Raw genomic sequence first — 524314 nt, 5'->3', positions numbered from 1 at the left:
GGCCAGTTTCCAGACCTGTGGTATTGACAGTTGCAAGGTGATGTACAACTGATATGTAGAATCGTAGAATTTTACAGCACAGAAAGTGACCATTTGAGTCAAGTGTGTCTGAAAGAGCTATCCACTTAGTCCCATTTCCCTGCTCTTTCCTCAACCTTTAAAATGTTTCATTTTCAAATATTTATCCACTTCCCTTTTAAAAGCTATTATGCATTATGCTTCCACCTACTTTTCTATTAGAGCATTCCATTTCCTAATAACCAGTGTCTAAAAACTATATTCTCTTAATTCCTCCCTTGTACTGATCTTAAATTTATTCCATGCCTCATTGTAGCAGATGTAGTTTTTCTCTACATTATCAAACCCCTCATAATTTTGAACAGCTTTTATCTGATTTCTGTTATCGAACAAAGAGTTCCAGTTTCTCTTGTTTCTCAAGTTTTAATTGTATCATCCTGGTATCTTGTACCATAACCTAGGATTTACACCCATGCTTCCTGCGGGAGACCACTTCATATCCATTCACCCCTGCAGCTTGGCTAATATGAGAAATTCACTATGTGGTGAATTGTGAGAGTGAAGCCATTAAGCTACCACCCTGATAGTGCAGTATCCTACTGGACCACCTTGTTCAAGTCATGGTTTATAGAAAATGGCTGTTAAACATTGCAATACTGAAACAAACCCCGAAATGTGGATTAGATCTTCAGCAATGAGCAAATCAAATATCTAATTGGATGATAAATAAGACGGTGAAATAAAAGGATGAATTCTGCTTAAATTAGTGTAACAATGACTGTATTGGCTAAGTGTATTCTGTATTCAACCATAGTGTTAGAATAAATTGCTGGATGATTAACCTTATTGCAAGTGTTAACAGGTCTAAAGAGTTTGAAACTGCATTATATATCTATGCTAAAAGAATTTCAATGACTATTTTCATCAAAAGAAGCTATGCAGGGTTGTAAAGGCTAAATTAGGAGGTGACTTGTTTCAAGGCCTCTGCTAATGCTCATGTGGAAGCAAACTTGAGGGTGAAATTCCTGAGAGTGATTTTTTTAAGTGGGTAAATTGTGGAGTAAAACAGGAAATATTTGTTTATACAGTGAATGTTCAATGGTTGGGACAGGAAGGATGGCTGAAGCCAGACCTTGGTCTCATTTAGGAAAAAGCTAGATAGTAACAGGAAAATGGTGGGCGTTAAATTTCTAGAGCAGGAGATCAAATGTCTGATGGGCTGCTTTTATCTGTGCCTATCTTCTGAAATAGATCGGTATTGTATGATTTTGAAATGTTACCACCAGGATGAAAATTAACTTCACTTTGTGTGTTACTGTATTATGGTTTTATACAAGTAACTGAAAATACAACCAAGACCACCATTTCACATAATCCAGAAACCAGGTCCAGTTGTTGGGTGCTTATGGCAGGCATCCAGGTGGCAGTTTGTGGGTGCTACAAATGTGCTGCACCATGGATTAATAGGATATGGGTTCATGCTGAGCTCTCATATCTAGATGGGACATCAAAAAGGGCGATGATGCAATTAGAGGATACTTCTCACATAACTAAGGGGTAAATTTCCACCTTTAATGAAAAATAGGAGAATGCCTATTTATCCTCTGTTTTCATGACCTACCCAGGAATGTGCAGCTTTGAAAAATACAATTTCTGAGAGTGATTTTTTTAAGTGGGTAAATTGTGGAGTAAAACAGGCATTCTTATGTTTTTCATTAAAGGGAATTTCACCCTTAAGTTTGCTTCCACATGAGCATTAGCAGAGGCCTTGAAACAAGTCACCTCCCGCCCTTCTGGCAGTGCAGTTGTATGTGGTTTAGGGAAGGAGTTGAAAAGAGTCACGATATCTTTTCTAAAAAATGGATAACCGATGTAGAAATCTACAGTTCTGAAGGAGGCCCTGTTCATTTCCTTGCTGAATCATAAATAAAGTATTAAACAACTGCTGAATATTTCTCATGAAGATTTTAATTTGTTTATACAGAGCCAATTAAAACTTGTACAAATGGATTGCGCAGTGGGGTGTGGAATGTGTACAGTACAGCAGTGAGGAAGATTGATTAAAGGCTTAGGATACTTTCACCTTGTCATTCCTTTTGTTCTGGTCTTAGGATAGACATTTAATTTCATTAGGGCTCCTACTGTCTCGTGTTAATATCACTACAGTCATTCAATCATCTCCCATTTTTTCCTTTTTAAATGCTGTTCATCTGTAGTTATTTTCCAGTTGGAATGAAGGATCTACCCCAGAAACATCAACTTGTCCATTCTCTCCACAGATGCTGACTGATGATCTGAGTGTTTCCAGCATTTTCTGTTTTTTTTGTTTCATATTTCCAGCATCTTTGTTTTTTTCCTAACTTCTTACATCCCTTATTACATGTAACTCCTCAGCCTTGGTTAAATCCTAGTAAATCTATGCTGCACATTTCTGTAGACACAATGTGCTCTTTGTGCACTGTTTAATACTGCATATACTGAATACTATAGATCGCAAATAGAGGGATTACATTTTCTACCCATTGGCTGGGAATCGGTAAAAAAATCTAAGATCTATTCCTCTGGGCACATTGTACTGTGTATAAATCTTAAATACTGCAAACGCCATATGCTCTATATTGTATACACACTATCCTATAAACTGTATAAATCTTAAACACTGCAAATGTCATATACTGTATGTTCCTATAGATTGTATACACAACCCTGTAAACTGCATAAATCTTAAAACATTGCAAACGCCATATACTCGACATTGTATACACAATCCTATAAACTATATACATCTTAAACACTATATACTGTATATTGTGTGCACACAACCTGATAAACTGCATGAATCTTAAATACTGCAAACGCCATATACTGTATATTCCTATAGATTGTATACGCATAACCCTATAAACAGCACACACACACACACCGCCTCCTCTGCTTAACTACATATTTCTATAGACTACACGCTGCCCGTATAATCCTATAGGTTGCACACAGCGCATGCTACCTGTGTATTATACGAGGTATAATAATCATGCAAAGAGCGCATCAGTCGTCAGTCTGTCCCGCAGACCACACGCTCTGTGCAGTGCGGGCCCAGTGGAGGAGAGGCGAGCTGCTGTCGGCGGCCGGGCACCGGGCACCGGGCGGTCCCTTTAAACCCACCAAAAACATGGCGGAAAGAAATGTGATTGTGCAACGCTGAAGTAAGTGCCCTCCAATATTTCCACTGTGAGGAGACGTTGTCCCAATAAACTAAAGCATGTTGAAAAGATGCCATTTTTAAAAAAATTGTCATTTCACACCCCACCCGCGTTCATTAACTCTGCATTTCCAACCCACCTTCTGCCTTCCACCGTGTTATTGCCAAAATCAGCGGCAAGGTTAATCAGAAAGCCATTGCAACAAAAATAATAATAATTAATAATAATCTCGTCAGGTAATTGTGTCATCGTCATTTTCATGCTCACCTGTCATGCTCGGTATTTTCTGACGTGTAGAGAAGGGGAGTGACTGCAGCGCTTTGCCTCAGGCTCTGACCCAAGACCCTGCTGAATGGGAGCGGCCAGAAAGAAGCGTTGTGTTTTGTTTTTGGATACAACTATGCTAAGAGTTTTAATACGCCTGACACAGAGAGGTTTAGTGAGTTGTGAGGCCTCACATCCCCTAGTGCACCTCACAATATTAGAGGCTAGAAGACTTCCCCCCTCCCTACCCCCCAAAACCCCCCCCCCCCCCCAAAATCCTTGAGCATTAGGCAGCAATTTACAGACTTGATTTCTCACATCCCACAAACTGGTAGGTTAAATAAATGGGGTAGAGTTTCTGCTCTCCTAGAAATTGCGCCCAAAATGCGCTTGAAATTGCGCTGGTTAGGTTACGCTTCAAGTTTCCGATGAAAATTCATTTGCTTAATCGCAAACGGAAAATCCCCCGTGAACCAATGCAATCGAGCAGCGTAATAGAACGTAATCGTTTATTTGTTTCTGCAAAAAATATTCCTTGATGTATTTAAGAGTGGTAAACTGGTGCAGTTTTAATACAGCTGAAAATGGGTTTATCACCAAAAATAAGCATTTTTAATAAGGGTGTCCGATCCTCCACCTGTGAGTAACCTGATTTAAAATCACTGAAAATAACTTAAATAAAACTATACTGAACCATTTAATAGTTCCATTGGTGTACACTAGTCAGTTTCTTAGTAAATTAAATATTTTTTGATATGAAAAACTTTTAAAATGTGCTTACTAGTGCCTGTGCACCTAAGAAAATGAACGCAATTTGAAGAGCCTTCCCGAACCAGTGCAATCGGCTGAATCTCTCGATTTCGACCGGGGGCATGGCCAGTTTTGTGGGCAGGGCATGAATAGGGCAAATTGAATCTAGAACCAGTGGAAAAGATTGTGGGAAATACGAGCACTTGTATCTGGGCTCAAAATTAGTGGAAACAAACGGAAACTTCCCCTCAAGATTTCCAGCAAACATTTAGCGCTGGGTGTCCTGTGCATACATTACATTTAAATTAATCAATTGTTTTTATTTTTGTCCATTACACTCCAGCTTTTCCCGTGCAGTTTAACATTTTATTATATAATCTGCCATTATACCTCAGAGCTTGACACAGAAGCTTCATTTAATTGGTCCACGATAAATAATAAATGGTTACGTAACCATCTTAGCAGCTAACATCATGCCTGGAAGCTATCATAAATCAGACATATTTATCTCAACTTGGATTATTTTCTACAGTGAAGTGATTAAAGATTGTGGTTTACCTGGCTGGTAGTTAAGCATTTTTTTAAAAAAAGTTGCTGTTGACCACACTTCATCCTGGCGTACAACTACATGTATTCATTTTATACGTTGGAGGATATTTCAGTTTTACTTTCAGTAAATGTAACCCATAAAGATAAGCCTATCAAGGCTTTAAGGGATATTTGTGCTTTTGTTTTCCTTTTTGATTTTTAAGGCATTTATTTTTATATCGCATGCCACACAGTACCCCTAGCTGAGAGAGTCGGCAGTTGAGCTGCTCTCAGGCCTATATTGTTTAACATGAGCTTTTACTTTGCATTTAACACTGCATTCTGTTTTGGAAAGTGACCTCCATGTGCCGGTCTCCTGATTTTACACTCGGACTCTCATTTTAATACAGAGACCCATAGGAAGCAAATGTAAGGGACCATCTTCCTATGTTTACATAACTGAAACCGGCTCTCTCAATCCTACAATAGAATTGAAATACCATATTTTCATAGATCTACAGTGCTGTTGGTTCCTGGAATCTGGGCCTGCTTAAACTATGGAGTGCAGCTGATGGAGGAAGACCTGCATATCTACATTCAGCTCTACTCCTGTAATGTAAAAACGCCTCATGGCTGGCCGCTAGAAAGTGTGCAAGAGCAATTCAGATTGAGTCTCCTGATTTTCTTTCCTTCCCTGTGGGGAAGTGCTTGGTGTCCACACAGTACTTCCCGACAAGGACACAGCTGAAATTGGTAACCACTTGGGAAATCTCAAGAATGATTGCATCCATCTCCCACTGCCATTCCATGATGTATTGATGGAGAAACAGTGCCCCGCAGAGCAATGATGGCTGGAACTCTCCCATTTTACTTTACTGGTAAAAATTGAAATGCTATGACTGCAGAAAGTAGTTTTCTCACATGAAAGAAGATAAGCCTCAGAAGAATCGGACCAGGTTCATAGGGCTATCTAGCTCCTCAAATTTAAAAAAAAGCAGAAAAGAGTGGAAATGCGAATCATCTGAAACAGAAAGGCAGGGTAATGTTTTGGGTGCGATGTCTAATCGGAATTTCATTTACCCCCTTGTTTGGTTCGTGATTAGCAAAAAAACACAGAGACTAATTCTACAGTAGATGCTATCCTCTACAGTAATTGTAATCTGCCAATTGTTTTCATGAGGGAAATATTGTCATATAATACCCGTGACCAGCACTCCCAGATCCACAGATGTCTTTATTCTTTCAACTGTGAGACATGTCAGACAGCTGGGAGAAGGACTGAAATACACAGTAGACTAAACTAAGAGATAGAGGCACTGTTGTAGGTGAAGAGGGCAGTTAGTTGCTTGCGGGCAATATAATGAATAAAACTAGTACTGAAAATTAGTGCTCGATCTTGAGGAAAAAAATCAAATTGCATCCTGAGTGGGTATCTCAATGATTGTAGATTTAGCTCTTAACACCTCTATGCACCTAAACAAAACATTGATCAAGGTAAGATTGTTTTGATAATATTTAGGTGAGTGGAGATATTGATGAGCAAATGTATAGCAGTTTTTCAGATTTCGGTCCCTGCGTAGTCTGTTTAAATTAAGCAATAATGAAAAAGAAAGTCTGTCTGTGTTGGGAATTTTACAATCCCAGTAAACATTTTGGCAGAAGTAAGACCATAACAATCACTGCATGGTAACATCCTCTGGTACATGCATGTCTTCTCATTCATCATTGCCATTAGGTCATGTGTGCTGCTCAGTGAGCGGTAAGTAAATGTATCAACGGTGAAATAAAACATGTTATATGTGCTGGCCAAACTACATGGTGCAATGTTAATTATTGTGAAAACATATGATTCAATCATGCAAGATTGCTTCTCATCAGTATCCACACTGACACAAACTACTGGCAGGAAAAATAACTTCCTGAAAACAGAATCAAACTGGCATTGCCATGAGCTACAGCTATACATATATTATACACTGGAAGAAAAAATAGGGGACGATTTTAACTCCCCCAGCCTGGTGGAAACTGGCAACGGGGGCAGTTAAAGTGAGGGCAGTGACTTACCCTTTCTCATCCCACTGCCTTCCCACTGTGTCCCGAGGTTAACCTGCTCTTTTGAGCATGCGAATGGGACACTCGCCAGAAGGCAGTGGGGTCCTTCTGTAAATATGCAGATTGGCGGCCGATGATATAATCGGGACCCAATCTGCAATTTTAGTTTGAGGCCTGAACAGGGGAGCAGTGATGGCTTCCCTGTCAGGCCAGAACTGTCAGGGGCTGGATCGTGGGCCATAAGAGGTAAATTTTAAAATTTCATTTTAGGCTTCCTCGTGGGCCAGGAGGAGCAGGAGTGCTCCTCCAGGCCTCACAAGAAAGCCTTGGGCCTCCCTTGCCCCGGGCTCCCCTCCCCCCACACCCGATTACATCCAGAGGGACCCCCCCCCCCCCCCCACCACTTACCTGACTTCCAGGTCCGTACCCACGCGGCCTCGTGCGACCAAATTCCCGCTCCCTCTGGCTGGCCAGGTTGTGGGTCTGTCAGGGTTCGGGCAAGAGTGGGAGAAAATTTATGGTAATAAGGTCTGATCGTTAAGATCGGCTGGGCCTCCGCGTCCCTGGACTCTCCAGCTGCGCCGCCCGCTTCAGAAGTAGATTCAATAGTAACTTTCAAAAGGGATTTGGATATATGGTTGAAAAGGAAAAAATTGCAGGGGTGTGGGGAAAGACAAGGGAGTGGGATTAATTGGATAGCTTACTTTCCCACCTAGTTTTGTATTGTCAGCAAATTTGGATACATTACACTCGGTTCCTCCATCCAAGTCATTAATATAGATTGTAAATAGCTGAGGCCCAAGCACTGATCCTTGCGGCACCTCACTAGTTACAGCCCACCAACCTGAAAATGACCCATTTATCCCTACTCTCTGTTTCCTATACGTTAACCAATCCTCTATCCATGCTAATATGTTACCCCCAACCTAGGAACCCTTATCTTGTGTAACAACATTTTATGTGGCACCTTATCGAATGCCTTTTGAAAATCCAAATATACTACATCCACTGGTTCCCCCTTATCTACCCTACTAGTTACCCTCAAACACAATTTCCCTTTCATAAAACCATGTGGATTCTGCCTAATCATGTGATTTTCTAAGTGCCCCATTACTACGTGCTTAATAATAGATTCTAGCATTTTCCCTACGGCTAATGTCAGGCTAACTGGCCTATAGTTCACTGTTTTTTCTCTCCCTCCTTTCTTTAATAGCGGGGTTACATTTGCTACCTTCCAATCCACGGGGACCGTTCTAGAATCAATTCTGGAAGATCAAAACCAATGCATCCACTATTTCTGCAGCCACCTCTTTTAAAACCCTAGGATGTAGGTCATCAGATCCAGGGGATTTTTCAGCTTTTAGTCCCATGAATTTCTCCACTGCCTTTTCTTTACTAATCTTAATTACTTTAAGTTCCTCACTCTCATTAGACCCTTGGTTCCCCACTATTTCCCGTATATTTTTTGTGTCTTCTACTGTGAAGACAGATGCAAAATATTTTTTTAACAACTCTGCCATTTCCATATTCCCCATTACAATTTCTGCTCTCTACCTCTAAGGGACCCACGTTTACTTTCGATAATCTCTGCCTTTTTGCATGCTTGTAGAAGCTCTTACAATCTGTTTTTATATTTCTTGCTAGTTTACTCTCATTTTCAATTTTCTACCTCTTTATCAATTTCTTAGTCATTCTTTGCTGATTTCTAAAACCCTCCCAACCCTTAGGCTTACTACTCTTTTTGGCAACATTGTAAGCCTCTTCTTTTAATCTAATACTATCCTTAACGTATCCAGTTAGCCACAGTTAGATCACTATTCCCGTGGAGTTTTTATTCCTCAAGGGATTGTTTATTCATTGAGAATTATGAATTATTTCTTTAAATGTTCGCCATTGCTTATCTACCATCACATCTTTTAATCTAATTTCCCAATCTACCTTAGCCAACTCGCCCCTCATACCTATGTAATTGTCTTTGTTTAAATTTAAGATCCTAGTTTCAGACTTAACTACATCACTCTCAAACTCAATATGAAATTCTATCATATTATGATCACTGTTCCCCAGAGGATCATTTAATATAAGATTACTAATTAACTCTGTCTCATTACACAATACTAGATCTAAATTAGCCTGTTCCCTAGTTGGTTCCTTGACATATTGTTCAAGAAAACTGTCTCTGATGCATTCCATGAACTCATCCTTCAAACTAATTTTGCTAATTTGGTTTGCCCAGTCTGTATAAAGATTAAAGTCCCCCATGATTATTGCATTACCCTTGTTACATGCTCCTTTAATTTCCTTATTTATACTCTGTCCAACACTATAACTACTGTTAGGGGGCCTGTAAACTACTCCCAACAGTGTTTTCTGCCACTTATTCTTTCTTAGCTCCACCTACACTGATTCTACTTCCTGATCTTCTGAGCCAAGATTGTTTCTCACTACTGTCTTTATCTCATCATTTATTATCAGGGCAACCCCCTCCCCCACCCCCCCATTCCATTTTGCCTGTCTTTTCTAAAAATCAAGTTCTCTGGAATATTTAATTCCCAACCTTGGTCACCCTGCAGCCATGTCTCAGTAATGGCTACTAGATCAAACCGATTTATCTCTATTTGTGCCATTAATTCATCGATATTGTTATGAATGCTTCTTGCATTCAGATATAATGTCTTTAATTTTAATTTTTTTACTATTTTTCCCTGATGTGACCTTAATCACTAATGCCCAGGTACCTTTGTTAAACTCTCCGTCCCTTTCTTGGAGCTGGAGTGGATGTCCACAGATCCCTGAAGGTAGCAGGACAGGTAGATAAGGTGGTTAAAAAGGCATACGGGAGACTTTCCTTTATTAGCTGAGGCATAGAATATAAGAGCAGGGAGGTTATGCTAGAACTGTATAAAACATTGGTTAGGCCACAGTTTGAGTACTACGTACAGTTCTGGTCACCACATTACAGGAAAGATGTGATTGCACTGGAGAGGGTACAAAGGAGATTTACGAGGATGTTGCCAGGGCTGGAGAGTTTTAGCTATCAGAAAAGATTGGAAAAAGCTGGGTTGTTTTCTTTGGAACAAAGGAGGCTGAGGGAAGATTTAATTGAGGTATAAAAAATTATGACAGGACTAGATAGAGTGGATAGGGAGGACCTATTTCCCTTAGCAGAGGGGTCAGTGACCAAGGGGCATAGATTTAAAGTATTTGGTAGAGAGATTAGGGGGGAGTTGAGGAGAATTTTTTCACTCAGAGGGTGGTGGAGGTCTGGAACTCACTGCCTGAAAGGGTGGTAGAGGCAGAAACCCTCAACTCATTTAAAAAGTACTTGGATGTGCACTTGAAGTGCCGTAACCTACAGGGCTACGGACCAAATGCTGGAAAGTGGGATTAAGCTGGTTAGCTCTTTTTCGGCCGGCATGGACATGATGGGCCAAATGGGGCAGAAGTTATGCTGCAGCTATACAAAACCCTGATTAGACCGCACCTGGAGTACTGTGAGCAGTTCTGGGCACCGCACCTTCGGAAGGACATATTGGCCTTGGAGGGAGTGCAGCGTAGGTTTACTAGAATGATACCCGGACTTCAAGGGTTAAGTTACGAGGAGAGATTACACAAATTGGGGTTGTATTCTCTAGAGATTAGAAGGTTAAGGGGTGATCTGATCGAAGTTTATAAGATATTAAGGGGAACGGATAGGGTGGATAGAGAGAAACTATTTCCGCTGGTTGGGTATTCTAGGAGTAGGGGGCACAGTCTAAAAATTAGAGCCAGACCTTTCAGGAGTGAGATTAAAAAAACATTTCTACACACAAAGGGTGGTAGAAGTTTGGAACTCTCTTCCGCAAACAGCAATTGATACTAGCTCAATTGCTAAATTTAAATGTGAGATAGATAGCTTTTTGGCAACCAAAGGTATTAAGGGATATGGGCCAAAGGCAGGTATATGGAGTTAGATCACAGATCAGCCATGATCTTATCAAATAGCGGAGCAGGCACGAGGGGCTGAATGGCCTACTCCTGTTCTGATGTTCCTAGTAAAGCTCAGTCTGAACACCTAGTCATCCCCTTTACCTTTGATCCAATGCCCCTGAACAAAATTATGTGCACAAAAATTGCTGACATTGGTGCCGATTTTACCTTTTGATTTATCATGTGTTATATTGGGCTACATCGCTATGTATAATCCTATGTTCCTAAATAAAATTACATTTCACATTTTAAAAAATAAATATGTCCCCATGTCCGATGTCCCCTGCACCCCCCCTGATCTTTGTCTCCTCCCCCGATTTTTATCTCCCCCCCCCCCAAATCTCTCTCCCAACGCTGATGAGGTCTGTCTCTCTCTTTCTCCCTCCGCCTCAGATGTGCAGCTCCTGCTGGCAGCCAGGCTGTCAATCAGACTCACTGCTGGGCGCAAAACCTGGAAGAGGCTTTAATTGGCCTCATTAGGGTTGCGGCAGTTCGCAACCTGCCTACACCCCTTACGGATTTGGCGCCCGCAAATCACCCCCTCCCCCGGACTCTTCCCGCTGGCATATTAAAATTGAGCCCATTGTGTTTGTTTTTACCCAAATCGCTATCTACAGCCTTGACTTTTCTCTTTTGACTTATAAATTTACCCTTACCCTGTACCCTTCCTTCCTCTTATTAGTGTAAAGCCCTATCTACCGCCCTAGTTATTCGATTTGCCAGGACACTAGTCCCAGCCCAGTTTAAGTGGAGCCCATCCCAACAGAACAGTTTCCTCTTTCCTCAGTATTGGTGCCATTGCCCCATGAGTTGACTCAGCATGTAACATATCTAGTCACATGGAGCTGTCTTTGACAAAGAACATGTAATGCTGAACTATTTTGCTAAATCAGTAGATTTATGAATCATTGAATGTCATTGCTGAAACTGTACAGTGCTCTGGCCAGGTCACATCGTGAATACTCTGTCTACCTTTGGTTATCATGGCACAAGGAAAACATTCAAGCCCTACAGGCAGTGCAGAGAAGAGCCACGAGACAGATCCCTATTTAGAGAAAGATTGGAGAAACTTGGACTCTTCAGCCCTAAAAGAAAACATCTGAGAGCAATTGATACTAGCTCAATTGCAATTAACGGCAATTGATACGAGCTCAATTGCTAAATTTAAATCTGAGATAGATAGCTTTTTGGCAACCAAAGGTATTAAGGGATATGGGCCAAAGGCACTTATATGGAGTTAGATCACAGATCAACCATGATCTTATCAAATGGCGGAGCAGGCACAAGGGGCTGAATGGCCTACTCCTGTTCCTATGTTCCTATGAGAGGGGACCTTAAAGAAGAATATGATATTGAATACTTTTGTATATTCTGAGCACTACTTAAAGATAAACCTTGACATTTGGAAAAGGGGATATAGATTAATACTACTCATATTAAGACGGTCATGCAAAGAGTGATCAACACTTAGAATGTATATCAGAATAGGGTAATAGGGGCATTTAAGAGACAATTGAATGCTGGGACGGGGTGACTAGGATTTTCAAGATGGGTGAGCTAAGAGGAGAAGAATGGGCTTCCTTATTTGTATTCATCTTGAGATCAAATAACACAGTCTTGACTGTTACAAAGCAGTAACATGTCTCTTGGGTAGAGATGATAAAATGCTTAACCTTATAATGTAACCTCAACCACTTGATGTGTTAATATTTTATAACACATTTCAGCCTATGTATTACCTCTGTATAATTACGATTTTAAAACTCTCTACATTTCTGGAGTCTAAACTTGTTGAGTGACAGTCAGTTACAACAACACTGGGCAGTCTTTGCAGATTCTGAATGCATACAGGAAGAGTGTTGCTATACTCTGATGCCAATTCAACTGTATAGAATAAAGCCACTTCTTCAGTGAAAATATATCTTTATTCCACAAGTGACGAAGTCATCATTTGTTTTGTTTAGAGACTTAATCATAATTAATAACAGATGTATTATATGAGGGGGAAAATGATTCACAATGATATACCTGGCATCAGCCTACAACTTGCAAAGCAATTTAATTCATAAGTAGAAAACATAATAAAGACCAGGAGAATGCAAACTATATCCCATTTGTGGGGCTGACTACTGTCAGCCCAGTTGAAATCAAGATACAATTCTGTAAAAGTTAAAAGAACATTCAAGTTTTTTGTTCCACGTCATACAATCCCAATCTCTAATGTTTACATTGTTGAATTGTAACACCATCAAGGTAGACATTTGGTCCCTGATTGAAAGGGCAAATACTAATGCCACCAGTAACATGTTATATTATCATGTGTTTAAATCATTTGTACATCAATGTATTGTGTCATTGAATTGTAGAATTCAGATCCACATTTCCCATTTCCCACATGGTAAGTTGCTCATCTTGTTTGGGCTGTGTGAGAAGTGTTGAGTGGAGGTGAGGTGCCTTCTCACAGGCAAGGAAATTGCTTTGCACTAGTGTTGGCCATTGTTTTATAGCTGCTAATGGCTAGTCATGGAAGAGCATTGAAGAAGATACAGGGCCGGTGACCTGCCCTCCTGCTAAGTTGGGAATTGCATATGGTGCAGGAGAAAACCAAAATAGTGAGAAATAACTAAAAAAGGAGGAAAAATTATTTTTGAAAAAGCAAAATAATTTGTATCAATAGGATATTCAAAGGATTGAACAATGACAAACTTTGTAACTCATCTCGGAGACATGAAGTCTTCCTCACTCATGGGGTGAAAATTATATTTGAAAATTGCCAAGTGATTATGCCTGTTTTATTCCATCTGGTTAAAAGCCACATAAATAGTATAAATGTAGGTTTCTTTTTCACTTGGACATTATAGACACTGAAAGTTAACATCTGGTTTTTCTTTTTTGTGTAGCTCATGTCATGTTGGACTTGTTGGAATGATACTTTAATTGACAATTCTCAGCGCAAGAAGACAACCTATAGCATAAAATGAAGAGACGAGCATTTCAAAAAGGTAACAGTGGAACACATAACTAAGCAATAATCAAGTCAGCCATTTATTGGAGTCTCGGTCTGGGCAACATCAATCTTTTTTCCCTCTATTTCCAGCATACAGTTTCCCTACCTCCCACCAGTGGGAAAAAAAATCTAAATTTATACTAATTGTTTGATATTTAAATATTTGGATTGTATACCAGACTAGCCTGTGCTGGAATGGCATAATGGCACTCAGTGTTGGAGCCTGACTGTTGACACCCTTTATCTCAGTTGGTGCGGACATAGGGAGAAAAATTGAAGTATTTTGCATCTTCAAGAATAAGACTAACCTGGTCTTGGCCAATTTGTTATTGGTCGGGAAGACTTTACTTCATACTTAGAAGTCACAGGCTATACTAGTCCATCGGTAACTGCAATATAACATCCTATTCCTTTGAAAGAGTAATACAGGATTGGCTTGGAAGGTCCTTTAGCTCATTCGATCTCATCTTTCTACCATAACAACTCTACTATATTCCACTTAAATTAGTCCAGTGTCCTAATTAGTCTAGTGTCCTAACTTCTACTACTTTTCCTGACAGCTCATTCCAAATTATAAAGATACGGCTTAACACACACAGCCTCTGTGCACAGCAGTAGTTTCTGGCGTGTGTGTTAAGCCATATCTTTATAATTTGGAATTGTGTCCTCTTGTTCTTCAGTTTTGGCATATCTGGCCACAGGAAGGCTCACAGCCAAGCTCGATTGTATCCTTATCCAAACTCTCACACAGTTTGCACCAGAGGTTACTGGCGAGTGATCGGAACAGGGACACTGCCTGGTTTTCTCCTCCCTAGCCCCGGGGCACTGAGGCTAATTGTGAGCACCTCTGCTGCCACCATAAGTGATATCAGCTAATTCAGTGCAGACTAGGAATCAAACCTGGGATATTCCGATCTGTAAGGCTCTATTATATGATGTCTTTACAAACTGAGCGATTGAAGGAGCCAACCGGCAATTTTAAAGGATGAAATATGGTAATAAGGGGTGACTGACTGAGTGACATCAGTCGTAATGCAGATATTTCCTCTTATAACATTTAAAGTTATGTGACAGATCAGTAAACTACGCATCTCCTTTATGTGAAATCCTGAAATTGGTACCCATCTCAAAAATGAAAACGATGCATAATCTTCCATTTTGATATCTGGTCCAAGAAACTTGTGAACACAGCTGTGTGTGAATGAATCCCATACTGCAACCGTGGCCAACAGCAGATTTGTGCAGGGTTGCAGGATTTCACTGGAAGCTACACACAATTCAGACTCTCTTCCTAGTAGTTTAAATGTGTTTCTGATGACAGCTGGTATTCTGTCTGTCTTAAGCTATCTGAGATTCAATGCCTGGGACTAGGGCTGACAGTAACGGAAGCAAATTTCAGTCAGATTCAGGGGTTAATCAGCAGTTTTGGTGATAAAGTCTCAGAATACTGCTGCAGGGTATATAGTGGCCTGAATATAGAGGCAGATAACTTCAGTTTTCCATCACTCAGGGCCATGTAGCCTCTGTGTGTACTACACATAAAATACCTAATGTTCCCTTTGTGTCACCTTATTCTTAGTACTGTGCTGTGAAATGTCCTTTATGTGTTTTCAATGTCAAAGCTGAATAAAAACCTTTTTTAATTAAAAAAAGTCATGATCAAGTTGATGTATCATCTTAATCTACCAAACTTGACATATAATTAGACACTGAGTTTCTGAGCACCTGCCTAATATTTCATTCTCAGGGTTTTTAAGTAAAGGGTGATTTTTTTTGGGTGCCTTTTTAAATTAAACTTTTTCTACTGATGGTGTAATATAATTTTTCCCCTCTAAAGCTTGTCATTGTAAGTTCACAAAGAATGAATGGAGCTGCGCAATTTAAATCATACTGAATTCAAAATATAATAAGATTAATGTCTTACTATCCCGAACCAAAAATAAACACTGAAATAATTATCAGCCAAAATTAAATATGCAACTTACAAATAACATTTCTAGGATAGAGTTTCTTATAGGCATTCCCCATTTTTGGTGATGTTCTTGATTGCAAAACTGGCTGGATCAATTTTGGATAGATATCCAAGGGAGTGGGCAATTGGGAGGTATTAGTTTTTGGGACCAGCAAGATAGATTGCATAGTGTTTTCTGCTACTGTAGTTCCTTATGTTCCTATGAACTACAAAAGGGTAAGTAAATTGGCAGCATACACCATCCTTGAGAGCAACAAATGGAAATGGAAGGGAGCTGTGTACAGTGAATGGAATCAAGTTTTCACTAAGGTAGGAAATCACAAAATAGGTGGGCAGTTATTGGAATGGATTGTCAACTGGCTATATCAATGGAGACAGAAAATACATAGAGCAGTGTCAGAGTGACAGGAAATGATTAGTAGGTTGCCCAGATTCATTGCTGGGACCTTAGCTGATTACGATGTATACGAACAATTTGGACATGGGATAGCAGCAAATCTGTCAAAATCTAGGACTTCAAACAATCAAGAGCAAACTGATAAGGTGCAGAGTGATTTAGATAGATTGGAAAATGGCAAATTAAACCCAACAGTGACAGGTGCGAAGTGATGATATTATGGAAGAATAACACACATTGAACTAAATGGTGTAAGTTTATAGGATGTAACAGAGGAAAATAATTTAAGGATATTGTTGTAAAGCTCATTCAAACCATCTGCACAGTGTACATCTATGGGTAAAGAAGGCATATAGGATATTGGATTGTATAGCACATGGAATAGGTCACAGGATACAGGATGTGATTCCTGACCCTTTATGCAGCGTTGGTACACAGTATTTAGCATATTCAATTCTGGTCACCATATTACAAGAAGGACATCATGACACTAGAAACGATGCAGCAAAGGGCTACCCATCTGATACCTGGCATCAAACAGCAGAGCTACAAGGAGAGACTAAAGAAGCTGGGTTTGTTTATACTAGAGAAGACAGGAGGGGGATCTTATTGAGGTTACATTGAATTACATCGAAACTACAGCACAGAAACAGGCCATTCAGCCCAACTGGTCAATGTCAGTGTTTATGCTCTGCATGAGCCTCCTCCCTCCCTACTTCATCTAACCCTATCTGGATATCCTTTTATTTCTTTCTCCCACATGTGCTTATCTAGCTTCCCTTTAAATACATTTATGCTATCTGCCTCAACTAGCGCATTCCACATTTTACCATTCTTTGGGTAAAGAAGTTTCTCCTGAATTCCCTATTGGATTTATTAGCGACTATTTTACATTTATGACCTCTAGTTTTGGACTTTCACAAGTGGAAATATTTCCTCTAAGTCACCCTATCAAACCCTATCATTATCTTAAAGACCTCTATCAGGTCACCCCCTCAGCCTTCTCTTTTCTGGGGAAAAGAGCCCCAGGCTGTTCAGCCTTTCCTGATAAGGATATCCTCTCAGTTCTGGTATCATCCTTGTGAATCTTTTTTGCACCCTCTCCAATGTCTTTATATCTTTCTATAATATGGAGACCAGAACTGTGCACAATACTCCAAGTGTGGTCTAACCAAGGTTCTATACAAGTTTAACATAACTTCCTGGTTTTTCAGTTCTATCCCTCAGAAATGAACCCTAGTGCTTGATTTGCCTTTTTTTTATGGCTTTATTAACCTGCGTCGCTACTTTTAGTGATTTGTGTATCTGTACCCCTAGATCCCATTGCTCTTCAATCCGCTTTAGACTCTTATTATCCAAGGATTATGTGGCCTCCTTATTCTTCCCACCAAAATGCACCACCTCACACTTACCTATATTGAAATTCATTGCCAATTACATGCTCATTCTGCAAGTTTATTAATGTCCTCTTGCGTTTTGACGCATTCTTCTTTTGTATTAACTACATCTCCCAATTTGTTGTTGTCCGCAAATTTTGAAATTGTACTTCCGAATCCCGAATCCAAATCGTTAATGTAAATTGTGAACAACAACGGTCCCAGCACCGATCCATGGGGTACACCACTTCCCACCCTTTGCCAGTCTGAGTAACTACCCTTAACCCCTACTCTCTGTTTTCTGTTTTGTAGGCAGCTTGCATCCATTCTGCTACCTGTCCTCTGACTCCACATGCTCTGACCTTAGCCATGAGTCTACAATGTGGTACCTTTTCGAAAGCCTTTTGAAAATCCAAATATATTACATCTACTGCATTACCCTCGTCTACCCTTTCTGTTACTTCTTCAAAGAATTCAATAAGGTTGGTCAAGTATGACCTTCCCTTCTGAAATCCATGCTGACTATTCTTTATTATATTTTCATTCTCTAGATGTCTTTCTATTACATCTTTGAGTAAAGATTCCATTATCTTTCCTACCACCGACGTTGAGCTAACTGGTGTATAGTTCCCTGGCACTTAAACACAAGATATTTGAGATTCTTAAAGGTATCAACAAGTTTAACTTGAGAAACCATTTACCTGAAAATGACAAGGGGGTATGGGATGAAGCTCAGAAAAGGGAATGGACAGATCAGATACAAATATTTCACACAGAGGGTGGTGAATGTTTGGAATGGACTGCACAGAGAAATGATTGAGGTTGATAACATCATTAATTTTATATGGGACTTGGACATACATTTGGCAAAAAAAATCAATTGAGGGATAGATGTAGAAGGGAGCTGTGTATTCTGTGTTTCCTCTCTGGGAACGCCAAATAGATGAAGGTGGTCATTTGCAGTCCTATTTTCCTAATCTTAATACTGCAGAGAATATATCACGACCAGGTCAAACTAAACAGACCTAATTCACAAAATATATAGGAAGATAAATAACATTTTAAAATATCTGGATCAATAACAGAGATGGGCAAGGAATTGCAAATGGATTTTAATGTAGATAAATATAAGATAATGCAAATAGGGAGCTTTGTCAACATTTGCAACTCACTTCTGGTTCCTGCAATTTGCTTAGGATCTTTTAATACATTGAAATTAATGCAGGAAATTTAAACACGTAGAAAGCTATGTTTAAGTTTCTTGCATGAACTGCAAGGGTTAAAAAACCTGACCACATTGCAAAGCTAACAAATGCTAATGTTGACGGCACTGAATGTATATGCAGTGAAAGGTTGATAATGTTGATAATTGTAAACAATTTTACAACACCAAGTTATAGTCCAGCAATTTTATTTTAAATTCACAAGCTTTCGGAGGCTTCCTCCTTCCTCAGGTAAATGAGGAAGGAGGAAGCCTCCGAAAGCTTGTGAATTTAAAATAAAATTGCTGGACTATAACTTGGTGTTGTAAAATTGTTTACAATTGTCAACCCCAGTCCATCACCGGCATCTCCAGATAATGTTGATGGCATTGTACCTACATGAAAGGTTGAGAATGATGGTGGGACTGAAAATATATGCGTTGAAAGTTTGCGGTTGTTGACAACACTGAACGTATATGCAATCAAAAATTTGGGAATGCTTACGGCAATGAAGATATATGCATTGAAAGGTTGCGAATGTTGACGTCAGTGAACATGTATGCAATGGTTAGAAATTTTGCCAGCACTGAATGCATTAGAAAAGATGGAAATGAGAAAGATTTGGGATTAGTTATTGATCATTCACTGAAGGTTTCCAGTCAGCATAAAGCCATTACCAACAAGTTAATCATAATTATAAGGTACATTTTGAGGGCATTTGACTATAAATTGAAAGAAGCTATTTTAACCTACATTTGGAATATTGGGCTCGATTTTCGGACGTCCGAGCCTGTGGGTTTGTGGCGGGGGGGGCTTCGAAAATCGGGGATCCCCGGGGCGGGTCCGGAGCCCAGCTCCAACCCGCCCATGCCCGGGTTCCCCAGTGACGCGCTTAGATGTGCGAGCAGCCCCTGCATGCGGGACTCCCGCCAGCAATTAAAGCTGGCGGGATCCCACTTATACCAATTAATTTGATAGTTCAGGTCATTTGCAGACCTGATTTGTAGGATATTTTAGGAGGGGTGGGATTTTCAACTCAACTGAGACTGTTTCCCATACTGGGGCAAACACTCCCAATTGAAATGGACGTGTTGCAGCCACCAGCCTGTGGGAGCTGCAAAGGTCCATTTGACAGGTGGTGGGGGGGAGACCCTCACTTATTGCAGGAGGCCATTCTGTCACTTTGGACAAAGTTTTGCCTCCACCACCCTCCTCCTGACAATAAAATTCACCAACTTGTACACTTACCCTGGTGTGCAGACACATGTACCTACCTTGCGGACCCCCTCAGATGTACATCTTCCGGATGGGGGCCGCTGTAGCTGCAGTCATGACCTCCTCGGAGGGCGAACAGCATCACCAGACTCGCCTGCCACACCGTCCACCTCTGACACGTGGAGCTCCACAACACAGTGCTGTGATACATCCACCTGCACAGCAGGAGGGAGGGCAACCGCAGAGAGAGATGCGTCGCAGAAGGCACTACCCTCGCCACAGGGTCCACAGACCGAGGCTCAGCTTCCTGGACCTCACTGAGCAGCAGTGCACACGGAGGCTCAGAGTCACTCGACATGTAGTAATGGACGTCTGCAGCCTCTTTCATGCCGAGCTGCTCCCGGCTGGCTCGAGCACCATCTTCTTACCTGTTGCTGTTAAAATCACCACTGCCCTCAACAACTTCTCCTCTGCATCCTTCCAGGGTGCCACCGGGGACATCGCCGACATCTCTCAGTCGTCTGCTCAAAAGAGCCCTGCAAATACACCTACACCCACTCTGCAGTGACACAATGGGTGGCATCAGGTGTGGGTCTTCATAGTGATCCTCAGGAAAGGGCATTATTGCACAAACCAGACAAGATTTGCAAATTCGTGGCAGTAGTGGTGCCAATATAATATGTGATGTGAGTTGATCAGAAATTAAATATAAGTAAAAACCATGACAAACCCTCAAACACCCTTGTGCATCCCCTTCATGCTCACGACACGTTTGCCTTACGCTTCCTACTGCACATATGTGATGCATGCCCTGTGGCTGCAGCACTGGTAGTGGCAGGTTGGGTGAGGCTGACCATGAAAGAGATGCATGAGAGGGTGAGTATGAGATAGAGCCATGAGATTGTATGAGGATTGGGTTGAGTGGTAGTGGTGGGATGAGTACTGGTGAGGTGAGTAAGTGCAGGTATGATGAGGATGAGGTTTGAGTGGGTGTGAGGGGTGATGTGACAGAGTAGTGTTGGCAGTGCAGAAGGAGATGTGGGGTGGGGGCGGTGATGTGGCAGACGGAGTGTAGGGGAATGTGTAAGTGTACTCACTTTGGCTGACCTACTTAGATTATTGAAGCGCCTTCTGCACTGTATGCGGATGCGTGATATGTTGGTGGTGCAGGTGACCTCCTCTGCTGCCTCGAGCCAGGCCTTCGTGGTGTCAGAGGCAGGCCGCTTCCTCCTCACCCCACCCAGTAGGACCTGGAGTGAGGCATCATTAAACCTGGGAGCAGCCTTCCCCCTGGGCTGCTCCATGCTGTAACTTTGGCTTCTTTCTGCAGCATCAGTCAGTGGAGGACTGCCCCTTTAAATAGGGCTCCTCTAGCTGACAGCCTATGATGTGGCTGCGCAGCTTTCCAGTGTGAAACCCAGAAGCCAAGGTAAGTGCCTTCAATTAGGCTGCGATTGCGTGTGGAGCACTCCGAATTCACTGGGCGCATTACCCACGCGCCCAGTCGACCCCCCGCTGCCAACCCGCCTCCCTCCTAATATCGAGCCCATTGTGTTTGTGGTTCTGGGCACTATCCCTTCAAAAAGGCATTGAAGTGTTGTAGAGGGTTCACAGAAGAATGGCATTGATGATTTGGAATCTAGGGCTTTATAGGAGGAGAAACTCACAGAATTGGAGTTTTATTGGAGAAAAAAGATTGAGAGACACATAGTCTAGGTCTTTAAAATGCACAGATGTAGATGTAAGCCAGCTATTTGACTAAACTGTGGGAACAGAACTAGAGGACACATAATTAAATTTAACAAGCCTTAAGTGAGTTTAGATATTAGAAGAAGGGTTTTTATATCATTCAGTAGTGGATGTGTGGACAAGTTTCTCAACAAACGTAGTTGACACTTTGTTAATTAACTCCTTCGAGGAGTTGGATAACTATCTGGTTGGCAATGGGATTGAAGGTTTTGAGGATAAATATAAACACAGATAATCAAATGCTCCATGGGACCCAGTGATTCCTGTGCTGGTGGGCAGAGGTACGGAATAATGTCTATAATCCAGCAAATGTAAGGAATCTTATAACACCAGGTTATAGTCCAACAGTTTTATTTGAAAATCACAAGCTTTCGGAGATTATCTCCTTCGTCAGGTGAGTGAGTGAATGGGAGGTTCTCAAATCGCATATCTTATATTAGGCTGGGACACCATCACACCAATCAAAGGTGTCGTTGGTGTTCAGACAGGTTAGTCCCAGCATCTCCACATCATATAATCTAGCAAGCAAGGGTTGAGTTATGCACATGTGGGGAAGGGTGAATATTCTAGCCTTTTGCTTGATCACCTTTAGGGATCATGGAGTATTTATGTAGAAAGTCACTTCAAGAGTTTAATCAGATGGAGTAGAGCCCATAATTGTCTGTGAAAGGAGAGGTGTGATAAGGATAATAGATTACTCATCCACACTTCCTTATAAGAACATAAGAAATAGGAGCAGGAGTAGGCCAGTCGGCCCCTCGAGCCTGCTCCGCCATTCAATAAGATCATGGCTGATCTGATCCTAACCTCAAATTTAAATACATGTCCAATTTCCTGCCCGCTCCCCATAACCCCTAATTCCCTTTACTTCTAGGAAACTGTCTATTTCTGTTTTAAATTTATTTAATGATGTAGCTTCCACAGCTTCCTGGGGCAGCAAACTCCACAGACCTACTACCCTCTGAGTGAAGAAGTTTCTCCTCATCTCAGTTTTGAAAGAGCAGCCCCTTATTCTAAGATTATGCCCCCTAGTTCTAGTTTCACCCATCCTTGGGAACATCCTTACCGCATCCACCCGATCAAGCCCCTTCACAATCTTATATGTTTCAATAAGATCGCCTCTCATTCTTCTGAACTCCAATGAGTAGAGTCCCAATCTACTCAACCTCTCCTCATATGTCCGCCCCCTCATCCCCGGGATTAACCGAGTGAACCTTCTTTGTACTGCCTCGAGAGCAAGTATGTCTTTTCTTAAGTATGGACACCAAAACTGCATGCAGTATTCCAGGTGCGGTCTCACCAATACCTTATATAACTGCAGCAATACCTCCCTATTTTTATATTCTATCCCCCTAGCAATAAAAGCCAACATTCCGTTGGCCTTCTTGATCACCTGCTGCACCTGCATACTAACTTTTTGATTTTCTTGCACTAGGACCCCCAGATCCCTTTGTACTGCAGTACTTTCCAGTTTCTCGCCATTAAGATAATAACTTGCTCTCTGATTTTTCCTGCCAAAGTGCAAAACCTCACATTTTCCAATATTGTATTGCATCTGCCAAATCTCCGCCCACTCACCCAGCCTGTCTATATCCCCTTGTAGGTTTTTTATGTCCTCCTCACTCTCCACTTTCCCTCCCATCTTTGTATCATCTGCAAACTTTGATATGTTACACTCGGTCCCCTCCTCCAAATCATTAATATAGATTGTAAAGAGTTGGGGACCCAGCACCGACCCCTGCGGAACACCACTGGCTACTGGTTGCCAGTCCGAGAATGAACCATTTATCCCAACTCTCTGCTTCCTGTTAGATAACCAATCCTCCACCCATGCCAGAATATTACCCCCAATCCAGTGATTCTTTATCTTGAGCAATAATCTTTTATGTGGCACCTTGTCGAATGCCTTCTGGAAGTCTAAATACACTACGTCCACTGGTTCCCCTTTATCCACCCTGTACGTTATGTCCTCAAAGAACTCAAGCAAATTTGTCAGACATGACTTCCCCTTCGTAAAGCCATGCTGACTTTGTCCTATTAAATTATGTTTATCCAAATGTTCCGCTACTGTCTCCTTAATAATAGACTCCAAAATTTTACCCACCACAGATGTTTATGTTTTTGGCACCAGCTTCATTAACGAGGTGACTACTGGAACTAAGTGAATTGACTGTGTTATGAACATTACTGGCTCTTGCTCTGTGCCGGGGGGTAAAATGGAGAAAAAAAAGTTAAAAATGAACATTTTAAAATTATATTTGTTTAGGGCTGCTAAACAGAAATTAAAATCATAGCAGTTACATTAGGTGAAGTGAAATGCAGTCTATGGCATGTAATCATTTAACAGCGTCTGTCCCTTATAAATTCCCAAGGACAGGGACTCCAGTGAGCCCTACTCATAAACGTTTAGCCTAAATAACATAAATATTATCTTTTCTGGATAAAGGGGAGACAGAAAACCCCAGCCTTGCAAATATTGCATTAGTGGCCTTGAAATTTCCTTAAGCTAGTGCTTAACATGTCTTGGAATGTGAGTCGTATTCTTTATGGGGAAAAAAACATACCTGTCAAATATACTCTCATTTGTCTTCAATCCCCCGAAGCTGATGTCTTGTTAAGTCTCAGTACGACCTTTCAGGACTGGGCCCACAGCTTCTTGTGCTTGTCGTATTGATTGTTTTAGTCTGGCCATGATCTTTTGGAATAAAATAGAAAAATTAACAAATTTTCACGAATTCACTTAAAAATCCATTGTTTTACTTAATTGCCGAATGTTAAACTGTGGGATATTATTTGTGTAAATTCTTTCTGCCCTATGTTCTGAGTGTGGTTACATCACCATGGCAAGCTTGTGCTCTACAGCTATAATGCACCCTGTTTTACACAATATTAGCTTGCGACAAATAAAGAATAAGCTGGCTTAATTAACAGGAATGCTTGTGGAACATTGACAAGTGCAGGCTGTTTTTTTTCAGCCAAACAAACCCCAGAATAGTGATGACTGACTGTCAGTGACCCCCAGAGAATGAGTAAACACGGCCCTTGTATGCTAAGAGTTATTTCTTGACTTAATGCAGCCCATTGCATAAGTTGTGCTGCCTTGGGGATCACCCTGTTCAAGAGAGGTTATACCTATCAGGAAAGATTGAATAGGCTGGGGCTCTTTTCTCTGGAAAAGAGAAGACTGAAGGGTGACCTGATACAGCTCTTTAAGATTATATAAGGATTTGATAGGGTAGATGTAGAGAAGATGTTTCCACCAGCGGGGAGACCAGAATTAGTGGCCATAAATATGATTGTCATTAACAAATCCAATAGGGAATTCAGGAGAAACTTCTTCCCCAGAGAGGGGTAAGAATGTGGAACTCGCTACAACAAGGAGTAGTTGAGGTGAATAGCATAGATGCATTTAAGGGGAAGCTAGATAAACACACGAGGGAGAAGGGAATAGAAGGATATGTTGATAGGGTTAGATGAAGAAGGATGGGAGGAGGCTCACATGGAGCATAAACACCGGCATTTACCGGTTGGGCCAAATGGCCTGTTTCTGTGCTGTACGTTCTTTGTAATTCTTTGTAATGCACAGTGGCTAACTTTTCCCACACTTGTGTCTCATGCTGAGAAAGGTGAGAAGTGCCTGCCTAGGGTGCAGGGCACAGTTGAGCAGAATAACAATAAAAACTTGCATTTATATAGCACCTTTAACGTAGTAAAATGTCTCAAGGTGCTTCATAGGAGCGATCAAACAAAATTTAACACTGAGTCACATGAGGAGATATCAGGACAGGGACCTTGGTCAAAGAGGTAGGTTTTAAGGAGCATCTTAAAAGGAGAAGAGAGAGGTAGAGAGGCAGAGAGGTTTTGGAAGCAAATTCCAGAGTTTAGGGCCTAGGCAGCTGAAGGTGGAGCATTGAAAATCTGGGATGTGCAAGTGGCCAGAATTAACAGCATAAGAAATAGGAGCAGGAGCAGGCCAAACGGCCCCTTGAGCCTGCTCTGCCATTCAATAAGATCTTCGACCTCAAGTCTTTTCAACCATTAACAATTTGAGAAGCGCAGAGATCTCAGAGGGTTGTAGGGCTGGAGGAGGTTACAGAGATAGGGACAACTCTACCGTAATGTATTTCTTAGTTGTCCAATGCAGAGAGCAGTACATTATGTAGGTATAAAGATCATTCTGAATACTTCAACCTTAGGCTGCTGGTGTGATTTCTTCAAGGCCCTTGTACTGTTTGCTGAGTCTATAGAAGAAAACAGTCAACCTGCCAAATTAACACATTCATATTTTGATACTGGAGTACCCACAGTTTTGTTCCTATTGGATACAAATGGTCAAGAACCAGAGGGCATAGATTTAAGGTGATTGGCAAAAGAACCAAAGGTGATATGAGGAACAACTTTTTTACACAGCGAGTGGCTATGATCATTCCAGATGAGAGCGGTTAGGATCATTCCAGATGAGAGTGGTTAGGATCATTCCAGATGAGAGTGGTTTAGGATCATTCCAGATGAGAGTGGTTTAGGATCATTCCAGATGAGAGTGGTTAGGATCATTCCAGATGAGAGTGGTTAGGATCATTCCAGATGAGAGTGGTTAGGATCATTCCAGATGAGAGTGGATAGGATCATTCCAGATGAGAGTGGTTTAGAATCATTCCAGATGAGAGTGGTTAGGATCATTCCAGATGAGAGTGGTTTAGGATCATTCCAGATGAGAGTGGTTAGGATCATTCCAGATGAGAGTGGTTAGGATCATTCCAGATGAGAGTGGTTTAGGATCATTCCAGATGAGAGTGGTTAAGGATCATTCCAGATGAGAGTGGTTAGGATCATTCCAGATGAGAGTGGTTAGGATCATTCCAGATGAGAGTGGTTAGGATCATTCCATTCCAGCATTGCCCGAGGCACTGGTGGAGGCAGATTCAATCATGGCCTTCAAAAGGGAACTGGATAAGTACTTGAAACGAAAAAATGTGCAGGGCTACGGGGAAAGGGCGGGGCAGTGGGATTAGCTGGATTGCTCATGCATAGAACGGCGCAAACTCAATGGGCCGAATGGCCTCCTTCCGTGCTTAACCTTCTATGATTCTATGATTCTATGAAATGTCTGTTGTGATTTTTCCATACCTATAGCCCCGAAATTATGCTGTGGGCTACGAGTATATGAATGGTGAACATGTTCAACTAAAACTGTTATTTTAATTAAAAACAGGTTAACCCCTTAACTCAAGTGCTACAGTTGGGGTCCTGGGAAATCAACATCAAAAGTGGGTCTCCGCAACCATCAGATGGCTTCTTTCCCCCTCAAAATTAGTTGACAATTTTCCAGATGAGCTCTCCTGCCTTTCATTTGGAAGATGATTTCCTCAAAATAATTTTACCAAACTTCTGCAATTAAACAACTGCTGTGTGATGAGGATTTAATTCTTAAAGGGTGTGCTATGCTTAAAGAGAGTTTTTTTTTGACATGCTCAATTCCTGGAACAGCTTGTTCCAAAAACTCAAAAAAATGACATAACCGCATCCCTAATCACATTGTTAGGCATCTCTGTTCATGGCCATTTTAAAAATGCACTTCCCAATAATCCAGGAAGGTCCCAGGTCTGATCCCTATTCTGTGCTGAGTTAGCTAATCTAACACTCTGACTTGCAAGGGTATAGTTCTGTAGGTGCTGGAACCTTGCCTAAGTGGCTATTCTTTATGTGTGGGTCTAAAGTGATTGATGATAGACTATTCAACTTTGGGCAGCATTACAACTAAGCTCAATCCTCTTCCTGACATTTATGCACTTGCGCTTTCCAATAGGGGCCAATACACAATGATCAGGAATGGGAACTATGGTTTCTTCCTCCCTCCCCCACCCCCTCCCAGCCCATGGATGCTAAAGCCAGTTGTAGTTTAACTGGCTACGAACAGCTAACTTAGCACGGATCAGGATCTGAGCCCTGTGTAGCTAATGTTGCACCGGGCAGTGCCTTTACCCACTACGCCATCGAGGGAGTTTTCTTTTTAGTTTTTACTTTCTCCAGTCATTGCCTCTTCCCAACACTCCTCTAATTCTCACCCTTTCTCCCTGGTAGTACATTACATTACTGCATTACACCATATTGCTCTAAACTCAGCATCATTTTTGTGCTCATCAAAGTGATGGATGTGAGTCCTCAGAATAGAACAAGTTCTGTTTTAGATACCCAGGGGCAAATTTTAACCCCCAAGAACGGGTGGGTTGGGGGCAGATGGGGAGTAAAAATATTCCGTTTTCAGAGCGGGACCGCATCTCGACTCCAACACGCCTGCTTCTGGATTTAACCCAGGCACATGTTTGTCTGCATGTGGAGGGCAGACACCAGGAAGTCCTGCCCCCACTTAAAGTCGGCAGGCCGATACTTAGAAGGGCTATGTACCTCAATGAGATACTTGAGGTACTTAATATTTTGTGTATTGGAATAATAACATTAATTTAACTTTACCTGTTTGGGTTTCCCATCACTTCCCATTCATGTCAGGTGAAAGAAGACAGGAACATACGAACATAGGAACATATGAATTAAGAGCAGGAGTAGGCCATTCAGCCCCTCGAGCCTGCTCTGCCATATGATAAGATCATGGCTGATCTGATTGTGACCTCAACCCTATTTTCCCGTCTACCGACTATAACCTTTGACTCCCTTGTTAATCAGGAATCTTTCTAACTCAGTCTTAAAAATATTCAATGATCCTGCCTCCACCGCTCTCTGGGGAAGGGAATTCCACAGACTCTCGACCCTCTGAGAGAAAAAAATTGTTCTCATTTCTGCCTTAAATGGGAGACCCCTTATTTTTAAACTGTGGCCCCTAGTTCTAGTTTCTCCCACAAGGGGAAACATCCTCTCAGCATCTACTCCTTCAAGTCCCTTCAGGATCTTATATGTTTCAATAAGATCACCTCTCATTCTTCTAAACTCCAGTGTATACAGGCCCAACTTGTCCAACCTTTCCTCATAAGGTGCATGAAATTCAAATACACCACATCCACAGAGTCTCCTTTATCCACATTGCTTGTTAGTTCCTCAAAGAACTCGAATAAATTAGTCAAACACAATGTCCAACCTTTCCTCATCCCAGGAATCAGTCGAGTGAACCTTCTCTGAACCGCCTCTAAAGCAATTATATCCTTTCGTGAATAAGGAGACCAAAACTGCACACAGTATTCTAGATGTGGTCTCACCAATGCCCTGTACAACTGTACCCCATTCCCCTTGCAATAAATGACAACATTCCATTTGCCTTCCTAATCACTTGCTGTACCTGCATACTAACCTTTTGTGATTCATGTACTAGGACACCCAGATCCCTCTGTACCTCAGAGTTCTGCAATCTCTCTCCATTTAAATAATATACTGCTTTTCTATTCCTCCTGCCAAAGTGGACAAGTTCACATTTTCCCACATTATACTCCATCTGCCAAATTTTTGCCCACTCACTTAACCTATCTATATCCCTTTGCAGATTGCCCGTCACAACTTACTTTCCTACCTACCTTTGTGTCATCAGCAAATTTAGCAACCATACATTCGGTCCCTTCATCCAAGTCATCGATATAGATTGCAAATAGTTGTGGCCCCAGCACTGATCCCTGTGGCACTCCATTTGTTACATCTTGCCAACCTGAAAATGACCCATTTATGCCTACTCTCTGTTTCCTGTTAGCTAACCAATCCTTTATCCATGCTAATATGTTACCCCCTACACCATGATCTCTTAATTTGTGTAGTAGCCTTTGATGTGGCACCTTGTCAAATGCCTTCTGGAAATTCAAGTACACCACATCCACAGAGTCTCCTTTATCCACATTGCTTGTTACTTCCTCAAAGAACTCTAATAAATTAGTCAAACACAGTTTCCCTTTCACAAAGCCGTGTTGACTCTGCCTGATTGCATTGAGATTTTCTAAGTGCCCTGCTATAACCTCCTTAATAATAGATTCTAGCATTTTCCCTATGACAGATGTTAAGCGAACTGGCCTGTAGTTTCCTGCTTTCTGTCTCCCTCCTTTCTTGAATAGAGGAGTTACATTCGCTATTTTCCAATCTGATGAGACCCTTCCTAGGGAATTTTGGAAAATTAATACCAAAGCATCTAATATCTCTGCAGCCAGTTCTTTTAAAACCCTAGGATGAAGTCCATCAGGACCTGGGGACTTGTCAGCTTTTACTTCTAATAATTTTTTCAAAACCCTTTCCCTGGTGATTGTAAATGTTTTAAGTTCTTCCCTATCTTTCACCTCTTGATTCACAATTATTTCTGGCATGTCATCTGTATCCTCCACAGTGAAGACGGGCACAAAATATCTGTTTAATTCGTCCACCATTTCCTTGTTCTCCATTATTAATTCCCCAGACTCACTCTCTAGAGGACCAACGCTCACTTTACTTAATCTTTTCCTTTTTAAGTACCTGTAGAAACTCTTACTATCCGTTTTTATATTTCCAGCGAGCTTTCTCTCGTACTCTAGTTTCTCCTTCCTTATTATCCTTTTAGTCATTCTTTGCTGTTTTTTATATTCTGTCCAATCTTCTGACCTGTCACTAATCTTCGTGGAATTGTATGCTTTTTCTTTCAATCTGATACTATCTTTAACTTCCTTAGTTAGCCACGGATGGTATGTCCTTCCCCTAGGGTCTTTCTTTCTCAATGGAATGTATCTTTGCTGAGTGTTATGAAATATCTCATTAAATGTCTGCCACTGCATCTCTTCTGAAATATCCCGTAACCTAATTTCCCAGTTCACCTTAGCCAACACTGTCTTCATGCCCTCATAATTGCCCTTATTTAAGTTTAAAACACCTACTCTTCTCTCCCTCAAACTGAATGCGAAATTCAATCATATTGTGATCACTGCTACCTAGAGGCTCCTTTACAATGAGGTCATTAATTAATCCTGTCTCATTACACATTACCAGATCTAGAATAGTCTGCTCTCTGGTTGGCTCCAGAATGTGCTGCTCTAAGAAACTGTCCCGAAAGCACTCTATGAACTCATCTTCCAAACTACCTTTGCCAATCAGGTTCTTCCAATTCTATAATGAAGCAGTCCGAGCCCGTATGCAGCAAGACCTGGACAACATCCAGGCTTGGGCTCATAAGTGGCAAGTAACATTCGTGCCAGACAAGTGCGAGGCAATGACCATCTCCAACAAGAGAGAGTCTAACCACCTCCCCTTGATATTCAACGGCATTACCATCGCCGAATCCCCCACCATCAACAGCCTGGGGGTCACCATTGACCAGAAACTTAACTGGACCAGCCATATAAATACTGTGGCCACAAGAGCAGGTCAGAGGCTGGGTATTCTGCGGCGAGTGACTCACCTCCTGACTCCCCAAAGCCTTTCCACCATCGACAAGGCACAAGTCAGGAGTGTGATGGAATACTCTCCACTTGCCTGGATGAGTGCAGCTCCATCAACACTCAAGAAGCTCGACGCCATCCAGGACAAAGCAGCCTGCTTGATTGGCACCCCATCAGCCACCCTGAACATTCACTCCCTTCACCACTGACGCACTGTGGCCGCAGTGTGTACCATCCACAGGCTGCATTGCAGCAACTCGCCAAGGCTTCTTCGACAGCACCTCCCAAACCCGCGACCTCTACCACCTAGAAGGACAAGAGCAGCAGGTACGTGGGAACAACACCACCTGCATGTTCCCCTCCAAGTCACACACCATCCCGACTTGGAAATATATTGCCGTTCCTTCATCGTCGCTGGGACAAAATCCTGGAACTCCCTTCCTAACAGCACTGTGGGAGAACCTTCACCACACGGACTGCAGCGGTTCAAGAAGGCGGCTCGCCACCACCTTCTCAAGGGCAATTAGGGATGGGCAATAAATGCTGGCCTTGCCAGTGATGCCCACATCCCATGAACGAATAAAAAAAAACGTAGATTAAAATCACCCATGATTATCGCTGTTCCTTTCTCACAAGGCCCCATTATTTCTTCCTGTATACCCTGGTCCTACAATGTGGTTACTGTTAGGGGGCCTATAAACTACTCCCACTAGTGACTTCTTGCCTTTACTATTTCTTATCTCTACCCAAACTGATTCTACATCTTGGTCTTTAGAACTAAGGTCATTTCTCTCTATTATACTCACGTCATTCTTAATTAGCAGAGCTACCCCTTCTCCTTTTCCTAGCTTCCTGTCCTTCTGAAATGTCAAGTATCCTTGAATATCCATGAGGTGAGTGCTTTTATTGCACTGCTTGTGAGCCCGGAGGAGCAGGAGTGCTTCATCCAGACCCAAACAAGCTCTCCTGGCCGACAGGACCCCCACGATCATCTGACCCCCCCCCCCCCCACCCTGATGATGCCACCCTCCCAGATGGTGGACCCCACTATCTCCAACTCTTTACCCGACCTCAGAGACCTCCAATCTTGTTCTCAGCCCCCGATCTTCTTCTCAGCCCTCCGATCTCTTCCTCAGCACCCCTCCCCCCCGAACTGCTCCCCAGCTCCCCCCAATCTTCTCCCCGGCCTGTGATCCCTCCCACCCTCCCTCTGATCCCCAGCTGCGGCCTCTGAAGCTGGCCTTCCTGGTCAACAGCCAGCCAGCCAGGCTCGAAGCCTGGAAGTGCAATTGATGAACCTCATTAAGGCCATGATCTGTAATTGTGACCTGCCCACTTACCTTCTGGGTTTTGCACCCAGAAATCTCCCCCCACACCCCGCTCCCTTCCTGGTTGGAAGTTAAAATTTACCCCCCAGTGTCAGCATCGAGCTTCCCAGGTCAGATCTAGCATAGTTGGATGCAGATTAAAGTTCCCTCTGCCGACTCAACTATGTGCCTCAGCTCTAGCCTCGGAAGTGCTTCCCCCACTGCATTGATGGGAGATATTTTTCCTTCCCTCACACCCAATCACACCCATGGCCCCTTTTCATGATTGCCTATTTAGGCCCAAATTATAGTCGGTTTTATGATGTGTCCATACCCAGTAAGGACTGGACTGAGACTGCCCAGCTTACTTAATGCCAGCAGAAGTCATGTTTATCCCACTAATCTATGCTAGCTTCGAATTCAGAGGTGAAAGCCAGTGTGCAATCCATTGCACCATCCATGCACGGTGTTATTTATAACAGACTGGAATGTAAATACAACTTGAAATTCCGAGGTTAATTATGTACTGTGATATGTAATTGAAAATGGTGAATAAATGTGATTAGATTTTATCCCTGAATTTCCTCCCATGCTCTGGCGTAAAAACGTTGTAATCTGGGTGGATTGGGGTATTAATTTGGGTGTGACTCAGTAATGACTCAGTAAGTCTGAATTTCCAGCCAGTGGTGGGAAAAGTGCGTAGTGTGCCTGGTTACAAATGTGTGGGTGCATCATTACGCCATACAAATGAGGGATAAATGTCATAGAATCATAGAATCATAGTGCACAGAAGGAGGCCATTTGGCCTGTCATGCCTGTGACGGGTCTTTGAAAGAGCTGTCCAATTAGAACCCCACCACAGCTTTTTCCCCATAACCCAGCAAATTAGTCCTCTTGCAGTACATGTCCAATTGCCTTTTGAAAGTTCCTATGGAATCTGCTTCCACCACCCTTTCAGGTGGTGCATTCCAGATGTTAACAACCCTCTGTGTGAAAAAAGTTCTCCTCATTTCCCCTCTAGCTCTTTTGCCAATTATTTCAAATCTCTGACCTCTGGTTACTGACCCACTTGCCAGTGGAAACAGTTTCTCCCTACTTGCTCTATCAAAACCCCATATAATTTTGAATACCTCTATTAGGTCTCCCCTTAACCTTCTCTGCTGTCAGGAGAACAATCCCAGCTTCTCCAATCTCTCCACATAACTGAAGTCCCTCATCCCTGGTATCATCCTGGTAAACCTCCTCTGTACCCTCTCCAAGGCCTTGACATCCTTCCTAAAATGTGGTGTCCAGAATTATACACACTACTCTTGCTGAGTCCTGTTCAGTTGTAAAGATTTAGCATGACTTCCTTGTTTTTGTATTTAATGCCCCTATTTACAAAGCCAAGTATCCCGTACGCTTTCTTAACTGCTTTAACCACCTTATCAACTTGTCCTACCACCTTCAAAGATTTGTGAATATGTACCTCCAGGTCCTTCTGCTCTTAAGCCCTTCTCAAAATAGTGCTCTTTAGATTATGCTGCCTCTCCATGTTGTTCCTCCCAATGTGCATCACTTCACACTTATCCACATTAAATTGCATCTGCCATCTGTCTGCCCATTTCACCAGCCTATCCATTTCCTCCTGAAGTCAGCAACTATCCTCCTCACTATTTACTATGTTGTCAAATTTTGTATCATCTGCAAACTTCAAAATTGTACTCCCTATATCCAAGTCTAGGTCATTTATATATAACAAGAAAAACAATGGCCCTAATACTGACCCCTGGGGTCCCCACTGCATACTTCTCTCCAGTCAGAAAAACATGCCATAATCCCATGTGCTTCTATTTTCCAAGCCTGTTATGTGTTACTTTATCAAATGCCTTTTGAAAGTCCATATATACATCTATTGCACTACCTTCATCAACACTCTCTGTTACTTCAATCAGGTTAGTCAGACTTGATTTGCCTTTAACAGATCCATGCTGGCTGTCCTTTATTAACCCATGAAAATTAATTTTGTCCTTGACAATGGTCTCTAATAGTTTTCGCACCATGCAATGTAATTCCCATCATTTGCACCCTAGAAACGCTGGGCATAATAAAAAAAGGTTGTATTTTTAAACATTCATAAATCAGGCACAGCCGGTCCACTTCCTTGCCATAACGAATTTGCACAACAGCACCTGAGGCTGGTGCCCCACTACACCACAATCCGATCCTGGAAAGTGGGATGGAATCAGGGGTACAACTAGTCGACAGGTGGGAGTCCCACACTGCTTTATTTATGGCAGCAGAGTGGGAGCAGGGGAAATTGGGGGCTGGTTTGTAGTCCTATATTAAGATAATTCTTCAAATGAGATAGGCACTTGACTTTGCTTCAATAATGTGACAGTAATAAGATAATTTGTGTGGTGCAGCAGTCTAAAGGCTGTAAGGTAATTGTGTATTCACTCTTTCATGTTTATTTGCCAGAGTGGAAATATGGCAAAAAGGGGAAACGGCATCGTCCTGGACGACCAGCAAATCCTTCATCATCTTATCAAGGTAAAGGATGTTCGTTTGTTGGCTGTATATGGCTACTCTCTCTTCCCCCAAATAAAGACACGTAGAACTGCGTACTTTATGAGGTGCTAAATATAGTTACAACAGGCAGCCTGGTGAAATTCCAGTTAATTTCATTTCATCATTGCAGTGAATGGGATTAAGGAGGTGAAATCCCTCTCTGCGTTTTTGTGTATTGGTAATAATGGAGCTTCTACTAGAATTTTGTCTATTCTCCCAAAGCTCCTCTGGGGAGTTTAATGCATGCACACAATTTTTTGGATTGCCAAGGAATAGTTAAATGTGAACACATAAATTTCCACATGATAGGAACATAGGAACATTGAAACAGGAGTAGGCCATTCAGCCCCTCGTGCCTACTCCGCCATTTGATAAGATCATGGCTGATCTGTGATCTAGCTCCATATACCTGCCTTTGGCCCATATCCCTTAATACCTTTGGTTGCCAAAAAGCTATCTATCTCAGATTTAAATTTAGCAATTGAGCTAGTATCAATTGCCGTTTGCGGAAGAGAGTTCCAAACTTCTACCACCCTTTGTGTGTAGAAATGTTTTCTAATCTCGCTCCTGAAAGGTCTGGCTCTAATTTTTAGACTGTGCCCCCTACTCCTAAAATCCCCAACCAGCGGAAATAGTTTCTTTCTATCCACCCTATCTGTTCCCCTTAATATCTTATAAACTTCGATCAGATCACCCCTTAACCTTTGAAACTCTCGAGAATACAACCCCAATGATCATTGGAGATGGCAGAGAACTGGTACAAAACAGGAGATATTGCATGGAGTAACTCAACAGTTCATGCTGTAGTACTGGTGCATCAGCAAGTTTCACTTTGCTGGACAGACCAACTGTCAGTGACCATTGGGAATCAAGGAGTCAGATGTAGGGCTGTGCCATCCACTACAAGGACATCTGCAGTCAATCTGCACCACAAGAATGGCCCTGTTAGTGACAAAGTTACCAGTGCACTTGTCCAGTTTAGGTCTGTTCCCTAGTGTTAGGTGCCATTTTGTTGTACAAGAAGAAAAATAGGGGGTCATTTTATGAGTCTGCACAGCTGCTGGAGAGCCTTACCCATCAGTAGTGCAAATCAGACTCGATTGGTACTGTCATACATCATCAAGAAAGAAAGAAGAAAAGAAAATGTTGTAATGTAGCAGCCAATTTTGCGCACAGCAAGGTCCCGCAAGCAGCAATGTGATAATGACCAGATAATCTGCTTTAATCACGTTGGTTGAAGGATAAATATTGGCCCTGCTTTTCTTCGAAATAATGCCATGGGATCTTTTATGTCCACTTGAGAGGGCAGACAGTGTTTCAGTTTAACGTCTCACCCTAAAGACAGCACTTCCGACAGTGCAGCATTCCCTCAGTAATATATTGGAGTGTTAGCCTAGATTATGTGCTCAAGTCTCTGGAGTGGGTCTTGAACCCACAACTTTCTGATTCAGAGGGGAGAGTATTACCACTGAGCCACAGCTGAGCAGATGGAGTTGTAAGGTTTTTTGAGAGCTTGGAATGGGCCAGCAGTAAATGTTCAACAGGTTGGTTGGCAGCAACACTATGCGGCATGCAGACATGGGCCATGTACCTGATAAATGGAATGGTTGTGTAGGTTACTATGACAACTTTCCCTAAGGATGCGCCATCTTCTTCCATGTCTGTTTCCAGGTCTTGCACATAAGACGTGTGCCACCACACCACATGCTTTCAATATTAAAATAACGTGGACAGACTTCTGTAAAGTGGGACTCGACTGATGAAATCAAAGGGTGAAATTTTGCTTTGCGCCTGCCAATATCCCTAGGTTGAGCAGGCCATCACCTCGGCCAGGCATGCTGCCCTGCAGTCCTCTGGGCAGGATGCTGTGGATTAGCAGAAAGGGGAAATCCTCCTCACTGTAAAAATTGGATAGCCATGTGGTAAAGGATAGAATACTGGAGCCTGGTCTTTAGTTGTTTCTAAACCTTTATTCATAGAGATTCCCCTTACACACACACCACACCCTAGCTAAACTCTCCTATAAAAAGGATACAAGAGAGTCCCCAACTGATACCCACCACCTGAATACAATTAATCCCAATTGATACAAATCATACAATTAACACTCGCTCCCACCTTGTGCGGCAGCCTCTCCACTTCGGTTGACTGCTATAATTAACGTAAGCAAATTAACAGTAATGAAGAAAATAATGGCACTAAAGAGAGACAAATCCCCAGGATCAGATGGTTTTCATCCCAGGATTTTAAAGGAGGTAGGTGAGAACATTGCAGATGCCCTAACTATAATCTTCTAATTAGATTAGGATTCAGGAAGTGTTCCTTTAGATTGGAAAATTGCATATGTCACTCCGTTATTTAAGAAAGGTGAGAGAGGGAATCCAGGGAATTATAGACCAGTTAGCCTAACATCTGTTGTCGGGAAATTACTAGAGTCTATAATTAAGGATAGGGTGACTGAACATCTTGAAAATTTTCAGCTGATCAGAGAGAGCCAGCATGGATTTGTAAAGTGTAAGTAGGTCATGCCTGACAAACCTGATTGAATTTTTTGAAGAGGTGACTAAAATTGTGGTCAGGGGAATGTCAATGGATGTTGTTTATATAGACTTCCAGAAGACTTTGATAAAGTCCCTCATAAAAGACTGTTAGCTAAAGTTGAAGCTCATGGATTGGAGGGCAAATTATTGACCTGGTCAGGAAATTGGCTGAGCGGCAGAAGTCAGAGAGTAAGGATAATGAACAAGCAATTAAATCGGCAGGATGTGACTAGTGGTGTCCCACAGGGATCAGAGTTGGGGCCTCAACTGTTCACTGTATTTATTAACGACTTAGATGATGGGATAGAGAGCCACATATCCAAGTTTGCCAATGACACAAAGATAGGCAGCATTGTAAGCAATGTAGGTGGAAGCATAAAATTACAGAGAGATATTAATAGATTAAGTGAATGTAGCAAATGGATTTCAATGTAGGCAAGTGAGGTCATCCAGGTTGGACCTAAAAAGGATAGATCAGAGTACTTCCTAAATGGTGAAAAGCTCGACACAGTGGAGGTGCAAAGAGACTTAGGCAGTCCATGGACATAGATCGTTAAAATGGCATGGACGGGTACAGGAAATAATCAAAAAGGCTAATGGAATGATGGCCTTTATATCTAGAGGACTAGAGTACAAGGGGATAGAAGTTATGCTACAGCTATACAAAACCCTGGTTAGACCGCACCTGGAGTACTGTGTCCAGTTCTGGGCACTGCACCTTGGGAAGGATATATTGGCCTTGGAGGGAGCGCAGCGTAGATTTACTAGAATGATTCCTGGACTCAAAGGGTTAAATTACGAGGAGAGATTACACAAACTAGGGTTGTATTCCCTGTAAATAAGAAGATTAAGGGGTGATTTGATCGAAGTTTTCAAGATATTAAGGGGAACTGATAGGGTGGATAGAGAGAAACTATTTCTGCTGGTTGGGGATTCTAGGACTAGGGGACATAGCCTAAAAATTAGAGCCAGGACTTTCAGGAGTGAAGTTAGGAAACGCTTTTACACGCAAAGAATGGTAGAAGTTTAGAACCTTCTTCCGCAAATGGCAGTAGATGCTAGCTCAATTGTTAATTTTAAATCTGAGATTGATAGACTTTTGTTAACCAAAGGTATCAAGGGATATGGGGGTAAGGCGGGTATATGGAGTTAGGTCATAGATCAGCCATGATCTCATTGAATGGCGGAACAGGCTCGAGGGGCTAAATGGCCTACTCCTGTTCCTATATTCCTATGCAGCTCCGCTATTAGCCAGTAGACTGTTTGCTGTTGCAGCACTCATTGTGTCAGCACTGGATTTTGCCAGACACTTCATTTTGTTCCAAACAACTTTTGGAAAGTCAGGCTGAAAACTTGCATTCAAAATATGTACAGCCATTCTAAAAGCTAACAATTTTTGCCCATATGTGCAGCCATATGAATTAGCCCAGGATCTCTTGTCAGCACTCTTTAACATGATTTCCCATCACCTCCCTCTCCCACTCCCTCCACAAGCCTTCAACATGGACTTGCTGGATACATTGAAATAATTAAAATAGCGCAAGCATTGGAAATCCCATATCGTCGGCAGTTGGGCAAAATGGCAGGCGCGAAGCAAAAATTCACCCTTTGATTTCATGAATCGAGTCCCAACTTACAGAAGTCTGTTCAAGTTATTTTAATGTTGAAAGCATGTCGTGTGGTGACACGGTACCTTGGTGCTCAATGTACTGCTCCACAGATTGGGAGGACGAGGGTTTCCATTCACAGTTCTCCACGTGGTAAATTTGCAGTCTCAAACTGTCATAACACAACATGCACTAGATTTGATTCCGAGTCTGTGCTGAATTAACTTCACAGTTCAGGAAAAATAAAGAACTATGGAGCAGATTTTTCTGTTAATTAAAACATGGGCTCTGCTATGGGTGTGCGCTGCGCCCAGGCTATCCAATACACCCAAACACAATAACTGGAAAATCAACCCTCCTCTCCTGAAGGTGTTGACTCCTTGATGGTTCCATGGGTGCTGGTCACCCTCCGATAGATTGCCCAAGTATCCATTCTCTATGTCTGGGCCTAGACAGTGAGCAATGGTAACTTATTTAATCATGATGCATCTGTCCATGACAGTATTGGTAGGAGTGACCATTGCATAGTCCTTGTGGAGACGAAGTCCCGTCTTCACTCTGAGGACACCATTCAACGTGTTGTGTGGCACTACCACCGTGCTAAATGGGATAGATTCTGAACAGATCTAGCAGCTCAAAACTGGGCATCCATGAGGCGCTGTGGGCCATCAGCAGCAGCAGAATTGTATTCCAGCACAATCTGTAACCTCATGGCCCGGCATATTCCTCACTCTACCATTACCAACAAGCCAGGGGATTAACCCTGGTTCAATGAGGAGTATAGAAGAGCATGCCAGGTGCAGCACCAGGCATACCTTAAAATGAGGTGCCAACCTGGTGAAGCTACAACACAGGACTACATGCATGCTAAACAGTGGAAGCAACATGCTATAGATAGAGCTAAGCGATTCCACAACCAACGGATCAGATCAAAGCTCTGTAGTCCTGCCACATCCAGTCGTGAATGGTGGTGGACAATTAAACAACTAGCGGAAGGAGGAGGCTATGTGACCATCCCCATGCTCAATGATGGCAGAGTCCAGCACGTGAGTGCAAATGACAAGGTTGAAGTGTTTGCAACCATCTTCAGCCAGAAGTTCCGAGTGGATGATCCATCTCGGCCTCCTCCCGATATCCCCACCATCACAGAAGCCAGTCTTCAGCCAATTCGATTCACTCCATGTGAAATCAAGAAACGGCTGAGTGCACTGGATACAGCAAAGGCTATGGGCCCCAACAACATCACGACTGTAGTGCTGAAGCCTTGTGCTCCAGAACTAGCCGTGCCTCTAGCCAAGCTGTTCCAGTAGAGCTACAGCACTGGCATCTACCTGACAATGTGGAAAATTGCCCATGTATGTCCTGTCCGCAAAAAGCACGACAAATCCAATCCAGCCAATTACCGTCCCATCAGTCTACTCTCAATCATCAGCAAAGTGATGGAAGGTGTTGTCGACAGTGCTATCAAGCGGCACTTACTCACCAATAACCTGCTCACCGATGCTCAGTTTGGGTTCCGCCAGGACCACTCGGCTCCAGACCTCATTACAGCCTTGGTCCAAACATGGACAAAAAAGCTAAATTCCAGAGGTGAGGTGAGAGTGACTGCCCTTGATATCAAGGCAGCATTTGACTGAGTGTGGCACCAAGGAGCCCCAGTAAAATTGAAGTCCATGGGAATCAGGGGAAAACTCTCCAGTGGCTGGAGTCATACCTAGCGCAAAGGAAGATAGTGGTGATCATTGGAGGCCAACCATCTCAGCCTCAGGACATTGCTGCAGGAGTTCCTCAGGGCAGTGTCCTTGGCCCAACCATCTTCAGCTGCTTCATCAATGACCTTCCCTCCATCATAAGGTCAGAAATGGGGATGTTTGCTGATGATTGCACAGTGCTCAGTTCCATTCGCAACCCCTCAAATAATGAAGCAGTCCATGCCCGCATGCAGCAAGACCTGGACAAAATCCAGGCTTGGGCTGATAAGTGGCAAGTAACATTCATGCCAGACAAGTGCCAGGCAATGACCATCTCCAACAAGAGAGAATCTAACCACCTCCCCATGACATTCGACGGCATTACCATCGCCGAATCTCCCACCATCAACATCCTGGGGGTCACCATTGACCAGAAACTTAACTGGACCAGCCATATAAATACTGTGGCTACAAGAGCAGGTCAGAGGCTGGGTATTCTGTGGCGAGTGACTCACCTCCTGACTCCCCAAAGCCTTTCCACCATCTACAAGGCAAAAGTCAGGAGTGTGATGGAATACTCTCCACTTGCCTGGATGAGTGCAGCTTCAACAACACTCAAGAAGCTCGACGCCATCCAGGACAAAGCAGCCCGTTTGATTGGTACCCCATCTACCACCCTAAACATTCACTCCCTTCACCATCGGCGCACTGTGGCTGCAGTGTGCACCATCCACAGGATGCACTGCAGCAACTCGCCAAGGCTTCTTCGACAGCACCTCCCAAACCCGCGACCTCTACCACCTAGAGGGACAAGGGCAGCAGGCACATGGGAACAACACCACCTGCACGTTCCCCTCTAAGTCACACACCATCCCGACTTGGAAATATATCGCCGTTCCTTCATCGCCGCTGGGTCAAAATCCTGGAACTCCATACCTAACAGCACTGTGGGAGAACCGTCACCCACACGGACTGCAACGGTTCAAGAAGGCGGCTCACCACCACCTTCTCAAGGGCAATTAGGGATGGGCAATAAATGCTGTCCTTGCCAGCAACGCCCACATCCCATGAACGAATAAAAAAAATGAGGGACAGTGAGGGGTGGGGGTGGGGCAGGGATCATAGCTGAGCCTGCTCTGTTATCACTCAGTACCCATGCACGTGCACTTCCAATAGTGATCTGGAGTGGGAAGCTTGGCCAACTTTCCCCCTAGCTAACCAAAGGACATTGTGACCAATGTTAGCACCCCTACCACTGCCCTTAATGGTGAAAGATTAAAGGGAGGCAGACAGTTAAAGACAAGTGGCAGAACGGGGGGGACAAATATTCCTTGCAGCCTTAAGAAAAATTTAAAATGCACGTTGTCTATTTGTTAGTGATTGCTGAGACTGAAGGGGGAGGAAAAAAATGAAGGGAAGTTCGTGTCTGACTACCTTGATCAAATTTTTTGAGCAGGTCACAAGGAAGGACAATGAGGGTAATGCCCTTTGATGTAATGTACATGGATTTTAGCAAGGCTTTTGACAAGGTCCCACATGGCAGACTTGGTCAAAAAAGTAAAAGCTCATGGGATCCAAGGGAAAGTGGCAAATTGGATCCAAAATTGGCTCAGTGGCAGGAAGCAAAGGGTAATGGTTGACGGGTGTTTCTGCGACTGGAAAGCTGTTTTCAGTGGGGTCCCGCAAGGCTCAGTACTAGGTCCCTTGCTTTTTGTGGTATATGTTAATGATTTGGACTTGAACGTGGGGGGCTTGATCAACAAGTTTGCAGATGATACAAAAATTGGCCGTGTGGTTGATAGTGAGGAGGAAAGCTGTCGACTGCAGGAAGATATCAATGGACTGGTCAGGTGGGTGGAAAAGTGGCAAATGGAATTCAACCCAGAGAAGTGTGAGGTAATGCATTTAGGGAGGGCAAATAAGGCAAGGGAATACACAATAAATGGGAGGATACTAAAAGGTGTAGAGGAACAAAGGGACCTTGGAGTCCATGTCCATAGATCCCTGAAGGTAGCAGGACAGGTAGATAAGGTGGTTAAAAAGGCATACGGGATACTTTGCTTTATTAGCTAAGGCATAGAATATAAGAGCAGGGAGGTTATGTTAGAACTGTATAAAACATTGGTTAGGCCACAGTTTGAGTACTGCATATAGTTCTGGTCAGCATGCAGAGAAACTCGTGGATAGCACGTTTAGCGAGTTGGTCACACCGCACGTAAAGGCAGTACAGGCAGGAAGTGAATGGGTGACCACCAGGAAGAGTAAGAGGTGCAGGCAGGTAGTGCAGGGGTCCCCTGTGGCCATCCCCCTCTCAAACAGGTATACCGTTTTGGATACTGTTGTGGGAGATGGCTCACCAGGGGAAGGTGGCAGCGGCCAGGTTCATGGCACCGTGGCTGGCTCTGCTGCACAGGAGGGCAGGAAAAAGAGTGGCAGAGGTATAGTGATAGGGGACTCGATTGTAAGGGGAATCGACAGGCGTTTCTGCGGACGCAACCGAGACTCCAGGATGGTATGTTGCCTCCCTGGTGCAAGGGTCAGGGATGTCTCGGAGCGGCTGCAGAACATTCTGGAGGGGGAGGGTGAACAGCCAGTTGTCGTGGTGCATGCAGGTACCAACGATATAGGTAAAAAACGGGATGAGGTCCTACAAGCTGAATTTAGGGAGTTAGGAGTTAAACTAAAAAGTAGGACCTCAAAGGTAGTAATCTCAGGATTGCTACCAGTGCCACGGGCTAGTCAGAGTAGGAATGACAGGATAGCTAGGATGAATACGTGGCTTGAGAGATGGTGCAAGAGGGAGGGATTCAAATTCCTGGGCCATTGGAACCGGTTCTGGGGGAGGTGGGACCAGTACAAATTGGACGGTCTGCATCTGGGCAGGACTGGAACCAATGTCCGAGGGGGAGTGTTTGCTAGTGCTGTTGGGGAAGGTTTAAACTAATGTGGCAGGGGGATGGGAACCGATGCAGGAAGTCAGTGGGAAGTAGTGTGGTGACAGAAACAAAAGGCAGTAAGGGAGAGTGTACAAAACATGACCGGACAAATGGTCTGAGAAAGCAGGGCAAAGACCAAGGGAAGTCTAGATTAAACTGCATTTATTTCAATGCAAGAAGTCTGATGGGCAAGGCAGATGAACTCAGGGCATGGATGGGTACATGGGGCTGGGATGTTATAGCTATTACTGAAACATGGCTAAGGGAGGGGCAGGACTGGCAGCTCAATGTTCCAGGGCACAGATGCTATAGGAAAGATAGAGCAGGAGGTAAGAGAGGAGGGGGAGTTGCGTTCTTGATTAGGGAGAACATCACGGCAGTAGTGAGAGAGGATATATCCGAGGGTTCGCCCACGGAGTCGATATGGGTAGAACTGAAAAATAAGAAGGGAGAGATCACGTTGATAAGATTGTACTACAGACCCCCAAATAGTCAACGGGAAATTGAGGAGCAAATATGTAAGGAGATTACAGACAGCTGCAAGAAAAATAGGGTGGTAATAGTAGGGGACTTTAACTTTCCCAACATTGACTGGGACAGCCATAGCATTAGGGGCTTGGATGGAGAGAAATTTGTTGAGTGTATTCAGGAGGAATTTCTCATTCAGTATATGGATGGCCCGACTAGAAAGGGGGCAAAACTTGACCTCCTCTTGGGAAATAAGGAAGGGCAGGTGACAGAAGTGTTAGTGAGGGATCACTTTGGGACCAGTGATCATAATTCCATTAGTTTTAAGATAGCTATGGAGAATGATAGGTCTGGCCCAAAAGTTAAAATTCTAAATTGGGGAAAGGCCAATTTTGATGGTATTAGACAGGAACTTTCAGAAGTTGATTGGGAGAGTCTGTTGGCAGGCAAAGGGACGTCTGGTAAGTGGGAGTCCTTCAAAAATGTGTTAACCAGGGTTCAGGGTAAGCACATTCCTTATAAAGTAAAGGGCAAGGCTGGTAGAAGTAGGGAACCTTGGATGACTCGGGAGATTGAGGCCCAAGTCAGAAAGAAGAAGGAGGCATATGACATGCATAGGCAGCTGGGATCAAGTGGATCCCTTGAAGAGTATAGAGATTGCCGGAGTAGAGTTAAGAGAGAAATCAGGAGGGCAAAAAGGGGACATGAGATTGCTTTGGCAGATAAGGCAAAGGTGAATCCAAATAGCTTCTACAAATACATAAAGGGCAAAAGAGTAACTAGGGAGAAAGTCGGGCCTCTGAAGGATCAACAAGGTCATCTATGTGCGGAACCACAAGAGATGGGTGAGATCCTAAATGAATATTTCGCATCGGTATTTACGGTTGAGAAAGGCATGGATGTTAGGGAACTTGGGGAAATAAATAGTGATGTCTTGAGGAGTGTACATATTACAGAGAGGGAGGTGCTGGAAGTCTTAACGCGCATCAAGGTGGATAAATCTCCGGGACCTGATGAAATGTATCCCAGGACGTTATGGGAGGTTAGGGAGGAAATTGCGGGTCCCCTAGCAGAGATATTTGAATCATCCACCGCTACAGGTGAGGTGCCTGAAGATTGGAGGGTAGCAAATGTTGTACCTTTGTTTAAGAAGGGCGGCAGGGAAAAGCCTGGGAGCCTGACATCTGTAGTGGGTAAGTTGTTCGAGGGTATTCTGAGAGACAGGATCTACGGGCATTTGGAGAGGCAGGGACTGATTAGGAACAGTCAGCATGGTTTTGTGAGAGGAAAATCATGTCTCACAAATTTGATTGAGTTTTTTGAAGGGGTAACCAAGAGGATAGATGAAGGCTGTGCAGTAGACATGGTCTACATGGACTTCAGCAAAGCCTTTGACAAGGTACCGCATGGTAGGTTGTTACCTAAGGTTAAATCTCACGGGATCCAAGGTGAGGTAGCCAATTGGATACAAAATTGGATTGACGACAGAAGACAGAGGGTGGGTGTAGAGGGTTGTTTTTCAAATTGGAGGCCTGTGACCAGCGGTGTGCCTCAGGGATCGGTGCTGGGTCCGCTGTTATTTGTTATTTATATTAATGATTTGGATGAGAATTTAGGAGGCATGGTTAGTAAGTTTGCAGATGACACCAAGATTGGTGGCATCGTGGACAGTGAAGAAGGTTATCTAGGATTGCAACGGGATCTTGATAAATTGGGCCAGTGGGCCGATGAATGGCAGATGGAGTTTAATTTAGATAAATGTGAGGTGATGCATTTTGGGAGATCAAATCGGGCCAGGACCTACTCCGTTAATGGTAGGGCGTTGGGGAGAGTTATAGAACAAAGAGATCTAGGAGTACAGGTTCATAGCTCCTTGAAAGTGGAGTCACAGGTGGATAGGGTGGTGAAGAAGGCATTCAGCTTGCTTGGTTTCATTGGTCAGAACATTGAATACAGGAGTTGGGATGTCTTGTTGAAGTTGTACAAGACATTAGTTAGGCCACACTTGGAATACTGTGTACAGTTCTGGTCACCCTAGTATAGAAAGGATATTATTAAACTAGAAAGAGTGCAGAAAAGATTTACTAGGATGCTGCCGGGACTTGACGGTTTGACTTATAGGGAGAGGTTAGATAGACTGGGTCTTTTTTCCCTGGAGAGTAGGAGGTTGAGGGGTGATCTTGTACAAGTCTATAAAATAATGAGGGGCATAGATAAGGTAGATAGTCAAAATCTTTTCCCAAAGGTAGGGGAGTCTATAACGAGGGGACATAGATTTAAGGTGAGAGGGGAGAGATACAAAAGGGTCCAGAGGGGCAATTTTTTCACTCAAAGGGTGGTGAGTGTCTGGAACGAGCTGCCAGAGGCAGGAGTAGAGGCGGGTACAATTTTGTCTTTTAAAAAGCTTTTGGACAGTTACATGGGTAAGATGGGTATAGAGGGATATGGGCCAAGTGCAGGCAATTGGGACTAGCTTAGTGGTATAAACTGGGCGACATGGACATGTTGGGCCGAAGGGCCTGTTTCCGTGTTGTAAACTTCTATGATTCTATGATTCTATGTGATTGCACTGGAAAGGGTACAGAGGAGATTTACAAGGATGTTGCCAGGGCTGGAGAATTTTAGCAATGAGAAAAGATTGGATACGCTGGGGTTGTTTTCCTTGGAACAAAGGATGTTGAGTGGAGATTTAATTGAGGTATATATTATGACAGGATTAGATAAATTGGATAGGGAGGACCTATTTCCCTTAGGAGAGGGGTCAATGACCAGGGGATATAGATTTAAAGTAATAGGTAGAAGGATTAGAGGGGAGGTGAGGAAATTTTTATTCACCCAAAAGGTGTTGGGGGTCTGGAACTCACTGCCTGAAAAGGTGGTAGATGCAGAAACACTCAACTCATTTAAAAAGTACTTGGATGTGCACTTGAAGTGCCATAACCTACAGAGCTACGGACCAAGTGCTGGAAAGTGGGATTAAGCTGGATAGCTCTTTTTCGGCCAGTAGATGGGCCTAATGGCCTCCTTCTGTGCCGTAACTTTCTACGATCCTGATCCTAAGGAAAGGAAACCCATCATTCAGGCTAGTGATACAGCAGCCCTGCATCCAGCCCATTACATGATGGCTACTGAGGTGGAGGTGCTGCAATATGAGGAGAGTGACCTTTTTTGCCACGCCATGGCATTATCCCCATAGATCAGCCTTGCAGCTTGCCCGGAAAGAAGTGGAGGCAAATTGGAGGCTGCAGCTCACTATTGCTGACACCATGTGCCAACTGTATGGTGCACATCAGTTGTGGACGTTCTTGCAGCAAAAGGCACAGCTCTGAGTCTGACTCTTTGCGGATCCAGACCCAGCAAAGAGAGCTCCCACAGTTGTTGCCGTGTAGGTGGGTCAGGGCCTGTAGAAACGATTGGTGGCACCTTGGCACAAGTATTCAGGCTATGCTGGCTTTTGATCTCCGGCATGCCTTCTTTCTGGCAGTACCACGTAAAGCGTGACATACTATGACTGGAATAGTTCCGAAGAACGAACCAGCATTAGAGTTAGTTAGGCATTCACAGATTGTTTTTGTGTTATCGGGTCTGCTGGCACAGCCTCCCTTGGGAACTGGACGCCTCCACATGCACTGATCCTCTGCCAAAGCGAGGTACATGAGACTTGTCTCTGTGGGTGTGAAGATACTGTCGAGTGGCACACAACACCTCTGCCTGGCATCCCTCCATTGCTCATTCAGTGCTTCCAAAAAATAAAAATACAGGATGTTTCCCATTGGAAAATCCATTGTGGCATAGCGGCAGTCGCTGGGGGTGGGGGTGGTGGGTGTGGAGAGGCTGCCCCATTGCCAATGTCACAAATTAGCAAGAGAGGAAAAGCACAATTTCTTTTCAGAACTGACCTTTTTACTGGGTTCTTTAAACTGACTTCACGTACAGCTCAACGCCTCTCACCTGGACGCCCATTATTCCTCAACATCAATAAGATTGAGTGTGTTCCGGGCACAAACATTGGAAAATTGTGTGCAGGATGCCTCTCCCCCACCCCGTCCCCAATTCAAATATTTTAACAAAACTCCTGCCTGCTTGCCACCCATGCTTCCCCCACCCCCGGACATACTGCCGAAGCACAAAGTGGGCGGACATCTAGTGACCTCCTCCCACTTTTCCCAACAGATTCACCCAATTTATGCCTGTAAATCGGGTGACCCTGATTGTAAAATCTACCCCACTGTGTTTTAAGTTTCGTAATAGGGTGACGGGTGGAAATCTAATCTAATCTGAACAAGCTGTAACTTTTCAGTGTGACACTAATATATTTGTAATGCACGATGCTGAACTCACCCTTCAATCAGAAACTTATAACATTCTTACGAGTGAATAATGTGCCAGAGTATTTAATTAATCATTTTGTTAATCAGTAGACCATTTGATTAGAACTGTTGGTGGAACTCCTCCTTTCAATCTTGTGACTTCTAGAGGTGATATCCTGAGTGCTGAATGCTTTTTGCTGCACTGCAATATGTGATAAAACATAACAGAATTAGTATTGTGTAATTGCATTCAGTATCAGGCTGTTCATTTGAACATTGTTAGAAATACCATGTCACAAACGAAACAGTAATTCATACCATTCGAAACAATTGAGATTCTTTTATCAACTTTTCAAAATTAATATTACAAGCATTCGCCCCTAAGATTAATTCTAGGCTTTGCGTGGCTGGATGTAAACATTTTAATCTGTATTTGATTGGTTTGTCAAATTGACTTTTATCTGTCCCTTGTTTCTCACCAATCATGAAGAGAAATGAAATAATAACGCAACAGACGTTTGTCAGGACATTGGCGGGAATCGGTGTTTAGACACTGATGTACGTATCTTACCGGGTATTGTAGCATAGTGGTTATGTTACTGGACTAGTAATCCATGAGGCCTGGACTAATAATCCAGTAGAACCCAAGTTCAGATCCCACCATGGCAGTTTGTGATTTTGAATTAAGTTTTTAAAAAAAATCTGGAAATTAAAAAGCCAGTATTAGTAAAAGTGATCATGAAGCTGTCGGATTGTCATAAAAATAGGCTTGTCATCAAAGTTGAAGCCTATGGAATGAAAGGGGCAGTGGCAGCATGGATACGAAATTGGCTAAGTGACAGGAAACAGAAAGTAGTGGTGAACGGTTGTTTTTCAGTCTGGAGGGAGGTGTACAGTGGTGTTCCCTAGGGGTCGGTACTAGGACCACTACTTTTCTTGATATATATTAATGACTTGGACTTGGGTGTACAGGGCACAATTTCCAAATTTGCAGGTGACACAAAACTTGGAAGTGTAGTGAACAGTGAGGAGGATAGTGATAAACTTCAAGAGGACACATGGCAGATGAAATTTAATGCAGAAAAGTGTGAAATGATACATTTCGGTAGGAAGAATGAGGAGAGGCAATATAAACTAAAGAGTACAATACTGAAAGGGATTCAGGAATAGAGAGATCTGAGGGTATATGTGCACAAATCATTGAAGGTGGCAGGGCAGGTTGAGTAAGCAGTTAAGAAAGCATGCGGGATCCTGGGCTTTATAAATAGAGACATAGAGTACAAAAGCAAGAAGGTTACGATGAACCTTTATAAAACACTGGTTTGACCACAACTAGAGTATTGTGTCCAGTTCTGGGCACCGCACTTTAGGAAGGATGTGAAGGCCTCATAGAGAGTGCAGAAGAGATTTACTAGAATGATTCCAGGGATGAGAGACTTCAGTTTCATGGATAGACTGGAGAAGTTGGGGTTTTTCTCCTTAGAGCAGAGAAGGTTAAGAGGAGATTTGATAGAGGTATTTAAAATCATGAAGGGCCTAGACAGAGTAGATAGAGAGAAACTCTTCCCATTGGCGGAAAGGTCAAGAACCAGAGGACGTAGATTTAAGTGATTGGCAAAAGAACCAAAGGTGATATGAGGAAAACCTTTTTTACACAGTGAGTGGTTATGATCTGGAATGCACTGCCTGAGGGGGTAATGGAGGCAGATTCAATCATGGCTTTCAAAAGGGAATTGGATAAGTACTTCAAGGGAAAAAATTTGCAGGCCTGTGGGGATAGGGTGTGGGAATTGGACTAGCTGGATTGATGCTGCAGAGAGCTGGCACGGACTCAATGGGCCAAATGACCTCCTTCCATGCTGTAACCATTCTATGATTGTAAGAACATCTGAACATAAGAAATAGAAGTAGGAGTAGGCCATACGGCCCCTCGAGCCTGCTCCGCCATTCAATAAGATCCTGGCTGATCTTCGACCTCAACTCCACTTTCCTGCCTGATTCCCATATTCCTTGATTCCCCTAGAGTCCAAAAATCTATCGATCTCAGTCTTGAATATATTCGATGACTGAGCATCCAGAGCACTCTGGGGTAGAGAATTCCGAAGATTCACAACCCTCTGTGAGAAGAAATTCCTTCTCATCTCAGTCTTAAATTGCTGACCCCTTATCCTGAGACTATGCCTATGAAGAGATCTATGAAAAACCCAAATAGTTCACTCATATCTTTATCCGGCCTGGCCTATATGTGACTCCAATCCCACACCAACGTGGTTGACTTAACTTTTAGGACAACTGGGGATGGGCAATAAATGCCGGCCTTGCCAGTGATGCTCACATCCAGAGAATGAATAATGAGAAATCTGTGGTCAGACTACAGCTGCCCTTCACATTCTCTAGTTTGATGGGTCTGAATTAGGGAGTATTTGAGCAGTCTGAGTTCCTGGGATTAGTAAAGTCAGGTGCCAAGCCGCTGTGATGGTGCAAAACCTTTATCTTGAGCTTTATCAGAACTTAAACAAAAATAATACTTTCATCATGGCAGATGTGATTAGCAGTACACTGGTATAATCATGTCACCAATAGATCAAATCACTGCACACTCCTTTATGTATCAGCGTGCTGTAAAGTGAATGAAATGGAGAAATTTTATATCCTCAATAACAAAAGAAATGAGATAAATGCCTTGGGTTACCACTCCTTTCAAATGTCACACATACAGTGAATATGTGCTGCCTCTTTTGAATCTGATTTTTGTATTTGCTGTTTCTTGTGTTTCTACATCACTCATTCTTATACCGACAACTTTCAGATCTATGGCGTCTGTATCTTACAGGTAGTTTTAACTGGGATGAATACCTGAAGGCTACAGATTCCAGTATGGCTCCACCTTGCTGCTTCAAACAGGTAAAAAAAAACTATCCTGCAAGTTTCTGACAAGTTTAGCCCCTTTAGTTGGTAACTATACTGTTAAAAATCAAGAGAAGTTCAGAGAGACAAGAGTTTTAGATTTGGTTAAATAGCTTTCATCTGATTCTTATCAGATATAATAATCAAATGTACTTTTGTGAAGCAATTTAATAGTTGTACAGGTAAGAAAGAAGGAAAGAACTTGCATTGATAAAACACATTTCATGACCTCGGAACGTCCCGAAGCACTCTGCAGCAATGAAGTACTTTTGAAGTACTGTAATATAGGGAAACATGACAGCCAATTTGTGCACAGCAAGATCCCACAAACAGCAATGAAATAAATGACTAGATAATTTGATGTATAGGTAGAATTTTGGAGTCCCAATTAGATGAATTACATCGAATTTACAGCACTAAAACAGGCCATTGGGCCCAACTGGTCCACACCGGTGTTTATGCTCCACACGAGCCTCCTCCCACCCCTCTTCATTTAACCCTATCAGCATTTCCTTCAATTCCTTTATCACTCATGTGTTTATCTATGAGCTCCCATTAGATAAGGATAAAAGGGAAAGTGTTTTAGTTATTTTATAGGTGGCATGGCAGTGCAGTGTGTTGACATTCCAACATGACATGCTATGGAGTGGTAGCATATGGAGAGTCTGCACATACTATGAGCTCTCAATATCATGGTGAGGCATTGAGCAGAGGCCAGGTGTTTTCCCTACAGGGATGAAAAGAAAATCAGAAGACTACTTACCTCAGACTGCCCTCTCGTACTTCCGAGCATACAAACATACGAGAAGACAGATCGGAACAGACCGGCTGGTCCATTGTGTAATAGATTGGATAGCAGACAGTGAAGGATAGAAAAATAGAGCCTGGTCTTCAGTTACTTCCAAGCCTTTATTCACAGAGCTCCACATTACCCACTGTGCACCCCCTAGATAAGCTCTCATATAAATGGATACAAGCGAGTCCTGAATTGATACGGACCACCTGAATACAATTAACACTAATTGATATAAATTATATCGATACAATTAACACATCGAGCCTGTCCCAAATGGTCACGGCACGACAAAGCATCATAGACTGCCTGTGTTCCCTCCCACAATAGTCATTTAATCTCCTGGGACAGGTAAAAAAGTCAGATAAAAAAACCTAGGCCAATTCAGGAGGAAAAAACAAAATCTGGGAAATTCCTCTCCAACCGCTTAAGGCAATCAAAACAAGTTCAGGAGATCGCAGAGACCTGAGGTGCATACCCGACATCTCATTTACCTTTTGTGTGCCACAGCAAGGAACTCGTCCAGCTCCTTCTTGAACTCACCACACGAGCCAATAACTAAGTGTTGATAACCCTTTGCATAAAGAAAGCCTTTGTGAGAAAGTTAAATCTGGTAAGTTATTAATTTGGTGAGTAACTAACTAAATTATAAACATTAGTGAAGTAATAAGTTGGGAGGATGCAATAATACTCCGGGTGGGTAGTTCGATGTTGGTGGCTTATTAAAGCGGCAGTCATTTCACGTCGGCTTCTTCTGACGTGGGGGTCAGAAATTTACAAGCGCTTTTCAGTTTGCAAACTTCCCTCACCAACGGCAATTAAAGTCCAATTGGTCTTAGGCTTGTGCACATTTACAGCAATTAGATTTTGTCACCTTGCAGAAACAAGCCAGATCAACAAAGCTACACCTCAGCAGCAGGATAATGCGCTGTGTGTTACATGATATAATGCTCTTGTTGTTATAAAACAGCGCCCTGGAACAACCAGTGGCCGGGATGGTCACAACCATCTCGACCAAGAGTTAGCAGCAGCCAGCATCGCGTACTCAATAAAGCAGTACTGGGGTGCAGCGAGGCAAAGCTGACTGCTGCCATCATGATGGGTGCTTAAATTAAACAGAGGCAAAGTGATAGGGTGAGGGGAAGAAACAAAGTGGTGATACTGGAGTAAAAATTCAAAATATACATATATATATATATATATATAATGAAAAGATGGACTTTTACCCAGAGAGTGGTTCGAATGTGGAACTCGCTACCACAGGGAGTAGTTGAGGTGAACAGCATAGATGCATTTAAGAGGAAGCTAGATAAACACATGAGGGAGAAAGGAATAGAAGGATATGCTGATAGGGTGAGATGAAGAAGGGCGGGAGGAGGCTCGTGTGGAGCATAAACACCGGCATAGGCCTGTTGGGCCGAATGGCCTGTTTCTGTACTCTACATTCTATGTAATGGAGAGGCAGCTGGGTAAGGTGTAAACTGGGTTTATGTGCAGAACGAGTGCGAACCCAAAGTGCGAGTTTCTGCAAGCTGAGCTTGAACGGAACAAACCGGAACATTCGACCAGCTTGTGCAAATACACAGAGAGTCAATGGTGCAGGAATACAATGCTGAATTATACCACGCACACAAAACCTCATGAGAACAAGAGTGCAATGCTATCTCCTACTTCTTACAATAACTAGGGCTTTATTTGATTTCTCTTTATTTTGTCTTATTGATTTGTAATGTTTTTGTAAAGCCTGCTGTAGAAATTAATGTGGTGGGTGTTATTGATAAAAAGTTGTGCTCAGGATCCATAATTGTGATTTTCGTTGTCAGTTATTCTGTGTCGGGGAGAAGTAAATTGTAGTGGCGTGTACATTATTTGCCAAGATTTTGAATCCAGATTTATGGTGGTAGTAATAGTTTGAATGAATTGCAAAATTGTAAGTGTCTCTGAAAAGTAATAGGATCTAGTCTGTGGACCGGGAATTTAGCTAATATTTTATAAGAACATTCAATGACAGGAAAAGGTCGTTTGGCTCATTGAGCGATATAGTTATTGCTGAGTAGGGATGTGCACCTGTAGCATATGCATTAGGTGAAGTTAATTCCCCCTTTATTGTGCATCAATACTATTGTAGCTGATTACACCAGCAAGGTAGGTGCCTGTGCCTAGTTTGTGTTGGATGAATTTCACTTCCGTGTCAGTTCTGTAGCATCAATTCAAGGCCAGAGAGCTTTATAGACTTGGCGAGAACCCTGTGTAGTTCCAGATTGCAGGTCTTTTACTGCATCTATGTGTTAGCAGTGGCTCCGTGGTAGCACTCCTGTCTCTGACACAGAAGTCTGTCGGTTCAAGTCCCACTCCAGAGACATAAGCACAAAATCTAGGTTAACACTCTGGTGCAATACTGAGGGAGTGCTGCACTGTCCGAAGTTAAACCAAGGCCCCGTCTACCCTCTCAGGTGGATGAAAATGATTCCATGGCATTATTTCGAAGAAGAGCAGGGGAGTTCTCCCCTGTTTCCTAGCTAATATTTATCCCCCAAACAACATCAACAAAAACAGATTATCTGGTCATTATCATTTTGCTGTTTGTGAGACCTTGCTGTGTGCAAATTTGCCTACGTTACAATCGCAACTACACTTCAAAAGTACTTAATCGGCTGTAAAGTATTTTGGGACGACCTGAGGTTGTGAAAGGCGTTATATAAATGCAAGTCTTTCTTTCTTTATATTGTACTATTAGTTGTGATTTGGAAGTCTAGAGTCAGGGGTCAGTCTCTGAGAATGGGGGGGAAAAGAGGAAAAGAATGTTGCTGCACTTCCTATTGTGTGGCCTGGGGAAATTCTGATGTGTCCAGGGAGGTGTAAATATTGAGGCATTGAAATTCCTCAAGGGGTTCTGCTGGTTTCCTGCTATAGACCGGCATAACCTCTAGGAAAATGGTGAAGACCCAGTGACTCCGGAATCTCCGGCCGCCCCTCACGTGGCAAATGTCGTTTGTGGGATGGAACCGGGAGCATGGATTCCCTACGCTGGGACTTCCTACGTCATGGGGGTTCTGACGTATCAGCGAAGGCTAGTGTCCTGAGAGAGGGGAGATGTACTGACCTCCACAAAGGCACATATGGGATCCATTATTGGGGTCCAAGACATGCAAGCAGCCTGGAAAGCCCCCAAAACAGGCAATTTAAAAAAGAACATTTGCAGCTCTTCTCTACCCCCCCCCCCCCCCCCACTCCCACCATCCTCGCCCCTTTGCTCAAGGAACCAAGGGGAATATGGTCAGGGTTGGGGAGAGGGCCTAGGCAACCCCTCCCCACAGGAGGGCGGGCGCCAGAACTTCCAGCAGCTGAGGGCAAGTGGCACCAGTGCTGCAACAAAAGTACATTTGCATCCACCTGTCCCTTGTAATTAGACGTCCTCCCACTGGCCCCACAAACCCCAGTGGGCTCAACACTGGAGGGTACTAATGGACACAATCTCAGCGCAACTGCCAGGATCGTGACCCGTGGATTTTCAGCCCTTGAAAGTTGTGTGCTGATACATACAACAGTTTGCCATCTGCATACTTGATTCTTGTAATTTTACTTCTCTTGGCTTGCTGGCAAAAAAGATTGTCCCTAAGGAATTTTCCAACTTACTGCTCTGTTCATAGTATTTAGCTCCTGTCTATTGAACTAGTATTTCTACACCTGCTGTTGGCAGGCTCTTCAGGTCTCCTCTGGCATGAATTAAGGCCCTTTTTGGACTGTCAGACCAGCATCTCCTCTGCAACCATGGTGCATGCTAGAATCACAGAAGTCAGAAGAAGGCCGATTGGCCCCTTTGTGCTTGTGCTAGCTCTTCAACTGAAGCCATCTACTCTAATCGCATTTCCCTGTCCTTTTCCCCCTGTATCCTTTCCTATTCTTCGTGTTCAAGTGTTTAAAAAAAAATCCATTTGAAATTATGGGGGTGAAAATAGTCTTCAGCAGCCTGTTTTACATCCTGCCTGATTTTTCTTTTCCATTCAAGACAATGAAAAAGATCGGGCGGAGTGTAAAACAGGCGGGCTGTAAAACGGGTTGCTGATTCACTATCGTTTTGCGCTATCGCCTGAGATCAGTTTCGCTCCCCAATATGTTTTTTAAGGGGTGGGGGGTGGTGCCTAGAGGCAGCCCTTGACACAGCCCAGTACTCTATACCAATGGATGGTTGGTTTGTATCTCCCTTGGTGGCAGTCAGTAGTTGGGAAGGGAGGTTCCTGGCTGGGCTCTTTGACCACAGGGTACCTTGTATTTAACCTGAGGGTTCACAAAACCTGTTTGGAGAGAAATTTAAAAATAATGTAAATATATATATTAGAAAATATTATTTAAAAATTATATATATATAATATAATACATACACATATTGTAAATGCAGCGATGCAAACACTCCCCTCTGGGTGAGACATATCACCAGCAAAAAATTAAGTTGTTATTTATGGATTTCTTTCCCCGGCCATTGTGAATCTTATGCCTGTACATTCTGTTTTACAATTGCACGATCTAAAGTCTGGCTGTGCTTTGCTCCCAATTGGTTGGGGTTGACAGTAAGCTCCTTAATAATATCTGACTAATTTGTGAGTGAAGTAATGCTAACTGATAGTGAGAATAAATGGGCAACGTATACTCCTGTAGCTGTTGCTAGAGAAAGTTGCCTGAAACAAAATTCTTACCCAGTAAATCTCATTGTATTTTCAGTCTCCTCTGGCTCTCTCATCTCCAGAACAGTAACGATTTATATAATATAACATTATATTGATTCATGATTTCAATCTGCAAACACAGCAATGTGCAGTGAGCATTTACTTATATTTATTTATTCTCATTTAGATTTTTATTGACATGTTGGTACCACATGACTGGGATGGTTGCATGTTATTTATGGAAAACTCCAATTTAATTGCTTCAAAGTGCATTTCTTACAGGCACTGTGGGAATACAGAGTTGTGTACCTAAGGGCTATAGTTACATGCCCCGTATATTGTAAAGGAGGGCAAAAAAAAGTGCTTTGTCTTTAATTTACATTCTAAAGATCTTGATTTATAGGATACATTTTCTGGTCCTAACTCTTGGTGAGGATCTGCGCGCGATGAAACCATATATTAGGAAATTCAACACCTGCAGCTGTGATTTGCCATGCATTCATTTTAATGGATGAAAAATCACAGGCTGCTCAGGCACCATTTCCCAATACATGCTCCCAATGGGTGCAGTTGTGCGCAGGGTGGAAAATTTACCCTTGCACAAAAATGGTACAGTGCCTAAACAGGTGAAGAAATTTGCTTTTGTAAATTTCTTTAAAACTGCATTATTATTGCCTAAGGTGGATTTCTTCTTGTTCATCAAATGCTGATATGTAACTAATGAAATAATTGAAAGGAAAAAATACCTTGTTAAGGGCTTTTAATGTTAGGAATGTGCTTGTTGAATCGTTTTGCATGGAAACGGTTGGTGCTCACTTCAATTTGAAGAAGGTGATACCGTCATCTAATCAGAGCTGATATTAATTTCCTCCCACAGATTGCTCTTTGTGCAAAGTTAAAGAAAAGTCTCTTTATTAAACTGTCATTGAAATAAAAAGGTTAATGCCTACATTAAAACAATGGACAGAGGAAAGCCATATGAGTGAGACTCGGGTTTATAAATAAAATAATTCACGTCAAAAAATATCATCACGTTGCTTGACAATGATATCATTAAAGTACATATAGCACTTCCCTTCCCAAAATGGTGGCAATTTCTCTCTAATAAAATCTCCTGTTTGTTTTAAAATAATTTTATTCCCTTTCTGTGCCTCCCCCTCGGTGGGGGTCCTAATGCTAATATGCCAATAATAATTTCTAGCCTGTCATGCTTATGCCAGAACATGGATGCTCAAAGTCTCTGATGCTTGGATCATTCAGATAGGGACTTGCCATATTCCCCTGTGAAAGTTGAAAATTGTTGCATTGTGTTGCATACGGCACAATGGGGCAGAAATTGCTTGCAAAATAACGATGAGCTCGACAGCGCTCTCTGCTGTTAGTGGCGAAATGGAGGAGCAAGTTCTGGCGTTCGCACATGCGCAGTGAAAGGTGGAAATCCGGAACTTGCTCCTATTGGTTTCGCCGGCGATATGACACCTTCGAATTAAAGGTATATCACTGGCTGCAATCAGTGAAATCAGTGGGTTAGTTAGTAAGTGGGTTAGTTAGTTAGTTGGTAAGCTAGTGGGTTGGTATAAGTCTACGGAGTGGCGAGGAGTGTTGGTTCGCCGCTCCGAGCAATTTCTGCCCCAATATCTCAACTGACCAGCAAAGGTGAACATGAAGGGCAGCAGAAAGAGAGAGTGGCTAACAGGAAGAAAAAGATCCCAAAGATCCAGCAGCAGAAAACCTGCCACTGAGTCTGCGCCTGAGTGTGTCTTCCTAGTATCCTTACCACCACCTGTGACTCGAGCCCTGATGGATGTGGTGCCACTTGCTCTGATCTACGATCTCCCCCTGGATGAGGTATCCGGTACTGGGGACCAATGTTTTTCCTCAGATGTAACATTTCCCCTGATGTCCTTTCATCAGTGCCAGGAGGTCCTACGCTTCGGTCACTGGGGTGTTCTGCTTTCGGAGGTACCCTTAAAGCTGTTTGTGTAGGACCAGGAGTTGGCACAGAGCTCACACTGGAATCGTTTGTCACTCCAACGCTCCTGCACTTGTACGCTCTGGGTGCTGCTGCAGGGTTTCTCCTTTAGAGCTCTCTTGGATTAGTCAGTGACCCATGTCTTCCTACGTCAAAATCACAATCCTGAACCCTTCGCAGGATCTGAAGGAGAAACCCTACGTGGATTTGTAAGATTGAATCCTGGGATCACAACAGTCATCTGGAATTGCAAACCATAAGTGGACCCTGTTGCTGTACACCATCTTTTTCTGCAAAAGCGACATGGAAAGGGTCTTTTCAGCAAAACTTCTGTAATATTGAATTTACATTCCTGTAATGAGATAATCACTTTCATTGTGATATCTTTACACAATTATACCTGCGTCAGTATAGGCTTAAGCATGGCTTTCAATGATGGTACTTACAGTATCTTGAACTATCAGATTGAAAAATGTGAATGTAATGCTCAGTAATCCACAGCCAGGCAACCTGGACCAATGCATGCTCTTAGCTAATCATAGAGTGGCATAGATAATGGCCATCCATTAACTTAACAGCTCAACCATCCTACCTTTCCCGTTGACAGCAGAAACTTGACAATGGAGGTGAGCAGTACGTCCCCAAGGGGGAGCCATGGATGGAGAATAAAATTATTTAAGAAATAGGATATTTTATTAAAGGGAAAGTGCCACAATTTTGGGAAGGAAAGTGCAATATGCAGTGTAATGATACCATATTCAAGCAACAGGATGGCAGTTTTCATGTGAATTATGTTAACATGGTCTTTGTTTACAAAATGGTGGGGAAAAGCTTTCCATATAACTATCCAATGGAGATAATGGGCTCAATTTTCAAAATAAAAAATGGGTGGGTTGGGGGCATGGTGGGCATTGAAAATTGCCACCATTTCAGACACAGGGGCCCCTGTGCCAACCTATGCCCACCAGTGCCAACCTATGCCCACCCATGCCAACCTACACCAGCCTATGTTCACCCATGCCCCCGTGCCCACGCCATGTCCTCCCGTGCCCCCCCCGCCCCATCCATACAAACAAAGACTTACCTGCAGACGTCCTTTCCCTAGCTGGTCTCCCATCCGACTGAGACCAGCCTGTCAATCAGGCCAGTCAGTCGGATGAAAAACCAACAAATGGTGGCAATTTTCAATGCCCCCAACCCGCCTCCAACCTGCCCATTTCCAGTTTTCACTGTGGCGGGAAGAGGGGCGGGCGACCAACGCGGTCCCAGGAGGCGAGTCGGGCCTTAAAATCTTTCAAGGAGGCTTCAGGCCTCCATTTTTCTCGAGTTCCCGATTTCAACCCTGGGGGGCAGGGATTCCTGGGCCTTCTGTTTAACGCCTCGTGAAAGGAGGCGAGAAGGCCCGAGACCAACAGTTAGGTGCCGAGAAAGGCACAGCTTGTGGGCCCGGAGGAGCAGGAGTGCTTCTCCCAGGCCCAAAAGCTTACTTGCACCGATCCTCCAACGTTCGCAGACACCTGACCTCCAATCGCAGACCCCCCCCCCCACCCCGATCGCAGACACCCGACCCCCGATCGCGGACCACCTCCCCCTCCCCCTCACCCAATCCTCACCCTCCAACCACCGACCCCGATTCCTGACCCCGATCCTCCCCCCACTCCGATCCACCCACCCCCGATCCTCTCACCCCCGATCCTCCTCCTCAGCGATCGCGGACCCCCGATCCCACCCCCCATGACTCACGGCCCCTGTGCCAACCTATGCCCACCAGTGCCAACCTACGCCCACCCATGCCAACCTACACCAGCCTATGTTCACTCATGCCCCCATGCCCACGCCATGTCCTCCCGTGCCCCCCCGCCCCATCCATACAAACAAAGACTTACCTGCAGACGTCCTTTCCCTGGCTGGTCTCCCGTCCGACTGAGACCAGCCTGTCAATCAGGCCAGTCAGTCGGATGAAAAACCAACAACAAAAAGTAAAAGACACCCTTACGTCAAAATCGTAAGGACGTCCAGGAAACCCGTACCAATGAGTTTTAAAATTGAGCCCAAATTTAAATGTAAATCCTTACAATGTAGAATTTCCTTTATAAACCAGTGACAATTTAGTAAACTAATTCTTCTTTAACTTTACATATGGAGAACATGTAGCCCAATGCCTATTTCATAAAATAACTTATTTAACAAACATATTCATCCCTGCCCCTCATTTCCATGAAATGTGAAATGTTTCTGTTGCAGCGTAAACAATTCATCCATAAAATATGATTAATTCTCTTGGTAATTCTTAAGTGGGTTGTGTATGTGTGTTCGTTTGTGTTTGTGAGAGGGGGCTGGGGTAAGTACTTTCAGTATAGGGAACTCCCTTCCACTCTTCCAATCTAAGTAATGCTTAAAAATACTTTCAAACTCTCGGGTAGAAGATGGGCCTGATTTAATTGCTAATTTTTATATGCTCTGAAGATTACCCGCCCCCCATTTTATGTGGTTGCAAGTCACTACCCCAAAGGGAAAGAAAAGATGAACATTAAGAACATAAGAACATAAGAAATAGGAGCAGGAGTAGGCCAATCGGCCCCTCGAGCCTGCTCCGCCATTCAATAAGATCATGGCTGATCTGATCCTAACCTCAAATCTAAAGAACACAAGAAGTAGGAGCAGGACCCGGCCACTCAGCCCCTGGGTCCGCTCTGCTACCCACAGGGCCTTGACCGATCCGAACTCAACTTCATGTCCAATTTCCTGCCAGCTCCCCGTAACCCCTAATTCCCTTTACTTCTAGGAAACTGTCTATTTCTGTTTTAAATTTATTTAATGATGTAGCTTCCACAGCTTCCTGGGGCAGCAAATTCCACAGACCTACTACCCTCTGAGTGAAGAAGTTTCTCCTCATCTCAGTTTTGAAAGAGCAGCCCCTTATTCTAAGATTATGCCCCCTAGTTCTAGTTTTACCCATCCTTGGGAACATCCTGACCGCATCCACCCGATCAAGCCCCTTCACAATGTTATATGTTTCAATAAGATCGCCTCTCATTCTTCTGAACTCCAATGAGTAGAGTCCCAATCTACTCAACCTCTCCTCATATGTCCGCCCCCTCATCCCCGGGATTAACCGAGTGAACCTTCTTTGTACTGCCTCGAGAGCAAGTATGTCTTTTCTTAAGTATGGACACCAAAACTGTATGCAGTATTCCAGGTGCGGTCTCACCAATACCTTATATAACTGCAGCAATACCTCCCTGTTTTTATATTTTATCCCCCTTGGCCTTCTTGATCACCTGCTGCACCTGCATACTAACTTTTTGATTTTCTTGCACTAGGACCCCCAGATCCCTTTGTACTGCAGTACTTTCCAGTTTCTCGCCATTAAGATAATAACTTGCTCTCTGATTTTTCCTGCCAAAGTGCATAACCTCACATTTTCCAATATTGTATTGCATCTGCCAAATCTCCGCCCACTCACCCAGCCTGTCTATATCCCCTTGTAGGTTTTTCATGTCCTTCTCACTCTCTACTTTACCTCCCATCTTTGTATCATCTGCAAACTTTGATATGTTACACTCGGTCCCCTCCTCCAAATCGTTAATATAGATTGTAAAGAGTTGGGGACCCAGCACCGACCCCTGCGGAACACCACTGGCTACTGGTTGCCAGTCCGAGAATGAACCATTTATCCCAACTCTCTGCTTCCTGTTAGATAACCAATCCTCCATCCATGCCAGAATATTACCCCCAATCCAGTGATTCTTTATCTTGAGCAATAATCTTTTACATGGCACCTTGTCGAATGTCTTCTGGAAGTCTTTTTTTAAATTCGTTCACGGGATGTGGGCGTCGCTGGCAAGGCCGGCATTTATTGCCCATCCCTAATTGCCCTTGAGAAGGTGGTGGTGAGCCGCCTTCTTGAACCGCTGCAGTCCGTGTGGTGATGGTTCTCCCACAGTGCTGTTAGGAAGGGAGTTCCAGGATTTTGACCCAGCGACAATGAAGGAACGGCGATATATTTCCAAGTCGGGATGGTGTGTGACTTGGAGGGGAACGTGCAGGTGGTGTTGTTCCCATGCGCCTGCTGCCCTTGTCCTTCTAGGTGGTAGAGGTCGCGGGTTTGGGAGGTGCTGTCGAAGAAGCCTTGGCGAGTTGCTGCAGTGCATCCTGTGGATGGTGCACACTGCAGCCACAGTGCGCCGGTGGTGAAGGGAGTGAATGTTTAGGGTGGTGGATGGGGTGCCAATCAAGCGGGCTTGATTGGCACTAAATACACTACGTCCACTGGTTCCCCTTTATCCACCCTGTACGTTATGTCCTCAAAGAACTCAAGCAAATTTGTCAGACATGACTTCTCCTTCATAAAGCCATGCTGACTTTGTCCTATTAAATTATGTTTATCTAAATGTTCCGCTACTGTCTCCTTAATAATAGACTCCAAAATTTTACCCACCACAGATGTTAGGCTAACTGGTCTATAATTTCCAGCCTTCTGCCTACTACCCTTTTTAAATAAGGGTGTTACATTAGCAGTTTTCCAATCTGCCGGAACTTTTGCCGAATCCAGAGAATTTTGGAAAATTATTACCAAAGCATCCACAATCCCTACTGCCACTTCCCTCAAGACCCTAGGATGTAAGCCATCAGGTCCAGGGGATTTATCCGCCTTGAGTCCCATTAATTTACTGAGTACCAATTCCTTAGTGATTTTAATCGTATTTAGCTCCTCCCCCCCAGAGCCCCCTGTTTGTCCAGTGTTGGGATATTCTTAGTGTCCTCTACCGTAAAGACTGAAACAAAATATTTTTTCAGCATTTTTGTCATCTCCATGTTTCCCACCATTAATTTCCCGGTCTCATCCTCTAAAGGACCTACGTTTGCCTTAGCCACCCTTTTTCTTTTTATATAACTGTAGAAACTCTTGCTATCTGTTTTTATATTTTTTGCTAATTTATTTTCATAATCTATCTTCCCTTTCTTAATCAATCCTTTCGTTACTTTTTGCTGTCTTTTGAAGACTTCCCAATCTTCTATCCTCCCACTAAGTTTGGCTACCTTATATGTCCTTGTTTTTAGTCGGATACTATCCTTAATTTCTTTACTTAGCCACGGATGGCTGTCATTTCTTTTACACCCTTTTTTCCTCAGTGGAATATATTAAAGACCTCATTTCACTATTCAAACTAAACAGGGCATTCTCTCGGCATCCTGGCCAACATTCCTCTCTACACCAATGCCACCAAAAAAAAACAGATTGACTAGCTGTTTATGTCATTGCTGTTTTTGGGTGTTGCTGGCTGCTAAGTTGCCTACATAACAACAATCATTGCACTCCAGAAGTATTTCATTGTGTTACGCACATTTTGATAATGTGGTTAGGTGCTGCTTAATCCAAGCGTTTGTCTTTCTTTCTGTTTCTAATTGGGAAGATGAGTTTTGAGGTGCACCTCCCAACAATTTGCTTAGAACAGCAGTGTGAGAAGCTTGGGTATAAGTCACCTTCCTTTCCTTATGGTTAAGATGTGATGCAAATTAAGCAGCCAGGGGATCCAAGGTTACAAAAACAACGGGGACATAAACCAAAAAAGGTGTGAAAGAGTGTTAAGCATTAACCTTAGCTCTTTTGAGCAACTTATCTTTAAAAAGGGACTGCTCTATCATTTGTTGCTCTGTTTCTTTTGAGTTATTTTCACAGTATGCTCCTGTTGTTGGTTTCAGTCTTGTACTCAACTCATCAACGACTTTAAGATCGGAATGAAACTCGAAGCGAAGGACCCTCGAAATTCCACATCAACATGCATTGCCAGTGTTGTGGGTGTCACTGGGGTGAGGCTGCGGTTACGGCTGGATGGAAGCGACAATAAAAATGACTTCTGGAGAATGGTGGATTCATCCGACATTCAAACAATTGGAAGCTGTGAGCGAAGTGGTGAAATGTTGCAGCCTCCCTTAGGTAGGAAGAGTGGACTGGGGTTGAGGTTCATTGGTGCTAGGCTATTCATTTCCTGCTGGGCCACTTATTTTTATTCACTACTTATATGCAAAATAACCATGCCTTAGGGCAGCTTACAGACCTATTGTTCTGAGTTGACCACGCAAAACATTGATGGGATAATTTTGACTTTGTGCGATAGTGTAAAATGGGCGTGATAGCGAATCAGCAGCTTGTTTTACATCTCGTCCCGATTTTTATTTCCATTGACTTCAATGAAAGTAAAAATCGGGAGTGATGTAAAATGGGCTGCTGATTCGCTGTCACCCATTTTACACTCACACAAAGTCAAAATTAGCCACTTAGGGACGCACAAGCACCTGAAATTTGTCCCCTGAAAATATTTAGTTCTCTTTGCCCTCTCCTGCCCCTAATGTTCTCAGTTCCTTTCAGCACTGACTCACACTGATGTATAATTCCACAAGTGCCAATTGTCTTCTGGCACTTTGTCCAAATGGAAATTCTTTATGTGCAAGTCTAGACCAGGGGTATTCACTATATGGCCTGCAGACCAATTGCAGTCTGATGAACTCCTGATTCAGCCATCATCTGATTCAAGCAAGTCATGCTTTTCTCCTCTGCATTCTGTTCTTACCGAGGTTTGCAATTTCTATTTGTGTACAAAGAAAAATGGCAGGATGATTAAACAGCTGGTGATTATTTGGATGCAGTTAATTGGATGTTTGTTAATTAGAAGTTTAGCCAATTCATCCTTTTGTATCTATTGTGCCCTTATATGCTGTTTCAGCCATTGCTCCAGATGTAAAATCCCATGCATGTTGTTGCTCCGCGTGTAACAGTCTGTGCCTGCCAATACTCAGGTATGAAATTTGATGCCTGCCATTGCTCCAGGTATGAAATTTGACACCTGTCATTACTCCAGATATGTAATTTGATTCCTGCCATTGCTCCAGGTAAGAAATTTGACGCCTGTCATTACTCCATGTATAAAATTCAATATGTACCTGTGCTCCATAGTATGGTGAATAATGTAATTTCTACCCTGATGGCCTGAAACAATGTGTGAAATATCCAGACAAGTGAAGGCGATAATAAGAGCAAATAATGAGGGCATTCAGGGGATTATTGGCACTTAACTGGATACTAGGTGTGAAACACATCGTGTGGGGGTGTGTGTGTGTGTTTGTTTCCGCGATCAATCAGCGTTTCCTCATATCCTCCTCGACGCTCAGGATTGATCCCGCTGGTGCCAGGGCCAATATTGCTTGCGTTTCCCAGTCAATTTCCAGTCCCCATGCTCCAAAATAAATTAATAAAGCAGGGCTGTGTAAAATCAACCAACAAATTGAATAGCTGTTTTGATTTTTTTTTGAAAGTAGGCAGCCGTGTTCGTAGAGGGGAAGCTTGTGGCTGCGTTTGCATTTTGAGAGTCACTGCTTGGATTCATCACATTCAGCAAAAAAATAGTGATCCTTGTTAATTATATGATTTCTATCAATGAGTATTAATTGTATTCAGGTGGTGGGTATCAACTGGGGGCTCCGCCACCCTTTTTGTAGGCGAGTTTATCTAAGATGTGGTGTGAGCGTAAGGGGAATCTCTATGACTAAAACTTGGAAACAACTAAAGACCAGGCTGTAATATTTTATCCTTCACCATGTGGCTTTCCATTTATAACAACCCTGGCCGAGGCAATGAGTGTTTGTAGTCTCTTCAACCATGTGGAGCATCACAGCTGAGCCCACTCCTATATTTGCCAAATGCTTCCAAGTATATACACTGTCCAGGAGTTCCTGCTCTAGCTGATTTGCCTCTTTCCTAGCACAGGGGATGCTGAGATCAACTGAAATGCTGTCGCTGCTGCCCCAGCTGAGATCAGTTATCCAGCTGGGGGCCTTCCTGACCTGTGTGGTTCAATACTACACTGAGCAATTCGCTTACCAACTGAGCCACTGGGCATAAATCATTTTCTTTTCCCCCCCGCTGGTTTCCATCAGTAAAATAACTCCAGTGATGTGGCTGCTCAACAGAGGAGGCCCTTGGTAATGAAGAACAATTTGTACGTTACATCAAGCATACACATAAATAACGTCAGAGGTGCAAAATCACAAAACCAGAAACTTCACAAACCGCCTAGTGTTTATAGGAATAAAGTTTATTCAGAAAATGTGGTAGAGTGCAGGATAAAATAATATTCATGTATTGGGATAGATTATAGCTCCAAGCCCACAGCATTGCTTAATGGGGATGCAAATGGGGATTTGGGTATGGAGGTCAGACTGCCAGGCATGAGTTTCCATCCATTAATTTTAAGTTTTTTGTGCCAGGAGCACTAATTTGTAAGATCTACCCCATTGTACATTGTTACATTAGTTTTAACCCACTGGGAGCAATGCAGTCACATTTGTAAGAAAATATATTGTATGAATCTGTACGGTGGAGAAACTAGCACCAGTGAACTGGAATGTGCCCCTTGTGCCTGATAACCCTGCTTGCAAATTGTCTTCTCGAGCAATCCACTTGAGGATGTATAATTTCTGAGAAACAGTGGTTTAAACATTAATAATACTAAACATAAAAATGTAACCTATTGACTCTTGAAATGGTCCTTCCCTCCCCTAGGTGTATTAATAATTAATAACAAGTTGATGATGATTACTCTATGTACTGACCTCTGTGGCCTCTCATCTACCTCATTGTGTATTATACTATAGAACCGCAAAGCTGATGCCTCCCAGTTCGGTAACACAGTAGGGAGCCTAAACAACAGTGTATAAACCAACATAGTACTAGACTATTGTGATCTTTGGGATGTCGGTATTTTTCTCAGAATTTTCTGATGCTCCTTCGTAACCCCCTCCTCCCACCACAATGTGCTCACTGTTATGGATCACGTATAAATAATGTCTACTAGGCAATGTAAAGGAAGACGGTTGCCAGTCATGGAACTGTACCCCAGTGAAAAAGTCAGTGTGGTCAGGAGAGTAGGGGGGAAAATTGCATTGTATTTTTCTTCTCTCCAATTTTCACGAATAAATAATGGCTACTGGGTGACGCAAGGGAAGATAGATGCCAGTCATGGAACTGTACCCCAGTGACAAAGTCAGTGTCATCAGGAGAGTAGGGGAGAAAATTGCAATGTATTTTTCTTCTCTCCAATTTTCCATTATTTATTCATGAAAATTGGAGAGAAGAAAAATATATCGCAATTTTCTCCCGTTTTATGCCACTTCTTTGCAATGCACCCCCCTTGAGAGGCACACAAATGGTCATCATGTTACCCAACACCATTACACATTACACTCGATGGCTTTCTTCCCTTGTGATTCAATGCTCGGTTACCTCAAAATGTTCAGACTGGTAGTCTGGGTGAAATCTCGCCGAGCTGAGGAAAATGAGTTTGAATGACCAGTTAGCCCTTGCACTTCAGCTCACAGTCTGCTGGGTGGGAGTCAAATGCCATTCGAGACATAAGGGAATAACGGATTTATGTGTGTGCAAGTTAGTGTGGTCCAGGACTTGGCTACACATTCTAGATCTGTACCAGTGTAGAGTCCTATGCAAATCTTAGACAGATACATTTGTAAATTCTGCTTCAGTTACAATTTGTTATTGATTTGCCCTGTACTGTCTGAATGCAACCAAAGTCTTAAAATAAACATTGAGTAAACTTCAGTGCTCGTGTATGGAATACAAATGTTTAACGGGAAGCTAGATAGGTACGTGGGGGTGAAAGGACTAGAAGTTTAGTGTGAGATGATGTAACGTGTGAGGGAGCTCGTGTGAAGCATAAACACCAGCATAGACCAGTTGGGTTGAATGTTCCTGTTTCTGTGCGGTAAATTCTATGTAAAACTGTACTGTGAGGGTGTTGGTTAACAATGATGGTATTGACCATTTCTGCACATGCCAATTCCAACAGTCAGATCATTAACTCCCAGGCTGAAGCGACCTGGTTAACAAATACTTCAATGTGCTCTGAGTTCACACTTTTGAGTTATGGTCCACAAACCTTGGCATCTAATTTCACAGCACCTGTCAGAAAAATTGTACTTGTGAGCTTTCCCTTAGCATCAGGCTGCTCCTAACATAAGAAGCAAAAATTACATTTCCCCTTGATAAGTTATTTTAGTTTTTATTTTATAATCCTATAACTAACCTGCTTATCTGGATGTTTGCAGCCATCGGATAATATGCCCCGATAGATTCATATGAATTTCTCAGCACAGAAGGAGGCCATAAGGCCCATTGTTCCAGTTCTGGATTCTAGAAACAAGCTGAAAATGTTGCACCTATAAATACTACATTAGCTCTCAATTCAGACCGAAAGACTGGGTTTTAGAGTTGTTACAACAATCAGTATGAGGGAAAGATTTTCCCTGTACAGCATGTGTAACAAAATCGTAAACTCAGTTGATAAATATTGAGTTTACAATTATACTACGCAAAACGCACTGATGAAATCTTCCTTTTGGTTACAACAGCAAGCTAATCATTTGAAGTTAATTCAATTGTGTTGTTATAATGTCACGAGCTAATATATGTATGCGGTCTACCTATACACCTTCATTTGTGGTTGTAGGAAAGGAAGGGAACAAAGGGAAGGAAGGAAACGGATATGGGAACAGGGATGAGCACCTGGGATTAAGACTACTACTTGTGTGGAGCATAAACACCAATACAGATTGTCTGGGCCTGTTTTTATGTTGTAATTTCATGTAATTTGCAGGAGGCTCGCTTGTGAGATCATGATCTCTCGTCCTACTGCTTAAAGATCACAATCTCAAGCGTCTTTTGACCATGCCAGCAAATCCTGACCGCTTCTTTGTTTTTTCTTGTTGGAGAGTAAGAGCACAGTATGGAGGTTGGGTTATCCAAGCTCCTATAAAAATTACAGGCTTTATACTTCTAATAGAGGGCTTTGATCACAAAAGCCCCACTTCCATAGCCGTCTCTTGCCTACAGTCACAAATTCCATAGGCAGGCAAGTTGTGAGGAGAGAATGAGAAATACAGTAAACGAAGATAAGGACATAGCAGAGATAAAGGGCGAGAAGAATAATTTAATGTCACTTCTCTTAGGTGAAGGACACAACTTGCCGCTTTTAACTATGTTTATATTGTTGCCGTGAGTCAAAGCCTCACAGATATGTTTTATCCAGTGTGGTTAGCTCTGCACGTATGACTGAAGGTTAATGGCTGTATCTCATCTGATGTTTATTCAGCTCACTTATACTACTGCGCTCAATAGCTCCTACCAGCTAGATCTCCTGCCGACGCCATTGAGAAGGAATGATAAAAAGCTAAACCGAGCCCTAACTTGGAGAGTACTGACTCTTTAAATGGTTTTGGCGCTGAAGATTGCTGTTCAGGACTGGGAAAAGATGTCACTATGTGTTTTCAGAAGCAGAGGCACCCTTTGACTTACCCACTATACATCTGTGGCTTCTCTCCTGCTGATAGACAGTAACTGCTCCAAGGGGGGGGAAAACTTTTTTTTTTTATTCGTTCACGGGATGTGGGCATCGCTGGCAAGGCCGGCATTTATTGCCCATCCCTAATTGCCCTTGAGAAGGTGGTGGTGAGCCGCCTTCTTGAACCGCTGCAGTCCGTGTGGTGACGGTTCTCCCACAGTGCTGTTAGGAAGGGAGTTCCAGGATTTTGACCCAGCGACAATGAAGGAACGGCGATATATTTCCAAGTCGGGATGGTGTGTGACTTGGAGGGGAACGTGCAGGTGGTGTTGTTCCCATGCGCCTGCTGCCCTTGTCCTTCTAGGTGGTAGAGGTCGCGGGTCATCGACCTGAAATGTTAACTCTTTCTTTCTCCATAGATGCTGCCTGACCTGCTGAGTATTTCCATCATTTTCTGTTTTTATTTGGGAAAAATAATAATCATATTGTTGGAAGGGTCTAGGCATTATTCCTCTTTAAGAAAATACTTTAAAAAAATTGACAAGAAAATGGAATTAAGGAACAATATGTTACACATTTAGTGACAATACCTTCTGTTTCACTTTTAAAGAATGGACCACACCCTCTAAACCTATTTCATGTGGTGTGTAAGCGCAATTCCTAAACAGATCCATACTGAAACAATGTCATATTGCTTCAGTATGCAAAGCCCTGTACATTGTCCTTAATTTGATCCTTGTTTTGTAGATCTAATGCCTCTCAATTTTTGTGTATTCAAGGGTTTAGACTTAATGTTTCCTATTGGCCGATGTTCCTTCTGAAAACACTAAGTGGAGCAGAGATGGCACCAGCAAGAATTTTTCTCAAGGTATTGCTTTATACATTTTCTCCAAGTGTATATTATTCAGTTGTAAACCATGTCTCGAGTATAATGTATCCAAGTTTGCTGACAATACAAAGCTAGGTGGGAAAGTAAATTGTGAGGAAGACACAAGAGGCTGCAAAGGGATATAGACAGGTTAAGTGAGTGGAAGATGGAGTATAATGTGGGGAAATGTGAAATTATCCACTTTGGTAGGAAGAATAGAAAAGCAGAATATCTTTTAAAAGTGAGAGACTGAGAAATGTTGCTAGTCAGAGGGATTTGGGTGTCCTTGTACACAAATCACTAAAAGTTAACAAGCAGGTACAGCAAGCAATTAGGAAGGCAAATGGTATTTTAGCCTTTATTGCAATGGGGTTGGAGTATAAGAGTAAGGAGGACTTGCTGCAATTATATAGGGCTCTGGTGAGACCATACCTGGAGTACTGTGTACAGTTTTGTTCTCCTTACCTAAGGAAGGATATACTTACTTGCCTTAGAGGTGGTGCAACAAAGGCTCACTAGATTGATTCCTGGGATGTTGTCCTTTGAGGGAAGTTTGTGTAAAATGGGCCTATATTCTCTGGAGTTTAGAAGAATGAGGGGGTGATCTCATTGAACTGTATAAAATTCTTAGAGGGCTTGACAGGGTAGATGCTGAGAGGCTGTTTCCCCTGGCTGGAGAGTCTAGAACTAGGGGGCATAGTTTCAAGATAAGGACCGAGATGAGGAAAAAATTCTTCATTCAGAGAGTTGTGAATCTTTGGAATTCTCTACCCCAGAGCGCTGTGGATGCTCAGTCGTTGAGTATATTCAAGACTGAGATTGATAGATTTTTGGATACTAACAGAACCAAGGGATATCGGGATAGGGCAGGAAAGTGGAGTTGAAGTAGAAGATCAACCATGATCTTATCGAATGGTGGAGTAGGCTCGAGGGGCCTTATGGCCTACTTCTGCTCCTATTTCTTATGTTCTTATGTCATTTAAGTGGTCCACTGACTGTATGTTACAGCGCTCTAGGTCATTATCTCATTGCTGTTTGTGGGACTTTGCTGTGCCCAAATTGACTGCTGCATTTCCTCCATTACAACAGCGACTATACTTCAAAAGTACTTCAGTGGTAGTAAAGCGCTTTGAGACATTGTGAGGTTGTGAAAGGCACTGAATAAATACAAGTTTTTTTCTAAACAGCTCTGCCATGGAATGGGCTCATGCTTGGGATTCACATTATGGGAAGTTCTTGCTTCATTAGGTCTTGGGATGGGGGGAGGGTGGTGGGGGATAGTTGTCAAGCAGATGCAAGGTGCATTCTCCCAAGTAGGGGTGAGGGAAAATCAGAGGGCAAGTGACCTGAGATTATTCTCTTGAACCTCCTAACAGCTGGTTACACAGCAACACTGTTTTAAAACGGTCCTTAAATGCCAGCATTATAATCCGTACCTGAACATGCTGGACAGGGCAAGGGACCAACACAGTGAATCTACTATTAACTTCTTCAGTAGTATTATTTTAGTTTTTTTTGTCATTTTATCTTTAGAATAATCTGCTATCCTTTCTCGTCCCCCGCCCCTGTGATCTTTAGATTCATGCTGTCCTGATCAGCAAGGAGAGTGAAATGAGTCAGCTTGTGGACAGCTAAACACATCACACCAATGTCATTCTTTGGCTGACATCAACAGAAGACATATTTGAGCAGTCGTGGTAGGAGAGAGAGAAGCTGGGGTTGTTCTCCTTAGAACAGAGAAGGTTAATTTTGTAATTTTAACATGCTAGCAATTAAACTGTGCTTAAATAGTATACTGGAATCATAGAATCATAGAAAGGTTACAGCTTGGAAGGAGGCCATTCGGCCCATCGAGTCCATGCCTGCCCATTCAGTTACGCGGAAAGACTAGAGAAGTTGGGGTTGTTCTCCTTAGAACAGAGAAGGTTAAGGGGAGATTTAATAGAGGTGTTCAAAATAATGAAGGGTTTTGATAGAGCAAATAAGGAGAAACTGCTTCCCGTGACAAAAGTGTTGGTAATAAGAGGACACAGATTTAAGGTAATTGTAAAAGGCGAGATGAGAAGAATTTTTTTATGCAGCGAGTTGTTGGGATCTGAAATGCACTGCCTGGGTGGTGGAAGCAGATTCAATAATAACTTTCAAAAGGGAATTGGATAAATACTTGAAGGGGAAACATTTGCAGGGTTATGAGGAAAGGGCAAGGGAGTGGGACTAATTGGATAGCTCCTTCAAAGAGCTGATGGGCCGAATGGCCTCCTTCTGTGCTGTAATATTCTATGATTTATATCTACTTGCATTTATATAATGTCTTCTAATGGCAAATTTATCTGAGCTTCCGATAATGAATCACTTTTGAAGTCGAGCGAGGCAAACACAGTAGCCATTCTCTGCCAGCAATGTCCCACAAATGCCAGCGTGGATAATTTACATAGAATGTACAGCACAGAAATAGGCCATTCAGCCCAACAGGTCCATGCCGGTGTTTATGATCCACACAAGCCTCCTCCCACCCTTCTTCATCTAACTTCATCAACGTATCCTTCTATTCCTTTCTCCCTCATGTGTTTATCTAGCTTCCCCTGAAACACATCTATGTTAATCGCCTCAACTACTCTTTGCGATAGCAAGTTCCACATTCTGATCACTCTCTGGGTAAAGGAGTTTCTCCTGAATTCGCTATTGAATTTATTAGTGACTATCTCATAATTATGGCCCCTAGTTCTGGTGGAAACACCTTCTCTACGACATAATCTTAAAGATCTCTATCAGGTCACCCCTCAGTCTTCTCTTTTTCTGGGGAAAAGAGCCACAGCTTGCTCAATCTTTCCTGGTAGGTATAACCTCTCATTTCTGGTATCATCCTAGTAAATCTTTTTTGCACCTTCTCCAGTGCCTCTATATCCTTTTTATAATATGGAACTGTGCACAGTAATCCAAATGTGCCCTAATCAAAGTTCTATACAAGTTTAACATAACTTCCCTGCTTTTCAATTCTATCCCTCTTGAAATGAACCCCAGTGCTTGGTTTGTCTTTTTTTTAATGGCCTTATTAACTTGCGTCACTACTTTTAGTGATTTGTGTATCTGTACCCCCTGATCCCTCTGCTCCTCTACCCCATTTAGACTCTTATTTTCCAGGGAGTATGTGGCCTCCTTAATCTTCCTACTAAAATGTACCATCTCACACTCGTCTACATTGAAATTCATTTGCCAATTACATGGCCATTCTGCAAGTTTATTAATGTCTTCCTGCATTTTGTCACAGTCCTCCTCAGTATTAACTATACCCCCCAATTTAGTGTTGTCCGCAAATTTTGAAATTGTACTTCCGATTCCCGAGTCCAAATCATTTATGTAAATGGTGAACAACAGTGGTCTCAGCACCGATCCTTGTGGAACACCACTTCCCACCTTTTGCCAGTCTGAGTAACTACCTTTAACCCCTACTCTCTGTTTTCTGTTTTGTAGCCAGCTTGCTATCCATTCTGCTACCTGTCCCTTGACTTCACATGCTCTGACCTTAGTCATGAATTTACTGTGTGATACCTTATCAAAGGCCTTTTGAAAATCCAAGTAAATTACCTCTACTACATTACCCTTGTCTACCCTTTCTGTTATTTCTTCAAAGAATTCAATAAGGTTGGTCAAGCATGACCTTCCCTTTTGAAATCCATGCTGACTATTCTTTATTATATTTTCAGTTCCTAGATGTTTTTCTATTACATCTTTGAGTAAGGATTCCATTTTCTTTCCTACCACCGATATTAAGCTATAGTTCCCTGGACTTGTTCTAGTTCCTTTTTTAAATATAGGAATCACGTTAGCCGTCTGTCAGTCCTCTGGCAACATTCATTTTCTAATGAATTTTTATATATATGTGATAGTACCTCTGCTATCTCTTCCCTAACTTCTTTTAATATGCGCGGATGCAATCCATCCAAACATGGGGTTTTATCCCCTCTAAGTTTGATTAGTTTATCAATTATCTCCCCCCTTTCTATCTTAAATGTCTGCATATCTTTCTTGATCTCTTCTTCTAGTGTCATGCCCACCATGTTAGTCTCCCTGGTAAATACTGAGGCAAAATAATTATTTAATATTTCTGCTATTTTGCTGTCATTACCTGTCAGTTTATCGTGTGTAACCCATAATGGCCCTATCCCTATCCTGATTTTTCTTTTGTTATTTATGTGTCTGTAGAATACTTCATTATTTCTTTTTATATTCCATGATCATTTAATTTCATAGTTTTTCTTTGCCTTCCTAATTGTTTTATTGACTTCTTTCCTAACTTTTTTGTATTCCCTTTTTGTTGTCCTCTCCTTTGTTGTCCATGTACTTAGTGTATGCCTTTTTCTTTAGTTTCAATTTTTGCCCTTATTTCTTTATTTATCCATGTTTGTTCTTGCTTTTTAGTGGGATATACTTTTCCTGGACTCTATTGATCACCCTTTTAAATGTTTCCCACTGCTGTTCTATTCCTTTGTTCGTCAATAAATGTTTCCAGTTTATTTTCCCTAGTTCCATTCTCATCACCTTAAAATCATCTTTTTTTTTCAAATTTATTGCCTTGGGCTTTGTTTTATTTCTGTCCTTCTCAATCTTTATCTTAAACCTTATTATGTTGTAATCACTATTGCCTAGATGTTCCCCTACGCTTACTTCTCTTATCTGTTCTGGTTCATTTCCCATTACTAGATCCAGCAGTTGTTGGGCTTTTTACATACTGGGTAAGAAAGGAGTCCTGCACACATTGTTAAAAACTTCATTCCCTGTGCCCCTTTACCTACCTCTTCTTGCCATTTTATTTGCTGTAGTTAAAATCTCCCATGATAATTATTCTATGTCCTTTACTCATTTCACTTATTTGTTTACATATTTCTTCCTCCACCTCCTTTCCACTATTAGATGGCCTAAAACCCCTATTTGTGTGATTGGTGCCTTATCTTTTATTTCAATCCACATGGATTCTGTTTCTATCCTTCTGTTAGTTATGTCCTGTTTTCCTACTGCCATTATGTTATCTCTAATTAGTACAGCTGCCCCCCCCCTCCCTTCTTCCTTCCCTATCCTTTCTGACTATGTTATAACCTGCAATATTTAGTTACCAGTCCTGTTCTTTATATAGCCATTCCTGCTACACCTGGTTCCTCACTATGGATTATTGCCTCCAGTTCTACCGTTTATTTTGGATGCTGTGTACAGGCAGTTTAATAGTTATACCTTTTAGTTCATTTTTAACAGTCCTTTTATACTTCCATTTTATAACTGTATTTGTTCCTTGACCATTTTTGATATCTTTATTCCTTACCCTGGTCTGACCTTCACACTCATCTCTTGTTTCTTTTATCTTTAGGCTTTTGTTATTGCTACCAGATCCCTCCCCCCATCTTGATAGTTTAAAGCCTTATCCACCGCCCTATTTATCCTTTCCGCTAGGACTCTGGTCCCATTCTGGTTCAGTTGGAGCCCGTCCCAGTGGTACAGCTCCTTCCTGTCCCAGCACTGGTGCCAGTGCCCCATGAAATGGAACCCCTCCTTCCCACACCACTCCTTCAGTCACGCATTCACCTTTCTGAACTGCCTATCCCTGTGCCAATTAGCACATGGCTCGGGTAGTAATCATGAGATTACCACCTATGAGGTCCTGCTTTTTAATTTAGTTCCTAGCTTCTGATAATTCACTAAATGTTAGCGTTCAGAGGGATTTGGGTGTCCTTGTACAAGAAACACAAAAGAGTTAACACGCAGGTACAGCAAGCAATTAGGAAAGCAAATGGCATGTTGGCCTTTGTTGCAAGGGGGTTGGAGTACAAGAGTAAGGAAGTCTTACTACAATTGTACAGGTACTTTAGTGAGACCTCACCTGGAGTACTGTGTGCAGTTTTGGTCTCCTTATCTAAGGAAGGATATATTTGCCTTAGAGGGGGTGCAACGAAGGTTCACTAGATTAATTCCTGGGATGAGAGGGTTGTCCCATGAAGAGAGGATGAGTAAAATGGACCTATACTCTCTGGAGTTTAGAAGAATGAGAGGTGATCTAATTGAAACATATAAGATTATGAGAGGGCTTGACAGGGTAGATGCTGAGAGGTTGTTTCCCCTGGCTGGAGAGTCTAGAACTAGAAGGTACAGTCGCCGGATAAGGGGTCGACCATTTAAGACTGAGATGAGGAGGAATTTCTTCACTCAGAGGGTTGTGAATCTTCGGAATTCTCTACCCTAGAGGGCTGTGGATGCTCAGTCATCGAAAATATTCAAGCTGAGATAGATAGATTTTTGGACTCCAGGAGAATCAAGGGATATGGGGATCAGGCAGGAAAGTGGAGTTGAGGTCGAAGATCAGCCAGGATCTGATTGAATGGCGGAGCAGGCTCGAAGGGTTGTATGGCCTACTCCTGCTCCTATTTCTTATGTTCTTATTCCCTTAGCAGGACCTACTTCTTGTTCTTCCTTATGTCATTGGTGCCGACATGGACCACGACATCCGGATCCTTCCCCTCTCTTTCCAAGTTCCTCTCCAGTTGCTCTGAGATATCCTTTATCCTTGCACCAACACACCCTCCAGAGAATTATAAAAAGAATCTTTTATAATTCTCCTTCTACTGTTATGTTGTGAATATGAACAACTTGCATGTAACAGGAAGGAGTGTGTGGAAGAGAATGACTAAATGAAACTGCACGGCCTGGGTGTTCCACTTTTGCCCACCACAGAGATGCAGCCCTGATCCTAGCCAAATTTTGGTCTCAGGGTCATTTGAATATTGAAGGCACTCCCCTCCCCAACCCCCCACCCCAGACTCTGCTGGGTACTCCAGCCGAATAGGGGTCAGAGTTTTACTGTGGCAGGCCTTGAGTGGGGTGGGGGGTGGGGGTTGCGGGGATTGCCACAGAGTTTGTTTGCTCAGAGTGCAATAGCACTGGCTCTATCGCCATAAAAAATTCACAGGCCTCCCTCCTCCGCCTTTGGTGTGCAAATGGATGCCTGGAACCAACAGGATCCTCTAGCGTCCAATGTAGTAGTGACACAAATGGAGGGAAATATATCCATGGGTAAGTGTACTGCCTTCCCCTGGCCCAGGGAATGGGAAATGGGGGAGAACACAGAAAGGTGGGGACATGGGAGAGCAAGCCTCTGAGCACTTTTCCACTCCAGATCTGCCAAGAAATCAGCAGGGAATGGATGCTAAATCCAGTATCGTTGTCCAAAGAAACAACAGCAAGAAAATAATTTGTTAGTGAATTAGCCAACAGTTCCCTTTATAACTTGCATGCTTCATAAATACGGACTAAAATTGCTTATGCATGATCATCACTGCTGCTGCTGTCTTGTTTATGAGTTGTTCACGTGTATTCTTTTAATAAAATGCTCCTTGTTGGTCTGAGTGGGCTAGTGAGATAGTATATTGTCCTTTATTTCTGGCATCTGGTTTTGAGTCTAGCTCAGCCTGATGGTATGAAAGACATCTCTCTCTGCTGGCTGTAAGACCCAAGTGAAAAGAACTTAGCAGTCTTAACCCAGTTCTAAAAAAGGAAATTGTGGATGCTGGGAATCTGAAATACATATCAGATCCATCAGCACTGTAAAGAGAAAAGACAGATTAACAACAACTTGCATTTATATAGTGCCTTTAAAGTAGAAAAATGACCCCAGGCACTTCTGAGACATGTAATCAGACAAAAAAAGGATGCTGAGCCAGAGAAGGAGATACTTGGAGGGGTGACCAAAAGCTTGGTCAAACTGGTTGTAAGAAAAGTCTTACAGGAGGAGAGGAAAGTGAGGAGGAGGGGTTTAGGGAGAAAATTCCAGAACATTTGGCCTAGATAGCTGATGGGACAGCCTCCATTGGTGGGTCAAAGGGAGGGAGGAATGCACAGAAGCCAGAGTCGAAAGAACAGAGAGTTTCTTTTGGCAGGGTGGGGGTGGGGGGGGGGGGTGGTGGGATTATAGGGCTGGGGGAGGTTATAGATGGGGAAGGGCAAGGCCATAAAGGGATTTAAACACAAGGATGGGAATTTTAAATTACAGGTGTAGAAGGATTGGGACCCTGTGATGGTTAGCTAGTTCAGGGCTCATCGGTGTGTGGGACTTAGTGCGGTCTTCTCCTCTTTGTACTAAGCCAGTAACCATAACCAGTGACCTCCGGCCAACAATAAGATACTGGCAGCAGAGTTTTAGATGAGCTGAAGTTCATCGATGGTGGAGGATGGGAGACTGGTCCGGAGAGCATTGGAATAATTGAGTATGGAGGCATGGATGAAAGTCGTAGCAACAGGTGACCTGGGGCAGGAACGGAGGTGGGCAGTATCACGGAAATGTTAGTAGGCGGTCTTTGTGATGAGAAGAATATGGGTTGGAAGGTCAGCTCGGGGTAGCGAACATCCTGGTTGAATCTGTGACAGTGCCTGGGGAAGGAGGTGGAATCGGTGGAAAGGGTATGGAGTTTATGGCGGGGGCTGAAGACGATGGCTTTGGCCTTCCCAATGTTTAACTGGAGGAAATTGTGGCCCATTCAAGGCTGGATGTCGGACGAGTCGTCTGACAGCACACAGGCAGTGGGCAGTGGAGGGGTTGAGAGAGGTGGTGCAGAGGTAGAGCTCTCTGTGGAAGCTCACCTCACCTCTTTGGATGATGTCTTCAAGGGGAAGTGAAGCATTGGCTACAATTGGATAGATAGGAGTGGAACCAAGCCAGAGCATCCAACTGAGCTGGACAACGGAGGAGAGACATTGGAAACGGATGGTATGGTCGACTATATCAAAAGCTGCAGAGATGTCGAGGAAGATGAAGAGAGAAAATGCACCACAGACACAATTGCAGAGGATATCATTTGTGACTTTGATTAGGGCCGTTTCAGTGCTGAGGCGCGGAAGAAACTTGATTGGAGAGATTTAAACATGGAGTTGCAGGAAAAATGAGCACAGATTTGGGAGACAGCAACACATTCAAGGACTTTGGAGAGGAAAGGGAGGTTGGAGATGGGGTGGTGATTTGCAAGGACAGAGAGGTTTTTTGAGGAGGAGGGTGATGATGGCAGAGTTGAAAGGGAGGGGGTGACGATGGTGAACTGTTAACAATATCAGCTGGCATTTGGCCAGGAGGGAAGTTGGGTGGTCTGCAGTTTAATGGGAATAGGGTCAAGGGAGCAGGAGGTGGGTGTCATGGACAAAATGAGGAAGAGAGCATGTGGGGAGATGGGAGAGAAACTAGAAAGTGTTGTGGGATCAGGGCTAGGGCAGAGGAGTGCCTGGTGGGGGGGCGTTTGACTTGTTACGCCAGGGGAAGGGGACAAGCAGCAGAGTTAGCTGAACGGATGGTCTCAATTTTAGTGAAAAGAAGACCGTGAGCTCCTTGCACCTGTTGTTGGAGGTGAGAGTGGAAGGGGCAGGGGAGAAGAGTTTGAGGAGATGGTTGATAATGAAGAAAAGAAGCCAGGAGTTATCTTTGCTCTCCAGGATGATCCTGGATTAGAGGGTGGTTTTGGCAGATTAATGTTTTGGGTGTAGACCCTTAGTCAGAAGGATGTTCGTTGTGGGAAGTGGAAACATTTGCACAGGTGCAGTAGGGTTGTGTTTTCTTGTGGTTGGGGTTAAACCACATTGTTGGGAGTAGAAGGAACTTCATTGTGCAATTGGCTGTGCTCTACCTGAGCTGGGAGTGTTTAATGCTGACATTGGGAGACAAAATTGTTAGAAATGTTTCACTCCCCAGCACCGACATCCTTCAACATGAGGAAAAGAAAATTAGCCTCAATTTTTTTTTAAGTATCAGCCACATAACTTTACATTTTTCCCCCATACAGGAACCCCTGACTCCTCCCCAGAACCACTTCAAAGCAGGAATGAAACTGGAGGCAGTGGACAAAAAAAATCCCCATTTCATTTGCCCAGCTACCATTGGGCAGGTGAGAGGAAACGAAATTCTGGTAACCTTCGACGGATGGAAAGGGGCCTTTGATTACTGGTGTCGCTATGATTCGAGAGACATCTTCCCAGTTGGATGGTGTGAACTGACCGGTGACAACCTGCAGCCACCGGGTGCAAACGGTAACCTACCTTGTGAATGCTATAGAGCTGTTAGTGTGCAGGGCGTAATGTGAAGTATAGTTATTAGGGAGTTCTCTTCAATTTTGCCAAGCAAATGTTTTTCCTGAAATTTGCCAGAGGTTTTTTTGCCTTCTCTGGGAGTTAGCATTAGAGCAGTTTGGGAAGGTGTTGCACCATCTAATGGTTAGGGTGAGCATTGATGAGCCTGGTAGTTTTATCTGGCCTTTCTGTCCATATGTTCCTCCATTGCTGCTATTTGAAACACTCTGAAGCTGAAGGAAACACGTTCCACTGTATTCTTACCTTGTTTACAGACAGCAGTGCTTTTGTACAGCAGAAAGACACTTCCTAGTATCCAACTCCATGATTATTCCATGCTTTAACATAACTGAGAGAATTGTAAGTCATAGCTTCTGTTATTATGAACGGCAATTGATACTAGCTCAATTGCTAAATTTAAATCTGAGATAGATAGCTTTTTGGCAACCAAAGGTATTAAGGGATATGGGCCAAAGGCAGGTATATGGAGTTAGATCACAGATCAGCCATGATCTTATCAAATGGCGGAGCGGGCTCGAGGGGCTGAATGGCCTACTCCTGTTCCTATATTCTTATGTTCCTATGAAGGTTCGTTTTCCCTGTTGAGTTGATTTTATGATTATTTAATTCAAGCATGTGAATGGCCAATAGCTGCCTTCAAACAGGTTTTAGTATTGCCTGGTAGTAATAAGATATTGATGCATTGCGACTCTCGTCCAATTATTTGGATGGGAGGCTGATTATATTGTAGATACTCTGTTGGTTAAGGTTTCTTGCACAAAACGTTTTGAAAACGGAAGGGCAAACATTGAAAGCTATCAGTGAGATGGCTGCTGTTTGTACACAATGATGACAGCATGAAACCGTTATCTGCTCTTTTTTGAGATGGCTTTCTCTTTTCCCTACCTCTCTTCGCTCCCTCTACGTCTCTCTCACTCTCTGTATTTTTCTATAGTTTTGGACAAACGGCAGTAAATAAACATGACATCACTGTGAGCATGTTAGATTCACTTGTGGGCTATTGTAGGCCTGCATAAAAAGCAAAATGACCTCAATCCTGCTACAATGTCTTTATCAAAAGGGTTGGAAACTAAATTTACACAGTGGTGAGTTAGGAATGTAACTTCAGCATCCTGTTTCATATAAACCCTGAAAATATTCTCATACAGATTTAATGATTGAGAGTCGTATTTTGCTCTGTTTTGTAAAAGGGGTTAAATGCTTTCTATCCATAGATTTTAATGGCACACAATCAAAATGGGAGGTACACATATTATTGTTCAGGCCAAATTCATGCAACGTGATTTTGTTAGTGAGAATTGTGGAAAACCAGCTAATCACGATACAGCTATAATAATGATCGTTTAGCACCTCTTAAGCAGCTAACAAGCTACTTAACCTGCATAACTGATGAAAAGTTTGTTAGTGCAGCTGTGGAGTGCACAACATTCTGGAGAAGTAATTTAGGGACACTGTCATAAAGCCCACTTCACTGAACTGGCCTGAGGAGGTTCTTGTAGACTGTGTTATGGAGAAATGTGAGAATTGTTTTTTGGCCTGGCGGGTGGGCTACAAGCTGCATTTGATCCTGGGGTTGGCTACTGTGACTATCACAACCAGGCAGGAGATCAGGAAGAAGATTCATAATTTGGAAAGAGTACTAAGGTAAGGCAAGAGTATTATTGTGAAGTAGCAGGAAAGAGGAGCTAGTAGGTGCAGGGCAGAGGTCCAGTATGCCAACCATCCCTCTTGAGCTGTCTAGGCATGTAGACTTAGTGGACCTGCTTTCTAATGGAGGATGTCTCCAGACAAGTGGCAGTGCCAGGTAGTCTGCCTACGTTAGATAAACTGCAGTCTGTCATTGAGCAAAGAGCAACACTGGGTGGCAACTGCATTGGTGACTTCAGTAACATAGGCCTTAGACACAGTAGTAGGACCATCTCTCATGAATGCTTCTACTGCTGCTGTAGGTATTTGGGGCCCAATTTCCAAAGAAATGTACAGCCCAGCTTCAATCTTCTTTGAAAATAGTTACAGGAAGGGATTGAGAGACCTCATAGATGCCAAGTGTTTTGTGCTCACACAGATCAATGGGCCTTGTGAAGATATGTTCTCCATGCAGGGGCTGCACTCATGTCAGCAGCAGTTCTGTGCCAAGACTTAGCCCTGCACCAGTGACCGTAGGTGCCACATGCAAAAGCAATGAGTCCCTGCTGACTACAGCAAAAGAAACTCCAGGCACTGAAGCAGGTACAGTGGTGCTAGTCAGAGCTACAACTTGCTGACCTACTGTTTGCCATGTAGCACACCATTTGGCTAAACAGCCAACCAATTGTTGCTTCTCTATCAGCTAGCTATGCACTTAGGAGTTGGGCACATCAACAAGGTTTATGCAGAGAAGTTCATGAATCATAATGAGTTAAGACAAGAGAAAAAACACATTGAACACGCACACTACGTGCACTGAAAGAGTGAATAAAATCATTTATTTTTTAACATATCTTGCAGTCTGACATTCTTGTGCACAAAAGAAAGTATTATTCATCCACAAATAAAACAAATATATGTAGCTCTGAGGAAGAATTAAACAGGTAAAGAAACTACCATTATTCCAATAGAAAGTAATAGCAGAGTTTACGAGAAGGACTGGGCAATGAGACCCTCACACACCAGAGTCGCTGGCTGCAGTACTGCTGATGGCCTTCCATGGTTTGCTGCTGTTACTCATTCAAGTCCATGGTGAGGTCTGTTTATAGCAATTATGTGCAGCATACTATTATAATATTGTTGACCTCTTGGGCACACATTGACAAGTTTACATTGTTTTAGTATCCCAAACATTTGCTCAGTCAGGGCCTTAATACACCCATGTGCCACATTATATTTAATCTTTGGTGGGGTATGGAATTGGTAGAGGGGTTATCAGTTATGGTTGCAGCATAATCTGTATTTTTGAGGAGCCAAACTTCCATCCTTCCCTCTCCTTTGTCCAAGAGTTGTGCCACATTTGAAAGCATCGTGGATAGTTTCCGGGCTGCATGCATTGATGTATTACTATTCAGAACTGACTTTTTTTTTTGCTTATTCTCCCCCTCCCCATTTAATTATGCATGAGGTTGCTCTTTATTTACCTTTAACAAGCATTTAATAGGTCACAACAAGTAAAAGTTTTTTTTCCCACACGTTTTAGGATGAGAGTAAGAAAGAGTAGTGGTACAAACAAAAAGTTTGTTACTGCTCCGTACTCATTTCATTGCCTTGTTTTTTGGCACATCTGTGTTTTTTGCCAAAGTTAAAACACAGATGAAAATGTGGCCCAATGTATATGTAACTCCTGACCCTACTTAGTTTACAGCATCAAAGGCAGCCTCCTGAACTTATTGCATTAATGCAAACCCATGATCCTGCATAACAGTTATGTAATTAAAGAACAACGCTGTATAGAAAGCTCTTAGCAAGTTTTTATGCTTCAGTTCTTTGACGTCAGATCTGGCACAGTACAGAAGGCTGTAGCAGCTGAATGCTGGTTACAAAAGAGTTGCTCAGATATGTTGATTTACTTATCAAACCAATGGGGAAGAAACATTTTTAAAGACTTTTTTTCTGGGAAACAGTGAATTATGGGAGCAGAGGATCAAACAAGAACAGAAAATGACACTATTTACATATTAATTTTTAAAAAGATCCGCACTTCAGATGGATAAACATAAGTAAATGTGTGCATCGTGAATTAATTGCTTGATTCTAGGCAGTTTTATAAAGTGTACTCAGATCACATTGAAAGCATTTGCACACCAAATAAATATTAAAGCTATAGCCTTGTATCTCCATCACTACCCCCCCAACCAAAAGCAATTCCCTATAATTTGCCTGAGAATAGTTTAGTGTCTGATTTTTCTACATGTATGTGTGAATGTTAAAGTTGTTCATGCATTAAAGTTTCACTTCCCACTATTGAGTCTGCAAATAGTGAACATGTTGTAAATACCAATGTGTTTTGGTTGTACTCGATATTTTTGGCTGCCTACCAGATGCTCTGGTTGGTTGATTGGTCACTTTTCAAGGTCTTCTGAAGCTCGGTGTTATTCCGTGCAGTTTCAAACCATGCTTTAGTTGTCATAGTGAGTTAAAGATCCAGTGAGGCAGGAAACTAGGCTTGAATCAGTGGTAAGTCTGAGTGTGATAACTACATCACTCTCTATATTATTTGTGATTTGAATACAAGTTAACAGATACCCTGACAGGTCTAAGATAGATGTAAAGAAACATAACTTCCTTGCAGTATACCACAGCTTTAGTTTATACAGGGCCTGTTGATTCATTTTCTTTCTTCTTGAGTTATTCAGTTCAAACATTTGATTGGGTCAATGGGTTACATGAAAAAATACTGAAAATTTATTGTAAGAAATCTCAGAGTAAAATGCCATTATATGTGGGATAAAATATGGCTGGCAGCAATCATGTACAAGGCAACAATTGAATCAAAGGGCTCCGATGACACCACAAACTATGAAAAACAATTGTGCAAGACCCAAAAGTACAAACAATAAATTAGAGGTATATTAAAATGAAACGCCATGGCCTGGAAATTCCTGTGGGGCCATAATCGGCAAGTTACACAGAAATCTACGACCCTTGTTTCTCCCATTTTGCCAACAGCAATTTATGCTGGAATTTCCTGCCAATCTTATTAGCGTACGCAGGAACATAAAAATCACATAAGCAATCATAAGCCCCAGTTATGTATCCTTTAATTTTGTATAAAGTTCTATTATCAGTGTAAACAATTGCGTGGAGCTCACACCATGGCCCCGATTTTTGAATCAAAGTGCAGGTGCATTGGGGGTGGGAGGGCTCCGAAAATCGGGGAAATCCCGAGCGGGTTTGGAAGCCGGCTCCAACCTGCCGACTTCTGCCATCTCCGGCGGGATGACAGTTAAGTCAGTTAGTTAGATAGTTTAAGTATTTGAACTAGTTAATTTCATGGTCAGTGAGGCAGGGGAACGATTTTCATTCAGCCTCAGCATGTTTCCTGTGCTGTGGAAAACACTCCATGTTGCAGGAGATGTGTTTCAGCCGGCAGCCAGTTGGACATTGAAATGCTTGTTTGACAGATGGGGATAAAAGATGAGTTATTGCAGCAGGGCACTCCGTTCTTTCAGACAAACGTTTAGCTGGGAGTTCTTTGTGTTTACATTGAAAATTCTTAGTTTCACTCAGAATTCTTCTGTTTACACATATTTACCAACTTTTTGGACCCCCTCAAACTGACACCATCAGGATGGGGGTGGGGGGGGCGCCATGGCTGCATTCACCACTACATCCGAGGACGAGCAACATCACCATCCTCGCCAAGCACGACATGCACTTTCGCCACTTGGAGCTCCACAACACAGAGCTGCGCCACAGGCACCTGCACAAAAGCACAGAGGGCAACAACAGAGAGAGCAACGTCACAGGAGGCACTACCCTCGCCACAGGGTCAACAGACCAAGGCTCAGCTTCCTGGACCTCTCTGAGGAGCAGTGCTTACAGAGGCTCAGAGTGAGTTGCCAGGTGGTCGCAGACATCTGCAGCCTCCTTCATGCCGAACTGTTCTCAGTTGGGCCGAGCGGCATCTCATTAGCCGTTGCAGTTAAAGTGACCACTGCCCTCAACTTCTTGCCTCCGGATCATTCCAGGGTGCCACCGGGGACATCGCCGGGGTCTCTCAGTTGTCTGCACACAAGTGCATAAGGCAGGTCACCGACGGCTTGTTTCGCAAAGCCTCGCAGTACGTTAACTTCCCCATGGACGACCTCAGCCAGACAGAGAGGGCAGTGGGATTCTGCTCTATGGCTGGCTTCCCACAGGTGTAGGGTGTAATCGATTGCACCCATATAGCAATATGAGCACCTCCACACGAGCCAGGACTGTTCTTCAACAGAAAGAGGTATCACTCCATCAACACTCAGCTCGTTTGTGACCACCGCAAAAGATTCCTTCATGTGTACGCCAGATTCCCTGGCAGCTGCCACGATTCCTTCATTCTGAGGGGATTCAACATCCCGCCCCTCTTCCACGCACCAAACACCCTTAAGGGCTGGCTCCTTGTGGACAAGGGATACTCTCTGCACATGTGGCTCATGACACCTCTGAGGAACCCCATCACCAAGCAACTGCGTCGATATAACGACAGCCACATCGCCACCAGGTCTATAATTGAGTATGCTATAGGGCTGCTCAAGATGCGATTTACATGCCTTGATTGTTCTGGGGGAGCGCTTCAATACGCACCAGACAGAGTGGGATGCACTAAAGTAGTGTGTTGTGTCCTGCACAACATGGCACAACAGAGAGGGGTGCCGCTTGAGGAGGCTCCATCCACATCTGCCATCCACATTGAGGAAGAGGAGGAACCCATGGGCAGAGCAGTGGCTCACCTGGCTGCTTGTGACTGGTTCTCCTAACATCAGAAAGTGTGAAGAGTCCAGTCCTTGCACCACCTGGAAAGAGCAGCGCCAAAACCAGCCCCCCCCCCACCCCCACTCATTCCTGCACAAAACAGTTCTGCAACAACACATACGCTCACTGTAAAGTGACCCAATGGGTGGCATCAAATGCAGCTGTTCATGGTGAAGCTGTGAATGGTGGTGGACAGTTAAACAACTAACAGGAGGGGGAGGCTCTGTAAACATTCCCATCCTCAATGATGGCGGAGTCCAGCACGTGAGCACAAAATACAAGGCTGAAGCATTTGCAAACATCTTCAGCCAGAAGCGCCGAGTGGATGATCCAACTCGGCCTCCTCCCGATATCCCCACCATCACAGAAGCCAGTCTTCAGCCAATTTGATTCATTCCACGTGATATCAAGAAACGGCTGAGTGCACTGGATACAGCAAAGGCTATGGGCCCTGACAACATCCCGGCTGTAGTGCTGAAGACTTGTGCTCCAGAACAAGCTGCGCCTCTAGCCAAGCTGTTCCAGTACAGCTACAACACTGGCAACTACCCGACAATGTGGAAAATTGCCCAGGTATGTCCTGTCCACAAAAAGCAGGGCAAATCCAATCCGGCCAATTACCGCCCCATCAGTCTACTCTCAATCATCAGCAAAGTGATGGAAGGTGTCGTCGACAGTGCTATCAAGCGACACTTACTCACCAATAACCTGCTCATCAATGCTCCTGGATGGTGTCGAGCTTCTTGAGTGTTGTTGGAGCTGCACTCATCCAGGCAAGTGGAGAGTATTCCATCACACTCCTGACTTGTGCCTTGTAGATGGTGGAAAAGCTTTGGGGAGTCAGGAGACGAGTCACTCGCCGCAGAATACCCAGCGTCTGACCTGCTCGTGTAGCCACAGTATTTATATGGCTGGTCCAGTTAAGTTTCTGGTCAATGGTGACTCCCAGGATGTTGATGGTGAGAATTCCACATTGTCGGGTAGATGCCAGTGTTGTAGCTGTACTGGAACAGCTTGGCTAGAGGCGCAGCTAGTTCTGGAGCACAAGACTTCAGCACTACAGCCGGGATGTTGTCGGGGCCCATAGCCTTTGCTGTATCCAGTGCACTCAGCCGTTTCTTGATATCACGTGGAGTGAATCGAATTGGCTGAAGACTGGCTTCTGTGATGGTGGGGATATCGGGAGGAGGCCGAGTTGGATCATCCACTTGGCACTTCTGGCTGAAGATGGTTGCAAATGCTTCAGCCTTGTATTTTGTGCTCACGTACTGGACTCTGCCATCATTGAGTTTGGGATCCGCCAGGACCACTCGACTCCAGACCTCATTACAGCCTTGGTCTAAACATGTAACAAAAGAGCTGAATTCCAGAGGTGAGGTGAGAGTGATTGCCCTTGACATCAAGGCAGCATTTGACCGAGTGTGGCACCAAGGAGCCCTAATAAATTGAAGTCAATGGGAATCAGGGGGAAAACTCTCCAGTGGCTGGAGTCATACCTAGCACAAAGGAAGATGGTAGTGGTTGTTGGAGGCCAATCATCTCAGCCTCAGGCCATTGCTGCAGGAGTTCCTCAGGGCAGTGTCCTTGGCCCAACCATCTTCAGCTACTTCCATCAATGACCTTCCCTCCATCATAAGGTCAGAAATGGAGATGTTCGCTGATGATTGCATAGTGTTCAGTTCCATTCGCAACCCCTCAGATAATGAAGCAGTCCGTGCCCGCATGCAGCAAGACCTGGACAACATCCAGGCTTGGGCTGATAAGTGGCAAGTAACATTCGCGCCAGACAAGAGTCAGGCAATGACCATCTCCAACAAGAGAGAGTCTAACCACCTCCCCTTTACATTCAACGGCATTACCATTGCCGAATTCCCCACCATCAACATCCTGGGGTTCACCATTGACCAGAAACTTAACTGGACCAGCCATATAAATACTGTGGCTACACGAGCAGGTCAGAGACTGGGTATTCTGCGGCGAGTGACTCGTCTCCTGACTCCCCAAAGCTTTTCCACCATCTACAAGGCACAAGTCAGGAGTGTGATGGAATACTCTCCACTTGCCTGGATGAGTGCAGCTCCAACAACACTCAAGAAGCTCGACACCACCCAGGACAAAGCAGCCTGCTTGATTGGCACTAAATTCACCACCCTAAACATTCACTCCCTTCACCGGCGCACTGTGGCTGTAGTGTGTAACATCCACAGGATGCACTGCAGCAACTCGCCAAGGCTTCTTCGACAGCATCTCCCAAACCCGCGACCTCTACCACCTAGAAGGACCAGAGCAGCAGGCGCATGGGAACAACACCACCTGCACGTTCCCCTCCAAGTCACACACCATCCCGACTTGGAAATATATCGCTGTTCCTTCATCTTCGCTGGGTCAAAATCCTGGAACTCCCTTCCTAACAGCACTGTGGGAGAACCGTCACCACATGGACTGCAGCGGTTCAAGAAGGCGGCTCACCACCACCTTCTCAAGGGCAATTAGGGATGGGCAATAAATGCCGGCCTCGCCAGTGACGCCCACATCCCATGAACGAATATTAAAAAAAAGCTCATGAAAGGACGCTATCACAAAAGCCAGTCAAAAATGGGCAAGACGTGGCAGTAATGGTGTAAATGATAATATTTAATGTGAATAAAACAAAAAACAAATATAAATGAAAACCATGACAGTCTGTCAGACATCCTTGTGCATACCCTTCGTGATCACAAATCCTTAGGCTTCCTCTTCCTACCACTTCTACGTGGTGTATCCCCTGTGGCTGCAGCAGAGGTAGTGGTAGTTTGCTCATGTTCATACCCTTACTGGTTAGATGCTTTGAGCCTACGCCCTCTGGGTTTTGGAGCCTGTGAGGGCCCTTCCAAAGACTGCTCTACCTGCACCTGTGCAGGGGCAGACTCGGCCACCTGGAGAGGAGGCAGTATTACGGGTACTGGTTGAGAGGTGGGAGCGCTTTCAGTGGCGTCCTCACTTCCATGTCCCCTTTCGCCATCATCCCTCCCCTGGGCCAGGACCACATCACTCCTACCACTCTGCTGGACAACAGTTTGGAGGACATGTACGATGCCTTCTAAGGCCAGTGCCAGTGTATCTGTTTGCCTGTTCAAGGCGGCAGAATGTTGTTCACCCTGAGTCCGAATGACCGTTGTTAGGGCCTGAATGGACTCATTTGTGAGCCATGCTTGAAGCTCAACGGAGCCTAGTCTTCTCTCCATCGCAGACATTCCCGCACTTACCTGTGACACTATCCCAGACATTTCAGCAGTTACGTGCGACACTATCTCAGACATTTGTTCATGTCCCTGTGACACCATCTCGGAGATTCCCTCCTGTACCTGTGCCACCATTCCACTCATGCAGGAGTTGGACTCCTCCATTCTCTGCGCTATTGTTGAGAGTGCGCGTGGCACCTGTTCCAATACCTTGCAAATGTGCTGCTGTCCCTCGATCATTCTCCTTTTTAAAGGATGGCCCCCGGGGTTCAGCATCTACATCCAGCTGAGCAGAGCCTGGAGAGGAGTGCTCCCACCGATGCAGACTCTACACAGCTGCCGCTGCCAGCAGTGTCTGCTCGTGCTCACTTGTGTGTGGTGACTCACCAGATGCCAACCCAACTAACTCACTACTAGGACCCACCGAGGTGTGAGTACCTGTGCTGGTAGATGGCTCGCTAAGATGTGACGGTGCACCCTCAGAGGCCAGCAGGTCCTCTGAGGAATCAACCTCTGCCGTCACTGCGGTCGTTGAAGGGCCTGTAAGAGAACAGAAGGCAATATTAAGCATCATCACAGATGTGTCATGTTGCGATAGGCATATTGAGGTGTTCAACATGGCAAGGCATGTTAACATCAATTCATTGTGTGTGATGAATGTTAAAATTGTGTCACCAGATGTTTGTGGGGTGGCAGTCTCGGCGTCCCCGACAGACGGGCACTCGAGGGTGCGGCTGATCTCCAGCACCTCCTGCTCCGTATGTGTGAGGACCACTACTTGTTGTGGCTCCCCTCCAGTCCTCGCCCTCTTGTGTGCATTTTGCACTCTCTTCTACTAGAAGGGGAGAAAGAACAGACGTGTGAGTGAGTGATGGCGAAGTAGCCAACTGATGAATGCATTGCTTTGGCCGACCGTGAAAGAGATGCTTCAGAGGGTGAGTATGAGACAGAGACATGACATTGGATCAGGATTGGGGTGAGTGGTAGTGGTGGGATGACAAATGGGGAGGCGAGGAAGTGCTCAGGAAGTGAAGATAAGTTGAGGATGAGCCTCAAGTGGGTGTGAGGAGTGATGTGATGGAGTAGTCTTGGCAGTGCAGAATGAGTTGGGGTGGGCGGGGGGCATGTGATGTGGAACACGGAATGCAGGAGAATCAGTAAGTGTACTCACTTTTGCTGACCTAGTTAGGTCATTGAAGCGTTTCTTGCACAGCAGCTGCTGCTGCTGGTGACCTCCTCTGCTACCTCGAGCCAGGCCTTCCTGGTGGCAGAGACAGGGCACTTCCTCCCGTCTGCAGCATAAAAGACTTCCTTCCTCCTCCTCACACCGTCCAGTAGCTGCTGCAGTGAGGCATCACTAAATCTTGAAGCAGCCTTGCCCCTGTACTGCTCCATATTGTGTGTTTTCTGGTGTTTGCTGCAGCAAAAGCCATTGGAGCAATGACCCTTTAAAAAGAGCCGCTCCAGCTGATAGCCTGTCTTGTGGGTGCGCAGTCCGCCCGCTGTGCAGCTTTCGGACGGCAAACCCGGAAGCTGCATGAAGGGCCACCAATTAACTTGCACTCGCGTGGCAAACGGTAGGATTTTATTAGTCGGGTTACCCGTGCGCCCATTGAACCCCCCCCCCCCCCCCAGCTGCCATCCCACCACCATTTAAAAATCGAGCCCCTTACGTTCCTTCTTTAAGTATGAAAATTAAAGTTTGAAGCCATCTAACCATCATTCATGCACATAGCAATTTTAAGGAAATGCAATTGTGGAAGCTTTCCAAATTGTAATGTAACTCATACTGATGGCCATAAAAATATATTCAAGGAAACAGAAAATACAGTTCAGGTCTCTGTTAATTCATTTTTAAAAAAATCGCATAAAACATTGCAATAAAAAACTAGAAATATGATTGTGTTGCCTGATGCGCCTAAAATTCTGGAGGTAATTTTACACCCGTTTTCCACAGGAAATTCACACTTACCACTCTTTACCATGGGGATGGAACTATTCTATTGCATCTGGGCACAAGACTCTGGGCGTAAAAGATCAACGAAATTCAGGTGTAGAGTAAATACGTACGTAACACACTTGCGCTCGAATTTTCTCAAACTTTTGCGCTGGAAATTGGCTTTGTGCCTTGACTGCATGTACAATCTTTGGGTACAATTTCACCGGAAATTCCGGCCCCGTTTTCTGTCCTTCTGGTAGTACATCTGCGACTGAGACTAAGGACTGAGATGGGTATGGTAACCTAATGGCTATGGTATTGGGCCAGTAACCCTAGAGGTAGTGAGTTCAAATCTCACCTAGCTAGTTGTGAAATTGAATCCCATAAGTCAGGTCATTTGTGGTCTAGCAACAGAAAATAACCATGAAAGAAGTAAAAATCCAACTGTTTCACTAATGTGAAAGCTGCCAACCCTTCCCAGTTCAGCCTGCATATGACTCCAGTCCCACAATATGTGTTTGACTCAATGCCCTCAGGGCAACTAGGGATGGGCAAAAAATACTGGCTACCAGTGTTGCGCACATCACAAGAACGAATAATAAATATTATTACTTCGATTCCATGTAAAATAATGGAATTGATTATTCAGAATAAGAGTGAGGACCATCTGTACAACAATAACCTAGTTACAGCAGTCAGCATGGATTCAGAAGGGGAAGATCCTGCCTGATTAACTTCTTTGAGTAAGTGACAACCAAGTGGATTGTGGGAATCTCTTCGATGTGGTGCTCCTAGACTTACAAAAGGCTTTAGATAAAGTTTCACACAAAAGGCTATTAATTAAACTCAAAGATGTGGGGATTCATGGTAAACTCTGGGAATGGATAAGAAACTGGTTGAAGGGTAGGAAACAACGAGTACTTGTTAGAGGAGTTATGTCAGAATAGGAGGAAGTGCTGAGTGACGTACCTCAAAGCTGGAACCATAATTTACATAACTGGCTTGGATTCAGAAACTCAATGCACAGTGGTCAAATGTACAGATGACACCAAACTAGGAGGAACAGTGGAAATAAGAATCGGGAGAGATGTAAAACGATCGGCCGACTCACTATCACCTGCTTTATACTATTGCACAAAGTCAAAATCTACCCCAGAGAGAGATCAATGTGTGGAATAAACTTCCAGATAGAGCGGTGGAGGCAAAAACCATGGAATCATTTAAGAAACAATTGGATGCTACAATGGGGAGGTTGCATAGGATCTCTGTGAATGAATGAGTTAAGATGGGTCAAGTAGCCCTCCTCGTCTGTAATTATCTTGTGATCTTAAAACAAATTGCTAACTGGTGGAGGGTGCAAGTGTGTGTCCTGAGGTAGAGCACTTGCCCTTTCTTCCAGTAGGGTGTACACCCTGTCTTCTGTTAGTGTTGTATTTGATGACCGAGCTTCTGGGAACACTGCAGTTCAAATTTCAGGCAAAGGGAGGATTTCAATCTGGCTCTTCTAGCAAATGGCATAGAGCAAGACTGGACTAACAATGGGGCAGATCTTCCTCTGTATAGCAATGGCGGTGGATCTTTGGCCAGAGCAGCACTTCCACCTGCCCCACACCTGTGATACTGATCATGACCAGTTTTCTCAGGGTCAGCTTGAATGGGTGCAAGGGCCATTTACACTGCTGGAGAATTGGAGGACTGCTCACGTTGTATTGTTGTTTAGAAAGGGAGAAAAGGATAGACCAAGTAATTACAGGCCAGTCAGTCTAATCTCAGTGGTGGGCAAATTATTGGAATCGATTCTGAGGGATAGTATAAACCGTCATTTAGAACGGCATGGATTAATCAAGGACAGTCAACATGGATTTGTTAAGGGAAGGCCGTGTCTGACTAACATGATTGAATTTTTTGAGGAGGTAACAAGGAGGGTCAATGAGGGTAGTGCATTTGAGGTAGTCTACATGGATTTTAGCAAGGGTTTTGACAAGGTCCCACATGGCAGACTAGTCAAAAAAGTAAAAGCCCATGGGATCCAAGGGTAAGTGGTAAATTGGATCCAAAATTGGCTCAGTGGCAGGAAGCAAAGGGTAATGGTTGACAGGTGTTTTTGTGACTGGAAAGCTGTTTCCAGTGGGGTTCCACAGGGCTCAGTACTAGGTACTGGGTTTTTGTGATATATATTAATAACTTAGACTTATGTAGGGGACTTGATCAAGAAGTTTGCAGACGATACAAAAATTAGCTGTATGGTTGATAGTGAGGAGGAAAGCTGTGGACTGCAGGAAGATATCAATGGGCTGGTCAGGTGAGCAGAAAAATGGCAAATGGAATTCAATCTGGAGAAGTGTGAGGTAATGCATTTGGGGAGGGAAAACAAGGCAAGGGAGTACACAATAAATGAGAGGATACTGAGAGGTGTAGAGGAAGAGAGGGACCTTGGAGTGCATGTCCACAGATCACTGAAGGTAGCAGGACAGGTAGATAAGGTGGTTAAGGAGGCATACGGGATACTTTCCTTTATTAGCCGAGGCATAAAATGTAAGAGTAGGGAGGTTATGCTAGAACTGTATAAAACATCGGTTGGGGCACAGCTTGAGTACAGCATACAGTTCTTGTCAGCACCTTACAGGAAAGATGTGATTGCACTAGAGAGGGTACAGAGGAGATTTATGAGGATGTTTCCAGGATTGGAGAATTTTAGCTATGTGGAAAGATTGGACAGGCTGGGGTTGTTTTCTTTGGAACAGAGGAGGCTGAGGGGTGATTTAATTGAGATGTACAAAATTATGAGAGGCCTAGATAAAGTAGACAGGAAGGACCTATTTCCCTTAGAGAGGTTAATAACCAGGGGGCATAGATTTAAAGTAATTGGTCGAAGGATTAGAGGGGAGCTGAGGAAATTCTTTTTCACCCAGGGATCCGGAACTCATTGCCTGAAAGGGTGGTAGAGGCAGAAACCCTCATCACATTTTAAAAATACTTGGATATGCACTCGAAGAGCCATAACCTCAGGGCTACAGACCAAGTGCTGGAAAGTGGGATTAGACTGGGTAGCTCTTTTTGGATTGGCACAGACACGATGGGCCGAATGGCAGCCTCCTTTTGTGCTGTAAATTTTTCGATGTTTCTATATTTTCTATGTCTACACTGTCGCAGAGTTGTTCACCTTCAGTGGAGGGGGGATGGAAATTTCTGCGGCACCATGCCAAAGACAGTACGGTTGATGGCGCTGGCTGAAGATCAGAAAACTATTATTTTCCTTTCATTTCAAATTTGCAGATTTTGACTAATGCAATCGATCCTTTTGCAAAGCAACCCTTTAAAATTTAGCTCCCCCTCCCCCACAGGCTGATAAAAGATTTATATTTAAATCTGCATTGATGGGTCTTTTTGTTATGCTCAACCATAGGTATTCTACCTGTTGTTCTCTCCCAATTGCCTTTCCATTGGAAAGTGGCACCTGACAGGAAAGGGGGGATGCATCATATGGAGGTTGCTCCGTGCAATATAATGTACATCTATGGTATGGCACTGCCTTCGCCAGAAGACTTGTTTTATTTCTCAGCCAGTACGATGTTGGGGAGGGTGGTCACTGGGCACTTAAACTAAGTAGAAAGGACCCTTACATTTCTTAAGAGTCTTGACAGAATTTAGTTGGATGTTGTACTAATTTAGTTTTTGATGATTAAGCCCAAAGTGCTCCTGAATTATTGACTAATGGGAATTAATTGGGAAACCATAGATCTGGTGGTAGCTCTTTTCTTTTAAAAAAAAGTATGTATTTTTTTAAACGTGGAAAAACATTGAATTTGAATTTATCAAAAGCGAATGATAAAATGAGCAACATTTACCGTTGAAACATTTGTAATGTACCAATTGATTTTTTTTTTCTTTTGCAATTTTCGTTCTGTAGCAGAAAATCTGATTATTTTTTATTGATTAGGCTCCTGCTTGCTGTAATAAATATGAAAATACATAGTATTCTTTTGCACATATCTTGCCACACATTTGGCGACCATAGAATTTTACAGCATTGAAGGAGACCACTGTAGCTCTTTGTTGTGAGAAGCTGTGTCAGTTTATATTTTGCTTTTTAAAATTTTCATCCACTTTCCTTTGAAAATCTTGTATGGATTCTGCTTCCACCATGGTTTTTGTTAGGCCATTCCCTGTCCTAATAACCCTTTGCGTTTTAAAAAAAAAAAATTTTTCTCAACCTCTCCCTTTGTTCTTTTGGTAAAGATCAGTGGAAATAGTTTTTCCTCTTTACCTTGTCAAAACCTTTCGTAATTTTGAGCACCTCTATCAGCTCTCTCTATTCTAAAGAAAAGAGCCCCAGTTTCTCTTAATAAGTATAGCATCTCCCTATCATAGCTTTGGATCCTTCCTAAAGTAGGACAGCCCACCTAGACGTAGTATATTAACTGCAGTGCTGACCAATGATCTGTATGGGTTTAACATTACCACTGCTTCTGTACTTGATGCCCCTATTTATAAAAACTATGGCTGGGAAAATCCCCAGAGCTGCTCCCATTGCACCAGCGATATTTTGCTGAAACTGCTGCGGTAACTCCATTCATGCTTGTAGACAGGGTTTCCGCTGGACGTCTGGCAGAGTAACGCAGGCGGAGTGGGAGCAGCTCCAGGGAATTTGCTAATCTAGGATCCCATGTGCTTTTCTTTTAAAACAGTTTTATCAACTTGTCCTCCCACTTTTAAAGTTCTATATATGTGAACCCCATCTCTCTGCTCCTCTACTCTTTTTAAAGTTCTACCTTTGGGGAAGCTGCAAAAGCTAAATGTATTTGGCTACAGGAGTGGTGAGCAATTTCATTCTATTTTTGTCCAACTCTGATTTATTTTTTAATCTTTTTCTTTTACATCCTCCCTGTCCATGCAGAGCAGCTGACCTGCTTTCAGGCCTTTGGCAATGCCACTCTTCAGTCAGATACGAGAACTGCGAATGTGGCCTAAGGCAAAGCAGTCTCCAATTCTACCTCTCTCCTTTCCTGTGGGTGAGCAATTACTGTCTGCTTGTTCCCTTTCCCCAGACAACTCATCCGCGGTCTTGAATCAATCTCCAGATCACTCTATGATGTGCCAGTTATTCTTGCATTTAAAACAAAACATTTTTCTTCCCCCACCTTCTTTATGTGTGCTATCCTCTGTCAGGAGATGTGGTCAAAACCAAGACCCATCACTCTTCCCCAGAACTACACACTCTTTTCTCTCAGGCTGTCTGGGTTAAACTTAGTGCTTTCTCCTCCCGCAAGCCCACTTGATGAAGAGAAGAACGCGAAACTCACTTTTTTACCTAAATCTATACTATGCTTTATCAGGACATGGAATCAAAGTCAGCAACACATTTCCTAGCTCCTTGTTATCCTTTATCTGGAGACATGGACCAAACTCAATGGGCCATAATTTGCAGTGGCAGGGCATCTAACAGCGTCTGCCATTAGTTAGACTTGCCCTTGCCCATTAGGTTTTAAAATTTTTTTTGCATGTCAAGTTGCTGGAAGAGCGAGCTGATAACATCGCAGTGAGGGGAAACAGGGCATCTGGGACCTGAGTGAACGGGGCAAGCAACTGTATATCTCCTAAACCAATCAGATTGAAGGATTGCGAAATTAACAGCACAAGGACTGAGAGGGAAGTGTAAATTAGAGTGGGTGAATTCAATGTCACATCAGGTATAGAAAGAGAAATAAGGAGCGGGAAAGAGAGATTGGATTAAGAGAGAGAGAAAAAAAGAGACAAAGGAAAGGTTTTTTAAAAAAAAAATTAAATTTTACATTTAAAAAAAATCCAACAATTAAAACCTGAAGGAATGAGACTCCACACTTGTAATGGTTATTTTCAGTGCCAGAGTAGTTGACTGGCAGTAATTAACACTTGCCATGTCGTTAAAAGGGTACTTAGACTGAAATGGACAAGACTTAACTTTCTGAGGTGAGTTTAGTTCGTATCTACTGCGCAAATACAGCAACTTCACGCCATTCAATGCATTTCAATGGTGAGACAGACAGACAGCCATTTTTGCGAAGCTAATGGCGAAGTGGCACTTCTCGGACAGCAACTTTTGGATTTCTGCTTTTAACTGCGCATCTGCCCCTCACCTGAAGTTTCTGTAGCATTTGAGCATAACTAACAGTGAGGGCCATTAGCCTCACCATTATTTTGACAGCAATTTCTGGCCCTGCCTCCTCCTCCCATGCACCAGGTGAGATCAAGAATTCACTGTGCGAGGAAATCAGAAGGTTGAGCTGGTGCTCCTTTCTTGGTGCATTGTGCTGTTACTTCGGTGTACAATAGTAGCTGGCTGGCTCCATCTATCAAATATAAAGACATCTTTTCACAAAAAAACCATGGGGGCCAATTTTAGTCTCCATTATGCTTCATAAATGGGCACACATGGGGCATAATGCAGTGGAAAATGGACAGAGATCAGTGATGTTGGATTTCCACCCATTTGGCATCTGACGCGAATTTCCAGTTGGGATACGTCCTGGTGGCTGAAGTTCCCACCAGTGATAGGTGGGGGCTTCATTATAATAATATTATGTAGGGAAATGATTTAATTGAGACATACATGGCATTTTGCAGCTTTGCTGCTTAATTTTGCCTGTATAAATTGAGGATCCAAAGTTGCTGGACTGTGCTTTTCCATACTAAAGTATTTAAAGAGACAGCCGGCAACTTACAGTTGCGATTTTAAAATAGTTTCTTTCCCAGACTTTAGCTGATCTTTTTGTTGTAAATGTTGTGCGTGAAGCAGGGTTTGTAGGACTTTCTCACTTGTCATACTTGGATAAAGAAGAGGTGGAAGAATGCAGGCACATCATAAGAGGACTGTTCCTTCCCTTTCAACTAATACAAAAGTGGGCAACCCTGTATTTGTTAGGAGCAATGAATGCAGAGGGTATGACTCACATGTTGCAAGCGGACCTGCAGCCAAACCACAGGGCAGGTGCAGCATTGCTGGTCACTGCAGTCTTGAACTTTTTTTTGCCTCAGGCTGCCCCAGGGGATATAAACAATATCGGTCAATCTTCAGTCCGCACACGTGTAAAGCAAGTGACCACAGAGCATTGCATCATATTCCCAATGGACAACTGGCAACAGCAAGAGAGGTTCCTGGGTCATTTCCAAATTGCAAGGTTTTCCAAAGTCTGGGTATTACTGATTGTACACATGCAAGCCTACGTGCTCCTTTATACAATAAAATCCTAGAATAGAAGAGCACACATGGAGGCCATTTGGCTTATTGCATCATCTCTGGCTCTCTGAAAGAGCTGTCCACTTACTTCCATTTCCCCATACTGTTTGAGACTTTTCTTTTCAAAAATTTATCCATGTCCCTTTTAAAAGCTGTTATGGATTCTACCTCCATCACTGTTTCCAGTGGGGCATTCCATGTCCTAATAACCACCTGCGTAATAAAACTTCTCTTAACCTCCCTTTTATTATTTTGGTGGTGATCATAAATTTATGCCCTCTAGTTCCAGACTCACCAACCAGTGGAAATAGGTTTTCTCAATGGAGGCTTCATAAACTGCAAGGGATTCAAGTGATCAATGTCCAGCTTATCTGTGGTCTGTTATTTGAACCTGACAAAAATGTGCCAAATTGGCTCTTTGGTGCAGCATCTGAGTATACCAAAAACAGGTATAATCAAAGAAAGCCATCATTGAGCATGGTGAAGCAGTGATTCAGAAGCTCTAACTGTTGGAGGGTCTCTATAATACAGCCTGGCCAAATCATTGTGGTTTGCTGCACAATGAAGATTAAACATAGAGCACCTCAAGGAGGTGAGCAATGAACCTGAACAAAGAGGCAACATTGATGAGGCACAAGGTACATCAAATAAAACTTCTTTGCCTGCTGTGAGAGCTGTTTTCCAAGCTCTAATTGAGGATGACTACTCACAGTCCCGCCTATCTCTTTAGTATGCCCTCAACCAATGTGCCTTCACCTATATTATTTTCCCTTCCTACTGAACTGCTAAATATACCACTTGTAACATCTGTTGATATTGTGTACCAAAGCATGACCAGAATGCTGTCTGCACACAGTAAAGCTGAAGTGACACCAGCATTTATTTCCCTGCATTTAATCATTCTGTACTGCAACTATGTGCTACCCCTTGCTGACATTGTGTGATTGATGTGATCCTCAACCTGATCTTGTGTTTATTCATCCTGCTACCCCAGTGGCTGTGGTATGTGAGGTGGCTGCCTGCATTCCTGTTGGCCCCACTGTCCCTGATCTAGGGAGGAGAAAAACAGGGGTTCTTGTTCCTGAATGGTATCCTGTAGTCCTAGCTGCAAATGCCATGTGTGCATACAGATTGAACACTAGATTGGGCTCTGCTGTGCTCTTACCTCCATAGTTCACCTTGCTGGTACCAGTAGAACTGCACCCCAGCGTGGGTTGCTGTCTCCTGAAGACAAGACATAAAGGGAAAAAAAAATTGGGAAGAACTGGGGACAACTTTTTATCACTACAGTCCTGTCACAGGATGCTGTATACTTCAGGCCACATGTCAAAAGTTAGCAGTAATGCCCTAGGTCCTATGTCACATTAATTCAGCCCACCTGCCTGGCAGTAATGGTAATAAAACTACATTGTTTACATAAAAAAAAACAAAGGATGTTGCATATTAATTAAATGCCATAATTCAAGTGAGGGAGGGGGTCCAGCCAAGTGATATTTCAAACCGACTGAATTTATAGATTACAATGTAACGGAATCCCTGAACTGAATCGCAGGCTCATTTTCCCAATAACACAGTGCTCTGTATATAAAACACTGAGAATGGTTAAATATACAGTGTCATTTATAGCTTTAAAATATCACCGTTGAAGGTCAATATTAAGTCAGCATTGATGTTTTTTTTTCTTCCCATGGTAAACAACTGCCTCAAAAGAGTTGATTCTAATCTATTTTGGTTACTCTGATGCAATGGTCTGACAGGCACTGGGCTCAACCGCTTTACTCGTAACTTTCTGTGAGCCTTCGAGGGAATCTTGTCGCTCATTTAACCCGTAGCGCTGCCCACTATTGTGTGAGCCTGCAAGGATGTGTTGCCACACATTCAGCTTCCCCATATGTGAATGGGAGGGCAAGTTATGTTAGTGACAGACGGTGGAGTGCTGACTTGACATTTTCAGTGTGGTTTCCATGGAAACAGTGGAGGAGGTCCAAATAGGGTAGCCTGAAAGAGTAACACTAGAAAAATGCCTGATTGAGAACCATTGTGTTTCAAGTACCATGAAACAGCGTGCTTCAGCAAATGTTGTTGAAACAAAAGGAGAGAGTTTGGAGGAAAAAACAATAATTTGGAATTCTACGATATTCTTCCTTAAGACATAAGCAGAAAAAGGATACAGAACACATGCAATTTTAGCTTGTGTTAATTCATATCCACATAACTGATTTATTTTTATGGGTTGTATTCTAAATTTGTTTTATTTATTTGACATTTTTTTGAATATTTCTTTTTCTCTCTTGACAGTGTTGAGCTGATTGAGAGGAAGGAAGATATACCACACGCAGGCTTCATTTTGTGCATGTAATATGTTTTTTTTCTTCTGAAAGCACAGGGTTGGTTGGTTTCCGGACATGATGTGGTTTAAGCTGTCATCGTAATGGAAATTCACTGTTGTAGCCATGGCAAATCGAGTTTCTGCTCTGCCCTGAATGCATTAGTTTAATGAGATGTTTGCAGCTGGAACACTGGGCTGCTGGAGTCTTAGTTTACAAGGAGAAGCATTGCAAAGATGGGTTTTGCCAGTTTATTGTGCATGTGTAATAAGTGTGTTCCTGCCTCGGCTACTTTTGAGGTTTAATGTTGTAGTCTAGCTAACCAGGTAATAGGAACTAGTGAATGGCTTGTCTGCATGGTTATATTTCTTGGTTTAAGAAGTAGTGGTTTAGTAACAAAAGGCAATACAAGCAGATTTTATTCTACTGTTTAATTTAAGTAAATATGCTGCTGACATGTACAGATAGTTTCATTATTACAAAGCTGGCTTGTTTGACAGATTTACATCTATATAATATATATAAAATAGTTTAAACTGACAAAAGGAATTTCTCAATATAAGAATAAGAGAATTAAAATCTATCACATACTGCTAAACATTTGCAAAATTCACAGTGAATTTTTAAATCATTTGCTTCCCTGTCATTTAAATCCCTCTCTCTCTTTTTTTTTGTCACCTGTTATTTTAGTTGCTATCCTGAAGAGCATTGCTGCTCCTTCGCCACCACAATCTGAAGAGAGTGAAATGCAGTCTGCAATGAAAGTGGCTTCAGAGCATACACCGGGGCGAAGAGGAAGGAAACCAGGACGAAAACGGAGACAGGAGCTCCTTCAGTCAGCTTTCAAACTGGCCGTGCAGAGTGCTGTGGCAGCTCCATCTAAAACCGCCTTACCGCTGAAAATACCCAAAAAGAGAGGACCAAAACCTGGAAGCAAGGTAAATATGGTTGAGTTCCTGCTAAGCAGCAGCTTTGTGCTATCTGTGTAGTGTGAAGGATACACTCTGCATGTGCAAATTGCCTAAGTATGTAAAGTCTCAGACATATTTCTCGAAGAACGATCACCTTAGCTTACAAGTTCCAATCTCCTCTTTAAGAAAATCAGAAATGTCAAAAATTGCTGTCATTTTGAGACACACAACTTAAATTTATTACAAATAAGTTTTCAAAATTTGTGAAGACCTAGCCATTACTTTTTCAATCCTGTAAAATCAGGATATATTCTGTGATTAGCATGGATTACAAAACAGAGTACATATGCATCGCGTGGGGTGACCCAGTTGATTTGAAATCTGTGATGAGGATGTTGCTAAATTGTAATCTATTGATTGTTTTGTTTCTCGTCAAATGATGTTAATAGCTCTTGACAAATATAATATTCTCAATCGGGATTGACTGATATAATTATTATAATAATTTTGTTAATAATATTGTTTGTTTAACACTTGAACAGACAGTTTTACTTGTAATGCATTGAGTTGCACATCAGATCCCCAATTCCCCCCCCCCCAAAGAGGGTTCAAAAACTGAATTTTTAATACAACATGAAATAAATAACTGCAATAACAATAAACTCGTTGCAGCTTCCCAGTAACTTGAGTTCACAAGGATTTTAAAAAATATATAATGTGGCAGTGGAGGACAGAGACTTTATCAGGTTTGCCAAGCTAAGCACTGACTATGCTAAACATGTTAATATTTTTTTCTCCATTCTGTGTGTGCATATTAATGATCTCTCTCATACTTGTTACTAAGGAAACAGGGTATTTTAATTTTCAGAGACTGTCGGCCTTAACCCTTCCACTGTGTTTCTGCAACAACCAAAAAACAAAAAAAGCTTTCAATATGACATAGAGCTCAGGTCTTTAGATTTGGTTTTATTACTGTGACTTATTAAAGAAATGTTTCACTGTATGACCTTGTATTATGTACTTTATAAAATGGCCAAGGAAAAAGAACAGATTGTCTTTATTTGGTTCAAACGAGACACGTTGGTGATTACAGGGTAAGATTTTTCTTGTGTGCTGTTTATAAAGAACATGTCTATGAATTCGCCACAAATAGCAAACAGAGGAAATTTTCCCTACTTGTTTACTCTGACTAAGGTCAAGGTTAGGTTTCCATTCAGGTGAAAAGAACATAACCTTTTTGAGGATGGTCTTGAATTAACAGATTTTTTTTAAATTAAAAATTAATTCCACACTTTTTTATTGCTGCCCCTCAGCCTTCCTTATTTATGAAATGAATGAAAAGAGAAAATGACATGACTACAATATGAACCTACCGAACAATATTCTGGATAAGCGTTGAAAAAGCATTGTATGGATTTTTTTTTCTCGAATTGAAGATTTAAAAATGAAGGGATCTTTTTTGCTCAATGAATTTTTAAAAATTATTTTCCACAAATTTTCAAGAAGCAAAATACCAGTTAACAGCCATCACTGAAATGGAGAGGGACAAGACTAATGTAACAGATTGCAGCTGCGGTACAATATAGCACTCTGCATCCCTAATCTAATAAAAATGACTGTGGTGAAAAATATTGCAGTAGTTAGCCTTTTAAAAAAAAATTGTTCATTAACTTTAAACTAAGGGTGTACAAAAGCGGTTGGAACTGAAGTGGACCAGTCTGTTGTCCAAGGAACCATTTAACCCGGACATGTTTAAAGACCGTACACACTTTACAATATCCATCTCTGAAAATAGCATTATATTTAGAGCACAGTTCGTGTGCAATTTATGAAAGAAAGTTCTTGGTATTTAATAGAAATAAGATGTGTAACTTTAATAAACAAACAAAGCATTATTATTTGTTTTATACTCTTTTTGTTAAAGCAATGTTTTTTTCTATTGCTTCTTTCCTTCAGTTTTATTTCTCTGCTTCATGTTGTTTCTTTTCCACCTTCTCTCTACCCCAGATCTGTCAACTTAGGGCAAATCCTAGGCATGAGATTTTCAGTTGTGAGTCAACTGCATACTCGAGGCATTGCCTCACACCTAAAAGCAGCAAGCTGTATCCATCACATGAGTCATGGGGGACAGTCAGTCTGTGATCCAGCCTGGGTTCACTGTCCTATTACTGCTCGTATGGCTGCTTTGAGTAACTGATTTTCTTCAGTTATCGTTAGAGTGACTGAATCAGACTATTGGAAGAAGAGCTTCCACCACAACCTCCTGTCAGAAATCATGTGGAAGAGGTGATCTCGTACTGGGAAGGAATGGCATTGGTTGTATTACAAAAACAACTGGTGGAAAGGCCTGTCAAAAAGGCTGAGGTTTTAAACTTGAAACAAATTGCCACTCACATTTTAATGATTAACTGGCTATCTGTCAGCTATTTTTGGTCATTAAAAATGATACTGGAGTTGGGAGGCAGCTGAGCAGCACTCTGTGCATGAGTTTGAGTACCATGTGCCAACTTCTGCCTTCCGCACCTTCTCAACAATGTGAGCAGGCGGTGAATACATGACTGTCACTGCATCATTGCAAAATAGAGCCAATGCCACATCCTTCAGTGCAATATAATGGTGGTTTTAAAATATATTTATCTCTCTTCTCTTTCTTACCATGTTTGCTCTGAATTTCTGTCTTTTTACTAAGCTTTTCGAAAGAACTACATTTTCTACCCATTGACAATAAATGGGCAAAATCTGGCTCAAATTTAAATGTTACTTTTTCAATTTTCCCTCTGTTTTACTCTTCATCTCACCTCTCCCCCCCCCCCCCCCCACCTCCCCATTTCTGCCTTCTGGAGAACTGGGGTAAGCAAATTAACTCTATGGAGGCGGATCTTTACCAGTACTCACAGCACGAGTGAAAACCCTTTATTAAAACCAGACAGCATATAGTTTTAATACAGGTCTTTCACTATCCCCATGAATGCTACAAAAGTCCCCTTTCCCATTTGTTCTTGTGCTCTCACCCACAATACTGGCTCTATGTCCTGCAGGAAGAAGCAACTGGACACTGTAAAAACTGGGATTTATGGACACAGCAGAGGCGTAAATAACATGCAATCCTCGGATGGGAGGGTGGGAGCTTACTATCCCTGCCATGAGACGATGCTGAATATGGGAGTCTCAGTAGGAGTGTCTCATCCACTACCACAGTCTATAGATTGTATACGTATGCAATGTGTGGTTTACCGTATAGAAGTGTGAAAAGGGCGCACTACCCAGCTGTGTTCCAAATCAACATTTAGGCAAATGGATTCAGGGCATGTACACAGTTTTAAGTTGCAAGTACAGGTCAGAACCTCTGCTAGACGGTCCATTTACTCGGACCTGTTTTGCACATCCTTGCCGATCCCTGGGGAACACCATTTGTCATATTCCGCCAATCAGGAACTAATCTTTTATCCCTCCTCTCTGTCTCCTACCTCTCAACCAATTACCGAAAAATATAAATATTTTAAAACCGCACTGCGCAACAGTAGATTGGGAGAATGTTTAAAATATAAACTTTCTAACATTATGCTGCACAACAGTTTAGTTATTAGCTTTGAGACCAAACCACAGTAGAATATATTGCACCACTAAACCATTTTTCCTAATCTTTAAAATATGGTATCAACAGAGTATAATCATGAAGTCCCATATATGATTTCTATCCCTAAAGAAATGGTGACCATAACAACTTTGCTCTTTGTGACTTATCAGGGCACAATCTCACTTGTTGAATACAAATTGTATGAATGCAAATTGTATCTCACTGGTCTTCATAATTTGCCTTGTATAGTCAGTAGACATGAGATAATGAGGGGCATAGATAAGGTAGATAGTCAAAATCTTTTCCCAAAGGTAGGGGAGTCTATAACGAGGGGGCATAGATTTAAGGTGAGAGGGGAGAGATACAAAAGGGTCCAGAGGGGCAATTTTTTCACTCAAAGGGTGGTGAGTGTCTGGATCGAGCTGCCAGAGGCAGTAGTGGAGGCGGGTACAATTTTGTCTTTTAAAAAGCATTTGTACAGTTACATGGGTAAGATGGGTATAGAGGGATATGGGCCAAGTGCAGGCAATTGGGACTAGCTTAGTGGTATAAACTGGGCGACATGGACATGTTGGGCCGAAGGGCCTGTTTCCATGTTGTAAACTTCTATGATTCTATGGTTCTATAATGGGTCTTTTTGGCCTGTGAGTATTTTTGGTCCTAAGATAGTAAGTGCTGCAACATGGTTCTGCAACTGACTACGACAGTCTGAATGTCAGTGAAAAGCAATTTATTGTTTTTTTTTAGTATTACTTCTAATGTGCACATCAAAAGTACTTCATTGGCTGTAAAACGCTATGGGACCTCCTGAGGTCATGAAAGGTGCTAGATAAATGCAAGTTTTTCTTTTAAATTAGCTGCTCCTTCACAAGTAAGTGATGAAGTCTTCATGAATATAATAACTACAGGCAAAATATTTTTGAAAGTTTCACCAGTCATTTCCAATTTTTTATTGTTATGGCAGAGGAAGCCCCGTATTCCACAAAATCCTCCACCCATCTCGCCCACCTTAAGCACACCAGAGCCAGACACCAGCACCGTTCCTCAGGATGCAGCGACCGTACCCAGTTCAGCAATCTCCCAAGCATTGACAGGTAGGAGGAGAAACAAACTAACAACTGTGGGTCGCCAACGGCTGTTTAAGGAATGGAAATGATTTCAGATGGAATTACGATTATGTAGTTTATAAATACACAGCCACTGTGACGGTTACAGTTCAGGAATTAATCCATTGTATCATAAAATGAAACTGTTAAACAACTGGTACAGTCAATCAGTTAAACTAGCGATCCATGGCTTTGCTAGAAGCATCTGGATGTGTTTTAATTGATGATGAACCTGATCTGTTTACCAATCAATCCATTCTGGTACTTTTAATAGAATTTGAACTCTCAGCATTGGGAATTAGTAGAAGGTTTACAATATTCACTCACTTAGTTGAGTTTTGTCCATTTCTGACTAAGGCGGCCAAGCTCAAGAACAAGAACAAGAACAAAGTAGACAATAATGAAACACTATGGATGAATAAAGAGATAAGGGTAAAATTGAAACAAAAAAAAGGCATACATAGACAATAAAGGAGAGGATAACAAAAGGGAATACGAAAAGGTTAGTAAAGAAGTCGAAAAAACAATTAGGAAAGCAAAGAGAAACTAGGAAATTAAATTATTGAGGAATATAATAAGAAATAGTAAAGTATTCTACAGACAATTAAATAACAAAAGAAAAATCTGGATAGGGGTAGGGCCAATAAGGGATGCAAAAGATAAATTCACAGGTAATGACAGAAATATTGAATAGTTACTATGCCTCAGTATTTACCAGGGAGACTAACATGGGCATGACAGAAGACGAGATCAAAAAGATATAAAGACATTTAAGATAGAAAGGGGGGAGATAATTGATAAACTTTTCAAACTTAGAGAGTATAAAACCCCTGGTCCGGATGGATTGCATCTGCACATTTTAAAAGAAATTCGGGAAGAGATAGCAGAGGCACTATTACATATATACAAAATTTAATTAGAAAAGGGAATAGTGCCAGAGAACTGGTGGACAGCTAATGTTATTCCTATTTTTAAAAAGGGAGATAGAACAAGTCCAGGGAACTATAGACCAGTTAGCTTAACATCGGTGGTAGGAAAGATAATGGAATCCTTACTCAAAGATGTCATAAATGTAAGGACTTGCACAACACCAGGGAAGCTCCGAAAGCTTGTGATTTAAAATAAAACTGTTGGACTATAACCTGGTGTTGTGCAAGTCCTTACATTTGTCCACCCCAGTCCATCACCGGCATCTCCACATCAAAAATGTCATAGAAAGACATCTAGAAACAGAAAATATAATAAAGAATAGTCAGCACGGATTTCAGAAGGGAAAGTCATGCTTGACCAACCTTATTGAATTCTTTGAAGAAATAACCGAAAGGGTAATGTAGTAGATGTAATATATTTGGATTTGCAAAAGGCCTTCGATAAGGTACAGCATTGTAGACTCATGACTAAGGTCAGAGAATGTGGAGTCAGGGGACAGGTAGCAGAATTGATAGCAAGCTGACTACAAAACAGAAAACAGAGAATAGGGGTTAAGGGTAGTTACTCAGACTGGCAAAAGGTGGAAAGTGGTGTTCTACAAAGATCAGTGCTAGGACCATTGTTGTTCACAATTTACATTAACGATTTGGACTCTTGAAGCATAAGTACAATTTCAAAATTTGCGACCACACCAAATTGGGGGGTTTAGATGATACTGAGGAGGACTGCAACAAAATACAGGAAGACATTAATAAACCAGCAGAATGGGCGTGTAATTGGCAAATGCACTTCAATATAGGTAAGTGTGAGGTGGTGCATTTTGGTAGGAAGAATAAGAAGGCCACATACTGCTTGGATAATAAGACTCTAAATGGGATGGAGGAGCAAAGGGATCTAGGAGTACAAGTACACAAATCACTAAAAGTAGCGACGTGAGTTAATAAGGCCATTATGAAGGCAAACCAAGCACTGGGGTTCATTTCTAGAGGGATAGAATTGAAAAGCAGAGAAGTAATGTTACAACTTGTATAGAATACTTTGTTAGACCACACTTGGAGTACTGTGCACAGTTCTGGTCTCCGTATTATAAAAAGGATATGGAGGCATTGGAGAAGGTGCAAAAAAGATTCACAAGGATGATACCAGAACTGAGAGGAAATGCTTATTAGGAAAGGTTGAACAGGCTGGGGCTCTTTATGATAATGGAAGGGTTTGATAGGATAGATGTAGAGAAAATGTTTCCACTTGTGGGGGAGTCTAAAACTAGAGGTCATAAATATAAGATAGTCACTAATAAATCCAATAGGGAATTCAAGTGAAACTTCTTTACCCAAAGAGTGGTAAGAATGTGGAGTAGTTGAGGCAAATAGCAGAGATGCATTTAAGGGGAATCTAAATAAGCACATGAGAGAGAAAGGAATAGAAGGATATTTTGATGGGGTTAGACAAAGAGAGGTGGGAGGAGGCTCGTTTGGAGCATAAATGCCGGCATAGACCAGTTGGGCCGAATGGGCTGTTTCTGTGCTATAGGCTTGATGTAACTCATGTTTTTAAAAAAATATGTTCTTGGGATGTGGATGACACTGGCAAGGTAGTATTTATTGCCTGTCCCTCGGTGCCCCAATGGCATTAAGGGTCAACCAGATAGTGTAGGGCTGGAGTAACATGTAGGCCAGATCGGCTTGGGGTGGCAGGTCCCTTCCCTGAATGACATTAGTGAACTAGTTGGATTTTTATAACAATCCAGCTGTTTTCATGGCCATTTTTCTGGTGCCAACCCAAAAATGATCAGATTGCTTGAATATAATTCACAACTCATCATGGGTAGGATTTGAAGTTTGCATTGCTAGTCCAGTACCGTGACCACTAGGTTATTGTATCCCTTGTAATTACATTAAAACCTTACAGGACATGCAAAGTGGCAAAAATAGTGGCACATTCAGGATCTGGAACTCAATGTGCAATCTTAACTGACATAAGCACTAAAGCTTCAATTACACACCATATTTGAGACGCGATTTTCATGGTATGAAGGGAAATTGAGCTCTGGGTGGGGGGAGCAAGGCTACCTTACTTAACTACTCATGTACTTCTTCAGACAAGTTGGCCAAAGACTAACATTGAGCTCTCAACAAGCAGGACCATCCACCCAGCCCAACTGAGGTACGGGGTCTGGATACAGAAGAGTGAAAAAGAGGAAAATTAGGCAAACAGAAAAATATTCCTCTCAACTGGCATTTTTGAAACTAGAGCATGTGTTCTCAGAATTGCAGTTGTTACTTAATTCATTGCACCCTTTATAAGGTTATATAAGAAATTGATATCAGCATATTGGATGGCAGTACTTTGTAAATAATCTCATTTCTCAACATCTACTAGAAATTGAGGCTCTGATTTTGGTCTCTCCACTGAGTGATTTTAAGTGTGAATGGGTCAGTAGCAAGATTAAAATTGCCAAAAAGTTACTTGCTACTGACTTCTCATCCGAGGTAAGTATTTTGCGATTTGTGAATAGGCCTCGATTTACATGGCCACTCTCTTGCTAGAAACAGGCTGGAGGCTTATTAAGGTATTGTAGATTGGGGTCCTATAATGTAGTTAGAGACCTGATGCCATTTTGCTTTAGTGCGAAGGCCACCCAGGGGAAAACCCATTCACTACACCAAGCCAGAACCAGCATTAGTCAAAGGGATCATAGAAGCATATCTGGCAAGAATAAAAATTAATATATTTGGCAGTTTTTTGGCTTCAGGATGACCAACGCTTTCCCTGCTCCTTGTTGATAATTCTCTGCCCTTTTGTTAATGCGCTCGCTGACGCCCACCCCTCTCGATTAGCCCAGCCTTCCCCTTTAACCTATTGCTTCATGCCTGTGCTCTGTGCCTGCCCAGCCGGACTTCCTGCCTTCCCAAAATGGCGAGTTGCCGATCAGCGATTGAAACGCCAGATAGCTCAGCAACTGAATTTAAATGAGGCCTGACCATCAAGATGGTTTGGGCCTCTTGCCGATGACATCGGGTGGGCATTGAGATCCCTGTGCCCACCGCTCACCCGATATACGTTGAAGACTAAAATCAGATGTCACGTTTGTTATTGTGGGTTTGTATTTGTGCTTGAGATTTCATACATGGGATCCTCAGATAGCTCAGTGGGTAAATGCACCACATGGTGTGATACTGATCATAGATTCCATCCGTAGTCTGTGCCGAGTTAGCTGATCTCCGCCAAGGTGACAACATTCCAAGACTAGGGAGAGCAAGAATCAGCCAGGATTCCCAATTGCTGCAAAGTACGACTGTGTGAACTTCAGGTGAAGACGACGACAAAACATCCCAAAAATGGGATTGGACATGGCCATGATGCCCTCATGATAAAATAGCCTGTATACTGACACTCACTATTTAATTTCACACACGAGAGCTACCGGCAGCCATTGATCTGTAGCCTAACATAAGGCACTGCCCTCGGGAAAAGAGGGGAGAAGAATGGGAAAAAAATATGTATGTGTTTAGATTTTATTTGTAGCAATTGGTAATCAAAGATTCAAATTTAATGTACAATTCATCCTCCATGATGGTGACCGTGGTACTTTATCCCTCCTTGTTCTCCTTGAACTCTCTGAAGCATTTGATGCAGTTGACCATGCCATCCTCCTCCACCACTTTTCTTCCATTGTCAAGCTCCATGGGACTGCCCTCACATGATTCCTCTCCTACCTATCTTGCCTAAGCCAGAACATTTCTAGCAATGGCTTATCTTCCATCTCCTGCCACATCTGGAATCCCCCAAAATCTACCCTTAGTCCCCTCCTCTTCCTTATCTGTATACTGCCCCTTGGCAACATCATTTGCAACCACAGGGTTAGATTCATATACATGCTGATCACACCCAGTTCTACCTCCACCACTTTTCTTGACCTCATGGCGATTTTAGTGCTACCAGACTGCCTATCTGATATTAAGTCTTTGATAAGTCGCAAATCCATCAGGTGAACATTGGGAAGATCGAAGTCAATATTTTTGGTGCCAAACATAAACTCTGCTCCCTTACCACTGATGGAGTCCTCTCCCCCTGGCCACTCACTTAGGCTGAATATAACCAAGTGCACCTAAGCATTGCATTCGATTCTGAGTTGAGCTTCATACCCCACATCCTCTCCATCACTCAGAACGCTTACTTCCACTTCTGTAACATTGGCTGCCACTGCCCCTATCTTAACACGCCCACCCCACCACTGAAAACCCTTATCCTCCAAACTTGATTATTCCATGGCTCCCTTTGCTGGCCTTTCATCATAAACTCTGACTTGCCCAAAATGCAGGTGCTCTGATCCTTCCCACACGAAATGCCATTTGTCCATCACCTCTATCCTTGCTGGCTGACACCTACTCCCTATCTCCCAATACATCCAATTTAAAATCCCTGTCCTTCTCTTCAGATCCTGCCATTGCCTCACACCTCCCTATCTCTGTAACCTCCTCCAACCATATGTCCTTTTTCATGTGGTACCATTCTCATCTGAGTCAGAAGATCCTGGGTTCATGGCTTACTCCAGGGACTCGAGTACATAATCTAGGCTGACACTTGAATGCAGTATTGAGGGAGCGCTTTATTGTTGGAAGTGCCAACTTTCGAATAATTAAATCATAAAAGATCCCGTGGCACCATTCAATGATGAGCAGGGAGTTCTCCCAATATCCTAACCAATATTTATTCCTCAATCTGCAACTCCAAAAATAAAACCCAGATTATCTGGTTACTTATCTCTTTTGCTTACAAAACAAGTGATTACACTTCAAAAGTACTTTACTGGCTGTGAAGCACTTTGGGACATCCATAGGATGTGAAAGATGCTGTATAAATGCAAGTTCTTTCTCCCTTTCTATACTCTTCAGTCCTCCGACTCTGTTCTACTGTCCACCCCCACCCTTTTCCTACACCCCAGCAATGGTGACAGACCTTTCCGTCACGTCAGCCATACTTTCTGGAACTCCCTCCCTAAACTCATCTGCCTCTCTATTTCCCTGTTTTCCCATAAAAATCCTCCTCAAACCCACCTTTTCCACCTAGCCTTTAGTCACCTCTGAACCGCTCTGCCATGGCTCAGTGTTCATTCTTCTTATATCCCTGTAAAGCGCCTATGTTTTGTATGTTAGAGGCTATACATATAAGTTTTGTTCAGCTTCAACCGCATCAAGCTGTTTTCATACAGCATGTGACAGAAATCTTTCTGTACTCTCTACTTTGGTTTGGAAGGCTCGTTTTACTCAAAACCTTTGTGTTTCAAGATGCACTCTACAGTATATTCTACAGATATCTCATATTTCTGAGAGGATTCAAAGGCTATGTGAAGCAATAAACAACATGTTTATTGTTACCTCACAGTAACAAGGCTGCAATAGATATTTATCAAAGCTCATAATTAGTGTATGCCCACTTAACAAGAACTCTGAGAAGACTGAATCTAGTTGAAGCTTCCTCCATTGATTTAAAAAGGATCTCCATGCGCTGTAGTGTAAAATACAATGTTTTGCACCCAATGATTTCACATTAATTTTCTTGCTGCCTGTCAGTTACGGTTCAGGCTTTGTCAAAACACTTTTAAGCCCACAGCGAAAAGGAAGTTCCTTTAAGAATGAACTGAAACTCTTACACCTGCTGTGAGTGGGTAGCGTGCTAAATTACTCCCCCAATATGGGATATTCCACTGGAGACCACTTGGGATGCCCACCATGTTCTTCCGTTTACTTCAAATGGCAGTAAATATAATGTCAAGCTTTTATATTCAGGTTAAAACTAATAGAATTATTTACAAACTAGTTGATCTCCCATGTGGGAGGTTAGGGGGCGAGGAATAATTGGAGAAGAGCAACTTGTGCCAATTTGGGAAGCAGAGTCGAGTTGGGTGGAGAATAAGGGTTTCCATAGTACAGGCCGAGGAGGTGGGAGATACAAAACAGAGGCATTGCAGAATGACAAGTTTACATGGGCAGTTCCCATTATAAATACAGACATAGGAATTTATAATGGAAAAAGTTGATACAACAATATGACAACAGGAAATAAGATTTTGTGGAAATGAACTGTGTGCAGACTTAAGATTTTTATTATATTAATAGATTGGAGTAGATACAGAAGCAATATGAAACAGCAAAATACTGGCATAAATAACTGGAAAACAATAAAATTAGAATCAATCCACAAGAGTTTAAAATTGCCTCTTTAGTATATATATTTTTATACAGTTCAATAATTTGAGAGTCTTTGGGTGAAAACGACTTCCATAGACTTTCTGATGCAATGACATGTATAGATGATGTGAAATTCTTGCCTATAGCATAGAGTATGTAGACTGAACTAAAGATAACAGGAAAAAACCATAGCTCTTATAGAATCTCTGGGACACCAAGGACAGGCTTCATTACCCAAGATCAAAGACGCTACAAAGAGCTGTTGCATGGCTTAATGAGCAAATTGACACACATTACCTGAGCTTCACATCCACGGAGGACTTAAATTATTTTGAATTTCTAGAACAAAGAGCCCCCCTTAGCTGGTAAATTACCAGATCAATCAGTTTGGCCTGTTCTCCCAAACACAGTCTCCATTTTGAAGTTTAATAAGGAAATACAGTTTCTATATTAGCCCCAACTATTTCAAAATAGTAAATAACCTAATAATAATAGAGAAATTTGATTGAGAGCTTCACTTGGAACGATAGATGATATTTGCCTAATGTGCAAACCCAACCAAATCAGGTTGGATGAAACAGCGTTGCTTATACAATCTGGTATCAGCTCGTCTTTTGGATAAATATTCTCCAGTTTGCCCCTCTCAATGCAAAGTTGCTTAATTCAAATTACCTGATAATTCATATTTTTGCTCTAAGTTCCCACTTTTCTGCACTATTCACATTACTTAATTCATTCTGTTAGTGCAAAAAATGACATTGAATGATCAGAAGCAAACTTTATTCTTCTTTTAATTTGAGAAACCAAGGTGAAGGGCCAAGGTCCTTAGTGCAGGCACCGCCAAGGTACAAAACAGTTTAGTAAAAAATGAGGCAAATCAAGAAGTAGCAATTAGATGATGCCAAACTTGGGTTTTAAAATCCTGTAGGTTGTAGGCGACAGGGTAGAGTTGGTGTTGGGAGGGGGGTGTTAAAGAGTTTCATTGTCTTGAGGCTCTGGAAAGAATGAGATAGAGTTAGCGATGGCGCAGTGAGTCTTGCTTTCAGCACATTGGGTATGCAGCCAATTCTAAGTCTCGGGGGTGATTTCTATTTCTTCCCAGGGGTCTTAACAAGCGACAAATAAAACTGATACTTTTGAAGTATTACGGAAGATTAGAGAAAGGTAATAAGAGTTGGTCGACTTACCTCAGGCCCAGAATTTGCTGGAACGGGGCATCTCACCGTGTGCCCTGTCAGTTAGACTTGTTCTGGACCGTTCAGCTCCAAAATCTTTTTACCCACAATGTTGCTGGAAATGCGAGCTGATAATGGTACGGCAAGGGCATCAGGGCAAGTGGGGCCTTGGTGAACAACGGGACAAACAGTGTACCTCCTTAACCAATGAGATTAAAGGATTGAGAAATAAACAGAGGAAGGACTGAGAAGGAGGGTGAATTCAATGTTAAATCAGGTACGGAAAGAGAAATAAAGAGGGAAAGACAGATTGGATTAAGAGAGAGAAAAAAAGAGAATAGAAAAGTAAGAAATTTTTTTTAAAAAAATTTGACATTTTTAAAATCTCCAACAATTTACAACCTGAATGAATGAGACTCCAGTTTTAATTGTTCACTTTCTGGGCAAGAGGGGTTGATTGGCAGCCATTAACAATTACCACATTGTTAAAAGGGTACTTGCACTGTTAATTACTAGACTTAACGTTCTGTGGTGAGTTTAATGGGCAATTAATGTGCAAATGCAGCAACTTCATGAAAATTGCAGGGAGATTAACAGTGAGATGCCATTTTCGCGAAGCTAATGGCGGAATGGTGCAAATTGGGCAACAACTTGTGGGGATTGGCCTGAGGTAAGTCGACCAACTCATTGGTCAGAACATTGAATGCAGGAGTTGGGATGTCTTGTTGAAGTTGTACAGGGCATTGGTGAGGCCACACTTGGAGTACTGTGTACAGTTCTGGTCACCCTATTATAGAAAGGATATTATTAAACTAGAAAGAGTGCAGAAAAGATTTACTAGGATGCTACCGGGACTTGATGGTTTGACTTATAGGGAGAGGTTAGACAGACTGGGACTTTTTTCCCTGGAGAGTAGGAGGTTAAGGGGTGATCTTATAGAAGTCTATAAAATAATGAGGGGCATAGATAAGGTAGATGGTCAAAATCTTTTCCCAAAGGTAGGGGAGTCTATAACGAGGGGGCATAGATTTAAGGTGAGAGGGGAGAGATACAAAAGGGTCCAGAGGGGCAATTTTTTCACTCAAAGGGTGGTGAGTGTCTGGAACGAGCTGCCAGAGGCAGTAGTGGAGGCGGGTACAATTTTGTCTTTTAAAAAGCATTTGGACAGTTACATGGGTAAGATGGGTGTAGAGGGATATGGGCCAAGTGCAGGAAATTGGGACTAGCTTAGTGGTATAAACTGGGCGACATGGACATGTTGGGCCGAAGGGCCTGTTTCCATGTTGTAACTTCTATGATTCTATGATTCTATGATTCTATGATTTGCAATTCATGGGGCGTCTCTTCCTTGCCACAAGTTGTTGGCCGATTTGCACATTATTAATGGCCTGCGTCATTCAGACGCCGATATTTTTGCGGTAAATTCTGGGCTATAGTTTTCAGTGTGGTTGCTAGGGAAACATTTGTTGTTTAGCATATGATTTGCTCTACCACACAGAATTTAAACAAAGAATTCATTCTGTTATGCCCATGTAATAGAACAAAAATTATTCTGTGAAAATGTATTTCATAGTTGTTATTTTACGGCTAAACAATGCAGTCTATGATATAAAGTAGGCTTTGCATCATTCTTAATTTGATGATCATTTGATCATACTAAAACCCCATAGTGAGATCAGTTAAGGTCAAATCCCATGGAAAATAACTCTGTCAACGAGCATGAATTTGAAGAGTTTTAAATATATACATATATACCATCCATATAATAGGGATCATTTTCCTACTTCATGCTCCCAGTAATGTTTCTTGTACACGAAGAGCACGTATCAGAAATTCACTGTGCGTGATTTTCTAGCCTTTAATTTAACTAGTCGAAATATGTTGTGCAGTGCACATCTGAATTTCTGATATGGGCTTCTGGCAGCTGAAGCTCCTCACTGGGAACGTGAAGTGAGGAAAATTACCTACAATACGTATCTATAAATAAGATAGTGGGTTCTTAGCCGAGACATTTATTCATCCAGTAAATGTACATCAAAACACCAGAACTGAAACTATATACTTGTGAAAAATAAAACACCTACATTAACATGTCATCTATAGTTTTGATATAAAACACATAAACCATTTACTGTGGATTATTGTGTATAAATTATCAGAACATGACAGCACTAAACAATAAAAAAACTAATGCTTTAAATCTCAGTTGTGATGACATGGAATGTATTTAGTGAGGGTGTGTACATGCTCATATAATATGGACAATGATTTTTTTTTATACACACAGAACACAAGTAGTAATCAAGTCAAATCTAATCAGGTATTCAGTGGTCTAAGCATTTTAAGAAACATATATAGAATCATAGAAATTACAGTACAGGAGGCCATTTGGCCCAATGCACCTATACCGATGCCAGCTGTTCAACTGGAGCTATCTACTATATTCCCATTTCCTGCCTTTTCTCTATCCTTTTATATTCTTCATTTTAAAAGACTTATCCAATTCCCTTTTAAATTATGTTATAATCTCTGTCTCAATAGCGACTTGTCATAAAGCATTTCATGTCCTAATAACCTCAGTGTGGAAAATCTTCTGTGACTCCCTCCTTCGCTCTTCCCGTGATAATCTTCAATCTACGCCTCCTTGTTACTGATTTCCCAACCAGTGGAAACAATCTTTCACCATTTACCCTCTTAAAATCTTTCATAATTTGGAAAACCTCTATTAGATCCCCTCTTTAGAGATGCCCTCCAATAGATGTTTCAGTGAAAAAAAAACTCAATTTTTTGAGCATTTCTTCATAATTATAATCTCTCATTTCTGGTCTAATTCTAATAAATCTTTGCTTTACCCTTTCCATGGCTCTGGTATCTTTCCTATAATGGAATGTAGCTACAGTAGTGTAATGGTTATGTTACTGGACTAGTAAACCAGAGGCCTGGACTAATAATTCTGAAAACGTGAGTTTAAATCCCACTATGACAGTTTGAGAATTTGAATTCATTTAAAAAAAAAATCTGGATATAAAAAAATAAGTAGAAAAAGTGACCATGGAGCTATCGGATTGTCATTAAAAACCCAACTGGTTCACTAATGTCCCCTATGGGTAGGAATCAGCCATTCTTGCCCGGTCTGGTTTATATGTAACTCCAATCTCACCCACTGTGGTTAACTCTTAACTGTCCTCTGAAGTGGCCTAGCAAGCCACTCGGCTTTATCATATTAGGAAAACTAGGAATGGGCAATAAATGCTGCCGTTGCCAGCGACACCCACATCCCGAATATGAATAAAAATATTTAAATGTACGCAATACTCCAACTCTGGCCGAACCAATGTCTTGTAAAAAAATCAACGTCACTTCCTTGCCTTTATATTCAATGCTTTATGTATAAAGCCCAGAATCCCATTTGCCTTTTTTATGACCATTTCTCCCACCTTTAAAGGTCTATATGTATCTGCTCCTCCAGCCTATTAAGGATCTATTAGGACATACTTCATTTCACTGTTCCTTTTCCAAAAATGTACTTCACGTTTCTCTGCAGTGATCTGCATCTGCTGCTAACCTATCTTTGTCCTCCCACAATCTTCTGGATTTTTTTCCTCACAGTTTGCCATACCACCTAATGTGATATCATTATCATCATTTCTCTTGTCCCTAGGTCGCAGTCATTTATATAAATGGAAAATGAAAGAGGTCCTAGCATAGATCCCTCGAGTCCACCACTCCTACGTCCTGCAATTCTGAAAAATGTTCCTTTACCCTTATTCTTTTCTTTTTGTCCCCCACCAATTTGGAATCCATGCGGCTACATCTCTTATGTGGCGCCTTTTGAAAATCCATAAATACAAAATCCACCATATTCTCTTTATCTTTACACTCTGTGATTTCATCTAAAAGTTCAATTCACTCAGTCGAGCACAATCTGCCTTTTTACAAATCCATGCTGACAATCACCCATTCTTTACTTAGCGTTCACTAATTTCATCCCATCTAGACTCTTAAGTGGTTCTGCTACGTCCTTCTCAGGTACTCCTACAGTCTGTAAAAACTGTTAACAAAATGCTGATCAAACATTCCTTCACTCAGTACAAGTGGGCCCCTTTATCTCTTAAACAAAAGCAAAATACTGCGGAAGCTGTAAATCTGAAATATAAACAAAAAATGCCGGAAACGCTCAGCAGGTCAGGCAGCATCTGAGAAAGAAGCAGAGTTAACGTTTCAGGTCGATGACCTTTTAACAGAACCCTTTATTTCTAAGTAGTCCCAATCCTTATTTGACTATTCATTTGCTTATAAAAGCCCTTACTGTTTCCAATTATGTCGACCTTCAGTCTTCTTTCATACTCCCTTTTAACCTTCCTAACTCCCTTCTTGGTTACTTTTATACTTCTCAGTTTTATTCTGTATCATTACCTTTATATTTAACATATGCCTCTTTTCTAAAGCCCATTTTTGCTCTAAGCTCTCCATTTGATCATGGAACCCTGCCTTTGATATGCCCCCTTCATTCCTAATTGGAATGTATTAACATGTACCTTATCCATCTTGAATTTAAATGTCTCCCATTGCTAGTCTGCTGTTTGACCATTAATTATTCCGAACCAATTATTTTGGGCTAAGTCCCCTTTCATCCCATTGACACTGGTTAATTGCCAGGGGAACACTTTTTTTCTTGGGCTCCTTTCTTTCTATCTATTTTCAATGTGAAATTAATTAGGTTATGGTCATTATAGGGGTAATCCCATGATCCTGTGCTTCTAGCAGGGCAGCCACGTTTGAACCAAGAGTGGGTTAGAGATAGTGTTACAACATTGTAGCCTTGGTTCTCTAACGCACACTCCCCGCAGGCACAGGTCGCAGAATTACCCCTTGCTTTCCATGTTTTCTACCTTCAGTTCCTCACTTGACCTGCTTTGCTATCAAAGATCAGATCTAACACCACATTCTTCTTTGTTTGGCATGCAACATATGATGTTCATATGATGCATCCAGGAGAAAGTCCTGGATGCATCATATGAACCCCTAACAATCTTTTGCTTAATCCCAGGCTCTCCGAGTACAGCTGAAGCCTCCCCATAACTACAACTTTTTTTTACGACTGCAACCCTCTCTAAATAGCCTACAAAACTCATCCTCGACGTCTTTCCCTATTTGATGGTCTATAATGTACTCCCAATATGGTAACAGATCCCTTATTATTTCTTAACCTAGATAGAATCTCTGAGCACATCATCAATAAAAATATTGGGCCTGAAATTCCAAGGGGTTTTCCTGATCCTGATTTTATTCTTTTCTATTTTTCCTGAAAATTTAATAGTGGGAATAGTTAGTTCCCAGTCTTGGCCTGGCTAAAGTCAAGTTTCTGCCTCATTATGGCCTCTAGTTTTGTGGGTTTATTGCTGACGCTTTGCACTTTCCCATATAAACACTGCAACCCTGACGCAGTCATACTCCTCAGCACACTTTCCTCTTCCTTTTTCATCCTTCCTGTGCTCACTACTTTAAACTTCTTGGCCCCTCTACCAAACTTAATGTCTCCCCCATATGCACTAAGATTTTCTCCTCCCCCCACCTCACTGCTTTAAATCCCTACTGCTCTATTTGCCTTCTTAGAGAGGACACTGGTACTGGTTTGGTTTCAGTGAAACCCATCTCATATACAAAGCTTCCCCCATGCCACAAAACTTGTCCAAATCTGAGGCCTTGCCCTTTACACTATCTGTCAAGCCCTGTGTTGATGTATGTAATCTGTTCCTGTCTATCACTGGATGTAATTTTGATATTATTACCCTGGAGAGGACCTGCTTTTTAATCTAACACTTAACTCCTCAAACTCCCTTTGCAAGATCCTATCCTTTCCTCTGTCATTAGTTCCAACATAAATCATGACCTCCAGCTGGTCATCCTCCCTTTCCAGAATCTCCAAGCACTCTGTTATGTTTCCATACCTTGACAGCTACGAGGCAACAGGCTATTTGGCACTCCTGATCTTAGCAGCAGAAAAGGTTATCTATCCCTTTAATAAAATAACCCCCCATTCACTAAAACTACTACTTTTCTCAATGCAACCGCTCAGCTGCCATTTTACTTTGCTAGTCTCTCGCAACTCGACTGCCTCTCACTTGTACAGTTTATTTAACCCCGCGCAAAGCAGCACAATCAGCACACTCAGCCAATTGAAACACATTGACCACTTTCAAAACGGTCAATCAATCAAAATTGCACCCAGCCATTATTATTTCAGACCTAATTAATAGCTAACTTCTCAATCAGATCAGCCCAGTCAGCACTTGCAAAAACAACCACAGTACAACCATTTTAACAGTAAAATAATCAATAGATATAATTTAGTACACACTCCAACTCAGACCAGACTCCAGTCACTCAGCTGCCCTTTCATGATGTTGCTTACGATAGGTCAGGGGATACATTAATTCATAAGGACACAGTTATTAGTACTTAATATACAATGTATTATTCTGCTGCTGAACTTCAGCAGTACGCAACTTGTTGTGTCCCTATGAGGCCACATGAGGTGCAAACATTGTGCCTTCCTCTGGTCAATTGGAAGCTGACTGTTCTTGGCAGATTAGAAGTGAGACTGGCAATATTTATAGAATTATATATTCGTGTGCTGGTAAAGGTTATGTTTACGTTGGTGCAAGTGTAACAGTGTACTGTGCCATGAGGCAGAAAGTTGGGGGCATTGCAGCAGATCGTGTGATTTAGTGCTCCCAGCCCTAAGCTGTGCCTGACAGGAGCGCTAATCAGAGTATTGGGCACAAAGGTTTACTACATCTGCTTTGCAGCTCATGCAGTGGGTGGAAAATCGAGTCAACCACCAATTGGGCCTCTAACCTTAGCACCTGATATTCTAATTAGCATTCCCACGCACTAAGCTTGGCACCCACTGTGCTACATTTCGAAATATGACCCCTCGTCCCAACTTCCTACCTCATAACACACCCACTGATAGACCCTCACCAACATAGCACACAAAGTGACACACAAATATAAAATTCTGTAAATATTTTATTTATATACAAAATCCTCCATAGTAAACATATTGAATATGTACCTCATATATAATTTGTGTGAATATTTTATATAATATAAAATATAGTATATATTATATACTAGTTGATCTCCTGCAGCATTGCAAAATGGTTTTAAAACAATCCTGTTTGTAAAAAATATTTAGTCAAAAGCTACAATAATGCAAATTCTGATGGTCCATTAAATTGCAGGTGTGTCTTTAGTTGCATAATAAAGTAATTATAAGCTCTTAATCACTTCTGTTATTGTGTGGCCTGTAGTTTATTGCTCCTTCCTGAAGACTCCCATCAGCATTTGTGAGATAAATGTGTAATTTCTTCCTGCCACCTAAAGGCTGGTATGATCTGAATTACACACTTTCTCCACATTTACAGAGATACTAACTCAGCAATAAGTCACTGGGTAAATGCACTACATGGTGTGATATTGATCCACGCAGACGAGGAAGGTCCCAGCATCAGTTCGACTCTGTGCTGAGTTCTCAGCAGAGAAGGCAGTGGGTGATAGCAGGGGATCTACAATGGTCTCAGTGTCTGCAATCTATGAAGAAGAAAAATGAGCCAGGGCTCTTGCTTCTGACCACTATCCAGTGGCACCTGTTGGAAAGCGTGGACATTTGGGTGAAGGCAAAATGAGGGTTGGCTGTGATCACACGATAGATACGGATGAGGAAGATCATCCAACTAATCTCAGCTCATCCCGTGGGAAAGAAGCAGCAATCCCCCATCATAGCTTCTGTTTCTTAGATGATTCCAGAGATTCCACTACCTTCGTGCAAGTCCATTCCGTGTGACGATGATCAATCTTTGCAAAGTAAATCTTTCTGACTTCAGTCCTAAATTTGCCTACTGCTAGTTTGAGTCTGTGCTGCATTGTTTTAAAAGTATGGTTTATGTGATGAAGTAGTAATACAGATTTTAATTTTCTATCATGTACTGTCTTAGTTATCCTCCTTCCGAGACAGAAAAGCCCAGGTTTTTTTCAATCTTTCCTGGCAGCTTAACCCTCTGACGCTAGGGGTCAGCCTTGCAGCTCTTCTCTGCATCATTTGCAAAGCTTGAATATCTCCATTGAGTCTCTGAGTTATTGCCCTCTATGGTTATATAGCTTGATAACGCTGCCTATGCTCACATGTCAAAAATGGTCACTTGGGCAAGGTGCTGGAGGGTCATTGGTTCCTGTGGGGCTGCACCCCAGTATAAGTCCCAGTATAAATCACTACTTTTAGGGGAGAAGAGAAGAAAAGAAAACGGGGCAGGGGGAGGGAAACATTTTTAAAATTCTAAAATCAAAAAAGGAATGTTTCAGAAGAGTTTATGCCGTCCAGAGTTACAACACAAAGTACACAACATGTGAAATGTGCAAATATTTGTAGTACATTCTGAAAACTCGAGAAATTTACATCCTCTGCTGATCCTGTGAAGACTCCAGTTGTATTTTTTCCATCAATGAAAATTAATGTTAGTAGCATGTTGCCGTTAGGTAATAAAGAAGGAAAGAGTGTACATTTATTGTGAATTTGGGCACACTAGGGACTGCTTTGGCATGCAAGAGGTGAAGCAGAACACTGGAGAGTGAAACTGAGATGAATGGCAGCAATTGAGCTCATTATTGTCCTTCCATTAGGAATGATATGTGTTGTTTGTCTCATTGTTGTGTTTTCCCCCTATTTGTTTTTGGTTGCCTTGTAATTTGCTACTGGAGCTCTGGGATTGCAGCATTTGAGTGGAGACTTGCAACGTTCTATGATTATTACTGCCTCATATATCTTGCTTCCTTATTAGAGAGCCAGTAGAAAGAGGCACTTGTTTTCTCTATCACCTTTTGTTGGCCAATGGGTCCTGGTTACCGTTTGAGGCCTGGAGTTGGCCTGCTTAATGTTGGGGAGTGTTGCCGATAACAGGAACATTGTACTCCTGCCACTGCGTGCACTCGATCAGCAGAAAGATTTTCGGGACTTCACAGCCAGAGCAATGAGTCCTGAGTGCAACAGTGTCTGTTGTGGGTATTAGAACAGTTTTCAACCAATACCAACAGTTTAGGCCTAACCATAGTATCATTGTGTAATCTTTTATTTATTCTGTGGTGAATCCTGTCAGGTTTGACGTATGCTCTGGAGCACAACTATTGTGATTGATCACTGCATTGAGTTAGTTATTTTGTTTGTAATACTATCCATCTGATTTGGGAACTGTGAAGTCTTTATATCTTCACACTCCCTGAGTGGAGAATTTTTTAAATTAACATTTATATATACTTCAAATTTTTGAAGTAGAAACAATAATAAACATACATATACAAATCATAAGATAAACTAATTAGGCACATGCCAAGAGCAACTTAGAGATGTATAGATACATAGCCAGAGCCCAGGGGCATTCAGCAGAGGAGTGGAGCACCCTTTCAGCAGTATTCTTCCAACTTAGAGGAGGGAAAGCAGCAGGTAGGATGAAGGGAAAGGAAGATGCGAGGCAGACTCACGTAAATGTACTTTGAGATATGTAGACTCATTGTGCAATGAATAAACGTATGATAGGATTGCAGCAGTAGAATTGTATTCCAGCACAATCTGTAACCTCATGGCCCGGCATATTCCTCACTCTACCATTACCAACAAGCCAGGGGATCAACCCTGGTTCAATGAGGAGTGTAGAAGAGCATACCAGGAGCAGCACCAGGCGTACCTAAAAATGAGGTGCCAACCTGGTGAAGCTACAACTCAGGACTACATGCATGCTAAACAGCGGAAGCAACATGCTATAGATAGGGCTAAGCGATTCCACAACCAACGGATCAGATCAAAGCTCTGCAGTCCTGCTACATCCAGTCGTGAATGGTGGTGGAGAATTAAACAACTAACGGGAGGAGGAGGCTCTGTAAACATCCCCATCCTCAACGATGGCGGAGTCCAGCACGTGAGTGCAAAAGACAAGGCTGAAGCGTTTGCAACCATCTTCAGCCAGAAGTGGCGAGTGGATGATCCATCTCGGCCTCCTCCCGATATCCCCACCATCACAGAAGCCAGTCTCCAGCCAATTCGATTCATTCCACGTGATATCAAGAAACGGCTGAGTGCACTGGATACAGCAAAGGCTATGGGCCCTGACAACATCCTGGCTGTAGTGCTGAAGACTTGTGCTCCAGAACTAGCCAGGCCTCTAGCCAAACTGTTCCAGTACAGCTACAACACTGGCATCTACGCGACAATGTGGAAAATTGCCCAGGTATGTCCTGTCCACAAAAAGCAGGACAAATCCAACACGGCCAATTACTGCCCCATCAGTCTACTCTCAATCATCAGCAAAGTGATGGAAGGTGTTGTCGACAGTGCTATCAAGCGGCACTTACTCACCAATAACCTGCTCACCGATGCTCAGTTTGGGTTCCGCCAGGACCACTCGGCTCCAGACCTCATTACAGCCTTGGTCCAAACATGGACAAAAAGCTGAATTCCAGAGGTGAGGTAAGAGTGACTGCCCTTGATATCATGGCAGCATTTGGCCGAGTGTGGCACCAAGGAGTCCCAGTAAAATTGAAGTCAATGGGAATCAGGGGGAAAACTCTCCAGTGGCTGGAGTCATACCTAGCACAAAGGAAGATAGTAGTGGTTGTTGGAGGCCAATCATCTCAGCCCCAGGGCATTGCTACAGGAGTTCCTCAGGGCAGTGTCCTAGGCCCAACCATCTTCAGCTGCTTCATCAATGACCTTCCTTCCATCATAAGGTCAGAAATGGGGATGTTCGCTGATGATTGCACAGTGTTCAGTTCCATCCGCAACCCTTCAAATAATGAAGCAGTCCGAGCCCGCATGCAGCAAGACCTGGACAACATCCAGGCTTGGGCTCATAAGTGGCAAGTAACATTCATGCCAGACAAGTGCCAGGCAATGACCATCTCCAATAAGAGAGAGTCTAACCACCTCCCCATGACATTCAACGGCATTACCATCACGGAATCCCCCACCATCAACATCCTGGGGGTCACCATTGACCAGAAACTTAACCGGACCAGCTACATAAATACTATGGCTGCAAGAGCAGGTCAGAGGCTGGGTATTCTGCGGCGAGTGACTCATCTCCTGACTCCCCAAAGCCTTTCCACCATCTACAAGGCACAAGTCAGGAGTGTGATGGAATACTCTCCACTTGCTTGGATGAGTGCAGCTCCAACAACACTCAAGAAGCTCGACACCATCCAGGACAAAGCAGCCCGCTTGATTGGCATCCCATCCACCACCCTAAACATTCACTCCCTTCACCACTGGCGCACAGTGGCTGCAGTGAGTACCATCCACAGGATGCACTGCAGCAACTCGCTAAGGCTTCTTCGACAGCACCTCCCAAACCCGCGACCTCTACCACCTAGAAGGACGAGCAGCAGGCACATGGGAACAACACCACCTGCACGTTCCCCTCCAAGTCACACACCATCCCGACTTGGAAATATATCGCCGTTCCTTCATCGTCGCAAGGTCAAAATCCTGGAACTCCCTTCCTAACAGCACTGTGGGAGAACCTTCACCACACGGACTGCAGCGGTTCAAGAAGGTGGCTCACCACCACCTTCTCAAGGACAATTAAGGATGGGCAATAAATGCCGGCCTCACCAGTGACGCCCACATCCCATGAACGAATAAAAAAAAAGGATTTGTGAAGCACTGACGACCATTATGAGAAAGTATCATTAGCTTGGAAGCAGGCCAATATGGTGCCCATTTCAAAAAGGGATGATTAAACAGACATGGGCAACTATAGACCCATTAGTCTCAACTCCATTCTTAACTATAAAATAATAAAATCAATTATTAGTAAACTTGAGGATAATCCCGTAGAATAATAACCTAGTAAACAGTAGCCAACATGGATTCAGAAGGAGAAGACCCTGCCTGACCAACCTCTTCAACTTCTTTGAGGAAGTGACACCCCATGTGGTGCACCTAGACTTCAAAAAGGCATTTGACAAAGTTCCACGTGAAAGGCTATGGGGTTTAAACCCTAAAAAACAAGGAACGTGACCCCAGCCTGCCACGTACGTCCCGTTGCTGTTTTTACGGCAATGGGTTTTGAGCCATGCGAGCCTTGGAGAGGCAAAGACTTCATTATCATATTTAAACCAGAGCAATTGGGATCTTGATTTGAATTTAACCTCTGCCGGCCGGGTTTCTCAGAGCTCAGGAAACCCGGCAGTGAACTGGAGGCGGGAGCTGCCGGCTTCAGAAGGTAAGTGCTTTTTATAGTACACCTTGGGGGCCAGCAGGAGCAGGAGTGCTCCCCCAGGCCCCTCAAGGAAGCCTTCGGACTCCTTTCTGGCAATCGCCTCCCCGCCTCCCCTTAAATATCGGAGCCTTTGAGTTACAATATTGAACCACTTAGCCAAAACAGTAAAATACATGTAGAGGTGGTCATGATCAAGCTGTACAGTGGTCTGATCAGACCACGCTTTGAATGCTGTGCCCAGTTCTAGTCTTTGAGGCACAAGGAAGACAGTTAAGTGCTGGAGGGATGCAGGGTAAATACCGGGAATGGAGGAGAAACTGGCTGACGGGTAGAAAATGATAAGTTAGCCGAATTATGTCGGAGGGGGCAACAATGAGTGTTAGGATTAGGAGTTGGGTCACAGCTGTTTCTCATTTATATAAGTAACGTAGACTCAGAAACTCAATGTAAATACTAAACTGGGAGGGAAAGTTGCATGGGAAGAAGGAATGGATTTGCTTTTATATAACATTTTTCATGTCCTCAAGACATCCCAAAGTGCCTCACAGCCAATTAAGTACTTTTGAAGCATCGTCACAGTTGCAATGTAGGCAAACGAGGCAGCAATTTGTGCACAGCAAGGTCCTTCAAACAGTGAGATAAATGACCAGATTATCTGCTTTAGTGGGGTTGGTTGAGGGATAAATGTTGGCCAGGACATCGGGAGAACTCCCTGCTCTTTGAATAGTGCTGTGGGATCTTTTATATCCACCTGAGTGGCCAGTTGGGGCTTCAGTTTAATGTCACATCATTGATCAGAAGCAGCATAGAAATTACAGTGTAAATTGGGCAAAATAAATATGTGGGCAAATGAATGGCAGGTGAGGTTTAATACAGACAAGTGCAAGGTATTGCATATAGGAAGGGAAAACAAGCAATACATGTACTCCATGAACAGTGTTGATATAGCTAAGGAAGAAGCTGAAAGTGAATCTTAGACTCGACACTAAACATGTCCAAACAATGCAGAGAAACAATCAACAAAGCCACGTAGGGAAGGGCCGTGTAAACAAAAGCCACAAGTTTGATCCCTACCGTTAGAGATCTGAGAAATTTGGGCACTGACACCTCAACCCCACCCTCCTAGGTGACCTGGAGTTCCTGTCCTCCATACAAGCAGAACCCATCCTCGAACGAGCCAGTCCCATACATGTTTACCTGGAAAATGAGCTAATGCTGATCAACAGCTTCAAAAAAGCTGACACCCCAGAATGACCCTGATTCATAAGCCTACAATGTGTGAAAACAAGTAATTACAAGGGCTTTATAACTTAAACTCGAGATAGATACAACATTTTCTTCACTTCTAGTGCAGGAATAAAAAGCATAAGCAGATGAAAGCCCGAATGGGGAAATCCACACGTTAAAGGCACAAAATTAGTGGTGTATTTCTAAAGATGCAGGGGGCTTGCTCCCATGGAAAATTCTGAATTGTTAAATTAATAATGATGTACTCTGGTTAATTTTAAGCACTTTTATATTTCACAATTAATAGATTTTTAATTTGAAAAAAGAAAAACAGTGATATTTTAGATTTCCCAAGTTACTGTAAAAGTCATTCTACTACATTGAATCCTTCCTTTTCAGTTCACAGAGACAGTCTAACCCCTCCAATTTTCAGGAACACTGTGGGCGCTAAATTGGGCCATGTAGCACCCGTTGTTTTGGCGCTACACGGCCTCTCCAACATCCAAGATGGCGTTATGGCTGCGCACACACGTTTCCAGTGTGACGTGCGACGGACGCCATCTTGGTATAGGAGTTAGCACATGTGCAAATACCGAATGCCGGAAGCATGTAATGTAAGGAGAGAATGGATACAATCAGTGTACAACGCTGATTTAAAGTGATAGACACCATTTTGGGACTTAATGCTCAACTCAACGCACAGTCTTAACCATCTGAATATGTCTGAGTGCCTGGAAGACCCCCACCAGTGCTATTTAAAGGGACCATGCAGGATTTACAGGTTAGAAGCTGGATTATTGCTTCTGGCTGCTGAGACATTTGTAACTGTTTTTGGAGGTCTCCTATACTTAAATACTAGGACGCAGGGAAATACTAGGACGCAGGGACATATCCTAACATTTGGAGCCAGGACGTGCAGGAGTGAAGTTAGGAAATACTTCTACACACAGAGGGTGGGAGAAGTTTGGAACTCTCTTCTGCAAATGGCAGTTGATGCTAGCTCAATTGTGAATTCTAAATCTGAGATTGATAGATTTCTGTGAACCAAAGGTATTAAGGGATATGGGGCTAAGGTGGGTATATGGTGTTAGGTCACAGGTCCACCATGATCTCACTGAATGGCGGAATGGGCTCGAGGGGCTAAATGCCGCTGCCTCTTGATATGCGCCACCTTCTCCTGCAAGAGAGCGAGACGTGTGTCTGGGTGATGTGCCTGTCATGGTTGAATAGCTGTCAGAGTGTGTGTGCCGTGTGAGTTGTGGGTGGGCAGCTTGCAACAGTGGTAATGTGTAAGGGTGAGAGGCAGCATCTGATTGGAAGGGTTGAGTACTGATGGAAAGAGTTTGTTGGTATGTGGGTGATGGGGGGTGTAGTGTGTGGTGTAGTTGGTAGGAGACATCACTTGACAGTTGACCTCACTCACCTTGACCGCTCATGTCAAAGCATTGAACTTCTTCCTGCACTGCATCCATGTTCATGATGCTGTGCGCCTGGCATTGACTTCGTCCCCCGCTGCCTCCCACTGCCTTTTGACTTTATGTCAGGAGGGCCTCTTGCCCCCCTCCCCACCCCCTGCGGATATAGGATGTCCCTCCTTCTGTCCACCTCTTGCACCAAGGCCTCTAGTGCATCAGCAGAGAACCTCAGTGAACGCACTCTTGCAGGCCTAATACAAACTCAGATCGGCAGATTGGTGCGGTTTGGCGTGCAGATTGGAGGATGTGGGATTTAGTACTGCGCAACCTTTATTCAATGTTTTAACATAATTTATCAGTTTGTAAACGTAGGTACGGGAGCTGCATTTGTGTTCTTCAAGTGCGATGTCTGATCTCTGTTTAGACTCCGTGCAGATAGTAAACTGTTATTTTCAGCAAATAACAGGTACCAGTACCTTTTAAGAGATTTTTAAGAGACAACCTACCTTTAAGAGATTGGAGCTCCCCCTGCTGGTGGAAAGTGCAAATTGCATTGAATCCTCGTGTCAATGCTGATTCGGAACGCTGCTTGAAGGTAAGTCCTCAGGCCTCACGAAAGTCTCATCTTACCTGCGCAGCGGCCATTGGGCGTGGGATAATAGCAGGTTGCGCTACCCCCGCCCAATAATAGGCCCTATCCAATTTCCCCCTCAATTCAACCTGGCACTCTTTCACCCCACTAACCCAGCTCAAATTGTCACCTCAGTATTCAAGCTGGCACTCTTCTTGCCTCCACCATCTGTTCAAGCTGGTACTCTTGTTCCATCCACCCCCTCCCCATCCCCACATTAATGCTCCACCTGAGTTAATGCTGGGGTTCTGTTTCCTACCCACCCTAAAGTGCCATTCCCAGCTTCTATCTCTTCTCCCTTTCCATTTTTCTTTCTCTCTGCTCTTCATTGCTGCCCATTGTTCTTTCCTGTCACTCCCCTCTCCCCCTTCATTGCCATACATTGTCTTTCTTCCTTCATTGCCCCCTTCCCTCGCCCCTTCATTGAAAGGGCCCAAATGGATACCAATGACATTTATTTCCCTCTCATATTGCCACCAATCTCCTTCTCGGCTCCTACACGAGTCCAGTTGCTAATGCACCGGACTAGGGTCCCTTTCTCCTCAGCACCATTAACGTCATTGATCCCAGTCACTGTGTACTGAAGGCAGGAACTCTAACAAGACTTCCCACCTACAATATACAGTGATAGGGATCACTGACATTATCAGTGCTGAAGAGAGAGGGACCTTGGTCTGATCCATTAGCAGCTGATTCGGGCAGTAGCAGAGGAGTCAGCGAGTGGGTAGGAGTAGGGGAGCCAGTGGGGGAAGCAGGTACTCAGTTAAGATTGGGTGGCAGAACTGGGGGGGGGGAGAGGGGCCGGCTTGCAATGATTGTTGTCAGCAAATATTTACATGCTAACCGGACGCTCGAAACGTTGAATGACTGTGTGAAATGCTGATAGTTGGCATATATACAATCCTCAGGGGTGGTTACAAGTTTGGGTGTTGCTTTAGATATTCTCTCGGGTACAGTGGCGCTAGTCACTCCTGTTAGTGGTCTGAGTGTCTTATGTTTACGGGTGTATCTGAACAGGATATTCTTGTCGTTTGCACGTGACCCCCACGTGCGCCTGTCCAATCCTTTCACAGGTGGCACACAGGAACATAGGAACAGAAGCAGGCCATTTAACCCCTCGAGCCTGTTCCGTCATTCAATGAGATTGTGGCTGATCTGTGACCGAGAAAACACTTAGTAAGACGAGACCAGATCTAAACCGTTAAACTGTCCTGTTTCGCAGCAAGTGAACATACAGAGCATGATTGGACTCATTCAGTTATGTCAGTACAGCTTGTGTTTGCATGATAATAGAAAATAATGAACATGCTGCACTTCCCCCACATCAATAGGTAGTCTTGCTCGACTCAAACAAAATAACATCTATATACTCTCCTGCATTCCGACCTCTGGGTCTGGCCAAAATTTGACCTTTTTAAGGACGTGAATGTTTCTGTCTCTGTTTTTATCTCCTAAGGGGAAGACCTATGCCAGACAAACCCTACTGAGCACTCAATACCAGAGGCCTCCCAACATGCTGGTGTTTATCGATTAGGCTAATGAATCGCTTTTTGTTTACAGTCTTTGGGGAAACAGTTTCAACCCATTAACATATTAACCGCCTTTCCTCTCTTTTTGTAAATCTGTGTGAATAAACTTTGGCTTTAAAAAAAAACCAACATTCAAATGTAACTCTTTTCTAAACCCTTTCTGTGGAAAAATTAACAAAAAAAAAGTGCCAGAACATGACAGGGGACAAATCATCACTTTCACCTCCCTTAAAATCTGTAGAGGATCGCAAACCCAGTGAGACTTAGAACAAAAGATAAAAGTTATTAGTAACCCAGCGGAGGAGGCATCAAATGGAGAGGACCAAAGGAGGTTGAATTCAGGCTCCTCTGGTATATTAGAAACAAACGCCATACCAGGAGAATGACAAGCTCTCCTGGGCTCTTTGCATATACCCTAGGGCAGTAAATCCACAGCAGAATTGTTGCATTAGTCAAGCAAGTTAATGGTAACCTCACACCTGACACTGCTGCGATCAAGAGGAAAATCCGCAAACTACCAGCATTACTCCATAACTCCGAGTCCCAGGCCACGCAGCAAGAAACAGTTACGTGTACACAGATATGGTGAAGCATTTCGGTATGTTTGCCTATTTCCCATTTTATGAACTCAATCATAGAGAGGATTGTTAACATTAAACAAATTAAATATTTACACACAGAAATACAGTAAACATTTACATTTCAACCCCTTTTCTGGGAAAACAAGTTTGACCATATCAGATAACAGCACTGCCACCATCAGGATAGTACTAAAATCCAGTCAGGATAAAATGAAAGTGGGGGAGGGAAAGAAAAAGAAAGAATGAAAGAAATAAAGAACTTGCATTTATTTAGCGCCTTTCATGACCTCAGAACGTCCCGAAGCGCTTTACAACCAATGAAGTACTTTTGAAGTGTAGTCACTGTTGTAATATAAGGAAACGCAGTAGCCAATTTGCACACAGCAAGGTCCCACAAACAGCAATGTGATAATGAACTGTTTTAGTGATGTTGGTTGAGGGATAATTATTGACCAAGACACTGGGAAGAACTCCGCTGCTCTTCTTCGAATAATTCCAAGGGATTTTTCATGCCTCGGTATAATGTCTCATCCGAAAGACGGCACCTCTGACATTGCCCTTAGTGGCACAGGTGCCTTTCCAAACTATATAATGGGGTAACTTCCCCCTGACCCTGCAAACTCTGGCAGGGTCAGCGCAGCAGGTCACCAGTGGGTGCATCTCAGCACTAACAGTAGGATCTTCCCCACCCCCCAAGGATTTTTGACCTTGTATTAAGTGAACATCAGTCACTGAAGGGCTTTATTTACTGTACTGCTATTTTATACTGACGTTGGTCTGCATTTGACTGTAACTGACCAGTTTCAAGCTGCTCTTTTAAATGATTGAGTCCTTTGAAATGAAGCTGCATGTAAAATATCAGCAATCCTACAGTTATGGACACCGAAAAGTGCTTGCTGTTTTCAGCAATGCAGCTGTTACTTTGAGGAGTATTAAGTACCAAGTGGAGATAGATGAAACAGTATCTTCTGTGGGATTCATTTTTGATCGTTTTAAAACACAGCAGTGTAACACCAAGAATTGTAGAAATATAAAAAAGATGAAGCTTGAAGGAATTGCCTCTTAGCTTTTTTCAGATTCTCTCCTCTCTTCGCCCCTTCCCTCTCCTCTCCCCTTCCCTCTCCTCTCCCCTTCCCTCTCCTCTCCCCTTCCCTCTCCTCTCCCCTTCCCTCTCCTCTCCTCTCCTCTTCTCTCCTCTCCTCTCCTCTGTGAAGGTGGTGAATTTCAGTTCCATGGTTACTAGACACCTTTTGGTATCTCACTCAAGTGCCTATTGTCCATGTGTGAGCCTAGATCCTTTATATCAGGAGCCATTGGATAGCGACCGAGGCCCTGGCTGACTTTGTTTCCTCTTCCCCCTCCCCTATATAATAGCCAGAGATGCTGAGGCCAATCTTAGTGCCCCCACCACTGAGAAATGCTGATTAGTTTCAAACCACGAGCATCAATTGACTCGTTATCCGGCAGATGAATCTTTTCCCCTGCTGCTGCCGTTAACTTTTCATTAAATTCATGAATTCTTAAGAAGTATTTCCCCTCACCTCCTCCATTTTGTGAGCTGTCGTTCTCACCATCTTCAGATTCTGCCTCCCCGCTGTACTGCCTGACGTTTCCTGCTCAAGGGGCCTCACTCATTCGCAGGCCTCTGACAGTGCTGCTGTCGGTCTGGAGTTGTGGACAGTGGTCTGACTTGACCACCCTCTGATTTTCCTGACCTTGTCTAACATTTCTCCATGACAGCATGGATGAAATCAGGAACTGATCACCCAGCCGGGGAGTTCCAGGCACAGAAAGACCATCCATCACTGCACCGTCTCATTTAAAATGCCGTTCTGCCAGAGCTACCACGTCATGACTTTTTCAAAGTTTGTAATTTTTTGTCACCGAACGAAACTTTCAGATGCTGGGGGAGTCCAGAATAAAGGGGCATAACCTTAAAATTAGAGCTAGGCCATTCAAGGGTGATGTCAGCAAGCACTTCTTTACACAAAGGGTAGTGGAAATCTGGAACTCTCTCCCCCAAAAAGCTGTTTGAGACTGGGTCAATTGAAAGTTTCAAAACTGAGATTGATAGATTTTTGTTAAGCAAGGGTATTAAGGGTTACGGAACCAAGGCGGGGAAAATGGAGTTGAGATACAGATCAGACCGTGATCTAATTGAATGGCGGAAAAGGCTCAAGGGGCTGAATGACCTACTCCTATTCCTGTGTTCCTATGTACCTTCAGATAACGTCGATTACAAAAACTAAAGTTCACTGATTCTCTACCTGTAAAATGCAGCAACTTTAAAATTAATTACACCATAACCTTATCTGCCTCTGGATCACACTGCGTCTAGATTCCTGGGACATTGGGACCGGTTCTGGGGAAGGTGGGACCTGTACAAGCTTGACGGGTTACACCCGAGCAGGACCGGGACCAATGTCCTCGCGGGGGTGTTTGCTAGTGCTGTTGGGGAAGGTTTAAACTGGAGTGGCAGGGGGATGGGAACCTGAGCGGGGAGTCAGAAGAGAATAAAGTTGAGAGCAGCAAGAGAGGGGAAGACCCAGGGGAAATCTACAATACAAATAGTACAAACAGTTGTTCAAGAACAAGTGAAAGGGAAAAGCGTAGAGCAGCAGAAAGAAAGTATACTTTAGGCACGACAGATAAAATAAAAACTAAAAGGCGTAAGGCGATTAACCCAGCATCAAAGCTGTGGCAGGGGGTTGGGAACCTGAGCAGGGAGACAGAGGAAAGCGTGTCAGGAAGGGACAGAAGGTATGGAGTAAAAGGTAAAGTGTTAAAAAAGGAAAAAGCAGGAACTAAGTGTCACAAAACATATTTGAAAGTTCTTTATCTGAATGCACGTAGCATTCGTAACAAAATGGACGAGTTAACGACACAAATAATTACGTATGGGTATGATCTTGTGGCCATTACAGAAACATGGCTGCAGGGTGACAATGACTGGGAATTAAATATGCCAGGGTATTTAACAATCAGGAAGGACAGGCAGGAAGGAAGGGGAGGTGAGGTGGCTATGTTAATAAAGGAAGGAATCACTGTAATACAGAGAAATTATATTAGGACAAAGGATCAGGACAATGAAACAGTTTGGGTAGAGATAAGGAATAATAAGGGAAAAAAAAACACTAGTGGGCGTAGTATATAGGCCTCCTAATAGTTGCAACTCTGCTGGAAGAAGTATTAATCAGGAAATAGTCGGGGCATGTAATAAGGGAACAGCTATAATTATGGGGGATTTTAACTATCATATTAACTGGACAAATCAAATTGGGCAGGGCAGCCTTGAGGAAGAGTTTATTGAGTGTATTCGGGATGGATTTCTTGAGCAGTATGTAACTGATCCTACAAGGGGGCAAGCAACCTTGGACCTGGTCCTGTGTAATGAGCCAGGATTAATTAATGTCCTAGTTAAGGATCCCCTTGGAATGAGTGACCACAACATGGTTGAATTCCATATCCAATTAGAGGGTGAGAAGGTTGGTTCTCAAACAAGCGTCCTGAGCTTGAATAAAGGAGACTATGATGGTATGAGAGCGGAATTGATTAAAGTGGACTGGGAAAATAGATTAAAGCGGTAAGACGGTACATGAACAGTGGTGTTCATTTAAGGAGTTATTTACAACTTTCAAAAAATATATATTCCACTGAGGAAAAAAGGGTGTAAAAGAAATGACAGCCATCCGTGGCTAAGTAAAGAAATTAAGGATAGTATCCGACTAAAAACAAGGACATATAAGGTAGCCAAACTTAGTGGGAGGATAGAAGATTGGGAAGTCTTCAAAATACAGCAAAAAGTAACTAAAGGATTGATTAAGAAAGGGAAGATAGATTATGAAAATAAATTAGCAAAAAATATAAAAACAGATAGCAAGAGTTTCTATAGTTATATAAAAAGAAAAAGGGTGGCTAAGGCAAACATAGGTCCGTTAGAGGATGAGACCGGGAAATTAATGGTGGGAAACATAGAGATGGCAAAAATGCTGAACAAATATTTTGTTTCAGTCTTTATGGTAGAGGACACTAAGAATATCCCAACACTGGACAAACGGTGAGCTCTGGTGGGGGGGGAGCTAAATATGATTAAAATCACTAAGGAATTGGTACTCGGTAAATTAATGGGACTCAAGGCGGATAAATCCCCTGGACCTGATGGCTTACATCCTAGGGTCTTGAGGGAAGTGGCAGTCGGGATTGTGGATACTTTGGTAATAATTTTCCAAAATTCTCTGGACTCGGCAAAGGTCCCGGCAGATTGGAAAACTGCTAATGTAACACCCTTATTTAAAAAGGGTAGTAGGCAGAAGGCTGGAAATTATAGACCAGTTAGCCTAACATCTGTGGTGGGTAAAATTTTGGAGTCTATTATTAAGGAGACAGTAGTGGAACATTTGGATAAACACAATTTAATAGGACAAAGTCAGCATGGCTTTATGAAGGGGAAGTCATGTCTGACAAATTTGCTTGAGTTCTTTGAGGACATAACGTACAGGGTGGATAAAGGGGAACCAGTGGACGTAGTGTATTTAGACTTCCAGAAGGCATTCGACAAGGTGCCACATAAAAGATTATTGCTCAAGATAAAGAATCACTGGATCGGGGGTAATATTCTGGCATGGGTGGAGGATTGGTTATCTAACAGGAAGCAGAGAGTTGGGATAAATGGTTCATTCTCGGACTGGCAACCAGTAGCCAGTGGTGTTCCGCAGGGGTCGGTGCTGGGTCCCCAACTCTTTACAATCTATATTAACGATTTGGAGGAGGGGACCAAGTGTAACATATCAAAGTTTGCAGATGATACAAAGATGGGAGGGAAAGTAGAGAGTGAGGAGGACATGAAAAACCTACAAGGGGCTATAGACAGGCTGGGTGAGTGGGCGGAGATTTGGCAGATGCAATACAATATTGGAAAATGTGAGGTTATGCACTTTGGCAGGAAAAATCAGAGAGCGAGTTATTATCTTAATGGTGAGAAACTGGAAAGTACTGCAGTACAAAGGGATCTGGGGGTCCTAGTGCAAGAAAATCAAAAAGTTAGTATGCAGGTGCAGCAGGTGATCAAGAAGGCCAAGGGGGATAAAATATAAAAACAGGGAGGTATTGCTGCAGTTATATAAGGTATTGGTGAGACCGCACCTGGAATACTGCATGCAGTTTTGGTGTCCATACTTAAGAAAAGACATACTTGCTCTCGAGGCAGTACAAAGAAGGTTCACTCGGTTAATCCCGGGGATGAGGGGGTGGACATATGAGGAGAGGTTGAGTAGATTGGGACTCTACTCATTGGAGTTCAGAAGAATGAGAGGCGATCTTATTGAAACATATAAGATTGTGAAGGGACTTGATCGGGTGGATGCGGTAAGGATGTTCCCAAGGGTGGGTGAAACTAGAACTAGGGGGCATAATCTTAGAATAAGGGGCTGCTCTTTCAAAACTGAGATGAGGAGAAACTTCTTCACTCAGAGGGTAGTAGGTCTGTGGAATTTGCTGCCCCAGGAAGCTGTGGAAGCTACATCATTAAATAAATTTAAAACAGAAATAGACAGTTTCCTAGAAGTAAAGGGAATTAGGGGTTACGGGGAGCGGGCAGGAAATTGGACATGAATTTAGATTTGAGGTTAGGATCAGATCAGCCATGATCTTATTGAATGGCGGAGCAGGCTCGAGGGGCCGATTGGCCCACTCCTGCTCCTATTTCTTATGTACTTATGTCTACCCTTTTACCTGTTCACTGTCGGGTGAAACCTTGAGACCAACCAAAAACATACCAACATGTGTTTACACACAGGAGGGAGACGGGACTACTTGAGAAGTGTTCACTCCGAAGTACGTGTTACCACAGTAACAGACGTTTTGTGAGGCCATCTGAATGGAAGTGTTTCAAGTGTCCTCTTGATGTGGCTTAACATATTCACTGTGACACTTGCTGTCCTGGAGACTGAAAAAAAGCTATTTAGTTTCTTGGGTTAGAAATGAATGGGGAAAAAAAACCTATGGTGGAAAGGAGGTGACAAGCTGTCCAGATGGAATGTTAGCCCAATTATACCACAAACACAAAACTTGGAAGGGTAGTAAACAATGAGGAGGATAGTGATAGACTTCAAGAGGATATGGACAGGCTGGTGGCATGGGCGGACACGTGACAGATGAAATTTAACACAGAAAAATGCGAAGTGATACATTTCAGTAGGAAGGACGGGAGAGGCAATATAAACTAGACGGCACAACTCTAAAAGGGGTACAGGAACAGAGAAATCTGGGGGTATATGTGCACAAATTGTTGAAGGTGGCCGGGCAGGTTGAGAAAGCGGTTAAAAAAGCATACGGGATCCTGAGCTTTATAAATAGCGGCATAGAGTACAAAAGTATGAAAGTCATGATGAATCTTTATAAAACACTGATTCGGCCACAACTGGAGTATTGTGTCCAGTTCTGGGCACCGCACTTTAGGAAAGATGTAAAGGCCTTAGAAAGAGTGCAGAAGAATGATTCCAGGGTTGAGGGAATTTAGTTACATGGATGGACTGGAGAAGCTGGGGTTGTTCTCCCTGGAACAGAGACGGTTGCGAGGAGATTTGATAGAGGTATTTAAAATCATAAAAGGTCTAGACAGAGTAGGTAGAGAGAAACTGTTCCCATTGGCGGAAGGGTCAAGAACCAGAGGGCATAGATTTAAAGTGATTGGCAAAAGAACCAAAGGTGACATGAGGAAAATCTTTTTGACACAGCGAGTGGTTAGGATCTGGAATGCACTGCCCGAGGAGATGGTGGAGGCAGATTCACCCATGACCTTCAAAAGGGAACTGGATAAGTACTTGAAAGAAAAAAATTTGCAGGGCTACGGGAAAAGAGCGGGGGAGTGGGACTAGCTGGATTGCTCTTGCATAGAGCTGGCGCGGATTCGATGGGCCGAATGGCCTCCTTCCGTACCTGTCATTACCACCTTCGAACTGTCATTAACTGCACTCTGTTTCTCCCATGATGATGACAACAGCAACTACGGTGCCCACTGTTAATAGCGGGCACGTTGGCGTTAATGCAATTTGCCCACTATAAGAAGTGGACGGCAAAACTGCTACCTTTGCTACGGGTTATTACAACGACAACACTCTGGTAGCTGGAGAGAGACACTGACTGCATTGTGTGTTTTGAGAAGCAGGGAGGCTACAAAAGAAAATCGGTGCATGCTAGAGGGTTAAACGGAGCATCCTGTAGCATCTCTTTCAAGAATGGTCTGATGAGGGCTCCCCGCTGAGGCAAAGTATTCGGGCGAGACTGCAAGGCTTTAATCCACCAAAAGGCTCAAGTGCTGTCGTAAGCAGTAGGCTGTCATTCCAAAACCTTTTATGGGATGATTATTTTGGGGCTCATGTTTCAGGTATTTCAGGTATGTTATTTGGTATACTGTGTAATACCACAAAAGTCTGATCCGCCGCTGTAAGTGGTGGGGACTGTACTTCCATTTATAAAGCACCTTTAACGTGGATAAATGTCCCGCAGTGCATGGCAGAGAGATAAAAATGGATGTCAAACCAAAGAAGCAGACATTAGGAGGGATGACCAAAAGCTTGGTGAAAGAGCTGGGTTTGAAGGAGGATCTTAAAGGAGGAGAGGGTGCTGGAGAAGTTTCGGGAGAGAATTTCAAAGAGTGGGGCCTAAGTGGCTGAAGCCACGGCTGCCACTGGTGGGGCAAAGGGAGGAAGTGGAATGCATAAGGGGCCAGAGTCAATAAAATATATAATTCAGGCAGGGGGTTTGTAGTGCAAGAGAAGGTTATCGAGATAGCGAGGGGCAATGCCATTGATGCACTTAAATAAAAGGATGAGAATCTTAAATTTGAGGCATTAGGGAATTGGGAGCCAATGTCGATTAGCAAAGGCGGGTGATGAACAGCAGAGTTTTTGATGAACTGAGTTTTACAGAAGACAGAACATTGGATTAGTCGAGTCTGCTGGTCACAAAGGCATGGATGGGGGTCTCGGTGATAGATGGGCGGAGGTGAGTGCTGTTACAGAGGTGGAATAGGCAGTCATCGTGCTGGAGAGGTTATGTGGTCAAAAGTTCAGGTTGGAGTCAAATAGGATGCTTAAGTTATGAGCAGTCTGGTTCAGCCTGAAACAATGCCCTGCGAGGGGGATAGAATGGGTGGTGAGCTTGGGCTGGGGGCTGAAGACAATGGGTTTAGTCTTCTCGATGTTTGGCTGTAGGTAATTGTAGTTCATCCGAGAGTGAATGTCAGACCAGCAGTCTGACAGCACAGAAGCAGCGGAGGTGTGAAGAGCAGTGATGGAGCAGTAGAGCTGGGTGACATCAGCATTCCTGTGGAAGCTGACATCATGTAGGTGAGGAAATGGAGGGGGTCAAGGGTGAATGGTGATGGTGCTGAGGTTAGAAGAGAATCCATTGGTAGAGATATTCTGGCTACAATAAGATAATCAAAAGTGGGATGAAGTGACTGTAGTTCTACTGAGCTGGACAAAGGAGGAAAAAAGGAGGATGGTATGGTTGACCATGTCAAAGGTTACAGATATGTTGAGGAAGAGGAGGGGAGTTAATGCACCATGATCACAGAGAATGTCATTTGTGCCTTTTGGTGCTGCGGGAGGAGCATAAACCTGATTAGAGAGATTCAAACAGGGAGTTGCAGGAGAGATCAACATGGATCTGGGAGGTGACGACACTTTCAAGGAGTTTGGAGAACAAAGAGAGCTCGAAGGTGGGACAGTGGTTTTCAAGGACAGAAGGATCGAGGGTGGGTTTTTTTAAGGAGGGAAGTGATGACAGTAGTTTAGAATGGGATGAGGCTAGTGCCTGAGGAGAGGGAACCATTTATAGTATTAGATAGCATGGGAGCCAGGAAGGGAAGTTGGTTGGTCAGTGCTTTAGTGGAAATGAAATCAAGGAAATGGGATATGGATCTTATGGACGAGATAAGATCAGAGAGGGCATGGGAAATTGGAGAGATGTGGGTTCAGAGCTAGAATGGGGGGGCTGAGGGATGCTTGGCTTGGTGGGCAAGAGGAAAGCAAAGAAGAGGCAGAAACATCTGTTAATTGTATGATTGGTAGCAATTGGGGTTAATTGTATTCAAGTGGTGGGTATCGACTGGGGACTCTGATCCTTTTTATAGGAGAGCTTAGCTGGGGTGTGGGGTGTGCAAGAGGAAACTCTGTGAATAGAGGCTTGGAAGCAACTAAAGACCAGGCTCTAGTATTCAATCCTTCACCACATGGCTATCCAGTTTTAACAACATCTAAATGGATGGTCTATATTGGTGCCAAAAAACCTGAGTTGCTCGCACTTGTTGTTAGAGGTAAAGGTGGAAGGGCAGAGGAGAGGTGGCTGGCAGTGGTGAAAAAAGGCCAGGGAGATATACAGGTAATCTGTTTATAAAAGTGCCCTTCAGCCGCTCAACATAGCCTCTCACATCAGTCTCATCTCATTGATGTGAGAGGTTTTATTCGCTGCTGGAGGAGACTTTTAAAAACAAATTCTCTGCCTGTCCGTCTGCCTGTCTCTATTTGACTAACTGTCTGCCAATCTATTTATCAATCAATTTTGAGAAGCAGCTGTCACACTTTTTGTGTCACACCTAAAGAAAAAAAGTATTACAAAAGAGAAATAAAGGTAAACATTTCCTTTCTATAAGAGAAAGTTTCCCCCGCAACAGAAAATACCTTCTAATTGACAACAGGGGCCACCCTTAAAAAGGTATATAATAAAAAGAAAGCCAGTAATTTCTCATTGGTTTCTCCTGACCACTAATTGACATCATGAAAGTACAGCTGTGTTTTCTTGTAGCTTTAAAGGGACAGTCCAAGATACACACAACTGTATTTTAGCAGCGGAATAATACATTTTACATTACATGGTATAATGCTCCTGTCCTTATAAAACAGTGTATCCTCCCCCCCATTGTCATGGGAGATCTGCTAGTAGTCAAAAAATACTCCAGGATAAGTTCCTATAGTAACGGTAATGAGGAATATGTATCTTAAAAACTAAACCCCTGTCAAAGAGATTTCTGGTCTCCCAAATTTAGCTGTGTTTATAAAGCTAGGAATGAAAATGTGAGGGTTTCTTGCATTTGTAAATGAGCCCCTGGGGGGAGGGGGGAGATTTGTTGGGGTCCAAGGCCAAGCAACCTAATGTCACCTTTCTGTCCCAGCCTGATCTAGTAAACACAGCGACGATGGGGGCTCCCAGTCACACCATAGTGGGTTTTATTTATTTTAATTCAAGTATTATTTTTCTTATTTATTTACACAGTCTCAGGTTCCCCTGTGTGACAGGATGTTGTGGTGAGGTTAACAGGTGTCAACATACTCCATGGTGTCTCTAACGGGAGTGGGGTACTGCTGCAGCTTCCTTAGTCCACCCACATTGATGGTATCAACCCTGGCAGGGTAACAGGTGTATCCTATACTAGAAAATATTTTTAAACCATTTTTAATGCTTTTTAAAAAAAAAATTCCAGTTGTCTCCCCATTTCTTCCTCCTCCTCCTGAAGACACGGACTTTTGCTGGGATACAGTTCCACGCACGTCATGTCCCCTCCAGTACTCCCCCATGTGGCCATTCATGTATTAACCCAGACATTGGGCATTGGCAGCCAATTCAACTCTCCACTTTCCAGCAAGGGTCACAGAATAGCCATCAGGAGTGAGAGCCCTGTTTGAATTTCACATTCCCTCGCCTGGGGACATTGGGACTGATTGTTGTGTCCCCCATTACCATCCCTGTCTGAGATTAGCTAACTCAGCACAGACAGGGCTGAAACCTGGGCCCCCCTCAGTCCACTACCAGACAGTATATTGGTAGAGCCACAAATTATAAACCCTGTCCTCAAGTGACATCCAATTTCAGCATGAGTCCCCAGGTAGTGATCAAGGGCTGATTTTTCCACTCCCTACCCTGAGGGACGCTAAGGCCAATTGTAGCATCCGCACTGCTACTCTCTACTCTGACTCAAGCCATCTAAATCAGCACAGAGCAGGGATTGAACCTGAGCCCATCCTGATCTTTATGACAGAGTACCACACTAGGCAGTGCATTTCACTTGTTGGAGGGACAATGATCATTTTAATTGGATTACAAAATGGTAGAATTAGCTGCTGTAAAGCTAACAATGAAAATTCAGGAACGCCACACTTTTTTAAATAGTAAAATTTGTCTTCATTAATCTTCTCCGAATTCCTTCTCTCCTGAAGCGATTGACTCCTTGCTGGGGTACTCCATGGACTCTGGGTGCCTTCTCTACTGTTATTATTCATATGTGAGCCTTCACACCGAGAGGTGACGGGTTATTTGACCGCAGGGATAATCTTGTCCTCACCTGACACCCACTCATGTGCTTCCAGTAGAGTCAATGGCCAATGATCAACAGCATTTGCTTCCCGCCTCCTTAACCTAAGGACACTGGGGCCAATTGTAGAGTCCCTACTGCCACCCTGCCTTTTAGCTAATTCAGCACTGATTGACCCTGGGATCTTCCTAGTCTCTATGGCTTGACAGCTCATTGGAAAGCTTGTTTTGCATTAGCATGAATAAAACATCATAGATTAATCACCTAGATTAAAGATGTCAACGATGTTTACATTAGGTTATATATTTTCATTGATCCTCATACAACCCTCCACCCCTTATAAATTTCGTCCTGAACATTACTGCTATTTGTAAAAACAGTTTGTGGGATGGGAGTGGGGCAGTGGGAAGGAAGACTTCCTGTCACATGCCATCAATGCAGCAGGCAGGGGGAAGGGGTGGGGTTGTGGTTGTTTGCACTTCTGAATTCCACAAGATAGATATCTTTGGGGGTATATCAGTTGAAATATGTACAAGCATGGTTGTAACCTTCAAGTAGAAAAATCAAGCTGGCCGTCTACCAAGGAAGCTTCCTGCCTTTTAATACTTTTTAATTTTGACTGATAATAGCTCTTGAGAAGCGTCTTGGGACATCTTACTACATTAAAGGCTCTATATAAATGCAAGTAGTTGTTGTTGTATGCACAACATAAATCTGGGCGTTTTGGAGGGAGTCACAGATATTGAAAGCATTACCAGACCACACACAAGGGGCCCGATTTTAGCAGGGGTGCGGGTTCTCGGCGGGTGGGCAAGCGGGCGCGTGGGTAACGTGCCCGGTGAAATTAGTGGGTTTCCCGCGCGATCGTAGCAGGCAAACCACTTACCTGCTCCTCCGGGTTCCCCGCTGCTGATCTGCGCGTCGGGCGGGCTGCACATGCGCAGTAAGATCTGTCAGCTGGAGGCGCTCTATTTAAAGGGGCAGTCCTCCACTGACAGATGCTGCAACCAATAGCAAAGATGACTGCATGGAGCAGCCCAGGGGGAAGGCTGCTCCCAGTTTAATGATGCCTCACCCCAGGTATCAATACATGGGGTGAGGAGGAGGGGGAGGACTGAGATCTTCCACCTGGCGGGCAGGAGGAAGCGGCCCGCCTCCGCCACCAGAAAGGCCTGGCTCGAGGTGGCAGAGGGGGTCACCTGCGCCACCAACATATCGCCCACCTGCACACAGTGCAGGAGGCGCTCCAATGACCTCAGTAGGTCAGCCAAAGTGAGTACACGTAGTCTTTCCCCTACACTCAGTCTGCCACATCACTGCCCCCACCCCACATCTCCTTCGGCACTGCCAACACTACTCTGTCACATCACCCCTCATACCCACTCAAACCCCATCCTCATCTTACCTGCACCTACTCACCTCGCCAGTACTCACCCCGCCACTACCACGCAACCCAATCCTCATACAATCTCATGGCTCTATCCCATACTCACCCTCTCGTGCATCGCTCTCATGGCCAGCCTCACTCAACCTGCCACAACCTGTGCTGCAGCCACAGGGCATGCATCACATATGTGCAGTAGGCAGCGTAAGGCAAACGTGTCGTGAGCATGAAGGGAATGCACAAGGGTGTTTGAGGGTTTGTCATGGTTGTTACTTCTATTGAATTTCAGAACAACTCACATCACACATTATATTGGCACCACTACTGCCATGTCTTCGCGAATCCTGTCCGGTTTGTGCAATAATGCCCGCTCCTGGGTATCACTATGAGGACCCACCACTGATGCCACCCATTGTGTCACTGCAGAGTGGGTGTAGGTGTATTTGCAGGGCTCTTCTGCGCAGATGACTGAGAGACATCGGCGATGTCCCCGGTTGCACCCTGGAAGGCTGTGGAGGAGAGGTTCGGGAGGGCAGTGGTGACTTTTACAGCGACAGGTAAGATGGTGCACGGGCCAACCAGGAGCAGCTCGGCATGAAAGAGGCTGCAGATGTCAACGGCTACATGTCGAGTGACTCTGAGCCTCCGTGTGCACTGCTGCTCAGAGAGGTCCAGGAGGCTGAGCCTCGGTCTGTGGAACGTGTGGCGAGGGTAGTGCCCTCTGCGACGCATCTCTCTCTGCGGTAGCCCTCCCTCCTGCTGTACAGGTGGATGTGTCACAGCACTCTGTTGTGGAGCTCCACGTGTCAGAGGTGGATGGTGAGGCTGGTGATGCTGTTCGCCCCCCGAGGAGGTCATGACTGCAGCTACGGCGGCCCCCATCCGCAAGATGTACATCTGAGGGGGTCCGCAAGGTAGGTACATGTCTCCGGACCCCGGGGTAAGTGTGCAGGTTGGTGATTTTGACCGTCAGGAGGAGGGTGGTGGAGGCCAAACTTTGTCCCAAGTGACAGAGTGGCCTCCTGCAATGGGTGAGGGTCTCCCCACCCCCCCCCCTGTCAAATGGACCTTTGCAGCTGCCACAGGCTGACAGCTGCAACACGTCCATTCGATCTGGGAGTGTTTCCCCCAGTGTGGGAAACAGTCCCATGTTGATCCAAAATCACACACAGTCCCTTAATCAGGTCAGTTAATGACCTGAAATAGCTAAATAAATACTCTCAAGTGGCTTTAATTGCCTGCGGGATTCCCACCAGCGGGGGCTGCGCGCGCACGCTGGCGCGTCAGCGGGGAACCCGGAAGTGGGCGGGATCGAGGCGGGATCCATTCGGGATCCTGGATTTCGCGATTTTCTAGGCCCCCCTGCCGAGAACGCACCCGATAGCGGGTGGTAAAATCAGGCCCAAGGTGTTTACTTGTTTTAAAATGTTTGATAGCACTTTGTTAGTCAACATGCCAGTTCATCTCAGTTTTGTTTCAAATCTTTGATTCACAGAAACAAAATCAATGCTTAGTAAAAAATGAAAACTATTGATATAGCTTTGTACATTTATAATTTATTACCAGTGCTTCAGCAACAAAGCTTTACTTTACGGATAGTCCCTGTGTGTGTATTTTTTTTTATTCGTTCATGGGATGTGGGCGTCGCTGGCGAGGCCGGCATTTATTGCCCATCCCTAATTGCCCTTGAGAAGGTGGTGGTGAGCCGCCTTCTTGAACCGCTGCAGTCCGTGTGGTGAAGGTTCTCCCACAGTGCTGTTAGGAAGGGAGTTCCAGGATTTTGACCCAGCGACAATGAAGGAACGGCGATATATTTCCAAGTCGGGCTGGTGTGTGACTTGGAGGGGAATGTGCAGGTGGTGTTGTTCCCATGTGCCTGCTGCTCTTGTCCTTCTAGGTGGTAGGGGTCGCGGGTTTGGGAGGTGCTGTCGAAGAAGCCTTGAATACATGATAAGAGCAAAAGAAATCTTAAGAATTAGAAAAGACGATTAGAACCAACATGCCTCTCTCTTTATCAAGATCAATCTTCCCAACCTATCCATTACTCATCAAATCTGTCAAGCTCTTCCCTTTTCCAGGAAAGCATCCAATTGTCTCTTGAACCAATTGATACTATCCACTTACCTGGTAACTTATTCCATTACCCTATTGCCCTTTGGAAGAAAAAGTTTTGCCTGACTTCCCTTCTTATTCCTAATTTCTTTGTTTTTAATTTGTGAACCTTGGTTTTTGAGCCTTTCTCTGTAATGATCAGTTTGTTTGGGTCAATTTTAATTCTTTTCATAATCTGCAAACCTTCAACTAGATCAAATCGGAGTCTTTATTCCAGTGAAAATAACGCCAACTTCCTCATTGTGCATTTCCGAGGGTAGGGGGGTGGGGTGGGCAGAATTCCTTTCGTTGATTTTTGAAACAATGTTATAAATTGCCTTTGGGAAGATATCTCCTTTTAGAATGTGTTCACTGTATCAGTAACAAATACTGAACACAGGCTACATACAAGAACCAGGGAATTCTTACTTCATAGTGTTAATTTCACTCTATGAAGCTAAAGGTTGGAAATTCTGCTAGACATGCGCATTGCAGAGAGTTGAGAGCACATGAATAATAATAATAATTTCTTAAGGGAAACGACAAAATTGCACCTTTTTATTTGAGCTAATTGTTGTATCGTCATAAGCCGCCACATGTCTTGACATGTCTGATCTTTTTTTGTTGTAGTTTGTATTTACGTCAACAAACATGCCTGTGCCGGCCCACATCTTGACAAAAAGAAGTTGCAGCAGCTACCAGATCATTTTGGACCTGCCAGAGCATCCATGGTCCTGCAGCAGGCTGTCCAAGCGTGCATTGATTGTGCCTATCAGCAAAAGGCAGTCTTCTCGTGTCTCAAGCAAGGGCATGGCGGAGAGCTGATATCAGGTATGCGATTAAAATGCTCAACATGATTTATATAAGGTAGAAACAAATGAAAAGTGCTTGTGATAAAAAATGAACCGTTCTGACTGTCTGAAAATGATGACAGCCCCATTATGTGGCTTTAGTGGGGATTGTATAGAGATCATTACCAGTACCATCAGCGGCCGAGTGATCTGTTTTGCTGAACCTTAAACCCATTTGTGTCTTTAAATTAATCATTGCATCACTAAAGGTAGAATGTTATGCACGTTATCTGTGCAGACATACAATATCTAGTCCTAATGGCTGTAGATGGCTTTAAAACAGGGAAATAGCGCAATCGAGTGTGTCAGCAAGACATGACATAAATCTGAGCTACTGAGATAGTACATCCATGGTCTCCTATGTTGATTGTAATGGGTATAATGAAAAAAACGTTATAAACTTCTGTTCACCAATTAAAATTATGCTTTTTTTTGGAAGAACATTATATTTATAAAACAAAAGCACTTTCTAACAAATGCAAATTAACAGTGGCAAAAAGTCGATATATGTCAGGTATTTCAATGCACTGAGTCACTGTGGTAGGATGTGGGTTCAGGGGGATGATACCAAGAAAGACTAAGCATTGTCATTCAGGAATAAGGGGGGATACCAAACGACGAGTCACCACAGGCCTCCTACGGGCTAACTTGAGAGAGCGACATTGGCAAAAGCCTGGGCCTAGCTTACTAGTCAGCTTTCTCAGCCAACGAATGGTGTGTGGCACAGGGAGCTAGAGGGGGGGTCCAGTTATATTTTCGGTGGTGTATGGATAGTTTACATGAGTCACAGTTGCTTTGTTCATTCATGTTCCTTTGTGTTCAGACAATTTTAATAATCAACTTGAGAAGTTGCAGGTGTACTTATGACTTGCATCACTTAAAATATTGTGTATTCAATAAATAGTTAATTTGAGTGTTATTTTTTATTGTACATTATTTAAAGTCACTGTATTTGTTTGCAATTACCCTGTTTATAAGTGCAAGGAAGCAATTAAAGCATCTGTCACTGTACAGTAGGTAACAACAAAGCAATGAGCCAACAAAATTGGTAGTTTTGTGATCCCAAGTAGACCTTGATTCACATGACATTAAGTTGGTATTTAACTGATATACGGTTCCATGGAAAACACATGCTTAGAGCTCTATCTAGTGGCAGTTTGAGGAACTACTCTTAAACTTTATTCCCGTCAATATAAGAACACTTAAGGGGCCCAGGATTGATGATACAGTTCAATAAATTAGGAAATGAAAATGAATAAACAAATTGATTTTAACTCATTTACCATGTGATCAATCCCAGTCACTTACAGCAATGTGGGTTCCAGGCGTGATTGACGGGGCAATTACCCGATCATCTCCATTCTGGCCCGGAATAGTGGGGTCACTATATGCAGCCTTTTTTTAAAATTTAACTTCGAGCAGTTTCTGCTCAATTGTGTTTCAAGGTTATTTTGAAAAAAGAAAGGATACATTTTAAAAGTCTTAGTTAGGCAATGTACTGACTGTTTTTCATTAAAACAGAGAAGCTGTGTGTTTGTCTCTGCATAAAAGTAAGAGAAAAAAAGACAGTATACTGTTTGCACACCTGTTGTAGCTTTTGTTTTTGTGTTCTTTAAATTTAAGAAAGTGTGTTAAGCTGAGGGAGAGAGTGTATCATACTTTATGCTAATGTTAGCTCAGTTTTAAAAAAAAGTTGAAATTTGAAGCTAACTAATTATCTCATTTGTGTTTTGTTGACAGAAAAAATAACACCTGTGAGAAAAAGAGAGCATGACAGAGATAGAGATAGAGATAGAGAGAGGAAGACAGAGTATGTTTCCTCATTCTAACTAAAAAAACAAATAAGATCAGTTTGAAAACCAAGCAAAGCTTCTTTTGAGAGGAAAAAATAGGAAGGGGATGAAAAAAACATTGAGGATGTGGACACTTTTGGCTTCTTAGTACCTGCCCTGGGTGGGAGTGGGGGGGGTGGTTGGCGGGATGAAAGAGGTGAGTGATACTGGCAAGTGGGAAGGGATGATAAAGGAGTTCAGTGGGTAGTTCATAGGGGAAGAGTTAGAGGTAGTGATGGCAGTGAGGTAATGGTAGGAAGGGGAAGAGGTAGTGAGAAGGTAAAGGGTTAGGCGACAATTGAAATAAGGGGATACGGGAAGAAAGAAAGATGAACTTGCATTTATACAACGCCTTTCACTAACTCAGGACGTCCCAAAACACTTTACAGCCAATGAAGTACTTTTGAAGTGTAATCACTGTTGTAATGTAGGCATGATGTGGAGATGCTGGTGATGGACTGGGGTGGACAAATGTAAGGACTTGCACAACACCAGGTTATAGTCCAACAGTTTTATTTTAAATCGCAAGCTTTCGGAGCTTACCTCCTTCGTCAGGTGAGTGAAGGGTTCTAAAAACGCATAGCATATATAGTCAGAGAACAATGCCTGGTGATTACAGATAATCTTTCCAACTGCCCCCTATCACATCTCGGCTGGGAGGCGATCACAGCAATCAAAGGTGTCGTTGGTGTTCAGACAGGTTCAGACACGTGATTGGGGGGGGAAGGGAACCCTGAGGGTCACATTTTCCCCACAATCCCTTCCCAAAAGCTGCCGTTGATGGCTCCTTTCTGTGCCACGTTATGGCACACCACCAACAACCTCCCACCTGAAAGGAAAGAAGAAAAAGACAGCAAGAGAAGCAAAAAGAGAGGAGAGAGGGAAGACAAAGAGAAGAGAAGAAAGATACAGAAGCAGAAGAGAATATACGGAGCAACAGCAACATGAAGACAACGGAGGCTGTAACAGAGAGACCATATTGTCTGATTTATCATGTACAACACCACAGGAGTTCAACTAGTCTATAATATATTTAAAAATCTACGTCTCTCTACACTACCCGTCAATTTTCTCAATTATAAATTCCTATGTCCGCATTCATAACGGAAACTGCCAGTGTGAACTTACCACTCTAATTACCCCCTCACCTCAGTAGAGGCAGCGTCACCACTGCCAGCAAGGTGTATTTAAAGCATGACAAGTTTATATAGGCAGGTTCCATTTAAAATGTGGGCATAACAATAATGGAAATATAAAAATACAAACATATGAACAATGATGGATAGGAAAAGACCCTTTGGTCCATCCTACCTGTCCCATATACACTCTCTATCCCTCCCAAAAAACCATGTCTGGGGACAGAATATATGGTTTTAAAATAGGGACTGAATTACATCTGCATGTCCTGGTCCAATTATCTCCCACCTTCTAACCCCACTTCACTCACAGACTACACTTGATCTTGACTCTTTGTTGGTGACACCACAGGAGATTGTCTAGTATTTATATACAATATATAGAGAGTTGAAGTGGCCTCAAGACAGTAATTTAAGGTAAGGTGCTTATTTGATAGTTACAAAGGATTCAAACTTTGCATTAATAGCCTGTGAGATCCTCCTCCTTACCTGCTTGAGCTAACCATTCTTTATAATTACGCACACACTTGTTTATAACAGATTTATCATTCTCTGTTTATTTACACTGTTCCTGGTGATTGTAGTAGTAGTAATGATCGGAATTTGTTGTGACAAGCAAAGCCGCAGATAGCCCAGCAATGAGTGCACCGAGTCAGTGTGTCAATGAATATCGAGATGCAGGTCTGCATCACAATTTCCCACATGGTCAAGTCATCATGAGGACACTGAATATTTCTCCATAAGGAGGAAGAGAAAACTGGCAGGTGATTAGATTCCTGTCGTTTATCTCATAACTTCAGCTTAGAGAGTAAGACTGGAAGAGGTCTGGGAGAATGTTGTCTACCCATGCTCTCCTTTGGAGAATATTTGCTTAGTATAGGGGGGCTAGTGTGGAGGGTAAATGCCGACACGGACTGATTGGCCCAAATGGCCTGTTTCCATGTTGTAGCTTCTATCTATTTCTATGACTAAAGACAGTGCGAAAAGAAAATAGACAATGAATGTTGGCAGAATATTTAACCGCAAAGGGAATCACAGCTGAGCCCAATCCTGTCATCACCTGACATCCACATCTTTGCATTTTTAGCAGGGTCACTGGAAAGCCGTAGGGACAGAAATCCTGGACAGTATTCCCCTCTCTAATTCAGGGATGCTGAGCCCAATTTTCGTGAACTTACCACCGCTTCAGCTGAGAACAGCTAACTCAGCACAAACTAAGACTCAATCTTGTGACCCCCTAATGGCTATTCAGAGCCTTCACATCAAGGGAGCACTGATTGCCACTGGAGGCCAATGTTTTCTCTTCACCTTACCATCTCAGAGCAAAACAAATGGAAAAACCCAAGATATCTGCAATGCCCAAGATATCTCTGGCAGTATCGTTCTCCATTCTCTTAAGGTTTTGCTGACAGCTACCTAGATGCTTTGTCGGTCAATAAACCCTCCCAGGAGACAATCAAAAAGATGTTCTTCACATTCACATTCTTCTGGCAGCAGATTTTCAAGCAAACTTAGAGAAATCTTGCCTAAACCTTTTATTACAATTCAGATTACTTCCCATTGCTCCTCATTCACGCTCCCTTTTAAAAATCAGCTACCATTGGCATGACCTGAAACTTGACCTTATGGGATAACATTGCCAGAGGGTAAACAATGAACCTTTCTACACTAGGACATGCACCAGAAATAATATAAAAATAATGCTCCGCACATCAGTTTCTCTAGATCACTCTGAACTAACGCACTGCCAGTCTGTATAAGTCAAGCTTAAAAACTACTAATTCATGCTAATTAAATAAAATTACAAAACAGATGTGTTCTTAATAGTATTAGCCACTAGGCTGCATGGTTTAAAAGTTCACGTGTAGTTACAGATCTACACATATGCTTAAGATTAATTTTAAAACATGTGCTACAACAGAGTGCATAGCAGCTAGCAAGGCATTTAGCACAACAGTATTATGTTAATCAGCTTTCATTATTGGCATTATAACAGTCTTAATTTATATACATTGACATGAATGGCCATAATAGATCAGTGACTTACAAACGTCATGCTGTGAGTTAAAGCAGCATAGGTGGATATGTTCAGATTTATAGATAGCATTAGGATCTAATGTTCAAAACTAGAAACTGCAAAAATGATAGGCATTCATTATCATGTTGAAGAACTTGTTTTGTGGGGATAAAATGATCACAAGCAATGAAATGTTAAAATTTTTTGATTCCATTCTTAAAGATAAAATTTAATATAATTGGGACATTGATGCTGTAGTCATGAGTGGTACAGTGTACCTGGAGTAATTTCAGTAGTACAGCCCACCCACACAGTAAGAGGTATGAGTACTGGGTATGGGGTTCCTTATGGGCTTTCCCTCTGTGTACAACTACAGTAGAGGGGGAGGAGGAGCAGCACAGGATGAGGAAAAGAAAATGAAGTGGAATTTGAGGCGATATTACCTTACAAGATGGTAGAGATATCCAGTTTTATCGCTTTGCTGGCTTTCCCAAAGTGCAGGGTGCAACACTTGGCACCCATGTATCATTGCAAGCTCTTAACATTAACTCTCTTAACAGGAAGAGGTGCCACCCACTCAAAGATTAGCATTTGAGAGATGTCTTCCAGTTGGCATTCAGGCAACTGATGTAGTGGAACTGCTGGTGTCACCCTGTGTAAGTGAAGGAAGGGGATTTTAAAATTCTGCATGCAAGTAATTGCTGTTAGGGAGACGAGGACAAATACTATAAGATCCTGAGTTAGTGACTCAGCCACAGAGCAGTGTGAAAGGTTACTTGTGCAGCTATTAATTTTGGAGGTTGAACAGTGTGTGAATGCCCAAGGGGGAAAAGGGACAGCGGCCAGTGTGCTACCTTGCCTGCCCTCGTCAGGTCATTGAGACTTTTCCGACACTGGTCTGCAGAACTACGGGTGAGTGAGGTGGCACTCAGTGCCACTGCCACCTTCCTCCACGTGGCACGTGAGACATTTTTCTGCAGTTTCCTCCCATAGGCATGGGGTAGTCCATAAGCCAGTCTCATTGAAATTGTGTGCTCTTTTCAGCCTTCTTCCACCTCCCCTGCATCCTCCTTTCGGTGCCTCTGCCAGATCCTCCAATTGAAGACATGCTTTAAAAACAGCACAAGATCATACATCAGCCATTCATTATATCTGCCCGGCAGCCAATTCACTGCGCCAAACACACATCTAATTACTTGCTGCTGCAATCTTCACCCAATATTGGCTTTTTAAAAGTCGCACCCACAATTTTCAATTCCTGCCACCACCCCCCTTCCCAAGTGCAGACAGGAGCTTTGCTGCTGAACCGTATATGGATATTTAAATGAGCTGACTCTGCAATTAATTGCGAGTTCAGAGCTGGACAGCATCGGTGGGTGCACGCCCTGGCTCACGGCACAAGGCTGGCGCAGATATCCCCATGGAATTTCGGGGCCTTGGTTTATAAACACAGAGCCTTCCTCTTCTTGCAAGTGCACTGTCCAAAATTGGGCCTCGTTGTGGGACTTACTCACTGTTTATCTTATGGTGTTCTGTGTGATTTTTCCACAGACGTATGGCCCATAAATAAAACCAGTAGTTAAAATTAAAATAACCACGAAAAAATATTATCAAAACCAATAGTAAAGACAATGCATATAATTTTAGCAAAGTTATAACCATATTCATGTCAAAAACTAGGCTACATTTTACTGGAGATCTCCCCTTTTTGAACTCGCATTTTTCTCTAAACTGCCTCATGATTTTCTCATTTTGCTTAATTTCAGGTATTTTGGCAGCTTTGACCTAGTATTTTTTTAAAAACAGACTCAATCTCCTTCATTAACTTTCATTAATGCTGCAGACTAAGCTTTTCTCCTTATACTAATGTGCCAGTAAAAATAAAGGCCCAGGTGGCAGTTATTAGCCAGAGTGCTTGATTAGTAATGAAATTGCATCCCATTATTTGATAAAAGGGTCTGGATTTGATAAATATGACAAGTAACATCTTCCACCTGGTTATTGAAGGGAAGCAAAGACTGTCAATTATTGAAAATGCCAGAACCTCAAGATTTGGTTCAGAAGTGAAGTGTCAGCTGATTAACACAATGAAATTCTAAGTCATGCTTCTTTAATTTACCGAATAGGCTACACAATGAATGTTTAAATATTTAATTCTAACCTGCAATATCCAACTGACAAACAAGGTATTACACAAAATAGTGACTGAAAGATTTTTCCTTGTAAAACCAAATAAAATGCTTGTGGTTGTTGAAATAGCTTTTCCACACAGCAAATTCCCTTCCCCCTCTGACTGCTGATCCAGTCAAGAACTGTAATGTTTTATGTGTGTTCGTGTAGTCAGGAGTGAAATCAGGAGGCACCTTTTCATACAAAGGGTAGTGGAAATCTGGAACCTCCCCCGCCCCACCCCGAAAAAAGGCTGTGAATGGTGGGTCGATTGAAATTTTAGGTAAGGGTATCAAGGAATATGGAGCAAAGGCAGGTAAATGGAGTTGAGGTGCAGATAGTATAGAATAGCAGAACAAGCTCAAGGGTTGATTGATCTTCTGTCTATTGACCAGACAATTTGTGCCTCCACATGAGAACCTTAGATAAAAAGAAAAAACTGCAAATGCTGCAAATCTAACATTAGAAACAAATCATTGCAAGTACACAGTAGGTGTGTCAGCATCACAAACAGAAAAGCTGGTTTAATGATATTTGATAACGAACTATGATTTTTAAAAATCAACTAGGTACAAAATTGTTTAGAAGACTATATTTTGTACTGTCTTTACATGAAAGTTAAGAAAACGAGCACACCAGCTCTGAAATGCTGCTGTGCATTGCAGCTGTAAAAACAACAGTGAAGTCCCGAAGAATGACCAGCAAGTCTTTATTTTGGTTATGTTCTCATTCTCTGGCCCCTCCCCAGAATATAATTTTTTATTATTGTACTTTGATTACTATGGGATTGCTGTTGGAAATAAGGGTTAACTTGTGAAGGTTGTGATTCTGCATGTTTCTTTTTGTTCCAATGTTCTCCCTTTCGCCCGTGAAGGCGGTGACTTTTGCTGGAATACAGATCCATGGGTGCTGGCAGACCCTGATACCTTGCCAAAAATGGCCATTCTTCATGCATGAGCCAACATAATTCAACCATGGGGGAGGGGAAGTCACTGCAGTTAAGCCCAATCCTGCTCTTACCTAACGTCCATACATGAACACTTGACCCAATCAAAATTGGTAACCTTGACTTATTGGGCCCGATATTACCATGGTGGCGGGTTCGTGGCGGAGGGGCGATTGGGCACGTGGGTAACGCGCCCGGTGAGATCAGTCTGCCCCGCGCGCAATCGCAGGCTGATTGGATCCACTTACCTGGTCTTCCGGGTTCCCCGCTGCTGATCTGCGCATCGGGCGGACTGCGCATGTGCAGCAAGGTCTGTCAGCTGGAGGAGCTCTATTTAAAGGGGCAGTCCTCCACTGACTGATGCTGCAAGAAATAGGAAAAATTACAGCATGGAGCAGCCCAGGGGGAAGGCTGCTCCCAGGTTTAATGATGCCTCACTCCAGCTCTTATTGGATGGGGTGAGGAGGAGGGGGAGGACACAGATCTTCCCCCCGGCGGGCGGGAGGAAGTGGCCTGCCTCTGCCACCAAGAAGGCCTGGCTCGAGGTGGCAGAGGAGGTCACCTGCACCACCAACATATCGCGCACCTGCATACAGTGCAGGAGGCGCTGCAATGACCTAAGTAGGTCAGCCAAAGTGAGTACACTTACTCATTCCCCTACACTCCGTCTGCCACATCACCGCCACCACCCCACATCTCCTTCTGCACTGCCAACACTACTCTGTCACATCACCCCTCACACCCACTCAAACCTCATCCTCATCATACCTGCACTTACTCACCTCGCCATTACTCAACCCAATCCTCATACAATCTCATGGCTCTATCTCATACTCACCCTCTCATGCATCTTTTTCACAGTCAGCCTCACTCAACCTGCCACTACCTGTGCTGCAGCCACAGGGCATGCATCACATATGTGCAGTAGGCAGCGTAAGGCAAACGTGTTGTGAGCATGAAGGGGATGCACAAGGGTGTTTGAGGGTTTGTCATGGTTTTTACTTATATTTAATTTCTGAGCAACTCACATTACATATTGTATTGGCACCACTACTGTCACGTCTTTGCGAATCTTGTCTAGTTTGTGCAATAATGCCCTTTCCTGAGGATCACAATGAAGACCCACACCTGATGCCACCCATTGTGTCACTGCAGAGTGGGTGTAGGTGTATTTGCAGGGCTCTTTTGCGCAGACGACTGAGAGACGTCGGCGATGTCCCCGGTGGCACCCTGGAAGGATGCGGAGGAGAAGTTGTTGAGGGCAGTGGTGACTTTGACAGCGACAGGTAAGAAGATGGTGCTTGGGCCAGCCGGGAGCAGCTCGGCATGAAGGAGGCTGCAGATGTCCACGATTACACGTTGAGTGACTCTGAGCCTCCGTGTGCACTGCTGCTCAGAGAGGTCCAGGAAGCTGAGCCTCGGTTGTGGACCCTGTAGCGAGGGTAGTGCCCTCTGCGATGCATCTCTCTCTGCGGTTGCCCTCCCTCCTACTGTGCAGGTGGATGTGTCACAGCACTGTGTTGTGGAGCTCCACGTGTCAGAGGTAGACTGCGTGGCCGGCGAGGCTGGTGATGCTGTTCGCCCTCCGAGGAGGTCATGACTGCAGCTACGGCGGCCCCCATCTGGAAGATGTACATCTGAGGGGGTCCGCAAGGTAGGTACATGTGTCTGGACACCGGGGTAAGTGTGCAAGTTGGTGAATTTTGTTGTTAGGAGGAGGGTGGTGGAGGTCAAACTTTGTCCAAAGTGACAGAGTGGCCTCCTGCAATGAGTGAGGGTCTCCCCCCCACAACCTGTCAAATGGACCTTTGCAGCTGCCACAGGCTGATGGCTGCAACACGTCCATTTGAACTGGGAGTGTTTCCCCCAGTGCGGGAAACAGTCCCAGTTGTTTGTAAAATTCCAACCCTCCTAAAATATCACGATAATCAGGTCTGTAAACGACCTGAAATACCAAAATAAATACCTTTAAGTGGCACCCCGCCGGCTTTAATTGCCGGTGGGAGTCCCACATGCGGGGGCTGCGTGCACATGTCAGCGCATCAGTGGGGAACCCGGAAGTGGGCGGGTTGGAGCCGGGCTCCCGCCCCGCCCCGCCCCAGGAATCCCCGATTTTCGTAGCCCCCCTGCCAGGAACGCACCCGATCGCCGGTGCTGAAATAGAGCCCATTATTTCCCTCCTTAGCCTGAGGGACACTGAAACCATTGTAGTGCTCTCCCTGATGCCTCAGCTGAGATTAGGTAACTCAGGACAAGCACTACACCAGTGGAGAACTCTACCCTCATTTTGATTGGAATTGATTGATCAAAATAAATAGCAATGGGAGAGTTTGACAGCAAAATGTGAAAGGGAAACTAACCCTATGTGAGTGTACCTGGAGGTCTGTACAGGAAGCAGCAACATAGGGGACATGTCTCATAGAAGTGGTTACGTCATGGAACTCGAAGGGAATTGGCAGATAGTGGTATCCTGGGAAATGGAATGGACATTGGAATACTTGCAGAAAATAATAGGTAGTCTGGTCAAACATGCAACTATAGTTCAGTCAAATGTACCAGTGTGGTATTTACATTGTTGTAATTACCAAAATGATTAAATTCTAAACTGGAAAAGAGAAATAGTAGTGTTGGGATCGGGAAGAATTTGTGTTCCATAATGCTTTCAGCTTCGCCACATGTCGCTACACTGTGTAGTTGATTCCCCTAAGGTAGATGTGGTCTTTCAGAAGTTAAAGTTTTTTTATCTTTCATTTCTATAGCATGCAAATTCTATTCTTTCAATTGTGTACTGATGGCAGGTTTGTTGTTTGCAGGCTACAAGCTCACTGTCGACATTATAAATGCTAATCTGTGAAGTGTGCAATTGACCACTAGGAATCTGGCCAGTATAAGTATCAACTTGTTTTTGTACTACAGCATACTTGGTTTACACTGCAGTGTACACTCCCAATGGTTAAGAAATTGTGAAATCAGTTACATTTTTTGATAACAGGAGTGCACTGTATTTGTAAGAAGCAGCAAGTTAGGTATGGCTGAGAGACAATGATAGGTTGAGGAAGGGAAGACTGATGAAGAAAGCAATGCAGCAAATACTGAAGAACATAGAGGAAGATCGAAGACTAGGGTTAAACTAAAGATAAGACTCAGACATAAGGGTGCATGGTACAGCAACAAACATAGTTGGGAGAATGAAAACAGCGATGAAGAATTGAACTTCAAAAGTCATGGTGGGATCTCATTAGACACTTGAAAAAACAGAATACAGCAAGTAGAAATTTCAATCGATCTGTGACACTGAAAGGCCACAATGCACATCGTATCTGATTAATTTGATGCAATTAATTGAGTGCATGGAACATAAGGTAAACTAAGCTAGTATAAGACACTGTGTGAGAGCCCCTAAGCCACCCTTACTGCATTTTCAGTTCAGTTCAGGGGCCATGTCTTTACTACGGACCCAATAGTCCGTACTTTATAACCAGTGGGTATCATTAGGAAGGTGATTGATCTGCCAAATCTCACGCTTTGATTATCCTCTTATATTTTTTACTGATTTTTTTTCCAACTCTAAGTGGGATTGGTTCTGCAGACTTGGCCAGTGTGTGAATAGTATGTTCATTTAAAAAAAAATCAGTCAGTATGATCTTACAAATAGATTCAAATCCAATTCTTTGGGGAATTGGTGGCGCAGTGGGTTAGACACTGGCCTTTCATCTTTGCGACTTGGGTTGGAATCCAGTCCAGACTGATGGTTTGAAAATCTCTATTGGCTCTGATGGTCCTACGTTAATTGAGTTCAGGAAATATCAATACAGTTTTAGTGGGTGCAGCACAAAACTGTCCCAAATTCAGCACTAAGTGGGACTTAATTTACAATCTTACTCAGAGATGGCCACAAGATGACTAGTGTGGTGTTGTTGAAGTACTCTGTGAGTTTAGGGTTGGGGCGTGGTGGAGAAAATTTACTCTCTATGCTACGGCACAAAATAGATACAAAACTGAATAGAACTAATTGGTGCAGTGGGTTAGATACTGTCCTTTCATCTCTTGGACCTGGGTTTTAATCCAGATTAACGGATGGAAGTACCTTCTTTCTCTCTGCTGATTATAAGAGACTTAAATGAAACGAGTTCGGGCAGCCTCAATCTGGTTCTACTTAATTGGCAATCTCATGCAGAAAGACAACAGGGTGACTGGTATGGAATATAGAGAATTGTCACACTGATATACTGAAGTTAGGGGTGAGGGACATTTTGGGGGCAGAATAGAAGGAGTTTTGCTCTGAATCTAACCTATGCAATATCTGACCTACAAGTGCTTAATGCTGATACTGGGTGCCAAAAGGGAAAGTGTTCCATTTTCAGCACTGACATCCCTCAGCTTGACGAATACAAAAATTCATCAAATAAAACAGAACTTTTTAAAAAATAAACTGATCAGGTGGAGCCATAAGCGGAGAAGTTTGTAATCTTTGCGAGTGCTTTTTGTGTTGTGCTTTCTATTTCACTAGCTACGTTTGATGGCGAACAGCACACTCTCAGTCTGCCAGCAGTCAACAGTATTGTCTTCATCCTGCGCTTCCTGGAGAACCTCTGCCACAGCCTGCACTGTGATAACCTGTTCAGCAGCCAGCCCTTCACCATATACAATGCAACTTCTCAGACCCCCTTGGAATATGAAAACGAGAGGATGCAAGCAGGTACATCACTCTAAACGTGCCTTTTGTGGGTACTGACTAATCTAGCCATTATCATTCCTAATCATTTTGTTAGCTACTGATGAATTTCCCTATGTTGTTTCAAAAAGACATGGTTAAAGAAAATCCCTGCCAAATTAATATCCCGATGAAGGGCTAATGGAGGAATGTCTTGGAGTGCACTGTACTCTGTGATCTGTGATCATCCTCATTAGTAATCCATTGCTCTGTCCATTGAGTTCTTCCAGGTATCATGGTGCTCAGTTTCGGACACATTGCATGGCTGCTATTGGGCTTTGAATATCTTTGGAGTTCTTAAAACACAGATAATGACAATGATGTTCAGGGGTTTAATTCATTAAAATAAACATCTGATAAAGTGTTTAAAAACAAATAGTGGCTTCCTGCTGTGGAACTGGGTCACATAAACCAGAACAGTCCCAGTTTGATCCATAGTCTGTGGTGTGTTAGCGGAGGAGGCAGTAGAGCTGACAGAATTGGATACAGCGCACTCAGTGTAGCAAAGAGTAGCTTTGGGAGCGGAGGGGGGGGTTCCTACTTCAAGTATTTATCCAACTCTGTTTCCAAAGTTACTATTGAATCTGCTTCCACCATCCTTTCAGACAGTGCATTCCAGATCATTGCCAATTACCTTAAATCTGTGTTCTTTGGTTATCGACCCTCCTGTCAGTGGAAACAATTTCTCCCTATTTACTCTATCAAAACCCCTCATAATTTTGACCACCTCTATTAAATCTCCCCATAACCTTCTCTGCTCCAAAGACAACAATCCCAGCTTCTCTAGTATCTCCACATAACTGAAGTCTCTCAACCCTGTTACTGGATTCCTGGCCAGCAAAAGTGGGGCCCACCTGGGTCGCTGTTAGTATATGTAAGTGATTTGGGCTTGGGAATTGAAGGGACAATATTGAGGTTTGCTGATAGCATCCAATTGGGAGATATGGCAAATTGTAACAAAGAATTTGAAAGGAGGACATAGACCAGCGGGATGGGCTAATAAGTGGCGGGTGCAGTTCAATGTAGAAAAGTGTGAAGTAATAAATTTTGAAAGTTAGAATCGGGGAAGGAAGTGCACCTTAAGTGAAAAGATTTCAAATGGAGTAAAGAAGCAGATACACAGGCCATTAATGGTGACAGAGCAAGTACACAAGGCCATAAGAAAGGAAACAACAACAACAACTTTCATTTATAAAACACCTTTAAATATAGAAAAAATGTCCTATGTCGTTTCACAGTGGACACTGAGCCAAAGGAGGTTTGAGGTTTGCTGATGGCACCCAATTGCGAGATGTGGGCTGGATGGCCTGTTTCTATACTGTAATAGTCTATGGTTCTATTCACTTTGCACATAGCAGAGCAGAGATTGAGTCTTGTACTGTACGCTGATCAAAAGATAATCTTTCATCTGTAGAAAAGCAACTTTAATAATAAAAAGAAGATATAACCTATGATCATTTCAAAAATCTCAAATTGCTTCACATAACTAATTACTTTGAAACCCAGTGGCTGCCATTATGCATTTTAAGACTTGTTTGTGGCAGTGCTCTCACCACTGGCTGAGCCAGCTGTGCTGACTAGCGAGACACCAGTCGCTGGTTCCTGCTGAACCTTTGTAACAGGTCTCCAGTGATCCTCATCAACATCTGGTGCTCGTTAACACTAGCCCAATCTGTCAGTGCCCTTGAGGTGGCAGAGTCTCAGCAAACACTGTCAACTTCCCCGACAGTTTTTAAACACAGGCAGGTTATCACAACTCTGTGTATTTGTTATGCTTCTTCTGTGGCTTTGTGCAGAACAGGTATTGCGAGCCTTACGAATAGATCTTTTATTTTCCCTGTATTTTGTGTAGTTAAAGGCATGTGTTTGTTTTCTATTTAATCGTTTTTAACAAACCCAGTATTTTAGGACACTGTTAATTTTAAAATTGGCACGGGGAGGGAGTGAAACAACATTCTTCTTGTACAATGCAGATATCTAATGCAGGCAAAATAATTTGTATTTGTAACCTTTAACCACTTGTCATTTTTATTTCCCTCGGCATGGTAAATCCCTGATATATATATGAGTGCTTATTGGTCATTACAGCTGCTGACTGATGGCATTTGGTAATGTTTAATGCATTTGACTTACACGTTTTCTGATTTTCTGCCTCTTTCAGTTTGTATATTATTTACTTTTAATTTTTTTTGAGCATGAGATTGCTCTTTTTTTTGTGAATGTGTGGACATGGTGCTTCTCATACCATGGAATAGCCAGGTCAAAAGTAGCACAGTTAGAAGCTGAGGGAATAAAGCACGCACACACTCACACACACACATCTTAGTTCTTTTCAGTTTATAGTGATGAGACTGGGAACCCACATGAGTTTATGGCTCAAGATTCTCACATTGGCCCAGGTCTCTCACCTTGTTAGAGGAATTTCTCACACAGAAATTTTTATTATATCATTTTCTTGTAAATCTTGTAATTTTTATGTCTTTATTATGTTACAAACCTTATTTGCAGTAGTAAGTGATCAGCTAATCTGCTAATGTGGAACTCAGTGCCTTAAGGCCACTAAGTCCAATATTTTGTTATGTAAACACAGGCTCAGATCAGTCAGAGTTTAATTGTTGTTGATCAAGGAGCTTTGCAGAATGGAATGTGCTAATCTCAGACACCAACATTTCAAGATTGTTTGCATCTGTGAAGAAGTGTGACATCTGGAGTGTGATAGCTGTAAGTTACTGGGAGACCTCTTGTGGCATTCCTCATGGTAAATTGGACCATGTGCTGTATTAGAAGGATAGGAATGCCATATCATGCAATGCACGATAGAATCATAGAAATTTACGGCACAGAAGGAGGCCATTCGACCCATCGTTTCTGTACCAGCCGAAAAAGAGTTATCCAGCCTAATCCCACTTTCCAGCTCTTGGTCTGTAGCCCTGTAGGTTGCAGCACTTCAAGTGCACATCCAGGTACTTTTTAAATGCGATAAGTGTTTCTGCCTCTACCACCCTTTCAGGCAGTGAGTTCCAGACCCCTATGGGTGAAAAAAATTCTCCTAAACTCCCCTCTAATCTTTCTACCAAATACTTTAAATCTATGCCTCCTAGTTATTGACCTCTCTGCCAAGGGAAACAGGTCATTCCTATCCACACTATCTAGGCCCCTCATAATTTTATACACCTCAGTTAAATCTCCCCTCAACCTCCTCCTCCAAAGAAAACAACCCCAGCCTATCCAATCTTTCCTCATAGCTAAAATTCTCCAGTCCTGGCTAAATCCTCGTAAATCTCCTCTGTACCCTCTCTAGTGCAATCACATCTTTCCTGTAATGTGGTGACCAGAAATGTACGCAATACACTAGCTGTGGCCTAACCAATGTTTTATACAGTTCCAGCATAGCCATTATATTCTATGCCTCAGCTAATAAAGGAAAGTATCCTGTATGCCTTCTTAACCACCTTATCTGCCTGTCCTGCTACCTTCAGGGACCTGTGGACATGCACTCCATGGTCCCTCTGTTCCTCTACACCTCTCAATATCCTCTCATTTATTGTGTACTCCCTTGCCTTGTTTGCCCTCCCCAAATGCATTACCTCCCACTTCTCCAGATTGAGTTCCATTTGCCACTTTTCTGCCCACCTGACCAGTCCATTGATATCTTCCTGCAGTCTACAGCTTTCTTCCTCTTTAACCATCACACAGCCAATTTTTGTATCATCTGCAAACTTCTTAATCATGCCCCCTACATTTAAGTGTAAATCATTGATATAGACCATGAAAAGTAAGGGACCTAGTACTGAGCCCTGCAGAACCCCTTTGGAAACAGCCTTCCAGTCACAAAAACACCCATCGACCATTACCCTTTGCTTCCTGCCACTGAGCCAAGTTCAGAACCAACTTGCCACTTTCCCTTGAATCACATGGGCTTTTACTTTTCAGACCAGTCTGCCATATGGCACCTTGTCAAAAGCCTTGCTAAAATCCATGTTGCCTCCTCAAAAATTTCAATCAAGTTAGTCAGACACGACCTTCCCTTAACAAATCCATTCTAAATGACGATTTATACTGTCCATCAGAATTTTTTCCAATAATTTGCCCACGACAGAGGTTAGACTGACTGGCCTGTAATTACTCGGTCTATCCCTTTCTCCCTTTTTAATCAACGGTACAACATTAGCAGTCCTCCAATCCTTCGGCACCACACCTGTATCCAGTGAGGATTGGAAAATGATGGTCAAAGCCTCCGCTATTTCCTCCCTTGCTTCTCTTAACAGCCTGGGATACATTTCATCCGGGCCTGGCAATTTATCTATTTTCAAGGATGCTAATCCCCTTAATACTTCCTCTCTCAATATGTTTATCCCATCCAATATTTCACACTCCTCCTCCTTAACTACAATCTCTGCATCTTCCCCCTCTTTTGTGAAGACAAACGCAAAGTATTCATTAAGAACCATACCCACATCTTCCGTCTCCACACATAGGTTACCTTTTTGGTCTCTAATAGGCCCTACACTTTCCTTATTTATAAAACATCTTTGGGTTTTCCTTGATTTTTACTTGCCAGTATTTTTTCATGCCCTCTCTTTGATTTCCTAATTTCCTTTTTAATTTCACCCCTGCATTTTCTATACTCCTCTAGGCTTTCTGCAGTATTGAGCTCTCGGTCTCTGACATAAGCCTTCCTTTTTTGCCTTATCTTACCCTGTATGTTCCTTGATATCCAGAGGGCTGTAGATTTGGGAGTCCCACCCTTTTTCTTTGTGGGAACATATTTGCTCTGAACCCTCACTATCTCCTCCTTGAATGCCTTCTACTGCTCTGACACTAATTTACCTTCAAGTAACTGTTTCCAGTCCATTTTTGCTAAATCACTTCTCAGCTTTGCAAAATTGGCCTTTCCCCAATTGAGAACTTTTACTCCTGTTCTATCTTTGTCCTTTTCCATAACTATGCTAAATCTAACTGAATTATGATCACTACCACCAAAATGCTCTCCTACTGATACTCCTTCCACCTGCCCCACTTCATTCCCTAAAACAGAGTGCATTTTAAGAATTCTGCGCCCTCTATACCTTTTACACTAATTTTTCCCAGTTAATATTAGCTCAGTTGAAATCCCCGACTATTACTGCCCTATTGTTTTTGCACTTCTCAGAAATTTGCTTACACATTTGCTCTTCTATCTCCCTCTGACTGTTTGGGGGTCTATCGAACACTCCCAGCAGTGTGATTGCCCTTCTTTTGTTCTTAGCTAAACCCATATGGCCTCATTTGATGATCCATCTAACATAGCATCCATCCCCCTGCCAAGCTAGTTTAAACCCTCCCCCACAGCACTAACAAACCTCCCCGTGATGATATTGGTCCCGGCCCTGTTGAGGTGCAACCCACCCGGCTTGTACAGGTCCCACCTTCCTCAGAACTGGTCCCAATGCCCCAGGATTCTAAAGCCCACCCTCCTGCACCATCTCTCCAGCCGCGCATTCATCTTCCCTATCCTCCTATTTCTGTACTCACTAGCTCGTCGGACTGGGAGCAATCTGGAGATTTCTACCTTTTGAGGTCCTGTTTATTAATCTCTTTCCCAACTCCTTAAAATCTGCCTGCAGGAACTCATCCCTCTTTCTACCTATGTCATTGGTACCGATATGGACCATGACCTCTGGCTGTTCATCCTCCCCTCCCAGAATGTTCTGCAGCCGCTCAGTGACATCCTTGACCCTGGCAGCAGGGAGGCAACATACCATCCTGGACTCATGCCTGCAGCCGCAGAATCACCTGTCTGTTTCCCTAACTATAGAATCCCCTATCACGATTGCTCTCCTGACCTTCCTCCTCCACCCCCCCCCCCCCCACCCCATACAGCTGAGCCACCCATGGCAGTACTGAATACTGGTTAGAAAGTGAGATGCATTCAGGGGACTCCTGCACTAGCTGCCTGGTCCTCCTTGTCTGTCTGGCGGTCACCCAGTCCCTCTCTGCCTGCACTCTCTTAAGCTGTGGGGTGACCATCTCCTGAAATGTGCTATCCATGTAGCTCTCAACCTCGCAGATGCGCTGCAGTGACACCAGCTGCGGCTCAAGCTCCGAAACCCGAAACCCGGAGCTCGAGCTCCTCCAGCTGACGACACTTCCTGCACCTGTGGCCATCCAGGACACGGGAGGCATCCTGGACTTCCCACATGGCACAGGATGTGCATTCAACGAGATCGAGGTGCCCTGTCATGCCTCTATTTAGTTAATTAATTAGTTAAAGTTTTTAATGAATCGTTTATTTTTAGTTTTATTAACTAATTAGTTTATCTAGTTTAAGTTATTAATTTAATAAAGTAATAGCTGTGGTTTTCCAGCTCTTAGTTTAAACACTGCCCTAATTTAGAGAGAGAAATACCTGTAATACTCACCAACCAAACATCTACCTGGTGTCCTGTGATGTGCTTGAATTTTTTTGTTGTTGTTTTTGAATTCACAGAATAATCCGCTCGGTCCCGCGCTCTGTCCCGGGCCGCGCTCTGTCCCGGGCCCGCGCTCTGTCCCGGGCCCGCGCTCTGTCCCGGGCCCGCGCTCTGTCCCGGGCCCGCGCTCTGTCCCGGGCCCGCGCTCTGTCCCGGGCCCGCGCTCTGTCCCGGGCCCCCGCTCGTGCCCGCGCTCTGTCCCGGGCCCCCGCTCGTGCCCGCGCTCTGTCCCGGGCCCCCGCTCGTGCCCGCGCTCTGTCCCGGGCCCCCGCTCGTGCCCGCGCTCTGTCCCGGGCCCCCGCTCGTGCCCGCGCTCTGTCCCGGGCCCGTGCTCGGGCCCGCGCTCTGTTTGCTGCTGCTAAGATGTTCCTTTAAGACCACAAAGCCTTACTGTTGCTGATTAGAGTTTCAGGTCAATCAGAGTTCAGTTATTATTTGGTTGGGGTCCAGGGCAGGAGCACTCAGCATTAAATGACTGCCTTTTATTTCTCTAAGATTGTTTTGCACCTATACTACTGCTTCAGTAGGGTTCTCAACCTTCCCGGAATGACTGGGATTTTCCCGGAGTCGGGGATATCTCCCCCGACCGTTGCCTCCTGCATCCCAGGAGGTCAACAATTTAAATTTCCCGCAGCAGTGTGACTCCCCCGCCCCCCCCCCCTCCACCCCCCACTCCGTGACCTCGTCGGCTGCTGCTGTTGGAGAAGCCTCCGGCTTGGTGACCTCACCCGACCACCATCACAGAGAGCCACGACTGGATGGAGATGGGGGGAGGGGGTGTCGGCAGTCGGGGGTCTCTGAAATTGGGAGGGCCGGCAACCCCAGCCCCCTTCTGAAATTGGGGAGCTCGAGTGTGGGGGAGGAATGGGGAATCGGGGGGAGCGGAGACTGGGGGATCGGGGGAGAGGGAGACTGGGGAATAGGGGATCAGGGGGAGAGGGAGCGGGAGACTGGGGAATGGGGGATCGGGGGAGAGGGAGAGGGAGACTGGGGAATAGGGGATCAGGGGTAGAGGGAGACTCTGGAATGGGGGCTCGGGGGGAGAGATGGAGATGGGAATGGGGATTGGGGCGAGGGGCTCAAGTTGCGGGGGGAGGAAATGGTTTGATGGTGTGTGTGTGTGGGGACCAGCATTTCCCACAGATCCAGGTGCAGCAAAGTGGTGAGTGGGGGCTGCACTGAGAGAGGAGCAGCCAGTAAAGGGGTGAGAGAAACCTGGGGACCTTATTGTGGGTAAATAGTGAAAGATTATTTCCACTGGTGTGCGAATGGGGAACGAGAGAATGGAAACAAAGGATTCTCACTGGAAGGAACAAGAGGGAAGGGAGGAGGAATGTTCTTGAACTGAGGGTTATTAGACCGTGGGACACTTCACTACATGTGGCTATTGAGGTAGAGACTAAAACTTCTTTTCAAAGGGAATAGGATAAATATTTGAAAAGGAGGAATATTAAAAGATCTTTAGGGGGGCGGGGAATGGGGTTACGGGAGAGACCGCCAGCACTGGGGGCTGAATGGCCTCTTCCTGTGCTGTAATTTCTATAATTCTATGAAAACGTTCCTTTATCGAGTCCTAGCTGAGGGAGTGGTTTAGAAATGTTGGTGCTGAGCTGAGTTCAGGACGATGAGCCCTGTGAGAAGAGCTCCAAACATCGAGCCCGCTGCACTTTGCGCGATCACTTGGTTTGGTTCGGGTCGAACTGTATCGGCCGGTTTTGGTGGGTGAAGTCCAAGTACAGACCAGCTCTGACAGAAGCTCCCGGTTCACAATTGTCACCTTCCCATGGAACTGGAGTCGAAACTAGAGTTCAAGGAGACAGGGAGAGAGATCGGGCCTGTTAAAAGTGGCATCGAATGGGGAGCCTGACCGCACCTTGTGCAGTGCAGGGGATTCTGGCTATGGTTTCAGGGTGAATATCAGCGGTAACTACTAGTTACAGGTAGGATATCAGGGTTTTACACCTATTCGTCTATACGTAACTGGTAAAAAGTATCAGTGAGTTATTGTATTACATAGAAACGTAGAAACATAGAAAATAGGAGTAGGAGTAGGCCTTTTGGCCCTTTCGAGCCTGCTCCGCCATTCAACATGATCATGGCTGATCCTCTATCTCAATACCATATTCCCACTCTCTCCTCGTACCCCTTGATGCCTTCTGTGTCTAGAAATCTTTCTAGCTCCTTAAATATATTCAGTGACTTGGCCTCCACAGCCTTCTGTGGTAGAGAATTCCACAGGTTCACCACCCTCTGAGTGAAGAAATTTCTCCTCATCTCAATCCTAAATGTCCTACCCCGTATCTTGAGACTGTGACCCCTCGTTCTGGACCCCCCAGCCAGGGGAAACATCCTCCCTGCATCCAGTCTGTCTAGCCCTGTCAGAATTTTATATGTTTCAATGAGATCCCCTCTCATTCTTCTAAACTCGATTGAATACAGGCCTAGTCGACCCAATCTCTCCTCATACGACAGTCCTGCCATCCCAGGGATCAGTCTGGTGAACCTTCACTGCACTCCCTCTATGGCAAGTACATCCTTTCCTAGGTAAGGAGACTAAAACTGCACACAATACTCCAGGTGTGGTCTCACCAAGGCCCTGTAAAACTGCAGTAAGACGTCCTTGTGCCTGTACTCAAATCCTCTTGCAATGAAGGCCAACATACCATTTGCCTTCCTAACTGCTTGCTGCACCTGCACGTTTGCTTTCAGTGACTGGTGTACAAGAACACCCAGGTCCCTTTGTACATCAACATTTCCCAATCTATCACCGTTTAAATAATACACTGCCTTTCTGTTTTTCCTTCTGAAGTGGATAACTTCACATTTATCCACATTATACTGCATCTGCCTTGTATTTGCCCACTCACTCAACTTGTTTAAATCGCCTTGAAGCCTCCTTGCATCCTCCTCACAAATTACGATCCCACCTAGTTTTGTGTCGTCAGCAAACTTGGAAATATTTCATTTGGTTCCCTCATCCAAATCATTGATATATATTGTGAATAGCTGGGGCCCAAGCACCGATCCCTGCGGTACCCCACTAGTCACGACCTGCCACCCCGAAAAAGACCCATTTATTCCTACTCTCTGTTTCCTGTCTGTTAACCAATTTTCAATCCATGCCAGTATATTACCTCCAATCTCATGTGCTTTAATTTTTACGTGGGACTTTATCAAAGGCCTTCTGAAAATCCAAATAAACCACATCTACTGGTTCTCCCTTATCTATTCTACCAGTTACATCCTCAAAAAACTCCAGTAGGTTTGTCAAACATGATTTCCCTTTCATAAATTCATGTTGACTTTGCCCAATCCCATTGATATTTTCTAAGTGTCCTGTTATCACATCCTTTATAATAGACTCTAGCATTTTCCCTACTACTGATGTTGGGCTAACCAGTCTGTAGTTCCCTGTTACAGTTGGTTATGCGGTGAATCTGAGTGTCACCACTTTACTATTAGTTATCAGTGCAATGTCAGTGAGTTACCATTAGTTACAGGTGGAATCAAAGTTCCTCTCGCTTCTGGTTTCCCCGCTGCAAATCGATCCCCCGCCGTCGGTCTCCCGGCCCATCCCCCGCCGTCGGTCTCCCCGCCCATGGTTATCCCTCTTCACCTGCTCACGAGTTGCCTCCTGGTTCTTGGAATTTGTCGTACACGGCTGCTTGCACGAAATCACAAGCAAAATTACTGAACTCCGGGAGACCGGGCCTTTACACTGAACTCCGGGAGACCGGGCCTTTACACTGAACTCCGGGAGACCGGGCCTTTACACTGAACTCCGGGAGACCGGGCCTTTACACTGAACTCCGGGAGACTGGGCCTTTACACTGAACTCCGGGAGACCGGGCCTTTACACTGAACTCCGGGAGACCGGGCCTTTACACTGAACTCCAGGAGACCGGGCCTTTACACTGAACTCCGGGGGACCGGGCCTTTACACTGAACTCCGGGGGACCGGGCCTTTACACTGAACTCCGGGGGACCGGGCCTTTACACTGAACTCCGGGGGACCGGGCCTTTACACTGAACTCCGGGAGACCGGGCCTTTACACTGAACTCCGGGAGACCGGGCCTTTACACTGAACTCCGGGAGACCGGGCCTTTACACTGAACTCCGGGGGACCGGGCCTTTACACTGAACTCCGGGGGACCGGGCCTTTACACTGAACTCCGGGAGACCGGGCCTTTACACTGAACTCCGGGGGACCGGGCCTTTACACTGAACTCTGGGAGACCGGGCCTTTACACTGAACTCCGGGGGACCGGGCCTTTACACTGAACTCTGGGAGACCGGGCCTTTACACTGAACTCCAGGAGACCGGGCCTTTACACTGAACTCCGGGGGACCGGGCCTTTACACTGAACTCTGGGAGACCGGGCCTTTACACTGAACTCCGGGGGACCGGCCTTTACACTGAACTCCGGGAGACCGGGCCTTTACACTGAACTCCGGGAGACCGGGCCTTTACACTGAACTCCGGGAGACCGGGCCTTTACACTGAACTCCAGGAGACCGGGCCTTTACACTGAACTCTGGGAGACCGGGCCTTTACACTGAACTCCAGGAGACCGGGCCTTTACACTGAACTCCGGGAGACCGGGCCTTTACACTGAACTCCAGGAGACCGGGCCTTTACACTGAACTCTGGGAGACCGGGCCTTTACACTGAACTCCGGGAGACCGGGCCTTTACACTGAACTCCGGGGGACCGGGCCTTTACACTGAACTCTGGGAGACCGGGCCTTTACACTGAACTCCGGGGGACCGGGCCTTTACACTGAACTCCGGGAGACCGGGCCTTTACACTGAACTCCGGGGGACCGGGCCTTTACACTGAACTCCGGGAGACTGGGCCTTTACACTGAACTCCGGGAGACCGGGCCTTTACACTGAACTCCAGGAGACCGGGCCTTTACACTGAACTCTGGGAGACCGGGCCTTTACACTGAACTCCGGGAGACCGGGCCTTTACACTGAACTCCGGGAGACCGGGCCTTTACACTGAACTCTGGGAGACCGGGCCTTTACACTGAACTCCGGGGGACCGGGCCTTTACACTGAACTCCGGGGGACCGGGCCTTTACACTGAACTCTGGGAGACCGGGCCTTTACACTGAACTCCAGGAGACCGGGCCTTTACACTGAACTCCGGGAGACCGGGCCTTTACACTGAACTCCGGGAGACCGGGCCTTTACACTGAACTCCGGGAGACCGGGCCTTTACACTGAACTCCGGGAGACCAGGGGCATGATTTTAGCCCCCAAGATCGGGTGGGTTGGGGGTCGGGGGACAGAGAAAATCAATGTTTTTGGGACCGGGCAGAAACCCTGCCTCCAACCCGCCCATTTTTGGGTTTAACCCAGGCAAATCTGTATGCATGCTAGCAGCAGTCACTGGGACGTCCCGCCCGCACTTAAATCCAGCAGGCTGATACTTAAAGGGGCAATGTACATCATTGAAGTACTTAAGGTACTTTATATTTTGTGTAGTGGATACTTAAAATGAATTTAACCTTACCTGTTCGGGTTTCCCATCGCTTCCGATTCATGTCAGGTGAAAGCAGGTGGGAAAGGCCAAATCCATGAGGTAAGTGCCTTTATTGCACTGTTTGTGGGCCCGGAGGAGCAGCAGTGTTTCATCCAGGCCCAACAAGCTCACCTGATGTGATCGGACCCCTGCAATCAGCCGGGCACCTCCACATCTCCGACCCCCGGTGTCCAATCCCCGATGTCCGACCTCCGATGTCCCCTCTCCGATGTCCAACTCGCGGTGTGATGTCCACCAACTCTTCAATCTCCAACTCTCGATGTCCAACTCCCCGATCTCCAACTCACAATGTCCAACTCCCCGATCTCCAACTCCCCCATGCCTGAGCCTTTGATGACCCCCCCCCATGACCGCCAAACCCCCCAATGTCCCCCCACCTCCCCCGCCCACCGATTTTCCCCAAGCCCCATGAGCTCGCTCTCTCTTTCACTTTCACTCTCTTTCACTTTCACTTTGAACTCTCTGATTTGCAGTTCCTTTCACTGCCGATTTGCAGCCAGCCTGTCAATCCGGCTGCCAGTCGCGTGGGAAACCCGGAAACCACATTAAGGTCGTCCAATTAAGTTGCGATCAATGTGGAGAGAGGTAAGAAGTTTTTCCCCGTGTTTCCCACGCGCCCGCTGAGATCCCGCCACCATGATAAAGTCATGCCCCAGACCTTACTACACAACTACAGGACTTTTATAAGGAAAATGCAATAACATTTGTAGAAGTCATGTGGTCCGATGTCATGTGGTCAGAATGTCATGTGATCAAATTTCCAGGAATGCCTTGAACCAGAGTTGGCAACCCTAAGCTTCAGGCCAATAAGAATTTACTTGTCTGGTGAGGGAACAGTGGAGATTGGCTTTAGGTTAGAAGTATCCAGCACTAAATGCTTGATTTGTTCTCCATCTGTAACAAAGTATGATGTCCAGAGTGTGATGGATATAACTTTCTATTTTATTAGATTAAATGGATGGATGTACTGTATAATTCGTTGGTCACGCTGCAGTTAGAATAATGTATCCTGTTTTGAGCACCTTACTTTAGGAAGGATGTCAAAGCTGTGGCGAGAATGCAGATGGTGATACCAGGGACTACATGCTTTAGTTATGAGGCGAGGCTGGAGAAGCCGAGGCCCTTTTCATTAGAAGGAACCAGTTTGAGCGGAGATCTGGTAGAGGTGTTTGCAATTATGAGAGGTTTTGATAAGGCAAATTGAGAAAAACTATTTCTCCAAGGCAGTGATTTAGTAACGAGAGGACATACATTTAAGATCACCATCAAAAAAACAAATGGGTAAATTACAAGACGTTTTTTTACACAGTGGGTTAATAGGACATGCAGTACCTTACCAAAAACAGCGATGGAAGCAGAATCCATAATAAAAGGGAAATGAATAAGTATTTGAAAAACAAAATGAAAAATGTGTGCAGTGTCACGGGATATCGACTAATATTAAAACTGTTCATTTCCTTCTAAGTATGGCGTCCTTTCTATAATGATTTCCACTGCAGAAACTGTGATACCAGAGGATGACCTGATTGGAGCTGTAGAAAGCAGATATGGTGTGGATTCGATGGATTCTCCTCTCCACTCGATGAACCCCCCTAGTCCATCAAGGCGTAACTCTGGAGAGTACAGGAGCACAGGGATCACCTCCTACAACTATCGCTCGTCCTACCAATCTTCCAGCGGGCCCCCTTCTGCAGGCCTGCGGCGGCTTCCATCTAGCCCTGGTGGAGGGGGAAGCTTTTACGAAGGGAAAGGAAGCAGTAATACAGGTAAATTTCACGCTAGTCACTCACTCTTGTTAGATATATATTTTACTTTTGTTGTTACAAGTGTGAAATCTGTGTTTTAAGCGGGAGGTTGTGGGTAACACTAATTACAATTAGTACTGGCTCAGGCATAATGGGTTTCTTTCTGTGATTCATTGAAATAGCAAATCCATGGGGATGTTTTCATGTGCAAGTTTTCACTCTTTTCTCTTGTAATCTTTACCCTCTTCTTTCTTTGACTGCCTACCCTGACACCATGTGGCCGGGAGGGAACATAGGAACAGGAGTAGGCCATTCAGCTCCTCAATCAGAACATGGTTGATCTGCATCTTAATTCCATCAACCCACCTTGGTTCCATAACCCTTAATACCCTTGCCTAAGGAAGGGAGGAGGCTCGTCTGGAGCATAAACGCCAGCATAGACCAGTTGGGCCGAAGGGTACTGTAATCTCGATGTAACTAACAAAAATCTATCAATCTCAGAGCAATTCAGATGTACCACCTGCTCCAAGGCTGTCGTCAGCACACCCTGTAACTGGACACTAGAAGGTGTCTTGAGCTGCCCAGTTGTACATCTTCCCCCTAATCCTTCCTACCATTCCTGGAACATACTGCAGATCCTTCTTGATGCAGCACAATTCGGATCAGAAAAGGCATGGAGTGGGGCTTGAACCTGTGCTGCTTGCTCTGGCCCAGCTTTATCATCATCTTGAAATCTTCAGTTAGATGACTTAAAAATCACATCTTTTACAAAGAAACTTCCTTAACCTTTCCTCATAACTTTCATTCTGATACTTAAAACCATCTTTAATGCTGTCTCTGCACCACTCAAGGGTATAATGCCCTTTGTATGATTGGATGAGTGCACTGCAAACAGTATACCAGATGGGTCTGACCAATGCCTTATCCAGGGACTTTATAAATACCAAGAAGCCCCAGGGCACAGAGTGGGATTTAAGCCATGGCTCTGTGGTAGCACTCTCGCCTCTGAGTGAGAAGGTCATGGGTTCAAGCCCCACAGAGACTTGAACACATAAACTAGACTGACACTTCTGTGCCATTATGAGGAAGCGCTGCACTTTCGCAGATGCCAGCTTTCAGATGAGATGTTAAACCAAGGCCCCAGCTCTCCTCTCAAATGGATGTAAAATATCCCGTGGCACTATTTTGGAGAAGAACAAGGGAGTTGTCCCCCGTGTCCTGGCCAATATTTATCCCTCAACCAACATCACTAAAACAGATTATCTGGTCATCATCTCATTGCTGTTTGTGGGACCTTGCTGCGTGAAAATTGGCTGCCATGTTTCGTTACATTACAACAGTGACTACACTTCACAAGTGCTTAATTGGCTGTAAAGCGCATTGGACGTCTGAGGTCGTGAAAGGCGCTATATAAATGCAAGTCCTTTTTTTCTTTCTTTTATGGTCTGCAGTAGAAATGGCTTGATGGACCAAATGGTCTTTTCTTGTTTGATCCTTTCTTATGTTCTTACTTACCTCTGAAGTAGAGTTACTTGGTCCAACATTGTTAACAGCCCCATAAGCTTTGAACTTTGAAGCCTAGTGGTTCTCGAATCAGTGTTTGCAACTGCGATTTCCTGGGAATGTTTTTTTTAATCAATGAAGTGATGTGAGGGGAGTAATTACCTATATATTGAATTAATGCCCCATATAAAGCATTGAAGAGAGGTTCCAATTCCTATCTGCAAAATCTCTCCCAAGCCCTTCTTGTCTCCATCATTCACACCTGTCTTGTCTTGCTCCCAGGGAGGTAATTTTAACCCCAAAGAACAGGTGGGATGGAGGTGGGTGGAAGGTCAAAATAACAGTTTTTTGAAGTGGGACTGCAACCCAGCTCCAACGCAGCACGCCCACTTCTGGGTTTGGATGCACGTACATCTGAAACCCAGAAGTCCCGTTCCTACTTAATGCCGGCGGGCGGATTGTTAAAGGGGCAATGTACCTCGTTGAGGTACTTAATTTTTTGTGGATTCTACAGCTGAAACTAACTTAAGCTCACCTGCACGGGTTTCCCATGCCTTCTGATTCTCATCAGGTGAAAGCAGGCGGGAAGGGCTGGATCCATGAGGTGAGCCCCTTTATTGCACTGCTTGTGGGCCAAGAGGAACAGGAGTGCTTCATCCAGGCCCATCAGCCTCACCTGGCACGATCGGTTTAACCCCCCCTTGATGGTTGACCCCCACCTCACCTCTGACTCTTCATCTGATCATCTCTCTGCCCCCAATCTTCTCCAAGACCCCCTCCCCCCACCATGTTGTCCATGGCCCATGGTCTCTCCCACCCTCCCTCCTCTTTGATTCACAGCTCCTTCTTTTCCTCCTGTCAGGCAGCCACCCTGTCAATCTGGCCCGGGAAACCCAGAAGCAAAGATAATTACCTTCCATTGAGTTGCGATCGCAGATTGCAATGCACTCACTTGACTTCCGGGTTCCCCACCCGAACATCTACCCACTGGGTTCCCGGCTCCAAGTAAAAATCATGCCCCAGGTCTTGGCTAAACTCGCTGTCACACCCACCTCTCTTTTCTCAGCAACTGTCTCTGGCTCCAACTCATTCCACATGCATTCCAGCTTAAATCCTGTCCTGCTGAGCATGTCCAGCATGTTCTCTTCCTATTACAACACTGAGCTGGTTGCGAGCTGTCATGTGGCAGTGCCCCATCAACAATTGTCTTTCTCAATTAGTTTCCCCATACAGTCCCAGCCCTCCCAACACCAGTGCAGCTGAGATTAGGAACTGGCTGACCATGAGGGATAGAACTCATGTTCCCCCAGCCCCCTCTCCCCTCCCCCCTCCCCCCATCACCACCATCAGTAGGATGGTTCTCCAGCACATTGCCTCACTGCAACCTTGAATGTGTCTTTAAAAGTGAGTCAGAATTCCCAATTACTTTAAACAATGGCCCCCAAGCTTTTAAATAAGTACTGCTGCACACATATTGGAGCTCATGATAGAGATGGAAGAAAAGCAGTCTGGGCTGCATCAGTGGTTAAATAAAAAATAAGCAATGTATTTTTAGATCTGTGAACGTGTCCACATCGTAGGTCAACCTTGTTTGATTCTGATTGCTGCGGAGAGCAGGAAGTTAGTGTTTTCTTGAGGTTTTCATTGGTGCTGCCGAGAACAAGGCCTCAGTGTTTCAGTTTGCTTTCGGTTACCGAGGGGTGGGAGGAATGGTCAGCTTGTTATTGTGATGTTAGATTACAGAGGAAACCAGAATCTGCAATTCAGACAACATTGGTAGACTTGTCTTGCTTTTTACATCTTTATACCTTAGAATGTTTGCATGTAAGCAGAGAGAGGGAAAAAAAATCTATTTATCCACTAAATTGGAGTGGGGGGTGGTGGTGGGGGAGAGACAGACAAAAGAGACTGCGTGGGGGAGTCTGCAATTCAAGAAAATAATTTGAAGGACTGAGTTGCTCCTGAGCACAGATAAAGTAGAACTGAATAAGAAATATTTGCCAATTTGACCAATTTCCATCACAATCATACCTAGTTTATTGGGCATTGTTAGTTTGTTACAAACATAATGAGGGTTTGTTCATTGCAGAAGCTAACAGTGATAGCTAACACAGGCGAGTCTTCACATTGAAGAACATGGCTTTAATAGCAAATAGCATAAATATTCTAAACGCCATTAAAAAGGGACAAAGTTTAGAACTGGCCCAATATTCCTGTTAATCGTATATGTTGGAGATACGATGCTTTTATTTATTTTGTTTTAAATTTTGATAAAATAAAATAATTTGATTAAAGGTTAATGTTGAAATAATTTTGCTGTTTTTTTTAAAATTTCTTTTCCGCATCAAATTAGCATCTAGTCCTGCCTCAGGCCCTGAACGACACCTGCTTTCTCAGGACTCCCTACGGTCATCTAGCAGGCATCCATCTACCTGGACTGTGGAAGATGTAATGCGGTTTGTCAGGGAATCTGACCCTCAGGCTTTGGGTCCACATGCCGAGCTTTTCAGAAAACATGTAAGTGTTAGGCTGTGCAATGGCTATAAACAGAAAAGTTTGGCTTCGCTTCTATAACCATACATCAAGCCCAGATTGCCTTTCAGATCAGGCATTAGACAAGGCCAACTACTTTAGTTTGTTAGCTTCCAGACCTCCTTTACAGTAGTGGGTTTGAACATTTGAGTGTGTCAATCTACCACTGTGGCCACAGTTAACCATACTCTCGGCTGAAGCACTTGACTGTCTTGGAAAAGAAACTTCACTTCCTTCAAAGTAAGAAGTTTAATTTTTCACAAGCTAAGTACAGATGAGGAAGGCCATTTGGCCCATCTAAGCTCTCAGACTCCACTTGGCTTGCATGACATTTAGTGAGGCGGCAATAGCCTCTTAAAGACGTATGGAAACCTCATTTGTAGCTTACACAGCGATGTGAATGATTACTATCTGACTTGTACTGTTAGTACCAGTAGTTAGTCATGTCTGGGAGCAGTTAGCCTGATGTCATACAATAAGCCATATTTATGCTGCTGTTATATTTAGCTTGAAAGGAGAAGTCAGCACCTTGCATTGACTCTGCCAATACAAGCTCCAGAGGTGCCAACACCATTAAAACCTGACATGCTCCTCTCCTTGTTCTGAACACTACTGTGTGTGCTCATGCACATATGTGTGCAATGCAAGATGTAAGACTGTGCAACCTGTATTACTGGCCAGCCTGAGGCTTACCTACGAGCCTGTCATCAGATTTGATCCAAGGAATTGGACACCTGCCTTGTAGGTAAGCGGCAGCATTGGTGTACAATGGATTTTAGGGCACTGTGCCAGACCCTGGTATTAGACTGGAGCCAACTCAAGGCTATTCCTTTGCCAGGCTACCACCTTGTGCCTCCTGCCAGCAGACTGGATATTGGTACTGTGCCAGCAGATCTACACTCAATGTTTGGTGCTTGAGTTATGGTCACAGCAAACACAGGATGGGGCAATGAAAATATACAAAAAACAGGGGAGGAACAAAAGTTGCAAATTCTGGAAATCTGAATAAAAACAGAAATATGCAGCAGGTCTGTTACATTCTGTAAAATGAAACAGTAGGTTAATGTTTCAGCAAAAGGAAAATACTGCGGATTCTGGAAATCTGAAATAAAAACAGAAAATGCTGGAAAACACTCAGCAGGTCAGGCAGCATCTGTGGAGAGTTCTGATGAAAGGTCATCGACCTGAAACGTCAACAGGTTGGGCCCTTCCTCAGAACTCAGACTCTTAAGGACTGCACCTGAAACATTAACCTGTCATTTCTCCTCACACATGTTGAAGGACCTGCCTTGTCCTCCTAAACATTTCCTGTTTTTACTTCAGCAGTTTATTAGTCACATTTGGTAAAAAGTAAGCCACCTTTTCATTAGTTGACGTGCTTCTCTTCCCCCTCCCCATTTTTTCAGGAGATTGATGGCAATGCTTTGATCTTGCTGAAGAGTGACATGATAATGAAGTACATGGGACTGAAGCTGGGCCCAGCCCTGAAGCTCTGCTACCACATTGATAAACTGAAACAGAGCAAATACTAACCGGAGGGGTAAACTTTAGCAGTGCGAACGGCTGACAGTCAATTTTTTTTTTTGTTTTGTTTTTTTTTTCTTTCTGTGAAGGTGCACCAACACTCCGAAACACTTCCCCGTACTATGGTTGTTCAGTAATCTCCTGGTACTTGTGGCGAAGAGAAGCTCGAAGTAACTTGACGCCTTGCAGCAATACCACACACAAGGGCTGGTTTGTGGGTGATTTCATTCGTTGTTTCTTTCCGCACACACACAAAAAAACCTAACAAATGTCAGCAGTGCATGCGTTGTGATTTTTAAACCTGGGATTTGAGTGAAAACACCTGAGGTATGATTTGTGTATACCTTTTGTCTGACCCTGTCTCCTCGCTGTGGACTGAATGATCTGGAGGTGGCATTGATTAACTGGGTGTGTGGCATTATTGTACAGATGCCAGACTGAATGAAACAATGACCTCTATGTAACATGTACAGTACAAGCATAATCTAATTTTAGTTTTAAGGTGAATTGCTTTGCCTTTAAGAAGTTATGTTGAACTGTGTAAATAAGTGTATAATTCTCTTCTGCTACTGAAAGATTAACGTTTTACTTTACGAACTCCATGAAACTCTATATGTGATGTCTAATTTACAAAATGATTAAGTGTTGGAAGCTTCCAGAAAGCGCCAAAATAGAGTTTGTATATTATTTTTCAGAAGTGTATCTTTGACACTCTGACGTATGTTGTGTATATAGTACATCATGAGTGGACGTAGGTATAGTAGCCGTATATATCTGCTGAACTGAAGGGCTTGAGCTGTTCTGGGTTGAATCCTGAACAGCTAGGAACAAGCTCAAGCAAAGAGCATTGACTGTAGCTTCACCAAACACCATACTTGCATCTGTATACAGTGGAAAACAAAGTGACGGGCTTGGATTGAAACTGATGTAGATATTTTTTTGTGGATTTTTTTAATGTAAAATCCTCTCGAGCTCTCTTAACATTCAACAGAACAGGCCAGCTGAAACCCTGATACCAGTCAAGCTGATTGAAAAAATAAACAGTGACAGGTAAAAAAGAACACAAAACTGCACCAGGATACAAAAAAAAACAATGATTGTAACTGGGGCTGCGTGTAACCCGCCAGCGTACACTGGGGGCTGTGTGTAACCCGCCAGCGTACACTGGGGGCTGCGTGTAACCCGCCAGCGTACACTGGGGACTGGGTTTAACCCGCCAGCGTACACTGGGGACTGGGTTTAACCAGCCAGCGTACACTGGGGCCTGGGTTTAACCCGCCAGCGTACACTGGGGACTGGGTTTAACCAGCCAGCGTACACTGGGGCCTGGGTTTAACCCGCCAGCGTACACTGGGGACTGGGTTTAACCAGCCAGCGTACACTGGGGGCTGGGTTTAACCAGCCAGCGTACATTGGGGACTGGGTTTAACCCGCCAGCGTACACTGGGGACTGGGTTTAACCCGCCAGCGTACACTGGGGACTGGGTTTAACCCGCCAGCGTACACCGGGGACTGGGTTTAACCCGCCAGCGTACACCGGGGACTGGGTTTAACCCGCCAGCGTACACTGGGGACTGGGTTTAACCCGCCAGCGTACACTGGGGACTGGGTTTAACCCGCCAGCGTACACTGGGGACTGGGTTTAACCCGCCAGCGTACACTGGGGACTGGGTTTAACCCGCCAGCGTACACTGGGGATTGGGTTTAACCCGCCAGCGTACACTGGGGACTGGGTTTAACCCGCCAGCGTACACCGGGGACTGGGTTTAACCCGCCAGCGTACACTGGGGACTGGGTTTAACCCGCCAGCGTACACTGGGGACTGGGTTTAACCCGCCAGCGTACACTGGGGACTGGGTTTAACCCGCCAGCGTACACTGGGGACTGGGTTTAACCCGCCAGCGTACACTGGGGACTGGGTTTAACCCGCCAGCGTACACTGGGGACTGAGTTTAACCCGCCAGCGTACACCGGGGACTGGGTTTAACCCGCCAGCGTACACCGGGGACTGGGTTTAACCCGCCAGCGTACACCGGGGACTGGGTTTAACCCGCCAGCGTACACCGGGGACTGGGTTTAACCCGCCAGCGTATACTGGGGATTGGGTTTAACCCGCCAGCGTACACTGGGGATTGGGTTTAACCCGCCAGCGTACACTGGGGACTGGGTTTAACCCGCCAGCGTACACTGGGGACTGGGTTTAACCCGCCAGCGTACACTGGGGACTGGGTTTAACCCGCCAGCGTACACTGGGGACTGGGTTTAACCCGCCAGCGTACACTGGGGACTGGGTTTACCCCGCCAGCGTACACCGGGGACTGGGTTTAACCCGCCAGCGTACACCGGGGACTGGGTTTAACCCGCCAGCGTACACCGGGGACTGGGTTTAACCCGCCAGCGTACACTGGGGACTGGGTTTAACCCGCCAGCGTACACTGGGGACTGGGTTTAACCCGCCAGCGTACACTGGGGACTGGGTTTAACCCGCCAGCGTACACTGGGGACTGCTATCAACCAGTCAGTGGCCATTCTACAATTTGTAGCATCAAATAGGCACAAAAATGTGATTAAATGTAACAATAGGAGCTTATCTAGTGTTTTTGTAACTTTGTAATAAGTGAGTTATGTGAAATATTGGGCAGAACCAATGCAAAGCCTGCTCCTGCACCGTTTTTTTTATTGGGATTTTTTTTGCTGCTAACATTTAGCTCGTGCTGAGTGTAGAAACTCTGCCGCTGACACTGTGTTTGTTCAGTGGAACTCCATCTTGAATGGTTTTGCCCGGCAGTTTCTAGTTTGGTGAACGGTTCTCATGTTTGGCACAGAAGATCAAGTCACTAACAGGATATAGTCAAAAGAAAAAAAAATGACCTAATTGAGACTTCTTTGTGTAGCATGAAAAACATTTCTAAACTTCAGGGGGTTTCTGAAGGACCGAATTGTCTGGGTTCAGAGGCTCTTGTGTCGATATGTTTGCCAAAGTACTCAATGAAATAATTACCAGGAGCGTAGCACATCTCTAACTCATTGTGCACTGCCTCTAGCCAATGTTACATACCTGGGTAACACCTGCGGCAGTAGTGTGGGTAACTTGGCAACTTCAGCTCTTGTTACGTTACCTACATCACAACAGTGACTACACTTCAAAAGTACTTAATTGGCTGTAAAGCGCTTTTGGACATCCTGAGACTGTGTAAGGCCTTATAAAAATGCAAGTCTTTTTCTTTCATTTTTCTTTCTCTTTTTCTTTCTTTCTCAGACTAGCAATGGCAAATGATATTCCACTGTGTTTTGTTTAAGTTTGGTGGCAAATTTTATTACCCGTCCCCTTTAGGATCCCTTCTGCCAGACAACACTGCTCAACTAAGAGAAAAGGAAAATCAGTCGGGGGGTGTAACAGGCAGCCGATCCACGACAGCCCGTTTTACGTCCCCTCTTGAAGTTGACCGTTGCGCTTAGAAAATCTGCAGCGATATGGAAGATTCCCAGTGGCCGGCATGGGTGTGTTGTGACTGCCGGAGTTTTTGAAGGACCATGTTCCAGAAACTAACTCAAAAATAGATCTGTTAGTAGGTTTACGTCACTCCTTTAGGTTCTTAAAAGGTGAGGCAACTGTGTGTGATCTGACGGCGCACAATGTTTAGTTATAAGCTATCAGTTTCCATGAAAGAGCTGAGGTGAGTAAAGGTGAGGGAGCAACTGTAGCAAAGAATTGTTTACAGATAGCATTAATCAGAAAGGTTCGCAAAAAGCACTTTACATTCAGTCAGTAGGCACACGGGTGGTGTTTTACACAGCAGATTTCAACACAGCACATAACTTTAAACCGCTGCTGTTCTAGGAACTCAATCAATTAATTTTATAAACTTGCAGCTGGAGTAGTTGGACCATTACTGGATTGGAATGGTGCACCAGAGCAATCCAAAAATAGGCTGGCCTGAAGGGGTGTAGTGGGATTCTGCTGGAATCTGGTACACTAGGACCAGCTCAGTTTGGTTGCCTGCAGCTGCCCTGATTACCTTTCGTGTTGTTCATGTGTTATACTTTTGTTAGCGTCATAATGATAAAGCGTTAAATGATCAAAGATTACCATGGTTGTAAACAGCCTTTCATTCAGCAGGTCGCTGCTAGCTCACGTGCTTCATTTTGCAGGCTGACTCGCCATTCCCACCAGCTTTGGGCAAGAGACAGTGCAGATTTTGCACATGTAAAAAACATTTATTTTGTTTTAAAAGAAAAATCCATTGCGTTTTGTTGTGAACATGATTTGTATTATCAACGCAATGAAGCTGTGTCATTACTGACTAGGTCTGGAAAGTAATTCAGGTTTACAAATTGAACAGCAGCAGCAGCTCTATTGGAAAATCAGTGACCTGCATTAACTTGTACTGTACGTGTCTGCATGGCACGCGAGCAAAGCAGAAATTCCTGCCACTGACTCTTAATTAAATATTGTAAAGTAGTGCGATATATTTTTATTTTTCTGTGGCTGCAATTCATCACAGGTGGCTTAGACCCGCACTCGAAAAAAAAGAGCTCAGTGTTGAGTTAATGACCAGGGATGATTTTCCCAGTTTCTCAATCGCTGAGTTTATAGTGGTTAAATACAGTTCTTATATATCTGTTTCTATAATAAATGGCATATGGATTCTGTAGTACATGCGGGATCGACGGTAGTGGACACAAGTGGCACTGATGGTGGAGGTTAATGTCTGAGGTATCTGTTGTGAATTACTAACACTCGCCATGCAGATGGGGCATAATGAACAAGCAGCAAGTCAATTCAAGAGCAGCAATTATATAATCATCATGTCGCTCGTAATCATCTGTATTATAAACACAAGCCAACAGATGTAAGCATTCAATAAGTGGGCTGCCAAAGATTGTAAATGCCATGTATACATATATATAAGGAGTTGTATGTTTTCATTTTGGACTATGTTATTTTTAAAGGGAAAGGAAAGTCTTGGGGGAGTACTTTTTGTCTAAAATGCCTCTCCAATGACTAAGGATATTTTCTAGCCCAACAGAGATTTGCCATTAATTGGTCTCCTTCCTTCTTGCAGCTTTTAAAAATATGTTCTTAGAATGTGGGCGTCGCTGGCAAAGCGGCATTTATTGCCCATCCCTGACTGCCCTGGGAAGGTGCTGGTGGGCCAGTGACATCACTGATGGGAGCAGCTGCCTTGGTCCTGGATTTGGCTCATTCATTGTAAAGGGGGGGGGGGGGTAATGCCCGAGGACCAGCTTGTGAGACAATTTGCAGCCATCTATAGACTACGAGCAACGTTTCAATAAAATGTATCCCAAGACTTTCCTTCCCCTTGAATTATCACTGGAATACTTACCCTCTGTGTCTTATGACAGCAAATCCATTTTGGATCAACTTTATAAATCACTGCTGGGAATTTCCTTGGGGGTTCTTCTGATCCGCTGCCGTAACGTTGGCGTAAGATCAGCAGAGGGTTGGCAGAAGCTCTGTTTACGCGCGTATCCGGTTGTTTCCGCCAGAGTTACGGTGGCCAATTGGAAATTCCCAGCGCATGTGTTATTTCTTGAATAAGTGTTATGGTTTATAGAGGTGCTATATAAATGCATGCTGCGATAGTCTAACTGGAAGCCCAATTCCATTATGATGGCCCTGACATTGTCAGAGAGGGAGATCAGATCAACAAAATTGATTTTTTTTTTAGGAAAGAACGACTGAAACTTGTTTAAACCCATATGGGGGTAATTTTAACTTTTGGCGATAGTGTAAATGGGGTGATATTGGATGGACCACCTGTTATACACCTATCTCAATTTTCCTTTCCATCAATGGGAAAGCTGTATAATGGGCGGCCCATCCAATGTGGCCTCGTTTACACTATCGCCAAAAGTTAAAATTACCCGCATGTTGTGCAGACGGGATCGGGGCATTTAATAACTCTAGTTTTACTTGGTTTAATTACTGCATATAGCTCCTTTAAACCCATAGAAGTGCCAGTACCGATGCCAAGGATGTGATTTCCACACTTTGTAAATTTGTACGTGGGGCATGACCTTGTAGTAGCAATTCTTTGTCTGTAATGTATCCAGACAAGCGGCTGTTATAGCAGAGTATTTCTTTAAAAAGTGAACGATACAGGGCTGCAATACTTAGCCAATCAACGTTGATGTCTGTTTTTCCTGGTCATTTACAGACTGGAGTAAATGAGGGGTGAGTCTTGTGTATTACGATCCTGTGATATATTTGTCCTTATCTTGTGATATGTATCATTATCTTGTGCTATATATACTATCCTGTGATATAAATGTACATTTACCCTGTGAAGTGTGTATAGTACCCTGTAATACATGCGAATGTTAGCCTGTAATGTGTATATTGCCTGGTGATGTGTACATTATTCTGTGACATATGCGTACTTTATCCTATGACATATCCACATATCATCCTATGGCGTGTACAGTATCCTGTGACATATGTACACATTTATTCTATCCTCTCATACATCCCTTATTCCATCCAGCTTTAATTCCCTTGTCATTTATTTTTCCTCTTTTGTCTTTATTTACTTGCCTCTGCCCCTACAATTTGTGGCATTAAATTTCCTTTACAAATACATCAGTATTATTCCTGACAGTTGCTAAATACAGTCAGCCTTACCTGCCGTTGCACTAAATGAGCAAACAGTTTAAACAAAATGGAGAATATCTGGGAGTGATTACAGGGCAGTAACCTTATAAAAAGGTTCGTATGCCACAGGAACCAAGCACAAGTGTCTAAAGTAGTACTTTATTTTAGAACAGACACACACAGCACGTTGTCTCAAGCTGCAGACTTTATTCCGAGATGTCTCCAACTTCGCCTAGTCCTCTCCCACTGGCCATCACCAATTGTACTCTAATAGACAGGCAAACACTTTGTGTTACAATAATACCAAACAAACTCTGTGCAGAGCACACATTACAAAGTTGCAACCATCATTCCAACTCCAGGATAATATTACAGCCTTGAGGTTACTCCAGGATGCACGTATACACACACACACATGTACATACACACATGTGCACACACATACAATCACACATGTACCCACAATCTCTCCAAAGAGGTTACTTTATCCCATTTTAGGGCCTCTTCTTTCAAGCAGCAGCTGCCATGGCATTTCTCAAGCCCTAAATGCGTGATGCGATCCACACTGAAGCATTAACCGTTGTGATGTAGTTTCTACAATTTTGTTGAGTAATAATTACCAGCTGATAACCAGAAATAGTTCACTCAGTGTCTATGACATCGTGCCATTGTATAATGTCGCTCTATCCAAACATGTTCCAGATAATTGTAGAAGCTCAAAACAATTTTCATTTGTTAGTTAGCAGGAACATCACGGATTTATCTCATCGAGTAACCTGGTTTGGGAGGGGGAGGGTACTGGAGGCGCAAGGAAAGTCAGGAACAATTTGACCAGTTGATTTTTTTTTCTCTTCCTGTTTTCTGGTGCTGCACTAGCGATGCCAATATCTGTATCAGTCAACCTCTACTACTGGATTGTGGGAATATTTGGAAATCAGTTACTAAAGTGTGACATTTAAATCTGATGGGAATTTCCAGAAAAACAGTGAACTGGATAATAGGATGCAAAAAATTGCAAATGATTCCAAATCTGGGGGATGAGCTTTGAACTGAATTTATAACCCAAAGTCAGCCATTTTGAGTTTATGTGGCAATGTCTGTCCCAATTTGGACCATTTTATATTCAAATATAATTTATATAAATATATTTTATATAAAATATAGACTGTAGGTTTGTAAAGTTGAATGAAATATTGCCACTAACCAAGTCTCATCAGAAGTTTCATCCATTAGACCAGCTGACAGGCGTGGTTACAGCCACAACACTAATGGTAGGTGACTCTAGATTTCCAACTTTAGTGGGAAGCCTCCCCTGGCGGAAAACTGGGAGTGCACAGTGCTCCTCCTGTCCGGTTTTCCAGTATGTGCTGTCAGTGGGTGAACCTTCCTGCCGGCAGTGCAATGTGAGAAAATTATCCTTTAGAGTTTTTTTTATACCCGAGTGGCCAAGATGGACTGGTGGCAGCGTGGACCAGGCTTCAGAAAGACTCTGACAGTAGATCTGCCAAAGCCTGGATAAATTCAAACACTTCTCTCCAACCCAGTCACATATCTGATTCATACTGCATGCACCTTACAGCCACTTCATTCTTAATGAGTATTGAACAGAATTGTACTTGCTTAAGAGTGAATTTCCGGCAGCTGTTTCATGAGTGCTATGGTGTAACCAGAGTTTAAGTGATGGAGGCACGAGTCTCCTGCTGTATAGTTGAGTTTCCATTAACTGTGAGGAGTCATTTGGAAATGAACGTATGCTCACGTGTGGTATAATAAACAATTTCAGTTTGCAAAGGTAACTTGTGGCTTGAGTCTATCAAGTTGAGGACACGCTGGAAGGTGAGAGGGCCAAGCGGAGGGAGGTCGAGCGTATAGATCTTTCGGCCTACCCTCTGTTTGGTAAAGTCTTCTGCACTCCCCAAGTCCATCACTGTTCGCTCATAGTTTAGAGTTCTGGGTCAGTTTTAGGTTATTGTTAATACTAGTGTCAGTTAACTTCATTTTACCAAATTCTTTGCTGTTTGGACCAGCCTTTCCTCCAGTTCCTGTGGGTTATTTCCAGCACATGAGGATGTCATCAAGATTATTACCCACTGCCCTTCATTGAAAGTGGTGCATGCCTTTGCAGTGTTAAGGTAGGCATGATTGAATGGATATTGGTTTCCCTGGTTTAATCCAGATAAATTATGAAAAACAGAAGACATGTCCAAATATTTCATGAAGTGAGAATGTTTACGTTAAATAAATTTGTTACATTTTATATGGAAATGAATTGCTGGGAATACCTAGCAGAAATGGTGTCTCAAGGGGAAAGCTGTTACTTTCATTATTTCCCAAACAATATCTTACCTCTAACTTTGAATCTGAACAAAAAGTAACTATGTAGTATTGTTCTGATTATTTACTTTTTGTTTAAAAGAATCCTTCTATAAATATATCTCTGTTCATGTGTGCAGTTAGAAATGTGGAGCGTGGGGGGGGGGGGGAAACCTGTAACTGGAACAGTCAGCTTATTTTTACAATTCAATGTACTTGGCTTTTGGAACCTTAGGTTATATATAAGTGTTTATTATTAATTTTATTGTTACAGAATCAAATTAGGTCGATTGTAAACTTGTATAATGTTGTTTGCTCGTATTTACCATTTATCATTCACCTCTCTGGAGGAGAAACCTCCAACATTTTCAAATCAACCTCCAACACACCACAGCATTAAATCCACTGTACCTCTGTTTTTCTCTTCTGTTATTCCACGTCTGTTCAACTCACCACTACCTCCTGTCATTGTACATGACTTCTGTCTATATAGTGTGAATGGGAATGACTATGGAATGCAATGGTGTCACTGTCTCAATATGAATGCTCCAATGATATCACTGCCTTTGTAATAATGAATGGCACGATCACTGCATCTAAAGTAGTCAGTGGCAATGGTATTGCTGTCTCCTTAGCAGTCATTGGCAATGGTAGGACTGCTTATATAGTAATGAATGGCAATGATATCATTGTCTATATAGCAGTCAATGTCAATGGTATCACTGCCTCTATTACAGTCAGTGGCAATAGTAGCATTGACCTATGTAATAATGAATGGCAATGGTATTCTTGCCAATGATTGCAGTTAATGGGAATGATATCACTGCCTGTTTAGCTGTGAATGACACTGATATCTGCCTCTTCAGCAATCAGTAACAATGGTATCACTGCTAATAGAGTAATGAATGGCAGAGGTATCACTGCTAATAGAGTAATGAATGGCAGTGGTATCAGTGCTAATAGAGTAATGAATGGCAGTGGTATCACTGCTAATAGAGTAATGAATGGCAGTGGTATCAGTGCTAATAGAGTAATGAATGGCAGTGGTATCACTGCTAATAGAGTAATGAATGGCAGTGGTATCACTGCTAATAGAGTAATGAATGGCAGTGGTATCAGTGCTAATAGAGTAATGAATGGCAGTGGTATCAGTGCTAATAGAGTAATGAATGGCAGAGGTATCACTGCTAATAGAGTAATGAATGGCAGTGGTATCACTGCTAATAGAGTAATGAATGGCAGTGGTATCACTGCTAATAGAGTAATGAATGGCAGTGGTATCAGTGCTAATAGAGTAATGAATGGCAGTGGTATCACTGCCTAATCTTCATTCTTTTGGAGTAAAATATGGTGTAAAATTTGTTTGTGTAGCATTTTACTGTGTTTCTGAGAGAACTGACAATCACTTAATATATTTGTTACCAAGTTTAAATAAAAAAAATGTAAATGCACGTGGAGGGTTAGGTGTGTACTTAATGTTGTAGTTATCTGCTGCCTGTAAATAAAGGAATAACTCATTGGGGTTGAATTTTTGTATTCAAGGTCAGGGAGGCCAATACTCAGACTGGAACACTTTTCCACTCATTGCCAGCATCAAACACGCTTGGGTAAGGTATAGTGCAGCTTATGTAAAATACAGGTTACTTTTGCAGCCAAGAAAATTTCAATTCTTCCTCAACAATTGCTTTAAACCCAAGTCTAAGACAATTATTCTCTACTGCAAACTATTGATTTTAAGGCCTTTGAGAGTGATTGCCAATTAGCGCTTAATTATGCTGTGCCATTTGCCTGTCTATTCACCATGATACTTCTGCAGCTGTCAATTTGCTCACTCACACCCTTACCTCCAGCATCGATGCCCTTGTCCCCAGCAAAACCTTTACTCTCTCCCATCTGGGTATGGCCCCCATCTGCGCTCTCTTGAGTCCAAGGGGTGCAGACTTGAGAGTTTATTTACCCATCCATTACCAGATTTGGCTGGTTCACATCAAGTGCTGTTGGGCCTTAATCTCCTCTGCCAAAACCATTCAGTACTCCAGGATCATCTTGGAGAGCACAGATAATCCGTGGCTTTTTTTCACTACCTACCATCTCCTTAAACCCCTCTCCCTGACCCCTCCACATCCAGCAACAAATGCGAGCAGCTCATGACCAAGACCATCCGTTCAACTGCCATTGCTACCACCCCCCATCCCCTTCCCCACCGAGCCAAACCTCCCCTCAGGCTCCTCCCTGCTCTAGCCCTGAACTCACGTCTCTCTCGAATTTCTCTCCCCTATCCTCTCATGCCTTCCCCAAGCTCATCATGTCCATGAGACCTACTTCCTGCTCTCTTGACCCCATTCCCACAGAACAGCTGATCACTCAATTCCCTTCCTGGCCCCCAATGCTAGCTGATATTGTAAATGGTTCCCTCTCCTCAGGTACTGTTCTCCTCCCTTTCAAAAACCTACCCTCAACCCCTCTGTCTTTGTAAACTACCGCCCATCTCTAACCTCCCTTTCCTTTTCAAAATCTTTGAATTTGTTGTCTCATTCCAAATCCATGCCCTTCTTTCCTGCAACTCCTTGTTTGCATCTCTTCAATCAGGTTTCTGCTCCTGCGACAACACCGGAACATTCTTAACCAAAGTCACAAATGGCGTCCTCTGTGACAGTGACCGTGATGCGTTGGCCCTCCTCATCCTCCTCTACCTCACTGCAGCCTTTGATATGGTTAACTACACCATCCTGCTCCAACACTGTTGACCAGCTTAGTGGGACTGCCTGTGTAGTTCCACTCTTACCTAACGATCGTTGCTGAGTATCTCCAACAATGGCTTCTCTTCCAACCCTTGCACCGTTACCTCTGGGGTCCTCCAAGGATCTATTCTTGCACCCTCTTTCTTCAGACACATGCTTCCCCTTAGTGACGTATACGCAGGCATGGAGTGGGGCAGGGGGTGCATGTCTGCAGACAACACCTCTCCACAAACTCTTTTGACCCACTATTGCCTTTGTGTTGTGGACTGCTTGTCCGACATCCTGTCTTGGATGAGCCGCAATTTTCTTCAGCTAAACACTGATCACACCAAAGTGATTCTTTTCATATCTCGCCAAAAACTTATTACCATTGCCATCGATTCCATCCCACTCCCCAGCCTCTGTCTCAGGCTGTACCTAGACTGTTTGTAACCTCGGCGGCTTAGTCAACCCTGAGCTGTGTTTCCATCACAAAGATGGCCTGCTTTCACCTCTGTAACAGCGCCCACCTCAGCCCATCTGCTGCTGAAACTCTCATCCATGTCTCCAGAGTCAGCTATTCCAATACTTCCCTGTCCGGCCGCTCATCCTCCACTTTCAGTACACATCAGTGCATCCAAAACTCTGCTGCCCATAACCTCTCCTGTACCAAACCCCGCTCACCCATCACCAATAACCTGCTCACCGATGCTCAGTTTGGGTTCCGCCAGGACCACTCGGCTCCAGACCTCATTACAGCCTTGGTCCAAACATGGACAAAAGAGCTGAATTCCAGAGGTGAGGTGAGAGTGACTGCCCTTGACATCAAGGCAGCATTTGACCGAGTGTGGCACCAAGGAGCCCTGGTAAAATTGAAGTCAATGGGAATCAGGGGGAAAACTCTCCAGTGGCTGGAGTCATACCTAGCACAAAGGAAGATGGTAGTGGTTGTTGGAGGCCAAGCATCTCAGCCCCAGGGCATTGCTGCAGGAGTTCCTCAGGGCAGTGTCCTAGGCCCAACCATCTTCAGCTGCTTCATCAATGACCTTCCCTCCATCATAAGGTCAGAAATGGGGATGTTCGCTGATGACTGCACAGTGTTCAGTTCCATTCGCAACCCCTCAGATAATGAAGCAGTCCGAGCCCGCATGCAGCAAGACCTGGACAACATCCAGGCTTGGGCTCATAAGTGGCAAGTAACATTCGCGCCAGATAAGTGCCAGGCAATGACCATCTCCAACAAGAGAGAGTCTAACCACCTCCCCTTGACATTCAACGGCATTACCATCGCCGAATCCCCCACCATCAACATCCTGGGGGTCACCATTGACCAGAAACTTAACTGGACCAGCCATATAAATACTGTGGCTACGAGAGCAGGTCAGAGGCTGGGTATTCTGCGGCGAGTGACTCACCTCCTGACTCCCCAAAGCCTTTCCACCATCTACAAGGCACAAGTCAGGAGTGTGATGGAATACTCTCCACTTGCCTGGATGAGTGCAGCTCCAACAACACTCAAGAAGCTCGACACCATCCAAGATAAAGCAGCCCGCTTGATTGGCACCCCATCCACCACCCTAAACATTCACTCCCTTCACCACCGGCGCACTGTGGCTGCAGTATGCTCCATCCACAGGATGCACTGCAGCAACTCGCCAAGGCTTCTTCGACAGCACCTCCCAAACCCGCGACCTCTACCACCTAGAAGGACAAGGGCAGCAGGTGCATGGGAACAACACCACCTGCACGTTCCCCTCCAAGTCACACACCATCCCGACTTGGAAATATATCGCCGTTCCTTCATTGTCGCTGGGTCAAAATCCTGGAACTCCCTTCCTAACAGCACTGTGGGAGAACCGTCACCACACGGACTGCAGCGGTTCAAGAAGGCGGCTCACCACCACCTTCTCAAGGGCAATTAGGGATGGGCAATAAATGCCGGCCTTGCCAGCGACGCCCACATCCCGTGAACGAATAAAAAAAAACCCTGTCCTCACTGACCTACATTGGCTCCCAGGCCCCCCAGTGCCTCAAATTTTAAATTCTCAGTCTTGTGTTTAAGTGCCAGCATGGCCTCACCCCTCCTTTTCTCTGCAATCTCCTCCAGACCTACAACCTTCCCCTACCGCCAAACTCTCCATTTTTCTGATCAAAGGTCATAGGCCTGAAACATTATCTGTGTTTCTCTCTCCACAGATGGTGCCTGACCTGCTGAGTGTTTTCCAGCAGTTTCTGTTTTTTATTTCAGATTTCCAGTATCTGCAGTGTTTTGCTTTTGTCTCCATTTTTTCTGACTCTGGCCTCTTGTGAATCCACACCACCACTGATGACCATACTTTCAGCAGCCTCGACCCCACACTCTGGAATTCCCTCCCCAAATCCTTCCACCTTCCCATCTTGCTTTTAGTCACCCTTCCTAAATATCTGAATCTTTCCTTACATCTCCATGAAGTGCCTTGGACTGTTTTATGCCATGTTAAATGGTGCTATATAAATGCAAGTTGATTCAAACCAAGAACTGAGATAGGCTGGCCAAATCTATGTCATGTAAAATCCTTACACATAAGTGCAAGTGGTGCCACTGTGGAGAGGTCTGATGTGAACAGAAATGCAGGTTTAAATGACCAGTAAACAGCTGGTAGTACATATAAGCAACATGTCTGCATAACCTGTGCCTATAAACAGATTTAGATAACTTGCTTGATGCTTACCGAGGGACATAGTGAAATGTGGAACAACACTACATCCGCCCACTGTTGTAGGAATGTACACTGAATTTTCAAGCATTTATTTTTTTGGCTTCATATGCAATACACGGAGGGAAAAAAAATTCACAAATACATTTTTTTTACATTACACAGAAAGAAACACCCCATAACTTTCTGCTTTAAGGAACTGAATGACACGGTAGATCTGAAAATTAAATTAATGCTGTATTATGCTTGACTACAGATATTTTTTTCGAGGTCCTTACGACTGCACGGCCCCACCATTACAGAGAGCTGTATCACACCCAACATCTTGGTTCTGTCTACATGGACTGAAGGATTCAGTTGCTTTTATGCAAACAATTTGTTTGTATTTAAAACTTTTTAATAAATAATACTATAAAATGTTTAGGAAGCATACGGAAATGAGATATAAAAACACTACAAGGTTTTGTTTACATTTACATAACTGCATTTGAATATACAAGTAGTTAAAGTTCTGTTAAAACAGGTCACATAAATGTTCAGAAACCATTCAACACTAAGCAAGTATAAGAAAGTTGTGTGTTTTTTTATTAATAATTTTAAAACAAGGTTGATAAGAGACACTGAAGCAGGCAGTCACAAAACAATGTAAGTACACAAGCAGTAAATTAAGGCGGCTTATTTTTATTCCTCTTGAAAAAGAAACACTAGGAAGGAGATATTGTTCAAAATACATCGAAGAGTTTGCTGGCAGACTGGGGAAAATTTCTGCTCACAAAGGAAAGACCTGCAGTGCACACAGACATTTGTCTTTCTTCCTTACAGGCGTTTCATTGGAGATCTGTGCTTTTCAATTTTATTTTGACTTTTAAAAAAGGGAGAGTGCAAGTTATTCTATTGTGGAATTTTGGCAGTTATTGATGTAGAAACTAAGAGATTTGTACCTTGCATTATTTTATTACAGGATTACACTCCTTTCCACAGACCCTTGCTGTCAAAAGAATATTTTTTTTTATTTCCAACCCCCCCCCACCCCGAACCTTGCAGGTCAATAAAATTACCATGTGGAAAAAAGTGTTCCTGTTTATTTTATTCTGTATCTTTATATACAGTATATCCATGTACACACCTGTATGCAAGTGTGCATCTGAACACACAGGGTATATGTAATATGCACACCAACGCGACTTGAAATTTGGTCCTTCCACTATCCATAGTCTGTCTGAAATGTCTACGTCCGCTAGTTGAATGAAGATGTTTCCAGGTCTATTTTAAACAGATTAGTGCCTGACCCAGCTTTTTCGTGCTAAAAGTCAAATTCCAAGACAAGTGCGTACATATACAAACAGGCACAATTGGATACATTTCCCTCTGTGCGTAAACAGTCGCTGGTTCATGATGAGTTTAGTAAAAGAATTTTCTTCAACTTTACACACAGCAGAAAAAGTTTAACTTTTGCCGATAGTGTAAAGCGGGTGATGTTGGATCGGCCGCCCATTATACACCTTCGCTTCAATGGAAACTAAGATCGGGAGAGGTTGATAACAACTGGCTGATCCGATATCGCCTGTTTTACACTATCGGCAAAAATTAAAACGACCCCCATTGTGTCTATAGCGATATATATGTCTATTATATATATAGATACATACTGTGCAAATTCACAGATATTGTATAGATGTCGTAAAATATCTATAGATACAGACGTTGTGTGAATAAACAGATGCGCACACATTATTATACATATAATCAGGCTCTTAGAGCATAGGACATATTTCTAATTGAATGGATACCCTGTTTTTCTAGGGAAGCTTAATGCACCTTTGTCAACCATTAATGCATCTAGTAGGGGAGAGAAAGATTTTTCAATTTTGTGTCTGGTTTCCTTTTAAAAGAACTGAATTCAGAATTTATAGACACTGCTGATTCAAAACTGATTTGGCACTGAAAGGAACCTTGGCATCTAATAATAACCAAACACTCGAGATCCCATTCAGCAGGTGAGTAGAGTAGTGATCCTGCTGTCTTCTACACCTGCAGCTCCGGTTGCTGCTCTTTTAAACAAGCCATGAGTTGGTATTTTATTCCGTTATATTATTAGTGCATCATGCATCAAGAATGCCTCACGAGTAAACCTCAACTTCAGTGCTTGTGGCTGCAGGGACTCAATTTTATATATATTTTTTAAAAATCCAGAAAAACAGCTGGGCGATGCATCATTTCCAAGTTGCGTCTATTATCTGAACTGATTTCTGAAACTAAAGCCTTATAAACTAGGTTGTATAAGTTTCCTGTAACTTTCTGTTTAAACATTTTAGTGCACTTTCTAAAGCACCTGCATCCATTAGGAAACACATACACACAGCTTTACACTGCTGGGAATCCCTTGCAGGTAAAAGTTCCATACGGCCCCTGTACATACACAAGTGGTGAGTAACACAGTTTTGGAGAAGAGAAAGACCAGTATTTGCTTACCTTAGGTACAATTCTGCCTTTTCTATGGGGACAAATTATATCTTGGACTAGATGTAAGGGGCAATCTTCCGAGTTTGTGCTCCAGGCAGGGAGCCTTTCCCATTGAGATATTCCTGCCTATCAGGAATTCAGGCTTGCACTGACAATGATTTTCTGGTCACTAAGAGCAGTATGCACCCTAGTGTCCTACATGCTCTCCATGGGTGAGGCTTACTGCCGGGATTGTGAAGTTGGACTATTACTCCAGGAGTTTCTGCCTCAGCTCTCCTGGCAGATGGCAGGAGTGTACAATCAGAATATTGCACACCCCAGCCCTCGATTTTCCAATCACTAATGGTCGTGACATCACTGGCTAGGGATGAGGAATTTCTCAAATATGTGCTCCTGGCATATAGCAAAAAAAACCCTGTTTTGTTATGGGTAACAAATGGGTAGGAGTAGGTTACATGGAGAACACGTTGGAGGTTTAGAATGTTCTAGAAGGTTGCAATGCAGCTATGGGTTTAAGTTCCTCTGTGTCCTGTTTTTAGTGGACCAATTAATGTGTTTACATGAATTTCTGTGCTTGCAATTTCAATGTAGTTGTTTAATGTAAAAATTAAATGGGCCAACAACTGTGTTGACTGGAATTCATACAAACACATTAACCAGTGTACTGAGAACAGCTCAGAGACTAAATTAAATCTGCTGTTGGTCAGATGGCACAGTAAACCAAGATAAATAACTAGGTTGGGGGAGGGAGTGGGGAGTGAACGGGGTTAACAGCCTTGCACACTTTCCCAAACATTTCTGTTTACTTTTCATTTGAAGCTTTAAAGAGTTTTACCATCTTGCACATACCTTCAGTTAACTGTCACTGTTACACTAATCTACACAGTTCCCCATCATGTGACAGGAAGAAGAGGAGTTTGACAACATTACGTCACTGGGCCAGAGTGATGAGAGGATGAGGAGGAGGAAGTTTTCTAAGAAACAATGTACTGTTTTACACAGGTTTAACACTCCTTTAGGTATACATTATAAGCTAGTAATGTGTTAGAGAGGCAAGGGTTTAAGTGCTGTCAAACTGCAAAAGCTTTGTAGACATTGGGTCCACACTGGGCATTGCTGGTTTGAAATAAGTTTCCCTGTATCATCGTATATAATATATATATATAGTCACCATTTTATGGCACTCTCTAATGGAGCTGAATAGTAATCTTCCATGGGGCAGTGTATCTTATGCCTCAAGACCAGAGCGGTATGACCTTTGACAGCTCTGGATGTTACGGGTCAGAAACTCGGCCTTGTGTTGGTCGGGGTGGGGGGAGGGGGTTTGTGGGTGGGAAAGAGTGTAAATCATGACTTTGTGCTGCTCACTGGCTGTACAGGATGTACTTGTGGTACAAGATCTGCTGACATAACATGTGACACTGATAATGGTGAAAAGTGTTTCACATCATTGTAAACATTACTTTCACTGGAGTGAAGACACCGGGTCTATAACTAATTTTTAATTATACATTTTAGGCAGTGTCAATATCAAGCATTCTCCTGGTCAGGTATAAAACAGTTACATGTACTCTGTACAACAAAGTGCCTCAAGCACAAATTCAGTTTCCACACCAACCATCCTGTGGCCTCTCACACTGAGGTTTCCAATTAGTGCTGAGTTTCGGGTAGTTTTGTGCTGTGGGTCCACGCTCACTCGGAGCTGGGTTGGGACTGGGCAAGCTCATCGTGTGTAGGACACTTTCAGCCCAACAGAGAGAAAAGACTTTCATCCCATCAGCCTGGGCTGGATCTGAACCCAGCACCGGGAATTTCCTCGGAGGGAAAGGAAAGTGAAAATATTACAAACAATGTGAAGGGGGAGTTGATGATTAACTGCAGTAATGTTGCCTGTTTATCGTTTTTTTATGTAAGTCTGTACAGCGTTGCACTCAGGATATGTGGCATTTTGATCACCGTGGGAAAAAGATATGCACTCTCATCGAAACTATATTTTCTGTCTGAAGCAGAAAAATGTGGAGAATGCTCTAGAAACTGATGTCCATCATCTTTGAGGGAACAAGGTATTTATATATGTTTGCGAACACTGCATCCCTATTAGTTTGGCTATTACAGAAAGCACTGGGGCGTAACATGGGAGGACCCTAGGCAAGACAGAGGGTCAGAGGGATCTTGGTGTGCAAGTTCACAGATCCCTGAAGGCGGCAGAACAGGTAGATAAGGTGGTAAAGAAGGCATATGGGATACTTGCCTTTATTAGCCGAGGCATAGAATATAAGAGCAAGGAGGTTATGATGGAGCTGTATAAAACACTGGTTAGGCCACAGCTGGAGTACTGTGTGCAGTTCTGGTCGCCACACTACAGGAAGGATGTGATCGCTTTGGAGAGGGTGCAGAGGAGATTCACCAGGATGTTACCAGGGCTGGAGCGCTTCAGCTATGAAGAGAGACTGGGAAGATTGGGTTTGTTTTCCTTGGAGCAGAGGAGGCTGAGGGGGGACATGATTGAGGTGTACAAAATTATGAGGGGCACAGATAGGATGGATACTAAGGAGCTTTTTCCCTTCGTTGAGGGTTCTATAACAAGGGGACATAGATTCAAGGTAAAAGGCGGGAGGTTTAGAGGGGATTTTAGAAAGAACTTTTTTACCCAGAGGGTGGTTGGAGTCTGGAACTCACTGTCTGAAAGGGTTGTGGAGGCAGGAACCCTCACAACATTCAAGAAGCATTTGGATGAGCACTTGAAATGCCATAGCATACAAGGCTACGGACCAAATGCTGGAATATGGGATTAGAGTAGACAGGGCTGATGGCCGGCGCGGACACGATGGGCCGAAGGGCCTCTATCCGTGCTGTATAACTCTATGACTCTATAACATGTGACATCTAATGCGCCTTCACCACTTCATCTGCTTACCGATTGGCTCTACTTACTCAAGACTTATTTGAAAATGATGCACATTTTTTGACAATGTATAAAAAGGTAACATATAGTGCAAATTCATATATATTTAAATAATATAGGGACCTTATATTGATATTTGAAAAGAGGCCCAACCTACAGTATTAATACTAGCACAGTATCAACAGAAGGTTCACCCAGAGTCTCAATGCTGAGACTGTTAACTCTGTTAAAAAAATCACAGTTCGAGTGCTGCAGATCTCATCCAGCTGTGGGCATGAAAAAAGCAAATCTGGGAACCGCGATGGGTTTGGTGAGTTTATCCAGAGAGTGGCTGAGCCTCACAGAGCTGGGAGATCTCTGCTTCAATCCCTAATCTGTGCTGATTTAGCTGGGTGCAGCTGGAGGAGCATTACAATTGGACTCAGTAGCCTTAGGTTAGGGACAGAAAATCAGCCGAGTTTCCTGCTCCCAATCACTATCCAGTTATCCCGGCTGGAGGCGAGTGTGTGTGGATATCAGGTGAAAGCAGGATCAGGCTGGGATCTGATGCCCTCCATGGTAAAATAGCTTACCAACAGTCACGGTCTAGGCACACGTATGAATAATGGGCATGTGGGTGACATATAGGGTTGCTAACCCTCCAGGAATTAAAGATTAATCTCCAGGATACTGCTGCATTAAAAAAAGTTTTTTTTACATTTTCTTTGAAAATTTTTGTTTATTAGTTATAATAGTCAGAGATGGGGAAATAGGCTGTTTGACTGAGAGTCAAGGATCATCCAATCGGGTAATGAAAAGTCTGTTCGCTTTCCAATTGGCGGTGCACTGAGAGGATGGACATGTCAGGGGACGTGGAGGCAGGTCAGATGGAGCTGGAAGTTCACATAATGAAACCTCCAGGACTATGTCCAACCAAAGTTGGTAACCCTAGCGACCTACTAGAGAGTGACTGTCACTGGTGTAATTGTACCCCAGCGAGTGCCCATACCTTCTGAAGAGGAAGCAGAAAGGGAAGGAAATTGGGGAAAGAATAGGTGAAAGAAAAAGTGGGAGGCCTGCCATTTTCCTGGGATCTTTATAGCCTTTCATAGAAATTTTAATAAAAACTCTTGCATCTGTATGAATGCAGAGTTCATTCCAGCTTTCTGATTGGTCCTTACAAAACACGTGACATCAAAAATACCACATGGTTAGAAGGGACCAATCAGAAAGCACTTTGACCGCTAATAAGCAAAGCCACAAGAGCTCCACCAAATCTGTTTAAATAGAAAACACCTTGCAGCAGTTTTTATAGCTATTTTGATACCACTATAAGCTACCATTGTATTGGTGTTCCTTTAATTTGCATTTCAGGAGCCCAGGGTCTGAAAGCCAGCTTAGACTGGTGGCAGGTCTAGATTTACCAGCACATTGAAAATGGATTTAACAACATAAACTTCGATTTAAGTGCCCCCCATTGACTTACTGCACAGGCTGAAGAATCTGGGCTTTGGTTAAACCACATGCCCGCTATACATCAGTGTGGACTTTGGCTGTGACCAGCCACTGAAACCAGCATTGATAGTGTGCAGGACGGCCATAGACTCTTCCAGATGTTCTGCATTTTAACTTGTTTTGATTGTTAAGAGTTAAAAATCAATGTTTATTTTTTGGAGGGAGCAGAGGGCTATATTTAATTCGGCTAATTGCTTCTGAGGGAATCATCCAGAAGTCAGTGAGAGAAAGGGGCCCCTTGTCCCTTCCCCCAAAAGTTATTTTTGTCGCAATATAAATGATTTGTGTGGCACTGAAACTGGAAAATGGCATTTAGAAATAATTTTGAATGATTAAACACAGATTTCAATCATTCCCAGAAAAAGGTAGGTTTTGTACAGCAAATCTAGTAAAGAAAGTCCAGTTCTGATGTTGGATTCCCTCCTGTAAAACTCAAAATGGTGGCAGGTCTGTCCTGGGTCAGATTACACCAATTAATATGGGCCCGTTGCTGCTGGTTTTTTTGTAAATTATTATTATTGTGGGAATCAGGATTATTAGAAATGCACCAAGTCAACACTGTGGCTAAATGGGCTAAGATGTACACCATGGTCTTCTCCTGCATGAAACTGTAACTATTGGGGGATAAGTTTAACCTAACTCGCCGGGTGGGAAATCAGATCAGCCGCCCGATTTTACTTTCCATTGAAATCGATCTGATCGGGTGGGTTTCCCACCGGGCGAGTTAGGTTAAAATGATCCTCAATGTTACTATTTCACTGACAATCCTGCTTTTAATCACTCCGGTTACTCAAAGAGAAACTGGTTAAATAGATCAGATAGCAGATTTCACTTTGTCCTTCCAGAAATCCTATTTAACGCCACGTAATGGCACTGTTACCTTGAATAGCCATCCATGGTTTTGGGGGTGGGTGGGTTGTACATTTTCCTCTTCAGTACATGGGTGGACGAGCTTGCTGGGGTGGAAGCTCCATCACAAAATCAGGCGCAAGTTGCTCAGGATGATCCATAAAATTGATTTTAGTCGAGGGAAGATTTTACACTATAGGTTTTTCCACCCTGACAAGTTCTTACACCCCAGCACGGAGGAGGAAAATCTACCCTCTACCCTCACATACCAACTCCCCCCCCCCCCCCAATATTCCCACCAATCACAGTCTTTCCAAATATAAAATGACCCAGCCTTCCTTGTTCTGATGGCATTGCAGACTGTGATTTTCGTGGGACTTGTGTCTGCTGTCGAAGTTGTTGTCTTTTCTGGCCCACAATACCGCGTGCTTTTGTTGTGATGGGTATTTCGTCTTTGCACACTTACACCACGATGCTCTGATGTGGACACGCAGATTATGGGCTCTGCATCAATTCCCAGGCCTGTGCTGCCTGCCCAATCCTGTTTCTTAACCATTTTATGATTTTTTTTTTTAACCCAGTCACAACCCCGGGAGGGACTTTCCCTTTTTTAAAAAAAAATCATTTTTTTTTGCCAAAGGTCTGCAGATATCGGTGCGCTCGTGCAAGTGCACATAAGTGGTTCTGCACCTTACCAACCAGCCCCCTCTGGGCCTACAGGAAGAGTGGCATCAGCGTGGTGTGCAGATATTGCCAGTCTCTGTTTGAGTGTGGGCATCCTGGGGCCTGAGCAATAAGGATACAAGTGCCTTAGGTGATGGGGTTTAACCAACACATCAGTTGTAAACTCGCACCTCATAATGCTGAGGCCCCAGCTGATGTTTTCTCCTGCAAAAAAAACAGGACGGAGGGGAATGGAAGAGGAAAATGGAGAAGGTTGTCCAGAGTAAATCATTAGTCTGATATTTAATCTCTCTCTCTTGGCATACGTATGCCTCGCCTTAAATATTCCGCCACCAGCAGGACCCGCCTCAAATTTCAGCATCAAATCTCTGACTCAACACTCTCCAATCTGGAGATGGGCTTCACCTTACAACTCACAGCAGAGGGGGAAAAACATTTTTTTTTTGCGAGTCCGCACATCCTCGCATTCAGGATATGTGGCATTTCTGTCGCCAGCTTTGCACTGCTGAAGCCACCTTCTTGCCTGAAGCACAAGCGCTGGGAGAAATGTGAAGAGAATTTGGGACCAGGGCTTTGCAGTGAAGCTCGGGTTTGCACTTTCCATCTTTCTGTCACCCGATCCCAGCAGGCTGCAACCAGTTGCTATGCAGCTATAACATTTCTGAAAAGTTACACCAGGAAAATTAAAACCCACTCAGTGCTTGGGAAACAAAAAAAAAATGGGGAGAGACAGATAAAACATGTAACAATTAGACTAAAAAAAAGGTAAAAACTGAATTATATATCCGTGAAACAAAACACCTTGAAAAGGATCAATATTTAGGCGTACAGCTCAGGTCTCAAATGGCATCTGCCAGGGAACAGAAAGGCTTCATTCGTGCCTGCTCTTTGCTGCACCGTGTGTAACGGCCCCATAAGGTCCAGGCACAAAAGTGTCTGTGCTTTGCGATTACAGCTCGTGTGAACATTATTGGCTTAATTATACTGCAGGAGGAGGGAAGAAAGATGTCACACCGTTGTCGATGACTACAATTAAACGAAAAACAATTTGATATGGTAGCATATTTATCGGACTTTAAAAAAAAAATTACATAAAACATTGAAACAAATCGCTGATTGCACAACGTAAATCACCATGCAAAAATGAGACACCTAAAAAAAAAACCCCATCATCCTTCAAGGGCAGTGCCAGCAGGCTGTGTGTGGTGCACTGTGCACTTTTGGCTAGGTCTATCGTAGTGCAGACAAGTGTATCCTTACCCTGTTTCCTCCACCCAGTATCCGCGGATTAAATTGCACATTTCTCTTTTAAACTCAGACAGGAGAAAGCAAACTGAGAAATAAAAAAAATATACAAGAGGCTCATTCTCACTCTCCCTGCTTTTTGCAGTTATTTTCATTGGTTACTTTGTCCGTCCCAATGCTAAACATCGTGAAAGGACCGTGCGTTGGGGGGTAGGAGAATCTGTCTCACCGACTTCCTCCAGCACTGAAAAGCCCATCAGGGTTTGAAATTTCACCTCCGACTATCAATTCACCTGACAAATACTCCCCTCGGATTACTTTTCACCTTCAGGGGGGGATCTCGGTCTTCAATCCTACGCTCCTTCTGTACTCCCTGAAGGGGTGCTATTTAAAGGGGGGGGGGGGGAGTTGAAGAGAGTCTGAACACAAAGCCCAGAATATTGAACAACTGTTGAGCTTCTCTTGGCGTATAGTAGCGTGTGAACAGCCACAGTACAAAAAAAAATGATTCGTGCAGCTTCCCATATCAGTCAAAATAAAATCAAGGATCATTACAGCACGTAACACTGAAAAACGTGGCTTTCTTAAAAAACAAAGGTTGAAGGCAGCAGCAGTTGAAAAAAAAACAGAAGGGAAGAAAGGAAGCTATCGACCTTGACCATGTACCTAATTCTGAGAAGACAGTCCATCAACAACTGCTTTGCATCACTCAAAAAAGAAGAAACAGTCTTGCTTTCCTTCCTGCACGAGTTGAGCCGCTGACCAAGTGTAGAACGCAATTCCAGCTCTTACAGGCTTGCAGCAAAACGCAACGGGTTCGCCACCTAACCTTCAGACACATGTTAGTCTCTAATCCCATCGTTCGGTGCGGGAACAGTCGAGGAGGGAAGGTTTTTTATTTAAAAAAAGAAATACCTAAATTGGTCCGTGTATCCGTTTTGGAAAATTAACTGAAGAAATTAAAAACAGGTCACTCTAGGTACAGTGCAAAGTCACGAAAACAAAAAAAAAAAGGGGGGGGGGAAACAGAAGAAGGAATGCCACAAACTTGTTCTGATGGCTGGAAGATGCTGCTGTAGATCCTCTAGTGGGAGGAGGAGACGCTGGACTCGGTTTGCTCCTGTACGGAATTGTTCCACATTGTCTCTTTCAACTCAGAACACTGAAAGTAGTGCCGCTTCCGATGGGACGTCGCCTGGCTCGACGCCTGCACTTCCAGGCGGGCGCTGTCTGGAGAGCTGACGGCTGGCAGCGTTTTGGTGGAGGGGAAGTTGACTGCACTGCTCCATTTCTCCAGGCTGCTCAGCGGATTGTCAACTGAGATTCCTGGAAAGAGAACGCAACTGTGGGTAAATCATCCCTGGCTCTTTTTCTCGGGTAACCTCAGCTGCGGGCACCGACCTGGCACCACTGCGCCAGCCTCGGCAACGAGTCTCCGCAGTCACTGCCGCTTGTCACACGAGTGGTGAGCCTTGGTGTACATCAACTGTTGTACACACATGCTACACGTCAGATGAATGGGGTATACCCACTCTACAGAGCGAACGCTGGTACAGTCATAGAATCATACAGCACAGAAAAGGGAATCAAGGGATCTGGGGATAGGGCAGGAAAGTGGAGCTGAGGTAGAAGATCAGCCATGATCTGATTGAATGGCGGAGCAGGCTTGATGGGCTGTATGGCCTACTCCTGCTCCTACTTCTTATGTTCTTAGAAGGAAGTCATTCAGCCCATCAGTCCACCCCTGATAATTCAAAGTTTTTTTTGCACAAAAAAATAAATGTATCCAATATTTGAATTAAGCAAGGTAAATAACACAGCTAAATGGGAACTTAAACTTGTTTACTCAAAGTGTGGTTAGAATGTAGAACTTACTACCACATGGAGTAGTTGAGGCGAATAACATAGATGCATTTAAGGGGAAGCTAGGTAAGTACATGAGGGAGAAGGGAATAGAAGGTTATGTTGATAGGGTTAGATGAAGTTAGGTAGGAGGAAGCTCATGTGAAGCATGAACACTGGCATTGACCTGTTGGGCCGAATGGCCTGTTTCTGTGCTATAAATTCTATGTGATACTATGTAATGCTAAAAAAAAGAACATTGAATTCCCAGAGGACTTCAGTTAAGTGACTTTGAATTAAGAGGAATAGACTGTATGAAGAGCAGGACAAACTGAGCTGGTGATGGAAGAGGTGGTCTTCATTAGCCTAGTATTTCAGATTGGTGCAACAACTGTCTGACCAAACGTAACCTCCCGTGCAGACAGGGTGGGTCACATTCATGAGGTGCATGTGCTATGACTGCCGCTGTCAGCTTGCACTGTAGATGCAAGCTATGCTGGCGTCACACAGGCCACCTTCTTGAGGTCACACTACCATCTCAGAAGGAATCTTTCCCAGCTACCGTCGAACCTGAAGGAGGAGCTGCAGGACTCGAAACCCTGTCATTTATTCAAACTTTCATCTAATAAACAGGTTCAACTCCCAATACTGGGACATGTAAGAAGTTTAACATTTCAAATCAGAATACTGCAAAAAAAAACACATACATGTTGTGCAGATCCATACATGTCTCAAAATCCTACTGTATAATACTCACCATTAGAAATCTAAAGAAAAAAGTTTGACAATAGAACATGCGTATATTTCGACAGTATTGAAAGAGATAAAGGATTGAAAAGAATCAAGTGTAAAGATGATCAATAACAATTTTCCAAAGCCAGTATTTAAACATAAAATATTTTACATATCACAACATATTAATAATGCCTTACCTTTTTTTTATTTGCTCTTGGGACATGGGCAACACTGGCAATGCAGTATTCATTACCCATCCCTGGTTGCCTGGAGACAACCATGTAATGTGGGATTGGTGCCACTTGTAGGGCCCAGAACTCGGTAGGAGTGGCAGATTCCCTTCCCAGAATGACATAGGATATTAGTGAACCAGTTGAGTTTTTATAACATTCCAGCAGCTTTCATTGTCATTTTCTGGTACTACAAATTATCAGATTTATTGAATTCAATTTCATAACTTGCCATGGTGGGATTTGAACTAACAACCTCTGGGTTACTAGTCCAGTATCGTAACTACTAGGCTACCATACCTGAGAATCACTCTGCTGAAGACCGGTAAAAGTAAGTTGTGCAAGTTACTTCTCATCAAACATGGAAAGTATTTTCCAAAAAGATCACCAAACATGATGAATCAGAATACTGGAATCTTGAGAACATAAAGCACAAAATGAGGAAGGGCCGTTTGGCCCATTCAGCCCACTTCCTCCACACACCATAAGCAATCTACCCTGTCATGGACTCTACCCCATCTATGTAATACTCAGGCAAATTTCTCCATAAAGACTGTCTGATTCTCAAAGGTAAACAAGTAAAACTCCTGAATATTCATCCATTCCCACATCTCTACTATACAATACACCCTCTTCCAGGGTCCAACAGCTGACGATTGTGTTTTATGGAGCATTTGATCATCTCAGGTTATATTTAGTCCTATTCTATCCTCTCTTTGTTACTTTTAATGAATTGTAAATGTGTTGTTTATAAATGAGTCTATGAATTCATTAGTCAATGCAGTGAGGAAAATATCACGCCAGATATTTCACCAGCTCCTTTTTGAAGGAATTAATTGACAACATCAATTGGGAGTCTGTTCCACATTTCTGCTTAAGAACATAAAAACATAAGAAATAGGAGCAGGAGTAGGCCATACGGCCCCTCGAGCCTGCTCCGCCATTCAATTAGATCCTGGCTGATCTTCAACCTCAACTCCACTTTCCTGCCCGATCCCCATATCCCTTGATTCCTTTAAGAGTCCAAAAATCTATCGATCTCAGTCTTGAATATACTCAGCGACTCAGCATCCACAGCCCTTTGGGGTAGAGAATGCCAAAGATTCACAACCCTCTGAGTGAAGAAATTCCTCCTCATCTCTGTCTTAAATGGCCAACCCCTTATCCTGCAACTATGCCGCCTAGTTCTAGACTATCCAGCCAGGAGAAACAACCTCTCAGCATCTACTCTGTTAAGCCCCTTCAGAATCTTATATATTTCAATGAGATCACCTCTCATTCTCCTAAACTCCAGAGAGTATAGGCCCATTCTACTCAACCTCTCCTCATCGGACAACCCTCTCATCCCAGGAATTAATCTAGTGAACCTTCGTTGCACCACCTCTAAGGCAAGTATATCCTTCCTTAGATAAGGAGACCAAAACTGTACACAGTACTCCAAGTGAGGTCTCACCAAAGCCCTGAACAATTGTAGTAAGAGTTCCTTACTCTTGTACTACAACCCCCATGCAATAAAGGCCAACATGCCATTTGCTTTCCTAATTGCTTGCTGTACCTGCATACTAACTTTTTGTGTTTGTTGTACGAGGACACCCAAGTCTCTCTGAACACCAACATTTAATAATTTCTCACCATTTAAAAAATATTCTGTTTTTCTATTCTTACTACCAAGTGAATAATCTCACATTTCCCCACATTATACTCCATCTGCCACATTCTTGCCCACTCACTTAACCTGTCTATAACCCTTTGCAGACTCTCAGGGCTCGATTTTAGGGTCGGGTTTCCTGCGGGTTTCCAGCGGGGGGGCCCCGAAAATCCCGATATGCGGTCACGTGACCGGATCGCACCGCGATCCCGACCACTTCCGGGTTCCCCGATGACGTGCGGGGCTGCGTGCGTGGCCCCCGCTGGTGGGAATCCCGCAGGCAATTAAAGCCAGCGGGGTTCCACTTGAGAGTACTTACCTTGCTTGTTGAGGTCAGTTAATGAGCTGAATCAGCTGTCAAAAGAGGAAGTGTGGGATTTTACCTGCATCGCAGAGTGTTTCACACACTGGGGGAAACAATCTCTCTCCAACCAGGCGTGTTGCATCCAGCAGCCTGTGGCAGGTGCCAAGGTGCACTCCACGGGGGAGAGCCCTCACCCACGCAGGAGGCCACCGCATCACATAGGGCAACCCCTGCCCCCCCACCAAGCCAGAGGACAGACCGACACGAAACCGCAGCCCCAGTCCGAGGAACCACCCACGTACCCTGCACAACCCCTCAGACCAACACCTGCCAGATGGGTGGTGCGTGGACACCCTCGGAGGACGAACAACATGACCAGCCCCAGCAGCCTCGCAGTCCACGCCGTCCGCCACAGAGACGTGGAGCCCCCCAACACGGTGTTGTTGCACGCCCACCTGCACAGCAGGAGGGAGGGCTACCGCAGAGAGAGACGCATTGCAGAGGGCACTACCCTCGCCACAGGGTCCACAGACCGAGGCGCAGCTCCCCGGACCTCTCCGAGCAGCAGTGCACACGGAGGCGCAGATTCGCTCGACATGTAGTCGTGGAGATCTGCAGGCTCTTTCATGCCGAGCTGCTCCTGGCTGGCCCCAGCACCAACTGCTTACCTGTCGCTGTCAAAGTCACCACTGCCCTCCACAACTTCTCCTCCGCATCCTTCCAGGGTGCAGCCGGCTACACCGCCGATGTCTCTCAGTCGTCTGCGCGGAAGAGCCCTGCAAATACACCTGCACCTACTCTGCAGTAACACGATGGGTGGCATCAGTGGTGGGTCCTCATAGTGATACCCAGGAGCGGGCATTATTGGACACAACAGACAGGATTCGCGGAGACATGGCAGTGGTGGTGCCAATATAATGTGTGCTGTTTGTTGCTCTGAAATTCAATATAGGTAACACCCATGGCAAACCCTCCGACACCCTTGTGCACCCCCTTCATGCTCACGAAACATTTGCCTCACGCTGCCTACTGCACATATGTGATGCATGCCCTGTGGCTGCAGCACAGGTGGTGGCAGGTTGAGTGAGGCTGGCCATGAGGGAGATGCACGAGAGGGTGAGTATGGGATAGAGCCATGAGATTGTATGAGGATTGGGTCGTGTGTTAGTGGCAGGATGAGTACTGGCGAGGTGAGTAGGTGGAGGTAAGATGAGGATGGGGTTTGAGTGGGTATGAGGGGTGATGTGACAGAGTAGTGTTGGCGGTGCCGAAGGAGATGTGGGGTTGGGGCAGTGTTGTGGCAGATGGAGTGTAGGGGAAAGACTTCGTGTTCTCACTGTGGCTGACCTACTGAGGTCATTGCAGCGCCTCCTGCACTGTATGCAGGTGGGCGATATGTTGGTTGCGCAGGTGACCCCCTCTGCCACCTCGAGCCAGGCCTTCTTGGTGGCAGAGGCTGGCCGCTTCCTCCCGCCCGCCGGGTGGAAGATCTCTGTCTTCGCCCTCCTCCTCACCCCATCTGATGATACCTGGGGTGAGGCATCATTAAACTGGGAGCAGCCTTCCCCCTGGGCTGCTCCATGCTGTAATTTGTTCCATTGGTTGCAGCATCTGTCAGTGGAGGACTGCCCCTTTAACTAGAGAGCCTCCAGCTGACAGATCGTACTGCGCATGCGCAGCCCGCCCGACGCACAGACCAGCAGCGCGGACCCCGGAGGAGCAGGTAATTGATTCCTATTAGTGTGTTGCCTGCTACGATCGCGCGGGCAACCCACTAATTTCACCGAGCGTGTTGACTACGCTCCCGAAACCCAACCCGCCGGAAACCCGCAGGCCTAGTAACATCGAGCCCTCAGTGTCCTCCTCAATGCTTACTTTCCCACCTATCTTTGTATTGTCAGCAAATTTGGATACATTACACTCGGTCCCTTCATCCAAGTCATTAATATAGATTGGAAATAGCTGAGGCCCAAGCACTGATCCTTGCGGCACCCCACTAGTTACAGCCTGCCAACCTGAAAATGACCCGTTTATCCCTTCTCTCTGTTTTCTATCTGCTAACCAATCCTTTATCCATGCTAATATGTTACCCCCAACCCCATGAGCCCTTGTGTAACAACCTTTTATGTGGCACCTTGACGAATGCCTTTTGAAAATCCAAATATACTACATCCACTAGTTCCCCTTTATCTACCCTGCTAGTTACATCCTCAATAAACTCTGAACTGCTGCTCTCTGGTAAAATATGTAGCGAAAGTAGATGATTAAAAAATGTTGATATAAGTTCTAGGAGACAATGGGGTAGATTTTTCTCTTTATAAGGCGCATAAAGCATCAAATGGATGAAACGGAGGTGGGAAAATGGGAGATGGATGACTGCATCCCTGTAATGCAGCCTGCCCGATCTCCCATCCATGTAAATTAATATTAGGAAAATCAGGCTCTTGCAGGACAGATGTGCGATCCTCCACGCACAATTTTCCTATCTGATGTTTTACGTGCAAGTGTTAAAGACTAAAATCTGTTGCCAACGTTTGAATGCATGGTGAGACATCATGGGGTAGAAATGTGATTGCGCACAAATAATGAGCACATGCTACACGTGCAGGGACCACGTGAAAATGGGGCTGGCTGCTCATTATCACGGGTCAGGCGTGCAGCCAGCACAACCACCACTCCTTACCGTCTGTGCGCCTGTTTGGGGAGGTGGGAATTCGGGCATCTCTGATGCCATTTAAAGGCAACCAGCACCTCTTAAAGGAGAGGTGCGCTGTGGTTGCAGGCAGAAGGGAATGTTTGTGAACAGAGAAATGGCTTCAAGACCTGTAGATTGGTTCTCCGATGCTACTTTGGAGGCCCCGGTCCAGGCATTGGATGGGAGGAGGGAGATCTTGTTCCCCCGTGGGTCAGAAAGCCCTCCAGGCAACAACTCTTGTTGCCAGAAGGAAGTCATGAGCCATGTCTGGAGGGGATAGCTCATCACCAAGTAGCCGGTCTGTGATCTGATGGCCACACTTGCAATAAAGGCGGCACAGGGGACTGGCGCAGGATGATTGAATCATGACTGCTGCCAGGAGACTGGGCACAGAGCTGCATAATGTGCTGCCTGTGGTCGCATACCAAGGAGCGCATTCAGAAAGTGGTATTCCTTTCTATTGAGAAAGATGGCAGGCTGGTGATGGGAAGCATACAGGGCAATGTGGGTGTAGTCTACGGCACCTTGGATCCCTGGGGAAGCCTTCAATGCCGGCGAAGCCTAGTGCTCCCTTGTCCTGCTTCACCCCCTCCAGGTGATGTGTGTGTTTTCCTCCTGGCGTAGAGGGGCTCGATCATTTCCCTGATACAGCGGTGCACAGCAAACAGTGATAGATGTTGATGTCACCTGCTGCAGCATGGAACGGCCCCGTGGTGTAAAAGTTAAGAGCCACGGTGTCCTTGACAGCTGCAGGCAGTGGTGCCCATGCCCTGGTTTGGGGCTCCAGTTGTGGCTGCAGCAGGTGACAGAGTTCCGTTACAGCCTCCTTGGTGAAGTGCGGGTGCCTCACGCACTGCTCCCTGGTGAAGTCGAGGTATGAGAAGTACCACCTGAAGACCTGCTGTGGGTATGGCCTCCACCGCAACAGCCTCATCCTCCCTGCTCCTGCTCTCTTCTTCGCTGCTCCCAATCCTCCTCCAGTCCTAAAGACAGACCTACCAGAACACAATGACTGGAATAAACTGTTTCAAAAGCAGACAAGAGCATCAGCACAAAGTTGTTCCCAGAAGTGGAGGGAGATGTACAGTGCTGTTCCCCAGGGGTCGGTATTAGGACCACTGCTTTTCTTGATATATATTAATGACTTGGACTTGGGTGTACAGGGCACAATTTCAAGATTTGCAGATGACAGAAAACTTGGAAGTGTAATAAACAGTGAGGAGGATAGTGATAGACTTCAAGAGGATATAGACAGGCTGGTGGCATGGGCGGACATGTGGCAGATGAAATTTAACGCAGAAAAAAGCAAAGTGACCCATTTCGGTAGGAAGAACGAGGAGAGGCAACCCAGTTGTCCTTGGAACAGAGACGGTTGCGAGGAGATTTGATAGGAACATAGGAACAGGAGTAGGCCATTCAGCCCCTCGTGCCTGCTCCACCATTTGATAAGATCATGGCTGATCTGTGATCTAACTCCATATACCTGCCTTTGGCCCATATCCCTCAATACCTTTGGTTGCCAAAAAGCTATCTATCTCACATTTAAATTTAGCAATTGAGCTAGTATCAATTGCCATTTGCGGAAGAGAGTTCCAAACTTCTACCACCCTTTGTGTGTAGAAATGTTTTCTAATCTCACTCCTGAAAGGTCTGGCTCTAATTTTTAGACTGTGCCCCCGACTCCTAGAATCCCCAACCAGCGGAAATAGTTTCTCTCTATCCACCCTAACTGTTCCCCTTAATATCTTATAAACTTTGATCAGATCACCCCTTAAAATTCTAAACACTAGACAATACAACCACAATTTGTGTAATCTCTCCTCGTAACTTAACCCTTGAAGTCCAGGTATCATTCTAGTAAACCTACGCTGCACTCCCTCCAAGGCCAATATGTCCTTCTGAAGGTACGGCGTCCAGAACTGCTCACAGTACTCCAGGTGCGGTCTAACCAGGGTTTTGTATAGCTGCAACATAACTTCTGCCCCCTTGTACTCTAGTCCTCTAGATATAAAGGCCAGCATTCCATTAGCCTTATTGATTATTTTCTGCACCTGTTCATGACACTTCAATGATCTATGTACCTGAACCCCTAAGTCCCTTTGGACATCCACTGTTTTTAACTTTTTACCATTTAGAAAGTACCCTGTTCTATCCTTTTTTGGTCCAAAGTGGATGACCTCACATTTGTCTACATTGAATTCCATTTGCCACAGTTTTGCCCATTCACCTAATCTATGAATATCCCTTTGTAATTTTATGTTTTCATCTACACTGCTTACAATGCCACCAATCTTTGTGTCATCAGCAACTTAGATATGAGACTTTCGATGACTTCATCTAAGTCGTTAATAAATATTGTGAATAATTGAGGCCCCCAAGACAGATCCCTACGGGACTCCACTAGTCACATCCTGCCAATGTGAGTACCTACCCATTATCCCTACTCCCTATCATCTTTCGCTCAGCCAACTTCCTAACCAAGACCGTACTTTTCCCTCGATTCCACAGGCTTCTATCTTAGCTAACAGTCTCTTATGTGGGACTTTATCAAATGCCTCGTGGAAGTCCATATAAATAACATTCATTGACATTCCCCTGTCCACTACTTTAGTCATCTCTTCAAAAAATTCAATCAGGTTTGTCAGGCACGACCTACCTTTCACAAATCCAAGCTGGCTCTCTCTGATTAACTGAAAATTTGAGGTGTTCAGTCACCCTCCAGCATTTTCCCCACAACAGATGTTAGGCTAACTGGTCTATAATTCCCTGATTTCCCTCTCTCTCCTTTCTTAAAAAGCAGAGTGACATGTGCAATTTTCCAATCTAGAGGGACGGTTCCTGAATCTAGGGAACTTTGAAAGATTATAGTTAGGGCATCTGTAATGTGCTCACCTACTTCCTTTAAAACCCTGGGATGGAAACCATCTGGTCCTGGGGATTTGTCACTCTTTCGTGCCATTATTTTCTTCATTACTGTTGTTTTACTTATGTTAATTTTATTAAGTCCCTGTCCCCGATTCAATATTAGTTTTCTTGGGATTTCCAGCATGCTATCCTCTTTTTCTACTGTAAATACTGACGCAAAGTAATTATTCAACATGTCTGCCATTTCCCCATTGTCAATGACAATATTCCCACTTTCAGTTTTTAAGGGGCCAACATGCTCCTGACTACCCTCTTTTTCCTAATATAACTATAAAAGTTCTTCGTATTGGTTTTGATATCCCTTGCAAGTTTCTTTTCATACTCTCTGTTTGTAGCTCTCACTATCTGTTTTGTGACCTTTTGTTGATCTTTGTATCTTTCCCATTCGCCAGGATCTGTGCCATGTTTTGCCTTTTTGTATGCACTTTCCTTATGTCTTATACTGTCCCTTACCTCTTTAGTTGTCCATGGCTGTTTCTTTTGGCAAGTAGAGTTCTTGCCCCTCAGGGGTATAAACCAATTCTGTATCACATTAAATGTTTCTTTAAACATTTCCCACTGATCATCAGTCGTTTTACCCATTAACAGATTTGCCCAGTTTACTATGAACAGTCTCTGTCTCATCCCATTGAAGTCGGCCTTACCCAAGTCTAGAATCTTAGCAGCTGATTCACTTTTTTCCCTTTCAAACAATACCTTGAACTCGATCATGTTATGATCACTATTGGATAGATGTTCATACACAGTTAAGCTGTTAACTAAATCTGGTTCATTACTCATTACTAAATCTAGTATGGCTTGCCCCCTTGTTGCCTCTAGGACATACTGCTGTAGAAAACTATCCCGGACACACTCAAGAAATTCACTACCTTTCTGACAGTTGCTAGTCTGCTTTTCCCATTCTATGTGAAGGTTAAAGTCCCCCATTAAGACCACAATGCCTTTGTTACACGCTTGTCAAATCTCTGCATTTATACAATCCAGCACTTCAGATCTGCTGCCAGGGGTCCTATACATAACTCCCACTATAGTCTTAGATCCTTCCCTATTTCTCAATTCAACCCATAAGGTCTCTGTTAGCTGCTTACCTCTCGTTATATCCTCCTTTATCATTGAATTGATTTAATCTCTAATCACTAAGGCTACTCCTCCCCCTCTTCCATTTTCCCTATCTCTCCTGTAGACCTTGTAACCTGGTATATTTAGTTCCCAATCTTGACCATCCTGCAGCCATGTCTCAGTAATAGCTGTAAACAATTTTACAACACCAAGTTATAGTCCAGCAATTTTATTTTAAATTCACAAGCTTTCGGAGGCTTCCTCCTTCCTCAGGTGAATATTGGTGAATATTCCATCACCGGCATCTCCACATCAGTAATAGCTATCATGTCATACCCTCCAATTTGAATCTGTGTCTGTAGTTCATTTAATTTATTCCTTATACTCCGTGTGTTTGTATATAGAACTCTTAGTTGGGCCACACACCCTAGCCTGACCTTCAGCTTTGATGCTGGGTTAATCGGTTTACACCTTCTAGTTTTCACTTTATCTGTAGTTCCTAAAGTACACTTTTCCCTTTCACTTGTTCTTGAACAACTATTTGTGCTATTTGTATTGTAAATTTCCCCTAGGTCTTCCTTGATAGATGTATTCAAAGTCATGAAGGATCTAGACAGAGTAGATAGAGAGAAACTGTTCCCATTGGCGGAAGGGTCAAGAAACCAGGGGACATAGATTTAAGATGATTGGCAAAAGAACCAAAGGTGATAGAGGAAAAACTTTTTTACACTGCGAGTGGTTAGGATCTGGAATGCATTGTCCGAGGGAGTGGTGGAGGCAGATTCAATCATGGCCTTCAAAACGTAACTGGATAAGTACTTGAAAGGAAAACATTTGCCGGGCTACGGGGATAGAGCGGGGGAGTGGGACTAGCTGGATTTCTCTTGCACAGAGCTGGTGCGGACTTGATGGGCTGAATGGCCTCCTTCCGTGCCGCAACCTATCTATGCTTCGATGATAAGTCAGAATTCATTTGTGGAATGTAGACAATAGCCAAAAAAGGCTCAGAAGTTAACTAGTAGCCTGAGGACAGACCAGCAATTAACATGAATGGAGGAGATAAGCCCTTTAAATAGTGCTCCTGCAGGGTCCTTGCTGACCATTAGCACCATGAGCTTCTGGGTGAGTTTATCATGTACTGAGGCAGGTGTTCTGGCAGACCAATTTCATAAACGGTCCTACAGCCAGCGGAGGACCCTAATTTAAATATTGTAATGAGCTTCCTGAATCGTTCCGGATGCTTCCGGAGCAGCCCTATCTAATATGGCGAGTGGCTCACTATCGGCATGAGATGGCACGTGCGTCCGCCATCCGCCAAACTGGACCCTTGGGCACCCGTTTTACACATGAAAAATGGGCGCAGCGCAATCGAATTTCTAGGCCCACATCCCTTCTGCTGCACTCAGTAAAAAAACACTACTCGCCCAGCACTGGATTAAAGGATGAATCAACATCCCTGAAAATAAATAGTTTCACATCGCCTGATCGCCAGGTATTTGATTATCTGCCACATCTCAGCACTTCCACCTGACCTGCACCTCCTCAGGGCTGGAGGACAGCGCTCGAAATCTGAGTTTCTTTGATTAGAAACAATATAATTGGGATACATAAAAATGGGAAGTGTTTTAATTTACTGTACTTCCCGACAGCACTGTTCCTGTTTCATAGTGATTTTGGAGGGATGCAATCAAGGGACTGTGCATGGAGTGAAAGAACAAGAGTTCAGCCCTGGGTCGCCCCACGCACTGAGTTCACAAACTTATCCATCCCCTCAAAGGGAAGCACCGAAAGGAGAACCCCACACGGATGGAAGGAGGGGGTGGATGGAAATCAGACAGCAGGTCATTTAAAGGTGCCCCGGTGAACATTGCACCTTGCAGCTCAACTGTAACATCACTGGAAGCCTGGCTTCCTACCCACCCACCATCTTAGCTCAGAAACTGTATGTTGTTGGGCAGATTTACTGTAGCTCATTATAACAAAGGGACTGAAATTATTCCTGGTGATCAGAAAAAAAAAGACTTTTTTTAAAAAAGAAAACCAGCTGTGTTGGTAACGGCCTAAAGAGACTCTCTGCTGCGCTTAGTTATGTTAACAATAACAAAGTTCCGTGAAGCCAATGAAAACTTACCTTCAATAATGTTACACTTGCCTTTTCCAGATCATAGTGTGTTGACAATTTAAAAACAATTGAAATAGTTTTGGATCCTGCAGCAGTGGAGTGCACAGTCTCAGGTGGGAACGGAGGGATCAGTCTGCAGCAAAAGGCCCTCCTGTGGAGGATGTAATGGAGAGGCCGAGGGGCACATCGGAGGGCTGGGGCAAACTCCATGACAATCCGGTGCAACCATGGCAACAAGCAGCCGACACGGTGAATGCGATGTCTGTGACCTGATATACTTGGAGGGATATGTGAAAGAGGATGAAAAATGCAGAAGTAGGCAGTCTTAGCAGGGATGACAGTTACACTTATACCTGCGTGAATGTCAATTGAGGGGGTTTGGAAGGGTAGGTGTGAATGGCTTAATTATGAGGAAGCGCCTTGTACAGGAAGTGATTCTTCTAGGTCAAGAGCCATAGCACATTTAAGTATCCCACCAGCAGCCTCGATGGTAATGCACACACCTTGCTAGCATACAAGATTACTGGATAGCGAACTCACTGCTGTAATGCCCACTTGTTTTTCTTTTTCAAGATAAACTGACATTTAATGGAACAGAGTGACAGGAATCTGAAGGAGATCCTGCTTCATAGAAGGAGCAAAATACATTGATATTTCAGTTCAGAAATATGATCTTAAAACCCACTCAATACTTCACGAGAACTTGGCTCCAGTCACTCATGAGAATATAGAGGCTATTCAGAAGATTGAATGACATAGTAGGTTAAATGCTGTACCTTCACCTTTAGGATCTGGGTTGGAATCCAGCACAGACTGAGGGGATGAAAGTCTCCTCTGTCTATTGGCTGCAGATGGAAGACTCAGTCTAGTTTCTAGTGAGCATGAACACACCGCACATAAACAACCTCTAATGTGGAACTAACTTAAACCCAGTTAGACTACCTGCGACCTACAAGGTAAGTTTTTCACATTTACTTACCTGAATATGGAGCCCAGAGGAGGAGGAGTGCTCCTCCCGACCCCACATTTAAAGAAAGCTTGCCGCCGCTCCCGCCCCGACACGGCCCTCCCCCTGGCCTCTGATCCCAACCCCCAGTCTCCTCTCCAGACTCCCGATTCTCCAGGCTGGCTCTATTGTAATGAGGCCCAAGGCATAATATCGGGGGCGCCTTGTTCATCACCATTCAGGCATAGAGCACGTATCCTCCCCCCTCCCCCCACGTGCCCAAAAATAGGCACGCCTGAATTTCTAAACCAATGTGTCCAGATTATCTGAACACAAATTTCCTGCTGTGTTTCCTACATTACAACCGTGGCTACACTTCAAAAAGTACTTAATTGACTTGTGTTTTTGAGACATTCTGAGGATGTGAAGGTGCTCTTTCTTCCTTAATTGTTTTCTATTTCTTTAAATTGATTTAAGAGGTGGGGAGAAGACAACCACCACAGGGTATCATGAGAGAATCAAGTAAAAGAAAGAGGGAGTTGAGTTCAAAATCAGACGGATGAACTAACAATCGGTTAATTGTCTTATTGCTGTTTGTGGGATCTTACTGTGTACAAAATAGCTGCTGTGTTTGCCTAAATTATTATAATCAGGGCAATAGAAAGTAATTCACTGTATGCTTTGAGACATTTCTTAATAGTCACGATAAGGCGCTATACAAATGCAAATCTTTTTCTTCTTTATTGAATGCTGGCACATTTGCAGGCACATAGTTAGAGCTGCCATGTTCCAAGCTTGTACAGGCCTTTGCTGCTAATGAACAATTTAAAATAGATGAAGAATGAGTTTGAACCTCGTTACTACTGTCAGAACACTGCCCAGCTATTGTAAACACTGTAGAATGCACCGTGTTTTCAGTAATGCAGAGGACACTGGATGCCTCTCAATATATTACAAAACAGTAATCCAATCGAGGGGTTCAGATGACATCATAAACCACGAGAGCAAAGCTTGAGTGCTTTATATTTGTCATCTGAACCCCCTCGATCGGATTACCGTCTTAATTCACTGTGAGGCATCTGGTATTATTTATAATGTATGGTGGATAGGGAATATTTTTCATATAAAATGGGTCTTTTGTTTCAGTGTAGGTTGTAAATGGGAATATTTTTAGTGTTTATAATACTTCAGGCAACCGATTAAGTAGAGCCATATGACTTAGCACTTCACACATTATGACTTTTGTCCATTATTAGCAGATTATTTTAGACAGTAAATTACAAAAAAAAATATTAAAAGGGAAGGAAATACCACTTTAGCCGCAAATTCAATGGTATTTTGATCATTTAAAATACACATGCACATTATTTTCAGATAGAGCTAGGGAGAAGGACTTTGAATAGTATTCAGTACCCTAGACTTTCCTCATCTGCTATGTACATCAAATGAGACACTTAAACCAACACCCTGTCTGCCCTCTCAGGTGGATGTAAAAGATCCTGCAGCACTATTCAAAAAGCAAGTTCTTTCAATGTTCTGGCCAACATTTATCCCTCAACCAACAGCACCGTGTCTAGTCATTTACCTCATTGTTGATTGTGAGATCTTGCCTTGTGCAAACTGATTGTCATGTTTATCTACATCACAACAATAACTCCACTTCAATTGTAACTCATGGCTTTGAAGTACTTTGGGACTTCCTAAGGACATAAAAAGCACAATACAAATGCAAGTTCTTCTTTCTATCAGCGTGTTGTATCATTGTGAATGCAGTGCAATCCCAGGCCACCTTAACAGTTGGGTTCTTTAGTACAAGTATTTTTGCTGTAATAGAATTGAAATGCTTTTGAGGAAACAGCAATCCACATTGTTCATGTGGTCTCACTTTCTGTCTCCTCGCTAATAAACACCATTACCAAAATAAGTCCCTTGTGATGTATGACATCAGCCAGTCACTGGGATTGATAAAACAAAAAAATTCAAGTTATGCATAATATAATAATAATTATGCACATTAGACCTTGAGGTATTCATCTCCTAATGCGGATCTTTCTATCCTTTCTGAGCTCATCCATCACAGCGTGCAGGTGTTCACAGCATCATGGATATCTTGTTCCATCAATCTCAGTGTGAAGGCTTCCCTCTGACGTCTGTACCTTCCTGTGCTTCATTTTAGACTTTGGATCGAGATCACTCATTGCCTCCCCGATAAACCTCCAATAAAGTGCAGGTGCTACATCATCCATGCTCAATGAGTGCGGGTGTGCTGCTCGTTCACTAGCTCTATGAAATGCTGGTTGCCCTGTATCTATGCTGGCGTCTGATAAATTGTGGTGGTTATATGTATGGCTTGTGATGTGATACAGTACCCTTCAGTCTGGGTGGTTCAAGTTCTTGTACGGTACATATAGACATATGTCACAGTTCAGAGTACTCACGTGGAAATACTGAATAGATAATGTACTTAAAGTTTGAAATCATTGGTAGCAATATATTTTCTAACTGTCAGCTCAGCTTCACTGCAGTTAAGCTGTGGTAGACAACATGATGTAGAAGGAAGACATTTACTGGATTCACTGGAGCATGTGCTCATTTTGTTCTAAGTTGCTTCCTCTTGACCTTCAAGGCCACAAAGCCCCAATATACCCTTTTCTGCACTGTTGCTCTTCAAATTCTTATAGCCCTCTACTGATGTCCTTTCTTGAACCCAGTGATTGAAGGAAAGTTTTTGTCTGGTGATCAACACCATGGAATGGTTTCCTCATCAACCTGACATCTTCTTCAGCTGGTGGAAATGGCATTCAATTGGTCCATTATTTCCTCCCAGGTATATTTCTGAGCACATGGATTTTTTTTTGGCGGGGGAAATCTACCCCCATAAATGGATGTCTGTCGAGCAACAAGTTTCTAATCAGCAGATCTGGACCGTATGTTACAAGAGGCTCAGTTCCTACACATTAAAGTGCTAAATAATGATCATCACTGCTGAAGTCCGATTGGCTGGCTTAACTTTCCATTAATCAGGTATCTTGCTGTTGGTTATCAGAAGCTGCTCTACTCACATGTGTTCGAATGTTGTGTGGCGAACGTGTGGTTTACAGGAGGAATTATTTTGCTAAGCTCCCAAATGAATGACACCTGGAAATTCGAACCCAAATCATCTAAACAGCTGCGCTTTAAATGGAATCAGGAGAAACATAAAATGTGAACATTTGTAACTTGAGCTCAAAAGCAATGTTGGTGACTAAGGTGTAAAATACTACACTTTTATAATGGTTATCTCAGGGACATGTGGGGGAGGGGAAGGAGAGACTTGAGCTATGGGAACATGGGTGATTATAACCATGGCGCTTTTGTGCAACTTCTGTAACATTATAATTTGTCTGCTGGAAACAGAAGATGTAGTGTGAATATACAGACATATTGATTTAATTTAAACTGCTGTGTTTTAAACCATGTAGAATGTAACCTACTGCGACAGGCCCTACAAGGTGTATTGTTGAGACTGTATCCAACATGATCTGCAGCATGTCCTCTGGTCTTGCTATGTCCACTGATAACTTGGTTTTCATTGAATCATAGAACGATATGGCACAGAATGAGGCCATGGGCCCATTGTGCCTGTGGTGGCTCTTTGATAGAGCTATCCAATTGGTCCCACTCCCCTGCCCTTTCCCCATAGCCCTGCAAATTTGCCCCCTTCAAGTATTTATCCAATTCCCTTTTGAAAGTTATTATTGAATCTTCTTCCACCACCCTTTCAGGCAGTGCATTCCAGATCATAATAACTCTCTGCGTAAAAAAATTTCTCCTCATCTCCTCTGCGGTTCTTTTGCCAATTCTTAAATCCGTGTCCTCTGGTTACTGACCCTTCTGCCACTGGGAACAGTTTCTCCTTATTTACTCTATCAAAACCCTTCACAAGCTTTTCTTGTGTCTCAATTTTTTAAAGGTTTAATGGTGTTTAGCACTCTATTTGAAGTTGGTAAGAGGTTTGGTGTCTGGGTCTACACTGGAATATATTTGTGCTTGAGGCTGAGTGGAGCACCACAACCACACATAGCCACTGGTTTAGAACAAGCACCAAAATCCTGAACTCATGGTAATTAAGTCAATCGACAGCCCTTTACATTTGGCAGGTGTTAATACTCTCAGCCTTGGATCAGAGGTGGCACTCTTGCCTCTGAGTCAGAAGGTTGTGGGTTCAAGCATTGAGGGAGTGCTGCACTGTCAGGACTATGCTGTCTTTTGGATGACACTTTAAACCAAGATCTGCTCCCTCGGGTGCATGTACAAGATCCCATGGCACTCTTCAAAGAAGAGCAAGTGAGTTATCCCAGTGGCCTGGCCAACATTTATCCCTCAACCAAAACCACCAAAAACAGATCATCTATTTCTTGCTCTTAGTTGTTGCTTGTGGGATCTTGCTATACACAAATTGACTGCTGCGTTTCCTTACATTACAACAGTTCAAAAAATAGTTCAATGGCTGTGAAGTGCCTTGGGTCTTCCTGATCTTGTGAAAGGGACTATATAAATTCAAGTTCTTTCTTTAAGAGCATATTAAGTTGGTAATCACATTCACTTATTGGGGTCTGCGTTCTCAGATTGCTGCTTTTGCTAAATTACTTCTTAAATTTGTATTTTTTAAAAGATAAAAATGCATATCATAAATATTAACAAGTATCACAAGAAGGATATATAAAGAGATCAGCACTATTATAACGTACTCTACAATTATAACTAACCAGGAGAGCAACTAAATGATAACTAATTCAATTAGGATAAACGGGCATGTAAAACTCCTTCAAGCAATAAACATCTGCCTTAATTGTACAGTACTGAAGCACAATACAGTGCACTCTTGTTAACTGAGTAGCTACAGCTACACAATTTCTATACATCTAGCAGGGAGTCCATATAAACTAAACTGCTATTCATGTATGGACTGTTTTGCCAAGAAATTGCAGGGTCAATGGTATTACAATACTACCATGTATATTTATTTTTATATAATTACAGAGATGGGGAGGAATAGGTGATTTGGACTCGGGCATCGGGAGCACAATCTTAAAGTTTGCTAATGATACAAAATAGGGGATTTGGTAAACAGCGAGGAGGACTAAAAGAATCTGGGAAAGCAGGTTAGCAGAATGGGCAGGCAGGTGGCAGATGCAATTCGATGTAGGTAAGTGTGAGGTATTGCACTTTGGGAGGAAAAACAAAGAATAGGAATATATACTGAATGGAAAAATGCTGAAGAGTGTGGATGAACAGAGAGACAAAGGGGTTCAAATATGTAATTCCATGAAGGTACAAGTGCAGATAGATAAAGCTGATAAAAAGGGTTTTATAAATAGGGGCATAGAGTACGAGAGTAAAGAAGTAATATAAATTTGCACAAAACATTGGTCAGGACACAATTAGAGTACTGTGTGCAGTGTTGGGTGCCCCAATATAGAAAGGGCATTGAACCCACAGAAAGTGTACAGCATAGATCCACCAAGATGACACCAAGGATGGAAAACTATTGTTATGAGGAGAGACTTGGGGCACTATGACTATATCCACTGAAGCAGAGAAGACTGAGGATATTTAAGAGAGTTTTTTTAAATTATGAGGAGTTTTGATGGAGAGAATCGGGAAAGACTATTTCCTTTGGTTGGGGAGCCAGTAACGAGAGTTCATCCATTTAAAACTGTCACTAAAAAAGTGAGGAGAGAGGTTAGGAGTAATTTCTTTACATAGAGGAGTGTTGGAGCATAGAATACTTTGCCACAGGGAGTGGTTGAGACAGAGACCATTGCATCCACCTTGCCTTAAGGACCTTTAAAACTCCTTAATATGGCAAAATACTTTTGAGATACTTCAAAAAATGCATCAATGTCTTGGATAACTGGGTGAAAGGATGGGGCAGGGTCAATAGAAGCAGACTGTTTCCAGTAGTTGTGGGGTCAAGAATGAGGAACGATAGATACAAGATATAATGTAAGAGATTTAAATCAGAGGGCAGGAGAAACTCCTTCACGCAGAGAGTTGTGAGGCTGTGGAATTAACCTCCGGGGTTAATGGTTAGTGGTAGAAACTATGTCAACATTCAAGATTAGATTGGATAGGTGGATGAAGGAAAAGGGGTGAAGGGATATGGGAACAGGGTGGGGAAAATGTGATTTGGAACGATTTGCTCGCATGAAGGGTAAACGCAGACATGAACTGATTGGGTCAAATAGCCTGTTTCTGTGTTGTAACTTCTAAGGACTTTTGACTGTGTGTGTGTGTGGGGGTGGATCAATGTAAACTATCTGGTTATGTTGTTTTTATGGAGATTTGACAGACTGCTGGTAATGTACTTTCTTCTAGACCTTTTCCTTAACTGCTCCATGTAGCAGGAATATCAGGACTGCCACAAATTATGACTTTCAAACAACTACCCACATGCAATGCTGTGCACGCACAGTCCCAGTTCAGTTGCGACTGATGCTGTGTAACCTGCTTTGTCATATAAACGTGGCAGATTCCGCAGTACTTAAGAGTACTTTGCACAGTTCTGGTTTCCATATTACAAAAAGGATATAGAGGCATTGGAGAAAGTGCAAACAAGATTTACAAGGATGATACTGGAACTGAGAGGTTATAATTATCAGAAAAGACTGAACAGGCTGGGGCTCTTTCTCTAGAAAAGAGAAGACTGAGAGGTGACCTGATAGAGGTCTTTAAAATTATGAAGGGGTTTGATAGAGTCGACATACAGAAGATGTTTCCACCTGTGGGGGAATCCAAAACTAGGGGACATAAATCTAATAAGGAATTCAGGAGAAACTTCTTTGCCCAGAGAGTGGTTAGAATGTGGAACTTGTTACCACAGGGAGTGGTTGAGGTGAATAGCATAGATGCATTTAAGGGGCAGCTAGACAAGTACATGAGGGAGAAAGGAATAGAAGGTTATGCTAATAGCGTCAGATGAAGTAGGGTGGGAGGAGGCTCGTGTGCAGCATAAACACTGGCATAGACCAGTTGGGCCGAATGGCCTGTTCCTGTGCTGTAAATTCTATGTAATTCTATGTAGCATGCTTCAGTACATCACTGAACTGCTTCTGCTTGTAGCAGTTCTGTAATATAAGCAGGGCGTTCAATCTCACTGTACTCAGCAATAAAGCCACTAGCTAAAACAGTGAAATACTGCTTAACAGTAGTCACAAAAATCACATTTAGTAAGTGGAAACTGAAAGATAGCAATTGCAGATAATGTTACACATACAGTGAAACCACAGGAGACACCAAACCTGCCTGCTTAATGCAACTTACAGTAATAGTAAGCGGTGGAGTCAGATGCTGGGCTGCGGGGGGAGGAGAAACTATCCTAAGCCATTTATTATATGGGTTCTGCAACTTTTTTTTCTACTCTCTCTATGCAATCTCTTAATTCTAATACTTCAGAACTGAATTTGTAAAAGCTTTGGTCTGAGAATTGATAATGAAAGGAGCGCAGGTCATATAACCTCGGTTCAATTAGTGCACTGTATATTCTCGGTGCTGAATAGAAATCCACAGCAACAAAAAATTATCCGCTACAGTGGCTGACAGTCCCAACAGTCACTGACGATTGCGGCATGTACACCACGGCTATGGTCAGCCCACACATAATTCCTCCTGTCGCTTAAAATACTTACTCCTCATTGCTTGTATGGGGCTGCATGGCTACCAGTGCCCATGGGATATGGAAAGGGTAAAACAGAAGAATGGTGTGTGATGGTAGAGCATGAGCAAGGGCCGGGGAAGGAAGGTGAGGGCAGGTTTTTGCTCCTCACGCAACCTACAGACGATTGACATGACAGAGTTAGTTCTAGGACTGGGTGTCCTGGATTAAATATCTCTATGGAATGCTAATCTGCTATCTTGCAAACAATGGAATCTCTACTTCTCCTCCATCGCTAAAGTTTCCTCCAAAAAGGCAGTTTCCACTTTTGTGCCAAATTCTTTTCCCCACAACTCTACTTTCCATAAAGTCCAAGCCGTATCAAGACTTCAATACTGCCCCCAAATACCAGTGAGTCTCTTTTAACACTTCTCAAACTGCTGGACAAGACACAAGAAAAAAAAACTTGTCATCTGATAGTCGATCTTCTCTCACCCCTAGCCTCCAACCTCTCTCTCTTGTGTTGCAATCTTTGTCTGCTCTCTACTACTATAGTCAGTGCTTCCCTGAACTTACCTCTCTTATTTGGAGAGGGTGCAGAAAAGATTTACTAGAATGGTACCAGGGATGACAGATTTCAGCTATGTGGAAAGAAGAGACAAACTGGGGTTGTTCTCCTTACAACAGAGAAGGTTAAGGGGAGATTTAATGGAGGTGTTCAAAATTATGAGGGGTTTTGATAGAGTAGATAGGGAGAAACTGTTTCCACTGGCAAGGTTGGAAACCAGAGGACACAGCTTTAAGATAATTGGCAAAAGAACGAGCGAGGAGGTGAGGAGGAATGTTTTTACGCAGTGAGTTGTTATGATCTGGAATACATTGCCTGAAAGGTTGGTGGAAGCAGATTCAATAGTAATTTTCAAAAGGGAATTGGATATATATTTGAAAAGGAAAAATTTGCAGTCTGTGGGGAAAGAACAGGGGAGTGGGGCTAATTGGATAGCTCTTTCAAAGAGCCGGCAAAGGCACGATGGGCCGAATGGCCGCCTTCTGCGCTCTTTCATTCTATGATTCCATGATTTCTGCTAAGCTGAAAATATCCGGCCCTACACACTCTTCATCCTTCATACATCCTTACTATGTTGAAATCAAGATTCAATGCACCACATCCCACTCTTAAGTTATGATTTCCCAGAGCCTCAAGACTGTGAAACTTCAGATCTGCCACAATCTTCCCCTCCTTTGACAATCTGTAGGCTTTTAAAACTGAAGCTCAGCCTTACCCAGCAATTATTTCACAATTAACCTCAACAGAGCGGTAATCCCAATGGTATTGTCATCATATTTTGTGGATTAAAGGATTTCCACCGTGCTCTCAGTCTGGGAGATCTGCAAGGACTGCTGAGTTAGACCAAGGACACCCTCATATGAATCAAATCCGCAGTTGGACCAAAAACGTCCAAAAATGCGACATCTCCTTAAAGAAAAAAAAAGTGATGGCAAACATTTCATAATAACTTACTTTTGAGGGGACTGTAGATACAAATGTAAAGGAGTGTGGAGTCATGCAAGCTTGAAAGGTGCATGTTTGTGTGTGGGGGGGGTTGTGGGGGGAGAGTACTACAGCAGCACTTACCACATGCTCTGTCCTCGGGTGTTTTTTTAAACACAATGAATTAGTCGATCTCTCACAGCATTGCTTGGTCCCCGTTCAGGAACAGGAAGGGGATCACAGTGCTAGACAATGCAGGACATGCTGCCAAGTCCAATGATAAGGGGAGCGCGGGAGCCTGGCAGAGAGCTAAGGTGAGGAAAAAAGAGAGAGACCAACAAGACAGAAACAACAGCTAGGCAAGGTCACGACAGCAGGCATCATTTGAAGTGGGAAGAGCAATGTAAAAGTTGAATTTCTCTCATGTTGATATTTACATTTACAGAACTCCTCTGTAGTGACCTGTATTCATCTGTTTTGCAGGATCAGACATACTGAGATGTTGCAGGACAAGAAAGAGGCCTGTAAATGTGAAGATCTGCAAAATAATTTGCTTTATCCATGAAAAGACACAATGTGGGGCAGATTATGGGTTACTTATCCCTAGGCAATACTACTCCTTTAACCTTTATCCTGCAACTCTCAAGTTCCACAGAGTGTTCAAATGGATTTTCAGGTTTCAACTGACTACAGGCGAAATCTGTAATTGATTGTAAAGTACAGAAGTGTTTCAATCTACTCCTCTTAATTCAAAGTTGCTTAGTTCAAATTATCTAACAATTGAAATTTTCTGACCATACAAATTATCCGACAGTACAATTCCCACTATGCTGTGTTATTCCATACAACATGTGTATCAGTGCAATGTATACATTGCAATGCTTTACACTCATAGATCTTTTGAATATGGCTTTACATTTTATTTAAATAGCATACTGCAATTAGATTTTACGCTTAAAACACTGATAATGATTTTCATTTGTTGGATTTCAAAAAAGCTTTGCAATCAGAGCTGTCTGGTTTATACCACGAGAGTAGGTCGACTAGCTCGGTGATACATTTATCTTATTTCACACTTTATTCAGGTTTGGGGCTAGGACTACTTTCATCACAATGCTAAAAATATTACTATAATTTTTCATATGACATGCATTTGGATTTCAGGCCATTTCCCAATGTTGAATTGGGCATGTTATATGTGGAAAATTAAGGACATTTTATTAATTTATCATTAGACTGATTTGAATGTGTACTTCATTGATTTGTTGGTCTGTGAATGTTAAAAACAAACTAAAGGTTAACATTGTGACTCATCAAAGACAGAAGTATTGCCCAATTTAGTTTTGTACTTCTAATATTTACATTCAACTTTTCCATTCCTGTGTAAATAGAACTACAAACTACCTCAATGAGAAAGGACAATGTTATGTCCCAAGTACTTGTCGGAATACTCTACATTCAATTAATAGGCGGTGATATTTAAAATGGCATTTATCCATGTATGGGGGCAGCTACTCTCCTTTCTCTTCACCCCCCACCTATTTTTCTGCCCCATAGGTCACTTCACCAGTCACAGAATGTTGCAAATCGAGCAGAAGGCAAACTTATGTTTTCAGTGGCCTGGTGAAGACTCCCCATTCGACTTTCCTACTCCTCACACAGGAACTGTGCCCCTCCACTCCACAATACAGCAAGTTAGTTCTCCAATGCACCAGGACTGCCATTCACTTTCAAGATGGCAGCTGTGCTGCTCTGAACAGAAATAAAAGTTGCCTTATGTAAAATAATGGGAATGTTAAAGTACTCACGGATTTCCAACAGTCCTCATTGGAATTATGTGCAAGAATACAAATGAAAATTGTACAATTACTTTAAAGTTGTGCTTTATACTACACTTCCGTGTTGCACATGGCACACAATTCACTTATACCTTAGCCTCATGAGTTATTCTTCCCACTCAATTAACCAATCTATACCAGCCAGCAAGTTTGCTCAGATGATTATCTCTTCAGCCATTCCATTCATTGACAATATAGCTCAAACTGGGTCCTTTCTAGTCACATCCACCCCTGTCAAGTGTTTCTATTATAAAATAATCTTTACTTTCTCCTTGACAAACTGTTGGGAGTTTAAGGAAAATATATTTCAGTTAAAGATGGGCTGAAAAAAAATGTAATAGTGCCAATAACATTTGCAACCTTCATTTTGTGGCATCCTTGCACCGATGCCAGTCTACCGATCAATAAAACTTTTTCATTTTCTTACTGGCTGTCAATCCAGATTAGTGCCGGACAGGCCCCTAACTGTGCAGTTGTTTAAAGAGGAAAAAAAATCTTCAGAAATCTGGGTGTTTGTGGTTACCAGCGAACTCAATGAGAACTTTCTCGAAACGTGATAGTTATCCAGCTGCATCCAGTAATAAACGAACATTCAATAACTCTTTTCCTAAAGCAGTATTCTTGTAATTCTCAGTGTTTTAAGACTGGTACAAAGGGCCACCCTTCAGAAGAACAAAAAATACTCGTTTGCCTTCTCCCTCCCTCATGGTCAGAAAAATCTTAAACTTGTCTAACAAAAATGGCTGTATATAGATCATTAAGAGTGCAATCTGTATTCTGCCAAAATGACATTATGGAAGACCTCTAAATATATTCTTGATTATTCCTTGTTACTTTGCATTTTAAAGCGAATATTACCACAATTTTATCAGATTAATAATAGAGTGGGTTTCTTTCAATTCTGAGTTTAAAAATGAAACATGAAAATTCCACACCATACTTATGATTAATCAGCATACCCAAGAGAGTGCAGCATCAAAGAGCTTTGCCACTGCGCAAGTCATATATTTTAGATCACTTGATAGTAGCACCAGCAATCTAATTAGTACTGCAAACCACTGCCAGTTTGGATGGATAAAGCCTTATTGGAGGAAAAGTGCTGTGCTAATTGACCTAAAACAAAAAGGTTTTTTTTTACTGTTACAATTAATGATTTTTGAAATGCTCATTGTCATAATGGTCAAATACGTCTCACTGTGTCTTCTTTTGTATTCTAAATGTGCTGCCTTCAGGTTTTTGTAAACGCATTTCAAAACAAACCTTTACTTGTTCTGGTTTCGAATCCGGAGACATCTGCGTTTCAGTGGCGGCTCACTGTCCTCGGGCCCTGTGTTGAGTATTGGCGTTGAGGTTATGCAGGGTGCTATGGCAGTCTTTTCAGTCGCTTTTGGCACAGGCTGAATCAAGCAGCCCGTCTTGGGTACTACTCTCAAGGCATATGCATGGTCCTCATCTGCAGGATTATGATTTACATCCTGCTTGTCCACCCCACCCAGGGGTGATTCAATTGAGGCCTTCTTACCTGCCTCTAACTCCAGCTGACAGTTTGGTGTGCAGTTGTTTTCTTTGACTGACTCCAGCTCGTTGACAGCGATCTCCTCCTGCTGCTGTTGTGGTTGTGGTGGTTGTGGCTGCTGTGGTTGTGGTTGCTGTTGTTGCTGTTGCTGTTGCTGCTGTGGCTGTTGTTGCTGTTGCTGCTGGTCTGATGGTTCTTCTGAGCAGTGGGAACCATCCACATTCTTTGTGCCATTCATAACCAGATTACAAGGTGTTAGATCAGAGTCACCTCCAGAGCTTCCTGAATTTAGCTGGATAGTGCCGCAGTGGGAGGAATCACTACAAGGTAACACCTTTGTTTCAATAGGGTTCAAATGAGGAAAATCCCTACAGTCGATACAGTTCCGTTTATCTGGACAAGAAACAGTCAAATCTACAACACTGCTGCCTTCATTCTCAACTTTCACAGTAGGATGTAAAGGCCTGTGACCGATGTGATTAAGTCTGCTTCTATGGCTCATGGTCAAGTCTATGACTTCATCTTGTGGAAAGTCTAATGCGTCAGAGTAAGTAAAATCACTTTTAATTGGACCATTAGGCTTGACAGTTAGATCGACAACCTCACTCCTGCTGGTGTCAAGAAGTACGGCTGGCTGGTTCAAATAATGGCCTGAGCAGTTAGCCGAGGCTTTAGTAGACTTGGAAGGCCCCTGCTGCCCATTATCCGATGTCAAAGAACTACTTGGCTCTTTAGTGTCATCTTCATCGATAGATGTGCTTGGAATGAGTCTCTCAGCATTGCTGGAAATACCATTGGTAGACTTGGAGTCGAACATGTGTGGAATTGGAATGGGGATTGGAATCGGCACAGGCAGTGGAACGATGACAGGATAGGGCACCAGGAGCGTTGGAGGAGGAACCAACGGAGCAAGTGATGGCACTCCAAAGTTTAAAAGGTGTGGGATATGCATGTGGCCATTTGGCATCATATTAATAGGTGGAAAGGGAACATTAGGTAGGGGTGCTCCTGGGGGAAGTAACCCTTGATGATTCCCTGGCACTGTGGGTGTTGATGGGTGATGAAGATGTGGTGAGAGCATTGGCCTATGCATGGGACTAGAATTAGGACCTATAGTCCTGGGACCACCTCCTGGGGGACCAAGCCCTGAAATCATGTGGTTTGACAGAGGACTATTGGGGCTTGGAGTGTGAGGTCCTCGAATAAATGGTGGACGAATGTGATGCATCATCTGCTGCTCCATGAATATTGGCAGAGGCACAGGTCCTCGATTTGTCATTACCATAGAGGGACTACCTGGAGGGACACCCACCGGAGGCACAATGTTGGCTGGCTGTTGAAGCTGAATTGGTGCAATATTTGGACTTTCATTTGCAGCCACTGGCTTGGAGTTTGGAGTGGGAATTTTGGCAGCAGAGCTACTGGCAGGGTCAGACGGGGAGAGGGCAGCAGATGCCAAAGGGATGGGGACTTGAGTCTGTGAGGAAGGTGCCACGGGAGATGGGGCCTTTTTCCGAACATCTGTCAGTGGCATGTTCCAAGACTCTGGAGTCAGTAGTTGCACGCCTGTGTTATCAGACTGGTTTTCCACTGGAGGGTGCACAGTATTGCACAAGCCAGCAGGAAGATTGGCCTGTGTCTCTTTGTAAAAAATGTCCATTTTGTACTGATTGAGGCATTTTGCACTGCAGAATTGTAGCCGTCGTTCTCCATCTCCAAAGTCTAGGTACTCTTTTGTGTGTCGGATGTGCTTGCACCAGTCACATACCTGTGGTCACAACAATTGAAAACACATTAGAAAGTACAGCCACTCCAAAACAAACACAAATTTTCTTATAAATAACTCAAGAAGATATATAATGTCATCTAATCGCCTGCCCAGATTCATTTCATCTTTCAAAGAGTCTGTATCTATTTTTCATTGAAAATAGTTTGAATTTTACACTCAAGTAAATCAGAAATCAACGTAGTTAACATAGGGTCAGATAGGGATTTGATCATGGGCAATTTTGAAACTGGCCATTTTGTGAGTGGAAATGCCAGCTTAGGTTTTCAACAACAACTTGCATTTATATAGTGCCTTTAACGCAGTAAAACGTCCCAAGGTGCTTACAACTTTCCAACTGTATTGCCAAAGTTCTCCCGTTAGTTACAACTGGAAAATCCAGGTCACTGTTTCTAGGGAGGATAGGCCTACAGAGCAGAAAGGACATAAGGATTGGAGTATTGGATTTGAGTGGTATGGGGAGATGAGGCAGTAACTCAACAGAACAATTTAGAAAATTGGCCACAGGCTAAGAGTTGTATTAGCCTGGCCTCTCCCTTTCCCTGAGCTCCAGAGATAGGTCCTTACTATTGTCAAACAGAGAAAGTGGGGTGGATGAGGGGAGATGGAAATCTTATGGCACCAGTAACAACACTTCCCATTATCAACAGAAACAAAATTACTCTGTGCTATATGAGCAAGTCTTTTTTGTTTCTTTCAATTCCTCACCCAATAATCTCTCCTCCTTTCATGTTGGGATATGGTTCCAATGTCATTAGCCACCCTTTGGTACCTAACTCAAGTGGACATTCTTCATGTGCGAGTGTTGGAAGACTTTGGAAGGCAATCGTGTCCATAACCAATAATCCATACAAGCGCAGTTTCCAGCAGAACTCACCGGGTAGTGATCAGCAGCAGGAACCCTGGCTGATTTTCCCCTTCCTAGCCCAAGGACACCAAGGTGATTACAGCATCTCTGTGCAGGTGTCATCCTTAAGGGTGCATCTACACTGCAAGTTTGATGTCTGTTCAAAGTAATTTTGGCTTTGCCCTAACACTAAGCTTGTGCCGTATTAACTAGGTGTTAATAATCGACCTGACTCTAGAATGAAGTGGAGTGAGACTTCCTCTTCCAGGGAGGCTCCCTGTGCTTTGATCCTGATCCTAGATTTAGGCTATAGTTACACTGTAACTAGGATCAGTGTAAGGTGCAACCCCTTTGCACCGACACCACAGTTGTGTAATTGCACTCTTGCAGAGTTTTGAGATTTTTAATTCTTGAAGCTCTTCCTTACAATTTGAAGGATGCTTTAGGACAGGTATTGTGTCTTTAAGCTGTGGAAAGCTGAGACATGTAATGTATTTTTTTTTCTTTTCTATTCAAAGCAATTTGCATATTACAATATGAAGGTCCTGCTCAGTCCCCATTTCCTCTAAGATTACAGCAGCATTTATGCCTTCAGACAGATGCAAAGCACTGAGTGGCTCCAAAGCAATAATATTGAATAAGTAGATATTGAATGAGTGCAATCAGAAGCCACACAATTCTGCTGCATCATGTGCACCTCTATACAAATACTTGCTGAATTCCCACTCTAGAAATACTTCATATTACAGGCACTGATAAATATCACTGTAGCTCACTTCTCAATATAGCTTTCAGGACAAACCGATCAATATGTATAACACAATGGAGATGATTAGGCAGCTTGAATTACATAATTCCCCCCTTTTTATTTATGTATCATTTCTCAGTGTAAATTGTTCTCATCTTGCGTCAGTCAGCCTGGACTTACTCCTCTGCTGCTGATAGGACAGTGGGGGGAGCAGTCTGCTCCACCAGTGCCCGCTTTGACTGCCCAATAGGTGTGAAGTACACCCCAGATAGCCCTTGCCCCTCGGATTTTTTCCATTCTCCTTCCTACAGGGGGATGCTACAGCCTCTACTTGGGGTCTGACCACAAGATGTAGCTAGGACCGGGAACTGAGTAGAGTGGGTGATTGGAATGCTCCCTGCAATGCTCAGGGCTACCAAGGATTACTGTAATTTTATGGGCTTGCACCTCAGGAATTATGTGAATTCAATGAAGGGTGCAGTGGTTTGAACTACCTCCCCATCAGCACAGTGTAAAACAAAATGTCCTGCCTCTTTTAAATAGGGGCACATAGTGCGCTAACCATGATTTATGAGGCAAGGAGCGTTGGCATGTCTAAGTTATCCTGAGACCCTTACCATTGTTTAATGCTTTGCAAAACATCATTCACCATAAATATTTAAGTAAATAAACTAAATAACGCCAGCCCACATAGCTAGAATTACTCAGTGATGTAGCAATGGACTTATCTTTTGTGAAACCAGTGATTCCCAGAATATGTTATCCACCAGAAACTCACGTCTATATTTGCTGTTACTGACTGCAGTAAGTAAAGGCTGGCAACCGCACAAAATAAAGTACAATCCTAAAAGGATTGGTGGGTGCAAAAGTTAATTTATGCTCACTTGCAGCGTGTACACACGACACTCACATACTCTGTCTGTGGGGAGGGTGACGGGAATTGACCGTAGCTTTATATTCGTAAGATCAAAAGATAGATGTGTGAGGAAGGTCATTCAGCCCACCTTAGCTCACACACCCAGATAAAAGATACTGTTTCCCCGTCACTGCATCCAACTGTTCCTTAAATGATTCCAGGGGTTTTGTCTCCATGGCCTGGATATATGCATTGGCTGCAAATGGTGACTGATACAATTTTATCCTGGAGTTGTATTGCTCTAAAATATGACATTATAGTTCAGGTGGCATTTTGAACACTTTTCCCAGAGTCTATTCCTGTAGAAAAATGTTTTTCAAGTTAAGGAAAGTGGTGATCTAGGGTCGTCACAATGCCACTACCAAGGCAATTGGTGCCACTGACCACAGACGTGCAACACTGAAAAAATAACAGCACTGAATTGTTTTACCTGAACATAAATCCAAGCACCACTGATAATTTGGGGGGCTTTTTTTAAATTTTGCAGACAGTTGTAGAAATGATGTCACTGCTGCAGAATGAAACGTTTTTCTACTTTGGGCACCAGAGTCTCCATCAAACACTCTTAGGTTAGGAAATAATAATGTTCCATTGCTTGCTTGCTCCATTTGGAACATCTGCCGGGGTCCCGAGCACGACTTTGGGGCAGCTGGCAATAATCTGGTTACACATCCCCATGCAGCTGTCAATCGTGTCGTTATACCGCAACCACGAGCCAAGGGAATGCAGCAGGCAGCGTTGCCTGTCACTTACATTATTTCAGCACCGGCAAGTGACTGTAGGTTACAACTGCAGTTAGATAGTTTTAGTAGGAAAAAAAGAAAAAATATTGAAAAGCAATGTTGTTCTTCAAATATAAAATTGTCATAGAATCACAGAATTTGGAAAACTGGGTAGTGAAGTGGGTTAGACAGTGGTCTTGGCGGTGCTGAAATAATGTAAGGAGGTCTTGCTGCAATTATATAGGACTCTGATGAGATCACACCTGGAGTACTGTGTATACAGTTTTGGTCTCCTTACCTAAGGAAGGATATACTGACCTTAGAGGGGGTGCAATGAAGGTTGGCTAGATTGATTCCTGGGATGAGGGGGTTGACCTATGAGGAGAGATTGAGTAGAATGAGCCTATACTCTGGAGTTTAGAAGAATGAGAGGTGATCTCATTGAAACATATAAAATTCTTAGAGAGCTTGACAGGGTAGATGCTGAGAGGATGTTTCTCCTAACTGGAGAGTCTAGATCTAGGGGTCATAGTCTCAGGATAAGGGGTCGGCCATTTAGGACCGAGAGGGGGAAAAATTTCTTCACTTGGAGGATTGTGAATATTTGGAATTCTCTACCCCAGAGGGCTGTGGATACAGTCGTTGGGATTATTAAAGACTGAGAACGATAGATTTTTGGACACTGGGAATCAAGGGATATGGGGATTGGGCGGGAAAGTGGAGTTGAGGTCGAAGATCATCCATGATCTTATTGAATGGCGGAGCAGGCTCGAGGGGCCGTATGGCCTACTCCTGTTCCTATTTCTTATGTTCAGTTCTGGGACCTGTGTCCAAATCCCATCTGGACCGATGGGGTGAAAATGTCCTCTGTCCGTTAGCTGGAAGAGTCCAATGTGAAATGAGTTTAGACAGGCTCAATCCAGATCATAATATGGCACTAATTGACAATCTCACTCAAAGGTCACAGGTTGGTGGTGGGAAGGAAAAGAAATGTCACATCAGTGAAGTAAGGTATGCCTCCTGAGGTTGGGGTTGGAACAGAGTAAAGGGAGGTTTATTCTGCAGCTGGCCATGCTATCATAGAATCATAGAATCATAGAAGTTACAACATGGAAACAGGCCCTTCGGCCCAACATGTCCATGTCGCCCAGTTTATACCACTACGCTAGTCCCAATTGCCTGCACTTGGCCCATATCCCTCGATACCCATCTTCCCCATGTAACTGTCCAAATGCTTTTTAAAAGACAAAATTGTACCCGCCTCTACTACTGCCTCTGGCAGCTCGTTCCAGACACTCACCACCCTTTGAGTGAAAAAATTGCCCCTCTCACCTTAAATCTGTGCCCCCTCGTTATAGACTCCCCTACCTTTGGGAAAAGATTTTGACTATCGACCTTATCTATGCCCCTCATTATTTTATAGACTTCTATAAGATCACCCCTTAACCTCCTACTCTCCAGAGAATAAAGTCCCAGTCTGTCTAACCTCTCCCTGTAAGTCAAACCATCAAGTCCCGGTAGCATCCTAGTAAATCTTTTCTGCACTCTTTCTAGTTTAATAAATTGGGAAGAGTTCCATTCCCCAGCATCAACCTCCCTTGCCTTGACAGTACAACAATTTAGAGAAAAATAGTAATAGAATTTACAGCACAGGAGATCATTCAGACCATTGATCATTTGCGAGCTCTTCAACTGGATATACCTACTGTAATCCCATTTCCCAGCCCTTTCCTGTATTCTTCCTTTTCAAATGCTTAAGCAGTTTCCTTTTAAATGATGTTAATTGCTTTTATCTCATTGGACACTTTTGGTAAAGCAGTCCATGTTTTAATAACTTGTGACTTCCCCCTTTGTCCTTGCGGTGATCAGCGCGAGTCTATACTCCCTAGTTACTGTGTTCCCCAATTAGTGAAAGCAATCTGCTTACCCTCTCAACATCTTTCACAGTTTTGAAAACCTCAATCAGATCGCTCTTAACCTTCTCTGTTCCAGTTCTAGCCTTCATAACATAACCTTATTGCTGATATCATCCTAGTGAATCCTCACAGAACCCTTTCCATAGCTCTAGTGTCCTTCCTGTAATGGGGTACCCAGAAGTGCATGCAGTACAAATTGTCTTGTACAAATTCAACATTACTTCTTTGCTTTAATATTCAATGCTCTATGTATAAGACTTGGGATCCTACTTGCCTTTTTATGTATCTGCAGCCCTAGATCTCCCTGTTCCTCCGCTCTGTTATGAATCTTACCATTTAGGGTATTATTTCTTTTCACTGTCCTTTTTCCTCAAATTGCCCTCCTTCTGCAATGTAAATTTCATGACTGTATTTATACATTTTAGTGCTTAAGAGATGTTAGTGCTGGGGAATCGAGCCATATAAGGAGATATTAGGACAGGGTCAAAGATGTAGGTTTTAAGGAGCATCTTAAAGGAGGAGAGAGAAGTAGAGAGGCGGAGAGGTTTAGGGAGGGAATTCCAGAGCCTAGGGCCTAGGCAGATGAAGGCACAGCTGTCAATGGTGAAGTGATTAAAATCGGGGATGCGTAAAAGGCAAGAATTGGAGGAGCGCAGGGATCTCGGAGGGTTGTAGGGTTGGAGGAGGTTACAGAGATAAGGAGGAGTGAAGCTATGGAGGGATTTGAAAACAAGGATGAGAATTTTAAAATCGAGGCGTTCCCAGAACGGGAGCCAATGTAGGTCAGCGAGCACAGGGGTGATGGGTGAACGGGTCTTGGTGTGAGTTAGGATATCATCCCTCTTGTTCCTATCTCCAAATCATTCATAGAATGGAAAATAAAAAAATTCCAGCACAGATCCCTGGGCCACACGACATTCCATCAATCTCCAAAAACATTCATGTGCTCCTAATTTTTTTTTTACGTTCCTTGGTCATCCCTCTATCAATGTGATTACACTCCCTTAATTAGCCTCTTACCTGCCAAATAATTAAGTACCTCTGAAAGTCCACCAGATTCCCATCATCTCTACACTGTGATTTCCTCAAAAAATTCAATTCAGTTAATCAAACACAACCTGCGCTTTACAAATCCATGCTGTCTATCCCTAATTAGCCCACGCCTTTTTAAGTCTTCACTAATTTAATCCTGTATTATGAATTCTAGAAGTTTATCCACAACCAAGGTAAGGCTAATTGGCCTATGGTTTCCTGGCTTTTCCTTTTCCCATTTCTTAAACAGGGTGTTATGTTTGTCACCCTCCAATCCTTTGGCACAATTCTCATAAAAGTATGATTAGTGCCTCTGCTATCTCTCCTCCATTCTCCTTCAATATTCTGGGATGCATACTATCCGGGTCTGGTTATTTTTCTATTCTTAGTCCCATTAACTTTTTTAATACAGTGACCATTTGAATATTTATCGGGCCACTTACTCAGAAACAAATCTAATGTTGCATCCTTCGTTGTTGGTCAGACAACGGGACAAAGTTAATAGTCACTTGGGAAAGTGTGGATTAATTAAGGATAGCCAGCACGGATTTGTTAAAAGCAAAGGTGTTTAACTAACTTGATTGAGTATTTTGATGAGGTAACAGAGAGGGTCGATGAGGGCAACACAGTTGATATGGTGTACATGGACTTCCAAAAGGCGTTTGATGAAGTGCCGCATAATAGGCTTGTCATCAAAGTTGAAGCTCACGGAATAAAAGGGCAGTGACAGCATGGATGCAAAATTGACTAAGTGACAGGAAACAGAGAGTAGTGGTGAACGGTTGTTTTTCGGACTGGAGGTAGGTATACAGTGGCGTTCCCCAGGGGTCAATATTAGGACCACTGCTTTTCTTGATATATATGAATAACTTGGACTTTGGTGTACAGAGCACAATTTCAAAATCTGCAGATGACACAAAACTTGGAAATGTAGTGAACAGTGAGGAGGATAGCGATAGACTTCACGAGGACATGGACAGGCTGGTGGAATGGGCGGACACATGGCAGATGAAATTTAACGCAGAGAAGTGTGAAGTGATACATTTTGGTAGGAAGAACGAGGCGAGGCAATATAAACTAAAGGGTACAATTCTAAAAGGGGTGCAGGAACAGAGTGATCTGAGGGTATATGTGCACAAATCATTGAAGGTGGCAGGGCAGATTGAGAAAGCAGTTAAAAAAGCATATGGGATCCTGGGCTTTATAAATTGAGGCATAGAGTACAAAAGCAAGGAAGTTATGATGAACCTTTATAAAACACTGGTTCGGCCACAATAGGAGTATAGTGTCCAGTTCTGGGCATTGCACTTTTGGAAGGATGTGAAGGCCTTAGAGAGGGTGCAGAAAAGATTTACTAGAATGGTTCCAGGGATGAAGGACTTCAGTTACGTGGATAGACTGGAAAAGCTGGGGTTGTTCTCCTTAGAGCAGAGGAGATTTGATAGAGGTATTCAAAATCATGAAGGGTCTAGACAGAGTAGATAGAGAGAAACTGTTCCCATTGGCGGAAGGGTCAAGAACCAGAGGATATAGATTTGAGGTGATTGACAAAAGAACCAGAGGCGACATGAGGTAAACTTTTTTACACAGCGAGTGGTTAAGATCTGGAATGCACTGCCTGAGGGGGTGGTGGAGGCAGATTCAATCATGGCTTTCAAAAGGGAATTGAATAAGTACATGAAGGGAAAAAAATGCAGGGTTACGGGGAAAGGGTGGGGGAGTGGGACTAGCTGGATTGCTCTTGCAGAGAGCCGGCACAAACTCGACGGGCCGAATGGCCGCCTTCCGTGCTGTAACCATTCTATGATTCTGTGATAATAACAAATGACAAAGGAAACAGTGCTCAATGCATTTGAAGAACCCCTCCCCATTTATCCCAGTCTATTTTGGGATGGTTGAAATTACAAGTCTGTTATCACTACAAATCTCCTAAGCAGCCGACAAATCTCATCCTCGATTTCTTTCCCTGTTTGGTGGTCAACAAGTACTTTGAATAAGGTAACCGATCCCTCATTACTTCATAACTCAACCCAGACAGACTCTGTATGAGCACCACCATCAATAAAACCTTTAATTGTGTCTTTAATTAACAAGGTCACCCTTCCTCCCTGTCTTCCTTCTCACTCACCACTGAAATTTTTTAAAAAGCGAATAGTTCCCTGACTTTATTTCTAATACTTTGCATATAAATACTGCAGCCCTGACACACTCCTACTCCTCAGTACTCTTCCCCTTCTATTTTCCTCCTTTCCTTCACTATCTTTCTCCTCTAATTTTCTCCTATCTGCCCACATGTACATCCCTCTATATTACTCTTGAGCTATTTTGACTGCTTTACCCCATCACTCCACTTATTCCTGGTTCATTCCCTGTCGGCTCCAGGATATGCCTCAGCCCCGGTCTTAGTAATTTAAATCCTACTTTACTTCTCTAATTCCCCTCCCTGCGAGAACATTGGTATTGATTCAGTTTAGATGAAGCCCATCCCATCTGTAGGGCTTACCCTGCCCAAGAACTCATCCCAGTATAACAGATATCTGAAACCTTCCTTTCTACACTGTGCACCCCACATTGATGTGTCTAAGCTGCTTCTCCTTAACTGGTCTAGCGCCATTCACTGGGCATAATCCTAACATTGCCACCTGGGAGTTCCTACTTTTTAATCTAACAACTATTTCTTCAAACTCCCTTTGATCTTCTTCCCTCAGTTAATACCAATATGAACCATCAATTCAGGCTGCTCCTAGCAGCCGTGGCTCAGTTGGTAGCAATCTCGCCTTTGAGTCAGAAGGTTGTGGGTTTGAGTCCTATTCCAGAAACTTGAGCACATAATCCAGGCTGACACTTTGGTGCAGTACTGAGGGAGTGCTGCACTATCAGAGGTTCTGTCTTTAGGATGAGATGTTAAACCGAGGCCCCGCCTGCCCGGTCAGGTGGACGCAAATGATCCCACAGCACTCTCCGAGGAAGAGCAGGGGAGTTCTTCCCGGTGCCCTAGAGAATATTTATCTCTAAACCAACATCATCACTAGAACAGGTTATCTGGTCATTATCATATTGCTGTTTGTGGGACCTTGCTGTGTGCAAATTGGCTGCCGTGTATCCTACATTAAAACAGTGGGCTACACTTCAAAAGTACTTCATTGGCTGTAAAGCGCTTCGGGACCCCCTGAGGTCATGAAAGGCGCTATATAAATGCAAGTGCTTCTTTCTTCTTTTCAGAATCTTCTCCACCTGCTCCATTACGTTGCAGGCAACAGACTATCTATCCCTCTAATGATAGAATCTCCTATAACAACCATTTGCTTCTTTGTGGCACTATAATTTCCTTCCCGTGGGTAACTATTTTCCCCACATTGCAGTGGCATTGTTCCTTATTTCCCTCCTGAGTCGCTGTCCTCACTTGCGTCACTGGTATCCATATATATTTATCAGACAATTTCAGACCTCCAGGAGAGTTTCCTGCACTCCCTCTACCCGCGTACTCCTTTCCTTCTGACCTCTCTTCCCCCTTCACATTGGATGGTCACCCACTTCCCTTCCTCATTATTCACCTCTAGAAGCAGATGACCACCTCTGGCACAGTGTACTCTAGGAGCCTTAGCTTGAGCAAGTCCATCTGGAAACATTTCTTACATGGCACTTGTGGTTTCTAGAAACTCGCACATCTTGCAAATTCCTCATAACACTGGTTTCCATTGTACTGCCATAATAAGTGGACTCAAAAGGATCTGGAAGCTCAAATAAAAGCCAACTATCCTTCAGTGCTGAAGTACAGATCAGGCAAAACTCTACTCACTCAGCTGCCTACCCAATTTGCTGGCTTTTCGCTTATACAATCTACTTCTATCCAGTCAAAACAACACAGGTCGGCTCAAACAAACAGCCAAACACAGGTACCGCCTTCAAACCAGCCAATCCAAACACAGGTACCGCCTTCAAACCAGCCAATCCAAACACAGGTACCGCCTTCAAACCAGCCAATCCAAACACAGGTACCGCCTTCAAACCAGCCAATCCAAACACAGGTACCGCCTTCAAACCAGCCAATCCAAACACAGGTACCGCCTTCAAACCAGCCAATCCAAACACAGGTACCGCCTTCAAACCAGCCAATCCAAACACAGGTACCGCCTTCAAACCAGCCAATCCAAACACTGGTACCGCCTTCAAACCAGCCAATCCAAACACAGGTACCGCCTTCAAACCAGCCAATCCAAACACAGGTACCGCCTTCAAACCAGCTAATCAAAAATCAAACCCAGCCACCAGTAATTTTATGCCTTGTTAATCAAACCAATCCAGTCAGCACTTGCAAAAAAAACAACCCCAATTAACAGCTAACTAGTCAAAAATTATAATTACTTACCCACTCACTCACTGACTCCAGTTCAGGCCAAACCACTCACTCAGACGTCTCCTCACTCAGCTGGCCTCTCACACTCGATTGAGGTCCAAAAATAAATTTTGGTTAGGTTAGGCTAGTGTGTTCAATTCATAACACACCAAAGTCATCTTCTTCCCACAAACAATTGTGAGGGTGTTCGATGGTAAGATCATTTTTACAATTCACGTTATTCTCCAAACACTCTTGTGCTCATTGCAAAAGTCAATAGTCAAGCGTGCACTTTTTATGAATCGAAAATTGATCTTATGAATGGGAATATGTGCTGCAGGGCAAACAATGAACACTGGAAATAGCTTGGGCTGTTCACCACACCCTCCTGATCTTTCTAACAGATGTGAAAACCACCACGCTGACGAACCATGTAACTCAGACTAAAACTACTAATTCATGTTTAGGAGCAAGCGATATAGACAGCAGCAAACTAAATCAGCAAGTAAAATAATTCTCACCAGCTAACTGTAAAACGTTCAATGTCTCACCAATTCTCCTCAGTAATTTTTGAACATCAGACCATGATGAGAAAGCTTTGTGTGAAAAAGGAATCTTCACAGAGCCCCTATTAGCCCGAACCCATAGGACAGCACAGCAAACTGGTGCACTGGTTATATGTGTCTCTTTCCTTTGGTGTCCAAGCTGGCACAATGGAAGATAAATAGGCATCCTTCACAATCAATCAAAACTGTCACACTTCCGTTTACTTTTTGCAGTGACAGATCAGCAGTAAAATGAACTTGCAAACGGAGGCGACTTCAACAAATGCCAGGGTATTTAACAATCAGGAAGGACAGGCAGGAAGGAAGGGGAGGTGGGGTGGCTATGTTAATAAAGGAAGGAATCACTGTAATACAGAGAAATGATATTGGGACAAAGCATCAAGATAATGAAACAGTTTGGGTGGAGATAAGGAATAATAAGGGAAAAAAAACATTAGTGGGCGTAGTATATAGGCCTCCTAATAGTTGCAACTCTGCTGGAAGAAGTATTAATCAGGAGATAGTCGGGGCATGTAATAAGGGAACAGCCATAATTATGGGGGATTTTAATTATCATATTAACTGGACAAATCAAATTGGGCAGAGCAGCCTTGAGGACGAGTTCATTGAGTGCATCAGGGATGGATTTCTTGAGCAGTATGTAACTGATCCTACAAGGGGGCAGGCAACCTTGGACCTGGTCCTGTGTAATGAGTCAGGATTAATTAATAATGTCCTAGTTAAGGATCCCCTTGGAACGAGCGACCACAACATGGTTGAATTCCATATCCAATTAGAGGGTGAGAAGGTTGATTCTCAAACAAGCGTACTGAGCTTGAATAAAGGAGACTATGATGGTATGAGAGCGGAATTGATTAAAGTGGACTGGGAAAATAGATTAAAGGGTAAGACGGTACATGAACAGTGGTGTTCATTTAAGGAGTTATTTTACAACTTTCAAAAAAAATATATTCCACTGAGGAAAAAAGGGTGTAAAAGAAATGACAGCCATCCGTGGCTAAGTAAAGAAATCAAGGATAGTATCCGACTAAAAACAAGGACATATAAGGTAGCCAAAGTTAGTGGGAGGATAGAAGATTGGGAATTCTTCAAAAGACAGCAAAAAGTAACTAAAGGATTGATTAAGAAAGGGAAGTTAGATTATGAAAAGAAATTAGCAAAAAATATAAAAACAGATAGCAAGAGTTTCTATAGTTATATAAAAAGAAAAAGGGTGGCTAAGGCAAACATAGGTCCCTTAGAGGATGAGACCGGGAAATTAATGGTGGGAAACATGGAGATGGCAAAAATGCTGAACAAATATTTTGTTTCAGTCTTTACAGTAGAGGACACTAAGAATATCCCAACACTGGACAAACAGGGGACTCTCGGGGGGGAGGAGCTAAATACGATTAAAATCACTCAGGAGATGATACTCAGTAAAATAATGGGACTCAAGGCGGATAAATCCCCTGGACCTGATGGCTTCCATCCTAGGGTCTTGAGGGAAGTGGCAGTAGGGATTGTGGATGCTTTGGTGATAGTTTTCCAAAATTCCCTGGACTCAGGAGAGGTCCCGGCAGATTGGAAAACTGCTAATGTAACACCGTTATTTAAAAAGGGTAGTAGGCAGAAGGCTGGAAATTATAGGCCAGTTAGCTTAACATCTGTGGTGGGTAAAATTTTGGAGTCTATTATTAAGGAGACAGTAACGGAACATTTAGATAAGCATAATTTAATAGGACAAAGTCAGCATGGCTTTATGAAGGGGAAGTCATGTCTGACAAATTTGCTTGAGTTCTTCGAGGATATAACGTATAGGGTGGATAAAGGGGAACCAGTGGACATAGTGTATTTAGACTTCCAGAAGGCATTCGACAAGGTGCCACATAAAAGATTATTACTTAAGATAAAAAATCACGGGATTGGGGGTAGTATTCTGGCATGGGTGGAGGATTGGTTATCGAACAGGAAGCAGAGAGTTGGGATAAATGGTTCATTTTCGGACTGGCAACCTGTAACCAGTGGTGTTCCACAGGGGTCGGTGCTGGGTCCCCAACTCTTTACAATCTATATTAACGATTTGGAGGAGGGGACCGAGTGCAACATATCAAAATTTGCAGATGATACAAAGATGGGAGGGAAAGTAGAGAGTGAGGAGGACATAAAAAACCTGCAAGGGGATATAGACAGGCTGGGTGAGTGGGCAGAGATTTGGCAGATGCAATATAATATTGGAAAATGTGAGGTTATGCACTTTGGCAGGAAAAATCAGAGAGCAAGTTATTTTCTTAATGGCGAGAGACTGGAAAGTACTGCAGTACAAAGGGATCTGGGGGTCCTAGTGCAAGAAAATCAAAAAGTTGGTATGCAGGTGCAGCAGGTGATCAAGAAAGCCAACGGAATGTTGGCTTTTATTGCTCGGGGGATAGAATATAAAAACAAGGAGGTATTGCTGCAGTTATATAAGGTATTGGTGAGACCGCACCTGGAATACTGCATACAGTTTTGGTCTCCATACTTAAGAAAAGACATACTTGCTCTCGAGGCAGTACAAAGAAGGTTCACTCGGTTAATCCCGGGGATGAGGGGGCGGACATATGAGGAGAGGTTGAGTAGATTGGGACTCTACTCATTGGAGTTCAGAAGAATGAGAGGCGATCTTATTGAAACATATAAGATTGTGAAGGGTCTTGATCGGGTGGATGCAGTAAGGATGTTCCCAAGGATGGGTGAAACTAGAACTAGGGGGCATAATCTTAGAATAAGGGGCTGCTCTTTCAAAACTGAGATGAGGAGAAACTTCTTCACTCAGAGGGTGGTAGGTCTGTGGAATTTGCTGCCCCAGGAAGCTGTGGAAGCTACATCATTAAATAAATTTAAAACAGAAATAGACAGTTTCCTAGAAGTAAAGGGAATTAGGGGTTATGGGGAACGGGCAGGAAATTGGACATGAAGCTGAGTTCGGATCGGTCAATGCCCTGTGGGTGGCGGAGAGGGCCCAGGGGCTATGTGGCCGGGTCCTGCTCCGACTTCTTGTGTTCTTTAGATTTGTGGTTGGGATCAGATCAGCCATGATCTTATTGAATGGCGGAGCAGGCTCGAGGGGCCGATTGGCCTACTCCTGCTCCAATTTCTTATGTTCTTATGTGATCCTGCACTTCCCCTGCACCTAATACCTCCTGCACATTACAGTTGTCACAAAGTCTTTTACACTGAGTGGCAAAGGCTTTGAGTACATTGCCTGTCTGGCTTGGCATTGCCAGCGTTTGCTCTTCAGAGAAATGGCCTCACATAGCCAATGTTCAGTGACAGTGGCCGAAAGCTCTGCGAACACTTCACAGCTGGTGTGCCTGCCTGTACAACCGTTGCCTAGCTGAAGCAGTCATGCCCTCACTCTGCTCCCCATTGAAGTATCAGTTATGTGACGAACTGCGTCCTTTGCTTTAGCAATCAATGTGCGTAACGTGTCTCTGATTAGCTGATAATGTGTTCGATGGATGAAATGACCCTGTAAGCTCTGACTGCACTGAGAGATAGATGCGATGTTCTTCCTTCTAGTAGTCTCCCATGTAGAGTCTGCATGCTGAACCTCTCGCAGTCCTGCACAGCTCACATTATCCAGGCTCCTTTGGACAGCAGTATACCAAGTGACTGTCTGCTGGTATTGCTCCCACTCCACATACCCGTTTTGCTGAGAGTTAGTGCTGCAGGTCCCCTGTCCACAGACAGTCTGACTTGATCTCAGTTGGTGACGCCTCCACCTCTACACAACACCATCGGTGTCTGCCACTGCCGATTGCACTGATTTTACCATTGGATTGCAAAATATTCTTTACCCAGAGAGTGGTGAGAATGTGGAACTCGCTACTACATGGAGTAGGTGAGGCGAATAGCATAGATGCATTTAAGGGGAAGCTAGATTAACACGAGAGAGAAAGGAATAGTAGGTTATGCTGATAGGGTTAGATTAAGTGGGGTGGGAGGAGGCTTGTGTGGAGCATAAACACCAGCGCAGATCAGCTGGGCCAAATGGCCTGTTTGAGTGCTGTAAATACTATGTTATCCTATGTAATTTAATTGCCTTTTGTCCCCCAGCTTTAGCTTTCTCCTCATTTAGTAAATCAGCTCAAGTGTCTTGTCGCTAAAATCATTCCCTAACAGAACCTCAAACTCAACAGAGCCAGAGTATCTCTATCAATGGCTTCTTTCTGGAGCCCCCCTCCCCTCAAAGATCCATCCTTGGTCTCTTCCTCCAGTCTTGGATGAGTGTAATTTTCTCCAGCTAAACATTAGGATTATTGAAGCCATCATCATCAGCCTCTGTCACAAATTCCATATCCTCACCCCTGACTCCAATCCTTTCCCCAACCATTCTTTCAGGCCTTTCACAACTGTGGCATTCTTTTCAACCCTGAGCTCAACTTCTGACCTCAAACCCTCTCCATCACAAAGACCACCTACTTCCACCTCCCTAACATCACCCAGCTCTGCCCTTACCTCAGTCCATCTGCTGCTGAAACCCTCATCCATGACTATGTCACCTCCAGACTTGACTATTCCAATGCTCTCCTAGCCAGCCTCACATCCTCCACCCTCCATAAATTTCAGCTTGTCCAAAGTTCTGCTGCCTGAATCCTATCCCACACCGTCGCAGTCACCTGTCACATTCATCTTCGCTGACCAACATTGGCGTCCGGTCCCTTAATGCTTTCTAATGTTTAATCTCCTCTCTCTACCTCTCTAGCCCTATTCCCTCGCCCCCCCCCCAACCAACCTGACTCTTGCCTCTTGTACATCTCCCCCTTTGCCCCACCATTGGTGACTAAGCCTTAAGCCATCTAGGTTCCACTTTCTGGAATTTCCTCCCTAAACCCTTCCACCTCTCCACCTTCTCTTAAGATCCTCCTTAAAACCCACCTTTTTGACCAAGCTCTTTGGTCACCCCTCCTAACCTTTCTTTCTTTGACTGGGTTTTCCTTACGGCTCTGTGAAGTACCTTGTGATGTATTCCTATGTTAAAGGCACTTTATAAATCAAAGCTTTTGTTATTCTAAATATGGCATGAGAATTTCTACATTTGGGGGTCTCCACACACCCAGCAGTCTCGTTCGCACCATTGCATGTGGTTTGCCCCAGACTTTTCTTTCAGACCAACAGTTTCTTGTAATGATTGCATATACAACACATAATTTTCCTTGCATTGTAACTGCTTGGCTATACCAACACAGGTTCACAGGGTGAACATCTGGTTCAGTAAGTTTCCAGCCAGTCAGTGCGGAGCACTTTCCCATCAACTTGTTGGCTTCTCTATACTTGTGAGGCCACAGAACAACTGGCCCACTGAGTCAGCTGATTCATTGTTGGGCACACCTGGTCAAGCAACCATACATTCCCTTAAATCATCTGCAACTGCATCCAGAAAATAATCTCAATACTAACTGATTCAGTTTCTTGTAATCTATTATATTCTACCATCGATTTCCATTGTCAGTTCTTTGTGAGCTATTTTACGAGTTTCTTGTAACTTTTTAAAATTTGTGTATACGCGCTCTGGCATTAGGTCATAAACGGTACGAATCATTCATTTTACAATATCATCGTCCACTAGATCCACCCTGTGAACACACAGAAAGCTCCTTACTGCTATAAGTGACGGTACCAGTCTTTCCGCACATGCTGCTTTATCCCACTTATGGTGACTTGCCAACGATTCAGAAGACCTTTAGAATCCTTCTATGTCATTCCCTTATTCAAAATTTGTAGTTAGATTGGATTTAGTAAAACGACACTGAGTTGTGGGCAGGATCACTTGGACCCTGAAGCAACAGTATTGTAGTCGATAAGCCTTTCTCTGCCAGTTCAAGCGCATGTTGGTGCTGCTTCTCCTTTTCCTCCAGCTCTTCTCATTGTGCTTCTGTTCATAGAGTCATAGAGTTATACAGCACGGATAGAGGCCCTTCGGCCCATCGTGTCCGCGCCGGCCATCAAGCCCAGTCTAATCTAATCCCATATTCCAGCATTTGGTCCGTAGCCTTGTATGCTATGGCATTTCAAGTGCTCATCCAAATCCTCAGCTCCGTATCAGCACGGTTGCTCCTGTTCACCCTTGTGTTGGCATTGAGTTTCCTAGAGTTTGTGCTGCTCCTTTGCAGCCCTTAGTTAAGCACCTTTAACTGTCCACACATTCCTTGAACTTGATCTCTACAGCTAATTCTAGCTCGCGGTCCCCATCTTTCCGAGCTCAAAGAATCATTTTTTGTTGCTGTTTGTTTCTAGTAATTTACTTGGACTTGTCATCTTATTTGAACAGCCTGTTGGATCATCAGGTGATAGTTATCCCATTTTGACATGAGTCAATTGTCATGAGTCAGACTGCTTTCCAAATACTCTTTACTTATGTTCATTGCAAAAGTCAGCTTCCAGGGACAAGCTATGCTTCCTGTGAATGAAACTTGACCTTGTGTGTGAAATCAATGGGATACCATGTTGCAGGGCCAAAACTCAACCTTCATACCATTGGGTATGAATTGGATAGAGAATGGGCTGCCCATCACTTTTACTGTATTTGTGGATAAGCCATTCCTGTTCAAATTTCCTGTGTTCTATAAAACCATTCCATCAATCCCCATTTTAATGCGCACGCACACTGGTTCCTCAAATGGTTGCTATGTGAGGTCATCCACTTTGGATCAAAAAAGGATAGAACAGGGTACTTTCTAAATGGTAAAAAGTTAAAAACAGTAGATGTCCAAAGGGACTTAGGGGTTCAGGTACATCGGTCATTGAAGTGTCATGAACAGGTGCAGAAAATAATCAAGAAGGCTAATGGAATGTTGGCCTTTATATCTAGAGGACTAGAGTACAAGGGGGCAGAAGTTATGCTGCAGCTATACAAAACCCTGGTTAGACCGCACCTGGAGTACTGTGAGCAGTTCTGCGCACCGCACCTTCGGAAGGACATATTGGCCTTGGAGGGAGTGCAGTGTAGGTTTACTAGAATGAAACCCGGACTTCAAGGGTTAAGTTACGAGGAGAGATTACACAAATTGGGGTTGTATTCTCTAGAGTTTCGAAGGTTAAGGGGTGATCTGATCGAAGTTTATAAGATATTAAGGGGAACAGATACAGAGAAACTATTTCAGCTGGTTGGGGATTTTAGGAGTAGGGGGCACAGTCTAAAAATTAGAGCCAGACCTTTCAGGAGTGAGATTAGAAAACATTTCCACACACAAAGGGTGGTAGAAGTTTGGAACTCTCTTCCGCAAACGGCAATTGATACTAGCTCAATTGCTAAATTTAAATCTGAGATAGATAGCTTTTTGGCAACCAAAGGTATTAAGGGATATGGGCCAAATTATGGAGTTAGATCACAGATCAGCCATGATCTTATCAAATGGCGGAGCAGGCACGAGGGGCTGAATGGCCTACTCCTGTTCCTATGTTCCTATGGATGGTGGAACGAGAAGAGTCAAGGTGGAGTGCATCCTTAGATAGATGTCACAATAAAGGCTGGAGATATATCGTATCAGGATAGGGAGACGGGAGCTCTGAGCCAAGAGTTCCCATCTGTATTGGTGTGTGAAAGAAAATTCTTTGAACAACAAACACTACTGTCAAAGGCAAGACATGTTTGACAAGTTATACAGAGTTTTTTGAAGACTGATTGGGTAGATAAAGGGAATGCAATATACGAACTGCCTATGGATTTTCAGAAAATGTTTGATGAGATGTTTCACAAGAGGTTTGTTCGAAAAATTCAGGCGTATGGTTTAAGCAGCATGAATTTAGCTGATTGATGGACTGGAAACAAAGAATTAGGGTTATTGAATGATGGTTAGATTGGAGCAGGGTTGGAAATGTTGTACCACAGAGGTCAGTGCTGGGTTTACTTTTGGTTTTGGTATATATAGATGATTTGGACTTGAACAATCTCAAAATGTACTAATGTAGGAGGTTTGGTAGTAAGGAGGACTGTAAAAGTTTCAAGATCTAGACAGCTTCGTGAAATGGGCAGATAGGTGGCAGATGTAATTTATTGTGGATAAGTGTGAGGTGATACATTTTGGGAGAAAAACAAGGAATTGGCATCTACACTAAATGAAAAGACAATAATGGGTGTGGATAAACAAAGAGATCTAGATGTTCAAATACATATTTTCTGCAAGTGTGAGTGCAGGCAGATAAAGCCAGAAAAAAGACCAATAGAATTTGGGGTTTTATAAGAACATAAGAAATAGGAGCAGGAGTAGGCCAATCGGCCCCTCGAGCCTGCTCCGCCATTCAATAAGATCATGGCTGATCTGATCCTAACCTCAAATCTAAATTCATGTCCAATTTCCTGCCCGCTCCCCGTAACCCCTAGTTCCCTTTACTTCTAGGAAACTGTCTATTTCTGTTCTAAATTTACTTAATGATGCAGCTACCACAGCTTCCTGGGGCAGCAAATTCCACAGACCTACTACCCTCTGAGTGAAGACGTTTCTCCTCATCTCAGTTTTGAAAGAGCAGCCCCTTATTCTAAGATTATACCCCCTAGTTCTAGTTTCACCCATCCTTGGGAACATCCTTACCGCATCCACCCGATCAAGCCCTTTCACAATCTTATATGTTTCAATAAGATCGCCTCTCATTCTTCTGAACTCCAATGAGTAGAGTCCCAATCTACTCAACCTCTCCTCATATGTCCGCCCCCTCATCCCCGGGATTAACCGAGTGAACCTTCTTTGTACTGCCTCGAGAGCAAGTATGTCTTTTCTTAAGTATGGACACCAAAACTGTATGCAGTATTCCAGGTGCGGTCTCACCAATACCTTATATAACTGCAGCAATACCTCCCTGTTTTTATATTCTATCCCCCTAGCAATAAAAGCCAACATTCCGTTGGCCTTCTTGATCACCTGCTGCACCTGCATACTAACTTTTTGATTTTCTTGCACTGGGACCCCCAGATCCCTTTGTACTGCAGTACTTTCCAGTTTCTCGCCATTAAGATAATAACTTGCTCTCTGATTTTTCCTGCCAAAGTGCATAACCTCACATTTTCCAATATTGTATTGCATCTGCCAAATCTCCGCCCACTCACCCAGCCTGTCTATATCCCCTTGCAGGTTTTTTATGTCCTCCTCACTCTCCACTTTCCCTCCCATCTTTGTATCATCTGCAAACTTTGATATGTTACACTCGGTCTCCTCCTCCAAATCGTTAATATAGATTGTAAAGAGTTGGGGACCCAGCACCGACCCCTGCGGAACACCACTGGCTACTGGTTGCCAGTCCGAGAATGAACCATTTATCCCAACTCTCTGCTTCCTGTTAGATAACCAATCCTCCACCCATGCCAGAATATTACCCCCAATCCAGTGATTCTTTATCTTGAGCAATAATCTTTTATGTGGCACCTTGTCGAATGCCTTCTGGAAGTCCAAATACACTACGTCCACTGGTTCCCCTTTATCCACCCTGTACGTTATGTCCTCAAAGAACTCAAGCAAATTTGTCAGACATGACTTCCCCTTCGTAAAGCCATGCTGACTTTGTCCTATTAAATTATGTTTATCTAAATGTTCCGCTACTGTCTCCTTAATAATAGACTCCAAAATTTTACCCACCACAGATGTTAGGCTAACTGGTCTATAATTTCCAGCCTTCTGCCTACTACCCTTTTTAAATAACGGTGTTACATTAGCAGTTTTCCAATCTGCAGGGACCTTTGCCGAGTCCAGAGAATTTTGGAAAATTATTACCAAAGCATCCACAATTCCTACTGCCACTTCCCTCAAGACCCTAGGATGGAAGCCATCAGGTCCAGGGGATTTATCCGCCTTGAGTCCCATTAATTTACTGAGTACCAATTCCTTAGTGATTTTAATTGTATTTCGCTCCTTCCCCCCAGAGCCCCCTGTTTGTCCAGTGTTGGGATATTCTTAGTGTCCTCTATCGTAAAGACTGAAACAAAATGTTTGTTCAGCATTTTTGCCATCTCCATGTTTCCCACCATTAATTTCCCGGTCTCATCCTCTAAGGGACCTACGTTTGCCTTAGCCACCCTTTTTCTTTTTATATAACTGTAGAAACTCTTGCTATCTGTTTTTATATTTTTTGCTAATTTATTTTCATAATCTATCTTCCCTTTCTTAAATCAATCCTTTAGTTACTTTTTGCTGTCTTTTGAAGAATTCCCAATCTTCTATCCTCCCACTAAGTTTGGCTACCTTATATGTCCTTGTTTTTAGTTGGATACTATCCTTGATTTCTTTACTTAGCCACGGATGGCTGTCATTTCTTTTACACCCTTTTTTCCTCAGTGGAATTTTTTTTTTTGAAAGTTGTAAAATAACTCCTTAAATGAACACCACTGTTCATGTACCGTCTTACCCTTTAATCTATTTTCCCAGTCCACTTTAATCAATTCCGCTCTCATACCATCATAGTCTCCTTTATTCAAGCTCAGTACGCTTGTTTGAGAACCAACCTTCTCACCCTCTAAATAGGGGCATAGAGAACAAAAGTCAAGATGTAATGATGAATTTATACAAAATATTGGTTTGGGCACAGTTAGAGTACTGTTTACAGTTTTGGGCACCCCATTATAAAAAGGACATTAAAACCAGAGAGAGCGTGCAGTGCAGATTTACCAGGATGATGCTAGGAATAGTTATAAGCCAAGACTCACTCAGATTATTTCCACCTTGAGCAGAGAAGGCTAAGAGGAGATTTAATACAGGTTTTTTAAAATTATGAAGAATTTTGAGAGAAGAAATAAGGAAAGACCATTTCCTTTGGTTGAGGAGTCAGTGACGAGAAGTTTCAATTTAAAATGATCACTGAGAGTGAGGAAAGGAGTTCGGAACAATTTCTTTACAGAGTGTTGCTGGAGCATGGAATGCTTTGCTATAGTGAGTTGCATCTATTATGGGAAAATTGGATAAATATTTGAAGCAGAGAAAGGTACAGGACAATGGCGAGAGTGCGGGGCAGTGGATTTAGTTTTTGGATTGATCTGGGCACAGAGCCAGCAAACACACAATGGCCTCCTTCTGCATTGTAAACTTCTATGGTTCTATGTTTTTATACGAGATGAAAACTCAGCTCCTGACATAATTCTGGTTTTGCCCTTCACATCCCGCAGCAATGTGTGTTTTTTTTTCAAGCTGCTCCTTGAAATGGATTTTTGGCATCTTTAATTAGAACCTCATTATTATTGTTAACTGAAGATTACTCCAAAGGGAAAGAAATATTTTATCCAGAAAAATAACATCCTGGTATTTTCCCTCATGATTTGTGAAATGTGCACTGAACAGGCATGGCATCTGTCAGTATGAAGGCAACAGTATTACTGCCTGGTTAAAAGCAGCAGTTGAAGGTTTCTATTAGTTTGTGTACAGCATAAAGCAAGTCATAGGAACAGGTAGGCCTGTTCCGCCATTCAATTTGATTATGGCTGATCTTTATCTTAACTCCATTTACCCGCCTTGGTTCCGTAACCTTTAATATCCTTGCCCAACAAAAATCGATCAATCTCAGTTTTCAGATTTTCAATTGTTCCGCATCCTCAACAGCTTTTTGGGGGAGAGAGTTCCAGATTTCCATTACCTTTTGTGTGAAGAAGAGCTTCCTGACATCACCCCTGCTTGAATTTTAAAGTTACATCCTTAAGTTCTGGACTCCCCCACCAGAGGAAATAGTTTCTCTCTATCCTCCCTTTGATCATCGTAAACACCTCAATTAAATGACCCCTTAATCTTCTATACTCGAGGGAGTATCCATTACCGCCAAAGTGCTGAGGGTGGTTGGGGCTTTTCTGAAGTTGGGTTTCAGTGTTTTTGTGCTTCCCTTATCCCCTCCACATAGACTGCTCGCTCTCCTGATGTGTCTTTTGCACCAGCCATTCTCAACTGCTCCCATTGGGTCAGCCACGCAGGCAGCAAATCACTCTAAATGAGGTAAGTGGAGAAATTTGCGGATGTCACACTGGGACTAATCACTTTGCCTTAATCACGGACATTCCTCGTTACACCATATCCCAGGAATGCACATTTTATGAGAACTGGGAGCCAAATGGAAATTAAGATACTGGGAACACAGAACACTGTGTTAGCCCCTGTTGGAGTGAAACGCTGCTAACATTTAAGCATCTAGAGGTTGTTTTTTTTCCCTTTACAGTGCAATGTATATAAATAGATTATGCTTGAACCAAAATGAGTAAATCTTGCTGCAGGTTGTCTGGCGTGTTTTTCAGAGGTCTCGAATTTAACAATCGTGAATGATTCTCAGGTGAGTTTTTTTTAAATTTGAACCAATATCACTTCCGACTACTTTACTACAGCTGCTGCTCCAACCCTTCTAATTGTGCAAGACCACAATGATTTCTGCAGCACTGCTTTTATTTCATTTATACAATTTGCAATTATTTTAATTATGGTATTAAATTACAGCATTACCGTAGGCTTTAAAACAATGGAAAATGCAGTAAAGTGTCAAAAAAATAATAATTTCTGGTGGGGGAGGGGGTAGAGATGTCTGCAGACTCCGCCCCCCACCTCTCAAATATAGTTACTGTATCTAGGGAGAGATTTCGATACCTACCCGCCTGGTGTAAACTGGATGGTGGCGTCCCGACTTACTGCCTTGTCCCCGCCATCGCTGTGTCTGCCATAATCCCCCTCCCCCCCACCCCCGGCCTACTGCTGGGCGGCCAGAGTGCCCACCTGAATCAGACCATAGGCCCTTTTAATATGTAAATAGGGGTCTTATGACGTACATAGTACCCCGTTTGACATTTTAGGACAGTACTAAGCTACAAATCGAGAGTGTGAATTTCATCAGTGTAAAGTGCTGATATTAGGAGAGAAGAGTAACTGGTGCTCCAGACCAAGAGGAGCCCACAGATCAGTTTTACTGTGTTTTTGTGGGGTTAGAAGCAGGAATGCTCTTCTGGGCTCCACAAAACCAGCCTGTGCCACTGCTGCTCTGGGTCCGCCCCCGCACCCCCACTCCCACGGACGTACCTTCCTCCAGCCCGGAGTCCAGCGAGGTCGCAAGTTATCGCGGCAGCCCAGAGCCAGTGGGCATCACATCTCCAATGCTCTTCGCTCCTCTGCCCTGTCCAGCTGATGTTTGCTTTCCACATGTTGCCTCTTGCAAAAACTTGATATGTCTATGGATAGCTGACTCACTAAAGTGGCATACTCACTGGTGGTCACTTGGAAGGGTCCAGTGGCACTAAAGGTTAATGCGTCGGGAACTGGTCTTCCACCTCTGGGATCTGCGTTGAAATCCAGCTCAGACTGAGAAGATGAAAGTCTCCTCTGCTTGCTGGCTGTAAAGGTCCTATGTGAAAGCTCAATCCAGTTCCAAATGGGCATGGGCCTTCAGCATAAAACTGTCCCTCATTCAGCACTAATTAAGCAACCTCACTCAGTCAGGTGTGGGAAATGGAAAAAATGTCATGTTGGTGCAGCACAGGGAACGATTCTGAGGTTGGGGCTGAGACAGAGTAGAGGCTGTGCTACACCTGACCTGGCAAAGCTTAATGTTGATACTTGATGTCTGCTACGGGAAGAGTTCCATTCTCCAGCACTAGCATTCCTCACCTTAATGAGCACAAAATGTAATTCATACCCACAGAATGAGGCACCCCTGTGGTACGAGGTTTGCAGTCAGCCTACAGCAGATGGCAAAACTGTGTGGCAATCTCACTTGTGAAACAGAGGTGGCAACAACAACTTGCATTTATATAGTGCTTTTAACGTAGTAAAACGTCCCAAGGCGCTTCACAGGAGAGATTAACAAACAAAATTTGATACCAAGCCACATAAGGAGATATTAGGACAGGTGACCAAAAGCTTGGTCAAAGAGATAGGTTTCAAGGAGCGTCTTAAAGGAGGAGATAGAGGTAGAGAGGCGGAGAGATTTAGGTAGGGAATTCCAGAGCTTAGGGCCTAGGCAGCAGAAGGCACGGCCGCCAATGGTGGAGCGATTAAAATCGGGGATGCGCAAGAGGCAAGAATTGGAGGAGCGCAGAGATCTGAGAGGGTTGTAGGGCTGGAGGAGGTTAAAGAGATAGGGAGGGGTGAGGCTATGGAGGGATTTGAAAACAAGGATGAGAATTTTAAAATTTGGGTGTTCCCAAATTGGGAGCCAATATAGGTCAGCGAGCACAAGGGTGATGGATGAATGGGACTAGGTGCGAGTTAGGATAAGCTCAAGATTATGGAGGGTGGAAGATGGGAGGCCGGTCAGGGGAGCATTGGAATAGTCGAGTCTAGAGGTAACAAGCCTGAGGGTTTCAGCAGCAGATGAGCTGAGGCAAGGGTGGAGACGGGGCGATGTTACGGAGGTGGAAGTAGGCGGTCTTCGTGATAGAGCGGATATGTGGCTAGAAGCTCATCTCAGGGTCAAATAGGACACCAAGGTTGCAAACGGTCTGGTTCAGCCTCAGACAGTGTCCAGAGAGAGGAATGGAGTCGATGGCTAGGGAACGGAGTTTGTTGCGGGGACTGAAGACAATGGCTTCGGTCCTCCCAATATTTAGTTGGAGAAAATTTTTGCTCATCCAGTACTGGATATCGGACAAGCAGTGTGACAAATCAGAGCCAGTGGAGGGGTCGAGAGAGGTGGTGGTGAGGTAGAGTTGGGTGTCGTCAGTGTACATGCGGAACCTGATGTGGTGTTTTGGGATGATGTCGCCGTGCGGCAGCATGCAGATGAAAAATAGGAGGGGGCCAAGGATAGATCCTTGGGGGACTCCAGAGGTAACGGTGTGGGAGCAGGAAGAGAAGCCATTGCAGGTGATTCTCTGGCTACGACTGGATATGGTAAGAATGGAGCCAGGCAAGGGCTGTCCCAGTCAGCTGGACGACAGAGAAGAGGAGTTAGAGGAGGACGGTCACAGTCACACAGGATGTCATTTGTGACTTTGATAAGGGCCGTTTCAGTACTGTGGCAGGGGCGGAAACCTGATTGGAGGGATTCAAACACGGAATTGCAGGAAAGATGGGCATGGATTTGGGAGGTGACAATACATTCAAGGACATTGGAGAGGAAAGGGGGGTTGGAGATGGGGCGGTAGTTTGCAAGGACAGTCGGTTCAAGGGTGTTTTTTTTTGAGTAGGAGATTGATGACGGCAGATTTGAAGGGGAGGGGTCAGTACCCGAGGAGAGAGAACAGTTTACAATATCAGCTAACACGGGGGCCAGGAAGGGAAGTTAGATGGTCAGCAGTTTGGTGGGAATAGGGTCAAGGGAGCAGGAGGCGGGTCCCGTGGTCAAGATGAGCTCAGAGAGAACATGAGGAGAGATAGGAGAGAAACTAGAGAAGACGCAAGTTCAGGGCTAGGGCAGGGAGGAACCGTAGGGGAAGTTTGGCTTGGTGGACTAGGAGAAGGGAGGGAAGCGGCAGAGGCAGCTGAACGGTCTCAATCTTAGTGACAAAGTAGTCCATGAGCTCCTCACTCTTGTTGTTGAAGGTGAGGGTAGAGAAACAGGGGAGAGGGGTTTAAGAAGATGGCAAGGACAAGTCTCCTGTGCCACGTCTGTAAATGCAGGTTATGGGTAGTAATGAGTGTTTACAAAATGCCTCAGGTGTTGTTGTACCTGCCTCCAGTGTTTGCTGTTTCCTCAGGAACCTGTCTTGTAAATTTAAATCGTGGAGCACTAAGTGAATCCCAAAAGGACTTCCCATTCTCACCACCTTGTCGGATGCTATTTAAAAAGCAGCACCAACCAAGAATAGTGAAGGAAAGGATTGACAGAAAGCAATGCAAAAAACTATGCCCAACCCAGCAAAAAATAATCAATGCATGAAGCAAATTGTGATATAAATGGTGAATTAAAAAAAAAATAAAAACTGTGCAACAATAATGTTCCTTTAAGAAACCAATCTGGTCACAGGACTAGCTATGTGCCCATTTTATTGAGGTGGGACAGCTGCTAAGTTACAAAACGCCAAGAAAATAAACTGAAATCTAGCAAGGAATTAATTTACATAATTTTAGAGGCTCACAGTGCAACCTGTCTGCTCCACACCCCCTAGCCTCGAAACTCTTCACCAGTAAATATGGTACAGCTTTGCCCTGAGCACAGGGTCTCGTTTAACAATATATTCTGGCCCCAGGCAGGGCTCTGCGCTGGGGGCGGAGCCTCGGAAAGTGTACGTTTAAAATGTTTAGAAGGATGTGCCGATAGGGTTAGATGAAGTAGGGTGGGAGGAGGCTCGTGTGCAGTGCAAACACCGGCAACAGACCAGTTGGGCCGAATGGCCTGTTTCTGCGCTGTAAATTCTATGTAAAAAAAGATCCTGCCATGAAAAGAATGATCATCAGATTGCGGTAATGACTATTGAATTGCAGTTATACCTGGCAGAGAGAAATTCCTGATTAACTGTAAACCGATTCTTGGTAACATTGTGACTGTTGTCTTACAAAGGACTGATGCTCGTTCTCCGCACAGTCACTGCAGCACAAAGGCCGACTCAAAACAGAATAATGCTTCTGCAGATAATTACACCAGAATATAACAAAGGAAAATAGCAGGGACAAGTTAAAGACCGAATTCTCAGGGTTCACGTGACAATTCTAAACTGCTCAAGCTTTGCTCTTGAAGTTTATTTCAACAATGCCCCAATAATGGATTACAGCCTTGCAATCATTCTAACATATTCATCACTGTATGTACGATGCATGACAAGAGTGTAATCAAGTTAGAATTATCATAAACACCTTTGTTAGACATACAGACAAATTGCATGCTCAAAATTTGATTGAAACAGACATAAATCTCCCGTACACATCAATTGAGAGAATGGTATTCATGTACAAAACAAACAGAATATTATTGCGTCACCAATCACACTAGTACTTGCTCACTTTGCTTTCAAACCTAGTCTTCAAAAGAGCACTTTTAACTAAATGGCACTGCCCTTTTAACTACAGGTGTTGATGTGACATTACTTTGTTATATTTAAGTTGCCACCATGTATATATCGCACTGTGTAATGTAGCTTCATTTGCGCTGGCTATGTCATACTGTCCACACACAATAGCTTCCTCTCTAACTCGGAAGTAGCATTCTCATCTGCCCGTTTCAGGTGAGCACCCTGGATGACAAAGTCGCCCGAGCTAATACAGCATCCGGCGCACTTCCAGTGAAGTTCAGGCGTGGCAGATCACAACGCAAAATTCAGAGGTCCTGTAAAAACGGGCGGCTGTGAGTTGAATTTCTCCCCCTATACTGCACATTAACATCAGTCTTCCCATTCACTGAGAATTACTGGTTCAAAATGTTAATAGAATCAAGGATTCTGTATTCAGGAAGTAAAATGAGAAAACAAGGCTGGAGTTAACAGGTTAGATAGAGATGGTGTCAGATATTGACATTCTGACCTGCATCAGAGAACAGCTAGTTGATGAGGGTTATCTGTTTAGGTCAACATTTTCATGCAATATATATGTATAATTTTGACATGGTTTCTGATAACATTGCCTGGCTACTTTCAGTATCTCATGATGATGTTCTGACATTCGGAGAAATCCAAAGCAGTCCAAATGTGCTGCCATCGTAACTTGAAGCTGCATTTGTGCCCATAGGTAAATACAAATAGCAAACGACGACAGCATGTGGCGTCATAATGCATACAGGATTATAGGGTATTGTGTCAGCTCCAGGTGTTCGACAAGATCACTCTGCTGCTGGAGTGTCACCTTAGGTGGGTCTCTGTAGAGTTAATTTGGTGGGCACTGCTTTCCACGTGGCCCTTTCATGCCACAACTACGTGATTATTGCAAGGTGAATTAATGCGAGGTGAAAATCCTGATAGAACTGGGCCAGGAAGAGTTGTGCTACTTAGGGAAGGTGAAGATTGCTGTTGAACGGCTCTGATTAAGACTCCCAAGTGTGAGTGTGTAGCAAGCTTTCTAATTTCACTTTGCGCTTGTAATCCGAGCACCTGCTTCACCCTCAAGTCCCCATCCAGCTCTCCCAAAACTAGGCTGCAAGAGATCCCGATGGGAGAATGAGGAGCATTTAAAAGAAAACAGCTCCAAATAACACGGTGGAGCAGGTTTTCCTGTCATTGTGCCTGAGCGTACTCGATCGCCTGGGAAGCAACATGCTGATGACATTGGGCAGGGAAGATTGTACGTCCATAACAGAGCCTCTATAATATTACATCCATTCAAATTAATGGGGGAGGGGGGTGGGGGTGGGGGATGTGAAGTCTGGTTTGAATCTGTTAACTAGAATGCAATCCTCAACTGTTTCAATGCCCAATTTTCCTCTTCATACTGCACGCAGGTGATCCAATACGCCCAGGCACAATAAAAGTATAACCTGCCCCAGAATCTTTACTGATGCACAGGGCATTCGGAAAGTCCCAAGTGGTGACAGTTTAAGATCTGCAAACAACAACAGTCGGAACTCAAGAACAAACAGCACTTACGTGTTTCCTGAGTTTGGATTATTTATTTATTTGCATATTCAACTAAAAAGTTGGAGCAAGGAGAGCCTCTTGACCAGAGAGTTCATCGACACTTCTGAGCTGAACTGTTCCTTTGCAAATTACACAAAATAAACGGATTCCCATGTGAATCAATTAATGCTTTAGAGTTGATGAAACAGTAAGAAATGGGCTTCGTGAATATTGCAACAACTTTGTGTTCTCTGAAAAACAATATCCAGAAACTGAAGGGCCAATTTTAACCCGCTGCATCCGACGAGAACGGAACGTGTGGGGTGGTTAAAACATCGGCAACGTGGTACTCACCTTATCGTGCTTGCACCCAGCGCCATTTTAACAGGCACATTTGGGCCAGTGTCAGAGGCCCTCACCCCAGGAAGGCCAGGGCTTCTTTGTAATGCAAAAGTTGGCGTGTGATGTTGACCTCACCGGGGAAACCTGGGGCCACACAGAAGCAGGTCCAGAAGAGGGCTGAGAAGATAAGTTCATTTAATTTCTTACGGTTTCTTTATGGGCCAGGACTGAAAGAAGTGCGCTCCCAGGCTCCATAAGGAAACCATGAGCCTCTCCTGCCCTGGGCTTCCCCCCTCATGGACTGTGATCACATCCACCCCTCCCCTCCCCTCCCCTAACCAATTGGCCTCCACGTCATTCCCACCGGGTTCGGGTGGGAGTCGGTAGTGGTAATGAGGCCTGGGAGTTAAAATGGCCCGGGCCACACATTGGCAAGTCGGGGTCAATCTGCCACTGACCCTTGCCCCAATTTAAAATTGTGGACTTAGATTCCAGTCCATGATTGACACAAACAATAACAGTATGTGCTCAGAAAGAGTTTTCACTTATAAGCATAGCCTAGGAATTGTTCTGTGCCATATTACCATAAAAACAAGTAGCAAATTCAAAGGAATTTTCTTTGCCCACTGTTTTAACAGAGGCATTAGCCCATTTAAAATAAACAGGTTGAATGTGTTTTGAATCTGTATTCAGCCGTGTAGTTACTGTTAGATCACATTGAGAATCATCATTAACAATACAATTGGTTCTTAGTGTTATAAGTCCTTTGTGTACTCACCGTAAGCGTTGCCTTTTTTTGTATAGAGATAAACACAATTAAATATTCTGCCTGAGGCTGGTGGGCTGTACCATGGGATTGGTGGTGGAGGGGAATTGCATGCACAGAAAAATGGGGAAAAATGGGGATAAAATGAATTCAAAGGCATGTGTATCTGCATTTTACCACACCCAGGATTGATTGGGTATGAGGTGAAGTGAAGTGTGGAAACAATCACTACTATGAGCACAGTACACACAGACTTTCTCAATCACTATTGTCTAATCAAGAGCAGCCATGTTTAACTTGTAATGGGTCTACTCAGATCCTTCAAAAGCTAAAACACATAATTTCGTCAAGTAACTCAATGACTTTTAAAGATTTTGATGCATAATATCTGAGACCAGCAGTAACAGGTTAAGACCTACAAGTTACTCTGCAGTACATTCCATTCTGTACCCTGTCTTCTGAATACTTTTTAAACACAGTGCAAAACAATAGTGCTCATTTCTTTGTTCTTTCATTTAAACTGCATTTATATTCTTTTAATTTGGACTTGTGTGTAATTTTAACCTAACCCGCCCGCCGGGAAACTGACAGGATCGGATTGGCCGTCTGTTTTACACCTCGCCCGATTATACTTGTCATCGACTTCAATGGAAAGTAAAGTCGGGCGGGGTGTAAATCGGGCGGGGTGCAGGGCGGGCGGGCGGGGTGCAGGGCGGGCGGCTGATCCAATCCTGTCAGTTTTCCACTGGGTAAAACTGGGTTTACAGACCTACCACTGGGCTACGGAAAGTGGATTCTTTTTTTTTATTCGTTCACGGGATGTGGGCGTCGCTGGCAAGGCCGGCATTTATTGCCCATCCCTAATTGCCCTTGAGAAGGTGGTGGTGAGCCGCCTTCTTGAACCGCTGCAGTCCGTGTGGTGACGGTTCTCCCACAGTGCTGTTAGGAAGGGAGTTCCAGGATTTTGACCCAGCGACAATGAAGGAACGGCGATATATTTCCAAGTCGGGATGGTGTGTGACTTGGAGGGGAACGTGCAGGTGGTGTTGTTCCCATGCGCCTGCTGCCCTTGTCCTTCTAGGTGGTAGAGGTCGTGGGTTTGGGAGGTGCTGTCGAAGAAGCCTTGGCGAGTTGCTGCAGTGCATCCTGTGGATGGTGCACAATGCAGCCACAGTGCGCCGGTGGTGAAGGGAGTGAATGTTTAGGGTGGTGGATGGGGTGCCAATCAAGCGGGCTGCTTTATCTTGGATGGTGTCGAGCTTCTTGAGTGTTGTTGGAGCTGCACTGATCCAGGCAAGTGAAGAGTATTCCATCACACTCCTGACTTGTGCCTTGTAGATGGTGGAAAGGCTTTGGGGAGTCAGGAGGTGAGTCACTCGCTGCAGAATACCCAGCCTCTGACCTGCTCTCGTAGCCACAGTATTTATATGGCTGGTCCAGTTAAGTTTCTGGTCAATGGTGACCCCCAGGATGTTGATGGTGGGGGATTCGGCGATGGTAATGCCGTTGAATGTCAAGGGGAGGTGGTTAGACTCTCTCTTGTTGGAGATGGTCATTGCCTGGCACTTATCTGGCGCGAATGTTACTTGCCACTTATCAGCCCAAGCCTGGATGTTGTCCAGGTCTTGCTGCATGCGGGCTCGGACTGCTTCATTATCTGAGGGGTTGCGAATGGAACTGAACACTGTGCAGTCATCAGCGAACATCCCCATTTCTGACCTTATGATGGAGGGAAGGTCATTGATGAAGCAGCTGAAGATGGTTGGGCCTAGGACACTGCCCTGAGGAACTCCTGCAGCAATGCCCTGGGGCTGAGATGCTTGGCCTCCAACAACCACTACCATCTTCCTTTGTGCTAGGTATGACTCCAGCCACTGGAGAGTTTTCCCCCTGATTCCCATTGACTTCAATTTTACTAGGGCTCCTTGGTGCCACACTCGGTCAAATGCTGCCTTGATATCAAGGGCAGTCACTCTCACCTCACCTCTGGAATTCAGCTCTTTTGTCCATGTTTGGACCAAGGCTGTAATGAGGTCTGGAGCCGAGTGGTCCTGGCGGAACCCAAACTGAGCATCGGTGAGCAGGTTATTGGTGAGTAAGTGCCGCTTGATAGCACTGTCGATGACACCTTCCATCACTTTGCTGATGATTGAGAGTAGACTGATGGGGCGGTAATTGGCCGGATTGAATTTGTCTTGCTTTTTGTGGACAGGACATACCTGGGCAATTTTCCACATTGTCGGGTAGATGCCAGTGTTGTAGCTGTACTGGAACAGCTTGGCTAGAGGCGCAGCTAGTTCTGGAGCACAAGTCTTCAGCACTACAGCTGGGATGTTGTCGGGGCCCATAGCCTTTGCTGTATCCAGTGCACTCAGCCGTTTCTTGATATCACGTGGAGTGAATCGAATTGGCCGAAGACTGGCTTCCGTGATGGTGGGGATATCGGGAGGAGGCTGAGATGGATCATCCACTCGGCACTTCTGGCTGAAGATGGTTGCAAACGCTTCAGCCAGAAGTGCCGAGTGGATAATCCAGTATAAACACCGGGGACAGGTCCACGTTTATTGCCATCAAATAATCCGAATTATATTTATCCACCCTGTTACCTTATCTCTTTATCCTCTTTTCCTTCATTCATCTAACCAATCTAATCTTAATATCGCTTCTGCCTAAATCACTAACCCAGGAAGTGAATTCCACAGCCTCACCACTCTCTGTGTAAAGAAGTTTCTTTTGCTCTCTGTTCTAAATTTAATCTTGAATCTATGGCTCCTTGTTCTGGACCCCTCAACTATTGGAAACAGGCTTCTTCTATCTACCCTGACTATCATTTCATAATTTTAAACACTTCTATCATATCGCCTTTTAATCGACATTATTGTAACAAAAGAGACCTAATTTTTTTCAAGTTTTTCTTTATGTATGTCCTCACATCAGGCAGCAGCCGAGTGAATTTATGTAATACCGTCTCTAAAACCTTCTTATAGTGTTGAGCCCAAAACTGCACATTGTACTCTAACTGTAGCATTATTAAAAATTTTATATGGACTCATCGTTACCTCTTGGCTTTAATAATTATACCTCTTGTGATAAAACCTGGAATTCCATTAGAATTTTTGTTTATTTTACAGCCTTTTGAACCTGAGGTGCAGCCTTTAGTATCCTGTGAACCTGTCCCCCCCAATCTCCCTGATCTTCCACACCACCGAGTCTACTTCCATTCAGAGTATAATTACTGCATTTTTTAAAAACCAAAATGTATCACCTCATATTTACTAACATTGAATTGCATGTCATTTCTTAGCCTATTCCTCCATCTTATAAATATCTCTTTATTGCTTCCTTTGATTTAAAAAAAATTAACTATACCTCCTATTTTGGTATCATTTGTAAATTTCAACATCACTCCGTCTAGGCCTATATCTAAATCATTGATCTACACAGTGAACAGATGTGTCCCCAGAACTGAACCCTGTGGGTCACCATTACCCACTTCCAACTATTGAAAATATACCCTGAACTCCTAACTCGGTATTCTCCATTTGGACCAATTTTTAATTCAGTTTGCCGTCCTCCACTTAATTACATATCCTTTCATCTTCTCTAGTAATCTCCCGTGTGGGACCTTGTCAAAAGCTTTCCTAAATTCCATGTACACCACATCCACTGCATTTCCCCCATCTGCCATGTCTGTTACTTCCTCAAAGGATCCTGCAAGGTTTGTGCTGGCTACCTTTAACTAATTTCTCTTTATCGAGACACGTGGTAATTTCATCCTCAATTAAAGGAACTAGCTCTGTGTACTTAGCCGGCCACCACAGGAGCCGTTCAGTCCAACAGCTGATCACAAGAGCCATGAAAATCTGGGTCCGCGTGCCAATGTATCTCTGGAAGTTAAGGGGCCCGATATTACCAGGGCAGCGGGGTGTCGATTGGGCGCGTGGGTAACGCGCCCGGTGAAATCAGTCTGCCCCGCGCGCAATCGCAGGCTGATTGGATCCACTTACCTCTTGTTCCGGGTTCCCCGCTGCTGATCTGCGCGTCGGGCGGACTGCGCATGCGCAGTAAGGTCTGTCAGCTGGAGGAGCTCTATTTAAAGGGGCAGTCCTCCACTGACTGATGCTGCAAGAAATAGGAAAAATTACAGCATGGAGCAGCCCAGGGGGAAGGCTGCTCCCAGGTTTAATGATGCCTCACTCCAGCTCTTATTGGATGGGGTGAGGAGGAGGGGGAGGACAGAAATGTTCCCCCCGGCGGGCGGGAGGAAGTGGCCTGCCTCTGCCACCAAGAAGGCCTGGCTCGAAGTGGCAGAGGAGGTCACCAGTACCACCAACATATCGCCCACCTGCATACAGTGCAGGAGGCGCTGCAATGACCTAAGTAGGTCAGCCGAAGTGAGTACACTTACTCATTCCCCTACACTCCGTCTGCCACATCACCGCCCCCACCCCACATCTCCTTCTGCACAGCCAACACTACTCTGTCACATCACCCCTCACACCCACTCAAACTTCATCCTCATCTTACCTGCACTTACTCACCTCGCCAGTACTCATCCCGCCACTACCACTCAACCCAATCCTCATACAATCTCATGGCTCTATCTCATACTCACCCTCTCATGCATCTTTTTCACAGTCAGCCTCACCCAACCTGCCACTACCTGTGCTGCAGCCACAGGGCATGCATCACATATGTGCAGTAGGAAGCGTAAGGCAAACGTGTCGTGAGCATGAAGGGGATGCACAAGGGTGTTTGAGGGTTTGTCATGGTTTTTACTTATATTGAATTTCTGATCAACTCACATCACATATTATATTGTCACCACTACTGTCACGTCTTTGCGAATCTTGTCTGGTTTGTGCAATAATGCCCTTTCCTGAGGATCACAATGAAGACCCACACCTGATGCCACCCATTGTGTCACTGCAGAGTGGGTGTAGGTGTATTTGCAGGGCTCTTTTGCGCAGACGACTGAGAGACGTCGGCGATGTCCCCGGTGGTACCCTGGAAGGATGCGGAGGAGAAGTTGTTGAGGGCAGTGGTGACTTTGACAGCGACAGGTAAGAAGATGCTGCTCAGGCCAGCCGGGAGCAGCTCGGCGTGAAGGAGGCTGCAGATGTCCACGACTACATGTCGAGTGACTCTGAGCCTCCGTGTGCACTGCTGCTCAGAGAGGTCCAGGAAGCTGAGCCTCGGTCTGTGGACCCTGTGGCGAGGGTAGTGCCCTCTGCGACGCATCTCTCTCTGCCATTGCCCTCCCTCCTGCTGTGCAGGTGGATGTGTCACAGCACTGTGTTGTGGAGCTCCACATGTCAGAGGTGGACGGCGTGGCCGGCGAGGCTGGTGATGCTGTTCGCCCTCCGAGGAGGTCATGACTGCAGCTATGGCGGCCCCCATCCGGAAGATGTACATCTGAGGAGTCCGCAAGGTAGGTAAATGTGTCTAGACCCCGGGGTAAGTGTGCAAGTTGGTGAATTTTGTTGTTAGGAGGAGGGTGGTGGAGGCCAAACTTTGTCCAAAGTGACAGAGTGGCCTCCTGCAATGAGTGAGGGTCTCCCCCCCCCCCCATCTGTCAAATGGACCTTTGCAGCTGACATTGGCTGATGGCTGCAACACGTCCATTTGAACTGGGAATGTTTCCCCCAGTACGGGAAACAGTTTCAGTCAGTTGCAAAATCCCATCCCTGCTAAAATAACAGGTCAATCAGGTCTGTGAACAACCTGAAGTACCTGTTCAATTACCTTATGTGGCAACCCGCTGGCTTTAATTGCCGGCAGGAGTCCCACATGCGGGGGCTGCGCGCGCATGTCAGCGCGTCAATGGGGAACCCGGAAATGGGGCGGGTTGGAGCCAGGCTCCCGACCCGCCCCAGGAATCCCCGATTTTCGTAGCCCCCCCCGCCACGAACGCACACGATCGTGGGTGCGAAAATCGAGCCCAAGGTCTTTATAGCATTGACTGCTGTTGATGGTGGGAGTACTGCAAATCTGTTGTCAGTGCCTTTATACGTGAGTGTTGTTACATGCTGAATTTTTTTAATGTCTTACATTGATGGTGTTCTTCTAACCTTGTAAGTCATGACGTAGTCTCCCTCCAGTAATTGCTTCAGCTGGACAAAGCAGAACATACTCCCACCTTCTATAGAAGGGGGGACATACGACCACCCTCTGTAGAAAGGGGGGGAAATACTACCATCAAATTGAATGAATTGCAGGCGCAAATTCAACTTAGAGGGTACGACATGGTAACCATTACTGAGACATGGCTGCCAGACGGTCAGGACTGGGAACTGAATGTACCAGGTTATAAGGTCTATAGGAAGGATAGGGAAACTGGTAGAGGGGGAGGAATAGCCTTAGTGACTAAGGGTGAAATTACTTCAATGATAAGAGAGGATATAACAAGACTTGAGCAGGCATGATCTCATTGAATGGGGGACAGGCTCGAGGGGCTTAATGGCCTACTCCTATTCCTATAGTTCCTAAGTTCCACCCTCTATAGAAGGGGGGGATGTACTACCACCCTCCATGGCGGGGGGTTGGGGGGAGAACATACCCCCACCCAACACACCCTACCATCCAAAATCATTTTCCCTCTTTGTTCACCAATTTTCTCCCCTTCCATTCTTTCCTAAAGCTGTTGCCTCCTCAATGGGGCATGTTTTTATAGATGCCAGTTTGTCTTTTGATAAGCCACTCAAGTGGCCATCCTTCATGTGTAAGCCTCAACACAGTGTTGGCAGGCTACTTGACCATTGGAATAATCATAGTAATGCCCAATCTTGTTCTTACCCGATGTTGACACAAACACGCCCAGCTGGTGATCTGGAGAGGAAACCCTGACCAGTTTCCCCTTCCCCTAACCCAAGGGCCTTGAAGTCAATTGGAGCAGCTCCAACATTGCCCCGGCTGTGATCTGCTCACTCAGCAGAGACCAGGGCTTCATAGTCATTACCAACTATAAAGTTAAAAAAATAATTTAGTTTACAATTATTGCTAAACAATAAAACAAAAGCTAGAAATACCTAGACACTATCTAATTGGCACTTGTTATGGAAGAAATAGCAATTAATGTAACATGTATTTAACATTTGAATTTATAAATTAGTGTCAATTACGATTCTATTTTAGCATAACAAATATAACCTCAAGTTTAATTGGAGTTGTGGTTTTTGAGGGATTGGTGATTTATTTTTGTTTACACCGATTTACTATCTTGTCCTCAATGCAAGAGAGCACTACATCTAAAAAGAGAAAAAATAGATTACTGTTTTGGGTAGCAGTCCTTTGGTTAGAGACTCCTTGAAATACTAACTTATTTTTTGTCTTTACAGGTCCTGACTGACCTGTTGTGTGCTTTCAGTACTTTTTTGTTTCTATTTCTGTTTTTCAGTACGTGCAGTTTTCTTTATCTTCTACCTCAACGTGAGATGGGCAGGGGAACGATCCCCCAAGGCAGCTGTCAGTTCTACCGTACAAGGTTGGGAAATACACCTCGGTTTGATGGCTCCCCTGCAGTTGAGATTGGTACCTCAACGTGCAGGGAATCATATGGGGGAAACAGCCATCCTAGCACCCCACAGGACAAATCTGTCCCTCTTGAGGTATTAATTAAAATGTAGAAATGTTTATACCATCAACATCTCTGTTTCCTACCAATGATTAAATATTCTGCTTGCTGTACAACCTGGATACAGGCTCTCTCTAACCCTGAATAAAATCAGATGCAATAGATTTTCAGAGCATCAAGCACATTAACAGACGCATCTTGTCACATTCCCCCAATGGCTCAGTGGGTTGAATGTTCTGCCCTGTACCCGACAGAACCTCATAGACTGTGGCTGAGTAGCCTGTTACACCCACTTGCAAATTGTCCACTTGGAAGAAGTACAAATCAACTTGAATTAGCACTTTCAGGAGAGGGAATTGAGGGGAGAAAGGGCCAATGATCAATTAAAAACACACATGGAGATATGATTTGAGCAGAATCTAAGATTCAGAGCAACTGACCAGCAGTCACTAGTACCCGACAATGACAGAAACCGTGCGAAGGACAAATTCAAAATCCTTGAATAGCCAACATTGGAAATAAGTATATAAACCTATGCGAGGAAAATCCTGACAAAAATAAAAATTACAGGTCTACAAGCAATGAATGCACTGAGTGCAGTGGCTCCCCTGAACCAGTCACAAATGAAGGCCATACTGTGTCATTTGCCCCTCACATACAACAACTTGCACAGCAAAAGGAAAGGAGGCATGCTCTATTTGTCACCTCAACAATTTAAAATTGAATGGTTTCAAAATAGATCATTACTTTTTTTTAAAATATTGTTTCACTTGGTACAAATTGGTCCAAAGACATCTTTGACTGCTGTATTGATCCGTTTTGGCTTCTAAAAGTCTCCAATGTCAGATACAACTAAATAAATAAATACTTTCTAACCCAAACACATTCCTGAGAGCTCTCTGAAATTCTCCACCGATTTCTTTCACTGTCAATAATTCATTATCTTACAAGTGCTTAAGTCAGTGTGGGTGTGAATGGCATGCCACTTCAAATACTATCACACTGATTAGTGCTGTCTGGCCCATTTCACTGCAGCAACACAGGAACAGATTCAGTTACTAAATTATTCAATCACTAACAAAAATATTACCTCTGAGTCGTGTAACTCAATTTATTTCACTGGCATGAATGGTAACCTCATTCCCACAAGACTGTTTCATTCCTCCTCCTCCACACACACGTGAAAGGCATATACTGCAGGATGTAATGACAGTTTAAAGGATGAGCAGGATCAGGCACTGGTCCATATTTAACTCTGACACGTGCTTACCCACCTACCGGGAACTGCTGTGCCCACACAGGACAAAATATCTTGCCCAAATTTTTTTTAGCCGTGCTTTCATGCGTGTAACAGATGGTCAATATCTGCTGAATTTGTAACCGGAGTTTCTCATGCATGTGAAAAAAACCTGTCACATCTTTGCATCGAGGTCAAAACAAAGTCTGATCACAAGAATGTGGAATGCCGGGTTACTCAAAGTCTGCGGAGTCTGTGGAGACGATGTACGTCCTTACTTTTATCTGAGAATACATTCTTCATATTTTTGAATTCTACTTGCAAACGCACACTTTTACTCAAATGTTAAAAATTGAAGAATGTCTCTTTTATCCATAATTAAGGACGCGTTAAAGGAATGAGGTCAAACGGGCCAAAGAGACTTTTTGTTTTATTTGATCCTATCTTGTAAAATAGAGGTCTCGGGAATCATATGCTTCAAAACTGCACAACACGGCTATTTCATTAATGGGAGAATAACAACAACAACAAGCATTTGTACAGTGCTTTTATTACAGTAAAGTGTCCCGAGGCGCTTCGGAGAGGCATAATCAGAATAAAATAAGATGCTGAGCTAATTGGAGGAAATTATGATTCTTCCAAGACTAGCAGCGTGAGAACATAGAGGCAGTGGAGAGGTTGAGAAAGGTGGTGGAGAGGTAGAGCTGGGTGTCATCAACATACATGTGGAAGCTGACTCCATGTGTGCGGATGATGTCGCCAGTGTGGGTGAGGAAGAATAGATCCTTGGGGGACTCGAGGTAACAATGCGGGGGTGGGAAGAAAAGCCATTGCTGGAGATGCTCTGGCTGCAATCGGTTAGGTTAAGAGTGGAAAGAAGCAAGGGCAGTCCCATTGAGCTGGAAAATAGAAGAGAGGCATTAGAGGAGGATAGTATGGTCAAACGTATCAAAGGCTGCAGAGAGGTCGATGAGAATGAGGTTAATGCACCATGGTAACAGTCAGAGAGGATGTCAGTTGTAACTCTGGGTAGGGCTTTTTCGAAAATCAGATTAGAGAGATTCAAACACAGAGTTGCAGGAAAGATGAGCACAAATTTGGGAGACAGCAACATATTCAGGGACTTTGGAGTGTGGCATCACGGAGCCCGAGTAAAACTGAAGTCAATGGGAATCAGGGGGAAAACTCTCCAGTGGCTGCAGTCATACCTAGCACAAAGCAAGATGGTAGTGGTTGTTGGAAGCCAATCATCTCAGCCCCAGGACATCAGTGCAAGAGTTCTTAGACCCAGCTATCTTTAGCTACTTCATCAATGACCTTCCCTCCATCATAAGATCAGAAATGGGGTTGTTCGCTGATGATTGCACAGTGTTCAGTTCCATTCGCAATTCCTCAGATAATGAAGCAGTCCGAGCCCGCATGCAGCAAGATCTAGACAGCATTCAGGATTGGCCTTATGTGTGGCACAAATGTTACTTGCCACCTAAGTGCCAGGCAATGACCACCTCTCCATGACATTCAATGGCATTACTATCGCCGAATCCCCCACTATCAACATCCTTGGGGTCACCATTGACCAGAAACTTAACTGGACCAGCCACATAAATACTGTGGCTACTAGAGCAGGTCAGAGGCTGGGTATTCTGCGGTGAATGACTCAACTTTTGACTCCTCAAAGCCTCTCCATCACCTACAAGGCACAAATCATGGAATACTTTCCAATTGCCTGGATGGGAACAGTTGCAACAACATTCAAGAAGCTCGACAACATCCAGGACAAAGCAGTTCACTTGATTGGCCCCATCCACTGGCTTAAACATCCACTTCTTCCACCACTGGCGTATTGTGGCTGCAGTGTGTACTATCTACAGGATGCACTGCAGCAAGTCACGAAGGCTTCTTCAACAGCACCTCTCAAATCCACGATCTCCACCATCTAGAAGGTCAAAGGCAGCAGGTGCATGAGTACACCATCACCTCCAAGTCACACACCATCCCGACTTGGAAATATATCGCCGTTCTTTCATCGTTGCTGGGTCAAAATCCTGGAACTTCCTACCTAACAGCAATTCAGGAGTACCTTCACCACACAGACTGCAGCGGTTCAAGAAGGCGGCTCACCACCACCGTCTCAAGGGCAAGTAGGGATGGGCAATAAATGCTCTGTCCCATACCACAAAAAAGATATTTAAGCATCCTAGGGTGGCGGTTTTGTTCACTCCTCCCAACCTGTCCTTACTCCTCCTGCCCTGCTGGTGGCTTTATAAATAGAGGCATGGAGTACAAAAGCAAGGGAGTTATGTTGAACCTTTATAAAACATTGGTTTGGCCACAACTGGTGTATTGTGTCCAGTTCTGGGCACCGCACTTTAGGAAAGATGTGAAAGCCTTAGAGAAGGTGCAGAAAAGATTTACTAGAATGGTTCCAGAGATGAGGGACTTCAGTTACCTGGATAGATGCGAGAAGGTAGCGTTGTTGTTCTTAGAGCAGAGAAGGTTAAAAGGAGATTTGATACAAGTGTTCAAAATCATGAAGGGTTTAGATAAAGTGAATAAAGAGAAACTGTTCCCATTGGCGGAAAGGTTGAGAACCAGAGGACACAGATTTAAGGTGATTGACAAAAGAACCAAAAAGAAAAACTTTTTTATGCAGCGAGTAGTTATGATTTGGAATGCGCTGCCTGAAAGGGTGGTGGAAGCAGATTCAATCGTGGCTTTCAAAAAGGAATTGGATAAATACTTGAACTGAAAAAATTTACAGGTCACGGGGAAAGAGCGGGGGAATGGGACTAGCTGGATTGCTCTTACAAAGAGCCGGCATGGACACAATGTGCTGAATGGCCTCCTTATGTGCTGTAACCATTCCATGATTCTATGATTGGAGAAAGTGCAAAAAGGATTGACAACGATTTTACCAGAGTTGAGAGGATGCAACTATCAGGAAAGATTGTGCAGGCTGGGGCTCTTTTCTCTGGAACGGAGAAGACTAAAAGGAGACCTGATAGAGGTATTTAAAATTGTGAAGCGGATATGGAGCAAACTGTTTCCACTTGTGGGTGGGTCCAGAACAAAGGAGCATAAATATAATATAGCTACTAACAGATCAAATAAAGAATTTAGGAGGAATTTATTTACATAGAGAGTGGTGAGAATGTAGAACTTGCTGCAATGTGGAGTGGTTGAAGCTGATGGCATTGACACATTTAAGGCGAGTCTTGATGCATACATGAGGGAGAAGGGAATAGAGGGGCTTGGGGGCAGGGTGGAAAGTGGTAATTAGAATGGGAGGAGGCTCGTGTCAAGCACAAACACGTGCATAGACCAGTTGGGTTGAATGGCCTGTTAACGTGCTATAGATTCTATGTAATGCTATGTAAGGATATTAATTAATGCTATCCGCATCCAGTGTATTAATGTTGTAATATCCATCAACCATTATCTACCTGCCAATATCAGGTTGACCTTGGGTATTTAGAATGAATACAGAGGCCAGAGCCTTTCAGTACCTGCAGTGATGTGGAAGTAACACATTCATTCAGCAGATTACTGCTGAAATGCTTGTAGTAGTTCACCATTACAGAGTTCAATATACGGGCATAAGAGAACTGCACAGAATTGATGCACAGCTGTTACATGACAGAAAATAGACCTGCTGGGAAGTGGAAAAGGGCAGATTGAGAACTCCAAGGGTTAATAATCATGTGGATTCAGTATAGCACATGTTGAAAGAAATTTAGTTTTGCTCCAGTGTTTAGTATTTAGAATGCCCATCTACCAGTCACAGGATCAATAGACTGTTATTTATTGGTGCCACTCATGGTGCTTGTTACAGTTATTTTCTGTTGTGACTCACAAGCGCAGCTGCAACAGACATTGGAAATGTGCACTTTCTGCAAATTCAAGTGACAGGAAGCAGAATTTCTCTGCAGACAAAAAAACATAAGAAAAGCAGCGAAAAACATAAGAAAAGACATTTGGCTCAAGTGTCCTCTGGCTATTTCCACATTTATAATGGAAACTGTCTATGTAAACTTGTCATGCTGTAATTACACCGTCCTACCAGTGGAGGCACTGCACTACTCACTGGATGAAGAAACTGGAAGTAATGGGATGATGATGGCGGGATAAACGGACAGCAATGGCAGGTGAGGCATTGGGAAGAGGCCCATGGGAAGGAGGTGATCGTCATGAGCAGGGCGAATGGAACAGCAAGGCATTGTGAAAAAATACATAAGTGGGTGACAAAAGAAGAGGTTATAGTGATGGGGGGCTGAATGGCCTGTGGCCTGCGGCCTGCGAAAACTGGGCAATTTAAAATTACTAAAGGAAAAACATATGAAAATGACTTACCTATTCCTTACCTCAAAGAAAAAGAACAAGATGGTGACGGAGTTGGGGGAAAGGCCTCAGGAATTTGCTCCACAGAGCCACCTAGTGACCAGAGCCTGTAATCACATTGTGACAGTTGACATAGCAAAAATGAATGGGCAATATTGACATACCAATTTACAATGGGAAAAGTTGACACAAAATTGTGACTAAAGACTATGACAACAGGATAGGAAGCAGTGACCTATTTAAGATTTTTAATAATACTAGTCGATTTCCCACGGTACACGGTAAGTCGAAGAATATGGCCACCCTCTTACCAGTTTCTGACGTCTTCATGTTTTCTCTTTCTCTCCTCTTCTGCTTCTGTCTGTCTTTCTGTCTTTCGTCTCTCCTCTTAACTCTTCTTTTTACTTCTCTCTCTGCTCTTCCGGTTCTCTTTCTGTCTTTTGCTTCTTTCCTTTCAGGTGGGAGGTAGTGGATGGTACGTTGTGAATGGAGCCACCAATGGCTGCAGGCTGCAGGCTGCATTTGGGGTGAGGGTTGCAGGGAAAATTTGGCCATCAACAGCTCCATTCCCATCCCCAATCATTTTTTCTTCCCCTCCACCCCTAGCTCCCATGGCATCCCCATCCCCTTTACCTTCCCATGACTCATTTCCCTTCCCATCCCCCTCACTATTCCTCTATATTGCAACAGTGACTACATATCAGAAGTACTTCATTGGCGGGAAAACGCTTCGAGAGATCCTGAGAACATGAAAGGTGCTATATAAATGCAAGTTTGTTCTTTCTTTTATCTCTTCCCCCTTGAACTATCTGCTCACCCCCTCTATTCTCCTCTTTCTTATGCTTTGTTGTCACTCACTTCACCCTTAAATCTCCACCCCTATCCTTACTCTCACTTCTTTCCTTCAAGAGAGAATGGTATGAGGTCAAAGGTCTGCCTCAACCTGCTTGCTTCCTCCCCTCCCCCTCCCCCTCCCACCCTCTTTTTTATTGTTCCTTAAAAGGAGGCTTTATTCACTTTCAAAATTTGACTTGTTTTTTTGTTCTAAAAAAATCAAATTAGTACTATTGCTTTAAGCGAGAGCGGGACCTGTTTCTGGCTGGGGCGGAGATCACCTCTTACTAAAGGTAGGTAATGCATTAGGGCCAGAGTGATCTCCTGGACTAGTTTCGACCACCAAAGGGGTCAGAGAGGAATTTCCCAGGTTTTTCCCCCCAAATTGGTTTGGGTTTTTATCTGTTTTTTTGCCTCTCCCAAGAGATCACATGGTGTGAGGTGGGGAGTGTATATATTGCGATACACAAGATATCACGATTGTGTGGGACAGGATGGACCAGAGGGTGTTTTCTTGTCCGTCATTGTTCGTATATAAAAGAAAGGCCTGCCTTTCTTTCTCTTTCCCTTGGTCTTATTGGTGTTAGAAATGGAATCTCTGTCTCAACTAGTGTTCACCTTTTCTAACTGTCAGCAAATCAAGTAAGACAATCATTTGGCTTCAAAATTCAGCTAATTTTTTTTTGAAAATGGAACTATTACTAACTGACTGAATGGTGCTGATGCATCCAAATTCAGCTCAAAAAATTACAGTTCTAGGCAAAAATATCAAGTCCAACCCGTAGCTTTTGGAAAAGTAAAAACCTTAATAAAGGCAGAAAAAACACAAAAGGCAATTCAATGGAGAAGCTTAGTCATGTTATTGTGAGATATGTTTTTTTTTAATTTTTTTATTTTGTATAGACCCTTATTTTGGGCATTAGAAATTTCAGTTACCAAAAATAGTAGGCAGGTAGAAAAAAAATCAGAATGCATTTTGAGTGATTTGTACCAGATCGCACAATCACAGTGCCGAATTTACATAGGCACGACCCAGTATAGATTTGGATGTAAGAATTTGAAATGAGAAAAAGTAGATACAAAATGTGTGACAAAAACATGGCAGGAAGTGCACACAGATGTTAGGAGAGAGAAAGTTAAAGGCGCAAGTTGTTGTTGTTACGGTTGTGTCCTTACTCAAAGGATTTTTGAGATGTTTCTGCCAAGCTCCTGGTATTGATGTGCCCAAACTTGGACATGCAGCATATAGTACAGAACATAGGGGAGGTGGAGGTTGTGTTCATCTTTATTGGCTTGACCATCCTATTTGTGATCTGGGATGATTTCCTTTCATCCAGGTGAGTATATATATATATATACATATATATATATATATATATATATAAATAGATTGGGATTGGGTGGGTAGAAGGAAAGGGATTATTTCTTTTTTGTAAAGTTTAGATGCCATTCCCTAATTACGTAAAGCATTCCTTTTCATACGTGAGACATGCCACCTTGTTTGGAAAAATTGCAGTTTGATGCTTTGGATGATGTTGGGAGGGGGAAAGGAGGGATGACGGTGGGATTGGTTACATACAGTAGTGTGTTGCTGACCAGTATACATTTTGTGAATTGCACATAGTCTGTGAAGAAAGTGAGAGACGGCATGGTTTTTCCTCATTCCGCTCTCTTGGGTTCTAGTAATAATGTACGCTGTGGCTTTTGGGATATTTTCTTATTGTTTCCTTAAAATATAATAGCAGTTATTAGGTTCAACTAAAAGGGTAAAACCCCTTTGAGCTACGCTGCCAGGGGCACCATAGCACCAGTTATATATGAGAAAACAAGCTTTGGTTACCTGGAAGACCTCTCAGAGATACCAGCTTCATGAAAGACTACAAGTAAAGCATATGCAGGACATAAATGCCATTAAGCAAGGCTGAATACATCACATCTAGAACAAATGCTTATTTACTGCCTTCATTCCTGAATACTATTTACTGTTCTGTACAGGCTGGGGTGTCCAGCATTCACAGGTCAACCTGAAAAACTACGTGTCAACAACCTACAGAAATAAACTACTCAGGATACAGTGGCAGCTGCTTCAGATGGGTGGTCAATGGAAAGGAGCGGAGCGAGGACAGGCAAAAAAGAACTCCCACTGTAAGCAGTCATGCCAGTCATTAAAGTCACCATGTACCGTGATTCAAAAGCGTAACAGCGAACCCTCACCTTCTCCGTGCGGTTCCCAGCATTGACTGCGCACAGCCTGCTATTTTTTTTAGTGAGACTGTTTTTGATTAGTGTTGGTTAATTAAGGCATTAATCAGTTGTCAGGTAGAGGGCTAATGCACATTTATCACTGCTGGGTCGTAATCCCTCCGATTCCTGATTCTGTTCCAGTAGTTTGCCGGAGAGTTATTCTATAGCCGTTGGAAACAACTCCCCGACCTACAAATTGCGCAGAATGAGAGCTGGACCTAACTTATTCTTTAAAAACTTGTTATAACCGGGTTAATTTGTTTACTGTTTTCAATAAAGTAACATTTCTGGATGCTCCGTGCCAACAGACCCCACAGGGCTCTGAAACAGCTCACTGAGCCATTACATATCTTTCATACAAGTTTCATCCAGATTCAGTGCTCACTCTATAGTCAACTGTGACGTTTAGAAAAGATGAAAAATTGTACTTCGCTATCAGTTTCAATCAACATACTGGTCACTTGTGCCTAGTCATTAATAATAATAGCATCCAAGCACCAGCCATTGGATAAGTCACGTATTACTGTTTAGTTTCTCACGTATCAATTATCAACAGCTTCCAGAGGTGGTGTCTGTACAAGCACCACTTCCACACATACACATACTTCGTGTACTATAAAGTGTCACGCAATCATAAGCCAAGCCGGATGGCCACTTCCAACTTCAAAGGACACTCTTAAGAAGCACCGAGACTCCTGAAGCAGAAAAGCTCAGCCAGAACGTGTTAGGTTTCCATAGAATTTCACCATATATTCAGGGCTGATTTGTACAAAATAAAACATTCACAGTTTTGAGAGTGCAGGAGAGAGGTTTGAAAAACTGCCATCAACTCGGCGGCAGGTACCTTCAAGTGCCGTCGTAAGATTATGTTAGTCAGCAACTCAGCCTCTCCCAATTTGAAATTCTGGTCTCTTCTCCCACCCCACAAAATACACAGAGAAACCGGCTGCCAAGCTTTTGCTGTGTAACAATCACAGACAATCAAAAAGTTTATTTCTGAAAAAAGAAAAATACCTCCCCCACAAATATATATATATATATATATATTTAAACTGTTAAATGAAAAATAGATCTCTAAAAAATTCCATATAAAATGGCAGAGAAGCCAGGACTGCAATTTACTGTAATGGTTCCAGATAACTTAAACCACGAAAGCGGAACTCGAGCAGTTTGCAGATATCATTCGAAGCCCGAGATTAAATTACACCCTCATTACTCATGCTCTCATCTATAGTATTATTATATAACACATACTTTATATGCTGTATTATATATATATATATATATATATATGAAAAGCATGTTAATGACAATTGCAGTGGAGCTGAAATTACACTGACTGAAAACAGGGGAAGAGGCTATTGTGATGTCAGTGCTGCGGATGATTGACAGGCGGGTACAATCAGGGAATTACTGTGCAGTTCTAAAGCAGAATTACAAGGAAATTAAAAGAGTAATTATATGCTATTATAATAATAAAAAAAAAGTATTCTTACTGTTGTGTCTTTTATTCTATCCTAAAAAAAATAGAAAAGAAAAAAGGTTTTAATGACAAATGCAATGAACTTTACCCTTTACAGTTTTTAAAATAGCAATAAAATTACAAATTGCTGGACTGTATTTTGATAAAATAAACTTATTGTTGAGTTAGAATTTGTGCAGAAATCAATATGCTATGTTGGGATGCATTAAACAAAGTCCTGTCTGTGTTGTGTAACCGTGTTCTCAGTCAGCATGAGTTAATGCTCACACCAGGGTGAGCTCACTCTGCACTGTTCTTTAAAACAGTCTTAACCATGTGTTTCTGGTTATATTTTGTAAATAGCAACAATTTTTTTAAAAGAAAGTTAAATGCAGTGCCCAGGGTGGTACTGAGCCATACAAACCAGATTTCTCCCAGGTTCAATCTCTGTTCCGTGCTCAGTCAGTCGGGTGATGGTTGGGGATCCTCGATTCCTGGGCTAAGGAGGGGAAATAACAATCAGGGTTTCTGTTCCTGATCATCATCCGCAGATAGAAAATGCAGGTTATGGGCATCAGGTGTGTACAGGTCTGGGCTCGGCTGTGATGCTACCTTGCTTCTCCACCCTCCCTCTAATAGGATAGCTTATTGACCCTCACTACCTGAGTGCGCAAAGGAAGATGGGCACTTGCTCAAGAACATGAGGGCTTCTAATCCCATAGAGCTGTACCTTAGCGAATGTTACTACCCGCAGGAAAGAAGAGTTAAAAAAACGGACAGAATATTGTGGTGGTGGTGGTGGGATTAATTTTTTTAAATCTCAGCAGTAATGTAGAACTTGGGATGCATGGGAAGTAGTGAGTGACCGATGTGGAGGCTTCCTGGCTGACTCCATTTACAGCTTGCACTGTGATGGGTTTTCTTATTGAGAGGCCCTTTCTGTTTGTGGCCCTAAACAATAGTATGAAATTTGTATGTGATTACTCGTTACTAAAAAGTTAATAGTTTTAAAAAAACGAAAGAATGCAGAGATATCAATTGGTTATCAACCAACAGTGGGATATTTATAAGCTGTTACCTTACAAAATGTTACCTCTAAAACCTGACCTAGAGTGAAAACAGCAAACTAGTTAGAATCTATAGTACTGAATTTTCCTCATCCTACACAAAAAAAACTTAGAGAAATACATAATTTATTTGACAATATTTGTTCCCACTCAGCCAGGTTAAAGCACTACTGATGCTGTGGGGAGATAATCAGAATTGCCAACACACAAACATTTTTCCTCTGGTTTGACTGCAATCGTAGATAAATGGATCTGCGTACAATGCTGGCTGTGGATTCCAAAAGTGTATATCTTTTTAACGTCAGTGGAGATATTTTTGATCTATCCAATATGCAGGGTGGTTTCTGCCAATTACATTGGACACCAAACCTGATTTTGGGTGTCTTCAGAACACGACGGTCATGGTAACAGACTGAAATTGCTTATATTGAGACGGTTAAAATATATTCAAAAATTAAAAGGTGGATTGTTTTGGGAGTGAATGGATCTTTTAAAGAGAGAGTGAAAATTTAGTCTGCCTGTCAATTTGAACATTTCTATTAGGAGAATAAATCAACTGTGAAACCTGAGTTATCATTCTCAGTTGTCTCGCGTTACCCCACCTGGAGCCCATTGAACCAGACCATTTGCAACCTTGGCATCCTATATGACCCTGAGATGAGCTTCCGACCACATATCTACTCCATCACCAAGACTGCCTACTTCCACCTCCATAATATTGTCCGTTTCCGCTCCTGAAATCCTCATCCATGCCTTTGTTACCTCCAGACTTAACTGTTCCAATGCTCTCCTGGCCGGCCTCCCATCTTTCACCCTCCATAAACTTGAGCTCATTCAAAACTCAGCCCGTATCCTAAGTCGCACCAAGTCCTTTTCGCCCATCACCCCTGTGCTCCCTGACCTACATTGGGAAAGCCACGATTTTAAAATTCTCATCCTTGTTTTCAAATCCCTTCCTATCTCTGTAACCTCCTCCAGCCCTACAACCCTCCGAGATCTCTACGCTCCTCCAATTCTTGCCTCTTGCGCATCCCCGATTTTAATCGCTTCATCATTGGCGGCTATGCCTTCAACTGCCTAGGCCTTAAGCTCTGGAATTCCCTCCCTAAACCTCTCCACCTCTGTACCTCTCTCCCCTCCTTTAAAATGCTTCTTTAATCCTAGCTCTCCTGTCCTAATATCTCCTTGTGTGGCTCGGTGTCAAATTTTGTATGATAACGGTCCTGTGAAGCGCCTTGGGAAGCTTTACCATGTTAAAGGCGCTATATAAATGCAAGTGGTTGTTGTCGCTTATTGGGGGTAATATATTAGCATGGATTGACTAACGGACAGAAAATAGAGAGTAGGAATAAATGGGTCATTTTCGGGTAGGCAGGTTGTAACTATTAAGGTGCCGCAAGGATCAGTGTTTGGGCCTTAGTTGTTTACATTATATATCAGGATGTTTACACTATATATATATTAGATGAGGAAAGAGAGTGTGATGTATCCAAGTTTGCTGACGATACAAAGCTAGGTGGGAAAGTAAGCTGTGAGGAGGATGCAAAGAATCTGCAAAGGGATGTAGACAGGTTAAGTGAGTGGGCGAGAAGGTGGCAGATGGATTATAATATGGAGAAATGTGAAATTATCCACTTTGGTAGGAAGAATAGAAAAGCAGAGTATTTTTTAAAAGGTGAGTGACTAATAAATGTTGGTAGTCAGAGGAATTTGGGTCTCCTTGTACATGAATCACAAAGTTAACATGCAGGTTCAGCAAGCAATTAGGAAGGCAAGTGGTATGTTGGCCTTTATTGCAAGGGATTTGGAGTTTAAAAATAAGGAGGTCTTGCTGCAATTATATAGGGCTCTGGTGAGACCACACCTGGAATACTGTGTACAGTTTCGGTCTCCTTACCCAAGGAAGGATATACTTGCCTTAGAGTGGGTGCAACAAAGATTCACTAGATTGATTCCTGGGATGAGAGGGTCGTCCTTTGAGGAGAGATTGAGTAGAATGGGTCTATAGTCTCTGGAGTTTAGAAGAATGAGAGGTGATCTCATTGAAATGTATAAAATACTTAGAGGGCTTGACAGGGAAGATGCTGAGAGGCTGTTTCCCCTGGCTGGAGCATCTAGAACTAGGGGGCATAGTCTCAAGATAAGGGGTCAGCCATTTAAGACTGAGATGAGGAGGAATTTCTTCACTCAGAGGGTTGTGAATCTTTGGAATTGTCAAGCCCAGAGGTCTGTGGATGCTGAGTCATTGAGTATATTCAAGGCTGAGATCGATATATTTTTGGACCCTAAGGGAATCAAGGGATATGGGGATTGGGCAGGAAAGTGGAGTTGAGGTAGAAGATCAGCCATGATCTTATTGAATAGCAGAGCAGGCTCGAGAGGCCGTATGGCCTACTCCTGCTCCTATTTCTTTTGTTCTAATGTATTCATTATTCCATATGTAAAACACTCAAGGAGAAAAACTTCTCCTGTAACATGAACCAATCTGCAAGGGAAAAGGTGTAGCTAGTGTCAAAGAAGAGACCCCAAAAGGGAAAGAGAAGCAAATTCTGAGAAATAGAAATTATTAGCCCTGAAATTACTCTGTGATGCTAGCAGGCAAAGACTAAAACATGTCCACTTGAAATTCTTCCCCCTGTGCTTTCGGAGGCTTCCTCCTTCCTAGGTGAACCGTTCACCTGAGGAAGGAGGAAGCCTCCGAAAGCTTGTGGAATTTAAAATAAATTTGTTGGACTATAACTTGGTGTTGTAAAATTGTTTACAATTGTCAACCCCAGTCCATCACCGGCATCTCCACATCATGACTTTTTAGCAATGGCATTAACCTGTTTAAAATAAACGATAACCGCAGAGAGATGGGCATGTTCTGGAACAGGAGGCCCAAAATTCCGGCGACTCGGCAAGTTATTAAGTGGATGGATCATCTTGGGGGACAATTTGGGGCGGTACCTGATATGTTTAAAACGTGCACCAAATTCTGGTTGGGGGAAGTGGGCAAATCTTCTGCCCGCCTGCATTCTCCTCCACGTGCCTTGGTGGCATATCTGGAAGAGTTCTCAGGTTACTCCGAGAATCCCATCAAATATACCTGCATTAGGACCAGAGAAACTCTCGCCAGCTGAGAGCTGGTACAAGTTCTATTCAGGACCTTGTAATACCTCAAAAGTGAGCGAGACTGAGGTGGCCAATCGAGAAGGGATCGATTACTTTTAAAGTCATGGCCATGAGCTCTCTTAGGAGCTGAAGGAAATATTTACAGCTTTAATCTTTGGCGCCTCCCAGGCCTCTGAGGTCCCCTGATGGAGTAAGTGTGAGCTACTGGTGGCAGAGCATGGTGAGGATTATTGCCAGTTATGGCCCCATCCCCGTCATTTGGGACGGGATCTGTGTCCAGGCCTACGGGCAGCTGGAAGTTCCGCTCTGCCACACTGTGTCATTGAAGTGGGATTCCGAGACTTTCAGGCCCAATGTGTTTGGTGTTTGTGTGCTAGTATCCCACAGCTTCATTTCAGGCTCTGTGGATTTAAGTAAATGTTTGTAATTTTAATGTTCTCAATTTATCTTATGTATTTAATTTAGTTATTGGCCAATCTCCTGTGGCTTTGCATTGTTGTTTCTCTCTCTCACACATCCTCTTCTCTGCTGCTTCTCTCCCTTTAACAATTTTGCTTTTCTCTCTGTCCTGTTCTGCTTTTCTGCCTTTTTCTTCATTTTTTTCTCTTCTTTCCGCTGGGGGGTGGTGGGTGGTATAGCATGGTGTGGTGGGGAAAGGAGCCACCAATGTCTGTAGGTTACATTTAGAGTGGGGGTTGCGGGGAAAAATGTGGCCTTCAACGCTCTCTTCCCATTCTCTCGCTCAATCATCCCCTCAATACAGTACTGATGCCTCCTGGAAAATTAGATACATTGCACATGCTCAGACTGTACAATTCAAATTCAGCTCAGAACTAGAGTTCTGGGCAAAAATATCAAATCCAGTTCCAGGTATTTAGGAGAGGCTGAGGCCTTCAAGTAAAAACTTCAGCGAAGGCATTAAAAGACACAAAAGACAATTCAATGGATAAGTTTAATCATGTTATTGTGAAATATGTTATTTTCTCCATTTTTAATTTTGTTTATTTTGGACATTAAAAATTTCAATTCCTGAGAAAAAGGGCAAATTAATTTTTTTAAGAATGATTTGTGGGAACATCGTGGCCAAATTGTGCAATCACAGGATAATACACTTTTACTATAAAATAGCAGCTGTTGTGTGTCACACACTCTTAACATTGAAAATACCTATCACAGCACCACCTACATCAGTAACGGGTACTTAAAATGAGTTTTCAATAAAACATATGCCTGATGTATGAAATTAAAATATAATAGATTTCCATTTAGGAGGCAAAATGTGGACATTTATGACACACAAGTACAAATGTAGATTATTATTCACAAAGCAGCAACACGGAATACTAAGCATTTTGTTCATAAAACATTAACACTTTTAATATAAATAGGAAAAAAAAGACAGGGTTTACATTTTTCTGGGTTTGAGAAGCAAAAAAGGAATAGATTCTTGATCAAATCATAGCAATTGAAATTGCTGCAGATATGGAAGTGACTGAAAGGCTTTCAGTCACTCGATAGCCTGTTAACACCGTCAAGTCACTCCAATTCAGATCTCATTGCTGGGTTCATGGGGTCTGGAATTCATATCAGCTAGCTCTGGATTCTCAGGGTTATGGTGAGTTTGAGTTGCGGGATTTGGTTGCTGGCGTATGCACAACAATGGTTTACAGCAAAGTGGAGCTGTGATCAATGTGTGAGCAGAAAAGTAATTTATTTTTGTTAGGTCAAATGTCAGTTTTAGGCTATAAAGGATGGAATATTATTCTGAACCATCTGTCGATATTTCACTCTTACTGAAATATCTATAATGGTTTGGCTGAGTGCAGTGGTAATTGGTTAGTGCTTAGTAAACCAGCACTGTGAATAAGAGATGGACAAAGTAATATCTATGACATTGTGTGCATAAGTTACAGTGCTGAGGAATTGATTCATTTCATGAGATTTTCTTTAATGGTATAAAGAGTACAACGATCTCACTTTTAATTTAAATGACTGAATGCATTCAGATTAATGGATAAACAGCAATACTAAGGGAAATCGTGTTTGACAAATTTATTGGAGTTTTTTGAGGATGTAACTAGCAGGGTAGATAAAGGGGAACCAGTGGATGTAGTATATTTCGACTTTCAAAAGGCATTCGATAAGGTGCCACATAAAAGGTTGTTACACAAGGTAAGGGTTCATGGGGTTGGGGGTCATACATTAACATGGTTGAAGGATTGATTAAAAGGACAGAAAACAGAGAGTAGGGATAAACAGGTCATTCTCATCTTGACAGGCTGTAACTAGTGGGGTGCCGCAAGGATCGGTGCTTGGGCCTCAGCTATCTACAATCTATATTAATGACTTAGATGAAGAGACCGAGTGTAATGTATCCTGGTTTGCTGATGATAAAAAGCTAGGTGGGAAAGTAAGCTGTGAGGAGGACACAAAGATTCTGCAAAGGAATATAGACAGGTTAAGTGAGTGGGCAGGAAGATGGCAGATGGAGTATAATGTGGGGAAATGTGAGGTTATTCACTTTGGTAGAAAGAATAGAAAAACAGAATATTTTTTATAAATGGTGGGATACTATTAAGTGTTGGTGTTCAGAGAGACTTGGGTGTCCTCGTACAAGAAACACAAAAAGTTAGCATGCAGGTACAGCAGGCAATTAGAAAAGCAAATGGAATGTTGGCCTTTATTGCAAGGGGGTTGGAGTACAAGAGTAAGGGAGTTTTACTGTAGTTGTACAGGGCATTAGTGAGACCTCACCTGGAGTACTGCATACAGTTTTGGTCTCCTTATCTAAGGAAGGATATACTTCCCTTAGAGGCGGTGCAACAAAGGTTCACTAGATTAATTCCTGGGATGAGAGGGTTGTCCTTTGAAGAGAGATTGAGTAGAATGGGCCTATTCTCTCTGGAGTTTAGAAGAATGAGAGGTGATCTCATTGAAACATATAAGATTCTGAGGGGGCTTGACAGGGTAGATGCTGAGAGATTGTTTTCCCTGGTTAGACAGTCTAGAACTAGGGGGCATAATCGCAGGATATGGGGAGGGAATTTCTTCACTCAGAGGGCTGTGAATCTTTGGAATTCTCTACCCCAGATGGCTGTGGATGCAGAGTCATTGAATATATTCAAGGTTGAGATAGATAGATTTTTGGAAGCTACAGGAATCAAGGGATATGGGGATCGGGCTGGAAATTGGAGTTGATGTCGAAGATCAGCCATGATCTTACTGAATGGCAGAGCAGGCTCGAGGGGCTGCATGGCCTACTCCTGATCTTATTTCTTATGTTCTTATGCTACTATTAGAAATATTTGCATATCATTTTCCCCCCAATTTTCTCCCCTCCTCTCTGAAGATGTGAACACTCTGACTAAGGTACAGTACCACAGACAGGTGCCACCCCCCTCCCTTCCCTGAAGGTGGTGGCTTGCTAGGACACTTCAGAGGGCAATAAGACTCAACCAGTTGTTGACTAGAGTCACATGTAGGCAAAAGCAGGTAAGGGTGGCAGGTTCCCTTCCCTGAAAGTCATTACTAACCAAGTTGGGATTTTATAACAATCCATGTTAATCTATTGAATTCAATTTCACAAATTGCCATGATGGGATTTACACCAAAACCTCTGGGTTGCTATCCAGTACGATAACTACTACACTACAGTACCTATTAACTTCAGTAAGCACAGCACAGAGATGGGAGATTTCACCACTGTGTCACTGGGATTGTTTTTTCCCTATTTTGTTAGGATTTTTGATCAGTACTTTTTCTTTTTAGGATTATTTTTGGCAATGGATTAAGGTTAACATCTATACTTGTTGGATTAGCATTGCAGCTGTAATTGCAGAGTATTGCAATAAGAGGGATGGCAGTTCTAATGCCAGCATTCAGGGACAGTGGAAAATGACTGCCATTATCCGGCAGGCTTAGTTGGAATTTAGCTGGAATGGATGCTGTTCAATGACTATGAAGTGGTACAGACGGAAAACTCAGCTACCCTCCCAACTGCAGGAAGATAGGTGGCAGTGAAACACAGCAGCTCCAGCATGAGGGAGCCCAGTAGAGAGGAAAGTCGTGCGTTAAATGTTTAAGATTGTCTTTTTTACTTTGTGGCTATTTTTATAAAAAAAAATTCATTCCTGGGATGTGGCCGTCGCTGGCGAGGCCGGCATTTATTGCCCATCCCTAATTGCCCTTGAGAAGGTGGTGGTGAGCCACTTTCTTGAACAACTGAGCGGCTTGCTAGGCCATTTCAGAGGGCGATTAAGAATCAAACACATTGCTGCGGGTCTGGAGTCACATATAGACCAGACCGGGTAAGGATGGCAGGTTTCCTTCCCAAAAGGGCATTAGTGAACCAGATGGGTTTTTACGACAATCCGGTAGTTTCGTGGCCACCATTACTGATACTAGTTCTTTTTTATTCCAGATTTTGTTTAATTAACTGAATTTAAATTCCCCAGCTGCCGTGGCAGGATTTGAACTCATAACTCCGGATTACTAGTCCAGTAACATAACCACTATGCTACCGTACCCATATAGTTCTAACAAAGCAGCACGTTAGGAGCTGATGTGTTGGTCAAGAAATGGATGGTGAGGTGTTGAGCCACACGGAACAGTTGGATCCCAGTTTCAACCCCGGTCTGCACTCAAGTTAGCTGATTCTATCCGTGGAAGCGATGAGATTGCTATCTTTCACTTCCATGTCCACTGGTTAGGGAAGGTGGTTGGGGGTAAAGGGATAATCAGGCAGGGTTCTCGTTCCTGTCTGCTATCTGCTAATCCCTGCTGGCAATCTGTGTTAACCTTCCACTGTTGACCTTTGAATGTTCTTCACAATGTGAAATGATAAACCCTGTACGTGATGAATTCAAATTGGCACAATAAACCCGCAATGTACCACATTTTAACAAAGGGCAGAATGCCATGGTGATTCTTGAAGGTTGTGCACACTCTTTCCCAACTTTACCATCCAAAATGTCCTTAGCTGTCCTAGTCCTGGATATCATTTCTGAATGAGCCTTCTTCAATAATTCACAATACTATTAGGCGCAAAACAACTGCTGGTAGTTGACACCAAGGGAGTAACTTTAAATCCCTCAGATGACTCTGAAATACTTTATTTATTGTATCTCATCCAATTCACACTGCAGAACTATTTAAAAATAAATTGCTTTGCTTTGAGCTTTTTTTTGCTGGTAACAGGACCGTAGCATTCAGTCTTATCAGTGTCTCCACTTTCTTCCATCCCTCTCTCCCCACCCCCACCATCCCACCAGCAAAATTGCAGGCAGTTTGATACCACTATTCCACTCCCTTCATTATCCACTTATGTAAGGCACATTTTTTTTTTTGAGTTTCTTCTGGAGGTTTCCATGCAAGCCACTTCAAAAAATGTCAGACTGTTAATTGTACATGTCACTTACATCACCTACTTTGTGACTATCTTCAAGTGATTCTTGAATTGTTAGATGATATAATAAATGGCTTGCTCAGACTTAAACCTTTGAAATTAAAAACAGCAACATATTGTATCGAAGCAAGTATATCGCCCCCTGCCCCCCCCCATTTTTACCCTCCTATTCTGAAGACATTAACTCCTCCTGTTTGTACTGTCCCATCAGCGACGGCAGGCCCCCCCCACCCCGGTATCTTGCCTAACTATCTTATTTTTCATGTCAGTGAGTTTCAGCAGGTACCTGGGAATCATGAGTGTATTCACCTGACACTCACGTGCACTTATCAGAAAGGGTCACAATATAATGATCAGGGCCCCTAGTGGATCTTGCAGTATCTCTGGGCTAGAGATGGTGTGGCCAAATGTTGTGCCTTGCTACTTACTACTCTGTCTGAGATCGCTTAATTCAGCACAGATCATGAATCTAACCAAGCTCTGCTCTGTATGGGTCAGTGCATTTACTCATTGGCGAACTTCAGAGGAAAGAAAAGAACGTGCATTTACATAGGCCCTATCATGTCCTCAAGATGTCCCATTGCACTTTACAACCAATGGATTAACTGTTAAATCTCAGTCACTGTTTTGTAGACAAAAACGGCAATTCAACAGCAAGGGCACACAAACAGCAAACGAACGGGTGACCAGGCAATCTGTTTTTGGTGGTATTGATTAAAGGAGGGATGTTGGCCAGGACACTGACAGAACTCCCAGCTCCTCTTCAAATAGTGCCTTTTATGTGCACCTGAACATGTGGGTGGGGCCTCAGTTTGATGTATCATCAAAAGTTGCCACCGCCAGCAATGCAGCACTCCTTCAGTACTGAGATAATGGAATCGAGTGTCCGCTTGTTTTTGTTAGTTATATCAGTGCAATTCGGCTGGAATCGGCCGAATCAGTGCAAAAGATCATGGAATTTTAACTTATGCCCAAAACCATTTCTGCTTGTGTTTTCCTCGATCTTTTACACTAATACAAGATTCAATTCGCTCGAATCAGGCCCCGCCCACAGATTTGGGCACATCAAAAGTGCGAGATTCTGCTGGTTCGGGAAGGCTCTTCAAATTGCGCTCATTTTCTTAGGCGCACAGGCACTAGTAAGAACGTTTCTAAAGTTTTTTTCATGTCAAAAAATATTTAATTTATTAAGAAACTGACTAGTGTACACCAATGAAACTGCTGAATGGTCCAATATAGTTTTTTTTAAAGTTATTTTCAATGATTTTAAATCAGGTTACTCACAGTTGGAGGACCGGACACCCTTATTTAAAATGCTTATTGTTGATGATAAACCCATTTTCAGCTGTATTAATAAAACTGCACCAGGTTACCACTCTTAAATACATCAAGGAATACTTTTTAATGGCAAGAAAAAGAAAAATGATGATGTTCTATTACGCCGCCCGATTGCGCTGGTTCATGGAAGATTTTCTGTTTGTGATTATGCAATTGATTTTAGCGGAAACTTGAAGCACAACCTAACCAGGACAATTCCGGGTGCATTTACCCATTTGTGCCCAAAGCAGAAATTCTACCCAACTATGTTCATAGGAACACAGGAACAGGAGTAAGCCATTTAGCCCCTCAAGCCTGTTCCGCCATTCAGTAAGTTCATGGATGATCTGTGACCTAGATCCGCCTGGAGTGGGTATACAGGGTTTTAAATATGGAGTCAATCTGGAGCGGGGCTTAAATCTGCAACCTTCTGACTCAGGGGCGAGAGTTCTACCAACTGAGCCAAGTTGACACTTTTCTTTTTGATTAGGCAGAAATGTTGCAATTATTTTTATTACAAGATTTAACACTAATTTTATTGGTTAAATAGTGTAAGGATAGGAAAACTAAAGGCAATTATTTCCAAACAGAAAAAAACTTTGCCTCTGTTACAACAGATAACATTATCTAAAACAGAATGCTAACCCTGCTTGAAATTTGAGATTTGGTTATGCCAAATCATTCTACCTGTACTGCAGTTGATGGCTCATCCTTCAACTCTTTCTTCATTAACTGATGAGTCACAGCTTCTTCCAACTCAACATTGGGAAGACCAAAATTATTGTCTTTGGCTCCATCCACAAAATCTGTTCAACTGACCATCCCCCTCCCTAGTAACTCTCTTAGGCTGAACCAGACCATTCACAATCTTGGTGTCTTGGTTGGCTCTGAGCTGAACTACAACCCGCACATCGTATCCATCACCACTTCCACCTCTACAACATTGCCCACCAGCACCTCAGCCTCCCTGCCTCTGTAACCTTTATACAAACCTTCATCAACCTCCAACCTTATAACCTTTTCTGAACACAATGGGATAGAAATCGCTCACAAAATAACAGAGAGCTCAACAGTGCTCTCCGTTTTTAGTGGCGAAATGGAGGAGCAAGTTCCTGCGTTTGCACATGCGCAGTGAAACACGGAAATCCGGAACTTGCTCCTACTGGTTCGCTGGCGATATGACAGCTTCGAATTAAGGGTACATTGAACACTGCAATCAGTGAAATCATTGAAAAAGTGCAAACTTGCTTATCTGCCCAGCTGGAAAGTAAATAATTATGCCACCAAACAGGTACGCTAAAAATATAGGTCTAAACTAAGTTTTAACAGTGTGGTAAGTCTTAATGACTGTTAAACAACTAAAAATTAACTTTTAAAAATGTGGAGTCTCATTACTCCTTATTCTAACAGGTTTTTGTCATTAAAAAAAAATTTTAAAATTAAAAAATTATTATTTTTTTTACTTTTCCCTTCTTTCTCTTTTATTTAATTCAATTATTTCTTACCCTCTCTTTTTTTCGCTGTCTATAACTGTCTTTACAATGATTTTAATGTTGTACCTTTCACTTCCTGGTTTAACGTCCTAAGCCTGCAGAAACAGTGGCTGGTCAAAAATGCTGTGTTTGGTCGAGGGGAGAGTTTGATCCTCTCGCTTCTCCCAGGGTCCTCGCTTCGCCTGAACTGACGCTGGGCTCTTCTCCGCTTCCTATTCGAGGAAGCGCCCGACGAAAAGACAGCGGCAAGTTTGTGGGTTACTATAAATCTATGGAACGGCGAGCAGCGTTGGTTCACCGCTCCGAGCAATTTCTGCCCCTATGTTACTCTGATTCTGGCCTTCTGCGCACTCCTTTCTTCCCTTAAGCCCACCATTTGTGGCAGAGTCTTTAACAGCCTCTGGAACTCCCTCTCAACCTTTAAAAATCTGACAACCAATCTCTCCAACTAAGCTCAGCGTCTACTCTTCTTTACGCCTATTTGTGAAGTCTATTGGGACATTGCTTTACATTAAAGGCACTGTATAAATGCAATTTATTGTTGTTCAGTTCCCCATAGTTGCCTGATCTGTTTCCTTTTCATATCAATGATTGCCTCCATCACAATCTAATCCTATCTATTCTTTTGCTGATGATTCAATTCTACATTCATCAATTTCCTTCAAGTTGAATGCCCTCATTGTCAATAACCTCCATTTTTTTCCACAGTAGCATGGCTGAATTACTCGATCCTGATCCACTGTATGGCCTTGAATGGGGTAATGGAAAGCTCATTTCTTTCAATTCTTCAGAGAATTCCTTCATGACTCTTACAAGTCGACTCCATAGCTATCACCTCAGCTCTGATGGCTCCACTCTTAGTCCTTCCTCATCTATCGCCACCTTTCCCCTCACCATCTCCTCTTTTTTCAAATGCAGCTGCCACATCTCCTCCAATGCTAAAGATGTCTGCGAGAGCTAGGTTTCCTCTTATGTGCCCATCAGCTTTTGGGATTCTCTGGCCATTTTTCCACAGAAAGGATTTCGGAAAAAGAGTTAAAAGCATCGTTGCCTGGAATTTTCATGGGGTTTCTGTGTCGGGAAATAGGTAGAACGCCTGGTGAAATGGCTAAAAATAGTCATTTGAAGTGTTTCTCCATCGTAATCCTCCACTGAAGTTACAGCAAGGGATCGGGAAAAGCTCATGGAAATTAAGGGTTAGTGTATTCAGTCAAGTTTTTAAAAAGATGTTAATAAGCTAGTTTTGATGTTGATCCCTTATATACTGTAAGTAATAAGCAATCATTATTCTGTCTCGGCAATCAGAAAATACCTCAAATGTATTGTTTTACTATGTTAAAGGCGCTATATAAATGCAAGTTGCTGTTGTTGTATTGGAAAGTCATTGATCCTGTTTTCTGGCTGTGCACAGCAAGAGATAAAAGGAAAGAAATCGGAAGAGAGTGGCTTTTTGAAACAAGATGCTAGACAAGCAGACATGTTTACAAAGAGAAAACAACGAGGGCTTTCACAGGGACCAAAAGGTCAGAAATGCTGAAGGAACAGTTAGAAGTCATCTTATTTAAGTCAAGTAAGACGATCCACTGATGTTCTTTGTTTTGTATCATTACGCAATGATAAGTCGCACAGTTTGGTTTCTGTTCTGTATGCTCATCTTACTATGAAATAAAGCAGCTTATCAATTCATATCTAGCCTCGTCCAACAAAGCATTTGTTCAGTCCGACTTCAGAGAGATTGAGGCAGGACATGTGCGAATAATGTGAATATCTAGTTCAGGTCACAAGAGGTACAACTGTTACATCCCAGGGTCATATTATCATACAAGTAGATACAGAACAGAATGAGTCAACTTCCACAAAGGTAAGATGCTCAGACCATTTTAAGGAGCAACTGACACCATTGGATCTGAGAAAGTATCTAGGGTAGACCTGAACTTGTAACAGTGCCAAACTCTTATTTTCCCTTCAACAACTCTTAACTCTCTACAATGCCCGAGTTCTTCCAAGACTTGAATACTGTTCCCATGTCTAGCGAGATTCTGCTAGCGTCTCTTTTGCATTCCCAGACAGAATACAAGAAGTTTGTTGTCTGATTTGCAATTCCCCCCTCACCTCTGACCTAAAACCTCTCTGTCTAAACCTTTATCATCTCTCTCCATTTCACCAATACGCGTGAGGTCAGCATGACTCTGAACTTGCTTCTTATTGTTTTCTAAGCTTCAAACATGCCATTCTATGTTCTCTTCCTCCTCCCGCTATCCTCATTACGCTGAAATCAAAATCCATTGCAATGTCTGCCATTCTAATGTGTTTTTCACCAACATCTCAGAATTCCTTAGTTCCCTAAGTTTTTCCTCCCTTGTAAAATCTTCAGGCTTTTAAAACCAATGGGTTGGCATCAATTAATCACTACTTTCCGATTTACTTCTCTTCCCTTTTATTCTTTTCAACCGGGAGGGTATTCTGCACTATGAGTCTTGGCCCTTGATCTTAATTTCTTAGAAAAAAATATAGAGACTGGAATGTTTGCATTTTGAGTGGAGTTTCCCTATATCACAGTTCACGGAAATAGATTCTGCTATACACAAATTATAGAAGCCATCATATGTTCACTTGTATTATGTAAAACGTACAGCACACAGTGAAGGGATCATGCACTTTTATATGACATTTTGGTAGGAAGAATAAGGAGGCCACATACTCATTGGAAAATAAGAATCGAAATGGGGTACAGGAGCAGAGGGATCCGGGGGTACAGATACACAAATCATTAAAAGTGGCGACGCAGGTTAATAAGGCCATAAAAAAAAGCAAACTGAGCACTGGGGTTCATTTCTAGAGGGATAGAATTGAAAAGCGAAGAAGTTATGTTAAACTTGTACAGAACTTTGGTTAGACCACACTTGGAGTACTGTGAACAATTCTGGTCTCCATTTATAAAAAGGATATAGAGGCATTGGAGAAGATGGAAAAAAGATTTACTAGGTTGACCCCCGAACTGAGAGATTATACCTATCAGGAAAGATTGAACAAGCTGGGGCTCATTTCTCTAGAAAAGAGAAGACTGAGGGCTGACCTGATAGAGGTTTTTAAGATTATGAAAGGGTTTGATAGGGTAGGCATAGAGAAGATGTTTCCACTTGAGGGGGAGACCAGAACTAGGGGCCATAAATATAAGATAGTCACTAATAAATCCAATAGGGAATTCAGGAGAAACTTCCTTACCCAGCGAGTGGTTAGAATGTGGAACTCGCTACCACAAGGAGTTGTTGAGACAACTAGCATAGATGCATTTAAGGGGAAGCTAGATAAACATGAGGGAGAAAGGAATAGAAGGATATGTTGAAAGGGTTAGATGAAGTAGGGAGGGAGGCGGCTCGTGTGGAGCATAAACACCGGCATGGACCTGTTGGGCGAATGACCTGTTTCTGTGCTGTACATTTTATGTAATTCTATGTAATGAAACTAATTAACAGATTGATTAACAATCATTTCCCACACTGAGTAGATGAGAAGCTCCATACCCAGTTTCAAATCATGCTTTCAGATGAGATCAGTTTTGAATCGGTTATACCCTCCTTCACTGATATTAATGCCAAACTGCCTTTGGAGAATAATGCACACATGTACATCCTACCACTCTGTATTAAGCTCTTTTTATACATGTCTCATCTTCCCCTCTAACTAGAAACTATCCATTTTCCAACAGCTATTAGACAACGCAAAGAGCAGGGGAATAGTGGGAGCCAAACCTGCGAGGTAGGAGGTCGGGGGGAATGGGAGAATGGTGTGTTTCTCCGTAATTAATGGACCACTATCAATACCTCTCAAAATTTTCACATTTCAGAACTGCACGTTCTAACAATTTAGTGGATCATTAGTTAAAGAGAAAACTGACATTCCCATTTTTCAGTAAATGAAAAAATCATATGCCGTCTCCCTGCTCTTGGTTTTAAGCTCTGTCAGGTTAATGAAACAACATATCTGCTAGGGGAAGGCTGACTAGTGAGCCAGAGTGAACGGTTACAGCATTTATCACTACCCACTACATATTATCACCTTTTTAACCATTACACTTCTTTTACATTCAAAACAGTTCTTTCCCTCCTCAAAAAAGAGGTATTTGCAACTCAAAGCTGGTCTGGGAGTTTAGATAAACTAGACTCACCTAAACTAGATATTTTCCTAGAAAGGCACATCAGTAAAGCAATACAATCAATTTAAATTTATTCATAAGAATTTGGGCAACAGATTTTGATAGAGTTATAGATTGGGACACATGTTCTGATCTATGCTGAGATGCAACTAAGAGTTCAGAAGGGACACCAGGAAATTCTGGAATTTGTAGCAGGACAAGAATGGGGGATGTAACTCTTGATCCAATCGCCTGTTATTGCACCTATGGACGTATTCAGAAGTATCATGACTCTTGACTTAGGGAGAGCCAGGGGAAGGGAGCAACTGCTCTTCTAATGTTAATTCTGAAGGTGCAATGCACCTTCAATCTGAATGAGCCCTCAGATCCCAACCTGGCATCTAATAGTCGACTAATTCAGAGTCAGTGGTAGTTGGGTCGTTGCTGGAATGGTGCTTCATTGTCTCTCTCTTTGCTACATTACAACAGTGACTGCACATCAAAAGTACTTCATTGGCTGTAAAGTGCTTTGAGGCGTCCTGAGGTTGTGAAAGGCGCTACATAAAGCAAGATCTTTCTTTCTTTCTCTTCATATTTTGGCTGTGCAGTAGTGCTGATCTATGGGGAGCAGGAGAACAGCTTTTATGTTTCCCAGCTTTGAGCTCTTCCTGTTACAAGACTCTCCTTATTCCGGTTGCAGCAGCCCAGTCAATTCCTTTGACTAGGACAAGGAGGCACAAGTTTAAAGTAGCAAAAGGAAAATTTAGGATTGAGGTCAGTGTGACTCAAAATGCCAAAGAGGCGCAGGATGTAAACTGGGCGGAACTGCCTGACCGGGGTTGGGGGGGGGGGGCGGAATTTGGAGCACAGCCTGGGTCTGCCACCCAGATCAGGTATATCATAGCAAGCTGCAAAATAAAACTCCCTTCTACTCTGCAACTTCAGAAGAGCACCACCTATCGCACTGAGAACTCAGCCATTTCTCAGGGCAGGACTGCAAATTAAGGATAGTTTTGTGGCTTACAGCCATTAGGAACTGGATTGAGATTGCTCAAACTCATTTCACTCAATACAGAAATCCCATCAATCAGAGCTGGATTCGAACACAGCCCCAGAGGTGAAAGCATATTATCTGCCCACTATACCACTCAGATCCACATTAATCACTTTTATCACTTAAGAATCAGTTTTTCCTCCAGTCGGTTCTTCTTGTTGAATGATCAGTGCTCGAAAATCAATGTTTTTTTTCTAAAACATTTCAAGGTACTGAATTGATGTTGAATGGAATCCAATATGTGTTTGCATTGTGCTAAAATGTGACTAATATTGCACATCCAGGCCTCCTCTCTGGCCTTTTCCAGCAGCTTCCTCAGAGACATAGAAGACCAGCTGATACTGATTGTTACAGCTTTTTGTAATTTATAGTTTCAATGAAACAGCCATCTGAAAATGACACCTCAGCCCAGGAGACAACATTGCCGGGGAGGAAATCACCACCTAGTGCAGAGGCAAAGCTGAATCAGTGCAGTTATGCAAAGAGGAATCAGGAGGAAGCAATTACTATAATCTTGGAGCTTGGCCAACATTATGATAATCCAGCCCTAATTAAAGCTTAAGTGGCATTACAAGGAATACAAAGATTAGAATGGTTGGCTGCAGCACCCATCATTTCTCTAAATTAGCAGATAACAAGCTGGATAGGCTGAATGGCCTTTCCTCAATTCCTCGTTCATTTTGTGTGTTGCCAGGGAAGAATTGACAAATAATAATGTCAATAATAGTTACAGTCTGTTATAAAAGGAACATCCCATATGAACGGATGGGGTGGGGGGGGGTACAGAAGAGTGGGCAGGTCGTAGGCAAACAGCCATGATTGGATAACTTACAGTGAAAAAGAAATAGGGGAAGGAGGGATTGTTAAAAGGGCAGTTAAGCAAAACTATACAGGCAAAGGTTGAGTACATTGTAGTCCCTCTTATAATTTCTTCAAAGAGCTGAAAAACTAGGAGCTAACATAAATTCTAAAGTGCAAGCAGACTGATTAGCATGCACGGCACACGTAGTCAGCCTCCCTAGAGGAAGCTAGCAGACAGACCCTGTTACTGGCTTATCCCCTCAATCCATCCTGGCAGCTTCCTTCCAGCACAAACATCTTCACTATCGGAATGGTTACACGTCAATCGCAGTGACACATGGGTGTAAAATGCCAGCTGACCCCCTCAAGCTAAGAAAGCACTCCAGCAATTGGAGTCAGCAGCAAGCAAACAGGCTTTCTATGAAGTACTTTTAAAAAAAAATAAAGCCTGATCAATCTAGAACTTTCTATCGCTATTAAATTTCAACTAACAGTTATGATTTGATAAATCTGTCCTTGGCAAAACACTGGTGGATTGGAAAATTAGACGGACACTGAGTAAAAAAACATCGTTGGATTATCGAGGCTGCTGATATAATGAAAGTCAACTTTATAAGACGCCACTGAGAGTTTGGAGGAATCTTTAAACAACACACCCTAAAAAAAACCAACACAGTTCTCGGTTTAAAAATTAATGCGTCTTTTAACCTACCACTCTTCGGATTTTTCTATGTCCATATCCAACTGTGCATCTAATTGGCTCATGGCGCTCCCTTTACACTGACCTTACTTACATTTGATGGTCCATTTGTGTAATCAAATAAACTAGCAAAGGCAAGGTTTCATGTCTTCGTTGGCTGTCTTCCATTGAAAGTCAACACTGGATTTACACAAAGTTTTCTTATAACCTGAATATTACAGACCTGCAAATAAATAGTACAATCCGCAGTATGTAACAAGACAATAACACATCGAGATGGTGTCGATACAATGCTCTCCCAATCTATGTCATATCATCTCAGCCCCTCGACATGCTCCTGCCTCAATGACATATCGCAGGTTATGTGCTATTCTTCAATAATCCATACAAATTTAATATTTATTGATTTTTTTTAGCATTTTTGTACCACTGTCACTCTATGGATTTGGAAAATAAATTGCCAATTTCTGCATATATACCGGGGGATCCATTTCTCAGAGTGTTAAGAGCACAACAGAGCCTGTATTTAATATAAATCAGTAATTCACTCACAGCTGTAATTGCTCATATTTGCCACAAACGTTTTTTGCAGAACCATGTGACCTTATCAAATCTTTGCTTCTATCTCTCACCGACACACAGAAAAGCATTTTCAACACTACCACCCATAAAAAATGAAAATTAATTTAAAATGACAACATTTATTGAACAGAAAGCTACATATATTGAAGCACCAAATTACAATTTTAATTGGATTTAATCAAATCTTATGGGGCAAGACTCATTAATGGAATTAAATAATTTTAAAACATCTTCTCAGGTAGTATCATCAACATATTACTCTGACTGCATATATAATGATTGCACAGATCATTAAAATGATCTGCTAAAGTATATTCCTATCCATCATAAATACACTGGCACACACATCCCTGTTGAAGCTTCTGCACTACTCACAGAACATGTTATTGAAAGGTCTGTTCCAATAGAAGTGGATTTTTTTTAAAATATGTTATTTTTGACAACTGTATTTATCAGATTAAAGTCTGTTTCCTTTGCTTGCTGTAAGAATGCTGCATAAGATGACTTTGACCAGTCTCGATCCAGTTTATTGTGGTATGGGTGCATTGGCATATGTTAGCACTTAAATGGTAGTTTCATTTAACAAGGCCACAAAATGATAGGCAGTGGAAATATCACACTGGCACACTAGGGGTGCTCTTTGGGAGTTTGAGATAAGCCACACTGGGGCTGAATTATTGTTAACAATACCCAGAGACTTTTGCCTACTGCTGAGGCACAGTAAAGAGGGCCTCATGTTGCAGCCAACTTAGGTTACACCTGACCTGGAGTACTTGATGTTGGCATTAGGTGCAAAAAGATGCTCCATTTCCCAGCACTATTATTCCTCACCCTGACAAGCATAAAGTTTCAATAAATAAGTAATATCTATGTTTTCTCAAAATTTGTGATTTTACAATATATTATTGCCTGCACCATTTTGATATGCTGTTACCTGAAGAAAAACAGACAGTCCCATCCACTCTCTGTTTGACATTATATACTGTGGATGTTACAGCGTTGGGCTGAAGGGTATATAATGTTATGAAATATTATATATATAATTGAAAACATGTATTGTTTACCTTGTACATATCTGAAATCTGAAGACTGAAGCTAGAAATTACCCTGAGCGTTATTTTTAATGACTTGGTTACTGTGCCTGTAAAAGATTCCTATCAGCACTACTTATAGAAAATCATTAATCCCTTTAAAATAAAAAATAAACATTCACTGAGTTGCTGTGATGAGGTTTGCTACTGTGGGACGTTTGAAGGCAGAAATCAATTTTTCCCCATGTAAAGAGAAGGCGATTATAATTATTGCACAGACAGCAATTTATATAGAGAGTTATTTCACATCTCTACAACTGAAGTGCAGCAATTTGTGGAAACCCCTCTCTTTTTTTTGCTCTTTTTCATTTCCCACCCTCTCATAGAGTCATAGAGTTATACAGCACAGATAGAGACCCTTCGGCCCATCGTGTCCGCGCCGGCCATCAGCCCTGTCTACTCTAATCCCATATTCCAGCATTTGGTCCGTAGCCTTGTATGCTATGGCATTTCAAGTGCTCATCCAAATGCTTCTTGAATGTTGTGAGGGTTCCTGCCTCCACAACCCTTTCAGGCAGTGAGTTCCAGACTCCAACCACCCTCTGGGTGAAAAAGTTCTTTCTCAAATCCCCTCTAAACCTCCCACCTTTTACCTTGAATCTATGTCCCCTTGTTATAGAACCCTCAACGAAGGGAAAAAGCTCCTTAGTATCCATCCTATCTGTGCCCCTCATAATTTTGTACACCTCAATCATGTCCCCCCTCAGCCTCCTCTGCTCCAAGGAAAACAAACCCAATCTTCCCAGTCTCTCTTGGAGATCATTTCCATAAGGATCTGGTCACCGTCTAAATGGCTCACCCAAGTGGCCATTTCTCATTCATGGGTCTAGACTGTGAAGGTCAGCAGGCTACACGACCAAAGAGGGCATCACAGCTAAAGCTTGATTCTTGTCTCCACCCCAAGTCTCTGGAATGCGATGCCAGCTAGTCTGGTGGGTGTTGACTCTCTGCCCGCCTTCCAGAGAGAGCTGAGCCAGTTCTTGGCTGGGGCAGAGATCACATCATATAGGATTAACAATTAACAGCATGGTCAAAGTGATCACCTGGACTGGTTTTGATCACTTGAGGGGGTCGGAGAGGAGTTATTTTCCCCCCTTATTGGCCCTGTGCTTTTTTCCCCCTGTTTTATTACCTCTCCTAGGAGATCACAAGGCTGCAGGGTGGGGGTGGGGGTGGGGAAGTATTTGGTCACGATCTCCAGGAATCATAAGTGCGGGACAGGCTTGCTGAACCAGCTGGTCTTTTCCTGCCTGTCATTTCCGTATGTTCGGAAATATACACTTCCCAGCAGGGTTAATGGACAGAATGAGGGGTGAGAACAGCAGCTAAATTTTCCCCACCTGAATGCAGGGCCGCCAGGGCTACAGTCTCATACCGACCGGCCCAATTGAGATCACTCAACTCAGCACAGAACTAGGGATGAACCTGGAACTCTGGTGTTTGAATGGCTCAGCTACTCATTGAATAAACTCGCTGAGCCATTGGATAAGCTGCAAGCCCCCTGTTTAGTAGGGAAACAAACTTCCTGATGACTGCATACAGATAAGATGGTCACACAGACTTGTGGGAGCTGCAAGTCCTAATCAGGTTTTACAATTATTAGTTCATGGTTAGGAATTAAGTGATTGGATAAAGAATAACAAAAGGGACAAACAGAACCATCTACTCCATGTTTCTGGTAGGAATGCCTCAGAGGAAGGGCTTTCTAAGATCTGTGAGGATATGAATTGGCGCCATATTTGGTGACAAGCCACTGACTGTGGTTTCAGTATGCTAAACAAAGCTCTTTCTTTCTCTCCTAAAAGCAGGTGAGAAGAATATCAAGTAAAAGACAGCTTTTATAAAATGTTCGCATGTGTATATAAAAGAAGTACATTGAACACAATTCACTTAAGCGCCATCAAATTCAGCCGCCACCAACATCATCAAAATAAATTCTCCCCTCTTACTCCGCAATAAACATCACAATTTGCACAGGCCAGAGGGCTGCACTCTGCAGAATGTCATCTTGGGTATTTACACTGAATTGCACAAATTGCTGCACTCTCTTAATGCTCTAATGTACGTAAGTATCCCTGCTGGCAAAATCTGGAGCTTTCTTAGCTAAAGGGAAACTAAATAATATATCCAGCTGCACATCTAGCAACGAAGCCAATAAATGGAACATTGCACAAAGTTTTCAAGCCTCAGAGGTCTCCTTCTAGAAGTGTTCATCCAGAAAACCCTCTCAAAAATGTCATTAAAACTCTTTGCCAGGATTAGAAAACGACCCTGGGCAGGCACTGAGAAATAGTTCCCTTTTGTCATTGTGATCGTCTTCATTTTGCTATTAGCTCTTTCACACCTCAGATACAATTTCCTTGTGCCCTTTCTCTCCTTCATATGCAGTGCCGTCTGGGTTTCGTGACGACACTGTGGACAGGGGGTTTCTAAGTAGGCAAATCCCATAAATGGTTGTAAACATGGACCTTGGCAGAAGAAAGCTGCAAAAGATAGTTCTGTCCACATATACACCATACATCGTCAAGAGGCACTGCATCAAAAAGACAACATGATTGGACTCGTATATCTCAGTGATGTGGACGACCAGATGGTGCAATGGGTTTACACACTGCCTTTTCATTAATGGGCACTGAGCTTGAATCAGGCCTAGATTATTAGGATAAGCATCCCCTCTCTCTGTTGGCTGCATGGGTCGAAGTGAAATCATCTTAGTCTCAACCCAGCTCCACAAACATGCCCATAATTCTGTACAATTCTGGCACTAAATTGATACCCTCACTCAGATTGACTGATAGAAAATGGCTAGTGTGGGAAATGGAAATGGTTCTCCGGTGTAGTAGAGGATGCTCTTCTGAGATCAAACGTAAATACTTGCAACAAAAAAGTCATCTGCATGATGCAGGTGTTAAAAGGGCTATAAAAGTTACAGAGGCGAAGCACCAATAAACTGTAGCACAGAATGGGAAAATGCAAGCCTACATCCCAGGGAGTTCCTAATGTCAGCTGTATTTTGGGTGCCAAACTAGAGAAATGAGTGTAAAATTCATAGGCCTCAAGGCAGATTTGAGATTAGGAGGAATTTTGTTACCACAGAGTTTTGTGGAATGTAGAGCAGATTCCCAGCTAAAGCAGCTAATATTGGCGTCAATTAACAGATTTCAAAAGAGTCAGCTCCGTGATGGTTCAGCTGTTTAAGCCAATGAGTATCTGAGCCACACACAACAGGAAGGCCCCAGTTTTGTTCCCCGGTCTGTGCTGAGTTTGTTGATATCAGTCAGGGGGAAGATAGGGACGCCACAACTCATTGCACAAAGGACAGTGATAAGGTGCGATATATAAACACAAGAAGTATAGTTCAATTTTCCTCAGTGCCCTGGGAGGAGGAGGGGAGGATAAGCTAGCGTGTTCCACTCCTCGCGGCAATGCAGCAAGCCCTGCTGGTAGTGCGCGTGTGAATGTTGGGCAAAGATAGGGTCAGGCTCAGCTGCAATGATTTGTGGTTATAAAGCCTGCTGACACTCCCTGCCTAGATGCACACTTGAAGAATGTAATCAATTTTACAACACCAAGTTATAGTCCAGCAATTTTATTTTAAATTCACAAGCTTTCGGAGGCTACCTCCTTCGTCAGGTGAACGATGTGACGAAGGAGGTAGCCTCCGAAAGCTTGTGAATTTAAAATAAAATTGCTGGACTATAACTTGGTGTTGTAAAATTGTTTACAATTGTCAACCCCAGTCCATCACCGGCATCTCCACATCATGACTTGAAGAATGGTCAGAGGGTGACCAGCATCGAAGGCTGTCTGCATGCAACTTGCCTGCTCTCATCTTCCCATTCCCAATCTTTCCTTTCCCCCTTTGACTAGGAAACGGCCTTTGGCCCTAGCAAGGGATGGGGAAATTAAATAAATTATTAAAATGGGAGAAGAAAAGCAAAAAAAAGAGAAATCGTGCACTGCACAGAACAAAAGGAAGAATGTTTTCAAAACAGAACGGAGCCTTTTTATTTTTCTAGCTGACTTGTTGAACAAACTGATAAATACTGAACTGTCACAACGCTAATCAGCCGTATAAAAACAAGCAGCAGTCAGAAAAAATTACTGAGACAAATAAATAAATGGGTAGGTGCAAAACCAAGAATAAACTCAATGGAAATAAGAGGGAACAGGCCTCTTTACAAGGAGGCAAAATAGAGAGCGCGGAAAGGCTGTGGCAATGTTAAATCAGCAAGGAGAGGTTAAGGAATTGAGGCAATGGTCAGGGCTCTTTGTGGGCTGTCGTGGGTGGAGCTGAACTAGGTGTTTGCATATTACAGTCAGGCTATTGCTAGAAAAGGTAACTTTTAATGCCACCTTAAAAGGGGATTGGGTACACAAGAATAAGCCAGAACTGTTCTTTTTGGTTCCACCTTTTGGAATTCCAAGATAGAAGTGGACGATGGTGTGAAATAATAGGACTAATCTTCCTCTCCCAGCGCTATTCAGGAATAATAAGTGCCCAGGAGCTGAGTGACCTGAACTTGCTCTTGGGCCTAATTGAAATGGGCACACTTCGGTCCGCAGCCACCAAGAGAAGAGGAAGTCGGTGTTGATCCTGGGCCTTAAAGGAGCAGGCACTGTTAAATCTCCATGGCAGAGCAAGAAGGATGTCTTTTGCTGACAATGAACAAGTTTGGACTACTTCTGAAGAAGAACAGTAAGTCTTTGAAATGAATATATGTGTGGTAGAAGCTGCGATTTGCACATTGGTGGTCTTTACATTTACCTGGAGGTGGCACCCCTTGTGAACGAGTGCGTGCGGCTGTGCCACGGCTGGAATCACAGCAACACCCCAAGCAGCAGTCCAGACGCCCCTGCCTTGGAAGGAGCTGGTAAGAGGGTGGCACAGTTTGATTGGGCAATTGGCGGACGGACAGGGAGAATAAGCGAGGCTTGAAGAACGATGCTGCAAGAGTAGGAGGAAGGTGCTGGATTGATTAGGAGGCTTCTCTTTTTATTCCAGGTGATATGGAGCAGTTGTATGGTCTGGGGGGGGGGGGCAGCGGAAGAGCAGGAATTCCTCCTGTGGTCGTGAAACAGGTGTTTGTAGTTCTGAAGTTGGCCAGGTGAATTACCTCAGCAGCTGTTGAGGGGGCTTGTGGCTGTTTCCCCTTAGTTTGCCTGCAAATGAGCCCCATCACAAAAGGGCAGGTGGCACATTATTAAACACTGGCTACATCACTAAATGTAAAATACTAACAGCATTCTGCAACAAGTACAGAGAAGCAGCAAAATCCTTTTTCTTTTCATTCAAAAGGCCAAAAATGAAGACCTTTCTTTGCAATACCAGCCTGACCCTTAAGACAGACAGCACCTAAATGGCAGCTCTGAAGTCAGTAGAGCCAGGTTATTCCGGGAGCAGTTTTACCCTGAACTGCACCTGGTACTGTTAGAGAAGTTTGAGTGCAGAGGTCTCGGACGTTCATTTGCAGGTCATTTCCATCGCTGCGCCCTCTTCAGGCACAGCCAGGTACAGACACCACAAAAGCCACTGAGGAAATTTGTGCGCAATGCGCTTCGGGAGCAAAATGGGAACAAAGGGTTAGCACCCGTTCATCCTCTGCACCGCACCCATTTCTGGGCACTATTTGGGAGCAGAGCAGGGGAAAATTAAGCCCTTTTATCTCACTGTTATTGCTACTAAGCATATTTTAATGGAGTGTCAATCAATACAGATACACAGCACAGCAGGTTAGAATATTCAGAATGTTGTAATCCAGCATGAAGAGTTTTTTAAAAATTAATTTATAGGATGTGGGCGTCACTGGCAAGGCTGGCATTTATTGCCCATCCCTAGTTGCCCAATGTTTGATACAACTAAGTATCTTGCTCAGCCACTTCAGAGGGCAGTGAAGAGTCAGCCACATTGGTTGTTTTTGTTAGGATTAATTGAGCACTGAGTATTCTTTCACTCTTTGGAAAAACCACACGGATTCATCAGTCATAGAACGTCTCCAAAAGAGTAGATATACTGAGGCCTTCTAACGTAAGTGCGAGCAATGTGTTGAGTAACAGAAGATGTGGTAAGTAACAGTGCGTTGGGGCGTTCTTCTATGTTAAAGGGGTTATATAAGTAAGAGCCATTGTTCAACGGGGTTTATTTTGGCACCAAACAGAATGTGACTGCAGGTCTCAAAGAGTTAATTGTTCTCCAATCCCTTTGCAAACTTCGAACCATTTATAATGTGCAGAACATCTTTTGATCTCTACATGATTTTTTAATAACGCTGTTTGTAAATCATAACCATGGGGTTGCCAATTTTTTTTTAAAAAACTAATACTTCTAAGCACCATTTCTATTTCACTTGCACTTCGTGACATTTTGTGAGTCATAAGAATTAATTTTGAAAAGTTTCTTCTCACTTCAACTAATAAAACTGGAAAAGCAAAACAGCCTTTCATGCAACAGCTCCCAAATTACACTAATTTGCCTCCTTTTTAATTAGAGTGGTTAAATAATACACAGCAAACTGTAGCAGCTATATTTAAGACATGTACTGTTACCGTATACTAGTCATTCGCCTACTTTATTGCCCATTAGAGGCCAGGGGATAATTCGACCAGGGTGAAATGGTATAATTCAGTCCCCATTTTAAAGTCATACATTCTGTCCTCATTTTCATATTTTCATTTTAAGTTCCTATGTTCATATTTTTTTTAAATGGAAACTGCCTATGTAAACTTGTCAGACTGTAATCACAGCTTCTCGCCAATGATGGCACTACAGTGGCTCCACTGGGGGAAGAATGTAATTGCAGCGTGACAAGTTTATATAAGCAGTTTCCATTATAAAGGTGCATATGTGAATTTATAGTAGAAAAAGTTGCGAGGAAGTCAGCAAAGACATTAGATTTTTTAATATATTACTAGTTGATCTTCAATGGCATTGCACTGGGGGAACCAGGACCAGATGAAGTAGGGTTAGAGGCTGGAGGATAGCTGAACCAGGGCATACAGGAGTAATACAATCTCCATTTTAAAGTCATAAATTCTGTCCTTATTTTTATATTTCCATTATAAATTTTTAGGTTCACATTTAGGATGGAAACTGCCTATATAATGTCACATTGTAATTACACCCCTCTTCTCTCTCTCTCAACTCCTCTCTCATCCCTTTTTACTGTCAACACCTCGCCTCTCTAAACCCCCTACATTTAATGGATTCATTTAACTATGTTAAAATATATGATTTTTAAAATTTAGTTTAAAGTTTTATTTTTAATATTAGAAATATTAATTGCTAAGAAAAAAATGTCAGACGAAAACAAATTTCAGAAAACATTCTCAGAGAACTGTGGGAACCCAGGGGCCAGCTTATGCAATCAGTGTGATGAATTTACATAGGCAAAACCCATAATAAACCTGGGTATAGGAATCAATACTGGAAAATGATGAGACAAAAAGTATAATAAAATGTGACACCTCGAAGTCGAGGGGTGCAGACAGGAAGTGTGCACAGACTTACGATTTTTAATATATTATAGATACAGCTGGGTCAGTCTCTACTAATGTTACATCAACAGGGGACTTAAAATAAATTAAAAAATGAAAATAAATTATAACCGCATCAAAATCAAAACAAATATTTCTGTTTATTCTAAGATTAGTATGAACAGCTCGCACTGTTGGTAAACAATGTTAAGGAGAGTACATAATACATGAATATTTGCTGTTAACGTCAAGCTTTGTTTAGATGATAACTATAAGGGAGATTGATAATAATGATTTAGACCAACTAACCCAATGAGCTAAGCAATGAATTTTAATACAGATAAATGTGAAGTATTGCATATTAGAACAGGAAACAGCAAATTTGTGCATGCAATGAAGGATGTCCATTAGCAAAGGTGGGAAGGATTTGGGTGTTATTGCTGACCACTTACTGAAAGACACTGTGAAGCTGCTATCAACAAGGCTAGTTAACTACTAAGATACAGCTGAAGACTATTTCATTATAAGTTGAAACAAGTTATTCTATTGCTGAGCCACATTTGGAGTATTGTATGCAGTTTTGACACCCTGCCATCAAAAGTCTGAGGGAAGACCAACGACGATACCAGGACCTTGGGGCTTTATGTTGCATGGAGAGCATTACAGAACTGAACTTATTTCACTCAAGAAAAGAAAAATGAAATACATTGGTTTCCAGGCTGCCAAACCCAATGAACCCTCTACCACCACCTTGCTCCTGAACAGCAGGTACCTACCTCCATCCTTCAACTGACTCCATCCCTCCCCCTGGCCACCGTCTGAGGCTGAACCAACCTTGGCATCCTAACTGACCCCGAGGTGAGCTCCCAACCAAATATCCGCTCCATCACCGAGACCGCCTACTTCCACCTTCGTAACATCGCACGTCTCCGCCCCCACCTCAGCTCATGTGCTGCTGAAACCCTCATTCATGTTTTTGTTACCTCCAGACTCAACTATTCCAAAGCTCTCCTGGCTGGCCTCCCATCTTCTCCCCTCCATAAATTTGTCCTCTTCCAAAAATCTGCAACATATATCCTAACCTGCACCAAGTTCCTCTCACCTATCACCCGTGCTCTCTGACCTACATTGTCATGTTCAAATCCCTCCATGTCCTCTCACCCTTCCCTATCCCTGTAACCTCCTCCAGCCCTACAATCCTCTGAACACTCTGCATTCCTCCAACTCTGGCCTTTTAGCGCATTCCCGCTCACTTCGCCCCACCATTGGCGACCACGTCTAGGCCCTAAACTCTGAAATTCCCACCATAAACTTCTCCGCCTCTCCACCTGTCTCTCTTCCTTTAAGACCCTCCTTAAAACCTACCTCTTTGACCAAGCTTTTAGACACCCATCGTAATACCTCCTCCTTTGGCTCGGTGTCAGTTGTTGCCTGGTTACACTCCAGTGAAGTGCCTGGAGACAGTTTCCTACATTAAAAGGTGCTGTATAAATGCAAGTTTTTGTTATTGTAATAAGCCTCAAGCAAGACTAAAGAGGAGAACCAATTTCCCGTTGACAGAGAGGAGTAAACGTGTACAAAGAAACTCGCAGCAGTTAATGTTGCACTAATCAGTTTCTTCAGGAAAATAATTAGTTGAAGGATTGAAGGTTACAGGGATGTAGGGACAGAGATAATCAAAAATTCCGTACAGCACATTGGTTCCTGTGCTGCTGTGTTGGCGGAGGGGTGGAATGTCATCTATGAAGAGCATTAGGACAAGGATGGATAAATATTGTGGAGCTTTGCTTGATTACCTTTGGAGATTGGGCAGCATTTAGGTACATTTTCCCCTCAGGAGATTAAAAGGGGTTGGTAGAGTCCACGATAAGGGTACACTGTGCATCAGCTGTGGATAGAGCGGGCTTGAGAGCGGGAGATGAATGGTTGCTTTCCTGTCCAAGCATTCTTACACACAGTATATATTATTTGTAATCCCACTTTCTAATAATCTTGTCATCATTATAGAAAATATCTTACTTAGAGACTTGTAAAAACAGTGATTGGCAAGGCAATGTAGCCAATTGGAGCAGCACCATGGCTTTGATTCCTTGTCGGCTTTGATTCCTTGTCTTAGTTAATTGAGGAGCCATGCTAGGCAGAAGCTAGGAGTTTGGGGAATAGGAGGGAGGAAGGGGTGGGGGGGGTAGGTGGGGATAATGAAAGGAGAATCCTGCCCAGAACGTTCATGCGCCCCTCTCAACAGCTGCTCCAAGCAACATTTGCAGAAACCTTTGAGCTGGTCGCCTCCCCAACCCTCTGCAACAACTGGCGAAACTAGGGAGAAATTAACTTCAAATCATCAAAGAAATAAAAGGGCACTTTGAATTCAGTAAGGTCTTTCAGAGCCCAAACGGTTAATCTGCGTCATTACCCTGAACAGCTGCTGGGTAGGTTTGCAAGTCTCAAAGGATAATTTTTAAAAAAAAAAAACATGTATATTTAAATCTGTTGTGGGTGTAGCATCACATTGCTGACATTACAGCTGTGGACAAGAACATCTTAAAATATAATTACAGTAAAAGGTTTGAGGAGGCACAGAGCATAATGCATTACCAGTACCACTGCACTAAAACATTGTTTTAAAAAGAAATTTCAATTTCTTACCCCCAACCTTGCATGCTAATTTTGAGTGAAGACCAGAAGAAGGGAGTCGCATGAGGGGAGACTCACCAGTGACACGCTCATTAGCATGTTCACTTAACTGACATTTGCACTTGTTCCTATAATCATTTCACCTAATCCCTGTTGAGTCCCTCTCATCATCCGGAAGATCACTGGTTAGCTGCCTCATTCACATATGGTGCGCATATAATTATACTCATTCCATTTTGCAGGCCGTAAATATGACGACTTTCTGGCCCACTGCCACCATTTCATCTGCACTAAATAAGCCAGAATGTCGCAGAAAAGGAGGGGCTGGGTGGTCAGATTTTAGGTTTAAAGCAATGTCAGTAGCAAGCTAAAGGAGCTGAAACAAAACAAGCATGGTCTTTCCACTGATACACATTTTCAAACTATTACTTTGTGCTTAAGACTGAATAAATAAAAAGTTTTTTTTAATACTTAGTTTTTCTTTTCCTTTGCTACTTTGACCAGGAAATCTTGTCTGGTCTGGGCTGGGCTGTAGATTTCTCCACAACCACAGTCAGCCATCAGTGTTACTTCATGATCAGTCAACTGGAAGTGGGGGGGGGGGGTAGGTTACATGTAAAAGGGTGACAACTAACACCCCTCACTCCCCTCCCACAGATGGAATGTCCCACTGAGGCAACACTTGCCAACTTGCAGTTTGGCCAAGAACTCTCAAAACTCAGTGGTGTGTGGGTTCAGTTGTTCCAATGTGTGGAGCATAAACACCGGCATAAACCTGTTGGGCCGAATGGCCTGTTTCTTTGATGTACATGCTATGAAATTCTATGTATTTCAGTCAGTAAATAAGGATACACAACTAATAATGTTAGACAAAACCCCTTTTTCAGAGAGTTTCACAGTCAGAACTGCTTGAAGTTTCTGACTAATTACCCTACATCCAGCAGGAATGGCAATCTACTGTATTTTCCTAAAAGGTTCACCAAAAAAAACGTAACAAATACCATAAAGTACCTGAAGGTATTCAGAAATCAATAGGAATGAAGACAAAATATTATTAGTGAGTTCTTGGCATAAATTGAGAGGTGTGTGTGTGAAGAAATGAACAGTAGAAATACTAACACATCGCACAAGCCCATTGGTATAGGATTGGACCAAGTGACTGACCTGCCTTATGTCAGTTGCAGTACCTGGTGTCGACGAGGGTAGGACAAAATGAAGGAGGATAAAGATACCAAAAGTGACTGATTTAGAAGTCCCAGCAAAAAGGACCAATTCAGTCTGAACTTTTCTCCCAATTCAGCTCACAGACTGCACTTTGCAACTATTAAATCTACTGAGTGCTAAAGTAGGAAGTGACCGTATTTTTCTTTCTCAATTATCTTTCCTTTATTCCCTTCCTCTCCTGAAAGCGACACTTCATTCCGTGCTGGATTCCACAGGTGCCAGCCGCAATCTGGTAACCTTGTCTAACCATCTCTATGTTTGGGTGTCAGCCTAGACAATGAATGTTGGGGCCATTGCAGCCAAGGCTGATCCTGTCCTCATCTGACAGTCACCCCTTACCAACAGGAGTCACTGGACAATGATCAGCACTGAGATCCTGGCTGATTTTAACCTCACCCTAGCCCAAGGACACTGGGACTGACTTTTGTGCATCCAGTTCTAACTCAGCTGGATACAACTATCTCAATACAGGCCAGGGATCAGGCCTGGGATTTTCCTGGTCATGTTACGCTCAGCCCCACACCAAGTGGTGCATTTGTCGTCCCTCAGGCTGGAGTTAACCATTTTCATCGAAAATCACAGGTATTTCAGTGTAGACAGAGGCCATTATGGCCTTGTTTTAAACACATCCTGAACAAGTTTTTTTTCACATTAATGACTAGGTTAACAAATGCTCAGTCACATTTTTAAATACTTAACACTATTTCTATATTATGAAAGTGATCATTGAATATCACCTGTTGAACACGATGGGACCCAGGGCTACTTTCAAACGGCCAACCTTCCGCAGTAAATGGCATACTCTGGCCGCGTCACATGAAATGATATAAATACAAGGTAAAAAATACAGAGACTTCATCAAACGTTCACAAACACAATATTCACTTGTAACTGTTAAATATGAAAAAAAAAGGCCCCGAGTGTCTGACCACGGATCTCAAATCCACAGCTGACTTGCAGCATGTGTTCAGCTGAGTATTGGGTATATTTGGTGGGTGAAAGCTGGAGATTCTCTCTACCTATCTATCCATACACACAGAGAAGTACACTTACACCAATTCATTTCTTCTCTTGTGAACCTTGCATACAAATTTTTGTCCAATTTAATACGGAAGTTTTTTTTGCTGCAATTACATATTTCATAGCACAGATTACTCATGGTAAAGATCGTGCTCTCGATCTACACATGTTTAGAAAATTGCCTTTATTCACTACAACTAAGGTCTCGGTAGGTATTATAAAAGTGCTTATATCTCATGACACCTTTCTTTAGTGATTTCATGTAAGTTAAGGTAAGTTAAGTTAATGCAAGCAGTGCTGTCCTAATGGAAGTCAATGGGAAATCTGGTTTCATGGCCAAAGTTTTTCCTAAATGGGATCTGACTGGACTCTAGAGAAGTCAATTCTAATTCTGATAACTATGGGAGCAGAGGCAAGGACTGTGGTTTCTCTGTTCAAATTACCCTCTCTCTTAACCCTTTTGCACCTACTCAAAACTCTGTTTTAATTTAAAAACATGCCGCAAGTTTGTTCATTTGCTGCCTACCTGAAAGAGTTGCCTCCTTGGAAGCAGTGGTTAGGAGATGGGAATTAAGGGGTTAAAAGCACTTTCAGCCTCTTCCTTTCATTTTGATTGACACTGATTTGGGGAGGGGGGGCATAAACAATTTAATTTTTTTAAAAAATATATATATATAGCCAGCTAGCCCCAGTAAGGAAAAGTCAAAAAAATGGGACAAGATGCATGCTATTCAGTCTGGTGTGTGTCTGTATGTAGCATACATTTTATTTTTTAAAAGCCTTTTATTTTGTCATTTTATCTTGATCTCTCCAACTTGCCACCTCACAGTCTTGCTCTCTTCCAGTGGAGAGGGTGGGACAGACTTGACCTCACATATTTAGAGGATTTCTGACAGTTGTATTCCAGATTGGGGTATTTTTGGGGGTACAATGTGCCTTTGCAGATAATTTTCCTGCTTCATTCCATTACCACGAGGGTGTCCATTCAGTGGTCTGATGGAAATCCGGTAAAACCCAAATGCTCGCGGCTAAGATACCAACGCATGAAAGGGGCTAATCGGGTTCACTTCACTGGGAAAAAAAAATGTTTCATACTACTTGCGTATTGCACGAGTCTGGTGACAAAAAAAAGTTAGTGAAATTAATAACTAAATATATGCTGTGTGCACTGTTCCAATCTGCAGTCCTGTTCCCCAAGCTCACAGGTACCTTAATTCTAATCACGACCTGAGTTTAAAGTACCGGTGCCCTGCCTTTAACCAGGTCTTCTGAATGTGGTGGAGGTCACCAGCCAGCACGGTAACCAAGTGGCCTTACAGTCACGTGCTCTGTTCACCAGCACTATTTAAAATAAGAGTCTGAATTAAAAGTGCCGGCACACGACTGTAAGGCTGATAACTTTCTTCAGACCAGGGAAAGGAGAGAACTGTCACTTTAAACTCACTGTTCAGTAAGATTACCAGTGCCGGTGAGGAGAGAGGCGCAGAGACAGATTGTAGCAGCTGACACTGAATTTGGCACAACTGAGGATCTGGGACCGAAGCACCTAAAATATCTTTTGCGTGTTTTAATCCCAGGTCCCTGGTCCTACAAAATATACCGTAAGCAAATATTCCCATTGTTACTGTATGAGTTAATGATATTCCAATTCTGAACAGGGGTGGTGATTCCTTGACCGCTGCAGATCAATGCTCTTTTGGTATATAATATATAGAATAAAAAATACCTGGGAGCAATTGTAAGGCTGCAATCTCACCAACGGGTCTGTGCCTCAAAATTAGATTTACAGGCTTTTTGAAACAAAAATGACTCAAACCTCAAGATATGCAACATAAAATTGACGGGGCAGGGTGGTGCGATTTGATTTCAAATATATTTGTCCTTTTTGCCGAAGGACAGTACCAGTGTGGACACTGTGTCCCAGCCACTCTGTGTTGATGTCTAATGACATCGTGTTGAAAGTCTATCAAATGATAATCAACAGGCTGACTGGAAATGACACGGTCAGGATGGATTAGAATGTTTGAATCACAAACAGTACAATGACTGGCTCTAAATATACTCCAGAAAAGGCTTTCCATCCAAGGTAACAATTTATTTTAGGGGCTATATGGTGTAAGTATTAGGGCACTGGGGATATAAAGAATATAAATAAATGGAGGTAAATACAGCAGTCACAGTGCTGGAGTTAGCCAGCAGGAGGTACCAGAGTTCAAATCTCAGGCTCAACTGATGTTCTCATTCCAAATTTCCCCAGAGATTCTCCAGTTTCAGGTCACCCTGATGGCAGGGGAGAGGGGAAGGAAGTGAGAAAAAGAAAAAGAGAAACAGACAGACACACAAAAAGACACAGTCAGAGAAAGATACACACACACACACACACACACACACACGTACAGAAAGGAGAGAGGGGGACAGAGCGAGTGAGAAAAAGAAAAAGAGGGGGACAGAGAGCGAGTGAGAAAAAGAAAAAGAGAGAGACAGACAGAAACACACACAGACAGAGGAAGATGGAGAGAGGGGGACAAGGAGAGTGAGGGGGAGAGGGGGAACAGCAGACAGGGGGGCAGAGAGACAACAGACAGAATTACTGTCACAACCTTCCCCTTCTAAACAAAATAATAGAGTGGACATGAGTGGGAGGAACTGTGGAACAAATAACAAACTAAGAGGCATATCTGGTTCTCTGATGTCTCTCAGGTGCATTGTAAGTCTTCAGTGTTGGTTTAAACAGGTTGTATTTTAAAATGATCAGCAACTAGCATTACATAATGTTATCATCCAATGATGTGGTATATGAAGTCAATAAAACTAAGGAAGTCCTCAGCGCTGCTTGAATCATTTTTATTTTGTCTCCTTTTTTTAAAAAAATAAAATTGTAATAATTATGTGGAGCGGAACTGAACATTTATACTGAATGAGATACTGTACTTTTTCAAAAAAAATAGATGGAAACTTGCCGGGAGGCTGGAGTGCTTTTAAATAAGGGACATTTTACTAATTTTCTTTAGCAATTGATTTTCAACAGTTGTGAACCACAGTCCTGCAGCACCTTAACTTGACTTCAGCGGTGTGAAAGTAAGGTGAAATTAGGCTCAGTTTAAGTTATTTTGTTGACCAGCTGAGCTAACTGGAATGAAATGGGCAATACAAAAATTCTGTAACCAGCACTGCATAGATCTCATTTTAAGTTACGATCCAACTAGATAGTTCAAACTCTTAAGTGTAAGATCTCTGTTGTTGGATTTCTACATCAACACCTATAGGTAGGACAGGAAACAGAGACCTTCTCTTTAACTCTTTGAGGACTGCAGTAGCATTTCTGCACCAACGTAAACAAGCAAGAGGAAAAAAACTCAAGATTGCAATGTCTTGGTTTACCTTGGATTAAGAAAACATTCTACAGTTGCGAACATTTTTCCAATTCACGGCATTAGAAATTTACAGAATTTTTTTGGGGTAAGATGCTGTAAAACACAAAAGCTAATTGGATTTTGTAAGCTGCAAAGGATACTCAGTACTCAAAGGGTTAAAATTCGCAGAGAAGATGCAGTCATCTGTAGAAGTACAACATTTCAAACAAGAGAATTTGTTAACAGTTTAAAAAAAACAGTATGTCAAGCTATCAGTCTTCAATTTCTGATTTCCTTTTACAGTAACTACAGATGTTCATAACTAAAACTGCTGAGCCCCATCCACTATAAGACAGACTATTACCCTGTTTTCCATCAGGATTAACTCTTAGCATGCTGTGAGTTTACTTGTTCAGGCACAATCAGGTTTTCTGTCTGCTGATGAATTTCCCCGTTCATCCTGAGCCTGTCCTGTTTTGACATTGTCAATCCTCTGGCTTTTGATTGGTTAAACTTGCCTTGAGAACTTTCTCTAGCTGATTTTTGTTTTTTTTATTCGTTCACGGGATGTGGGCGTCGCTGGCAAGGCCAGCATTTATTGCCCATCCCTAATTGCCCTTGAGAAGGTGGTGGTGAGCCGCCTTCTTGAACCGCTGCAGTCCGTGTGGTGACGGTTCTCCCACAGTACTGTTAGGAAGGGAGTTCCAGGATTTTGACCCAGCGACAATGAAGGAACGGCGATATATTTCCAAGTCGGGATGGTGTGTGACTTGGAGGGGAACGTGCAGGTGGTGTTGTTCCCATGCGCCTGCTGCCCTTGTCCTTCTAGGTGGTAGAGGTCGCGGGTTTGGGAGGTGCTGTCGAAGAAGCCTTGGCGAGTTGCTGCAGTGCATCCTGTGGATGATGCACACTGCAGCCACAGTGCGCCGGTGGTGAAGGGAGTGAATGTTTAGGGTGGTGGATGGGGTGCCAATCAAGCGGGCTGCTTTATCTTGGATGGTGTCGAGCTTCTTGAGTGTTGTTGGAGCTGCACTCATCCAGGCAAGTGGAGAGTATTCCATCACACTCCTGACTTGTGCCTTGTAGATGGTGGAAAGGCTTTGGGGAGTCAGGAGGTGAGTCACTCGCCGCAGAATACCCAGCCTCTGACCTGCTCTCGTAGCCACAGTATTTATATGGCTGGTCCAGTTAAGTTTCTGGTCAATGGTGACCCCCAGGATGTTGATGGTGGGGGATTCGGTGATGGTAATGCCGTTGAATGTCAAGGGGAGGTGGTTAGACTCTCTCTTGTTGGAGATGGTCATTGCCTGGCACTTATCTGGCGCGAATGTTACTTGCCACTTATGAGCCCAAGCCTGGATGTTGTCCAGGTCTTGCTGCATGCGGGCTCGGACTGCTTCATTATCTGAGGGGTTGCGAATGGAACTGAACACTGTGCAGTCATCCCCATTTCTGACCTTATGATGGAGGGAAGGTCATTGATGAAGCAGCTGAAGATGGTTGGGCCTAGGACACTGCCCTGAGGAACTCCTGCAGCAGTGCCCTGGGGCTGAGATGATTGGCCTCCAACAACCACTACCATCTTCCTTTGTGCTAGGTATGACTCCAGCCACTGGAGAGTTTTCCCCCTGATTCCCATTGACTTCAATTTTACTAGGGCTCCTTGGTGCCACACTCGGTCAAATGCTGCCTTGATGTCAAGGGCAGTCACTCTCACCTCACCTCTGGAATTCAGCTCTTTTGTCCATGTTTGGACCAAGGCTGTAATGAGGTCTGGAGCCGAGTGGTCCTGGCGGAACCCAAACTGAGCATCGGTGAGCAGGTTATTGGTGAGTAAGTGCCGCTTGATAGCACTGTCGACGACACCTTCCATCACTTTGCTGATGATTGAGAGTAGACTGATGGGGCGGTAATTGGCCGGATTGGATTTGTCCTGCTTTTTGTGGACAGGACATACCTGGGCAATTTTCCACATTGTCGGGTGGATGCCAGTGTTGTAGCTGTACTGGAACAGCTTGGCTAGAGGCACAGCTAGTTCTGGAGCACAAGTCTTCAGCACTACAGCTGGGATGTTGTCGGGGCCCATAGCCTTTGCTGTATCCAGTGCACTCAGCCGTTTCTTGATATCACGTGGAGTGAATCGAATTGGCCGAAGACTGGCTTCCGTGATGGTGGGGATATCGGGAGGAGGCTGAGATGGATTATCCACTCGGCACTTCTGGCTGAAGATGATTAAAACCAAATTTTCTTTCTGCAAGTTGGTCCCATCTCCAAACAGGGAGAAGACATGAACAGGATTTATAAGTATAGTTTTTAAACAATAAAAATGGTTAAAATGTAGACTAGACAAAGTTAAAGTAAGACTAGAAGACAGAAAGATAGGGAAAGATAGTCATGCTCAAACTACATCGAATTACATTGAATTTATAGTATAGAAACTGGCCATTTGGCTCAACAGGTCTGTGCCAGTATTTATGCTCCACACAAGCCTCCTCCCACCCCTCTTCTTCTAACCCTATCAGCATAACCTTCTATTCCTTTCTCCCTCGTGTGCTTATCTAGCTTCCCCTTAAATGCAGCTGTGCTATTTGCCTCAACTACTCCTTGTGGTAGTGAGTTCCACATTCTAACCACTCGCTGGGTAAAGAAACTGTATAGTGCTCTGCCAGACCACACCTTGAATACCATGCCCAGTTCTAGCCAATGCACAAAGTGAAGACATCCAAACATTAGAGGCAGCTCAGAGAAGAGTCACAAGGCTGATCCCCAGTGTCAGAGGAAAGACCCGAGATATGAGGAAAGACCTGAGAAGCTTGGGCTGTACAACCTCAAAAGGAGTGACGTGAGGCGATATTATTGAGGTACATAAAATAGTAAATTTGTGGAAAAGTTGGATCCATAAAAGTACTTTAACCTAAATTGTGAAATTAGAGCCAGGAGACACAGTTTCAAACTTGTAAAAGGCAAATTTAGGACTGATGTCAGGAAGTCTGTCTTTACACAGACAGCAGTCAATACATGGAATGGACTTCCAGGTGAAACAGTGGAGGCAAAAACCCTAGAATCACTTAAGGAACAATTGGACACAACAATGTGAGGGACTGTAGAGTATGGATGGATGAACTAAGATGAGCTAAATGGCCTTCCTCATCCATATTGATTTTGTGAAAGCAGATATAAAAGTCTTACTTATTTTTAATTGGAATTGTGTTTAAAGTGTCTATCTACTTAGTTTTGTAATAATCTTAAAGTTACTCCTGACATGTGTGTAGCCTCATAACTATAATATTAGGGCGTACTTCAGCTTAAAACTTAAGAAACTCATCAGACCAGGAAAGACCAACATTTCCCTGGACATGTTAGCTGTCTAAGAGTGATGAATGATAAGAGTGATGAATGATTTAAATTACGAAAGTATGAGGTGCGAGTTGGCTATGATAGATTGGGGAACTTTACTAAAAGGGATGACGGTGGATAGGCAATGGCTAATATTTAAAGAACGTGTGCAGGAATTACAACAATTATTCATTCCTGTCTGGCGCAAAAATAAAACAGGAAAGGTGGCTCAACCATGGCTTACAAAAGAAATTAGGGATGGTATTAGATCCAAAGAGGAGACATATAAAATTGCCAGAAAAAGCGGCAAGCCTGAGGATTAGGAGCAGTTTAGAATTCAGCAAAGGAGAACAAAGAGATTGATTAAGAGGGGAAAAAAGAGAGTATGAGATTAAACTAGCAGGGAACATAAAAACTGACTAAAAGCTTCTATAAATATGTCAAGAGAAAAAGATTAGTGAAGACAAATGTAGGTCCCTTACAGTCAGAAATGGGGGAAATTATAATGGGAAACAAAGAAATGGCAGAACAATTAAACACATACTTTGGTTCTGTCTTCACAAAGGAGGACACAAATAACCTTCCAGAAATGTTAGGGAATCAAGGGTCTAGTGAGAGGGAGGAACTGAAGGAAACCAATATTAGTAAAAGAATAGTGCTAGGGAAATTAATGGGGCTAAAGGCTGACAAATCTCCAGGGCCTGATAATCCACATCCCAGAGTACCAAAGGAAGTGGCCCTGGAAATAGTGGATGCATTGATGATCATCTTCCAAAATTCTATAGACTCTGGAACAGTTCCTACAGATTGGAGGGGGGCAAATGTAACCCCACTATTTAAAAAAGGGAGAGAAAAACAGGGAATTACAGACCAGTTAGCCTAACATCAGTAATGGGGAAAATGCTAGAGTTGATTATAAAGGATATGATAACAGAACACTTGGAGGGCAGTAACTGGATTGGACAAAGTCAGCATGGGTTTATGAAAGGGAAATCATGCTTAATAAATCTACTGGAGTTTTTTGAGGATGTACTAGTAGAATAGATAGGGGAGAACCAGTAGATGTGGTGTATTTGGATTTTCAGAAGGCTTTTGATAAGGTCCCACACAAGAGGTTAGTGTGCAAAATTAAAGTACATGGGATTGGGGGGAATATACTGGCATGGATTGAGAATTGGTTGACAGACAGGAAACAGAGAGTAGGAATAAACGGGTCTTTTTCTGGGTGGTAGGCAGTGACTAGTGGGGTACCACAGGGATCAGTGCTTGGGCCCCAGCTATTCACAATATATAGCAATGATTTGGATGAGGGAGCTAAATGTAACATTTCCAAGTTTGCAGATGACACAAAGCTGGGGTGGAATGTGAGCTGTGAAGAGGATGCAAAGAGGCTCCAATGTGATTTAAACAAGTTGGGTGAGTGGGCAAGAACATGGCAGATGCAGTATAACGTGGATAAATGTGAGGTTATCCACTTCGGTTGTAAAAACAGAAAGAGAGATTACCTGAATGGTGATAGATTGGGAAAAGGGGAGGTGCAACGAGACCTGGGTGTCCTTGTACACCTGTCGCTGAAAGCGAGCATTCAGGTGCAGCAAGCAGTTAGGAAGGTGAATGGTATGTTGGCCTTCACTACAAGAGGATTTGAGTACAGGAACAGGGATGTCTTACTGCAGTTATACAGGGCATTGGTGAGACCACATCTGGAGTGTTGTGTGCAGTTTTGGTCTCCTTATCTGAGGAAGGATGTCCTTGCCATGGAGGAAGTGCAACAAAGGTTTCCCAGACTGATTCCTGGGATGGCAGGACTGACGTATAAGGAGAGATCGGGTCGACTAGGCCTATATTCACAGGAGTTTAGAAGAACGAGAGGTGATCTCATCGAAACATATAAAATTCTAACAGGACTAGACAGACTAGATGCAGGGAGGATGTTCCCGATGACTGGGGAGTCGAGAACCAGGGGTCACAGTCTCAGAATACGGGGTATGCCATTTAGAACCAAGATGAGGAGAAATTTCTTCATTCAGAGGGTGGTGAACCTGTGGAATTCTCTACCACAGAAGGCAGTGGAGGCCAAGTCATTAGATGTATTCAAGAAGGAGATAGATATATTTCTTAATGCTAAAGGGATCAAGGGATATGTGGGAAAAAGCGGGAACAGGATACTGAGTTAGACGATCAGCCATGATCATTTTGAATGGCGGAGCAGGTCCGAAGGGCCAAATGGCCTACTCTTGCTCCTAATTTCTATGTTTCTATGAACATTATCTCGTTTTAAGAACATCAACTCAACTCTAAACACCCCACTGTATTTTATTATAAAGTTTTATTTCGAAAAAAAGCTTTTTAAAACTGATTTAAGCTTTCAGTGGAAGGCCCCATTTCCAAGGAAACTATTTGTTATTTGGAACATGTCGATGGTAACATCGACCGACACTAGTCTAATTGCACAAATATTTGAGTAAGTGGCTGAGGCTTTCCCGTTCATTGGTTTTATGGACTCTCCATATCAACATTACTTTGGAATAAAACCTCCTCTGACAGCTCATGTTATTTGCATCTCAGCGCTGAGCACTCAATATCCAATTAAAAGACACCGCAAGTAATCCATATGGAAGATTAAACCGGGAATGCGATACCTTAACTCTTTCTTCACTAAATGGGCTATGCTGTACTGAAACCTTGCGCATTCTGATGTCGCAAAACATCAGGGATAAAAACGTGTTTATTATACATGTTTAATCCTTTTGGGACTAAGAGAGCAGCTAGATCTCCGAACCCAAAATCACAAAAATATAGGAACTCTGTTAAACTACAGGCCATCTGAATACTGAAGCTGTAAAGAATTTGCTGGGTTGATTCATCATATTTTTTTAAAACTGCCCCGAAACCTGTGAAATAGTCTTGTCTCATTTCTTTTCCAATTCTTTAAAAATCTTTTCAAAGGGACTTTGTTTAAAGTTCTGCAGTTGCAGGCTGCTTTCTGTCACATAGCAGCCAGGTTCTTTAATTGTAACGACATTTAAAAAAAAATCACACGCACACAAACTTGAAAATCATGGAAAGCCCAAGAAGCTGAATGGAAAAAGTTAAGCAATTATGATTGCAGCAGTTTTTTTTCGAAATCCAAGATGCCTCGGCCAATAAAGAATATGGGATGGGGGTGGTGGTGGGGAGAGATTTCCACCGTGTACTTGAACAGGTTTCTGATTTTGCTGTCCCTAGTGTACAGAGGAAATCTGAGGCCCAGGTTTGAGTTGGAAAGTTATTGATGACAAGAGACTGAAAACTGCCATGGTTTGGGGACAGGCAGTGTTCAACCTTCATTCCAGTCGCTGCATTTTGTTTATTTACCACTGACAGTAGAAGCGTCTGTGTGAAATAAGCACTTGTGCCCATGTGTAAAGCAAGGCTCATATTACAATTTGACGTTTCATCTTTAATCAATGCACCAACCTATGAATTCATATGACTCATGTCTGTTGAATTCCAAGAGACTGTTCTATCATCTGAAAGAGTGCTGTGCGGATGCTTAACTGTTGTCAGGTTTAGTGATGTACAGATATGAGCAGTGGCTGATTTGTTCCCTCCTTTTAATGATTTCTAAATCATTTTTAGAACATTTTTTTTTTAGCTGACAAAACACCCAAGTCTGGTTGTAATATCCCCGCCGCTCCACAGCGAGTTTGGTATGTGCAGCCTGCGATTATCAATCCAGTAGTAAGTGGGATATTTGTTAAGATTCCCGGGGTCCACACGTATTCTGTTTGGGCAGAAGGTGAAGAGATGCAAATTTTAGATGGAAGGCTGCAGATAGCGAATGTCCGCTCGGCCTTGAATGAGAGAGAACCTGAAACCTGGCCTACTGGAAAGGAACTGTGAAGAACAAATAAACAAACTGTGGCGGGGAGAGAGAGAGAGAGAGAGAAAACCCGAGCCTACTGCGTGATGGGAGAAAGAGACGCCAGCAATGGTCCCTCTCTAGCTCCCTCAAAACCAGAACGTGTCCCAGCATTTCCATAAGAATTAAATGGCAACGCATTCCAGTCTAGCGTGGGCATTTTTTTTAAACTGTCAAAAAATAAGACAAGGTAGCAGATGCTAGAGTTATTTTAATTAATTAAAATCATGTGACTAATTGGCCTCTGCTGGGTTTCTGTGGTAACTGCTTCCTTAACACTAATGGGCAATTGTGTTAAATGCAGCTCGGAGGCTGCACATGCAATCCTAGCATTACAACAGCTGTGCTCAAAGCAGCAGCAGCACCACCCAGGTCGCACCTGTCCCCTCACTTTTATGGTTACCTAAAGATCGAGGTGAGGAATCTTAAGACACCGACGACAAGGGGAGTCTACAAAATCTTATTTTCTTATAACAGAAACATCCACCAACCATCATCTGAGGGCTAAAAGGCCAATTAATCTCATTTTTTTTCTGCTAATGTCAGCATTAAAACAGAATGACCACAAAAATCGCGTCAGTCAACACAAATTCAACAGTTTCAATATTCTCGGTAACTTGATCCCAGGCTTTGTTTCTTAAATGGCACAACTACGCTCAGAGTTGATGCTCACATGGGCTTGGATGAAGAATGTTTTGATTATTCTCCATTTAAACAAGATCGAGAGTTACAACTCACAGTGAAAACAAACCATTCACAGATGCTTTTCCTTTTCTTTTTATTTATCATTTTACTTTCTTACTTCCCACTGATATCAATGAGATTTGGACTCTGATCCATTTTGCTCCACTGACTCTAATATTACCAGTTGGGACATTCAAAAGCACGAAAATCCACTTATAGTATTGTTTCAGAACTGTACAAAAAGTTGGGGGGGGGTGGAAAAGAGGTGTAAGCAAACATGGAATCAGAGGTTGTGATGCAGCACAGAATCATAAAGGTTATTTGTTCCCACACACCCAGTCTAATCCCACTTTCCTGCTATTTCCCTACACCGTTTAGCATTTCTTCATTTTCAAACAACTATCTAATTCCCTTCTACATTAATTAATGTTATTACTGCCATAACATCCAACGTACTACAAGCACCCATGATTATTATGCTGACCAGTTGTTAAAATCTGTGTATCTCACCCCTAGGTTTGAGGTTTATAAGAACCTGCATCGAGGCATTTTACTGCATTTTATAACAGTTGTAGAAAATCCAGAATGATGTTCCTACGTTTGATGCTAATTGCTTCTTGATACTAGGTTCAATGTGCTTTACTTAATGTAAGCCCAGAAAGAAAACCCTAGAACAGAGTAAAATGATATTTCTGATCTGATCTTCAGTGGGGGCTTAACACCTGAACTCATACAGCACAGGAGGCCATTCAGCCCATCGTGCCTGTGCCAGCTCTTTGAAAGAGCTATCCAATTCAACCCATTCCCCTGCCCTTTCTCCATAGCCCTGTAACTTAAACAATCAGCACAATGAAAGCTCACATCTTGTCTAATTAACAGCAGGGTTTACAGCACAGAGTGTGGAAAGGCAGAAACACTGGTATGCATGTCATTTGAAAAGAAGTACGTCGTTGCTATGGATGTTATGTAAATGAGCACCAGCTCCTTCTGCACTGCCCTCACAGCCTGGCCTGCTCTCAGACGTTGGCTCCTCTGTTAGAATATGCATATCGTCATTCTGTTTAAACATACAGGAATCAGACAGGAGCCTTGCCCAGCGCCGGAGAGGAGTGATATGCCAGATCTTCCCTGGTGCCTACCGTGGTAAATATCTTTTAAAATTATATAATCAATCAATGTTAAAAAACAAAGACGACTGCAAATTGGAAATCCAGCTTAAACAGAGTTGGGAGGCTCAGTAGAACTAAGCCAAGGCTGAGTGTTGTCGAGTTCGGGTTCCACAACCTATTGGAGTTGTGGAACAGTCATTTAGCCATTAAGATGTGGTCCCAATTTACCCCTAAGTCAGTAGGATGTTATTTGCCAAATCATTATGGAATGATTTAACCCAATAAATGCTGAATGACTTTCTTTTGTATTTCAGAGAAACAAACATATTTTCTGTCAGATAGTCTTCTTAAAAATTATAATTTTCAGAGTCAGATTGTGCTAAATGCTATGATACACTAATGAGAAGTAATAAATAGATGTGTGCCAACTGTGTCACTATTTACAACTCTCTTAAGAAGCACTGTACTCTACTTCACCGACAGATCCCATTCAGCAACAGTATCAGTCACTAAAACTATAACAGGCCGTCTCACTCTTCTTACAATAACAACTTCCACATTCTTTGAAACAATATACAAACCATTAAAGTAGCAGGATACAGGGCACATGCATTGAAGAAAAAAACGTTGTGTCATCATTTTAAAAGGAAATAGCAGATTATATTTTCCATTCAGCAGTAAACAGTCAACAAGCCCCAGACCAAAGGATTCACACCTCCATTACAAAATCTGAAAAATGTCTGTGGGCAAAGAACCACTGTTACAGCACTATCACAAATCAAGACAAACACCCTTCAGCAAGTTGTTGGTTAAGCCAGCAGACTGTTCACTAAGACAGCAAACAAGAAGCTCTCCTCTTTTCTTGTTGACACACAAAGCGTCTGAACACTTTTCCATAATCTACAGCCACAATAAACCTTGAAGCTACATTCCCACCTAAATCAACATTTGTAGCGTAAAGTTTAATAGCATGTAGTTCACTACCAGAATGAGCTGATGCTTAAAAACAAAATCCTGATTGTGTTCAGTTTTGTTTCAGCTGTACTGGCATCTCGGGCCTACTAATTTGGTTACTGTACCAAACAGGGGTTTGTTCGGTGATGGTCATGGAGAAGTCATTTTTACTTGTTTTAATTGTTACTATTTCCCAAACAATAGTGAGGGAGAGGAGAAATCAGGATTAACTTGTGAGAATTTCTAATGAATTTACACTTATTACCGTTTTGATTTTTGTGGGATTGCAGTACTCTGAGGTTGATGTACAGTATTGCTTTCTGGAAAACCTCGTGAGCTGAATGAAAACCTAAAATCAATAACCTACTTAAAGCATCGCCTCCACTGCACATCAACCTTTTAAAATAAACTTCACATTTTTTCCCTTCTCCTTATAAATTAAACCTCACACGAAGATGGCATCATCAAGAAACACCTCATTATTTCCTCACAGATTTTTCTAGAGCCACGAAAGGTAGTTTTATTCCTTGAACTAGCAGCTCGGTGAGCAGGGTAGTTTGTGCAGACCCTGACGATGAACACAAGATTGATGCTCTGGTGCTCATCAGACTCTGAAGCGTGAATTCATGAATCGACATTTAACTCCTTTGAGCACTGAGTATCCTTTACAGCTTCCCAAAATAAAAATGTCCATGATTTCTTTGTTAGAGATATCTGCAAGCATGATTGTCTGTCAATACTCCAATGCTAAATCAAGCAAAATTACAGAAATGTATGGAACCTTAATTCACAGCACGCGTTGAACTGAAGAAGTGAAACACTGGAATCCTTGATTGCTCAGTTACTATGACACTTGCCTGCTGAGTGGGAGGTCATGGCGTCGAGATTCCAGGGCTTGCCGTCCCCACAGCCAGGCAGGTTTTTGCCCTTCTCGAGCCGAGCTTTACTAGATGGGAGGAGCGAGTGTTTGAGAATGGTCAGGATGGGTGAAAGTTGACGCTGTCCACCTTAGCCTTTCTAAACCACCTCGCACCATTCCAACCCTTCAAAACTGGAGAAGAGTGTTTGGTGGCAAGCAAGCACCATCAACGGAGTAGGGGGGTTGGGGGCGGGGGGGGTGGGGGAGAAACAGCAAAAAAGTGGAATTCAAAACAAAATCTATAAAATTTTCAATTCTGGTGCAGAATTACTGTTGCAGTCCTCAAAGGGTTAATTATGGTCACTATGGATGCATTTTCCATCCCTCTTATTCATTAAAAAATAAATCTGTATTGATGAGCTATGGGTTGATTGAGAACCGTGTGATGTTAATACAAATTGTTACTGGAATCTCTCGGCTTAGATTTATGGTCTCTTACCTTATTACGCTTGAAATAAGCCCGTCTGCAAGCTGCAAAGCACTTTTCGCTGCAGAAACTTTTCACTTCACTTCCCATGCTGAGAGAGTATCGCTTAATTCCCAGCTTCTGGCACCAAGCACAAACTATCTGCACATTTATCATTTCATCATCTGAAACACAAAAAAAAGCACGCAAAACATCATGAGCAAAAGCATCATCGGTGTTTTCTATGTGACTCAAGACTAGCACAATGCAATTGAGTCTATTCCTATAGAAGTACATTGCAGCCATTCTGAATCACCATACACATTTTTTTTAAAAGCAATTTTGATGTAGGCAATGAGTTCCCATTCAACTTTTAGGGTCAGTTATTCTGGAATTTAGAGAAGAACTGAGCTGTTTGGCTTTAACTCTGTGTCCCAGAAACATTCCAGTGAGGATGGAGGAGAAGCAGAATTTCACAACATGTCCCACCCATTCAACATTTACAAACTTCACCATAGAACATAATGGCACGATCCTCTTATTGGTTACACATAGGCTTCTTAAATCTACACAGTAGGGCAAATTAATAACCACATAATTCCTATGTATAATATTCCCATACGATGAAATGTAATGCTGGACTTTGAGTCAACTATATGCTGACAAATTATCCTAGTTAAAAATTCAATTGGATGAAGTCATGCTGAGCAATATTAGCATACGAATGTTTCAAAGCATTCATATGAAATTCCTTTGACTATTATTTTACCAAAAGCATTTATTTTAAATGGGTTTAGGGTAAAATAGCAGATGGAGAAATTTCCTACAAAACACACTTACGCACTTGAGCACATAATCTAGGCTTCACTTAGACATTCATTACTGAGGGAGCGTTGCATTGTCGGAGGTGCCATCTTTCAGATGAGACGTTAAACCGAGACCCAATGTGTCTTCTCAGGTGAATGTAAAGGATCCCATGGCACTATTAGAAGAAGAGCAGGGGAGTTCTCCTGGCCATCATTTATCCCTCAACCAACATAACTAAAATAGATTATCTGGTCATTATTTCATTGCTGTTTGTGGGGTCTTGCTGTGTGCACATTGTCTTCCGCAGTTCTTACATTACTACAGTGACTACATTTCAAAAGTACTTCATTGGCTGTGAAGCGCTTTGGGATGTTCTGACGTTGAGGAAGGTGCCATATAATGCAAGTTCTCTCCTTTCTATATGATAATATTGCACTGTGTGATTTCATCCCAAATGTAACAGTGACTAATACACTTACACAAACACCGGCACACAAATACACTTTCACAAGCATACATACACACACAAACACCCGCGCACAAGTACACTTTCACAAGCACACATACACAAACACCCGCGCACAAGTACACTTTCACAAGCATACATACACAAACACCCGCGCACAAGTACACTTTCACAAGCATACATACACAAACCCATACACAAAAAAACATACAGACAAGCCTACAAACATGGACATACAAACAAGCATACACAGGTGCAAAAACATGCAAACCCATGAAGACGTAGAAACGTACATATACAAGCAAAATATATAAATATACACACAAGTGTACATTGACACACATATAAACAAGTAAACACAGAAACTTACATAGACAAGCATACATAAAAACAAAAGCACATACAAAGCATAAGAATGTGAATGAGTAATGCAGCTTGGCACTTCAAGTTCTTTCCCTCCACAATCATATAAAATTTGCCCCATCGGGGTCTCTATCCAGCCAACTTAATCTCCTAAAGGAAGTAACCAGACACAGATAAACTCCAAGATAAAACTCCATGAACTTTCTGCCCACACTCAATTGTAATCAAACAAAGCTCCAGAATGTCAATGAAACTTTATAACCCACATTGCACAGGTGACCTGTCTACAACCCCAGCAGTACATAAACCATTCTATTCCATGGAGTATAGGATTATCACACTCCCACCTTAATTACACTCAGTTCAGTTTTTGAACAGGTATTTGTTCAGTTCTTAATCAAATGAACATTAATTGTTTTTGCTTGGATGCAATTCAATGTGTGCACTACAATTTGGGGAAAAAGAATTTTGTTTCATTTCTAGTCTTGCTTGAGGCTTGTTAATTTTATATTCATGTTGCTAGTTCTCCACTCTCAGTCCAAAGTAAATAATCTGCTTGCATGCAAATTATCCATTTCTCTCAGCATTGAGGAATAACAGGCTACCATCATTCTACACCCTCACCAAGGGAAAGCATTGGGGAACCAAACATTAAAGCAGAGATATCTGAGTAGAGAAGTAAAGTGGTTGCATCTTCTTTGGATTTCTGTGTAGATTTAATTTGAGAAGAGACGTATGAATTTGACAGGTGGTAGGATACAGGCAGGGATGGTAGTAAAGGCAGAGCATTTTGTTAATGGGGCCAGTATAATACAGAGAGGACCTCAGGACTGTTAACCCCAGGCCATGTGTGCAGCATCTAAATAAAAGTCCTGTCACCCAATATTCGACACTTCAATCTTTCTGGTCATACATCAAACTCACCTGCCTTCTCCTCCTCTGCCAAGTCTGCAGGCCAATCTTCTGGGCTTTTGACTGAAGGGTTTCGCTACTCAGTATAGCACAATTATACAGGATACAGCAGACGCTGATAATTTTGGACACCTTCTGAGGGCTGCAGAGCAGTATTCCACTTGATCTCTCTAGGAAGTGAAACCTCTGTTTCAACATGCCAATTGTAGGTCCCACCAGAATTTGGGTAGAGGCATTAGCCTCATTGTGTTTCCTTTCAGCCTCTGTTGAGGATAGAGGCTCTAAGTGGTAGCCCCTGTTCCCTAGCAGCCATCCATCCAGTCTGCCTGCTCCTCAAAATAGTACTGTCAAAGTGGACTGACCTAAAATAAAGTCAGTGTAGCTGCTGCCGAGGTATCATGCATTCACTTGCATGGTTCTGTTCCTGTGGTCTGCCAGCACCTGCACACTGATGGAATTAAAACCCTTCCTGTTCCTATATGCCTCAGGGCTGTTGTTAGGTGCCTTAATGGCGACATTTGTGCCATCAATGAGGACTTGCACTTTATGGAAGCCTGCCACCTGATAAAAATTACTGTGCCTCATCGTGCTGTTACCTTCTTTCCATAGATCAATGGACAAAAGCGTGCGCCCTGCCAAACAAGGCTTCTGTGTCCTGCTTGACGTTTCAGGGAACTAAATTCTCACTAATATGACAAATGCCATCCGTGGAGGCTTGAAAGGAACCGGTCGAATAAAAATTTAATGCTGTGATGATCTTCACAGCAATGGGCAGTGCTGTCTCTGTTCTAGACCGTGTCTGAAGATTGGACTCCAGTAGGCAGTATCACTCCATGATAGCCTCCGTCATGAAGAAGATAGGTTTCCTCAAACACGCTGGGTACAGTACTGTCGTGGTTATGTTACTGGACTAATTATCTAGAGAATGTGAGTTCAAATCCCACCATGGCAGTTTGAGAATTTTTGAATTCAGTTTTTAAAAAGTCTGGAAAAAAAGCTGGTATCAGTAAATTTGACCATGAAGCTATCAGATTGTTGTAAAAACCCAACTAGTTCATTAATATCTTTAGGGAATGAAACTTACTGTCCTTACCCAGCCTGGCCTATATGTGACTCCAGTCTCACGCTAATGCGATTGATTCTTAGCTGCCCCCTGAAGTGACCTAGCAAGCCACTCGGTGGGTCGTCTTCTTGAGTGGTTTAAGAAGAAGGAGGCCCACCACCACCTTGTCAGGGCAACTAGGGACGGGCAATAAATGCTGGCCTTGCCCACGACACCCACAACCCGAGAACGAATAAAAAAGAAAGTAGCTGTGCCAGTGTCTGAAAGCTTAGTTCATGGGCTGATGCCAACTGGGAACCACATGACTGAGATACAAGCACACCTGCTTTTCTTCACTCCCCCTGAACTCCTCAGGCTCCTCCAAATCTACGAGGCCACTGGCAGGCCCAAAGGAACGCCCAATGCTGAGCAGGATGATTAGAGCTCTGGTTTACAGTTACTGGCAGCAAAACAGTGCCGTGGCTTCAGGTCAGTAAAAAGACGGTCCCGTCTTGCAGAAACTCAGCAGCAAACAAAGGAATAAAGTAATACGAGAGGAATAATGCAGAAAGAACAGAATAGAAAAGTAAAACAAGGCAACAAAATCCAACACACAAGAAAAAATAGTCTCAAATTTAAGGAATCCAAGGTTGGTAGCAAATTGCATGGAAGCCAAGGAGCATTTCTTTTATTAGGGCAAGTAAAGAAACGAAGAAACTTGCATTTGTATAGCGCCTTTCATGATGACGGGATGTCCCAAAACACTTCACAGCCAATGAAGTACGTTTGATGTGTAATAACAGTTGTAATGTGGGGAAATGAGACACCCAATTTGCTCATAGCAAGGTCCCACAAACAGCAATGAGATAATGACCTTATAATCTGTTTTAGGGATGTTGGTTGATCCCTCCTAGGTTTCTGCCCCTGCCACGGCACTGAAACGGCCCTTATCAAAGTCACAAATGACATCCTGTGTTACTGTGACCATGGTAAACTATCCCTCCGCATCCTTTTCGACCTGTCTGTATCCTTTTACACAGTTGACCACACGATTGTCCTCCAACGCCACTCCTCCGTTGTCCAGCTGGGTGGGACTGCGCTCGCCTGGTTCCATTCTCATCTATCCGATGGTAGCCAGAGAATCACTTGCAATGGCTTCTCTTTGCGCTCCCGCACCGTTATCTCTGGAGTCCCCCGAGGACCTATCCTTGGTCCCCTCCTATTACTCATCTACACGCTGCTCCTCGGCAACATCATCTGAAAACACGACGTCAGGTTCCACATGTACACTGACGACACCCAGCTCTACCTCACCACCACCTCTCTATACCCCCTCCAGCACCTTTGATTTGTCACGCAGCTTGTCCGACATGAGGAGAAATTTCCTCCAACTAAATATTGGGAAGACCAAAGCCATTGTCCTCGGTCCCCGCCACAAATTCCATTCCCTAGCCACTGACTCCATCCCTCTGCCTGGCTACTGTCTGAGGCTGAACCAAATCGTTTACAACCGTGGTGTCCTATTTGACCCTGAGATGAGCTTCCGATTCCATATCTGCTCCATCACCAAGACCGCCAACTTCCACTTCCGTAAGCTCCACTCGTCTCCGCCCCCGCCTCAGCTCATCTGCTGCTGAAACCCTCATCCATGCCTTTGTTTACTCTAGACTTAACTATTCCAATGCTCTCCTGGCTGGCCTCCCATCTTACACCCTCCATAAACTTGAGCTCATCCAAAACCCGGCTGGCCATATCCTAACTTTCACCAACTCCCGTTCACCCAAACTCCCTGTGCTCGCTGACCCACATTGGCTTCCAGTCCAGCAACACCTCGATTGTAAATTTCTCATTCTTGTTTTCAAATCCCTCCACGGCCTTGCCCCTCCCTATCTCTGTAACCTCCTCCAGCCCTATAACCCTCCTAGATCTCTGCGCTCCTCCAATTCTGGCCTCTGGCGCATTCCCGATTCTAGTCGCTCCACCATTGGTGGTCGTGCCTTCAGCTGCCTAGGCCCTAAGCTCTGGAATTTCATCCCTACATCTCTCTGCCTCTCTACCTCTCTCTCTCCCCCTTTAAGATGCTCCTTAAAACCACCTCTTTGACCACGCTTTTGGTCACCTGTCCTAAAATCTCCCCATGTGGCTAGGTGTCAAATTTTGTTTGATAACGCTCCTGTGAATTGCCTCGGGACGTTTTGCGATGTTAAAGGCGCTATATAAATGCAAGTTTTTGTTGTTGAGGGATAAATATTGACCAGAACATTGGGCAGAACTCCCCCTGCTCTTCTTCGAAGAGTGCCATGGGATCTTTTACATCCACACGAGAGGGCGGACGGGGCCTCAGTTTAACGGCTCATCCAAAGGAAGTAGTGCAGGAAAAGTGCCAGGAAACACGGGGAATTCATTGTGGATCTACTATGACTTACTTTGCATTCGAGGGTGTAATGTCCCAGTGAGACTCACATTTTCCAATGGTCGAAAAGGCAACTGCCAGATTTGCAATCGCCGCTTCTGCCCAGCACCTGCGTGGAAAAGTACACGTGGGGAAGATTGCTGCTGAGTGTCCAACTTGATGGTCACTTTCCTGAATCCAGTTATGCAATGCAAGAGCAGCTTACAATGTGTGGCGGTCTATAAAGTGTGTGTTGTGAAGGAACAGAAGGAAAGGAAGGGCTGATTTCACCACTAGTGCCCACAGCTGCGCATTTCATGTGCATCGCAGCAATCGAGTAGGTAGGCCCGAGGGCTGCACTGCCGATTCCTTGATCCTATCATTTTGATATTATTTGGAGGCTGCAGTGGGAGCATGACTCGTTTATATTTCTGTCTACGGCCGATGGCAAGAGATGAACGCTTGCAATAGGCTGCAGTTTTTAAATCTATAAGTGTCTATTGGTCCCCCAACCACTCAGGCTGGCTCTGGAAATTGGCGCCGGTGACATTGAGCACATCAACTGTCCAAACTGGTAATTACAGCTTTCGCTTCTCCCCCATAATACTGGCATAGAAGACCTGGATTGAGACAGGTTTCAGTGGTGAGAGGCCATTCTCTATACAGGGCACAGCGCTGACAACTGATACTGCCCTATTTCTGATCTGTTGCTCCAAGTGGTCCATGTGGCTTTACCTATCCAGATTACAGTAATACCATCTTCATTGGCTCTTCTAACCCCCCAACAATCGCCATAGCTGACCATTGCTGAATTCCACCCTGTAACCTGAAACCCCCAAGCAACCTCCTCACTGAACCTGCAATGAAACCTTGGCAGCTGACCTCAATCACAAGCACCTTTTCATCTCCAACCTCGCTCCTGGCACGCACCATTTAGGTACATATTTTTCAGCAGTTTCTTTGCACGCCAAGTTGGCCAGACTGCATTCTGTATATGTAAAAGTGTCCAGAGATATACACACACACACACACACACACACACACACACACACATAATTTGTCATTTGTAAAAATTTAGAATCTTTCAAAAATACATGTTGGGAAGAGCTGGAGGCAAATAAAACATTTCATCCCAAAGCCATTGTTGTAATTCCCATTAAAATACTTTGGCTAACGAATCTAATTGCTCCCATTTCTCATAGTTCCCCCCTATAGTAAGATGAGACGGCTAATCAGCAAAGCACACGAATGAAGTGTAATCATGTAGGTAATGGGTATGCTCGGTGTATGTAAAATAGCTCAGTTCAGAAAACAATCCCTTCTTTTAGTCAAACAGCTGCTTAACAGCAATTCATTTGCCTCACCCAGGTGGTTACAATTAAGCAGCATGGACTCTGCCACATTGGAAGTTCTGTATAACAAATATATTCCCTCACCGGTTCACAGACCACAGGCCTGCTATTAAAAATAAAAATTGCAATTTTGACCCTAAGTGGATACAGTTTTCAGCTAAAAAAAAATGGTCTTATAAATTCCAGCAATCCTTGCAGCTTTCCAAATTCTATTGCTAGATTTCTTTATCTACCACCTCTAGGTATATTAAACAAACAAAACATCTCATCGTCCAAGATCTTTTACTCTGCCCCAATACCAATGAACAGCACAGCTCACCCTAAGGTGGAGATAAAAAGAAAAAAAGACTGGAAATTGGAACTAAAAATACAAAATGCTGGGAACACAGAGCAGGCCCATCACTGCCTGGAAGAGAACAGACAGGTTAACATTTTGGGTGTAGGTCCTTTGCTGCTACTGGCTCAGTGGGAAGCACTCTCACCTCTAAGTCAGAAGGTTGTGGGTTCAAGTCCCACTCTAGAGACTTAAAGCACAAAATCTAGGCTGACACTTCAGTGCTGCACTGTCGGAGATGCTGTTTTTGGGACCTTGCTGTGTGCAAATTGGCTGTCGCATTTCCTACATTACAACATTGATTACACTAGTACTTCATTGACTATAAAGCGCTTTGGGACATCCTGAGCTTGTGAAAGGTGCTATAGAAATGCAAGTTCTTGCTTTCTTTCTTATACCTCAAACACCAAACACGAATCTTTCTCTAGTTTCTCTCCTATTTCCGCTCATGCCCTCTCCGAGCTCATCTTGTCCATGAGATCCACCTCCTGTTCCCTCGGCCCTATTCCCACCAAACTGCTGGCCACTCATCTTCCCTTCCTGGCCCCCATGTTAGCTGATATTGCTAACGGTTCCCTCTCATCAGGTACTGTCCCCCTCCCCTTCAAATCTGCCGTCATCAACCCCTACCTCAAAAGGCCCACCCTTGACCTCTTTGTCCTTTCAAACTACTGCCGCATCTCCAACCTCCCTTTCCTCTCCAATGTCCTTGAACGTGTTGTCGCCTCCCAAATCCACGCCCATCTTTCTCGCAACTCCATGTTTGAATTCCTCCAATCAGGTTTTCGCCCCTGCCACAGTACTGAAACGGCCCTTATCAAAGTTACAAATGACATCCTGTGTGACTGTGACCATGATAAACTATCCCTCCTCATCCTTCTCAACTGTCTGCAGCCTTTGACACGATTGACAACACCATCCTCCTCCAATGCCTCTCCAATGCTGGGTGAGACTGCCATCGCCTGGTTCCATTCCTATCTATCCAATCGTAGCCAGAGAATCACCTGCAATGGCTTCTCTTCCCGCTCCCTCACCGTTAACTCTGGAGTCCCCTGAGGATCTATCCTTGGCCCCCTCATATTTCTCGTCTACACACTGCCCCTCGGAGACATCTTCCAAAAACACGACATCAGGTTCCGCATGTACGCTGACGACACCCAGCTCTACCTCACCACCACCTCCCTCGACCCCTCCACTGCCTCTGATTTGTCACACTGCTTATCCGACATACAGTACTGGATGAGCAGAAATTTCCTACAACTAAATATTGGGAAAACTGAAGCCATTGTCTTCGGTCCCCACCACAAACTCTGTTCCCTAGCCACTGACTCCATCCCTCTCCCTGGCCACTGTCTGAGGCTGAACCAGACTGTTCACAACCTTGGCATCCTATCGGACCCTGAGATAAGCTTCCGACCCCATATCCATTCCATCACCAAGACCGCCTACTTCCACCTCTGTAACATTCTCCATCACCGCCCCTACCTCAGCCCATCTGCTGCTGAAACCCTCATACATGACCTTGTTACCTCTAGTCTTGACTATTCCAATGCTCTCCTGACCGGCTTCCCATCTTCCACCCTCCAGAAACTTGAGCTGATCCAAAACTCGGCTGGCCGTATCCTAACTTGCAGCTAGTCCCGTTCACCCATCACCGCTGTGCTTGCTGACCTACATTGGGTCCTGGTCCAGTAATGCCTTGATTTTAAAATTCTCATTCTTGTTTTCAAATCCCTCCATGGCCTCACCCGTCCCTTTCTTTGTAACCTCCTCCAATCCTACAACCGACCGAGATCTCTGCGCTCCTCCAATTCTAGCCTCTTGCGCATCCCCGATTTTAATCACTCCACCATTGGCGGCCATGCCTTCAACTGCCTAGGCCCTAAGCTCTGGAATTACCTCCTTAAACCTCTCCGCCTCTCCACCTCTCTCTCCTCCTTTAAGACGCTCCTTAAAACCTACCTCTTTAACCAAGCTTTTGATCACCTGCCCTAATATCTCCTTATGTGGCCCGGTGTCAAATTTTGTTTGATAACGCTCCTGTGAAGTGCCTTGGGATGTTTTACTATTTTAAGGGCGCTATATAAATGCAAGTAGTTGTGTTGTTGTTGTGGTAAATTATCTTTTCTCTTTTTAAATGCTACGGGCCTGCTGTGCATTTTCAGCATTTACTTTAAACTACTGTGTCAACCTGCTTATCATTTATAATAAGCTGCTTTGGAAAAATGAGTTGAGCAAAAAGAAAACACTCAAAAGGTACGAATCTTTTTCTATCCTACAGTGCAATGAAGAGGAGTGGGTGAGGGGGAAAACAATCCTTCAATTTGATTCACAATGTTAGAAAGACGACTCATTATATAGAGATTAATGGTTGGCGTGCTACACGACAACAGCACCCCTAAAGGAGTCTGGATGATGCCATCAATCACAAGTGTGAAGCTTAAAGGGAAAGGCAAGCCCATAGGGAATGCTTTCCATTCATGCTGTTTCTCTAATGTCTATATATAAACAAAAGCTAATGCATTTTATTCATACTGAAATAATCTTTTATTTTGTTGTCACATCGAACCCTGTCATTTCAGGTCTCCTTCCCTCCAGTGACATCAGTTATAGGGGAGGGAATTGTGTGTGTCCCACTGCAGCTTCATTCATTGCAATGGGAACTGGCACTTGGGATCGGTCTGGGAGCAATAAAACATTTGCCAGCTGGATACTGGTGCACGTTCAGCAAGTAGAGGGCTTTCTGTAGTTGGGAGGCACTGAATACACTCCAAGATCATTGCAAAGAATCAGGCTTCCGTTACAGTGAACGGTAATAGGTGCCCCTCCTTATAGCTGTTATTGGCAAAGTCACTGAAGAGGGAAGGTGATCTAAAGTGGCAATAAAATTTAAGCTATTTTAATGCTGGGTATATATATATAAATATCTATAAATATATATTTATATATATATATATATATATATATATATATCCCATATATATATATATATATATAAATATATAAAAAGTTTATTTCCGATAGATACTGGGGATTTTACAGCAAAGAAAGAGGCCATTCTGCCCAACATGTCTTTGGCAGCTCTCCGAAAGAGGTGAGCCGTTAGCTTTGGCTCAGTGGATGCACTCTCACCTCCGAGTCTGAAGGTCATGGGTTCAAGCCCCACTTCAGAGACCAGGACACATAATCTATGCTGATACTTCATTGCAGTACTTAGGGTGTGCTGTTTGTGCCGAATTTCAGATTATATGTTATACACCAGAGGGCAGATGGGGCCTCGGTTTATGTAAAAGATCCCATAGCACTATTCTACTGGTGTCCTGGCCAACATTTATCCCTCAACCAAACAGTAAAAAAAAGATTATTTGGTTATTTGGCTCACTACTGTTTGTGGGACTTTGCTGTGCACAACAGTGACTATACTTCAAAAAGTATTTCATTGGCTGTAAAGCTCTGTGGGACATCCTGAGGATGAGAAAGGCACTTAGTTTCCTTTCCTTTAGCCTCTTAGTCCGATCCCACTGCCTTTACACCCTTGTAAAATTTTCTTTTTCAAATATTTATCCACTACCCTTTTAAAAGCTATCATGGGTTCTGCATACACCACTGTTTCTGGTAAGGCATTCCATGTCAGAGGTAAGCGGTCAGCTTTGGCTCAGTGACTCACCTCCTGACTCCCCAAAGCCTTTCCACCATCTACAAGGCACAACTCAGGAGTGCGATGGAATACTCTCCACTTGCCTGGATGAGTGCAGCTCCAACAACACTCAACAAGCTCGACACCATCCAGGACAAAGCAGCCCGATTGATTGGCACCCCATCCACCATCCTAAACATTCACTCCCTTCACCACCGGCGCACCAGTGTGTACCATCTATAGGATGCACTGCAGCAACTCGCCAAGGCTTCTTCGACAGCATCTCCCAAACCCGCGACCTCTACCACCCAGAAGGACAAGGGCAGCAGGCACTTGGAAACACCACCACCTGCACATTCCCCTCCAAGTCACACACCATCTCGACTTGGAAATATATCACCGTTCCTTCATTGTTGCTGGGTCAAAATCCTGGAACTCCCTACCTAACAGCACTGTGGGAGAACCTTCACCACACGGACTGCAGCGGTTCAAGAAGGCAGCTCACCACCACTTTCTCAAGGGCAATTAGGGATGGGCAATAAATGCTGGCCTTGCCAGCGACGCCCACATCCCATGAACGTTTAAAAAAAAAACCAATGAATAAATATAATTCTCTGAACCTCTCCCTTCGTTCTTTTGGTGATGATTTTAAACTTATGCCCTCCAGTTACTGACCAGTGGATATTATTTCTCCCTATTTACCTCATCTAAACCCTCTGTAATTTTGAAACCTGTATTGGCTCTCCCAGTAGCCTTCTCTGCTCTAATGAAGAGAGCCCCATCTCTCGAGTTATAGAACAGAAAATACTCCCGCTGGTACTTTCCTTTCCCTTGAAGTGATTCAACGTGACTCAACCAAATCCCAAAAGTTAGGTTCCAGCCTTGAACACAATCTCAAACAGGCAATTTCCCATCAACTACCTTTTTGGGATATTAGTGCAATTTATATTTTCTGTTCCAGCACCATCCTGGCTCCCAAGTTCTTCTATGCATCTGCACACCATTTGACAGAATGAGTGGGTTTTTTGGAACAATATAGTGCTACACCGAGAGTATAACGAGGTCACCTGGCTGTTTCACTGACAATTAATGTATTGTGTTTTACTGTTCCTGTATAGATTATGTTCAAATAGACATTCCACTTAATGGTTGCTAAACATCCTACATTCTTATGATGTTAACTAAATTTTATCAATTTATAGATAATGATCCCTATTTAACTAGCCATAATTATAACTGCAGAATGCAGAGCTAACCAGAAATTCACACACAATCTGCGACACAAACATCGACATTGTGTGTGAAGATGCAACGGCCCGGTGCTATTTGGAGTTCGCTTCTAGTTTAAAATCTTGTGCTCCCCTGAGGTATTACTTCAAAGGCAGCCGTCAGCTGTCGTCCAGGTTTAAACTGTAATTACTATCCATTAGACTCGAGCAGAAGCACAACTCCTCCCCCTCCCCCTCCCAACATAACAGGCTGGATAATAGGTGATTTACTACAATGAGATGCCCTGATAACTCTAAGCCTCTATTTTATTTATTAAAATCATACCAAATCAATTAGATTTTAGAGTGCATTACTGTTTTGTTTCTTCAACTGTCAAAAAATAGCACAAACACCAATATAAGAAAAAGAGAGATGTTTCCACTAAAGCGAAGCGTCATCATCTGATATGCTTCAAGAAATGGTTACAGAGAAATAGCTGCTTAGTGTGATAATCCTTCTGAACTCCTGTTTTGATGACACGGACTAAATTTCATGTGGAGAACGATCACAATAAAACAAGGGGTTTTATGGAAGGAACAAAACAAAACAAAAACACACATTTCCTTTTGAAACTGGTGATTACACCAAACAGCTTCTATGTGTACTTTAGGACTGAATTAAATAAACATAGGGGGAAAAAAGACCTGTTAAAAACACCAGATATCTTTGAGAGAATTACAACAGTGTAATGCAAACTACATAAAGTCAGATACCGTATGAAAGAAACGCAAAGGTTGCCAATCTAAAATAAAAATGGAACATGTTGGAAATGCATAGGTCAGTCAGTGCCTTAAAAAGGTTGCACCCAAAACATTAAACTGCCCTTCTCTGCCAGACGCTGACTGCACCACAGTGCACTTACAGGCTTACTGCTTTTACTCTCACACATGATTCTTTCTGCACATTAAATATCAAAGACAAGGCAAAGTCCCGAGGTGGATCTCATCTGCCATGGGGCATCAACAAAAACAAGACTGCAAATAATTTCTCCATCTCCTCTCGCACAGGTCAATCTCTCAGTCATGGACATATACTGCCGTTCATTCATCGTTGCTGGGTCAAGATTTTAGAATACCTTACTTAACACCATCACCACAAAGACTGCAGTGGTTCAAGGAGAAGACCCACCATCACCGTCTCAGGGCAACTAGGAAATGGGCAATAAATGCAGCTTTGCCGCTGCTGTCCACATCTCGAAACTAAACAAAAACAGTCGAGGTTTAGGACAGAAGAAAATCCCAGAGCAAGAGAAGGCCATTTTACCCATCAAGACCTCTCCATCAGAGAACATGTATGAACAGTCTTGTGTGAACTCCACCCCCAACACCTGTTCATGCCCCAGTTTAGGGAATGCTAATTTCCTTCCCTGGCTTCCCCTGGATGGAAAAAACAAAAGTGTTGTCAAATATTTCAACATCGCTTCTCAGCAGATCCAGCCTCCTTTTCAGAGATACCAATTGACCCCAAATCAACTATACTTACCACACTTCAGATCCTAATCATCACTTTGTATTGATCATCACCTCTACTTGGTGCTCCCACGACACTTGTGTTATGTTGGATAATGATCAGTGAAACAGCTGCAATTATATAACACAATTTGAGGGACGACTTCTCCAGCCACTTTATGCAACTGCAGCTCTTACATCCGCTCGACATTCTGTTCATTCACACAGTTTGGGAAAACATTATTATTTAGTTTTTAAAACAACCAGTGACAGTGTAGGTGGTGTATTGGGACCCACTAACAATGAACATTTGGTTGCCTTAACTTGAGGACATTGATTGTTGTAAGTAATTTTAAGCAATGACTGCATCTGAGAATATCTCATTCAGTCACTGGTAAATAAGTAATGATCTCTGTGATTTGTTAAAGGAATAGGCCATTTTACTGTTAAGATATTAAAGGGACACCTCATTATGGAACCTTACAATCCACGAGAATTTACCTAAAAATAAAATGAATCCTATACGTATCTTGTTTAATAAAAAGTCAAACACTCACTATGAGGCGGGCTGGCCTTTTGACTGAGGAACCCACTTTTGCTGCAGTCCTCAGACTATTCTGGGAAACAGACAATAACCTCAGCTCCCACCACTCTCCGCTCATCCACTGGAAGTATTGGGAGCTCAAGAGTGCTGGGAGCCAGCAGAGGCCGATCAAGGACGGTTGGTATCCTCAACCAGCCTCAAAACGGCAGCCAATACAAGTGGGATTCAAGCTACCCTCTGGTGAGCTTTTAGCATCTCGTGCACAACGTTACATTTTTCAGTGATTATTGAAGGATAAATATAAGCTGGATTATTCCTTTGAAGGGTTTGACTGCAATATTGTTATATATTTACAGACTACAAAGTCAGCCTGATGGAGCAATTCTGTGCGTAAACTCTTGGCTTGTTCTGTATGACGCATCGTATAGGACACGAGCAAAAATACTTTTGATAATCAACAAGTTATTTTTGTTTACAATATGCTGAATGAGCTGACCTGAGCGTGCTTTACCTGAAGCTGGAATGATTTATCGTACCCTATGCTGTTTTGATATATTTGTAGATTTGGATTGGACAGCTTGGTCACATTTTAATTTTATTAATTTTATGGCCACTTTGTGGTAAGTAAAAATCAAATCTTAATATATGGTGGGGAGCTGATGTACACATGGGAAGCCACAGATGTTGAGCATAAAACTCAATTCACTGACTGTCTCGTACTACAGTCTAGGGAGTCTGCAAATAGTCCCAGCTGAGATGATAGTCACCAGCCGTTACCCATTGTACAATATAGCTACAATAATATAAATAACCTTACTGCCTTGTAATGATTTAACAGACATGTGATCATTTGAACTTAGAATCATACAGCACTGAAGGTAGCCGTTCGGCCCATCGTGCCTGTGCCAGCTTTTTGAAAGAGCTATAAGAACATAAGAAATAGGAACAAAAGTAGGCCATACGCCCCCTTGAGCCTGCTCCGCCATTCAATAAGATCATGGTTGATCTTCGACCTCAACTCCACTTTCCCCGCCTGATCCCCATATCCCTTGATTCCCCAAGAGTACAAAAATCTATTGATCTCAGTCTTGAATATATTCAACAACTGAGCATCCACAGTCCTCTGGGGTAGAAAATTCAAAAGATTCACAACCCTCTGAGTGAAGAAATTCCTCCTCGTCTCAGTCTTAAATGGCCGACCCCTTATCCTGAGACTATGCCCCCTAGTTCTAGACTCTCCAGCCAGGGGAAACAGACTCTCAGCATCTACCAGGTCAAGCCCTCTTAGAATCTTATATATTTCAATGAGATCACCTCTCATTCTTCTAAACTCCAAAAAGTATAGGCCCATTCTACACAATCTCTCCTCATAGGTCAACCCTCTCATCCCTGGAACCAATCTCAGTGAATCCTTTATTGCACCGCTTCTAAGGCAAGTATATACTTCCTTAGGTAAGGGAATCAAAACTGTACACAGTACTCCAGGTGAGGTCTCATCAAAGCCCTGTACAATTGTAGCAAGACTTCCTTACTCTCGTACTGCAACCCACTTGCAATAAAAGCCAACATGCCATTAGCCTTCCCAACTGCTTGCTGTACGTGCATGCTAAGAACATAAGAAATAGGAGCAGGAGTAGGACATATGGCCCCTCCAGCCTGCTCCGCCATTCAATAAGACCATGGCTGAACTTTGATCTCAACTCCACTTTCCAGCCTGATCCCCAGATCCCTTGATTCCCCTAGAGGCCAAAAATCTATCGATCTCAGCCTTGAATATACTCAACTAACTTTCTGTGTTGCTTGTACAAGGACACCCAAATCTCTCTGAACAGCAACATTTAATAGTTTCTCACCATTTAAAAAATATTCTGTTTTTCTATTCTTCCTGCCAAAGTCAATAACCTCACATTTCCCCACATTATACCCCATCTCCACCTTCGTGCCCACTCACTTAACCTGTCTATTTCCATTTGCAGACTTTTTGGGTATGATTTTGGTCCCAAGCCGGGAAGTGGGCAGGGGGGTCAAATTGCGCACAGAAAACCCGGAAGTACGGGTTTCGTGGACATCCTTACGATTTTGATGTAAGGACACCTTTTATTTTTTTTTGTCGGTTTCCTGTCTGACTGACCGGCCTGATTGACAGGCTGGTCTCAGTCGGATGGGAGAGCAGCCAGGAAAAGGACATGTTCAGGTAAATCTTTGTTTGTTTGGATGGGGGGAGGGGCATGGGGGACACAGAGCATGGGTTAGCACAGGGACATGGGGGTACAGGGACATGGGTGGGCATGGGTTGGCACTCGGCACAGGGGCATGGGTTGGCACAAGGGACGTGGATTGACACGAGGGGCATGGGAGAGGGATCGGGGTCAGTCACGGGGGGGTGTCGGGATCGTGCGTCATCACGGGGGTCCGCAATCGTTGGGGGGAGGGGGGGATCAGGGTCAGGGGTCTGCAATCATTTGGGGGGGGGGGGGGGAAATCAGGGTCGAGGGTCCACGATTGTTTGGGGGGATCCCGGCCCTCCCGGGGCTGAAATTGGAAACTGGGAAAATGGAAACCCGAAGCCTCCTTGAAAGGTTTTAAGGCCCGACCCGCCTCCTGGGAGCAGGTTGGTCGCCTGCCCCTCATCCTGCCCCAGTGAAAACAGGAAATGGGTGTGTTGGAGGCAGGTCTGAAATGGTTGCAATTTTGAATGCCCCCCCCACCCCCAACCTACCCATTTTTCACTGTTAAAATTGAGCCCTTTGTGTCCTCCTCACAGCTGACTTTCCCACCTAGCTTTGTATCATCAGCAAACTTGGATACATTACACTCGGTCCCTTCATCTAAGTCATTAATATAGATTGTAAATAGCTGAGGCCCAAGCACTGATCCTTGCGGCACTCCACTAGTTACAGCCTGCCAACCTGAAAATGACCCGTTTATCCCTACTCTCTGTTCGTTAACCATGCTAATATATTACCCCCAAACCCATGAGCCCTTAATTTGTGTAACAAACTTTTATGTGGCACCTTATCGAATGCCTTTTGAAAATCAAATATACTACATCCACTGGTTCTCCTTTATCTACCCTGCTAGTTACATCCTCAAAAAACACTAAGAAATTTATGAAACACTGTTTCCCTTTCATAAACCGTGTTGACTCTGCCTAATCATATTATGATTTAAGTGCACTGTTACAACTTCCTTAATAATGGATACCAACATTTTCCAGATGACTGATGTCAGGCTAACTGGCCTGTAGTTCCGTGTTTTCTCTCTCCCTCCTTTCTTGAACAGCAGGGTTACATTTGCTACCTTCCAATCCACGGGGACCATTCTAGAATCCAAGGAATTTTGGAAGATCACAACCAATGCATCCACTATCTCTGCAGCCACCTCTTTTAGAACCCTAGGATGTAGGCCATCAGGTCCAGGGGATTTGTCTAGTACTTTTTCTCTACTGATATTAATTACTTTAAGTTTCTCGCTCTCATTTGCCCCTTGGTTCTCCACTATTTCCGGTATGCTTTTTGTGTCTTCTACTGTGAAGACAGATACAAAATATTTGTTTAACGTCTCTGCCACCTCCTTATTTCCCATTATAATTTCTCCTGTCTCAGCCTCTAAGGGACCAATATTTACTTTTGCTACCCCCTTCCTTTTTACATATTTGTAGAAGCTCTTATAAACTGTTTTTATATTTCTTGCGGGTTTACTCTCATATTCCATTTTCTCCCTCTTGATCAATTTTTTGGTCATCCTTTGCTGGTTTCTTACACCCTCCCAATCCTCAGGCTTACTACTCTTCTATGCAACATTATAGGCCTTTTCTTTTAATCTAATACTAACCTTAACTTCTTTAGTTATCCATGGATGGATTACTTTTCTGGTGCAGTTTTTATTTCTCAATAAAATATATATGCGTTGAGAATTTTGAAGTATTTCTTTAAACGTTTGCCATTGCTTATCTACCATCATACCTTTTAATCTAATTTCTCAATCTACCTTAGCCAACTTGCCCCTCATACCTATGTAATTGGCTTTATTTAAGTTTAAGACTCTAGTTTCGAACTTAAGTATGTCACTCTCTAACTCATTGTGAAATTCTATCATATTATGATCACTCTTCCCCAGAGGATCCTTTACTACGAGATTACTAGCTATCCAATTAGTCCCTCTCCCCTGCTCTTTCCCCGTGCTAAAGAAAAAAAAAGAAAACTTGCATTTACATAGCGCCTTTCACATCCTCATAATGTCCCAAAGGGCTTCACAGCCAATTAAGTACTTTTTGAAGTGTAGTCACCATTGTAATGTACCAAATTGGTCATATCACATCTACTTGGTTACATTAAAGTGACTACTAATTTGTGAAAAGAAGATTATATTAAGTTAACTGAACCAGCATCTTTATAAAATCTTTTGAGAAAAGAATAACCAAATGAGTCTGAAACAGTTACACAAATCTCAGGATTAGTGGTATAATATTTTCTGTAATCCTTTTATTCTTGGAAAAGGACCCTGGCAGGTAGTGTAAGAAAGATGAGATAAATTGGGAAATAGCAATTAGGTAACATCGAGTTTGGGTTTTAAAAGCCTGAAGATTGTAGGAGAGAGTTTTGTGTTATATAGAATATAAGGGCTAATAGATTTCTGTCAATGATTTTCAAATGTAAGGAATCTTACAACACCAGGTTATAGTCCAACAATTTTATTTTAAAATCACAAGCTTTCGGAGATTATCCCCTTCGTCAGGTGAATGAGTGAAAGGTTCTCAAATCGCATATCTTATATTAGGCTGGGACACCATCACACCAATCAAAAGGTGTCGTTGGTGTTCAAACAGGCCAGTCACGGAGAACAGTACGTCCCAGTACACTGGATATACATTGTATCAATTACACAGACAGAGAGAAAGAGACCCAAATGGCAGAGAGAGAGAGAGAGAGAGTATTAAAAACAGCTAACTTTTTTTCCCCTTTTGCTGGTGGGGTTACGTGTAGCGTGACATGAACCCAAGATCCCGGTTGAGGCTGTCCTTATGGGTGCGGAACTTGGCTATCAACTTCTGCTCGACGATTTTGCGTTGTCGTGTGTCTCGAAGGCTGCCTTGGAGAACGCTTACCCGAAGAAAGTTATCTGTTTTTAATACTCTCTCTCTCTCTGTCTGTGTAATTGACACAATGTATATTCAGTGTACTAGGACGTACTGTTCTCCGTGACTGGCCTGTTTGAACACCAACGACACCTTTTGATTGGTGTGATGGTGTCCCAGCCTAATATAAGATATGCGATTTGAGAACCTTTCACTCATTCACCTGACGAAGGGGATAATCTCCGAAAGCTTGTGATTTTAAAATAAAATTGTTGGACTATAACCTGGTGTGGTAAGATTCCTTACATTTGTCCACCCCAGTCCATCCCCGGCATCTCCACATAATGATTTTCAAGTCAGGAAATCAATTCGGAAGTTCAGACATTGTCATAAACACAAAGTGGATTTCAAGTGGTTTCTCCTTGTTATCTGAATCCAGACATTGGGATTGCTGCTATAGCATTACCTTACAGCCTCTGGCAATCATATAAATGTGTACCAGTGAATTAAAACCACACAGAATTGCTTCCATACTTTTTCTTGATTTGATCTCACTCATGTACACACAGGAAAAGCCAACCGATATGTGCAGGACAGAAAAGTGCAATGTACAGGAAAACTGAGCATCATATAGGAACATTGTGATTGTGACACTACATCTGAACTTGAACAGGGAAGGATAGCTCGCACTTTGGAACAAAAAAGGAAGAGGAAGATTTAAAAAGAGGGCAGCGAAAGACAATTCAAGGGTGTAATATGATAGTGGCAATAAAATGATACAATGGAGTCCCAATATTTTGACACACCAGGAGCACCTACCCCTGGCTCGAGTACACACTCCTGTAATCTCTACCTAGTATCTTGCTGCCCCATGGTGCAGCACACACCAGCAATGTGAGTAAAACTAACTTGACTGGCCCACCATCAATTCTGAGATTCTTCCTTCCCCCCTCTCCATTGCTGGTCTGCTATCCTCCTCTCTCTGACTGCCAAACTGTCAGTGCCAGACCAGGAGTGGGGACAATCAGCACAATGCTGGGATCATTATTTGAATGGGTCAGGTCTAGTACAAAAATTAACATTTCTGAAACAGTGCTGCTCCTTCATTGATGGGACAGCAGGAAACCGGCTAGAGAAGCCAGGAGAGTAAGACCAGGCCAGAAGCAGGTGAGTACAGCTGCTGCAGTCACAAAATCCTTTTGTACATCAAAATTCAATACAATTTTATTCTAGGGACATCAAGCTAAAATTTTGGTATGCTGAAGTTTGTACCTTGTAACTTGTATATTCTTGAAAATGTTAATTAAATATATAAACATACACAGGGAGGTGTATAGCCTCACCGATTACTATTAATGGAAATGAGTGTTAAATGGTATGGACAACAGGGTAGAAAAGCTATTAAACGAGGTGCTTAAAGGAGCCTCTGTTGCTATCCATGGGGAAACAATGATAAATTGGAAAGAAATGAAGCAAAGGTATAAAAACAGCATGGTGTTCAGGTTATTGTTTCAGGTCTTCTACTGACCATAAAGGACACTGCTGCTAATCAGGACAGAAGAATAGTGGACTTCAACATTTGATTACAAAGATGGGCGAGGAGGAAGAAAATACCATTTGTTCAAAACTGAAGACATTTCATTGGAATACCAGGGCCCAAACAAGGCAGGTGTGAAACTTTTCACAACCAATGTGGAAGAATCACTCACGGTTTCTTTAAACTGTGTTCAAACCAGCAATTACACTTAAAAAGTACTTCATTGATTGAAGTGTTTCGGAAAGTTCTGAACATAATAAACGCAAGCTCTTTCTTTCAAGTACATTTCATAACATAATATAAACAAAGTTTATAGAATGCAGGCAGTGGTTTCCCTATCTCACAGATTTGACCCTGGTGGTTGCTGAGAGCACAGGAACCCATAGAGAATTCCAAGGGAAATCACAGGGTTTCCCACGGATTAATGGGTGTTGCAGCAACCACAGCTCAGCAAGTATCCTGGCCGATATTTATCCCTCAACTAACATCACAAACAGATTATCTGCTCATTATCACATTGCTGATTGTGGGATCTTGCTGTGTGCAAATTGGCTGCCGCGTTTCCTACATTACAACAGTGACTACACTTCAAAAGTACTTAATTGGCTGTAAAATGCTTTGAGACATCCTGATGCCGTGAAAGACGCTATAGGAATGCAAGTCAGTCTTTCTTTTAAAAACAGAAAATGCTGGAAACACTCAGCAGGTCAGGCAGCATCTGTGGAGGGAGAAACATAGGGTTAACTCCAGTTCTGACAACAGGTCATTGACCTGAACCGTTAACTCGTTCTACCTCCACAGACGCTGCCTGACCGGCTGAGTGTTTCCAGCATTTTCTATTTTTATTTCAGATTTCCAGCACCTGCAGTATTTTGCTTTATGGTTCAGTGGGTAATGGTTAACTTTGTGTTTGCAGTTCTACATACAAGGGACAAACATGCAGGTGACAACACGATTTGGCAGTCAGTTCCACAGGCTAGAGAAGGCGTGTGAAGCTTTGCTGCTGGGTGCTCTGTGCAGCCTCGATAGATTGATAGAGTTGAGGTGAAGCTGCAGCAGCTGCTGATACAAACGCAGAAGGTTCAGCTTAAGCACTGGCAACTCCTGTGGTGCTGCTCCAGTCACTGAGAATCAAGCAATTCTGATGTAAAACCGCAGCAGCAGAACGCCAGGATTAAATTACAGTCTTCCATGTATCGCCAGATGTTTGCTAGTCTTCAAATTATTATATATACTTTTTTCTAATTAAAAACTTTAACATTATATGCAAGGAGTATATTGAGCACAGTAGAGATGGAGTTATGTTAGATGAAAGGGCAATAAAGACACTAGTGATTTATGGTGTCAATATTTGTACAATACTAGCTTGTTTGCTTATTACTGTACAGGAAATACACTCCACATTGTGTAAATATTACAATAAGTAAAACAGTTTTCTATGGTGACATTTTAATGATATTATATTTGAACAGTGGAATTCTTTACACATTAAGGCCACATCAATTTAATTTATGGTTTATCAGTAGGGATGAACTTTATGATGCTTTACTTTCAATGTGACATATCCCCTTTTTCCTCTTACTAGTCCCTCCCAAGCCATGTATTTCATGTGGCTGAGTGCAGGACAGGAAGCCTCTTGGCACATCATGACCAATGGTGTTCTTGACTGATTGCCAGGATGCCCACAAGAGATGCCCCATCTAGACTCCCATTTGGTTTTCACTTTTCAAACTCTGCAGTTCCCTGCAGCAGAGTGACTGAGATCTGGAACTCGGTGCAATGGGGAGAGGAGTGAAACTGTACCCCTCGAATGCATTGGTGCTCCAATACGCAGTGTTACAGCCACCTCCGGCAACCCACTCAACAATCCAATAAACCCATCACTTTTAACTTGCAACCTGATCCAATGAAGATGAAAAGTACAAGAAAGATTATAATTAATTTACTGATTCCGAGCGTTACTGGAAAACTTGAACAAGTTTATTCTGTGGGTTAAATTTGTAGGGAATATGCCAATTAAAATAACACTCGGGGGGCATTTACTCCCAGGATCTAGAATAGATAGGGGCAAACCAGTGGATGTGGTGTACTTGGATTTTCAGAAGGCTTTTTATAAGGTCTCACACAAAAGGCTAGTGTGCAAAATTAAAGCACATGGAATTGGGGGGAATGTACTGGCATGGATTGAGAATTGGTTGACAGACAGGAAACAGAGAGTAGGAATAAACGGGTCTTTTTCCGGGTGGCAGGCAGTGACTAGTGGGGTACCTCAGGGATCAGAGCTTGGGCCCCAGCTATTCACAATATGTATCAATGATTTGGATGAGGGAACGGAATGTAACATTTCCAAGTTTGCAGACGACACAAAGCTGGGGTGGAATGTGAGCTGTGAGGAGGATGCAAAGAGGCTCCAAAGTGATTTAAACAAGTTGGGTGAGTGGGCAAGAACATGGCAGATGCAGTATAATGTGGATAAATGTGAGGTTATCCACTTTGGTTGTAAAAACAGAAAGGCAGATTATTATCTGAATGGTGATAGATTGGGAAAAGGGGAGGTGCAACGAGACCTGGGTGTCCTTGTACACCAGTCGCTGAAAGCGAGCATTCAGGTGCAGCAAGCAGTTAGGAAGGCAAATGGTATGTTGGCCTTCATTGCAAGAGGATTTGAGTACAGGAACAGGGATGTCTTACTGCAGTTGTACAGAGCCTTGGTGAGACCACATCTGGAGTACTGTGTGCAGTTTTGGTTTCCTTATCTGAGGAAGGATGTCCTTGCCATGGAGGGAGTGCAACAAAGGTTTACCAGACTGATTCCTGGGATGGCAGGACTGACGTATGAGGAGAGATTGGGTCGACTAGGCCTATATTCACTAGAGTTTAGAAGAATGAGAGGTGATCTCATCGAACCATATAAAATTCTAACAGGACTAGACAGACTAGATGCAGGGAGGATGTTCCCGATGGCTGGGGAGTCCAGAACCAGGGGTCACAGTCTCAGGATATGGGGTATGCCATTTAGAACTGAGATGAAGAGAAATTTCTTCACTCAGAGGGTAGTGAACCTGTGGAATTCTCTACCACAGGAGGCAGTGGGGGCCAAGTCGTTAGATGTATTCAAGAAGGAGATAGATATGTTTCTTAATGCTAAAGGGATCAAGGGATATGGGGAAAAAGCGGGAACAGGGTATTGAGTTAGACGATCAGCCATGATCATTTTGAATGGCGGAGCAGGCCCGAAGGCCTGAATGGCCTACTCTTGCTCCTATTTTCTATGTTTCTATCCTGCGTCTGCTTCCAACAGCCAGCTATCAAGAATGGGATATTGGGACGTTTTACTATGTTAAAGGTGCTATATAAATGCAAGTTCTTGCTGTTGGCATCAACCAGGTTAAAAATAACTCTAGAAACATATTATGGCATATTACTGGACCTTTAGCTTTACGTTATATTCATTGGCTTGTTTGATCTGAAGACAAAAAAGACTCAACATGGGTTTATAACATGTTCTAGGCCTAGGTCGATATATAGGGAGGGTCTCTCTTGTGTAATCCTTGCTACATGATTAGAGAGCCAGTGGGGAGCTAGCACAGATTCAGGCACAATGGGCCGAATGAGCTCCGTCACGCCTCAAACAGTAACATTTTTTGACGCAACTAAGAAAGGCAGACTAATGTGAATTAAAGATGGGCTTGGGATTGGTGCCCTCTTTTTAAAGAAAGAGGTCCTTTGTCTCAATATCTCAGGTAGCCAATAAACTAAGCTGTCTGGAGTGTGGAGAGGGCCACCTCTCCCACCTGGTTTCCCTCATCGCCAGTATTCATGACTCAATTTCATCAGTTAAACTCGTGTCCTTGAAGTGCTAATGTATCAACGTTAAGAGAGAAGACAAAACTTTGATTGTTGAATCATCAAAAGTAGTGTCAAACCGGTTGCAATTCCAAAAAGTATTGTTCGAGCCACTGGACAGCTGTCATGAACATCTGAACAAATAATCAAGAGACCGCCGCCCACACCTTGAGTGGTAACAAAATTAATATCCTGATTATCTGTCTATTGAGAAAAAAAACTATTTTTTTATACAAAATAGACTGCCTCCATTTCATAACAGACGGAAAATAATGAGTGGCGTGCCTGTGATTTCCCAACATGCCCAACCGTAATATCACTCCTATACCTGAGGATGATCCTGTGATTTTCAGTTCCCTGTTTCACTTTGAAGTGAAGAAGCCTCTCCATCAGGTTACATGCCATCAGATATTCTGTTGAGGAATTCTGGAACGAACTGCTAAGAATTATTTTGGAACAATTGTGCAAGTCAAATAGTTATACTGCCGTATTCTTCTGCTTTACCTGCTGTATTCTTCTGCTTTTGTGCAATTATTTTTCATATAAATAAATTCACCCATCAGTTTTAGCCTGAACACATTGATGTAAGAGAGTGGTGTTTTTCAACCTGTTGAAGCAGACAAGAGAATGTGTTGGGAAACCCTAAAATGTTCAGTCAAATATACTGAGGTAAAGGGTCATTGTTAGTCCTGTGACACACTAACCCATTCATGTCACGTACAAGAGAACAATGTAAGTTCATAAGAGATGCAGATCTCACTATAGAAACTGATCTTGTGCTAAAAATACAAGAGTTTTGGGTGAGAGCCCAAATTGTAATATGGCCTGCTTTTATAAAGGAAATGTTTGAGTCTATAATTCTATATATACATTGCTTGGTATTTGAAGACAGCAATGCTTTTATTCTTTCCACATCTGTGTTCCACCCTTACTATCCCTGCCCCACTTCCCAAAGCAACGTACTGAGAACTTAGGGGAGGGCGCTCTAATTATGTCTAAAATTCTCACATTCGCCCTCCTCTATTTTATGTTTTAAAAGAGAGGAAGGTACCCCTTATTAATGTAAATGACAGATGGATTCATTTTAGGCAGTGAGAAGAGACACGTAGAAGAACCTCCCCACCCTCCTCCCACCAGGCATTTTTATATTAATAGGGCACTTTACACATACGCAGTGTGCTGGAAGATCATGAATCCTGAATTGGACTACTTCTTTAGTTTAAGTAACTAATGAATATCATTAACTCCACAGCCCACACTCTCCTCCAGCAGCACTAGTGCAAACCTCATTTGCACAGCACTGGTACAAACATAAGGATTAAACCGCAGATTTTGTCATTTCCAGCTAGGGGAAGTGGCTCAATGCAATTAACTATTTTCCTCTCCTGGTCAAGCACGAAATATATACCAGGGCCCAACCAAAGTCACCTTCCTAGTGGTGTAACAACGACCCCAAACCATTTTTAAATTGTATTTTTTTCAAGCAAAATTTGATACCCCCCCACAACAGTACGGTTTCAGTCTAAACATGAAGTTTTCTGAGAGTTTGGAGACAAACTGTGTGGAGATATTTCTTACATCCTCGGCAAACTGATCCCAGTAAAACCGCCATTTCAGTGAAATGAAGATTTATTTGGTGCAATGTCCAAAGCCATAAGGTGATATCATGATCAATCTGTTAGTCATTCACATTGAAACTCTACATCATGCTGACCCAACACCAGCTAAATGGTTTCACTTCTCCAGGGCAACAGAACAGATCAAGTCTATTATACAACATGATTTACAATGCTGATTCAGCCATTGCAGTACTCGGAGGTGAAGGTGCTCGGTGACCTCTCTGTGTTAATCTCAAAGACTGTCAGAGATTGTGCAAAAGATGGCCAGGGCTGTAGGCAGAAAATTTAGAAATTCACATACTCCTGCCTATCGCTGCCTCATCCCCTGCACCCAGTACATTTCTAGGGGGATCCAGCAGCACACTCCCATATCGATCTACAGTATGGTATCTAACACACTTTGTCTGTCATGTTGTGAGTCACTGTGAGGTATGTATACTCACCCTTCAGTCCTCCCCATGCTGGGTAGAGGTGGTGGTGCTGATCCTCCAAGCTCCAACTCACAAATCTGTTCCTCTAAGTTAGTATCAACTAAGTCGGTTAAATTTTACATTCATTTCACTTTTATATTTATATTTTTATTTTAAGTTTGCTTAAATGTATTATTTTAAGTTTATGCAGCATTTATTTCAAATTTATTTAATTCTTATCTCAGCTGCTGCCATCTCCACAGACCTGCCCATTCTCTCCACTTGCAGGGTTCAATACTCAAATCGTGTTCCCCAACCCCCACCATTGGACAGGTCACCTGCTTCCGGTGCTCATGAGGCCCATTTTCCATCATCCCACTTAAACCCTGGCCTTGCTAAGCACTAAACTGGGAAACAAGTAACATGTTTTTAAAAAATGATTCTGGTACTGCATTCTAATTATAGCACTCTCAGTACCGCAAAAAAACAAATTGCTAGTTTCCCAGCTTAATGCTAGGAAACTGTCTCTGCAGTCAGTCTAGTGTGAGATGATAAGGGCATGAAGCACAGTAGAGGGGAATAGAAATTGTGAGGTAGGAGATCAGGGCTAAAAGGGGAGAAGGTGACGGGGGAGGGGGGACGAGGCAACGGGGAGGGGGATGGGGGACCGGGGAGGGGGGACGAGGGAGAGGGACGAGCCAAGATTGAGAGTTCAGATCCCAGTGTGGGGTCCGAACCCACAACTGACTCAGGACTGATCCAAGGCTGACACAGAGAGCAGAGTAACTAAACAGAAAACAATCAGGAAAACAAAGCGAGAAGCAAAAACTGAACATGGCAGTAGACTGGAGGGGTAAGAGTGAGAATGGATGCGAAAAGTGGAGAGTTAGCTGAGGTTTGAGGGATGTCAGCATGCTGTGATTAAAAACAAAACAAGAATCATTGCAAAAAGATCTGTTCACTCTGGGGGGAGGGAAAAGGGGGTGGGATCAATGGGCACGCATATGATTTTAAAAATAGTATCATGATACTCCCAGAGGTGGGACAATTACCACATCAATCTGATAACCAGCCAGCAGCATAAGATTTATAAACATTTTTATTTTCAGCATTAAAGGACTCTGACTGCTCAAAGTCAAGCTCCATCCTAACATCGAGGAATTTTAATGAAAACGGTCAGTTCCTCCCCCTGTCCTCTCACCGTCTCCACCCTAGTTAAGAAACTTGGAAATGTGATTGACCACAAAGAGATTCCTCCAGTAAATGCAATAATTTCCCTCGGCAGGAGGTTAACAATACATTTCAAATTGCTTGCACACAAGCAGAATCCTTCTCTGATGTAGCACCCAGTTTCCCAGGGAAAATATTTATTTTTCATTCCTCGCGATGTAACTTAATACAATTGATGCCGGTCCAGTATATAAAGGTTAGAATTGTTCTAAATGGAGACTCTAAATTCCAACCCCATTTAGAAAGTGGCAAGTTTCAATAGTTTGCTCACAAACCGAACCTTCCTTCGTGCGTTCTGAGCAAAACGCAGTCAAGAAACCACAGCTTCTAACATCATAGTACATGATGTAACATGTAACTGCCAGCCAAGGTGGCTACAATTTCTACACCTACTTTTGTATTATTCAAAACACAGGGTTGCACAATATTGAAGCTTAGATTCCTTCACCACACATCTTGTTTTGATTCAACTGGCTGGCCAATTGCAGAGTTGCACTAATGGTTGAAGCTGTGGAAAAGACAACAGTTGAGAGACTCCTACGTAGAGGAGGATGTGGTAGGAGAGGAGTGGGGGAGGGGGTGGTGAGCAAGCAGAGGAACTTAGAACTCGTGCATTTCCCGTGGTACTGATCATGGATTGCAAAAATTAATGAATAAATGGAAATACATCAATAAAGAAATGTACACCTCAATATAGCTATACAATTAAACGCACTTAAGCACTCATCACACTTTAATGATTGTCTGTGTGTCAAAGTTTATATGCGAATGCCTTAAATAATCTGGATTTCTTTAGTTAACCATCTAGATTTGTTCAATACTGGTTGCTACCACAACCAATTAGGAACAAGAACCAATCAATCAAATCATCCCAAAAGAAGTAGAGGAGGAGGAGGACAGAATGATCTGTCATACACTGGAGAGGAAGAGGAGGGTAAGAAGGGTCAAACCGTGGTCATTGTCACAAAGGATATCCTTCACGAGTTTGGCCAGGGAGGTCTTAGTGCTGTGATATAGTTGGAAGCCAGACTACAGCTTTTGAAGAGGGGGTTTTGGGAGAGATGGGTACAGAGTTGGGAAGAGCTCAAGGACCTTTGAGAGGAAGGGAAGGTTAGGAATGGGGCAATAGTTGGAGAGTGCAGATGGGTCGAGAGTGGGCAAGTTTTGTAATGCCATTTATCTGTGAGACCCTGTATCTTTCAGTATCAGTAATGTGTGTAACATTTTTACATTGTGTTTAAGTTGATCTCCCGCAGTGTAATTAAAGTCTGCCTAGAATTAACAGTATTGCAGTTCACCCACTAATTGTGTAGGTGTAGAAATTGTAGCCACCTTGGCTGGCAGTTATATGTTACATCATGTACTATGATGTTAGAAGCTGTGGTTTCTTGACTGCGTTTTGCTCAGAACGCACGAAGGAAGATTCGGTTTGTGAGCAAACTATTGAAACTTGCCACTTTCTAAATGGGGTTGGAATTTAGAGTCTCCATTTAGAACAATTCTAACCTTTACTGGACTAGTAATCCAGAGGCCTGAACTAAGAATCTAGCGAACGTGAATGCAAATCCCACCACCTTGAGAAATTAAATTAAACTTAGAACGACCTGGAAATAAAATGCTGGTATCAGTAAAAGGGACCATGAAGTTGTCGGACTGCCGTAATAACCCAACTGGTTCACTGATGTCCATTTGGGAAGGAAACTTGCCGTCCTTATCCAGTCTGGTCTATATGTGACTTCAGTCCCACATCAATATGGGTGACTCTTAACTGCCATCTGAAGTAGCCCAGCAAGCAACTCAGTTGCATCAAATAGAAAAAGGTTCACCACCACCTTCTTAGCGCACCTAGGGATGGGCAATAAATGCCGGTCTTGACCGCGATGCTAAGTGATTCCACAACCAACGGATCAGATCAAAGCTCTGCAGTCCTGCCACATCCAGTCGTGAATGGTGGTGGACAATTAAACAACTAACGAGAGGAGGAGGCTCTGTAAACATCCCCATCCTCAATGATGGCGGAGTCCAGCACGTGAGTGCAAAAGACAAGGCTGAAGCGTTTGCAACCATCTTCAGCCAGAAGTGCCGAGTGGATGATCCATCTCGGCCTCCTCCTGATATCCCCATCATCACAGAAGCCGGCCTTCAGCCAATTCGATTCACTCCACTTGCTGAGTGCACTGGAATACAGCAAAGGCTATGGGCCCCGACAACATCCCGTCTGTAGTGCTGAAGACTTGTGCTCCAGAACTAGCTGCGCCTCTAGCCAAGCTGTTCCAGTACAGCTACAACACTGGCATCTACCCGACAATGTGGAAAATTGCCCAGGTATGTCCTGTCCACAAAAAGCAGGACAAATCCAATCCGGCCAATTACCGCCCCATCAGTCTACTCTCAATCATCAGCAAAGTGATGGAAGGTGTCGTCGAAAGTGCTATGAAGCGACACTTACTCACCAATAACCTGTTCACCGATGCTCAGTTTGGGTTCCGCCAGGACCACTTGGCTCCTGACCTCATTACAGCCTTGGTCCAAACATGGACAAAAGAGCTGAATTCCAGAGGTGAGGTGAGAGTGACTGCCCTTGACATCAAGGCAGCATTTGACCGAGTGTGGCACCAAGGAGCCCTAGTAAAATTGAAGTCAATGGGAATCAGGGGGAAAACTCTCCAGTGGCTGGAGTCATATCTAGCACAAAGGAAGATGGCAGTAGTTGTTGGACGCCAATCATCTCAGCCCCAGGACATTGCTGCAGGAGTTCCTCAGTGCAGTGTCCTAGGCCCAACCATCTTCAGCTGCTTCATCAATGACCTTCCCTCCATCATAAGGTCAGAAATGGGGATGTTCGCTGATGATTGCACAGTGTTCAGTTCCATTCGCAACCCCTCAGATAATGAAGCTGTCCGTGCCCGCATGCAGCAAGACCTGGACAACATCCAGGCTTGGGCTCATAAGTGGCAAGTAACATTCGCGCCAGACAAGTGCCAGGCAATGACTATCTCCAACAAGAGAGAGTCTAACCACCTCCCCTTGACTTTCAATGGCATTACCATCGCTGAATCCTCCACCATCAACATCCTGGGGGTCACCATTGACCAGAAACTTAACTGGACCAGACACATAAATACTGTGGCTACAAGAGCAGGTCAGAGGCTGGGTATTTTGTGGCGAGTGACTCACCTCCTGATTCCCCACCATCTACAAGGCACAAGTCAGGAGTGTGATGGAATACTCTCCACTTGCCTGGATGAGTGCAGCTCCAACAACACTCAAGAAGCTTGACACCATCCAGGACAAAGCAGCCTGCTTGACTGGCACCCCATCCACCACCCTAAACATTCACTCCCTTCACCACCGGCGCACAGTGGCTGAGTGTGTATGAACCACAGGATGCACTGCAGCAACTCACCAAGGCTTCTTCGACAGCACCTCCCAAACCCGTGACCTATACCACCTAGAAGGACAAGGACAGCAGGGACATGGGAACAACACCACCTGCACGTTCCCCTCCAAGTCACACACCATCCCGACTTGGAAATATATTGCCGTTCCTTCATCGTCGCTGGGTCAAAATCCTGGAACTCCCTTCCTAACAGCACTGTGGGAGAACCTTCACCACACGGACTGCAGCGGTTCAAGAAGGCGGCTCACCATCACCTTCTCAAGGGCAATTAGGGATGGGCAATAAATGCTGGCCTTGCCAACGACGCCCACATCCCATGAACGAATAAAAAAAATCCCAAGAATGAATTAAAAAAAACTCAAGTATTCATGCCAAACTTTAGTCCTACACAAATGTGTATTTCATCCTGAAAAAACTCAGCCTTGTGACATTTGTACAGGATATTCACTTAATAGTTTATCAATAGTTGCTAGACCACTCAGTTTGGATGAAAATTTAGCATTTGCAAGACCGGATAAGTGGGGGAATATGAATTTGCCACTTCAGTGTGGGCTGTGCATATCAACTCCCAAACTACATGCTTTAAAGAACTGAGCTATTTGGGCTTTTAAAACACTACTGAGACAGGGTGTAAATTTAAATCTTTGTTTAAAAGCATGCAACATCATCCACGACCTGAAAATGTCACCAATGTTGCTCCTGCATGACATGACGAACAGAGAAAGTAATGCTCGGTTCTCCCAGAAACTAATGATTTAATTTCCCTCTCAAAACTGCAACAACCACCCTTAAGTGGAGCAGACTGTGTTAGGAATCTGTTTTTATCTACACATTAATACTTAAGATTGCCGTGCTCTGTGCACAGCCAATCTGACACCAAGGCCAGGATGCATATTCACAAAATATTATGCGGTATATGCAATAGCTTGTTGTATTTTATATTTGTTTTTCAACATACTCACAGCAAACACTTTCTGCCTCAAAAACATTTTTATCCCCCTGATTTCAATCTCCTTTAATATAGAAAAGATGCAATTTGTTTGTCACTAATGACTGTTTCTAAACACAAGCTAACTGGCAGAAATGGTTTTGCCCAAGGGCCATGTGACTGAAAGACGCTAGTTGAATAGCTGCTTTACATTTCTCTCTGAACATTACTGTGATTGGCATCAAAGCAATGTTTACAATGAGTATGGGCAGTAAGGGCCTTTCATTAATATGTGATCTTCACTTGATCATCCAGCAAAGGTAACAATCTAAAATAGGTGACATTTTGAACAGTACAATACTATGCTTCAACAGACAACCATACTAACAAATGTAAGTCTGGTACATTTTGTAATGTTATAATATTTGCCACTGACACCAAGCTATGATGAGTATAAGAGAGATTGAAGGGATTTGGAACAAATCATTGAATGGCAGATGAATTTTAGTATACATTGGACTGCTCATGGATAGTCCAGTCCTGTGTCTGATGTTTACTGCGTTAATACTGAAACCTAACGGCAAGAGTGCTTCATTCACTCACCACTATAATATGGAGAGAAGGGCAGGCCTATCTGAGGGAAACCTCGTGCAAGTATTTACAAAATTAAATAATTGATTTTGCAGGCATATTTAATGATTTTTCTGATTGAAAGTCCTCATTAGTTTATAAACTTTTTTTCTGGTTCTATGCACTTTCCTGAATGAGAGAGGAAAATGGCAGTCCAAAAGATGGTGAAGAAATTATTAGGGTGATTTGATTGGTGGGTTTTGTGGTATTGCTGATTCACGATTGATAAATATGGAAAAATAAATTGAGGGATTTGATTGCTCACTTTATGGCTGGTTACTCATTCTTCATTGGTACTATTTTGCTACTTTTGATTTATCAGATTGGTTACTTAGCAGGAAAGTGTCTGAACATTTCACTCATTTCTGCCCTATGGCTTTGTGACATCTCGAGGTTCGACACCTGTAGTGTAATATCTGCCAGACTACAGCTTCAAGTATGATACTTTTAAAAGGTGTGGCCCAATTGACACTCATTAGATGCTAGACTTTTGATTATAAAGCTAAATATAGAGCTATGCACAATGGAACTGCAAACATGAAACACGTCCACGGCATGAAGTGATGTTTATTCGCAAAGAAGGATAAGGAAGATGATTTAGCTGTGATTATTGACCATGGAGATGACTGCAGTTTCTAGAACTTAGGGCTCCGAGTTATGAAGAGAGATACAAGGAACTAAACTTGCTTTTACCAGAGAAAATGATTGAGCAGGGATATGATTCAGGGGTTTTAAAAAGCAAAGATAAACGAATGATGTAGTTGCCGCGGGTTATTTAACTTGGACTGTAAGCCCAGAGTTAGAGAACAGGAGTACAAAATTAAGAAATCTCAGACTATACTTAACATTGGAAGTATTTTTTTTTCTCCAGATACTGGTGGATGTGTGGAATAGGTTCACACTATCAATGAACACCTTTCGAAAGAACTGGATGTATACCTGGTTCAATTGAGGGTTTTAACAATTAACATAGATGGCAATAAGCTAATGCTGTTTGGAAGATGATAGCTCCTGAGCTATTGGGACTATGGAAGTGTTACATCAAGGAAAACACCTAGCCTAGAATACATACCTAGTTCTGATAAAGGGTACACTCCCACAAAACCTGTGTATTTCCAACATTTGCTGTTGTTATTTTAGGATATGTAATGTGAGAAGAGGTCGGTATTCTAGAGTTTTGCTTCATTTATCTGTGGAATGTACAGAGAGAGCCTGTGGAACTTTAGGAGATTACAATAAATTTGGCTGTACAGAGACAAGATCATAAGTTAAATATGGATGAGGAAGGCCATTTGGCTCATTTTAGCTCAACCATCTGGAATCACCCTAAAGTCTGCCCACTGCAGCATCCAACTGGTTCTTAAATAATTCCAGAGTTCCCACCTCCATCGCTCTATCTGGGAGTCCTTTCCGTGCGTCAAGAAAACCTTCCCGACATCAGTCCTGAATTTGCTTTTTACTCATTTATACCTGTGACCCCCTTGACCTACTCTCGCAGTTTAATTTAAAATAACTTTCCAGATTTACCTTATCCAATCCGTTTACAATCTTATATACCTCTGTAAGATCACCTCTCAGATGGAAGACTGAGGAGCCCAAGGTACTCCAGATTCTATAACAAAGCTGAATATACGGTCAGTGGAAAGAACATTGGCTTAAATAGACAAATGGCTTTTTCTTTGTTTCATACTTTCTTATACCCACTGACATGTGCTTCTAGAAGTTTATGCATTTTATAATCACTTGAGTGATTTTTATTTTTACTTACAAAGGCAAAAGGGAACCAATATCTTCAAAATAAAAATCACAGAACAATATCCAAGCGATACTTGTCGTTACAACTTAAGAAAGAATGGATTAAAAGGTTTTTAGTGGTAACAGAAATGATAGCTATCAGGAGTTCATCACAAGTTAGACATTTGAACAAACTTATAAACAACTCACGTAGCACCTTTAACATAATGAAACATTCCAAGGCACTTTACGGGGGGATCAGAGGACATGGAGCAGGAAGTGAAAGAGATGTTAAGGGAAGTGAGCAAAGGTGCAAGTGAAGTGGGTTTTGAGGAGATATTTGAAGATGGGGAGAGTAATAGAATGGAGGCAACTTGGGAAGAGTGCGCGGTGGTGCAGTGACTGAAGGCTGCGCTACCTATGGCGGAACAGGGGAGGGGAGAGAAACACATAGTAGATTGGAGTTGGAAGAGCAGAAGATATGAGTTGGAGCATACGGCTGGAAAAGATTGAAGAGCTAGGGTGCAGTGAAGTTCTGGAGGAATTTGAAATGAGGAACAGGTCCGTGAGGACAAAGGTGGTAGGTGCACAGGACTCAGATTAAAATAAAATTATGAACAACAATCTTCTGGATGAGTTGGAGTTTATTTAGGTTCGAAATCAGATTACAGGCAAAGCTTGTTGGCCTTGAGGTGATAAAGGCATGGGTGAGGATTTCAGTGGCAGTAGGAGTGAAGTAGAGATATTGGTTAGTGATATTCTGGAGGTGGAAGTGGGCAGACATGCTGATGGAATGGGTGTGTTATACTCCTCAAAACAGAAACATTGCTGCAGGACTGGGTGTACTAAAAACAAGAGTGATTTACTACCTCTGGAACCATATCAAGGTAAACGGGGTAAAAGCTTCGGCTATGAAGGATCCTACAGAAAGGAGTTTCTGCATTCTCGAGCTGTTTCCAACTGAGCAAACAGCCTGCAGCACAAAGCTAATCTAAACCCAATGAGAAACTGAATCAAAATAAATAAGACATAAATATTCAATGATTAAAAAGTTTAATAAATTATTTTTTCAAATGTCAATGTTTATTTGTAGCGATTTTTCATTTCCTCTAAATTTGGTGTTTGCAGCTGCCTTTTAGTGGGATTGAAAGTGGTTCTACTGAAATAATTGCTGCCGTATTTCACAGCCTGTCCCTCACCTGCCGACACTGCTTTCCTTTTTTGCTGGTCAGCAGGACCTGGTATTGGACTTTTCATTACCCAATTCCATTACCGACTAATGGATACATTAGAGATTAAAATGCCAGCTTGGCTCAGCGGTAGCACTCTCATTCCTGGGTCAGAAATGCCTGCAACCAAGCCGCACTTCAGGGACTTTGGCACACAATCTAGGCTGACGCTTCAGTGCAGTACTGAGGGAGTGCTGCATTGTTCGAGATACCTTCTTTTGGAAGAGACATTAAACCGAGGCCTCGTCGACCTGCTCAGGTCAACGTAAAAGATCCCATGGCAGTATGAAGAGAATCAGGTGACTTCTCCTGGTGTCTGGGCCAACATTTATCATTCTACCAACATCAAAATAAAATCAGATTAACTGATCATTTATTTCAATGCTATTTGTGGGACCTTGCTGTGCGCAAATTGGCTCCAATAGTTGCCTATAATCACAAGAGCGACTACACTTCAAAAGTACTTCATTGTCTGCAAGAGGCTTTGGGACGTCCTGAGGACATGAAAGGTGCTATATAAATGCAAATTCTTTCTGTCTTTAAAGCAGCACCATGGACCTCTTTGGCTATGGGAACAGGAGTTGGGCCATTCAGCTCATCAAGCCCGCTCTGTCATTTTGTTAGCCAGGGCAGCTCTCAGCCTGAAGGGCTAATTGTTGCTGTGTCGATAGCTGTGACACTCACTCTCCACCCATTCCTCTTAGTTCACATTTTTGCTGCTAAGCACATGCAACCCTTGAGTGGTTAAATCAAAGGGGATAAATCCAAAGGAAGGAAGTATCCATATCATTGAACAAGTTCTATGTAGTTGTGTGGAGAAAGACAGACCACCCGTCATTTTGAAGGTCTCCAATTTTCAGTTTGCCAGGTCTTAATGGTGTAATCGAATTAGACACTGACTCCAACTATTTCTGTCAGGTGGCATTTCATTAATTAAACTTGAAAACCAAAAACTCTACCTTTATTCACTTCAACCATAACAACCTGCATTTATATAGCGCCTTTACTCAAAGGGTGGTGAGTGTCTGGAACGAGCTGCCAGAGGCAGTAGTAGAGGCGGGTACAATTTTGTCTTTTAAAAAGCATTTGGACAGTTACATGGGTAAGATGGGTATAGAGGGATATGGGTCAAGTGCAGGCAATTGGGACTAGCTTAGTGGTATAAACTGGGCGACATGGACATGTTGGGCTGAAGGGCCTGTTTCCATGTTGTAAATTTCTATGATTCTATGATTCTATGATTCTTTAACGTAGTAAAACTTCCCAAGGTGCTTCACAGGAGCGTTACCAAAAAAATTTCACACCAACCCACATAAGGAGATGTTAGGACAGGTGACCAAAAGCTTGATCAAAGAGGTAGGTTTTAAGGAGCGGCTTAAAAGGAGGAGAGCGAGGAGGAGATGTTTAGGGAGGGAATTCCAGAGCTTAGGGCCGAGGCAGCTGAAGGCACGGCCGCTAATGGTGGAGCGATTAAAATCAAGGATGTGCAAGAGGCCAAAATTGGAGGAATGCCAGTTCATCAGCTGCAGATGCTGCACTGAGACCGGTGTGGAAAAATATTCTGCCAGAATATTCAAAGCAGCTTTCAGTTTTCTAGAGCCAATGGATAATGGCATTAATGTTATTTAGTAATGGGCACAATATGCACCAAGTAGCATTTGTTTTCCAGCTCCAAGCCCTCCTATTGGTGGTTCTGCATGGATTTTTTTTATGAGACACAAACAAAAATAGTTTTGACGTCACAGTGGATTGAATTGTACTTTACGCTTGCAGACCACAAGCAGCACAAGTATAACATTTATCCCATTTAGTTGATATCATATATGCATATTTGCATCAAATGTTTCTGTTTGCTATAATAAAACCTTAATCAGCAGCAATTATAGAGAGTCACAACATTAGAACCACCACCAGTTTTCTTAAACCATATTATCAGCTGTACAATACTAGAAAAGACATGGGCTTTCGGTGGCTAACCGAGGGTTTGGACACAACAAAATCTATAGAAATTGAAAGGTTTTAAATGCTTTGTCAATATGCTTACAAACATCAGCGTAGATTGTGCAGCATATTGGCGACAACCAGCGTTAGTCTAATGAGCAGTATTATATAGCAGTTTGCAGAATGCCCCACTAGCAATCAAATGTTTAGGAAGCAACTGCCATGTGAACCTCTTGCAGAGTATTTGTTACAAAAGCCATGATTATGTATTGCATTAACAGAGCAACTCAATCTGCATGCATTTGCTTTTGAATAAATGTATCGTGTCACCTAATGCACAAATATAGCAAAACATCTGAAGACTCTGCACAGGATGCATTTAGCTGCTCTTCCACACTTCCTGGTATTTTGCCAACGCCCAGCGGAGCTGCTCATTATTGAGTCATTCCTCGCTAAGTGATAAACAATTTGTGTTTTATATACCACATGTTGCATTGACATGTACCTTTAAAAAAACTAGTTCGTTTGGATTTTAAAAAAAATAGGGTTCCTCCCCTCCTACGAGGACATAAGGGACTGACCTTACACATTGAGAGTTCCCATGTAAAACCTTCAACCTTGATCAACTAATATAGTGCTATTGGTAAGCCACAGCAGGTAACAGAGTATACATGAGGGCAGAACATAAAAGGACACTTTTCCACTACTGCCACCTCAATCCGCTCCCTGTTCTTATATTTTCGTCATGCTCCATATTGATATGAGTCCCATCGGATACCGTTATTTAAAAAGCTAGATCCCATATTTGAAGGAAACCAGGCGGAGTTCAGTATATCAGTCTGGATCGTTGAAACCAGCTGACAATCTCTGTTCAGCCCCATAATCTTTCATCTTTGCTGCAAAAAACATATTTCACTCCTTGGTGAGTGCAGGTCTAGATTGGAGCTCCTGCAGGTGACTGCTGACCCCTTTCCTTTTCTGCATTATTCAGTTATTTGTTCTCTTGTCATGACACATTTTATATTTACACTGCATTTTTATTCTTTCCACACCACCCCCTTCTCCTTATTTCTTGGAGTATCAGCTGGAGATTGCCTTAGTTCCCTGCAATCACCAATTAATCTTCAGGTCTAGTCAAAGCAACTCAAGAGCGCACATTCTGTCCTCAAAGCTCAGTCTAAACCTCATGTGATACTGGTTAGATTTATTGCCCAGTTTATTCATTTCACCATTTCACTTTGTTTCGTCTTTCCTCTCTCTCTGCACGAGTGAAATATTATTTGTTGAAATTCCTGTGTTCTACTGCAGTTCAAATGAGAGCTTCTCTAAAGCAGTAGGCTGATTGCCAACAGGAGCGGGTCCTTATGTGACCACAGACGTAGTGCAGGCCTAAGGCGGGCTCTAATGGCGTACAACCTCTTTTTTTTTCCTCCCCTTCCCCTTAGCTTATCTTCCCTGGATCCCGCACCTCCTGTGCCGAAGAGGACATGAACATATAAAAAGGAAGGAGAGAATTTATAATCAGGCCCCTCAATGTTCACCCTGTCAGATGGTACAATCTCGTGCGCCACCCTCCCCAAATCGCTAGTGGTGCTAACTCCAGGGGGAAGCTCGAGAAAATAAAAACATGAGACCAATTTTTTAAAAAAACTCTGGGAAATTCCCCCACCACCCACACAACTTCTTAAGACAGTCAAGCAAGATCCAGGAGACCATGGTGACCTGTGACACTTCATCAAACATGCTTAACTAAACACATGCTGTCACCTCCCCTGAGAATAGACCAGGATAGAGCAATCATGGCACAGCCAGTACCACTTCTGGCTAGATGACAAATGTGATATGAGGCTGGACAATGCCCTTGTGTTGTTTGTGTGACTGCACTACTGGAACTTTCACTTTGCAGGGTTTGTGAGGGGTATCAGCGATTGAGAAGCAGTTTCTTTCAAATTCCAGTATTCTATGGAGCTTTTGCATAATGAGGTGATAAATGGATTCATTTTGTGTTAATATGTTTTAATGCTGTCACACATACACAAAAAATCCTATTCTTCCCCCTCTTCCATTTACTGAAATGATTCCAGGGATGAGGGACTATAGTTACATGGATAGACGGAGAAGCTGGGGTTGTTCTCCTTGAAACAGAGATGGTTGAGAGGAGATTTGATAGAGTATTCAAAATCATGAAGGATCTAGACAGAGTAGATAGAGAGAAACTGTTCCCTTTGGCGGAAGAGTCAAGAACCAGAGTACATAGATTTAAGGTGATTGGCAAAAGAACCAAAGGTGATATGAGGAGAAAGTTTTTTTTACACAGCGAGTGGTTAGGATCTGGAATGCACTGCCCGAGGGGGTGTTGGAGGCAGATTCAATCACGGCCTTCAAAAGGGAACTGGATAAGTACTTGAAAGGAAAAAATTTGCAGGGCTACGGGGATAGAGTGGGGCAGTGGGACTAGCTGGATTGCTCCTGACTCGATGGGCCAAATGGCCTCCTTCTGTGCTGTAACCTTTCTATGATTCTATGATATATCTGTGTATCAAGGTTCATAGTAGTCAACCTATTGGGTGGAGGGGGTGGGGGGGGGGATGGTGTGGAGAGCAGAAGAGGCAACAAATGCAACAATCAGGCACAATCTACAGGATTCAACAAAAACGCTGCTGCTCTATTGGTCTTGACCCATGGCAGTAATTTTAGTGGTGGTGTGTGGAGTAACTCATTTTCAAAATCAGTCTTCAAAATTAAAATGAAGTTGTGTACAAATATACTCCTGTCCGAGGCCCTGGATGTATCAGTGCTGTTGGCCGCTGCTCTTCTTAGAGTTCCACACAAAAAAAAACACGCTCGCTGCCAAAACACCTGCAACAAATATACGTGCATGCACTTGCCCTTATTGTCTGATCTTAAAAAAAGGCTGTGCATCCTGTACTGCAATCAGTGTCTCTGTTACCTCAGACACTAACAGCAAATATAAAACTGGGTTCAGTGCCTTCTTATCTCTTCTCTATACGTGGAGCTCATTTCAAGTATATAAAGAAGTTCCTTACCTGTTGGTGGTTTAAGTATTGGTGGTGGGATCAATGGCACAATAATGGGGACACTCCCATGGTCTCTTGATCCGGCCGGCGTTTCCGACAGCCCATTTCCTGCGGTCATTCCTGAAAAGCTTGAATTGGAGTTTGATAGCGATGTAATAACACTGTCTTCCGATAGTTTTAGTTTTGGCAAGGAGTTTTCTGCAAATGGGGGGAGAAAAAAGACATTATTAAACATTTATGTTATGTTCAAGGACTTATGTTTAACTATAAATGCAAGTTCTTTCTTTTTCCTTTCCTGTACCAATATGGGTTCTGCAATTCTTGTTATCGAAATGAGTGCTGGAATCTCAGAAAAATATTAAACCAAACTAACACCAGGCCAGCATTTCTACTTTTCTTCCAAAAGGAATCCAAGGCTGTTGAAATAACAAGCTATACTGCTGTGCCATTTGGTGGTGCAGTGGTATAATAGTAACCCTGCACAGAAATTCCAGCAGCAATCAGGGTCAGCCAACAGTCACACACGGGAGGGTATTTCACGAGTCTGTTACAGTGAAGAAGGTTTGTGTGGAGAAACCTACTGATGCTAATTGGAAAATAACAGGTGGATTGATGGCATTGGAAGGCCAGGTCCCTGGCCTCTCAGCAGAAGGCAATGTGTGGTTCAGGGAGAGCTGGGAATTTGGGTGATGGGAACTGTGGAGAAAGTAAAGGAATTCAGACCCTCACAAAGAATAACAATAAATAACAGATGCCTGGAAGTCAGTAACACAATTGCAGGATTCAAATGACACTACAAGCTACAAGAACGGTTTAAAAATGAAGTTGCTCATCTGAGCTCCAAAATGAGATCACAGCCTTAAAACCAGCGCCATCGTGAACTATCCCCATTGTCCGTCGAATTTAGTAGCGACAACTTTATTGTCTTGTGGATATTTTATTTCAATTTTATGCCCTCTTCTCCTGAAGGTGTTGATTCATTAATGGGATCCTTTTCAACGGGCAGTGGTACCTCATTCAAGTGGCCATTGTTCACGTGTGAGCCTTGACAGGGAGTGTTAACGGGATATTCTATCACGGGGCATCACAGTTGAGTCTGATCCCGTCTTCATCCAACATACACACACACGCACGCACTTCCAGCAAGGGTGCTCAATAGCAATTGGGAGGGGCAAACCTAGGCCAATTTTCTCCGTCTTAACCTAGAGACGCCACGGCCAACTGCAACACCTCGACCGCTGCCCTAACTCAGCCCAGACCAGTGATTGAACCTAGGGCCTTCCTGGTCTGCACGGTCTAACTGAACCACTGGGAGATATGAAGAGGACCGGTAATGCAGCTCTTTCTTTTTAACACCAATGACAGGTGCAATAGCAGATGCTGGCAATCAGTGTGCTCGGGATGGTTGACAATGATTATGATATTCACACTGAAGAATTAATGACTGCTAATCCACAACTGATAGTGTAGTCAGCAGAGTCAGAAGCTAATAAGCCAGTTTATTCATTCATGGTTTGTGTGGCTTGGTTTATACCAGTCACTTCTGGCACTTCATTTCAAACTGATCCAGGTACCTGCTGGATTAACTCTAATCCACCCCCATCTACACTAGACCACAAAGCTGCCAAGGTAGGACACAAGCAAATTAAAATCGGACATATGTATCATGTTCAGGTGAGGCCCAACATGCAGCATCTGTGTCGCGAAATGAAATATTCAAGGGAATGGGAAGCTGCAAAAATTCAAAACAACAACAACTTGAGTTTATTTACAACAACAACTTGCATTTATATAGCACCCTTCAGCGCAGGAAAAATCCTAAGGCATTTCACAAAAGCGGAAGTAAAAACATGGATGCCGAGCCAAAGAAGAAGACATTAAGATGGGTGACCAGAAGCTTGGTCTTAAAGAAGGAGAGGGAGCTGGAGAGGCAGAGGGGTTTTGGGAGGGAATTGAAGAGGGTGGGGCTTAGGTGGTCGAATGATGGGCCAAAAGGTAGGGGACGGGGTTCACAAGAGGCCAGAGTCAGACGAACACACAGTTCGGGGCAGCGGGGGAGGGTTGTAGGACTGGGAATTAACAAAGATAGGGATAAGTTAGGGATAAGGTACAATAGCGGGAGCTTCACTGCAGATCTACTCTGTACTGTAATCTGCCCTGTAGAGTGCTTGATGCTGACACTGGATGTCAAAAATGGGAGCGGGGGGGCGTATTCCATTCCTAGCACTGCCATCTTTCAACTTGATGAGTACAAAGGAAAAAGACCTATCTTACCTTCGACATTGCAATGAAATCTTGGCAGCGCCAAGACAGTGTCTGCTGAAAGAATTATAAAATAGCGATGGTAAATATTCAGCAAGGTGTGATTGTGCACTCACAATTTTGAGTGCTGCCATCTTAATTTCTGTTGGGTTTCCCCAAAAATTGTTAGGAAATAAAATAGGCCCCATTCGCACACGTCTGAAACTAACTAGTGGCCAGCTGTGGGTAACGCCTTAAAGATGATGCAAGAACATTTGGGGAGCACATATTTTGTAAAAAAAATAAACCAATGATGACTGAATGCCATAAATAAAAGAGAGTGCAGTGGCAAAGAAGAAATGTGCGAACCTTACAGAAAGTGAAAATAAAGAGGGAGAGAATGGGGAGGGGGAGAGGGAGAAATAAACAGGAGATAAGTGAAGAAAAGGACAAACACAATTAATATAAATGCTATGTCAAAGTAGGAACAGGAGTAGACCATTCAGCCCCTCGAGCCTGTTCCGCAGTTCGTTAATGTTTTCTCTAAAACACAAGTATGCACACTGGAAGTATAAAAGCCATTTGGCTGCTTCCCTAAAAACAGATTATCTGGTCATTATCATATTGCTGTTTGTGGGACCTTGCTGTGCACAAATTGGCTGCCACGTTTCCTACGTTACAACAGTGACTACACTTCAAAAGTACTTGATCGGCTGTAAAGCACTTTGGGACGTCCTGAGGTCGTGAAAGGCGCTATATAAATGCAAGTCTTTCTTTTTCTTTTCTTTCTCCATACTTTCCCTAAGCACGTTCACAGAAAAAGTCCATGAGAAATACAGTCACAAAACAGCTAAGTGGAATGCAAGGAAAAAATGCCTTCTACCAGCAGCAGGGGTCAGCAGGTCAAGGTTGAATGGTGGAATACCTGGAGTTTTGCTCGATTACCTTTGGGGATCAGTGAGTCTTTGCAGAACATTCCCTCAGAAGATTGAACGGGTGGGGCAGAGCGCCCATGACAAGTTTAGACTGTACGTGATTCCACAGATGCAGCGGGTTTGGTGGACTGAATGGCCTTCTCTCACCCAGTGAGTTCTGACGACTTGGGTGCCCAGCATTCTGAGCCGCTTATCCCAGTTCCAGCCTGCTTGTCTGGATGGAGCCAGCATCTTTTGCGTCAGTTTTCATGCTGGATTTACACCACTGAGGTTTAATCCAGACTTTTTACACTGGAGACTTTTAAAACGGTATCAGATTGGTTCTGTATAAAGGACCTCATGTAAACGAGGATTATGGTGATACATAAGTTGAACCCACAGTATTTACTGTGGGATTCTGATTGGGTAGCTAATTAAAGAAAACCTCTTCTCAAGACAGTGGGAGATATAAAACATAGCACTCAATAAACACTGAATAAAAATGCTCATTTTTTACATCCTTCCCAATACACAGTTTCTGTATTTGTTTTTCAATTTCCTCACCCACGCCCCATTCTCCAACCATGAGCAGATGCAACTCACTCTCTGTTTTTCCTGCTCCCTCCAAAAACAACAACTTGCATTTATATAGCGCCTTTAACGTAAACGTCCCAAGGCGCTTCAGGGGAGCGTTAACAAACAAAACTTGACACCAAGCCACATAAGGAGATATTAGGACAGACGACCAAAAGCTTGGTCGAAGTTGTAGGTTTTAAGGAGCGCCTTAAAGGAGGAAAGGTAGAGAGGCGGAGAGGTTTATGGAGAGAATTCCAGAGCTTAGGGCTAAGGCAGCTGAAGGCGCAGCCGCCAGTGTGGGGATGTTCATTGGCTGCACTCGGCTCATTGCCTTTGAGACCACGACCAAGATTAAGAGACAGATGCCAAGAAATATTTCTTTTTGTAGAGAGTCATCACTCTCTGAAATAAACTACCGAAACACGAGGTGGGTATGGATCCAGTAGAGTCCCTTGAAAAAAGAACTTGTCAAGTTCTTGAGAGATGGGGACATTTCCGGTTATATAAGCTAAATTACTAGATTACGAGGGGAAGGATATGCAACCGGCTTCTGAAACCTTGCTTGATGGCCTTTGAGAGCGGAGAGGGAAAATTCTGAGTTTTTTCAGAATTGGTTCCAGTTTTTTTTTAAATTTCGCCTGTCCCAGATTACATAGTTAGAGGTTGGTCAATGGGGTGTGTGGTTGTATCATCTCTGGATGGAGCAGGTTTAATGGGCCTGATGGTCTTTTCCCATCCTTTATTTTCATATGTTGGTATTATGTCACAGCTGGCCAGTGCTATTAGGATCTTTAGTGAATGGTATAAATAAATCTACATCACAAAGTGGTCTAAAAACCAAATGTGTTCTTCATAAGGTCGATCCCAGTAGGAGGGAAATATATGTAAAATGAACAGACGATAAGTTGTGGGAGCTGTGAATTAACATGTGACCAAAGTCCCAATGTGCACTCTTGGCACAAAAAGCCCTGCACCATGACCACTGAAGGTCAAAACTGATATTTTCAAAGAGACTATGAATTCCATCAGTACGTTGTGTGATATGAATGTTCCTACGATTTGCTCATCATTTGGACCTGTGAATTGGGTCAATGGGTCAGAAGGTTTGCTTCAGCGCTGGTGCTGTGGGCTCTGACTTTCAAAAAGCAGACGGAAGAGAAACATTGTAATTAAGGAAACCACGTGTAACTGGACACATATGGCTGTATTTCTAGGTTAGGAGATTATGTGTTGCAGCTCATAATCTAGGGCAATAGCCCTGTGTGCTAATGTAGTGAGTGCTGCATTGTTGGTGACATCACTCTTTGGATGAGACACCAGTGGTTCAGGCAGAAGTTGAAAAATCCAATGACATCATTCATATACCAGCATTTGAAGAAGAGCAGAGAGTTCTCCCAGTGTTGTAATCATCCATCTCGCTGCTGTTTGTGGGATCTTGCTGTGAGCAAAATAGCTGCTATGTTTGCCTATGTAACAACAGTCACTGCACTCCAAAGTAACTCATTGGACTCAATTTTGCAATGATGGCGGGTTGGCAGCGGGGGGGGGGGGGGGGGGGGGGCTGGTGGTGAAGGCGCCTGTGGCAAACCTGCATGAACAATTAAAAAGAGTGGAAGATCCAGCAGTGGACTGGAGGGGGGGGGTAAAGAGGAGAAGATCGGTGGGAGGAGAGGGGAAGATCGGGAGGACATTGGGGGGGGGTGAAGAGGGGGACATCGGGGGGGTGAAGTGGGGGGAGAGCGGAGAGGGGGACATCGGACATCAGAGCACGGTGCAAAGGAAGGTTCATTTTGTGTTTTCACTTCCATCTATGGTTTTTTATTTGATGTATTTAGTTTCCTGTTCCCTGATCCGGCCCTTCACCAGGTTTCACCAGGTGTGATTCAGAGGCGGTGGGCAAGCCGCCCAGGTAATTTAAAAATCATTCTAATGACTTACTCTGTCACAGGTAAAGTGCCTTAAGTACCTCAATGAGGTACATTTGACTCTTTAACTGTCATCCCGCCAGCTTTAATTGCCGGTGGGACTTCCATTTTCAGGTCGCCCGCGCGCACACAGGTGGGTCCCTGGGAAACACAGAAGTCAGCGGGTTGGAGCCGGCTTCTGGACCCGAATGGGATTTCCGCGATTTTCGGAGCCCCCCCCCCCCGCCCCCAACGCACCCGCAATTGCCTCCTAAAATCACCCCCATTATGTTTGAAGCACGTTTAGACATTTCTAAGAGTAGTGATGAGGCACAATATAAATGCAAGTTTTTCTTTCATCTAAGATGGCAAATTGCATTTATCAAAAGCTCTCCCCTCCCCCCCACCCCCAAACCGGAAAAGAAATGCTTGTTTGAAGAATCAAATGAACACAAATTCAGGATCATTATACTTACAAAAATATCAACTACTGAAGTGTTTACACATTTCTAGCTGTCAGTCCCATTTTCCTTATACTGAAGTCTGCTACTATCCTCCTCGTTGCTTACTACGTTTCCAAGTTTTGTGTCATCTGCAAACTTTGAAATTATGCCCCCTATCCCCAAGTCCAGGTCATTAATATACATCAAAAAGAGCTGTGGTCCTAATACCAACCCCTGGGGGACACCACTGTATACTTCCATTGATGAGTACAACAGCAGAAGGTTGTGGGTTCTAGACCCACTCCAGGGACCTGAGCACAAAATCCAGGCTGACACTCCAGTGCAGTACTGAGGGAATGCTGCATTGTCAGAGGTGCCGTCTTTCGGATGAGACGTTAAACCGAGGCCCTGTCTGCCCTCTCAGGTCGATGTAAAAGATCCCATGGCACAATTTCGAAGAGGAGCAGAGAAGTGCTCTCCGGTATCCTGGCCAATATTTATCCCTCAACCAACACCTAAAAACAGATTATCTGGTCATTATCGCATTGCTGTTTGTGGGACCTTGCTGTGCTCAAATTAGCTGCCGCGTTTCACTACATTAGAACAGTGACTACACTTCAAAAGTAATTCATTGGCTGTAAAAGGTTTTGGGACATCCTGAGGTCGTGAAAAGTGCTATATAAATGCAAATCTTTCTTTCTTTATATCCACATCCTGTTCATTATTTTATTGCTGCATGACACGTTTTGGACATAGTGAATTAAGAGTTCCCTTTTCAGAATTAACTGGTCTCTTTCTACTTCCCCCATAGTAAATTCTAACTCATTCCTCGAGCTCATTTGCCTCTTATCCTTACTTTTAATATATGCAACACCTTACACTTGTCCCTGGTGATCCCAAGTGCCTAAACCGTCAAGCTTATTTATACAAAAATGTCCAATGCTGAGAGATCTCTGGGATTAAATATTTGGGATGTCTTGAGGTTGTGAAGGCGCTATATAAATGCAAGTCTTTCTTCCAGTTTACTGCTGACAATGGAACTATTATCAGTGCTGAAGTTAAATGGGTTAACTGCTGAAACCAGAATTAACTTTGTTAAGCCTGCAGTCTTTGCCAGACAGCAACAATTTTCTACTTCTGCAGGCCAAAGGCTCACTTAAACCTGGCTTGCACCACCTTTGCTTGAAACTCCCAGTAGAATCTTCACAGTGCAGTTATTCTGCAAGTTTATCTGGTCAAGAAACTGTTAATATTTTAACTATTCAATCATTTATCGCAGCAGCTGTCCTGCCAAGTGACTGGCATTCAGCAGAGCACAAAGCGGTTCAAATTGATAATGAAACTGTGGGTTTGACCTGCCTGGAAGGCCAGGTTAAAAGGTGAATTATTGGCACACAGAGGTGGTTTCAGGAACGCCATGTTCCTAGAACAGCCGGTAATCGGGACACTAAATTTTAGGCGGTGTCACCTAGAACACTGGGGACAGTTCTACAATAACTGTGTCTGTGCCACGGTGTTGTGAAATTTTGTGACTTAAGGTACTAATCGCAGATAATTAGAGCGAACTTACTCATGGATTGATCACCCTCTGGTGCATTCATGCAAATAGAGCCAGTGTGTCTGCTGTGGGCTCAGCTGTGGCAGCAATATCACTCCCACACCACCAACATTCAGACATGGTTAAACTAACAGAAGTGACTCTGAGTTTCACATAATACTATTTTCAGAAATGATTAAAATTAAATTAAATGTTTCTTTGTTGCACTTTTTTCCCTGCTCTGTTAAGATGTTATTAGAAAGAAAAAAAAAGAACTTGCATCTGGGACAAGTGCAAAGTGCTGCATTTATTAAAAGTAAGGATAAGAGGTAAATGAACTCCAGGAATGGGATAGAACTTACAAAGGGGGAATTGGAAAGACACCCAGGGCTGTTAATTCACTATGTCCAAAAACTGTGAGGCAGCAATAAAATAATTAACAGGTGGTGGATATAAAGAAAGAAAGAGAGACTTTCTACTAATATATCAATTTTCATGACCGTAGGATATCCTAAAGCGCTTCACAGCCAATGAAGTACTTCTGAAGTGTAGTCACTGTTGTAATGTAGGGTAACGTGGCAGTCAAATGGCACACAGCAAGGTCTCACAAACAGCAATGTGATAACGACCAGATAATCTGTTTTAACGATGTTGGTTGAGGGATAAATATTGGCCAGGACACCGGGAGAACTCCCCTGCTCTGCTTCGAAATAGTGCCACTGGATCTTTTACTTCCCTCAAAGGGCCGATGTGGCCTCAGTTTAACATCTATCCAAAAGACAGCACCTCTGACTATGCAGAGTTCCATCAGTACTGAACTGAACTACCAGTTGAGATTATGTGCTCAAATGTCTGGAGTGGGATGTGAACCCACAACCTTCTAACTCAGAGGTAAGAGAGCTACCACTGAGCCAAGGCTGACACCTAGAGCAAAAGTCAAAAAGAAATTTGGATACAGTGGAACGATTGATTATGAAGCACTGCTTTACAACATTTGCTGTCACCAGGACTTCAGTGAAGAGTAAAGTTGGGTGGGTAAAGTTTTTATGCTCTACCTCCTTGACATACAGTGAGAAGCAATTACCAGTACAATTGTAGATTTTTGTCCTTCCACATTGGAAAAAGGAAGCAGTTGGTACAGAACACACAGTTTGAGGAAATCATTCTCATGTCTGAATTTTGTACATGAGCAATATAACTGGCTTTGCAAATATTCACCCTTCATTTTTAACTGTTGTTACGGAATGGCTGCAATTTAATGCTAGTTCTCACATCTAACATAAAAACAAAGGACATGTACAGTTTGTCATAATTTTTCCATTTCTACCAGCGAGATGTGGAGATGCCGGTGATGGACTGGGGTTGACAATTGTAAACAATTTTACAACACCAAGTTATAGTCCAACTATTTTATTTGAAAATCACAAGCTTTCGGAGGCTTCCTCCTGCCTCAGGTGAACCTGAGGAAGGAGGAAGCCTCCGAAAGCTTGTGATTTTCAAATAAAATAGTTGGACTATAACTTGGTGTTGTAAAATTGTTTACAATTACCAGCGAGATGACAGTGTTCATAGTCCTAAGTAAGTGACAGAACAAAAATCATCAGGACTTACAGCAGCATTCATTGCAGAAAGATTGATTGATTACTGGTGTCAAATCAGTCTTAAAAAATAATTATATCAATTATTAAAAGGCAATTTTAATAGCAGTTCCTGATGGTTGGCGAGCCTATGACCTCTGATCTTGGAAACCCATGAAAAGTCAGATCCCAGACTCCAACCGGCGCCCAGAGTTTGCCTCCATTATATTGCAATATACCAATGGCAGTGGGAATAATACGCAGCTGCTGCCAATAGTATATGATCAAAGTAAGAGCTTATTATCAGGGAGGCCTTAGGCAGGCCACACTTTCCGAAAACAGGGAATGATTGTTGACACAGAGGATGTAATTTGCATGCATACAGATGCTTCACCAAATATTTTGCAGGATCAGTGATTCCCCTTTAATCCCTGGTCATTTTCACAGGTGTTTTCCTGTTGGTGAAAATGCACCATAAAGCCACAGAAACAACACTATATATATTTTGAACTACTCAACAAAATCTGTTCAATGCATTCCAAACATAAATTCACTTACAATGTCATGATTTAATTAACTAATATGCAACACTATTTTAGATTCTAGAAACTGTAGGCAGTCGTTTGAAAATCAAGCAAAAAACATAACTGAAGGCCAGCGTCCCAATGATTTGTGAGTTCCACTCTTTTCTATCCTGTGTATTATTCAGACACATTTCTCTACAGGTCACGGGAGTCCCTGTAGAATTGGGATTTCTGCAGGTCACACAGCTGGTGACCCCGGAATAGTTCCCCAGATCCATTAGCCAGCTGATGGCACTGAAATAGAAATCTACCCGATCCCCATCTGACAAATACTATGGGCCAGATTTTGCTGGAGAGGGGTATCTCGCGGCCCGCCCCTTTACTTAGACTTACAATTGCACGTTTAGGTTTTAACATTTTTTTGCCCACTAAGTTGCTGGAAGTGTGAGCTCTTAATGGCGCAGCAAGGGCATCAGATCATCTGGGACCTTGATAAATGACGGGACAGTGTGTCTCCTCAATCAATGAGACTAAAAGATTGAGAAATAAACAGCAGCAGGACTGAGAAAGAGGGTAAATTAGAGGGGGTGAATTCAATGTCATCAGGAACAGAAAGAGAAATAAAGAGAGGGAAAGAAAAATTGGATTAAGGGAGAGAGAGAAAAGAGATAGAAAGGAAAATTAAGAAAAAAAAATTAAAATTTGACATTTTTTACATCTCCTGAAACAACTCACAACCTGAAGGAATAAGACTCCACACTTACAATTGTTTACTTTATAAACAAGAGAGATCGATTGGCAGTCATAGAAATATAGACTGATATAGCACAGAAGGAGGCCATTCAGCCCAATGTGCCCGTGCTAGCTCTTTGAAAGAGCTATCCAATTCGTCACACTCTCCTGCTCTTTCCCCATAGTCTTGCAAATTCTTCCCATCAAGTATTTATCCAATTCCCTTTTGAAATTTATTATTGAATCCGCTTCCACCACCCTTTCAGGCAGGGCATTCCAGATCATAATAATTCGCTGCATATAAAATTTTTTCCTCATGTCGCCTCTGGTTCTTTTGCCAATCACCTTAAATCTGTCCCCTTTGGTTAACAACTCATCCGCCATTGGAAACAGTTTCTCCTTATTTACTCTATCAAAACCCTTCATAATTTTGAACACCTCTACCAAATCTCCCCTAAATCTTCTCTGCTCTAAGGAGAACAATCCCAGCTTCTCCAATGCAGCAACTTCATGAAAATCACGGGGAGGTTAAGCGCGAGATGCCGTTTTCACAAAGCTAACGGCGGAGCAGTGCAAATCGGCCAAGAACTTGTGGCGATTCGCAAGTCACGGGGTATCTCTTCCTCGCTACAAGTTGCTGGCCGATTTGTGCATTAATAAAGACGTGTGTCGGTCAGTCGCCATTATTTTTTCAGCAAAATTTGGCCCAGTGTGCCCACCAGTATAAGGGGGAAACTGGTAGGCAAGTTGCAAGGAAAGCAAGAAGGTATACAAAGGTTGATTATGGCACGTATTGAAGCTAAGTTGACAGGTAATCTTTTCCCCACTATGGTACTGTGCACCTAAAAGTCACAGGAAGTAAAAGGACAGTACTTTAAAGGATTGTTATGGTTTACAATACTAATTCATGGCTTGGTGGAACATGGAATTCTTGTTTTGTGGGACAGAAGTTCCCCTTTCCCTGTGCCTTAGCACTGACATCTCTTGCTGTTGCAAGAACTATAATTAAAAATTTTCACCTTTGATGTATTTGTATTTTTTTGATAAATTAGTTTGCGTATCAAGGTGAGGAATGCCAGTCAGTACAAGGGAATAGACACACTTCCACTTTTGTTATCCAGTTTCAGCATTACACAGTAAAGCCCCTCTACTCAGTCCCAACAAATGTGCATTTGCCCCAACTTTAGAAGGGCACTTTCAAGGTATTTTTTCCCCCCACTTCGTACACCAGTAATTCTGAGTGACATTATGAATTTACTGCCATTTAGTTCCAAATTGTAGCCAGTTTTGTGCTGTAGGCCTGCTGCACAAAGAACCCACAAGGAACTGCATACACACTCTTCAAGCTCATTTCATGCAGCGCCCACATGTAGCCAATGGAAAGAAAACTTATCCACGAGTCTAATTCAGGCCCAGGTCTCAAAGGTGAACGCACAATGAGATAACCAACTGCGCTACCCGGTCATTGTTATGGAATACTTTGTGGAAATAAGTTATTCCAGTTCACCCATGCACCCTGAACCCCAACTATCAATAGAGATTAGGAGAGAAGGGAAAGGAGGATATGAAGCAGACCAGAGGAAACTGTTGGTAGATGTGGGGTCGCGGGTGTGGGGGGTGGGGGGGGGGGGCGGGGAGACAAGGATTGAGGTACAGGAAAGAGAAATGAGGCAATATCTTCATTTTCTATTATTCTTGCTGATAAACTAAATTCCAGAGTTCTAATGTGACCCCCTATTGTAAGACCACTTTGGACTAAATTCAGACTTTAGTCTGAACCCAACATCCCTTCAAGGGGAAATATTTGCAGGGCTACAGGGAAAGAGCGGGGGAATGGGACTAACTGGATTGCTCTTACAATGAGCCAGCATGGGCTCGATGGGCCTCTGTGCTGTAATCATTCTATGATTTGCCAGTAGAGGTCATCACATGTAAGGCACGTGCTCTGCCGTTTTCTGTAACTGTCGCACTCAGTGGGACAGATCGAAGTGAGGATTGGGGTTGGACTTCCTCTGCGGTGAGGCTATAGGTAAGGCAGGGACCTACAACATATGATCATAAGAACAAATAGGAGCAGGAGTAGGCCAAACAGCCCCTTGAGCCTGCTCCTTCATTCAATAAAATCATAGCTGATCTTCGACCTCAACTCCATTTTCCTGCCCTATCCCCAGATCTCTCGATTCCTTTGTAGTCCAAATATCCATTGATCTCAGTCTTGAATATACCCAATGACTGAGCACCATCAGCCTCTGGGGTAGAGAATTCCAAAGATTCACAACCCTGAGTGAAGATATTTTTCCTCATCTCGGTCCTAAATGGCCAACCCCTTATCCTGAGACTATGGGCCCGATTTTACCAGGGGTGCGGGTTGGCAGCGGGTGGTCGGGCGGGCTCGAGGAAAACGCGCCGGCCAAATTGAGTGCGTTGCGCACGCGATCGCGGGATGATTGATGTGATTAGCCGGCAGTTACGGGTTCCGCGCTTCTCAGCTGCGTGCCGGCGGCCTGCGCATGCGCATTGACGTCTGAGCGATGGTTGCGCTCTATTTAAAGGGGCAGTCCACCAAAGCCCCTCCAGCCACAAACTACACTCCATCAAGGATGGAGGAGCACAGGGGTAAGGCTGCTCCCCGTTTCACGGACCACGCCCTCCAGGTGCTGCTGGACGGGGTCCGCATGAGGAGGGAGACGCTGTTCCCCACGGATGGAAGGAGGTGCCCTGCCAGCGCCACCAAGAGGGCATGGGAGGAGGTGGCCGCGGAGGTCACAAGCAGGGGAAACACCACCCGCACTTGGATTCAGTGCCGCAAGAGATTCAATGACCTCACCAGGTCCGGAAAAGTGAGTACACTAACGCATTCTGCATCACTCCGTCTTCCACATCACCTCAAACACCTCACAACCCCATCTCCACTGACAGTACTGCGCTCCCGCACCAATCCTCACAGCCACCCAACTATCATCCTCACAGTGCCTGCACGTACCCACCGTCCCTGTCCCCACTCGACCACTACCACACACCCCAATGCCCATACAATGGGATGGCCATGTGGCACACGCATCCTCCCATCCATCTGGCACACGTTCAACCCAATCACACCAATGCTTGAAGCGTCTCACATTGCAATCATCACTCAATAACGTTTTTGTGTTTTGCCCTCACAGGAGAAGAGGGCCAGGAACGCACGCGATAGGGCATGCACCGGAGGGGGCCCGCCACACGAGATGGCCCTGACAGATGCCGAGGTCGAGGCACTGGAGATCAGCCGCACGCTGCATTGCCTGTCGATGGCGGATGGCGAGTCTGGTTCTGGCGAAACGGCCGGTAAGGGAAAGCTGGCACTCATCACTCATGATCGTGAATGATCGTAGCATCACATGGCATATGCCGCACCGCCACATTTGGTCACATGCCTGATATTTCCCTCTGTTCTCTTCCAGGACCGTCTGCGATCGACGTCTCGGTTGAGGGCGATTCCTCAGAGGACATGCCCGTCTCTGAGGGTGCATCGTCACACATGAGCCTTGCATCCACCAGCGCAGATACACACACCTCGGTGGGTCCCCCCCCTCAGCTAGTTGGGATTGCACATGGTGAGTCACCGCGCACACATGAGCATGAGCAGACCCTGGTGGCAGGGTCAGCCGCGGAGGGTCCGCGTCGGTGGGAGCACTCTTCTCCAGGCTTTGCTCAGCCGGACCCAGATGCTGAACCCAGGGGGCCACCTGTCAAAAGGAGAGTCGTCGAGGGGCACCAGAACATTGCTGAGGTACTGGGAGAGGTGCCACGCGCACTCTCCACAATCGCACGGAGGATGGAGGAGTCCAACTCCTGCATGAGGGGAATGGTGGCACAGGTGCAGGAGGGTATCGCCGAGATAGTGTCGCAGGGACGTGAAGGCATCTCTGAGATAGTGTCGCGGGTAGGTGTGGGAACGTCTGCGGTGGAGGACAGGCTAGCCTCCCTCGAGCGTCACGCACAGCTCACCAATGAGTCCATCCAGGCCCTCACAACGGCTGTTCGGATTCAGGGTGAACAACATTCTGCCGCCATCAACAGGTTGACAGATACATTGGAGGTGGCCTTGCAAGGTCTCACCCACGTCATCCAAACTGCCGTCCAGCAGGGTGGAAGGGGTGATGTGGGCCTTGGCCATGAGAGGGAAGATGGTGAACGGGGAAATGGAAGTGTGGACGCTACTCAAGGCGCCCCCAAGTCTCACCCGTTGCCCCCCTCTCAACCAGTGCCCGCAATAGTCCATCCTCTCCAGGTGGCCGAGTCTGCCCCTGCACAGGTGCAGGAGGAGCAGTCTGTGGAGGTGCCCTCACGGGCACCGAAACCCAGGGGGCGTCGGCCCAAAGCATCTACCCGGTCAGGGCACGAACAGGAGCAACCTGCCACCACCTCTGCTTGAGCCACAGGGGTAGCACCACGTAGGGGGTCCCGAAAACGAACGCCTAAAGTTCCGTGAGCACACAGGGATTGCAACAGGGTGTTTGTCGTTTTTTTTTAATTTTCTACTCTTTGAATGTCACCACAAAATAAACTCACTTTTTCTCACCAATGCTGCCACCTCTTGTCCATAATTCTGCGGCTTGTGCAATATGTCCCTTCCCTGCGCCTCATCATGACGACGACCACCCCGTCCCACCCATTGAGCATAATCCAGTGGGTGCAGGTGTACAGGCACCACTCTTCTGTGGAGGGAGCCTGTATGGACCCTCGTCTGTGCACGTTATGACATGTGAACGCCTCACACAGTGTGATGTTAGGAGAACCGTTGGCATATGAGTGCCTCCCTGGCCTGACGAGCACGCAGGTGAGCCGGTGTTCGGCGCATGGGTCGTTCCTCCTCCTCTCCCTCTTCCTCCTCCTCCTCTTCCTCCTCCACCTCCTCCTCATTGTCGTCCTCAATGTGGGTGGCGGGTGTGCATGGGGCCTCCTCCAGCGGCACCCCTCTCTGTAGTGCCATGTTATGCAGGGCACAGCAGACAACTATAATTCGTCCCACTCTGAATGGCGTGTATTGGAGCGCTCCCCCGGAACGATCAAGGCACCTGAAGCGCATCTTGAGCAGCCCTATAGCCTGCTCAATTGTAGACCTGGTAGCAATGTGGCTGTCATTATACCGACGCTGTGGCTCGGTAATGGGGTTCCTCAGAGGTGTCATAAGCCACGTGTGCAGGGGATATCCCTTGTCGCCGAGGAGCCAGCCGTTGCCGGCGTTGGGTGCGTGGAAGAGGGGCGGGACGGTGGACTCCCTGAGGACGAAGGCATCGTGGCAGCTGCCAGGGTATCTGGCGCACACGTGTAGGAATCTCTGGCGGTGGTCACAAATGAGCTGGGCGTTCATGGAGTGATACCCTTTCCTGTTGATAAACAGCCCTGGCTCATGTGGAGGTGCCCGTATTGCTATGTGGGTGCAATCGATTACACCCTGCACCCGTGGGAAGCCAGCCACAGCATGGAATCCAACCGCCCTCTCCGTCTGGCTGCGCTCATCCATGGCGAAGTTGATGTAGGTCGAGGCCCTGCGGAACAACCCATCGGTGACCTGCCTTATGCACTTGTGTGCAGACGACTGACAGACCCCGGTGATGTCCCCCGTGGCACCCTGGAAGGATCCGGAGGCGAAGAAGTTGAGGGCAGTGGTGACTTTGACGGCGACGGGTAAGAAGATGCTGCTTGGTCCATCCGGGAGCAGCTCGTCATTGAGGAGGCTGCAGATGTCGGCGACTACCTGGCGAGTGACTCTGAGCCTCCGTATGCACTGCTGCTCAGAGAGGTCCATGAAGCTGAGCCTCGGTCTGTAGACCCTGTGCGGAGGGTAGTGCCTCCTGCGACGCATCTCTCTCTGCGGATGCCCTCCATCCTGCTGTGCAGGTGGATGTGCCGCAGCACCGTGTTGTGGGGATGCATGTCTCTGAGGCGGACGGCGTGGACTGCGAGGCTGCTGAGGCTGGTCATGCTGTTCGTCCTCCGAGGATGTCAACGCAGCACCCATCTGGCAGGTTTAGGTTTGCGGGGTTGTGCACGCTAGAAAAGTGTGTCCTCGCACAGGGGTTGGACTTCCACGCCGGTGAATCTTCTTGCTTGGAGGAGGGTGGTGGAGGGCAGGCGTTGCCCAATGTTACGGAGTGTCCTCCTGCGTTGGTGAAGGCTCTCCCCCCCCCCACCTGTGGAATGCACCTTGGCAGCTGCCACAGGCTGCTGGCTGCAACACGTCCGTTGAGAGTGTGAGTGTTTCCCCCAGTATGGGAAACAGTCTCATTTCACTGTAAAATCCGACACCTGTTAAATAAACAGCTCAATCAGGTCATTTAATGACCTGAAATACCAAGATAAATACACTCAAGTGGAACCCCGCTGGCTTTAATTGCCTGCGGGATTCCCACCAGCGGGGCCAACGCACGCACCCCCGCACGTCATCGCGCAACCAGGAAGTGGGCGGGATCGAGGCGCGATCCGGTCCCGCTCCTCGAAACCGGGATTTTAGAGGCCCCCCCGCCGAGAACGCACCCGGAACCGGGTGCTAAAATCGGGCCCTATGACTCCTAGTTCTAGACTCTCCAGCCAGGGGAAACAGCCTCTCAGAATTTTATACATTTCAATGAGATCACCTCTCATTCTTCTAAACTCCAGAGAATATAGGCCCATTCTACTTAATCTCTCCTCATTGGACAATCCTCTCAGCCCAGGAATCAATCTAATCTTCATTGTACCCCCTCTTAGGCAAGTATATCCTTCCTTAGGTAAGGAGACCAAAACTATACACAGTACTCCAGGTATGGTATCACCAGAGCCCTACATAAAATTGTGACAAGACCTCCTTACTCTTATGCTGCAATCCCCTTGCAATAAAGGCTAACATACCATTTGCCTTCCTAATTGCTTGCTGTACCTGCAGGTTAACTTTCTGGATTCATGTGCAAGGACACCCAAATCCCTCTGACTACCAACATTTCTTAGTCGCTCACCTTTTAACTAATATTCTGCTTTTCTATTCTTCCTACCAAAGTGGATAATTACACATTTCCCACCTTCTCGCCCACTCACTTAACCTGTCTATATCCCTTTGCAGTCTCTTTGCATCCTCCTCACAGCTTACTTTTCCACCTAGCTTTGTATTGTCAGCAAACTTGGATACATTACAATATATATTAATGACTTATATGAGGGGACCGAGTGTAAACAGCTGAGGCCCAAGCACTGATCCTTGCGGCACCCCACTAGTTACAACCTACCAACCCAAAAATGACCCCTTTATTCCTACTCTTTGTTTTCTGTCAGATAACCAATCCTCAATCCACATTAATCTATTACCCCCAATCCCATGAGCCCTAATCTTGTGTAACAACCTCTTGTGTGGCACCTTATCAAATGTCTTTTGAAAATCCAAATATATCGACTGGTGCACCCTTATCTACACCCTCAAAAAGCGCTAATCGATTTGTCAAACATGATTTCCCTTTCATAAAACTGTATTGACTCTGCCTAATCATATTATGATTTTCTAAATGCCCTGTTATTACATGCTTAATAATAGATTCTAGCAGTTTCCCTACTACTGATGTCAGGATAACTGGCCTATAGTTCCTTGTTCTCTCTCTCCCTCCTTTCTTGAATAGCGGGGTTACATTTGCTACCTTCCGATCCACAGGGATCATTCTAGAATCTAGGGCATTCAGAAAGATCAAAACCAATGCATCCATTATCTCTGCAGCCACCTCTTTCATAACCCTAGGATGTAGGCCATCAGGTCCAGGGGGATTGTTGGCTTTTAGTCCCATTAATTTCTCCAGTACTTTTTCTTTACGAATCTTAATTGCTTTTAAGTTCCTCACCCTCATTAGACCGTTGGTTCCTCACTATTTCCAGTATGTTTTTTGTTGACAAGTTAAATTCAATTGGCCAAGCAACAAGTTATCAGCTTTTGGGGTCTGAGGGAAAGTTGCAGATTATACTAGAATGCAGATATATTTTGCTAACAGGTGAGGAGCAGCTCAATGCTCACATTGTTTCTGCACGCTTGGAAAGTGCACCAAATGAATTGTCCAAGATCTAACGTTTCTGGGAGAGCATGCCCCCAGGCCTTTCCCCACCAAAGAATATACACGCTGTTGTGTTGATATTTTCTTGGCGGGGTGGGTAGTGGGGAGGGGCTTGAGTGCATGCTCTTCCAGAAAGTTTACATTTTTGACATGATCTTATGGTACTATTGCAAAGAGAGAAGGAGAGTTCTCCCAGTATCCTGGCCAACATTTATCCCTCAAACACCATCACTAACAACAGATTATCTGGTCATTTATCTCACTGCTGTTTATGGGATCTTTCTATGCACAAATTGACTGCTGCAATTGTCTACTTTACAAGAGTGGCTGCACATCAGAAGTACTTCATGAAGCGCTTTGGGATATCCCAAGAGCCTGAAAGGTCCTACATAAATGCAAGCTGTTTCTTTCTTTCTAATTTGTATCCTCCTTTACGCTTTCATGTACTTATTGTTTTCTCCATGTGATTAAAGCAATATTGTTGCACCAAAGCGCAAGTTTTATCAACCCCTTATCTTACTGCACTTTCAGCGTCCCGTGTCAGAAGCCTATATTCAGGTCCGTTTTGAGGAGTCGTTTTGTTGAGGACGCATCAGCATTTTTGAAGCTGTTGGCCAGATTTTGTTCATTACAGGTTTGCCGTGTATGTATAAAGGCTAAGTATCAAATATGAAAAGCAGTTTATTTTATGCGTGGGTTGTTTAGATGAAAAAGGAATTTTTAAAAAATCAATACAATCTTGTTATGGCAATCTGTAGGGAACAAAGTTTGTTCCCTCTGGTAAATCAGCTCAGTGCAGCATTTGACTTATCGATTGAGTGTGGAACCAAACCCACTGAGATAAATGGGTAAAGCTTTCAAAAGTATTGGACAGAGGCAGTAAAAAGCACAGAATGGAAAATTTGGGACATATGCGGGGTGTAACAAGAAGCTGAAGAGCAGCTTGCTCTGAAATGATTAGAATTAGCTGCTACATGATGTGGATAAGGTACCGGCAATGTGCCAGAAACTGTCATACCTGACAGATTTCCTAGCTACAAAGAGGGAGAATGGTTAAAAATCCTCTGAGGATATAAATATGTTTATTTTTAAATAAGCTGACATTAAGCAAAATAGGTACTAAAAGACAATGGGGTAGATCTTGACTTTGTGTAAAATGGGTGATAGCGAGTCAGCAGCTCATTTTACATCTCTCCTAGTATTTATTTACATTGACTTCAATAGAAATAAAAATCGGGAAAGATGTAAAATGGGCTGGCGATTCGTTATCATGCGTTTTATACTATTGCACAAAGTCAACATCTACCCCATTGAGATTTGGCAGATCTGTTCAGTGTACTAGGAAAATAGTGCCTCAGTACGAGAGCAAGAGAGTGAGAGAGAAAGAGGATTAAAATGGGACAATGGCTTCAGTCTTCCCAACATTTAACTGGAGGAAGTTAAGACTCATCCAAGACTCGGGGGGCAATTTTAACCCCCAAGAATGGGTGGGTTGGGGGCAGGTGGGCAGTAAAAATAGTTGATTTTTGGAGTGGAACTGCACCCCGGATCCAACGCAACCACTTCTGTGTTTAACCCAGGTGCGTTTGGATGCGCGAGCGGGCAATGGAAACTCGGATGTCCCGTACCCACTTAAAGCCGGCGGGCTGATACATAAAGGGGCAACGTGCCTCATTACGATAGTTGAGGTCCTTAATTTTTTTGTGTATTACAAACCTAAAACAAATTAAGCCTTAACCTGTTCAGGTTTCCCATTGATTTCGACTCATGTCAAGTGAAAGCAGGTGGGAGGGGACAGATCCATGAGGTGAGTGCCTTTATTGCGCAGCTTATGGGTCAAGAGGAACAGGAGTGCTTCATCCAGGCCCTACAAGCTCACTTGATCGGATCCCCGCGATCAACAGACGCTCCCTCCCACAATACTGTACCACCCGATCTTCTCCAAGGCCCACCCAATGTTGTCCACGCCCCTCCACCGCTCCGATTTCTTCCATGGCCCACAATCTCTCTCTCTCTCCCTCCCTTCTACCTCTCTGATTCGCAACTCCTTTCACTCCCGACAGACAGCTAGCCTGTCAATCTGGCTGTCTGGCGCGTGGGAAACCTAGAAGCACAAATGCTTACCTCCAATTGAGTTGCGATCGCAGATTGCAACGCACCCATTTTGCTTCCGGGATCCCCACGCGAATATCTATGGACGCGCTGGGTTCCCGGCTCCGAGCTAAAATCATGCCCTAGATGTCAGATAAGCAGTCTGACAGCACAGAGGCAGTGGTGGGATTGAGAGAGATGATGGAGAGGTAGAGTTGGTTGCTGTATATGGAAGCTGACTCCTCCCCATGTCTACAGATGATATCACCTTAGGGTATCTATCCATGGATAGGTCCTTGGGGCTTCTGGAGGAGATGGTGCAGGGGTAGGAGGAGAAGCTATTGCTAGAGATGCTTTTGCTACAATTGGATAGGCAAGAGTGGAACCAAACAAGGGCTGTCCCAAGAAGCTGGACAAGAGAGGAGAGTTGTTGTAGGAGGATAGTGTGGGTGACCAAGTCAAAAGCTTCAGAGAGGTCCCCTCTCAGTCACCTTCTTTCAAGGCTAAAGTGCCAAGTCCAAACTTCCCTTATAGCTTAAACCTCTAATGGAACATAGGAACATAGCAACAGGAGTAGGTGATTCAGCCCTCGAGCCTGTACCGCCATTCAATTGGATCAGGGTTGATCTGTATCTTAACTCCACCTACCCACCTTGGTTCCATATCCCATAATGCTGGAGATCAGCCTCACTGGTTCTCACTGTACCATCTTCAGGGCTTGCTTGAATGTTTAACTTTATCTTAGTGACTAAAATTGGACACAGGCCTCAATGCTGTCTGACCAGAGCACTGTAAAGTTTAAGCATGACATCTCTAACTTGTACTCTAAAGATTTTCTCCACAGCAACTTGATATATTAAGTGCTGAGACAACTAACACTCTCACATCTTTAGCTAGTTCTACATCATTCATTTAGTATGTATATTGCCCATTTCTTTGATACCTTATAACTATTATGTTTCATCCACCACCTTTCTGCCCATTTATTGATTCTATCTAAAAGCTTTTGTAGATTCCTGGCTTCTTTGTCTGACACAATTTCCTAGTCCTCTCACCTCAGTTTGGTGTCTTCTGCAAACTTGATCCATTTACATTTTGAGTTTCTGAATCCAAATCATGAAAGAAGTTTACATAACAGAAATAGACCATTTGGCCCATAATGTCTGTTGCAGCTTTTTGCTGGAGCAATCCAAAACTAAGCCCACTGCTCTGTGTTAGCCTCATAGCCTGTATTCTCCTCCATTTATCGACTCTTTCCTTGAAATTTACAATAGTCCAATAGTCCCTGCCTCTGCCTATGGCACTAACAACTCTTTGTGTAAAGACATTTCTCCTAACCTCTGTCCCCACTCACTCAGTGACTTTTTAAATATACATTCCCTCGTCAATCAGAGGAAATAATCTTTTCTGTACACCCTTTCATAACCCTTCACAATTTTAGGAACCTCAATTAAATCTCCTCTGAGCCTGCTCTGCTCCAGTGGAAACAGTCCCAGTATCTTTAGTCTCTTCTTGTAACGATAGTTTCCCATCCCTGGTATCATCCTGGTGAATCTATGTTGTATGTTGCTATCACTTTCATCTCCTTCTATAATGGAGTGCCAAAACTGTCATCAGAGTATTCTAACTGTGATCTAACCAATATTTTATCACTAACTCATTGCTCTTGTGCCCTTATTTATAAAACCTTAAATGTAATTTGTCTTTTTTTATGGCTTTACCTACTTGCACTGGCAAGTATGTATTAGAACCTCTTCTGTTCCTCCAAATCTTTCAATATCTTTCCATTGAGTTCGTGTTTTCTCCCCAAAAGGAATTATCTCACAGTTTCTGCCGTCTGTCTTGTCTATTCCACGAACCTGTCTACATCCTCCGGAAGTCTTTTAGTCTTATTCGTTGTTTGCAGAAGTTTTACTTTTGCCTTGTCAGCAAATTTTGATGATGTGTTCCCTATGTCCAAGCCCAAACCATCTATATATATATATATATATATATATCTCTCTCGAGGGCAAAAACGTTAATACACCACTTCTACTGTTTTTCCAATCTGAACGTGACCCATTTACCCAAACTCTTTTCCCATCCCTCAACCAACTTTTAACCGTATTGTTACATTTCCTATTATTACATTTCCACACGACTGAATTTTAGTAACAGACCTCCTCTGAAACATCTTCAAAACGTCTTCTGAAATTTCATCTACGCCATATCTACTGCATTCCTTTTATCTATACAATCAATCAGTCACTTGTTCCACAAAAAAAACCCTCTAATTAAATACGTCAAACACAGCGGGGTAGATTTGACTTTGTGCGATAGTGTAAAACGGGTGATAGCGAATCAGCAGCTCGTTTTACATCTCTCCTGATTTTTTATTTCCATTCACAACAGGCCCACAACAGGAAAGTGACTACACTGCACATTAATAGAGATTTACCAAAAAAACTACTCTGCTCATTTTTGTTCTGCTGCTGGGTTCCATTGCTTTCTTGACCCCAACTGGCACAGTGGCAATAATTTGGCTCTATGTTGGCCATATCAAAGGACTACACTGGTAGCAGTCACACTATCAGGAGTAAAGCAGTAACATCCTTTTGTTTTAGGAATATAGGAACATTAAGAACAGAAGTAGGCCATTCAACCCCTTGGGCCTGCTCCACCATTCAATTCAATCATAGCTGATCTGCAATTCAAGTGCCAACGTGTTTCAAATGTGTTTCAAAACACGGAGTTGATAGAAATAACACACTTACAAAGTCAGCTAACTCATCACTAAGAGCAATTGATAGTGCCATCTCACTAAAATAAAGCCTTTAACTGTGAGGGTCGGAGGATTGGTGAGGCACCAGGCAGGAATATCTATACATCAAAAGTTAAAAGGTACATGAAGGCACAACTCTCAATAATATTATTTTAAAAACCTGGTCTGCGTTCAGCTATCTGATTGCATCGGGGGGGGGCGGGGGGGGGGGGGGTAGTGTTAAGATTGTTACGACTAGCTTCAGTTTCCCCGCGTGAGAGAAGGGGGGAAAAGTCAGCCAGGGTTCCTGCACATGATTGTGATTCAGTGACCCCCCCTCGCTGGAAAGTGCATGTGTGGACAACGGGTGAGCACAAGATCAGGCTTGACTGTGTCGTTCTCGCTGTCAAACAGCTCGCTGACACTCACCAACTAGGATGCCAGGACCTGTGGAATCATATGCCAACAAGGATCATCACTTTCAGGAGAGCAGACGAGAAAACTGGGGGTTTTAAAAAACAGCTGCGGCATAATTTTTGCGTGGAGTCAGGGAGAGAGTGGGCGGGTGGGCTTTTACACGGGAAACCCGGAAGTGAAGTGAGCGTGCGGAATCTGCGATCGCAAATTAATTAAAGGCAAAAAATTTTACTTCTGGGTTTCACGCCCGGCAGCCAGCCTGTCCGCCTGTCGGGTGGGGAAAGCAGCTGGCCTCGGGGGCTGGACGGAGGGGGGAGGTGAGAAGTCGGCAATCGCGGTGGGGAGAAAAGTCGGCGATCGCGGTGGGGGGAGGGGAGAAGTCGTCGATCGCAGCGGGGGAATGTTGTCGATAGCACGGTGGGGGTAGGAGGTGAGAAGTGGGCGATCATGGGGGGTGGGGGGAGGTGGAGATGAGAAATGGGCGATGGGGGGGGGGCTTGGACATTGCGGGGAGGTGCAGGGGGGGGAAAAAAAAAAATCGGCCGATCGCGAGGGACCGATTGCAGCAGGTGAGCTTGTTGGGTCTGGAGGAAACACTCCTGCTCCTCCTGGCCCACAAGCAGAGCAATAAAGGCATTTATCTGATGAACCAGCCGGTCTCGCCTCCTTTTACCCAGCAAGATTCACGAGCCCCAGGAAAGCCGAACTGGAGGCGTTTAAATTTAAAGTTAAGTCTCATGTAGTTAAAAAAAAGTGCTACTTAATATCTCTTAGCAACGTTAATTGACCCACTAAATACCCGCCCGCTGGCACTAAATGGCAACGTGACCTTGTCCAGTGCGTTCCTTGCATGTATCCAAACACGCCCACGTTGAACCCAGAAGTGGGCGCGCTGCAATCGGGTTGTGGTTGCAATTTAAAAACCTGCAATTTTGACCTCCCATCTGCCCCCAACTCACCCGTTCTTGGGGGTTAAAATCTCCCCCCCGGTGTATCTTTCCAAGGAGTGATAGTTATTCCCTACAATAAAGTTCTCACAAGCAATGTCTGAAAGAGTGGTGGAAGCAGCTCCAATAGTAACTTTCAAAAAGGAATTGGATAAATACTTGAAGGGAAAAAATTTGCAGGGCTATGAGGAAAGTGCAGGGGAATGGGATTAATTTTGACAGCTCTTTCAAAGAGCCGGCACAGGCATGATGGGCCGAATGGCCTCCTTCTGTGCTGTAAGATTCTATGATTCTAAGCCCTGGTGGGAGTACACATAGCTCTTAAATGGCTAAATCTAAAATGGAAAAAACAAATTCATCCAAATAAGTGTCATAAGAACATAAGAAATAGGAGCAAGACTAGGCCATACAGCCACTCAAGCCTGCTCCGCCATTCAATAAGATCATGGCTGATCTTCGACCTCAACTCCACTTTCCCGCCTGATCCCCATATCCCTTGATTCCCTGAGAGTCCAAAAATCTATCAATCTCAGTCTTGAATATACTCAACGAGTCAGCATCCACAGCCCTCTGGGATAGAGACTTCCAAAGATTCACCACCCTCTCAGTGAAGAAATTCCTCCTCATCTCAGTCCTATATCACCTGAGAATACGCCCCCTAGTTCTAGACTCTCCAGCCAGGGGAAACAGTCTCTCAGCATCTACCCTGTCAAGCCCTCTAAGAATTTTATACGTTTCAATGAGATCACCTCTCATTCTTCTAAACTCCAGAGAGTATAGGCCCATTCTTCTCAATCTCTCCTCAAAGGATAACCCTCTAATCCCAAGAATCAATCCAGTGAAGCTTTGTTGCACTGCCTCTAAGGCGAGGAGACCAAAACTGTACACAATACTCCAGGTGTGGTCTCACCAAAACCCTATACAATTGTAGCAAAACTTCCTTACTCTTATACTCCAACCCCCTTGCAATAAAGGTTCCATTTGCCTTCCTAATTGCTTGCTCTACCTACATGTTAACTTTCTGTGTATAGTGGGCAAGGACACCCAAATCCCTCTGAACACAAACATTTAATAGTTTCTCACCATTTAAAAAATATTCTGTTTCTCTATTCTTCCTACCAAAGTGAATAACCTCACATCCCCCATATTATACTCCATCTGCCACCTTCTTGCCCCTCACTTAACCTGTCTATATCCCTGTGCAGACTCTGTGTGTCCTCCTCACAGCTTACTTTCCCACTTAGCTTTTTATCATCAGCAAACTTGTATACATTACACTCGGACCCTTCATCTAAGTCATTAATATAGATTGTAGATAGCTGAGGCCCAAGCACCGATCCTTGCGGCACCCCACTAGTCACAGTCTGCCAACCTGGGAATGACCCGTTTATCCCTACTCTCTGTTTTCTGTCCGTTAACTAATCCTCTATCTATGCTAATATATTACCCCCAAAACCCATGAGCCCTTATCCTGTGTAACAACCTTTTATGTGGCACCTTATTGAATGCCTTTTGAAAATCCAAATATACTACATCCACTGGTTCCCCAACATTGTTGCTCATGTGCTCTGCAGTCTGATTATAGCACTGTGTTACAATTATACAGCACAGAAGGAAGCCATTTGGCCCATCTTGCCTGTGCCGGCTTTTCGAAAGAGCTATCCAATTAGTCCCACTCCTCTGCTCTTTCCCGATAGCCCTGCAGCGCTCAGGGATGGTGCCTGCATCTAATTCCGATTCCACTGTTGAGACTGTTATTTTTTTTAACTCCTGCGAGTGGAGATGCTTCCCATTCAAAATATCCAGAGCTTCGACAAACAGCAACTTTCTTTGGAAGTCTCTATCCCAGAGGGCTGTGGATGCTGACTCGTTGAGTATATTCAAGACTGAGATTGATAGATTTTTGGACTCTGAGGGAATCCAGTCCCTTTGTAGCACATATGGAAATTCTATAACGAAGGCAGGAGGTGATCAACACTTGAGATTTGAGATAAAGGAAAACAGATCAGGCTTACGTAGCAAATCAAATCAAGCTGGTGTAATCTCAATATGGCACAGGTATCATTGACGGAACAGAATGCAATCTGCCAACCTTTCTTGACTAAGGTCCTTGTAAGAAAATAAGGTGTTTTTTAGCATTGACAAAGGGACGAAGTCTGTCGTGTGGTTCCATTCTCTGGCTCTGCAGGCGCAGCTGTGAAACTGTCCTTCAAAAATATCACTAACTGTTAGCACAGAAAGCCAACCTTGGTAACAGATACCTGAGACAGGTACACTTCGAATTCTGACTGTCATCAGCCATGTTGCTGGTTGGGTTTTACCTTAAGTGTGGGGAGTGGACACAATCTCACTCTCTCTGGTCACTTGAGACACAAATAAGACATTATTCTTGGAAATTATTTGGGATTCTGTAACCAGTTAGATAAGTTGCTGAAGCCTGCATGCACCTAAGTAGTAAATATGGGCAAAAACAAACACACACACACACACACACACACACACACACACACACACACACACAGTGTCAACGCGGCTCTCGGAGGAGGTGCTAGAAGGTAGACGTGAGCAGTATAGGGTCGACCCAATCTCTGATTTACCCTCTGTTTGGGGGAACATTCTCACCTTTGCTCTGAACTTGTAGCAAAGCAACCCAGCTAAGATGTAAATACCGCTGTGTGCGTGTGGGGCGGGGCGGGGGGGGTGGTGGGGGGAAGAGCATCCATATCCCATCCCGGTTCTATGGCATTTAATACTGAGTATGAATGAACTTGTAATATGGAAAGTATAGTGTCAGAAAAAGAGGTGATCAGAAGATCAATTTAACCCTACAATTCTCACAGGGTTTTTTTATTCGTTCATGGGATGTGGGCATTGCTGGCGAGGCCAGCATTTATTGCCCATCCCTAATTGCCCTCGAGAAGGTGGTGGTGAGCCGCCTTCTTGAACCGCTGCAGTCCGTGTGGTGAAGGTTCTCCCACAGTGCTGTTAGGAAGGGAGTTCCAGGATTTTGACCCAGCGACGATGAAGGAACGGCGATATATTTCCAAGTCGGGATGGTGTGTGACTTGGAGGGGAACGTGCAGGTGGTGTTGTTCCCATGTTTCTGCTGCTCTTGTCCTTCTGGGTGGTAGAGGTCACGGGTTTGGGAGGAGCTGTCGAAGAAGCCTTGGCAAGTTGCTGCAGTGCATCCTGTGGATGGTACACACTGCAGCCACTGTGCGCCGGTGGTGAAGGGAGTGACTGTTTAGGGTGGTGGATGGGGTGCCAATCAAGTGGGCTGCTTTGTCCTGGATGGTGTCGAGCTTCTTGAGTGTTGTTGGAGCTGCATTCATCCAGGCAAGTGGAGAGAATTCCATCACACTCCTGACTTGTGCCTTGTAGACGGTGGAAAGGCTTTGGGGAGTCAGGAGGTGAGTCACTCGCCGCAGAATACCCAGCCCCTGACCTGCTCTTGTAGCCACAGTATTTATATGGCTGGTCCAGTTAAGTTTCTGGTCAATGGTGACCCCAATGGAGTCATCTGAAACTTTGAACATTAGTAAGGAAAACTTCTTCATTCCTCTCCACCCCACTTCCAATCCTATAAAGTATGCATTGCACACGTAATATTTATGTCAACTAAAAACATAGTGGAGAATGAGGAAGATATCTTCTAACTTATGCCAAGGGACATTTTACTCCATTGTTGTTGTACGGAGTGTGATTTACTGTTGGATAACTGAAGGGCCTGATTCCAGTCACTGATCAGAGACTACTAACTGAAATAAAAATATTTGAGACCTGCCTGGCTCAGCCCATAGCCTGACAGCACATTTGTGAAACTCAAGCACAATGCAGGCCCAGGATGAGTGAAGTACTGATGTATACAAATAATCATCTACCTGATATCTGACAGCTTCTTCATTCCAAAGGTTAGCACAACCCTTTTACTGACAGACTGTTGACACATTTATAGGATATTCACAGGTTTTATTTTTCCATTGGGAGTGTTTGCTTCAGCAGCACATACACTAACATTGGAAATTGTTCCATTGGGATTGGAGTAGTACTGACAATGCAAAGTGTTTCCTCTTGTGCATTTTAGTCATATTTGTTATCAAAAACAGAAATCTGCTAAATGATAGTGCTGAAATTGAGTAAATCTCCTATCACAAGGATCTCACACTTTCGGGTGGGTAGAGGTCCTTGCAACAGTTCAGCATAACGTAGAAACAGGAGTAGGCCATTCAGCCCCTCAAGCCAGTTCTGCCTAACAGAGTCAGCTATTATAAACCTTTGCATCAGTTACACATACAGGACTTGAAGGGGGAGCCCTCACCCACCGTCAAATACACAGCTTTCCGATCCGATAGTTCAGCTGAGACTAAGGGAACATACCCAACTGAGATAAGCATGTTGGAGTGTCCAGCCTCATCACTTCAACTTGTAGTCTTGCTATTGGAAGCCAAGCACCAACTGAGCTACCAGTCTGGCCCAGTAATGATGAGGTTATATTGTACCCATCTGGAGAACACCCGATTAGGTTTTGGACTAAGTCACTGACCATCACCAGATTGGGATGCAGACTTCTAACTGCCACAGCAGGCACCAGTTCAGTTCATTTCAGTGCATTACAGATCCAAACGGATGTCATGCATTGAACAGGTAGAGAGATCAGTAACTACTCCGTACAAACACGTGTTGTTGAAAGTACACCCGGCACCTCCTTTAGAGATACCTCGTATCTGTGAGGCCATCTTTCTAATTCCCAAACTTTCACAAAATTCCTGTTTCTGTGTTGTAATTTCCAGACAAAATGTCCAAGACAGGACATGAACTAATGGAACAGAAAAACACTCCACAAAAAAAAAATGCCTTTTGCATTAATCTTGGAGGCTTCCAAAATTATCTATCCAGAATTTTTAGCACAGCTGGGCAGCAGATATTTATACTTAATTTCTAACGGTTTATCAGCATAGTTCATAATAGACAAGATCTTTATTTACCAATGTCATGAACATCACTCATGTTTCATTTAATTAAAAAGCAGATGGAGCCTGTTAGTTCCAAAAGATCAAATGGGTCATCCATTTGATGTAATTAACCACACGGACCTATGAGATGAAAGGAGTCGCTTATTCTAGCGCCTTGTGAATGTTTTTAGCTGCCACATTTTCTGGTATCAAATACTCATCCATTGTGAATTGCTATTACAAATTGTAACATTGTTGACTATTGTCCGTGTAGTCAGGAAACCATTTACAAGAACCCAAAGCCACTTTTACACCAGTGGTTTTTTAGTTTGGATTGCGGGAGATGAGAAACTAAAACTATAGCACCGATTTTAACTGGCGAGAAAGGGGCGCCTTCGAGTCGGACGCTCAATTTATACCCTGCCTGATTTTACGTTCCATTGACTTGTGTTCTCACCACGTGCGTTAGGTTATGATTCTACCACCGGGATAAGGAAGCTGTTCTTGGCTGTGTAAGACGGCAGACTTTTGGAATTCGACTCAAACAAGCACTAGTACAAAAGCAGCTTAAAAGCAATTGCTAATGCCAATCAGAGTTCTTTGTCTTCTTCGTCGTCTTCCTCCTCCTCCCTATGCCAATGACATTAAGACCAATTGTGGGTCCAATTCTATCCCTGCTGAAATTGGCTAACCGAGCACATTCCATGGATCAAACCTGGATCTTTCCAGGTCTGGGAGGCACTGTATCATTTATGTAGCACAGTTACCCATGATCTATGGACTAACTTATGCTCAATTTACTATTCGTTTTTCATCACTTTTCTCCTCTCCTGAAGACATCGATTCCTTTCAGAGGTAGGAACCTGCATGCGAGGAGGTTGGCCTTTGGTATCCCATCGAAGTGGCCATTCTTCATGCATGAGTCTCGACGGTGATTGTCAACAGGTTATTATTCCTTTTGTAAGAAGCATAACGGCCGAGCCAATCCTGCCTTCACCTAATATCCACACACACGCAGTGGTGAGTGAATAGCGAGCTGGAGCCGGTGTCATTTTCCTCTGGCTAACCCAAGGGCACCCAAGGCCAAACATAGTGTCCCTTGTGTCTGCCCTGGCTGAGATCAGCTCCATCAGGACAGAACAACAACCGTACCTGGAACTTTCTTATAAGATTTCTATAAATCTTATTTTAAGTCTGTAGACTGTTAGCTGGGGGGCTCATATGGTTTTATCTCGTTGGGAGAGTGATATTGGATGCTGGAAACACTGACAGGGTCTTGCAATCTGGGAGTTAGACAGGTTCTATGGTACTGAAGCATGGAGTGGGAAGGTCAAAAGATATGGAAGCAGTGAGGGGGGAGGGTTATTAAAGTGTGGTGGTAATGGGACATAGGAGCAGTGAGGGGGGTTATTAAAGTTTGGGGGTAATGGGACATGGGAGCAGTGAGGGGGGTTATTAAAGTTTGGTAGCAATGGGAGTGGTGTCTCGGGGGTCTGGAAATAATGGAAGGGGGATGGTAACGTTTGGAGCAGCAGATGGGGTTCAGAAGTCTGGGAGCATTGGGAAAAGAGGTCGTTTGGTGTGGGACTACTGGGAGAGGGATGCTGTGCTCTAGAACCATTGGCAGGGGAGTCCCTGGATCTGAGAACAGCAGTGCTGGGGATAGTGGTGGTGGGTTTGGTGGGGGGGGGGGGTGAAGAAAGGGTGGTTATCCAAGGATTTGCGAGAATTTAGGGAGGTAGGGTCAGGAGTTATTGGAGGTAATTAGAGGGGAGCTGTGGTCTGGTGGCATTTTTGGGGAAAAGGGGGTGCAGGATAAATCAGGTTGTAAATCTTCATGCAATCTCTTCCACCCCTTTCCCCTGGAGATCTGTTCAAGCATTTCTAAAACCAGCTTGAAAGCACTAAGCTGGGAATCAGCTCTTCGATGCTTAAAAAGAGCTCAATGCATTTCTACTTTATTTGTCAACTATATGTGAAAGAACAGCAATTTCTTTAAGGAACTTACAGGCAATTCCCAGATCGTGGACAGGAACATGGCAAATATAGCCATTTTCAGGGAATGCTATATATAATGTTTTAATATAGTCATAGAATCATAGAATGATACAGCACAGGAAGTCGTCACTCGGCCCATCATGCCTGTGCCGGCTCTTTGAAAGAGCAATCCAATTAGTCCCATTCCTCAGCCCTTAACCCATAACTCTGCAAATTTGCCCCCTTCAAGCATTTATCCAATTCCCTTTTGAAAGTTATTATTGAATCTGCTTCCACCACCCTTTCAGGCAGCGAATTCCAGATCATAATAACTCTCTGTGTAAAAAAATTTCTCATCTCGCCTCAGGTTCTTTTGCCAATTACCTTAAATCTGTGTCCTCTGGGTTACCGACCCTTCTGCCACTGGAAACAATTTCTCCTTAATTACTCTTTCATCTCCATCAAATCTCCCCTTAACCTTCTCTGTTCGAAGGAGAACATCCCCACCTTCTCCAGTCTATCCTTGCAACTGATGTCCCTCATCCCTGGATCCATTCTAGTAAATCTCCTCTGAACCCTCCCTAAGTCCTTGACATCCTTCCGAAAGTGTGGTGCTCAGAATTGGACACAATACTCCAGCTGAGGCCTTACCAGTGTTTTATAAAGGTTTAGCATAACTTTCTTGCTATTGTACTCTGTGCTTCTGCTTATACAGTCCAGGATCCCATGTGCTTTTTTAACATCCTTCTCAACTTGCCCTGCCACCTTCAAAGATTTGTGTACATACACCCACAGGTCTCTCTGTTCCAACACTCCCTTTAAAATTGTACCATTTTGTTTATATTGCCTCTCCTTACTCTTCACTTCACACTTCTCTGCATTAAATTGCATCTGCCTTGTGTCTGTCCATTTCACCAATCTGTCTAAGTCCTCCTGAAGTCTGTCACTATCCTCCTCACTGTTTACTACTTTTCCGAGTTTCGCGACATCTGCGAACTTTGAAATTATGCCCTGTAAACCCAAGTCCTAGTCATTAATATATATCAAAAAGAGCAGTGGTCCTAATACCGATTCTTGCGGAACACCACTGTATACTTCCCTCCAGTCTGAAAAACAACCGCTCACACAACTACTCTCTGCTTTCTGTCTCTTAGCCAATTTTGGATCCAGGCAGCCACTGCACCTTTAATTCCATGGGCTTCAATTTTGCTAACAAGTCTATTATGTGGTACTTTATCAAACGTCTTTTGAAAGTCCAAGCACAACATCAACTACACTGACTTCATCAATCCTTTCCGTTACATCATCAAAGAACTCAATCAAGTTAGCAGCAGATATGACTACCAGATCTCCTGTGGTGTGGCTCACGGTGAGTCAGTGTCTACGCTGATCTGTAGGGGAAAGGGTGCTGGGGGTGTAGAAATTGGGGAGGATTTCAAATCTCCAGTGAAAGAACTTGGAAAAGAGATTGTATGTGAAATTTGCACATTAACATTTATGATATCTTTAGTGTGACACAGGAATTGTGATGTGATGGATAGGAAATGTGCACATTTGAACCATTTTATAATGTTACTAGCAAATCTCCTGGTTGCTGCTCACATTAAGTTAACTATACCAAAAGGAACATTACAAGGTACAATGTTTCATTCTTCTACTAAACTGTAGCTATATGTCCCTTTATGAAGTCTACCCGCTGTTAAGCGAACATTGGGTGATCATACAGAAGTCAATTAAGAGTCTAAAGATGTTCTGGCTCTGATATTCTGTGTTCTTGGAAAAAAAAATCTCAACATATTTAAATAGATATCGACCGTTTTGTACCATGGAGAGGAAGTCCTATCAGCTCATTCATGCAGTAACCTTGGCAACTCAGTCTCATCAACTGTTCCCATTCCAGCCTAGTTCAATGTCCATCAACCACAGTAGGAGATTCTCCCCACACACTCCCATCCCCCTCCCTTCCTCCAATATTACTCCCTGGGTCAGTCACCAAATTAGTTTGCCTCTTGACATCCTTTCGCTGCTTGTATCCTGACCACCTCAGGTTTTTCGTATGCTGAAGACAGTCTGGGTGGTAGACTGGCTACTCAGGTCTCAATAAACATTCTCATTTCTCAGAAGCTGCCTGCAATCTCAGGCTACCAATCTGAGGCAGGACATCCAGATCCCTTCAAGTCCACTGTTTACTTTCATAGCCCAAAACTGGCAAATATATAGACACTGCCAGCACCAGTGAGAATACTGACTGTACTCCAATATTCTGAGACTCGGAAGTCATGTCCATGGTATCACCTGAGCTCATCACCATCACCATGGCCATGACCACAACCATGACCACAACCATCGCCATGACCATCGCACAGGAGAACACAGTTTTTATTCTAGTTCTGCATAAACAAACGTGAGGTAGAAATTAAATAAGCAAGGAATGATGCAAAGCATTAAAAAAAACCTTGAAACCAATGCATATAACCTGTAAATCTTAAGGGATCATGGGAAGCATACTTCTAGATATTATTCCTGCACATTCTGCTGGTCCCACTGAGATCCTTCTCAATAAAGCTGCAACCAGTTCACCACTACTGCACTCAGATCTTAAATTGTATCAAAAAGACCTGTTGCTCACTCAGAGCTTCATCATTACATAGATCACCAGCTGCAGAATCGCACGGTGGCATTTCCTCCTGTTTTTAAGCCATTCGATGTTCCAGTATAGGCCTGTGCGTGTGCCTGCTGTGAGTAATCACAGCTGTTGCTATGCAAAAATTCACAAACATCATTCCCCGCTGCTAAAATCGGATGATACCACAGCACATCAATCCCATTTCCCAAAGCAGGTGATGGAGACAGAAGCTGCGCCCAAACATAATCAGATGCAAATGTTGAACAATTGGTTTAAAAACTTCATTTTAATGGAAGCTGCATCTAATTCACAATTAACGCTTTCATTCCCACGTTGCTAGTTTTATTGCATCTCCCACTTGTTGGTGCAGGGTTCTTAGTAGTTTTACTTTGCTTTTAGGCTACCTGAAGATGCTATACATTTTTTGAAAGTGAATCATGAATCATCTTTATGCACTGGGGAATCTCCCGTGCTGTACTTTGTAGGTGGTCTTGGATATGGAGCATAACATGGCCCATGCATTTAACAACGCAGGGTCGACTTTTAACCCGACAGGTGGGTTGTTTAAAATGAGCAGGTTGCTTACCCGCTCAGATCCCAACCATTTGCGACATTAACCTGCAGGGTCCTGCAGGCGGATGAGGTGCCCGCCTAGAGCATGCGGGAGCCTCAGCGTTATGTAAATCAGGGCCCGATTACATCAATACAATTCTAACCGGGGCTTGAGCGGGGAAGCAGGTCTGCAGCTGGTCTGAGGACAGAACAGGCCCTTCTGGAAACTCTAATGTAGTTTCCTCCGTGGAGTCAGGAGGAGCAGGAAGGAAAGTCGCGGCTTTCCCCTGCCCTGGACTCTTCCTCCCTCCCCCCACCCACCCTCCTTCCTTCCTTCCCGTGAAACCCTCCCAAAACCCCCTCGCCGCCACTCACCTGGAGGCCGGTGAAGGATCACCCGATCTTTGCATCTTCATGCCTGTTCCGGACGGGAAGCGGACCGGTGGCATTTAAATGAGGCCCGGCGGTTAAATTTGACGTGTCCTACTAGTGCCTGCACCGACGGGAAATCAACTCGCTTTCCCTCCGGAAACCCGCTCAGAGTGAAGATCCGCCCCCTCCCTTAGTACGCAAATGTCGGTAACTGTAATTATTTATAAACTGCTGAGGTCACTCAGAGGGCAGGCGTGACTACTTGTTAAATTTCAAGCTGCAGATCAATTCCTTTGAATCTTTAACAAAGTGTGACATCTGTAGCATGACCGACGCAAGGTAGACACAACATTTTATATATAATTTTGTACAGGATCTTGCAGCTGCCACGCAAGATAAGAAACAGATGATAAGGAACAGAGTGCACAGGAGCTCTGTTTATAAACTCAACAGCTGAACAGCGGGTTGCTTGACTTGACTGCACTTCTTTGCAAACCTTTTGGTTTGGATGCTAGTAACTCTGGAGTGCCTGAAATGATTTGAGAAATCTAACAGCACTGAAAGATGCATCATAAGAAATAGGAACAGGAGTAGGCCACACGGTCCCTTGAACCTGTTCTGCCATTCAATAAGATCATGACTGATCTTCAACCTCAACTCCACTTTCCTGCCCGATCCCCATATCCCTTGATTCATCTAGAGTCCAAAAATCTATCTATCTCAGCCTTGAATATATTCAATGACTGAGCATCCACAGCCCTCAAAGATTCACAACCCTCAGTGAAGAAATTCCTCCTCATCTCAATCTTAAATGGCCGACCCTTTATCCTGAGATGTGACCCCTAGTTCTAGATTCTCCAGCCAGGGGAAACAACCTCTCAGCATCTACCCTGTCAAACCCCCTCATAATCTTATATGTTTCAATGAGATCACCTCTCATTTTTTTAAACTCCAGAGAGTATAGGCCCATTCTACTCAATCTCTCCTCATAGGACAACCCTCTCATCCCAGGAATCAATCTGGTGAACTTTTGGTGTATCGCCTCTAAGGCAAGTATATCCTTCCTTCGGTAAGGAGACCTAAACTGTACACAGTACTCCAGGTGTGGTCTCACCATAGCCCTGTACAATTGCAGCAAGACTTCCTTACTCTTGTACTCCAACCCCCTTTCAAGAAAGGCCAACACATCATTTGCCGTCCTAATTGCTTGCTGTACCTGCACGTGAACTTTCTATGTTTCGCGTACAAGGATACCCAAATCCCTCTGAACACCAACATTCAATAATTTCTCACCATTTAAAAAATATTCCATTTTTCTGTTTTTCCTAACAAAATGAATAACCTCACATTTCCCCACATTATACTCCATCTGTCACCTCCTTGCCCACTCAATTAGCCTGTCCATATTACTTTGCAGACTCTTTGCATCCTCCTCACAGCTTACTTTCCCACCTAGCTTTGTATCATCAGCAAACTTGGATACATTACACTTGCCCTTCATCTATTTTATTGATATATATTGTAAACAGCTGAGGCCCAAGCACTGATCCTTGCGGCACCCCACTAGTTACAATCTGCCAACCCGAAAATGACCCGTTTATTCCTACTCTCTGTTTTCTGTCCATTAACCAATCCTCTATCCATGCTAATATATTACCCCCAATCCCATGAGCCCTAATCTTGTGTAACAACCTCTTGTATGGCACTTTATCGAATGCCTTTTGAAAATAACAAAGTGTGACATCTGGCAAAGCACCTTATCGGTTTTGTAATTGCAAAACATCATGATCATGCCTGCTCCAAAAAATTGTCTATGCTATTAATTTACATAAAAGCCTCACAAAAATTAAAAGGTGAAAATCATACTGCAATAGCTCTCACTGCTGCAGATTCCTGCTGCGGCACCAACTTCCTCAGACAGGTAATGTGGTTAAGAAAAACCACGCAGTTTAAATGCTAGGAACGCTGTACTAAGAATAAATCCTTCTGAAAACTCCCCAATATAATGACTCAGTCCTTTTAAACGAAGTCATACACATGAAAGTAAGATGAATATGTTAATCTCTGAAATAATCATTGGAAATATAAATAAAACCACTAATTCAATATGCGTTATAACATAATAGCTGCAAATTAGCTGCATATTATCTGTAATAATTAACAATAGTAACATTTGGAATAATAAAAACCATGCAGTGAGCAGATGGAACCACACTTCCTACTGATTCTTTACTCACGGTCACAGTACAACAGGTTTCTGAGACATGTTGGCAGAAGACATGATTTTTTTTTAGGAAAAGGAGAAGCCCATTAAGCCCCAACCCACTGGCCCATTTGTCGCAGATCAGCTCATCTACTCACACTCTCAATGTATCATTCAATTCTTATTCAGCAGATGGAAATCTAATTGTCTTTTGAACCCACTTCTATTGCCCACTTCATTGGTCTTTCCTGGTAACATATCACAACTTTTATTACCCTTTGGATGAAATCAAGCAAGCAGGGAACGTACACAGGGACATAGTACAGCAGGGTAGTCCCAGAAGCAACCTGTATCCATAACTACCAGATACCAACTAGAACAGCAAAACTGGAGTTTCAAGTAGTGATGTGTTACTTTAAACTGGTGAAAGCCAATTTCAATATAGCAACATAGGAACAGGAGTAGGCCATTCAGCCCCTCATGCCTGTTCCACCATTCAATTAGATCATGGTTCTTTAAATATACTGAAAGCCAGTTTTCGAGGAGGATAGTTTGAGCATGGGTGAAGATTTGATCAAACACATTTTATAAGAAGACATTTGTTTTATAGAACACATGACTTGTATATAGTGACCCATGGTAAAAAAAAATTATAATAGGAAAACATCTCTTCACATTTGCCAGCTTTCTTGTGAAAACTACATCACTATTGTTTGGTAAATATATTAAAACAAATAAAAACACATTTTGTATTCTGCAGTGCTGGTTCACGGACCAAAAGGAGGAAGAAAATACTTGTCGACTAAAATTACCGTGTTTTCATCAACACAATTAAAATGAGGACTGAATGAAGATTAGAACTAACATTTGAGTTAAAGGGACAAGACTAAAACTAAAATTAAAAGCATTTCTAGGAGTAAAATAACACTGGTATTTAGAACAGATGTTGAAAATTGGAACAGACGTACGTGTTTTAGTTGTCACAAAGCACCTGTTTATTATTACTCAAAGGCTTTGAAGCTATGCTGTGGGATACTAGCTTCCAAACACTTAATGCAGCTATCTAAAATTCCTCTCTGGTATTCGAGCAGAGGCATCAATCCATTTATTTTAAGCTGGCTATTATTTCTGCTAAAATAGCAGAGCGGGTAATTTCAGACAAAAGCTTTAAGGATTCATTGATATCCCATAGCGTAACTGCAAACCCGACATTTCATGTAACCTTGTGAGAAGTGGATGAATTCTGACTTCTTTTGACACACACAACTTAAATCGTTCCTAAAGAGGCTGAAATTAAAATATGGAAAGCAAAAAATAATAGATTTTTAAGTAACTTTTTTTTTCGAAGACTAGAACTAATGAGTAAAGTTGGGAAACAAAGGACTTGACTATAACGAGGAGTAAGCTTATCTGAGGATTATAAATAAAATACTAAAAACTCCAGGTCTAGTGTTGTACTAAAACTACAATTAAAGTGAAAATGAACTCCAGGACAAAAACAAGGCCGTACATCGAGTGCAACCGTCTATTCCCCGGCAGACAATAAAATATGAGTGAACTTCGTAGGAAGATTGCGTTGCTTCAAAGAGGCAGCTCTGGAAAGTTTCTATCTACAGTCAACCAACACATGCGACATAAAATGAACAGAGAACGCACAACGCAAGACAGAGGCTTTCTTTACCTTTCAACACAGAAACGTGTTGGCGGCCCTCAACATCCACAGGGTAGTTCTTAATCTCAATGTCTTCCCCTTCTTTTAATTCCACTTTATCATAGCCATACCAGCCAAGGAGTTCATTCATGGTGTTTTCTGCAAAATTCTGACAGAAAGGAATTAAATGTTGGTGTATGCAATCAATAATCATTCGGGTAGATGGGTGCATTAACATAACCTCTCTCTGGCAGCAGTTCACAAGATACTTTTACCCATCTTCCCGCCTACTGCGCTGATGGCAAGTCATGTCCCACAAGTTTAATGAGGTTGAACCTCAAACTGACCGTCTCAGACATTTAATGAAAGGATTTTGGTGCACAATCACTCTACTGTGTTCGAAACATTGTCAGTGCCTTTTCAGCAAGGTCGTCGGGTCAGGTCCAGCACAGTCACTACCAGTCAGTCAATGTGGGCATTTTTCCAGGTACCAGTCACTTCTCATTGTATATAAATCACGTTTTTTTTTCTTGCTTGATGGACTTCATTTGATAAATGGGATAATTTAATTCAATTAGTTTTGCGCTTTTTATAATGACTGGGCTATTGCAGCAGTATTTTTTAGTCAACTTGAAATGCAAGGTTTATTTTCGTACATTTTAAAAAAAATGCAAGTTATAAAATAATTCAAATTTCAGTGTCCCACAGCAACAAGGCTATCGGTTTTATGTATCCACACTGGTAATGGAATGGCTGCCCACAAGGCAGGCAAGACTGCAGTGGATTGAAGGACTTCAGGAATTTTATTTTGATAAAACCTCTTGTTGGTGTCATGGTGTAATTGAGGACTTACTGGCTGGAAAAATAAAAAGTGACTTTAATAAATATAAAACACTATTAGCACTGCTAGCATGGATCAAATGTATTTGTTTCACCTCCTTCAAAGTGGACTAGCCTCACTTTTCAAAGCCACTGAACATTTATTTAAAAATGAAAATACTTAGCAATGCAGTCTACATAGTCTCACACTACATAACTTGGTTTGCAACACACTACAAAGTAGATCTAAAAAGGATTATATTACTTTCTGAAAATATAACAGAAAGGAATAAGAAAGAATTGCATTTATATAGCACCTTATCACATCCTCAGGAATCCCAAAAGCTCTTCATAATCAATAAATTACTTTTGAAGTATAGCCACTGTTGATATGTAGCAAATATGGCAGCCAATTTGCACACAGCAAGGACCCATAAACAACGAGTCAGGCAAATGACCAGTTGACTTGTTTTTGGAGGTATTGGCTGAAGGAGACATTGCTGGCCAGGACACTGCGCAAACTTCCCACACTTCTTCCAATAATGCCACAGATCTTTTACATCCACCAAAACATCTCTCCAACATACGGCACCCCCATGAATGCAGCACTCCCTTCGAAGTGCACTGGAGTGTCAGCCTAAATTATGTGCTCAAGTCCTGACATATTATAGAGTTCCGTGACCATCAAAACTATTTCATTTCCCTCAAAGCAGTTTGCCTATCTTCCTTGTTACATTATATTATACTTCTCGATGCAACAAGAGAGGCAGGCCCAAAATAAATCATTTAGTTGCATTTAAAAAATATGTAAAATCATTTGTAGATCTGTAGCTATCTATTTAAAAATCTTGGGTCGAGTGTCTGTTTGTCATATGTGCAAAGTGCTAAATCCTGACTGGAGTCTGAGAACTTTGAGCCAATCATTCTTGTCCATCACCAGACCCCAGTCCCACCCCGAAACCCCCACCCCCTTACAGTGTTCCTTCACCACACACATCCTCACTCCCAGTCCCACCCCCCACCCCCCACAGTGATCCTTCACCACACACATCCTCACTCCCAGTCCCACCCCCCACCCCCCACAGTGATCCTTCACCACACACATCCTCACTCCCAGTCCCACCCCCCACAGTGATCCTTCACCACACACATCCTCACTCGCAGTCCCATCTCAACACCCCCACCCCCCACAGTGATCCTTCACCACACACATCCTCACTCCCAGTCCCACCCCCCACAGTGATCCTTCACCACACACATCCTCACTCCCAGTCCCACCCCCCACAGTGATCCTTCACCACACACATCCTCACTCCCAGTCCCACCCCCCACAGTGATCCTTCACCACACACATCCTCACTCGCAGTCCCATCTCAACACCCCCACCCCCCACAGTGCTCCTTCACCTCACACATCCTCACTCCCAGTCCCATCTCAACACCCCCACCCCCCACAGTGTTCCTTCACCACACACATCCTCACTCCCAGTCCCATCCCAACATACCCCACCCCCCCACAGTGATCCTTCACCACACACATCCTCACTCCCAGTCCCACCCCCCACAGTGATCCTTCACCACACACATCCTCACTCCCAGTCCCACCCCCCACAGTGTTCCTTCACCACACACATCCTCACTCCCAGTCCCATCCCAACACCCCCACCCCCCACAGTGTTCCTTCACCACACACATCCTCACTCCCAGTCCCATCCCAACACCCCCACCCCCCACAGTGATCCTTCACCACACACATCCTCACTCCCAGTCCCATCCCAACACCCCCACCCCCCACAGTGTTCCTTCACCACACACATCCTCACTCCCAGTCCCATCCCAACATACCCCACCCCCCACAGTGATCCTTCACCACACACATCCTCACTCCCAGTCCCATCCCAACATACCCCACCCCCCACAGTGATCCTTCACCACACACATCCTCACTCCCAGTCCCATCCCAACATACCCCACCCCCCACAGTGATCCTTCACCACACACATCCTCACTCCCAGTCCCATCCCAACATACCCCACCCCCCACAGTGATCCTTCACCACACACATCCTCACTCCCAGTCCCATCCCAACATACCCCACCCCCCCACAGTGTTCCTTCACCACACACATCCTTACTCCCAGTCCCCCGGGTTCTCCCAGGCCAATTCCAGAAGAATCACTAGTATTTTGTATAAGTACAGACAAATATGTCGACAAAATACCGTGTGTGTGTGTGTGTGTGTGTGTGTGTGTGTGTGTGTGTGTGTGTGTGTACAGTCACTGTGTAAAGTACTTTGAGCTGATTAAATATGGTACGGCACTACATAAAAGCAGTGTTAATTTTTTTTTGAAGGTGCACATTTTCAGATACATTACAAAGCTGAATCCTCTTCCAGTTTGTGTACACGGGGTTGAAATGCTACAGCCAAACACAGCAGCTTGTTCCCAGTGTCTCTATAGAGTTCTGGCACAGCAACATGAAAACAAGGAAGAAATCTATCTAAATTAACCTTTTAATATTCATTTGCCTGTATGTAAACAGTACAACGAGACACTATGCCATGTGCACTTGTACTTATACCAACAGGCATAGAAGCACTTCAGTTCACTCAGCACCAGCTAATAGAAATTTTTTTTTTTTGATATTTCATTTAACCCTATGCATTTTGAAAAATAAACCAGATTAATATCTTGTACAGCACCACAAGTAGAATTACAATGTATTGCAAATGTGTTTTCCAGCAATAAAACAACTTGCTTATTCTGCAATATCCCATATTTGCTGCAACAGATTACTTTTCCAGTGCAAGAGGAGGGAGCGAAAACTGAATTAACATAATGCCATCTCGAGTTTATTTAGAGGAACTTTGCATTGCTCTTACGATAATCTACACCTCCATGGCAGCATATCTTTCAAATATTTATATTTCAAAATACATAGCCATATGCTTTCCTACCCGGGGAGACAATTATCCAATAAATGTTTGGATTCCTCTCCCTCCCACCCCACATACATGCTTCCTTCGTTCTTGATCACGAGGAGGAACTCACCTCAGGATTTTAGCTGCGCCATTGCAAGGCCATTTTTAAAAAAAAAGTGTTGACAACAGATGCAAAACTTCACCTGAATGCAGCGTAAATATTGGGCTTGAAGTCAGGCAGTGCGATGTTAGGGACGACACATTAGTGGCTTGGTATGAAATACCTATGTCCATTATTTTAATGAAGCTGTTCAGAAAAATAACTGGCAGAGGGATTTCATACAAATTCATGAATGCCTTTGTTATGGATATCACACCAAGTGATATCAGCACTGTACAAAATTGCAAAGTCGCCTTCGTGAGTGGAATCAACATGGTGTTTAACATCTTCCTGTGCAATATTCTTAAGCCTTCTGATTTTAGCATTAAAAATATTAATTATCCCCCAAAAGATGAATTTTCAAATTAAGACCAGACCTGATAAAATTCAGAAATGTCATGGTCGACATAGTATAAACCTAATGTGACAAATTTAATTACTTTCCTTCTAGTACAGTGAGTACTTCATGTATTCTCCATAACAACGAGCAGCATCAGGATACAGCTCGACTTCAGCTGCCTGCGTCACACGAAGACAACTCAACTATATTCCACAGGGATAAAGCATCAAGGACACAGCTAACGATGCCCGTCAATTCTTTTTAGCATTATGTTTGTGAAGGCAGTTTTGAATGTTCATTACAAGTATTTTTTTTATTCCTTCCAAAATTGTTTTGATGTTTTCTGGTGGTAAACATTCGGTTTCATTGTTGACTCATTTGTTTTCCCCAGCTGATTTCACAAGTTTTTTTTTGGTCTGGCTTCAGGAAATAAAAAAATATAACTTGATAATTAAAAGGTTTAAATATTCTACTTACACAATATGTGATGCATAGAATTGCCTTCTGTTGCCAGAGGGCAATATAAAAGTAGGACAAGGTGAGATTTTCTTGATTATTGGTGAAAATTCATCAAGAATCCAAATAACTTCAGTACTTAAATGCTTCTACATTGTGAGAAACTGAAGTGAAATTGTGTTTTTCTTTTTGATGTCCAGTTTATGTCTTAAAAATTTCCAGAGAGCCCACTCAAAAACTTTTTGCTCCAATGCCTGATACAGAATAGTAAAAGAAGGACTTCCATTTATATCGCACCTTTCATGACTTCAGGATGTCCCAAAGCGCTTTACAGCCAACTAAGTACTTCTGAAGTGTAGTCGCTGCTGTAATGCAGGAATCGCAGCAGCCAATTTGCACACAACAAAGTCCGACAAACAGCAATGAGATAATGACCAGATAATCTGTTTTAGTGATGTTGTCTTAGGGAAAAATATTGAGCCAGGACACCAGGGAGAACTCCCTTGCTCTTCTTCGAATAGTGCCATGGATCTTTTATATCCATCCGAGAGGGCAGAGGGGGCCACAGTTTAATGTCTCATTTGCACCTCCATTAGTGCAGTGCTCCCTCAGTACGGCAGTGAAGTGTCAGTCTAGTGTAGACAAGCATCCAGAGTGCTTAGAGGAAGTTGTCATTGTGGTGCTTATGACCTCATCCATTGACGTTTCATCAGAGGACGTTGCTGTGAAGTCCGTGTACATGTTGGTTATTAGAATGAAACCTTGGTGGGCAGGTTTGTTTGATTCTATTTTATTGAAGGGGTGTGTACAAGTTATTTTTTGTGGGTCAGCTGTGTAGGACCCCAGGATCATAAGAAATTTGTAAAGGACATTCGGCCCATCTTCAGTCATCCATTCAAAACAATCCTACACTCCCCCCTCCCACCTCCTCCACTGTCCCACTGCTGTATCTAATCATTTGTTGAATGATTTTGCCTGAACCACTCTGTTCGGAAGTCCATTCTATGTGTTGATCACTCTCCATGAAGAACCTCCTGATATTAGTCGTCAAGTTACCTTTTACTAGTTGATCCTGTGTCCCTAGTTGAGGTTTCTTTCCATAATACCAACACTCCTGAATACTTGGGGACAGTTATGGCAATGGATTGTAGTTGCAACTAGTTATTGATATAACAACACTAGTCTGGCAAAGTGTCTACTTCCAAAACAGTAAACTAACCAGCATTTTCTATTTTTATTTTGTACTTCCTGCATTAGCAATGTTTTTGTAAATTCTCACCAATGGTTAGAGTAGGTGCACAGCTGCACGATTTATTTTGAAGTCAACAAGAAGGTAAGTTTGGTTGAGTTATCTCTTGTGTGTGGCTAAAAAAAAATCCATATTTCATATACGTGTAATAACAAATCTATATCCTCAACCGTTCTGGGCAAACCTAATGTCTTTATACATTATACCCACAGATCAAAGTAATACAAAACGCCCAGCCTTCTTGTGCTTACCATGCTGTATATAGTACAGTGCAATCCACTTTCTCCACTTAAGATCATTTCTACACCTCAACCTCCATCACCAATGAACAAATCCATTTAGAACATAGAAACATAGAAAATAAGAGCAAGAGTAGGCCATTCGGCCCTTCAGGCCTGCTCTGCCATTCAAAATGATCATGGCTGATCGTCTAACTCAGTACCCTGTTCCCGCTTTTTCCCCATATCCCTTGATCCCTTTAGCATTAAGAAATATATCTATCTCCTTCTTGAATACATCTAATGACTTGGCCTCCGCTGCCTTCAGTGGTAGAGAATTCCACAGGTTCCCCATCCTCTGAGTGAAGAAACTTCTCATCTCAGTTCTAAATAGCATACCCCGTATCCTGAGACTGTGACCCCTGGTAGAACATGCAATGTAATCCATAATGTATAGAGTTAAAAACAGAAAATGCTAGAGAAGCTCAGCAAGTCAAGCAGCATCTGTGGAGAAAGAAACAGAGTTAATGTCTCAGGTCGAAGACCGTTCATCAAAACTGGAAGGTGTTAAAAGAGTTAAAGTTTTTAAACAAGTACAGAGCCAGGGAAAGTGGGGGGGAGGGAGGGAGGGGAGGGGAGGAAAGAACAAAAAGGTAAAGTCTGTGATAGGGTAGAGGGCACTAGTGATTATATGACAAAAAGGAAGATGGTGCAAGGCAAGGAAGGTGGTAATGGGACAGGTTAAGAAACAAAAGATTAATCAGGAGTAGCTGTAAATGGCAACAGCAGAACCATTACCAGCACTAGCTGACCAAAAAAATGGGAGCAGTGGTTATGATCTGAAGTTATTGAAATCAATGTTGAGTCCGGAAGGTTGTAATGTGCCTAAACGAGGTGCTGTTTCTCGAGCTTCATTGGAACAGTGTAAGAGGACGAGGACAGAGAGGTCAGAGTAGGAGGGGGGGGGAAGGGGAATTAAAATGGCAAGCGACCGGCAGGTCAGGGTCACGCTGGCAGACTGAGCAGAGGGGTTCAGCAAAGCGATCACCTGATCTGCGGTCAGCTAGTGCTGGTAATGATTCTGATGTGGAGATGCCGGTGATGGACTGGGGTTGACAATTGTAAACAATTTTACAACACCAAGTTATAGTCCAGCAATTTTATTTTAAATTCACAAGCTTTCGGAGGCTTCCTCCTTCGTCAGGTGAACGATGTGAAAATGAAATCCTCGAAATGAAATCGCATTTATAATTCGCAGAACAATGCTTGGTGATTACAGACAGTTTTTTCAACTGCCCGTTGCCAAGGCAATCAGTGTGCAGACAGACAGGTGTTACCTGCCAGGTCTCAGAATATACAAATCACCAAAAAAAACAACAAACAAAAAAAAACAGAGATAGAGAGGTAGAAACATAGAAAAGACAGCAACTGACCCGTTATATTAAAAACAGATAACAATGATTCTGCTGCTGCCATTTACATCTACTCCTGATCAGTCTTTTGTTTCTTAACCTGTCCCATTACCACCCTCCTTGCCTTGCACCATCATCCCTTTTGTCATTTAATTACTCGTGCCCTCTACCCTATCACAGACCTTCCCATTTGTTCTTCCCTCCTCTCCCCTCCCTCCCCCTACTTTCCCTGGCTCCGTACTTGCTCAAAAACGAACTCTTTTAACATCTTTCAGTTCTGACGAAAGGTCTTCGATCTGAAACGTTAACTCTGTTTCTTTCTCCACAGATGCTGCCTGACATTCTGAGTTCCTCCAACATTTTCTGTTTATATTTCAGATTTCTAGCATCCGCAGTATTTTGCTTTTGATTTGATGTATAGAGTTACATTACTCAGGATCAATTTTCTACCTTTCTTCTCATTTCACAAACCTCCTGTCAAGGTTCAGTGTACATAAAGATCACAGAGGATGATGTTGCTGAGGCAGGTGTTGTATACACTTTGCCGTACAGTACAGAATTTATAATGCCTTAGGCCATGCGGAGTGCAGAAAATCAGAACCACGTGTACTTTTGCTGTGTGTAATTAATGTTGACATCTCTCAAGATCCAATCTCCCTGCCCCCTCCATAGGATAATGTTTGTTCTCCTGTAATTCAAAAAATTAATCTTAAGCGAGCCTTGAAAGTAAACAGATGACTGAGACCAGTAAATCAATGATCAGCCACCAACCACTAATCTCTATAACAACAATCCTATAGCAAATAATACAATATACACACCAGTATCAATTCATTTTTGTCAGAGCTTTCAGAACAGCAGCAGTTGGATATATGGGAGAGTGTCTTGTCATCAAATGTACTCATTTAAAGGGCTTCTATTTAATAAAGTCTGAATGAAAACTCAAAAAGAATCCTACAACCACTACAGCACTTACTAGAGCAGAAATTTGAGTCCATCATTTTGCACCAACATAGCGGCCCCTCAGTGCAATACCACTGTTGTACCATGACTTCTCACAGCAAACACGAGGGATAATGTTAATTTCAGCAGGGGGTGGAAAACAGGCAACAGCAGATTGGCCGCCAGCGATACACCCCACCTGAGTGTCCTTCCCACTGACTTCAAGGCCCTTGCCATCCATGACCTTATTGTGGATGATTGCCCTGACATCATGGTGTCAATATTTTGTCTGATTATTCTTCTGTTAAACGCCTTGGGACATTTTTGTATATTAAAGGCGCAATATAAGTGCAAGTTGTTGTTGGTGTCAAAAGTGGTATTTCCTGTGCTAATGACAGCCCATCAACTCATAATCTGAAAGACATCCTTTGATCGTCTCCCCACAGTCAATGGTAGACAGAATGACAGAACAGATGAAGTGCGCTGTTAACCTCAAAGTAAAGATAAGTCAATAACTACTGCGAAAGAGTGCTGATCATGTTGGTCACTCATCTCTGCTCTATACTGGGAGCGAGCTTTCTTCAATTAGAAGAATCATTGCAAAAGCAGGCAGAAAATTCAGCCACAGTTGTCACTGTCAGCAACTTTGGTGTTCTACAAAGCTTGTATCGGAACTTAGGAACAGGAGTAGGCCATTCAGCCCCTCAAGCCTGTTCCGCCATTCAATTAGATCATGGCTGATCTGTATCTTAACTCCATCTACCCACCTTGCTTCCATAACCTTTATTACCCTTGCCTATCAAAAATCTTTCAATCTCAGTATCTGTGCAGTGACTGAAGGTTAGTGTAGCCCTGTTTTAAATGCTTTGGGTTCAAAAAACCTATGTTACAACAGTTTCTAAATAATACAAACAGCTAAATATTGGAAAAAAAATGTAACAGGTCAATAGAATATGTAAAATAATTCAGTTAGTATCAGATGAAATAACTCCGAATCCCAAGGGCTTGTGAATTATGTAGTCCAGCGCCAGAAATGGATTGTTCTGAACATTACTCAAATCTAAACGGTTATATTTGCAACACTTCTGGCACAATGGGACTGATTAAGACGTATTACAGTATTTAAAACAGCTAATTGAAGAAAAGAAAGCAAATTAAACTCACAGCTTTTCTTATTTTGAAGGGGCCACAATAGTAGTTTGAGGTATTTATGCAACGTGGTCATTTGTTGCATGTCAACAGAGAATTACTAACCAATTGGGGAATAAACTATGAGTCGTCTCAACATATAAATGGGACAAGTGGGACCTGTGAACAGTGTATGTTGCATTTGTTTTCTCTTCTCTATTAGCAGGTTTAACAACAAGGTGTGGCCAAAGCCAACAGGAACAAGGACAGATGCCTCCTGATTGTGATCCTAAACACGTAGATTGAATTTGATTACTTCTGAATATGGCACTATTTCCGACTCCGGGATGAGTCACGCAATACATACATGTGTGCATTCAATGACGGCAACCCATGAAACTACTCTCCCTCATGCCAGTGTCTTAACCCCAATATAATTATTTAAGAGTTGCTACGATATCAGTTTCTTAATTAAACTTTTAATTGTTTCACAATGCACGCACCAACCAGCCTACGCCTCGCTCATAGTGAGCTCACTGACTTCAACGTGAGAGAATTGCTATACTTATTTAATCACATGCATTAGCTATCACGGTGTCTCCACAGAATGAAGCCATTACGTGGTAGCAATCTTTGAAAGGAATGCAATTCAATGGTGCCTGATCAGGTCATTATCATGCCAGAACGCACTTCACACAAAAAATTCTTTTCGGAATGAAGTGACTGTTACCTTTAACTCACAGTCAGTCCATATGCAATACAACCAATGTACCGAACAAATACTTAAGATGTTAGGAAAATTGAAACACTAGTGTACCAGGAATGGATAATGTACTCACAATTTAGACTCTTGATTGATGCACCCAGTGTAACTTAAGTGAATTCGTTTTCAGTAAAGTGATATTTGTCATATATCCTCTGTTTTAAAAAAAACCCTAACAAACAATAAAATGTTTTATATAATGCTGCAGCTTATGTCACAGCTTTAAGATATAATGTTGTACACCACATATATATTTGTCCTTGTTAATACTGTACAAATATAGGACAGAAACCCATCGCCCAACAAAAAAAAACAGAACTTCTAGCACAATTTTATAGACTGTCAATTATTACTCATAAAATACAGAAACATAAGACAATGATATTGTAAATCAAACATTTTCTCTGGTATGGTTTACAATATAACTCCTGCAGGTAAACATATTGATGATGATGATCTGCTACTTTAACCATTCATCCAATAACAGTAAAGTACTAGTACAGTGAAATAAGGAAACAGAATGATCCGTGCACAGCAAGAACAAAAGTACAGCCTACACGCCAACCATCAACGTCCCAACCCAGGTCATCAATGTTTCACTAGAAAAAAGTCAGCCTCTTCCACTGGGATTGGAAATTTTCAGTATTAACTACTCAGCTCATTTGGAAAGTGAGACTGGAGGCTGTCAGAACCAGATTATTTAGAGGGCGGGACTGGAATCAGGCATTATCTTCTTCAAATTGTTTGTACAACAAACGAGAAGTGGACAATGTAAAATGAGCTGTTGGTTTCGGACAGTCACAATTATAAGTGTGTTTAGTGTTTCTCTGCAAAGAGAAAACTTTTAAAATGCAACTTTCAAAAACGTATTATTTTCCTGAAAGGAACTTTCTGGGGCATGTCCATTTTTTGTTGTATGTGAAGGTTTGCTTTCTTAAAGACTGGTTGTAACTGTTTCTGATATAACCTGGATATATCTAGGATTTCCCTGCCGTGAATGCATTAATTGGCCTTATTTGAGTATTTCCGTCAAAATTGTATTTAGTCAAAATTGCTAGGATTTGGACATAAAATAGGAAGTGGGGTTGAAGTGATGATGCAGTTTCCTATCCAGTTCTCATTGGAAACTCAGAAGTGTCAATTTCATTGTATTCAGAATCCTATTGGGCTGTGTCTGAATATAGAGACATATTGTTGAACGTACAGACTCTCAAAAGCCAACCTTCACGTACTCTAGCTATTGCGGCGTTCTTCATTCTTCCATCTGGCAGTGAGCGTTTACAGGTCTTCAGACATCCAGGTGTCCCACAACTTCCTGACAGGATCTTTGGAGAAACATGTTAACCTCTTGGAAAAGAGCTTGGTTCAGCCTTCAGGTATCCAGCTAGTGAGCTGGCATAGATCACGGTAGATTTGGAAGAGGACGTCCCTTCACTCCATTCGATTTCATCCTTCCAAAATACTGGCCCCATCTTGTCATTACAGCATCTAGCCGTTTTTTTAACTAAATCCAGTGTCCTGTTCTCATCCACCCTTTCTGGCAACCTGCTCCAGCTGTTGAAAACCTGTGCCCTCGTGTTCTCCTGGCCTTGGCTTATCTGAAAGTACTGTTCCACGTTTACATTCTCTGTCCCATCAAGTATCTTGCATACTTTTAAATGGTTCCCTCTTGGAAGACTCTTTTGAAGCCTGAAGATCCCTATTCTATATAATCATTCTTCATAGCTCATCCCTCTAACACTGGGATTTGGCATGATCACTCTCTTCTGCACCATCTCCATGGCCTGGCTGTCCTCCTTATATACTCCAGATGCGGCCTGACCAAAGCACTGTACACTTCAGTATGATTTCTGAAGATTTCAATCTTGTGCTACATTTTGGGCTTTTGCCTTGTGCACATTGCAAAACGGTGGTTTCCATACGCAGATGAAGTCTCTTATGAATTAAAACCTGTGTCTTCATATGTACCACGAATGCAAGAGTGAGCCCACCAACAACTTGCATTTATGTAGCGCCTTTAACGCAGCGAAACGTCCCAAGGCGCTACATAAATTAACAGCTCATGGTCTCTTTCTACTTCCTCCATAGTAAGTTCTATCCGATTCCTCGAGTTCATTTGCCCCTTATCCTTACTTTTAATGTATGCAGCACCTTGCACTTGTCCCTGATGATTCCAAGCTTGTCAAGCTTATTTATACAAAAAAGTCCAATGCTGAGAGATGTCTGGGATTAAATACTTCTCCTTTGTGCTGATGCCAGACATTCTCAACCCAGTCAGTTAACAGCTATTCAGTCATTCAATCTTTTGCACTGTATTTTTTCCAAGGTAGAGTCTTTGTTTCAAAATAAATTACACATTATCACCGCTGATCATAAATGACAGCACCAGGGTAAAATTGATCGTTTCATGGACCCTCGATGATCTGTTTCCCGGTTTGTCAAAGCTCATTAGAACTAGAAGCATGCATGGAATGCTCCAGAAATTGGCACCGACCACGTTCCTTTGCACAAAGCTGTCCACCTTTCTCCAGGCAGATGACAGTTCTTGGCCTAATGCTGTATAGATGCATATACTTGCACCATTCCTCTTCATAAATTTAAGGCAACCAGTTTGGGCGGCCCATAAAATCTGTAAAGTTCATTTCTGTGACATGCTGTGTGTCTTGCAGTCAGATTTTTACAGTGCCAATCAACACTCCTACTGCTCTCGGTAACATTGTCCGGTCCAGCACATCATTTTCCAATTTGGGACACATCACCTTTGGAGCACATCGAGGCTTCTTCTCTCTCTCTCTCTGCCGGCCCTGCACACTAGCCTAATTCAGGCTGAACTTGTGTGCTGTTGCTCTTTTGTTCCCCTTTCCCTCAACTTCATCATCTTCATCTTTAACTTCGTCATCTTCACTCTAAATGGAGTATTCTTCGACAGGACATTTCATGACACACTCGCTCATGTGTGAGCAAGAAATGACCTCACTCATTCATGTGTGAACATGAAATGGCTCCGCTTGCTCATGCAAAAATACTTAACTGGTCTGCTTGTGTGCACACAGCTTTATTTAAAAACTAGTGGATTCCCTGTGACATTACTTAAAGGTAGTCTGAGGTCTGGAGCACAGCCTGTGATATTTGGCTGCTAAACTGACCTGTCCCTTTAAGGCCATTGCTCAGGTACCCCATGTAGGAATCCAGGTAACTGTAACTCTCTGTAAATTCCTACGGTCAATTAGAGGTCAGTAAATTGCTTGTAAATCTCAGACTCCAGCTCACAAGAATTCTGGATGGAAGGCCTGACTCCCTTATTCTTTAAAAGATTGTTTTGCATCTGTAACAAAGTACGATGGATGCGTTCTAGATGCAAAACTTATTTACGTATAACAATAGATTACAGCAACCGAAATTCCAAACCAGAACTTTTTCCGTCTGCTTTTCTGCTGTTGAAATGATTGGCGTGCTACTTTCAAAACCAGGTCAGACTGCCTTTGTCAGACACACATGACAAATTGCCACTTGAGTGAGGTACTGGATGACTGTTGTTGCCTGTGGAGTCAGCACCTTCATGGTTCCTACAAAGTAGAGTGTCTTCAAATCACTGCATTGGTGTCAGATCAGTACCATACTGGTATAAAGGGTCATGGTTGGCAGAGTTGTCATTTTTAGCCTAGTCCAAAACTGGACACAAAGTAGGATGGAGGACATGGGGGCAGGTTCATGGATAGAGTTCTGATATTTATCTTTCACTGTTGTTGAAAATTATTTGAAAACAGTGGCAAACTTGCAGCAAATGCCTGCGTACACAATACACAGAAGTGGAAAACAGATTTGTACTTTTTCTTTAAACTGAGGCTTTTAGTGTCCAAGTTAAATTTTAGAAAATTCTGGACCGCCCATTTGAAAACAAGTCAGTTTGATCCAGTCCTGAATAGGTGGCAACCTCAAACAGCTGGATTCACTGAAGTATAAGCATGGACTGAGGCAATTCTGTTTGGAGCGGTTGCTAGGATCAATGCTTCAATTGAGACGTGTGTGTCATAACCAACATGCCTTGTTGAATTAAGATCATACATAGGATTGCTTTCAGTCCGCTGTCTTGTTTCGTTGGGTGAAAACAGTCAATTTTTAATGGAAACAATATCTGAAAGTCTGAACATAAATGGTAAATACCTTGAAAAAAAATGTCCGTATCACTGAAGATTTCGAACGTTACTGGAGTGCCAATCCCCCAGTGGTTCAGAAATTTATCCACTGATCAGCAAGCCATACAGATTAGAGCGGTCCCATGTTCGACACCTCCACCCACCACCACCCCCCACAACCCCCAACTTTGAGCTGAATTAGCAGATCTCAATCTGCACACACATATAGGGTTGCTAACTTTAGTTGGGTGTATTCCTGGAGGTTTCATCACATGACCTCCCGCCTCAAACCACCCTGTCCCCCATGCTCCAGGTGCACTGCCTTCCCACGCCAATTGGAACAGGAACAGATTCTTTGTTACCCAACTGGATTAATCTTGACTGTTAGTGAAACAACCAGTTTTCACCATCTCCAATATCTTTAGAACTATTAAACGAAAGCGTTCAAAGAAAATGAAAAAAAAAATTGTTTCATGCCCCTATGATTTCTCCTGTGTCCTGGAGATTAATCTTCAATTCTGGAGACTCCAGGACAATCCTGGATGGGTGGCAACCCTATGTGGTCATCAGGTGAGAACAGGCTGGGATGCAGCCCCTGGTCGAACTGAGTGCCAACACTAACTCTTTAGGCCTAATGGCCATTTGGATGATGTACTGGAGGGCAATCAGCCCACATGGAACCACACCTCAGCATGGAATCAACGTCTTCAGGAATGAAAGGGGAAGAGAGAAAGCTGCAGAGAGAAATGGCCCCAGATTTCCTGAGAGTACCAGTAATCTGGAAAAGAACACTGTCAGTGATTAGACATGCTGAATCTGGCATCAATACTTCTCACAGTTACTGACAAAAAAAGACCGACAACCCAAGCATCCTGCAGAGAGGGGGAAAGGACCAAGTGTTTGGAGTGAATCCACAAAATGATTAGACCTGTCTATGTTCAGAATAGGAAGCACAATCCACTCTACATTTCTCAAGTTATTGAGGTGAAATTAGAAACCAATATAATATAACAAAGTCATCTTTAATTTCACCAACGTGATCCTCCTGAATAATGGAAATGAAGCAATAGTTCATAAGATATTTGTTACCCTTGCAAAAGACCTACTACATCTATACAAACTTTAGGGTTCACATATTACTGTACTGTGTGCATAGACTTAAAAAAAGGAAAGATTATTAAAGGAGTGATGCCTTATTATGAACATATGAATTAAGAGCAGGAGTAGGACATTCGGCCCCTCAAGCCTGCTCTGCCATTTGATAAGATCATGGCTGATCTGATTGTGACCTCAACCTTATGTTTCAATAAGATCACCTCTCATTCTTCTAAACTCCAGTGTATACAGGCCCAACTTGTCCAACCTTTCCTCATAAGATAACCCCCTCATCCTGGGAATCAGTCGAGTGAACCTTCTCTGAACTGCCAATTATGTCCTTTCTTAAATAAGGAGACCGAAACTGCACAAGGTATTCTAGATGTGGTCTCACCAATGCCCTGTACAACTGTAGCAAAACATCTCTACTTTTATATCCCATTCCCCTTGCAATAAATGACAACATTCCATTTGCCTTCCTAATCACTTGCTGTACCTGCATACTAACTTCTTGTGATTCATGTACTAGGACACCCAGATCCCTCTGTACCTCAGAGTTCTGCAATCTCTCTCCATTTAAATATACTGCTTTTCTATTCCTCCTGCCAGCACTATTCCCCTATTCGTCCTCCAGCACTCAACTTACAGGACATAAAACACAGAAACTGAAGGGAGTAAATCTTGACCGTGCAACAGTGTAAAATGGATGATAGCGAGTTGGCAGCCCGTTTTACATCTCTCCCATTGACTTCAATGGAAATAAAAATCGGGACAGGTGTAAAACGGGCTGCCGACACGCTATCATCCATTTTACACTGTCACACAAAGTCAAGATCGACCCCAAGGAGATTCTATCCCTAGTAGACAGTATTATGAAACTAATACTATTAAGTCAGGAATGGCCAAAGCAGTGCCTCCCCCACAAGATCAGTGAGTAAATGAATCAACGTGGGTTACCACTGAGAGATAAAGACCAGAAGGTGCCAAGTTCGATTTCTCGTCTGGGCTGCGTTAACCAAGATAAGGCTCAATAAGGCTTCATTCACTTCAAACGTAGTGACCTTGCATTTGCCGTGAATCATATCTGTGGATCGTTGCCCTCTTTTCTTCCGCACACTGCATTTCGTTTACACTCTGCTGCACCCAAAGTGCCGCCAGTGTAATCTGAATCATTTTAAAGCTGGTGTGCTCGCAAACATAAAAATCCTTTGCTGTTATCTGAGTGGAAAATAAAAGTCCATCTATATTTCGAATAGAAAATTGATCTTTTTCTTTCCACAGAAGCAATCTGCCACTTTCCAAATAATTAGCTTGTGATTTAATGATTGACATCATCATTCAGCTAGGTCAGGAACTGCTCACCCTGCTCCCTCCCCGTATAAAACTGTTGCACAAAAAAACATTCTTTTATTTGTCTTCTGTGCTTCTTTCTTCCACCCACTCTTCCTGCCCCCGCACATGACAATAATGTCAAAAAAAATTAGAATGGCTTGTTCATGTCACCAATTTATTTTAAAAAGTCCATCCCATAGCTGTTGGATTTCTCTTTTCTTCACCTCCAAACTACAATGGGAGGCCGAACAATGGAGTGTGAATAGCAATCAAAAGGTTACTAATGTTCCACTTGCAAAAGGGAGGCAGAACTTCCTTTATGCTGTGGCATTAAGTCCCATTTTGCATCCTTGAGTAAAATACAGAAGGCAATGCCATGAGCCCATGCCAGAACACCACTGTAACCTGTTGCAAATAAAAGGCTCCAAGTCACCTAGTTTGTTTCTTCTGCTGGAGGATTTAAGATCGTGGATGTTTATAGAGCAGGATCTTTAGCAACTATAAATGCCATCTTAAGCAGAGATCTGCCCCAATGGCTCATCAGATATTGCACCATACAGTCCAGAAAGATCCCAGGTTTAATCCCTGATCTGTGCTGAGCTAACTGGTCTCAATGGGGCAGCAACAACTGTCTCTGGGCTGGACAGAGAGGTAGGGGAAAAATCCCGATCACTGATGAGTGACCTCTTCTGGAAAGAGTATGCTTGTAACACTCAGGGGATAGCAGGGTCCAGCTCAGTTGTTATGCCTCCTATTGGTGAATTGCATGTTGATATTTAAGGCCTGATTTTAACCCAATGGGGATGAGAACGGGGAAGGTGGATGGCGACATAGCGGTAGAGTTCTTACCGCTGTGTTCCCAAAGTACTCCCACTCACCGCCATTTTAACCACGCACCTTTTGGAGGCCTCCCCTACCCCGGGCTTCCCTCCCCCTCCCTTGACTGCAAGGCCCTCCCGATCCCCCCTCTTAACCATTCCTGATTTGCCGGAGCCCAACCCTTTGGGTCCATGGGGGCGGCAGCTTGCGCTTCCCGCCAAGTCTGGGTAGGACACGGAGTTAAAATCTCCCAGGCCTCTCACTGCGGAGAGTTGGAAATTTCCCATCCACCTCGGCCCCCCTCCACACGACTCCTGACCGGGAGGTAAAACTGGGGTGTTACCGTCTCAGCTCACACACTTGAATTTGGTCATTTAAATGAGGATGATAATAGAGGGGCTACCATTAGCTGTGGAGCCATTCCTTTAGGAAAGGAAGGGTGTTGAGTGGCACTATCACCGTGCTAAATGGGATAGATTCAGAACAGATCTAGCAGCTCAAAACTGGGCATCCATGAGGCACTGTGGGCAATCAGCAGCAGCAGAATTGTATTCCAGCACAATCTGTAACCTCATGGCCCGGCATATTCCTCACTCTACCATTACCAACAAGTCAGGGGATCAACCCGGGTTCAATGACTGTAGAAGAGCATGCCAGGAAGCAGCACCAGGCAGACCTAAAAATGAGGTGCCAACCTGGTGAAGCGACAACTCAGGACTACATGCATGCTAAACAGCAGAAGCAACATGCTATAGACAGAGCTAAGCGATTCCACAACCAACGGATCAGATCAAAGCTCTGCAGTCCTGCCACATCCAGTAGTGAATGGTGGTGGACAATTAAACAACTAACGGGAGGAGAAGGCTCTGTAAACATCCCCATCCTCAACGATGGCGGAGTCCAGCATGTGAGTGGAAAAGACAAGGCTGAAGTGTTTGCAACCATCTTCAGCCAGAAGTGCCGAGTGGATGATCCATCTCGGCCGCCTCCCGATATCCCCACCACCATAGAAGCCAGACTTCAGCCAATTCAATTCACTCCACGTGATATCAAGAAATGGCTGAGTGCACTGGATACAGCAAAGTCTATGGGCCCCGACAACAGCCCGGCTGTAGTGCTGAAGACTTGTGCACCAGAACTAGCTACGCCTCTAGCCAAACTGTTCCAGTACAGCTACAACACTGGCATCTACCCGACAATGTGGAAAATTGCCCAGGTACGTCGTGTCCACAAAAGCAGGACAAATCCAATCCGGCCAATTACCGCCCCATCAGTCTACTCTCAATCAGCAAAGTGATGGAAGGTGTCGTCGACAGTGCTATCAAGCAGCACTTACTCACCAATAACCTGCTCACCGATGCTCAGTTTGGGTTCCACCAGTACCACTCGGCTCCAGACCTCATTACAGCCTTGGTCCAAACATGGACAAAAGAGCTGAATTCCAGAGGTGAGGTGAGAGTGAATGCCCTTGACATCAAGGCAGCATTTGACCGAGTGTAGCACCAAGGAGCCCTGGTAAAATTGAAGTCAATGTGAATCAGGGGGCTAACTCTCCAGTGGCTTGAGTCATACCTAGCACAAAAGGAAGATGGTAGTGGTTGTTGGAGGCCAATCATCTCAGCCCCAGGACATTGCTGCAGGAGTTCCTCAAGGCAGTGTCCTAGGCCCAACCATCTTCAGCTGCTTCATCAATGACCTTCCCTCCATCATAAGATCAGAAATGGGGATGTTCGCTGATGATTGCATAGTGTTCAGTTCCATTCGCAACCCCTCAAATAATGAGGCAGTCTGAGCCCGCATGCAGCAAGACCTGGACAACATCCAGGCTTGGGCTCATAAGTGGCAAGTAACATTCGCGCCAAACAAGTGCCAGACAATGACCATCTCCAACAAGAGAGAGTCTAACCACATCCCCCTGACATTCAACAGCATTACCATCACCGAATCCTCCACCATTAACATCCTGGGGGTCACCACTGACCAGAAACTTAACTGGACCAGCCATATAAATACTGTGGCTACAAGAGCAGGTCAGAGGCTGGGTATTCTGCGGCGAGTGACTCATCTCCTGACTCCCCAAAGCCTTTCCACCATCTACAAGGCACAAGTCAGGAGTGTGATGGAATACTCTCCACCTGCCTGGATGAGTGCAGCTCCAACAACACTCAAGAAGCTCGACACCATCCAGGACAAAGCAGCCCGCTTGATTGACATCTCATCCACCACCCTAAACATTCACTCCCTTCACCACCGGCGCACTGTGGCTGCAGTGTCTACCATCCACAGGATGCACTGCAGCAACTCACCAAGGCTTCTTCGACAGCACCTCCCAAACCCGCGACCTCTACCACCTAGAAGGACAAGAGCAGCAGGCACATGGGAACAAGACCATCTGCACGTTCCCCTCCAAGTCACACACCATCCCAACTTGGAAATATATCGCCGTTCCTTCATCATCGCTGGGTCAAAATCCTGGAACTCCCTTCCTAACAGCACTGTGGGAGAACCGTCACCACACGGACTGCAGCGGTTCAAGAAGGCGGCTCACCACCACCTTCTCAAGGGCAATTAAGGATTGCCAATAAATGCCGGCCTCGCCAGCGACGCCCACATCCCATGAATGAATTAAAAAAAATAGAGCAATCCGACTCGGGAAGGGGAATCTTAGACAGGAGCTTTGATTTATGGGAGAAAAAACAAATCACAATTACATTACATAGATAAGCTGTTAGGATCTGCTACCAACATGTTTACAGTGAATGAACGTGCTTCTCCATCGCATCCTCCACTGCTATTGTTATCTAGTTTCTTGTGGCAAATACCATACAAGGCAATGTAGGTGCTTTAAAGCAGTGCACAAAATAATAAAGGCACCAAATGCCGGACAGACACTGAAGCCTGCAGTGTGATGCAGGGCTTTTATGCCAAGTACAGTTCTCTCATTATAAAAAATTCTAATGCAAATGGAGCCTGGATTGATCCAAGCACCATTCTCATTCATTCCCATCATACACTGATCCTTTAGTTCTCCAGTTGGCTTAATGGATAAACACAGTGCATGACCAAGAAGATACTAGGTTCAATCCTTGGTCTGTGCTGATCTCACCGGGGCAGCATTTGGGGTACTACAACTGAGTTCCTCTTACTGAAATCTCTTAGTCCAGTACACGCACACACAGACCCATAATTTTACATATTATATACATATACACACACACACACACACACATAATATATATACACATACACGCGCAGACACACAATATACATATATACACACATGCATACACATACACGCGCACACAGACATGTACACACACACACATACACACAGACCACAGAGAATAGCAAGATAATAGCTGGGGTTGTTCTTCTGAGAGCAGAGACAGTTAAGAGGAGATTTGATAGAGGTGTTCAAAATCTTGAACGGTTTTGATAGAGTAAATCAGGAGAAACTGTTTCCAGTGGCAGAAGGGTCAGTAGCCAGAGGACACAGATTTAAGGTGATTGGCAAAAGAACCAGAGGCGACATGAGGAAACATTTTTTTTTTTTCGCAGCGAGTTGTTATGATCTGGAATGCGCTGCCTGAAAGGGTGGTGGAAGCAAATTCAATAATAACTTTCAGAAGGGAATTGGATAAATACTTGAAGGGAAAAAATTTACACGGCTATGGCGAAAGAGCAGGGGAATGGGACTAATTGGATAGCTCAGGCACAAGCACGATGGGCCGAATGGCCCCCTTCTGTGCTATACCATACTATGATACTGTGATACTATGCTGTGTTTCTTTTTCAAAAAATTGGTAGCTCCCCTCCTTCTCCATACGCCACTGGTAAGAAACAGATTTCTCTCACTAACCCAGAAACTCGTCCCTGGAACATTCTTTTTGTATGGTTCCCAGAAACAATGTTATAGAGGGGGCCGGCTGCTCTGTATAAAATAACAAGTAACAGATACTCAGGAGAGAGTTCAAGGCTGTAATACAATCTCAGGTTTCAAATGACATTAATAAACTGTGAGAGATGTCATCCGAGCCCCTCGATTATGTTACAGGGATGTAACTTCCTCCTAGCTATCTATTATTCCATATGTAAACTGCTGTGCTACAGGATTACCTCACAAACATTTTAAGAAACCGTATACATTGTTTCTGTAGATATTTGTGCTGTACTGTGTGTTGTCTTGTACCATCACGTAATATTAGAGGGTAGTGGTCACGGTACGTATGATAGTGTGATATACTGTTACACTCTTGAGTTACAGCCTAGAATGTAATTGGTTGGAAAGCATTTACATACCAAGAGAATAAAGCAGCACTTTCTTTAGTGAAGTTCACTCATTACAAGAACATCTGTTGTAAGAACAGCACTTAACAAAACATTTCTCTCCCTCCATTAAATCTGGTTTCTGTTTTTGTTTATTGATGAGTTACTTTTTCCTCCCATCCCTTTCCCTTGTTCTTCTCAGCCCCCATCCCAATACTCAGTGGAAAGCTCTTCCTCCGACCTTGTCAAATACTGCTTGGACACACAATGGAGCAGTGTAGGTGACTCCTGTCACTCCTCCTCCTCCTCCTCCTCCTCCTCCTCCTCCTGTGAAAAGCACCTGACCTCCAATCGGTGCTTTCCCATGACTTGTGTGATTGAGGTTGTGGATTCACCATGTTGGGTGAACCAAGGCTGTACGAACATTCAGAGTGGCACAGCACGTAACCCATTAAGCCCCTCAATAAAATCTGATTTATCACAAGATAAAACACGTTTATGTACAGTAATAACTCCTTAAGCTCCACCAGTACATGAGTACTATTACACAGCAGATGCCTTGTTATCAACCTGGTGGCAAAATATTTATGAGGTTTTAACACTTTATGTGTACTGAGGAATGCATTATTAGCACTATTGTTACAGTTTGCACCTCCATTCATCTTGCGCTCCATGGCAGTACTTTCTGAGAGCCGTCTATTCACACCCCCATTCATCATCTTTCTAATAAACAATTCTACATTCTGGATCTAATCCCCTTTAGGAGCTCCTCATAGTAAAGTACAGCACATTAATTTTAACAAAATACTGTTGAAATGTTTGAACACACCATTCTTCAATATAAATGTGCCTCATGCTAATAATAATTAGTGTGTCATTTTAAACACCCAATAGCTGTAAAATAACTGGAGCCCATTATAAGAACATTTCTTTATTAAGTAGTGAAGGATGTTACGCCTACATACTTCTAAAGTTATTGTGCACTTACATATACCCCCCGCTCTTCCAATCGCACATAACCTATAGAACCACGGAGGTTTACAGCACAGAAGGAGGCCATTCAGCCCATTATGTCTGCCCCGGCACTTTGCTAAAACAATCCAAAACAAATCCCACTGCCCTGCTCTCTCCCCATAGCCCTGTATCATCTTCTGTTTCAAATGTCTATTCAATTTTCCCTTGAAATATGCAATGGTCTCCACAACCATTCCTTGTGGCAAAGTATTCCATGCTCCAACAAGCCTCTATGTAAAGAAACTTCTATTCTCGCCCTTCACTCCCAGTGACAATTTTAAACTGATAACCCCTCATCACTACCCAGAGGAAATAGTCTTGCCATATTCAACTCTATCAAAATCTTTCATAATTTAATAGAAACTCGAATAAATTTCCCCTTAGCCTTCTCTAGCTCCAGTGAAAATAGTACCAGTATCTCAAGTCTCTCCTCATAACTGCAGTTTTCCATCCCTGGCATCACCCTGGTGAATCTATAATGAATGCTCTCTATGGTGTTAATGTCTTTTCTACTAATGCAGTGATGCCAGCGGGCAGAAGTCGAAAATCGTGAGGGGGGAGGGTCAGGCCTCAGTCAGAGACTCATGGAAACAGTCCCAGCAAGATAAGTGAGAAAGCGGGAGGATCGGTAAGGTTCGTGATTAAGGGGAGGTGGGGAAACCCGAAGGTATCCTTTCGGGGCTAGGAGGATCGCTCCTGCTGCTCCTGGCCCACAAGGAACCTTTAAAAAATGTAATTAAATGAACTTATCTCTGGTCTCCTCTGGCCAGGATGCTGCCTGTCACCAGCTTTCACTGGCGGATTCTGGACTGTGCGGCCCTTAGACCGCACAGTTAAAATGGCATGCGGTTCCAATTCGCCATTTACATTCGGCGCCCAGTCCTCTGGGGCGGGCGGCCTTCTTGTGCCTGAATGCAGGCAAGTTAAGATGGGGAGATGGCGGGAACGTGTCAGGAACACAGCATGAACACCACCTCAACCCCCCCTGCCTCCCCCCAACACCGTTCCCGCCGGGTGGAGGAGGGGGTAGGTTAAAATCAAGCCTTAAATGTTTGTAAGATAGTCACCCTTGGAGTACACTGCAGCCAGGCAAAAAGTGGGAAGTGGTGTTCCACAAGGATCGGTGCTGGGATCACTGTTGTTCACCATTTACATAAACGATTTGGACTCTGGAATCGGAAGTGCAATTTCAAAATTTGCGGACGACCAAATTGGGGGGGAATAGTTAATACTGAGGAGGAATGTGACAAAATACAGGAGGACATTAATAAACTTGCAGACGAATTTCAATATAAATAAGGGTAAGGTGGCACATTTTGGTAGGAAGAACAAGAAGGCCACAAATTCCTTGGATAATAAGAGTCTAAATGGGGTACAGGAGCAGAGGGATCTTGGGATACAGATACACAAATCACTAAAAGTAGCAAAGCAGGTTAATAAAGCCATAAAAAAAGCAAACCAAGCACTGCGGTCTATTTCTAGAGGGATAGAATTGAAAAGCAGGGAAGTTATGTTCAACTTGTATAGAACCTTGATTAGATTACACTTGGAGTACTGTGCACAGTTCTGGTCTCCATATTATAAAACGGATATTGAGGCACTGGAGAAGGTGCAAAAAAGATTTACTAGGATGATACCAGAACTGAGAGGTTATACCTACCAGGAAAGATTGAACAGGCTGGGGCTCTTTTCTCTTGAAAAGAGGAGACTGAGGGGTGACTTGATAGAGGTCTTTAAGATTATGAAAGGGTTTGATAGGGTATACATAGAGAAGATGCTTCCACTTGTGGGGGAGACCAGAATTAGGGGCCATAAATATAAGATAGTCACTAATTAATCCAATAGGGAATTCAGGAGAAACTTCCTTACCCAGCTAGTGGTTAGAATGTGGAACTCGCTACCACAAGGAATAGTTGAGGCAACTAGCATAGATGCCTCAACTAGATAAACACATGAAGGAGAAAGGAATAGAGGATGTGCTGATAGGGTTAGATGAAGTAGAGAGAGAGGAGGCTTGTGTGGAGCATAAACACTGGAATGGATCTGTTGGGCTGAAAGGCCTGTTTCTGTGCTGTACTTTCTACGTAATTCTATGAATCAGAATTCCAGAACCAGCCGCGCCTCCAGCCAAACTGTTCCAGTACAGCTACAACACTGGCATCTACCTGACAACGTGGAAAATTGCCCAGGTATGTTGTGTCCACAAAAAGCAGGACAAATCCAATCGGGCCAATTACCGCCCCATTAGCCTATGGTCAATCATCGGCAAAGTGATGCAAGGTGTCGTCGACAGTGCTATCAAGCGGCACTTACTCACCAATAACCTGCTCACCGATGCTCAGTTCTGGTTCCGCCAGGACCACTCGGCTCCAGACCTCATTACAGCCTTGGTCCAAACATGGACAGAAGAGCTGAATTCCAGAGGTGAGGTGAGAGTGACTGCCCTTGACATCAAGGCTGCATTTGACCGGGAGTGGCACCAAGGAGCCCTAGTAAAATTGAAGTCAATGGGAATCGGGGGAAAACTCTCCAGTGGCTGGAGTCATACCCAGCACAAAGGAAGATGGTAGTGGTTTTTGGAGGCCAATCATCTCGGACCCAGGACATTGCTGCAGGAGTTCCTCAGGGCAGTGTCCTAGGACCAACCATCTCCAGCTGCTTCATCAATGACCTTCCCTCCATCATAAGGTCAGAAATGGGGATGTTCACTGATGATTGCACAGTGTTCAGTTCCATTCGCAACCCCTCAGATAATGAAGCAGTCCATGCCCGCATGCAGCAAGACCTGGACAACATCCAGGCTTGGGCTGATAAGTGGCAAGTAACATTCACGCCAGACAAGTGCCAGGCAATGACCATCTCCAACAAGAGAGAGTCTAAGCATCTCCCCTTGACATTCAACGGCATTACCATCACCGAATCCCCCACCATCAACATCCTGGGGGTCACCACTGACCAGAAAATTAACTGGACCAGCCACATAAGTACTGTGGCTACAAGAGCAGGTTAGAGACTGGGTATTCTGCAGCGAGTGACTCATCTCCTGACTCCCCAAAGCCTTTCCACCATCTACAAGGCACAAGTCAGGAGTGTGATGGAATACTCTCCACTTGCCTGGATGAGTGCAGCTCCAACAACACTCAAGAAGCTCAACACCACCCAGGACAAAGCAGCCCGCTTGATTGGTACCTCATCCACCACCCTAAACATTCACTCCCTTCATCATCAGCGCACTGTGGCTGCAGCGTGTACCATCTACAGGATGCACTGCAGCAACTCGCCAAGGCTTCTTCGACAGCACCTCCCAAACCTGCGACCTCAACAACCTAGAAGGACAAGGGCAGCAGGCACATGGGTACAACACCACCTGCACGTTCCCCTCCAAGTCACACACTTGGAAATATATCGCCATTCCTTCATCTTCGCTGGGTCAAAATCCTGGAACTCTCTTCCTGGAGAACCTTCACCACACGAACTGCAGCGGTTCAAGAAGGCAGCTCACCACCACCTTCTCAAGGGCAATTAGGGATGGGCAATAAATGCTGGCCTTGCCAGCGACGCCCACATCCCATGAACGAATAAAAAAAAATGTAAAAACCCAATCCTGTCCTCACCCAACATCTGCACGTTGGCTGGTTACAGCAGAAGCCACTGTTCAGTGACCAGGAGCAGGAAACTTGGCTGACCCAATAGGGCTGAGCCTAACTGAACAAAGAGCATGGAGCAAACCTGGGACTTCCTAGTCAGGATGGTTTGGTACATAATTGGTTAAAAATCATGTTTTCATCACCATCGTGAGGCAGTAACCAATCTGTCTTGGGCTTTTGCCTCCAGCTCGCATAGTTGCAAGGGCCCTTCAGCTGTGTCCAGTGTTCTTGTGTTGCACAAAGTTCTTCTTGGTCGACCTCTAGCTCTTTTCTCTCATGGCTTCCAATTCCATGTCTGCTTAGGGATCTTCGTGGCACGTATTCTCAGAATGTGACCAATACAGGTCCATCTTATCTCCCGGACAGTTATAGTCAGTGGTGGCTATCTGGAGAACACTTTCATTCATCACTTTATTTTACTAAAGTCTATTTTTCTCCTTTTGTCTGCCTGCAATGCAAAATATAAAAGGCTGCTCTAATGGTACTTTCTTCAGGGCTATCACCTTGACCCTTCCAAAACATATGGGAAAGTCATGGCCAAATTGACAGTCACATTTACTACTTAACTACACATGGACAAGATATATACACATATATTTATTGCTCTGTTGCTGAATCCTCCCCACAGTATAAAGAGCCACAAGGGCACACGGCTAGGTGCATGTCCCTGCATCCAGTCCCCCGGTCAGCATTCCAAAAAAACAGAAAGCCATAACTGGCATCATTGTTCCTCATCCCAACTCAATTGCATGCACTACCATTAAGGGAGACGAGTCCCCTGCGGTCTTCGATTTGTACAAACTCATTTCCTGCTATGGCTAATAACGTGTCCCTTACCCGAGAAACTATGCAGATCGAATACTGCAGGACATGTGTCAACTGGTGCAAGTAATGTATAGACTTCACGTGGAGCTGCAGAAAAACCAATTCCAGGTCCCATCCTGTTCACTCATATGCCCACATACCTCTTGTATATTCACCCCAACATCCCAGATACCCCCTCTTCAAATGGAGAACGGCATTTGGGGAAAGAGATGACGACAAACCCACTCCACTCCCCACTTTGCTAAAAGGGTATCCTCCCCCTATACTAGCCCAGCTAATGTATGATGGACCCCACATGCTCCCCCCTCCCTATCACTTGACTATCGCCAGGATCACAGCCAGACGCCATCCTGATCTACTCAATGCATTGTGGTGCCCAACCATCAGCAAGTAGTGTTTCAATGCACATCTCAGCAGGTAGTAAGTGAACCAAGTCTGCTGCAACTTGACATATATAAAGCAGGTACATTTAAAATCAGTAAGAAAACTCATAATGAGACGATTTATGAAGATTTATTTATTAATTTTTGTATTTATTTATTTAAAATGCATCTACAAGTAAATGAGGGAGAAGGAATAGAAGGATATGTTGATAGGGTTAGAGGAAGTAAATTGAGTGGGAGGAGGCTCGTGTGGAGCATAAATGCCGGCGTTGGGCCGAATGGCCTGTTTCTGTGCTGTAAATTCTATGTATGTAAATAAAAGCATTGATTACTTCCTGTATACTTGGCAAATACTCCACAGTGGAGTACTTACAAGGTATTATTCACTTCATAGTGGCCAATTCATAACTGTAGTAGCACAGCCAGGCTTAAGAACAAATTGCTCACTTGTCTTCTGTGAGGGTGTACAAAAGTGGAAGGAAACAATTATTTTATACACACACATCCCAAAATTTACTTAAGCACCTCCGGGTAAATGTCTGAATCTTATGTTAGTTCATTTCCTTTGCTCAGTTGGCCTGGCTTCTGTTGTGTTAAATCCACACCGTTATACTGCAGGAAAGTTTAGCAATGATGGAGAACAATGCATGCATGAGATTCGAACTCAAGCAGGTGCCAGGTGGCTCCCCCAAAAGGGCGGGTGATTCCTCGAGGTTGTCATGGAGAAGAGGGTGGGGGCACCATTCACAGGGGTGCTCGGGAAATCTGATTTTCCATACGTCCAGTACATCCCTGAACTCAACTTTAACGTTACTGCGGATGCATTAGTGTTCTCCGGGTAATTGGCCTAAAGTTGCTTCTGCATCATTGCCTGTCTAGCCCGTGGATTTTCTCCAATGTTCTCCGGGTAATTGGCCTAAAGTTGCTTCTGCATCATTGCCTGTCTAGCCCGTGGATTTTCTCCAATGTCACCAAAATTCCAATGCTGCCTTCTACAGGCCGGTTGGGAGGTCAAATGCCAACTCCTGTTCCAGAAGTGTTGAGTCAATTGCAAGGTTGCCTCCAATCACAACAGCAACACAGGAGTCAACTCTGCAATATGAAGGGGCACATCTCTGAAGTTAGCTCCAAAACATTCAAAATAAAAATCATGGGGGACAGGAAAAATCAACAGAAACAGAAAAACTCTTAATTTTCATAAATCTTTGCAACTTTCTCCCCCCCCCTCTCTTTTTAATGCACAAATTCGTGCTGTGTATGATATGGCTCAGACAGCCCAGCCCTCCAGTACCTCAGTAGTAAGTGACCACTCCATCTGCACAGCGGTGGCCAGCAGACTATGGAGGATAACACAGCTAAGCTTGATCACCTTCATAACCAAAGTCTGGACGTTCTAATGAGAGTCACTGAAATGAGGTGTGCAACAGGAATTATTTTTGACTTTCTCCTCAGTTTAAGGGCACTGAGGCCAACTGCGCTATCTCAAATCCTACCTCCGACTAAGATCTGCTGGTTCAGCACATACTGCCAATTGAACATGCCAACTTCTAGTCTGCCCGGTTTGCGCTACACCAGGCAGTATCATTAACCACTAGGCTATCAGCAGAGCGAACGGTTTCGATCTTTAACAGCAAATCCGACTTCAATTAAAAGGTTCTCCAGCAGAAGGAATTGACCACAATGAGCTTTACCATATCCATCTAGAAAACTAGAATAATTTTGTTTGTCCTACAGAATTCTATAAGACCGTCTCTATCTCTTCTTCCCAATTCTTCAAACATCCCATATAATCCAGTAAGGATTTTAGTAAGGTGCTCTGTTGTGGTAGAGTTGAGAAAGAGTGCTGCCCTTAATCATGTCAGTCCTATTAGAGGACAGAATTTCCTTGTTCATGAAGATTACTGTTAGCCCAAGGGTATAATAAAACAGAGATTTCCTGGCATTGCTGCTATAATGTTTGGTCACCAGTTACACTAACAGCCTGTGGAGCACATTTCATATTGTGATAGGAACCTCTTATAACCAATTGCAGCAGTATTAATATCCTCAACAGTTTTTACTGTTTGCATAGCAGTACGGCAATATTGTCACATAGGATCATTGCTCATACCAGTGACAACCTAATACTGTATAAAATCAGAGTGGACTCCGCTTTCAGCCAATGGCGTTGCTGGATGTCAAACACAAAAGCATCATTTAGGCTGACAATTCCACTGCATTACTGAGGTAGTGCTGCATCGTCAGATATACTGTCCTTTGGATGAGACATCAAATTGAGGCCTATCCAGTTTTTCTTTTAAAACTGCATTAGGAAGCTAGTGGGCTCAGTATTTTGCAAGTATGAGATCAGATGGGCCAAATGGCCTCTTCATCCTAACCTATCTTGTGAGATGTTTGAAAATTTTAGGATTGTCCATCTTTTTATCTTGCTTTTGTGCATTGATATTTAACTTAAATAGGCTGCTACATTGAGACTATTCAGATACACTGCAAACTCACCAACATGAGGCGCACAATTCTGCTTTGAGCAGAAGGAATTGTGTCACTGCTGACAGCAGTTGTCTAGTAGCAGCTTGGCTCAGTTTGTTGTATTCTTATCTAGACTTACAGACCCTCCAGGATTGCCCTGGAGTCTCCGGGTAAAGACTAATCTTCAGGACACTGCTGCGAACAACCCAGGAAAAAAAAAGTGTTTTTAAAAATATTTTCTTCGAGTACTTTCCTTATTATAAAAATTTTGGACTTGGGAAAAACGGCTGTTTGACTGATCGTCAAGAATCATCCAATCAGGTAATGAAGAATCTATTTGCTTTCCAGTCAGCGTGGGAAGGCGGTGCACCGCAAGTATTGACATGTTAGGCGACCAATGGCTGGAGAGTGGGAACGGGGCAGTTATGAGGAAGGAGATCATGTGACGACATCTCCAGGAATACATGCAACCAGAGTCGGCGACCCTATTCTTATGCATGAGTCAAAGGGTAGGGAGACAAATCTCACTCCAGGAACTGAAAGCATAATTAAGGCTGACGTGCCCAGTGTCATACTGAGGGAGTGCTGCATTGTTGCACATGCTTTCCTTCAGATGATATGTTAAACCCAGGGTCCATCTGCCAGTTCTGCTGATTCAGGGGATGTTCTAGATCCCATTGCACTATCTGAAGAAGAGCACTGAGTTCTCCCAGTGTCTGGACGAACATACTTCCTTCAAACATTGCTACTACTAAAAGTGTATTGCCAATTGTGAGATGTTGCTGGTGCAGAATGGCTGCCACATTTGTCTTGATAACAACACACACTGCACTTCAAAAGTATTTTATTGTACACAATGCACTTTGAGGCATTTTTGAGAGATATGATAAGACTCTATGTTATTGCACGTCTTTCTTTCTAGCAGTAAATGGCAACATCTACAGGTGTTCAAATCTCTCCTCCTTGTCTTTTCAGTGCTGGCAGCAGGAATCAGTCCCTGAGGGTAGTGGTGTAATGTGTTGAATCTCCAAATGTTCTGCACCACCCTGCCCCTGTCTTTTCTCAATATTTTATAGTAAGTAAAAGATTTATTTTTAATTAAAATAGAAGTTGAGACAAAATTAAAAGAAAAACACTTCCTACATAAATGACCTGGTCATCAATGCAATCAAAAAATAGCTGCAGCAACCTAACAAGCACACTGGACTATTTAAGCACGTTACTTTAGCACAGAAAGTTAAAAGCAAAGCCTTCAGGCAGTCGTGGCATTTCTGCTGGCAACAGCAATGAATCCACTATCAACCGTACTTAGGAAAATCCTATCCCTGAGAGATGGCAAACAGGTCAATGCTTTATCACTGCTGTAGTACTGTTAACAATGAAATCTGTCAAAGACCATGGAAAAAAAACTCACTGCTCATGTTGCTAAATCTAAAACAGCACCCCCTTTCGGGAAACCCAACATCCATATGAAGCAAACTCAATTGGTAGAAATTATCCTGCCTGCTATTTTCAACAAATTGGTTAACGCGTTTGTATCAACTTCCTCTGTTTGCTATTTTAACAAAGCTGTTAACTGTTTATTTTAAGTGGGTTAATGACTTTGTTTAAATAGAGAACAGAGGAAGCTCATCCAAACCCTTTAACCAGTTTATTACGACTATCCCAACGTGTTGAAGTACTACAAAACCCAGAGTATCAAAGCACTCCTTTATACCCATTTTAATGGCCTTTAAATATAGACAATCAATTAATTGACAAAAGAGGCCAGAATGAACATTATACAAATCAAGTTATTAGCAGAGTACATCAAAGCATTCACAGTCAACTCCACAATGTTGATTAGTACAAATCACGAATACTGCACTGTGAACAGCAACAGCAAAAACAGGGAGGCAGAACGCTGCCCACTCAAGTGCTGGAGTGAGTCAGTGTATAAAGTGAACTTTGACACAGATCATTATAAAGCCCCAATTGTGCACAGAATGTTGGAATTATTGGGATTCGAAAGTACTTTTTCCAAAGCAACAGTTCTGATGTCTTGCTGTTCTCTATCCTTCCATTGCACCGTGACATCATTGCTCCGGCACTTCACCCACCATTCCCATTCTGGTATACACCAATTTTTTTTTTGTTGTTTTGTTCTTTGACAGGATGACGGGAGAAATCATCACATTTAAATACAAACTACTTAATGCAGAGGGTGCTGAATTTATGGAATGAACTGCTAACTCAAGACAGTGGGGAATGATTCTATCAGCTAATTCAAGAGAGAGGTTTGGATAAGTACCTGGAGAAACATTTGTTAGAGGGGTATGAGGAGAGGTATTGTGGGGTTTGATGTTTCCTAGTCACTGGGACCAACCAATGAACCATAATGGGCTTCGATTGGCCTCTATGTTCCCATCCCAATCCCAAAGGCCCATTGTCATCCTGGCAAAATAACTTCTTTGTCATGTTAGCAGGTTTGTAATTAATCATACTTGATTGGTGACTCAGTCACCATTGCATCACAGATCAAATCTCACCTTAAAAGATAATTTTGTGGTGCCGAGAACTGAACGCAGTACTCTAGATGCGGTCTAACCAGAGCTTTATACAACTCACATATGAAGAATGACCACTTGGGTGCAGTACCCAAGAGGCCTGCTGTAGCCTATGGAATCATATCTTGGCATTAAACAGTGCATTTAGCAGAGGAGGGGAGAAGTATCTGGGAAAAAAAAAATTCTTACAAGAGTATGAAAGATCCTTGTGGGATTTGCCCACAGCAGTTTGCCCAGCAGAACTTAATTGCATCCGGCACTGTATTTTCCCAGCAGAATTTTAAGAATAGGCTGTTGCCAAATTGAACTTGATTGGACTGCCTCCAAAAGCAGGACAATCTAACAATATTAAAGAAATTGCATTTGAATAGCAAGTTATTTCATCAAAATGTCTCAGTGTTTCACACAATTAATTACTTTGGAAGCGCAGTGATTCCCGTAGAGGAAAATGCAACATCCTTTCTGCACCACCGTGAGGTGAATGTCAAGCTTATCATTTTTGTGATGTTATTTGAGGGAGGAATGTTGGCCAGGATACCAGGAAGAAATCCCTGCTCTTCCTTGAATAGTGCAACGGGATTTTTAGGTGTCCAACAAAACCACCAGAACACAGAGATAACACCTCAGTTTAACAACTCATCCAAAGGACAGCACTCAAGTTCCACTTTTAAATGAGGCGCAAATCTATATTATTTTATTCCTGGACTAATAACTCACTCAAAAATTGCAACACTCACAGATTAGAATGTCATCCAAAGCAGTTTAATAAAAATGATTTCTGGCCTTTGATCATTGAGGAACCTATCCATGGGTATGACTATTATCCTGTCTGAGTAGTGACATTTGGTGTCTTATGAAATCATAGAATCATAGAAAGTTTACAGCATGGAAGGAGGTCATTCGGCTTACAAGACCATAAGAGACCATAAGACCATAAGAGACAGGAGCAGGAGTAGGCCATTTGGCCCCTCGAGCCTGCTCTGCCATTCAATGAGATCATGGCTGATCTGATTTTTACCTCAACTCCACTTTCCTGCTCTTTCCCCATATCCTTTGATTCCCTGGCTGATCAAAAATTTGTCTAACTCAGCCTTGAATGTATTCAATGACTCAGCCTCCACAGCTTTTTGGGGTAAAGAATTCCAAAGATTCACAACCCTCTGGGAGAAGAAATACCTCCTCATTTCCCTCTTAAATGGGCGACCCCTTATTCTGAGACTATGCCCCCTAGTTTTAGATTCCCCCATGAGGGGTAACATCCTCTCAGCATCTACCCTATCGAGTCCCCTCAGAATCTTGTATGTTTCAATAAGATCTCCTCTCATTCTTCTAAACTCCAATGAGTATAGGCCCAACCTGTTCAATCTTTCCTCATAAGACAACCCTTCCATACCCAGAATCAACCTAGTGAACCTTCTCTGAAATGCCTCCAATGCAAGTATGTCCTTCCTTAAATAAGGGCACCAGAACTGTACGCAATACTTCAGGTGTGGTCTCACCAGCACCCTGTACAGATGTAGCATGACTTCCCTGCTTTTATACTCCATCCCCCTAGAAATAAAGGCCTCTATTCCATTTGCCTTCGGGATTAGCTGCTGCACCTGTATGTTGACTTTTTGTGTTTCATGTATGAGGACACCCAGATCCCTCAGTACCGCAGCATTTTGTAGTATTTCTCCATTCAAATAATATTTTGTTTTTTTATTTTTCCTTCCAAAGTGGATGACTTCACATTTTCCCATATTATATTCCATCTGCCAAATTTTTGCCCATTCGCTTAACCTGTCACTATCCCTTTGCAGACACTTTGTGTCCTCATCGCAACTTACTTTTCCACCTATCTTTATATCATCAGCAAATTTGGCCACAAGACACTCTGTTCCTTCATCCAAGTCATTGATATATATTGTAAATAGTTGAGGCCCCAGCACTGAGCCCTGCGGCACCCCACTAGTTACAGATTGCCATTTTGAAAATGACCCTTTTTATCCCGACTCTTTGTTTTCTGTTAGTTAGCCAATCCTCTATCCATGCCAGTATATTACCCCCAACACCATGAGCTCTTGTCTTGTGCAGTAATCTTTTATGTGGCACCTTATCGAATGCCTTTTGGAAATCCAAATATACTGCATCCATTGGTTCCCCTTTATCCACCCTGCCCGTTACTTCCTCAAAGAACTCTAATAAATTTGTCAGACATGATTTCCCCTTCATAAAACCATGTTGACTCTCCTTGATTGTATTATGAGTCTCCAAATGTCCTGCTACTACTTCCTTAATAATGGATTCTAGCATTTTCCCAATGACTGATGTTAGGCTAACTGGCCTATAGTTACCTGCTTTCAGTCTCACTCCCTTCTTGAATAGGGATGATACATTTGCGGTTTTCCAATCTGCTGGGACCTTTCCAGAGTCGGCCCATCGAGTCCGCACCGGCTCTGTGCAAGAACAATCTGGCTAGTCCCACTCTCCCACCCTATCCCCGTAGCCCTGCAAATTTTTTACTTTCAAGTACTTATCCAGTTCCCTTTTGAAGGCCATGATTGAATCTGCCTCCACCACCCCCTCAGGCAGTGCATTCCAGATCCTAACCATTCACTGCGTAATAAAGTTTTCCCTCGTGTCACCTTTGGTTCATTTGCTAATTACCTTAAATGTATGCCCTCTGGTCTTGACCCTTCTGCCAAGGGGAACAGTTTCTCTCTATCTACTCTGTCTAGACCCTTCATGATTTTGAATACCTCTATCAAGCCTCCTCACAACCTTCTCTGTTCCAAGGAGAACAACCTCAGCTTCTCCAGTCTATCCACGTAACTAAAGTCCCTCATCCCTGGAATCATTCTAGTAAATCTCTTCTACATCCTCTCTAATGCCTTCACATCTTTCCTAAAGTGCAGTGCCCAGAACTGGACGCAATACTCCAGTTGTGGCCGAACCAGTGTTTCATAAAGGTTCATCATGACTCCCTTACTTTTGTACTCTATGCCTCTATTTATAAATGATGTGGAGATGCCGGTGATGGACTGGGGTTGACAATTGTAAACAATTTTACAACACCAAGTTATAGTCCAGCAATTTTATTTTAAATTCACAAGCTTTCGGAGGCTTCCTCCTTCCTCAGGTGAACGTTTGTTGGAAATGAAATCCTCGAAATGAAATCGCATTTATAATTCACAGAACAATGCTTGGTGATTACATACAGTTTTTTCAACTGCCCGTTGCCAAGGCAATCAGTGTGCAGACAGACAGGTGTTACCTGCAAGGTCTCCGAATATACAAATCACCAAAAAAAAAACAACAAACAAAAAAAAAGAGATAGAGAGGTAGAAACATAGAAAAGACAGCAACTGACCCGTTATATTAAAAACAGATAACATTTGTTCGCTGGTGGGGTAACGTGTAGCGTGACATGAACCCAAGATCCCGGTTGAGGCCGTCCTCATGGGTGCGGAACTTGGATATCAATTTCTGCTCAACAATTTTGCGTTGTCATGTGTCTCGAAGGCCGCCTTAGAGTACGCTTACCCGAAGGTCGGTGGCTGAATGTCCTTGACTGCTGAAGTGTTCCCCGACTGGGAGGGAACCCTCCTGTCTGGCGATTGTTGCGCGGTGTCCGTTCATCCGTTGTCGCAATGTCTGCATGGTCTCGCCAATGTACCATGCTCTGGGGCATCCTTTCCTGCAACGTATGAGGTAGACAACGTTGGCCGAGTCACAGGAGTATGAACCATGCACCTGGTGGGTGGTGTCCTCTCGTGTGATGGTGGTATCTATGTCGATGATCTGGCATGTCTTGCAGAGGTTACCGTGGCAGGGTTGTGTGGTGTCGTGGACGCTGTTCTCTTGAAAGCTAGGTAATTTGCTGCGAACGATGGTCTGTTTGAGGTTGGGTGGCTGTTTAAAGGCGAGTAGTGGAGGTGTGGGGATGGCCATAGCGAGGTGTTCGTCGTCATTGATGACATGTTGAAGGCTGCGGAGAACATGGCGTAGTTTCTCCGCTCCGGGGAAGTACTGGACGACAAAGGGTACTCTGTTGGTTGCGTCCCGTGTTAGTCTCCTGAGGAGGTCTATGCGATTTTTTGCTGTGGCCCGTCGGAACTGTCGATCGATGAGTCGAGCGTCATATCCCATTCTTACTAGGGCGTCTTTCAGCGTCTGTAGGTGTCCATCGCGTTCCTCCTCGTCTGAGCAGACCCTGTGTATTCGCAGGGCCTGTCCATAGGGGATGGCCTCTTTGACGTGGTTAGGGTGGAAGCTGGAAAAGTGGAGCATCGTGAGGTTGTCCGTGGGCTTGCGGTAGAGTGAGGTGCTGAGGTGCCCGTCTTTGATGGAGATTCGTGTGTCCAAGAAAGAAACTGATTCTGAGGAGTAGTCCATGGTGAGCTTGATGGTGGGATGGAACTTGTTGATGTTATCGTGTAGTCTCTTTAGTGATTCCTTGCCGTGGGTCCATAGAAAGAAAATGTCGTCGATGTATCTGGTGTATAGTGTTGGTTGGAGGTCCTGTGCAGTGAAGAAGTCGTGCTCGAACTTGTGCATGAAAATGTTGGCGTATTGGGGTGCGAATTTGGTCCCCATGGCTGTTCCGTGTGTTTGGGTAAAGAACTGGTTATCGAAGGTGAAGACATTGTGATCCAGGACGAAGCGGATGAGTTGTAGGATGGCGTCCGGAGATTGGCTGTTGTTGAGTATTGATGCTGTCGCAGCGATGCCGTCATCGTGGGGGATACTGGTGTATAGTGCCGAGACGTCCATCGTGGTGAGAAGTGTTCCTGGTTCAACTGGTCCGTGGGTACTGAGTTTTTGTAGGAAGTCTGTAGTGTCGCGACAGAAGCTGGGGGTTCCCTGTACGATGGGTTTCAGGATGCCCTCGATGTATCCAGAGAGGTTCTCACACAGGGTTCCGTTGCCTGATACGATTGCCTAGGATCCCATATGATTTTTAACCGCTTTCTCAACCTGCCCTGCCACCTTCAATGATTTGTGCACATATACCCCCAGATCTCTCTGTTCCTGTACCCCTTTTAGAATTGTGCCCTCTAGTTTATATTGCCTCTCCTCGTTCTTCCTATCAAAATGTATCACTTCGCATTTTTCTGCGTTAAATTTCATCTGTCATGTGTCCACCCCTGCCACCAGCCTGTCTATATCCTCTTGAAGTCTATCACTATCCTCCTCACTGTTCACTACCCTTTCAATTTTGTGTCATCTGCAAATTTTGAAATTGTGCCCTGTAGATCCAGGTCCAAATCACTAATATATATCAAGAAAAGCAGTGCAGCCAGCACCAACCCCTGGGCCACACCACTGTACACCTCCCTCCAGTCCGAAAATCAACCGTTCACCACTACTCTTTGGAGGGACTAACAAGGCAAGGGAATACACAATGAATGGGAGGACCCTAGGCAAGACAGAGGGTCAGAGGGATCTTGGTGTGCAAGTTCACAGATCCCTTAAGGCGGCGGAACAGGTAGATAAGGTGGTAAAGAAGGCATATGGGATACTTGCCTTTATGAGCCGAGGCATAGAATATAAGAGCAAGGAGGTTATGATGGAGCTGTATAAAACACTGGTTAGGCCACAGCTGGAGTACTGTGTGCAGTTCTGGTCGCCACACTACAGGAAGGATGTGATTGCTTTGGAGAGGGTGCAGAGGAGATTCACCAGGATGTTACCAGGGCTGGAGCGCTTCAGCTATGAAGAGAGACTGGGAAGATTGGGTTTGTTTTCCTTGGAGCAGAGGAGGCTGAGGGGGGACATGATTGAGGTGTACAAAATTATGAGGGGCACAGATAGGATGGATACTAAGGAGCTTTTTCCCTTCGTTGAGGGTACTATAACAAGGGGACATAGATTCAAGGTAAAAGGCGGGAGGTTTAGAGGGGATTTGAGAAAGAACTTTTTCACCCAGAGGGTGGTTGGAGTCTGGAACTCACTGCCTGAAAGGGTTGTGGAGGCAGGAACCCTCACAACATTCAAGAAGCATTTGGATGAGCACTTGAAATGCCATAGCATACAAGGCTACGGACCAAATGCTGGAATATGGGATTAGAGTAGACAGGGCTGATGGCCGGCGCGGACACGATGGGCCGAAGGGCCTCTATCCGTGCTGTATAACTCTATGACTCTATGACTACTCTGTTTCCGGTCACTTAGCCAATTCTGTATCCATGTTGCTACTGCTCCCTTTATTCCATGGGCCATAATCTCGATGACAAGTCTACGATGCGGTATTTTATCAAATGCCTTTTCAAAGTCCATATACATCACACCAACTGCATTGCTCTCATCTACCCTCTCGTTACCTCATCAAAAAACCCTATCAAGTTAGTTAAACACAATTTGCCTTTAACAAATCGGTGCTGGCTTTCCCTAATCAATCCACACTCATCCAAGTGACTTAATTCCGTCCCGGATTGTCGTTTCAAAAAATGTTTCCCCACCACAGAGGTTAAACCGACTGGCCTATAGTTGCTGGGTTTATCCTTACACCTTTTTTGAACAAGGGTGTAACATTTGCAATTCTCCAGTCCCCTGGCACAACCCCCGTATCTAAGGATGTTTGGAAGATACCTCCACAATTTCCACCCTTACTTCCCTCAGCAACTTATGATGCATCCCATCCGGAATGGGTAACTTATCTACTTTAAGTACAGCCAGCCTTTCAAGTACCACTTCTTTATCAATTTTTAGCCCATCCAGTATCTCAACTATATCTTCCTTTTCTGAAACTCTGGCAGCATCTTCTTCCTTGGTGAAGACAGATGCAAAGTACTCGTTAAGTACCTCGGCCATGCCCTCTGTCTCCGTGAATAGATCTCCTTTATGGTCCCTAATCGGACCCATCCCTCCTCTAACTACCCATTTACTATTTATATGCCTGTGGAAGACTTTTGGATTCCCTTTTATGTTGGCCTCCAGTCTATTCTCATAATCTCTCTTTGCCCCTTTCATTTCCTTTTTCACTTCCCTGCTGAACTTTCTATATTCTGCCTGGTTCTCACTTGTGTTATCAACCTGAAATCTGTCATATGCCCCTTTTTTCCGTTTCATCTTACTCTCTATCACTTTTGTCATCCAGGGGGCTCTAGCTTTAGTTGCCCTACCTTTCTCCCTCTTGGTAATGTACCTAGAGTGTACCTGAACCATCTCCTCTTTAAAGGCTGCCCACTGTTCAATTACAGTTTTGCCTGCCAATCTTTGATTCCAATTTACCCAGGCCAGGTCTGTTCTCATCCCACTGAACTTGGCCCTCCTCCAAATGAGTATTTTTACTTTAGAGTGGTCTGTGTCCTTTTCCATAGCTATTCTAAACCTTATGATACTATGATCGCTGCTTCCCCACTGACACTTGCTCCACTTGGCCCACCTCATTCCCTAGAACCAAGTCCAGCAATGCCTCCTTCCTCATTGTAAACAATTTTACAACACCAAGTTATAGTCCAACAATTTTATTTGAAAATCACAAGCTTTCGGAGGCTTCCTCCTTCTTCAGGTGAATGTCAAGAAATCCTCGAACATTTATAAATCACAGAACAATACCTGGTGATCACAGATAGTCTTTCCAACTGCCCGTTACCACGGCAATCAATCAAAGTGTTCAGACAGAGAGGTGTTACCTACAGGGCCACCGAATATACAAACAACCAAAAAAAAAGAGGCAGAAACATAGAAACATCCGGAAGGAAGAGAAAGACAGCAAATGACCCGTTATATTAAAAACAGATAACTTTTGTTCGCTGGTGGGGTTACGTGTAGCGTGACATGAACCCAAGATCCCGGTTGAGGCCGTCCTCATGGGTGCGGAACTTGGATATCAATTTCTGCTCGACAATTTTGCGTTGTCATGTGTCTCGAAGGCCGCCTTGGAGTACGCTTACCCGAAGGTCGGTGGCTGAATGTCCTTGACTGCTGAAGTGTTCCCCGACTGGGAGGGAACCCTCCTGTCTGGCGATTGTTGCGCGGTGTCGTTCATCCGTTGTCGCAATGTCTGCATGGTCTCGCCAATGTACCATGCTCTGGGGCATCCTTTCCTGCAACGTATGAGGTAGACAACGTTGGCCGAGTCACAGGAGTATGAACCATGTACCTGGTGGGTGGTGTCCTCTCGTGTGATGGTGGTATCTGTGTCGATGATCTGGCATGTCTTGCAGAGGTTACCGTGGCAGGGTTGTGTGGTGTCGTGGACGCTGTTCTCCTGAAAGCTGGGTAATTTGCTGCGAACGATGGTCTGTTTGAGGTTGGGTGGCTGTTTAAAGGCGAGTAGTGGAGATGTGGGGATGGCCATAGCGAGTTGTTCGTTGTCATTGATGACATGTTGAAGGCTGCGGAGAACATGGCGTAGTTTCTCCGCTCCGGGGAAGTACTGGACGACGAAGGGTACTCTGTTGGTTGCGTCCCGTGTTAGTCTTCTGAGGAGGTCTATGCAATTTTTCGCTGTGGCCCGTCGGAACTGTCGATCGATGAGTCGAGCGTCATATCCCGTTCTTACTAGGGCGTCTTTCAACGTCTGTAGGTGTCCATCCCGTTCCTCCTCGTCTGAGCAGACCCTGTGTATTCGCAGGGCCTGTCCATAGGGGATGGCCTCTTTGACGTGGTTAGGGTGGAAGCTGGAAAAGTGAAGCATCGTGAGGTTGTCCGTGGGCTTGCGGTAGAGTGATGTGCTGAGGTGCCCGTCTTTGATGGAGATTCGTGTGTCCAAGAAAAAAACTGATTCTGAGGAGTAGTCCATGGTGAGCTTGATGGTGGGATGGAACTTGTTGATGTTATCGTGTAGTCTCTTTAGTGATTCTTCGCCGTGGGTCCATAGAAAGAAAATGTCGTTGATGTAGCTGGTGTATAGTGTTGGTTGGAGGTCCTGTGCAGTGAAGAAGTCCTGCTCGAACTTGTGCATGAAAATGTTGGCGTATTGGGGTGCGAATTTGGTCCCCATGGCTGTTCCATGTGTTTGGGTAAAGAACTGGTTATCGAAGGTGAAGACATTATGATCCAGGATAAAATTGTTGGACTATAACTTGGTGTTGTAAAATTGTTTACAATTGTCAACCCCAGTCCATCACCGGTATCGCCACATCATCCTTCCTCATTGGGCAGGAAACGTACTGGTCGAGAAAGTTATCCTGAACACATTTCAAAAATTCCTCCCCCTCTGTGCCCCTTATATTATTATTGTTATCCCAGTCTATATTAGGATAGTTGAAGTCTCCCGTTATCAATACTCTATAGCTTTGCACCTCTCTGTGAATTCTCTGCAAATTTGTCCCTCTATATCCTTCCCACTAGTTGGTGGCCTATAAAATACACCCAGTCGTGTAATGGCACCTCTTTTATTTCTTAACTCCAACCAAATAGATTCTGTCCACGACCCCTCCAGGACATCTTCTCTCTCCAGTACTGCAATATTCTCCTTAATCAATTCTGCCACTGCACCCCCACCCCCCCACCGCCTTGGGAGCTTAAATATTTAATGTTTATTTTCTACAAGAGCTTCTGCAGCCAAATTATAGAAATATATTTTTTTCCTTGTAAGCTTTTGATGCTCCCTGTCTCAATGAGGGGCAATGATCGGTGATGAAAGAAACTTTTTTTTTACTACCACTAGATGTCGGTAGCTGTTGTACTCTACAGTACAGTGCTTAAAAGTCATTAGCCCCATCTACGGACAGAATATCAGCATTTCACAAGATTACGAAAGGCTGTGATTGTTTCTACTGGTTGGCTAGATGGTAATGAGAGGATTTAAATTTAAAATAATCGCAAAAAGTAAAGAATGCAAGGGGAGATCAGTAAAAATGTCTTTATGGAGAGGGTGGTTAGAACATGGAATTCTCTGTCACAAAGTGTTCTTGAAGTAGAGTCCACAAGTTCTTTTAAAAGGGAAATTAGACAGTTGCTTGAAAAAGAGGAACATTAAAAGATATAAAGAGTGAGCAGGAGAATGGGTGGCTCAAATGGAGAAAAACACTGACACAGACCGGATGGACTGAATGGCCTGTTTCTCTGATATATATATATATATATATATATATATATATATATATTCGAATATATATATATTCGAAAAAAGAAGTTATTTATATTGCATTCTGAGCCTGTGAGCAAACTGATGACAATTTGCTTACACTGTATCTGGATTGCATGTACAATTGGATTCAACTGCACATAAATAAGGCTTAGTAAATTCTATAGGAAAAGCACAAAGGGCTGACAATACAAATGGGTTTCACAATACATTAAACAAAATATCCATTAGATGCGTGTCTTCCTGTATAAAAAGTCAATGCATAAATTAATTTGGTACATGCTATTTACAGAACACTATTGATAGAAGAAATGAAATCTAATTATCAGGCCCGATTAGGGACACACTCCAAAGTCATTATACACATTGTGTATATAACGCATACTCACAATGGGAACACTGGAATACCCCATTTATTCCACAAGCAATAAGCTCCAATAACTCAAGTGATTCATGGCCCAATGTTAGTCATTGTGCCTTCTGTTTATGTACCTGTGGCAATTTTTTTTAAATGCAATTTTAAAAATGAAAATTTGTTAAAGGAATAACTTATTTTAAAGAAGGGCTGTAACGCAGAGAGTGACTGTGGCTGCATAATAGCCAAGTGCCGTCAACATGTGTGGATTATGTCGGCCAAAGAACAAGTGGTTTATTTTACATAAAACAACAGCCTGACTGTATTCTATTTATTCAAGAGCCATATAGTAAAATAAATAAATACCATGCATTTATATAGCAGCTTATCTGATCCTCAGGATGCCCCAAAGCACTTCACGTCCTAGGAATTGCTTTTGAAGAGTTATGTAGGCACACAGTATTTGTGAAGGGGATTTACCAGTCTGACTGTGGACTGATAGGCAGCATGTGATCAGGTGATGTAGCATTTCCAGAGTCAGTTTGAAGCTGGAGATTGAGGGTCAGAGTGAATATAGTGTTTTTTTCCCGTTTCGAAGGGGTTATCCTACCGTCTGTTTATAGACTTGGGACTTATGAATGGAGGGTGAGGACCATTTTTATCATCAAGCAGTGATGTCCCAACCATGAATTATTTTGGCATTATTGACGCACTTGACAGTTGTGTGATTGATCCCATGTGTTGGGAGGAGGGAAAGGGAATAAAGAGGCCCCAGTGGTTGCTCGTGCTGGTGGGAAGGATAAATCACTGTTGGTACTATATAAACCACATTGCAGCATATAAGCTACCTTTCAGCTCTCTTCAGTTAAGACTGGTTGTCATCCTCAACACGCTATCAGTGTTTATTCACTATTAAATCCACTGGGCCATCTCAGCCTTAAGTACTCTTCCTTTTATCAGTGATTGAGGGTGCTTGTAGGAGTATTACTTCTGTAGCTTACCATAAACATAATTTACCCTGCTTGAATGTACAGCAGGCCTGAGAACGATGCCCTTGTCCTTGCAAAACTTTCATTGTCTCCCACTCCAGTCGTTTCCCCAAGTACAACCCCATTTTTGCTGTCAGGTCCAAAGGGCATATCTCAGGCACAACATGCTTAGCCATTCATTGCTCGATCTGGCTGGACCTCACCTCCACCAAAAGCACCCACTATTCAGAGATTATCCTAGAGAACAACCATCACCTTAAACTGCTCTCCCCTGTCCTCCGCCACCCTCACCTCTAAAACAAGTGAGAGGATCTCATGGGCTTCTTTGTCACCAAGAAAGAGATTCTCAATTTGGCTGCCTGTGCTGCTTTCCCCCTTCCCCTTGCCCACCAAGCCAAATCTTCCCCCCACCCCTCACCTCCTCCCAGGTCTTCCTCTGCCCCAGTGCTAAACCCATCTCTCTCCAGCTTCTCTCCCATCTCCTGCTATACCCTCTCCAATCTCCTCCTGCCCATGTGATCCACCTCCTGCTCCCTCAACTCCATTCCCATTCTCAATAAATCATTAGCTACCAACCTCCCCTCCTGGCCCCACAATAGCCGACATTGTAAATGTTCCCTCTCCTCAGCCACTGTCAGAACCACCATTATCGTCTCCCTCCTCAAAAAGCCCACCCTCCACCCCTCTGTCCTGACAAACAATCACCACATTTCCAACTTCCTTTTCTTCTCCAACATGTTGTCGCCTCCCAAACCCATGCCAATCTCTTCCACAACTCCCTGTCTGAATCTATCCAATCAGGTTTCCACCCCTCCCACAGCATTGAATAGGCCCTAAACAAAATCATGAATGATGTTCAACATCCAGTCTTGGATAATTCGCAAATTCCCTCAGCTCAACATCAGAAAGACCAAAGCCATTATCTTCGACTACTACCACAAACTTCATACCTCTCTATCTCCTTCCTTGGTCGCTCTCTCAAGCTGACCCAAATTGTTTTGGAACCTCGGCTTCCTATTCAACCCCAAGCTGAGCTTCTGACCCCATATCCTCTCCATCACAAAGACCCCACCATTGGTAGCCATGCCTTCAGCCACCTAGGCCCCATGCTCTGCAATTCCCTCCTTATACACCACCACCTTTCATCCTTCCTTTCCTCTTTGAAGACCATCCTTAAAACCCACCTCTTTGACCAAACCTTTGGTCACTCCTCCTAGTCTCTTCTTCTTTGGCTCAATGTCCATTTTTTCATTACGACTCTGGGACATTTTGCTATATTAAAGGCACCATATAAATGCAAGTTGTTAACTGAAACCAGTGATGTAGAACACCGAGACACGCCAGATTTACAGCAGCAGTGGGGGAAGCAGAAGGAGATCCGGTAATGATGTTATCACATAAGTTGGGATATTTCTCACAACAAGCTCATATATAATTATATTCACAATATAAGAAATTTGTGCCAAGAAATACATGCACATAATGATATTTTTGCTTCTCCAATTTTCTTTCCCCTCTCCTGATGGTGCTGACTCTTGCTGGGTTACAAGTGCTGGTAGTCCTTTGATACCTTTTCCAAGTGGCCATTCTTTGTATCTTAGTCTGGACACAGAGCTTCAGCAGGCTATTCAACCACAAAGGCACCACAGCTGAGCCCCGACATATATGTACATGCATTTTCCACCTGTCATTGGGTAATGATCAGGAGCAGGAATCCTAGCCCTGAAGCCAACTGTAGCTCCCTTTGTATCATCAAGGCTGACACTAACTAACTTAGCACAGACCAGGGATCAAACCTGGGATCCTCTGATCTGTATGGCTCAGTCTACAATTGACAGCAATCACTGGGGAAGGTCTTCTGGCTCTACACTTTGGATTTCTTTTAATTTCACACAAATCTTTCAATTTTAAAAATCAGAGGGCAAGATAATTACATTTTCTGGGTGAAAAGTCCACTGAGAGAAAAAAAAATCAGGAAAAACTTTTGCACGCTGATTCACTTTATGATTCTATCTGTTTAGCAGGACGAATAGTGGAAAACGGAAAGGAAAAGTATTTGTTTCACTAAAACACTTTGGGGTGAAATCGGTCTTGGGCAGTGGCACAAATCAGTCAGTGGTGAATCGGTGAATTGGTGACCAGACGTCAATGGAAACGGAAATCGGGCAGAGTGTGAAATGGGCGACTGATTCGCCAGTGTCTGTTCTACACTTCCACCCCAGGTGAATTTCACCCCCTTTCGATGTAACTGTAGAGGACGAGAGATAACTCTCTTGGCCACTTCCAATAATAAGCCTCGCACAAACCTGAATCTCAGGAATCATTGAAAAAATCTTTTGAAAAATCCTGTGAATTGGTAGTTTTTGGTGATAAAAAAAATTAGTAAAAAAAATGTGAATTAAAATTCTTAATAATGATTTATATTATGAATACATTTTATTTCTTTGGTTAGTGTAGCCTGCATCCTCCAGTCTCTCAACTTTGGTCTACTCTGCAGCCTACTCGTCCTCTGCTCCGTCAACTGTGGCAGAGCTTTCACGTCATTGCAATACAGAATTTTCTTCCTAAATCCTCCAGCTTCTCAACCCACCATGAAAAGCCTATTTCTTTGACAGAATCTGTAGTGACCTCCCCTATCTCTGTCCTACCTCCTGCACTGTACGACCACCCCCACCCCCACCCCCCAACGAACCCCTTTCCCTGCTCCCCACCACCCCCTGTGTAAAATGTCGGATAGCCAGGTGGTGAAGGATAGAATATTAGAGCCTAGTCTTCAGTTGCTTCCAAGCCTTTATTCCCCCAGAGCCCATTAGACGCCCTCCTATAAATGGATACAAGAGAGTCCCCAGTTGATACCCACCACCTGAATACAATTAACACTAATTGATAAAACTCACATGGATACAATTAACACCTTGCACCATGAAACACCCTGATACATTTCACTATAGTCTACAGATGTTTTGGTGTTATGAGTAAAAATCACATGTTTGCTTTTTATAGCAGTACATCGCACACTGAACTATATGTGGTGCACCAGGAACTACAAATTCAAATATGCACGTCCTGTTGAGATAAATGGCACTGAGGGATGCATCAATACACTGAATCGTGGAGTAGTGCAACATTGGTTCCAATCTCAGCCATGCAACAAGGTTCCAAGTAGGAATGAGGAACATCTCCACAAGGTGTAGGGAGGGAGCAGAAATATCTCAGAGGGAGCATCAACTGCATTCAGGTAGCAGTCATACAGCAATATAGGCAGAAGCTTTAAAACACATTATTTGCTTACCAACACACTCATTCAGAAGAAGGAGGAGCATGAGGAGGAAAAGAATAAGGTAACCTAAGAAATAAAAGTGGCACATTGGATAAACCTTCTCTCACATTTTATCATGGTTGGTGGCTGGGAGTGGCGAAAAGATGTTTATATTTGTAACAATAAATTCAAGCAGTACAGTCATCAGTTGTATTGATTTTTCATTGGTGGCTAGTGGTAGATGGTCTGGTGAGAGGGTGGGAGTTGTTTATTTAACTGAAGATGGATATCCATCCAAATCTCAACCAACTGCAACAAGTGGTCTACATCCAAAAAACATGATCACACAATGATAAACAAAGCAATGTCCTTTCGTAATACATCAAAGCTACAGTATCCCCCGAACCAGCCAGTAAATACAAACATACGAATTAAGAGCAGGAGTAGGTCATTCGGCCCCTCGAGCCTGCTCTGCCATTTGATAAGATCATGGCTGATCTGATTGTGACCTCAACCCTACTTTCCCGTCTACCTACTATAACCTTTGACTCCCTTGTTAATCAGGAATCTATCTAACTCAGCCTTAAAAATATTCAATGACCCTGCCTCCACCGCTCTCTGGGGAAGGGAGTTTCACAGACTCATGACACTCAGAGAAAAAATTTCTCCTCATCTCAGTCTTAAATTGGAGACCCCTTATTTTTAAACTGTGGCCCCTAGTTCTAGTCTCTCCCACAAGGGGAAACATCCTCTCAGCATCTACCCCTTCTAGTCGCCTCAGGATCTTATATGTTTCAATAAGATCACCTCTCATTCTTCTAAATTCCAGTGTATACAGGCCCAACTTGTCCAACCTTTCCTCATAAGATAACCCCCTCATCCCAGGAATCAGTCGAGTGAACCTTCTCTGAACCGCCTCTACAGCAATTATGCCGTTTCTTAAATAAGGAGACCAAAACTGCACACAGTATTCTAGATGTGGTCTCACCAATTCCCTGTACAACTGTAACAAAACATCTCTACTTTTATATTCCAGTCCCCTTGCAATAAATGACAACATTCCATTTGCCTTCCTAATCACTTGCTGTACCTGCATACTAACTTTTTGTGATTCATGTACTAGGACACCCAGATCCCTCTATACCTCAGAGCTCTTTCAATCTCTCTCCATTTAAATAATATACTGCTTTTCTATTCCTCCTGCCAAAGTAGACAAGTTCACATTTTCCCACATCTGCCAAATTTTTGCCCACTCACTTAACCCATCTATATCCCTTTGCAGACTCCTTATGTCCTCTTCACAACTTACTTTCCTACCGACCTTTGCGTCATCAGCAAATTTAGCAACCATACATTCGGTCCCTTCATCCAAGTCATTGATATAGATTGAAAATAGTTGAGGCCCAAGCACTGATCCCTGTGGCACTCCACTCATTACATCTTGCCAACTGAAAATGACCCATTTATGCCTACTCTCTGTTTCCTGTTAGCTAACCAATCCTTTATCCAAGCTAATATGTTACCCCCTACACCATGAGCTCTTATTTTGTGTAGTAGCCTTTGATATGGCACCTTGCAAAAGCCTTCTGGAAATCCAAGTACACCACATAAACAGGATCCCTTTTGTCCACGTTGCTTGTTACTTCCTCAGCGAACTCTAATAAATTCGTCAAACATGATTTCCCTTTCACAAAGCTGTCTTGACTCTGCCTGATTGCACTGAGATTTTCTACGTGTCCTGCTATAACCTCCTTAATGATAAGGAAAATGCTAGAATCTATGACAGATGTTAAGCTAACTGGCCTGTAGTTTCCTGCTTTCTGTCTCCCTCCTTTCTTGAATAGAGGAGTTACATTCGCTATTTTCCAATCTGATGGGGCCCTTCCAGAATCTAGGGAATTTTGGAAAATTAATACCTCTGGTCTAATCAGGTGGTACACCAGCAAGAGTTGACAACCTGTCACTGTCCACCAAGACATCTCATGAACACAAAAACAGTTAAATAAGAAAATGTAAGAAATTGCTACATTTCAATATATAGAAAGGCAGTAACATATCTTAGGCTTGAATAAGCTGCTTTTGTAAATTCCAATGTCATCTCAATCATTTGAGGAATTACTGCTGGCAATAAATTGCTTGTTACGTTCAGTCAATTTTGTGTCTTTCTTATACTCTAAAGGTTAAATTTAGGTCCATCTTCCCCCTCCCAAAGGGTTAAACTGTAATAAATTCACACTGATGCTTTCAAAACAATGAGAGCACAATTACACAGGTGATCCCTGTCCACTTGGCCACCCATCTTGGATGCTCATTGGCTCCAATGGGAGAACATGCTTTGCAGAAGTCATAAAAACTCGAATTGCTCCAACATTATCGAAGTATAAATATTCATCAGATTACACCATCACAATGGGGGGCATCAGCAATTCTGAACATTAGTAAGAAGTTCGCTTAGAGAAAAAAATTCATCGCAGCACAATAGCACATGCTAAGAATAAATGAAACTTAATAAATATTGAGCACAGTGTTTTCAAAATAAGAAAGTCAAATTCATCACAAACAACAAAAATAAAAAAAACTCAAAGCTGAAATTCTTCCTAAAACATGTTTTTTAAAAAAAATACATATCTTTAAAGGATTTTTAAAAATAAATATGGACCCTCTTTTAGGTTCTCCTGTGCTTATGCCTAGTTCACCTACACAGAATCTGAGCAGATAACCTGCTCTGGGCCTCCCCTGGTGACGCACTACCACTGACTGTGACTTGAATGTGACAGGTGGCAATTTTCCTCCTTCCATGCATTAAAAGCACTGAGCCACCATTTACTTTCCCCAGTGACATAATCCAGATCAAAAGATCACCAATGTAGGGGGGCGGGCAGGGAATTATGGCTACGAACCAGAGTCTCGCCATACTATGGTTAAAAGAGATATGTTAACGTACATCGTGAGGTGGCCCACACTAAGCAATATTTCATCCTCTTTCCCCTCCCACCCAACATACATACTGGATCGTGTGTCCTGGAGCATAATGCAGACATGGGGACTTCAGGCACAAATATAGGGTTTCTGAGGTATTGCAACAAAAGAAAATCAAAAGGATAATTGGGAGTTCCTAATGATTACATTTGAAGGTAATTCCAACTGAAAACGAGGCAATCTATAAACTTTAGTATTACACATAATTACCTCAAAATTACATGTGCTTGGATGAGGAAGATGTTTGAATTGGAATTCAATGGGTGGCTTACAAAAACAAATACCAGTTTCTAATTTGTATCTTGGTTCATTTAAATCGCACTGCAACAAATGAAAAATGCTCTTTATACGATAAGTGATATGTCCACAAAAAGAACTTTGGTGTGCAAAAGCTGATTGGCATGTGCTGAATTAGTAAGCAATCGGAACAGGAATAATTAGACAAATACCTAGAGTCATAGAGACATAGAAGTTTACAACATGGAAACAGGCCCTTCGGCCCAACATGTCCATGTCGCCCAGTTTATACCACTAAGCTAGTCCCAATTGCCTGCACTCGGCCCATATCCCTCTATACCCATCTTACCCATGTAACTGTCCAAATGCTTTTTAAAAGACAAAATTGTACCCGCCTCTACTACTGCCTCTGGCAGCTCGTTCCAGACACTCACCACCCTTTGAGTGAAAAAATTGCCCCTCTGGACCCTTTTGTATCTCTCCCCTCTCACCTTAAATCTAAGACCCCTCGTTATAGACTCCCCTACCTTTGGGAAAAGATTTTCACTATCTACCTTATCTATGCCCCTCATTATTTTATAGACTTCTATAAGATCACCCCTAAACCTCCTACTCTCCAGGGAAAAAAGTCCCAGTCTATCTAACCTCTCCCGATAAGTCAAACCATCAAGTCCCGGTAGCATCCCAGTAAATCTTTTCTGCACTCTTTCTAGTTTAATAATATCCTTTCTATAATAGGGTGACCAGAACTGTACACAGTATTCCAAGTGTGGCCTTACCAATGTCCTGTACAACTTCAACAAGACATCCCAACTCCTGGATTCAATGTTCTGACCAATGAAACCAAGCATGCCGAATGCCTTCTTCACCACCCTATCCACCTGTGACTCCACTTTCAAGGAGCTATGAACCTGTACTCCTAGATCTCTTTGTTCTATAACTCTCCCCAACGCCCTACCATTAATGGAGTAGGTCCTGGCCCGATTCGATCTACCAAAATGCATCACCTCACATTTATCTAAATTAAACTCCATCTGCCATTCATCGGCCCACTGGCCCAATTTATCAAGATCCCGTTGCAATCCTAGATAACCTTCTTCACTGTCCACAATGCCACCAATCTTGGTGTCATCTGCAAACTTACTAACCATGCCTCCTAAATTCTCATCCAAATCATTAATATAAATAACAAATAACAGCGGACCCAGCACCGATCCCTGAGGCACACCACTGGTCACAGGCCTCCAGTTTGAAAAACAACCCTCTACAACCACCCTCTGTCTTCTGTCGTCAAGCCAATTTTGTATCCAACTGGCTACCTCACCTTGGATCCCGTGAGATCAAACCTTATGTAACAACCTACCATGCGGTACCTTGTCAAAGGCTTTGCTAAAGTCCATGTAGACCACGTCTACTGCACAGCCCTCATCTATCTTCTTGGTTACCCCTTCAAAAAACTCAATCAAATTCGTGAGACATGATTTTCCTCTCACAAAACCATGCTGACTGTTCCTAATTAGTCCCTGCCTCTCCAAATGCCTGTAGATCCTGTCTCTCAGAATACCCTCTAACAACTTACCCACTACAGATGTCAGGCTCACCGGTCTGTAGTTCCCAGGCTTTTCCCTGCCGCCCTTCTTAAACAAAGGCACAACATTTGCTACCCTCCAATCTTCAGGCACCTCACCTGTAGCTGTCGATGATTCAAATATCTCTGCTAGGGGACCCGCAATTTCCTCCCTAACCTCCCATAACGTCCTGGGATACATTTCATCAGGTCCCGGAGATTTATCTACCTTGATGCGCGTTAAGACTTCCAGCACCTCCCTCTCTGTAATATGTACACTCCTCAAGACATCACTATTTATTTCCCCAAGTTCCCTAACATCCATGCCTTTCTCAACCGTAAATACCGATGTGAAATATTCATTCAGGATCTCACCCATCTCTTGTGGTTCCGCACATAGATGACCTTGTTGATCCTTAAGAGGCCCTACTCTCTCCCTAGTTACTCTTTTGCCCTTTATGTATTTGTATAGATCAGGAATGTTATGTGCTGGGAGTGAATGTGAAGTGGTTTAATGGAATATCTGGATCTGCTATGTGCTTATCAAAACACAATGGCATATATCAAAAAGATTCATTTTAAATTCTGTTAACATCAAAAAAGTGATTGGGTTGTACCGAACAGACTTTCTGACAATTGTGAATAACTGAATTTGACGGACTTTACATAATCGGCGTGATTTGTTTCACAAGTACCGTGCAGTTTTGTATTTATCAATGACGTACAAAGGAAAGCAGCAGCAATTATCCCATAATATATTATCTTAGAGCACACTGCACAATGCCAGGTGCAAGTGAGCAGAATTAGAATTTCAAGTGGTAGGTTTTTATTCCGACCTGTAAACGGGCCTCTAGATTAGGGTGCCCAATCTGCGGTCCCACAACCCCAGCAATCAGGCCATTGAAACCCCGGTGTCTCAGTCCTATTTGCATTTATATTTCTTAATTGCTGGTTTGTCCTGTTTAAATTTCATGGACCTGAGAGTTTATAAAGAGCTGTTCTGAGTGTTTTTGCCTTATCGGTGCATAAATCCTAAATCAGAACATGAAGAATCAATCATAAAAGCTACTACGGTGTTTTCCATATCTGTGAATGTGCAGAGCCAGCTAAGACCAGTTGTTCTTCTCTTATATATAATTAGCAATAATTCTTGGAAAAACACGAGCTACCGTTTGTAACAGATAATTTTAACATATTATTATAGACTTCAAGAGGACATGGACAGGCTGGTGGAATGGGCGGACACATGGCAGATGAAATTTAACGCTGAGAAGTGCGGAGTGATACATTTTGGAGAACGAGGAGAGGCAATATAAACTAAATGATACAATTCTAAAGGGGTGCAGGAACAGCGAGATCTGGGGGTATATTTGCACAAATCTTTGAAGGCAGGTTGAAAAGGGTTTTAAAAAACATAAGGGATCGTGGGCTTTATAAATAGAGGCATAGAGTACAAAAGCAAGGAAGTTATGTTGAACCTTTATTTAACACTGCTTCGACCACAACTGGAGTATTGTGTCCAATTTTGGACACCGCGCCTTAGGAAGGATGTGAAGGCCTTGGAGAGGGTGCAGAAAAGATTTACTAGAATGGTTCTAGGAATGAGGGACTTCAGTTACGTGGATAGACTGGAGAAGCTGGGGTTGTTCTCCTTAGATCAGAGAAGGTTGAGAGGAGATTTGATAGAGGTGATCAAAATCATGAAGGGTTTAGAGAAAGCAAATAAAAAGAAATTGTTCCCATTGGCGGAAGGGTCAAGAAACAGAGGACACAGATTTAAGGTGATTGGCAAAAGAACCAAAGGCGACGTGAGGAAAAACTTTTTAACGCAGCGAGTAGTTATGATCTGGAATGCGCTGCCTGAACGGGTGGTGGAAGCAGATTCAATCGTGGCTTTCAAAAAGGAATTGGATAAATACCTGAAGGGAAAAAATTTGCAGGGCTACGGGGAAAGAGCGGGGAATAGGACTAACTGGATTGCTCGTACAAAGAGCTGGCATGGGCTCGATGGGCCAAATGGTCTCCGTCTGTGCTGTATCCATTCTATGATTCTATTATACAACACATCATTTTCACAGTCATTTTTTAAAAAATTCTTCTTTGTACTTTTTAAAAATCTTTTTCTCCTTGACTTGTATTCCTCTGTAACATCAATCTTCTTCTTCTTCTAGTTTTGTTTGCATCTTTTTCCTCTTAAAATATTTTTCTCCTCCTCTTCCATCGGTCTACCATTCATATCCACTATTTTCAGATCAGGCATGTTAGTATAATGGGTATGATACGGATTAGCAGAGGTCATGAGTTCAAATGCCACCATGGCAAGTAGTGAAATTTGACCACGAAAACTGCAAATTTTTCGTCAAATCCCAACTGGTTCACTAATTCCTTTCAGGGAAGCGAACCTGCCACAACATGTGACTTTGAAATGGCCTCGTAATCACGACTAAGTTCAATAATAACAATGACCCAGGCTTAGTACTAGGACAAGGCAATCTTAGTTGACCCTGCAGAATCTTCCTTACTAACATCTGAAAGCTGGTGCCAAAGTTGGGCGAGTTGTCCCACAGAATAATCAAGCAACAGGCTGACATAGTCATACTCACAATATCATATCTTTTAGCCAACATCCCACACTCCTCGATCACCATCCCCGAGTATATCCTAACCAGCCGGCAGGATAGACCCACCAGAGGAGAGGCCACAGGACAATACAGTCAGGTAAGGGTGGACCTCAACACAAAGTCTCGTCAAACAAGGCCAAGGAAACCACCATCAGGAGGCGCTGTGGGGCAGCAGCAGAATCATATACCACCACTATCGTTAACCACATGGTCCTGCATATCCCTCAGTCCTCCATCATCATCAAGCTAGGAGTCCAATGGGGAGTATAGACAAATGCCAAGACCAGCACCGGCCATACCCTGGAAAAAGGCACCAATCCAGTGAAACTACTGCACAGAGTTACCTGCATGCTAAACACAAAAAGTGGCAGGCTACAGGTAGAGCCAAGCAGTCCCATAATCAACAAATCATAGCAAAGCTCCATAGCCTTATGACATCCAATTGAGAATGGTGTTGGACAATCAGGCAATTAATGGAAGGAGGAGATTTCATGAACATCTTCATCCTCAACTACGATGGAGCCCAGCACTTGACCACAAAAGGCAAGGTTGAAGCGTTTGCAAGCATCTTTAGTCAAAAGTGTCAAGTGGCTGATCCTACTTAGCTACCTCCCAAGGTCCCCAACATCATCAATGCCATTAGTCCAGCCTATTTAATTCACCTCACATGACATTAAGAAGCAGCTGAGTGTGCTGAACACAGCAAAGACTATAGGACCTGACAATATCCCAGCAGTACTGTTGAACATCTGTGCACCAGGACTAGACACGCCGCTAGTCAAACTGTTCCAGTACAGCTACGATACTGGCATCTACCGAACAATGCGGACATTTGCCTGGGTCGGTCCGATCCACAACAAATAGAATAAATCTAACCTGGACAATTATCAACAAATCAGCCACCTCCCAATCAGTAAAGTAAACAGTAATCAGTACAGTTGGTAACTGTATTTAGTAAAGTCGGTAATAGTAATCAGTCATCAGTAGCACCATCTGATGGCACCCATTCACCCATTACCTGCTCGCCAACCTGCAGTTCAGGTTTTTCCAGGGCCACTTGGTTACAGACTTCATCATAGCCTTGATCCACCATGGACACAAGTGCTGAATGCCAGAGGATAGGTGTGGGTAGCTGCCCTCAACATCAAGGTAGAATTTGAGTCTGGCAAAAAGGAGCTTGTGCAAAATTGCAGTCAATGGGAATCAAGCAACAACCCCTCCCCCAATGGTTAGAGTTCTATTGGCCACATAGGAAGACGGTCGTGATTGTCAGAGGGCAATCATCGCTGCTCCGGGGCATCACTGCAGGAGCTCCTTAAGGTGATATCTTCAGCCCAACCATCTTCAGCTGCTTCATCAGTGACATTCACTCCTTCATAAAGTCACAAGCAGGGCCCCTCACTGATGCTTCTACAGTGTTCAGCTCCATCCACAACACCTCCAATAATGAAACAGTTCAAGCCGACCTCGGGCATCAGAGGGTGGTGCCGTGGGTTTGAAGGACTGCTGTTGTTGTACCGTTGTTTAAAAAGGGAGAAAGGGATAGACTGAGTAATTACAGGCCAGTCAGTCTAACCTCAGTGGTGGGCAAATTATTGGAATCAGTTCTAAGGGACAGCATAAATCGTCATTTAGAAAGGCATGGGTTAATCAAGGACTGTCAGCATGGATTTGTTAAGGGACAGCCGTGTCTCACTAACTTGATTGAATTTTTTGAGGAGGTAACAAGGAGGGTCGATGAGCGTTTTATGTAGTTTACATGGATTTTAGCAAGGCTTTTGACAAGGTCCCACATAGCAGACTGGTCAAAAAAGTACAAGTCCATGGGATCCAAGGGAAAGTGGCAAGTTGGATCCAAAATTGGCTCAATGGCAGGAAGCAAAGGGTAATGGTCAATGAGTGTTTTTGTGACTGGAAGGCTGTTTCCAGTGGGGTTCCACAGGGCTCAGTACCAGGTCCCTTGCTTTTTGTAGTATTTATTAATGATTTGGACTTGAATGTTGGGGGGGCTTGATCAAGAAGTCTGCAGATGATACAAAAATTGGTTGTGTGGTCGATAGTGGGGAGGAAAGGTGAGGGTGCAGGAAGATATCAATGGACTGGTCAGGTGGGCAGAAAAGTGACAAATGGAATTCATTCTGGACAAGTGTGAGGTAATGCATTTGGGGAGGGCAAACAAGGTAAGGGAGTACACAATAAATACTGAGGATACTGAGAGGTGCAGAGGAACAGAGGGACCATGGAGTGCATGTCCACAGGTCCCTGAAGGTAGCAGGACAGGTAGATAAGTTGGTTAAGAAGGCATACGGGATACTTTCCTTTATTAGCCAAGGCATAGAATATAAGAGCAGGGAGGTTATGCTGGAACTGTATAAAACACTAGTTAGGCCACAGCTTGAGTCCTGCTAAAAGTTCTGGTCATCACATTACAGGAAAGATGTGATTGCACTAGAAAGGGCACAGAGGAGATTTACGAGGATGTTGCCAGGACTGGAGAATTTTAGCCATGAGGAAAGATTGGACAGGCTGGGGTTGCTTTCTTTGGAACAAAGGAGGCTCAGGGGAGATTTTATTGAGGTGTATAAAATTGAGGGGCCTAGATGGAGTGTTTTAGGGAGGATCTATTTCCCTTAGCAGAGGGGTCAGTGACCAGGGGGCATAGATTTAAAGTAATTGGTAGAAGGATTAGAGGGGAGCGGAGGAGAAATTTTTTTCACCCAGAGGGTGGTGGGGGTCTTGAACCCACTGCCTGAAAGGGTGCTAGTGGCAAAAACCCTCAACTCATTTAAAAAGTACTTGGATGTGCCTTTGAAGTGCCGTAACCTACAGGGCTACGGACCAAGTGCTGGAAAGTGGGATTAAGCTGGATAGCTTTCTCTCGGCCGGCACGGACACGATGGGCCGAATGGCCTCCTTCTGTGCCGTAACTTTCTATGGTCATCCAAGCTTGGGCTGACAAAGGGCAGGTAACATTTGTGCCACACAAGTGCCAAATAATGACCGTCTCCATCAAGGGAAAGCCCAACCACCTCCTTCCTGAACTTCAACGGCAACACTATTGCTGAGTCTCCCACCATTGCCATTTTGGGGATCATCACTGGCCAGAAGCCTAATTGGATTAGCAATATCAATGCATGGCTAAAAGAGCAGGACAGGGCCTACATACTCTGTAATGAATGGCTTACCTTCTGATGCTCAAACCTCGCTACCATCTATATGGCTCAAGTCGGGACTGTGACGGAATACCTGGGCGAGTGCAGCCACAACAATACCTCAAGAAGCTCAACACAATCCAGGAAGAAACAGTTCACTTGATCGGCATCTTTACCACTGGGCCTCCAAGGTTGAGTGCCATGTCAGGACCATATCACGTCATTAACAGGGCCCTTACAACATGAATTACCAGCCCTTTGTCAAGGCTAATGTCGGAGCGGCGCAAATCGTCCAACAATTTATGGTGAATCGGAAGTCATGGTGTCTTTCTTCTCATCTTCAAATTGCTGTTTTTTAAATGCACTAATAATGACAAGCACCGTGAACTCGCCATTATTTTTCCAGCAATTTCTGCGCCTATTAATTTGGCAGTGGTCGACTTCCACTCTCTCACCTCAGGATTGCCATCTGACACATCATTTCTATCTGTAAAGACCCCAGTTTAGGCCAAGTAGTCTCTTAAAACCATAGGGCCTATTGTTTAATACAGCCACTTTCGTTGCATTATGGCTGCTCAAATCATGCAACCTCCATAGCGTTATCTTGCTTTCTCTCATGAGAGGGCGAGTGAAAAAAAAAAGCACAAATCACACAGCCAGCTGGACAGCGAAGAGAGAAAGAGAAAAGGGGAATGAGAAGAGAAAGAGGGAATGAGAAGAGCAATTAGAGGACTACAGAGTTATCACTGGGAATTCATTCAAACAGAACAGTGAGCATATAAAATTTTCATACTATATCCTCTTGAACTGCAAAACTATATTTAAAAATACAAATGTAGGTTTATGAATTATGTCTGGAGAGCATTTTGAACTGTATAACATTTGGATGAAGTACTGGTGGTTACATAGAAACACAGAAAATAGGAGCAGGAGTAGGCCATTCGGCCCATCGAGCCTGCTCCACCATTCAATAAGAACATGGCTGATCCTCTATCTCGATACCATTTTTCTACTCTTTCCTCATACCCCTTGATGCCTTTTGTGTCTAGAAATCTATCTAGCTCCTTCTTAAATATATTCAGTGACTTGACCTCCACAGCCTTCTGTGGTAGAGAATTCCACAGGTTCACCACCCTCTGAGTGAAGAAATTTCTCCTCATCTCAGTCCTAAAATGTCCTACCCCGTATCCTGAGACTGTGACCCCCTCGCTCTGGAACCCCCCCCCCACCCCCCGCAGCCAGTCTGTCTTGCCCTGTCATAATTTCATATGTTTCAAGGCTTTCTTCGGTGGTAAGAGCAATTTGAAATGATGAATCGAGAGTATCACACAGAAACATATTAGCACAGTATTAAAGTGATTTAGCTTAAATCTGAATTTTTCCTAAAGTATTTTGGCACCAGTAATATTTTAATACCAGATTCACCAAAGGATGTAGGGCCAGCTCTACTTTGTGCTTGTATTGTTCTGAAGCTGAAGAGCTCCATGCAAGAATACTCAAATACCTTCATAGGGTATTGCACACCTTAATCATTCTAACAGTAACTGAAGACGATCAGTGACTGAAAGCGGTCACATCAGTAGGAATAGGGCAGCAAGCTCAGATTAAAGCATGACATGCTGTCCCCTGCAGTGCATGCCACAGACTCCACTTGCCCTTTTAACCAGGTTTATGTTTTTGGCGTGTTGATGCCTCAGGTACGCAGTTGACTTGTGACTGATAATCTGACATTTAGGAATCTCATGCCTAGGAATTGTTTGGTTTTGACAGGTCTCCAATTTGGACTACTGTTTCTCCTTCCTCTTCCCCTGGGCGGCTTTATATCTTTTTTGGTTATCTCTTGTAGAAATACAGCAATTGTCAAATTGTCAAACATTTTCTCAACAGCAGCAGATTTGGCAACATTTTAGTGGGGCAGGGTAGTGAGCTGCTCAAGGTTGACAATGCTTCATGATCAGCTAACAAGGAAAGGGAACACTTCTACAATGCAGAATTGAGCCTACCAATTCTCTCCCTCTTCCCAGGTTGAGATTACTTTGCTACCTCTGTCTTCTGTGAGAACTGGCCATACTTGCTCCAAGTGAACGCATCTTAATTGTGGCTAGAATTTGGGGTTTTGCTCGAGACCCCTACACTTCTTCAAACAGGGCTACCAGAAGGCTATATGCTTCAGTTTTTTTTTCTTCGCTCAATTATCTCTCTTCTCTGATAGTGCTCACTCTTGGTAGATTTGTCGCCCTGCAACTCTTTAGTTTCTTTTCCAAGTGACCAGGACAGTGAATTTGACCATAAGCATTGCCGCCAAATCTGAACCTGTCCTCACTTGATATCCACACATGTACTTTCTTGGGGGAAGCAGTTGGTGGGGGGAGCACTGGATAGCAATCAAGAGCAGCAACCCCCTGGCTGATTTATCCCCTTCCTGATCCAGGTGTGCTGAGGCTAACTCCAAATGCTGCACTGGTTGAAATCAGCTACCGCCGCAGAGACCAGAAATCCAACCTGGGACCTTCTACTGTGTGTGTCTCAGTACCACAGTGGGTGGCGCATTAACCAGCTAAGTCATCAGAGAAATTCTACCTTGGTTTTTCTAATTAGAACAGAAATGCCACAATTAGGACTTTGAAGAAACTTTTAATTTCGTAATTTTACATAAGTTAATTTGACTGTAGTAGTTTTAGTCTCCTTTTAATAAAGTAGATATTGCATTGAAAGAACTCCCTAATGTAGTATTTCAAATCATTCACTCACAGCATGGAAATATTATCCCTCACACATTAATTTGTTTTGAGTTTTATGTAGCACGTGCCTTAGAACAATAGGGGTTACCATTCTGGGACAGTATGATGCTCACTGCAGAATCAGTTCATGTCACTCTATTGTCTACACACACCATCAGGCCACTGTTTCACCATGCAAATATACGAAAGTCATCAATGTATGAAAACATTTCAACAGTGTGAACGGAGCTCCAGCAGTACAACGGTGGCCTCCCAAAGAAAGGAACACAATCTGGGTTCACGCTCAAACTTCAGTGAGCAAATCTGTCCAGCTCTCAGGTAGGCAGGTGTTGTTGCCCTCATGCCAAATAGGGTGATCTGTCTTTTGAGGAATGTTTGGAAAAAGAACAGGTAGATTCCATCCTGTCGCCGGTCCCACATAAAGGCTGATTGGGGAGCAGTATTAAAGGTGGACATACAGACATCTGTGACCCAGATGGATTTCACTTATACAGTTCAAGGAGATAGCTGGCAGGAATGGGGCTAATATAAGTAACACCCACCCCCCCCCCACCCCCACCCCCACCCCACACCTCAAAAAAGAGCATATCTGTTTCACTATGTAATCTAAGCATTTTAATTAAGGGATAATTGAATACCAGGCTGTTTCTGGTGCAACTACTGAATATAACATTACTGGACCTGTAACAGAAACACAGGTTCAAAGGCACAGATGCATTCTACTACATCTGACACTCTCATTCTCATTCTTACATTATTTCTCAATTTTAGATGGTACTAATATCATACCTGTGCCAATCAGTACCAAATTTGTTTCAAAAACAAAAAATAATAAGATCAAATTGCTCAACTTGAACTAACCTTACTTTCAAAAACTTCCAGGAGGGAAGGTAAGCCTTTACAAAATGTAAAAGTTGATATGTATATGATCAGTAAAATGTGACTTGCAATTATGTCCCTATCAACATCTTGTGATAAAATCTCTAGGCAATACCATTAGTCAAACGCTGATAATTATTTAAATTTCAGGTGAAGTATTTTCTTTCATACACTTCAGCAACTCAGAGTAACTACTATGTCAGTGGATTAATGCAAAGTTACAAACATGATCGTCTGATTATAAATTCTCAATAACTGAAGATTATCTAAACATATCTATTTTCCTCACTCCTCCCTCCCTCCCTCCAAACAAATCATACAATATTAAAGGTTCATTCAGTAGACTTCACAGTAAATACTCAGACTTTATGTAGCAACTCATACCAATGGCCTTTTTATTACCCTAGGAGGAAAAAAAATCACACCAATCCCTCTGTATTTCTGCTAGCAAGGGAAGCAATTTGATCCCATGTAGGCTGTAACTTGAGTAGGTCACTGTACACTATGATAAAATTCCCTAATCTTGAGCCAAGTTACCCTGAGGGGCCCCTCCTCCTCCTCCTCCTCCTCTTCCCAAATGGCCTTTCTCATTCCTTCTCTCCCCCCACCCCACCACATCTCTTTCATTTTCTCTACCTTAAAGCTTGAAAGCTGATCTGCCTTGCCTGCTCGTGTTACAGTTTTTACAGCTTAGGCTAAAGTCGACTGCCTATTGCTGTATGCATTCCTTTCTTTTTACTTTACCCTGATTACTTTCCAGGGTTATTTTACACTGGTCCAGATGAAAGTCAGTCAAATGAAGGAAACACACTGAGACTTTCTTCTAGTTTTGCAGATATGAATCCACACAAGGACACATTGTGTTCTTAAAATTAAACGAGAATCCTACTCACACATGTTTAATTATATATGATATTAAAATGTTTCAGTCAGAGATTTAGATAACATTTGAAGCAAACATATTTGCTGTTAGAATTTGAACGCTCTGTGAAAGGCACAAATGGTACACTAGTTTGCCTTGAATGATTTTTCAGCACGAGTGAAAAACAATTTCCAATTTTAATCTGTGCAGTCACTTTATGAAAAAATACAGTAAATAAAGACAGTAATTTACTACATCCATCTTCAGTAAAATGAGTGCTAACATCTGTGAAAGGATACTGTTTAGACAGAATGGCTGTTACAAACTTATTATGAGGCTACAAAAGTGATAATTCTTTACAAAACAAGGGCTTATCTCCACCCCAAAATTTTTTTTATCCTGGATCACATTTATAAAAGTGAAAATGCCATGTGTTATCAGTACACTGGTGCAGAAGCTGTACAGTTCTCCCCCATCCCATCCCATCCCATCCCCCCAACCCCCACCCCCCCACCCCATCACACAATGTTGTTTTTGTTTCTTCCTCTGCAGTTCAGACAAACATCTGTTACAGAGGAATGACTATCTCACAAACCGCTGAGTCTTGCTGCAGCCAAAGTAAACAAAACAAACCCAGAGGATCTAGCAACCATCCCGCACAGTCAGCCTTTATACCCACCAGGATAAAATTTCACAGCAACATGTTTTCATCAAAATTAGTTAATTTGTAATCCTAAACCCTACAGATTCACACAACACTTGCACTGCACAATAAAGAGCTAGGATTTTAAAAATTATATTACAAATTTTAAACACCTCCTCTCAATGATGCAGTTATTAAATGAAAACTAATGTGTAATATATCGTAACTGAGAAGTGGGCCAGTCTACACTATTATCACACTAAGATTCTAGCTAGATTGGTAAAGAAAATCTCCATGGTTAACAAACATGGTGAATAATATAATCAATTTCTAACTAATCTCAGTATAACCACACTTATTATTCAAACAGGTACTTGTTATATTGCTCAATTAACAAAACCAAACTGAAGTGATTGTATGGAACATATTTCATCAAGAGTACTTATGCAAAATGCTGCTTTAATAATAAAAAGTTGGAACAAGGCACTTTTTAAAATTATAATAATCTTGGTGGCAGTGCACAGTTCAATTCTTTTGGGAAAATGGAAAAACAAGAAAAATACCTAATGTGGAGTGATTTAAACTCATCAGAGATTTTAGATAGATAATTAATATACTCCAGTCGATTTAAAATTCAGAATTTTCCAAGTAATTATCTATAAAATATTCGGAAACTGAGTTAAAGCATTGTTCCGGGTAACAACTGCAATGAGACCCTTTGGTTTTAAAAAAAAATTAAAATGTAATGGTTTTAGTAGTTAACAATGTAAAGATACGTTTCACATATTTAAACATTTAAAGCAATTTAATAGGATAAATGATCAGCAATAAAACAATGAGTTCAACACACGCACAACAGAAGCACATCTGGAGTACACCTCCCTCCACACACCCCTACACCTACCTCCACACATCTGGACACTGACAGAAGGCAACTCATTGTGTGGAAAATACTGTCGAATTACCCGGGGAGGAAGAAGAGGAGGGCAGGGGAGGGGAGGAATCTTTCTTTAAACTAGAATAAAATAGTTAATGTAACGATGAAAGGATATGACAGCTGTCTTTCGACGAGCTGGATATTGATAAGTGTAAAAGCAACATCAGTATTTGAAACGATCAAGGGTTTGGGGGGGGGGGGGGTGAAAATATTAAAATAAAGGGATGGTCGGTATCTTCACCCACACCGGGCACTGTAGGCACAACCTCCTAATTTCACGTTGACAATTTAATTACAGATCTGCTCCTGGCTGGCATAAAGAAGGCACCAACCCGCTGCAAATGCAGGAAGATGCCCACTCATTAACTCAACCCAGCATCAATGGATCACCAAATCTGCAATAGATTCTACCTTGCTTTTTACATACGTTATTTGGATGTAATGTATGATTATTAAAGGAGGGAGGGAAAGCACCCAAGCACAAACCTCGAACAAGAAATTCAGCTTTCATTTTTTTTTAAAAAAGAAAAGAACCCGGCTGATTCAGTCCCTTCAAACACCGAGATAGATGCATCTTATTATTGTTAAAACACTGAGGCAAGGGAGACAAAACAACAACAATAAAAAAAAAGCCAGACACACGGGGACGCAGACCAATTGGTTCAGACTGATCCCCAATTAAAGCAGTGACAGGAAGCCGTACCTTCATCTCCTCGTTTATTTCTCTCTTGACGGGGTGAGCCGGTTTTCTGCTCCTCTTGTTTTCCGGCGGTCTGCCCTCCTTCTCCATCTCTGCCATGGTGTGTGTGGGAGAGGGAGAGGGAGAGCCGCTCGCCCCGCTCCCTCCTCTAGCCGAGCTGTCACAGCTTTCTTGCAGACCGAAATGTGACGGTGGCGGCTTTTTGCCTGGGTGGATTTTTGTTTTTTTTCCCTCCTCCCCCCCCCCTCCCCTTTCCTTTCTCTTTACCTTCCCCCACCAACCTTCTTCCTTTTCCCCTTTTTTTTTGTTTAGAGGAGACAAATGTCGGCTGTCATTGGAGAGGTGAGGAGAGCGGCTGTGAAGATGTGCCTGCTAACACCAGAGAGGGTTGCAGCTGCCCAGCCAAGTCAGCCATCTTCAGTCTCACACTCTCTAATTCCCCCCTCTCCTCTCTCTCTCTGAGATCCAGCCGAGCGGGCGGTGGTACAGCGCTCCTTTTCCCACAGCCCACTTTTTTTTTTGCACGAGAACACACACACACAACTCCACAGTCTGCCCACACGGAGGGGAGGGGAGGGATGGGGAGAGGAGGGGCTTCTGCTGTCACCCAACACTATCACAGCAGCAACCAACGCCATGTTACCGAGGTCAGAGTGTCCCTCTCTGATCATTCATCGCCCAGATTCATTGACAGACACTTTGCTTTCTTTTGTGTTTCGGATACTTTTATCTGGGATGCAATGTTATGCCTGAGCTACACTCACGCAGTTAGTTCTCTCTCTCTCTCCCTTTATTCTTACTGTGGTTAAATGTGCTAATATTATATGGTTTCGTTTAAAAAAAACACACAATTGAATTACCAAAGTGGCTTCAGGGTAATGTTGTCCAGGAGATTTTTTTTAATAGGCAGCTCTGACGTTACCAGCATTTCAGTGCACAGAAGAGTTTTGCTGGGATAAACTCAGCAAGAGATCTGTACTCGAACCGCCTAAGGCTGCTCGCTGAGCAGCAAAGGTGCATCGTAGTTAACGATTTGTGAGTTGGTCTTTACCTTTACAGGTATTGTTCCGATAATCGATTGTTCCAATACACTTTCACAATTACTCAGCAAGTTGCGGTCCAATATTGTTTTAAAGGGGCCCGTCTAACATGAACAAGTGGTAAATCTTTTTCACTGATTTGCAAAAATGGCATGGAAATATAAATTATCAACACGTAGCTCTGGCGCATCACTTGGCTGTAATATTGTGATGTACAGCTTTCGGAAACAGAGGTTTGTCAAATACTTTTCGTGAAGATGGTACCCTTTAAAATAGATGTTATGAAATGGTAAAGTGTGGCAAAACGGATTCTTTGGAGTGTTACAACTGATCTGTCTCTTTATAAAATGGTGCAAAGTCTCCCGTTACAAACTACTAGATACACCTGTATAGGCGACCTATAGGAGAAAATCATAAAAACCTTCCTGTCAGATCTCCTTGTAACTAAACTTAATGCTATAAATAATGAAACGCTGTCTCGCTTAAACCCAGTTTCTTAACAAAATTTTGCCCATTACGAATAAGTTTTTGGCCAACTTTTCTTTCGTTGGTTGACACACACATGATGTGATGTTGCAAATGTATGTTGAACTATGCCATAGATCACTTGCACAGATTTGACATCCAACATGTCTAAGCATTATAGAGCAGCAGTTAACAAAATCAATAGAATGCTGAATTACTTAGCCAAAACAGACGTCACACTCAAAACAATACTGTTTCCAATTCTGGTCATCAAGACACGGGAGACAGTCAAACACGGGAGGCAGTGCAGAGAAGATGCACAAGGCCAATTTAGCGTTAGTGGTCCGAGTTATAATGAAAGGCTGAAGAAACATGGGTTTTTCAGTATTGAAAGGAGGTGTCTGAGAGGTGATCTTCTAGAAGTATGGAAAATAGTAGAAGGTATCGAAAAAGTAAATTCAGAAAATTAAACTAAATTGTGAGAATAAGACAAAGTGACCACAGGTTCAACTTAGTAAAAGCAAATTTAAGACTGATATCAGGAAGTTCTTCATACAAAGGGTGTTCAATACCTAGAATGGACTCCTGGATAAAGCAGTAGAGACAAAAAAACCTGGAATCATTTAAAAAAAACAATTGGATGCTGCAACAGGGTGACTGTAGGGTCTTTCTAGATTGATGAACTAAGATGAGCCAAATTACTTTCCTTATCTGTAATAATCTTGTGATTATCATCACTAAAATGAAAAAAATGTTCTTCTAGCTCTTTTCCCTCCCATAATGAAAAAGTTTGTCAAACACTTTATAGTCGATGCTTCTGTAAACAAGCCATTGCTAGGAAAGAAGTTTTAAAAATAAAGCAAGGAAGGAACCAAAAGGACATTTTGAAAAGGTACACAATCAGTGCAACAGAAAGAGGAGATGCACTGGAGGAAAGGTGTTTGTTTAATTTAAAAGATTGAAGAAGCATCCTCTCATAGCTGGGCTCAAGTAAGCTAACTATGATTTTGAAGCAAATCTTAGGAATCATTCTGCTGTCACTCTTACTATGCCTGCTACTGCACTTGTAACAGCATTCAAAGGAGTGGTATGATATGTCTGAATTAGCGCATTAGTATAAGTACTTTTTAAAATTATATATGCTCTAATATAGCATACAAAGCACCCCTAAAGATGTTGGGTTAAACAATGTGTTATATATTTATGGATGTTTGTCCAATATAATTGTGTTAATCTAGTATATGGTGTTGATCCTGAAGGGGTCGCATTTATTCTCAATTCAATGAACCAGGGAATAACAACAAATGGGGAAAAGAGAGCAGTCAAAGGGGCAAAAGATTAACAAAGTTGAGATTCTGAGTCAGTAGAAAGGCTATGAAAGGCCAGCTGGTAGGAAAGGTCAGTGAAGTTGCCTTCCAAGAAAAGAAAAAATGGGTCTCCAGAACCTAGTCCATGCCATCCACAACCTAAATCTCGCTGAAGATGTCTAGAGACTTGTTTGAGCACAAGCGTCGGGCTCTTTGTTCTTTGTTATGTTAGATCGTTTTTTTAAAATTTATTTTTCCTGCTGTAGACCCAACATCTCCAAAATCTAAAGGAGAGGTAATAGTGGAAATAATTTGGTTGTGATGCTTTCTTTGTAGCAGATTATTGTTTTAAAACTGTCTTTACTTTCAGAAAGTAACAATTGAAAGGTTCCTTTATGGATGCCAGAAGATAACAATTTTGTTGAGGAGGAAGTGAAGCAGATACACTGTGGTGACATCAGCCAAATGGATCCCAGTGGAGTGTCTCCAATAGCCAGCACTGAGAAGAATATAGCTAGCCTTTATTATTATTTCTGTTTGATCCCTGCCAGTTAACAAAAATTCAGCGGCAAAAGAAGTCAAACAAAATACTTCCAATTAGTCTGAAAACAGATCATCTTCATTGGTAGCAACAAAAGAAGAACTTGCATTTACAAAGCAACTTTAATTTCCTCAGGATGTCCCAAAGCACCTTACAGACAATTAATTACTTTTGAAGTGTAGTCATTGTTGCCATGTAGGCAAACAAGGCAGCTAATTTGCTTACAGCAAGATCAGACAATCAGCAAATGAAACAAATAACTAGTTAATCTGTTTTGGTGATGTTGGTTGAGGGTTAAGTGTTGGCCAAGAGACTGGGAGAACTCCACTTCTCTTCTTTGAATATTGCCATAACATCTTTGACATCCACCTGAATAGGCAGTTGGTTTAACATCTCATCAGAAAGACGGCACCTCTGACAAAGCAGTACTCCCGCATTATTGCACTGAAGTATCAGCCTATTTTATATGCTCAAGTCCTGGAATGGAGCTTAAACACATGGCCTTCTGACTCAGAGACAGAAAGCGCCACTACTGAGCCAAACTGACACTAGATAGTGGTAAAAAAAATGGTCCTACTCCATGCAGGCCTGTTGATCGATGTCACCAGAACACATCTGCTTCATTTCTTTATTTCAAAAAAATGTGACAATAAAACTTAGTGGTGACAGTTACAGACATAAAACAATGGTTTCCAACATGCTTTTATAAAGATAAATGATACAGAACTCCCAGCTGGCTAATGGGCAGATTCCATAGGGATTCCTCTGCTCCATGCCATCACAACGAGTCCACACTGATACTGCTGTATTAGAATAACTTTGAAGATCTATGGAGCAGGTCCTCAGGCAGGGATATCTATGAACTGGTATGTCTTGATTTTGCAGGATACATATCTGGAAGAACTTTCCTCACACTAATTCCTCTTTAATCCCTTTCTGAGGTAATTCACTCCATACACTGGTTATTCTTTGGGAGAATACTTCTCACTAAATTCCTTGCTAGACGTTTTCTTTATCTTATTATGCAATGCCCCCTTTTTATTCTGTAATCGTTATCTAGCGTGAAGAACTTATTAATCTTTATTTTATCAACTTAATTCAAAACTTGAAATGCATGTATTTCATCTCCACTTAGCCTCCTTTGCTTTAAGGAAAATGATCTGAGCTCCCTTGTTCTATTCTTGTTGCACTTGGATCTGAGCCCTGAAATCATACTAGCTGCTTTCACCGTACTCTTTGAAGAACATCCATATCTTTCTGTAAATAAACCCTCGAAAATCAGCTGCAATAATCCAACTGTGGTCTAATTAATGCACTGCAGCTTCAGGATTATCCTCTTTGACTTATACCCAATGTTTTTTTGCTACACACCTTAAAATAACATTGGACTTGGACAGCAGTTTCAACATCCTGCCAGTTATCACTCCTCAGAATCTTATCATACTCCACATCATGTGACAGATTATCCATCTTGTTACAGTTTATCCCTTATTTGTACTTTTAAGAGAGATTTTAAATATTTCAACATTACATGCTATTTATTGGTCCATGTTGAAAAACCCCTTTTTCCTGCAAATTAACTGCTTCACCTTCTAATTCACTTTCACCGTTGTGTATTATGCCCCAATTTAATTGTTTCATGAAGCAATCATTTCCTTCTCCAGATTATTTCCAAGGAGAGCATAGGAAAGAGTGATGTGCTGATGCAAGACTGAAGTTCCAATACGGAGTAACAGATCACAACCTTGAGATCCAAGGGGCGATTTTAACTATTAGGTGGCCGGCCAGCGGAGCACGTGGGTTGGCCGCCCAATCCCTCCAGTGGGAGGCCTGGTCCATTTTGAAGGCCGGGCCTCATTAACATGCCGCCAACGAACTGCATGCCCCAAGCAGGCAGCCTGCTGCCGCTCACCAGCTCCAGGCCACCGAAATATTGTGCAGCCCAGAGGCCAACTCAACCAGCAGAACGGTAAGACCGGCAGAGGAAATGGTGGGGAGGGAGAGCAGCGGGCAGCAGTAGCCCATGTTATTCTCATGGAGCCTGGAGGAGCATGCCTGTAACTCTGGACCTTTCTGGGGCCTCTTCCTCCTGACCGACAAGTGTTACTGAGCAGAGCGGCCACGGTGCACATTGTGTCCAGCCGGCCCCCTAAATTATGTCAGGGTCGCATATATGACATAGAACCCGATTTGCATAAATTAATTAGGCTCCTGCCTGATTTAGACGAGCTTCTGCAAGGCTCAAGTTAAAATCTGACGGAGTGGAAACAGGCCTGCAAGTCGACCACCTTAATTTTGATTCCGGTACTGCCCCATTTCCACCGGATGGAGGGAGTTAAAATCGCCCTTTAAGATACTCCACCGGTTCATTGACTAATAACCATGTAATGTTTAAAAGAAGCAGAAGGGGGTGCGGGGTGGGGGGTTGGGAAGACTCAGTCACATTTTGACAATCTCCTGTACCCCAAGGTTGCTGGCTTTAGAGAAGCTTTGGCAGATGTCTGGGAGCAGGTCTCCAGCCCATCCTTTTGGAGGTGGTGGTGGTGGTGGTGGGGGGGGGGGCGGCAGTTGGAGAAAATGGAAATAAATATTAAAGAAAAGAGCAGAGGCCATTCACTGGGCACCTCTTTCTATCCTAGAATCAGAGAATGTTACAGCACAAGAATAGGCCATGCGGCCCAATCAAGTCTGTGCTGGTAGTTTTCTCCACATGAACCACCCAGCCTAATCCCACTCTCCTGCTCATTCCTCATATCTTTTAATATACCACTTGTTGAAGACATTATCTAATTCCATCTTAAAAGAATTTGTGGATTTTGCTTTAACGTTGCATTGTACCTGTATGTAAAGAATTGTTCTAACCTCCGCTTTCATTCTTTTTATATTTCTCTTTTAAATATTCTCTTTATATATCCTTAAATATCTTTCCTCTCATTCCCAACTCACTGACTAATGGAATATCACTATTAACCTTATCATAACCCATCATAATCTTGAAGACCTCGACTACCAGGTCATTTCTTAATCTTCTCAGCTCTAGTGGAAAAAAGCACTAACTTCTCAAGTCTCTCTGTAACTGTAATGCTTCACCCCTAGTAGTGAACATCAGAGTGAATCAATGTGCATCTTTTCCATGGCTTTACTATATGCTTGACTCCTTCATGTCCTAAAGGCCCGACCCATCATCTTTATCCTCGTACAACTAATGTGTCTATAAAAAAAACTTTTTAATGTTTGTTGCATTTTTTTGCCAATTTTTTAATCTTTTCTTCTCTTTGCCTTTCTAATCTTCATTTCCATAGCTTTCAAATACATTCTTGACATTTGTCCTTGTTTTCATTTTTATTATTTTACCCTCTGAATGCTAAATGCTTATTTTTTAAAGTTTCAGATTTGATCTAATCTCCCTAATTATCCATAGATGTCCTGCCTTCAGTCTACTCTCTTTTTTTCCTTGCTGGAATGTATTTGATTTGTACCCCTTCCATCTTCTATTTAAGTATTTCTATTGCTGATTTGTGGTTCAGTTTGATAATTTTTCCTTCCTAATGATCCGGGCAAGCTCTCGAATCTTAGTCAAACTGAGCACTGCGTTCAGTTCTGGGCACTGCATCTCAAGAAGGATACATTGGCATTGGAGGGGGCGCAGAGCAGATTCACCAGAATGATACTGGTTGGTGGGGGTGGGGGGGTGTTAAAAGCTTAAATTATGAGGACAGGTTGCATAAACTTGGTTTGTTTTCCCTTGATGTGGAGATGCCGGTGATGGACTGGGGTTAACAATTGTAAACAATTTTACAACACCAAGTTATAGTCCAACAATTTTATTTTTAATCCCACAAGCTTTCGGGGGCTTTCCCCTTCCTCAGGCAGTGTGAGGAAGGGGAAAGCCCCCGAAAGCTTGTGGGATTAAAAATAAAATCGTTGGACTATAACTTGGTGTTGTAAAATTGTTAACAATTGTTTTCCCTTGAGTATAGAAGACTGAAGAGTGATCTAATTGTGGTGTTTAAAATTATAAAAGGATTCGATAAGGTAGTTAAAGAGAATCGATTTCATCTGGTGGAGGAATCCAGAACAAGAGGCTTAATCTTAAAATTACAGCCAGGCCATTCAGGAGTGAAATCAGGAAGCACGTTTTCACACAAATGGTAGTAGAAATTTGGAACTCTCGCCCCCAAATGACTGTGGATGCGAGGACAATTGGAGCTTTCAAGACTGAGATTGAGAGATTTTTGTTAGGTAAGGATACAGAATCATAGAATCATAGAAGTTTACAACATGGAAACAGGCCCTTCGGCCCAACATGTCCATGTCGCCCAGTTTATACCACTAAGCTAGTCCCAGTTGCCTGCACTTGGCCCATATCCCTCTATACCCATCTTACCCATGTAACTGTCCAAATGCTTTTTAAAAGCCAAAATTGTACCCGCCTCTACTACTGCCTCTGGCAGCTCGTTCCAGACACTCACCACACTTTGAGTGAAAAAATTGCCCCTCTGGACCCTTTTGTATCTCTCCCCTCTCACCTTAAATCTATGCCCCCTCGTTATAGACTCCCCTACCTTTGGGAAAAGATTTTGACTATCTACCTTATCTATGCCTCTCATTATTTTATAGACTTCTATAAGATCACCCCTAAACCTCATACTCTCCAGGGAAAAAAGTCTCAGTCTATCCAACCTCTCCCTATAAGTCAAACCATCAAGTCCCGGTAGCATCCTAGTAAATCTTTTCTGCACTCTTTCTAGTTTAATAATATCCTTTCTATAATAGGGTGACCAGAACTGTACACAGTATTCCAAGTGTGGCCTTACTAATGTCTTGTACAACTTCAACAAGACATCCCAACTCCTGTATTCAATGTTCTGACCAATGAAACCAAGCATGCTGAATGCCTTCTTCACCACCCTATCCACCTGTGACTCCACTTTCAAGGAGCTATGAACCTGTACTCCTAGATCTCTTTGTTCTATAACTCTCCCCAATGCCCTACTATTAACGGAGTAGGTCCTGGCCCGATTCGATCTACCAAAATGCATCACCTCACATTTATCTAAATTAAACTCCATCTGCCATTCATCGGCCCACTGGCCCAATTTATCAAGGTCCCGTTGCAATCCTAGATAACCTTCTTCACTGTCCACAATGCCACCAATCTTGGTGTCATCTGCAAACTTACTAACCATGCCTCCTAAATTCTCATCCAATCATTAATATAAATAACAAATAACAGCGGACCCAGCACCGATCCCTGAGGCACACCGCTGGTCACAGGCCTCCAGTTTGAAAAACAACCCTCTACAACCACCCTCTGTCTTCTGTCGTCAATCCAATTTTGTATCCAATTGGCTACCTCACCTTGGATCCCGTGAGATTTAACCTTAGGTAACAACCTACCATGCGGTACCTTGTCAAAGGCTTTGCTGAAGTCCATGTAGACCACGTCAACTGCACAGCCCTCATCTATCTTCTTGGTTACCCCTTCAAAAAACTCAATCAAATTCGTGAGACATGATTTTCCACTCACAAAACCATGCTGACTGTTCCGAATCAGTCCCTGCCTCTCCAAATGCCTGTAGATCCTGTCTCTCAGAATACCCCCTAACAACTTACCCACTACAGATGTCAGGCTCACCGGTCTGTAGTTCCCAGGCTTTTCCCTGCCGCCCTTCTTAAACAAAGGCACAACATTTGCTACCCTCCAATCTTCAGGCACCTCACCTGTAGCTGTCGATGATTCAAATATCTCTGCTAGGGGACCCGCAATTTCCTCCCTAACCTCCCATAACGTCCTGGGATACATTTCATCAGGTCCCGGAGATTTATCTACCTTGATGCGCGTTAAGACTTCCATCACCTCCCTCTCAAGACATACAATATGTACACTCCTCAAGACATCACTATTTATTTCCCCAAGTTCCCTAACATCCATGGCTTTCTCAACCGTAAATACCGATGTGAAATATTCATTCAGGATCTCACCCATCTCTTGTGGTTCCGCACATAGATGACCTTGTTGATCCTTAAGAGGCCCTACTCTCTCCCTAGTTACTCTTTTGCCCTTTATGTATTTGTAGAAGCTCTTTGGATTCTCCTTTGCCTTATCTGCCAAAGCAATCTCATGTCCCCTTTTTGCCCTCCTGATTTCTCTCTTAACTCTACTCCGGCAATCTCTATACTCTTCAAGGGATCCACTTGATCCCAGCTGCCTATGCATGTCATATGCCTCCTTCTTCTTTTTGACTAGGGCCACAATCTCCCGAGTCATCCAAGGTTCCCTACTTCTACCAGCCTTGCCCTTCACTTTATATGGAATGTGCTTAAAAGTGTGTTAACCCTGGTTAACACACTTTTGAAAGCCTCCCACTTACCAGATGTCCCTTTGCCTGCCAACAGACTCTCCCAATCAACTTCTGAAAGTTCCTGTCTGATACCATCAAAATTGGCCTTTCCCCAATTTAGAATTTTAACTTTTGGGCCAGACCTATCATTCTCCATAGCTATCTTAAAATTAATGGAATTATGATCACTGGTCCCAAAGTGATCCCTCACTAACACTTCTGTCACCTGCCCTTCCTTATTTCCCAAGAGGAGGTCAAGTTTTGCCCCCTCTCTAGTCCGGCCATCCACATACTGAATGAGAAATTCCTCCTGAATACACTCAACAAATTTCTCTCCATCCAAGCCCCTAATGCTATGGCTGTCCCAGTCAATGTTGGGAAAGTTAAAGTCCCCTACTATTACCACCCTATTTTTCTTGCAGCTGTCTGTAATCTCCTTACATATTTGCTCCTCAATTTCCCATTGACTATTTGGGGGTCTGTAGTACAATCCTATCAAAGTGATCTCTCCCTTCTTCTTTTTCAGTTCTACCCATATCGACTCCGTGGGCGAACCCTCAGATATATCCCCTCTCACTACTGCAGTGATGTTCTCCCTAATCCAGAACGCAACTCCCCCTCCTCTCTTACCTCCTGCTCTTTCTTTCCTATAGCATCTGTACCCTGGAACATTGAGCTGCCAGTCCTGCCCCTCCCTTAGCCATGTTTCAGTAATAGCTATAACATCCCAGTCCCATGTACCCATCCATGCCCTGAGTTCATCTGCCTTGCCCATCAGACTTCTTGCATTGAAATAAATGCAGTTTAATCTAGACTTCCCTTGGTCTTTGCCCTGCTTTCTCAGACCATCTGTCCGGTCATGTTTTGTACACTCTCCCTTACTGCCTTTTGTTTCTGTCACCACACTACTTCCCACTGACTTCCTGCATCGGTTCCCATCCCCCTGCCACATTAGTTTAAACCTTCCCCAACAGCACTAGCAAACACTCCCCCTAGGACATTGGTTCCAGTCCTGCCCAGATGCAGACCGTCCAATTTGTACTGGTCCCACCTCCACCAGAACCGGTTCCAATGGCCCAGGAATTTGAATCCCTCCCTCTTGCACCATCTCTCAAGCCACGTATTCATCCTAGCTATCCTGTCATTCCTACTCTGACTAGCCCGTGGCACTGGTAGCAATCCTGAGATTACTACCTTTGAGGTCCTACTTTTTAGTTTAACTCCTAACTCCCTAAATTCAGCTTGTAGGACCTCATCCCGTTTTTTACCTATATCGTTGGTACCTATATGCACCACGACAACTGGCTGTTCACCCTCCCCCTCCAGAATGTCCTGCAGCCGCTCCGAGACATCCCTGACCCTTGCACCAGGGAGGCAACATATCATCCTGGAGTCTCGGTTGCGTCCGCAGAAACGCCTGTCTATTCCCCTTACAATCGAGTCCCCTATCACTATAGCTCTGCCACTCTTTTTCCTGCCCTCCCGTGCAGCAGAGCCAGCCACGGTGCCATGAACCTGGCCGCTGTCACCTTCCCCTGGTGAGCCATCTCCCCCAACAGTATCCAAAACGGTATACCTGTTTGAGAGGGGGATGGCCACAGGGGACCCCTGCACTACCTGCCTGCACCTCTTACTCTGCCTGGTGGTCACCCATTCACTTCCTGCCTGTACACCCTTTACCTACGATGTGACCAACTCGCTAAATGTGCTATCCACGAGTTTCTCTGCATCGCGGATGCTCCACAGTGAATCCATCTGCAGCTCCAGCTCCGAGATACGATCGGTCAGTAGCTGCAGGTGGACACACTTCCTGCACACATGGTCGGCAGGGACACTGGTAGTGTCCATGACTTCCCACATCTTGCAGGAGGGGCATATCACGGGTGCGAGGTCTGCTGCCATGACTTGCCTTAGCTTCGTTACCCCTTTAAATTACGTTGAAATTAGAAAATGTTAACTATACTAGGGACCTAGGTTCACTAAAAAAAACACTACCTGCTATAAAACCTGCAGACCTTCCCTTTCTTATTACTTTACTTACAGTAAAATGGTAGAAATACTCACCAACCTACTCACCAATCAGCTGCCTCCCCTGTCTAATTCTCAGGATATGGGCATTGCTGGTGAGGCCAGCATTTATTGCCCATCCCTAGTGTCCTTGAGAAGATGGTGGTGGGCTGCCTTCTTGAACCACAGCAGTCCATGTGGTGAAGGTTCTCTCACAGTGCTGTTAGGTAGGGAATTCCAGGATTTTGACCCAACGGTGATGATGGAATGGATCTGGAGCAAAGGCAGGCAAATGGAGTTGAGGTACAGATCAGCCATGATCTAATTGAATGGCAGGACAGGCTTGAGGGGCTGAATGGCCTACTCTTGTTCCTACATTCCTACGTTTCTTCCCTACATTGTTGGTTCTGACATGCACCATGACTTTCAGGTGTCCTAGCACTTGGGAGGTATCACATTTGGAACTCACATTTATGATTGCAAAAGTGACTATGTGCTCCTCTCACTCTTGAAACTCCCACGACCATTGTGCTCCTGCGCTTAACTGCACTTGGCATTGTCCTCTGCTGAGTCACTGTTCTCATCTGCATCATAGATATCCAGCACCTATCAGACTCCCAGGAATTTCCTACACTACCTTGATCTGAGTGGTCAATCTCACCGCCCCCCCACCCCCCAAACCAAATGATGGGCATCCACCTTCCATCCTCTGCCTCACAATTCATCTCACCGTGCAATGAGTGCTTTAAGAATCATTCCTCCTCTAATAGAGCGCAAAGTGAATCCAAATGCTTCTCAAGCTCAGTTCACCTGGGGAGACTTCTTTACATCTGTCATTGTTTTGGACACTTAAACTTTCCCCAAACTCCTGTATCATGTAAAGTTCACACAACCAGATCACTTCTTATTTATACCAAGTTTCTTGATTTATGTTCTTTAAACACATATCTATCTGGCTTACCATACTTCCTTCAGTCCCGTATCTTCTTGTCAGGTCTCCAAAGAGGTACTTTATCATCAATCTTCTGAAAATCTCACCTGACGAAGGAGCAAAGCTCTGAAAGCTTGTGATTTCAAATAAAGCTGTTGGACTATAACCTGGTGTTGTACGACTCCTTACATTTGTCCACCCCAGTCCATCACCGGCATCTCCATCTCATGCATACAATATGCACCACTGGGGGAATTTTAACCCCCAAGAACGGGTGGATTGGGGACGAGTCAGAAGTTAAAATAGTAGAAATTTGCAGCGCGACTGCAAGCCATCTCCCCCCTCGGGTTTAATGGAGGGGGATCAGGGGATGGGCATCCAACCCCCTCTCAGGAGGCGGGTCAGTCAGTAAAATCTTTTCAGGAACTTACCGGAAACCCTTACTTCCGGGTTTCCCATCCACAAACCCCCACCCCGCTCCCTTCCCAGCTCCAAGTTAATAATTGGAGCCTCTGTGTCCCTTTTCCATGACCTTTTTGATATTCTCAAGAAAATTCAATCTATCTGTGAGGCACGATGTACCTTCCCCAAGTCTAGGCTGACTTTCATTTATCATGTTCAATTTAAATAAATGTCCTTGAATTTCATCCTCTTTACATTCAAAGTTAGATCAACCAGCCGATAGTTTCCAGGGACATCCTGTGTTTCTTGTTAAAAGAAATGTTATTATATTAATGATTCTTTAGTCCTTTGGTGTATTTTCTGTTGCTTGCACACTACAAAAGATTTCTGCTAATAACCTACCCTAAAACCTCCTTGAGTTCTTTTACACTGGTAGGATTCACGGTCTTGAGTCCAGATGGTTTATCCACCTTAGTTTCTCTAGTTTCCTGATTACTGTCTTTCTGATTTTTTTTCTGTTTCTTGTATACATGGATTGCAGTTGTGTTGAACAAGGAAAAGATTATACTTTTCTATTTAGAACGTTTATATTGTCCATACTATCACACTGACTTCCTCGGCCATGTGTTTCTAGCTAACGCCCCACTCTGAACTAACTCCTTGTGGTCTCAATTAACTGTTTGATTGCTTCTGGCGCAAAATATACATTGAAGTCTAATAGAGCTAATGGTAACGCCATTCCTATGATAAAATGAGGAATAGGAACTTTGCAACTATACTTTGGATAATTTTGAATATTCCTATGGCTTTCCTTTATAACACCTAAGAAAAATTACTTTCAAGAATTCTTGCCACACCCTGATCCACTTTCACGACTCTACTCAACTAATCTTAGAATGAACTAACTGGCTTGTTTGTTCTGAGTTTACACCAAGAACCTCTTTGCACCTTTCCCCAAGGAAAAATCTTTTCCACTCTACTTCTTGCATGTGTGATCATTTGTAACCTTTAAAGAAAGTTAATGGAAAATTAGATAGCTACATTGACAAGGGGGCTCAGGGAAAGGGAAAAGGAAAAGGAAAAGGAAAATTGAGAATAGAAGTCAGGAAGTTTTTTTTCATGCAAAGATTAATCAACACTTGGATCAGACTTTCGGGTGGGGTTATGGAGCCAAAAAAAATTGAATCATTTAAGAAACAGTTACATTGAGTGATGGGATAACTGCATGTTTTTCCTACATAACTTGGGTGTCAGCCTTGGCACAGTGGTAGCACTCTTGCCTCGGAGTTAAAAGATCATGGGTTCAAGTCCCACTAAAGAGACTTGAGCACATAATCTGAGCTGACATTGCACTGCAGTACTGAGGAGATTGCTGCAGAGCAGAGGTGCCGTCTTTTGGATGAGACATTAAACCACGGTCCCGTCTGCCCACTCAGGTGGATGTAAAAGATTTCCTGGTACTATTCAAAGAAGAGCAGGGTCATTCTCCCGGTGTTTAGGCCAATTATTAATCCCTCAACCAACATTACTGAAACAGATTATCTGGTCATTATCTCATTGCTGTTTGTGGGACCTTGCTGTGTGCAAATTGGCTGTCGCGTTTCCCTACATTACAACAGTGACTACACTTCAAAAGTACTTCATTAGCTGTAAATCACTTTGGGATATCGTGAGGTTGTCAAACAGCGCTATATAAACGCAGGTTCTTTCTTTCATAACTTGTGATCTTGCAAAAACTAGTCTGGAACTAGGAAGCAGAAGGTGACAATAAATGTCAAAAGCTCTGTCTGTGGGTATTGAGTTATATAGTTCCACTGGGATCTGTTACAGGTCCTTTGCTATTAAGACTATTCATAAATGGCTTGGAGGAGTGTACAACTTGTAATAATAATACTATAATGTTTGCTGGTACCAGGCTGCGAGGCCACTTGAGAAACATGAGGTAGATAAACTGTACTGGAAGAGATCTGACCCAGTGAAATAAATGGGTGAAGAAACAGAGAGTTTTTAATGCAGATTAATGTAAGTTAATGCAGGTTAGAGCAGAAAAAAGGAAATAGGTGTACATGATGAAGAGGTGACTTTTAGTGAAGGTAGAAAAGGAAGGGGATTTGGGTACGATTATTGATCATTCAAAACCTCAATAATTGAAATCTCACATATTCTGTTACTTTTCTGTTTGAGCATTAAATGCGCAAAAAGTTCTAATATGCTTATTTCTCTTGATCAGGTGCTCTAAAAGTCTGAAATAGAAGGTGGTCGATAACAGATTCCTGGTGTTCTATAAACATTACCTTGCTATAGTTATAGAAAATTCTCTACTATCTGAACAACAGTGTAGATAATGTGATGCCACAATCTATTTTCCCTCACCTGCAATTTCCCCTCTCCTGGAGCCACTGACTCTTGGGTTATGGTTCTATAGCATTGGTCACCATATGTATATGCATATATAAACTTTTAAAATGTTATTTATGGAAGTTGAAAGATGTGTTTGACAGCAGTATTCAGAGTTGCCTTAGGTCTCCATGCTATGGAGAAATCACCGAGATTATTGATTGATTGAGGTGACATCAATGTCACCTGTTACAAGTTTTGTGACATAGACAAATACGTAATATTACATCAGATGGCTCCCACTGGAACAAGATTATATTTTCCAGTGAAATACATTTCTTCATTAATTGCCAATTTCATTATAAGACATTTAGTTATAAATAACACTCTCTTTGTTACAAGGCTCTTAGAAGTTCATTCCAACCTTTTCATGTTGCATTTTATACAGTGATGTGGAATATTTGCAGCATTATATCACTTTCTTAAGTGTAACATAAAATATTTGGCTCCTAATGGTTTCTCATAAAATTAGGATTCTTTATTTTCAGTATTTAGAAATTAAATCTTGGTGAAAATAGTTTGGGGGAAATAAATATTTTAATTTCTGATGGTTAAAAATGCAGCAAAAAGATTTGTACATTTGTTCATTTAGTTTCTTTTTCTAATTTTATTTACACTTCAATTATATTTTCTAATGGCGTACTGGAGAGGGGATGAGCAAAAAATACTTCAGACTGTACCAGGTGTCATTTACATGAAAATACAGCACTGAAACAATTCTTCTGAGACTTGGACAAATACTGAGATTTCAGAAAATCATGTCAAATCTGCTAATTTTTAGGTGAAAGTGAATAAAAACTGATTAGAGATAATTCTTATTAGTGAGAATCTTTAAAAGTGAAAACCTTAAGGTGGTGCAGTGGCACTAAATATTGGAACATTAACAAGCTCCCACAAACAGCAATGAGATAAATGACTAAATAATCTTTTCTAGTCATATTGATTGTGGGATAAATGTTGGCCAGGACATCAGGAGTACTCTCCTGCAAGTTTTCAAATCTCTTAACGTCCACCTGAGAGGGCAGACAAGTGCTAGGTTTAATATCTCATCAAAAAGACGGCACTTCTGACAATTCTAGCTGTGATAGAGTGTCTCTATGTTGTTCTAATGGGGAAGTCTTGTGCCTTTTCACACTTAGCCACACTGATGGTTGCTATGGAAATATTGGGCAGGGAATCAGATGTTTTTATTTAAGAAATGAAATCACCATGCTTGCATTGTCTTCAGTAGAGGGATGATTTTTCTCTCTTGGTGTTCCCCTCTATTATCAGCACTATAACAAAGCCAGGCCTGAGGATTTGGCTTCTAACTCTATCTGACGAAGTGCATGGATATCCTGCTAAACCATTCACAGCATTGCATAATACATAAATTGCTTACAGAGCAACATGGTAATATGTTACACAAAAGAACAAACTTGCATGTTTTTTGCATTTATCATATCTCCAGGACATCCTGAAGCACTAATGAATTACTTTGAAATGTAAATCTGACTTTGTACCTGTTCAATTATTCCCCATGGTGAAATGGTGCAACTGAGGCCAATATTGCTATTTTGTAGGCAAATAAAGCAACCAATTTGCACACAGCAAGGTCCCACAAACAGCAATGAGATAAATGACCAGTTAATTTATTTTTGGAGATGTTGATTGAGGGATAAATGTTGACCAGTTCATCCCTGCTCTTCTTCAAAAAATGCTGTGGGGTGGCTTAATGTTTCATCTGAAAGACAGCACCTCTGACAATGTAGCACTCTCTCAATTCTGCACTGAAGTGTCAGCCTAGATTACATGCTCAAGTCCTGGAGTGGTGCCTTCTGACTCAGAGATGAAAGTGCTATCTGTGAGCTAAGGTTGACACCCAATTTATTAATGGAAAGGCTTCCCTGAGCAATTAGTCTCTAGTTGACCTCAGGGTGTGCCTAGTTGCACCATTTCACCACGGGGAATAATTGAACAGGTACAAAATCAGATTTTCACTTTGCTCTGGTTCAATTTTGTGGTTTTAAAGGGACACGTGTGGTAAAACAGCATTTCACCTTGGCAGCAAAAAGCGTTACGCCTATTGTGGAAGGACTATCAAAAAGTAAACGCTCCCTCATACAATGACACACTTTTTGTGGCTCTTCAGTATCTTTAGTCAGTATAAAAAAGCATGTCCTCCAACTTAATGTGAGCAATGCAATGGGGAGATCTACCTGTATTTTTAAAAAGTCCACCAAGTTATCTTCAGACAGGAAGCACCACGATGATGTAAGTTATCATAGTCATTGTGGAGCATTATGAATTTGTAGATAATATTTGTTCTCCATATATTTGGAAGTTCTTCAGAGGAAAATATAACATTTTTAGTTTTTGTCTGAATAGGTCTCTGTGAAGCAACTTGGGATATTTTTCTAGGTTAAAAGCACTATATAAATGCAAGCTTTTATTTCTATTGACAATTTATCTCCATATTAATTCTTTCTGAGTTCAAATTTGTTCTTTGCAAACTTCCAAATTACTCAAGGTGTAAAAATGTTTCAAATTCTTAATCAAAATTTATCACCATATTAGGTCTCAAAATGTTTTTCTTTCACACGTTTTTCTGAACAAAAAAGCCTATTTCAAATTCTCATTCATAATTTATTTTTCATTGATTCTCATCAGCAAGACCAAATTTGTCCTTTCTGCATCACGAGATCATTCAAAGGAAATTATACTCTAAATTCTTTGTCACGATTTATGTTTAATAGTTATTAATTTGGTCAATTTTATCCTTTAAATATTTCCAAAATAAGACAATTGGTAAACTCAAATTAGATTCTAATTAACCGAAAACTATTAAAAGAAACGCACAATAAATGATTGGCGTCACACGGCCTCAGATCCCCTCCCCCCTACCATTGTTCTTCACCCAAACTCATGCTGTGAAGTCAAGAGAATCTCAGGCAGGAATTGGAAGTGTAAATTGAAATGTTTAATTAATAAAAAAAAACTATATCCATAAGCTGCTTGCAATTGTGAACTGAAATAAAATGTGTGTGTTCAACTAGATTTCAGCACGCCCAGAGTCAGTCCACTTCATCTTGTGTCATAATACTCTCTGGTGTGTTAGAAACCATCATAATTATTTGTTTTTTATATTTGTTCATTGTTGAAAATGAAACACCTCTTCCTTTTAAATATTATTCTTCCCCTCTCCTTTAATGGATCTACTGACATCTGGGTGAACTGATAGGTGGACTTCCTGCTCCCAGGTCTTTGCCACCGCTGCTCTGAGCGCAGGAATGTGTTTCCCCACAGTTTGTCTTCCCCTTTTTTCACCAACATTTCCCCTCAGCGACACAGCCTCAAATCAGTACGTTCCCTTCCCTCTTTTTCTCCCGAAGGCACTAATTCTTCCTGGGGTACAGTTCCAGAAATACTGGTTGCCCTCCAGCATCTTGCATTCTTCATATGAAACTAGGGTGTTGATTTTAACTCTGTGCAGGAAACAGGGGCCAAAGCGAACAGCGATCCGTCCGAACCCCCGTCAGATTTCAACTCCGCCGGGAATTATGCCAAACCCGGTGGGTGGGAGTGGAAAATTACCTGGGGCGGGGCGGCCGCCACCAGGGAGCCACAGAAACGGACCCCGGGAAGGTGAGTGAGGACAGGAGGGGAGGATCGGCAAAGATTGCAATCAGCAGTCCGGGGCAGGGGAGGCCCAAGGAGCACTTCAATGAGATAAATGATCAGATCATCTGCAGGGGGGGCGGGGGGTGGTGGGGTTTGGTGTTGGTTGAGGGATAAATATTTAACAGTGAACTACTGGGGGGAGCCTGAAATCAGTAGGTCACCATGTTGTGAAATGCAGGAGGAAAAATTCTCCACTCCACCAAATTATGGCACAGGGCACTGGGACGCCAACATATTGGGCCAATACATTGGATAACATTTAAACTTGTCATCTGCGTGTGAGACTGGCGTTGCGGATGAAGCCGCCCGTTCTAGGAACCGCACGATTTTGGACCGCTGTTCCGCAGTGGCAGTTTTAAGTACAAGCAACAAATTGAAACACCACCGCTGTCTTCAGTCTCCATAACCGTAAGATTAGTTTTCATACATTTGTATGTCTCACACAAGATCACTAACTCCACATGAATTCTTCTTAAACAGTCTAAAAACAAAAGGTGACTATAGGTTAAGTATTTTGAACGTCAAGCACTGGAAATTACTCTTGGCAATGTTATCTATGAACATTTAACAAACTCGTATCAAATGCCTCTCTCTGCTTTTTTAATAGAGGCATTAACCCAATTATTTTACTTTCATGTGATAAATCATCAACTGTAATTTCTAGTCTAAGCATTTTATAGTATGACATGTATTGTTTTAATTCTTAAGAAGCCGAGAGGGTAAAACTCCTCCTGTTGATAATTGTACCAAAGAAATTGGCGTGAGTACAAAATTAGAGAAATTTCAACCCTTTTGTTCTTTAAACTATCACCTTTCAAGGATGGGTAGGTAATCCGTGTTCTGTGTGAAAAAGACCACAAAATGTCAGTTAAGGGGATTCCCTTCCTAACATGTCAGTGAGCTCAGCCTGAGTGTGAGTACTTTATATTCAATGTATATACACTTAGATTTACCCACTCCATGAAGGGAGCCACAGAATTGAAATTTAATACAGTCTGGTAACCAAAAGCTGCAAAACTACAGCATTAATGTGAAATGGCTGCACTGACATCATAGTGCAGAGAACCGGGGCTGCAATGTGTCATGCCAATAATGGACATGGGTTTATGTCCACAGTTTTGTATAATTAAACAGTTTTGTCACACAGGCATATATTGTTATGACCAAGAGAACACTGGCATGCACCATCCCATAATATACAACAATTGTGCATCCCAGCATCTGGTGTCAGCCACCTTGATGTTACATATTAAGCCTTTCTAACCTTGAAGTCTTTCCTTCTAACTGACCCAGTCCTAACCCCCACTATTCCAAATTCTACTTTAACCCTATGCACTGCTGCTATTCCTAAAGTTATTTCAGTTTAAAAAAAGATAAATACTTTGCGTGTTGCCACTGAGTGGGAGGACACTGGTTTAATCCCCTATTCTGCTCATCTCCCAATCTGAGTTGTATCGTGCAGGGAGGAATCCTACAGAGTCTTCCTGCTGGGAAGAGCGAATATGGGAGAGGAAGTCCTCATCAACGCTGAGGTGAACAGTTATGCAATCCCTGTCTGCCTGGGTAAAAACCAGCTGGGCGGTGGTTTGGAAGGAAAACATCTGCCCACCTTCTCCACAATAGATATACAAGCCCCAAAAAGCAATGAACGAGGAGAAAAAATGGAAAGATACACTCATGTAATTCATTGGTTACCCTTAGGAAAAAAGAAAAATATAAATTTTTAAAAATATAATGTGTGCATTTTTTAAAACATTGATAATGCTCCCTCTACTACATTAAATCTACTCAGCTTTGCTGTCCTCTCTTGGTAGGGCCAGCCCTCTCCATTGTCGGGACAGCTATTCAATGTGGCTGTTCCCTTTGCTCCATGTTCCATGCATGTTGTTTTATATTTATAGACGATCTAAAGAGATAAACTTCATCCACTGAATGGGAATAATTTTTGCTATTCTGTGGTTAACACAGAATAAGACACCTCTGTGTAATTTGCCCACAGATAGATTCACAGGGACGGGGTGTTGGTGGAGGTGGAGGTGGGGGTGGGGGTGGGGGGTTGGCGGTGGGGGGAACTGTGGAAACACAACGATACCAATTATCTCTCCACTTCCCCACTCAGCAGCTCTTGTTCATCTCTCCTGACACAGCTCCTGCTTCAAGCAACGAGCCAAATATTTCAAAGATCTTCACAATAATGATGTCTCACATAAATGACAACAGGCTTCACCACCACATTGTCAGTCCTTGTAGAAGCCTAGAATCATAGAAAGTTACAGCATAGAAGGAGGCCATTCAGCCCATCATGTCTGTGCCGGACGAAAAAGAGCTATCCAGCTTAATCCCATTTTGCAGCACTTGGTCCGTAGCCCTGTAGATTACGGCACTTCAAGTGCACATCTAAATACTTTTTAAATGAGTTGAGGGTTTCTGCCTCTACCGCCCTTTCAGGCACAGAGTTCCAGACCCCCACCACCCTCTAGGTGAAAAAATTTCTCCTCAGCTCCCCTCTAATCCTTCTACCAATTACTTTAAATCTATGCCTCTTGGTCATTTGCTCTGCTAAGGGAAATAGGTCCCCCCTATCCACTCTATCTAGTCCAGTCATAATTTTATATACCTCAATTAAATCTCCCCTGAGCCTCCTTTGCTCCAAAGAAAACAACCCCAGCCTATCCAATCTTTCCTCATAGCTAAAATTCTTCAGCCCTGGCAACATCCTCGTAAATCTCCTCTGTACCCTCTCTAGTGCAATCACATCTTTCCTGTAATATGGTGACCAGAACTGTGCACGGTACTCAAACTATGGCCTAACCAATGATTTATACAGTTCTAACATAACCTCCCTGCTCTTATATTCTATACCTCGGCTAATAAAGGAAAGTGTCCCATATGCCTTCTTAACCACCTTATCTACCTGTCATGCTGCCTTTAGGGATCTGTGGACATGCATTCCAAGGTCCCTTTTTTCCTCTACATCTCTCAGTTTCTTTTCATTTATTGTGCATTCCCTTGCATTGTTTGCCCTCCCCAAATGCATTACCTCACACTTCTCTGGATTGAATTCTATTTGCCACTTTTCTGCCCACCTGACCAGTCCATTGATATCTTCCTGCAGTCTATGGTTTTCTTCCTCACTTCTATCCACCACACGACCAATTTTTGTATCGTCTGCAAATTTCTTGATAAGTCCCCCCACATTCAAGTCCAAATCATTAATATATACCACAGAAAGCAGGGGACCTAGTACTGAGCCTTGCGGAACCCCACTGGAAACAGCCTTCCAGTCACAAAAACATCCATCAACCATTACCCTTTGCTTCTTGCCATTCAGCCAATTTTGGTCCAACGAGCCACTTTCCCTTGGATCCCATGGGCTTGTACTTTTTTGACCAGTCTGCCATGTGGGACCTTGTCAAAAGCCTTGCTAAAATGCATGCAATCTACATCTCTTCCCTGCAGCAGGTTGTATCCTCCTAAGTTGAAATGTGAGGGAAAAAAATGAAATCAAAGATAGAAATTAAAACACTTTTTTTAAATATGATGGAACATGTATTATGAGCAGCAAGCCATTTCACAGTTTTTTTATTCAACTGGTGAGGCTGACCTGTGTATCATTAACCTCTCCGCCTCTCTCTCCTCCCTTAAGATGCTCCTTAAAACCTACCTCTTTGATCAAGCTTTTAGTTGCCTGTCCTAATGCCTCCTTCTTTGGCTCGGTGTCAATTTTTGTTTGATAACACTCCTGTGAAGTGTCTTGGGACGTTTTACTACATTAAAGGCACTATATAAATGCGAGTTTTGTTGATGTACAGTTAGTATCACTTGAATCTTGAAGTAGGAACAGCAAGGCCTGGAAATTCCTAGGTCCCTGATGTAGCGATGTAAGTGCGGTGGAACGAGACTTGTGCCCCCTGAAATCAGAGGATGCTGATCCCGTCAGAAATCTTAGGATCAGCTAATTTAAATAATGCTTCTGGGACAAGGGTGAGAATCCCGTCAGCAGGGGGAAGGGGGGGCAGAGCAAGGGCGCAACTTCCATATTTAAAGGGCTGCATGCAGTTCAAGGGCTGAGCAGGCTCTTGGTAGAGGGAATGAAATGGCTGGTACTACAGAAGGGGAAAGAATAGCAGCTAACCATCTGAGGCTTATGGAGATGTGCTGAGGGCACCAAATCAGAGTTCTGATGAAGAGCTATGCCTGGAATGTCAACATTTTTCCTTTCTTTACATTTGCTGCTTGACGTGCTGAGTGTTTCCAGCATTTTCTGTTTTTACATCAGGAGAACACTCCTGCTCCCCTTCCCAAGATAGGAACAGGAGTAGGCCCTTCAGTCCCTCGAGCCTGTTCTGCCGTTTAATTAGGCTGATCTGTACCTCAACTCCATTTATCCATTATTGATCCATATTCCTCGATATCCTTACCTAACAAAAATCTATTGAATTCCAGATTCTCACTACCCTGTGTGAAAAAGTGCTTCCTCATTTCACTCCCGAATGGCCTGGCTCTAATTTTAAGGTTATGTTCCCTTGTTCTGGATTCCCCAACCAGAAGAAATAACTTCTCTGTATCCACTCTATTGAATCCTTTTATCATTCTAAATGCCTCAGTTAGATCACCTCACAACCTTCTAAACTCAAGGGAATACAAACCACATTTATGCAACCTGGCCTCATAATTTAACTCTTCAAGCCCTGGTATCATTATAGCGAAACTGCGTTGCACCATCTCCAAGGCCAATATATCCTTCCTGAGATGCGGTGGTCAAAACTGAATGCAGTACTCCAGATGGGGTCTGACCAAGGCTCTGTACAACCGAAGCTGTAGTCCCTTTTGTATTCTAAACCTCTTGAAATAAAGGCCAACATCTCATTGTCATTTTTGATATGTTTTGTACCTGTGCAGTAGCTTTTAGTGATTTATGTACCTGAACACCTAAATCCCTTTGTTCTTCCACAGTTCCTATTCTCTCACCATTATGAAAATATTCTGATTTGTCTTTCTTGGCTCGAAAGTGGATGGCCTCACACTTCCCCACATTGAACTCCATATGCCATAATTTTGCCCACTCATGTATTCTGTCTGTCCCTTTGTAACTTTTTGTTCCCATTCACACAACTTACTGTACCTCCTAACAGTGTCATCTGCAAACTTGGATATACAACTCTCAATTCTTTCATCTAAGTCACTATAAATATATGGTGAAAAACTGATACAGTACAGGAGAGATTCCTGGAGAACATTTGTCACATCCCACCAATTAGAGTGCGTTCCCTTGATCCCTACTCTTTATCTCCTACCTCTCAACCACTTACCAACCCATGTCACAAGGTTCCCTCCAATTCAATGCACTCTCATTTTTGTTAATGATCTCTTGTGGAGCACCTTATCAAATGCTTTCTGGCAGTCCATACAGACAACATCCATAGACAATCCCCTGTCCACCATGTAAGTGACATACTCAAAAAAATTCAACTAGATTAGTCTGGCATCTACCCGACAATGTGGAAAATTGCCCAGATATGTCCTGTCCACAAAAAGCAGGACAAATCCAATCCGGCCAATTACCGCCCCATCAGTCTACTCTCAATCATCAGCAAAGTGATGGAAGGTGTCATCAACAGTGCTATCAAGCGGCACTTACTCACCAATAACCTGCTCACCGATGCTCAGTTTGGGTTCCGCCAGGACCACTCGGCTCCAGACCTCATTACAGCCTTGGTCCAAACATGGACAAAAGATCTGAATTCCAGCGGTGAGGTGAGAGCGACTGCCCTTGACATCAAGGCAGCATTTGACCGAGTGTGGCACCAAGGAGCCCGAGTAAAATTGAAGTCAATGGGAATCAGGGGGAAAACTCTCCAGTGGCTGGAGTCATACCTAGCACAAAGGAAGATGGTAGTGGTTGTTGGAGGCCAATCATCTCAGCCCCAGGACATTGCTGCAGGAGTTCCTCAGTGCAGTGTCCTAGGCCCAACCATCTTCAGCTGCTTCATCAATGACCTTCCCTCCATCATAAGGTCAGAAATGGGGATGTTCGCTAATGATTGCACAGTGTTCAGTTCCATTCGCAACCCCTCAGATAATGAAGCAGTCTGTGCTCGCATGCAGCAAAACCTGGACAACATCCAGGCTTGGGCTGATAAGTGGCAAGTAATATTCGCGCCAGTCAAGTGCCAAGCAATGACCATCTCCACAAGAGAGCATCTAACCACCTCCCTTCAACATTCAACGGCCATTACCATTGCCGAATCCCCCATCATCAACATCCTGGGGGTCACCATTGCCCAGAAACTTAACTGGACCAGCCATATAAATACTGTGGCTACAAGAGCAGGTCAGAGGCTGGATATTCTGCAGTGAGTGACTCACCTCCTGACTCCCCAAAGCCATTCCACCATCTACAAGGCACAAGTCAGGAGTGTTATGGAATGCTCTTCACTTGCCTGGATGAGTGCAGCTCCAACAACACTCAAGAAGCTCGACATTGGCACCCCATCCATCACCCTAAACATTCACTCCCTTCACCACTAGCGCACCGTGGCTGTAGTGTGTACCATCCACAGGATGCACTGCAGCAACTCGCCAATGCTTCTTTGACAGCCCTTCCCAAACCCGTGACCTCTACCACCTAGAAGGACAAGAGCAGCAGGCACATGGGAACACCACCACCTGCACGTTCCCCTCCAAGTCACACGCCATCCCGACTTGGAAATTTATCGCCATTCCTTCATTGTCACTGGGTCAAAATCCTGGAACTCCCTTCCTAACAGCACTGTAGGAGAATCTTCACCACACGGACTGCAGCGGTTCAAGAAGGCAGCTCACCACCACCTTCTCAAGGGCAATTAGGGATGGGCAATAAATGCTGGCCTTGCCAGCAATGCCCACATCCCATGAATGAATAAGAAAAAAAGTCAGTCATGACCTAGCATTCACAAATCCATGCTGACTATCTTTGATCAGCTCATATTTAAGTGTTTCGTCACTCTGTCCCTGATGATAGATTCCACACAACTGACATTAAACTGACAGGCCGGTAATTTCCTGGTTTCTCCCTCCCTCCTGGACATTTTCCAATCCAAAGGCACAATTCTCAAATCTAGAGAGCTTTGGAAAATGATGACGAATGGATCTGCAATTTCCCCACCTGTTTCTTTTAATACCCAAGGGTGGAAACCATCAGGTGCTTGAAATGTTAAGTCTCATTATTTTCTCCATTTCCATTTTTTGACCTATATTAAATCAAATACCTTCCTCCTCTTGACTTATTTTTAGGTTCCCTTGTACGGCTGGTATTTTGTCCTCTTCCTCTACTGTGAAAATGGATAAAAGTATTCATTTAACAAGCCTGCCATTTCCTTATTATCCTTTATAGTATCACTTGCATGTGTGTTCATTGGACCCACATTCCCTCTTACCACTCTCTTAATATATTTTTTAAAACTTTAATTTTAGCTTTGATATTCCTTGCAAGCTTTTTTCATACTACCCTTTTGCACCCCGTATTACTTTCTTTGTATCCCTCTATTGTTTTTTTTATAGCTATCCCCGTCTGTTGGATTACTGCTTTTCCTTGTAATTGTGTTAGTATTTTCCTTTAGCTTGACACTGTCTCTTACCTCATTTGTTGATCATGGTTGCTTAACTGCACAACTGGAGCATTTGCCTTTTAGGAGTATGTACTGATTTCGTATTGTACCAAAAAATATCTTTGAATACTTCCCACTATTTGTCTCTGGGTTTACCCATTAATGGTCAGCCCAGTTTACTTCTTTTCCCTTCGAAGTTTGCCTTAAATTTAAAATCTTGGTTTGTGATTCACCCTCCTCTGTCTCAAACCTAATATCAAATTCAATCATATTATGGTCACTATTCACAAGATGTTCCCTTACAGTCAGATTGTTAACTAATTATGTTCCTTACTCATCACTAAATCTAGAATGGCCTTAGCACTTTTTGGTTCTAAAATATATTGTTCCAGGAAAAAACTCTCCCAAGTACATTCTAGAAATTGATTGCCTTTACCACTTGAGCTATTCTGCTTCTCCCAGTCTATGTGAAAATTAAAATCTTCCATTATAACCACGTCCTTTCTGCACTGTCCATTGGGATCTTTTATGACCATCTGAAAGGGCAGCCAGGGCCTTGATGTAATGTTTCGTCCAAAAGACGGTATCTCTGACAATGTAGCACTCCCTCAGTACGGCACTGAATTGTCATCCTGGATTTTGCGCTCAAGTCTCTGGAGTGGGGCTTGAATTCATGATCTTCTACCTCTGAGCCAAGGCCAACACCTCCATTATATTTACATATGTTTACAGTTTGCTTAAAGGTGCTCATAGTGGCGGAGGAGAATCGCCTTTTAGTTTTAATAATTTATGGACTTGAAACTCAATGAGGCTAACCTGTAATATTTGAAAACAAGTAGAAGGAAATTTGTGTCATTGAAGTGAAAATTCCTCTTTTCACTACGCACAATGACATTGTAAATGTGTTGTGAAGATCTCCTCTGTTTGCTATTTCTAATGAAATTGTAAACACATTCTTTCAGAAAAAGGAAATTTCACAAATGCATTTACAATGTCACTACACAAAGTGACCAGAGAGATTCTTATCCCATTGTTAAATGTTTCCAGTTCAATTGCTCCCAGCTATTTTAATGTTTCCCTGTTGTACACAGCAACAGTGGTAGCAACACATAATAGAAAGACTGTCCCTACATTGGTCCAAAGGGGAAGTCTTGTGCCTTTTCACACTTAGCCAGACTGATGGTTGCTATGGAAATATCAGGCAGGGAATCAGATGTTTTATCCAGGAAATGGAATTACCATGCTGGCAATTCTAGCTTGTCTTCAGTAGAGGGATGATCTTTCTTTCTTGGTGTTCTGGCCTTTATTATCAGCACTTTATCAAAGCCAGGCCTGAGGATTTGGCTTCTAACTCTACCTGAAGATGTAAACAATTTTACAACACCAAGTTATAGTCCAATGATATTATTTGAAATTTACAAGCTTTCGGAGGCTTCCTCCTTCCTCAGGTAAATGTTTACCACATTTACCTGAGGAAGGAGGAAGCCTCCGAAAGCTTGTAAATTTTAAATAAAATCGTTGGACTATAACTTGGTGTTGTAAAATTGTTTACAATTGTCAACCCCAGTCCATCACCGGCATCTCCACATCATACCTGAAGATGTGCATCATTACCCTGCTGAGCCATTCACAGCATCGCATAACATGTAAATTGCTTGCAGAGCAACATGGTAATATGATACACAAAAGAAGAAACTTGCATTTTTCACATCTCCAGTACATCCTGAAGCATTATGAATTGCTTTGAAATGTAGTCACTGTTATAATGAAGGCAAATACAGCAACTAATTTGCACACAGCAAGCTCACACAAACAGAAATTAGATAAATGACCAGTTCATTTGTTTTTGGAGATGATGATTGAGGGATAAATGTTGACCAGGACATCCCTGTTCTTCTTCAAAACCATGGGATGGTTTAATGTTCCATCTGAAAGTCAGCATTTCTGCCAATGTAGCACTGTCATTACTGCACTAAAGTGTCAGCCTAGATTACGTGCTCAAGTCTCTGGAGTGGGACTTGAAGTCACAATCTTCTGACTCAAAGGTGAGAGTGCTACTACTGAGCCAAGGCCGACTCCTAACTGTATGATCCAACAACAGAACAGATGATAAGGAGGGATGTGATGAAACCAGTGTTCTGCTTCAGTGATATTTGCTCTCTCCATAAGACCATAAGACCACAAGAGATAGGAGCAGGAGTAGGCCATTTGGCCCCTCGAGCCTGCTCCACCATTCAATGAGATCATGGCTGATCTGATTTTTACCTCAACTCCACTTTCCCGCTCTTTCTCCATATCCTTTGACTCCTTTGCTGATCAAAAATTTGTCTAACTCAGCCTTGAATGTATTCAATGACTCAGCCTCCACAGCGTTTTGGGGTAAAGAATTCCAAAGATTCACAACCCTCTGGGAGAAGAAATTCCTCCTCATTTCCCTCTTAAACGGGCGACCCCTTATTCTGAGACTATGCCCCCTAGTTTTAAATTCCCCCATGAGGGGTAACATCCTCTCAGCATCTACCCTATCGAGTCCCCTCAGAATCTTGTATGTTTCAATAAGATCATTCTTCTAAACTCCAATGAGTATAGACCCAACCTGTTCAATCTTTCCTCATAAGACAACCCTTCCATACCCAGAATCAACCTAGTGAACCTTCTCTGAAATGCCTCCAATGCAAGTATGTCCTTCCTTAAATAAGGGCACCAGAACTGTATGCAGTACTCCGGGTGTGGTCTCACCACCATCCTGTACAGTTGTAGCATAACTTCCCTGCTTTTATACTCCAGCCCCCGAGAAATAAAGGCCAATATTCTGTTTGCCTTCCGGATTACCTGCTGCACCTGTATGTTGACTTTTTGTGTTTCATGTACGAGGACACCCAGATCCCTCTGTACCACAGCATTTTGTAGTATTTATCCATTCAAATAATATTTTGTTTTTTTATTTTTCCTCCCAAAGTGGCTGACCTCACATTTTCCCATATTATATTCCATCTGCCAAATTTTTGCCCATTTGCTTAACCTGTCAATATCCCTTTGCAGACACTGTGTCCTCATCGCAATTTGCTTTTCCACCTATCTTTGGTATCATCAGCAAATTTGGCCACAAGACACTCTGTTCCTTCATCCAAGTCATTGATATATATTGTAAATAGTTGAGGCCCCAGCACTGAGCCCTGCAGCACCCCACGTGTTACAGGTTGCCATTTTAAAAATTACCCTTTTATCCCGACTCTTTATTTTCTGTTAGTTAGCCAATCCTCTATCCATGCCAGTATATTGCCCCCAACACCATGAGCTCTTATCTTGTGCAGTAATCTTTTATGTGGCACCTTATCGAATGCCTTTTGGAAATCCAAATATACTGCATCCATTGGTTCCCCTTTATCCACCCTGCCCGTTACTTCCTCGAAGAACTCTAATAAATTTGTCAGACATGATTTCCCCTTCATAAAACCATGTTGACTCTCCTTGATTGTATTATGAGTCTCCAAATGTCCTGCTACTACTTCCTTAATAATGGATTCTAGCATTTTCCCAATGATAGATGTTAGGCTAACTGGCCTATAGTTACCTGCTTTCTGTCTCACTCCCTTCTTCAATAGGGGTGTTACGTTTGCGGTTTTCCAATCCGCTGGGACCTTTCCAGAATCGAGTGAATTCTGGAAGATTACAACCAATGCATCCACTATCTCTGTAGCCACTTCCTTTAAGACCCTTGGATGCAAGCCATCAGGTCCAGGGGACTTGTCAGCCTTTAGATCCATTCGTTTACCCAGTACTTTTTCTCTTGTGATAGTGATTGTTTTTAGTTCCTCCCTTCTCTTTGCCCTCTGTAAGTTTATGTGTTCAGCAGCATCATTTTGACCATTTATAAAGCTAAGCCAGAGGCTCCAACCATGGCTCAGTGTATTTATCCAAGAGCAAATGAGCCATAAAGCCTCAGATTCATTCCTTGGCTTGTGCTGAGTTAGCTGATCTCCACCACAATAGTGGTAGGAGCTACACAATTGATCTCAGATTGGGGAGAGAGAAAATCAGATGGGGTTCCCCTCCTGACTGCTAACAAGCAATTGTCTGATGAAGTGTATGTGTGTGGACCTCAAATGAGGACAGGATTGGACTCAGATGTGATGCCTCCAGTGATAGAATATCCTGCTGATACTTATCCATATATATGAATAATGGTAGTAAAAAGGAATGAGGATGCCCTGATGAAGGAGTCCATGCCTTCAGAACAAATAGGAGGGGAGGAAAGTTGGTGGAGAAAACTAACAAGAAAAAAGAAATTAAATTGGCAGAAATAATTAAATGCATTGGGTGTTTGATAACACACTACATGCAAGATGTAAACAGGATTAATGTTTATGAAATTAGTGGAATTTTAGCTCGTTGGTTGGCTTATCAATAAAAAATAGAAGGTGGAGATGAATGGAAAAAAGCTCTGGATAACTCTCAACAGAGTTGGGACCAATGTCCTTGAGGGGAGGTTCACTAGTGCTGTGGGGGAGGGTTTAAACTAATTTGGCAGGGGGTTGGGCACCAGGATGCAGCATTAGGAAGGAGAAACAAAATGCACAAAGGATTGGGAGAGACAGATTGCACTAGAGTAAGAAATAGTACTCTACTCAGACTAAGGGAGAATATGAGAAAGCCTAAGATAGGCTTACAGAGTATGTGTGTAAAGGCACGAAGCACGGTAAATAAGGTTGGTGAGCTACAGGTGCAAATAGCCACATGGGAATTTGATGTCATGGCAATAACAGAGACTTGGCTTAAAAAAGGGCAGGATTGGGTACTAAATATTCCTGGATACAAGGTGTTCAGGAAAGATAGGGAAGGATAGAAAGGAGGGGGGAGGCAGTATTGATTAACGAGAATATTACAGTGATGTTGAGAGAGCGGATGCCCTTGAGGGGTGGAGGACAGAATCTATTTGATTAGAGTTAAGAAACAATAGAGGTGCCATTACACTACTGGGTGTATTCTACAGGCCACCAACTAGTGGGAAGGATATAGAGGAGCAAATTTGCAGGAAAATTACAGAGCGGCGCAAGAACCATAGGGTAGTGATGAGGGAGGACTTCAACTATCCTAATATAGACTGGGATAGTAATAGTGTAAAGGGCAAAGAAGGGGAAGAATTTCTGAAGCGTGTTCAGGAGAACTTTCTTGATCAGTATGTTTCCGGCCCAATGAGAAAGGAGGCATTGCTGGATCTGGTTCTGGGGAATGAAGTGGGTCAAGTGGAGCAAGTGTCAGTGGGGGAACATTTTAAAAAATTCGTTCATGGGATGTGGGCATCGCTAGCAAGGCCAGCATTTATAGCCCATCCCTAATTGCCCTTGAGAAGGTGGTGGTGAGCCGCCTTCTTGAACCGCTGCAGTCCATGGGATGAAGGTTCTCCCACAGTGCTGTTAGGTAGAGAGTTCCAGGATTTTGACCCAGCGACGATGAAGGAACAGCGATATATTTCCACGTCGGGATGGTGTGTGACTTGAAGGGGAACGTGCAGGTGATGTTGTTCCCATGTACCTGCTGCCCTTGTCCTTCTCAGTGGTAGAAGTCGTGGCTTTGGGAGGTGCTGTCGAAGAAGCCTTGGCGAGTTGCTGCAGTGCATCCTGTAGATGGTACACACTGCAGCCATGGTGTGCAGATGGTGAAGGGAGTGAATGTTTAGGGTGATGGATGGGATGCCAATCAAGCAGGCTGCTTTGTCCTGGATGGTGTCGAGCTTTTTGAGTGTTGTTGGAGCTGCACTCATCCAAGCAAGTGAAGAGTATTCCATCACACTCCTGACTTGTGCTTTGTAGATGGTGGAAAAGCTTTGGGGAGTCAGGAGGTGAGTCACTCGCCGCAGAATACCCAGCCTTTGACCTGCTCTTGTAGCCACAGTATTTATATGGCTGGTCCAGTTAAGTTTCTGGTCAATGGTGACCCCCAGGATGTTGATGGTAGGGGATTCAGCAATGGTAATGTCATTGAATGTCAAGTGGAGGTGGTTAGACTCTCTCTTGTTGGAGATGGTCATTGCCTGGCACTTGCCTGGCATGAATGTTACTTGCCACTTATCAGCCCAAGCCTGGATGTTGTCCAGGTCTTACTGCATGCGGGCACGGGCTGCTTCATTATCTGAGGGGTTGCGAATGGAACTGAACACTATGCAATTATCAGCGAACATCCCCATTTCTGACCTTATAATGGAGGGAAGGTCATTGATGAAGTAGCTGAAGATGATTGGGCCTAGGACACTGCCCTGAGGAACTCCTGCAGCAATGTTTAGGGAACAGTGATCATAGTATCATAAGGTTTAGATTAGCTATGGAAAAGGACACAAAGCAATCTACAATAAAAATACTTAACTGGAGGAGGGCCAATTCCAGTGGATTGAGAACGGATCTGGCCCGAGTAAATTGGATTCAAAGATTGGCAGGCAAAACTGTAATTGAACAATGGGCGGCTTTTAAATAAGAGATGGTTCGGGTGCAGTCGAGATACATTCCCACGAGGGGGAAAGATAGGACAACCAAAGTCAGACCTCCCTGGACGTCGAAAGAGATAGAGAGCAAGATGAAGCAGAAAAAGGGGCCTTATGACAGATTTCAGATTGTTAATACGAGTTAGAATCAGACTGAGTACAGAAAGTTCAGAGGGGAAGTAAAAAAGAGAGTATGAGAATAGACTGACAACTAACAAAAAAGGGAATCCAAAAGTCTTCTATAGGCATTTAAATAGTAAACGGGTAGTAAAAGGAGGGGTGGGGCCAATTATGGACCAAAAAGAGGATATATGCATGGAGGCAGAGGGCGTGGCAGAGGAACTAAATGAGTACTTTGCATCTGTCTTTACCAAGGAAGAAGATATGGCTAAAGCCACGGTAAAAGAGCAGGTAGTTGAGATTCTGTATGGGATAAAAATTGATAAAGAGGAGGTACTAGATAGGCTGGCTGTACTTAAAGTAGATAAGTCACCCGGTCCAAATGGGATGCACCCTTGGTTGCTGAGGGAAGTAAGGGAGGAAATTGCGGAGGTACTGGCCATAATCTTCAAACATCCGTAGATATGGAGGTGATGCCGGAGGACTGGAGAATTGTAAATGTTACACCCTTGTTCAAAAAAGGATGTAAAGATAAACCCAGCAACTACAGGCCAGTCAGTTTAACCTCAGTGGTGGGGAAACTTTTATAAACAATAATCCGGGACAAAATTAATGGTCACTTGGACAAATGTGGATTAATAAGGGAAAGCCAGCATGGATTTGTTAAAGGCAAATCGTGTTTGACTAACTTGATTGAGTTTTTCGATGAGGTAACGGAACGGGTTGATGAGGACAATGCAATAGACGTCCAAAAGGCGTTTGATAAAGTGCCACATAATGGACTTGTCATTAAAATTGAAGCCCATGGAATAAAAGGGGCAGTGGCAACATGGATACAGAATTGGCTAAGTAATAGGAAACAGAGGGTAGTGGTGAACGGTTGTTTTTCGGATTGGAGGAAGGTATACAGTGGTGTTCTCCAGGGGTCGGTACTGGGACATTGCTTTTCTTGATATATATTAATGACTTGGACTTGGGTGTACAGGGCACAATTTCAAAATTTGCAGATGACACAAAACTTGGAAGGGTAGTAAACAGTGAGCATAGTGATAGACTTCAAGAGGATATAGACAGGCTGGTGGAATGGGCGGACACGTGGCAGATGAAATTTAATGCTGATAAGTGTAAGGTGATACATTTTAGTAGGAAGAACGAGGAGAGACAGTATAAACTAAAGGCTACAATTCTAAAGGGGGTGCAGGAACAGAGAGACCCTGGGGGTATATGTACACAGGTCATAGAAGGTAGCAGGGCAGGTTGAGAAAGCGGTTAAGAAAGCATACGGGATCCTGGGCTTTATAAATAGAGGCATAGAGTACAAAAGCAAGGAAGTTATGATGAACCTTTATAAAACACTGGTTCGGCCACAACAGGAGTATTGTGTCCAATTCTGGGCACTGCACTTTAGGAAGGATGTGAAGGCCTTAGAGAGGGTGCAGAAGAGATTTACTAGAATGATTCCAGGGATGAGGGATTTCAGTTACGTGAATAGATTGGAGAAGCTGGGGTTGTTCTCCTTGGAACAGAGAAGGTTGAGAGGAGATTTGATAGAGGTATTTAAAATCATGAGGGGTCTAGACAAAGTAAATAAAGAAAAAATATTCCCACTGGCGGAAGGGTCAAGAACCAGAGGACACAGGTGATTGGCAAAAGAACCAAAAGCGACATGAGGAAAAACTTTTTTACCCAAGGAATGGTTAGGTTCTGGAATGCGCTGCCTGAAAGGGTGGTGGAAGCAGGGTCAATTGTGGCTTTCAAAAAGGAATTATATGGGTAGCTGAAGGAGAAAAATTTGCAGGGCTACAGGGAAAGAGCGGGGAAGCGGGACTATCCAGATTGCTCTTGCAGGGAGCCGGCGCAGGCTCGATGGGCTGAATGGCCTCCTTCTGTGCCGTAACCATTCTATGATTCAATGATTTTATAAGGACAGTGGTGAGGGGAGTTCGGCAGAGATGTGTCCGGGGTCGACGGGGGGATTTCTGCGGTTATCTGTTCAGTGTTGACAAGGGGAATTCTGCAGGGGTTCGGGGTTGACAAGGGGAATTCTGCAGGAGTTTGTTCTTTTTTTATTCGTTCATGGGATGTGGGCGTCGCTGGTGAGGCCATCATTTATTGCCCATCCCTAATTGCCCTTGAGAAGGTGGTGGTGAGCTGCCTTCTTGAACCGCTGCAGTCCGTGTGGTGAAGGTTCTCCCACAGTGCTGTTAGGAAGGGAGTTCCAGAATTTTGACCCAGCGACGATGAAGGAACGGCGATATATTTCCAAGTCGGGATGGCGTGTGACTTGGAGGGGAACGTGCAGGTGGTGTTGTTCCGATGTGCCTGCTGCTCTTGTCCTTCCAGGTGGTAGAGGTCGTGGGTTTTGGAGTTGCTGTCGAAGAAGCCTTGGCGAGTTGCTGCAGTGCATCCTGTGGATGGTACACACTGCAGCCACTGTGTGCCGGTGGTGAAGAGAGTGAATGTTTAGTGTGGTGGATAGGGTGCCAACCAAACGGGCTGCTTTGTCCTGGATGGTGTCGAGCTTCTTGAGTGTTGTTGGAGCTGCACTCATCCAGGCAAGGGGAGAATATTCCATCACACTCCTGACTTGTGCCTTGTAGATGGTGGAAAGGCTTTGGGGAGTCCTGAGGTGAGTCACTCGCCACAGAATACCCAGCCTCTGACCTGCTCTTGTAGCCACAGTATTTATGTGGCTGGTCCAGTTAAGTTTCTGGTCAATGGTGACCCCCAGGATGTTGATGGTGGAGGATTCAGCGATGGTAATGGCGTTGAATGTCAAGGGGAGGTGGTTAGACTCTCTCTTGTTGGAGATGGTCATTGCCTGGCACTTGTCTGGTGTGAATGTTACTTGCCACTTACGAGCCCAAGCCTGGATGTTGTCCAGGTCTTGCTGCATGCGGGCTCGGACTGCTTCATTATTTGAGGGGTTGCGAATGGAACCGAACACTGTGCAATCGTCAGCAAACATCCCCATTCCTGACCTTATGATGGAGGGAAGTTGATTGATATAGCAGCTGAAGATGGTTGGGCCTAGGACACTGCACTGAGGAACTCCTGCAGCAATGTCCTGGGGCTGAGATGATTGGCCTCCAACAACCACTACCATCTTCCTTTGTGCTAGGTCTGACTCCAGTCACTGGAGAGTTTTCCCCCTGATTCCCATTGACTTCAATTTTACTCGGGCTCCTTGGTACCACACTCAATCAAATGCTGCCTTGATGTCAAGGGCAGTCACTCTCACCTCACCTCTGGAATTCAGCTCTTTTATCCATGTTTGGACTAAGACTGTTATGAGGTCTGGAGCCAAGTGGTCCTGGCGGAACCCAAACTGAGCATTGGTGAGCAGGTTATTGGTGAGTAAGTGCCGCTTGATAGCACTGTCGACGACACCTTCCATCACTTTGCTGATGATTGAGAGTAGACTGATGGGGTGGTAATTGGCCGGATTGGATTTGTCCTGCTTTTTGTGGACAGGACATACCTGGGCAATTTTCCACATTGTCGGGTAGATGCCAGTGTTGTAGCTGTACTGGAACAGCTTGGCTAGAGGTGCAGCTAGTTCTGGAGCACAAGTCTTCAACACTACAGCTGGGATGTTGTCAGGGCCCATAGCCTTTGCTGTATCCAGTGCACTCAGCCGTTTCTTGATATCACGTGGAGTGAATCGAATTGGCTGAAGACTGGCTTCTGTGATGGTGGGGATATCGGGAGGAGGCTGAGATGGATCATCCACTCGGCACTTCTGGCTGAAGATGGTTGCAAACGCTTCAGCCTTGTCTTTTGCACTCACGAGCTGGACTCTGCCATCATTGAGGATGGGGATGTTTGCAGAGCCTCCTCCTCCCATTATTTGTTTAATTGTCCACCACCATTCACGACTGGATGTGGCAGGACTGCAGAGCTTTGATCTGATCCGTTGGTTGTGGAATCGCTTAGCTCTGTCTATAGCATGTTGCTTCCGCTGTTTAGCATGCATGTCGTCCTGAGTTGTAGCTTCACCAGGTTGGCACCTCATTTTTAGGTACGCCTGGTGCTGCTCCTTGCATGCTCTTCTACACTTCTCATTGAACGAGGGTACGGTAGCATAGTGGTTTTGTTACTGGACTAGTAATCTGGAGGCCTGGACTAATACATCTGGAGTTATGAGTTCAAATCCTGACATGGCAGCTGGGGAATTTAAATTCAATTAATTAAATAAAATCTGGAATTAAAATACTAGTATCAGTAATGGTGGCCATGAAATTACTGGGTTGTTGTAAAAACCCATCTGGCTCACTGAATTGAGGTTGAAAAGGGGAATTTTGCAGGGGTTTTTGGAGTTGACAAGGGGAATTTTGCAAGGGGTGACAAGGGGAATTCTGCAGGGGTCTGTTTGGGGTTGACTGATTGTCACAATATTCATAAAAGTTACATCGAGGTTACAGTACAGAAACAGTCCATTCGGCCCAACTGGTCTATGCCGGCGTTTATGCTCCACATGCGCCCCCTCCCACCCGTCTTCATCTAACCCTAACAGCATACCCTTCTATTCCTTTCTCCCTTGTGTGTTTATCTAGCTTCCCCTTAAATGCATCTATGCTATCTGCCTCAATTACTCCTTGTGGTAGCAAGTTCCACAATCTTACCACTTTTTGGTAAAGAAGTTTCTCCTGAAATCCCTATTGGATTTATTAGTGACAATTTTATATTTAGACCTCTATTTTTGGACTCCCCCACAAGTGGAAACATTTTCTCTACGTCTACCCTATCAAACCCCATCATTATCTTGAAGACCTCGATCAGGTCGCCCCTCAGCCTTCTCTTTTTGAGAGAAAAGAGCCCCAGCCTGTTCAACCTTTTCCTGATAGGTATAACCTCTCAGTTCTGGCATCATCCTTGTGAATCTTTTTTGAGCCTTGTTCAATGCCTCTCTATCCTTTATATAATATGGAGACCAGAACTGTACTCCAAGTGTGGTCTAACCAAGGTTCTAAACAAGTTTAACATAATTTCTCTGTTATTCAATTCTATCCCTCTAGAAATGAACCCCAGTACTTAGTTTGCTTTTTTATGGCCTTATTAACCTGCGTCGCTACTTTTAGTGATTTGTGTATCTGTACCCCCAGATCCCTCTGCTCTTGTACCCCATTTAGTTCCTTATTATCCAAGCAGTGTGTGGTCTCTTTATTCTTCCTACCAAAATGCACCACTCTCACACTTATCCATATTGAAATTTGTTTGTCAATTAAATACCCATTCTGCAAGTTTATTAATGTCTTCTTGTATTTTGTTACATTCTTCCTTTATGTTAACTATACCCCCCAATTTGGTGTTGTCCGCAAATTTTGAAATTGTACTTCCGATTCCCGAGTCCAAATCGTTAATGTAAATTGTGAACAACAGTGGTCCCAGCACTGACCCTGTAGAACACCACTTCCCACCTTTTGCCAGTATTAGTAGCTACCCTTAGCCCCTTCTCTCTATTTTCTGTTTTGTACCCAGCTTGCTATCCATTCTGCTACCTGTCCCCTGACTCCACATGCTCTGACCTTGGTCATGAGTCCACAACACGGTACCTTTTCGAATGCCTTTTGAAAATCCAAATATATTACATCTACTACATTACCCTTGCCTATCCTTTCTGTTACTTCTTCAAAGAATTCAATAAGGTTGGTCAAACATGACCTTCTCTTTTGAAATCCATGCTGACTATTCTTGATTATATTTTCATTTTCTAGATGCTTTTCAATTACATCTTTGAGTAAAGATTCCATTATCTTTCCTACCACCGATGTTAAGCTAACTAGTCTATAATTCCCTGGATTTGTTCTATCCCTCCTTTTAAATATAGGAATAACATTAGCTGTCCACCAGTCCTCTGGCACAATACCCTTTTCTAGTGAATTTTTATATATATGTAATAGAGTCTTTGCTATCTCTTCCCTAACTTCTTTTAATATGGAAGCGAGAATCTGCTGATGACATCAAGCTGTGGAGGGTATAAGACAAATTGGCAGCATTCAAAGAGATCTGAAACTATTAAGTGGATGATATAAGGAACGACAGATGGATTTTAATGTTGATAAATATACGGTTATGCAATTTGGAACAGGAAACTTCGGGAGGATCAGTTTAAAATTTTGCACCCCAAAGCATCTTAATCATCGGTACCTCACTGTCCTTAATATATGATAGGAAAACTGTGGAGCAGTCGCTTGGCTTTCTCACATTTTCTGAACCTGGGTACGTGGGTCCAGGATACAGAGAAGAGTGACAAGGATGATTCCAGGACATATGACTCTAAGCTATGAAGAGAGATTCTCAGAACTGCACTTGTTTTAATTAGAAAAAAAAGATTAAGTAACGAAGCTGTAAGATGCTGTCATGGTAGTTCCATTTTAACCACCGTTTTGAAGATACAGTCACTCAGCTACACCACAATGTTTGATTTGTTGGGGAAGTGGGAGAGGAAAATAAACATGGATTGCAATGAATCCTTGATGGGACAAACATCCTTAAAGTCACCACAATCTTATTTGTGATGTTTTAAAAACAAGCAACCTCATATAGTGGAAGAAGTAATTCCATACTTATCTGTGGCTTGGGTGGCAAATCCACTTTGGCACTGTGATTTTACAGTGTAGACCTGTGACGACAGTAAGATTACATAAAAGACAAAGTTGTGCCTTCAGTGCAGAGGGCCAAACTATGAAATGCAAATTGTAATTACTTTTAAGGGAATGTTTATATTGGTTAACAGCATGACTTAGTTGTATGCTAACTGTGATTCACTTCTCCCCTCACTGTCCACATTACATGGCATTCCATTTCCTTGGTCATTTTTGTTGTTGGTTATTCCTGATTAGAATTAATTTGTTTTTGTACTTTTCCAAGGTTATCACAGATCTAGTCTCAACACTTCAAATTCCTCCTCTATGACGCCAATCGTACATTCAGTTTACAGAAATTCCTACATGTATTTACACTTATAACCATTGGCATTGTAGGAGTTGTAGGATGGCATCTGGAGATTGGCTGTTGTTGGTGCTGAGTACTGAGGCTGTCGCAGCGATGCAGTCATCGTGGGGGATACTGATGTAGAGTGCCGAGACGTCCATCGTGGTGAGAACTATTGCAAAGAAGCATACCGACAACTGGACAACCAGGAACACTACAGACGGTTACCCGCAGATCCGACCAAAGAACACACCCACCAGCTCAACAAACTGATCAAGACCTTCGATCCAGACCTTCAAAGCATCCTACGCGCTCTCATCCCACGTACTCCCCGCGTGGGAGACTTCTACTGCCTCCCAAAGATACACAAATCCAACACACCCGGACGTCCTATTGTGTCAGGCAATGGAACCCTGTGTGAGAACCTCTCTGGATACATCGAGGGCATCCTGAAACCCATCGTACAGGGAACCCCCAGCTTCTGTCGTGACACTACAGACTTCCTACAAAAACTCAGCACCCTCGGACCAGTTGAACCAGGAACAATTCTCACCACGATGGACGTCTCGGCACTCTACACCAGTATCCCCCACGATGACGGCATCGCTGCAACAGCCTCAGTACTCAACACCAACAACAGCCAATCTCCAGACGCCATCCTACAACTCATCCGCTTCATCCTGGATCACAATGTCTTCACCTTCGATAACCAGTTCTTTACCCAAACACACGGAACAGCCATGGGGACCAAATTCGCACCCCAATACGCCAACATTTTCATGCACAAGTTCGAGCAGGACTTCTTCACTGCACAGGACCTCCAACCAACGCTATACACCAGATACATCGACGACATTTTCTTCCTATGGATCCATGGTGAAGAATCACTGAAGAGACTACACGATAACATCACGATAAGTTCCATCCCACCATCAAACTCACCATGGACTACTCCTCAGAATCGGTTTCATTCTTGGACACACGAATCTCCACCAAAGACGGGCACCTCAGCACCTCACTCTACCGCAAGCCCACGGACAACCTCACGATGCTCCACTTTTCCAGCTTCCACCCTAACCACGTCAAAGAGGCCATCCCCTATGGACAGGCCCTGCAAATACACAGGATTTGCTCAGACGAGGAGGAACGCGATGGACACCTACAAACGCTGAAAGACGCCCTCATAAGAACGGGATATGACGCTTGACTCGTCGATCGACAGTTCCGACGGGCCACAGCGAAAAATCGCATAGACCTCCTCAGAAGACATACACGGGACACAACCAACAGAGTACCCTTCGTCGTCCAGTACTTCCCCGGAACAGAGAAACTACGCCATGTTCTTCGCAGCCTTCAACATGTCATCGATGACGACGAACACCTCGCTAAGGCCATCCCCACGCCTCCACTACTCGCCTTCAAACAGCCACCTAACCTCAAACAGACCATCGTTCACAGCAAATTACCCAGCTTTCAGGAGAACAGCGTCCACGACACCACACAACCCTGCCACGGCAACCTCTGCAAGACATGCCAGATCATCGACACAGATACCACCATCACACGAGAGGACACCACCCACCAGGTACATGGTTCATACTCCTGCGACTCGGCCAACGTTGTCCACCTCATACGTTGCAGGAAAGGATGCCCCGGAGCATGGTACATCGGCGAGACCATGCAGACACTGCGACAACGGATGAACGGACACCGCGCAACAATCGCCAGACAGGAGGGTTCCCTCCCAGTCGGGGAACACTTCAGCAGTCAAGGACATTCAGCCTCCGATCTTCGGGTAAGCGTTCTCCAAGGTGGCCTTCGAGACACACGACAACGCAAAATCGTCGAGCAGAAATTGATAGCCAAGTTCCGCACCCATGAGGACGGCCTCAACCGGGACCTTGGGTTCATGTCACGCTACATGTAACCCCACCAGCGATAAAAAGTTATCTGTTTTTAATACAACTGGTCATTCTCTCTCTTTCTCTGCCTTTCGGTTGTCTCTCTCTCTCTCTCTGTCTTTGTGTTCTGACCGTTTGTGTATTCAGTAGTCTTATATGTAATGTTTCTCTGTCTGAACACTATTCAACTCCTTTGATTGCCTTGATAACGGGCAGTTGGAAAGATTATCTGTAATCACCAGGCATTGTTCTCTGACTATATATGCTGTACCTTTGTGGAATCCCACACTCACCTGACGAAGGAGGAAGCCTCCGAAAGCTTGTGATTTCAAATAAAGCTGTTGGACTATAACCTGGTGTTGTAAGACTCCTTACATCTGTTTTATGAAGATATTAGGTTATACCATTTAACGCACAATGTATTAATTTTAGTGGAAAACACCTCACATACACTCATAACCCTAACCCTAACCCTAACACAATACAGGTAAATGTACTTGACAAATGTATATTTGCTTAACAAACATCTACCACCATTCAGTAATCAAGGAAGTAAAGCACTCACGATGATCAAAATACACCCTCGCACTGCATTTCCTCTTACCATTTTACCAACAAATACATAGAAAGGTTAAAGTACACATGCAAAAGCCATACAAATATGAGTTTTGAGATCATATGACCAACGATGGTGCCTATTATTCATTTTCTATTTATTAATCAGAAATGCAATTTACCACATCTGGATTCCCAATTAGCCACATGTGGCTAGTGGCTAACATATTGGACAATACGAAACTCAAGATCAGACTGACTTTCTTTCTTTATAATTATTTAATGTGTGACTCCTAACGTCAATTGGAAGCTATTTATTGTTGTTGGGGAAGTTTCTTTGTACATTGGAAATGATTGGCTTTCTTTTTCTTAACACTTTTTGTAAGTGTGACACAGAAAATTATATTTTTGACTGTGTGAAACCAGAAGTATGACATACATATCCCAAAATGTTTATATATGCTAGTAGATTGCCTGTGGCAATCACTCACGGTAAGGCGATGTTTCATAACAACATAGAGTTATACCCTGCAATGTACAATGTATTTCTATGCTGCTCATTGTGGAGATGTGTCACAGCTACATTTTTAGGTTTTACACTAGATATTAGGCAGTAGTTTGGGTGGATAATGAACAGGTGTCATTTCTCATGCACTTCATAGTATCATTGTATCATTGAATGTACAGCACAGGAGGAGGCAATTCGGCCCATCATGCCTGTGCCAGCTCTTTGAAAGAGCTATACAATTAATCCCACTTCTCTGTTCTTTTCCCATGCCCCTGTAAATTTTTCCCTTCAAATATTTATCCAATTCCCTTTTGAAAGTTACTATTGAATCTGCTTCCACCACCCTTTCAGGCAATGTATTCCAGATCATGACAACTTGCTGTATAAAAAAATATTTCCTCATGTCGCCTCTGGCCCTTTTGCCGATCACCTTAAATCTGTGAACTCTGGTTACCGACCCTTCTGCCGCTGGAAACAGTTTCTCCTTATTTGTTCTGTCAAAACCGTTCATGATTTTGAACACTTCCATCAAATCTTCTCTTAAACTTCTCTGTTCTAAGGAGAACAACCCCAGCTTCTCCAGTCTCTCCACATAACTGAAGTCCTTCATCCCTGGTACCATTCTAGTAAATCTCTTCTGCACCCTCTCTAAGGCCTTGACATCCTTTCTAAAGTGTGGTGCCCAAAATTAAACACAATACTCCAGCTGAGGCCTAACCAGTGTTTTATAAAGGTTTAACATAACTTCCTTGCTTTTGCACTCTCTGCCTCTATTAATAAAGCCCCGGATCCCATATGCTTTTCGAACAGCCTTCTGAACTTGTCCTGCCACTTTCAAAGATTTGTGTATGTGCACCCCCAGGTCTCTCTGTTCCTGCACCCCCTTTAAAATTGTACCATTTAGTTTATATTGCCTCTCCTCATTCTTCCTACCAAAATGCATCACTCTACACTTCTCTGTGTTAAATTTTATCTGCCATGTGTCTGCCCGTTTCACCAATCTGTCTATGTCCTCCTGAAGTCTGTTACTATCCTCCACTTTGTTTACTACATTTCCGAGTTTCATGTCATCTACAAACTTTGAAATTATACCCTCTATACCCAAGTCCAGGTCATTAATGTATTATCAAAAAGAGCAGTGGTCCTAATACTGACCCCTGGGGAACACCACTGTATACTTCCCTCCAGTCTGAAAAATAATCATTTACCACTACTCTCTGCTTTCTGTCCCCTAGCCAATCTTGTATCCATGCTGCCACTGTCCCTTTAATCCCATGGGCTTTAATTTTGCTAACAAGTCTATGATGTGATACTTTATCAAATGCCTTTTGAAAGTCCATATACACAACATCAACCACATTACCCTCATCAACCCTCTCTGTTACTTCATCAGAGAACTCAATCAAGTTAGTATAACACGATTTTCCTTTAACAAATCCGTGCTGTTCATTTATTAGCCCATACTTTTCCAAGCGCCAATTTATTTTGTCCTGGATTATTGGCTGTAAAAGTTTCCTCACCACTGACGTTAGGCTGACTGGCCTGTAGTTGCCAGGTTTATCCCTCTCCCCTTTTTTGAACAAGGGTGTAACATTTGTAATCCTCCAGTCCTTTGGCATCATCCCCATATCTAAGGAGGATTGGAAGATTGTGACCAGAGCCTCTGCAATTTCCACCCCTACTTCCCTCAGTAACCTAGGGTGCATCCCATCTGGACCGGGTGACTTTTCTACTTTGGATATTGCCAATCTTTTAAGTACCTCCTCTTTATCTATTTTTATCCTATCCAGTATCGCTACTACCTCCTCCTTTACTGCTACAATGGCAGCATCCTCATCTCTTGTGAAGACAGATGCGAAGTAATCATTTAGTACCTCAGCCATGCCCTCTCTCCACAAGAAGATTTCCTTTTTGTCCCTAATTGGTCCCACACTTCCTTTGACTACCCTCTTACTATTTATATGTTTATATAAGACTTTTATGTTAGCCGCTAATCTATTCTCATACTCTCTCTTTGCCCCTCTTATTCCCTTTTTTAGATCTCCTCTGTACTTCCTGTATTCAGACTGGTTCTCTACTGTATTATGAACCTTACATTTGTCATAAGCCTCCTTTTTCTGTTTCATTTTAATATCTATCTCTTTAGTCATCCAGGGAGCTCCAGGTTTGGATGCCTTCTTTTCACCCTTATGGGGATGTGTCTACTCTGTACCTGAACCAACTCCCATTGTTCAATTACTGTTTTGCCTACCAATTTTTGATTCCAATCCACCTGGGCAAGATCTCTTTAGAACTCACTGAAATTTGCCCTCCTCCAGTTAAGCATTTTCACATTTGATTGTTCCTTGTCCTTTTCCATAACTATTCTAAACCTGATGATATTATGATCACTGTACCCCAAATATTCCCCCGCTGAAACATTCTCCACTTGCCCCACTTCATCCCCTAGAACTAGATCCAGCACTGTTTCCTTCCTGGTTGGGCTGGAAACACACTGTTCCAGAAAATTTTCTTGAACATATTTCAGGAATTCCTCCCCCTCTTTGCCCTTTACACTGATACTGTCGCAGTCTATACTGAAGTTCCCTATTATCACTACTCTATAGTTTTTGCATCTTTCTGTAATTTGCCTGCAAATTTGCTCCTCTATTTCCTTTGCGCTATTTGGTGGCCTATAATGTACATCCAGTAGTGTAACAGCTCCTGTATTGTTCCTTAATTCTAACCAAATTGATTCTGTCTTTGACCCCTCAGCTACATCGCCCCTTTACAGTGCTATAATAGTTTCTTTGATCAATATTGCCGCCCCCCCCTCCTTTCTTTCCTTCCCTATCTTTCGTGAATATCTTATAACCAGGAATATTAAATACCCAATCCTCCCCTTTGAGCCAGGTCTCTGTTATTACCACTATAATCATAGCCCCATGTGGCGACTTGAGCCTGCAACTCACCAACCTTATTTACCACATTACGTGCATTTACGCACATGCACTCCAATCTCATCTTAGACTGCCTGGCATTTGCCCCCTGTCTGATCCCTCCTATTTCTGAACTATTCTTTACTCTCGTGCTACTTGTCCCTCCCAGTCCTCTGTGCACCTTGTTTCTCCTCTCTAATATTTTATCCTGGTGCCCATCCCCCTGCCATATTAGTTTGAACCCTCCCCCACAGCACCAGTTAACCTCCCCGCAAGAACATTGGTCCCAGCTCTGAGGTGCAACCCGTCCATCTTGAACAGATCCCTTCTGCCCCAGAACTGGTCCCAGTGCCCCAGGAATCTGAAGCTCTCCTTCCTGCACCATTGCTCCAGTCACACATTAACCTGTCTTATCCTGCTATTCCAGAGATTACTACCTATGAAGTCCTGCTTTTTAACTTTCTCCCTCGTTCCTGAAACTCTGACTGCAGGACCTCGACCCTTTTCCTTCCTATGTCATTGGTTCCCACATGGAACCATGACTTCTGGCTGTTCCCCTTCCCCCCTTGCAAAGGAAGGTGTGCAGGAAAGAACATCACCTGGTTGGAGTGGTAAATGAGTAAACCAGGGTGTCACAAAGGGAATGGTCCCCTCAGAAAGCAGAGAGGAGAGGGAGAGGAAGATGTGTTTGGCATTGGTGGGATGATGTTGGAGGTGGTGGAAATGGTGCAAGATAATCTGGCGAATGCAAAACTGGAATGGTAATGAAGGAGAGAATGGAGAGAAAAATGGCAGGGTGAAAAGCTAACTATATGCACTGGAGAGGGGAGTCTTTGGGTGTGGGAGTATTGGGTGAGTTTCAGGGTGTATGAAAATTTGGGAGAGGGAATTATAGCTGTGGGAGAATTGGGGAAGGTACTTCTGGATTATGGGAGGTTGGGTGCGGGATTTGAAAATAATGGGTGGAGCATTCTGGGATCGATGGCATAGTGTGCAGGAATGTGGGTTACAGGGTACGGCAGTACTGGGAGGGAGGTGCTGAGCTGTGGGACAAGTGGAAATTGGTTGTGAGATGAGGAGTTGGGGATGTGGTTTTGCAATGCAGTAGTACTGGGGAGGGGTTATGGGATGTGATAGTACTGGCAGCTTGGGGTGTGGAGAACTGAAGACATGGGAGAGTCATGTGATGGGGAGAGAACATGGAGTGTGAAGGTATTAGGGGGATCCAAGAATATATGAAAACTGGAAGGGCAGTCTTGGGATGTTGAGGTAGTGTAGAGGGATTTTGGTATTTGGGAGTAGTGGAAAGGTACATTGGGCAATATGAACATACGAATTAAGAGCAGGAGTAGGCCATTCGGCCCCTCGAGCCTGCTCTGCCATTTGGTAAGAATGAGAGGGGTTCTGGGATTTGGGAGGAATGGGGGGAGTGTTGGGATATTGAAAGGGTGGTCTTGGCCAAAGGGAACACTGGGATGGTAGTGCTGGGTGTGATCGTCAAATCTGGGAGTACTGGAAGAGGGTCCCAGATGTGGTAGTACTAGGGAAGTTGGAGTCTAGAAGCGGGGGATCATGGGTTGTGGTAGCATTGGGGTGTGTCCAATAGCCTAGGACATTGGGAGGAGAGTTGTGGAATCTGGCAGTTCTATCTATGGGGGTACCAGGGTGTAGTGGGACTGGGGTAGGGTATCGACATTTGGGAGCATGTGTGAGGGTCCAGTAGGTGGGAGGGGTGGTACAGTGATAGGGAATTTGTAAGGGCCTGGTGGGCACTGGAGAGACTGGGTACATGGTGTGGGAGCAGTAAAAAAGTACTGATAGGAGCATGCGAAAAGGTACCAAAGCTTAGATTGGGAGCAGTGAGATTTGACAATGGCCAGCAAGGGGTAGCGACAAGAGGAAACAAATGGGTGCTTGGTTGCAGGAGTAGTGACATGGCAAGAAAAGCAGGGAAAGGCAAGGCCACTCAGGGTGAAAGAGGCATGGGCACAAGGGGTGATAGGATGGAGCCTGGAGAGACTGATTGCTTAGTGAGGGTGGGGAGATATGTTAACAGATAGTGGGGAGGGCTGAAAGGCAAGAGGCAGTAGGAGGGTGTGGGAAAGATATGAACCATTGGGAAAGGCGGGCACATGGTGGCAAGAGGCAACATTAGCGAGTGTTGTGGGGAAGTCATGTGTGCTGGAGGCAGTAAGAGAGAGCAGGGAGAATCATGGACACTCAGGGTTAGGATGCCAAGAGGCAGAAAGAGGGGATTGGGGGGGTAAGACACAGTTGATTATGGCAATGGAGGGGGTAGGAGGGTTGGATTTCGACAGGGAAGGGACAGATGTTCAGGTAGGTGTGGATGGGAGCAGGGTGATCAGTGAAGGGACAGATGTTCAGGTAGGTGTGGATGGGAGCTGGGTGATCAGTGAAAGGACAGATGTTCGGGTAGGTGTGGATGGGAGCAGGGTGATCAGTGAAGGGACAGATGTTCGGGTAGGTGTGGATGGGAGCAGGGTGATCAGTGAAGGGACAGATGTTCAGGTAGGTGTGGATGGGAGCTGGGTGATCAGTGAAAGGACAGATGTTCGGGTAGGTGTGGATGGGAGCAGGGTGATCAGTGAAGGGACAGATGTTCGGGTAGGTGTGGATGGGAGCAGGGTGATCAGTGAAGGGACAGATGTTCAGGTAGGTGTGGATGGGAGCTGGGTGATCAGTGAAAGGACAGATGTTCGGGTAGGTGTGGATGGGAGCAGGGTGATCAGTGAAGGGACAGATGTTCAGGTAGGTGTGGATGG

At 43.3% G+C, this 524314-nt stretch overlaps 2 protein-coding genes across 5 annotated transcripts; one reads left to right on the top strand and one right to left on the bottom strand.

Annotated features, from left to right (window-relative positions):
* The first annotated feature begins 80825 nt into the window (after positions 1 to 80825).
* scml4 (Scm polycomb group protein like 4) lies at positions 80826 to 182070 on the top strand. 2 transcript variants are annotated; one of them, XM_067984985.1, is made up of 8 exons: positions 80826 to 81048; positions 102925 to 103172; positions 107687 to 107816; positions 149199 to 149399; positions 162030 to 162218; positions 175737 to 176003; positions 179839 to 180002; positions 181424 to 182070. In XM_067984985.1, the coding sequence occupies exons 1-8, from the start codon at positions 80844 to 80846 to the stop codon at positions 181547 to 181549; spliced, it is 1530 nt and encodes a 509-aa protein (XP_067841086.1). In that variant the 5' UTR covers positions 80826 to 80843; the 3' UTR covers positions 181550 to 182070. The 2 variants fall into 2 exon arrangements, with proteins under 2 accessions (XP_067841086.1, XP_067841087.1); XM_067984986.1 differs by lacking the exon at positions 80826 to 81048 and adding an exon at positions 102373 to 102560.
* Positions 182071 to 205328: 23258 nt separating this feature from the next.
* Positions 205329 to 475655, bottom strand: sobpa (sine oculis binding protein homolog (Drosophila) a). 3 transcript variants are annotated; one of them, XM_067984981.1, is made up of 9 exons: positions 475436 to 475655; positions 410584 to 410722; positions 371536 to 371724; positions 330375 to 330526; positions 315394 to 315459; positions 282992 to 283066; positions 282602 to 282622; positions 232521 to 234282; positions 205329 to 206852 (listed from the first exon to the last, which is right to left on the bottom strand). In XM_067984981.1, exons 1-9 carry the CDS (start codon positions 475529 to 475531, stop codon positions 206611 to 206613), a joined length of 2742 nt encoding a protein of 913 aa, XP_067841082.1. In that variant the 5' UTR covers positions 475532 to 475655; the 3' UTR covers positions 205329 to 206610. The 3 variants fall into 3 exon arrangements, with proteins under 3 accessions (XP_067841082.1, XP_067841081.1, XP_067841085.1); XM_067984980.1 differs by having other exon boundaries at positions 206765 to 206852; positions 232259 to 234282; XM_067984984.1 differs by lacking the exon at positions 282992 to 283066 and having other exon boundaries at positions 206765 to 206852; positions 232259 to 234282.
* Between the last annotated feature and the right edge of the window lie 48659 nt (positions 475656 to 524314).

Source organism: Heptranchias perlo, chromosome 5 (assembly GCF_035084215.1).
Source record: "Heptranchias perlo isolate sHepPer1 chromosome 5, sHepPer1.hap1, whole genome shotgun sequence".
Taxonomy (NCBI): Eukaryota; Metazoa; Chordata; class Chondrichthyes; order Hexanchiformes; family Hexanchidae; genus Heptranchias; species Heptranchias perlo.
Note: the sequence above shows the minus strand (reverse complement) of the source record. Positions and strands in the feature narration are given on the sequence as shown.

What these genes read in the sequence shown, in the direction of transcription:
- scml4 (XM_067984985.1), top strand. Translation starts at nt 80,844, where the DNA reads ATGAAACTGGAGGCAGTGGACAAAAAAAATCCCCATTTCATTTGCCCA. An exon ending in GACCAAAACCTGGAAGCAAG is followed by an intron (nt 103,173 to 107,686) that starts GTAAATATGGTT and finishes TTGTTATGGCAG; the next exon opens with AGGAAGCCCCGTATTCCACA. An exon ending in AAACGAGAGGATGCAAGCAG is followed by an intron (nt 162,219 to 175,736) that starts GTACATCACTCT and finishes TTTCCACTGCAG; the next exon opens with AAACTGTGATACCAGAGGAT.
- sobpa (XM_067984980.1), bottom strand. Translation starts at nt 475,531, where the DNA reads ATGGCAGAGATGGAGAAGGAGGGCAGACCGCCGGAAAACAAGAGGAGC. An exon ending in AAATAAACGAGGAGATGAAG is followed by an intron (nt 410,723 to 475,435) that starts GTACGGCTTCCT and finishes CCTTTCTGTCAG; the next exon opens with AATTTTGCAGAAAACACCAT. An exon ending in AATACTTAAACCACCAACAG is followed by an intron (nt 330,527 to 371,535) that starts GTAAGGAACTTC and finishes TTTGTGTTTCAG; the next exon opens with ATGATGAAATGATAAATGTG.